Source organism: Pan troglodytes, chromosome 5 (assembly GCF_028858775.2).
Source record: "Pan troglodytes isolate AG18354 chromosome 5, NHGRI_mPanTro3-v2.0_pri, whole genome shotgun sequence".
NCBI lineage: Eukaryota > Metazoa > Chordata > Mammalia > Primates > Hominidae > Pan > Pan troglodytes.
The window spans coordinates 162476310-163053025 of record NC_072403.2 but is presented as its reverse complement, the minus strand read 5'-3'; the positions used below and the strand labels follow the sequence as shown (position 1 = coordinate 163053025).

The following is a 576716-nucleotide window of genomic DNA, read 5'->3' as shown; positions in this document are numbered from 1 at the left end:
CACATAATAACTTCCACTTCCATCCATGCTGCTGTAAATGACATTATTTCATTCTTTTTTAATGGCTAAATAGTATTCTACTCTCTATACATTCCACATTTTCTTTAACCATTTGTCTGTAGATGCCCTAAAGCCAGTTTAGGAAAGAAACTAATTTCTTTCCTGAACTTATTTCTCTGTATGTAATTCAAGAAAAAGCAATTCTTTTGTAAATAACAAACATTTGTAGCAGGACTGGAGTGAATCTGATTCCGTACTCAACATAACTTTGCACAGTAGAATAAAGAAGTAAGGGAGTCCCTGAATTCTTCAGGAAATTTGCCAGACTTTATTGTGTGTTCATTTGAATGAATCTTGCCAAAGCTCAGAAATATGATAAAGTTTCTGAGTGAGAAAAAAGAATGGGGGGAAAAATATCAAATCCTTCGTTCCAATAATCTTTAAACAAAAGACTCAACAGCCAGATCAATTTCACTGGGACAAAAAACCTATTTTAATTAGTTCTATTTAGTGACATCCAAAAGAATTGAGTCATGCCCTTATTCTAACCACAGTGAAGGCACTACAGAGAAGTCTTGGGAAGAGGGAGCAAGGAGAGCTCCAATTCTGATGCTTTTTTGGCATATAATGTTCACCTTTGGTTTCACACGGTTTCCTAGGAGGTGAGACAGGCTAGAAAGGTGAGGAAGGGAAGGACAGAAAGTTGTCATCAACCAAGCACAATCTTCTTCCTGAGTGGAACGCGCCTTCAAATCTTTCCTGGGGGAATAATGAGTGTGCTGCTCAGCACCTGGGTATGCACACCATCTACGGTGTGATCCCTGAAGGAGCAACGTCAGCAAGCCAGACATTTCCTTTCAGATGCCCACGTTTGTCCAAGCTGACTGTCGCCTAAGCTTTAACATTTTTATTTTATGCATTTTGAATAGCCACAGACCTCTGATTATTAGTAGAAGTGGTCCCTGATGGCTATAGTGAGAGGCACGGGAAACAGACAATACTTGCTGGGTCATTACCGAGGAGCCACTGAGAGGCAATGTTTGCTTTGTATAGTGGTTTTATCTTAGGACACTGGATCTGTTTTTGATTGTTCAAGCAGGGTCAAACGATGGGTTTTGAACCACTGCCCACTAGCCCAGAACTGTGTTTAGCAATTCACAAAGAAGAAAGAGGCCTTGGATTGGGGGGTGGGGAGGGGGTGGAAATGCCATTCCATTAGAGAATTAGGAAAGAGCTGGCTCTATTATACTCGGACTAAAAAGAATTATGACAAAATCATAGCTTTTAATACCCAAACAATTATCTTTACTTATTAGAAAAAATGACCTCATTATCCTCAAGTACCTGTCTGTTCAAATAGCTGGTATCATCTCTCGGAATGGGCCAAAGTTCATTTTACCCGTGACTGAAATGAAAAGGGCATCCTTTGGTTTGGGGCATAAAGGTTGGGGTAATACTGAGAGTCAACAGATCTGTGTTGAGTCTTGGCTTTGGTAGTTATTAGCTGCACAACTTGAGCAGGTTGTCGACTTCTCTGGGCAGAGTTCTTGCAGCTCTTCAACAAAAATACTACCCACCTCCCTGGGTTGATGCCAGCATGACATGTGATGGGGGTGGCAAAATGACATGTGCCAGCTATGAAATGAGAGGCAGTGCCACAGGGTGGCAAGGCAGTTCTGTAGCCTTGCAGACCAGGGCCACCCCTCAGTGACCAAGGGGTAGGCTCCGTCCTCTTAAGCCCTGTGGCCCTTATGGGACAACACTTGGCTCCAGAGGTGCTGTGACCACCCATGCAAAGTGCTTAGCACAATGCCCGAAACATTGGAGGTAATTACCATAGGCCTGCGTCCTGCCCTGCAGGCCCCGTATATAAGATCTGGAGGAATTCTTGTTAGGGAGTAGGTAATAAAGGATTTAAGGGTATGCATTAATAATGCTAAGGATGTATCCCTTAGCATTACCTGAGTCCTAACTACAGTGATTAAGGTATAATTGGACTTATATGACCTACTTGGAGAGCATGTGAAAACTCACCAAAAGCTGGAAAAATACTATCCAAGAGAGATGGGAGAATCGAACACACTTATTCTGGAGAAAAATGACAAATGGCAGAAATGTAACATAATGGGTTCCTGACATAAAAAGAGAATTGCTAGGCCAACTAGCAATTGGGGAAATAGCAATTATTTCCCCACAGCCTTACTGGGGAATGGAAGACATTGGCAACACACAAGCTCACACCAAAAGATGAAACAACATTTTATCAACACTTGAGTTTATGGGTTTCTTTGTTAAACTAGTCTCCCTTACTTCATTTTCTAGAGTTTTAAAAATTTTTTCTGAAATAACAAAGATAAAAGATGCAGTTATGGCTCAAACTTAACACAGCTCCCGCTCCTCAGCAAAAAACACATACAAACACCCCCCAAACAACATCCACAACTCAAAACAAACGATTTCACACCTTGTTTTAATGTAATTTCATTTATGGTTCCCTTATCTTTCTCACCACAGCCTAGGTCTTTAGTGTTTTAGCAACAAAGGCTCAACAAAAAAACTTGGCCAGACGAGGTGGCTCACTTGAGGTCAGGAGTTTGAGACCAGCCTGGCCAACATGGTAAAACCCCATCTCTATTAAAATACAAAAATTAGGCTGGGCGTGGTGGCTCCCGCCTGTAATCCCAGCACTTTGGGAGGCTGAGGCGGGTGGATCACCTGAGGTCAGGAGTTCGAGACCAGCCTGGCCAACATGGTGAAACCCTGTCTCTACTAAAAATATAAAAACTTGCTGGGCGTGGTGGTGGACGCCTGTAATCCCAACTGCTTGGGAGGCTGGGGCAGAAGAATTGCTTGGACCCAGGAGACAGAGGTTGTAGTGAGCCCACACAGTGCCGTTGCACTCCAGCCTTGGCAACAGAGTAAGACTCTGTCGCAAATAAATAAATAAATAAATAAATAAATAAATAAAATACAAAAATCAGCGGGGCGTGGTGGCACACACCTGTAATCCCAGCTACTTGGGAGGGTGAGGCAAGAGAATTGCTCGAACGCGGGAGGCGGAGGTTGCAGTGAGCAGAGATCACGCCACTGAACTCCAGCCTAGGTGATAGCGTGAGACTCTTTCTCAAACAACAACAACAACAACAACAACAAGTCCTCAAGTGGACTCCTGGTAGTGAAACAAATGAAATGAGAATCCTGGGTGCCTGGCTTGGAGCCGTAACTCAGAGATGGTTGAAGAAGAGGGTCTTTAGGCCACGGAAGCTCATCTGCAAAGGCCGAGAATATGCTGGCAAGAGGGAGAGGTTCTGGGCTCAGGAACAGGAGTCAGTGGGGAGAAGGAGGCAGGGTGCTTGCGGGGAAAGAATGTATCTTTAGAATATGGTGAGGACATGTTTGATCCCTGGGGTAGGAGAAGCAGCCCTGAGCCTTTCAAGCTTTTGATTAGGAGTTGTCTCCCAGGGAGGAGGTTTAGGAATGTGGTCATTTTTCTTCACGATGGCTGCAGTGCTGTGGGGTGGACATGAATAAGACCGAGAGTCGCCAGGTCTGGGCTGCCTAAGACAGCTCAGAGTCAAAGCCCAACCTGAGACTGTGCAGACCCGAAGTCATCAAGTGGCCTACTTTCTGCTGCCCTGCCCTTCCTGGAACCCATGGGGCCCTCTAGTTAAATGGTCTGTCCCATTGCTATGTGTCTGTCCAGGGACATGAGAGCCAAACACACCTGTTGTGCCACAGTTGAGTGTTCTGGGTTGAACTGTGTCCCCTAAAAGATATGCTTAAGTCCTAACCCTGAGCACCTGTGAGAGTGATTTTTTTTTTTTTTAGAAGGAGAGTCTTGCTCTGTCGCCCAGGCTGGAGTGCAGTGGCGCAATCTCAGCTCACTGCAACCTCTGCCTCCTGGGTTCAAGCAATTCTCTGCCTCAGCCTTCCGAGTAGCTGGGATTACAGGTGCCCACCAACACGCCCAGCTAATTTTCGTATTTTTAGTAGAGACGGGGTTTCACCATCTTGGCCAGGCTGGTCTTGAACTCCTGACTTCGTGATCCACCCACCTCGGCCTCCCAAAGTGCTGGGATTACAGGCGTGAGCCACCACGCTTGGCTGAGAGTGATCTTATTTGGAAGGAGGGTCTTCGCAGAGTAATCAAGTTAAAAGGAGGTTCTTAGGGTGGGCCCTAATCCAATAGGACTGGGGTCCTTATAAGAGGTGAACATCATGTGAAGACACAGACACAGGGAGAATGTGGTGGGACCACAGAGGCTGAGACGGGAGTGACGCAGCTGCAAGGTGGCAACGCCAGGGAGTGACAGCCACCACCGGATGCTAGGAAGAGGCCAGCAAGGATTCCACCCAGAGTCTCAAGGTGGCGTATGGCCTGGCTGACACCTTGACTTTGGACTTCTAGCCTCCAGAACTGTTTCAAACTTTCCACTGTTTTAAGCCACCCAGTTTGTGATACTTTGTCATGGCAGCCCCAGGAAATGGATACACCAAGATTCCTCTTTCACATGATTCTAACTCTGTACCAAGAGATATGTGGCAGGAAGGTAGGAAGTTACTCTTTTAAAATTATAACAGACGCTGGTTTTAATCCTGGAAAAGAACAATGAGTTTACAGAGTTCTGTTATGGTCAGAGATGCTCTAAACACATCTATATTCAGGGATGACATAATTTGGCTTTCACTGGACTCGAGCACAGGACACTAAGGGTTGCGTACTGAGCATCTGAGCATGTAACTCACAGCCACACCCAGGAGTGAACTCCAGTCACGGAAAATCATTTGGTAGGAATTTGAGTAACAAAGGAAGGAAAGGATTTATCAGATCACTTCTGTGGTATCAGAAAAAAAAAAAAGACAAAAAAAGGATATGAACTGGAAAAAAAACAAAGAGAGAAAAAGTTGAAGCACATCAGCCTACCTGCATCGGGTCCTGTGAGAGCCTTGCCCACTTAGAACAAGCCTTTAACTTGTTCTGTTTCGGTATCAAGATCTATGTCATAAAAGCAGGGCCGGGTGGGCAGTCCTGGCATGGTGCTCATCTGGGGGAGAAAACCAAGCGTTACAGATTAGCAAATGCTACAAAGCGGCCACAACATCTGATGATGCAAATAACTCTATCGTTCAATACAGCCTCATAGAACTTTAGGTTTTATATGGGATATATCTCTTTAAATTTATCATCTGATATTTCAATTTTTGTTTAAGGAAATGAAGTAGAAAAGGCAAATGTCAACTTCCTGAAAATTGAGACCATTTACCTTCCCTGTGGCCCCATAACACACCCGAACTACAAAACAGTGATCTTCCAAACCTTTTCTTCTCAATAAAATCTTCATGCTGAACGCCAACAAAGACAAGCCCATCAGGTTGAAGGGGGCAGCAGGTGTGGGCAGGGTGAATAATGGCCTCCTTCTCACCCCCAAGACACATTTTTGTAAAACCTATAGCTCCTGGAGCACAGCTGGAAAACTCCTGTTCAGATGCCAGTCGTCACCCCGGTCTCCCTCAATAACAGTAACTGATATCTACTGAGAGCTTGCTTTGTGATGGGCACTGTGCTACGTGCTTTCCTCATTTTATCCTCTCAATAATATAGCAGGTAGGAACTTTTATTATTTCCATTTTACAAGGGAAGAAACTGAGGTTTGGAGAGGCTAAGTCACTTGCCCAGGTCACACTAGTAATAAGTTGCAAAACCAGAAATTTGACTTTAGGCCTATAATCTCAAATTACTCATTTCACCACTACCATACTGCCACAGCCACCCCTACTACTGCTTTTGTGACACTTAATGGACAGTCTAAGGGTTTTACAGAAATAATCTCATTGAGCTTCCCAGCACCCTAATGAGGTAGGTACTCATTTTAGCCTTACTTTACAGATGAGGACAGAGGACACTTAGGCATGAGGGTATGAGCTCAAGGACACATGGCTAGTTAGTGGTGGAGACAGGATGAAAACTGGTTCTTCACCGCTTTGCTGTGTTGGGATGAAAGATCTTCAAACCGCACACTCTCCTCCTGCATCAGAAGCCCCCTGTGTGCTGGGGCTTCTGATGCTGGCCCCCTTGACGGATCCTCAGGCCCTGAAACACTGCTCCAGGGTCTAGATCCTGGGGCTCCCGGATGACCCATTCCTTTTCCATTTCAGCATTTCCTACTGTGCTTTAATAGTGAGTGTTTCATACAAACCATGCCCATGGAGCAATATGCACCCAGTCACATGGAGCAATGCTGCACCCAGTCACATGGAGCAATGCTGCACCCAGTCGCATGGAACGATGCTGCACCCAGTCACATGGGGCGATGCTGCACCCAGTCGCATGGAACGATGCTGCACCCAGTCGCATGGGGCGATGCTGCACCCAGTCGCATAGAACGATGCTGCACCAAGTCACATGGGGCAATGCTGCACCCAGTTGCATGGAACGATGCTGCACCCAGTCACATGGGGCAATGCTGCACCCAGTCACATGGAACGATGCTGCACCCAGTCACATGGAATGATGCTGCACCCAGTCACATGGGGCAATGCTGCACCCAGTCGCATGGAACGATGCTGCACCCAGTCACATGGGGCGATGCTGCACCCAGTCGCATGGAATGATGCTGCACCCAGTCGCATGGGGCGATGCTGCACCCAGTCGCATGGGGCGATGCTGCACCCAGTCGCATAGAACGATGCTGCACCCAGTCACATGGGGCGATGCTGCACCCAGTCGCATAGAACGATGCTGCACCCAGTCGCATGGGGCGATGCTGCACCCAGTCGCATAGAACGATGCTGCACCCAGTCGCATGGGGCGATGCTGCACCCAGTCGCATGGGGCAATGCTGCACCCAGTCACATGGAACGATGCTGCACCCAGTCACATGGAACGATGCTGCACCCAGTCACATGGGGCGATGCTGCACCCAATCGCATAGAACGATGCTGCACCCAGTCGCATGGAACGATGCTGCACCGAGTCGCATGGGGCGATGCTGCACCCAGTCGCATGGGGCAATGCTGCACCCAGTCACATGGAGCGATGCTGCACCCAGTCGCATGGAGCAATGCTGCACCCAGTCGCTTGGAGGAGACACTTGGGTTCTACTGTGCCTGCTCTCCCGAGGGTTAATGCCATATCATGTAGAACCTCCACAGGCCCTGGCCAAGAACACCTTGCATGAGATGAGGCTGTGATGTGCCAGCACCTGATGGCATCCAGGGTTTGCCTGCTTCTTCCCATGTGGCAAAAAGTTCTCAGTGTAAAAGGGACCTCCCTAAGGCCTAGAGAATAGAACTCAGCTCTCACCCTCCACTGCCTTTCAGTCGTGACTCGAGGTTTCCCTCTTCACCAGCCTCTCCTCCCTGCATGGTGTTTAGGGACTCCTGTTACTCAAATGGGGCCTGTGGGCCTGTGCATGGGCATTACCTGGGAGCCTGTTAGATATTCGGAATTTCAGAGCCCACCCCAGACCTGCTGCATTTGAATCTGCAACTGGAGCAAGTCCCCAGGGGGTTCTGATGTGAACTGCACAATGTGGCCTCAGCCCCCAACAGCTCCAGCCACCCTTCCTCACTTCACTGCCCAGCCCCTTCAGCACAGGGAAAGGGAGACTGGGGGTGGGGAGAGGGAGAGGAGGAATGGTGAGAGCGAAGGGGAGGGAAAAGCCGGTTTAACCCCTGCAGATGCAGCAGGTGGGGAGTAAATCTGTGCACCTGCAGGCCTCATTAACACCCCCTTCCCTGCCTGGCTGGGCCGACTGAGAGTGGGAGTGGGGAGGCTGGGGGAACACATAAAACATTGTGATGGATGATGGCTGGCTCTTGTCTTGCTAATTGCACATGACTGCACTTCAGGTATATAAATGGGCTAAAAAGGCCTCCACGGCTGCCTGGAATACAGCTGCCATTCATAACACGCCTATGGGAAAATCCATTCCGGGTTCCAAACAATAAACTGCAACTACACTTTTGACATAAGACCTGCTTGTAGGTGGGGACTTGCTGTATGTTAAAACTTTAGGTATGAAGATGGGTATCACAGCCTCGGAAGTTAAGGTTCCCAGCAGGAAGGTAACATTTTCCTCTGGTTACTACGGTGAGTGCATACAATGGGGGAGACCCCAGAAAGAAAACCACACTTATACTCTTCTACTACTTGAAACATCAAACACAAGGGTAACTGGTGGACACATATTTTTTTCCAGTTGCCTAGGTTACAACTCATACCAGGTAATTTTCCTGCCTAACTGCATTTGGAGATGGCATTTGCGGGCATCTTATGGCATTTATAGGAGGTTTTTTTTTTTGAGACAGAGTCTCACTCTCACCCAGGCTGGAGCACAGTGGCACTGTGCAATGGATCTCGGCTCATTGCAATCTCCACCTCCTGGGTTCAAGCGATTCTCCTGCCTTGGCCTCCCGAGTAGCTGGGATTATAGGCACCTGCCACCATGCCCGGCTAATTTTTTGTATTTTTGGTAGAGACAGGGTTTGACCATGTTGCCCAGGCTGGTCTCAAACTCCTGACCTCAAGTGATCCACCCGCCTCAGCCTCCCAAAGTGCTGGGATTACAGGCGTAAGCCACTGCACCCAGCTATAGGAGGCTTTTTAAGATGCCTCTATAATCTGTGCCTAGCTATGGATTTGGAAAAGAACAAGCATTTTATAGTTTAAGAAAAAGAAATGAATACTCACATTTAGCCACAATGATGCTGCCCCACCCCTGAAATGAACTCTCTAGGTCAAAGGCATCTTACTGGTAAGGATGTCACTGGACTCTATGGCTGCTGCTGCTTCTGAGACTGTGACATGATTCACAGCAAGGGCAGAATTCAGTACGGATGAGGCAGTGTAAATTGAAATCTCTACTCACGGTGACAAACCAAGAAGAACCCTGAAGGCAGTGTATTTCAGCTCGTCTGACCAAAGCTACCAATGGAAGACTCTACTGCAGATAACATAATTTACTGCATGCTTGTTTACACACACTATCTTTACAAACAAGAAAACCCAATTCTCCGCCTTTAACTATCTGCTGATGAAAGGCGGTGCAGGATTTGTGCGGTTCCTGGAGCTGTATTTGTTAGCTGCAGTGGATCGGAACATGAATCTTCTAGTCATTCTGATTCTGTCACAAAACCAGGATCTAAACCTGGCCAGGTTGGGCGCAGTGGCTCACGCCTGTAATCCCAGCATTTTGGGAGGCCGAGGCGGGCGGATCACTTGAAGTCAGCCTGGCCAACATGGTGAAACTCTGTCTCTTCTACAAATACAAAAAAAAAAAAAATTAGCTGGGTGTGGTAATGAGCACCCGTCGTTTTAGCTACTTGGGAGGCCGAGGAAGGAGAATCATTTGAACTCGGGAGGCAGAGGTTGCAGTGAGCCGAGAGTGCACCAATGCACTCCAGCCTGGGCAATAGAGCGAGAATCTGTCTCAAAAAGGAAACAAACAAACAAAAACTAGCCAAAATATTAAATGCCAGAAAGTGTGAAATGTCTTTCCTCTTGTTTTCAACTTTTCTTTCTTTCAGATGGGAGAAAAATGAGTTCAATCAGTAGACTCCCATGACCCCTTCGAGTGACGCAATCATCTCTTCCAAGAAGTGCAGCTACTTATTTGGGATAAGCGACGACAGATGAGAAACCACAAAGAATCTGCAGACGCGAGACTCCCTGACCTGTGGATATACAGCCATCTCCAATAAGTCTACATTTAAACTAAAACTTCTCCTGTTGAGCAAGCATAATGTGGAATTATGTTAGCAAGACCTTATGCATTCCCACAAATTTTCTCCCAATAAAAAAACTGTTACCAAAGGATTGTCACCCCCCAGACATACAGCACTGCAGGGAAAAAGGAGCCCAGACAGCCGTTGGGAGTTGACCTCTGGCCACACGCCTGGGGTCAGTGGAGATCTATGTTGACTTTATCTGTGTGCCCTTTAAGGAGGCCTCTTGCTTAAAATAACTAAGGAGCCACTAAATTATACTTACTTGTAATGCTGCATTAATGGATTCTTCTACAAAGGCTGAAATACGTGGGCTTTTGCCCTTCATGACCCTAATTTTAACTACAATGAAGCTTCTGAATCTCTACCCATTTCGGGTTAACTCCATTTTGGAGAAAGAATGAGTTCTATCAATAGCCTTTATGAGCATTAATTAAAAATCTGTACAGAGAGAATAGTCATATATTTAAAACTAGTCATTAAGAAATAAAAGAATATCCTTGGTATAAGCTGAAAAATTATTAAAGATTCTGTTTCATAAAGTGATAGAATCACAATTTCTAACCATAATTTTCTTAACTAAAATATCGTTGTACTTAGTTTTGTTGTGTTTCTGAAATAATTTATTTTCTGATTTCGCCTGAAATCTACTACCTTTTCCAATAACAACGACAACAACAAAAATCTAATTTTATTTTGGTTCAGAAAAAGAGCAGCATTTTTACACATATCTATTTTGTTCCTACAGTTCATGATCTGAAGCAGAAGACAGTCCTTCTACATATTTCTTTCCTTCTCTGATGGATGGTTGATATACAGCGTGTTGTTTCAAAAATTTAAAAATAACTGAAAAGATTACACTGGTTAACTACATCACAATTTTATTATTTATTTATTTATTTTTGAGATGGCCTCTGGCTCTGTCGCCCAGGCTGGACTGCAGCGGCGTGATCTCAGCTCACTGCAGCCTCCGCCTCGTGGGTTCAAGCAATTCTCCTGTCTCGGCCTCCCAAATAGCTGGGATTACAGGCGCCCGCCACCATGCCTGGCTAATTTTTGTATTTTTGGTAGAGATGACGTTTCACCACGGTGGCCAGGCTAGTCTTGAACTCCTGACTCAAATGATTCGTCTGCCTCGGCCTCCCAAAGTGCTGGGATTATAGGGGTGAGCAATTGCGCCTGGCTGACGATATAATTTAAATACAAAGATTTTCTTTTCAATGAAGTAACTAAAAAAATTCAAGTCTTTATTTATTAAGCATGAGTATTTTCTGAATTGTTAACACAGTGCCTGGCAATATTAGATCCTCAGAAAGTATTTTTGGTCAGGCATGGTGGTTCACGCCTGTAATCCTGACACTTTGAGAGGCTCAGGTGGGAGGATGGATTGAGCCCAGGAGTTCAAGACCAGCCTGGGCAATATGGCAAAGCCCCATCTCTACAAAAAACAAACAAAAATTAGCCAGGTGTGGTGGTGCACAATTGTGGTCCCAGTTACTTAGGGGCCTGAGGTGGGAGGATCTCTTGAGCCCAGGAGGTCGAGGCTACAGTAAGCCATGTGCGCCACTGTACTCCAGCCTGAGCAACAGAGCCAGACCCTGTCTCAAAAAAATAATTAATATTTAAAAAAAAAGATGAGTAAAGATGGAGGACAATTAGAAAATAGGAAACAAACAACAAAAATTGCTCAGAAATTAGGCCTTTTCTTTCTGTCTCTTCCCTTTTCTTTGGATGTGAGGGACAGAATTGTTTATATCAAATGGCCATGTTGATAATTATACAAATGTAACTCTAAGATGATGCACAAGGATAAATGGCCCAGTATCAATGTCAAGTGACCGAGGGGAAAGGAGAGAGAGAGAGAGAGAGATAGAGAGAGAGAGAGAGAGAGAGAGAGAGAGAGAGATGAGGGGAGAGAGACACACACACTATATAATGAAAATAGATTGTGCTGCTACAGTTGCAATTTCTATTTGCTTGACTTAGTAGAGATGGAATCTCCTGGGATTTCTTTGGGGTAGCTGGGAACCTGCACTGCTGTAACTACATTCCTGGTCGGCAGGGATGCTCTGGGGTTGATGGTGTGTGCTCTTAGAGTATACTTCTCTCTCGTGGTGGCTGATCAACTCTACAGCGTGGACTCTCTTGAGTGCCTGTTACTGTACGAAAGGACCGAAACGGTGAAGTTCATTCGACTCAGCAACCTTTGCTAAGAGCTTACTACAAGGACACCCAGGTGACCAGGACCCAGTCCCTGCTAAGAGCTTACTACAAGGACACCCAGGTGACCAGGACCCAGTCCCTGCTAAGAGCTTACTACAAGGACACCCAGGTGACCAGGACCCAGTCCCTGCTAAGAGCTTACTACAAGGACACCAGGTGACCAAGACCTGGTCCCTGCTTGTAGAGGGGCAGACTACACAAAGCAGACCCTTGGGACATTCAGGTCAAAGTCATTGTTTTTTTTTTGAGACAGAGTCTCGCTCTATCGCCCAGGCTGAAGTGTAGTAGCACAATCTCTTCTCACTGCAACCTCTGCCTCCTGGCCTCAAGTGATTCTCCTGCTTCAGCCTCCCGAGTAGCTGGGATTACAGGCACCCACCACCATGGCCAGGTAATTTTTGAATTTTTAGTAGAGATGGGGTTTTGCCATGTTGGCCAGGCTGGTCTCAAACTCCTGACCTCAGGTGATCCACCCGCCTCGGCTTCCCAAAGTGCTGGGATTACAGGCGTGAGACAACGCGCCCGGCCAAAAAATGTTTTGCTTTCTTTACTTTTCACTTCAAAAGAACGAACAGAATAAATTCCTAACTTATGACTTTCTAAGACATAAGTCACGTTCAATTACTATAAAAATTACCACACTGTGTTTGCATATTGTGACAGTACTACAGAGCTCAAGCTATGCCAATTACTTCAGTGGCCTTGAATGACTGAACAAGTACAATTATTTCTCTTCTTTTGTAAAGAAGACTATAAAGATTTTTAATGGTAGAAAGCCTGTTCCTGATTAAATTTCTATTCGTTTTTAAAAATTTACTTAAAATATTTTCAACATAGAAGAAAAAAGTCCTCCACTTCTAATACTGCTTCCAGAGGTAACCTCTGCAAATAATTTTTATGTAATTATTAAATTACATAAATAAAAATTACTCACAGGTAATTTTTGATTCCTATATAAACAATGTGCTTATCTAATGTGTGTGTGTGTGTGTGTGTGTGTGTGTGTGTATATATATATATATACATATATATATATATATATATATTTTTTTTTTTTTTCTTTGAGATGGAGTCTCACTCTGTCACCCAGGCTGGAGTGCACTGGCGCGATCTCGGCTCACTGCAAGCTCCACCTCCCGGGTTCAAGCGATTCTCCTGCCTCAGCCTCCCGAGTAGCTGGGACTACAGGCACCCGCCACCACGCCTGGCTAATTTTTTGTATTTTTAGTAGAGACGGGGTTTCACCGTGTGTTAGCCAGGATGGTCTCGATCTCCTGACCTCGTGATCTGCCCGCCTCGGCCTCCCAATGTGCTGGGATTACAGGCATGAGCCACCACGCCCGGCCCGTCTAATATATATTTCTATAGTTATATACAGAAATTGGATAGTTCTACATGCACAGTTCTGGAGTTTGACTTTTAGAAAGATTAATACTTAAAATCAGTAATTAGGCCAGGCACAGTGGCCCACACTCGCAATCCCCACACTTTGGGAAGCCGAGGTGGGAGGATCGCTTGGGGCCAGGAGTTCGAGACCACCCTGGGCAACATAGCAAGACCCTGCCTGTACTTAGAAAGCTTCCCCCAGCCCCGACCCCAGGTATTACATTACTTCCATTTCATTCTTCATGTTTTCAGACGAGGTCCTGCTCCGGTGCCTGGAAGACGCGCGCCAGGCTTGGCTGAGTCCTGCAGCCCCAGCCATTTCTCTCCACGGTCATTCTCAGGCTTGCTGACCCATGTGAGCAGTTCCGGGCCAAATATCCACATCTCGTGTGATCCAGTGTAAGACAGAATGTCTTCTTTGGTAGCATCTTTTTCTTTTGTCTTGATTCTTTTATTTATCTATTTTCAAAGTAATAAATTGGTGCCCTGGCAACTCCAACAGTGACACTTCTGAGGGAGGCATTTAACATGTAGAAAATGTAGCTATAGATGTAGCCAGGCTCAAGGAAGGTTTCTGAGGAAGTGAATTTCTTGTATTTCGGGACCTCATTTATAACTTGTGTTTGTTCAGTTCTGACCATACTCCAGGCGCCATGCTAAGCACGTTGTATGCACCATATCTCATTTAATCCCAAGAATCCTGTGAGGTCAGGGTTATTGTTATTTACATTATCCCCATTTTGCTGATTAGAAAAATGAGAGATTTCCAAAATGATACAAATACAGTAACTACTCGAGCTTTTTTCTTAAAAATAACAGGCTTGCTACTCTTTCATGGCCAGCTAGAATACAAAGATTATTTGTACCCATCTGAAAAGTGTAAATGATCACCATTATGCAATGAAGTAACCAATTTAGTCAAAGTAACATATTTAGTCAAAAATTAAAAAAAAATCAATCATAGTTATGTCAGAAATGTGCTTTGGTAACTCTCTAGTGGGCTGGCAAAATCCAATACAGACAATTCTAAAACAATGCCACTATTGATCAAGTAGCTGGTTTCTCTGTCACTTATATGCTTCATTTTTATTCATTACCAGAAAGATAAAAGAAAGGCCATGACTACAAGGGTATAAACTTATTTGTGGTCGGGTGCCGTGGCTCACGCCTGTAATCCCAGCACTTTGAGAGACCGAGGTGGGCAGATCACGAGGTCAAGAAATCGAGACCATCCTGGCCAACATGGTGAAACTCCATCTCTACTAAAAATACACAAATTAGCTGGGCATGGTGGCAGGTGCCTGTAATCTCAGCTACTCGGGAGGTTGAGGCAGGAGAATCGCTTGAACCTGGGAGGCAGAGGTTGCAGTGAGCCGAGATGGTGCCACTGCACTCCAGCCTGGGTGACAAGAGTGAGACTTCGTCTCAAAAAAAAAAAAAAAAAAAAATTGCATTTCATTCTTCGTATTTGGAGAACGATGGAGATTCTTCCCTGCCTTTCCTTATTTCACTGTAATGATCACACCTGAGCCTTTCAACAACACTGTGAGACAAGTGAGGCGGGAGAGACTTGCCCATTCCCATCTACAGGTGCAGAAACAGCCTCCAGGCAGTCATGTGAGTTTCCCTGAGCCCATTAGGAAGGAGAACTGCAAGTGCAAAGGTTCTACTGGGGACCCAAAGTCTGAGGGGTAATGGGAACCAGATCAAGACTTTCAGGTGTGGGGCAAAGCATTATCGGGAGATGGGGACTCTACCCTATACGAATTGCATCTTGCTGAGTGAGTTACTTTGCTGAGCCTTCACTTCTTTTGTTTTGTTTTTTTGATTGTGATTGTCAAAGGTCAGCCCTCTTTCTTTATCTATAACTACAGCATGAGTATAACAATATATTATGGAGTCATTTCAAAATTCAAATGAGATGAAGGACGCTAGTTTAGAGTTTAATACACAGTACCCATTGTTGTTATTTTATTATAGAATTGATAATTGCCTGGATTAAAGGAGAGTTGTAAATTATTTAAGATAGAAATAGGAAAAGATAGCTTAAACCAAAAAAAAAAATCTTCTATATCTAATTATGTATTTATTTTATGGGAAAAAAAGGTTTCATTAGTATTATGAGATTGTTCCCTAATTTTTCTGGGTCTACAATTTTACAAGTCACGCTTTCTGTAGTTCTTATTTATGGCAATCAAATGTTAAGCTAAACCAATAGCCAAGACCTAAAGTACTTAAATGAACAGGGGTAGCTTGATTGAGGTCAGATAAGGCTGTAAGAGAGAAAGCTTCAGAAGCGTGACTATAAACTCAAAACAGGTGTGATTCTAAATGGCCCTTCAGTCCTTAGGAGATGAAAGACTACCAACCCTTGTGCAGCCAAAGAAGATGCTGGGAAGAGCTAAAGCACAAGTTCCATTCCTCACGTGTCATATTCCCACCTAGAGTTTTTGCGACATACTCATTCATCAGCCGTTTGACCGACAGGTAGCACACCATGAAAATCTCCACTACGTGTGGAAAACAAATCAATTTAATAATATATTTTATTGTTTGGAAACTCAAAATTAAGTAATTAAATTCCGGTTTCTGAGAAGCTCATCCCTTGAAAATCAACTGTGATGTTGTGGGTTGGGTTTTATGTCAAGGTCCTACTGGCAAGGAAATCATCATTCTGTAGTCCCTTTAAGGAGAAGCTGGAGGAGATGGGAAGAGGAGGAAGCAGGAAGGAAGGGGTGGGGAGGATGGACAGTGCTTTCACTTAGCCAATCTGGTCTTTCTCTTCAAGCAGCTTGTTATCAAAGGCACAGCTGCCTAGACCTTGCTTGCTGTGCCATGTCATTTAGCATTTCCCTTTTGCTTTCTCCTCTCTCCCTCGCAACTAGACCCTTGCCCCTCCTGACCCTGGGAAAGCTCCTGCCCAGAGATAATAAGCTGTGTAGTAGAAAAACATAAGACAGAGAAATTATTATTATTTTTGAGACAGTCTCTGTCACCCAGGCTGGGGTGCAGTGGCAAGATCTCAGCTCACTGCAACCTCTGCCTCCCAGGTTCAAGTAATTCTCCTGCCTCAGCCTCCCAAGTAGCTGGGATTACTGGCGTGTGCCACCATGCCTGGCTAATTTTTTTTTTTTTTTTTTTTGCATTTTTAGTAGAGGCAGCGTTTCACCATGTTGGCCAGGCTGGTCTGGAACTCCTGACCTCAGGTGATCTGCGCACCGCAGCCTCCCAAAGTGCTGGAATTACAGGTGTGAGCCACTGCGTCCAGCCCAAGTCAGGAAAATTACATCCATCATTTAAACTTCCCCTTTATGGTTTTCTTGGGACAGTGGCAAAGGAAGAGTTTGGAGAAGGGGGAGTCACCTCATCAGTGCTCATCACTACCCTGAAACTCGGCTGGCCAAGACTGGCTGAAGTAGGAAAGAATTCAGGACTACGCTGTGACGTAATTAAACTATTTTAAATACCAGAGGCCTACATTGTTCTGTAATGTTTCTTAGGTGATCCACTCCAGATACCAGCTGAATGCTCAGGACTTCAGACTTGGTCTAGAAGTGGCTTACTGTATATTATGGACTGAACTGCATCCCCTCAAAACCCCTATACTGACATCCTAATCCCCCAATACGACCACATTTGGAGACAGGAGGTCGAGGCTGTAGGGAGCCATGATCGTGCCACTGCACTCCATCCTGGGTGACAGAGCAAGACCCCATCTCAAAACAAAAACAAAAAACAACCCAAAAAGATCATAAGCATGGGGCCCTAATCCAATAGGACTGGGTGTCCTTAAAAGAAGAGGAAGAGATCACAGGGATGTTTGTGTACAGAGAAGACGACATAGAGGGAAGACGGCTGTCTGCAAGCCAAGAAGAGAGGCCTCAGCAGAAACCAGCCCTGCCAGCACCCTGATCTTGGACTTCCAGCCTCCAGAACTGTGAGAAAATAAAATAAACTTCTGTTGTTGAAGCCACCCAGTCTATGGTCTTTTGTTACGGCAGCCCTAGCAGACTAATACACTTATTTATGTGGACATTTCCTTTCTTCTATGTATGTTTTCCTCCTGCTTTAGCACCTTCAATTCCTGGACCGAAAGACTCCTAACTATGCTACTTGCAAAGGCTTCTATACACAGAACACTCTTTTTCTAACTGCAAGGGCAGAGGCAGACAACAATGAAAGGACCAGGTGGGCACAGCTGTCCCTCCTCCTCTGCCCTCTCCTGGGTTTCTCCTCCATCCTCTCACTGGCTGCCCTGATACCCGCAACACTGCTGGGACTCCGCAGCTGCCCTTCTTCCTCTGGATTATGCCACAAGTATAAGTGGGAGAAAAAAACGTGGACCAAAAGTCCTCAAATCATTCACAAATCACTTCTCTTTCGGTTTCTCATAAGCACATACACAGTATATTAAAAATACAGAGAAACACTACGAGACCAATAGGATTATTTTTTTCTTTTTTGGGACAGAGTCTCACTCCGTCGTCCAGGCTGGAGTGCAATGGCGCAATCTCGGCTCACTGCAATCTCCACCTCCCAGGTTCAAGCAATTCTCCTGCCTCAGCCTCCCGAGTGGCTGGGATTTACGGATGTGCACTACCACGCCCAGCTATTTTTTTTGTATTTTAAGTAGCGATGGGGTTTCACCACGTTGGCCAGGCTGGTCTTGAACTCCTGACCTTAGGTGAACCGCCCACCTCGGCTCCCCAAAGTCCTGGGATTACAGGTGTGAGCCACCACGCCTGGCCTACTTTCTTTTTTTTTAATTTAATTTTTACCAAAGTAAATCACGTGCTGGCTTAAGAGATCACACTGCTCTTCAGGGCTTACTATGCAACATGACTGTTCCCATGGCCAGGCGAAGTGGCTCACACCTGTAATCCCAGCACTTTGGGAGGCCGAGGTGGGCAGATCACATGAGGTCGGGAGTTTGAGACCAGCCTGACCAACATGGTGAAACCCCGTCTCTACTAAAAATACAAAATTAGCTGGGCGTGGTGGTGCATGCCTGTAATCCTAGCTACTTGAGAGGCTGAGGCAGGAGAATTGCTTGAATCCGGGAGGTGGAGGTTGCGGTGAGCCGAGATCATGCCATCACACTCCAGCTGTGAGCTGAGATCATATCATTGCACTCCAGCCTGGGCAACAAGAGTGAAACTCCATCTCAAAACAAAACAAACAAACAAACAAACAAAAAAACAGAAAAACCTGTTCCCTGCCCCCCACTGCCCTGCCCCCAGTGGCATTCCCACTCCTGAAAGGCAGCCACTGTCAACACTCAGTGGTGTCTTTTTGCCTTTTGCTGCTGTCCTGGTCTTGCCGTTCAGATGTTACCCACTGGATTTCTAATATCAACAATGGGGACTTAGCTCCTTCATATCCTACTACCCCTACTCCCCACCCCCTCCAGCTCCCAAATATCGAGCTGTCATGACTTTTGGTTAGATCAGGATTTATCAGAGCTATGTAACCGTTCACAGCAAGGCCATCTGATTTACTGATTACACACACTCCTGTTCTTCTGCAGCTTGTTTCTGCTGGAGTCTTGTATCTTTGTTGTTCATCTTGCTAGGGCGCTGTCAATCACATACCACCACACTGGCTGAACTGTAAGTCAGCTTTCAGTACGTTCACGTATAGGCTCAGTCTTTCATGGAGCCATCCTCCTGGCACCCTTCATCCTGCAGGCCTACTGAACAAAACACTTAGTGGGCTCTTTCTTGACCATAATCCTGGGGATTCCCTGCACCTCTGCATTGTGGTAGTTTCCATTCCTGGAGCCACACTGTGGCGGCGACTCCCAGTGAGTCCCTCCCTGAGTGCAGGTGAGGCCTGTGACTTGCTTCTCACCAGCAGAATATGGCACGAGTGACAGTGAAGGGAGGTCACTCCATCTAACAGATTCCAGAGAAAACCCATCCCCCCTGCTGGCTTTCAAGAAATAAGCTGCCATGCTGTGAATGGACAAAGGAGAAGGTCTCATGGCAAAAACCCACATGGCCTCTGGGACCTGGGTGTGGCCTCCAGCTGACAGCCAGCAAAAAGCTGGGCCCTCAGTCCCATAACTCCAAGGAATGGAATTCTGCCAAATGAGCTTTGATGAGGAACCCAGGCCTCAGATGAGACAATTTTCTCAGTCTGAAGCAGAGAACCCAGCTAAGCTGACCCAGAGAAATGGAAGATAATACATGTGAGCAGTTTTAAGCCACTAAATGTGTGCTCATTTGTTATGCAGCAGAGAAAATTAATATTCTTCTGTGGTTTACTTGCTCATTTACTTGCAATTCTCCTACCTCATCCTCCCGAGTGAGTAGCTAGGACTACAGGCCACCACACCTGGCTAATTTTCTTCTTTTATTTCTTTGTAGACATGGGGTCTCCGTACGTTGCCCAGGCTGGGCTCAAGCAATCCTCCTGCCTCTGCTTGCTCATTTGAGTGAAATACTCCTCTAGTGGCTTCTAGAGAAAAAGGGCACTGGGGGTAGATTTTTCTAAAATGTCTGGCTTCGTCATTATTCTTATCACACTTCATGATGGTTTAGCTGGGTATATTATTTTCCTTGATTTTTTTTTTTTTTTTTTTGAGACAGAGTCTTGCTCTGTCGCCCAGGCTGGAGTGCAGTGGCGCGATCTCGGCTCACTGCAAGCTCCACCTCCCAGGTTCATGCCATTCTCCTGCCTCAGCCTCTCCGGAGTAGCTGGGGCTACAGGCGCCCACCACCACTCCCGGCTAATTTTTTGTATTTTTAGTAGAGACAGGGTTTCACCGTGGTCTGGATCTCCTGACCTCGTGCTCCGCCTGCCTCGGCCTTCCAAAGTGCCGGGATTACAAGCGTGAGCCACCGCGCCTGGCCATTTTCCTTGAATTTTGAAGATATTGCTCTATTGTAATCTAGCCTCCAGTATTACTGTTTTGTTTTTGTTTTTTGATAACTTTTATTTATTTTTTTTCTTTTAAGACACAGTTTCACTCTGCCGCCTAGGCTAGAGTATAGTGGCACGATCTTGGCTCACTGCAACCTCTACCTCCCAAGTTCAAGCAATTCTCATGCCTCAGCTTCCCGAGTAGCTAGGATTACAGGTGCGTGCCACCAGCCCAAGGAAAAAACCATCCCCCTTGCTGGCTTTTAAGAAATAAGCTAATTTTTGTACTATTAATAGAGATGGGGTTTCATCAGGTTGACCAGGCTGGTCTTGAATTCCTGACCTCAGGTGATTCACCTGCCTTGGCCTCCCAAAGTGCTGGGATTACAGGCGTGAGCCACTGCACCCAGCCCAGTATTACTGTTGAAAAGTCTGATGCCATTCGGGTTCCAGATTATTTGCATGTTTTGTTTTTTCCCCCTCTGAAAGCTTTTAGTATCCTCTTTTTGACTCTACTGTTCTTTTTACTATTATGATGAAGTGCGTTGGTGTGAGTCTATACATTTATTTTGCTGACCCTTTTGATTTGGGAGTCCTTCAGTTCTAGGAGAGAAAATTTTGGGCGGAAGGCTGAGGATTATTTCTCTGATAATTTCTTCCCTTCTGGTTTCTTCTGTCTTATTGGAATTCCCATTAGTTAGATGTTAGGTCTCCTGGACTGACCCCTCTAACCTTTGAAACTTTTTCCTCATTTTTCTACTTTTCACAACTTTATTTTGGATAAAATTGTATTATTTAAAACTTTTATTGAGGCAAATTACATACAATAAACTGTACATGTCAAAGTGTAAAGCTTACTGTATATTATTACAAAAAAGCTGCTATGAACATTCATGCACAGATCTTTACATGGACATATACTGCATTTCTCTTGGGTAAATATTTAGAAATAGAATGTCTTGACTATATGGCAGGTGCACTTTAACTTTTTAAGAAACGACCCCAAATTGATTTCCAAGGGGGTGGTACTGTTATATATTCCTACCGGCAGTGTATGAGGGTTCCAGTTGTTCCACATCCTTGCCAACATTTGGTATGGTCGGTCTTTTTTTTTTTTTTTTTTAGACAGAGTATCACTCTGTCACCCAGGCTGGAGTGCAGTGGTACAATCTTGGCTCACTGCAACCTCTGTTTCCTGGGTTCAAGCAATTCTTGGGCCTCAGCCTCCCGAGTAGCTGGGATTACAGGCGTGTGCCACCATGCCCAATTAATTTTTTGTATTTTTAGTAGAGTTGGGGTTTCCCCATGTTGCCCAGGCTGGTCTTGAACTCCTGACCTCAAGTGATCCACCTGCCTCAGCCTCCCAAAGTGATGCAATTACAGCTGTGAGCCACCGTGCCCAGCCCAATCTTTTTTTTCTTTGGGACAGGGTCTTGTTCTGTCTTGCAGGCTGGAGTGCAGTGGTGCAATCACAGCTTACTACAGCCTCAACCTGGGCTCAAGCAATCCTCCCACCTCATCCTCCCTAGCTGTGAGTGAGCAGCTAGGACTACAGGCCACCACAACTGGCTAAATTTCTTTTTCTTTTATTGTAGACACAGAGTCTCCTCCCTATGTTGTCCAGGCTGGGCTCAAGCCATCCTCCTGCCTCTGCCTGTCAAAGTGTTGGGATTACAGGCATGAGCCACTGTGCTTAGCTGGTCAATCTTTTTAATTGTAGACATTCTAATAGCTATGTAGCGGTATTCACTGTGGTTTAAATTTCCATTTCCCTAATGCCTGTGATGGTAAGCATATTTTCATGTATTTCCTTGGGTGAAATGTGTGTTCAAATCTTTCAGTCATCTTTTAAAAGGGTTATTTTCTCATTGAGTTTTGAGTTTAGTATTCCATATACAAATCCTTATATCAAATAGATAACTTGCAAATATTTTCTCCCACTCTGTAGCTTATTTCCAAATATTTGGAGTGTTTCCAGATGTCTTTCAGTGTTGATTTCTAATTTAATCCCACTGTGGTTAGAGAACATATTTTGTATGATTTGAGCCCTTACAAATTGATTAAGACATTTTGTGACTCAGAATATGGTCTATTTTGGCAAATGTTCTGTGTATGTTTGAAAAGAATGCGTAATCTGCTGTTGTTGGGTGGAGTCAAGTTGAATTGTAGCATTGTTTAAGTCTTCTAAATCCTTATTGATTTTTACTCTACTTGTTCTGAGAGGGGTTTAAAAAATTCTGACTATGTTTGTGGATTTTCTATTTTTCCCTATAATTTTATCTTTTTTTTCTTCATTTATGTTGATGCTCTGTTATTATATGCTTAAAGACTTAGAACTGCTATGTCCTGTTCGTGAAACGGCCCCTTTGTCATAATGAAACAAGCCTCTTTTATATCCTTGGTACTACTCTTTGCTCTAGTTCTACTTTGATATTGATATACCAATTCAATTTTCTTTTGATTAGTATTAGCACTTTTCCATCCTTTTACCTTTAACCTACTTATGTCTTTATATTTAAAACGGGTTTCTTGTTGACAATAATAGTCGGCTCTTGCATTTTTAGCCAATCTGACATTCTTTGCATTTTAATTAGTGTATTTAGAACATTTATATCTAGTGTGATTATCGATATAGTTGAGTTTAAATCTACTATTTTGCTATTCTTTTTCTTATTGTCCTATCTGTTCTTTGCTCCTTTTTCCCTTTTCTGCTTTCTCTGGATTATTTTTAATGATTTCATTTTATCTACTTTGTAGATAACTATATATTAACTTTGTTAACTATAACAAGGTTACAACTGTTTAACTATAACGTTGTTGAATTACTGAAATGGTTACCTTACATTTACAGCACAGTCCTGTGTTGCTTAAAGACGGGTACATTCTGAGAAATGTATCACTGGGTGATTTTGTCACTGTGTGAACATCATACAGTGTACTTGCAAACCTAGATGGTATAGCCTCCTACACACCTTGGCTGTATGGTACAGCCTACTGCACCAAGGCTACAAGCCTGCATAGCATGTTATTGTTCTGAATACAGTAGGTGGCTGTAACAGAATGGTAAGTATTTATACATGCAAACATACAATAGAAAGGGTACAGTAAAAAATACAGTATTATAATCTGATGGAACTGCTGTTGTATACATGGTTTGTTTTTGACCAAAACGTCATTATGCAGCACATGACTATATACACATTTCACTTTGCACAGTCTACCTTCACATATAATTATACTACTACACCACATATAGTCATACTACTTCACATATAGCCTAAGAATTTTACAAAAGCATGCTTCCATTTCTCTCCTCTTAGACTTTGTGTTATTGTTGCCATATATTTAGCTTCTAAATGTTTTTAACGCTATACTACATTTCTATTATTTTTGCTTTATGCAGTAATTACTGTATACAGTAATAGCTTTTAAGATAAACAGTAAGAACAAGTCTTTCTATCCATGTGGTTACTATTTTTGGTGTTCTTCATTCCTTTGGGTAGATTCAGGTTTCCAACTGGTATCATTTTCTTTCTGCCAGCAGGAATTTCTGTAACATTTTTTGTACTTCAGGTTAGCTAGTGATGAATTTTTTCAGCTTTTACGTGTCTAAAATAGTCTTTACTTCAGCTTTGTTTTGGAAAGATATTTTAACCAGGTAAAAAACTCTAGGCTGTGAATTTTCTTTCACTGCTTTAAAAATATTGACCCACCGCCTTCTAGTTTGTGTTGTTTCCAACAAGAAATCATCAGCCAATTTATCTTTGTTCCTCTCTACATAATGTGTCATTTATCCTCTCTTTTTAAAATGTTCTCATTTTTTTGAATGTATGAGTTTATAGTTTCTATCAAATTTGAAAACGTTTTGCCCATTATTTCTTCAAATATTTTTCAGTTCCTTTTTTCCACTCCTGTGGGACACTAGTTTTACATATTTTTGGCTACTTAAAATGATCCCAAAGCTCAATGTTGCTCTCTTGCTTCTTTTCAGCCTTTTTCTGTTTCATTTCAGATAGTTTCTACTGCACGTCTTTAAGTTAACTAGGCTTTTCTTTTGCAATGTCTAATCTGCTATTAATTAAGAGTTTTTTTTTTTTATCATTTCAGGCACTGCAGTTTTCATCTCTTCAGTTTGATTTATATCTGTTATATCTTCTTTGTCTCTATTTAACATGTTAAATCCTTCTTCTAGTTTCTTAAACATGCAAACTACAGTCACAACTACTTTAATGTCCATGTCTATGAATTCTATCATCTGTATAATGGGTTAGTTTTGATTGACTTTTCTCATTTTAGGTGGTATTTTCCTAGATCTTTGCATGCCTGCTAATTTTGGATTGGATGTCTGGCAAGACCCTTCTTAGTATTCTAACCAGTGCCCCTGCATTCAGAGGTTTTCACTCTAGCTGTTGGCAACAGGCACCTCTTCTTGGCTACTGTGTGGGAGGCAGGCACTGTTCCCTCATTCTTTCGGGTGATCGTTTCTCTGGTGATGGGTAGTTTTCTCACATCCACACTTTGATCAGTACGCACTTGCATACTCAAGGAGGACTCTGTACATCCGCAAAGCTCTCTCTATGCAGTTCTCTCCTCTCCGGTCCTCCACGTCTGCAAACTAGCTGCCTTGGTTTCCCTTGATGTATCCCCAGCTCTGTCTTCAACTCAGGGAGACAGTTGAGCTCTTTCTCCTGGGTTCCTTCTCTCTACACAGTGGCCAGGAAACTTCTTCTAGATAAGGACAATTATAGGACTCACTTTGTTTCCAATTTCTCAGGAGCCACTGTTTTTTGCTGCCTGGTGTCCAATGCCCTGAGTGATGTATTTTTCATATACTTTGTCCAGTTTTTTACTTGTTTCAAGTGGGAGGGTAAAGTAAGACCCTGTTACTCTACCTTCTCTAGAACGCAGTGTGCTTTTAACATAACATTATGTATCAATGGGTGAGATAATATTGTGTACTCTTTTTTTTTTTTTTTGAGACAGAGTATCACTCTGTCATCCAGGCTGGAGTGCAGAGGAGGCACAATCTCCGCTCACTGCAACCTCTGTTCACTGCAACCTCTGTCCCCTGGGTTCAAGTGATCCTCCTGCCTCAGCCTCCCAAGTTGCTGGGAGTACAGATGTGCGCCACCATGCCTGGCTAATTTTTGTATTTTTGGTAGAGACGGGGTTTCAACATGTTGCTCATGCTGATGTCGAACTCCTGGGCTCAAGTGATCTGCCGCCTCAGCCTCCCAAAGTACTGGGATTCCAGGCGTGAGCCACCACACCTGGCCATATTGTGTACTTTTAACATAACGTTATGTATCAATGGGTGAGATAATATTGTCTTATAAATATAAGTGTGAATTTTATAGGCTATGAAGATTTTTTAGGTTATTATTCAACTGCATCTAATTAAAGTGTAACATTATGAGAAGCATTATATGATTACATATAATGACAGAATTCGATTTTCAGCTAAGTAGTTCAAGAATAAAATTAATAAATAAAGTCCAATGACACAGTAAAATGAGCTTAAAATGAAATTGCTTTCTAAACCTAGAGCCAAAATTTCATTCATTTACTAATGTGTAAAATAAATACAGGAAAAATATTTTTTTTTGGTATAAAAAGGTTTGCAGTCTTTAAAAGGGGCCATAAAAAATTCTGTACTAGCCGGGCGTGGTGGCTCAGGCCTGTAATCTCAGCACTTTGGGAGGCTGAGGTGAGTCAGGAGTTCGAGACTAGCCTGGCCAACATGGGGAAACCCCATCTCTACTAAAAATACAAAAATTAACCAAATGTGGTGGTGGGTGCCTGTAATCCCAGCTACTCAGGAGGCCGAGGCAGGAGAACTGCTTGAACCCAGGAGGCAGAGGTTGCAGTGAGCCAAGATCGCGCCATTGTACTCCAGTCTGGATGATCGGAGTGAGACTCCAACTCAAAAAAAAAAAAAAAAAAAAAAAAAATTCTGTACTTATAATGTTGCTTAATATTTAGAATGTTTTAAAAGAAAGTTATCTGTAGAAAAGAAGAGGAAATAAGGCAACACACATTTTCTGTTTAGGTTTATAAATTGAGCAACAACAATAATAATAAAAAAAGAGGATTCTTTAGTTACTGCTCCATTATCTGCCTTTTCCAAACAAAACAAGTCCGTTTTCTCTGAACTTGTAATTTTTGGGCAAGTCAGCTCCTTATTTCCTTGCTTTGCTACTGACACAAGTGGCCAGAACCATGTGAAGTTCAACGTGCTTCCCTGGGCTGCCCTCTCGGTGACCTTGGTGAATGAAAGCTTCCTATGATGGCACATTCTCAAATAAGTATGTGGTTCAGGCATCTGACAAGCGTCTGAGCAATTCTCTTGCATGTTGAAGTAGAGCGGTACGATCAGCCCATTAGTGATTTTTCTCACAGAAATCAAGCCAATAAAGCCTCATTTTAAAAGTACATAAAACACAAATTATCAATGTAGATGCACTGTATCACAGAAAACAGTTCTGCAGCACCCCTTATCTCCCGGCTTATTAGGGTGGTATCCAATTTTGACCAAAATTTCACTTTCACTTCTTCTCCCTCTTTCTATCTCCATCACCCCATACAACCATTGTATCAATTGCGATGTAATTTTCTGTAAACCTAAAGTAAGTCTGGAGCTTACACAAAAGTTTAACCTCAAGCACATACACACCTACTAGACTTGGTAGGATTATAAACAACATTTATTTCATTTGCGGCTGTATTTTAGAGTTGACGCAAAGTGACCTGGAACAGGGCTTAGAATTTTCTAAATAAACGGACTGGCTGGCAGCTTCCAAACCAGTTGCTTCTCCTCCCTGTAGGCAGAGGGGATTTCCACAGGGAAAGAAAGAGGGTTGGCTATCTGCTTTAGGGAATGGCATGCCTGGCCCTTTTTATCTCATTCCCACCAGTACTTGGGGATACTGGGAAAATAGTTCCCAATGAGGAAAAGGTTAGGGATTCCTGAGATGGTTTGGTATGTTTATTTTATTACCCAAACATTACACAAAACTCTTTTCTTCTAGATCAGGGGTTGGCAAACTAAGACCCACACAGCAAATCTGGCCAACTGCTTATTTTTATGAAGTTTTAGTGGAACACAGCCACAGGGTCATTCGTTTATATATTGAGTACGGCTGGTTTTGTGCTATAACGGCAGAGTTGAGTAGTTAGGACAGAGACCGTGTGGTCTGCAAGTCCTGATATATCTACTATCTAGTCCATTAAGGAAATGTTTGTTGATCTCTGTTCTCAAAGACAATGTCACAAAAGAGTTTACTAAAAGCCAAAAGACTTGAAGAACTTGAGAAGAATGTGGGTATTTTACAACTTTCCCTAAAGACAACAAAAACTAAACAGTAAAGTGCAGATGGCAACTGAAAGAGAGAAGCTGGTTGGTGATGGTGTCCGAATCTAGATTAGAGGTTCAACAATATACACATTTTCCAAAAGTGAAAGGTCAGATATCAATCTGGTGTGGTTTCAGTATTTTTGGGGACTTCTAAGGGAGAGCAACTCTCAGGTTGAAAGACATTTAAACATAAATTATAGTACTTTATAGTATTTTAACTTAGAATCTACTTTGTGGATTATCATTTGCCAAACATAATTTATAAAACCTAATCTGCAGATCCTAAATACAAGCTATATGTGGAATCTAATTCTCCATGATCAGAAAAACACCCGAGTTCTTGGAGACGTGATGTATCTTGCACCAAAGGGCATGCATAACTGTGTGGTCCACTTGGGCCAGAGGTGGTATGTGTCAATTGAAACTTAAAAAAAAGACACCTTGCCGATGAAGAGTCAACACAGGTCCTCTGCGTCAACATAAAAGCAGCATGTACTCATCGACATCTAAGAGGTAGTGTTTTACTGTGTGCTGAAATAGAAAAACATAGCTTCTATGGCATGTTCGGTGTCTCACTGGGACTCGTTGAGGGATCTATAATTCGAGAACTCTGAAATGGTGGCTGGGGTGATCGAGCACTTGGACCTGGCCCTCTGTCACATGGAGTTGTCTGGCAAGTAGCCCCAAAGGCACCGCTGAGCTCTGAGATGAGGGTCACCAGAGAGATCCCACCAGGGAAGTGATCCCTGGACAGGCTGGTAAACAGAACCAAGGACACCTGATGCTAACTACAGAAACACCGAGGCAAGCTGGAAGAAGGAGCGTTGCCACAGCAACATGGTTTAGCTAATAATGCAATGGGAGCACTTTCTTCTGAGGAAAGTCAAAGTTGTATATCTAGCAGGGAGGACTGCAATAAGAAAATAACACAGTCAGAAATTTGGTCAAGGGTAAGGAGGGGTGAAGAGAAAAAGCACAGAGAATCCACTGTATGGATTCTGTATTTAGTTTTTGCCATGATCAGCCAGCATCCAGAGGCCCTCTGGCCCACTGAGCTATCAAGGGGGTACCTCACTTGTTTTTGACAATACCTTACCCTTCCTGGCTGTACAACCTGGAGGATTAGGGAGGTCCCTATGACAGAGAGAGGGAGGGAGAGAGAGAGAGAGAGAGAGAGAAAGAGAGAGAAGATAGTTTTGGGCCTTATGACTGTGGTCACTTTGGAATGAAGCCGTGGCTAAAAAATCATGAGGTTGAGGTGGCTGTACTTATGATATAAAATAAGTACTCCCTGCATTCCATCCCTCTTGCCCCCTGGACCTGCCTTCCCCAGGATCCCAGTCTGAATTCCTCATCTTTCACCAAGACTGCTCCAAATTATGATTGATGTGAGGACTGCAATAAAACGATACCATAGTTTTAGCTCTTTCCAAAAATGTAATGAAACCGGGCAAACTGGCACTAGTCTACAGAGAAGGAATCAAAGCGGGATCCCATGATCAATGCTTCCAAGAAATTGAGCCAAGTTCAAAAGAAATCAGGCTGTGCATGAGTACTGCTACTATTTTTAGGGATATTGATGAGTCCTCCAATGAATGTGTCATTGCTGACTGTGCTGAGTGTCAGAAAAATGGTAAAGTTCGTGCCTACTGAAGAAAGCTCTGAAATTTACTAGCTTTCAAATACTCTCAAGTTTAACTGTCTTAAGTTGTAAGTAAATGATTTTTAAGTTAAAAAATTTATTCAATTCATATCAAGAAGTTTCTATTAAATTCGCTTTTCAAAAGTAATTGGGCTATGTATACTCAGAATATTTACAGAGTCTCCTGAGATTAGTGGATGGAAACATTAAGAGCCTGAAAAAGTACTGAAAAAAAGAACAAAGGTCAGAGAGTGGGCTGGAAAGCATATGGATGTTGTAATTGAACCCTCGGTTCAAGCAGAATCTGACCCGCAGCAGCTACTTGGAGCTATGAGGAAATGCCTCAGCATTTGAAAGACCTGGCAGCGTTATTAACTATGTCCAAGAACAAAAAGTGAAAAACGATACTGGAAAATCCTGAGGTGTCTCCATCTCCATCACTGATAAGATCTTGGCTCAAGTTCCTCTTAATGGGTCACCAGACAAAAGGCTTCAGGCCCACAAAATCACAATGTGGCTGTTCCACTGCAGTGTGGTCAGGCGGGCAGGCCCTTGTTGCTACAGATAGGGCCAGCAGAAACTTTTCTTTGTCATCTTTAGACTGAATCAAAACACACTGCTGTGATCAGATCTGCATTCTAGCTGATACTTTGGTTTGTTTACCCAGAAGTCTCCTCCATTGCCAATGGCGTGAATCAGAATTGTGTGATTTGTTTGGCATTACTCATCTCTTTCATGTAGCTGTGCCTGAGAATAAATTTGTTATTCAAATGCTACTTTCAAGTCCTCTTGCTTGTCCCTTAGAACCTCACTAAAAATCACAAATGTGCAATCAAGAATAACCACCCTCTGTTTACATGCACCAGAAGTCCACATGCATTACGTGAGACACATCAGAGTTCCCCATGACATCGGCAGGGGAAGAAAATAAGAATTAATGGTAATGCCAAGCTGGCAGGCTGCCACCATGTTTCAATTCCTGGAGAAGAATGAACCATACAGCGAGGCAGGGTCACTGGGGTGGAGAAATTTCACTCTCTGGGTTGAGGAGATACACATTTGTATACATGGTTACCCATCTACATTCATGTTTAACACACAATATTATTTCTGGCACCTATTACTCATGAACGTAACACAAATTGTGATTTAAAAAAATGATTAGCTGGCCACAGTGGCTCACACCTGTAATCCCAGCACTTTGGGAGGCCAAGGCGGGTGGATCACTTGAGGCCAGGAGTTCGAGACCAGCCTGGCCAACGTGGTGAAGCCTGGTCTCTACTAAAAATACAAAAATTAGCTGGGTGTGGTGGTGCACACCTGGAATCCCAGCTACACAGGAGGCTGAGGCACGATAATTGCTTGAACGTAGGAGGTGGAAGCTGCAGTGAGCTGAGATTGCACCACTGTGCACCAGCCTGGGTGACAGAGCCAGACTCTGTCTCAATAAATAAATAAATAAATAAATAAATAAATAAATAAAAAGATTAAATAACCTGTGATGTTTTTAACTGGTCAAACTAATATAACCTGATTTTATAATAATCAAATCGATGGCCAGGAGCGGTGGCTCATGAGGTCAGGAGTTCAAGACCAGCCTGACCAACATGGTGAAACCCCGTTTCTACTAAAAATACAAAAATTAGCCAGGTGTGGTGGTGCACGCCTATAATCCCAGCTACTCAGGAGGCTGAGGCAGGAGAATCCCTTAAACCTGGGAGGCAGAGGTTGCAGTGAGCCATGATTGCAACACTGCACTCCAGCCTGGGCTACAGAGCAAGACTCTGTCTCAAAAAAAAAAAAAAAAATCAAATTGATACATTTTTAACACTTACTAATATGGACTACAGAGACCTACAAGCTGCTTTAATGAGCTGAATATGAAAGGAAAATGATAAGTAACTCTAGGAATTTTGTGGGAATAAGATGAGAGCTTATCCTTGACAGGACCCAGGTTGGGGGTTCCTAAAGCATCAGTGAAAGGATGGCTCTTTGGAAGAACCAACAGTAGACTAAAGGACACTTTTTTTTTTTTTTTGAGACGGAGTTTTGCTCTATTGCCCAGGCTGGAATGCAATGGCGCAATCTTGGCTCACTGCAAGCTCTGCCTCCCGGGTTCACACCATTCTCCTGCCTCAGCCTCCTGGAGTAGCTGGGACAACAGGCGCCTGCCACCACGCCTGGCTAATTTTTTGTATTTTTAGTAGAGACGGGGTTTCACTGTATCAGCCAGGATGGTCTCAATCTCCTGACCTCGTGATCCACCCGCCTCGGCCTCCCAAAGTGCTGGGATTACAGGTGTGAGCCACCGCATCTGGCTAAAGGACACTTTGCCATGGTTCTTTTTTTTTTTTTTTTTTTTTTTTTTTGAGACGGAGTCTTGCTCTGTCGCCCAGGCTGGAGTGCAGTGGCATGATCTCAGCTCACTTGCAAGCTCTGCCTCCTGGGTTCACACCATTCTCCTGCCTCAGCCTCCTGAGTAGCTGGGACTACAGGTGCCTGCCACCATGCCAGGCTGATTTTTTTGTATTTTTAGTAGAGACAGGGTTTCACCATGTTAGCTAGGATGGTCTCGATCTTCTGACCTCATGATCTGCCTGCCTCGGCCTCCCAAAGTGCTGGGATTACAGGCGTAAGCCACCGCGCCCAGCCTCCTGTGGTTCTTTTAAAGCCAAAACATTGTTTTTAAAAGCCCAAAGCTATTCAGTGTTTGTGAGTATGGAGATCGCTTTTGATGAAGAAAATTAATTCCCATGGGGGCAGAATCCTATCAACATGAAAATATATAATGAGAAGGAGCTACTATAAATTTAGTTATGCTTCTCAATAACTTTGTATTTCATGGACTCCAACATAACACCTGCAATTAAAGGAACTGAAGAGTAGTTTTTGCCTGTGTGAGACATTTAGTTCTTCTGAGCAACGGCTCTTGGGGTCTGGCCTGATCAGCACTCCTATCCTGGTCTCGTGGTCATGGCGGCCACCGCATGTGGTGCAGGTGGGTCTGCTCCTGCCCTATGCACAGGATGGGCATGTATGGCCACACCCTGGCTGGGCACAGTGGTGGATTAGGACAGGGCACATGAGGCCAACAGAGCCTGGCAGGGGATTCCTGAATACTGCTGTGCAGATGGTGGGAGAGAAAAGATTCCTCTTCCTCTGGATAGGGAGTTTTGAGTATGAAGCAGATCACACTGTGGACAGAAGGCATCACTCCCAGTGGGGCAGGGCTGAGGAACGGAGCACAAATGCCAGAAGGCTGGATCCAGCTGTGGCTAAGGCCAGATCTAGCCTAGCACTTTTCTGTTATCTGGGTCAATCCATCCCCTCTTTCTGAATAAGCTCGAGTTCAGTTTCTCTTACTTGCAGCCACAAGCGCAAGAGAGTTCTGACAAACACAGCGAGCATAAGGCCCCATTGTCTGGAGAAGAGGAAGAGGCCAGGGGCGCAGTGAGAGGGAGCCTGGGGCAGGGGAGTCAAGATGGCCTGAGTCCCTGCCAGGCCTTCCCTCTGGATAGGAAAGATGGTCAGCACGGCTATGCTCACCCACTCACCTGAAAAATGCCCCCTTTGCTAACATGCCCCTAGCTGTCAGACTGGAGTGGCATGCCAGATACTCCTAAATTAAACGCCATCACCAGGCATAAAACTACAGAGATGTGCAGAAGGTCATTTAAGAATAGTGGCCGGGCACAGTGGCTCACACCTGCAATCCCAGCACTTTGGGAGTCCAAGGCGGGTGGATCACCTGAGGTCAAGGGTTCGAGACCAGTCTGGCCAACATGGTGAAACCTCATCTCTACTAAAAATACAAGCAAATTAGCTGGGCGTAGTGGCGCGCCTGTAATCCCAGCTACTTGGGGAGGCTGAGGCAGGAGAATCACTTGAACCCAGGAGGTGGAGGTTGCAGTGATCCAAGATCACACCACTGCACTCCAGCCTGGGTGACAGAGGGAGACTCCATCTCAAAACAAAAAAACAAACAAACAAAAAAAAACAAAAAAAGAATAGTAACACATTTTAAGATTAGCAAACACTTGCTACCTTGAAAAGTTATGAGCTATGAGTTGGTTTAATATTTTAAGAGTTTTTTGGGAACAATAGTGACTATTAAACCAATCTTCAGTAAGTTGCGGGACAATTATTTCTAACAAGTTAAAAATAATTTAACACTGGCTGGGCACGGCGGCTCATGCCTATAATTCCAGCACTTTGGGAGGCCGAGGCAGGTGGATCACAAGGTCAGGAGTTCAAGAACAGCCTGGCCAAGATGGTAAAACCCTGTCTCTACTAAAAATACAAAACATTAGCCAGATGCAGTGGCAGGCACCTGTAATCCCAGCTACCTGGGAGGCTGAGGCAGGAGAATCACTCGAATCCGGGGGGCGGAGGTTGCAATGAGCCAAGATCATACCACTGCACTCCAGCCTGGGCGACAGAGTGACTCCATCTCAAATAATAATAATAATAATAATAATAATTTAACACTTCAAGAATATTTATCAGGACTTAAAAATGGCATAAAAGCAAAACATTTCAGATTTATGACATACATAGTACTTTTTTTGGAAGCAAGCTCTATAAGTGAAATCAGAGATTATAAAGAGACAACTCTTCAAATCGACTGTTTTTGCCAAGTATTGGCCAATTTTCATGCTTTGATTCTCCAGAACTTTAAAATAGCATATTTTAAAAGACAATTTGATTTTACATTTTGAGAAGCTCTCAATCTGTGAGTTCATCCAGGAGTGGCCTGGTCCCAGTAGAAAGATTCATGACAAAGATACACTGAATGTCTTTTAAAATTCTAAGTAGCATGTGCTGAAAATAAGCACTTCCAGAAATGCTCATAACTTCCTGCAGCAACTATAATATTATACTCTGCTTTATTCAAATCTGAAAAAAAAACCCAAAACACAAATTCATGTCTTTGATTTTAAAGGTATATTTTCAAATACTTCATTAACTTCCAACATGAGGCCAGTTACTTCTTCCTATCCCATTCTTGACATTTGGATGTTTAATTATTTAATTCTTACATTCCCTTAACAGTCTAAAATACATTTGCATAAGTTTGCAACAGTATCAGATGGAAGGCTTCATGAATTTGTCAATATTATTTTTGGCTAGCTCAATGGAAAAGAAACATGCTATGCTAGGCTAATAGCATAAAATTTTGAACAGGGAAATAAGCAAACCGCCCTTACATCTTCATAAGACACATTTGTTGGTAAAGTTGAAAAGAAAGATGGGCGTTTAACTAGATTACTCATCATACAAAATATTCAGCCTTTTCCCTGTGCTATGCTGCACAATGTCAATTAATCATGTTTGAAAGCTGAAAGAACAAAGACCGTTTAGATGACAAACGAGGCAATAAATGAAGCTGAGATAGGAATAAAGATTCAAGAGGGAAAAGTTTTGTTTCTTTTAATATATATAGAGAGAGACTATACAAATGACCTGTAACTTGTTTTAAAATTTACAGTCTACCATTAAGTTTGACTTGACACCTACTTGATGATATCCTCCAAGACAACTTAGAATATTGCAATATTATTATGGGTGGGATGTGTGACTGTAGAAAAAACAGCCAGCAAACATGTAAATGTATCCAATCTAGTCCTAAAAAGGCTGGAGTGAGCATCAAGGAAAGTCAGTTCTTTAGGCAACCAAATTAACACCAAAGACCAAAGCCAAATCACATGTGCTGAGTGAAGTGGATCTCTTTTCTTTTTTTTAATTTTTTTTTTATTGTACTTTAAGTTCTAGGGTACATGCGCACAAGGTGCAGGTTTGTTACATATGTATACATGTGCCATGTTGGTGTGCTGCACCCATTAACTCGACATTTACATTAGGTATATCTCCTAATGCTATCCCTCCCCCCTCCTCCCACCCCACGACAGGGTGAAGTGGATATCTTAAAGAGCAACAGCTGTATATATATATGGCTGTCTCGTATCCTTCTATCCAAGTTAAAGGCCATCTAAGAACAAAATCCAAAACTGGAGAAATGTGTAGCAGCAACTTCATTTTACAGTTTGCAGGTTTCACTTTATCTTTTACCAGAGCTTCAAGCAAATAATAAACTTGTTTTGAGTTTGATTTATTTTCATTTCCCATATCCAAAGGGTTACTCTGCCTACTCCTGCCCCCAACACAGTCCTAATATATAAGATGTGTTCTTCATCTATCTCTTTCTTGGCTCTAGAATATAAGTAACTTGAGGGCAAAGACTGTCCCATTTATCTTTTTATTCCTAGTGGCAAACAGAGTGCCTGCTAACATAAAAATCTGTTAAACAGACACAAGAGCAAAGATGAGCGAAAGGTCTTTTTTTTTGAGATGGAGTCTCTGTTCTCCAGGCTGGAGTGCAGTGGTGCGATCTCGGCTCACTGCAAGCTCTGCCCCCTGGATTCACGCCATTCTCCTACCTCAGCCTCCCGAGTAGCTGGGACTACAGGTGCACGCCACCAAGCCTGGCTAATTTTTTTTGTATTTTTAGTAGAGATGGGGTTTCACCGTATTCGCTAGAATGGTCTCGATCTCCTGACCTCGTGATCCGCCCACCTCGGCCTCCCAAAGTGCTGGGATTACAGGCGTGAGCCACCACGTCCGGCCTTGGAGAGAAAGGTCTTAATGATTCACTGTTCTTTGTAAATCAAGGTGGACTGAACATGAACAGTTGACTTAGAGGCTGCTTAGAAATTCCTTCCAGGTAGAGGCCTTGATGTGATCAGCTCTCCTTTTGAGGGTCTGAGGACCAGGATCTTTGGGAAATAAGTTGTATTAACCAAACTTACAAGGGCCTGATTTATAACCTAAATGCCATTTTGTTCATTTATGAACAATGCCTGACTTTGTCATTTTGTGAGGCAGTCTGGTACGATGGAAGGAGTAACAGACTTGAAATAGAAAAATGTGCAACCAAGCCACATCGTTGGGGACTCAGTTTTCTCATTTTTATAACGTGAAGAACTAGATGGTCTCTATGGTGGTTTAAAGGAATACAGGGTTAGACTTTCTCTCTAGAAGACCTGGTTTTAATGACCCTTTGAGGGGCTAATGACTCTAGAAACTTTCATTGATAGCACAGATGTCTCCAGTGAACCTCAGACTCAATACTGAACTGTGCAGTGGACATCTTCACTGTAAATTACAACAAATGCTTCCGATCCAACATGTTAGTAACCAAATCCACTACTGTGTAGGAAAGAAATAATGTAGCAGGCCTGAGTCTGAGAACTTGGATTGTGGGAGGGTTTCAACTATCCTCTAACTGACAAGAGGGGCTCACTGTGCCTAAATTTTACAAACAAAATGGTCTACGCTGAACATTTGCTTTTGTTCTGAGAGACTGAAATTTGGTACGTGACCACTACCCAATAAAAACCTTGGGGATTGAGTCTCTAATGAGCCTCTTCTGCAGATAATATTTCAGGTGTCATCATAGTTCAATGCTGGAGGAACTAAGTGTATCTTGTGTGACTCTATGGGGAGAGTACTCTGGAAGCTTGCGCCTGGGCTCCCCTGGACTTGACCCCACGTGCTGTTTCCTTTTGCTAATTTTGCTTTGTATCCTTGTGCTGTAATAAATCATGGTCTTAGGGGCTCCCAACACAACTATCTTCTGCCTAAAATTGTTTCCAGGTTCTTTATTGCTTATCTAAATACATGACAACCCCAGTCATTAAGTGAACAAGTCAGAAATCTGAGAGCCATTTCTGCATTCTCTCTTCCCCGCTCCTGTTCATTGAGTTTAGTTCATTCTAGTTCGGTAATTGCTCTCATTCCCATCCCCTGCCTCCACCTCAGGTTAGGCCCTGGGTATTTCTTGCCTACTACTTTCTAAATAGGTCTTCATGACTAATTTCTCCGTTTTCCACTCCACCTTCCAGACTGCTGCCTGAGTGATCTCTCTGAAACATGAATGTAATTATGATATTGCTGTACTTAAAATCCCCAGGTCCTGCAGAATAAAGTCCCGACTCCTAAGCTTGACGCTCAAGGCCTCACAATACCTGGGTCTTGCTTTCCTGCCCGGTGTCATAGCTCATTCCAAATCTCCTGTTTCCTCCCCATGCAGTGGCCATGGTAAAGGCTTACAGCAATGTTCTCTCCTGCCTTCATGCTGCGGACTTGCTGCCTCCTTGTCCCTCGACCCCTGGTGAGTCTGTTCTCGTCCTTCATGATCCGGCTTAGGTAACCCCATTCCTGGCCTGACTTCCCTATCCCTGCCAGCCCCCCGTGGCATCTGCTCCCTGGCTCCTGGAGCAGGGGGCTCCCTCTGTCCCAGACGTCAGCTCTTTCAGCTGTCTCTATATTTAACTTGTGTGCCTCTCTAGCCTGTGAACTCTGCAAGTGCAAGGTCCAGGCCTATGTTGTTGTTGTTTGTTTTTCTAATGGCCTAGTACCCAGCACTCCTCAATAAATATTAAACGAGTGAATCAGAAATGAGGCATTTGCGTGGTTGCACAGTGATGCATCCATTAAGCTAGAATGGCCTAATGAATCATCTCCGTTCGCCTGAGGATTGTGTACCAAAAGGGAGAAGGTTAGTCACTTACAAGGAGAGAACTCTAGCACCTGGACTCCCCTGGTAACAACAATAAAATCTCATTCTTCAGGGCTCCCTTTTCTGAATTCCACATGGTCCTATACCTTCTGGCGTCCCTATTCCAGCCCAAGGCAATGCAATTATTTACTATGTAAACGTTAACTGAGTTGTTTATGGCAGGGTTGCTTCCCACAAATGCAGTGCTGTTCATCTTAGAGATGTCCTCTTGCTGACCTTGGCCTGCACTGCCCTTCCCTTAAATCCCAATGTCCTTGCTCAAGTCTCCCTTGTACCCGCCCTACATTAGAGGAAGGGCTTGAGTCTGGAACCAGGCAAAGCCAAAACCCACTGAAAGCATCAACTCGCTCGTAAATAAAGCGGGCGACTCCCTAGTGCATGGTGTAAGACACCGAGTTAGAGCCTTCCCTCACCATCCCGTAACTGAGCAGCACAGACCCACCGGGCAGAGAGCACAGCCACCCTCCAGACTGTGGGTAGGAAATGCAGCATCATTTCCACTTTCGAAACTGCTCTGGGAAACGCCAGTCTCCGGGCAGCTTGATTAGCAAGAATACTTCATATCACAAAGTGTGTTAGGAACAAAACTTATTTAACAAAATGGTAAGAGCAGAGCCTCAATACTGTGGGAAGGACCTGATGGCTTTTAGAGCATTTTACTCCTTTGGTAGTTCTCATTTCTCATCAAAAAAGAACATTTTCAAATTTCATATTCTGATTTTATAAAAACAACAATCATGGCCAGGTGTGGTGGCTCATATCTGTAATCCCAGCACTTTGGGAGGCTGAGGTGAGCAGATCACCTGAGGTCAGGAGTTCGAGAGCAGCCTGGCCAACATGGCAAAACCCCAACTCTACTAATACAAAAATTAGCTGTGCGTGGTGGCGCAGGCAGGAAAATCGCTTGAACCCAGGAGGCGAAGGTTGCAGTGAGCCGAGATCATGCCACTGCACCCCAGCCTGGGGAACAGAGCGAGACTGCATCTAAAACAACCACCACCGCTGCCACCACCATCGCCACCACCAGTTTAGAACTGTAGCAGCCTGGAGCTAAAAGGCCCTGGAGAACATCATCCCACCTCAGGGGGAAGGGAGCCGCTCTGTGGCCAGGGCAGGACTTTGGGCCCAGAGAGCCTGACTCCTTCAGCGCGCTTACCACTGCTCCAGCCTGCCCCTCACTGAGGCACTGCCTCAACTTTGATTAAAAAACCAACACACTTCCTTTAGAAGCTCTGTGGGCCAGGTGCGGTGGCTCATGCCTGTACTCCCAGCACTTTGGAAGCTGACAGGGGGTGATCACCTGAGGTCAGGAGTTCAAGACCAGCCTGGCCAATATGGTGAAACCCCGTCTCTATTAAAAATACAAAAAAAATTAGCCTGGCATGGCGGCACATGCCTGTAATACTGATGAGATGCTATTAAATAAGTTAAAACAGTAAAAAACAACCCTTTGGTCCATACCACAGGGGTCCCTGACTGATGTGCACATGCCCACAAGACTCACATGGCCAAGCCAGGCCAAGCCACTCAGGCAGGGGCAGGAGTCCTGGAAAAGGAGGGTGGCGTGGGCCCTCCTGAGCCATGGCTGTCCCTTGTCACAGAGGCAAATTACACAGACTCCCATAAATAACAGTCTTCACTATACAGCTCCACCTTGGGGGTTAAATGGGTTTCTGTAGGCTAATTGCCATCTCTCATACTGAAAATCTGCAAATGTATATGGAATTAATTCTGGCTGGCTGTCAGCCAGTAGGTCATCCTTCAAAGCAAGCAAAACACATTTCTGTACAGTGTACCCACAGCTTTCTGAAAGATCAGAAATGCAGCCTTTGCCAGGACAAATGCCAAAAACGGATGTGACAGAGCCCGAGCATCAGTGCTCCCACGCCACCTCCTCCACTCAGAGCCCCGGCACGGCCCCAGCTGGCCCTGACCCACCCAGAGGGTCTTGCTGTACTAGATACTCCTCTTTCTTATCTCTCTGTTGAGAAGCTATTTATATTTCATTAGAATGTCAGTGCAATAAACCAGCTTAAGCTCTTGCTAGGTATGGAAATGAGCAAGAGAAAAGGCAAAGCTTAAGCCCACCATGGATAAGCCACAGGTTCTCTGAATAGCAGTAAAAATAAGGCCTCCAGCTGGGCATGGTGGCTTATGCCTGAAATCCCAGCACTTTGGGAGGTGGTGGCAGGCAGATAATGTGCGGTCAGGAGTTTGAGACCAGTCTGGCCAATATGGTGAAACTGTCTCTTCTAAAAATACAAAAATTAGCTGGGCATGGTGGCACGCGCCTGTAATCCCAGCTACTTGGGAGGCTGAGGCAGGAAAATCACTTGAGCCTGGGAGGCGGAGGTTGCAGTGAGCCGAGATGGCACCACTGCACTCCAGCCTGGGCCACAGAGCCAGACTCCGTCTCAAACAAACAAAAGGTCATGCGTACGGCTCTCCTCAAAGGTAAGACTGTTCTGTGGAATGTTTTGAGAAAGAAAAGGTAGAAATACTATCTTATTATATGTGTGTGTGTGTGGATTTTTGACAGGGGGAGTCTAGGTCTCATGGGTCTTTTTGTTTTTTTAAGACAGGGTCTCACTCTGTTGCCCAGGCTGGAGTGCAGTGGTGCAATCACAGCTCACTTCAGCCTTTACCTCCTGGGCCCAAGCGATGGTCCCACCCCAGCCTCCTGAGTAGCTGGGACTACAGGTGCACACCACTGAGCCCAGTAACTTTTTGTAGAGATGAGTTTTCATTATGTTGCCCAGGCTGGTCTCAAACTCCTGGGCTCAAGCAATCCACCCACCTCAGCCTCCCAAAGTGTTGGGATTACAGACGTGAGCCACAGTACCTGGCCGGTCTCTCAGTAGCAAACCCATCTCTGAGTCACCACCATTATTATATTTTGCCTCCAATTTTCCATATGTCCGTTCCAGAAAGGGGAGGTTGATTTCAGCGAAGAACATGAGCAGGTTTGCCTTAGAATGAAATTTAAAAATTAGATTGACAGAAATCAGGATCATGGAAAATACATAATGGAGCAGAGTCAAGATTCAGTTAGAAGGCAGGCACTGGGTCCAGCAAGCCTACAATTACCAGAGCTGAACTGTTCATTAGTTATAATTAGAGCAAACAACAAAGGACACTCAGCCCCAGCCCCAGGATATGTCTGGTTCATATGGAGAAGGCATTTTCATTCCCTGGGGGAAAAAGCAAAAAACCCCAAAATACAAATAAAACAGACAATAACAACAAACAAACTAAAGAACCCCAACATTTATTGTCAGGACTGAAAGAAATTCATTCCACAACTGGAACCCACTGTGTGCCAAGTGCTAGGCCTGGCATTTAGGATTCAGAGATGAATAGGATTCTGTCCCTTCCCTCCCAGGTCAGAACACCTTGTGGGGAAACAGACAAGCACACAGGCTTGTAACTGGAGCTGTAAGTCTACAGTAGAAGTCCTGCTTGGAAAAGGAGCAACTCAGGAAACCCTCTCTGTGAGCTTTCCAGAGGGGATGGTAGGTGAGAGAACAGGGCCCTGCTGTTGCGTATTGGTGAGGATCTTCCCCACAGCACCAGTGTCCCTCAAAAGGTGACAAGAACACGACGTTATAGAACACGTCGCTGAAGGCAATTCCACACAATATAAATGCACAGCTCTAAGAGGTTCATCTTGGTCTGGGGATAAAAACTAGACCATCTCCAGAGGAATGGACAGACTGCATTCTTCAGATAATTCTCCAGGCATCATTGCCCAAGCAGGCCTTTCAGAAAAAGCCGGGTGGCTGTGGTTCAAAGTCCTATTCTCTGGCAATGGCATGGAGTGAATCCACTCTGCCATGCCGATGGAGTGTGCTCCCATGCCCAGCACGTCAGTCACTTGGCCAGCAGGGTTGACAATACTTTGTGAAACTGTGGACCCAAATCAAGTCTCTCACCTAAAAAGGTGACTAACCCACCCCAAACACAGAACAACAGCCAGGGTATCTCTCGGAAAATAGTTCTAGACTTGCTTCAAGTATATGAACCTAACGGATGACAGAAAGTCCAGGATCCACACCATACCACGTGGTGGGCCGTATCTGGTTTAGGAGAGTTCCAGAGTGCAAGTGACGGGTCAGCCAGAAAAGCTGTAGGAAAATCTCCACAAGGCACAATAGACATGTTCCCCTTTGAGCAACACAGTTTTCTAACAGCCAATAGGAAATAACAGTTCGAAAATTTATCCTAAAATTTACTAAACTTTTAAAGGCTATGTGGAATTAATGCATTATCAAGCAAGAGTAGATAATTGGAAGCTACCCTTTCTTATTATACAGTTCTTGGAATCAAGAGTTACTTACAGTAACTGATAGGATGTGAAAATAAGACTATAGAATCAGCACAAAGGCCAGGTGCGGTGGCTCTCGCCTGTAATCCCAACACTTTGGGAGGCCGAGGCAGGCAGATCACCCGAGGTCGGGAGCTTGAGACCAGCCTGACCAACATGGAGAAACCCTGTCTCTACTAAAAATACAAAATTAGCCGGGCGTGGTAGTGAGCACCTGCAATCCCAGCTACCTGGGAGGCTGAGGCAGGAGAATCACTTGAACCTGGGAGGCGGAGATTGCGGTGAGCCGAGATCGCGCCACTGCACTCCAGCCTGGGGGCAACAAGAGCAAAACTCCATCTCCAAAAAAAAAAAAAAAAAAAAGATTCAGCACAAACATGGTATGGGGTTGAATCCTGGGTTTGCTACTTTCTATCTTTACTAGGAGGGCAAGTTCCTGAAGCTCCTCCTGCTCTGGTTTCCTTGCATGTAAAACCGAGATGGAGATTTTAATCTACCTCAAGAGGTGCTGGGGGCATTAATGAGTTAATACACACAAAGCACTCAGAGCACTAGCTGGCACCTAGTAAGTGCTCAATAAATGTTCTAGTTAAGTTTTTTTTTTCCTTGAGACGGAGTCTCCCTCTGTCACCTAGTCTAGTCCAGTGGCGCGAACTAGGCTCACTGCAAACTCCACCTCCTGGGTTTAAGCGATTCTTCTGCCTCAGCCTTCTGAGTAGCTGGGATTACAGGCACCCAACACCATGCCCGGCTAATTTTTGTATTTTTAGTAGAAATGAGGTTTCACCATGTTGGCCAGGCTGGTCTCGAAATCCTGACCTCAAGTGATCTGCCTGCCTCAGCCTCTCAAAGTGCTGGGATTACAGGCATGAGCCACCAGGCTCGGCTGAATTACGGTTTTAATTTTTATCTTTGTAATTTATTTAAACATTCCTTTATTCCTGCTTGCTTTTCTATGTATTTTTACACTGTTAACGTTATGCTTTACTAAATCTCATTTTTCTCCACTCAACACACTATTTCTCCAAGTCATTAAACATTTTAAACACGTAATCACTGTACATGTACATATTTAGAGACAATCATTCTGGTCCCGAAACTACCTAGGCATTACTATCTTTAGCTTCCTTTTGATGGGTCTTTTTTGGATTACCCATTTTATTTAGGGGGAAAGAACTGATTATTTGGGGGTAGAAAGATGTCAGTTCATGTGCTCAATAGAGAAGATGCAGGGAAAAAAATTACAAGTCAAGATCTTTGAAGATGTACTGAACTGCTGCTGGCCGAGTTTTTGTTTTTAAAGTAATGACGTAGAGAGCACTGACTGCATGTTGATAACACTCCGGAGAGGGGCCGGGAATGTCAGAGTCTGCTGCAAAGGGGACTCGTGCACTTCGGATGAACTGGAGCACTCCATCATTGTCCTCAGCTTGACTCTGTGATCACAAAGAAGTGCTAGAGAAGGATTTATGGACGCGTGTTTTTTCAATGCTGCAAAGGTCCCCCATCATGGTGTCCCTGTACCATTAACCATTTACTGTCCAAATAAGATTTCCCATCTGAAGCTCTAATTCATAAACTTAATTTTATTACTCTTCATGAAACCTTCTGTTCTTTTTCGTGATGTTGTTGTAGCAATCATTTTTTTTCTGTCTGAAATACTTCCTACTCCAAAGAAAGATATAAGTTTCCAATTTATGCCTCAAATGAAAACTAACAATGCTTCAAAGACGCTGAATGAATCTCCCCTTGGAACCTGGCTGTTAGGTGGTTTGGTGTCTCTCTTCTCTCTCCCTGCCGAAATGTTTCCATCTCAAAATAGGAGCACATTCCACTCTTTTATGACAAACATCATAAAGTTAAAATTAAAAGTTAAAATCATAAAGTTATCAAAATTAAAATAACCTCCAGATTCCAAACCAGCTTTAACAAAAAGTCAGTTACCGTTATCATAAATAATAAAAAACTGTACAGCTATCTGTGCAATGATAAGCATTTTTTTTTTTTTTTTTTTTGAGATGGAGTCTCACTCTGTCACCCAGGCTGGAGTACAGTGCCACAATCTCGGCTCACTGCAACCTCCGCCTCCCGGGTTCAAGAGATTCTCCTGCCTCAGCCTCCCTAGTAGCTGGGATTATAGGAGTCCAACACCATACCCGGCTAATTTTTGTATTTTTAGTAGAGAGGGGGTTTCGCCATGTTGGCCAGTTTGGTCTTCAATTCCCGACCTCAGGTGATCCACCTGCCTCAGCCTCCCAAAGTGCTGAGATTATAGGCATGAGCCACTGCGCCTGGCCAGCGTTTTAAACTATATATATTTTTAGATGGCACAGAGGATCACAAATGAATAATTTGCTAAATTCAGTATGTATTTACTTGGGAGGGAACACCAACAACAGCATGGACCCAACTAGGAGACCTGACCTATAAGTATTTTCAGGCCCAAAGTAAAAACTCTCTATTATTTTGAGCACTGTAGTTGGGAATTACACTTCTCTTGGATGCTAAAGTACAACAGAGAACTTTTCACTTATCATTGTGATTTTATAGCTCTGATGACAAGTTAACTCTTTGCTACTGGAGGTAGTGTCAACCATGCCATAAAAAAAAAAACAGAGCAAAGATAATGGAAACCAGGCTACTGGTCTCCATGGCCTTATAATAGTTGGGATATAGCAGCAAGTAAGTTGAAAGTGGAGGATTCTCATGGATCAGAACTATTTGTACAAGTTGGACAAATACTGCATGGTATCTCAAACAGAGAAGAGATTACCTCCTTTATTTGCAGGACAATTCTATTTATCTGTGTAATATAGTTTCCAACAACTTTTGATCTGTAGCAAATAATAGTCCATTTAGAAACCAAATTATTGAGGCTTAATGACTAGATGGGTATAGACCCACCCCACGACGGGCGATCTCAGTGCAGTAATGCTTCATTTATCCCTTTATTCAGCCTGGAGCTACCTCTTCTGACACTTAAGGCCTTCTTGGTTACCTAGGACAAGATCCATCCTGGGGCTGGGCTCAGGCTCACACAGTTTGGGTAGGGGAAAACAGCTGGAAGTTTTGCTTTTCTGCATTAAAGAGTGAAGAATGGCCTAGAGCCCTTGCATGGTGGGCATGTAAGAGGGGACCATCATTCACACAGGCTGCTAGTAATGGTGCTGCTGGAGCTATGCAATGGTCTGATCCCCTTATTCCCTTGGTTCCTTAACCCTAATTTATGGCTTACCCTACTGCCTTCAGGGTCCAGCTCAACTCCCAGCTGCAGCCTCTAAGGCGCTCTGGAGTCAGGCTCCTGCCCACTGCCGTCTGGAATGTGCCACCCTGCCTGAGTCATAAATGCTCCTCTTTTTAAGACACCTCAGGGCACTCCTGGGTAGAGAAGCAACCATCCTTCTTCCGTATCCCTTGGCATCCTGGCACCTGTGAGCTCTTTGTTTGCATGTATCAGCTTGTCTGCCTCCTGCCAACACTAAGCTTCCAGGACAGGGATTGGGTCTTTCCAGTCTTGGTAACCTCAGTGCACAGTGCATAGCAGACACGCAAGAATGTTTTGAACTGGATGGAAATGTAGAGACTGTATATCACTCCCAATGTAAACAACTCCCCAATTTTTAGCTCTGGCCTCTCTCCTGAACTCCAAAATTGATTTCTAACTGTCTGATGGCCAACTTGGCAGGAAGTCAAATGTCAGCCTCGGTGCAGGGCACTCGCGGGTCAGTCACTTCACTGCCGTGCCGGTTTGAAGTCGTTTATCTCTCTGGGTCCATCCTTTCAGGTCCCCAGGACTCACCTGGACTCCTTGCTCACATCCCATCCCTTGTCAGTTCCGGCGACTTCCACTCCGCTGCGTCTCCCGGCACACATGCCATCCTCTCCACTTCCAATGTTATTGCCCCCACTGGAAGCTCCTTATCAATGAGCCCCCAGGCTCATGCACAGACCTCTCCAGGCCTCCCGCCTCAGTCCCTGCCTCCCTCAGGAGGGCGCAGCCAGGGTGATGGGCCTGCAGTGTCTCAAATGCCCCAGTTTCACCCCAAGCCCCACTCCTTAGGCAGCATTCTTGGCCTACCCTGCCCACTGTGGTCTCTGCCGTATTTGAACATCTACTGCATTTAGCACTTACACCTTTCTCTTGGCAAAGGCTGCACTAACTGTACTTGCTTTAATTCTCCAGGTGTTTATGCCTTATTTATCCAAACATCCTGCTGCCTCTGGGGGGGTGTGGCAGCAGGTTTTCACTCCCTTGTGATGTGTCTCAATGCTCAGCATGCATGGCCCTGTGAGTACATGCCGACTGACCTACTGAAAAGAAAAGCCAAGATGTTTAAAGTCCAGTTATTCCTGGGCAAAGATCCCATAAACCATAGTAGCCACAGAGCGCTAGAACTCTACCTCTTATCCCTGACTATGCTCCCAGGGTGAGTATGGGGAGTGATGAGCTAATCTATACAAAGCATTTGGAAGGTGTGTGACCTTTGCTAAGAACAGGTGATGGTGATGATGATGATGACGCAGCCTGAAATGAGAATGGCAGTGCATGGGCGGAAAATGTGGTCAAGCAGCTTCCACACTAAAGGCCACACAGCCCCACGATCCAATCTGGTGGGTGTGCTATCATACGAAATATATTTCATCTTTGTCCTTGGTTCCAGTCACAGGTTTTCTAAAACTCTTGAAATTTCTGATAGGGGTGGGTGATTTTGCTCTATTCATAAGGAGCTCCTTCAATAACACCTGAGCTTAAGGTAATGGAGTGATGGGGTGGGCCTCCAGCTAGCCTCAGGACGGAAAGACCAAGTGAGTAGAAGATTGGAGGGCTGGAACTTTCAGCCCCACCCATCAACCTCCAGGAAAGGTGGAGGGTGGGGAGTGGAGATTAAGCTCTACAAAAATCCTTGAACAAGACTTGATGAGTTTCTGGGTTGGTGAAGGCATCCTTGTGCCAGGAGGGAGGTGAACCCCAACTCCACAGACCATGCCCTATGCATCTCTTCATCTGGTGTTCATCTGTGTCTTCTATAATAAACTGGCACACATAAGCGTGTTGGGAAAAGCTCTCCTCAAACCGTGTTTTCCTCTGCTATCGCACCACAACAGTCATCAACATAGAAGACTTCTGTGACCAAATGTGTAGGGGGTTTCCCCACACACCAAGCAGCAGACACCAGGTGGGGTGGCTTCCAGTTCAGTTCCGACCCTGTCTACCCAGAGATAGTGTCAGATCCCACAGGGCCGAGCGCCCCCCACCATACCAGTCACAAGTCTGGGCCTCTGGAACTTCTGACCAACTGGTTTCAAACTGGGGTTCCTAGGACTCCCCTCTTTGGGTTTGATTAATTTGCCGGAGCAGCTAACAGAACTAAAGGAAACACATGCTTAACATCTCCAGTTTATTATAAAGGATATTGCAGGCCAGGCATGGTGGCTCATGCCTGTAATCCCAGCACTTTGGGAGGCCAAGGCGGGCGGGTCACCTAAGGTCAGGAGTTCAAGACCAGCCTGGCCAACATGGTGAAACCCCGTCTCTACAAAAATACAAAAACTAGCCAGGCATGATGGTGGATGCCTGTAATCCCAGCTACTCAGGAGGCTGAGGTGGGAGAATCGCTTGAACCCAGGAGCGGAGGTCGCAGGGAGCCAAGATCATGCCATTGTATTCCAGCCTGGGCAGCAGAGCGAGACTCTGTCTCAAACAAACAACAACAACAAAAAGATATCACAAAGGACACATATGAAGAGGTGTGTAGGGCGAGGTATGGGGGAAGAGGTGCAGAACTTCCATGCCCGACCTGGGTGCCCTGCCTTCCAGGAAGGTCCACATGTCTGGCTATCTGGAATCTCCTTGAACCCTGTCCTCTTGGGTTTTTATGGACACTTCATGACATCCACATTCCTTCCCACAAGGTGTAGGGTGGGACCCTCTCATGGGAGGGTCTTAAGACTCACAATCAGAAATGGGGGAAACATTATAGTGCAAGGAGGGCAGGGAAGGTCAGAGGCTTGCCCCTGAGGTGTGACACCCCCAACATTATAACAAAAGGCTGTAAGAAGGTTTAAGGCATTCAGGAGCCAGGAACCATGGATGAAAATCAATATATATCATAACACCTCTGTAAATAAGTGCTTCTCTCAGTTCTGTGAGCCATCCTAGGAACTTAATTGAACCCAAGGAGGGGGCTCATGCGAACCCTTTTTTTTTTTTTTTTTGAGATGGAGTCTCACTCTGTCTCCCAGGCTGGAGTGCAGTGGCAGGATCTCAACTCACTGCAACTTCCGCCTCCCGGGTTCAAGCGATTCTCCTGCCTCAGCCTCCCTAGTAGCTGGGCTTATAGGAGCCCGCCACCACACCCAGCTAATTTTTTTTTTTTTTTTTTTGAGACGGAGTCTCGCTGTCTTGCCCAGGCTGGAGTGCAGTGGCGCGATCTCCGCTCACTGCAAGCTCCGCCTCCTGGGTTCACGCCATTCTCCTGCCTCAGCCTCCTGAGTAGCTGGGACTACAGGCGTCTGCCACCACACCTGGCTAATTTTTTTGTATTTTTAGTAGAGACAGGGTTTCACTGTGTTAGCCAGGATGGTCTCAGTCTCCTGACCTCGTGATCTGCCTGCCTCGGCCTCCCAAAGTGCTGGGATTACTGGCGTCAGCCACTGTGCCCGGCCTAATCTTTGTATTTTTAATAGAGATGGGGTTTCACCATGTTGGCCAGGCTGGTCTCGAACCTCCGACCTCAAGTGATCCACCTACCTTGGTCTCCCAAAGTGCTGGGATTACAGGCATGAGCCACCGTGCCCGGCTGTGAACGCGGTTTTTAGCCAGGCAGTCAGAGAAGTATGCATGGCCTGGATTTGCAATTAGTGCCTGAAGTGGGGCTGGTCTCATGGGACTGAGCCGTCAATCTGTGGGATCCGACACCATCTCCAGGTAGACAGTGTCAGGATTGAATTGAATAAGAGGACACCTGGTTGGTGTTTGTGAGAAATATTTGGTGTGTAAGGAAAAGCCCCCACACAGCCAGCCACAGAAGTGTGCTATTGTTGAGTGTGAAAGTACAAGGGAAAAACAGTTTGCTTTTTTGCTTTACAGTGGGATATTTGATCCGTAGGTCCATATCTAAGCACATGAATAGAATGTGTTTGGGCCTGGTTTTTTAGTCTTGCTGGTCAGTAACTGGTTCGACAAGAGAGACTAGTACACTGATCCCAAAAGAACTAGGCCAAGAGCAGATAGGATTTGTGGGCACTTGAGCCTCTTATTACCTCCTTAAAAGATGTACTTTTCTAGACTTCTTTGGAGCCTGGGATTCTAGTATTGGTGAGTTTCACTGGCAGCAGACTCCCTGAAGATTCCCTAGCCCTCTGCGGGGTTGGCAGGCCACTAGCACATTTAGTTGGCTCCTAGGGTACGTTCTACACTGGACTTCCCATTGTGGGAAGGCCAAGAGAACTGAAGACACAGTCTCTACTCTGGAGGTGGGAAGTGAGGGAGGCGGTAATTTAATTAACAGTAGATGGTGGGTGAGGAGACTTGGTAAGGTAAGAGGACACACAAAGGAAGTAACTGCAGTAAACCTTAGCTGGCGGCACAAGTGAAGAGGTGCGCTTGAAAGAGAAATGGAGTGTCTGGAGGTGGGTGAGTATATTCTGGTAGGTGTGACAAGGGCACCATTCCTCCATCACCAGTCCTGGGAAAGGCATGTGATATGGTTTGGTGCTGTGTCCCCAGCCAAATCTCACGATGAATTATGATCTTCAGTGTTGGAGGAGGGGCCTGGTGGGAGGTGACTGGATCATGGGGGTGAATTTCCCCCTTGTTGTTCTCGTGATAGTGAGTTCTCATGAGATCTGGTTGTTTAAAAGTGTGTGGCACTGCCCCTTCACTCTCTCTCTTTCCTGCCGCCATGTGAAGATGTGCTTGCTTCCCCTTTGCCTTCCACCATGCTTGTAAGTTTCTTGAGGCCTCCCCAGCCATGCTTCCTGTATAGCCTGTAAAACTGAGTCAATTAAACCTCTTTTCTTTATAAACTATCCAGTCTCAGATAGTTCTTTACAGCAGTGTGAGAACAGACCAATACAGCATGGGATCCCAAGTAACTAGGCATTCAGAGAAGAAACACAGATATGTCTGGGAACTGGATGATGGAAGGTACAGGGAAGCACAGTAAGTAACTTTCATGGGTCCTACACTCTACAACATATTCTTGGGGTTGGAATGAGTCAAACAGGAGACTGATGTCTAGGATGGAATTGGCTCTTTTTGTTCCCAGCTGTAGGTCTCTTCCTTAACAGATCACGGTACCTTCATTACAAATGGCCTGGGAAGCGTACTTAATGCAGAAACCCCAGCAAATTCTTAGGGGTTAGTCATGCAGTTATACATTTTCATTCTGGGACTTCTAGGGGCTTAATAAAATCCCTTCATTGGATCATTTAATCCAACATAAATTATTTCCCTACACCTACTTTATACTTGCTCCCTGATTTTATACCAGTGAGTATAGCCTGATGTAATTAAACATTCTGAATTTTCAGTGACACCCAGAGAAGAGTGTGATAACCAATTCTCTCAAAAGCAATTTACTGCAAATATTTTCATTTACGGTAAGTCCTTACTTAACATTGTGGATAGGTTCTTGGAAACAGTGACTTTAAGCCAAACGAGGTACTGTGTGGCTTCATAACTCAACTCTTTTTCCTATCAATTAGACTATGGGAAAACTGGTTTCATATGCATCATGTCTTTTTGCTTAAAGTGGTAGTTTCCAAGAACCTATCAATGACATTAAGTGAGGACTTATTGTAATCTGATATCTGCGGGTGGATAATTTAAGGAACACATACATAGTTAAGCCTGTAAACTGCCGCGAGTTCCAGATATTATCCGTTATATTTCTCCACAATTACAATTCCAGTTTTGGGGTTTCTTTCTACTCATTAAATTTGAAAACCCAATTCCAGTTTTAAAGCTTGACCCTTTTCTTAAAAGTTTAACTTCTCTTTTTATTCAGGCTTCCCACTATACCCTCAAACTGACTCTGAGGGTGGCCTGGCTATCTAATTTACAAAACCGGTATCTTGGTTTGCATTCATTTTATTTCCCTTGCATACATTGCTTAGCTGCTTCTGATTATATGCCTCTTAGCCATGGCTGGGATAGAAAAGTGTAATAAGAGAAAAGTGTAACTAAGAGACATAGAAGAAAGAGAAATTCCATGAGCACCAGATACTTTTATGGGTGCCTTTTGGAAGCTCTAAATTGAGATGTATCTTTGTTGTCAATTTATGCTATGAATCCAAACGAAAAATGGGGGGAAGAAAACAAGTAGGCTGTAGATGAAAGTGGAAGAAAAATGAGTCTATATATATATATATATATACACACACACATATTATATATATACATATTATATATATATGTGCATATATATATACATATATATGCACATATATATATATATTACCAGTTGTATGAAAGTATATGTCAACATCTCAATACCTAGAAAAAATAATAGATCAATATGCTGATTTTAGGGGTGGACACAAAAGTGTTATAAGCATCTTTTATCTTTTCTTTTTTTCCCTCCTTGACTCTGAAGAGAAACACCATTTTTCTATGTATGCAAAGAGTAAAAAATCAGAACTAATACACAGGGATTAATAGCAGTGAATTACAAACTCAACTCAGTGGTATAGTACCTGGCAACATTATTACTCAGCATATTTCCCTGGCTGAGGCTGATTTCATTTAAAGTAGTTTTATACTTGTGCTAAAAATAAGTGTATATCACACTAGGGGAGAGAAGATCCTCTACACAAATGGATTGGACCCAGATAACCTTATGTACCAGAGAGGAAAACATCATTCTCATGAGTCACAAAGCTTTCTTCTTCTTGTCAATATGATAAACAGTTTCTGGAAATTGAGAACGACGCTGGTTACTTTCCTTCCTCCTGAACACACCACACTGAGGAGACAGGGATGACTCCTTCCCTATGGGACAGACACACACGTAGCTTTCCCTGGGTTGTGGAGGAAGGCATGGCCACAATACCATCAGCAGCCTGCGGCAGGGACCTCACGATGAGAGGAAGCAGTGGATGCCTGGGCCAGGGAAATGCATATTTGGGAGAAAGCAGGAAATTCTGATGTAGAGATAGGGAAGAACCCTGGGGAAAAGGACTCATGCTGGGCGGGGAGGAGGAAACCACCAGGATCCCAGGATGGGAGACAAAGGACACAGGGACACAAACAAAGTGAGGCCAGATGGAGAGGACAGGCTCATGGGGAGGGCAAGCTCACCGGCAGAGCATGAGCCAAACCTGGCTTATTTCACACTCATCAGAGAGATTGCACAGATGGGGCCAAACCAGGCCCCAGGAGCATCGGAGAGACGAGGGCCATTTCAAAGACTTTTGTAAAATAAGCTCAAGGTTTCTTTGTGGGTGTGGGAGTGGAAAAGTAGGGAAAGTGGAGAGAGGGGGAAAAAGGGATGTGTGATTTTGCAGGCAAGACGCTCCCTGCGGAGGTCCTGGCGGACCTGCTGGGGGGAGTGGCGTTCTGCACGCTCTCACATCATGGGGAGCGCATGACTACATTACTGCTTACACATCTCCAAGTGCAGCTTGGCGGGGGGGTGAATGTTTAATTGTCTCATTGTAACTGGCCGTAAATCTCTGGAAAATGTGAAGGGTCATGCATTTGATTTAAACCTATGAGGGCTGAATGAATTCTCCTCCATGCCTAACCGAGTGAAGCAAGCGTATAACCAACCGTGCATCCCTAAGCAGGGCCGGTACAAAGGGGAGGAAACACCCCCCCACTGAGTTCACAAATAACTTCATCACTGACCTGAATCAGATCCAGCAGGAAACGAAACACTGAGTACATACTTTAACAGTAGAGGGAGGGGGACGGAAAACAAACCGAGCTGAACTGAAACGTGAGAAAGAACAGAATGGCAGTGAGTCCACGGGGCGGGGCCGCAGCTTTCTTTTTTCACGGCCCTCAGTCCGGTAACCCCACCCAGCATTCGTAGCGGGTGACATCACTGATGCCCCAAACACGCTCCAGCAGTTTCCTGCTTTCCAGAGTCCAGCCAAGCGATGATGTCAGTGGTGCACCTGGGTAAAGATGTGGCAGGGCCGGGTCACAGGGAGTGGGGACAAAGGCCAACCCAGTTAAATAAACTGCTGGTCTTCTAGGGCCTGGTCCCTGGGCAGGTTTCCACCATGAGATAGGTACAGCCCAGGCCAATCCCGACAGGAGGAAAAAAGCATGTAGTTGGCCGGACGCAGTGGCTCACTCCTGTAATCCCAGCACTTTGGGAGGCTGAGGCGGGTGAATCACGAGGTCAGGAGTTTGAGACCAGCCTGAACAACATAGTGAAATGCCATCTCTATTAAAAATACAAAAAACTAGCGGGGCGTAGTGGCGGCCACCTGTAATCCCAGCTACTCGGGAGGCTGAGGCAGGAGAATCGCTTGAAACCCGGAGATGGAGGTTGCAGTGAGTCGAGATCGCGCCACTGCACTCCAGCCCAGGTGACAGAGTGAGACTCTGTCTCAAAAAAAAGAAAAAAAAAAAAAAAAGAATGTACCCATGCGGTGCCTCCTGTCACCCTCTGCCCAGAAAGGGCACAGGGGCCAAAGTGAAGGTGTTACAGGAAGACAGAGGGAAGGAAACGGCACAGAGATAACCACATGGGGGGCAGGCCCTAAGCTGCTGGGACCTCCACAGTGTATCCCTTTCCTCCGATTGGGAGAAGGAAGCACCAGTGGTCTTTCTCCACAGTGCCAGGAGCCACCCTGCCCCCAGAGGTGCCCTACATGGCACTGACTACCATCTAAATGCTTCTGGATAGTTTCATTCCTTGTAGATGATATTCCAAATATTATCAGTTGTATTTCTCCACAATTACAATTCCAGTTTTGGGGTTTCTTTTTACTCATTAAATTTGAAAACCCAATTCCAGTTTTAAAGCTTGACCCTTTTCTTAAAAGTTTAACTTCTCTTTTTATTCAGGCTTCCCACTAAACCCTCAAACTGACTCTGAGGGTGGCCTGGCTATCTAATTTACAAAACTGGCCAGGCTGTCTAACCCCTAGATTCCAGCCCTGAGTGTTGCCATAAATTGCTGTCAAGACATGCCTCTATGTCCCATGTTTGCCAGTGACAAAAGGGTGCGTATTCTAAGTTCTTCAAGTCTCTCTCACTGCCTCAATGCGAAGTCAATGGAAAACAGTCAAATACACCAAAAATTAACTTCCAATGGATTCTACTATGAATTCCAACTTGGTCGGACACCTCCCCAGGCCAACTGTTATGAAAATGCATTGTTGTTTTAAAAAACACTGTGAGAGATGGCCGGGCGCAGTGGCTTACTTGAGGTCAGGAGTTTGAGACCAGCCTGGCCAACATGGTGAGACCCCAGTCTCTTTGAAAAATACAAAAAATGAGCCAGATGTGGTGGCATATACCTGTAGTCCCAGCTACTTGGGAGGCTGAGGCAGGAGTATCACTTGAACCTGGAAGGCGGAGGTTGCAGTGAGCCGAGATCATGCTACTGCACTCCAGCCTGGGCGACAGAGCAATACTCTGTCTCAAAAAAAAAAAAAAAAAAAAAAGAGAAAACACTGTGAGAAGAAAGAAGTCAATTATCCCCTCTCCAACTCCCAACACAGTAAGCAAGAAGGGCCCAGGAACAAATTAACAGGGAAAAACAATCTTGCATTTGCTTAGTGGAATGTGGGGTTTGCACACATTAGTCAGAGCTAGACAAATCATACTGAATACACTTCTTATGGAAACGTTCTAGCTCTTATGGCCTTTCTTCGCTGTCCCAACTTTTGAGGTGCGAAAACACAGCAACACAGCCAGGACCGGCCAGGTGATGGCATGGAGCCCGCTCCCACAGGCTGCGTGTGTGTTCTCACTCTCTTGCAACTGGCCTGAGTTAAGCATTCTCCCCAAGCACTTGCAGTTTATCATCACCCTATTTACTGTATTTTCATGTTATAAAAGTGATATACGCCCAATGTAGTAATTTGATCTATATGGAAAAAGAGAAGAAAAAAAAGCTACTCATAATAACACTGTCTAATTTAAGGTTTTGGTGTTGTCTTTCTAGTCTTTTTCTATATGGAATGTAATTTACTTCTCAATAATATTGTTTCATATACTTTGCTTACATATTAGTATTTTTGTCATGAAATTTATGCCAACTGATTAAACAGCCCTTGTAAATTATAGAAACTTAAAGACAATATCAAAACCATGTGACCACAAGACAAAGACCACCTACTACTGAATTATTTTTGGCATGAGATTATTTTTTGAGAAGTTTTATAAACTATTAGGTTTATTGAACTCTATAAACCATAATCCTTGAAAGAATTTTGGAAGCATACCATAACAGGGTAATTTGTAGTAGAATATAGGGTTGGAAAACCTTAAAAAACAACTTGCTTGTTTCTTCCCATATCAAAGATTTGTATTAGAAAAACTATCTCTTACAAAAAGATGTACTAAGTGGTATTATGTCATTCAAGAATCTTGCATTATTTCCTAGCTTTCAATAATATGTATCATGTCATAAAAAAGAGGGAAGAATACATAAAATACATATGAAGCTTACTAGGAATGAAGAAAGTTATTTTAAGAAGGAAAAATTGGCTACCATCAAGGAATATGGAAAACACTAGCAATGCATGTAAGAATGACCTCAAAGGTCTTAGATGACCACGAGCTGGGAATGCTTGTGCTGGGGGCTTCAGTTACAACAGCATGGGGCAGTGAAATAGACTAGTGAAGCTGTTACACCAGTTAATAGTATTTATTATTATTTGTGGTCACCAATGCCAATTAAAGCAATAATTAAATAGAACATGACGAAATAATTCAATGGTAGGAAAAAAAAACCCTGGCCTATAAGTGAACATGGAAAGTAAAAGTAAATATTTAGAAGCGAAATCTGGAGCGGAAAAAAGCTCCAGCATCTCACCATGGGGTCTTCCAAAGCCAGCAATGCTGGAGATGTTTATTGTTTAAGGATGGACTTGCTTGGGTTGGGATTCTCCAACTAGAGCCAGAGGGGAGCTTCTCTGCCTCCCTTGAGGACACAACAAGAGGGGCTTTCTGCCTTTGTTATAAAGCCCGCCACATTCTGTGCCTGTATGGTTTTATTTACTGGAGTCTATCATAAGGCCTGTGAGGGAAGGACTGAATCTTTCTCATAGCTGTGGGGCTGATGGCCCTGCGTGCTGTAGGCATTTAATAATTCACTGAGTACATGAATGAACCCTGCAGGAGAATGGGAGGCTTTCTGATCCTGAGGTCTCAGTTTGGACTATCTTTCTGGAGTGGATAGATGAATATGTATTTCAGCAGCACCCTAATAAGTGCACATTGGGTGACTAAGCACAAGAGTGATTCATTTTGCTAGAATTTTCCCACCTGCAGGAGCCAGTCCCCCTGGTGTCCCCATTCCCCGTCCCCTCAGTCATCTCAGCAGGAAATTACTATCCTGTCTCCCACACGGGTGATGAATGTTCAAGGCATTTCAGCAGACTGTGGCAAGGCCCAGAATGGGGTCAAGTAAAAATAAATACCAGTCCTTATTAGGAGATCCTGGCCCCTCTGGTGCGTGTGTCCCACTACACATGCAGCTTCCTGCTCTGTCATAGAAAGCAGCCCTCTAGGGCCACCGCCTCCAGTGAGAGTTTCCTGACCTCCAGGAACTTCTGTAGTCAGGCACCACTCCCTTCCTCATGCCCCACACCCGATTGTTCCAGGAGATTTCATCACTGTGCACTGACACTCACTGCGACCCCGTGTGTGGCCACAGGAGGAACTCGGCTGAGGGCTGAGAAGACCAGATAATGACACAGAGGGCTCACTTCAGGAAACCAGGGAGCTGCAGCAGCTATCCAGGGCCATTCCACGCATTCATTTTCTAACAAGTCGTAAGTGAAAGAGTGACGTCAGGAGCGGACAGCCTGGTGTCCAGGCATGAGCCATGGCAACAGATTCTGATTTTCCAGAACGGCTTTGGTCTTTACCTAGTGTTGGATACGGTGGCCTTAGCTGGAGTGGGAGGAGATTCACATTGTATATTTGTTTAGTGACTCCAAAGATTTTAAATTATATTGTGTTTTTTATTATTTTATTTCATTTTTTTAGAGACAGAGATCTCACTGTATCTCCCAGGCTGGAGTGCAATGATATGATCATAGCTCACTTTAGCCTCAAACTCCTGGGCTCAAGTAATCCTCCCATTTCAGCCTCCTGAGTAGCTGGGACTCCAGGTACATGCCATGGCTCCTGGCTAATTTTTGTTTAAGTAGAGACAAAGTCTGGCTATGTTGCCCAGGCTGGTCTCAAACTCCTGGCCTGAAGCAATCCTTCTACCTTGGCTTCCAAAAGTGCTTGGATTGTAAGTGTGAGCCACTGTGCGGGCCCCTGGTTTTTATTTAGTGGCTATTAAATGCTCAGTAGTGAATTAAGGTTTCAGTTAAATGCACAATTTTTACACCAAACTATTTTCTTTGCTAATTCACTTCTATCTGCGTCTACCAGCTGTAAACTACCTGAAGCAGAGAAAGCTTCTTTAGGTTGGGGCTCCCTGTAGCCCCGAGCTGAGTGCCTTATGCAGCATTGGCCGAGTGAATGAATTTGTTGGGTGAACTACTGCGGGGTTTAGAGTCCGCAGAGGGTAGGACAGGACAGATCGTGACTGAGGCTAACCTCCTCAGCTACTCTACCATTTCATGCTCTGTTTGGGCACCTCCGTAACCCCTCACCTCGCCTGATGGTCCAGTCTCTCTGGGCCTGCACTGTCCAGCCGCCCTCTTATCCCTAAGCCAAGGCCTTCACCAACTAAAGCTCAGGAGTAAAGTGGCCATCACTGAGGCCATTCTATGTATGCATGTATGTATGCATGTATGTATGCATGTATGTATGTATGTATGTATTTAGAGATGAAGTCTTGCTCTGTCACCCAGGCTGAAGTGCAATGGCGCAATCTTGGCTTACTGCAACCTCTGCCTCCCGGGTTCAAGCGATTCTCCTGCCTTAGCCACCTGAGCAGCTGGGATTATAGGTGCCCACCACCCCGCCCGGCAAATTTTTGTATTTTTAGTAGTGATGGGGTTTCACCATTTTGGCCAGGCAGGTCTCGAACTCCTGACCTTGTGATCCGCCCGCCTCGGCCTCTCAAAGTGCTGGGATTACAGGCGTGAGCCACCGCGCCCGGCCAACTGAGGCCATTCTAACGAATATAAAGCAAGCTCTTCAGCACCCATTTTTGTTAACTGAGGTATAATTAAATTATACACAGGCCCGGCACAGTGGCATGAGCCTGTAGTCACAGCTACTTGGGAAGCTGAGGTGGGAGGATTGCTTGAGCCCAGGAGTTTGAGTCCAGCCTGGGCAACACACGTGAATAGGTCTATGAGTCTGGAAGAATGTATATAGCCATGGAATCACTACCACGTCAAAACATAGGGTATTTGCATTATCCCAAAAAGTTCCCTCCTGCCCCTCTGCAGTCAAACGCTTCCCCTCCCCCAACTCCTGGCAACCACTGATCTGAACTGTAGACCTGAAAATGTCATTCAGAACCCATTTCATCCGGACCCTTCTCCCTGTGTCAACACTGCTACGAGTGGTGTCTGTGGGATTTTTCTGGACGTTCTCTGCCATGCCGCTGCTCCTTCCTTCCTGCCTCCTGGAAGGCACCCCGCTAGGAGTCGGCTGCATTAACGTGGGTGTTTCAGGGGTGTCTTCCTTCACTGTCTTCTCACTGATTTCCAGCTATCCCTGTGTCTCTTGTTTAACGACTGCCTTCACCCATATCCTTAAACCCACCAGGGCGACCTTCTGCCTCTTTCTTTGAAGCACTGTGTCTGTATTTCCAGTGGAGACACAGACTGCTCCTTAGATCCTATTAACCCTCTGAGCTCTCTCTGTTCAAGCCAGGCTCATTTCTGGCTCTGCCAATCTGCCTTCTCCCGTGTCCTTTCCATGACCGATGGCATCACTAGCCAGAGTCACCAAGCTAGAACGGTCCCTTCCCCCGGCCCCCACGGTAGGAGGATACTTTTAGAGTACATCTGCAATTCACCCCCACTCTCTGTATCTACTTCTGTGGCCAAAGTGCAGACCTTGATTGCCTCTGGCCCCAGCTGAATTAACCCACCTCTCTGGGCCTGGTTCTGTTTTCACTAAACATTCTCCATATTGCTGCCAGAGCTATTTTTCTAAAATACACATCAGACCACATTCTTCTCCTCCTTATTTAAAATCAAAAAATCAAAAAAACAAAAAACCAAGAAACAAACAAACAAAAAACCCACCCTACCGTGGCTCCCCAGTGTGTAGAGATCAGATTCAAGTTCCATGAGATGGTCTTCAAGATCCTTGGCCATGTGACCCTGTCCTGCTATCCCAATCCCATTCCCATTCCCATCCCCAGCCACCCCCCCCTCATCCAACTCCAGCCACATCGGATCACCCCAGGAGAGGATGTCACGTATTAGTACTTTGGTGCCTTTGAGTCAAAACTCACTGTTTTGCCAGTTCAGAGGCTGAGCTCTTTTTGAAGAATCCCCTCTTCTTCCACATCCTGGGTAAGTTCTACCCCAGGCATAATGAGCTGTTATCCCCCTGGGCTCTGAGGGCATTCAGAATACCGACACAGTGCTCTCCAGATACCTCTGTGCTATTCAAACCCATGCGTCTCACACCTGCTCATCCTAAAATCTCTGTGCCTCACATGCAGGAAGAATTCAAAAAATGCTGATTGAAAAAACATTGTGTCCAATATTAGATGAAGTATGTAAATATCAAGGCAAGAATCTGCACTTTTTATCTATCTATTGCTTGTTTGCACAATAAAGCAACATGGTTTATTATAAAAAATTATGATAATGTATGCTGTTTAAGCTCAAATCACTTTGCACTAATGATGATGATAATGATGGGTTAGAATATTTTTTTCTTTGCTTGCCATGGGATCTGCTAGGTTGTAAGAATTCTTTTTTGTTCTAAACCAAATTTAGGAGCACTCCCAAAGACAAGAAGTCAAATTTAGGCTACTGACGGTACCAACGGAAGGCTATCACTGTGTAGCTGTACCAAATGAAGCCCATCTTCATGGATTTTAAGCACTTTGATAAGCTTTTATTTATCTGCTCATCTCCTTTACCCCCATAGATAACATAAAATAGCAGAATAATCATCCAATAGCAACATGATCCCATCACAACAACATCAAAAATGAGAACTCCTATGATTCAGTAATTTCCTAAGCCAGAGCTTCCCACCTGACGTGCTGGGGAAGTGAGAGAGGGTGAGGACTGCTTTCCCCAGCCCTTGGGGTGACTGGGCAGATCCTGTCTGGTGTGAGCAGTCAACCCCACTGTGATTACATCATTTTGGGTGCTATGTGTGATAAAGGTTGACAACCACTGTCTTAAGCCATTCTACCATTTAAATAACAGACTGAATTCTCCCAAGTTATGTTCTTACTTGCCTTAGGAAGGAAATTAGTATTATGACTCTAAGGATCCTGAACACATGATCTAAAAAAAGAAAAATCCAAACCACAATGGCAAAAGTAGGTGAGACACAGCGTTTAGAAAAATAGCGAATACTGTACTATTAATTACTCCCAATTTTCCCTAATCCATGATTTTTAAAGAGCAGGTGGAGCATAACGATTTGAGGCACCACGGCAATGCAGAATGGGGAGGGTTTTTGGAAAATGTGACTCACTCACCGTTCCGACCAAAGGGTAAATGAACCCAGCGCCTATGCTGGCCCGAACGTCACTGATAGGTAAGATGAAGTCCCTTGGCACTCCTTTTTTGTCAGGTTGGTGAGACAGAGAAAGGTGGGTCTTTGCCATGCAGATGGGCAAAATTCCAAAACCCTGTGAGAAAGGAAAGAAAATGTGTTCACTGATATAGATGTTAGTCTCCTGTGCTTTTCAATTTGCACTTTATACAGTCTCGGCAGCAATGGTATGCCGGATCAGATCGAGGCACACGCAGGAGCTGCTTGTTACTACTTGTTCACTGAAGAAGCAAGAAGGTGAGGATAAAAACTCATCTCCATGTGATGACTGTTTAGCAGGTCAAGGGTGACTATTGTTTATTTTGGAGGCTCTCTTTAAGAGAAGGCAGTGTTATGTGCATGTTTGGGGAAAGCATGGCTATTTTCAGGCAAAGCAGCAGCTGTAGAAACCACTTTCCAAGACTATTAATATCCGGGACCCAGCAAGGTAGTCTGGAGAAAGGCTCTGCGACGAGGCTCTTACTCATGTTGTTCACTCATTCTGGAGTCAGTCAGGAAGCAAAGGGTTCCTTTGTGTTGGTTTATGAATCATGGCTATTTGATCTGCGATTACATTATAAGAACCAAGATGAGGTCACTATTTAAGCTTCTTGTTTTTAAGGACCAAAGTCTATGTCTGACCCAGAGTTCCAAAGGTGAAAGAGCAGGAAGTCACATGTGGTGTCTCACAAAAAGCACAGTGTCCTCAAAGCCTGGTTCTGATTAAATGGCACACAGTGTTCCTTTAGAGGCTTTGCTAATTCATTGCAACCACATACTTGACACTAACTTTAAAAAAAAAATAAAAATAGAGATGGAGGTTTTGCTGTGTTGCCCAGAGTGGTCTCAAACTCCTGGCTTCAACTGATCCTCTGCCTTGACCCCACAAAGTGCTGGGATTACAGGTGTGAGCACCGTGCCCGGTTGACATCACTTTTAAGGAATATTTCCTTGATAGAGATAAAGGGAATGAAATCTTTAGTTAAATTTTCATAAGACTTAGCCTAAAACTATTTGGAAGATCTTAGAGTCTTATCAACTCAGGGAGGACTTGGACTTGGGGCCATTTTCTTTTTGAAATCTCCACTCTTCTATACTGATAAGAATTTTGCTGAGTGACAATCACAACTGTCTTTCAGAAATGGTGCCAGAATTTTGAATTTCAGACATGGTTAAATATTGAAGTAATTTCTATGAACTAATACGGGTTTGCTAATGTAAAAATTTTGTCAGTAGGCATATTAAAAAGAAAAAAACCAACCAATATGCCATATACTCTCACCAGATTACTTCATAAAAGAAATAACATTTTAACACTGAAAGGAGAAAAGACTTAATATTAGAATAAATGATAGTCTTAAATATCATTATTAAAAACTCATGGGAAAAAAAACCAAACCAACCTTATGAGAATGACCTTATTTTACCTGGTTCATTGCACATGAATGAAAATTTCACCACAATGCCTGTGCACAGAGCAGTGCTTGGGAATCCTTTTTGTAAAGGATAAGCCAAGAACATACAGGGAAAATTCTAAGAATTTAGAACTTTCTGAGTTGCTGACTATTTTACCAAACCTAGGAGAACAAATACCCTGGCTGGCAATGGTAGCATTTAACAAAATTTCAAATGGGTTTACAAAAAAGAATAAGGAGTTGGAGATTTTTTTTAAAGAAAAGGTCAACGCTACCCATCATGAAGTTCTTTAGCCAGCAGGCCCTTAAAGCGTTCTGACTGCTATCTATCTGACTACACCAAAGTAGGAGGGACACTCGAGGCATACGGTCCTTTTGGTGAAGGTGGCTGAGCCTCCTGTAGTGGAGTTGATTGATCATGACTGTCACTGGACTAGATGGTGATGCATGCTGTCAGATCACAGCCACCTTCCCAGCTGTTTGCCTACTTGCCTTTGTCAGTGGCTAGAGGTAGAAGATGATGGAGCCTTCAACCTCAGCGGACAAGCTCAGTAAAAAGCCAGTGAACCGCTTGCGTAAGGAGAACAGCAAACATTCCCATCTTTATAGGCTGCACTCCTATCTGCCTACCCCGGCACCACGCTAGCATTTTTAAGGTAGTAAGAGGCCTGTAAGGAAGAGGAAGCATTGCAATTCATCTAAATCTGACTCCGCAGCTCTACTCCAAAGGATAGTTTCAACATTCTGGGCTGAGTGGGAGGGATGAAAGATCACACATCACCTAAAAACAGGGATACCACCCATATCAGACACATTTATAGTCACAGAAGTAAATGATGCATGGATCAGAGGATACATGCCTCACCATAAAGTTCTAAATATAGTCTACACTCTACCTGAGGATATTACTTTCATCTTGTTAACCATACAACAGATTAAGCAAAGGTTAGCTGGTGAGACATGTACAAATCCTCAAGTCAAGCTGAGTATTCTGAGAGCCTAAGGTGAATTTTTTCTTTTCCCCTAAAAGTAGAACTTTTACCTGTTGAGTGTAACGATCTATTTTGGCTTGTGCCTCAGGAGAGAGTTCGATATCTTTGGCTCCATAGACAGCCTGAGCAATGGTCCTTATCTTGTCCACAATTGGAACCTGGAGAAACACAAATTATAACAAAATTGTATAAGTTTAATCTGGTTAAAGATTTTTTAAAAACTTTAATGAGATTTTCTGTAATTGCTTAAAATTCCCTTATCAGAGTACCCCCTCAGCAACTGCAGGATTCCTAGCAAACCCTCTTTTTTCCTTTTAGCACCCTAAAGCACTGAAATTTTCAGTGTCAGAAATAGATCAGATGTCAACTAGCAAACAAGCCTTAGGTGTTCAGGCAATTTAGAGGCTTCTTATCTAGTTGTAACCATTTTTATCCATTGCAGCATTTAAAAAAATGTAGTTTACTATAATTTCTTTTTTTTTTTTTTTTAAGACAGTATCACTCTGTCACGCAGTGGCACAATCTCAGCCCACTGCAGCCTCAACCTCCCAGGCTCAAGTGATCCTCCCATCTCAGCCTCCTGAGTAGCTGGGACTACAGGGGTGCACCATGACTCCAAGCTAATTTTTTTTTTTTGCATTTTTTGTAGAGACTGGGTTTCACCACGTTGCCCAGGCTGGTCTTGAACTCCTGGGCTCAAGCAAACTGTCCACCTCGGCCTCCCAAAGTACTGGGATTACAGGCATGAGCCATCACGCCTGGCCTGTTTACTATAATTTTCAAATAATCATATATGTCAGGACAGGATTCTCCCAACGAAATTGTGAGTGCTGGTTTTTAAGTGGGTCTGAATATGGGTTCACAGTATTAAAAACAAGTATTTTTTCATGAGCAGTAATGGATTGAGATTTTAACATAAATGCTGATGTGATCAAACACTATATTGGAAAATCAGAGGTTGAACCTACTATCACTTAAGCAAATTATGAGAAGTCATGTGGCATGGAAGAAATGTGAGAAGACTAGATACAGGCAAATAAGTGTGTTGGAGGAGAAGATTTCCATAATGTTAGATTGAAAACCAGGACACAGACTATTGATAGCATACGGCAAGGGATCTTCAGAAACAAGAATGATTCATTAGGAAAATAATATTCCACAGATAAAGTAATTCTAAATTTAAGAAACACATTTGGCAAAATTATCTACAATCCTCCTGTGGGTAAAGATGCGTATGTGGCCAGGTGCAGTGGCTCACACCTGTAATCCCAGCACTTTGGGAGGCTGAGGTGGGTGGATCACTTGAGGTCAGGTGTTCAAGATCAGCGTGGCCAACATGGTGAAACTCCGTCCCTGCTAAAAGTACAAAAATCAGCTGGGTGTGGCAGTGCACTTCTGTAATCCCAGCTACTCAAGAGGCTGAGGCAGGAGAATCGCTTGATCCTGGGAGGCAGAGGTTGCAGTGAGCCAAGATCGCGCCACTGCACCTCAAGGCTGGGTGACAGAGCAAGACTCTGTCTCAAAAAAAAAAAAAAAAAAAAAAAGAAAGAAAGAAAGCATATGCATGATGCAATTAGTGGATTTACTGTTTGGTGAACAACTGCTGAACCAAATGCTGATGGAACAGATGTCAACCAAGGGGCACAAGTCTCCTGTGATGTGCCTCAAGGACTTTGCTTGGCAACAGCTAGTGTCACATTTGTATGAAATACTATTGATACAAGAGTTACCCAAGAGAAAATAAATAAAAGCTAGCACTCTTCCCCTCCCAACCCCGATAGAACCCAAAACTGCTTTAAAACGTGTTTTTCATTACTACAGTTTTTATTACTGTAGAGGTGTTCTGTGGTCTGGAACATAAATATTGAATATTCTAACAAATAAAAAGAAATGAAGGTGCAAGCCTTATAACCTTTCACTGAGGGACATAAAAAGAGTCTGAGTCAATGGAGGAAAATAGTTTGCTCATGGATGAGGAGACTTAACACTGTACAGACATCACTTCTCTGAAACTTACTCAGTTCAATGCAAGTCCAATAAAAATCCCAAGCTCATTTTTGGTTACTTGGCCAATTAGTTCTGAAACTTACAATAAAGGGTTGATGTGGTTTGGATGGTGGTCCCCTCCAAAACTCATGGTGAAATGTAATCCTCAATGTTGGAGGTGGGGCCCGGTGGGAGGTGTTTGGATCACGGGGGCGGATCCCTCATGAATGGCTTGGTGCTGTCCTCATGATAATGAGTGAGTTCTCACTCTGAGTTCTCAGGAGGTCTGCTTGTTGGCACCTCCCACCCCATCTCTTGCTCCCGCTCTTGCCATGTGATGCACTGGCTCCCCCTTCACCTTCTGCCCTGAGTGGAAGCTTCCTGAGGCCCTCACCAGAAGCCCAGCAGATGTTGGTGCCATGCTTGCACAGCCTTCAGAACCATGAGCCAAAATAAACTACTTTTCTTTATCCATTAACCAGTCTCAGGGATGCCTTTATAGCAACTCGAGAGTGAACTAACAGGGTAATGGCATAAATAGTCAGATAACTTTAAAAATAAAACAAAACCAAAAGAACAAAGAAAGAGGACTTTTCTACTAGCTATCAATCATACCACAAAACTATGCTAATAAATTCCATGGGTACTGGCACAAGTATAGACAAATTAATCAATGGAAAAGAAGAAAGAACCCACAAAGACACTCAGCATGTGCAGGATAGTCTATAACAGAGGTGACACAAATCAACAGAGAAAGGCTGACTACCATCTGACTTTTGGCTGGAGAGAAATAAAATTAGATTCCTACCACATACCAGGCCTCCAAATAAACCCAATATGGAACAAAGGCATAAACTTGAAAATTATAACTCTACATATTGGAAGAAAACAGTGAGAACTCTATTATTCTGAAGTAGAGAAGGATTTCTTAAATGAGGTAACAATAGAATAACCCATAAAGGAAATGATATATAGATTTCACTATAGCAAAATTTAAAACTTGTTTTAAGAAGACATTATAAATAATGTCAAAAAATAAGAGAGAGACTGGAAGAAGATATATGCAAATATTTATAAAGTCAAAAGATTAGTAATCTTCAAGGACCAATCTTTGTTAAAACTCTCTGAGCTTTCTAAGATCTATCCCAAAAGCCACCTCCTCCACGAAGCCTTCATGGATGACCCTTAGGCACATGTGAGCATCCTCTTCTTTGACATCTAGATGCCCTTGGGGCGCTCCTACCTGCAGCTTCAGAGGACAGGGATTCACTGGGGCCTGACTGTGAGTGGCTGCAGCAAAAACTCATGCAATCTTGGGGTGTGTGAATGGAGCCCGAGTGTGTGAACAGTCACACAGACTTGGCAGCACCACACTGACACTGAAATCTCTTGGAGGGCCATGCCATACAAAAAATCGAAAGGAGGGCAGAATGTGAACCAAGGGACAAACGTTAGAAGGAAGTCGTTTTGAGTGCAGTGTTTAAGGAAGAACTATAATAACCAGAGCTCTCTCACTTAGCAGTGACCTGTCCTTGCCTGGAGGGTTCTGTATAAGCTGAATATGGTGCCAGGAATGTTGTACAAAGAGTTACTGCCTGAGTACAAAGTTGAGGCTGGGTTAGAGAAAGAAATTTAAGGGTAACTTTTTTTAAAATTTATTTTTGGTAGAGATGAGGTCTCACCATGTTGCCCAGGCTGGTCTCAAACTCCCGGCCTCAAGTGATTTTCCTGCATTGGCCTCCCAGGTTGCTGGGATTACAGGCGTGCCCTGCATGGGCAACTTCTAATGTAAAAGATTCAATGTTCATATTAGCTGAAGAATAAAGAATGGCTGATAAACTCTTTGAGGCTCGGGACCATCTCTTATTTACCTAGAGGCAAGATAGGATACAGCCCCTGGAATATATACAAGGCCCTCCATATACAGTTGAACCAATGAATATTTCTATATTTCCTATTGACTAAGCTTGGGTTCCCTGTGGTTCAATAGCCACACAAGATGATAAGAAAATTCAGGTGTTGATGTGCTGCAGGTAACAGCGCAGAAGACTTTTTCCATGAATCTTAGATCATGAGCAGCCTATGTTGCTGGGCACTCAAGTGCTTGCTCCCAACACTGCACTGAAACTAATGCGAGCTCCTCTGCTGATCAACCAATGCCTGGCAAGGAGCAACCTTTTTTAAGAAATAAAAGTTGGTAGGATGCTGGAAGATACTTCTTGCAGGAAAGAAGCCGCAGGGCAAGTCCAAGGACCTTGCTTTGTTAGAAGTCAGCTCTCAGAAGGGTGTGTTCCCCGGGCAGTAGAACAGTGGTTTTGGGAAGCAGGCAATGTTCCTGTTGCATCCAGTCTCTGGCCTGCACCTACCCCAGTGTGGCCACTCCAACCCTCCATGGGCTCTGCACAAAGGAGCTTGGTGGCTGTGTGAGGTAGAAGGGCTCAGAGAGAACGCAGCCCCTCCTTATGTGTGGTTAAATCATGTAAACTCCCTGAATTTATTTCCTCATTTCTAAGATGAGGATGTGAATACTTCACTATACATCACTGTACTGCACACGTTGAGTCAGTGTAAAACGCAAGCACGTTGTAAATGTCATGCTATACAAACCTTAAGTAATATTATTATGGAGTGAGAACGGTAGGGAGGACTGAAAGAATTACATTTTGCTTGGAAGTACAGCAAAACAAGATACTGTTACTCATAACACATTTAATCAACAGAATGCATTCTTTTTTTTTTTTTTTTTTTTTTTTTTTGAGACGGAGTCTAGCTCTGTCGCCCAGGCTGGAGTGCAGTGGCGCGATCTCGGCTCACTGCAAGCTCCGCCTCCCGGGTTCACGCCATTCTCCTGCCTCAGCCTCCCGAGTAGCTGGGACTACAGGCGCCCGCTACCACACCCGGCTAATTTTTTGTATTTTTAGTAGAGACGGGGTTTCACCGTGTTAGCCAGGATGGTCTCGATCTCCTGACCTCGTGATCCACCCGCCTCGGCCTCCCAAAGTGCTGGGATTACAGGCGTGAGCCACTGGGCCCGGCCTGATTTGTTATTTTTAAACATGAAAATGTTTTGTAAGAAATCTATCTATCTATCTATATAATACGTATATATATATTATTTATTTATTTATTTGAGACAGAGTCTCACTCTGTTACCCAGGCTGGTAGTGTAGTGGCGCGATCTCGGCTCACGGTAACCTCTGCCTTCCGGGTCAAGCAATTCTTTCTGCCTCAGCCTCCCGAACAGCTGGGATTACAGGCTCCCACCACCACGCCTGGCTAATTTTTGTATTTTTAGTAGAGATGGGGTTTCACTATATTGGCCAGGCTGGTCTTGAACTCCTGACCTCAGGTGATCTGCCTGCCTCGGCCTCCCAAAGTGCTGGGATTTCAGGTGTGAGCCACTGTGTCTGGCCTAAAATATATATTTTTAAGAACTTTAATTTTGGTAACATACACATAACATGTAATTTACCATCTTCTTTTCTTTTCTTGTGACCCAGGGTCTCATTCTGGAGTTCGGTGATGTGATCACGGCTCGCTGCAGCCTCAACCTCCTGGGCTCAAGTGATCCTCTTACCTCAGCACACTGTGTAGCTACGACTACAGGTGTAAGCCACCAGCTAATTTCTAAAATTGTTGCAGACATGGGGGTCTTGCTATGTTGTCCAGGCTGGTCTTGAACTCCTGGGCTCAAGTGATATGCCTGCCTCAGACTTCCAAAGTGCTGGGATTACAGCCGCAAGCTACCATGCCTGGCCTAACTTACCATTTTAACCATTTCTAAGTGTACAGTTCAGTAGCGTTAAGTCCATTTATGGTGTCGGGCAACCAACCTCCAGAACTCTCTGTATTTAGCAAAACTGAAACTCTACCCATTAAGCAGCAACTTTCCATGCCCCTCCCCTTGGCCCCTGACAACCACCATTCGACTTCCTGTCTATGAATCTGACGGCTCTACAGGCCCCTACAAGCGGAATCAAGCAGTATCTGTCCTTCCGTGTCTGGTGTATTTCATTTAGCATAATGTTCTCAAGGTTCATCCGTGTGATAGGAGGTGTCCTTCCCAAGGCTGAATAATGTTCCATAGTATGTGTGTGCCATATTTAGCTGATCCCCGCTGACAGACAAGGGGGTTCCCACCTTTCAGCTACTGGGAACAATGCTGCTATCAACAGGGCTGCACGAGTACCTGCTTGAGTCCCTGCTTTCAATGCTTTTGGGCATAAGGCAACATACATTTTTTTGTTAACAACTAAACTTTCTTCCTTTCCAATGTTTATTGGAAAGTGTTTTGGGAATTCCAAGGAGGTGCCAGGCTGACTGTGTGAGATGAGTAGTTGTGGTTTACTTCCTGTAGGACAAGCGCGACCACCCACACATGACGGTACTGTGAGGGGCCAGTAGTACGAATGCATCCCAACTGGGCGGCCCTGCTTCCCTGCCTCAACCCAGGGCTGTGTGCTTCCCAGCAGGCACTGCCATCTATCCAGCTCCACAGTTTCCCAGCACTCAGCACTTCTGATGCTTGGCCTCAACCTCGCCACCACTGGAGAAGATGAAGGTGCATTCTGGTGGCTTCCACAGGTATGACACTGTTTCCTGGGACCTGAAGAGAATGCACTGTCTACAACCTGAGCTACAACCCTGCAGCCACATGCTGAATAAAGTGCTTCAACTCACAGCTCGAAAGCCCATGGCCAAAGTGTGCTCTTGGGACTCCTGCTACAATTTTTGTTTTTCACTCACAAGTATAATTAAGGAAATAAAAATCTTTTGGGTTTAGTGTAAATACTAAAATCTGCCCTGATAAGGTCCTTCCCCTTGCATGCAATCTATTTATATTGTGTTAGCAGGCAAGAAACTTCCTACGGTTAATCTGCTTGATTTGGGGGAGAAGTGTAATCTTTAAAGAAAAAAAAAAAAAAAAAGCCAAGCTCAGTCCAAAGGTCTTGATCTGAACTTGATATTCACTTGTACTTCTCTGTGGTAAATGATAGCTTTTATAAACAAATAAAATGGCCAATTTATGACTGTTTATGCATTAATCATTGCTGGCTTTCTCTTGGTTCTGTAAATATTGACTAATATATTTACTTGCCACATTGTGCCTTGGAGAGATCCCAAAGGCATCTGCTAAGTGATCAAATAACCACCTATGGCAAGTCCTTTCAAGACGTCAGGGCATTGTTCATACAGCTTCAGGGACTTTGTGTACCAAGAACTTCTGATGGATTGGGGACAATGAGACACAGTAAACAACGATGACAGAAGAGAGTGTGCAGTCAAGACTCTGTATAAACATTACTATTAAAGTCAAGAGATCACAGGTTGCAGAGGGAGGCATGAAAATCAGCAAAAGCTGGCAAGACATTAAAAAAAAGCTGGAATAGTGCATTAAAGAAAGGACAGGAGGCCTGGTGCGGTGGCTCACACCTGTAATCCCAGCACTTTGGGAGGCCAAGGTGGGCGGATCATGAGGTCAAGAGAGATCGAGACCATCCTGGCCAACATGGTGAAACCCCATCTCTATTTAAATAATACAAAAATTAGCTGGGAGTGGTGGCGCATTCCTGTAGTCAAAGCTACTTGGGAGGGTGAGGCAGGAGAATCACTTGAACCCGGGAGGTGGAGACTGCAGTGAGCTGAGATCGTGCCACTGGACTCCAGCCTGGTGACACAGCAAGACTCTGCCTCAAAAAAAAAAAAGGATAGAAAGAACAGGAAAAATCTCAATAGGCAAAGAAGGGAAAGAAAGGCAGAAGCCAAGGTGAAATGGTGTCAAACACAGGGCTGAGTGGGACATAGTGAATATTCTGTCTATATAATGCACAGCTGCTTAACATATTAGCTACTTCAAAAGCCTGGTGTCTACACTTGTATCTTTGGTCATTTTTGAACCAACATTATGTTAAATCTTCATATTCACCAAAAATGTAACCCTTCTCATACTCTACACTAATTCCTTTCCAAACTTCTTAAACATGTATTTCAGAAACGGAAATACTCTAGAACAAAGCTGTCCACTGCCACTTTCTATCACAATGGAAGATGTATCGTGTGTTCACTGGCCTCATGTGGCTACTAAAAGCACTGGAAATGGGACTGGAACAATCCAGAAACTGAACTGTCAATCTTAGCCACATGGGATATCAGGCAGTATGGCTCTAGAAAATAACTGTGACCAGTGGTTATATTGGTGGCACAGTCTCTCGCACAGAGCAGGCACAACATAAACACTAGCTGAGTGACTCCACGAAGAAATAGTAGAGGATCTGGTGACCTTCATGCTTTATTAAATTCATTTTGTAGGTGTGGTGGACCAGGGTCCTAGAAGCTGAGTCACTCAAAGTTAAACAGTATAGCTTTCTTGGAAAGGCTCTGGAAATGCTCACTAGAATTCTTCAATTAAATTATTGAAGTCCTGTTTTTTAGTGGAATAAAATTGATCTGTGCATTCTAGAAGAGCTGTTACATTTAAAAATAATTTTTTGGTGACAAAAAATGGACAAAATAAAATGAAATGGAACAAAAGTTTAAAAATGAACTGTTAGAAATAAAGATCCATGAAGGCTTTATAACGTAGTAAGGACGTCTCATCTTACTCAGAGGCCAAATTCTTAAGTCAGCAACTCTGAAAAATCTTTTAGAAGACTTATGAAAAACACTATGTAACACTTCACTCTCAATACCCTAGCATCTCTTAATGAGGCCCCACTGTTGTGAAGTATTGGAACACACTGCCATTTCTTCAGCCCTGCACCAAATGAAGTCGTTGGCATACATCAGGGGCCACAGTGAATGACAAATACATGGTTCTTTTCTTTCACCAAGGCTACAGAGTTGAATTCATATGGGTTAAATCTTCCTATGCTGTGATATTAGCAAAGTGTATTCCAAGGCCCGTAAAACATGTAAAGAGAAGGATCAATTAATAAACTTGTTAGTTGAATAGACATTTCCGGATACACAGTAATTATTTCCATTCGTATTTTGCATTTTAAATGAAGCATAAATTTTAAATGATCTACAAATACAGTTTGGCAAGCAGCCTTTCCTGTACTTCAAATTAAAGTACAACATGAAGCTGTCGATATTAATTTATACTGACCACACCACACTAGGTGCAAGGGCTTGCATTACCAATACCAACTGGAGTCCCGGGAGCGGCTCTGCCCTTGTTACTGAGAACAACAGGCCCCTGTATCGTTGACACAAAGCATGTCCTTGGCTGGAAATCAGCACATCTGAGCTACGTGCCGACTTCCACGAGCCTGCTCAGTGGGCATGGAGCCCTGTGGGCTCGCGGGCCCTGAGCAACAGGTTCACTCTAAAGACGCCTACATGTAGGGAATCTCATCCTCCTACAGCAAACCTGGGGTGCGGTGAGGGTAACCGGACTCTGGGAAATGGAAGAAAGGCTCGCCGCTAGAAAAGCTGCATTTCTCCACATGAAATAGTAAGAAATCCACATGGGTAATCTTTTATTACTCTCAAATAGAATAGTGTAGCAATGCCAAAAAACGGAATATATGGGAATAAGTGATTTTAAAGATCTCATCTCACCCAAAAGAGGGCAAAGTGCTGACTGGTTCGAGCACTCTGCTGGGCCCAGGAACACTCGTGTACAGTGTTCTGTTTTGTTTTCTTTGAGACAGAGTCTTGTTCTGTTGCCCAGGCTCAAAAAAAACCCAAAACAAACACACACACAAAAAAACAGGCCGGGCATGATGGTGTGTAGTGGCATGTTCTTGGCTCACCGCAACCTCTGCTTCCCAGGTTCAAGTGATTCTTGGGCCTTAGCCTCCAGAGTAGCTGGAATTACAGGCATGCACCACGATGCCCAGCTCATTTTTGTATTTTTAGTACAGATGGGGTTTTGCCATGTTGGCCAGGCTGGTCTCCAACTCCTGACTTCAAGTGATCTGCCCGTCTCAGTCTCCCAAAGGGTTGAGATTATAGGAGGGAGCCATCGTGCCTGGCCTTTTTTTTTTTTTTTTTTTTTTTGAGCTTGGCTCTGTTGCTTTAGGCTGGAATGCAGTGGGGTGATCTTGGCTCACTGCAACCTCTGCCTCCCAAGCTCAAGCAATCCTCCCACCTCAGCCTCCTGAGTAGCTGAGACTACAGTGCATGTGCCACTATGCCTGGCTAATTTTTAAAATATTTTTAGTAGAGACAGGATCTGCCATGTCACCCACGTTAGTCTTGAACTCCTCGATTCAAGCGATCCTCCTACCTTGGCCTCCCTAAGTGCTAGGATTACAGGCATGAGCCACCGCGCCTGGCCAAGCACAGTGCTCTCATGATGCATCTGCTCCTTCCTCTTCTACAAATCTGACTTAGGAGCATCAATGTGTTAAAAGAGCGAAATGAATGAATACAGGTGCAACGCTCGTTCTGTGTTCATGTTCAAGGAGCCCTTGTACTTTATTAAAAAAAAAAATCCCCAACCTCTCAGAGACTGGGGAGACTGGAAGCCTGTGCTGTTTGAGTGTTTTTTTCCCCTAAGCCCTAAGATCGTAGTTTTCTGTCTTAAGTGGTCCATTACGTGTGGTACCTTTAATGTTTGTTCCTGTGATCATATTTAATGGTCTTCACGAGCTTGCTTTTAGATTGAGAAAGTGGACACTCTCTCCACTGCAACGGTCTCATGTGATCTAAATTTAAGTCAGAAAGCCTGGGGAGGGATGGAGTGAGTGGTAGAAGGCAGCCGGCCAACATGTAGTGTGACTTTGATAGTTCATCATTTTACCTTCTCTCATAATTTTAGATGAAATAAGGCATTTCTAGAAACTTACATCATAGTGACAATCATTTTGCATGCTAGAAGAAAGCTTTCAATGACACTACAGGGATTCTTGTGACATGTGTAAGTGTAATAAATACAGGCCACTGTTTTTTTCTCATTGGGTGCTATTTCAACCATCGAGGAAAGAAAGCTGGGGCAGGCTTTGCCAGAATCACAGGGATGAGTGGGATGCTTTGAGAACGTTGGGCCAGTGCTCACGACAGGTGCAGATCCCTCGAAACTGTCTAACACAGCTGAATGACGTGCCTGGCAGGCTGGGTGGTGGGTTATATACTGCCGGCCAGCAGAGGTTTCATAAAGAACCTAGAAGCCAGTGTTGGAGAAGCATCTAGATTTGAGAGGGATCTAAGGTGTGTTTGCAGAAGGTCTGGTCAAGCAGGAGGTATCCGGGGCTTGGTGCAGCGGCTCATGCCTGTAATCCCGGCACTGTGGGAGGCTGAGGAGGACAGATCACTTGAGGTCAGGAGTTCGAGACCAGCCCAGCCAACATGGTGAAACTCTGCCTTTACTAAAAATACAAAAATTTGCTGGGCATAGTGGCCCACACCTGTAATCCCAGCTACTCAGGAGGCTGAGGCAGAAGAATTGCTTGAAACCGGGAGGTGGAGGTTGCAGTGAGCCGAGATCGTGCCAATGCACTCCAGCCTGGGTGACAGAGCGAGACTCTGCCTCAAAAAAAAAAAAAACCCCAAAACCAACCAACCAACCAACAAACAAAAAAACATAAAAAAAGCAGGGGGTATCTGGAGATTTGGGGTTGGATCATGGAAAGGGGGCCAGGGGATAAGAGGCTTATGGGAGGCTTGTTGAAGCCACTCACATTGAACAATCTAAGACTGTTTAAAGGCAGCTCAACCATAATTAAGAAAGCAGAATATTAAAGAGCATGGGGGGAGAAACAGGTTTATGAGTGAGATGCATAACTGACTGGAAAATGTAAGGACCAGCTTTCCACAGAACACTCCAAACATTCTAATGCACAACAAGAGAAGAGGGAGCGCTGAAGAAAGGGCTACTGACTCAGGCTGGCCCTGGGCGCGTCTGAAGATGGGAGGGAGAGCCGGGGGAGGTCAAAGGCCCTGAGGGGGAAGACAGCTTTTCCAGGGACAAGGACAACCAAAAGAAAGGACAGCCTTTCAACCTAGAGTGTGTTTTTTCCTTCTAATTACTGTGAAATGTAAAAGGCAACAGAGATGTGCATCAATACCCTTTTAAGTTTTAAGATCCTATTAATTAAACCCTGTATGTACAATGTGAAGGTACTTAATGCCACAGACTATACATGTAAAAGTGATTAAAGGGGAAATTGTATGTTATACATATTTTTACCACAATGGAAGATCCCCCACTGTATATCCACAGATATGCATTTTTAAATGTTTATTTCAATGTGGAGGCTCTGGTTGCAAATGCTCCAAGTCCATGTAAAGGATAGCTCTCACACCCCACCAACAACTGGTGTAGGTTCCAGCTGACATTTTCAAGACGTAGAAAATAATTTCTTAAGAACCAACCAGAAAAACAACAACAATAACAACAAACATCCTGCCTTAAAAAAGACCAGCAGAGGAGGAAACACCCCTGGCCATCTGGGCAGTGAGAGTGTGAAGTTCAGAAGTCAGCAGAGCTGGCTGCGGCTCCAGGCTGTCTTCGTGGTTTGTTTTGCTCTTCCTTCATCCAGCCCCCACTGGGATCAAGAGAATGGCTTCACGCAAGGAACAGGAAAGACCTTTTAATAAAAGCAAACACTATCCTGTCTTGCTGTCAAGGCTACACCTTAAAATGTTTGCAAGGCTAGAGGAAGGATACAGAGATGATTTTCAACCTTAACTCCTCATTTAACAAACAATATTCCGACTGAATGTCAAGCTGACTTCTCAGGGTCATACCTCCTTCTTTGCAAAAATGACTGACGTTTTATGATATCACTAAGGGCTCCCAATTCTCACGGAGAAGGAAAAATGTCAGTGTCTTGGTTTAGTTCAGTAGTGCTTTAGGAGACTTGACTTTTAATTCCTGGTTTTAACCCAGAGCAAAATAAACCAATCTTGGAGTTTGACAAAGTTACCTTGAGTTACAGGAGAATTATTGAAGGTGAATTCAGGAGGCCCACTCTCTTTCCAAGTGAACATGACAGGAGGAAGAACCAGCATTGATTGACTACTTTCTCCTTTTTTTTCTTTTTGAGACAGAGTCTAACTCTGTTGCCCAGGCTGGAGTGCAGTGGTGTGATCTCAGCTCACTGCAACCTCCACCTCCCAGGTTCAAGCGATTCTCCTGCCTCAGCCTCCCGAGTAGCTGGGACTACAGGTGCGTGACACCACACCTGTCTAGTTTTTGTATTTTTAGTAGAGATGGGGTTTCACCATGTTTCCCAGGCTGGTCTCGAACTCCTGGCCTCAGGTGATCCACCTGCCTCAGCCTCCCAAGGTGCTGGGATTACAGGCGAGAGCCACCACTCCTGGCCTTCATTGCCTGCTTTCTATGTTCCAGCATTTTACTCTGGGGCATTTCATTTGGGTCTCACAGCAACTTGGTGAAGTTGGTGTCACTGTCAGACACCACTGTACAAATGAGGATGCTGAGGCTCGAGAGATTAGTCAGCTTCCCCAAATTGTGTCCACAGTAGGAGGCCTACTCAAGGTTTAAACTTAATTGGCATGATCCCAAAGCTTTAGCCTGTTAGCTCTATGTAATATGTTCCTTCTCCTATCAAGCGTCCATTTCTTATGGACAAGTCCATCACCTTCCCATCCATAATGCAGAGTTGAGCCCACATAGCAGATGGGATGTGCGGAGGCATGCCTGGAAGAATGTATGGAGGAGGGATTTCTTAGCTAATAAAGTGCGCATGTAGATTAGCGTTTCTTTCAGCCATCATATTTCCCTGCATCCCTGCAGACATGGAGATATTCTATTAGTGAACGATAAAGATATAATTGTCAAAAGTCACATTAGAAAGGAAAATTCAAAGAGAAGATGATCTTGAGGGGGACTTTTAACAGCTTCTTAAAAGGGACTGCAATCACCCTCAAGGGTAGAGAGGAAATGATCCTCTGTATTTCAAGTTTAAACACATTCATTTTCACACAATAAAACTTCTTCTGAGCAATTAGTCTACTACACTTTATTCCATATTTTTCAATCTTTATTCTAAATTATTCATTGCTGCCTCCATCCGGTACCATAATTAAAAGTTGCCTACTCTTGAGTTAGAAGTTACTCTGGCAAAAAGAGATGCCAAATTGTTCTCTAGACAGCAGTTGCTGCTGAAGTCAGTTTTCTATAAAGTTCAGCAGAGACTCCCAAGTCAGAAGTGCAGCCTGTTTCTCACTTAACCTGTGAGCTCGCCATTAGGAAGTCCAGCACACTGCTGTCTGGCCGCACAGCACCTCTGAGAGCCAGGTGCCCCACTCTCTCCAGCTGAATCGCTCTCCAGTGGGGTTCCGAGACAATTTCTACTTCACATTCAAATGCAGTCATGCCCTGGGTTCTAGCACTATTTCCCATTACCCTAAATCATCTCCGGTGTTTTCCTTCCACAAGACTGGGGTGGAGAAAGAATAGCACACAAGATGCCATTAGTCTTGTACTGAATACATTCTTGGGGATATAAAGTCTGGGGAGACACCAAGGGGCACACAGAAACCCAGTTTGCTTTGAGAAGCAAAGGTGGGAGAGTGTCATATGCAAAGCATTTATAACTTCTTTCTCCTATAGAGCAATGCCATATCTTTCTCACTGCCCAGCACCCAAGGGTTGGTTGTGAGGGTGTGGGGTTGTGGGGGAGGTAAAAAGGGCTTCCAGAAAACCATCACTTAAGTTACTAAAGTTTTACCAGCACCAATCAATGCAAGAAATCAGGGGGAAAGAAGGCTTGAGCTCTATTACTGACTGCACCAATGAATTCAGATTTTTACATGGTGACAAGACAAGACTGTAAATGGTCTTAGATGATCTAAATCTTGCTGGTGTGAGGAACACAGCTAACAGGCAGACAGTACAAAGAGAGCCAGCAGCAGCAGCAGCTCTCTTCATGAACTGTCACGCTGCAGTAGGCTGGGAGGCTGATTATCTAACAAACAATTATGCAGCTCAAGTCGAATTTCTGTTACAAGAAAAGCGAGAAGTGTGTTGGCAAAGGAGGCAGGGATCCTGGCCTTGAGGTCGCCTATCAATAGAGGACTTTAGACCACATTATTATTAAACATTTTCCTCCTTTCAGAGGAGAGCTGACATTTTAGCAGCATTATCTCCATGAAGAATGGGAATTCAGAAAAAAAAAAAATTGAAATATCAGTGGAAAGGAAAAGGGTTCATGTTAGGGTTAGTGCATGTCTGAGACAGCATAACTCAGAAGCATTTCTTCTGATTACTGACCTCTTTTTCACCTGGGATGCTTTCCTTGAAAAGAGCCACACTTTGTGAAATCATTCATGAAAATAACTGCCTTTGCTACGCAGAGTGGGGTGGTTCATGATCAGAAGGCAAGATGGCATGATCAGATGGCATGATCAGAGGCATACTCACAGCAGGATCTGGGGGTGACTCTCCCTACAGTGGTTTACGTAGAAAGGCCCTGGCATGTGCCAAGGGTTGTAGGTACCCTGGCAAGCCTTACCCAGGACCAAAGAACAGGAACCCAGGGTCTCCTTGGCCACCTGCCATCTGAGTTGGCTTCAATGCCTCTGACTTGCCCACAGCAGGGCTACATCTATTTTGCGCTGAACACCTCTAGGTCTGAGAACTCAAAGCTTCCAACTGGAACACTTTTCTTTTCACTCATCCAAAATCTTCTCCCTCAATTGATCTCTACCGCCTCTGTAGTCCAGAATATTCTAGTTCCTCATTCACAAAATGGCCTCATAAAAATGAAAAACCTTTTATGAGCTAGCCTCCAATTCATTCCCTGTGTCCTTCCTTCCGTAAACACTGACTGCGTGCCAGCGATGATGTCCCCTGTGTGGCATGGAATCTGTGCCTATGCCCATCACTGTCACCCTTTCTCTTCAGGGGGGTCACTCAGTCACTGTCCCCTTTAACTATGTCTCCCCCCAGACCTCCAATACACACACACTTTTGAGCACAGTACTTAGCTCTGAAGAACAGAGCAGGACGATGACCTCAACCATCTGGACATTCTTTCTCCCAGCTCTGCCTCTTCCTAGCTATGGGACACTGAGCAGTTGACTTAGTCTCTTCATGCTTTAGTTTTCTTGTCTGTAAAATGGGAAGATATCACCAGTTTCCACCTAAGAGGGATGTTAGGACCAAAGAGGTGAACATGTGCAAAGCGCCCATATACCCAGCTCACAAACAACTCCTTAAAAGCGAGAGCTGTGGTAATATTAAATATTAATACATCAGCCCCGTTCTCTCACCACTGGGACTCCAGGCTTATCAACAACGCTGCTAAGCTCTTGCTTCACTGATTTCTTCTTCACTTATGCTATTGATTTATGCCACTGAACAGGAAAGAAGAGTGTCTGTGACATCTGAGTGACTCAACAATAGAATATGTGAGGGATGAAGGAACAGGGGAAGCAGCAATCAGCTTGAAGCCTGGGCACTCCGCAATCATGCACTACCCCTGAAGACAAATCCATCAGCCAGAATCGGAACCACAAAATTCAGAATGGAGATGTCAGACGGGTGCAAAGACAGACGATCTGAGGAGGAGAGTGAGCCCTGGGAAGCTCAGGTCTTCTGACTGAACCATCGACATGTGCTTAAAAATATCCTAGGGGACCCAGCAATCCCACTTCTGGGAATACATTTCCAAAAGAATTGAAAACATGGCATGGACCCGGGAGGCGGAGCTTGCAGTGAGCCGAGATTGCGCCACTGCACTCCAGCCTGGGCGACAGAGCAAGACTCCGTCTCAAAAAAAAAAAAAAAGAAAAAAAGAAAACACAGTCTTGAAGGGATACTTGTACATATGCCATATGCCATAAACACGCATGCTCATACAGCATTACTTACAATAGCTGTGATGGGGAGCTCAAGTGTCCATCCACAGATGGACGAAGAAACAAAATGTGGGATATCCAAAGAATGGGAGCGTATTCAGCCCTTAAAATAAAGGAAATTCTGGCCGGGCGCGGTGGCTCACGCCTGTAATCCCAGCACTTTGGGAGGCTGAGGCGGGCGGATCACAAGGTCAGGCGTTTGAGACCAGCCTGACGAACATGGTGAAACCCTGACTCTGCTAAAAATACAAAAATTAGCTGGGCGTGGTGGTGCATGCCTGTAATCCCAGCTACTTGGGAGCCTGAGGCAGGAGAATTGCTTGAACCCAAGAGCAGAAGGTTGCGGTGAGCTGAGATGGTGCCTCTGCACTCCAGCCCGGGCAATAAAAGTGAAACTCCATCTCAAAAAAAAAAAAGAAGGGAAATTCTGACACTCTACAACATGCATGCACATTATGCTAAGTGAAATAAGCCAGCCACAGTATGATGCTACTTACATGAGGTCCCTGGAGTTGTTACATTCATAGAAACGAAGGAGAATGGTAGCTGGCAGGGGCTGTAGGGAGGGGCATGGGGAGTTGTTCAATGGGTACAGTTTCAGTTTTGCAAGATGAAAAGCGTTCTGGAGATTGGCTGCACGACAATGTGAATGTACTTAACACTACTGACGTGCACTTAAAAATGGTTAAGATGGGCTGGGCGTGGTGGCTCACACCTGTAATCCTAGCACTCTGGAAGACCAAGGCAGGTGGACTGCCGGAGCTCAGGAGTTCGAGACCAGCCCGGGCAACACGGTGAAACCCCGACTCTACTAAAATAAAAAAGAAATTAGCTGGGCATGCTTGCGTGCGCCTGTAGTCCCAGCTACTCTGGAGGCTGAGGCAGAAGAATTGCTTGAACCCGGGAGGTGGAGGTTGCAGTGAGCCGAGATCACGCCATTGCACTCCAGCCTGGGCAACAGAGCAAGGCTCTGTCTCAAAAAAAAAAAAAAAAAAAAAAAAAGGCTAAGCTAGTAAATTTTGTTATATATATATTTACCACAATGAAAATAAATAAATATATTATATATGTATATATACACACACATACACTAGACATATTTCAATAAAACCACAAGAGAAAAGAACCATAACAGAAATGAACAAGCAGAGGCCAGGTGTGGTGGCTCATGCCTATAATCCCAGCACTTTGGGAGGCCGAGGTGGGTGAACCATGAGATCAGGAGTTTGAGACCAGCCTGCCCAAGATGGTGAAACCAAGTCTCTACTAAAAATACAAAAACTTAGCCAGGCGTGTTGGCAGGTGCCTGTAATCCCAGCTACTCAGGAGGCTGAGGCAGAGAAGTGCTTGAACCTGGGAGGCAGAGGTTGCAGTAAGCCGAGATTGCACCACTGTACTCCAGCCTGAGCAACAGAGACTGTCTCAAAAAAAAAAAAAGAGAAATGAACAAGGAAAATACCTCCCATGGTTTCCCAACCCTCACGAAATTGCTCTTGTTCCTGTGCAACTCCTGAAAGTGTCAGCTGTCAAATCCTGTTCGCTAAAGTACCTCCTCACTTAGGACTGCGATTTGGGAGTCTTCAAAAGCACAGGCTTTGGGACAAGGAGCTAGGGTCTGTACTTGGAAATGTGACTTTGTCATATGGCTTAAACTCTTCTACCTTTTTGTTTGTTTGTTTGAGACAGGGTCTCACTCTGTCGCCCAGGATGGAGTGCAGTGGTGTGATCTCGATCTTGGCTCACTGCAGCCTCCACCTCCTGGGTTCAAGCAATTCTCCCACCTCAGCCTCCCGAGTAGCTGGGACTATAGGTGCACGCCACCACGCCCACCTAATTTTTGTATTTTTAGTAGAGATGGGGTTTCTCTACGTTGGCCAGGCTGGTCTCGAACTCCTGACCTCAAGTGATCTGCCCGCCCTAGCCTCCCAAAGTGTTGGGATTACAGGCGTGAGCCACTGCACCCGGCCTAAACTCTTCTATCTTTAGTTTTCTTATCTGCAGGGTTGTGGTGACAACAGAATGGGACAACCCATGCTAAGGTGTAAGAAATGTGAGCCATTGTTTTTACTAGATCTTACCTGAACATCATACAGGAACTGGAATCGGCTTCTTTTACTCGCAGCCTCTCTCACAGCCCGAGCCAAGTCCACCGATCCTTTTCCACCAACCGACCAGTGATAGCAGGGTACTGCATCAAAGGCACCAGCCCGCTTTGCAAGCTCACACACCAAGTCAATCTCAGCGCGGGTGTCGGTCCTAGTGAAGAAAATGTTTGTGGTTTTGCATCTGTATCCATTTAGCTATGTTTTGAAAGAAAGACTAACCATTTATACAGAACTTCGCTCCCTAACACTGAATACATTTTAAACATCAAAAGTGGTCACATCGTGTTTAAATAAATCAGACTTAAAGCATGGAAAAAAAAAGTCCTCTCTAAAGTGACTCAAATATTTCAAGTCGTTAAGGGCGTTATCAAGAAAATTCCATAACATATCCCTTTGATCATTCACAGTTTGTTTCAGACAAAAATGCTGGGTAGAATTACAAAAAAAAAAAAAAAAAAAAAGCCAAGGAGATAGTAACTCGCTATATATAAATTTCACTTCCTTAATAACATTGTGAGAACACATTTGCTAAAATGAAACCAAACCAAATAAACAAACAGAAAGAACTGGGTATTTCTGTATACTTTTAGATGAAGCACAGAAAGACCAAATACCCCAAGACACAAATATCGTTCACAGGGTGGCCTAGTGATAATGCCCACATTTAAAGGAGGAGGCTGGACTTACTTGAAGACATTCAGAGCCACCACAACGGGAACCCCAAAGAGCTGAGTGATCTGAATTTGCTTCTGGAGGTTACAGCAGCCGTCTGCCACCAGCTGGATGTTCTGTAAAAAAGAAAAAAGCAAAACCCAGACCCCTGTGTATTTGCCTCCCACCAAACCTGCCAAGCTAAACTGCCAGCACCTCTCTGGCAGGATTTGCTACATCTTTTTTCACTTTTTCCTCCAAGAAAGATGGCTGCAAGAATAAAGAGGTTCGTCTTCAAAATAATTTCTAAAATGATTCTGGGTCCAATGGCATATGGGTGGGTCTGAAGCCTGGCAGCTCACCCTGCTGAGGACAGGCTGCAGGGTCTACGCAATGCGCCCATGCTTTGCAGGTTGAGGCCTGACAGGCACAAGGCCCCAGGTGGGTGAGGAGCTCTGTCCAGGTATTCCTGGCTCAGATCCCTGGCGCCACCTGTAGGAGCTAAGAGGTACTGCTGCCAGTAAATCAAAGTCTATTTACAGAAAAGAGTAAGCCACTCCTGTAAATCATAAAGCCAACTGTATATAGACCTTCCATGACAAAAGAATACAGAAGTGTAAGCTTCATATTTGTTTCTGACCTGGAGACCTTGAGTTCCTGCTCTGATGGCTACCCTGAGAGTAGACAACAGTAGACAAAGCCTATATCCATCTTTTCTTGATATTTAAGAGTTAACTGAATGAATTTTATCCTTTCACCCCATCCATTTCCTCTCGGATTCTTAGAACAGCACTTTTCTTTTCTTTTTTTTGAGACAGAGTCTCTCTCTGTCGTCCAGGCTGGAGTACAGTGGTGCGATCACAGCTCACTGCAACCTCCGCCTCCCAGGTTCAAGCGATTCTCATGCTGGGACTACAGGCGTGAGCCACCATGCCCGGCTAATTTTTGTATTTTTAGTAGAGATGAGGTTTTGCCATGTTGGCCATGGGTTTTGCCTGGCTGGTCTTGAACTCCTGGCCTCAAGTGATCCGGTCGCCTTGGCCTCCCAAAGTGCTGAAATTACAGGTGTGAGTCACTGCGCCCGGACAGAACAGCACTTTTCTAAGAGGCCACTGAAGGAGGGCTCATTCACTGAAAGCCAACGAGTCACTGGATTTGAGAGATTCTTCACATAAGCGTCTAAACAGCTCCTCTTACCTCCTCTGTATATTCTTTCTTAAGAGGAACACCAGCCGTTACCTGAAGTAAGGAGAGAAAACATGAAGAATAATCCTATAAAAATGCTTACACAACCGATCTGAAAGAAAGAACGACATAATCACATTCAATTTTTAGAAAGGTACCTCTATGTTTTGTGCTTTTAAAACAGTAGCTGGCAGCACTGGCTAAACCTAAACTCCTGCGGGAAGCTTTTAGAAAACACTGATCCCTGGGCTCCACCCAGACCAATGAAAGCAGAAGTTCTGGGAGGGGAACCTGGGATCAGTAATGTTTAAAATCTCCCTGGATGATTCTAATTTGAGCCAATGGAACAGTATGAAACTTCTCAAACATTGGTTCAAATTAGAACATAAAACTAATAATACGTTTAATACCTGATTTATACAGAGTACATCACCATTCGAAATCATTTTACAGTAACTGCCATAAAGTTCTGTTGTCCAGGCTGGAGGGCAGTGGCACAATCACAGCTCACTGCGGTCTCAAACTCCTGGGCTCAAGTGATCCTCCTGCCTCAGCCTCCCCAGTAGCTAGGAATACAGGTGTGTACCACCACACCCAGATAATTTTTTATTATTTTGTAGAGACGAGGTCTTGCTATCTTCTCCAGGCTGGTCTCGAACTCTTGGGCTCAAGCAGTCCTCCCACCTCGGCCTCTCAAAGTGCTGGCATTACAGGGTGAAACACTGTGCCTGGCCTTGTGGTTAATCTTATGTGTCAACTTTGCTGGGGCCATAGGGTGTCCAGTATTTGTTCAAACATTATTTTGCGTGTTTCTGTGAGGGTGTCTATGATGAAATTAATATGGAAATCAGCAGCCTTTGAGTAGGCAAGTTGTCCTACATAATGTGGGTGGGTCTCAACTGACCAGTCAAAGGCCTTTTTGAGTACAACAAAAAGACTGGCCTCCCCTGAGAGCAGGAGAATTCTCCAGCAGACTGCTGCCTTCAGACTGCATTAGCATCACTGCCTCTCCTGGGTCTTCAGCTTGCCAGCCCACAGTGCAGATTTTGGACTTGCCAGCTTCTGTAATCATGTGACCCAATTCCTTACAATAAATATCTTTCTCTATATATACACACATCCTTATTGGTTCTATGTGTGAAGAATGCTGATTCATACAATGGTTAAAGATCTAATTGTGAAAGAATCTGTGGATCCCAAAGCATAGCACAATATTAGTTATTGGATTGCACCGGGAATGGCCGAGCACTCTGGGGGACAGGATGCGAGTTTAAAATGACTGAGGGCAAATTTAAAATGGGCAAATTCAAGGGCCACAAGATTTTCCACTGTACAAATTATGGAAAAAAAACAAGCTGAATAAACATAAGAGGCAGCCATGGTTATTTGTGTAATGATCAAAAGGAAGTCGATCCCAGCACAGTATTTGTAGCAAAAAAGAAAAAAGAAAACAGAAGTAGAAATGAATAATCATGGTTCAAAAATACAGAGCTATTCAATATGAAGGAAGGACACCGAGACGAGCACTATGGAATAGAGGATTAAGAGGATGAAAGTTCATTTATCTTGCCATTATTGAAAACACTCCCTGCATATAGACCATGCCAGACACTTGGACCATACCAATTAATAAGACACAGTCCCTAAACTCAAGGAATTGAGAATTACATAGGGAGATACAGAACAAGGCATTCATGAAACAATATGAGGCAGAAGGTACTACTGGAGCCCAGGAGAGGGATGCCTAGCTTCACAGGGCTTCCTGGTCCCTGCTGGTTTTTGTTGTTGCTGTTGTTGTTGTTGTTGTTGTTGTTGTTGTTATGGACTTTTGTTCTTGTCACCCAGGCTGGAGTGCAATGGTGCAATCTCAGATCACTGCAACCTCTGCCTCCCAAGTTCAAGCGATTCTCTTGCCTCAGCCTCCTGAGTAGTGGGAATTACAGGCGCCCGCCACCACTGGTCTTGAACTCCTCAGGTGATCCACCTGCCTCAGCCTCCAAAGTGCTGGGATTACAGGCATGAGCCACCATGCCTGGCTGGTCCCCGCCTTTTCTTATCCTCCACCCATATCTGTGCCTACTAACCCTGTTCCATGTTACCATGATCGCTGGCTGAGAACCATGACATTAAGCAGCAGTGGAAGAGACACAAAGGATTAATGTGGCACGAAAGTGCAACCACTGAATAACAGAGCACATAAGTTAAGATGAATGAAATAGGATTGTAAACCATGTAGAGAATTTTTACAGGACAGAGACCAGAGTCTGAAAAACTATGGGACTGATGTCAAGAGACCCGGACTGTAGATCTGATCAGTCCCTGAAATAGATGTGTGACACCACACAAGTCACTGTGTCTCCCTGTGCCTCAGAGATTTTCTCTTTATAAAGACTGAATGAGATCAGACAATCTCTAAGCCCTTTCTATAATTTTCAGGGTGTCAGGGCAGGGAGGGAGAATTCCAAATGCATCCTACATGGGCGGAAGTAGTTTTTAAAAATAGAAGTTGTTATACAGATTCAATGTCTAAAATCCAGGAAGGACTGTAGCAACAAGGGGTGTTTTGAGTGAAGTCAGAATTCTTTATGATTTACTACTTTTAATCTGTATTATATCATTCTTGCATTTGAAATGATGATGAAGCTTTAGGCAAAAATGAAGTGCTTAAGTGTCGGGTATTAGGAGTGGATTTGGATTTAGAACACTTCTGCCCTTCATTAACATCCAGCTCTGCATGGTGGACATAGTAGGAGATTTAGATCTGAAGTCTTCGGCTCTCTGCTGGCCTGCTGACATTGTCCATATTCCCTAAGCCTATCAAAACTCAGCTTCCTTATCTGTAAAATGGTATAAAAATCATGTCCACCTCTCCCAGGAGAAAGAATTGCTTTACAGCATTTCATGATGGCAAACCTGCTACTTGTTTTGACTATGCAATAATCATTAAATATATGACTTTTGTCACATACACAGTACAGTATACCAATTAAGAAATCAGATTTGGCAGTTCGTCTCATATGTGAATATTATGATAGAGAAATTTTATTTTATTTCAAAATGATTAATCAGTATAAAATGTCTTATTCTCCACTTGGAAATTCCTAAAAATGAAACAAAAAAACAACAAACAAACAAACAACAACAAAAAACCCCCCAAAAATCTATGCACAGGTTTTCTGTGGAAAGGAATATATTTCCTTTATAATGTCTGTAATTTCTATATATATTAGGATAGGTAAATATAAAAAGTCTTTAAAGAAGTTAAAATCGAATTTGTGTTTTCCAAGCAAAGCTCTTAGAAACAATCCAGTATTATAACAGAGTTGTGAGGAGAAATCATAATAAACAGAAAGAGAAGGAAAATAGTTTTAGATGAAATCTGATGAGTTGCAGCATCAGTGAACCGAAAAACTATCTGTACAAACAATGAAAAATCTCTGTCATCAAAGAACTCACTCTAATCCTCTTGTTCTTCGTTCAGGGACAAGAGCCTCTAACCTCCCATTACCATATGGTTATACAATCTTGGCCTGAGTATCAGATGTGAAGCTTGAGACTAAAAAGTGGTTGCATTATGCTCCTTTCCAAAATATTGTTTAGAAAGAACTGTGGGTGTTACTGTTTACTCGAACTTACTAAACTCAAAGTGCCCTATGGTGGTGTTGGGAAAAAACAAAAAAACACAACAAAAAAAAAACGTTTTAGATGTCCACAAGGGAGGCCTACGGGAAAAAAAAAAGTTTTAAGAAAAATACTCTAGAAAACTATAGTCATTAAATAGGCAGGAATTTTTCAAATGCTCAATTCCGTTTTAACATAATGAAATTTCTTTGGTATTAGGAAGGCGGTGTGGGCACTTACACTTGGCCCGCCTCCATGCATCTTCAGAGCTCGCACCGTTGCCACTAACACAACCACGTTGGGCACCAAGCCGGAAGCTCGGCACTTGATGTTGAAGAATTTCTCCATTCCGATGTCAGCACCAAAGCCAGCTTCGGTCACTGTGGGGAAGCAAGTGGAATATGTGCTATTATCTTCTAAAAACAAAGGTAGGTTTTGGCAATCACCACTATGATTCGAGCCCAAAGGACAGCTTACATTCCTTTTGTTTACCAACACAAAGGTGAACTGATTTCCCCATTGTCATAGAAATGTTTTTCACTTTCTGCCCTAAAGAGACTGCGCCCTCCTCTGCTTCACACCGCCAGGCCTGAGGGATTCCTTGTGGTGGCCAGGCCAAGACTTTTCTTCCCATATCATAACTCACAGCGAAGCTTTTTTTTTGGAGACGGTGTCTTGCCCTGTCGCCCAGGCTGGAGTACAGCGGCATGATCTCGGCTCACTGCAACCTCTGCCTCCCGGGTACAAGCGATTCTCCTGACTCAGCCTCCTGAGTAGCTACAGGTGTTTGCCACCACACCCGGCTAATTTTTTTATTTTTGTATTTTTAGTAGAGATGGGGTTTCACCATGTTGGCCAGACTGGTCTCAAACTCCTGACCTTGTGATCCACCCGCCTCAGCCTCGAAGGTGCTGGGATTACAGGCGTTGAGCCAAGGTGCCCAGCCAGTGAAGCTTTTCTTCATACAGATGGGGATTTTCAACTTTGTAATCAGGTTCCAAATTGTTTCAAAAGGCAATGATAGTATGATTACAATGGAAGATCCTTTCTTACTCTTTTTTTTTTTTTTGAGATGGAGTTTTGCTCTTGTCCCCCAGGCTGGAGTGCAATGGCACGATCTCAGCTCACTGCAACCTCCGCCTCCCGGGTTCAAGCGATTCTCCTGCCTCAGCCTCCCAAGTAGCTGAGATTACAGGAACCCACCACCACACCCGGCTAATTTTTTTTTTTTTGTATTGTTAGTAGAGACGGGTTTTTGCGATGTTGGCCAGGCTGGTCTCAAAGTCCTGATCTCAGGTGATCGGCCCACCTTGGCCTCCCAAAGTGCTGGGATTACAGGCATGAGCCACCACACCCGACCCTTTCTTACCCTTTATATTAAGAATAATTTATTTTAGTGCCCAGTAATTTCTGTTAACTGACAAATTTCAAGTTAGTTGAAGGGCATAAGGATACTGATGGTCAACCTGGATACAAGACAGCAGCTTTATTAGAGAAACACCAGAAAACACTCGTTTCTAGTCCCCACCCCCTCAGTTGCTAGAAAGGTCACAGCTGCCTTTCAAGATAGCGAGGCACTGGGTCAGTAGTATCTTCTTCATACACAAAGAGCTCTAGGACCTTGCTGCTCAATGCGTGATTCGTGATCAACAGCATCAGCAGTATCTGAGAGCCTCTAAGACATGTGGAATCTTGGGCTCCCCATAAAGTTTACAGAATCAGAATCACATTGTTACAAGATCCCCAGGTGAGATGATTGTCCATTACAATCTGGGAAGCAAACCACTCTAGGAAGGGAATACTACTGAGTTAATACAAAGTAAATGTTTATGAAATACATACTTATATGCTGACAGTATGACCAGGACACAGATCGGAACTGGCGGGAGAAAAATTAACTAAGATATCAGAAACATTTAACATGATCAGTTTCCTTGCTGTGCTACAAACTTTCAAAATTTACAATTATATGTGGCAGCTTATAATTTTGTTAAGTTGCTGTAGCAAGATTTACAAAAGTGTTCCCCCTGTTACTGAACATTTGGGTTGTTTCCAATATAAACAATACTGCACTGAAAATATTTGTGCCTATGTGCTTTAATCTCTTTCAAATTATGTTCTTGGAATAAATTCCCAAGGGTAAGGTAATAGGGCCAGAGGACATAAAAAATTTTTATGACCATTGATACGCTTTTGGCAAATTAAAAAAATTACACTAAAAATGTTCAATTTGGATAAATATAGCTACAAGCCATTTATCCTTTATTATGTGTTATTTGAACAAACAAAGTGGCAGAACAATTTCGAGAAATAAAAGACATTCCTCTTTACATAGTATTTGGGACAAATCTTGTGATTTTATTTGTAGTGGTCAAAATCAGAGAAAATCACTTACAGTAACAATCCTTACCTCAGTGCTACCTCCTGGTAATGCATTTGTTAACTTTAGCATGTTGGTGGCATCATGGACCCCAAAAGAGGGATAATCCGGGTGACTTTTGTCAAAAGTCATCACTGAGTGGGCTCCTGGAGGTGGAAGGCTGGACAATAAGGCCCCAGTACTGGATTATGCGGGGCTGTCCTGCAGGTTAGCACACGGACAGGACCCCGGATCCCTCCCAGCTGTGCACCTTGGCAAGTTCCTTGTTGGAAGGGTTAAGTGAGACGGCACAGGTACATTACTGAGTCACTGGGGTTTTTCTTGGTGCATACTGAGAACTCACAAAAATAGTTCACATCTTTGTAACCAAAAGGATAATTCTCCCACTTGCTAAAAATCATATTGAATTCCTAAGCATTTGTGGGAATTCCTGCTCCATCCAGGCATTTTTCTCACTGGTAGAAGCTCACTCTTAGGGTCACTACCCTGAAGCCCTGCAGGGAAGTGGGAGAGAGAACACATGCTATTCAACTAGAGAGCTGGAGGGCAGCACACTGGGAGGGACGGAGTTTGCCTGGGAGGTTTGGAGAGAGGGGGTGATGGAGTCAGGCTCTGAGAATCAAGTAGGATTTTTCCAAGCAGAGAAATGTGGAGTTGGGTATGGCAGGCAGAGACCAAGAGGAGGAAGGAGAGGGAGGAAAGAAGAGATTCATAGGTAAAGGCAGAGCCAGGGAAGAAATGGTCAAGATGAAGGGAAATCATCCATCATGACTGAAGAAGTCATTATTTCACCAGCAAGACTGGTTCACTGGCCTGATCAGTACCGGGGAGTGGGACTGAAGTAACCCAAATGTTACGCATTTTTTTCAATGCCATGGTATTTTGAAAAACTGTTTAATGTCGCCCTATAGTTGGAGGTAGATTGTTGCATACATTTTATATAACGGGGGCTGATCAAGTGATCTCTAAGTTCTTTCCAACTGGATGCATATTTATGTGTTAAACTACCCTGTTAGATTGCAAGCTCCATGATGATACGGACCATGTGTTTGAGACATTAACATGGCAAGACACATAGAAGGCACTGAAGGAAAGTCATCATCTATCTCCAAACCAAATAAAAAGAGAGTAGCAGAAAAGCACATCTAAAAACACTTGGACACAAATATATTAATGAAAAGTTTCATTTATAACCATTGAATGCCCTTGAAAAATTGCAAGCTCAAATTCCCTTCAAAAACCTAGCTCCTCCCCGTTTCAATGCGCCCGTGTAGTCACCATGTTCTCCTGTCTTCAGTGGTTCCTGCTTCCCTAAAGTGCCTTAATATAAAAGTCAAGGCCACCCTCGTGTAAACTTCCTTCCCCTACCTCCATCTTCCTTCACACTCCCTGCCTCAGACTTCATGCCTCTGTAATATCAAGCTTCCGGCACAGCCCACATACTCTATGTTACTTGTTGTCACCTCCAGACCTCTTTTCCCATGTGGAACATTCCTCTCTCCGCTCTCTGCCTCTTTAACCCGCTGTCCAAGACTCAGCTTGGATGTGCCATTTCCTGGAAGCTTGTCCTGATGCTTTCAGGCAAAGTTGGCTACTCCTCCCGCCCATCCCACCCTCCTGGCCCTGTGGTGTGCTCCCTTGCAGGGCCCTCATCTGTCACCACATGCAGCATCCTAAGTACACTGACATGCCGTCTCCCACATGGAGGGCGGGACCACGCCTTATTCATCTTGTAGCTCCACTTCCTAACACAGTACCTGGCACAAGCAGGTCAATGAAAAAACAGGATGGGACTTGGGAGCCAGTGATGTCAAGGCCACACTTCAATGGAAATAGACACATAAAATAGCATTACATAGAAGTACAAATATGTTTTTAGTCCTCCCTATCATACTTCCCTTTTTTCCTTACAATACTACAATGGTTTTACTAAAAGGCATAAATGTCATATCCGATAAAGATGTGACCATCTAAAACATCTACACAGGCTAGCTAAGCTTAATTTCATATTTTAATTTATTTATTCATTTATTTTTGAAATGGAGTTTCACTCTTGTCGCCCAGGCTGGAGTGCAATGGCACGATCACAGCTCGCTGCAACCTCCGCCTCCTGGGTTCAATTGATTCTCCCACCTCAGTCTCCCGAGTAGCTGGGATCACAGGCACCCGCCATCATGCCCGGCTAATTTTTGTATTGATGGGGTTTCACCATGTTTTATTTTTAAAAAGAGACAAATTGGAAACAAAAAAGTAGTAATAAAGAGAACTCTAGCTAGGGGACGAAAACAATATGCAGAAGTAAAGGTTCGAGGACTCTGGCTTCCAAATGCAAAGGAAATAGACAAAGAATGGGAAGAAAATAAAAGAAAGTGCCAAATTCTCCCAGTTTGAAAACTGTCCTGAAATGCTGCATGTAATCACTTTTATGTTGTTTGTATTCAAATATCAGGCTGCCAAGGAAACAGAACATGGAAAAGGTAGGCTGATGTGTAATCAGTAATTATGAAAGTAAAAACTACTTTAATAAGGTGCCACCAATTACTACGAACTTGGACACTGTGGAGTGCTGTGTATCTGTGCCTTAGGGGGCCTTGATATGAAGACCCATCTCGTGAGAAGGGGACAAACCACTCTTATAGGAAGGTTCCATTTCCTAGGTACTTCTTGGGAACTGCCAACATATATAACCTATAGGTTAGGTTTTCTTAGTGACTTGAAATGAGCAATTTATTCCCTTATCATATTTGCAGTTCTTAACAAAGCTTAAAAGAGATATAGGCCAAATAATTATTTAATGTTAAATTCAATATAGACTTGTTCTTAAGTCATGAAGCAAGTCCACATAGTAGGATTTAGCTTTGCTGAAAGGCATATCACGTAGACTTCTGAAAGCTGCATATTTAATAAGGCTTGTAATAAATTGTTTGCACAAGCCATAAGAATTATTTGTCTTGGCAATCTCTTTCCCTTTTGTTACAGCTATTCAACTTACAATATGAATGAAAACAGGAAACACTGACTAATACTCTTATTGTGCAAGCACAGAAGCTGCTAGATAGTGATTCTATAGCATGGTTTGATTCAAACTTAAACCCGTAATCAGCTGAGAAAGGAAGGGTCAGTGGGTCTGAGTTGGGAAGGGACAATTTGGGTAAATACTGCTAGCAACCTGTACAGGAAACAGAGCTCTGGGTTCAGATGGAGAGTCAAAACAATTCTGGAAAGCCAGGCAGCTGCCTTTCCATGATCATCCACGGGTGCGGCCAGAGTTATGTTGTAAAAATTAAGCAGAAACAATGATAACGGCAGAAACGAGAACACCAGAACAACACAACATTCCTGGCAGGCAAATGTAGTATCCATGATATTCTTCAGGGAGGGAGAGACGATTTCTACACCTTAAGTTATTCTGTATGTCCCCACCTTACTGCACACATTAAAGAAAGCTGCAGCGATAATTAGGACTTGGATTTTTTTGTTTGTTTTGAGATGGAGTCTCATTCTGTTGCCCAGGCTGGAGTGCAGTGGTGTGATCTTGGCTCACTGCAACCTCCGCCTCCCACGTTCAAGTGATTCTTCTGCCTCAGCCTCCCAAGTAACTGGGATTACAGGAGCGTGCCACCACGGCCCGCTGATTTTTGTATTTAGTAGAGACAGGATTTCACCATGTTGGCCAGGCTGGTCTCGAACTCCTAACCTCAAATGATCTGCCCGTCTCAGCCTCCCAAAGTGCTGGGATTACAGGCGTGAGTCCTGGCCAGGACTCAGATTTTAAAGTAATCACCAATCTCTCTCTCTCTTTTTTTTTTTTAAAAAGCATTAACATCCTCACTTCATTGGAAGGCCCTTTAAAATATGGGTTCATAAAACCTTACAGCTATGTGGGAACTGTATGGACAATGTACTCTAACTTTCTCCTGTGCACCAGGCCAGTTACTTTCTGGAGATAATGACACAAAGCCCAGTTTGGTGCCCCCGGTCCCTCTGATGCCCAGCCCAGGGTTCTGTCTGCTACATATGGCATTCTCCTCAAAAACATCATTAAACACTCACATCACAGAATTCAAGAACAACCTTTCTTTCTTCTCATTCAATAATTACTGAACCCCTACGATTGTGCCTAGTGTCTTGCCTAGTGTTTACACACAATCATCTGTGAGCCAGTGTCTTCATTTAGTGGAGAAACAGCCACAGGCACATTTTTAACATGACAAAGATGGGAAAGATTAATTCATCACCTAGTGAAAAAGAACGTCTTTCTGACCTATCCCCCCTTTTTTTTTGGATATGGAGTTTCACTCTTTTTGCCCAGGCTGGAATGCAATGGTGCGATCTCAGCTTACTGCAACCTCCGCCCTCCAGGTTCAAGCGATTCTCCTGCCTCAGCCTCCCGACTAGGTGGGACTACAGGCGCCCACCACCACGCTCGGCTAATTTTTGTATTTTTTGTAGAGTCAGGGTTTCACCATGTTGGTCAGGCTGGTCTCGAACTTCTGACCTCAGGTGATCCGCCCACCTCGGCCTCCCAAAGTGTTGGGATTACAGGTGTGAGCCACGGCGCCCAGCCAACTTTTCTGTTTTTAATGTGTTTTTTTGTTGTTGTTGTTTTTCTTGAATTCTGTTTGGTACTTTCAAAATTGTGCTTATTTACCTGGATCCAGGTAAATTTGAATTCAGTTCTGTGCCACACTGATTTTTGGATGTTCTCATGCTTTAGTGCATTCACAGAACCCATTTCTGCAGAATCACAAATCCTAAGTACAGTTCAGCCCTTCTCGACTGGAGGCGGTTCTGCCTATTCCACTCCCCACCTGGACACTTAGCAATGCCTGGAGACATTTTTGATTGTTGTAAATGGCATCTAGCAGGGATGCTGCTAAATATCCTATAATGCACAGGACAGCTAGGACCCTCCCCCCGCCAACAAGGAATAATCCACCCAAAGTCTCCATAGCACTGAGGCGCAGACAGCTTGCAGTGGCTCACGCAGGATGAAGGAGCCTGGCGCTTTCTAGATGCCTCCTCTGAGAATATTACGAATGCACTACATGCTAGGCAGAAAGATTGTGCAAGATCATTAGGCTAATCGTTGTAACCCTGTGCACTGTAAGATCCTGGAATATGAATTATCGCAGTAAAAATTCCGTCCAGCGTGGTTGGGATGTGTTGCATCAACAGTATGGTCACTACAACCCAGCACTCTCCGGAGAAGAAAAACAGTGATGAGGTGACTGCTGAACTAGCTTCACAGGGAAGAAGGGAAGGTCAACAGAAATGCTCTCAACACGGGGCAGCATGGGCGGCGGCAGCTGTCCGCCTTACCGCTCAATGTGCACACGATGGGGAAAAACCATTCTAAGAGACCGAGGCCTGGGGAGAGGGCCTGAAGTTAACATTTGTGAAACGTTTTCTATGTAGCCAGGCAATGTACTAGGTGTCCTGTCTCATTTCACCTTCAACATCTGTGAGGCATCTTTCTCCTCCATTTACGGTTTATGATACTAAGGACTGGAAAATTTTATAATTTTCCCCAAGGTCACACAGCTATTAAGCGATAGAGCTTGGACTAAAACCAAGGCCTGTCTGCTAGCAACGTCTGCCAAAGTCCCTGCTCCATACTCCTCATCAAACAATCAACCGATCACATAGCATTTCCCCAGCTGAGCTGCTTGGTCAGTTTTGCTTTCAGTGAAAATCTTAACACTTGGTACTTCAATAATACTTCAGCATTTAACAAGTAGCTCTAAATTATTTTCCTGAACTGAGAGGTAAGTGTGTCCAGGCTTTTGTTCTAACTGCAATAAGGCCCTGCTGTGATTACCAAAGTATGCAATCTAGAATGTTCTTTATGATCCTCCTTCCTTTCCACCCACCCTCCCTTCCTTTACTTAAGTCAGAGAGCTTGTTGTCTCTTTTAGAGCAATTCATTTAGAGATTATAAATCACCTCCTCTGCTAGTTCTTGGTCCATGTGTCAACAGTGATGAGTTCTGGGGCAGCAGCAGGGAGTATTCTGTTTGACAAAGAAACACTTCAGAGAGAGGATGCTCCAGGGACCACTTCCACCTGGACTTGGTACCCAACCCCAGGCAGGAACAGGCCACACAGGTAGAGAACACTGGCGCTGCAATCCGGCCTCCTGAGGTCCAGGTATTTTACCCCCTTCCAGCCGAGTGATCAGATCCCAAGACTTGCCTTCCTAACCTCCCCCAGCCAGGCACCAGGTGTCCCTTCGCTGGATGGGAAATGAGTGACCTCAATGCTCTAGCCTGGGTTTTCTTTTCAAATTTTACTTTCTGTTGTCAGCACATGTGCATGGAGGGAAAAGAAAAGGCAAGAACCGCTTTAGATCTGAAATTCTCATTTCTGCTTTGACACTGGGGAAAACCGTCCTTGGACTTTGAAAAACAGTTAAACTGAAGTGCTGAGATAGTTTTTCCGTAAAGTTTTCTTAATTTCTACTTGAAATACCTGGATGATGCCACCAGAATTGCAAATTAAACTTCTGCCTTGCTATGGCACTAAGAGGTCCTTTATTCCATGGGTACTCAGAAGATAAAGAAATTAGAACTGTCGGATTTCATAGCTACTTTACAATGGTAGCAACTTTTCTCTCCATGTGTGCAACAAACATATATCAAATATACAACATATTGAGTTCACCATTACGTCTGGACACGAACTTGAATTTATGGACTGCCAGAGGTTTCACAGAAGAACTAGTCCTTGCAACTAGCTCAGCTCAAAATAGGTTAAGAAATATGAGCGCACGGGGCATATCTGGCTAACTTAATCATCAAAAGAATTTCTTGTAAATAAGAAAGAAAAATAAAACTGTAGCTTTCGTTCAAGTAAAGGCTACACTTTGCTTCCTCACAACAAATCAAAAACAAAAATAGAAGCTTTGTAGAGGAACAAGCAAGGTGTATGCTGGACAATACCTCATTCTGAAGCGCTGTTGGTGTTAATTGCCAAACAGTGCTAAAAAAAATAGAAAGTAGAATCTTCAGGCTGCCTTTTTCTGCCCTATATAAACATGTTTATTCAATGGCAGCTGTCTGCAGATAAACTCAAAAAAAGTCACAGAAACACATGAATTCTGAACTTGAATTAAAGGTGAGAAAGTGAGGATTGTAATGACTTTTTCAGTGACTACCAGGAGACAACACCAGGATAAATCATTCAATTAACTATAAGAGAAATTCGGCATTATTACTGCAGCTTAAAAATAGAACTTTGTTTAGAATATATTAATTTTGAGGATCCAACTCATCTTAAGTCAATGAAATTTCACTAACCACTAAATCCTTTCTGCTCTTTAGGATTTGTCTATTCAACATATAACCCTGTTTAGTTTTATTAAATATCTTGGAGTCGAATTTCCAGGAAGTATATAGAGCTAACTAGACACATATCAGGAGACCTAAAGGAAAAAGAAACTGGTACAAACCTCAATTTTTTTCTTTTTTTTTTTTTTGAGACGGAGTCTCTCTCTGTTGCCAGGCTGGAGTGCAGTGGCACGATCTCAGCTCACTGCAACCTCCACCTCCCTGGTTCAAGCAATTCTCCTGCCTCAGCCTCCCGAGTAGCTGGGACTACAGTTGTGCACCATCACACTCAGCTAATTTTTGTATTTTTAGTAGAGACAGGGTTTCACCATGTGGCCAGGATGGTCTCAATGTCTTGACCTCGTGATCCACCTGCCTGGGCTTCCCAAAGTTCTGGGATTACAGGCATGAGCCACCACACCCAGCCCAAACCTCAATATTAATATTAGCACATGCCCTTCTTCCTTTCCACCTCTTTGGTGATGACCAAGTTCATACACATTAGGGGAAGATTGGAGGTGGTGCACAGAACATGAGGAAGTTACTGGGGACGTATTTGGGAAAAGCGATAGAGAAAGTAAGTAGTGTAAAGAGGAGACAGGTACACGTGAACATATTTTTGGTTGTAGTAAAAACTTTGAAAATACCAATACCATTAGATGTGCTTCTGTGTTAGAACTCAGAATTTCCTTCCTCCAGAGCATTAATTAGTTACAGACACTGGTTTACATTATTTAGAACCATCATGAGTCATCTTGTTTTGTAAGATGATTTTGACCAAAGTGAAATTTAATTTCCAAAAAGAAATGTTTCGATGAATATTATAAATTATACACATTTAAAATTATATGATTATACATGTAATAAATTATATAGGCTTATTTTTAGCTCCTTTATAAAAATCCATCAGAATTAAATTCATAAATCCATTATCCAAATAGTTCCCATGTTCTTGTAGGGAACAAGAACAGTTTGTACAGTGCCATGACTATGACCAGAGCTTTAAGCCTTCTGCTCTTGGCCAACAGTGGTGTTCCCCAATCCTGGTTAGAGGCCTGGGATTTTGGATGATTGCATGAGGGAAGAGCTCTATTTTTGCAACTCCTGAGAACTGGACACCAGGAAGTTAACTCAAAACAAATGAATTCTGACAGGCTTGGCCATTAACATGATTTAGCCCAAAATAATGGAAAGACGACACAGAACACTTTTTACTGAGCAGTTATGAAAACAAACCCAAAAGGGAAAGAAGTACAGAATTATGCAAAATGGTTGCAAAATGCAACATGGAAAATGCAATTATGCAAAAATGGTTGGCACCAGACTGAAGTGATTTTTGGCTTTTAAATTTTTTCAGATTTTGTAATATTTGCATATACATAACGAGATATCTTGGGGTTGGGACCCCAGTCTAAACATGAAATTCATTTATATTTCATATACTCCTTATAGACATAGCCTAAACTATATATATATACATATACATATATATATACATATACATATATTATATATATATATATATATATTTTTTTTTTTTTTTAAGACAGGGTCTCCCTCTGTTTGCCCAGGCTGGAGTGCAGTGACATGATCTTGGCTCACTGCAACCTCTGCCACCCAGTTCAAGTGATTCTCCCACCTCAGCCTCCCAAATAGCTGGGACTACAGGTGTGTGCCACCACGCCCAGCTAATTTTTTTTTGTATTTTTAGAGGAGACAGGGTTTCACCACGTTGCCTAGGCTGGTCTCAAACTCCTGAGCTCAAGTGATCTGCCTGCCCTGGCCTCCCAAAATGCTGGGATTACAGGTGTGAGCCACTGTGCCTGGCCCTGAACAATAGTTTTAATAATTTTGTGCATATATGAAAGATTTAACTGCATGTTGACTGCAACCTGTCACATGAGATCAGGTGTGGAATTTTCCACTGGTGGCATCATGTTGTCACTCAAAAAACTTTGGATTTTTGAGCACTTCTTTGGATTTTGGATTTTTGAATTAGGGATGCTTAACCTGTGTAAACAATAAAAGGTAAAAACATTTTACTTTAAAACTTCCTAGGAAAGAACAGTTTCAAAAACCATGCAGTAACTTCTTTTTGGTACCATTAATGTAACTTGGCAAGAGAAACTATGATTATTGAATTCAAAAACAAAGTAAATATGCCAGCATTCCTGGCAAGACAACTTAGATTACAGAATAAATTAAGACAGACAGAAGGAAAATATCTTAAACTTTGCAATTATAAGATAGTACAATGTAGTAACTCAATACAAGCAGGCTGATCATGGACTTTTGAACCAAGATAGAGTCCCAGTAGTTTGTCATTATATAAATTTACAGAATTTCAACCAACATTTAAAAAAAGGAAATAAAATAGGATAGAAAATATTAGACTACATCATATATAGTAAGTGAAAGTAGCATTGTTTCACAAGATTTTGATTCAGTTTTTGCACACACATGGTGTCATATAAAATGCAATTGCTGCTCTGGATTTCAGTTAAACATTCAAGAGTCACAGGCACAGAGTCTACTTCTGGTGATTCCTTATTTAAGAAGGGAAGAGACGGACCTGCCGCTTTGCGCTCATGCCTAGACCTACCGGTTTCTCACAAGCAGATCTATTTAATGATTACTCGGGCCTGGCCTAAAGAATCTGCTCAGTTTTTGGTACAAACAGCAGAGGCAGCTCCCATGAAACAATGTTGCTGGTGTTATTAGTCAGTGTATGTATTTTTTTTGTTTTGTTTTGTTTTGTTTTTTGAGACAGGCTGGAGTGCAGTGGTACGATCATAGCTCACTTCAGCCTTGATCTCCAGGGCTCAGGTGATCCTCCCACCTCAGCCTCCTGAGCAGCTGGGACCACAGGTGCACACCACCACACCCGGCTAATTTTTGTATTTTTTTTGTAGAGATGGGGTTTTGTCATGTTGCCCAGGCTGGTCTCGAACTCCTGGGCTTGAGGCATCCACCTGCCTTGGCCTCCCAAAGTGCTGGGATTACAGGTGTGAGACACCGTGCCCAGCCTCAATGTATTTATACTTAGGATCACAAAGCACAATCATAGCCCAAAGATGAAGAAAAACATCTTCACTGTTACTCGCACTGATCCCGTGACCCATTGTCACAGACTTGGAGCCGGACAGCAAAAATGTAGCATGAAAACAAATGAAGTAAGAAGAATCTTCAGTCAAGCTCTGTTCAGTTTGAACGTTATTTTGTAGAATATTGGGAAGTTCCTTTTTAGAGCAACCTACACCCTTGTCCAGAGCACAGCACAGTACCAGCAGTGCACTCATCGGCTCAGGCACTAGCCCGTGGCCCTCACTGCCCTAGAGGAAACACAGGTCTTGGTCCTCAGTATGGATAAAGGAAATGAGCCCTCAGGGCTGACCAGGACACAGTGCTGAGAAGCTGGGACAGAGCTGGGACAGCGCCCAGGAGAACATGTCAGATCAATGACAGCGGTAAGAGTCAGGTGATCAAGTGAGAGGTTAAGGGCCCCTTTGGACCCATCTCAGCCCCTGAGGTAGTGAGTCTGGGATTCGGTCAGTGTTCTACCCTCTCAGTGGCCCCTGGGAGCAGAGGTGGCTCTTTTCCCAGCTTTCTCCACCGCACCTAGAAAGCAGGCGAATTCAAGGCAGAGGGGATGAAAGAAGCATAGCATTCAGGATCTTCCAGAGATAAACAGAGGGCCTCTGCCATCAGAGGAACCTGCTTCTACACGCCTACTTTCAGGGGTCCACAGGCAAACCTCTATCTTGGAATGTGAGAGCCCAGTTCCCCAGCTTAGGTCTCCAACCCAGCCGGAGAAATGTTTTGCCTTGTGAGGAAGTCATCTTGAGACTGAGGGTAACTTGGCCCAGCCGGCTGCTCAGGCCTGGGGCTGTAGGCTCAGCAGGAACCAGGGCTGAGCTGCAGAGTTTGAGAAGAGTCCACAAATGTAATATATGGGGGAGAACAAGGGAGTGGTTTGTGTAGAACACATAGATCAAGGAGGAAATTAACACTGAAGGCTAAACAGGGGGTTTTTCTGCTGCTGCTGATGTTAAGAATGGTGACAAGCACCAGGCATGGTGGCTAACACCTGTAATACCAGCACTTTGGGAGGTAAAGGCGGTAAGATCACTTGAGCCCAGGAGACCAGCCTGGGCAAGATAGTGAGACCTCACCTCTGCAAAAAAAAGAAAGATGACCTGGGTGAGCAGATGGTTGATCAAGTCAAGGTCTCCAAACTCAACCCATAACACCTGCTATTTCCTACCCCACTGGTGTAGTGGTCCATTTTGGGGCATGGAGACAAGAACAGACCACACTATCTTCCTTTTCCTGGATCCTTCCGGTGTGCCCAAGAAGGCACCCTGCTGCCTGTTCAGTGGTACTGGATGGTAAAAGCATTAACATAAGCAATGAGGACATCCTGAAGAGGCCGGCAGTTCATATTTACATTTGATAAAACCTCAAACTACAGATAATAGCCTTGAAAAGCAGGGATGAGCATTTTTTGTTGTTTTGGCTTATTTCCAAAATAACTTCTGTTTATCAAATTAATATATTATTAAAAATATGTTGGCCAGGCGCCGTGGCTCACGCCTGTAATCCCAGCACTTTGGGAGGCCAAGGCAGGTGGATCACAAAGTCAGGAGTTCAAAACCAGCCTGGCCAACATGGTGAAACCCCGTCTCTACTAAAAATACAAAAAATTAGCCTGATGTGGTGGCAGGTAATCCCAGCTACTTGGGAGGCTGAGGCAGGAGAAATCACTTGAACCTGGGAGGCGGAGGTTGCGGTGAGTCGAGATTGCACCATTGCACTCCAGCCTGGGCAACAAGAGCAAAACTCCGTCTCAAAAAAAAGAAATATGTTATTAGCGATATGTTATTGGAAAATTTAATGTAAGGAAGAAAACAAAAAACCATAAATCATTTTCACTTTATGTCTCAGGTTATCTTTGTACCGTTGACAAAGGAATGATGTCCTTGAGATGTCCCGGTAAGCATTATTATTATTTTTTTTTTTGAGACGGAGTTTCGCTCTTGTTGCCCAGGCTGGAATGCAATGGCGTGATCTCAGCTCACCGCAACCTCCGCCTCCCAGGTTCAAGTGATTCTCCTGCCTCACCCTTCCTAGTAGCTGGGATTACAGGCATGTGCCACCACGCCTGGCTAATTTTGTATTTTTAGTAGAGACAGTGTTTCTCCATGTTGGTCAGGCTGGTCTCGAACTCCCGACCTTAGGTGATCTGCCTGCCTCGGCCTCCCAAAGTGCTGGGATACAGGCGTGAGCCACCGTGCCTAGCCTGGTAAGCATATTTTACAGGACAAAAAGTAACAAAAATCAGGAATAATTCTCATGTTCCCATCTCCCCACCCCTCCCCCATCCCTAAGTCCAGAAGTAATTTGTTATAATTGCCATCTTGTATAAAAGAAGAACAGACCCTCAATTTGCCACCTTTCCCTCCTCTTGAGATGTCCTCAGCCTGACAAAAATATGATTAGTTGTATTACACAAGAAAATACGAAAGATATATAAACATTTAATTATTATGTTTATTGTACTGGCAAAAGATATGCATTAAAAACAAGGTTTCATTATGCCTAATTGGCTTGCAAATCTCGGAGAAAGGTTCCTGAAGAGCAGTTTGGGGCTCTCCCCAACAAAGATATCATTCTCTACCTACATGCTTTATCTGCAATGTAACGATGCCATGCTCTAAAGACGGTTCTGTATCCCAATCGATTCAACTAATCTAATATGAAGCTTTTCTCCATGACACTAACTACCATAACTTCTACTGTAAGACTGAGTCCTGATTTATAAAACTACACTCTTACTATTGGATATGTCCTAAACTCTTTTTCAAAAATGATCTGTGATGCACAGAAGAATGAAAGGGTGGGCTGGTCAGTTTGGTTGATTTAGAAGATAATCCTAATCATGTCTGTGTAGAGAAGTCATAGGTCTTCTTGCCTAAACTCTGGTTGACCACCTGACAGATGCTGTCAAAATAGAGACGATGACACAGATGACTTGGGATTAACTCAACTCTGTGTCTAGGAAAACCTCTTGAACTGTCGTCACGCTGACAGTGGATTGGCAACTCACCTTTCTATTTCAAGAAGAAGAGGTAGAATCTGAATGTCTTCGCTTGTCTTGCAGCTAAGTATGGCTGTGTGACTAAGGTCACTGATGAGATGTAACCAGGTATGTTGTATGTGATTTCCAGGAAGCCTCCTGAAAAGGGGGTATGCCTTTCTTCCTTTTTCTTGCTGATTGGGATACAGATGCAATGGCTGGAGCTTGTGCAACCATCCTGGACTACCAGGTAGCACAGAACCCATGATGATCAAGGAGTTGCTAAACCAGCCCAGACTGGCTACCCTGAACTTCCTTGATGTGAGAGAGAAATAAACTTGTATTATAGTGTTGGGTCACTTTCTTTCTTTCTTTCTTTCTTTCTTTCTTTCTTTCTTTCTTTCTTTCTTTCTTTCTTTCTTTCTTTTTTTAACTGTTGTTGTTATTTGTGGGTAAAACTAATCCTAACTGACTCATTTGCAAATACAGAGACTACTGAGAAACATCATAGCATTTTTCATTTGTATCATTTCAGTTTGCAAACTGCTTCAACACTGCGCAGTGTTTTCTTTTTCTGCACAATGTTAACTCTGAGACTAAAGTCAAGGTTACAATTCTAATTTAGAAGAGGTGAGACTTGCTTAAAGTTTTGCTGATGAATAAGCTAAACTTTCAGAGGCTGAGATCTTGCAATAACTCTTTAATTGACACCCCCAAGCTACGCCACTGAAGGAAACAGAGAGGAAGGATTGTAAGCTCCAGACACTGAGTTAAATCAAGACAGCAGAAATCGGTACTTATGGCACTTTGGAGGGGCACAAGATCTATGTGCAGGAATCCAGGAGCTTTCCTGTTCAACTGTCCTTAAAAACTGCTTTCACACTAGGCCGGCTGTGGTGGCTCATGCCTGTAATCCCAGCCCTTAAGGAGGCCGAGGCAGGAGGATCACTTAAGGCCAGGAGTTCAAGACCAGCCTGGGCAACATGGCAAAAACTCGTCTCTAATAAAAATACAAAAATTAGCTGGACGTGGTGGTGTGTGCCTGTAGCTTGAGAGGCTAAGGCACAAGAATTGCTTGAGCCTGGGAGAAGGAGGCTGTGGTGCGCCGAGATCACATCACTGCACTCCAGCCTGGACAACAGGGCAAGACTGTCCAAAAGAAAAACCACCAAAATTATCTAAATTCTGTCTCTAAATTACTCTAAATTCTGCTCATTTGTTTGTGTATGTGCCAAACGAAGAAATGGTTTTTTGGAAGAAAAAACTATTTTCATACTTGTTTAAAATATTTTTAGAAGTTATATCATGAAATTGTTGCCTGTCCCTGAAAAGTAAAAACAATCTACTCTCAACCAAAACATCTATGCAATTTCATAAAACAAACAAAGAAAAAGGGACTAAACAATATGGAGAGAGAAATCAAAAGAAGGTACTCAGATTGCTGGTGTTTACAATTCAGCATCTTTGTTTGCATAAACACTCAAACATATGAAAAAATTTAAAACCTCATTAAAACTTAACCGAGCATCACAGTGCTGAATCAGAAGCACTGGGTGAGTGATGAAGCCATGCTTGCTGCCCTTGGAAAGCAGCCTACATGGGAAACCACTGAGAAATCTCAGCACTGTTCATGTCTCTGGGTTTCGTTTGCAGAAGAGAGTCGTAGTCCTGCTCAAGTCAGGTGGTTCACCCAGTCACCAACTGCCCGCATCCCTACCATTCAACCTAAGGGAAATGCAGGAATTTGTGCAGCTTCAAACAAAAGCCATCAGTGCTGCAAGAAAGTAATGTAAGGCCCCTGGCCCACTAAACATGGCCATTGACATCCAGATTTAGTTCTAAAAAAAGTGAAGATGTAACCACATACTCATCACAACTGCCAATCTTGGCTCTGGCCTCAACCTCTCTCCTAAATTACAGACCTAAATTTCCTTCCCCACTCTGAAATGGACAAACATTAACATTTTACCATGATTACTTAAGATTGTTCCTCTTCCAGAGAAGTAAAGCAGCATAGCTGAGTTCAGTATCCCATGCGCTCATCCCACCCCTCTCCTTCTTCCCATGGTCATAACTCCTATGAACTCAGAGCTTATGCAGATCAGGTTTTCAGACTTTTTCTACATAAGCACACATGCATAAACAGAATATAGCATTGTGTTGTGTGTTTTTCAAAAATGTAACAGATTGTATACACACTTCCACAACCCGTTTTGTTTTTTCATTCTGCATTTCTGAGCTCCAGCAGCATGGACATACCCAGAAGTAGCATTGTTGGTTATACCACGTGCACATCTCTTACTGACGAAGGAGTCCTTTCCTGGGGAGGGAGCCCCGTTAGATAACAATTTGTCCACTCTTTCCCTTCACTTATTCGACTTCAGAAAAGTGGTATGACTTATCTGATGGGGGGTTGGAAAGAAACAGTATCTTAAAGTACAGTCCTGGCAAAATCATTCAGGAAGTCCTCATGGATTAGAAACTATACTAACTCTTCTCCATGACTTTTAAAGACATTGAATGAGACTCCAGTCTATTTGCTTTACCCTGTCTCTGAACTAGCGAACTATTTTGATTCCTTGAACACAGGCCAATCTTTCTCCCCTCCCGCCTTCTTCAAGGCTCGCCTCAGTGCCATCTTCTCAGGAGAGCCTTCCTGAAACCACTATTTCGAAACTGTCAATTTCTCCTCACTGGCAATTGAAAGCATAGTATTTCAGATTAGCATTTACTCCCCTCCAGAATATGACTTCATCTAATGATGAAACTCATCTCCCCCAGATGTCTTAGACTCTAAACTATGCCCACAATCTGCCGACACTTGTCAGCTACAGTCACATGCCTGTCGTTTGCTCTCTGCCTCGAATGTAATTTCCCTGTGTCTACATGTCAAATTACTTGATTTTTCAAGTCATTTTTTCCTTTTATAAAAAAAACTACTACAAAAGTAATACACAGTAATTGTAAAAATTTGAGAATGCCAAAACACAAAGCGTGAAGTGAAAATCACCATGATTCCATTACCTCCAGGCAAACAAAAATAATCATTTGATATACTTCTATATCTCTTCATTCCATATATAGATATAAATCTCATACAAATTGGAGATATATTATTTTACAACCTGATTTTTTTAACTTTATATTTTGTGAATGTTTTCCCATGTTCCATGTATACATTTATCTATTCTTTTTACTAGCCTTGATAGGATACCAACAATAATTTTTTTTTTTGCTTTTCCTGGAAGCTTTATGTTTAATTTGCACACTAAAAAGTAAAAAGTCACTCTATCTTTATTTTGAATATATTGTGATACAAAGCTCTATGGTTTATATTTTGGCAGGGCATGGCAGCTCATGCCTGTAATCCCAGCACTTTGGGAAGCAGAGGCAGGTGGATCACCTGAGGTCACGAGTTCAAGACCAGCCTGGACAACATGGTGAAACTCCGTCTCTACTAAAAATACAAAAATTAGCCAGGCATGGTGGCATGTGCCTGTAATCCCAGCTACTCAGGGAGGCTGAGGCAGGAAAATCACTTGAACGCAGGAGGCGGAGGTTGCAGTGAGCTGAGATCGCACCACTGTGCTCCAGCCTGGGTGACAGAGCGAGACTACATTTCAAACAACAACAACAACAAACTCTATGGTTTATGTTTTAAAATTATTAGTCAAATGTTCCAACATTATTTAATCAGTATCCCATCCATTCACCACTAATTTAAAATGTCATCTGGCCAGGTGCAGTGGCTCATGCCTGTAATCCCAGCACTTTGGAAGGCCAAGGCAGATGGATCACCTGAGGTTGGGAGTTCAAGACCAGGCTGGCCAACCTGGTGAAGCCCTGTCTCTACTAAAAAATACAAAAAAATAGCTGGGCATGGTGGCGCATGCCTGTAATCCCGGCTACTCGGGAGGCTGAGGCAGGAGAATCACTTGAACCTGGGAGGTGGAGGTTGCAGTGAGCTAAGATCACGCCATTGCACTCCAGCCTGGGCAAGAAGAGTGAAACTCTGTCTCAAAAAAATAAAAGAAAAGAAAAAAATAAAAATAAAAATAAAATGTCATCTTATCAAATTACTACTGGAAGAAATCCATCTCAGGACACTCCAGGGTATTCCTCTGCTATTAACTGTTTTGCTATAGCGTTATCTTGTTCTGATATTTACAATTAGGTTAATCATCCATCATGGTTCTTGAAAAAGCCTTTTTTTTTTTTTTTTTTGAGACAGAATCTCACTCTGTCGCCAGGCTGGAGTGCAGTGGTACAATCTAGGCTCACTGCAACCTCTGCCTCCCTGGTTCAAGCGATTCTCCTGCCTCAGCCTCCCAAGTAGCTGGGACTATAGGCACGCACCACCTCACCTGGCTAATTTTTGTATTTTTAGTAGAGACAGGGTTTCACCATGTTGGCCAAGCTGGTCTCGAACTCCTGACCTCAAGTGATCTGCCCACCTTGGCCTCCCAAAGTGCTAAGATTACAGGCGTGAGCCACTGCGCCCGGCCTTGAAAAAGCTTTTAAATCCTTCCTCATGAATTCATTCTTGCAGAATCTAGACAAATGCTGTGATTAATTTAACCACGAAGTTCATTTTCCTCTGCAGTTTTTACAGTAAATACAGTATAGTATAGTGTGGCATGATATAGTATAGTAATTTTATAGTAATTTAGGTGTTAGTTTGACAGAGGAAGAATGATTAATACCAGTTATTCCCATCTAAGAGTATGTCATGTGTCTTACCATTTATTCAGGTCTTGTTGTTTGTCTTTCAATAAAGTTTTATAGTTTTATTCTATGTGCTCATTTCTTGCTAAACTTATTTCCTAAGTATTCTATCCTTTGGGGGACATGTATAAGTAGGACATTTTCTCTATTACAGTATGTATTTATGGCTAACAAAAAAAGAAAACTATTGACATTTACATATTTACATTGCATCCACTAGCAAACTAAAGCTTTTATTACTTAAAATAAGTTGTCAGTTGCCTCTCTTGAATTTTCTAGTTATATAATTATTCTGTACATAAATAATAAAATGTGTCTCTTCCTTTCCAATATTTATAATTTTTGAAATTGTTCTTATTTGTGCTTCAGAATAATGATGAATAATAACGGTGAGTATAGGCACTGCTGTGGTGTTCCTTATATACTGGATGCGTCTTCAGGGTTACACTATTTAATGCCATGATCACATTAGTTTCAGTTTTTCAGTTTTACTTAAATTCTTCTGTTGCATGAAGTCTTCCTTTATCATTCCACTTAGATACCCTTTCATTCCTAAAGTTACTTCTTTGCTCTGCTTTATTTTGATCTAGATACCCAAGCAGTTTGTAATTTGCATAGTACTTTTAAATCTTAGGCAGTTTTTAAATTGATATTATTTATACTGAAGCATTAATGGTTAAGACAACATTCACAGCTATGGCTAGCAAGAGGCTTGCGGCTTTTAGAAATCCCTAATAGGCCAGGCGTGGTGGCTCACGCCTGTAATCCCAGCACTTTGGGAAGCTGAGGTGGGCAGATCACCTGAGGTCAGGAGTTCGACACCAGCCTGACCAACATGGAGAAACCCCATCTCTACTAAAAATACAAAATTAGCCGGGTATGGTGGCACATGCCTGTAATCCCAGCGCTTTGGGAGGCCAAGGTGGGCAGATCACCTGAGGTCAGGAGTTCGAGACCAGCCTGACCAACATGGAGAAACCCCACCTCTACTAAAAATACAAAATTAGCCGGGTGTGGTGGCACATGCCTGTAATCCCAGCTACTTGGGAGGCTGAGGCAGAAGAATCACTTAAACCTGGGAGGAGGAGGTTGTGGTGAGCTGAGATTACATCATTGCACTCCAGCCTGGGCAACAAGAGTGAAACTCCATCCCCGCTCCCGCCCCCCCGCAAAAAAAGAAAGCCCTAATAATCTGTTTTTCTACACCCCACAAAAGATGTTAAGAGGTACATAGAAAGATACACTAAATGCATCTTCCTTTAGCAATGGCTGGTTTCCCAATATTCCTAGCTCAAAATTCTGTTATGTTTTCTTTGTGTAAGAACAGCACAATATTGTAATTATACCAAACGTTGCTAAAAACTTTAAAACGACCTCATATAATTGCAATATCCTAAACTATAGCTTATACAAGGAAGGGGTAATTTGACTCTTTTTGAGTATCCTCAGGCTGAATGCTCTTGGCTAAGATGGGGTAAGATAGCAATCATATAACGTAATTTTAAAGTTATTATGTAACGGATATTTTTAAAAATTCTCAAAAAGCTTATGCATTTTATGAATTTCAAAACTTCAGTTTAACCTCTGGATCACATTTTAAAATCATTTAATGTTAACTTTCATAGCACTAATCTCTGCATGACAATGTTTTGACAAGGATCTTATTTTAACTCCACATTTTATGATGGTAAGCAGAACTACATTCTAAGCATATTACTTAGAATATATATAAATCATAAGCAGGGATGGGCTGAATATCTCATTGAAAATCAATCTGCATCTTACAGCACATAGAGAAACAGTCAAGGTCAGGTTAGACATCCCTAAACCTCAAAACTCCTTCCAAAACATTTTACCTTTTAAATTTAATTACTCTTTTACCTGATTTATTTAATTGCTGCTTCAACACAGCACATGGAAAATATGCCTGTGTTCACCATAAAAAGCCTAGTGGCCATGCAGACAGGTTTACCAGTAGTTAAGTCATTCAGCTACCAGAAGTGTTACTAGTTTCTCATTTAACAAACGTGCACTTCCTGTTATGCACAGGGCTGTATGATGCTGCTATGGAATGAAAGTGAACATTCAGAGGTGGCAAAGCACGGTGGTAAAAGCAAAGGCTGTGGGGCCAACACTCAGGTTCAAATTCCTGCTCCCCCTTGCGCTAGCTGCCTGCCTTTGAGCAAACTACTAACTCACTCGGATGCTCAGTTTTCTCACCTGCAAGATGGGGGTAATTCTGGTAAACTACTCATGGTGTTGTTTGAGCAACTGAATGAGTCACAATGTACAAAGCACCAAGCAGGGTGCTCAGCACGTAGCCAGGTCCTCACAGGAGGTAAACTCTTATGACTGTTAGCAAAGATTTATCCATGCCTGGAACAGCACCATATGCATTACAGAAGTCACTTCTGCTGTCCTCACACTGCCTTGTATGTTAGGTCATATTATTTCCCACAGCTTTACAGACAAGAGAACTGGGGCAAGAAAGGGCTCTCAAACCTCTGTAAAGGGGTCTCAAACCTCTAAAGGGTCTATAAAGAATGGATAAATAGCCTGCTAGACGCAACTACCTGAATGACTCGTAGAAGCCTAATTAAATGTAAAAAGCAGGTTAGAGAAGATCCTATACACAATACTATATTATTTTTGCAAAATTGAAACATTTTGCCTATTTCAGTAGCGAGAAAATAAGACTTTAACATTAAAAGCCTTGTTTCTGTTTTTCTTCATAATGCATCTGGCATGGTAAGCATACTAGAACAGAGGTCCCCAGCCAGGCGCGGTGGCTCACGTCTGTAATCCCAGCACTTTGAGAGGCTCAGAGGGGCAGATCACTTGAGGTCAGGAGTTCGAGACCAGCCTGGCCAACATGGTGAAACTCTGTCTCTACTAAAATGACAAAAATTAACTGGGCATGGTACATGCCTGTAGTCCCAGCTACTTGGGAGGCTGAAACAGGAGAATCACTTGAACCTGGGAGGTGAAGAGTGTGGTGAGCCGATATTGTGCCACTGCACTTCAGCCTGGGCGACAGAGTGAGACTTGATCTCCAAAAAAACAAAAACAGAGACCCCTAACCCCCTGGTCTGCAGCCCCTGTAAGGAACTGGGTCGCACAGCAGGAGGTGAGCAGCGGGCAAGTGAGCATTACTGCCTGAGCTCCACCTCCTGTCAGATCAGCAGTGGCATTAGATTCTCATAGGAGTGTGAATGCTACTGTGAACTGCGCATGTAAGGGATCTAGGACCCATGCCTTATGATCTGAGGTGGAACCGTTTAATCCCAAAACCATGGAAATGTTGTCTTCCAAGACACCGGTCCCTGGTGCCAAAAAGGGTGGGGAGCAGTGTTTAGAACACAGCACATATATACAGATGTAGGTCTTAGGATTCCCCATGACAGTTGGAATTTAAGGGTTATATCACAATGCAATTTAGAGGTTTTCTTTTTTAAATGAAAAGTCCTTGATTGGGCCCTTAGATGATATCCTGACTTAATAAGACTGGTTGTAAAGCAAACATATTTATAAAACTTGCCCAAGTTCTGCATTATTGACTAGCACTTTCATTAAAGGAAAAGAATTTAGAGTAAAGATCAAATTCACTGTGTAAAACTACAGACTGTACTTGGCTGGGTAAAAGTAACATATACAAAATGACTTAGCTGCTCCATTTTTCAATAAGGTTTGCCTCTGGTTTCTCTCCCCTTGGTAGTCATGGTCTTTCCCAAATAAGGAGTCAAATCCCTCAAATTTTGCTTAACATCCCTTTTGGCACCAAGAGTATATCTGAGATGTCAAGTATATCAGCTGAATTTAAGACCATGTGTCTTTAATTTTAATGTTTAATGCCACCGAAGATTCTCTGCATTGTTTGTCGACAATTTTCACGTTGGAGTTTCTTCTACTCTTTTGCATTCCATAGTGCAAGGCTGAGGCAAGACAGGGAAAGGCACTGAAATGGCATGAGGCACCAGTGACGTGCTATTTCCCAGTGCTTCCTGCTCTCTCCCAGGTAACAAGGAAACATTTTAAACAAGCCTTTCAAGAAGGATTACCTTAATTCAAAGGAGAGTTTTCTTTTTCTTTCTTTCTTTCTTTTTTTTTTTGAGACAGAGTCTCACTCTGTCACCCAGGCTGGAGTGCAATGGTGTGATCTTGGCTCACTGCAACCTCCACCTTCCAGGTTCAAGCAATTCTCTTTCCTCAGCCCCCCAAGTAGCTGGGATTACAAATGCATGCTACCAAGCCCGGCTAATTTTTGTATTTTTAGTAGAGACAGGTTTCATCATGTTGGCCAAGCTGGTCTCAAGTGATCCACCCGCCTCGGCCTCCCAAAGTGCTGGGATTACAGGCATGAGCCACTGTGCCCGACCTCAAAGGAGAGTTTTCAAAACAATCAGAGCCCCTCTGATTTCTCAGATCACCTCTAAGTATAATGGTCCCAGACATCTTTGTACGAGGAGAACACATAAGCAGCACTGTTTCCCATTATCAGAAGTCAAATTTCTCAGTGAGTTTCATTTACCAAAAGAAAAAAGATGGAAAAAAGTATACTCACAGAGGTATTCAGCACTTGAAAGAACAAATTATGTTTTTGAAGGCTTATCCTATAGGTAAAGATCCTTGGCATCGTACAGTGGGAATAAGAGCTGCCAACCCCTGACTCTTCTATTTGTGCCACAGTCCATGCCTTCTCCATCATCACTGCACTTCATGCCTAGAACAAGCCTGGAGGTAGGTATTGGAGAAACCTAGATTTGGGGGACGTGAAGTGACCCACCCAAGGTCACAGACAGCACATGGCAAAGAGCAATTCAAAACCAGGCAATTGGAGCCTGAAACCTAATATGCGTGGCTACTCAGAAGAAAATCCATCTCCATTATCTGGATTTTCATTGTATTATAGCGGAAAATGACACATGAATTATATTGGCATCAAAATGCAATTAAAAAAATGACTCTAACTTAAGTCCATTGAAACTTTGAAAGACAGATTGTAAAATGTATTAGTACCATGTTGATCTTTAAGAAATTCTGTTCCTAATTTTATAAAATATTTTTAATTTTATGAAATATTTTACTTATACAGAAGAATATGTGTAAGTTCAAAAACGTGAACATCATCATATACAAAATTTGGGATGGTAGGTACTTTTTTACTTTTACTTATCTTCTTTTTTTTTTTTTTTTTTTTCCTTGTTTTTGGTTCCTGTGTTTAGGATGGTAGGTACTTCTAAGCACTGACTTCTAACAGCTTACTATTCCCAGTGCACCGTGTAGAAAGACAGAAACCAGGCTTCTCAATAAAAGTCTTCAGTTACTTTATCTGAATAAAGAGAGGAAAAAGGCTTTCTAGCTACTTAATTCTCATTTGTTTTGCATTTTTCTTCTGAAAAATCAATTCTAAAAAATTGCTAACATCATATACTCCTTTTTCTGCTGAGCCAGGTCATAAAAATCTTTCAATTTCTATTATCCTGACAGGCGAAGGTTCCTCTCTCCATATGTCATAAACATCTTTCCATTACTTTCATATTTAATGAACATACTAGCCACACAAACAGGACCTACCTGCCTCTAATCCAGTAAGTACACTGAAGGTATTCCAGGTAAAGACATTTTATTCAAAGAATTTTATAAAAATATTAAAGTCAATAGACAATGTAGAATTTGACCATAAAATTAAATCTTTCTGGATGGGCACAGTGGTTCATGCCTGTAATCCCAGCATTTTGGGAGGCTGAGGCAGGCGATCACTTGAGCTCAGGAGTTCAAGACCAGCCTGGGCAACGTAGTGAGACCTCGTCTCCAGAAAAAAATTAAACAATTGGCTGGGTGGAGTGGAGTGTGCCTGCAGTCTCAGCTACTCAGGAGGCAGAGGTGGGAGGATCGCTCGAGCCCAGGAGGTAGAGGTTGCAGTGAGCTGTTAGCCTGGGTGACAGAACGAGACTCTGTCTCAAAAAATTAAAAACAAAACAAAATGAAAAGAAGAAAATTAAACTCTTTCTTTTGTTTTCAAAGTTCCAAGGAAACTTCTTTTATGACAACTGCTTGGAATTGAACGTAACAGTTCCTAGGATTGACTTAGGAAGTAGGAAGACAAGAGAGACTTTCTCTTTCCTGGGGACTGCACAGCCATGTCAGGTGAAGCTCAGAAGGAGCAGGTAAAGAAGAGATGATGGTTTTGGAAGAACAGCTGGCCCCATCTGCACTCGCCTTGGATGCTGCAGAGCCTGGGACAAAGGGGACAGCACTCTCGGCTGCCTTAGATCTATGGAGGCCAGCTGGCCCTTTTCATAGGGCTGGGCTGACAACCACTGATGCACATATCACCAGGGCAGAAAAGTCTCACAAACTGTAAGAGTTAAGGAAAAAAGACACCATTACACAAACAAATTCTAAGATGATTAAAGGCCTCAATGCAAGAGACAACAGTTATAAGGCAATACAAATGATTATCTTTATAACCTCCAAAAGCAGAAATCATAAAGAAAAAGGGTGGACAAGAAAAGGTACAACAAGCATATTTAAAAGATAAGCCATACAGGGGAGAAGATATTTGTAACTCATAATGGCAAAGTATTCGTATTCGGAATCTATAAAGGATTTCCATTAATTAGTAAGAAAAAGGTAAATAGCACAATACAAAATAGACAATTCACAAATGCCCAGAAACAGCCATAAAGATGCTAAATCTCACAACTATAATGAACTACCATCAGATTAGCAAGAGCTAAAAAAATCTAACAATAGAAGTGTTGAGCCGGTCATAGTGGCTCACACCTGTAATCCCAGCACTTTGGGAGGCCAAGGTGGGCGGATCACCTGAGGTCAGGAGTTTGAAACCAACCTGGTCAACTTGGCGAAACCCCATCTCTACTAAAAATACAAAACTTAGCCAGGTGTGATGGTGTGCACCTGTAATCCCAGCTACTTGGGAGGCTGAGGCAGGAGAATTGCTTGAACCTGGGAGGTGTAGGTTGCAGTGAGCTGAGATCATGCCACTGCACTCCAGCCTGGGCAACAGAGAGAGACTCTGTCTCAAGAAAAAAAAAAAAAAAGAAATGTCAGGACAAATGTGGAGAGGTCAGAAATCTCACACACACAATTGGTAGTGATATAAATTGGTATTACGTTGCAGAACAATTTGGCTTTATCTATTAAGTTGTTGCTAAGCGTACTTTTAACCTCCCAAATCTCACTCCTGTATATAGTCCCTATAAGACCTTTTAGACTAAATCTCAGAGACATGGACAAGAATGTCCCCCATAGCATTATTTGTAACAGCAGAACACTGGAAGCAATCTGAAAGCCCCTTGACAAATAATGCACAAATGCACGTGCTACATGCACGCACAGAAGGCTAAACTGCAGGCAAAATGAGGCTTTTTGGATCACAGCGACATAGAGAAATGCAAAACTGTTATGTTGCATAAAAATATCAAGTTATAGAGCAGGGGTTGGCTAGTATGGCTAGCAGGACAAATCCAGGTGCCTCTGGGTTTTGTATATGGTCTACATCTTTTCTTTTTTTTTGACATGTTAAATTATTAAGTTTTTAAAAATTATTTATCCTTTTATTTTTTTCTTTATATCTTTATAAGCTTTTTTTCTATTTTAAAAATTCTTGATCTTTTATATATATATTTTTAAATTTTATTTTATTTTTATTGATCATTCTTGGGTGTTTCTCACAGAGGGGGATTTGGCAGGGTCATAGGACACTAGTGGAGGGAAGGTCAGCAGACAAACAAGTGAACAAAGGTCTCTGGTTTTCCTAGGCAGAGTGTTTGTGTCCCTGGGTACTTGAGATTAGGGAGTGGTGATGACTCTTAACGAGCATGCTGCCTTCAAGCATCTGTTTAACAAAGCACATCTTGCACCGCCCTTAATCCATTTAACCCTGAGTGGACACAGCACATGTTTCAGAGAGCACAGGGTTGGGGGTAAGGTCATAGATCAACAGGATCCCAAGGCAGAAGAATTTTTCTTAGTACAGAACAAAATGAAAAGTCTCCCATGTCTACTTCTTTCTACACAGACACGGCAACCATCCGATTTCTCAATCTTTTCCCCACCTTGCCCCCCTTTCTACTCCAGAAAACCGCCATCGTCATTATGGCCCATTCTCAATGAGCTGTTGGGTACACCTCCCAGACGGGGTGGTGGCCGGGCAGAGGGGCTCCTCACTTCCCAGTAGGGGCGGCCGGGCAGAGGCACCCCTCAGCTCCCGGACTGGGTGGCTGGCCAGGCAGGGGGCTGACCCCCCCATCTCCCTCCCGGATGGGGCGGCTGGCCGGGCGGGGGGCTGACCCCCCCACCTCCCTCCCGGACGGGGCGGCTGGCCGGGCAGAGGGGCTCCTCACTTCCCAGTAGGGGCGGCCGGGCAGAGGCGCCCCTCACCTCCTGGACGGGGCGGCTGGCCGGGCGGGGGGCTGAGCCCCCCACCTCCCTCCCGGACGGGGCGGCTGGCCGGGGGGGGCTGAGCCCCCCACCTCCCTCCCGGATGGGGCGGCTGGCCGGGCGGGGGAGCTGACCGCCCCCCACCTCCCTCCCGGATGGAGCGGCTGGCCAGGCGGGGGGCTGACCCCCCCACCTCCTTCCCGGACGGGACGGCTGGCCGGGTGGGGGGCTGACCCCCCCACCTCCCTCCCGGACGGGGCGGCTGGCTGGGCAGAGGGGCTCCTGGCTGGGCAGAGGGGCTCCTCACTTCCCAGGAGGGGCGGCCGGATTTATCCTTTTAAAAAGTGTCTTTCTTTCTTTCTTTCTTTCTTTCTTTCTTTCTTTCTTTCTCTTTTAAAAAGTATTATCTCTCTCTCTCCCCCTCTCCCTCTCTCTCTCTCTTTCTTTCAAGACAGGGTTTCACCATGTTGTCCATAGTAGCTTACCAAGTAGCCAGGTGTGATCATAACTTGCTGCAGCCTTAAACTTTTGGACTCAAGTGATCCTTCCACCTCAGCCTCCTGAGTAGCTGGAACTACAGGCATGTGCCACCAAACCTGGCTAATTAAAAAAATTTTTTTATAGAGATGGGATCTTGCTATGTTGCCCAGTCTGGTCTTGAACCCCTGGGCTCAAGCAATCCTCCCACCTTGGCCTCCAAAAGCAGTGGAAGTACAGGCATGAGCCACTGTGCCTGGCCACCTTTTAAAATGTTGCCAACAATATCAGAAGAGTATTATTACACGTGAAAATTATATGAAATTCAAATGTTAGGAACCATTAATAACATCTGTTGGAACACAGCCAGACTCATTCCGAAACATGGACTAGTTTACGAATTCATGCTTTACCTATGGCCGCTTTCTAAATTGAGTACTTGGGACACAGACTCTGTGACCCAAACTATTTATGATCTTGCCATTTACAGAAAAAGTGCACTGACCTCATTAGAGAAGAATGCAGTCAGTTAATATCTATTAATATATAAAATTTGAAAACACATAAAAAATACCAAGAAAAGCCGCACATCTGTGATTCTAATGTGCAATGAGGTGCCGTGAGGCATTGCAGCAAACTCAGAGGCACCGTGGGGTATTTTAAATTTTTGAGGGAAACGCGGTAATACAGGACATCCGTTGGACACTGCAAATACTACTCATGTGAGGTTTTTCACTGCTTCAACAATAGTGCTCTACATCCCTTTCCACGACATCATATATTTGCAAAGCAAAGTTTTTGGCAGGTACCGCAGCAAAATGCAAAAATCGTGTGAAAATCAACGTGGAACAGGAAATGAGGTGCGAGTGTCAACTGGTTACAAAGGGTCAGAAGTTGTCTGGTGCCTGACAAGGACAGACATCTCATTCATAACGTATGGTGGTAATTTAAAAATGAAATGATGTTATTTTTTTCCTTTGAATTCATATGTATTTTTTTTTCAGGTGGCCACTTAGTTGTAAGGACACAAATATTCATTAAGTTGTTTGGACCTATTTAATAAATGGACATGTTAGGTATTTCTCTTGCCCGGGCGGTACCATGAAAAAAATTGCTGGGCCATTAATGGTCATGAGCAGAGAAAGTCTGAGAACCTCCGCTACAGATCTCTAGTGTACATATATGTGTGTGGTCAAAGTAGAAACACACACCCGGAAACGATAATCACTCAAATCAGGAGAGAAGCAGAAAAAAGAACGGGATCAGGAGGGTCCACGGGAACTTCAACTGTGTCTCTAATATCTGATTTCTTCTCTTCTCTCTTTTCTTTTCTTTTCTTTTTTCTTTTTTTAGAGACAGGGTCTCACTCTGTTGCCCAGGAGAATTAAACTGCTGGGCATAATTGATCCTCCTGCCTCAGACTCCCAAGTAGCTAGGACTATAGGCATGCGCCACCATGCCCAGCTAAACGTATCTCTTTAAAAAAACAAAAAAACTAAAGGACACACAGCGACATGTTAAGATTTTGATGAAACAGAGTGGTGGGAACATGGGTGTTTGTAACATTACTTTGCTTACTTTCCTGTTTAGTGTATATGAAGAACATTTTGCTTTTTCATTTGTTTTCAAAGGACAGAGGAGCAGCTTGAAAGAGGGCTACTTTACACAAAAGCGTAGAAAGAGAAAGGTGAGGTAGGACAAGGGCCGAACAGACAGCGAGGGGACGAATGAGCTTCGGCAGCAAGCCACACAGGAGAAATGAGAGCTTTGGAGATGACACAAAACAACCCTCCCTTAGAGTTAAGCCTTCCTGAAGACAGGGGCTGAAAAACACGACCCGTGATTAGCAGTTTCCTGAGTTCGCACATGACCTTCAGCCAGAGTCTCTAATAAGCCAGCACTTCTCAACCTTGATTTAATTATGAATAAATTTACTAAAGACAAAAAACCTGGAAGTATCATAATAACAAAAGTGGAGCCCAGGCTGAGATCAGTGTTCTTAAATAATGTAAACAGGGCAAGGTCTGGGAGAATTAAAGCTTAGAGCTGCAGGATCACTTGACGTCAGATTTTTTTTTTTTTTTTTTTAAAGGTGGATGAAATCATGAGAATGTTTAGTTTGTCTGGTTTTCTTCTACCAAAATGATGGAATATTTAGAATTTCAGGGCAATAAAAGTGGAAAGAGAGAATAAGCCAGTAGCTGGGTATAGCCACCAGCAGAGTCCTCTGAAGGCCAAGAAGATTGGTTATAAAACTGTCCCCTAGGCTGGGTGCAGCGGTGCACAGCTATAATCTCGACACTTTGGGAGGCAGAGGTGAGTGGATCGCCTGAGGTCAGGAATTTGAGACCAGCCTGGCTAACATGGAGAAACTCCATCTCTACTAAAAATACAAAACTAGCCGGGCATGGTGGTGCGTGCCTGTAATCCCAGCTACTTGGGAGGCTAAGGCAGTAGAATCGCTTGAACCCGGGAGGCGGAGGTTGCAGTGAGCCAAGATTGTGCCACTGAACTCAAGCCTAGGAGACAGAGTGAGACTCCGTCTCAAAAAAGGAAAATAAAAAAATAAAAAAAACTGTCCCCCAAAAATACAGGTTGAGAGGTAGAGCAAGGAAACAGTGGGACTCGATAAGGTCATCTTTAATCAGTAACCTACTTGGGAGGAAGAAATGTTAAAGTAGGACACAGAAAAGAAAAAAAGGACCAAAAAGGACCACCACTGTTGGCGCACATTACGATATATCGGTACAATACAGTTATATTGGTACTTCCTGTAACTGTGACCATCTGCTGTAGACAGCTCACCCGAAATTCTTCTTATTTTTTTGAGACCGAGTTTTGCTCTTGTTGCCCAGGCTGGAGTGCAATGGCACAATCTCAGCTCACTGCAGCCTCCGCCTCCCGGGTTCAAGCGATTCTCCTGCCTCACCCTCCCAAGTAGCTGGGATTACAGGGCCCACAACCACGCTCGGCTAATTTTGTATTTTTAGCAGAGACAGGGTTTCACCATGTTGGTCAGGCTAGTCTCGAACTCCTGACCTCAAGTGATCCACCCATCTCGGCCTCCCAAAGTGTTGGGATTACAGGCATGAGCCACTGCGCCTAGCTAAAATTATTTTTTAATGGGAGAGGGTGGCAACCAGGTAAAGAGCATTGAGAAAAACACTGAGAGCACAATAGCCGCCTGATCACCCACAAGCTTTGGCGAGGAGGAGCCCTCAGGTCACGTCCTCTGTCACTTACTCTCTGATTGATCGTGGACATGTATCATCATCTTGCTAAGCTTCTGTCACATCATCTGTAAGATGAGGATAGTAACACTGATCCGACAGACGGTTTTAAGGATTGAGTGAGAAGGTATATGACAGTCTCAGCACTGGTCTAATGCTCAGGAATGGCTCAGAAACAGGGTCGTTTTTAATGAAAATATTAACAAGGCTTTGTTTCGCAATCCCATTCAATTTGTCTTGGAACTGCTATGTCGATTCATTCTGATTTCTAAATCCTAATCCTGAAATGTCTGAGGCAAAGATCACCCTGTGTTTTAATTGGGCACTTGTCTCATATGTCTCCTCTGCTGCATGAGTGTTTATGCTCATGTACCCAGGAAGCACCTGGGGAACACAGCCAGGTCTGTGTGATTCTCTACAGAGAGCAAGCAGCGGAGTTGCAATCAATTAGGTAGCTTCTTGACAAGCACCTCTGGATAAGGATAATAAATGCCAAATGTGTACGGGACATCGAAAGCTACCGTCGAAAGTAGAGCTAGGCTTTGAGATATGCACCAACAGTTCTCTCTCTCTCTTATGTCACGGTCCCCTGTGAGAATCCAAGAATTGTGTAATTTTCTCCAGGTTAAAAAAAAAAAAGGTGGCCAGGTGCGGCAGCTCACGCCTGTAATCCTAGCACTTTGGGAGGCCGAGGCGGGTGGAACACCTGAGGTCAGGAGTTCGAGACCAGCCTGGCTAACATGGTGAAACCAGGTCTCTACTAAAAATACAAAAATTAGCCAAGTGTGGTGGCATGCGCCTGTAATCCAAGCTACTCAGGAGGCTGAGGTAGGAGAATCGCTTGAACCTGGGAGGTGGAGGTCGCCGTGAGCTGAGGTCACGCCACTGCACTCCAGCCTGGAAGACAGAGTGGGACTCCATCTCAAAAAAAAAAAAAAGGTATATATATATATATATATATCTCCATATGCACGAATCTATATTTAATTATGGGACGGAGTTGTAGATGTAAGTCTATCCAGGAGTCCACCAGTGGCTGGTGACCCTCAGTTAATGACACCTGCCTATAAGGATACACAATTGCATTCTGCACTCCTCTGCAAAGACAAGATCTTTATCTGAAAACTGGAATCAAAACCAACTGAAAGAGCAGAAAACAAATTAAAAAATCCAAAGTTAATGGGTAAGTATGAAATTCCTACAAACAGTTTAAAGATAAGATAATAATGTTTTTAAAATCCAGGAACCTCAATACTGCTTTTTCCTTTCTTTCTTTCCTTTTGCTTTATTTTTTAAATGTAACACATGATTAGAATTCGATGCCAAATATCTGTTTGCCTTTACAGCATGTAAATGGAAGTTAGGTGAACTCCCATGAGGACTGCTGACTAACAGAAGAAACAGCCACAACAGTGATCACAGCAGTTTTTGAAAAATTCTCATAAAGTGTTTTGCAAATTCATGCTCTTTTAAAATAAATGTCACTCTGTTTTAAGTCTAAATGGACTACTGATTCCATTATCTTAGACTAATTATTCAGAATAGACAAAATAATTCCTTCCTTGTGTGTGCTTTTTGTTAGAACAAAAATTAGACTAAATCAGCAAAACCAGTAATATGGAGACAGTTCTATCTAAGAGATGCCCATCATCCCTTAAAATTCTTAGTTAAGAACCTTAACTAATATAGTACTTAATCAAGTGCATTGTACTTACCATTGAAGTTCTTGTCTCTCACAGCACATCATCAATTACTGGAGGGCAAGAAACCTGTCTTATTCATCTTTGATTCCCAGCTTCTAGCAGATAGTACTTGACATATAGCAGAAGCTTAATAAATGCTCATTAAAGGGGTACTGAAGTCAATTATTTCAAAGGACTTAAATATATTTTCGACTACTTCTTTTCCAGAGTATACATAGAAGTGAAATTGCTAAATCATTTGTTCATTTTCAGTTCTACCTAGAAATTCCACCAAATTGCTCATTTGCTGCAAATCACCTTTTCAAATTCTCTATTTTTGTATTGGATTATCTGTCTTTCTCTTAACAGTCTTTAGTCTTCAGTGTTTTACATATTCTCAATGCTAATCATTGTCTACTATCTTTGCAAACGTTTCTTTCCAATCTGTCACTTGTTTTTTATCCTTGTATCTTTTATCACATAGAGTTTACTTCTTAATGCAGCCCAAATTATCGATATTTTTCTCTATGGTTTGAGCTTTTCATATTTTAAGAGATCCTTCCCTATTATGAGGTCATAAAGATAGTCTACTATAAACGACAACTTTTTGAAGAACATGAATTCCTGCTCAGACTTCAGATACACCTCAGATGTGCCTACTCTATTTAACTTCTGTAGAAGGATGTTGAAATGAAGGTCTTTTTGTCTCACTTTTGTTTCGGGCCTCAAATTGGTGTCAGTTTGCTCACATGCCAAAGGATGGTGCTGGCTGACCTGGCAGGGTTTGCAAAGCAGTTTGAAATAGATTTTGTATGCCTTAGCCCATTGAGGCTTCAAAAGGGTTGACGGGTTAGAACCTGGGAAAGAATTTCTTCAAAGAAAGTTATCAGTGTGCCACATCCAGCTCCCCTCCCAGCTCCCAGTGAAGAGCATGCGAAGTTGCTTCCCCCTTATTTTTATTTTTTGAGACAGAGTCCGTCTCTGTTGCCTAGGCTGGAGTGCAATGGTGTGATCTCAGCTCACTGCAACCTCTGCCTCCTGGGGTTCAAGCGATTCTCCTGCCTCAGCCTCCTGAGTAGCTGATATTACATCATGCGCCACCAAGCCCGGCTAAATTTTTTTGTATTTTTAGTAGAGACGGGGTTTCACCATGTTGGCCAGGCTGGTTTTGAACTCCTGACCTCAGGTGATCCACCCACCTTGGCGTCCCCGCTTCCCCCTTAAGCCACAAGTGAGGACCAGAAGACCAGTTGGCAAGGCTCAGGGCGTGTCCCCAGCCAGAGGTCAGAGGTCTGTGGTACCCGAGACCAGGTGTGGAATCAGAGGTAGGAAAGTCTAAATGAGGTACTGCTCAGGGGGCTTCTCCCAAAAGTGTGAGCATGTCTGCTGGTAGAGGCTACATGGGCACCATTTCATGCCAAAGCTTCAACCTAGGAGGGGCCAGGGCGAGCCTAAGTGCAAGACAAGGGTGGCAGAGAAGCAAGCAGCCACCTTCCCCTTCCCACTGTCAGCCAGAGGAGGCCCAGACAGGGGAGGAGAGGAGCTCAAGTCTGAGTGACATTTGGAGTTTTTGGTTTTGATATACAACTGGATATGCATTTTTAATTTTAGGGGTTATTCTTATGATTGAAAGTGACCAGAGGAATTAAAAAATATATGTGTTAGAGGGACTAGATATTAACTGAGAATGAGAGGGAACTATTATAAACCTCATCCAAGGGCAAGGAATGAACCAGCCCCACAGTGCAGGCTTGACCAAGCAATGGGCAAAGAACACTGTCTCCCGACCACACCCCGTTCCCACTGTGCAATACACTGGCTTTGCCACCAGCATTCCAACAGAGCCACAGCATGGACATACCACCTTCGGGAGAGTTCAACATTACAGGGCTAGAGTTCCGTGGTACGTATTTATGAATATAAGTCATTGCCATCACATATTTAGACATCATAGAGCACGATTTTTAGACATTAAAATATATTTGTACATCTATGTTCATAGCAGCATTATTCATAAGAGCCAAAGGTGGAAAAAAGTCAAATGTCCAATGTAGGATGAGTGGATAAACAAAGTATGGTCTATCCATACGATGGAATATTATTCCGCCTTAAAAAGGAAGAGAATTCTAGCCGGGCGTGGTGGCTCACACCTGTAATCCCAGCACTTTGGGAGGCTGATATGGGTGGATCACCTGAGGTCAGGAGTTTGAGACCAGACTGACCAACATGGAGAAACCCCATCTCTACTAAAAAATACAAAAATTAGCTGGGCGTGGTGGTGCATGTTTGTAATCCCAGCTACTCGGGAGGCTGAGGTAGGAGGATCGCTTGAACCTGGGAGGCGGAGGTTGTGGTGAGCCGAGATTGTGCTTTTGCACTCCAGCCTGGGCAACAAGAGCGAAACTCCATCTCACAAAAAAAAAAAAAAAAAAAAAAAAAAAAAAAAAAAGGAAGAGAATTCTGACGCCTGCTGCAACATGGATGAACCTTGAGGACATTATGCTAAGTGAAATAAGTCAGTCACAGAAGGACAAATACTGCATGATTCCACTCACATGGGGTATCCAGGAGTCAACTTCATTGAGACAGAAAGTAGAAGGGCACTGCCAGGGGCTGGGGAATGAGGAATATTTAATGGGCATGGGACTTCGGTTCTGCAGCTTGGTTGCACAACAATGGGGGTGTACTTCACTAATGAACGTACACTCAAAAATGGTGAAGATGGTAACTTTCATGTTACGTGTATTTTATAACAACTATAAATAAAATCATCCAAAAAATAAAGAGATCCAAAGAAAAAAGAAAATGTAACCTTCATCAGTAGTGTATCAATAGTGGGGGTAACAATGACAGCCAGGAGTGGCCAAGAAGGATTGAGTCTTACCGTGTGTCAGGTGCCAGGACTCAACCCCATGATCTCATTGATGCCTCATTTCAAACCTACCAAGTCCTTTCGAGAGGGAAGCCCTATCCAAAGCCCTATTTTACAGGTAGGGAAACCAAGGAAGAGAAGGGTTCATGTGCCCAAGGTTATCTGTGACTTGAAAGCAGTTGAGGTAAAACCTCTGACTTAGGGCTTGCCCTTTGAACCATCTGGCAATGGACAGATTTCATCCTCATGAAAAACCCCCCCACTTACGGCATCTTAGACTAGATGAGATCATAGAAAGAATTAGCATAATTGCTGACCTGCACATAGTTCATATTTTACAAAGCAGTTTCTCACTTGATCCTATTCATTAAAATACAGAAGTATTCTTTTTATTAAATAAAAAATTGAGCCCTAGAGAAATGAAAACACACTACCAGTCAGGGCTCCAATTCCACAGTGTCTAACTCTGAGTCCATGGCTACACATCCACATCCAACTCCTCATCTGGTCCAACTTCTCATTTTTCAGATGAGAATGTCTACAGGGGACACACCCAGAGAGGCTAATGGCTTGTTCAAGGTCACACAGAGGGCTCGTTTGCTTTGCATACATCATCAGTTTATATCTTTGAAAGTATTCTGCCATGATAACATGTATTTTATAAATATGTGTTTGACAAAGTAAGAACTGGTATGGGCAGAGATCTCTGTCAGCATAAAATAGAGCGCTTCCTTCTAGAAGCTACTTTATTTGCAGAGCTGATGCATCAGAACCACCACTTCACTTAAGCACCCGACTTTCCAGTGCCCGCCCTGACCCAGCCTCCTCGTCCATTAGCTCTATAATTAGGCAGCGATCAATTGAGCAAATCCACTTAGACAGCATGTCTAGCCACTCTTGCAGTGGATTTGCTACCGAAGGAGCAAAGTACATGAGAGCTGCAGAAAACAGATCATGGAGGAGTGGAGCTCCACCAAGCCTCATCTGATCCTGACTGCCCGTCCACAATGAATTCTTAAAAGAGTCTCAATAACACTGAATGAACTTTGTGATGTCTGAGCATAAAATGCAGTGCCAAGTTCTTTTGTCCAGCACACTCTCTTCTAATAAAATAACTCTTTTGAGTTTGATCCAAAGCTGATGATAAGAGTGAAAGAAGAGATTGCTGTCTCCGATTATAGGTATACATGTGGTTAATGGGAATTACCTGTTAGCATGGGAAATCTGCCAATGCAGTCCCTCATATGTCAGATTAAGGGACTCCTCCATGAATGCCTGTGTTTTGGTTTTGTCTTTTGTTTCCTTGCTGCCTTAGTATTGTGGGTGAGACTGGGGCTGGCACTGACTTAGTAAACTCTATGAGAGTTGCCCCTTCTTTCTAGCTGGAATATGCAAGAAAAGCCAAAGAGGAACAGGTTCTGCAAAGAACTTGACAGCAGCAAAAGGTGTGCAGTACTACCAATTAACATTTCTAAGTCTACTGGTTGGGAATCTCTCCTATATTAGCTCACAAAAAACAAGGAGAAACTGTACATGGAAATAAACCCACGACTTCAAGTTATCAGTACTACATAGTAAGGGTAGTAATGGCTGACAGTCAATCAGCACTTTCTCTTATTCAATTACCATTAGACAGTACGCTCCACAGGAGCAGGGGCTAAGGCTGGTTGTTTTCATTTTAATTTTTTCACAGAGGCAGGGTCTTCTATGCTGCCCAGGCTGGACACAAACTCCTGGGCTCGAGCAATCCTCCTGCCTCGGCTTCCTGAGTAGCGAGGCATGTGCCACTGCGCCTATCTGTTTTGCTTACCACTGGATCCCTAGCTAACATGCTTTCTAAGTGGTAGGTTCTCAAAAAACATTTGCTGAATGACTAAAATATCTCATTCAGTTTTCATAACAACCCTAAAAGGTTTGATACAGTATTGTTATCACTATTTTACACACAAGAAAACCGAAGCTCAGTAGTAATTAAAATGTGTCCAATGTTACTCAGTTTGCAAGAGTCAGAGTTTATACTCAAACCCATAAGTACTTGATACCAGACTCTATGATTCAAGCACAAGCATAATTTCACGAGTATAGACCAGACCTTAGGGCTTTTCCATTATTGAGACCCTCTATGAAAGAGGGCGCCTGAAAGAATATGTTTCATGTCAGGATGGATATCACTCCATTCCAGTCATCAGCTTTTAGATTTCTTCAATATTCTACAAGAACTAAATTTAAAAGAAATAACTTACCTACAAATCCTTCTTCACCAACCAGTTTCAGGGCAATTTTATCAGCCAACACTGAAGAGTTGCCGTGAGCAATGTTAGCAAAAGGGCCCGCATGCACGAACACAGGTGTCCCCTAGAGAAGTGAAAAAGCAAATCAAAATCCCAAAAGACAAACAGAAGCATGGAAACCAAGATCAATTTGGGGCAAATGGGGTAGGAAAGCTTTTATGAATACTGCATATTTAATGCATAAAATATTTCAAAGACAGTCAAAACACCCTGACTCAATCAAAGGACCAAATTCCCTCCAGATTCTAGAAAAATGTTATTCTACATTTAATGCTGAACCTGAGAGACAAAACTGTGAGAATACAGTCACCTCCTTCCAAAATATTGTTAAACCATTTTGTTAGTTGCCTCAATGACCATGAAATAAATTATTTACCTTATTTTATGTTGCCATGCACTATATTTTTTTAAAAGAATGAAATTAAACCCTGATGGTATAAAAGGTATATTTATTTTTTTAATTAAGAAATGATTCCATTCAAGAAAAGGTAACCATAAAAATCATTACAATTGGCTGGGCACAGTGACTCATGCCTGTAATCCCAGTACTTTGGGAGGCCAAGATGGGCGGATCGCCTGAGGTCAGGAGTTCAAGACTAGCCTGGCCAACAGTGAAACCCGTCTCTACTAAAAATACAAAATTTAGCAGGGTGTGGTGGTGTGCTCCTGTAAACCCAGCTCAGCTACTCGGGAGGCTGAAGCACAAGAATAGCTTGAACCTGGGAGGTGGAGGTTGCAGTGAGCTGAGATCGCACCACTGCACTCCAGTCTGGGTGACAGACTGACTCTGACTCAAAAATGAAAAAAAAATAAATAAAAATAAATAAATAAAACCTAGGGACACATGTTTATGAATACACAGGTGGTGTCTAACTGGAATTTTGTATTATTTGGTCAACTTCTCCATCCCCCACTGCCTCTGATAACCACTATTCTACTCTTTACTTTGCAAAAGCACTTTATATTTTTGCATAAATGTAGCTTTAGCTAGAAATCACAGAATCAGATAATGTTGAGAGCACGAAGAAGCCAACTTCTTTATCCAGAAATTTAAGGCCCAGAGAGGCTAAGGGAATTCTTCAAGGCCACGGAGGAAATTAATAATTAAGTCAAGATTAGGGCTCTGGTTTTAAAACTCCCAGTATGGAGTTGGTGAGAAAAAAATATTGGAATGTCATTGTTAGACTTCCAAACACAGGTACACACACACTTGCACACTCAAACATGGATATAGCTATAAGATACAGTACATCAAATTAAACATGTTGCTTAAAAAATTCTATGACTAACTCAAAGGCATACACACATTTATCTTGAGTTCTGGGTTTTATTTTACATGCAGAACACTCAGGAAAATAAGGCAGGAACTATCTTGCTATGAATATTCTCCATAATGGCCCTTTCAAACATTTCATAAGATTAATATTTCAAGTAATTTCAAGTAATTGTTAGCTTACCAGAGTTCTAAGCACTTAAATATGAACAGTAAAATATAAATAAATAAATGCATAAATGGAAATGTGGCTAAAATGACTGAAGAACTGAATTCCAAATTTTATTGAAGTTTAGGTAATTTAGATTGAAATGGCCACATGTCCAGTGGCCGCCATATTGGACAGTGTGCTCTCGCATGTGAAGTTTCCATCAACACCACACATGGCTAACCTGTGGGAAAATGTTAACAGCTCTCACTGTTTTCTTGTCTTAAGTCTTCCTCAGTCTGGCAATACATGAGAAGCACTTGGGATACCCAAGCCTTATCCTCAGACATTATGTTCACTGGGTCTGATGGGGAGCCCGGCATCAATCAATCAATATTCTTAAATCTTCCCAGGAGCTTCTCAAGTGCAGTCAGGATTAAGAACTACTGGTCTCCTGGCAACCTGTAAGGATGTGGCCCTTGATGACCTCCTACCAGACTAACAACCAGGTGTGTTCAAGTGTGAGCGGGAAAGCATAATCTACAAACTAGTCAATGATTTTTGGATTATCTGCTGAGATAGATTCCTAGTCAATGATTAGATACATAAAACCCAGAGTGACAACATAGGATCAGGGTACAAGAGTTCACGTGTGCAAATATTTTAAGTGAATGCAGTGTTTTATTTTGTAAAAAGGTCCATATCTTTTAAAGTAATCTTAAAACAGCCTATGCCTTAAATGAAATCGATGACACGGAACATCCTGAAGATGGTATCTTCATTTGCCAAGTGACAGATGCAGAAACAAAACCCAAGTCCATATAATCATCTGGTGGAAGTGGTTTCTCTATGGAAAGCTTTGTTTGCTTCCTACAAATGCATGCTTATTCTTTAAGGGATGTATTATAGTTACTGTGGATTTCTCTGTTTTCCGACTTACAAGAAACTTGTCTATGTACCTTCATACTTTGTTTAGGTTGAGGAGTTCTTGTGTCCTTGTAAAGTAGTCTGAAGAATTCCCCCTTCTATCCCTAGCAAGCCCAGTCCTGTATATGAACAGTTTGAGGACTCTTTTTTTTTTTTTTTTTTTTGAGGCAGGGTCTCAGTCTATTTTATGTCTCAATCTGTCACCCAGGCTGGAGTGCAGTGGCATGATCTCTGCTCACTGCAACCTCCACCTCCCCGGTTCAAGCTATTCTCCTGCCTCAGCCTCAGCAGGTCTTATTGCCCTTACTTTTATTTGCTTTTTAAGGGTTCTGAATCTCTGATTTATTAGGCAGCACAGAAATAACAGGTTTAGATTATATTTTAAAAAGTGCTCAGGCCGGGCGCGGTGGCTCACACCTATAATCCCAGTACTTTGAGAGGCAGAGGCAGACGGATCACCTGAGGTCAGGAGTTTGAGACTGGCCTGGCCAATATGGTGAAACTCTGCCTCTACTAAAAATACAAAAATTTGCTGGGCGTGGTGGCCCACGCCTGTAATCCCAGCACTTTGGGAGGCCGAGGTGGGTGGATCATGAGGTCAGGAGTTCGAGACCAGCCTGGCCAACATGGTAAAACCCTGTCTCTACTAAAAATACAAAAATTAGCCGGGCATGGTGGCGGGCGCCTGTAATCCCAGATGCTCAGGAGGCTGAGGCAGGACAATCGCTTGAAACCAGAAGGCAGAGGTTGCAGTGAGCCAAGATCACACCATTGCACTCCAGCCTGGGCAACAAGAGCAAAACTCCGTCTCAAAAAAAAAAAAGAATTATTTAAAACAAGAAAATGATTATCCTGGCTGGGCATGGTGGCTCACGCCTATAATTCCAGCACTTTGGGGGCTCAGGCGGGCAGATCACCTGAGGTCAGGAGTTTGAGACCAGCCTGGCCAACGTGGTGAAACCCCATCTCTACTTAAAAAAAAAATACAAAAATTAGCCGGGTGTGGTGGCGGGCGCCTATAATCCCAGCTACCTGGGAGGCTGAGGCAAGAGAATCGCTTGAACCTGGGAGGCAGAGGTTGCAGTGAGCCGAGATCCCACCATTGCACTCCAGGCTGGGCGACAGGGAGAGACTCCGTCTCAAAAAAACAAAACAAAACAAAACAAACAACAACAATAAAGACAATGATTATCCCTAATAATAAGTATTCATCTTTGAGGGAGAAGTGTTATGAAGGAATATCACATCACTTCGTATTTTTTCTCTTATTCAGTTATTTATTAATAAATGTGTATTTTTAGGAGAATGTAGTAAAAATAATAAACATTCACTTAATTATTCAACAAGTCTTTACTGATCCTCTAATAGGTGTCGGGCACTTTCTAGAAGCTGGAGATACGGTGGTGAACAGGATGGAAAAGGTCCTGCTGTCATCTCGGTGGGAGGAGAAATACAGAAAACAGATAAGGAAATAGGAAGCTCTCAGCATTCTGTGCCATGTACTGCAGTGACAGAAGAGGGATGGGGGCTGCACATTCCTGTGGCTTCTCTGAGCAGCTGATGCTTACATGACATGAGAACAGAGGGAGGCGAAGGAGCTGGACATGAGAATATCAGGAAGTGGCCCAGGTAGTGGTGTTAGCCGTGCAAAGGTCCCCCAGAGGATGAGAGATGAGGATAAGGGACAAGGAGCGGGAAGGGGTGAGAGCCAGATCCCCAGGGCTTTTCAGACCAGGGTGGAAACATGGGTAAATCATGGAAGAACTCTAAGTAGGAAGGCAACAGGGCTTCATTAGGTTTCAGTCTCTATGGCTGCTGAGGAGAGAGTATTTTGGAAGAAAAGAGTAGCAGCAGAGAGACTGGTTGGGAGGCTGCTGCACTCGTGCAGGTGGGGCGTGCTGGCAGCTAAAGCAGGAAGGAGGGAGGCATTGAGCATCGTGGACAGGGCAGAGTCATGTAACCAAGGACAACTCTGCAGGGATGGACACAGGAAGAGGGGAAGGGAAAACAGGCCTCTAGGATCATCCTCGGGTTTCTGCCTTGAATGACTGGGTAGCTTTCAGGGAAGCAGCGAGCTGGAAGGAAGTAGGTAGGAGGTGGGTCCTGGTTTATGTACCAGTTTGAAATGGCTTTTCCCCACCCACGTGGCTCCTGGTAACTATACCTGCAAGTCTGAAATTCCAGGTGCATGATATTCCAAACAAGAGTTTGGGAGTCATCACCTGGCTAATTCTGGAGGAGAACGGGGCAAAAAAGGTGAGGGGTCATCAGAGAAGCCAGGAAAGCAGAGGAGGAGCAGTGAGCAGGCCTGGGGAGGGGGGGACCCCAGACGCTAGAGGAACCAGGTGCTCCTGAAGGAAGACAAGGGCAGCTGTGTCAAACTCTGCTGAGCTTCTCTGAGGAGGGCACAGCAACAAAGACTTGGTGTCTCCAAGGGAAAAGTGACCTGGACAAGGGCAGTCAGGAGAGGTAGAACCCGAGGTCAGTTAACATGGAGACCCCAATGACAGACAAGAGCTGGGCAGAAGCTAGATGAGGATGCAGGGGGAGGCAGGAGGTTTTTGAAATGTTTTTGTTTGCTTTTTAAGATGGCCTACCTCTGAGGATACGTGCATGCTGGCAGAATGATCAGGGGAGAGGAAAGACGGGAAGGACAACCTGCCACAGAAGGGTGTGGTCTTGGCACCTATGCATCCTGCACCCCTCCCCCAGGGCTGCAGACACCTGTTCAAAGGTGTTCAGTCCTCCCTTCCTCAGCTCAGGGGACACCTTCAGTCTGCACCCTCACTGGGCACCTTCAGAAATGGTCCCCCCATTTTTTTCTATTCTCTTTTTTTAAAAGATAAGAGGCTCACTCTGTCGCCCAGGCTGGAGTGCAGTGGTGAAATCTCAGTTCACTGTAATCTTCGCCTCCTGTTCAAGTGATTCTCCTGCCTCAGCCTCCCAAGGAGCTGGGATTTCAGGCATGTGCCACCATGCCCAGCTAATTTATTTTGTATTTTTAGTAGACATGGGATTCACTATGTTGGCCAGGCTGGTCTCGAGGTTCCTGACCTCAAGGGATCTGCCCGCCTTGGCCTCCCAAAGTGCTGGGATTACAGGCGTGAGCCACCGTGCCTGGCCAATCCCCCCATTTCTGTCATATTGGTTCTGATATGGTTTGGCTCTGTGTACCCACCCACATCTCATGTCGAATTATAACCTTCAAAGTTGGAGGAGGGGCCTGGGGAGAGGTGACTGGATTCTGGGAGTGAATTTCCCCCTTGCTGTTCTCATGATTGTGAGTGAGTCCTCATGAGATCTAGTTGTTTAAAAGTGTGTAGCACTTCCTCCTTCGCTCTCTCTCTCCTGCTCTGCCATGTGAAGACCTGTCTGCTTCCCCTTCGCCTTCCACCATGATAAGTTTCCTGAGGCCTCCCCAGCCATGCTTCCTGTACAGCCTGCAGAACTGTGAGCCAATTAAACCAATTTTCTTCTTAAATTACCCAGTCTCAGGTAGTTCCTTACGGCAATGCGAAAACAAACTAATACAGGTTCCTAACCAGATCCTCGCTCTTGCTGTCTGAAATTGCAAAACACCTTGCTGCCCAAGGCCCCTGCACTAAAGGTAACCCTCTGTCCAAATGTTCTTCAAGACACATGCATGGCTCACCCCCTTGGTTTACTCAGCTCTGTGCTGGTACTGCTTTAACAGGCAGGCAGGCACAGACACACATACCCCACATCACTCTGGCCCTCATGACCTCTGATTTTTCTTCTCCAGACCTTACCACCAACAAACATGCTGTGTGTTTATTGACTTGCCTTTGGCAAATGCTTTCCTGGAAAGTCTTGGCATTTATTGTATTTTGCTTGGAAACAAACAAACAACAATAAAAAAGCAAACCAAAAAATCCACAACTCAATGATTATGAGAGATTAAGGGAACACAGAAAATAAATTGTAAACATGGCCATACAACCTATTGAAATGTTAGACAGACATTGACTTTCTCTCTCTTTTTTTTTTTCAGACGGAGTCTCACTCTGTCGCCCAGGCTGGAGTGCAGTGGTGCGAGCTCAGCTCACTGCAACTTCTGCCTCCCGGGTTCAAGCGATTATCCTGCCTCAGCCTCCCGAATAGCTGGGACTACAGGTGCGTGCCACAATGCCCAGCTAATTTTTTTGTATTTTTAGTAGAGATGGGGTTTCACCATATTGGTCAGGCCGGTCTTGAACTCCTAACCTCATGATCTGCCCACCTCGGCCTCCCAAAGTGCTAGGATTACAGGCATGAGCCACCGCGCCTGGCCTCAGACATTGACTTTCTAAGTTTCTACTCGGGTCAATTAAGCCAAGACATGACTTATATTAAAGAAGCTACGAATACACTTAAAATTTTTTTTTTTTTGGTTGGCCAAGAAGTTATTCTGATGCTTCTTCATAAATTACCCAGTCTCAGGTAGTTCCTTGTAGCAATGTCAAAATGGACTAACACAGGTTCCTAACCAGATCCTCACTCTTTCTGCCTGAGATTGCAAAGCACACTGCTGCCCCAGGCATGCTCTATGCCTGCCTCATATTGGCTAAAAATGTTCACATTGTGTGGCAATCCAGTTAATGCAAACAATTACTATAAGAAGAAAACCACTTACTTCCAGGGTCTGCATCAGGTTTGGTTTTATTGCATCTTTCATCAAAACTGTCAAAGCACCTGTCACCCCCTACAGGAGAGAGAAAAACATTAGATTCCTGACAAAAGATCATCCAGGCAATGGTTAACCCCTTGGCACTTCTCTCCAGCCTGCTTCTTGGGTGGGCGTCCCCACAGGCAACCCTGGGCCACAGGGGACAGTGCTGCTGTCTCTGTCCACCTCTCCCCACCAGAGCTGAGAATGGATGTCAGTCACACTAAGATGTGAATGGTGATGGGGTAATAGCATTTTGAAGGACATTTGACCTTCTTCCAAAACCTTCCTTGATGGTGTTTATGAGATTTTCCATAAAACAAATCTTTCATTGCAAGAAAATGTGTTTTCTGGCTATTTATGCACGGTGTATTTTCATAATCAGAGGCTTTACTCTTGCTCAAAGAAATAAGGTGAAGAACAGAAACAAGGCTCTGTACAGAGCAGGAATGAAGTAGGGTAAAGGGAAATGTCTAAAATCACCCCCTCTGATTTCTCACCATCTCTACATCATTCATTCCACAGAGACAGAATAACTCAACAAACTACCACATTTAAAAGCTTTCTAGTTTAGATCTGAAAGGCTTCACGCTATCTCTCTTCCTACAGTCAAGCTGGTGCAACTTATACATGAAATAAGGCAGCTTCCTTCCAATCCTAGGAAGTACTGGGTTGAGTTCCTTCTAAGTCCTCTTTCTCTGTTCCTGGATGAAGAAAAGACAGAGAAGAGAGAGAACAGGGATGATGCATGAGAACTAGCGGAAAACATGTGCCAAAAAAAGGCCACAAGGCTAAAGTTTGTTATTTTTTAATGTGATGTCACTATTCACATTCTTTTCTTTCTTTTTTTGAGAACGGAATCTCTCTCTGTTGCCCAGGCTGGAGGCTCACTGCAACCTCTGCCTCCAGGGTTCAAGCGATTCTTCTGCCTCAGCCTCCCCAGTAGCTGGGACTACAAGCATGCACCACCACACACGGCTAATTTTTTTTGTATTTTTAGCAGAGATGGGGTTTCACCATATTGGCCAGGCTGGTCGTGAACTCCTGACCTCATGATCTGCCTGCCTCGGCCTCTCAAAGTGCTAGGATTACAGGCGTGAGCCACCGTGCCCGGCCTTTGTTTCTTTTTTTCCCAATTCCTTCTCGCTTTGTAAAGACCTTAAGTGGTGCCTTGGTGTTTTCAACATATTAGTTATTGGAAGGCTATAACATAAGCAAACGCTGGTAACGGTAGCTCTAGGGGGGGAAAACAGGGCGCTATCCCTTGCTGTACATAGCATCGGAAAACAGTGCCATTTTACCACAGTATGCCATGGTGCTAACAGATGCAGTGGTAGAATCCAGAGAATCTTCATCACTCTAAAGTGCATTACATTCTCCCCGTACTTTTATCAACAACAGTAGTAAATGTTTCTCTCATGTGATTGGTTTCTATTTTTACAATATTTAATCATTTAAAAGGTGTAAGAAAATCCAATCTATTTTTTCCTTAACTTCAAATTGACAGATAAAACTGTATGTATTTATTGTGTATAACATGACATTTTGAAGTATATATATGCTGTGGAATGATTAAACCTAGCTAATTAACATATGCATTACCTCACAGTTATCATTTTGGTGGTGAGAATACTTTATATCCACTCTCTTAGCAATTTTCAGGAATACACTGTTATTAACTATATTCCTATGTAACTGGAATCTACCTCACTGTATAAAACACACATGATATGAATGCAACCCACTCATTATACATACACGAAGATGGTTCACTTTGAAAGCTGCAGGACAGGCTGGGAGTGGTGGCACACACCTGTAATCCTAACACGTTGGGAGGCCAAGGCGGGTGGATCACCTGGGGTCAGGAGTTCGAGACCAGCCTGGCCAACATAGCAAAACCCCATCTCTACTAAAAATACAAAAATTAGCCAGGCATGGTGGCAGGTGCCTGTCATCCCAGCAACTCGGGAGGCTGAGGCAGGAGAATCACTTGAACCTGGGAGTTGGAGGTTGCAGTGAGCTTAGATTGCGCCATTGCATTCCAGCCTGGGCAATAGAGCAAGACTCCATCTCAAAAAAAAAAAAAAAAAAAAAAAAAAAGAAAAGAAAAGAAAAAAGAAATCTTCAGGACGGGAAGGCTCAGTGAGAGTTGTCCTGTTGTGCTAATGCAGAGCAGGTGGAAGAAGACGAGTACTTTTCCTACTTCTCTGCACACTATCCTTGCTTACACTTCCCAACCAAATAAACTGATTCAAAAAACTAAAGGAGGAAGGAACTTAAGAGGGATGTTTCTGTTGGATGTCTCAGGTAGGTTTCTACCTGCTCATTTTTCTGGGACACATCTCAGCACCTGTGCTGTCACGTGCAGGGCAAGCTCTGCCACCCTCTGTGTGCTGCTAGCATTCCACACTCTGTGTCCATGTGGGGAAGGCTCAGATGGATTCTTCCAGGGTATATCAGAATCATGCATATGGCAGAAACCTTCAGCAGTTCCTGAAATCCTCCCTCAATTTTCTATGGGTGGCCAACTCTCGATAGCTCCCACTGGATGAAGCACAATTTAATAAATTAGGTACTTTTTGCAAACAAGAAACACAAAAGATAACTAAAAAGAGTTTATTAAAAAGAGAAATAAAGAGTTTATTTAAAAAGGTAACTAAAAAGAGTAATCTCTGGGTTTGTTCCAGATCCAAGATTTTTATCATACACTCACACAAAAATACATTTAAGGGCTGGGCGTGGTGGCTCACGCCTGCGATCCCAGCACTTTGGGAGGTCGAGGTGGGCAGATCACCTGAGGAGTTTGAGACCAGCCTGGCCAAAATGGTGAAACCCCATCTCTACTAAAAATACAAAAATTAGCCGGGTGTGGCAGTGGGCACCTATAATCCCAGCTACTTGGGAGGCTGAGGCAGGAGAATCACTTGAACCTGGGAGGCGGAGGTTGCAGTGAGCCAAGATCACGGCATTGTACTCCAGCCTGGGAAACAAGAGCGAAACTCCATCTCAAAAACAAAATAAATAAATATAAATAAATAAATTTAAGGAAGTAGTATTTGAGGATTAAGTTTTAAAACTGTTCCTAACACATATTTATTGCCATACAAATTAATAAAATACAGAGCAATGTATTTAGACAGAAACTGTAGTATGTCAGTTTAGATAGAAATAGTGAGATTTTGGTAATTTTAATAAAGCAGCACTTTTATAGCAACCTGAGGGTTTTCTCTTCAATTTTTATACTAAGTATTCCATAGGCTGCTGACATACATTGATCTATTGAATTTACTTGACAAGACTTCTGAGATGAGTTAGATTCATTTCTTCAAAAGCAGCTGAAAAACAATCAGGACACTTTGAAAAAGAATTCAAATTATACCCTAAACCCTTGAAATTAATAAAATATGACTTTGCCTTTCTCTATTCACAACTGCTTACCAATCACCAGTGTGCATTTTAAGTTCCATTATTGTAGGAGATTCAGTATATGGGAAAGTAAACTTAAATTTGGAGTAATGGCTATCTTAGAGGCCTGTGTCCACACCCATGCACTTATATACAAAAATGCAAGCAAACAAAACACCTATGGAATATGTGGAGCTTAAGTTAACTGGAAAAGGCCAGGTGTGGTGGCTCATGCCTGTAATCCCAGCATTTTGGGAGGCTGAGGTGGGTGGATCACCTGAGATCAGGAGTTTGAGACCAGCCTGGACAACCTGGTGAAACCCCATCTCTACTAAAAATACAAAAATTAACTGGGCGTGGTGGTGTGCGCCTGTAATCTCAGCTACTCGGGAGGCAGAGGCAGGAGAATCGCTTGAACCCAGGAGGCAGGGGCTGCAGTGAGCTGAGATCACGCCATTGCACTCCAGCCTGGGCAACAGAGCCAGACTCTGTCTCAGAAAAAAAAAAAAAAAGTTAACAGGAAAGGTTGTTATTCTACTACAAAGACAAAGAAGAAAAGAAGACTAGCATGCCAATTAGAAAAAGCACTAAAAAAGGCAATGGTGTTCCATGGAAGCTTTACAGAAAGCACCACAACTACTCAAAGGGGAACAAGAAAAGCAAGACTGATTGAGGCAGAGATTTGCTTTTATAATACAAAACCCAAATCTAAGGCCCCAAATTAAATAATAAGCCAGGCTGGTGCCAGAAATGTGCCAATTTTAACTTTATCTTCCTGTTCATGGAAGCAGAGCCACTTCCTTCTGTTCCTTGGAAAGGTGATTTGCCCTCAATTTCAGGCAGGCATAGAAGGTACATTTTTTAAAAGTCACCAAGTGACTGCAGGGGGGTGACTCCTCCCCAGCCCAGGCAGAAGCAGAGATCAGGATTGGCAAGGATGGTGGAAAGCTCCTGAAATAAATTTCACGTGTTTTTGTTGCAGCCAGGTATAAGCACGTCATATATGACTATGAGAACATTAGGAAGCAGTCAGGCAAACATGCTTGTGGGGGAAGAAATGTGTGTGTGGAAACTTTTTCTGTATCCTCATTACACTCACTGATAAAAGGAAGAAAACCTTTCTTTTTCTGGTAACACAGAACGAGGACCATCCACTCCCTGAAGCTTCCGGGTTGGAAACACTCACCAAATCATCTGCTGTCACAGGCTGCCCGCTTTTGTCACTGGCCACCACCATCCTTCCCAGCCGTGCCTTCATGTCTGCGAGGCTGTCCGTCAGGGCCAGCACCGCCATGATCTCGCTGGCCACTGCGATGTCAAACTGCGCCTGAACCAGCCCAAACACAGGTAGTGGTCAGCGACAGTGCCAGTGGGATGGCCATTCCCACAAGGAGCTGGACTTCAGCCATGAAGCAACCACAGGCCCAGAGAGTCTACCCTCAAAAGGCCATGCATGCAATCCCATCAGTTTTCTGCGTGTCTGGACCATGCAGGGTTTGTGCCTGGTGCTCCCTAGGGTGGCCTCCCAGGCAGAATGTGCTCTTTGCCATGCTCTGCTCAGCAAAGGGTGGGCTGGGTTAGGACCCCTGTTACACCCGCTCACAGCACTACCACATGGTTTGCTGTTGTAGCATGTCTCAGACTTAATTGATTACTAATGTCATTATCAGTCTAGTGTGGTCATTATCAGTCTACCACTGGACCGTAAGTGCCATGAAGGCAGGGACTATATTAGGCAGGTTCACTTCTGAATCCCCAGCATGGAGCATGAGACCCAGTAGGCACACAATATGCATCAAATGAATTAATGACTAGCCTACGGGCCACCTCCCTTGTTAGTAATAGGTCTGTCAAGAAGGCTGCATTGTCTGTCTGGCACAGAGATAAGGGGCAGTGAAAGATGCTGGCTTCCTGCATGTGAGGCTACTTTCCCAGAGCTGGATCTCAACACAGCAGGGAGGGCACCCCAGTCAACTGGTGGCACAGACTCAATTTTCAGCTGCCCAGGAGGATATGGCCACATCAGATCTTGAAGCTTTCAGTAGTGAAAGCTAGAGAGCACAGACTTTTTGCAAAAAGTTCTAGGACTTCCTATTCCCATCTCTTGGCTGTGGCTCCACGTTGTACAAAGTCCAACATGGAATAAAAGGGACACAGGAATGTGTACTTCCTCCTCCTCATAATTCAGTCACTAGGAATGTTTCTCTGGACAGAACCACTTCATTACGCCCCAGCTTAATTCTCTTCTTCCCAAGGGGAGTGTGAGCCAGACAAGTTCAAGCTTACGCAGAGAGAGAATGGCTGTGCCCTGGTGGGATCACCTTATGAGACATTTTATTATCCATTTCCGTCACTGACAAGTAAGGAAAGGAAGGAAATAAGGAGCTTTCTGGCTACTTCCTGGTTGAGATTGCATTAGTCACTGATTTAGTGAAAAAATATTACCTGAAAGTCAAATACAACTATATTCAATTATTACATTCTCAATATAACTCATTCCAAAAATAAGTGGTTTTTCATTGTATGAAATTTAGGGTTCTCTATACTACCATTCTATTATAAACAGTGCATATGAGAAAATGACTAAAAAATATTGAGATTTTCTGTACAAAACATGAGACTAGAAATATTCTTGAAATATCAGCTGTGTAAATAAGAATAATATATAATCGATATTCAAGCTCTTCATTTGTAATTGTTACAATTACAAAATTTCACATCTTGAGCATAAAAAAAATGAAACCAACTGGGTCAATTAAAGTATCACTGTTATTCACTTTAATGACTAAATGACGTGCATAGCGGAAGCCTGCTCATTTTTGTTTTGCAAATAAAATATTTCAAAATCATATAAAGATGCAAATGAAAATGTTATTGTTCATCAGATTATCACACATTTATTGATTTAGTATTTACCTTTTCATTTTTTAGGTATATAGTAGGTGTATATATTTGTGGATTGCATGAACTATTCTGATACAGGTATGCAATGTGTAATAATCACAATAGGGCAAATGAGGGATTTAGCACACATTTAAATAAAGGCCAATATGGGATATTGGCAAGGATGTGAATTGGTATGAATTTCCTGGAAGTTAATGTCAAAACATATGTCAACATTGGAAATTTGTATCCTCTTTGACTCTGCAATCACACATCTGGAATAATATCCTAAGGATATTATCAAGTATACACACAAATATATGCGTATACTTACTACAGCTTACTTGTGATAGCCTGAAACTGCAAACACTCTACATGTTCATTAACAGGGAAATGGCTGAATCTACTATGGTACCTCTATGAGATACGATGTGGTCATTAAAAATGAAGATACAGGTCTACCTTTATCGACCTAAAAAGATGTCTTCACTACAGTCTTATGATAAATAAAAAGCAGTTAAAGCTCTTAAATACACTATAACCCCTTTTTACTTAAAAATATCTATGCACAAAGCAACACAAGATAGAACCTTGGGCAAGTTTTTTTAACATAACATCCCAATTTCCTCATTTGCAAATCAGCTTTACAAATGAACTGTGCTAATATATGTAATGGAACTATCAATACAATGCACAGAGTAGGCACTGAAATCAAGGCCACTGTGAATCTTCCATCTCTCCAGTACCTAAACCGTAAAAAAATATGCAGAGAAAGGGACTTTTCAATACTCGCTTTCATTACACAGGCAACTAATGCCAACAGTTGGTATACATCTTTCTACTTTTCATTCTAGGCACTTATTACACAAATAAGTTGTAAGTGCCTATAATGTAAGTAAACACGCTGGGTTTTTCTTAACATAAACAGGTTTACAATATCAGTATTTTACTTCAAAGTTTTAAAATGGTTTTTACAACCTTTCCAATGGTGTATGAGAGCTCTCTACTCATGTCAAGACACCCGTACACACATTTATTAATTTCAACTCTCCCATGGGACAAAATGGCGGACCAAATATATGCAGCCATCTCTACTGTTGGACGTTTGGATTGTTTCCAATTTTCACCACTGCAAATAATGGCACAACAAATATCCTAATACACAGAATTTTTTCCTGTACGTTACACATTTTCTTGTTCTTTTCATTAAAATATTTTTAGTTCCAAAGTTGTAATTGTTGGGTCATTTCAAATTTTAGTAATAACAAACTCATCCAAAAAGGATTTCTACCCCCACTAACGCTGCATAAATGCCCCCATTTCATTGCATCCTCACTAGCATTTAGTACCTACTATTTTCACTTGACAAGCTCCTAGGTAAATGATACTCCACTGTTTCAATTCGCAGTTTTATGATTACTCATGAACATCTTTTTATGTTGACATTTTAGTTCTGTATCCATAAATTGTCTTTTACTTATTCTACTCATTTGTTCAACAGATATTTACTGAACACTTACGACTATATGTAACAAAGTTCTGTTCTGAGCATAGGGAACACAGCAGCAAATAAAAAGGGGAATAACCTCTGCTTTTATAAAGCTCCCACTTTAGCAGGAGAGGTTAAGAACATGAAAAGCAAGAATGCTTGTTAAGGATGGAAGTCCACCATATTTTGGGCTGTCCTTTTATTCATCAATCTAATTCCATCTTCCTATTTTTCAGAACTATCTAAAACTTCATGGCAATGATTCCAGTTTGCTAGCATGGATATTTGAAATCTGTTTGTGTGTGTGTGTAAGTTACAGGACTGCGAGGAGACGAGGTCCACGAACTTAGTTTCTCTTCTTAATCCAATACCTACATTCACTTTTTAATTCAAGACACTTCAAAAGGTCACAAGTCTATTTGGCGTAAGGATTGGTTATTATAGTATGGTGACTCTTTTTTCACTAATAAAAACTTAACATAAAGGACAGAAATCTAAAACTGTTCTTAAATGTACAGTTTATAATCAATTCAAAAGAAAAAAAACACAACACAATTTAGAAGCCCATTGTGCCTGGATGAAAAATCACAGGAATTAATTTGTATTCCCTAAGTGCCACTGACGCACATCCAATATCTATTACAATGAAGTCAGACATAATTTTTCTTCTGCATTCTCTGTATTTTATTAATAAGCCATTTTTGTATTAATAAGCCATTATCCTTTAAAAAATCCTCATGCTATTAAGTCTAATAACTAGGTGTTTGTTCTTTGATATATGAAATTTGAGTAACGTGTCTGAGATTTTCATTTATCAGTTATGCAGATGTAGTATTACCTGGGTGCTTCCCAAAAAAATAAGTAAGAATTTATATTCAAAGAATACCCTGAGTGGCTCTTCCTGGAAACACAATTGGAAACATACATGAAAAAAAGAAAATGAAATAAACATACATAGAAAAGATGGTAAAAAGACACTGGAGCCTCTATGTCTTCTGATCCTCTCCCAGCCCTGCTGAGCACCCAAAACAGTGAGAGAACCACTGGCCACAACAGGTTGGGGATGAGACAAGAAAGGCAAAGAGTGAGCTCCCAGGCCAGTAGAAATGAACGTAAGAACAGAGCCACACCCGGGAAGAAAGCACCACCTACCTGCCGGTAATAGCCCTTCTCTGCGTTTCCCTGCCCGATGGTTATTTTTCGTAGAAATCGGTCATTTGTATCCAATACTGAAAGAGAACAGATTAGTCATTCAGTCGACAAATATGGACCAGCCACCTGGTGTGTGTCTGGCATTGTTCTGATGCTCGGGAAGTTGCAGAGGGTGAAAGAGAAAAGGTCAGGCTCTCCCAGGCTGACCATCTAGTGGGTAGACATAGAGAAAGAATCAAATAAACAACAAACAAACACAAAAATCCACTAGAGGCCAAGTACAGTGGCTCACGCCTGTAATCCCAGCACTTTGGGAGGCTGAGGCGGGCAGATCACCTGAGGTCAGGAGTTGGAGACCAGCCTGGCCAACATGGTGAAACCCCATCTCTACTAAAAATATAAAAATTAGCCAGGCATGGTAGTGTGTGCCTGTAGTCCCAGCTACTCAGGAGGCTGAGGCAGGAGAATTACTTGAACCTGGGAGGCGGAGGTTGCAGTGAGCTGAGATTGCACCACTGCACTCCAGCCTGGGCAACAGAGTGAGACTCCCTCTCAAAAAAAAAAACAACAAAAAACCTAACCAGCAACTTCCCTTCTTGGCATTACCCGAAAGAACCAAAAGGAGACACTCAGATATCTGTACACCCATGTTCATAGCAGCACTATTCAAAATAGTCAAAAGGAGGAAGCGACCAACAGGTGAATGGATAAACAAAATGTGGCACAGACAGGCAATGGAATATTAGACGGCTATAAAAGAAGGTCATGTTGATACATGAATGGATGTTGAAAACACGGTGCATAGTGAAATACGCCAGACACAGAAAGGCAAGTATCATATGAGTCCACTTATATCAGGCACCTAGAAAAGGCAGGGGCAGAAGAGGGGAGTAATTATTTAATGGATAAGGAGTTTTTGTTGGGGATAATGAAAAGGTTCTGGGTATAGATAGTGATGATAGTGCAATCACTGTGAATGTATTTAATGCCACGAATTGTGTGCTTACAAATAGGGAAAAATATTTCGTTATGTATATTTTACCACAATTTTAAAAAGCAAAAGTAAATAAAGTAGAATTGTGGGGGGTGGCGGGGGTGAATGGTGAATAGAGCAAGTACCAGTTCTCTTTATTTTCTTCACTGGCTTATTTGAATTTCAGTTATTGGCTGGGTGTGGTGGCACACACCTCCCAGCACTTAGGGAGGCTGAGGTGGGAGGATCACCTAGGAATTTGAGAACAGTCTGGGCAACACAGTGAGACCTTGTCTCTACAAAGAATACAAAAATGAGGTGGGAGGATTGCTTGAGTCTTGGGGGTTGAGGCTGCAATGACCATGATTGTGTCTCTGCACTCCCATTTGGGAGATGGAAGTGAGACCTTGTCTCTCTTTTTTTTTTTTGTCACGCAGGCTGGAGTGCAGTGGCGTGATCTTGGCTCACTACAACCTTCGCCTCCTGGGATCAAGCGATTCTCCTGTCTCAGCCTCCCAAGTAGCTGGGATTACAGGCGCCTGCCACCATGCCTGGCTAATTTTTTGTATTTTTAGAAGAGATGGGGTTTTGCCATGTTGGCCAGGCTGGTCTTGAACTCCTGACCTCATGTGATCCACCTGCCTCGGCCTCCCAAAGTGCTGGGATAACAGGCGTGAGCCACTGCACCCAGCCAAGACCCTGTCTCAAAACAAAACAAAACAAAACAAGAATTGCAGTTATTTACATTTTGTGAAAATTAGGTTTGGTTTAGTGAATACCAATGCAACAAAACAAAGCCAGGACACTGACTTTGTTAATTTATGCAGCTTCAAATAACAAGCTGTCCACATTGACAATTTAGATCCACTTTACTCAATGTATACGATACAGCACTTATGAAAATGGTGATGGAAATTACATATTTGGTACTACCGGCATCCGCAGGATGAAGAAAGTTAACCTTTTCTTTCACACGCAAAGCACTAGCAGGCCAGCTTGCCCTCTTGGCCTGTGGCTGTTCCCTGACTCGGCTGTTGTTAGTCTTTATAACAAGCTCCCTCTCTCTCACACACACTCAGACACACTCACACCCTCACACAAACACCAACTGACACTCATATAAACACACAGAAACCTTCTTTATGAGTTTTTCAGCTATAAGCAGAGCATATACAAAATGAAAGGCCTGCTTTTCAATAGTATCCTCAGCCACCACTGTTCTTCCCAAGATGTACATGGGGTGCAAAGTCAATCAACTTAAAAACCTCTTTCCTGCTCTGTAGTATACACGATCTTGGCACCAGATTGAGGGAATCTTTTTATCAAATTTCTTTAAAATCAACAAGAGAAATTCAGCTGTTTTTTATTTAGCAAAGAGAAAACAAGAAAAAAAAAATGTCTGGCAAGATCAACTAGAATCAGTGGCCTCCAAAGCCCACCTCTGCCTTTAACATGGCCCGGTAAGTGATGCATCAGCGATACGTAAGAAATGTGAAGGTTAAATTCCAGCCCACAAGAAAGATACTAGAAAGTAACCCTAAGTTAGTGATCCAAAATGGAACTCCTGGTCTCTGAATGACAGAACTAAAGGCGGAATAAGAAACACTTACTCACTCCTGGAATATGTACTGAGGGGCTACTTGTGCCTAGTCCCGAGCCAGCTGTACAGAGATATAGTGAAGACAGTGCCAGCCTCTGATGTAAGGCATGCTAGGACAATGCCAGTCGGTGTGGGGGTGGGGGCAGCAGGGGGAGATCTGTTTGCTTATTTTTTGCTCTGGACCATCCCTTTTAGTACTACAGTGCTGACTATACTACAGTGCTGACTATGTCCTAAGGAGCATCCACAGTATGCCTAATGGCTGATGAAACAGCCAATATTGGCCAAGAGCCTGGCAGTACAAGGTGTTCAATCAGGGGCAGGTGCACTGTTTTGGCTCCAGTGGAAGACACGGTACTGATTCCCTAGAGTGTTGTTGGGGCAAGGAGCCAGCCACTTGATGGTTGATTCCCTGAGGCTGAGGGAGGCTTGTGGGCCCTTGGTCCATGGCCAGGAGTTGGGCATGCGAGGGAGATGGAGAGACAGCAAGCCTGTGAGGCCCCGGGGCTCGGATAGGCAGAGGCTCATCTGTGCAAAATTATGCTCTGTAACAAAATGGCTGTATGTCTACATTTTCTGCTGCTTATGTTAAGTATTTCTGGAAAGGTCTGTGGGTTCCTTGTTCCACTCTGGGTCCAGGAACATGAGGCCTTTAAACTTTTGGTATGAGGCACAAGATGAAACAATCTGCTGCACGCGGTGGCTCACGCCTGTAATCGCAGCACTTTGGGAGGCCAAGGCAGGCGGATCACGAGGTCAGGAAATTGAGACCATCCTGGCCAACACGATGAAACCCCGTCTCTACTAAAAATACAAAAATTAGCTGGGCATGGTGGCGCATGCCTGTAGTCCCAGCTACTCGGGAGGCTGAGGCAGGATAATTGCTTGATCCAGGGAGTTGGAGGTTGTAGTAAGCCGAGATCGCACCACTGCACTCCAGCCTGGCAAGACAGTGAGACTCCATCTCAAAAAAAAAGATGAAACAATCATCAGATTTTGTACACAGGCTGAAAGGAAGCGGTGGTCATTAAATGGTGCAACATCCATATGGCCTGAGAAGAGGGTCTCACTCCCACCACCGTGCACCCTGACTGTCCCGCTCTAGTTGTCAAATCAAATAAGGATCCAATCTCATCACAAGGGTTACATTAGTTCTAGGTTTAAGCCAAAAAACCCTACTAGCAAATGTTCTCAATTCTTTTGATGAAGAGTCCTATTTCTGATATTAATTCATGGTCATAAGAGCCAAACTACTTATCAAATGTCATCCCAAATTCCTCTGACCCAGGTAGCTTGTCCACAGCAATAAAGTTTTCTTTACTTCAGTGCCCTGAACAATAATGGAATTCAAATTTTTTTCCGGAAGAATTTTGTAAAGTTGTCACTTCCATTAAAAGTGATTCACAACCACAAAACACTTCAGTCCTTCCTGGCTCCAGAGAGAAACCAATTGCAGACCAAACCCAGGTATAAAAGATAATGTAGCCTTTCTCTTCCAAGATCCATGTCTAAGCCATTGCCCCGTTTCTAATGGCTGCTCAGGCTGGAGCCCCAAAGCAGATACCAAAGAATACCAATTGGCATAAAACTTTCTCTTTTAGCACATCCATATGCTTGGTTTAAAATACACTAATTTCCACCTTCGTGATTTTCCTATCATCAGTAAACCTCCAAAAAAGTTTTGAAGAGTAACACAAAATCACAAATGCTTTGAAAAAAAAAAAAAAAGATGACAATACATTTTGGACATGATGACATTTTAATAATAAATCTTCCTAGTTATAAAAAAATTTTCAGAGAAAATATGTAGGCTTCTCAATAAAATGCTTAAAAGTATTCATGTCCATTATTTAAAATTGCTATTGGTGTTTTCAAGAACTGAGCCTTGCTTAAGTAAGTTGTGGTTCATCCACAAAGGAATATTCTAGAGTATTTAAAATGGCCATTACAACAAAGAGCTAACAAAATACAAAATGCTTATGATATAAATGAATGAAACTCGTAGGATATAAAATCTAAGTTATAACTAGAGTTATACCAAAAAACTAGATGCACACAAAAAACTATGAATAGTAGTTTTATTAGTATAGCAATGTTTTTAAAATTCTTTTGAGACATTTCCAAAATCTCTATAATGTTATTACTTATTTCAAAATGAAAAATGTATCCTTGAAAGTTTCTAGGCTGGGTGCAGTGGTTCATGTCTGTAATCCCAGCACTTTGGGAGGCCGAGGCAGGCAGATCACCTGAGCTCAGGAGTTTGAGACCAGCCTGGGCAACATGATGAAACCCCATCTCTACTAAAAATACGAAAATTAGCTGAGTGTTGTGGCACACAGCCTCGAGCTACTCGGGAGGCTGAGGCAGGAGAATTGCTTGAGCCTGGGAGGCAGAGCTTGCAGTGAGTGGAGATTGCACCACTGCACTCCAACCTAGGTGACAGAATGAGGCCCTGTCTCAAAAAAAAAAAAAAAAAAAAAAAACCCACAAAGTTTCCAAGGAGATTTTAGTTTAGTTTGGGAGACAAAGACACTCAAAAAAAAAAAACTACCTAAGCCAGGCACAGTGGCTCACGCCTGTAATCCCAGCACTTCGGGAGGCTGAGGTGGGCGGATCGTTTGAGGTCAGGAGTTCCAGACCAGCCTGGCCAACATGGTGAAACCCCATCTCTAGTAAAATACAAAAATTAGCCATGTGTGGTGGTGTGTGCCTGTAATCCCAGCTACTCATAAGGATGAGGCAAGAGAATTGACTGAGCCAGTGATGCAGAGGTTGCAGTGAGCCTAGATCGCACCACTGCACTTCAGCCTAGGTGACAGAGCAAGTGAGACTCTGTCTCAAAATAACAACAAACAAAAAACTCTACTCAATACAGCTATCACCACAGTGACTTCTGATGATCATGTGGGCAGAGCTTTTGGGTCTGGAAAGGATGCTTATGTTTCAGTGAAGCCTCCCAGCAAGGCAGCTGGAATTATGATTCCATTTTAAAGATGAGGAAACTGAGTGAGCAGTCTGTCCAAAGTTGTGCAGCCCATAAACCGCAGAGCCAACGCTCAGTCTCTGGTCTTTGTCTCTCTACCTCATGGTTTGTGGGACAGCACTAAATTCTTAATGGACTGGCTGGGTGGATTCCCAGAAGGGAAGCTCCCTGAAGGGACGAGACCTGGGTGCATCCTGGAGGGCAAGACTGGTCTAAGCAGGAGACAGGATGGAGACGGCCCAGCTAGGGCTGCCAGGAGGATGGAGATCGGCACTGCTGACTAGAAAACAGGCAGGGAGCAGAGGGAGGGAAACCACTGCGGGTGTCCTGAAGGCCAAGCTCTGTGATGGCAACTCTATCACCCAGGATGTGGGGAGCCACTGGAGGCCTCTGATCACAACGGGATATCTCTGTTAATGTGAACTCTCTGAACTGGGGGATAGAAACGGAAGCAACATAATCTATTAGTTGGGAACTGCTATAAAATGCGCATCGGATAAATATGTTCCAAATGTGAGTATAAAGAGGTAAATGAGGGCACAAGTATGAGAAGAATAATCCAGGAAGAATCAGGGATCCATGCCATTGAACATTTCTGCAGTTGCATAGGGTTCATAAAGTGTGGTTGCCGTGTTTCTGTGCAGCGTATGTGACCATCTCCATCTCCAATGCCAAGAACATGCATGCAACTTGCTCGAGGTCATGCAGTGAGTCAGTGGCAGGGGAGACACACACTCAGGGCTCCTGACTTCCTGTTTAGTGCATTTCCCTCTGTCTCATCCCATAGTGAACAATGAGGCTGAGGGCAGTGTGGGAGAAGGAAGGGGACATCACAACTGAGAGGGAAGCAGGGAAGTCGAGGTGGTGGGGAGCTCACGGGGAGTCCACCCAGCTGCATTTGAAGCGGTGGAGGGATGCCTTGTTAAGTGGGTGAAAGCACGTATCAGACTTGGAGGAAAATCCAGCACTGGAAACACACAGAGAGCTGCTGAGAGCCGGTGGTAAGGAAGTGAACAGAAGAAGGTGGGATGGTGGGTGGAGGAGGAGCAGGACAAAGCCAGGGAGGCGTGGTCTTTAAAAAAAGTTTTGTTTTTTGTTTTTCTTAATATAGAGACAAGAGGCCAAAGGAGAGAGAAACAGAAGAGAAAATTAGGTAATTTTCCTTGGAAATTTGGAAGACACAGGAGTAGATGGGATTGAGCCTGAACAGAATTTTTGTTTTAATTGGAGGCAAGGATAAGGGAGGGTGGTACGATAATAGTAACTGAAATAAATGGTGGGAATATGAAGCACAGGCTGGGAAGATCAATGGACAGGATCAAACTGTAGGTTTCTGAATTTAAGCGCTTCGGCTCGAACACGCCTCCCCACCTGGCCATCAGCCTGCTGGCATCTCCCCAGCACCCACCTCTCTGCCACGTGATGGTAGATGGGTCGATGTCGAGACGGGCAAATTTACTCACTTCCTCTTCTGTCAGTGTGCTCGGATCAGTCTTATTTATTCCCAGTTTCTAATGATTAAGAAGAAAAAAGGAGAGAAGTTTGAGAAGAAACAGAAAGCAAAGGGTCACCAAAATTATCCCTCTAATTTTATTTTCTCCATGATTGGTAAAGCCTTTTAAAAAACTAAACTGGCATTTTGTGAGGCCCAGGTGGGCAGATCACCTGAGGTCACGAGTTCGTGACCAGCCTGACCAACATGGAGAAACCCCATCTTTACTAAAAATGCAAAAATTAGCCAGGCATGGTGGCGCATGCCTGTAATCCCAGCTACTTGGGAGGCTGAGGCAGGAGAATTGCTGTAACCTGGGAGGTAGAGGTTGCGGTAAGCTGAAATCGTGCCATTGCACTCCAGCCTGGGCAACAAGAGCGAAACTCCATCTCAAAAACAAAACAAAACAAAAAAAACACTAAACTGGGCCAGGTGCAGTGGCTCATGCCCGTATTCCCAGCACTTTGGAAGGTGGAGACAGGTGGATCACCTGAGGTCAGGAGTTCGAGACCAGACTGGCCAACATGGTGAATCCCCGTCTCTACTAAAAATACATAAAAAAATTAGCCAGGTATGGTGGAGAGCACCTGTAATCCCAGCTACTTGGGAGGCTGAGGCAGAAGAATCACTTGAACCTGGGAGGCAGAGGTTGCAATGAGCTGAGATCCTGCCATTGCACTCCAGCCTGAGTGACAGAGCAAGACTGTCTCCAAAAAAACCAAAAAACAAAAATCAAAACTAAGCTGGGCGTGGTGGCTCACGCCTGTAATCCCAGCACTTTGGGAGGCGGAGGTGGGCAGATCACCTGAGGTCAGGAGTTTGAGACCAGCCTGACCAACATGGAGAAACTCTGTCTCTACTAAAAATACAAAATTAGCCTGGCATGGTGGCACATGCCTGTAATCCCAGCTACTTGGGAGGCTGAGGCAGGAGAATCGCTTTAACCTGGGAGGCAGAAGTTGCAGTGAGCCAAGATCGCGCCATTGCACTCCAGCTTGGGCAACAAGAGCGAAACTCCGTCTCAAAAAAAAAACAAAAAACAAAAAAACAAACAAAAAAAAACTAAACTAAACTGAACTTTGAGTGAATTATAGGTTAGGCCAAGTCAGACAAATACCTATGGCCAGATTTCTTCTACGAGTAAGATACTGCAAGTTTGTAATAGACTCTGAAAAGGATTGATCTGAAGATGTCCTGCGGTGGACAGCATACAGCTAACTACCACTTGTGCCTGCTGCTGGCTGCGTCAGCCAGGGGCTCCTTGGGCTGCTCTATGTGGCCACCATGTACGCTGCTCAGAAGAGACATAAACTGCTGTCTGTCCATATAATTGATGCCGCAGTTCTTCAGTTTTCAAATACAAATACCAGTAATTCAAGTTAAGTTTATTCCTATGTTTCAAAGTAAGTTATTCCTAATTCATGGAGGAGAAAAAAAAAATTAAAACTTTTAATGCCCAGCCAATTTTTAAATTTTTTGTAGAGACGGGGGTCTTGCTATGTTGCCTGGGCTGGTCATGAACTCCTGGGCTCAAGCAATCCTCTTGTCTTGGCCTCCCAAAGTGCTGAGATTACAGGGGTGAGCCACCACACCAAGCCAAGAAATCTTCCTATTTATTTTGTGTAAATAAAACATCTTAAGAAAGTGATTTTTGGCTGGGTGTGGTGGCTCATGCCCGTAATCCCAGCACTTTGGGAGGCTGAAGCAGGTGGATCACCTGAGGTCAGGAGTTCGAGACCAGCCTGGCCAACATAGTGAAGCCCCTTCTCTACTAAAAATACAAAAAATTCGCTGGCATGGTGGTGGGCACCTGTAATCCCAGCTACTCAGAAGGCCGAGGCAGAACTGCTTGAACCTAGGAGGCGGAGGTTGCAGTGAGCCGAGATCGTGCCATTGCACTCCAGCCTGGGCAACAGAGCAAGACTGTCACACACACACACACACACACACAAAATAGTGATTTTTCTTTTTTTTTTTTTCTTTTTTTGAGATGGAGTCTTGCTCTGTTGCCCAGGCTGGAGTGCAGTGGCGTGATCTCGGCTCACTGCAAGCTCCGCCTCCTGGGTTCACGCCATTCTCCTGCCCCAGCCTCCCGAGAAGCTGGGACTACAGGCGCCTGCCACCACGCTCAGCTAATTTTTTGTATTTTTAGTAGAGATGGGGTTTCACCGTGTTAGCCAGGATGGTCTCAATCTCCTGACCTCAGGATCTGCCTGCCTCGGCCTCCCAAAGTGCTGGGATTACAGGCGTGAGCCACCGTGCCCAGCAAAATAGTGATTTTTAATGAAGCATAAAAAAGATCTGGGAAACAGAAACTGCATGTTGTTATAGCTGCCGAGGATGGAATTACTCACTACTTCAACACACTGAACTTGGTTCAGTAAGAGGCAGGAGGTGAATTTTTAAAACCACTTAATACCAACCAGTAAGGTTGTTAAGTTATACCATTTAGGGTTATTTTTTAGTCTCTGAAACAGGGCTAGTAGCAAGCAATATGATTAGAAGACCAGAGGCAGCAAATGGCATCAGAAAAAAGATAAGACAGGTTTTAAGAATTAAGATGGCATACGCAAGTATAATTGTAGTGTTTGCTGCAACAAAAACGTAGATGAGGCTGGGCGCAGTAGCTCACGCCTGTAATCCCAGCACTTTGGGAGGCCAAGGTGGATGGATCACTTGAGGTCAGGCGTTTGAGACCAGACTGGCCAACATGGTGAAATCCCATCTGTACTGAAAATACAAAAATTAGCCGGGTGCGGTGGTGCGTGTCTGTAATCACAGCTACTTGGGAGGCTGAGGCAGGAGAATCACTTGAACCAGGGAGGCAGAGGTTGCAGTGAGCCAAGATCATGCCACTGCACTCCAGCCTGGGCAAAAAGAGTAAAATTCTGTCTCAAAAAACAAAACAAAACAAAACAAAAAACCACAAATGAGATAGATGAGTTTTCAAAGGTTATCCTATAATTTCCTAGAAATTTAACAAATTTCATAAAAATATTTCACTTTAGAAAGAGAAGGACTCACCAAAAATTCTAATTTGTTTTTTTTTTTAAGAGATGGGCTCTTGCTGTGTTGCTCAGGCTGGCATGCAGTGGCTATTCACAGGGGCCATCATGGTGCACTATAAACCTTGAACTCCTTGGCTCAAGCAAACCTCTCACATCAGCATCATGAGTAGCTCGGACTACAGGTATGTATGTGCTCCTGTGCCCAGCTAACTTGTCAGTTGACTACAGTATTCACCAATTAGCAAAACAGTCCTCTCATTTCATAGACGAAGAAACTGAGACCAAAAAAGGTTAATTAATTTGTCCACCTGGCTCTTTCGTGTAGAACCAGGGTTCAGGCTTCCAACACTGTGCTCTCTCTGCTCCAGTGTTCGGTCTCTATAGAGTTTAATACCCAAAAGGATATCTGAAAACCAAAATCAAACCAAGTTGAAAATTTCAGGCTTTGACAATCTTTCTGATGTGTTTCTAGGATATTTTCTTTTTAAAGAATTGCTAACTGGAAACTTACTTTTAGCCGAGCAAGTTGAATTTCTGAAAATTCTCTGACACCATTCACTAAAGGAACCAGCCGATTATACAGAGCCTAAAAACACAAAACAAAAATGAGACCACACAAAAGTTAGTTGTCCATGAACTTGGACAATTCACAGGATATGACAAAAATTCATTGCATTTATAACCAAACTATTTAGATAAAAGACCCTATTAAAATTTCTGGGCTAATATAAACAATGTTGACTTAAATTCTGTCATTTTCATAAAACTGACAAGATCTGAAATAACACACATTGCAAAGAGTTTGCATAAATATATTTCTTGATCTATATCGCTACAACTACCATATGAAGATGTATCTGGATTATGCAGCAAAGACTTACTAAGGAACTACTTTAATTAAAGAAAGTGAGAACCCTTGTTGTAAAATGTGCCAGAAGGTACCCCTTTTATCTATGTCCTATGTCTGTGAGGAATTAGCTTCTGGTGGGCTGTCCCCTTTGCGGGTGTGGTTTAACTCTTAACCTACAAGCACATGAAGCCCAGTAAGGGTCTCTGACATCTTTTCAGCACATCTAAAATAGCTCCACATAACATTAGTCTTAAAACGACATCTGTCCAATCCCCTTAGAATAGATCAGAGATTGGACCTATGACCAGAATGAAGAGAACTGGTCTACCTACCATCTTTAAAACTAAAGACTCATCTTAGAGAACATTTGGCTTTTACAACATACTACAATTCTCCCCATAACTTGGCAGTGCTCATAAACCCATTTGAGAATCTGATCAAAGGATGGCTCCTTCTCCTTGGGAAAATAGGGACATATGTAAAAATCACAAAATTGAATTGAATAACATTTCAGAGTTTGCAGACACCAGAATTCTTTCCACAAACTCCTTAAGAATCCAGGAATTCCAGGATACAATACCCAAAATGGCTAGCAAGGCATCCTTCTCACCTTATCTGTTTGCGTGTTTTCATGAAGAATCCTCGTGTCGATGGCGGCAGCCAGCAAGTTATTGGCAGCGGTGATGGCGTGGATGTCTCCAGTCAAGTGAAGGTTGAACTAGAGAAATAAGATATCTTTCTATTTATTTATTTTCAGAAATAGGGTCTCGCTTTGTTGCCCAGGCTGGAGTGCAGTGGCATGATCATAGCTCACTGTATTCTCAAACTCTTGGGCTCAAGCAATCCTCTCACCTAGGCCTACTGAGTAGGCTGGGATTATAGGTGCACACCATTGTGCCTGGCTAATTTTTGAATTTTCTGTAGAGACAGGGGTCTTGCTATGTTGCCTAGGCTGGTTATGAGCTCTTGGGCCACTGTGCTTGGCTAAGACATCTTCCTATTTGTTTTAAACAACTGTGGAATTTAAGGACTGAATAAATAAAATAGCATGCAAATTACATATCCTTATAATGAGCTGAGTCTATAGGAATGCCTAAATCAGAAAATCAAGGTCAAAGCCTTCCACGTGACAACAAAGAACCTTTGAGCAATTACTCAGATCATAAATTCTTCCATCCTCAGGTTAAGGCAAAACATTCCGATGCATTTAATAATGAATCTCCTTATAGTCACTCACTTTACATTTATTCGTTGTTTTATTATCTAGAAAACAGTATCATATCAAATATACTTTGGAGTGAGGCAGGGCATAAGATAAACAGTAACAATAAAATAATATGAAATATTACAGAACTTTGGAGAAATAGAGTATTTTACCCTCATGACTCTACTCATTCTGTTATTTTCCTTCCAGTCTCGTGAGCACACACGATTATCATTTGTAGAATCATCTTCCTACAAACTTCCAAGTTTCATTTTTCACAAAACTTTTTCTATAATAATCTTTTGTATAGTTTATAGAAGCTGTATATGGTAGATGTACCAAAAGTTTCAGGCTGGATACATACGCTACTACCAAATGTTCACTTTTACAAGGAACGCCACAGTTATAAAGAATACACACAAATAGCTTTTCCTTTTATTAAAAAAATTAATTGCTAACGAGTAATATATTTTCAGGAGAGTAGTTACTAGGTTAAATGAGCTCTCTTTCTTTTCTTTTTTTTCTTTTTTTTTCTGTAGAGACACAGTGTCACTATGTTGCACAGGTTGGTCTCAGATTCCTGGACTCAAGTGATCCTCTCGCTTCAGCCTCCCAAAGTGCTAGGATTCCAGGCATGAGCCACCACGCCCAGCCCTTGGGATCTTGATAATATCACCAAATTGCTTTTTGAAAGGGATGAAGTATTTTTATTTTATTTATTTATTTTTGAGACGGAGTTTCGCTCTTTCACCTAGGCTGGTGTGCAGTGGCATGATCTCAGCTCAATGCAACCTCCGCCTCCCGGGTTCAAGGGATTCTCCTGCCTCCCAAGTAGCTGGGACTACAGGCGCCTGCCACCACACCTGGTTAATTTTTGTATTTTTAGTAGAGATGTGGTTTCACCATGTTGGCCAGGCTGGTCTCAAACTCCTGACCTTGTGATCTGCCCACCTCAGACTCCCAAAGTGCTGGGATTACAGGCATGAGCCACCACATCCGGCCTTTGGGATCTTGATAATATCACCAAATTGCTTTTTGAAAGAGATGAAGTGTCATCTGCAAAACACTAGTAGTAGATCAGTTACTTCAGAAATAAAGTAACTTTTAGACTAAGAAATAATTTAATAGTTGAGAAAGTGTTATTCTTTTTAAAGCTGCATTTCCTTAATTTCTTGGAAGGTTAAATATTTTCTTGTTAAAATTTTACTTTATAACATAAAATAATGTTAACTGGAGAAAACATGAAAAATTACACATATATATTTTATAAATATATATTTGTACTTTTAAATATTGGAATCATAACATCATAACAGTTTATACTTTAGCTCTTACACTCTCAACATAGCAAGCATTTTTACATCATTAAAGATTCTTCAAAATACAGTTAACTTGATGTCCGATTATTATCCCCCCATTTTTTAATGTTATAAACTATGTGAGGGTATATTTAATTTAAAATGATCTATTTTCCCATACATTCATCTTTTCCTTAGGGTACACTAAAAATGAATTTATTTGGGCCAAAGGATATGCACGGTAAAACACTTAATATGTATTTCTACTCTTCTTCCTGAAGTGTTTTTATCAACATACACTTCCCAGCAGTGTGTGGGAGTCCATTTCAATTTCTTTGCCAAAATTTGGTATCATAACTATTTTGAAAAATCCAATTTTGTCAATTTGACAAGTAAAATGGTAACTGATAGTGGTTTTATTTTTATTTATTTATTTATTTGGAGACAGAGTCTCGCTCTTGTTGCCTGGGCTGGAGTGCAGTGGCATGATCTCGGCTCACTGCAACCTCTGCCTCCCAGGTTTGAGTGATCCTCCTGCCTCAGCCTCCCAAGTAGCTGGGATTACAGGCGCCTGCCACCATGCCCAGCTACTTTTTGTATTTTTAGTAGAGACGGGGTTTCCCCATGTTGGCCAGGCTGGTCTCGAACTCCTGACCTCAGGTGATCCACTCACCTCAGCCTCCCAAAGTGCTGGGATTACAGGCGTGAGCCACCGTGCCCGGCCTGATAGTGGTTTTAATGTAGATTTATTTACTTGATTATTGGTGAAGATGAATATGCATTTAGTTAATATTTCTTTTTCGATGTTTCTATTGAACTCTTTGGCCATTTCACAACTGGAATGTAAGTTTTTCTTTCCAGCCATCTACTTGATGTCCACCTGCATGTTTCATAGGCCTCTAAACTGACTCCCTCCTTCTGACTACCACCCTCCACCACACCCCACAACACACAGTTCAAACCTCATACCATCACTCCCCTGTTCTCTGCCTCAACAAATGAGTCTACTGAGTTGCTCAAGCCAGTACCCTGGATGTCGTCCTTGAATCCTCCTCTTTTCTAACCCCCAACATCTAATCCTGCAAACATCAGCAAACAAATCTTAAACTGTTTTTTCCTCTTTTCCATCCTCACTGCCCCCATCCTGGGCCAAGTCACTGACATCTTTCCCTAGGCTACTTCCATAGTCTTCCTCCTGGATTCATCGTGTCTACTGAGAGGCCCCTGGTCCCTTCATCACACAGAAGACAGGGTGATTTTAATAAAACTCAATCTGCATTGTGTTATCTGTCAAGATCCCTTCAATGGCTGACCTTGGCACTTCAAATAAAATCCAGGTTCTTGGCTACAAATTGCAATCGCTCGACAGAGCTGGCGCCTGCACACTTCTCTACCTCAACCCCCCCAACTCCCGCTGGCCCACGGGGCTCCAGCCACCCTGGTGTCCTCCAGTTCCCTGAACAGGCCACACCCTTTCCTGCCTCAGGACTTTCCCACCAGCAGTTCCCACTGGCTGAATGCTCTCCCTCATTCTTCACAAGGCCGGCTCCTTCCCATCCTTCCAGTCATAGTGTTTTCACTTTCAATTCCTCAGCCCATCTGGAATTTATTCTAACATTTTCCCCTATGGTGATTTATTATGTTCCGTCCAGTACATATTGTCTGTGCCTGGCACACAGTCAACAAACATCCACCAAGTGTCAGGCACGGTGCTCAGAGCTGGGAGGATACAGATGAAGAAAAGACTGGAGGCACTCAACTTCAAGGAACAAACTGCCTGAGTGTGTCTGGCCCACTCCACCCTCAAAAGGTAGTCCTCTTGGCTGGGCGCGGTGGCTCACGCCTGTAATCCTAGCACTTTGGAAGACCGAGGTGGGTGGGTCACCCGAGGTCAGGAGTTCAAGACCGGCCTGACCAACACGGTGAAACCCCATCTCTATTAAAATACAAAAATTAGCTGGGCATGGTGGCAGGTGCCTGTAATCCCAGCTTCTCGGGAGGCTGAGGCAGGAGAATCACTTGAACCCGGGAGGCAGAGGTTGCAGCGAGCCGAGATTGCACCGTTGCACTCCAGCCTGGGTGACAGAGCGAGACTCCATCTCAAAAAATAAAATAAAATAAAATAAAAGTAGCTCTCTCCTCCAAGCCACGCAGCTGATGCCCTAAACCAGCGGGACACCAATGTCCTTCCAATTTGCTGGCTAAACCCGAGCCATTCCCCTGTGTATGCCCCTTGTACACCATCTCTAATTTGGCCTCCTGGTTCTGGGTCTTGCTGGCTCATGAATGGTACCCATCCCCATTCTGACCTGAGGCCTGGGACGATTTTTTTCAGCAGTGCCTTGGACTACTCTTTCTCACCCCCACTCCCAGTACTTGAAGTTTCTACAGATTTTCTCTTTAGCTTCCCTGACACTCAGACCTCCATGGCTAAACACTTCTATTCCTTTAACAAAGTCAACAAGTACTTTCTAGTGAGTTCCTACTATGTGCTGAGCACTCTGCTCAATGCTGGGACCTGAGACCTCAAGAAAGGCCCGCAACTCGCCACAGCCAACTGAACCAGATAGCCGTAAACACAGAGGGAGTCTGTGGGGTAGAGAAGAACCTTGACAAAAAACCTTGACTAAACTGGGTAAAGAGGACAGAAAAGGAAGAAGGTTCCAGGCATGGGAAAATCCTGGAACCAAGAGAGAACAGGAAAAGAGTCTGCAAGGGCTGGGCACGGTGGCTCACGCCTGTAATCCTAACACTTTGGGAGGCCGAGACCAGTGGACTGCCTGAGCTCACGAGTTCCAGACAAGCCTGGCCAACATGGTGAAACCCCGTCTCTACTAAAATACAAAAAATCAGTCAGGCACAATGGCAGTTGCCTGTAATTCCAGCTACTCAGGAGGCTGAGGCATGAGAATTGCTTGAACCTGGGAGGCAGAGGTTGCAGTGAGCCGAGACTGTGCCACTGCACTCCAGCCTGAGCAACAAAGCAAAACTCTGTCTCAAAAAAAAAAAAAAAAAAAAAAAAAAGAGTCTGCAAGGAGCTTGACGCAGTAGAGAGAAGAAGGCAGGTGGGGACCTACGGACAGGGAAGCAGGAGCAGCCACCCACGAGGACCTCCTGTGCTGTGCTGGAGGGTGACAGGCAACGGCGGAAATGACAGAACAGGAAAGTGACCTGCTCAGATTTGGGTTTTGGAAGATTGCCCAGGCCCTGAATGATAAGGCTGATGCGGAGAGTGAAACTGAAAAGAGCTGGTCACTGGTTAGTTACAGGTGACAAAGAGGTTATGTGGAACAAAGGTGGAGTTCTTACACAAGTGAGAATTAACAACGTCAGTTCTTTTTGCCCATTTTCCTCTGGAACTCTTTTATTTTGGAGTCTTTTGTTTTTAATGGGACACTTCACAAATTTGTGTGTCATCCTCGTGCAGGGACCACGCTAATCCCCTCTGTGTCATTCCAGTTTTAGTATCTGTGCTGCCAAGGCACGCTCTAGAGCCTGAATTGACAGAGGGGAAGCGTCAAGTCTTCGTGAACTTGGCAGTACAGCAGATGATCAAGGGAGGCACAGACTCACATTCTCTCATCCAGACCCGCAAGGCCAGCAGGGTTTCAAGATTCAGAATTTTTTGAAGTTTAGGAAGGCAGTGTGATTTACATGTAGTTTATTTGTAAAACACCCCAAGCAGGGGCTAGGTCAGCACCTGTTAATCAAAAATAATTTTTCCACAGCAATGTATATGAATATTCACGCCAAGTAGCACGTACAAAATCCATATAATTATAGCTCATCACAGTAAATACTAGGGTTTGTCACTGCATGAGTTATGCAAACATTTTGGGGTTTCAGAGCCTTAATGACTTTGGGATTATGGATGAGGGTCTGTGGGCCTGTGTGGATGGGAGCAGAGACAAGACGTCAGGAAGGAAACACAGTGATAGCTGACCCGCATCTCTTCAAGGTCTTACCTCCTCCATGGGGATGACCTGGGCGTATCCACCACCCGCGGCTCCTCCTAAACAACAGAGCAAGAGGCATTTCAAACAGGTCACCAAGTACAGCTGCCACGATGGACACAGCCCAAGGGACACAACTCCCCAAACCCAACAGAGAGGCGTCACACCCAAGATGAAGTAACAAAAGGCAGTGAGAGACACTAATGGTTATATCCAAGCAGAACAGAAAGAAAAAAAAAAAGTTGACACTTTGTCTAACTATACCTCTGTTTCTTTGCTTAAAAAAAAAAAAGGTAAAAATAGAGCAGATGTCATTACTGTAAAACATACCAGGATATGAGAACATTTTGATAATTTATTATTAGATCTCTGAGACTATACTTTATCTAAATCAACTGTATATGATTTCATATCTGAGAAAACTTTGTTTAAAAAAAATACACTGTAGCTGGGCGAGGTGGCTCATGCCTGTAAACCCAGCACTTTGGGAGGCTGAGGCGGGCGGATCACTTGAGGTCAGGAGTTCGAGACCGGCCTGGCCAACATGATGAAACCCTATCTCTATTAAAAATATAAAAATTAGCTAGGCATGGTGGCGGGCACCTGTAATCCCACCTACTTGGGAGGCTGAGGCAGGAGAATCACTTGAAACTGGGAGGCGGAGATTGGAGTGAGCCGAGATTGCACCACTGCATTCCAGCCTGGGCAACCAAGTGAGACTCTGTCTCAAAAACAAAAACAAAAACAAAAAAACCACCACATAACCACCGCAAATGAGTAAATTATAAACTTCAATTTATTTCAGATAATAGTATGTGAGATTTGTCATGCTGCGTATCCCTCAAAATGTTGGTTGTTAGAGTAAAAGGACTGCTCTTTCCTAAAGCAGTAACAACACCGCCCATGTGTGTATCATTTGACAGTAGCCCTCGTTCTTTACGTGCTTTCTCATTTGATCCTCACAACAACTGGGTGAGCCTGGTGCCGCTCTCAGCATTTTGGACTTTTAGAGATGCGGCTCCGAGAGGCTGTGACTGGCTCAAGTGGCCAAGGGCCACATGGCGGTAGGAAACACAGCTGTGACCAAAACCTTGGCCTTCTCGCTCCAACCCGAGTGTTCATTCCGCTACACAATGCATGACACTCTGTGCATTATCAGTACTTTATGAGATACGTTATTAATATGTGTAACAGTAATATAAATACAATATTCTTAAAAAATCACGAAGTGCCAAGGACAAACTGTAATTGCAGCAATAAACACCACTGTAAAGTGAGCTAAGGAATGATTTCATGATAAATCAGGGAAGAAAGAGTAATGAATGGGGAAGTGCCAGATATCAGCCCGACCACGGCCAAGGAGGAATTTCATCACGACTCGCTGTCCACAGCCAGTCCGTCTCCAGAGAGCTCTGCGGGCCCCACACAGCAACTCCAATGAGCCGAGACTAAAGCAGAGGGAAAGACCTTTCCCCGGGACTGGGATGATCAAACACCGATATGGATGGCGGTGTTTCAAGATCACTTGGCAAAGAAGGCCCTGATGAAATGGGAGACCGCACTCGAGGCGGGAGCCTTGAGCAACGCAGCCCCAGGAACAGGCTCCTGAGGCGTCCAGTGAAGCCCTGGCGGCTCCCACTGCTCTTTTTCATGCCCGGGGGAACCAACATGGGGCGACCACTATGTACTGAGTGTGCAGTGAAGAAATGTACCAAGTCCCCTGAAAAGTCTTAACTCTTTATCTGTTGACAATGTTCTTTTTACAATTTTCTCCCCCCAACTTTGCCCTGAAAAGTACACTAGTTGTTAAAGACAGTACCTTTCACTCCAAACGTCGGTCCTTGGGAAGGCTGCCTCAAGCAGGCAAAGGAGTTGACATTCAGGTGTGCGGTCAGAGCCTGCACAAGCCCGATGGTGACTGTGCTCTTCCCTTCTCCAAGAGGGGTGGGCGTGATCCTGAGTTTGGGGGGAGAAAGTGAATTTTATAATATTTCCCAGACAACCTATGCAAAACCAGCCGAAGACACCAGAATCAAATCTGAGGGTGCTCATTTCAAAATGCACTCCATAATTTAATTTTCTCGGGCTATTATGGTCTACTCACATCACACAGGACAGGCATAAGCCGAAGTCAAGATACAGACACACCTTTACCAAGAAACCAAAAAAGGAAAAGGTATTAGGCAGTGCTAATAACAACATCAGTTTCAAGAAAGGCCATAAAACCACTCATCAAAATGGTTTAAATAATTCAGCTGATGGTGGGGCATTTCTTGCTGATGAGTATATAGCAGTTGTTCTTCCTGAGCCATTTATTGGGGCAGGGTGTGGGCACAGGGCCTATGGTTTGGGGACAGGGCCTAGCTCAACGGTCCTTGGGTGAGTAGGGCACTGCCAGACTCTCAGGATTAGAAGGGACCCTAAAGTCCCCACTTGTCCTTCTCCTTCCAGATATCCCTGTCCAGGGCTTCTCCCTGCCATGCTTGAACACAGATGGTGATAAGGTCATGACCTCTGGGGTGGCCCACTCATTTACAGACAGCTGTTACAGTTCAAAAGTTCTTTGTTCTAGAGAGAAGGCATCTGCATTCATGTTGTGTCCTAGCTCTTGGAGTCCTACACACTAAGCCTGATCCCTTTCCATATGACAGTCCTTCAAATATTCAAAAAGTCCACAGGCCCTGTGCATACTATGGCGGAAACTTCTGCTCTTGAGAATCTTATTGTTGATGACAACACTTTGCAAAACCAAATGTTCCCATGTTCATAACATCACAGTATTAGGTATTGAAGAGAACCTATTACATTACCAAGTAAGGCCTCATAAAATTTAGTACATCACAAGCATTGTTAAAAATTTTTTTTGTTCCACTCTTTAAAGTTTTATTTCACTAACTTCAGGCCAAATTCCCACAACTGTGTTCTGATCAATTTACTATCCTTGCTTGGCTTCCCCAAATGGTAGTACCAAAAGATGTGTGGGGTAGGAGGAAGAAACCACTTTAAGAAGCACTGCATTTACTCATCTTCCACAAGGCAACAGAGTTGGGCATCTGATTGTTCAACAAAACAAAGCTTTAATAGCATCCAGGAGGGCAGACAGGCAAACCACGCTGTAGACACTCTTCTATTTGTCAAAATCAGACCAGAGAAAACCTACTCCACACAGATATAATAGATATTGATATTCATCTTTTCTTTTTCTGTTGCCGCAAAATTTTTCTTTTAATGATCATATCATGTAGTTTCTCAAGTCCTTCCTTTAGGCCATCTCCTATGATTGCACAGGTAGGCTGCAAATGCCAAGGAGTTGATGAGCTCAGTTCACCCATTGCTAACAATTTCTCAATTTCTGAAAGAGACAATGAGTTCCTCAAGTCTTGTTTGTTAGCAACTGTAAGTACAGGGACTCCTTGATTTTCTGATATCCTAGTTATTTTGTGAAGTTCAGTTTTGGCTTCTTCCATCCTTTCGACATCAACAGAGTCCACAACAAATACAATGCCATCTGTGCATCTGGTATATGACTTCCACAGTGGCCTTAATTTCTCCTGACCACCTACATCCCAGAAGTGAAAAGTGACTGTTTTAGAATTTCCCAAGCTTACCTTAATTTTCTCAGTGTTAAATCCTTTGGTAGGTATGGTATTTACAAATTCATTGAACTGCAGCCTGTATAAGACAGTTGTCTTTCCAGCACAGTCCAAACCCAGAATAACAATGTGGAAGGACTGAAATGAAGGCAGGTTGGACAGGATAGAAGTCTGGTCTGATAGCCCATTCCCCATTTCCAGGTGCAAATAAATGTCCCAAATTGAAATGCTTTTCTCTTCTTGCTTTAGAATTTCTCTTGGTAGCTGATCCAGCTATAAGACTGCTCCCGATCTGGAGTTTGGGTCCAAATGAGAAAGCATTGGCAGGCATTTCTACGAGGGATAAGCACCCCACGTCCTTCCAGTTTAGCTCTCAAGCATCGTTAAAAAATTTAAAGGCTGTCATTAGGGTTTACAATTTGGTCTTCCATGAGTTACTGTCAGCCATGTTGTCAAGGATACTCAACCACAACCAATCTAATAGAGTTTTCTGATCTACAAAACCTAAGGATGTAACCACAAAGAAAGAATGTCTTTAGAGGCGTCATCATACCCTACAATTCCATGAGTCATTCATTCAGCAAATATTTGTCAAGTACTGCTATGTACCAGGCACTGAGCTAGACGCTGGGGACAAAATGATGATCCAGTCAGACTTCATCTCTATCCTCACGAGCTTCCAGCTGATCTGAATATATCAGCAATTACGATAAATGTGACAAACACTAAGACAGGGAAATAGGGCAGTCAGACTGAATTATGAGGGTACATGGAAAAAGGATCTAACTAGATTTGAACATCTGGGAATGTTTCCTGTAGGAAGTAACATCTTAGGTGAGACCCGGCAAATTAATAAATGTTAACCAGATAAAACTGAGAGTGGATTGGGGCAGTTAATAGGAGAGGTGCTATGCTTCATATTTATGGGGTTAATTATTTGTACGCTCACTTGATAGATGAGGAAACGGAGGCACAGAGTGTAAGCAACTTGCCGACAGTCACACAGCTAGTAAGCAGTAGAGCTGGGAGGCAAAGCCAGCCATCTGACTTAACCAGGTTCTCCATGGATGGAAATCATAACTATAATTAGCCATTTAAAGCATGGAATGGGTAAGATCACCCAAGGACAGTGCACCGAGTGAGAAAAGGGATAAGGACAGAAGAGTTAAGCACATTTGCTTGTAATGAGTTGTCAGAAGAAGAGAGTCCAAAGGCAACTAAGAAGGCGTAGTATAAAATAAGAGAACCCGGCTGTGTGCAGTGGTTCATGCTTGTAATCCTAGCACTTTGGGAGGCCAAGGTAAAAGGATTGCTTGAGCTAGGGAGTTTGAGACCAGCCTGGGCAATATAGTGAGACCCTGTCTCTAAAAACACAAAAAATAAGAGGACCCTGGAGAAGAAGGCAGAACATGACAGGAAGTCTCAGAAGGAGGCCAAGGATGAGACTGTTTCCAGAACAGGAAAGTCAAACGCCACTGAGGCAGGAAGCAGGATGAGGACCGAGAGTGGTCGGTGGATTCAGCAACAAGGAGGTTGCTGGTACCCGCTGTGGCCAGGAGCTGGTGAGCCTATCCTGACACCGCTGCATGGAGAAACCTAAGACTCCTGAAGCCACATGACCCCGGCTTATCAGTCACCTCTGCATCTGTCTAAACAGCAGATTTGCAGTGGGGTCAACGTGAAGACTGAAAGTTATACAAAGATATTAATACTTCTGCTTGGAGTCAACTTTCTGTTTTCTTGGATACAACATCAATAAGGGCAGTTAAAAGCCCACAGGCATTACAATCTTAGAAGAGCCTGTAAAGAAACTGTGGCATCAAATATGGTGTCATTTAAGTACCGCACTGAGCATTTGGTGTTTGCAAAGGACTAAGTGGTTTACCTAAACTGTGTCACATGAAGGATTACATTTTCATTCCCAAGGATATGCTAGCATAGCTGCCCAAGAAAGCCAAAAGCAGACACGCCCAGAGATGACCTCCTCAAAACTCCAGCTAACCATCCAATTCTTAATTAGAAACACAGGACTGCTCAGCTTTCTGCCAACTAATACAGTTCGGGAAAATCACAAAGTAGGAAGTATTTATTGTGAGCAATAAAAGGAGAGCTACAATAAAAAAGCTTATTTCACCTCCTTCCTGTATTTGGTATCAAAATTTGGTTTAGTTTTCCCCCCAGTATCTTTAGCTCAGATTCCAAATCATCAACGGGGATATACAAAAGAATGAGCACCAAGGTAATCTAATTTCTCTTTCTTTCTCTCTTTTCCTTCCTTCCTTCTTTCCTTAAGGTAATCTAATTACTCTCTCTCCTTCCTTCCTTCCTTCCTTCCTTCTTTCCTTCCTTCCTCCCTCCCTCCCTTCCTCCCTTCCTTCCTTTCTCTTTTTTTTTTGGAGACACATGGAGTTTCGCTCTTGTTGCCCAGGCTGGAGTGCAGTGGCACAATCTCAGCTCACTGCAATCTCTGCCTCCCAGGTTCAAGCAATTCTCCTGCCTCAGCCTCCTGAGTAGCTGGGACTACAGGCACGTCATCACACCTGGCTAATTTTTGTATTTTTAGTAGAGACGGGGTTTCACCTTGTTGGCCAGGCTGGTCTCAAACTCCTGATCTTGTGATCCGCCCACCTCAGCCTCCCAAAGTGCTGGGATTACAGGCGTGAGCCACCACGCCCAGCCCTCTAATTTCTTTTTCTATGGGAGCTTAGAGTTCATAGAGATGGAACTGTGATTTTTGTTCATTACATTCCTCCACTTCTCCCGGCAGATTTCTGTACCCCCTCTCTGATATCTAGAGCACTGATTATATGATTATTCTAGAATTTTTCAGATGGCTTCATGATAAGCATTCTGACATGCCTGTCTCGCCTACCAGGCCACATACTTGTTGAGGTAAAGGACAATGCTTATCCTCTTTGCACCGCTATCACATCACCTGTTCAGGGCACAGAACAGCAAAAAAGGGTTGACAATGGAATGATGCTTTTTTTTTTTTTTTTTTTTTTTGAGATGGAGTCTCACTCTGTTGCCCAGGCTGGAGTGCAATGGTGTGATCTCTGCTCATTGCAACCTCCACCTCCCGGGCTCAAGCAATTCTCTTGCCTCACCCTCTTGAGTAGCTGGGATTACAGGCACCCATCACCATGCCCAGCTAATTTTTGTATTTTTAATAGAAACAGGGTTTCACCATGTTGGCCAGGCTGGTCTCGAACTCTTGACCTCAAATGATCCGCCCGCCTCGGCCTCCCAAAGGGCTGGCATTACAGGTGTGAGCCACCATGCCCTGCCAGAATGATGTCTTTTTTAAGATGAGTATGATTTATTGGCAGTTACAGTAAAAATTGTCAAAGTACCTGTGACCATTTGGACACAATCTGAAAAGAAGTTTATAATTTACTCAAAGGTCAAAAAGATGGCTTATCCAGAGAGAAGTGGTAAAACTTTGAACTATTCTAAAGACCCAGAATCTTGTTGAATAGCACCACTGCCATTAGCCATGGGCCTCACCATGCACTCCAAAACTACATGCTCAAGTAGCATATGAACATAAATCATCCATCCCAGGCATCTTTAGGGTCTAGGGGCTTTTTAAGCCTTTTATTATCTAACAATAAACCCCATGGTGCATTTGGTTATGTTTCTCATTACACTTGACTTAGGTAAACGGTTCAAAGGCCCTGTGGGAAGTGGTTTCTTCTAAATACCTCTGTTTTGTTCTAGAAGTAGCACAAATAAAAGAAAATCTCACAGATATTTAAATAGTTACTCAAGGCAGAAAAGCCAAATCATAGAAAAGTCAGATTATTTTTACATTGTACCGAAATAAAGGGTTGAAACATTTTTTAAAAATCCAATCGGGTATTTGGCCCTCTGCAGAAAAAAAAAAAAAAAAAAAAAAAAAAAAGATGAAATGATGTGAATGATTCAAATTTTTCTTTAATGTGAAATTCAGTCTATTCCCAGATCAGTTTGGGCTGCATTTTTAGCTGCTCTGTCCAACCAATTCAGGGAAATTCTAGAAACTTCTGCACAGAAATGGGTGCAGGCCTGATGGAGACTGAGATTCAAATGCCCTGCAGCTGCACTCCAAGTCAAGTTCTCAAACAAAATTCCTTTTCATTAGTGTAACTGGGAAAATATGTAAAACTCATGAGTCCCTAAGATTCTTTTGGCATATTTCCCTGAACAATTCCCAATACTTTTCATTTTGTCAGGCAAAGCAAATAAAGTGATGTGTAGGTGTAAATACCATGCGATATGTAGTTGATGAAATGCAGATGATTCTGACTGAATAAGAAATCCTAAAGTTTGAAGAATGGCTTTTTAAAAGAATTAATCTGTTCTGCATTTGAGTTATTAATAATAGAAGATTTTAAAACATCTCATTGTTTTATATTTTAATCCCATTGCTGATATATTTAAATCACATTTCTATATAAATTAAAATATGTAATAACAAATATATTGTTATTTAGTTTTATTTAAAAATTACTTGGGTATTTGAATTCTTCTAAAGCATGGAAAAAGATTTATGTTACAGTGTTCAGAGAAAAAGGCAGGACAAAAATGATATTTATAGCATGATCTCAATGTGTAAAAAGATGAATATATAAATAAAATATTGAGTTATGAGAGACCTAGTTATCTCCTTTTTACTTTATGTTAAATTTTTTACAATAAGCTAATATTATTTTCAGAATTAGAAAAGACTTTTAGAAAAAGGAAATAATTCTCCATTTAATGGAGGGGTCACTTATATTTTTAAAGAAGTTGCAACAGTGCATATAATGGTTTGATAACAGTCATTTCCCCCTAACGCTTGACCTGGTCAAATGTAAAAATATGAAGATGATTTTTATTTCAAATTGACTTTTCACTTTAGATTACAAATGTTGCTTTAAACCAGTGCTGCTTTTTGCTGTTTGTTTGTATTTTTTAAAGATGGGGTCTTGCTATGCAGCTCAGGCTGGTCTTGAACTCCTGGCCTCAAGTGATCCACCCACCTCAGTCTCCAGAGTAATTGGGTTATAGGCACAACCCGTCATGCCAGGCCCACTTTAGGCTATCGATAAAATAGTTGCCTGTGATCTAAACTGATATCAATATTCAGCTATTAAAGGATTAGATACTGATGACAGTTTATAGCCCTAAAAAATATATCATTTGTTGTGTTGGGGAGAAGGGGCTGTTCATTCTTCCCTTATAGAATCCAGTGTGGCTATTTCCTAAAAATCTTCAAGCTGTGCCACAAATGCATACATATATCGTAATCTTACCAGCACGGTTATTTTTTTCCACTGTAGTTAAAAAAAAAAGAGACAGGCCATTTAATTTTTGTTCCTTCAAAGGTCTTTGTTAGGTAAAGCAACTTAGAATTTCAGAAAAAGAATTGTTGATCCCTTGGTGTTTAATCTGTTCTTGAAAATTCATCTTTAGTCTTCTTTTCTATTTACAACATGGCAGGCCAATTTCAGCTTGATTATACATATTAATGCTAGCAAAAAGCCAGCGTGGAGAAATGTTCTACTGGCCATGGACCGCATTGGCTGTAACCCCAGGCAGTCGTGCTAGCTAGCATTCTCCAGCATGAGGCTGGAGGCCCAGCTTTGTCTACAAGTAAGGAACCTGACAACAGTATCATCACAGCTTTGTTTTAGAAGTATCAGTTTTGTGTTCCAAGCTAAGGTCAGAGCCATCCATATCTGGATTTCTGATTTTATTGACAAGCCCAAAATGGAGTAAAGCACAGGGACTGGATAAGAAAATCTGCTGCAGGATTCTTCCTTCATAAACAGACAACACATCCTACCAAGTTTTCCTTAAGTGTTCCTATCTGAACAGGGTGAGAAAGCCTGCAAACCCACCTACCAAGATCACCTGAAGTCTGGAAGAAAGGAACCAATTTCACAAACCAAATGCTTTTTCAAGGTCTTAATGGCCAAGAGTTTGTTTATTAATTGCAGACAAATATGCATCAAACATACTGCCATAAAACAACCCTGACTAAACTGTGCCCTAAACTCAGAGACCCCGGAGCCAATCTAACCAGAGGCAGCTCCTTGCAGGGTTTGGGCCCAGAGGGTGCCTGCAGGTGGAGCCAACCCCTCCCCTCAGCCAGGAACTTTCCCACACTCGATTATGGGGACATTAAGTTTGGGGTTCTAGGTTGGAAAGGGGCTCAGGAATCTAACTGCAGTGAGCCTGGAAGCCTGAGGGAGAAGGGTGAAGCCACAGGCAACCAAGGTGTGGAGCAAAGGATGAATTCCTTACAATGCCAACTGCTGAGGGATTCAGAGAGGCCCTGGCTGTCTGTCCCTCTTACAAAAAAGCTACAGAAGCTGGGCATGATGGCTCACACCTGTAATCCTAGCACTTTGGGAGGAGGACGCGGGCGGACCACTTGAGGCCAGGAGTTCAAGGCCAGCCTGGCTAATGTGGCGAAACCCCGTCTCTATAAAAATACAAAAATAGTTAGCCAGGCGTGGGGGTGCATGCCTGGAATCCCAGCTACTTGGGAAGCTGAGGCACAAGAATTGCTTGAACCCAGGGGTCGGAGATTGCAGCGAGCCAAAATCGCACCAGTGCACTCCAGCCTCGGTGACTTCGTCTCAAAAAAAAAAAAAAGAAAATCTACACAAAGAGAAGGAGAAACAGGAGGACAGGAAAGTGGGACAGGAGGAGGGAAAAGGGATTTGAAGAAATCACTATATCATTAAAGAGGTGATTTTTTTTTTTTTTTTTTTTTTTTTTTTTGAGACAGCCTTGTTGTGTCACCTAGGCTGGAGTGCAGTGGTGCGATCTTGGCTCACCGCAAGCTCCACCTCCCAGGTTCACGCCATTCTCCTGCCTCAGCCTCCTGAGTAGCTGGGACTACAGGTGCCTGCCACCACGCCTGGCTAATTTTTTTGTATTTTTAGTAGAGACGGGGTTTCACCATGTTAGCCAGGATGGTCTCGATCTCCTGACCTTGTGATCCACCTGCCTCGGCCTCCCAAAGAGCTGGGATTACAGGTGTGAGCCACCGCGCTTGGCCTGTTTTGGATAATATTTTTGCTTTATTTGTAGTTATAAATAATTGAACTCACTTCCGGGGATTTTTCCTAAGGAGATAATTAAACAGATGCACAAATCCACATGCCCAAGGTTGTTAATTCTAGCAGTTTAAAATGGCAAAAATTGGGAACACTTTAATTGCCCATCAATAGAAAATTGGTCAAGTAAGTTGTGGAACATCCCTATTCTATGTTCAAATTATTTTTCTGCATCAGTGCACTTGGACAATTAGAAACACTCAGAACTACCAGGGTAGCACTTATTGATGGAACTAGAGGTGCCAGAAGATGTGTAAGATGGGATCTCCACCCTCATCCTGGGCATTTTGCTACTTCCCCAGCCCCTGCTTCCCCAACACGTTTAAGAATCTGGGATGTGGCCAGGTGCGGTGGCTCACGCCTGTAATCCCAGCATTTTGGGATGCCAAGGTGGGTGGATCACTTGAGGTCAGGAGTTCGAGAAAAGCCTGGCCAACATGGTGAAACCCCATCTCGACTAAAAATACAAAAATTAGCTGGGCATGGTGGCACATGCCTGTAATCCCAGCTACTCGGGAGGCTGAGGCAGGAGAATCGCTTGAACCCGGGAGGCAGAGTTTGCAGTGAGCTGAGATCACACCACTGCACTCCAGTCTTGGCAACAGAGCAAGACTCTGTCTCAAAAAAAAAAAAAAAAAAAGAATCTGGGATGTGAGTGATGGAATGTTATGCTGTCATGAAAAATGGTGACATAGCTCAATATTCACTCACATGGAGCTCAGTATGCCACATATGCTTGAATAATCGGTTGCTTACACAATAGCATGTGAGTGTGACCTCATGGCTGAGAGACTCTATCAGCGTCAAAACAGTCCTCGCAGGTCAACAGTTGTTTCCTCTGAGTGCTTGGGTTTGGGATGTTTTACTTTTTCACTTCTGTTTTCTGAATTTTTAGAATATGTCTACAATGAAACTACATTGTTTTTATAACCAGAAAAAGAAATAAAGAAAAAAGCACTTACATTAATAATTAAATACGTAAAAACAAAGTTACCTAGGAGTCAATTCCAATTACAAGAAATGTCTCTGTCTGACAAATAGGTTTTGTGCCTGAAGCTTTGTATACATCATAAGCAATAGTCACTGAAATGAAATTTCAAGGCAGCAAAGGAATTTATATGGTCTCATGATGTTCTCTCAGGTCACACTGAATAAATATTTGAAATCCCTTGCTTTCTATCATCTTTTCAGCTAGTGAATGTACTTCTTTTTTTAAAAAGAAGGAGAAAAAGGCAAACACTCCTTTTCACAAAAACTATGAATTTGTCTTTTATAAAATAACCAACACAAATGAAAATGGCCCAACATTAGTTTTGAAATGCAGAAAAAGGGAAATAATGAGCTTTTGAAATGTGAATATATAAGTAAGATCAAGGATATTAACAGGAAAACATGTTTCATATGATTATCTGTACCTTTTCCACGAAAATATTTCAAGTAGAATGCACAAAACAAACTGCTCAGTTCAAAATATTTTACTTTCAATTCCTATTTTGATTTTTATAATGAAAAATGAAATTCAAAAAGCCAAGGGGGAGCAGGGGTAATATCAACATAATATGAGAAACAAAAGATAAAGCACTGCAACTTGTTTGACTTTATATTTTGTAGAGTTGACTAATTTGCTCTGCACTGAAAATAAAAACTTATCTCACACCAAATAAAGAAATGCCAAATGAAATGGACGAAATGTCAAATGTGAGAATAGGATGGATTGAGGGGTACGAGGAGAGAGATAAATAGGGAAGAGTTTTGTAAATATGTCTGCTTGATCAAGTAGATGTTAGATGGTGTCTTACCCAGCAACTAAGACGTATTTTCCATCTGCTTGATCCTTTAACCTTTCTAGCACGGACAAACGTACTTTGGCTTTGCTTTTGCCATAGATTTCAATTTCATCTGCAAGCAATCCAATCTCCTTGGCAAGGACATCCACAGCTTTTGGAGTTTGTCCTCTTGAAATCTCAATGTCACTGAGGGGAAAGACAATATGAAAGAGAGAAAAGGCTTCTCAGCTTAGGTGGTCACAACTGGAGTGAAAACAGCCACACATCACGCCAACAATGAAATCAATGCAATTACTTTGGGGTCCTTTCTCCCAGGCAGTAATAAGCACAACTGCTAATAATTAACGTGTATGAGAAAATGGTGCATCATTTTAGAAATGCAACTCCAAAAAACTCACAAAGATCTAGAATTGTGTCCAGGTGGAAGTATAACACCTATGGCATACAGACAAGAACTGTATATTATAATGTGTCCAAAACCCTCCTGCAAGTGTGATTCGACTACAGAGCAAAATGCTCTGTATGGGCCATCATGGTATTCATTAGCGATGAATAGAGGGTCATTGCATAATAATCTCCGATCGGGCTGGCCACATGTTTCTCTTGGCTATTCAAAAATGTGAACATTACTATCACATTAGAGATTAAGTACAAAAAAAAAAGAAAAAATGTGGAAATGCTATTTCGTTTTATCTGTGTCCACACTTCCCCCTCTCTATTTACAGTCTAAAATCATATTTCAAAATGTTTTATTAATTACATAACTGTCGGTAAAAGGACCTAGTGCCCTGAGCCCAAGTTCAGACAGGAAATTGTAGGAACTCCAGAGAGTCATTGGGCACGTAACTGAACTCTTCTATTTTACTGGCCACCACTGCTTGTCTTACAGGAGTGGTCTGGATACCAGCATGTGTAATGCTGGACTCTTTCCTCTGGGGCTCATGTGCTCAGTCATTTCTTTGCTGGGCAGTCAGGCCCTTCGTGTGTCTGAGAGTGAGCGATGGAAGGCACACCTGTTCCCCCAGCAGCAAGACTAACCCCGGGAGACCACGCGGCGGGGGACTACCCTTAAAGGTTGCATCAGAGAGGACAGCTATTCCTTCACTCACCCCAGAACACTTATTTTTGTTGCGGTCTGCCTCCTTGCGGTGGGCAGATCAACCCCCTCAGTGGACTTTAGTCAGCCCCTTGGCCCTGACTGTTTCTGTAGCTACTGCAGGCAATCTACCCTCAGTGTTCAGACCACCCTAGACTCTCCTCCAGGATCCTGTAGGGGCCTGACCCGGGGGTAAGAGGCAACAGCAAACACACCTCCACCCAGACTTCTCCAAAGGGCACCAGAGAAACTAGGAGTTCAGGTTACCCCCCCAAGTACCGCTGAGTATTCCTTTCCAGGCCTCCACCTATCCGACCTTTCCTTTCTAGCCTCCTACTTTGTTTTGCCTTCCTGGCCATAGTTTTTTTCTGTCTCTCTATTCCCAGAATCTCCTAAATTGAAGAGCTTAATCTTGAACAATGTGTAAGCTTTTGGCAGGCTGCAGAGGCTCACGCCTGTAATCCCAGCACTTTGGGAGGCCAAGGCGGGAGGATCACTTGAGTCCATGAGTTTGAGACCAGCCTGGCCAACATAGCAAAATCCCGTCTCTACTAAAAATACAAACAAATTAGCCAGGTGTGGTGGTGGCACCTGTAGTCCCAGCTACTCGGGAGGCCGAGGCAGGACAATCACTTGAACCTGGGAGGTGGAGGTTGAGGTGAGCTGAGATCGCACCACTGCACTCCAGCCTGGGCAACAGAATGAGACTGTCTCAAAAAACAAACAAGCAAACAAAACAGGCCTGGCATGGTGGCTCATGCCTGTAAGCCCAGCACTTTGGGAGCACAGGAGGGCAGATCACTTGAGGTCAGGAGTTCAAGACCAGCCTGGCCAACATGGTGAAACCCTGTCTCTACTAAAAATACAAAAATTAGCCAGATGTCCTCACTTGAACTCAGGAAGTGAAGGTTACAATGAGCAGAGATGAAGCCACTGCACTCCAGCCTGGGCAACAGAGCAAGGCTCTGTCTCAAAAACAAAACAAAACAAACACCTGTAAGGTTTTCTCTTTACTAGCTAGTCATAGAGACACCATCTGATTTTTGGGGTGATTTATAAACTACTCAGCCTGCTTCTCTTTGCCCAGTGGGTCTAGAAATCAATGATTTCAAAGTAAATTCTTCTTGGGGGAGAAAATGATTTAATTATTTAACAAGAAGAATTTACTTTGAAACTTTGGTACACAATTTGGTGGAATCTATCTTAATCTTTTTTAGCACTTTGTAAGTAGAAATTATTGATTTACTTTTAAAATCTAAGGTCTTATAACAACAAAAATAACTCTAAAATAAGATATTTTATGAAACAGATTGCACAAGGCCAGGGATGATATTACAAAGAATAACATTCCTCATTGCAACTTACATAATTAATGAACAGAGAGCATAACTGAGATGTTTCGTCTATTGCAGGAATGAAAACATGTCCAGGAGGGTCACACCCTCCTAGTGGGTAGAACTGAACCAGGGTGTTCATCTGACTGCCCAAGGAAACGGAGTTCAATTCTATAAAGCAACTGGTTATCAGGTAAAAAATGAGTCAGCCCCGGTGCGGTGGCTCATGCTTGTAATCCCAGCACTTTGGTAGGCCGAGGCAGGTGGAACACCTGAGGTAAAGAGTCCAAGACCAGAGCAAGACTCTGTCTCAAAAAAAAAAAAAAAAGAAAAAAAAAAAAGAAATAAATAAAGTGTCAGTTACTAGAGGGATTTTATCTCCTCGGCACTGTGTGCATTCCAACGTTGCTGGATGAGATTACCTGGGGATGCACACCTAGTATTATGCACACCTGGATAATGGGGGTGGGGCCAATTCCTTGGAGTGGGACAGACACAGATGACTCATCATCAGGCTGGAAAATGCAGCTGTCTGATTCAGACATCATCCCTACCCAATCATTCTAAACCACAAGCTGAGACTATGACCTATAGTTTATATTAACAAATTTATAGATAGAATATGTAGCTCAGACCTCATCAGAGAGCACTCTGAGGAAAATATCCACCTTGACGAGCACAGACTATTCTATCAGATCGTTCTGAAGAAAGCTGAGCTCAGTTCCCACGTGGAATAATGTTTGGTTTGGGCGGTCCTTTATCCCCAGAGTAGAAACCTATATGGCCCTTAACACCAGGCGGATATATATGTGTTGGGCATTTCTGACATTGAAAAGCATATTCCAAATATTACATTACCATATTTTGTCAAATTTAAAACCATTACTTCATGGACCACTAAGAAGAAAAACCACTGCCAGGCCAGGCGTGGTCGCTCACACCTGTAATCCCAGCACTTTGGGAGGCCGAGGTGGGCAGATCACCTGAGGTCAGGAGTTTGAGACCGGCCTGGCCAAAATGGTGAAACCCCCATCTCTACTAAAAATACAAAAATTAGCTGGGTGTGGTGGCGTGCACCTGTAATCTCAGCTACCCGGGAGGCTGAGGCAGGAGAATCGCTTGAACCTGGGAGGTAGAGGTTGCAGTGAGCAGAGATCTTGCCATTGCACCCTAGCCTGGGCAACAGAGCAAGACTCCATCTCAAAAAAAAAAAGGGGGGGGGGGAACATTGCCATTAAATATAGGAAACATTATTGAAATTAAATTAATATAAATTAATTTTAAAAAATCATTAAAAAACTGCCATTTAATATAGAAAACATCATTGAAATTAAAAAATATGCCTTCTTAGAATTGACAGAACACAGTAATACATTCATTATGATTTAATTTTGGAGAATTTACAACAGAGAAAATAGGGTGGCAATTTAATGAATAGAGAAACTTATCTACCATCAAAACCACAGTACCATGAGTTGTGCTTCTCCCCCATGACTAACTAGGGCTAAGGCACTGTGCTGAGCTGACATCAGTGTAAATAAAACACCAGTGTTACCTTGGCACAGGGGAGAGAGGCTGAAGTTTCAAGCAGTGAAGTCTCCACCGCCTGTGCTGCTGTTCACGAAGCCATCTCCTTCCACTACTGACCATGTTCTTCAGCAGGGATAGAGAGGAAAACATGTTAGAATGGTAAAAGCTGACAGAACACACACTTAAACCATGGAAATATTGTTTGTGGATGTTACAAAACAAGATTATTGAGTCGCACAATAAGCCAGGAGGATATTAGGAATATTTTTATTCACATGGAACTAGGTTTGTAGGTTTTTCTTAAAAAGGAAAATGTGAAAACCACTAGTTAGATATACAACTATTCAATATCGCACTGAAGAGTTTGATAGTATTAAAAGAAGCTGCTCTGTTTCTTAAATATGCACGCATGAACTCGATGATCCAGCTTAATTCTATAGTTCCCTTGCAGACTATTAGCTCTTCATACTTACAGCAATGAATCTGAGAATGTTTTTAAAAATGTACATCCAGGGTTATTTCAAGTCACAGGCCAGAACTTCTGACTATGTTCATTGTTTTTGTTAAATTTAAAAAAGAAAAACAGGAAAATGTGAGAAAATACACTATTAAAAAATCCAGGTGTGGTGATGCGCACCTATAATCCCAGCTACTCGGGAGGCTGAGGTGGGAGGGTTGTTTGAGCCCAGAAGTTTGAGGCTGCAGTGAGTCAAGATCACACCACTGCACTCCATCCTAGCTGAGATTCTGTCTCTTTAAAAGTAAATGAATAAATAGGCCAGGTGAGGTGGCTCATGCCTGTAATCCCAGCACTTTGGGAGGCTGAGGTGGGCAGATCACTTGAGGTCAGGAATTCAAGACCAGCCTGGGCAACATGGTGAAACCCTGTCTCTATTAAAAATACAAAAATTAGGCCGAGTGCAGTGGCTCACGCCTGTAATCCTCTTTGGGAGGCTGAGGTAGGCGGGATCAACTGAGGTCGGCAGTTCGAGACCAGCCTGACCAACATGGAGAAACCCCGTCTCTACTAAAAATACAAAATTAGCTGGGCGTGGTGGCGCACACCTGTAATCCCAGCTACTCGGGAGGCTGAGGCAGGAGAATCACTTGAACCCGGGAGGTGGAGGTTGCAGTGAGCCGAGATTGCGCCATTGCACTCCAGCCTGGGCAACAAGAGCAAAACTCCATCTCAAAAAATACAAAAAATTAGCCGGGTGTGGTGGCATGTGCCTGTAATCCCAACTACTCAGGAGGCTGAGGCAGGAGAATCACTTGAGCCCGGGAGATGGAGGTTGCAGTGAGCCGAGATTGCGACATTACACTCCAGCCTGGGCAACAAGAGCAAAACTCTGTCTCAAAAAAAAAAAAAAAAAAAAAAAATTAGCTGGGTGTGGTGGCATGTGCCTGTAATCCCAGCTATCCAGGAGGCTGAGGCAGGAGAATCACTTGAACCTGGGAGGTGGAGGCTGCAGTGAGCTGAGATCGTGCCACTGCATTCCAGCCTGGGTGACACAGTGAGACCCCGTCTCAAATAAATAAATAAATAAATAAATAAATAAATAGATTAAGTGTTCACAAAAGACATCATGTACATGGATAAACTTATACTGAATAGGTTCATCATCCGATTTAGAAAAGAAAAATGAAGAAAATATAGGACTGCGTGAATGATCAGCTTGGATGCCCAGCTTCCAAATACCATCCTTCTGTAGTTGGTATAAAAGAGCAAGCAAATTGAACTACTGAGTAGTGTTATGTATGCATATAAATTATAAGTAAATGAAATAAAAATAAATAAAAATAAAATTTGGCTTTGATGGAAATGTAACTTATAATCCTTACAAAAATGTCTAATGACGCATTTTGAGGTAAAGAGTTTCAATTGTGTATTACCCTGTACATAAGAAAGAAATGAACTAAATATCACTGCCAGAGGCCACCACTGCTGCAGGCTCCAGCACCATGAGAACACTCAGCTTATATGGTGGAACACTGATGACCTTCGCCTTTAGGTCACACAGGTGGTGGTGGTTTGAATAAATGCCTCCAAATACTTTAATACACCTGTCTTGAAGAAGTGAGGACAATTCTCCTTCTCTTGAATGTGAACTCGACTTAGTGATCTACTTCTAGCAAACAGGATAAAAGAAAGTGGCGGCACATGAAGTTAGAGCCTAGGTCATCCACACTGCAGACTCCTCCTGGTTGCCTCCCTTGGATTGCTCATACTGGGGGAAGTTAGCTGCCACACTGTGAGCAGCCCTACAGAGAGGTGGACATGATGAGGAACCAAGGCATCCTGCTGATGGCCAGTGAGGAATGAAATACACATGCCCACAGCCATGTGAGTATGCCATCTTGGAAACAGATCCTCCAGCCCCAGTCAACACCTCAGATGACTGCAGCCCCAGCTGACATCTTCACTTCAAATGCATGAGAGATCCTGAGCCCAAACAATTTGATATAGTTTGGATGTGTGTCCCTGCCCAAATCCCATCTTGAAATGTAATCCCCAGTGTTAGAGGTGGGGCCTGGTGGAAGGTGATGGGATCACAGGGGCTAGTTTCTCATGATGGTTTAGCATCATCCCCCTTGGTAGCGTCCTTGTGATAATGAATGAGTTCTCATGAGATCTGGTCATTTAAAAGTATATAGCACCATCCCTCACTCTCTGCTCCTGTTCCCGCCTTGTGAGATGCCTGCTTTCCCTTCACTTTCTGCCATTCTTGGAAGCTTGGTGAGGCCTCTCCAGAAGCAGTTGCCTGTGTTATGCTTCCTGTAAGGCCTGCAGAACTGTGAGCCAGGTCAGGCGCGGTGGCTCATGCCTGTAATCCCAGCACTTTGGGAGGCCAAGGCGGGTGGATCACATGAGGCCAGGAGTTTGAGACCAGCCTGGCCAACATGGTGAAACCCTGTCTCTACTAAAAATACAAAAAATTAGCCAGGCGTGGTGGTGTGTGCCTGTAGTCCCGGCTACTCAGGAGGCTGAGGCATGAGAATCGCTTAAACCCAGGAGGTGGAGGTTGCAGTGAGCCAAGATCGCACCACTGCACTCTAGCCTGGGTGACAAAGTGAGACTCTGTCCCAAGGGGAAAAAAAAGAACCGTGAGCCAATTAAATCTGTTTTCTTTCTAAGTTAACCAGTCTCAGGTATTTCTTTTTTTTTTTTTTTTCAGTCTCCTTCTGTCACCCAGGTTGGAGTTCAGTGGTGCAATCTCAGCTCACCACAACCTCTGTCTCCTGGGTTCAAGCGATCCTCCTGCTTTAGCCTCCTGAGTAGCTGGTATTTCTTTATAGCAATGCAAGAATGGACTAACATATCACCTAATCTGCTAATCTACTACCAAATCTCTGACTTGAAGAAACTGTGAGATAATAAATGCCTTGTTGCTTCAGTTGCTAAATTTTGGGATAATTTATTACACAGCACAAGATAACATACACAGTCCCCAGTATGGGTCCCTGCCCCACACTGCCATGTGATCATAGGCAACTCACTTCATTTTTCAAAATCACCATTTCTTCACTTATCAAATGGGCCTAACACTGTGTGTGAAGTGTTTAACACTGTACCTGGTAAACAGAAACCACTTGCAAAATGTTAGCAACTATTAATCAAACTTTCAAACTCAAGATTCTCAGACAGCTATGTTGAACAAACCTGAATTCGCAGAGCTGCAGCAAGGAGAATCACATCATCTTCCTCAATGAGTCCACCAAAATGTATTCTTGGAGAGCCACACCCAACCTTCCCTGTAAAAAATTGGAGGGAAAAAAAAGACTTTCAGTACACTGTCATTTCTAACCAATTGCTCCTTGTAAACAGCTAGCACACTGAATAGTGGTCTCATTTTTCACCAAGGAAGTTAGGATGTTGGGGCACGGCTGCAGACTGCTCACCTCTGGCACAGGCTTGGGGCCCTCCATTGGGCCTACTTCACATTTTACATTAGAGAAATGGCCATCTGGCCGGGTGCAGTGGCTCAGACCTGTAATCCCAGCGCTTTGGGAGGCTGAGGCGGGTGGATCACCTGGGGTCAGGAGTTCAAGACCAGCCTGGCCAACATGGCAAAACCCCATCTCTACTAAAAATACAAAAATCAGCTGGACATGGTGGTGTGTACCCGTAGTCCCAGCTACTTGGGAGGCTGAGGCAGGAGAATCGCTTGAACCTGGAAGGTGGAGGTTGCAGTAAGCCAAGATCACGCCACTGCACTGCAACCTGGGCGACATAGCAAGACTCCATCTCAAAAAAAAAAAAAAAAAAAAAAAAAGGCCATCTAAGCTATTAACCTGGGATAAATGGATTTAAAAAATGTAATGAAGCACATCGTTTGCTTTCAAAATCATATCTCACGCTGAGCCAGGAAGAAACATCTAGGCACACCATCTCTTCACACGAGCCCAAGTATTCTGATTTTTAAATTATGGCATAATTAGAGATAGAAATAATAGCTCAAGATAATTCACAGTGAACATTTTAAACATGTGGATGCAACATAGACTGCAGATTAGGCCACAGAATGCAGAGTCAGACTTGCATTAAAAGCATACCTCTTCCTCTTGCTAGAAATTGTGAAGTTGGGCCTGTTAATTAATGTGAGTAATATCAACCTCCTAAAATTTTGTGAAAATGAAATATGATAAGGTATATAAAGTTCTTGGCATATAGTATGTAGTTTAAACTATTAACACGAAAATAAGGCTCAGAAGAAAGGAACAGGGATATATACTCCACAGTATAATCTGTCAGAATGACTTCATATCCTAATCTTTAGATTTTTTTTTGACACAGTGGGCTTCATCTTATTAGAAGGATCTAAATTTTTTTTTTTTTTTTTTTTGAGATAGAGTCTCTGTCTGTCACGCAGGCTGGAGTGCAGTGGCACGATCTCAGCTCACTGCAACCTCCGCCTTATTAGCAGCTGGGATTACGGCACCTGCCAACACTCCCGGCTAATTTTTGTATTTTTAGTAGACACAGGGTTTCACCATGTTGGCCAGGCTGGTCTCAAACTCCTGGCCTCAGTGATCTGCCCACCTCGGCCTCCAAAAGTGCTGGGGTTATAGGTGCGAGCCACCACACCTGGCCTAGAAAGCTCTAAAATCTTTACTGTACAATACATAGAAAAATAGAAGCACTTTCACTTGTGGATGCAAAGCGTGAGAAGGCAGATGAAAACACTCACAGGGTAAGACTGGTCAAAGTGTTGCATGAAAGATCAGGCTTTTTTGATAATTTAAAAATTCTCTATCATAGAAGTTATAGAACCGGCCAGGCATGGTGGCTCACGCCTGTAATCCCAGCAATTTGGGAGGCCAAGCCGGGTGGATCATCTGAGGTTGGGGATTTGAGAACAGTCTGACCAACATGGAGAAACCCCGTTTCTACTAAAAATACAAAATTAGCCAGGCGTGGTGGCACATGCCTGTAATCCCAGCTACTCAGGAGGCTGAGGCAGGAGAATCGCTTGAACCGGGAGGCAGAGGTTGCAGTGAGCTGAGATCATGCCATTGCTCTCCAGCCTGGGCAACAAGAGCAAAACTCCACCTCAAAAAAAAAAAAAAAAAAAGGGATAGAATCAATTTTCCATCAAAACTAAAAAATTGCATTTTAGGGTATTAACTTTAGGGATTACCTGATTATCAACCTAGAAAGATGTTGATAAGAATTCTACTTCTGGCAGGGCATAGTGGCTCACGCCTGTAATCCCAGGACTCTAGGAGGCCGAGTAGGGTGGATCACCTGAGGTCAGGAGTTCGAGACCAGCCTGGCCAACATGGTGCAACCCCATCTCTACTAAAAATAAAAAATAAAAATAAAAAAAAAAATTAGCTGGGCGTGGTGGTGCACACCTGTGATCCCAGCTACTAGGGAGGCTGAAGCAGAGAATCGCTTGAACCTGGGAGGCGGAGGTTGCGGTGAGCCGAGATCGCACCACTCACTCCAGCCTGGGCAACAAGAGTGAAACTCTAGACTGCAACCTCCCTGCCCGATTCTCCTGCCTCAGCCTGCCGAGTGCCTGCGATTGCAGGCGTGCGCCGCCACGCCTGACTGGTTTTCGTATTTTTTTGGTGGAGACGGGGTTTCGATGTGTCGGCTGGGCTGGTCTCCAGCTCCTAACCGCGAGTGATCCGCCAGCCTCGGCCTCCCGAGGTGCCGGGATTGCAGACGGAGTCTCGTTAACTCAGTGCTCAATGGCGCCCAGGCTGGAGTGCAGTGGCGTGATCTCGGCTCGCTACAACCACCTCCCAGCCGCCTGCCTTGGCCTCCCTAAGTGCCGAGATTGCAGCCTCTGCCTGGCAGCCACCCCGTCTGGGAAGTGAGGAGCGTCTCCGCCTGACTGCCCATCGTCTGGGATGTGAGGAGCCCCTCTGCCTGGCTGCCCAGTCTGGAAAGTGAGGAGCGTCTCTGCCCGGCCGCCATCCCATCTAGGAAGTGAGGAGCGCCTCTTCCCGGCCGCCATCACATCTGGGAAGTGAGGAGCGTCTCTGCCCGGCCGCCCATCGTCTGAGATGTGGGGAGCACCTCTGCCCTGCCGCCCCGTCCGGGATGTGAGGAGTGTCTCTGCCCGGCCGCCCTGTCTGAGAAGTGAGGAGACCCTCTGCCTGGCAACCGCCCCGTCTGAGAAGTGAGGAGCCCCTCCGCCCGGCAGCCACCCCGTCTGAGAAGTGAGGAGCGTCCTCCCTCCTCGTCTGGGAGGGAGGTGGGGGGGTCAGCCCCCCGCCCGGCCAGCCGCCTCGTCCGGGAGGGAGGTGGGGGGGTCAGCCCCCCGCCTGGCCAGCCGCACCGTCTGGGAGGCGAGGGGTGCCTCTGCCCGGCCGCCCCTACTGGGAAGTGAGGAGCCCCTCTGCCCGGCCAGCCGCCCCGTCCAGGAGGGAGGTGGGGGGGTCAGCCCCCCTCCCGGCCAGCCGCCCCATCCGGGAGGGAGGTGGGGGGGGTCAGCCCCCCACCCGGCCAGCCGCCCTGTCCGGGAGGGAGGTGGGGGGATCAGCCCCCTGCCCGGCCAGCCGCCCTGTCCAGGAGGTGGGGGGGGCGCCTCTGCCCGGCCGCCCCTACTGGGAAGTGAGGAGCCCCTCTGCCCGGCCAGCCGCTCTGTCTGGGAGGGAGGTGGGGGGGTCAGCCCCCGGCCCGGCCAGCCGCCCCGTCCGGGAGGGAGGTGGGGGGGTTAGCCCCCCGCCTGGCCAGCCGCCCCATCCGGGAGGTGAGGGGCGCCTCTGCCCGGCCGCCCCTTCTGGGAAGTGAGGAGCCCCTCTGCCCGGCCAGCCGCCCCGTCCGGGAGGGAGGTGGGGGGGTCAGCCCCCCGCCCGGCCAGCCGCCCCATCCGGGAGGGAGGTGGGGGGTCAGCCCCCCGCCCGGCCAGCCGCCCCGTCCGGGAGGGAGGTGGGGGGGGTCAGCCCCCCGCCCGGCCAGCCGCCCCGTCCGGGAGGGAGGTGGGGGGGTCAGCCCCCCGCCCGGCCAGCCGCCCCGTCCGGGAGGGAGGTGGGGGGATCAGCCCCCTGCCCGGCCAGCCGCCCTGTCCGGGAGGTGAGGGGCGCCTCTGCCCGGCCGCCCCTACCGGGAAGTGAGGAGCCCCTCTGCCCGGCCAGCCGCCCCCTCCGGGAGGGAGGTGGGGGGGTCAGCCCCCCGCCGGGCCAGCCGCCCCGTCGGGGAAGTGAGGGGCGCCTCTGCCCGGCCGCCCCTACTGGGAAGTGAGGAGCCCCTCTGCCCGGCCAGCCGCCCTGTCCGGGAGGGAGGTGGGGGGTCAGCCCCCCGCCCGGCCAGCCGCCCCGTCCGGGAGGTGAGGGGCGCTTCTGCCCGGCCGCCCCTACTGGGAAGTGAGGAGCTCCTCTGCCCGGCCACCACCCCATCTGGGAGGTGTACTCAACAGCTCATTGAGAACGGGCCATGAAGACAATGGCGGTTTTGTGGAATAGAAAGGGGGGAAAGGTGGGGAAAAGATTGAGAAATCGGATGGTTGCTGTGTCTGTGTAGAAAGAGGTAGACATGGGAGACTTTTCATTTTGTTCTGTACTAAGAAAAATTCTTCTGCCTTGGGATCCTGTTGATCTGTGACCTTACCCCCAACCCTGTGCTCTCTGAAACATGTGCTGTATCCACTCAGGGTTGAATGGATTAAGGGCGGTGCAAGATGTGCTTTGTTAAACAGATGCTTGAAGGCAGCATGTTCGTTAAGAGTCATCACCACTCCTTAATCTCGTACCCAGGGACACAAACACTGCGGAAGGCCGCAGGGTCCTCTGCCTAGGAAAACCAGCGAACTTTGTTCACTTGTTTATCTGCTGACCTTCCCTCCACTATTGTCCTGTGACCCTGCCAAATCCCCCTCTGCGAGAAACACCCAAGAATGATCAATAAAAAAAAAAAAAAAAAAAAAAAAAAAAGAGTGAAACTCTAACTGAAAAAAAAAAAAAAAAGATTCTACCTTCCTTCCTTCATCACTTAGAAAATTTATAAAAGTAAACACACATGCAAAATGCTTTAGCCTGCATCCTCCCTTAGAGAAAAGAAATATTTCTAATAGCAACATTTTTGAAGACACTATTTTCTCCTTCTTTGGATCACTCTATTCTTAAACTGTATTAGGGTGTTGGGTAATCATATAATCATATCCCTTGGGTGTTATTTAAAGATTAGCAACACTTCAGCTTTATGAATCATATTTAGGCAAAAGCCAAGAGTCTAGAGGATGAGAGAGAGTTGTTGTGTTTCGTTTTAACCACTAGAGATCTGTACTTAAGATCGTGTCCACAAACGGGCCTCTCTCAATCCTCTATCTTTAAGCGATGGAGAAATGAGAAAAAGCATCCGGGTGCGGTGGCTCACGCCTGTAATCCCAGCACTTTGGGAGGCCGAGGTGGGTGGATCACTTGAGGTCAGGAGTTCAAGACCAGCCTGGCCAACAAGGTGAAACTCTGTCTCTGCTAAAAAATACAAAAAAAAGTTAGCCAGCCGTGGTGGCAGACGCCTGTAGTCCCAGCTACTCAGAGGCTGAGGCCAGCGAATTGCTTGACCCCGGGACCCAGAGGCTGCAGTGAGCCAAGATTGTGCCACTGCACTCCACCCTGGGCAACAGAGTGAGACTTCATCTCAAAAAATCTAAAAAAGAAAAAAGAAAAAGTTACATTCCAGGAGCTGGTATCAACTTATAAATGCATATTTCCAGAATTTAATCACAAAATACCCTTGCGAGTGAAGAATATTTCACTTCCAAGTTTACAAGATAAGTCCTGGTATAGTTCAGTCACTTGCATAGCATAGGACTTAGCAAAAGTGTGGATATTTTATTTTGAAAAGCTATATGATTCCTGATACATCTAAAGTTTTCAGCAATGTGTAATCTTTTGGCTTCCCTGGGCCACACTGGAAGAAGAATTGTCTTGGGCCATAGCCACACATAAAATACACTAACACTATGATAGCTGATGAGCTAAGGAAAAAAAAAATTGCAAAAAAAATTTCGTGTTTTAAGAAAGTTTATGAATTTGTGTTGGGCTGCATTCAAAGCTATCCTGGGCTACATGCGGCCCACAGGCTGTGGTTTGGACAGGCTTGGTTTAAAGCATCTCACAAATTTCAACAAGCATAATGAGCTATGTAAGAAGATATAATTAACAAAACAAACTCTTTGAAAGTGTCTAGCTGAAGATGGCAGGTGGTACACACAACACTACCCTCTATTTCCAGTCGAAACTCCATTCAAAGTGAATAAAAGATATGTTAAAAGCAAATAAGTCCATAAGAGTTAAAAGGGTACCATGAATGACATTTGAGAAATTTGTGGAAGAGAGAGGCAAGTAGGGTCGGATTGAGTAACCACAGCAGAGGAATTTAAAACACCCCAAAATAACAAAAGCCTGAGATAAGGAAGAACCATTTCTTCTTCGTGGACCCTGGATAAGCCCAAAGCTCACAGTCAACAAATATCGAAAGCAGGAATGCATAAAAACTAAGTCCTTGAAACACCAAAGGCTGTCCACCGGCAGCTAGGTAAGGTGACTTTATTCACATACAGTGTTGCTTTCTGATTATTACTGTTATTATTTACAGAGGGTCTTGCTCTGTTGCCCAGGCTGGAGTGCAGTGATGTGATCACGATCATTGTAGCCTTGACCTCCCAGGCTCAAGCAATCCGTCCACCTCAGCCTCCTGAGTAGTTGGGATTGCAAGGGTGTGCCACCACACCTGGCACATTTTTAAGTTGTTTTATAGAGAGGGGGTCTCACTATGTTGCCCAAGCTGGTCTTGAGCTCCTGGACTCAGGCAATCCTCCTGCCTTGGCCTTCTGATTTTTACGTACAGTAGGCTAAGGTTTACTACCTGCAAAGTTAACTTTTGGTCCTTTTAATTACTGTTTTTTAATTACAAGCAATTAAAATTACAAGTAATTAAAAACACTTTTTTTTGAGATAAGGTCTGGCTCGATCACCCAGGCTGGAGTACAGTGGCACCATCTCAGCTCCCTGTAACCCCCGCCTCCCAGGCTCAAGCCATCTTCCCACCTCAGCCTCCCAAGTAGCTGGGACTACAGGCGCATGCCACAATGCCTGGCTAATTTTTATTTTTTGTTTTTGAGACGGACTGTTGCTCTGTCGCCCAGGCTGGAGTGCAGTGGTGCGATCTTGGCTCACTGCAGCCTCCGCCTCCTGGGTTCAATGGACTCTTCTGCCTCTGCCTCCCATGTAGATGGGACTACAGGCATGTGCCACCATGCCTGGTTAGTTTTTGTATTTTTTTAGTAGAGGCAGGGTTTCACCACGTTGGCCAGGCTGGTCTCAAACTCCTGACCTCAGATGATCCACCAGCCTTGGCCTCCCAAAGTGCTACGATTACAGGCATGAGCCACAGCACCTGGGCTTAATTTTTGTATTTTTTGTAGAGGCAGAGTTTCACTATATTGCCCAGGCTGGTCTCGAACTCGTGAGCTCAAGCAATCAGCCCACTTCGGCCTCCCAAAGTGCTGGGATTACAAGTGTGAGCCACCAGGCTCGACCAAAAACAACACAATTTTAAAACACAACTTAAAACCCACACTCTCTTAATTATATATAACTCTAGCCTGGACTCAGATTTTCTAATTCAGTTTTAAGATTGCATTCAGGCTGGGCGCAGTGGCTCACACCTGTAATCCCAGCACTTTGAAAGGCCAAGGCAGGAGGATTGCTTAAGTCCAGGAGTTCGAGAGCAGCCTGAGCAACCTGGTGAAACCTCGTCTATAGAAAAGGTACAAAAATCAGTTGGGACTGGGCGCAGTGGCTCACGCCTATAATCCCAGCACTTTGGGAGGCCGAGTCAGGCGGATGACCAGGTCAGGAGATCGAGACCATCCTGGCTAACACGGTGAAACCCCGTCTCTACTAAAAATACAAAAAAAAAAAACTAGCCGGGTGTGGTGGCGGGCGCCTTTAGTCCCAGCTACTCGGGAGGCTGAAGCAGGAGAATGGTGTGAACCCGGGAGGCGGAGCTTGCAGTGAGCCGAGCTCATGCCACTGCACTCCAGCCTGGGGGAGGGAGCAAGACTCTGTCTCAAAAAAAAAAATTAGTTGGGCATGGTGGCATATGTCTGTAGTCCCAGCTACCTGGGGGCTGGGGCAGGAGGATCGCTTGAGCTCAGGATGCAGTGGGCCTGCAGTTGCACCACTGCATTCCTGCCTGGATGACAGAGCAAGACTCTGTCTCAAAAAATAAAAATAAAAAAAATAAAAATAAGTTCTGAATCCAGAGAATCTCAAGCAATTAAGACTGGCAACTCAGAATCAGACATACATTTTTAATAAATTTCATGGCTAAAGAAAATTAAGAAAGGGAATCATTATTTCACCCCCTGCCTGTGTAGGGGCAGGACTCCATTGGGAGGTTGTCTACGATCTGGGCCTGGGTAATATCCTGGGATCACAGTCCAACGAGGATCTCATCCGAAACCGTGGACGGGTCTTTTCACTTCCCACTAAACACTCTCATCTAACTCATGATTTCTCCAGGGACAAGTCAATGAATCACTTTAAAAGATGGCCATTCTTCTAATGATAATCAAACTTTCTGCAAAAAGAAAATTTAAGGCCAAAGTGTTATCATGCCTTCCTCAGAAATCAGAACCACCCTTTCACTAATATGAGCAGTGCAGAGACCACCCTGGGAACTTTGCCAGAACAATCACTGCAGTGGGAGGGATGCAGGAAAATTCTTCAGCCTTCCTGCCATCTCAGCTCTGTGGAAACATCTCAGCTTCTATGCAGTCTGGCCAAGGGCATCCTTCTTATCAAAAAAGCATTCTCCAAGCCCACAGACTTAAATATTTTCTCGCAATCTAGGAGAACAAATTATCCCCAAAATGTATGCGAGGTTTTAAAATCAGGAATGGCTAAAAATTAGAAATCAGTACACGTAGAACTTGAAAAAAAAAAAAAAAACCACTGGTAGCCAGTTTTTCAGTTAAATATATTGACTTTGTAGGATATAAAGTAAAATGCAATAAATAAAATGAGTATCATGATATGGTTTGGTTCTGTGTCTCCACCAAATCTCATGTTCAATTGTAATCCCCAGTGTTGGGGGTGGGGTCTGGTGGGAGGTGACAGGATCATGGGGGTGGCCCTTCATGAAAGGCTTAGCACCATCCCATTGGTGCTGTTCTCATGATAGTGAGTGAGTGAGTTATCCTGAGATCTGGTTTTTAAAAGTATGTAGTATGCACCTCCTCCTCTGATATGGTTTGGCTGTGTCCCCACCCAAATCTCATCTTGAATTGTACTCCCATAATTCCCACGTGTTGTAGGAGGGACCCAGTGGGAGATAATTTGAATCATGTGGGTGGTTTTCCCCATACTCTTCTCATGGTAGTAAATACGTCTCATGAGATCAGATGGTTTTATCAGGGGTTTCCGCTTTTGCATCTTCCTGATTTTCTCTTGCTGCTGCCACGTAAGAAGTGCTTTTCACCTCCCGCCATGATTTTGAGGCCTCCCCAGCCATGTGGAACTGTTAAGTCCAATTAAACCTCTTTTTCTTCCCCGTCTCGTGTATGTCTTTTATCAGCAGTGCGAAAATGGACTAATACGCCCTCTCTCTCTCTTGCTCCTGCTCTGGCCATGTAAGATATATGTGATTCCCCTTCGCCTTCTACCATAATTGTAAGTTTCCTGAGGCCTTCCAGAAGGCCTTCCAAGCAAATGCCAGCATCATACTACCTGTACAGCCCGTGGAAATGTGAGACAATTAAACTTCTTTTCTTTATAAATTACCCAGTCTCAGGTATTTCTTTATAGCAGTGTGAGAATGGACTAATACATATCATTTGGTAAAATTTTTGTGACAGTGTTCTTGAGAGTTGCAATCCTAGTTTAAATTATTTGAATTCTTACTGTCAAATGACAGCATATCACTAGTTTTTAAAAGAACACAATGTAAGACATGATTAAAAAAACATAATTAAAATATTAGTAAACTGATACTAATAAGCTATTAGTAGCAACTTAATTTGGACAACTGAAACCAAATTAACAAGGAAATTTATACAGTGCTGCATATTCTAAATGACATGAACCTTTACTTTTTTTTAAAAAGCAAAATATTAAATATATTGCATTGAGAACTAATTAAAATTTGAAATGGAAAACTGGCAATATACTTCAGGGATAGATCTAGAATATCCAGAATTTACAGGGAAAAAAAAATAAAAGAAAACAGTGATAGGTACAATGGATTTTGGAATTACTAAAGTTCAAGAGTCATAAGCAAAGATCCTAATTTTATATCAATTGCTTTGGCATAATTAAAATTACATGGATATCCAATTTCTCTAAAGCTGACTTTTCTTACATGTTCAGAATTTCATTGGACTTCTTCCTTTCTTGGGTTTGATTTTTCAAATATAAATGTATATTGTGCCAAGATGGAGTCTGAAAGCTGTTTTGTGTGCAGGTGACATGGCAACAAGGAAGTAGAGGGAGGAATGCAGGAAGTGGACCAGCATTTATTGGCAGCTACCATCAAAGAGTCACTGCCCCGAGGTATCATCTCAGTCATTCCTCCCAACAGCCTTCCTCCCAATTTACCCACAAAGAAATTGGGAATCTTATTAATTAATCAGAGAGCTTATTTTCTCAAAGTCACACAGCCTGTAAGTGCAATGCAATTAAGAATTTTTTTTTTTTTTTTTGAGATGGAGTTTCGCTCTTGGTGCCCAGGCTGGAGTGCGATCTCAGCTCACCGTAACCTCCATCTCCTGGGTTCAAGCGATTCTCCTGCCTCAGCCTCCTGAGTAGCTGGGATTACAGGCATGCGCCACCATGCCCGGCTAATTTTGTATTTTTAGTAGAGACGGGGTTTCTCCACGTTGGTCAGGCTGGTCTCGAACTCCCCACCGCAGGTGATCCGCCTGCCTCAGCCTCCCAAAGTGCTGGGATTACAGGCGTAAGCCACCGCATCCGGCCAAGAATTTTTTTTACACAAACAGCTCCCTTCTCCTTGAGTTAGGTTAATCCTGACTCCAAAGTCCATGTTCTTTCCACTACATTTTTTTTTTATTTTTTGAGATGGAGCTTTGCTCTTGCTGCCCAGGCTGGAGTGCAATGGCGTGATCTCGGCTCACTGCAACCTCTGCCTCTTGGATTCAAGCGATTCTCCTGCCCCAGCCTCCCAAGTAGCTGGGATTACAGGTGCCTGCCACCATGCCCGGCTAACTTTTGTATTTTTAATAGAGATGAGGTTTCATTATGTTGCTCAGGCTGGTCTCAAACTCCTGACTTCAAGTGATCCACTGGCCTCGGCCTCCCAAAGTGCTGGGATTACAGGCATGAGCCACACCACACCCAGCCTCCAGTAAGTTCTAATGTCTCCCTTCAGAGCCATACTAGGGAAAGTCTCAAGGTCCCTCGGGACCCCCGGCACATCAGCATCCCAGGGCTCTTCCCCTCTTCCACACTAAATAGAATTACATTAGCTTAAAATGATGCTATAAATTACTCTGAGCCACAGAGTTGCTGTTTTGATACTGTTTTCTGAGCCTAAGATGGAAGACCAGCTTCTCCTTGGTCCCATTTGTTACATCAGTAAATAAGTCCTAATATTTAGGGTACAAAATGATTTTGCTTATGATGAAATCTGCTGTTTAGCAAGCAGGGCACTACAAGGGCAGTGCGTAGTTTTTTCATTTGAAATAATTTTTTTAGGCCAGACATGGTGGTTTACACCAGTAATCTCAGCACTTTTTGGAGGTGGAGGCGGGAGGACCACTTGAGGCCGGGAGTTCAAGACCAGCCTGGGCAACACAGTGAGAACCCTGCCTCAACAACAACAAAAAAAATTGTTTTAATTAGCTGAGAAGGGAGGATTGCTTGAGCCCAGGAGTTTGAGGCTGTGATCGTGCCACTGTACTCTAGCCTGGGCAACAGAGCAAGACTTTTTCTAAGAAATAGGTTTTTTTGGTTGTCTTTTTTTTTTTTTTTTAAAGTAGTTACTCTTACAGCTAGAAAACAGAATGTTGAAATTTCCTTGTTTTAAAATCTAAACATTGGACTCATGCAATAGTAGAGTGAACAGAACCAACTAGCTGGGTATAATTGTTTTCTGAGCTCTGTGTCTGGGATATTAGCCATCAGGAAAATCTCCCCTAGGATTATGTATTCCATAAAATGTCTCTACAGAATTGCCTCATCATAAATCACAACATCCCATCTATTTTTACGGGGGGAAGGAGGAGGGACTCTGTACCATGAAGGTAAGAATAAAAATTTCATTATAAAACTCTGTCTTCACCCAGCCACAAGTTTATTAAAAGTTATTCTTCTCATCTTAAGTTTAAATAAGAGCTCTTTTCTTTTTAATATTTCAAAAAGTTTATTCATTTCTTTACAGTAGTGGGATTATGAAAAAAAGAGGGGAAAAAAACCTTTCTCCATTATTCCTAGATCAAATTTTCATACTAAACAAAGTTGCTAAAATTAAAACTTGTAGACTATTTAGAAATGTGCTATTATGGGTAGCACCACCCCGAAACTGTTCATCTGTTTCATCAACATAGCATTCCTCATCTTTATCTCAATGACTACCTAGTTGAGCCCATTTTTTTTTCTTTTCTTTTTTTTTGAGAAAAAAAAAAGCTCTTGTCATCCACGCTGGAGTGCAATGGTGCAATCTCGGCTCACTGCAACCTCCACCTCCTGGGTTCAAGCCATTCTCCTGCCTCAGCTTCCCGAGTAGCTGGTATTACAGGCACCTGCCACCAAGCCCAGCTAATTTTTTTGTATTTTTAATAGAGACAAGAGTTTCACCATGTTGGCCAGGCTAGGTCTCAAACTCCTGACCTCAGGTGATCCACCTGCCTCGGCCTCCCAAAGTGTCAGGATTACAGGCGTGAGACACTGTGCCTGGCCATCAGCCCCATCTTTAAGTGGGAGACAAATTCAAGGAAATGTTTCTAAACATGCCACTAACTTAAAACTACAAGCAGAGTACAATTTTGATTCATGCTTATTAGCTTGTCAAACACTCAATATTCACAGAGTTAGCCAGGCCCAGTGGCTCATGCCCGTAATCCTAGCACTCTGGGAGGCCGAGGTGGGTGGATCACTTGAGGTCAGGAGTTCGAAACCAACCTGGCAAACATGGTGCATCCACACTTCTACTAAAAATACAAAAAAAAAAAAAAAAAAAATTAGCCAGGCGTGGTGACAGGGACCTGTAATCCTAGCTACTTGGGAGGCTGAGGTAGGAGAATCACTTGAACCCAGAAGGTGGAGGTTGCAGTGAGCCAAGATCACACCCACTGCACTAAAGCCAGGGTGACAGAGCAAGACTCTGTCTCCAAAAAAAAAAAAAAAAAATTTCACAGAGTGGTTACTAAGCGTCAGGTACTATTCTGGACACTGGGCATTCAAAAACCAACAAGAAAACTATTACAGTTGGGCCAGATAAATTTCAAATAAATTCTACTTATAGAATCATTTTGAAATACACAGACCATCCCTGATTTACAACCTTTTCACTTACTATTTTTCCACTTTATGATGGTGGGAAAGGGACATGCATTCAGTAGAAACTGTGCTTTAAATTTTGATCTTTTCCCAGGCCAGCTATACAAAGAACAAGGCTGTCTTGAGGCGCTGGGCAGCAGTGACAGCAAATCGTGGTTTCCGGTCAGCCATGCAATCACAAGGCCAAACAACCAATACTCTACAGCGTACTGTGCTGCCAGCATTTTTGGACGTTGTTTTCTGTTTTCACATCCCATCCTGGCTACAAATGCCCATTTTTTACTAATGATATTTTCAACTTCTGATGGGTTTATCTGTGCATAACCCCATGGTCAGTCGAGGAACATCTGTAACGCCTTGGTCTTTTTTTCCCCCAGAGAATCATTACATTGATATCTAATATTTCAGGGAATACTTTTTTTCAAAAATAAGGGTCCTAAAAGGAAACCTTATTAAAAATAAAGCACTTTCACTAACAAAATATATGTCACTGTCATATAACCACAGAGCTCAAAGAGATTCCAGAACATCAAAGTAGACTCCTATCTCCAGCCATGACTGCCAAAACTGTCCTACATGAAAACTTTAATAAAACACAGCAAGTAAATATTACAGCAAAGCAGCATTCATTTACAAGAAACAAATGTTGGAACTGATTTTCCTAATCTGACTGGGATTCTGAACAGAGGAAGCCCTGTCCACTATTAATAGGTTAGGCATTGTTTTTTTTTTTCAGGGGAAAAAAAGTTATATGAATAAATTACACATATTTTTAAAATGTTATTTAGCACATGCTTTCTGTTGGTTAAAAAGAGCCATCAGGGCCACAGCTCTTAATGCCTCTTTCCTTGGACTCTGTTCCATTCCACCCTCTCCAGCCCCCAGGGGGTTTTTAATCTGATCGGTCAATTCTGGCAGGAGCTACATTTCCTAGAGAGGAGGGTCAGTAACAACCTCTGGCTAGGGCTCATGCTTTTATGGAGCTGCCTACAAGGTTTCAAGATTTCAACCTCAAGTATGGTCCTGGTGGAGGAGAAGGAGAGCAGAGGCTGCCAACCTTGGTGTATGTTCTGCCCAGCTTTAGGGATAAAAGCTGCCCCTGTCCTCCAGCCCAGCTCAGCACAGTCCTCTCTTCCGCACAAACATTTGGAGGCCAAAGCCAGAAGGAATCAGGAAGAGGGGCTCTCCTCTGCCTCCCTGTGCCATCGTCTCTGGCTCACCTGTGCTACTCAGGCACTTGCTGAGGGCCTGGGTGTGCTCCAAGGCTTTCTTAGCCTCAGTCCTTCTATGAACTGGAAAAAGGAACCCACTCTGGGCCACCTCCTGCTGGACCCGGGGCTGCTGGCTGCCCTGTTGCAGGCACTGCTTGGGCTGCCCCCAAAGTGGGCCTGGTGTGGTCTTGAGTATTCCTGGATACGTTGGCAAAATGCCATCAAATAGCAGGACCAATCCTACAACAGTTTCTGCATCTAGTGGTGATTTTCATACTGTTCTGAGATGACTCTGGGGCTCCAAGGATGTGCTTCATGGGTCAATGCAAGAGGAAATCAGGGAGACACACAGGCTGATCCTATTCCCATCCCTCCCAACAATCCGGCGCTCATCTGCTTTTACATAGTGAGATTCCACGAAGATTTCTTTGGAAGAAAGGGTTTTACTAATTTTTAAGAAACTGTGAAAACCGCTATTTCTAGTTTACCTCACACACATACAAATCATCTACTTGAGGTCACAACTGACCTGACTGCTAGAAGCCAGTAGGGGGCACTTCACTGTGGGAGCAGACACCTCAACCGCCATCTTGGTCTCTCTTTGCTCAACAGCATGGTTCTATCAGGTAGCCCACAGTCTAAGTTTCCTACCCTATATATTAATGTTGACGACTGCTAACATTTCAGAAACATACCCTCTTAGGAAAAGGTTAACATTTCTTCGAACGATCTGATCTATTCAGTGGCTCAACACCAATGTGAAGACATTTACCTGACAGGAAGTCATGGGAGCAGTTGAGAACAGTAGTTCCTGGTTGTATCCAAGTAAGGGGAATCTCTTCTGGCTTAGGTGAGCCTAGGACCACAATGTCAGCCTCGTGAAGCTAAAAGGAGAAAGAAAAAAACACGCACATCTTGATCTGAGGCATAAAGACACAAGTAACTACTGATGTCAAATGAGTTCCACACAATCCCAGATCCACAGCTTTGTTCCAAGCTGCTGACAAGGATGTAATCGCTTTATTAATTCCTTTCAAGCATGTATTAATACAAACAGAAAATGATTATCATATCCTAGAAAGAAAAGAAAATAGGACTTAAAAAATGTCTTCAGGGTAGTCACTTCAGCATACATACTGCATGGAGTATTATCATTTACATGTTTTCACCACTAACTATAATATCAAGAAAAAGGATGGGGCAGCCGGGCACAGTGGCTCACACCTGTAATCCCAGCACTTAGGGAGGCCGAGGCAGGTGGATCACGAGGTCAGAAGTTCGAGACCAGACTGGCCAACATGGTAAAACCCTGTCTCTACTAAAAATACAAAAATTAGCCAGGCGTGCTGGTGGGGGCCTGTAATCTCAGCTACTCAGGAGGCTGCGGCACGAGAATCACTTGAACCCAGGAGGCAGAGGTTGCAGTGAGCCAAGATCACACCACTGCACTCCAACGACAGAGCGAGACCCTGTCTCAAAAACAAACAAAAAAAAAAAAAAAAAGAGGAAAACAAGGGCGAAGGCCATGAGGTCTGGCTCACACAGGGGGCTTGCTGGCCTGTATAATGGCACCATCACAATGAGACCCCTATAGAACTGTTACTATACCCATGAAAGGACTTGCAGGAGCTTGAGAAAGAATTTCACTTTCTTTGAGGCCTTGGTTAGTCTCTTGTCCAACCATTCATTTTTTTGCCCTAAGAAAGTAGAAAGAATGCAACCACTCCAACAAAATGCATTGATCGTGTCCATCCTTTTTGCATTTTGATCATCCAGTGCGGGAGGAACATGTCTGGTAGGAAGTTGACATTAAGACAAAAAGGTAGGCAAAGAGGTTGGCTTTGACTTTAACCAAAGAATGACCAGCTAGCTCCCCAGGCCCTACTGAGCAACTGATGATTTCAAACCGGATCCCTATGCAGAGGGAGGGGTGAATAGGAATATTAGACTTGCAGAAGAGAATAGCTATAATTGTATAGGTCAGCTAAGTGTTGTAAGTATTACACCATTGAATATTCCAAAGGAGTGAGATTGGTGTTACTATGCTCATTTAACAGACAAGGAAACTGGGGCTCTCAGACATAAACAGCTCTACGGTATGTCCTGTGTCTCCTAGTGAATTCAGTCTTAGAGATTCTAGTGAACCTAGGCAGAAAGAGGGCGACTGATGGTCTCTTCCCCCACTGTCTTTCCTGTGTATTTTGATGTCCTGCAACTAACCACAGAGTCTCTGGGGTCAAACAGACAGAGGGGCAGATTACGAAACACAAAAGCATCCCCAGTGTCACACCCCCACCAAACCACCAAATAAACGTGTTGGGGACACCCTTATCCATTCTCAGCTTAGACAGGCTGATCATTAAAGATCCTGTAGAAGAACCAGGACAGCTCCTCAGCCTGAGGACTTTTAACACTATTTGGGCAAAAGGGTGCATCAGGTGATGCCTTTTAGAAATCTTGGGACAAGAGATGGTAATGGGAGCAAACCCATGACAGTCCTACCTGGTTTATGAACAGAAAAGCCAAGATCAAGGGCAGATCCAAGTCCCCTGACAGAGGAGGAGCACGATAAAAATGTAAATGCATGTCTTTTCATAGAGCTGACAAAGTCAACTTTTAAAAGCTAATACCTTGGAAATATTTGATCAATTTGACCATGTAAATAGGGAAAAGTGTATTAACACTCATTGATTATCCATTAATAAGCCAAACAGTATTCCCTGCTTTTCAGCTTCTGGCTGTATGAATCTACTGTATTAATCATCTTCAAAAGAAAAGAGAAAGCCCTACTAAAACCTTTGCCGAGGCCAGACCCGTTGGCTCATGCTGCCATGCTGGGTAATCCCAGCACTTTGGGAGGCCGGGGTGGGAAGACTGCTTGAGCCCAAAAGTTTGAGAACAGCTTGGGCAACATAGGAAGGCCCTGTCTCTACAAAAATAAAATAAAATAAAAATTAGCCAGGTGTGGTGAGGCATGCCTGTGGTCCTAGCTACTTGGGAGGTTGAGGTGCAAGGATCGCTTGAGCCCAGGAGGTCATGGCTGCAGTGAGCTGTGATCGAGCCACTTCACTCCAGCCTGGGCAACAGGGCAAGACCCTGTCTCAAAAACAAAACAAAATCAAAAACAAAACACATTTGCTAAATAACCATTCTTCTGTGCCACAGGGCCAAAATACCACTAAACCTCACTAAGAACTTTGCAGCCAAATGAGAATCACTTGAACCTGGGAGGCAGAGGTTGCAGTGAAGCCAAGATTGCACCACTGCACTCCAGCCTGGGCGATGGAGCAAGACTCTGTCTCAAAAAAAAAAAAAAAAAAGAATTTTGCAGCCAATATCACCAGCAATCTAGTCCCTTAAGCCACCTATGATGTCTACAGATCTGAAAAACAGCTAGAGTTCCAGGTAATAGTATATTTAGGGAGAAAGAAATGTTCTAGTGGAAAGAGGATTTTAAACATCTGTATAAAAAATTTTATTTCTTCATTTATATATAGTACTGTCAAAAATTCAACCACAGTAATCCTCAAGAGAAATACAAATGTTTAAGCTTTGTCGCAGTTCTGCAGATAAGAAACGCCATTTTGCTAGATTTTCAGGCAGAAGAGCAGCAAAACCAGAACATGGTAAAACAACTGTAAAAAGGAGGTTAATATGAACAAGGCTGAAATGTTCATTTTGGAGAAAGCCAAGGATCACAGGTTCACACAAGTCCCCTAAGAACAGTTAGTTTCCTACACGTGGTGTCTTTGATACAACCTGTTCTTTTCATTACCTATAAATTTTGGAAATCTCATTCCGACCCCTCAACTCCATACCTACACACAACTCTAAAGTGGGCTGTGCTCATCTGCAACTGGGGAACAGCTAATTCCACAGAGAAAACACAAAAACCTCCTCCCTTAGCAATGATTGCATCGTAGATGTTAATTCTTTCTGGAAAGGAAAAGTGCTAGATGCTTAAATCAGTAAATAGCCTGCCCAGGACAAGGGAAGATTTTAATGAGCTAAAATTCAAGGAAAATTATCATCTCACTTGTTCCTATTTTCCTCCTCCCAAATGGGAGAGACCCTGGCCAAAGCTTGGCTTAAAACTCTATCTCATAACAAATTATTGCTTTCTCTGCTGAGACTTGAGTGGAGCAGCTTAAAGCAAACCACCCCACTCCCCAGGCAGACAACTGAATTTTAAACAACAGTAAGACACAGATATGCAGACACTTAACAGGGAGCGTGTGGGGGTGCAGTAGTTTAGATAACATGAAGACGAATTTTCTCAAAGTCATGAATTTTTAAGCTGGAGGGACAAGCATCTGAATATAAAGAGATGGGGGAAAGGGAGGACAGATGAGATTTGGAAAGTTATACAGAATATTATAATTTTGTATTTAGCAAATAAAATGCATTAAAATGTTTTAAACTAAATACAGCACTACCCTCTTGACTAGAAGACAGTATGTATCTTCTGCTATCAATGTGTTTTGAAACAGTTCATATCATATGAGAATCTGAGGTATGAGATCTGTATATATTTCAAAATCCAGAATGGGTAAAAAAAAAGATATTTTCTAAAGAATTGTGGTTTATATCACTTGAGACCTATGAAAACTGTTTCTATGTCCTTCAAATGTTACCAACACAGTTCAGAAAACCAAGTTAAATTCCTCATGAGGGTCAGCTGAATAAAAAAGAAAGAAAACAATGTTCAAAATGATGAACATTACTTTAAAAAATTAACAGGTAGGTTCTTTGTCCAGCAAGGATGTGCTTCTGAAATTACAATAACTAAAGACATTGGCATTCTCAACTAGTGCCTGAGTGATGGCCAGTCAATGGTCAGACACAGAGAACAGAGCAGGGTCTGGAGGGCAGGGAGAGGGCTCTACCACACTGAGGTGGTCCCTTGCTTGATTTTCACTCTCAATGAACTGGGACACACTGTAGTTTATGTGCGCCCAGTTAAGTGGCTTTATGGGTTACATTATGCTCCACGGCAGATTCTTCACAAGGCTTTATTTAATTAATTAATTTATTTTTGGAGACGGGGTCTCACTCTGTCCCCTAGGCTGGAATGCAGTGGCACTGCAGTCTCAGCTCACTGCAGCCCTGACTTCCGGGCTTAAGCGATTCTCCCACCTCAGCCTCCAAGTAGCTGGGACTATAGATGTGCTTCACCATGCTCAGTTCATTTTGCTTTTTAAATATTTTTTGTAGAGACAGGGTTTCACCATGTTGCCCAGGCTGGTCTTGAATTCCTGGGCTCAAGTGATCTGCCCACCTGGGCCTTCCAAAGTGTTGGGATTACAGGCGTGAGCCACTGTGCCACATGCTTTATGATCAGAGAGGGCATGTCCATGAAAATCTTAGGTAGTAAGGGGACTCCTAGACTACCTTGTGGCAAAGTTTCTATAAAGAGTTAGATGTCACTTTTCTAAGAAAAACATCACTTTTCTCAGATGTCAAAATGTGTGCAATTTTTCTTTTCTTTTCTTTTTTTTTTTGAGACGAGTCTCACTCTGTCGTCCAGGCTGGAGTGCAGTGGCGCGATCCCGGCTCACTGCAAGCTCCGCCTCCTGGGTTCATGCCATTCTCCTGCCTCAGCCTCCCGAGTAGCTGGGACTACAGGCACCTGCCACCATGCCCGGCTAATTTTTTGTACTTTCAGTAGAGACAGGGTTTCACCATGTTAGCCAGGATGGTCTCGATCTCCTGACCTTGTGATCTGCCCGCCTCAGCCTCCCAAAGAGCTGGGATTACAGGCGTGAGCCACCGCGCCCGGCCGCGCTTTTTCTTAATATAGAAAAGAAGCTGTCAGGTTGGGCTACAGTATGTGGCTCACACAGTCAGATGTGTTTTAGGAAGATTCCTCTGGAAGCTGGATTGAGAATGCCTTAGAAGGGGTAGGAGGAAAAGCAAGATACTGAGATCTCCTGGAGGAGGCATCTGCAGGAAGCTGGGTGCCCGGGTCTGGAACTGAGAATGGCCTGGGAGCATGCGGATGCGGGTCGGGACACACAGCATTTAGGTGATGGTTAAAACCAGAAGTGTGGATTCCCCAGGGGAAACTGGCAGAATGGGAAGGAAAGCAGGTTAACAGACATCCTGGGGGAGAACTAATCTTAAATGGTTAGAGATAACGAACAGATGATGGAGACCACCATGTCCTGGTGGCTCAGGAGCTAGGAAGGGCAGGAAGGGGCATTTTCATTCAGGCTAAGGGAAAAGGGTGTGGCCAACAGGTTTATATGACAGCCATGGTCAAGCAAGATAAAAGCAAAAAATACACTTTGGGCAATTAGGAACTACCAGTGACTCACTTTTGGCACCATTAGGAACTACTGGTGACCTTGCTACAGAAATGGGCATTAGGAACCATGCCTAATACAGTCCTGCCATTACTGTAGACTGTGTTGTCTGCAAATGGAGATTTCATTCAGGCAGACTGTTTCATAAGCAGATGCCTTGTTTATTCATTTATATATATATAAAATATAAATATAAAATATACAATATATAATATAATATAAAATATATATATATATATATTTTTTTTTTTTTTTTGAGATGGAATCTCACTCTGTGGCCCAGGCTGGAGTGCAGTGGTGCAATCTCAGCTCGCTGCAACCTCTGCCTCCTGGGTTCAACGATTCTCCTGTCTCAGCCTCCTGAGTAGCTGGGATTACAGGCGCATGCCATCACACCTAGCTAATTTTTGTATTTTTAGTAGAGATGGGGTTTCCCCGTGTTGGTCAGGCTGGTCTCAAACTCCTGACCTCATGATCCACCTGCCTCGGCCTCCCAAAGTGCTGGGATTACAGGCATGAGCCACTGCACCCAGCCTATGCATTAACTTTTTTTAACTCTGAATGTCTAACTTTGTATTTGAAATTAAATGAACATTGATCATAAGATTATTGCTTTATAGCTATGAATCTGTATCTACCTTTCCCCTGCAGTATTAAAACATACCATTAAATAGGAATGTTAAAATAATAGTATAACTACTCTAAACTAAGAACATCAAACCATCTTCATTCAGATGTTGTCATACTTTGGCAAGATAAGGGGATGACAATTGCAGCAAAAGGTATTTTACCCACTTCACGTCCACCCAGTGATCTCATCCTGGGAGAATTTTTTTCCTTTCAGGAATTGGGTGTGTTTCTTTTATTTCCACTCTCATCTGTGATTAGTAGAACAAATTATTGGCTTTTAAAATTTTAAGACATTTCTTATGATTATTTCATAAATCAAAATGACTACAAGCCAAATGGACATCTGGGAATTAGGATTACAGCATTTTTCTACCAAACTTTTCCCCTGAAAAATAATAAATGACCTTCCTTTTTCTAAATGTTCCTAAGTTCACCTCTGACTTCACCATTCAACTTAATTTACTGCTCAACATATGAGAAGAAAATATCAAAGATATTTAGTTGTGTCCAAAATGCTAGAAAAGACAATTCCTCTGGAAGTAAGCTTCACACTTAAAAAAGTCATGACAGATGATAAAAGGAAAAATGCAGCACCATTCTGGGAATGGATATACTTTAATGACTCATCAAAAATAATTCCCTTCCACAGGAGAATCACTTCAACCTGGGAGGCAGAGCTTGCAGTGAGCCTAGATCACGCGCCTGCACTCCAGCCTGGTGACAGAACGAGACTCCGTCTCAAAAAGAAAATAATAATAATAATAATAATAATAACAATAATTCTCTTCCCTATACTTTAGGAAAAACATAAAATTCAAACGTGGGGCTAAGAAAGAGAATGTGTATGTAGATGGGGGGTGGTAACGGGAAGTTTCCTTCACATGACAAAGACTTAGAACCAAAATACCTTATTTTGGTTCCTTTAGTACAAAATTAAGGAAATGATCAAGTTGCAGTTCTCAGGGCAACACCAGGCAAGTCAGGCTCCTAGACGAACAGCAGCCCCGAGGATTTATGCTCATGCTGCAGCCACAAACTTTCATCCATACAGCGTCTTCATATTCATGCAAACTGCCGTTGCAGGGGAAAATTCTGCTTTGCATTTCCTGACATTTATGGTTTTCAGTTCTGAGCCTCACATTGCACATAGACAGATTTCTGCATTCCGTTTCCTTTGAGAAACTCTCCGGGCTTCCGCTGCCTCCTTTAAAAAGTGAGGAATTGAGGCGCAGTGGGGAGAGCACCATGAGTGGAGTCCTGCGACCTGCGTTCAAGTCCAGACACTGCTCCTTGCCAGTGACAATCAGGGTCAAGGCTCTCTGGTGAGTATAACGTCCAGTTTGCAGGGTTGCTGGGTGAATGTGAGGCATATATGAAAAGCCATGAAAAGGAAATCTCCACACAATTATAAGGTGCTTCATTGTTATAGGTTATGTTTAAGACGTTCCCATTAAAAGATTCTAATACTGGCCAGGCGTGGTGGCTCATGCCTGTAATCCCTGCACTTTGGGAGGCCAAGGTGGGTGGATCACCTGAGGTCAGGAGTTCGAGACCAGCCTGACCAACATGGAGAAACTCTGTCCCTACTAAAAATACAAAATTAGCTGGGCGTGGTGGCGCATGCTTGTAATCCCAGCTACTCAGGAGGCTGAGGCAGGAGAATCATTTGAACCTGGGAGGCAGAGACTGTGGTGAGCTGAGATTGCACCACTGCACTCCAGCCTGGGCGAGAAGAGCAAAACTCTGTCTCAAAAAAAATTTTTTTTTTAATTCTAATTACACGTCCTTAAAAAGCATTCACATTGGAGAAGGGGTGGAAAAGGAAGCCAGACTCTGCTGATAGTGCAGAAAAGCAAATGGGAGATGACCTGCTGCCAGTGGGCTGAAGGTGATGCTTCCTGCCTGTTCTTTGTGGGACACAGGCCTGCAGCCCTTCTTCCAGAATTGGGGTAGGCTCTCTTTTGTGCAGTATACACTCCACTGGCCCCTGATGACCACAAAGATTTATTTGTGGTTGGCCACAGGTGACTACAAAGTAACACAAGCGTCATGGAGGCTGAAACTTACCCCATAGCTAAGAAGTGCATTAAAGCTCCAGATGAAGTTTCCCACAGAAAAATCGGAAAGCAAGTCAATATGATTCCACTGCAGTGGAACTGGCTTCGCAATCCCATGACCCTAACACCGTTTCTACTATTATATCTATGAGAAAATACATTCCATGTTCAGACCAACCTTCAAACATTTAGAGCATAATCCAATAAGACTGAAATTGGAATATTTTGCCTAATAAGGTACAGGAAGGGCATCATAAAAGGGAGGTAATATCGGGAAAACTGGAGATAGATGGTGTTTTAATTATGTTTTTACTCACATATTCGATATAACGACAATACATCATTTCCTCTCAATCTTAATTTCTCAGCTTAAATTCTGAACCACCTAAGACCAATCAGTCTGTTAATTACATGGCCCCCCCCACCGGCTTTTTTTTAGATGGAGTCTCACTCTATTGCCCAGGCTGGAGTGCAGTGGCGCGATCTCGGCTCACTGCAAGCTCCGCCTCCCGGGTTCATGCCATTCTTCTGCCTCAGCCTCCCGAGTAGCAGAGACTTCAGGTGCCCGCCACCACACCCTGCTAATTTTGTTTTTGTATTTTTTTTTTAGTAGAGACAGGGTTTCACCGTGTTAGCCAGGATGGTCTCGATTCCTGACCTCGTGATCCACCTGCCTTGGCCTCCCAAAGTGCTGGGGTTACAGGTGTGAGCCACCGCGCCCGCCACACAGCCCCTTCTTGGTCTCATGCCCATTAGTTTGAATATATCGTCTCACAAATCCTTCCCTCAACACTGCTAAGTATAATGGCATAAAGTCTAATAAAGTTTTTTTGGCTTTCTAAAAAGCTCTATTCACCTTCTTCCTTGGTATTAACAAACAGAGCAATGATCAGTCAGAAGCAAGAGGGGAAAGTGGTGAGCTGACCCCCTAAGTCTGTCAAACAAAGCTCAGGCGCCAACACTATTCAGTGCACTTAATTCCACACTACTGATGACCTGGGCTACTGATGACCTCAGCCACTCGCTAAGTACGAGGCTGTGATGCCCAGGAGGGTCCAGTGCTTGTTTCTCCATCTCACCCACAGCAGGCAGGGGAGGGGATGAACTCACATAACTGAGGCTGTCTTGTGTGTCCATCCCTGCCCTCTCCGAAGGTGCTCACCATCCCCTCTGAAAGGGGAGCCTGGATAGCTGATGATGAGCCCCAGGCCTCAGGGAGGGGACAGCATTCACTCTACTTCAGCTCAACTCTCTTAACAAGTATGGCTCTGGGATTACAAACATCAAAGTAAAATAAGAGTGAATTCAACACAAGTCGAATGTCTAGGGTCTTGGTCTCTCTTATCTGAGGTGGCAGGTGCTTTTTGGTTTTCAAGATTAGAGATTAGACTTTATGTGATGATCTGGAATAAGAGCTGACATGGGACAGTGTTAAAAACACAGGCTGTTTTGCCACCTCTACCATTTTTTAATCACATGATCTTTGCAAAGTCTCCTCTCTAAGCCTCAGTTTCCTCATCTGTAATGTGGGGAGGATGACAGTCCTGCCTAACAGAATAAGTGTGAAGACCACTGAGATAACAGGAGTACAAGACAGTGCCTGGTTCAGAGTAGCCATTCTGTCAATTAACATTGTCTGTCATTACTGTCCCCATAGCACATTACTGCTTTAAGTGCATTCCATCCTGTTAAAAGGAGAATTGTCATGTAACTCACTAATGTAGTGCAGTTTAAAAGCTAGAGTTCCTTCCTTCTCCCGTTTGGGACAGACATCATTCTTTTCTCAAGAAGTCATCCTTTCACATGTATAATACAAGTACATTTAGAATTTTCCAATTCACTTTTAAAAGTCTTTCATGAGCCATGCCATGCACTAAATTTAAACTGAAAAGGACTTTGTAATAGTTCAGCTTTGTTCAAAAAAAAAAAAAAAAAAACCACAGAAAACCCTAGACACTTTGATCCTTCAAAGGTAAAAGACCTATATTTTTTCCTTCTGTGAATACCAGTTTTGAGGGTCTCTGTGCTCAGGAGGAGAGGGAGAAATGAGATCCTCTGAGAAAAACAAAATAAAACGGTTCTCTGATTTCTAGGTTATTTCTTCGGCATGCAGCTGAGGTTTACCTCATCTCCCAGCTGGAGACCATTTCAGCATTGTCCAGCTGTGCCCTAACCACAGGTTCAGAGGAGACTCCCGAGGGAACAGGGCCCTGCCGTACCTGCCCACCTCTCCCTTCCATGCAGAGGGCACCACTCCACCTTGTAAACACCAAATGCAAAACCACACCCACTTCAGACTGGTTTTGGCATCAGAGTGAAATCATCGGGGTCAGGAAGAGGTTACCTCCAAATCTAGGCTCGTTCCTGAGAGTGAAACCAACAGTGTCATTCCCCTGCAGGGCCCAGGACGCTGGGTGTGGGGGCCTGCGTTTGGGTGGAGGAAAGGCGGGGGGTTCCCTAGCCCTGCCCAAAAACACTAGCTCCAGTGCCTTGGCTTCCTGACATGTGACACTCCACAGCATATGGCTAATTTGGACAAATGCCCAGGCGTTCTTCCCCTCCCCACCTCTAGGGTCTCCGTGGAAATGCTCAACGCATCTCCAAGCCTGGAAAAGATGCTCAGAAACAGAACAGGAAATTTATTCTCAATTTTCAACCGTACACCTCAACGGGCGTAAGTTACAAAGCTACCAAACACAGAAGTCTATTCTGGTTTCTGTGGAACCCTAAGAAGTTCAATTCTTTATGCTCAGGCTCCGTGGAGATTTTATACCTAATCAGTGTCCACAGAATATCCTTCCATTTAGACAGACGGACAGAGAAAGGATCGATTTCTATTTGTAACTAACTGGATATAACTATTCTTTAAACCTACAGAGCCTGAAAGTAGTAACTGGCCCATCAGGGATCTCCAGCCGACATGTTTGGAAGTAGAGTGACTTCCAAGTAACAAGAGGCATGGGAAGGAAGAGGTCCACAGCTTTGGAGGAAGGGAGTCTGTGACATCACTTAAAGTTGATAATAATCTACTGAGGACTGGAAGATGAGCCTGACTGGCCAAAGCTGGGCACCTGCTCTGGTTAGTCCCTCCTCTCTCTGGAACGTTATCTCATGGTAGTCTTGCTTTTGGTTTCACTCCCTTGGCCAATATTCTGCTGGGAGACCTCACAGACAGAGAGCTGGAGACACTCTCTCCTTCCCCCACCCACACAATGGAAGCATGTAATACCAGGCTTCCAGTGAAGGACCCTAAGTCACACTATTTTACTAGTATATCTACTTACGATTTGAGTGATTTGCCTAATTGACCCACATTTGCCTAATTGACCCATATATTTCTTTTCCTCCAGCCTGCACTCCAGGTTGGAGTGCGGTGGTGCAATCTCAGCTCACTGCAACCTCGACCTCCCCAGATTCAGGTGATCATCCCACCTCAGCCTCCAAAGTACCTGGGACTACAGCCACCACGCCTGGCTAATTTTTGTACTTTTTTAGAGATGGAGTTTCGCCATGTTGCCAGGCTGGTCTCAAACTCCTGGGCTCAAGCAATCTGCCCTCCTCAGCCTCCCAAAGTGCTGGGACTACAGGCGTGAACCACTGCACCCGGCCCACATTAGTATTTAATTCCATTCCCACAACTGCCCCATAAAGTAGGGAGTATTATGATTGCCTTTCTACGTGAGGAAACAGGCTCAGAGCAGCAACAGCTAAGGCTTGAGCCCAGAGCTGTGTGTCCCCAAAGCCTATGCTCTACTGTTTAATGAGAACACAAATGTTGTGCCGGACTGGAAACCTTCAAAGGCAGTTTCTAGTGGTTGCAGCAGGCTGCCTGATAACCGGAAGGTCAGCCCACACCGGTAAGACTACCTGTAGTTTAAGAGATGGTAGATAGAACTCTAGTGTTACGCAGTCACACCCGATACCCAAACCTTTCACCCTCAGCTTTGGAAATCTCTAGCCAGATGTCCCACAGCAGGTATGTGTTGAGGGGATGGGGGGGTCTTGTTCCATGTCAGGTACAAATAAGCACAACAGAAATGCCCGTCAAAGATAACGTCCTTCTACTTAGTAGCCATAATCCTAAGCTTATTCTCTTTTTTCCTTAACTCTTTTACCATTGCCAATAAGGAGAAGTTAAATAGATTATAATCTTAAAATGCACTTTTATTCTTGGTTGATTAAGCTGGGCAACAAAAATCCCCATCTGGGCCAGGCACAGTGACTCAGGCCTCTAATTCCAGCACTTTGAGAGGGCCATGTGGGTGGATCACTTGAGGTCAGGAGTTCGAGACCAGCCTGGCCAACATGGCGAAACTCCATCTCTACTAAAAATATAAAAATTAGCCAGTCATGGTGGTGCTCGCCTGTAATCCCAGCTACTCAGGTGGCTGAGGCATGAGAATCTCTTGAACCCATGAGGCAGAGGCTGTAGTGAGCCGAGATCGCGCCACTGCACTCCAGCCTGGGTAACAGAGTGAGCCTCTGTCTCAAGGGGAAAAAAATCCCTATCTGTTGTTAAAATTTTTACTTCCAGTGTTTTTCACAGTGAAGCTTTTCCAAGGGTGTGCCAGGTGTCCTGTCCTGATTGGGTGCCCCAGGACACTAACCCATGCCTAGGTGGCTTTTTGCACCACTGTGGCCTCCAGACAGCCATTGAGTGGTACAATCCACATATTACCATGTCTCCATATTACCACGACTCCAAGGAAGGCTAGAATTCCTACTCAGGAAATGAATGGCAAGGGTTTTCTGCCCCATACATTCTTCTTGTAAAAATACAACAACAGAATAGTGACAATTCAGACGTCAGGCAGACACAGGGAGGCATATGGGTTATGGGGAAGTATGTGGCTAGTGAAAGACTAGCTGCTAACATGAAAGACACAGGCTGTCATTTGTGGTGGGACAGGAGCCTGACGTGGGTAGGTAGGCCAGGTAGAGGGGGACAAGTATGGGGCGGGGCTATGAACATTTCTTCCCATATTTTTGGCTACAAAGATGAAGCAATAATAAGAATGAAAGTTGATAGCCTCTAACATTCGCAATGGTGCCACTATAAATACCAAGGACTTAGGGAAAAAAACGTGTGTGCAACATCAACTATGAAAGAGAACCTTCTGGTCCATATGAAAACAAGAATGTTACCCAATGACCAGATTCTGCAGAAAGTCAAGCCACTTAATCGTTCTCAAAGTTCGGATGAGATTCATCCCAAAGTACAGAGACAAGGTGATTTATTCCCGTAATAAAAAAGTACTTTGAAAAATGTCTTTGTTTTTCAAAAATACAGATACAACTAGCAAAAGTATCTGTGACAGCTGCAAAAACATTCAATTGCCAAGGAAGGTATTTTCTCTCTTCACCACAGCTGTTCAGTGCAGGGCACGGTTTATTTTCCTCTTCCACTGAGCTTCCAAATCAAAATTTCTGGGCTCTCAAGTGCAAAATATTGCCCTTGAATTTTCTTGGATAGGCTGCCACCATGTGGTGACTTCTAAAAACGCACACAGGTTCAGGTTTCATTGCAAGGCTGCCTTCCTGAGCTGTCTTAACCCAAGCATTACATAAATTAGATCCACCTGCCATGCAAAGATTCCAAATCTGCTGAGACACCTGGCTTCCCTGGCACAATTACAATTTACTCCTCATTTCCATTCTCACCCTGCAACATGAGGAACATGTATTTTTAGATCACATTCTGTAGTTACTGACTGTACTTAATGCATTCATTTAAAACTTCACTTTGCTTTAGATCTGTGAGCTGTACCATCATTTTTTAAAATGAAAAACAATCATTTCACACATAAAAATGGAAAACAATAACCTAACATACCTAGAAAACACCTATTGCCCAGTTTAAGAAAAAAGGCATGAAGGTGTCTAGGTTTCCTTTCCATCTATATCCACATCCTCGCCTCAATAAATGCTTTTCGGATTTGGTTCGTAGTTTGCATTATTTCTTCATATTTTTACTTCATTTGCATGGAATCCTAATATATATATAAGGATTATATAATTAATACATAATATAATATATATTATATATAATCCTAATATATATATTAAACAGTGATCTAAATGTCCTGACCTAAATATATATATTAAGATTCTCTATATATAAGGATTATATATAATACATATTATACGTATGTATGTATTAGATTACATATATATATGTTGTGTTGCTTTCAGACACATATAAATAGTGTTGTATGAAATACATCCTTCTGCAACTTGGGTTTTTGTTCACTGAACAGTGTTTTAAAAAATTCTTCCAGCCTGGGCACGGTAGCTCATGCCTGTAATCTCAGCATTTTGGGAGGTCGAGGTGGGCGGATCACCTGAGGTCAGGAGTTCCAGACCAGCCTGGCCAACATGGTGAAACCCTGTCTCTACTAAAAATACAAAAATTAGCTGGGCATGGTGGCGCACACCTGTAGTCCCAGCTACTCAGGAGGCTGAGGCAGAAGAATCACTTGAACCCAGGAGACAGAGGTTGCAGTGAGCCGAGTTCGCGCCACTGCACTGTAGCCTGGGGGATAGAGGGAGACTTCGTCTCAAAAAAACAAACAAACAAAAAACAAAACAAAATAACATGTTGCTATCTACAGCTCTAGTTTATTAATTTTCACTGCTTGTATATCATTGTTTTATGAACTATGTCTATGCATACTCTACATGCAACTATACTGATTTATCCATTCACCCTGATGGGCATTTAGATCACTGTTTAAATACTTGTTGCAGTGCACTTGGTTTTTCAAGTCGCCTGCTTGGCTCTCTTCCAAGTTATACTTTCCTTCTTTCCTTTCCTTACTGTTCTAGAGCTTTTTGCTAGACTTTCCGTCCTGCTCTGAAACTTGCCTCAGTCTCTCCTTCTGCCTTATGGCCCTCAGTCCAATTCTTTCTTCCGAGGAGGCAAGAGCTGAAGTTGCTGCAGAACTGTACGGATACACCAGCACAAACTCAGGATAACTCGAATAGCTGCCACCGGTAACATATTTGGTGCGCGTGACTCAGATACATTCCCTAGTGGTCATCAAGCTCCAGAAGATGCTCAGGGAGGGATACCGTCTTCTCAATATTCAATACTCACCGTTCCACAGGGGACCGCTGGCCTGCCCATCAGTGAAGGCGAAATCCTGCCCCTGTCTCCCTTGCACCTGGCTAGATACCGCTTTCACCAACTCATGGAGCCAACTCAGCCCTGACAGCAGAAAGGGGCCAAGACCCACAGAACCACCACTGCCCCTCTGTCTTAAACAAACAAACAAACAAAACTTTTTGCACTATAAACATGCTGCTCTGACCATTTGTAAACACACCTTTGTATATATATGGGCAAGTTTTGTCTATTATATATATATATACACACACACACATATATATACACTTTTTATTATTATTATTATTTTTTTGAGACGGAGTTTTGTTCTTGTTGCCCAGGCTGGAGTGCAATGGTGTGATCTTGGCTCACCGCAACCTCTGCCTCCCGGGTTCAAGCAATTCTCCTGCCTCAGCCTCCTGAATAGCTGGGATTACAGGCATGTGCCACCACATCTGGCTAATTTTATATTTTTAGTAGAGATGGGGTTTCTCCATGTTGGTCAGGCTGGTCTTGAAACCCCAACCTCAGGTGGTCTGCCTGCCTCAGCCTCCCAAAGTGCTGGAATTACAGGGGTGAGCTATCGTGCCTGGCCATATCGTATATATTTAGAGTGAAATTCCTGGGTCAAAGAGTAGCTCAAACTCCATTAAACTGCTTTCCGAAATGCCTATTTCAAATTTAAACTCCCACCAGCAATATATGAATTCCCATAGCTCCAGACATTTGTCAATATGGCTAACTGGCACTTTTTACCTACTGCCAATATGACTGGTGAGCAAAAACAGCAGGAAACCAGACAGCTTTTCACGTGTCTTTTAAACCTCAGGTTCCTCACCTGTTAGTGGCCTGTCATGTGTCCATTTTTCTAACAGATTGTCTTTGTCTCACTGATTTGTAGGAATCTTTTATAAGATACTAATTATTGGCTAAATGTTTGTTGTAAATATCTTCTACACTATAGCTGTCTTTTCACTTTTTTAAGAACTTCTTTTCAGAAAGAAAAACTTTGGGGTTTTAAAAAATTTGGATGCAGTCAGATTTATATACCTTTTCTTTAGCAATCTGTGCTTTTGGGGTCTCTTAAGCTATCCTTCCAATGCCAACCTCTTAAATGCATACGCCTATATTTTTTTCTATAAGTTTTACAGTTTTGCTTTCCACATTTAGGTATTTTAATATAGAAGTGATTTTTATATGTAGTATCAGGTTAGTAATCCTATGCTAGACTCATATACATAACTAGTTAAGTCAGCATCATTTTTAATAGTTAATGTTTTAGCTTTTTTTTTTTTTTTTGAGACCGAGTCTCACTCTGTCGCGCAGGCTGGAGTGCAGTGGCACGATCGTGGCTCACTGCAACCCCTGCCTCCCGGGTTCAAGCGATTCTCCTGCCTCAGCTTCCCGAGTAGCTGGGATTACAGGCTTGCGCCGACATGCCCGGCTAATTTTTTTGTATTTTTAGTAGAGACGGTGTTTCACCATATTGGCCAGGCTGGTCTGAAACTCCTGAGCTCAAGTGATTTGCCCGCCTCAGCCTCCCAGATTGCTGGGATTACAGGCATGAGCCACCACGCCCGGCCTTTAATAGTTAATCTTTTCCCCACTGATCTGCGGTACCTGCTCTCAAGCTTCCATATATGCATAAATTTCCACTTTCTTCTGTTCCGATCGTCTGTTTGTCTACCATATTATCCTAATTACTGTAAGTGCATAATAATTCACACTGTGTGGTTGGGAATGTCTCCCACCTAGTTTTTCCACAAAATTGTCTTGACTCTCTTTGTCCTTTATGCTTCCATTTGGATTTCAGAATCAGATTGTCAAATTCTACAAAAAATATGTCAGGAACTTATAATTTGCAGACAATTAGTATCTTTAAGATATTGCATCTTCTCCGTGAAGATGATACCTCTGCTTTTATATGGGTCTTCTTAATAATTTTCATCAAAATTATAATTACTTTCAAAAGGTCATAATGCATATTAGATTTACCAAATGACTGTTCTGTACTTACTATGGTGAGAATTTAGTTTTTAATCATAATGTGGTGAATTACAGTGATAGATTTTCTCATGTTCAATCACCTGGAAATCCTAAAATAAACCCTACTTCCTGCTGTATTTGGTGTTCTCAGATTTCGCTCACGATTATTTCATTTATATTCATAGCTGAAACTGGCCTGTTAATTTTCCTTTAGCATCTTGCCCTTGTTTGGTTTTGGCACTCATAAAGTCTGTTAGGCCATGTTCCTTCTTTTTCCATTTGCTGGAGAAAAGGATTGTATTAGAATGATCTGTTCTTTGTTTGATAGAGCTCATTTGTAAAACCACCTGTTGCCTTTTCTTGTTTGTTTGTCTGGTGAGTAGACTCATTTAATGTCTTTAATGGATATGGGTCTATTCAATTTTCTTCCTCTAATTTCTTGAATTAAGCACTTAGCTTATACATTTCTAGACTTTCTTCTGTTCTAACATAAGCCTTCAAGATGTATGTTTCTAACATGAAATTTACCTTGCTTTGAAGCTGGCGTGTTTTCCACTGGATGCTCATTGTCATGGACCCTTTTCTCTGGAACAGGCATTGTAGAGCAGCTTCCAAAGACCCATGGGCCCCCACTACCAAAATCTTCTTTCCATCTAGGTTGACACCTACTAACCAAATGAAAATTCAATATTATACTCAAAACTTCAGATCCTTCCTTTAAGAACTTTATCTTAAGAAAAAAAGACCCTTTTAGGCTGGGTGTGGTGGCTCACGCCTATAATTCCAGCACTTTGGGAGGCCGAGGCAGGCGGATCACTTCAGGTCACGAGTTCAAGATCAGCCTGGCCAACATGGTAAAACCCCGTCTCCACTAAAAATATAGAAAATTAGCCAGGCATCATGGCACATGCCTATAATCCCAGCTACTTAGAAGGCTGAGGCAGGAAAATCACTTGAACCTGGGAAGCAGAGGTTGCAGTGAGCCAAGATCGCGCCACTGCACTCCAGCCTCGGCAACACAGCAAGAATGTCTCAACAACAACAAAAAAACCCTTTTAAAACTTGAACTTTCTCAGCACCAACCTACAATGACTAGGAACTAGGAGTGGGGTGTTATAATCAACAAAAATTCTCTATTCAAACCCTTTTGGTTCCAATTCCTGTTGCTGAATTTCTTTCCACAATATGTAACTATAACTCACCAGCCTAATTTACTCTTTTCTTCGAGTACTTTCTAATGAAGTGGCTCAGAATCTTCATCTTGATAATCCACGTAATGAAAAAGCACTGTATATATGGATTATTTCATAGATTTGAGCTTAATATTACTGTCCAAAAAGCATATATATCCTGAATGTTAACCTTTTAATAAAACTTTGCCATATGTTTTTGAAATTTTTCTTTGATTGTTGGATGTTCAGGGGTAGGGAGGGGCATTTGCTTCATTTCTATTCAAACTGGAGTAGAGAAAAAGATTTAGTTCGTTGAATTTTTTCTTTTCTTTTTTTTTTTTTTTTCAGATAGGATCTTGCTTGTTGCCCAGGATGGAATGCTGTGGTGTGATCACAGCTCACTGAAGCCTTGACCTCCCAGGCTCCAGTGATTCTCCTACCTCAGCCTCCCGAGTAGCCGGGACTACAGGCACAAGTCACCACACCTGGCTAATTAAAAAAAAATTTTTTTTTGGTAGAGATGGAGTCTCCCTATGTTCCCCAAGCTGGTCTCAAACTCCTGGGCTCAGGCAATCCTCCCACCTTGGCTCCACAAAGTGCTGGGATTACAGGTGTGAGCTACTGCGCCGGCCCAATTAGTTGAATCTTTATGTTCTCAGAAAGCCCTTAAATATATAAATACTTGGTAGTAATTTACTCATTAAACTTAATAATGAAGAAAGAGAAAATATTCATTTCTATTTCACTGACATAAAAACGCCAAGTCAAGGGGACAACAATGGAAATTAAGTCCTGACTACTGAAAAGCAAGCTGCTCACCAATAAATCCCAACCTAGGCTCCTGTGCCCTAAACTACATCTACCGGCTTCTTCTTCTTCCTCTCTTTTTTTTTTTTTTTTGAGGCAGGGTCTTGCTATATTGCCCAGGCTAGAGTGCAATGGTGCAATCACAGCTCACTGTAACCTCAAACTCCTGGGCTCAAGCAATCTTCCCGCCTGAGCCTCCAGCATAGCTGGGACTACACGTGCACACCACCATACCCAGCTAATTTTTAAATTTTTTTTGTAGAGACAAGGGCTCAGTATGTTTGCCCAGGCTGGTCTCGAACTCCTGGCCTGAAGTGATCCTCTGGCCTTGGCCTCGCCTAGCACTGAGATTATAGGCATGAGCCGCTGTGCCTGGCCTCATTTAAGTCTTCAACGTAAGTCTTATCTAAGGCTACATATTGACAGATTTAGTAAGCTGAAACTGGAAGCATATTTTACTCTGGTTATTTTGACTGTTTCATGAGAGAAATTGAGCATGTTTAAAACAGGGCTAATCGTTTATCTCTACTAATTTCTCTTTGAATTTATAAGATGGTCTTACTAGAAAAAGTTTCTAGGTATTCATTTGTATCTCCCAAAAGATGAGAAAAATAAAAAAAGTCAATGTGAAATATCACTTCTATGTTCAATTAGAATCTTCTAGAAACATCCTAAAAGGATATCAGAATAATAATTTAAAAAATTTTTTAATTCTTCCCCAAAAAAATCCTTATTAAAAATAATGTAAATACCAATAAATAGAAATCAGCGGCATTTCTCAAGGAGCATCCTACCTGATTTTTCAAGAAGTTCAATTACAGCTTTGGCAACAGGTGAAACAAAACATTCATGGGCATCCCCTCGCACCAGCTTCCCCAGGTTTATGTCTGTTACTCTGAATCAGAAAATAAAGAAGTAGGTTAAGTCAAAGCCCAGCCAAAAAAATCACTCACATGTAATGTACATATATTAACCCCAAATAACATCCAAGTCAATGTTTGATAGACAGAATACATAAAAATGAATTAAAGAGGACCAGGCATGGTGGCTCACGCCTGTAATCCCAGCATTTTGGGAGGCTGAGGCGGGTGGATCACATGAGGTCAGGAGCTCGAGACTAGCCTGGCCAACATGGCGAAACCTCAACTCCACTAAAAATACAAAGGGTAGCTGGGCGTGATGGCATGTGCCTGTAATCCCAGCTACTAGGGGGCTGAGGCAGGAGGATCACTTGAACCTGGGAGGCAGAGGTTGCAGTGAGTTGAGATCATGCCACTGCACTCCAGCCTGGGCAACAGAGCGAGACTCCATCTCAAAAAAAAAAAAAAAAAAAACCCATAAAAAATGAATTAAAGAGAAAGCAGGCAATAAAGGCCATTCAATAAAGGTCTTAGAAAATTCTAAGGCAGTACCTTAGGAAACTTCACCCTGGCCCTGACATTGGGTGTTCCGGTTCTGCCAATATACCAGGACACAGCCTAAAGCCATACAGGGCTTCACTTCGCAACTCCAGGGAGCTCCTTTCAATGGACCCCAATGGACTAGCATCCCTAGAGTTACACAGAAGCATGGTCCTGCAGTCCACTCAAAACCCAGAACCAATCCTATAAATCTGGAGTGACCCAGTAAGACCTGGGATTGAGGCACAGGTCACAGGTCTGATTTCAACTTGACCTCGATATTTATCTCCTTGAGAAGTCGGCGTGGGGGGCAGTGGAAAAAATGAGTGACCACACACTTCTGAAGGGTTCTGTGCCTTTCCCTGTTCAAATCTAGGACAAAACATTCCACAGCTATCTAGCCTAAACTGAGCACGTCAATCTCAGTAACAGAATGGAGACATTTAGAACCATTTTCGTAATTTCTCCTTTTACTCTCTGTTGTTTTTGTTTGGTTGGCTTTTCCTGGCTGGGCCTCAGCATGAATTCCCCTCCTTTTATGAAAGACTTGAAACTATGCCCTAGGAACTTCAAGTTCTGAAAGTTTTCTCATCGATTAGTGCTTCTTCTCCTTTTACAGTTAGTCTACAACAGGACTGGAGATTGTTGTTTTTTAAAAAAATGTTTAATTATTTACTTAAAAATAGAGACAAGGGGCCAGGCGTGGTGGCTCACTCCTGTAATCCCAGCACTTTGGGAGGCCGAGGCAGGCGGGTCACGAGGTCAGGAGATGGAGACCATCCTGGCTAACACGGTGAAACCTCGTCTCTACTAAAAGTACAAAAAATTAGCCAGGTGTGGTGGTGGGCACCTGTAGTCCCAGCTACTCGGGAGGCTGAGGCAGGAGAATGGTGTGAACCCAGGAGGCAGAGCTTGCAGTGAGCCGAGATCGTGTCACTGCACTCCAGCCTGGGCAACAGAGTGAGACTCTGTCTCAAAAAAAAAAAAAAAAATAGAGACGAGGTCTCACTATGTTGTCCAGGCTGGTCTTGACCTCCTGAGATCAAGAGATCCTCCTGCCTTGGCCTCCCAAAGTGCTAGGATTACAGGTGTGAGCCACTGTGCCCAGCCAGGACTGGAGGTGTTCATGACACCTTTTCAGCCTGTGTTTGGGTCTATTCAAGTCATAATAAAAGGCTAGAATGGAAGATTGCTGGGTGTCTCAGGAAGGTGGTAGCCTCCCCATCCAGCCCCTGCAGGGTCTACCGGATCTGGAATCTAACTTTATAAATCTGCTTACAACCTATAACCATAAACACATTGTGTTCTTTTTGGCCACAGTACAAAACACTTCCTATATTTCCATGGAGGAAAATGGGGTTTTAATCCCCAGGAAGCATGCTTATCCCCCACTGGAGACGGCCGGTATCCTTTGTTCTATGAAGCTTATGTCACTCCATGACATGAATCACAGGCCAACATTACAGCACCCAATAGTTATGATGTTCCCCTCCAAATTTCAAATAAAACCTTGTGTCATTAAGAAAAGTATTTATTTTGCTTTTCTCAACTGGCCTGGGACTAAGACAGAATATGGTACTGCTGGGCAATCAGGTTTCTAAGTTTTCTTCTCTGGTCTGGTAGAATTACCAAGGAAAAAACTATTAGAAGAATAGAGCTGGCTAAAGATTGTATAAGTCAGACCGGAATTTATTAAATGAATCTGATGGTGTAAGATCATATGGCACTGAAGCACTATAAAAGGGCTAATGTATTTTCCAAAATATGTAACTTTTGCATGCAGAATTTTAAAAGGCTACAGATGGCCAGACACAGTGGCTCACGCCTGTAATCCCAACATTTTGGGAGGCTGAGGCGAGTGGATCACAAGGTCAGGAGATAGACACCATCCTGGCCAACATGGTAAAACCCCGTCTCTATTAAAAATACAAAAATTAGCCAGGCATGGTAGCGCATGCCTGTAATCCCAGCTACTCAGGAGGCTGAGGCAGGAGAATCGCTTGAACCCAGGAGATGGAGGTTGCGGTGAGCCAAGATCACGCCACTGCACTCTAGCCTGGGCAACAGAGCGAGACTCCATCTCAAAAAAAAAAAAAATCCTACAGACTCCTGAAATATTTAAAATGATTTTTTTCATCCAATTACTGACACAGTTGAAATAAATAGAAGAAATTTAGAAAAATAAAAGCAGGCACAATAGAAAAAGTGATTTAGCCATAAAGATTGATTATTTGATTTTATTTTCTTACCCATCCACATCTTTTTCTGGTTTCAAGGCATTGAGGACTTTGTTGCTAAACAAGTTCTCAGAGATCTGAAGGGCAAGGCCATGTACTCTGGTATCTTCATTGATCTTTAAGATTTCATCTATAATCTAAAGAGAAAACAAAAAAACAAAATAAAAATTATTTTGTGAAAATGAGACCCAACAAAGGAAGCTTTATATAAAAAGTGGATTCATGAAAATGCATCTGTTATAGTTTGTTGTTGTTTTGCTCCTTGTTGGAAACTTGGTGTAAAGCATAATAAAAAGCCTATTTTTTTCTTTTCATCATGTGTACAAGGCTCAAAAAAAAAAATTAAAAGGCTTGGCTGAATTTTTTAGTGACTTCTCTGCCTTTCTATGGCTCTACTCTGTGCCAGAAAAAGACAAAACAGAACAAAACCAAAGCTCAACAGCTATTAAGGTTTAGATAGACAAAGGACACTTTTCTGTCAACAAGCATACTTCAAGCCAAACACACTGCCAGTTTTCAGGAAGGACAGGAAGCATGAATCTGAAGCATTCCAACCTGGCCCAGCTAAGCCTGTGCGTTTCAAACACAATGTGTTCAACACAGCTCACTAATCATGACGTCCAAGCAGTCACAGAGGCCCTCGGGTTATCTGGACCTCAATGACACATAAGAAGCCTTTCCAAAGGCTTATGCTAGAAAAATTCTTAGCACGCACAGCTCCTTTTATGGGAAACACTAAAATAATTCACTATTTAGGAAAAAGACCAAGCTACATTTTGGGAAGCTAATAAATGTCTGGGTGTGTCTCTAAATAAGCAATGCTTTGTCCTCTCTGTCTATTTTATGCCAGGAGATAAGATCCTGATTCATCTCACTTAACAAAAATATTTGCTCACAAGTGAGAAGATACTTATCTTTGCATATAGATCTCACTCAGAGGCTCTGGGGAAGGGTTGGTTTACCATTTTTGTTTCATTGCCTAGCAAAAATCATTACCTGCGCAGTGGCAGGGGAAACCATTTGAGGTACAAAGTCAGAAAGAAAGCTTTGTTTCATTCATTCGGCATTCTTTCATTCATTCAACAAATGGTTTGAGCACTTACTCTGTATCAGTTCTAAGTAAAGGAAATGCAGCTATAAACAAAACTGTCCTCGTGGATCTCATACTCTAGTGGAGGAGGGAAGTTCCTCCCTTCCAAATAATAATAATAATAAAATCACCGGAAAGAATAAATGACATGCAGAAAAATAAAGGTTCAGTGGGGTAAAAGGCTAACAGAGTGATAATGGGTGGAGGGTGGTCAGAGGCCACAATGTCCAAGCAGAGACCAGAATGAAGCGAGGAAACTATTGCCACCTGTACCAAGCATTTGGTAGAAGCAACAAATGCCAACACAAATCTTAACTAATAAATTAAGGTACCTACTCTTTTTCAATATAACACCATACAAATTCACTCTATGAGAATTTTCCCAAAGAAAAATACGGAATAAATGATTCCTTGTCAAAAAATAAGTCAAGGCAAAGGTACTAAGAACACACATTGTGGAAAGAGAGCCTCTTCAATAAATAGCGCTGGGAAAACTGGATATCCACATGCAGAAGAATGAAAGTAGGCCCTCATCGCTCACTTCTATAAAAATCAACTCAAAAGGAATTAAAGACTTAAATATAAGGTCTCAAACCATAAAACTACTAGAAGAAAACACAGGGGAAATGCTTCATGACATTGGTCTGGACAAGGTTTTTTTGGATAGGACCTCAACAAAATAGGCAACGAAAGCAAAAATACACCAGTGGGATTATATCAAACTAAAAACATTCTTCATAGCAAAGCAAACAATCAACAAAGCAGAGACAACCTACAGAATGGGAGAAAATATTTGCAAAGTATGCGTCCGACAAGGGGTTAACATCCAGAATATATAAGGAACTCAAATAACTTAATAACACAAAAACAAATAATTCAAATAAAAAATGTGCAAAAGACGTGAACAGACATCTCCCAAAGGACATACAAATGGCCTGCAGGTATATGACAAAACACTCAACATCATTAATTATCAGGGAAATGCAAATCAAAACCACAATGCGATATCAAGCTAGAATGGCTATTATCAAAAATGACAATAACAAATGCTGGCGAGGATATGTGGAAAGGGGAGCTCTTGTACACTGTTGGTGGGAATGCAGATTAATATAGCCATTAGAGAAAACAGTATGAAGATTTCTCACAAAATTAAAAAAACAACTACCATATGACCCAGCCATTCCCACCACTAGGTATATACGCATGGGAACTGAAACCGCTATGCTGAGAAGCCGTCTGCATTCCCATGTTTGTTACAGCACAATTCACAGTAGCCAAGAGATGGAACCAATCCAAATGCCCATTAATGGAGGATAAAGAAAGTGTGGTTTGTATACACAATGGAGTATCATTCAACCATAAAAAGGAACGAAATCCTGTCATTTGTGGCAACATGGATGAACCTGGAGGACATAACATGAAGTGAAATAAGCCAGGTGCAGAAAGGCAAATATCATAGGATGTCACTTACATGTGCAATCTAGGAAAGCTGATCTCATAGAAATAGAGAATAGAATGGTGGTTACCAGAGGCTGGAGAGGGATGGGGGAGGGGAAATGGGGAGAGGTTGGTCCATCGGTAGGTACAAAGTTACACTTAGATAGGAGGAATAAATTCCAGTGTTCTCTTACATAGTAGGGTGACTAAAGCTAATGACAATGTATTGTATATTTCCAGACAGCTAGAAAAGATCTTGAAAGCTATCACCACAAAGAAATGATAAACGTTCTAGGTGATGAATGTAACTAACCTGATTTGATCATTACACAACAGATGCAAGTACTGAAACACCACACTGTACCCCACACACATGCACAATTATTATGTGTCAATTATAAACAACGACGACGAAAATCAAGGGCTATTAATACCAGTGACAAGGCCAGGTGAGGTGGCTCATACCTGTAATCCCAGCGCTTTGGGAGGCCAGGGAGGGCAGAACACTGAGGTCAGGAGTTCAAGAACGGCCTGGCTAACATGGTGAAACCCCGTCTCTACAAAAATGCAAAAATTAGCTGGGCATAACGGCGGGTGCCTGTAATCCCAGCTACTTGGTAGGCTGAGCGGGGAGAATCACTTGAACATGGGAGGTGGAAGTTGCAGTGAGCGGAGATTGCGCCATTGGACTCTAGCCTGGGTGACAGAGTGAGAGTCTGTCTCAGGAAAAAAAAAAAAAAAAAAAACACCAGTGGCAAAACAACCTAAAGAAAAGCAAATTCCAGCTGGGCGCAGTGGCTCACACCTGTAATCCCAGCACTTTGGGAGGCAGAGGCAGGCCATCACCTGAGGTCAGGAGTTTAAGACCAGCCTAGTCAACATGATGAAACCCTGTCTCTACTAAAAATACAAAAAATTAGCCAGGCATGGTGGTGGGCGCCTATAATCCCAGCTACTTGGGAGGCTGAGGCAGGAGAATGACTTGAACCCGGGAGGTAGAGGTTGCAGTGAGCCAAGATTGCACCACCGCGCTCCAGCCTGACAGAGCGAGACTCCATCTCAAAAAAAAAAAAAAAAAAAAAGAAAGACAGAAAAGCAAATTCTGCTGCAGACAGTGGGTATCGTGCAAATGAACAACTTCCTTTGCATGCTGTCACTGCTGGTATCATAGGTATTTGTTACATATTTAACACTTCATATTTGTACCATGCTACAATGGCAAGTGTGGCAAACACTTATCGCCCAGTATATAGTTTCCTTTCTCTTCTTAGTAATAAACTCTTGGTTTTTAGCTTGCTAATAAACGATCTAAGGCTTCCTGGTATAAAAACTACACTTCCCAGCCTCCCTTGCAGTTGGCCAGGCAACTAGGTAGGGGACAACGGAAAGGATGTAGAACTGTGACTTTCAGGAAATGTCTTTAAAGACAGCAGGGGCCTGTCTTTGTCCTTCCTTTTTCTTCTTGGTGACAACGAACTTTACCTGAGCCCTGTGATCCTGGAAAAGAGGGAAGGTTAACAAATCCCTGCACCCTCTGTGTACTGCAAAGAACTGCTCTTCTCCATAGGACTCAAATAAGACTCACCAATGCCCCCTTGTTTACATAGCACAAGGCCAGATACAAACTCTACAAATTCCCATTCTTTGTCTCACAAATGACTAGCAGACCTGCTGGGCCTCACTGATCAATCAGAACAAAGTGCTTGTTAACCAAACCACAAAGGCGGCAGAGCAGAGGGACAGGAGCCTGAGCTCCTACGACTTGGTGATATCACCAACCAGGGACTGCCTACTTCCAAACTTTATTCATGTCCCAGAAAAATACACTTCTAGGCCGGGCACAGTAGCTCACACTTGTAATCCCAGCACTTTGGGAGGCCGAGGAGGGTGGATCACTTGAGGTCAGGAGTTCAAGACCAGCCTGGCCAAAATGGTGAAACCCCATCTCTACTAAAGATACAAAAATTAGCCAGGCATGGTGGCACGCACCTGTAATCCCAGCTACTCAGGAGGCTGAGGCAGGAGAATTGCTTAAACCTGGGAGGCGGAGGTTGCAGTGAGCCGAGATGGCACCATTGCACTCCAGCCTGGGCAACAAAAGTAAAATTCCATCTCAAAAAAAAAAGAGAGAGAGAGAAATAAACTTGTATGTTATTTAAGATTCCATTATTTGAGGTGTTCTGTCACATGAAGCCAGTAGGAAGAAAAGCTAACCACAGAAGGGCCGGGCCCTGGCACAGGGATCTGTGGTCCAAGGTCCAGTTTCCTCGCCTCGGCCTGACAATTTCCGCTAGATGACGCTGCCACCGCAGCTGAAGAAACAACCGAACTCAACAAGTCGCAACTCAAGTCTTCGGTAGAAACATACAAATGACAAGAAACAAGGATATCATGAAGCATTTACCCTAGAGAAAAGAAGTGAAGTCTTCCCTCTAACATTCAGCCACAAGCAAAGCTTAGATCTGTCCCAGCCACCGCTAAGAGACGCCAATGGGCCTATTAAGTCTCAAGAGGAAAGAAGAAGCAAGAGTTTAGAGCTCTGCCATTATTACCTCGGCTTCACTGCTATCTGGAGGGAGGCAAATGTGAGTGATGTTCAGACCAGCCTGAAAAAGGAACACAAGGTTATTCGTCACTATAAGAGAATGTATTGTTAGAAGTTATAATGAATTTTTTAAAAGCAGCAGTCCTCACCTCCTCAGCCAAATTCTGGTTGATTTCCTGCATCAAGTTGTCGTCACCTGCCTTAGGTGTAAAAACAACATAACAACATAAAAATAGCTTGAAAAGGCACAAAAGATAATCCAGAGATGAATTTTGTGATTACAGATGATCTAATTACAAAGATAATATGGAAGGTGCAGGAAAACAATCTTGCTGCTTATAAAAAGGGACTTGGGGCCAGTATTTAACAGAGTAATTCCTCAGGCCTTCAAATTATGTCACTTTTTTAAGGAAAATAATATCCCTCCTATTAGAAGACATAGATAGTAACCTAGCCAGCTTTCCTCTCTAAAAATGAGGACACCGACTGGGCACAGTGGCTCATGCCTGTAATCCCAGCACTGCGGAAGGCTGAGGCGGTGGATTGCTTGAGCCCAGGAGTTCGAGACCAGCCTGGGCAACATGGTGAAACCCCATCTCTACAAAAAATACAAAAATTAGCCCGGCGTGATGGTGCACGCCTGCAGTCCTAGCTACTCAGGAGGCTGAGGTGGGAGGATCACTTGAGCCCAGAAGGTCAAAGCTACGGTGAGCCAAGATCATGCCACTGCACTCCAGCTCAGGCAACAGAGCAAGACCCCATCATAAAAAGAAGCCAAAAAATGGGGACACCAAAGGTAGGAGTTGAAATGGTTTGCCTTTAGATGGAAAGCCAGGGAGTCAGCAGATTCCCAGGAGGCCCGAGCCCTAATCTAATTTTCTTTCTATTGTTCTAACTTGTCTTTCTTTGTAACAAGATGTGGCTACAGATCCCAGAGAATGTAAGTAACTTGAGCACAGCTCTGTAATCCTGAAATACGCAGCACGGTGGAACCAGAGGCTGCTATTTTGATATGCTAAGGGCATGCCAAGCCCTGCGGTAGCAGCCCAACTGTCGGGCTGTGTTTGCTTCCAGGCTTGGCTCACCTCCTTATTTCTCAGCACCTGCCATCACACAAGTGTGCCAAGCAGGATGGCAACTGGGGCCAACTGTGGCTCAGAACCAGGGCCTGCAGCCAAAAGAAGTATGTGGAATGCAAAGCCCTTTTGACAGGGTAATGACTTTTGTCCCATTAAGTTTACGGCAGGTTTTAAAAGATAGAGTAAAAAGATTACCAAATATCCATGTTTCATCTAGCATCTATGTCCATTGAAACAAAGTGCCACTTTTTCCCCCAGCACTTTCAAATCACATTTGGTAAGCATTTGTGAGGACACATGGACCACGATATATCCTGTGTAATGCAATGCATGTAAGTGCTTACCTCCTAGACCTCTGAAAGCTACCCATACCTCAGAGAGGAAAATTCACGAAAGAAGACACACTCAAGCAGGGCAGTACTTCACCCGTGACCCCAAAGAAGGAAAAGACCAAAGAAAACAGCATTGCCAACTGAGCCCTCTTCTCTTTGGCAAGAAATGCAGCTGCTCTTTTGTATACAATCATTTTCTAAATTGAAAGGCATCCTAAAATAGTAGGACTGAACCTTGTTCTCGGCTTACCTGGATAATTGAAAGAACCGGCTTGAAGGCAGGGTTTTTTTCTTGCAATAAACTTAGAACTTCTTTTGAATTCTGAATGACTTCTCTACATTGAGAAAGAAAACAACATTGTGATTTCTTGGTTAATGAGTAGAAAGGACTGACACATTTTCTCTGAAAGTTCGTTCCTCCAAGTGAAAATAACTAGACCACAGAAGGACGCACTCCAAGTGTACACTGTGGAGGGGGTAGGCGGCGTAACAATGAAATCAAGACACTAACACAAGGTAAAATGTGGCAATCCAGTTTTTAAAATATGCAGAGGGAAACAAACTAGATGTTTACAATAATTTTCTAGGGGTGAATTTTTCTCTTGTATTTTCCAAGTTTACTATAATAAAAGCTTTGGGTTTCTACTTTAAATAATCGCTCTCCTCCACCATACTCCGCTGCCATCCTCCCAAAACCCTGAGTATGGGTCCATGGGGGAAGCAAATAAAGTGGGAAGAGGGATGTGAAGACAGGGGATTAGGAGGGTGAAGACAGGGGGCTCATTGGTGGACAAGAAGTGTCGAGACAGGATAAATTCCAGGTCCTGGAATTTAAAGAAGGAATTAGGTAAGGAAGGAAGGGGAGGAAAGTTCCAGAAACACCGGAGACCCACTTTGATAACACTATCAAAGCCTCCTAGGGAGAGAGACAGAGAGCTTCTCAGTCCTCTGAGAATCCACAACATAGTCTGCACCTGTACCTCCTAAATGCCCAGCAGCAGCCACCTTCACCTCCCGCCTCTGAGGGAGGTGCCAGCCTGGGGTGAGCAGGCCTAGGTAAAAGTGGTAGAAGGCCTGGCATGGTGGCATGCACCTGTAGTCCCAGCACTTTGAGAGGCCAAGGCGGTAGGACTGCTTGAGACCAGGAGTTTGAGACCAGCCTGGGTAACATAACGAGATCCCATCTCTATAAACAATTTAGCTGGGTGTGATGGCACGTGACTGTAGTCCCAGATACTTGGGAGGCTGAAGCTGGAGGATCGCTTGAGTCCATGAGTTTGAGGCTGTAGTAAGCTATGACTGCACCACTGCACTCCAGCCTGGGTGGCAGAGCAAGACTCAATTTCTTTTTAAAAAAAGAAAAAAAAAAAAAGTCCAGGAGCGGTGGCTCACGCCTGTAATCCCAGCACTTTGGGAGGCCGAGGCGGGTGGATCACAAGGTCAGGAGTTCGAGACCACCGTGGCCAATATGGTGAAACCCCATCTCTACCAGAAATACAAAAATTAGCTGGGTGTGGTGGCAGGCGCCTATAATCTGAGCTACTCGGGAGAATCTCTTGAACCTGGGAGGCAGAGGTTGCAGTGAGCCGAGATTGTGCCACCGCACTCCAGCCTGGGCAACACAGCAAGACTCTGTCTCAAAAAAAAAAAAAAAAGTGTTAGGAGCTCAGCTCTTTATGGAACCTTCTGGGATGAGTGACTGCAGAGGCTACCTTCGCCACCACCCTATGATATGTTCTCAGCAGCACATGAGCACTGGGAGCTGGCTTTTCCCCCTCTCACAATAGACCAAAGGCGCAGCCACAGGAGCCCCCAGGCTTCAGTGCTAAGACCACCTTTACATTTTGTCTTCAGTCTCCGACAGGGTCTTGCACTGCACCTAACAAAAATGCAGGGTGAAGAAGTTCCAGCCAATGCCATCAACGGTACACTGCCAAGAGCAGAAAGGCATCGGGAAGCTTCCCCCAGTTTTCAGAGAGACACAGCTGACAAATGGAACCAGAGGCACTGCAGTTCCCAGGCGGGGCTTTAGGGGAGAGAGCTGCTCAGATTCACAACCAGGACCAGTCTTTCTACTGCCAGCTGGGCCGGAACAGATGGACTGGGTGCAGGCAACTGTCTATAACCTGGGAACATTTCAGTTAGTTTTGTTTGGAAACACTTGGGATAAAGCTACTTCATTCCCAGGGAATTAATTGTATTATTGTGCTGAATAAATGTGACCATATGGGAAAGTTTACAAATCACCTTATAAATAAGCACTAAAATCCATCCATCCAATAATGGGTGACTGAGGCCCATATACCGCACTCTTTCCAGCCTGTCGTGACTGTTAATTTGGCTATGCTGGGTTCTTATTTTTGTCTGGGTCCAGGAAAGCACCTGAGTGTGGGACCCAAGCGGTTCATGGTATAAGGATCACTGGAGAGTTTGGTAAAAGTAAAGGTTCCAGGCCAGGTGCAGTGGCTCACACCTATAATCCCAGTACTTCGGGAGGCCAAGGTGAAATGGATCACTTGAGGTCAGGAGTTCGAGACCATCCTGGCCAACATGGTGAAACCCCATCTCTAGTAAAAATACAAAAATTAGCCAGGCATGGTAGTGCACACCTGTAATCCCAGAGCTACTCAGGAGGCTGAGGCAGGAGAATCACTTGAACCCAGGAGGCAGAGGCTGCAGTGAGCCAAAATCATGCCACTGCACTCCAGCTGGGTGACAGAGCGAGACTCTGTCTCAAAAAAAATAACAGTTCCAGCGTTTCACCCTAGAAAGTCTGATTCAACGTGTCTCAGTGGAGCCCAGAAATGCGCATTTTTAACAGAGTCCAGGTAGTTCTGAGACACTAAGTGGAAATACGGCCCAGGATTGGTACTGGGCATTTCATTTACTAGCGTGGACAAGTCTCTAAGAGTCTCAGTTTCCTCATCTGTAAAACAGGTATACTACAGTGGCTCTTTCCCCTTTTTCTTATAAATGTACATTTGTTTTTGTCTGTGCCCCAAAGCTACCCTTAAACACTAAAAACATTCATACTAACAGCAATAATTTTCTCAGAAACATTCATAGTCTTGATCCATTCATAGTTGATGAAAGGAACACTTCTTTTTATTTTTTTGAGACAGAGTCTCACTTTGTTGCCAGGCTGGAGGGCAGTGGCACGATCTCGGCTCACTGCAACCTCCATCTCCCAGGTTCAAGCGATTCTCCTGCCTCAGTCTCCTGAGTAGCTGGGACTACTGGTGCATGCCACCACGTCCCACTAATTTTTGTATTTTTAGTAGAGACAGGATTTCACCAAGTTGGCCAGGGTGGTCTCGATCTCTTGACCTCGTGATCCGCCCACCTCGGCCTCCCAAAGTGCTGGAATTACAGGGGTGAGCCACCTCGCCGGGCTGAAAGGAACACTTCTATAGGTAAGTCAGCAATCGTCAAAAAGTAATTAGACTTTTAAAATAGTTGGGGATGGGGGCTGGGCGCAGTGGCTCATGCCTGTAATCCCAGCACTTTGGGAGGCTGAGGTGAGAGGATCACTTGAGCTCAGGAGTTCAAGGCCAGCCTGGGCAAGATAGCAAGACCTGGTCTCTACCAAAAAAAAAAAAAAAAGTTGGGGGGTGGATGTGGATAGAAAAAAAAATACAGGCATACATCATTTTTTGTGCTTTGCTTTACTGCAATTTACAGATACTGTGTTTTTCTACAAATTGAAAGTTTGTGGCAACCTGTGTTTTAAGTCTATGGGAGTCATTTTTCCAATGGCATCTGCTCAATTTGTGTCACATTTTGATAATTCTTACAATATTTCAAACTTTTTCATTTTTAGTATGTTTGTTCTGGTGATGTGTGATTGACGATCTTTGATGTTACTGTTGTAATTGTGTTGGCCAAACCGTGGCCATGATGGTTCATGATGGTGTGTGTTCTCACTGCTTCACTGGACTAGCTGTTCCCCCGTCTCTCTCCCTCTCCTCTGGCTTCCCTATTCCCTGAGAAACAACAATATTGAAATTAGGACAATTAGTAACTACAGTGGCCTCCAAGTGTTCAAGTGAAGAGTTGCAGGTCTCGCACTTTAAATAAAAACCGAGAAAAAATTAAACTTAGTGAGGAGGGTGTGTTGAAAGCCAAGACAGGTCAAAAGCTAGGCCTCTTGTGCCAAACAGTTAGCCAAGCTGTGAATGCAAAGGAAAAGCTATTGAAGAAATTTAAAAGTGCTACTCCCGTGGACACACAAATGATAAGAAAACAGCCTTATTAGGCCAGGCGCAGTGGCTCACACCTGTAATCCCAGCAATTTGGGAGGCCGAGGCGGGCGGATCACGAGGTCAGGAGTTGGAGACCAGCCTGGCCAACATAGTGAAACCCTGTCTCTACTAAAAATAAAAAAATTAGCAGGGCATGGTGGTGCACGTCTATAATCCCAGCTACTCGGGAGGCTGAAGCAGGAGAATTTATTGAACCCGGGAGGCAGAGGTTGCAGTGAGCAGAGATCATGCCACTGCACTCCAGCCTGGGTGAAAGAGTGAGACTGTCTCAAAAAATAAAATAAAATAAAAATAAAATAAAATAAAAATAAAATAAAATGACAACAAAGGATTTATAAGATTACAGTAGTTAGGCAGGCGCGGTGGCTCACACCTGTAATCCCAGCAGTTTGGGAGGCCGAAGCGGGCGGATCACGAGGTCAGGAGTTTGAGACCAGCCTGGCCAATATGGTGAAACCCCGTCTCTACTAAAAAAAAATTAGCCAGGCGTGGTGGCAGGCGCCTGTAGTCCCAGCTACTCAGGAGGCTAAGGCAGGAGAATCACTTGAACCTGAGAGGCAGAGGTTCCAGCGAGCCGAGATCGCAGCACTGCAGTCCAGCCTGGGCGACAGAGCAAGACTCCATCTCAAAAAAAAAAAAAAAAAAAAAAAAAGATTACAGTAGTTGATATCAAGTACTTGGTAAAACAGTTGCAGGGTTTGAGAGGATTGACACCCATTTTGAAAGAAGTCCTACTACTGTGGGTAAAATGTTACCATTTTCTCTGTAGCACTGCTACGGAGAAATCTTCCAGGAAAGGAAGAGTTCCATCAATACAGCAAACCTCACTGTCTTACTTTAAAAAACTGCCACAGCCACCCTAATCTTTAGCAATCACCCTGATCAGTCAATAACCATCAACATCTAGGCACAATCCTCCACCAGATCACTGGCATTTCTTGGTAATAAAGTATTTTAAAATTAAAGTATTTTAAAATAAAGTATTTAAAATTAATTTAAATTATAATAATATAATATATATGTTATATATAATATAATATATAATAAATATAATAATATAATATATGTTATATATAATATATATGTTTATATATAATAATATAATATATATGTTATATATATAATATATATGTTTATATATATATAAAATAATATTATATATATATATATGTTTTTTGGGTTTTTTTGTTTTGTTTTGAGACGGAGTCTCGCTCCGTTTCCCAGGCTGGAGTGCAGTGGCTCACCACAACCTCTGCCTCCCCGCAACCTCCATCTCCCGGGTTAAAGCGATTCTCCTGCCTCAGCCTCCCAAGTAGCCAGGACTACAGGCGCACATCACCATGCCTGGCTAATTTTTGTATTTTTAGTAGAGATGGGGTTTTACTATGTTGACCAGGCTGGTCTCGAACTCCTGACCTCGTGATCCACCCGCTTCAGCCTCCCAAAGTGCTGGGATTACAGTCATGAGCTACCACGCCCGGCCTTATATATGGGTTTTTTTTTTTTTAGACAAAACGCTAGTGCATACTTAATAGGCTACAGTATTGTCTAAACATAACTTTTATATGCACTGGGAAACTACAAAATTTGTGTGACTTGTTTTACTGTGATATTCCCCTTATTGCAGTGGTCTGCAACTGAACCCACAATATCTTAGGGGTGCCTGTACAGGTGTGTAAAGGAGTTCAATGCTATTACCACCCAAGCTAATAAAACAAAATAGGTTCATGCTCCCTACAACTTGTTATATGTGTAATGTTTCATTTTTTGGGGTTACTCATTCCTATAATGACAAAGCAAGAAAGAAAAAGGAGTCATTAGGCTCAATAAATCCAAAAAGTAGCATAAATGTTTCTAATCAGAGATTTTCATGTCCTTGGGGCAGAAAAATGGCCTTGTGAGCTTCCACTTTGGTTGAGGACAGTGGGAAGGAATGTGAGCTCTCTAGCTAGGTTGCCATGTGTAGCTAAAACTCAGAACTAAGCCATCAGCAGCAGCTTTGTTATTTTCACCATTACTGTGACTATTATACAGAATGTATTATTACGGGCCAGGGGCAGTGGCTCATGCCTGTAATCCCAACACTTTGGGAGGCCAAAGCAGGTGGATCATTTGAGGTCAGGAGTTCAAGACTAGCCTGGCCAACATGGTGAAACCCCGTCTCTACTAAAAATACAAAAATTAGCTGGGTGTGGTGGTGCCTGCCTGTAATCCCAGCTACTTGGGAGGCTGAGGGATTATGGTCATCTAGTCCCATCACCAGGAACAACAGCTCACTATGCTTTTGAGGGAGCTCATTCTTTAATTTTTCTGACCTAATACACTTCCGCTCCTGGATGTCTATTCCAGGTGACTTCTAGCTGACGCACACCCCCACCCACTTTGCTCCAATCCTCGGACAATCAATTCAGGGATAGAGAGTTTCAGTAAACCATGCACATAACTCAATTGAAAGGTACAATATAGCCAGGCGTGGTGGCTCATGCCTGCAATCTCAGCACTTTGGGAGGCTGAGGCAGCAGGATCACTTGAACCCAGGAGTTTGAGACCAGCCTGGCCAACATAGTGAGACTTCATCTCTACAAAAATAAAATTGCAGCCATAAGAAAGGATGAGTTCATGTCCTCTGCAGGGACATGGAAGAAGCTGGAAACCATCATTCTCAGCAAACCAACACAGGAACAGAAACCAAACACCTCATGTTCTCACTCATAAGTGGGAGTTGAACAATAAGAACACATGGACCCAGGGAGGGGAACATCACACACCAGGGTCTGTCAGGGGGTGGGAGGGCAAGAGAAGGGAGAGCATTAGGACAAATACCTAATGCATGTGGGGCTTAAAACCTAGATGACGGGTTGACGGGTGCAGCAAACCACCATGGCGCATGTATACCTATGTAACAAACCTGCACGTTCAGCACGTTTCCCAGAACTTAAAGTCAAATAGAAAATAAAAATAAAATTATGGTTACTCTATACTGCCATCTATTAAGTGTGCAAAAGCATTATGTCTAAAAAATGTACATACCTTAATTAAAAATACTTAATTGCAAAAATAAAAAATAAGGTCTCACTCCATTGCCCAGGCTGCAGTGCAGTAGCACAATCTCCGCTCACTGTAGCCTTGACCTCCTGGGCTCAAGTGATCCTCCTGCCTCAGCCTTCTGAGTAGCTGGGACTACAGGCACGTGCCATGCCCAGTTAATTTTTTAAAATTTTTTATAGAGATGGGTGTCTCACTATGTTGCCCAGGCTGGTCTTGAACTCCTGGGAATGTGATCATCCCACTTTGGCCTCTCAAAGTGCTGGGATTACAGGCATGAACCATGGTGCCTGGCCTAAATTTGTCTTTTCTCTTGTTATAAATGTACCTACTAATAATTTTAATTTGCCTCTAGGCTCACTAAACCTAAAATATTTACTATCTGGCCCATTATATAAAACGTCTGTGGAACCCTGGCTTAGTGAATTGTAAAAATATTGCTGAGCGCGGTGGCTCACACCTGTAATCCCAGCACTTTGGGAGGCCGAGGCAGGCAGATCACGAGGTCAGGAGTTTGAGACCAGCCTGGCCAACATGGTGAAACCCCGTCTCTACTAAAAACACAAAATAAGCCAGGCGTGGTGGTGCGAGCCTGTAATCCCAGCTACTCAGGAGGCTGAGGCAGGGGAATCGCTTGAACCCGGGAGGCGGAGGTTGCAGTGAGCCGAGATCGCGCCACTGCACTCCAACCTGGGCGACAGAGTGAGATTCCGTCTCAAAAAAAAAAAAAAATTAATAGCCACCATTTGTTGAGGGACTTGTCTTGTATGTGACAGTCCTGGGCTATGTATTTTGCATGTGTTCTCTCACATAATTGTTTCCATAACCCCTTGAGGTAAGTACTGTTACTCCTCCCATTTTCCTGAAGGAACTGAGTTTGGAGAACCCAGTGCAGGCCCTAAAGCCCCCTACTAACCTCTTTACTCATCTCTAAGGCAGTCATGGCTTTAAACCTAAAAGTATGCATGAATAGCCCAGGCGCAGTGGGTCACGCCTGTAATCCCAACACTTTGGGAGGCCAAGGCAGTCGGATCACCTGAGGTCAGGAGTTCAAGACCAGCCTGGCCAACATGGTGAGACATCCTGTCGCTACTCAAAATACAAAAATTAGCCAGGCGTGGTGGCATGCTCCTGTAATCCCAGCTACTCGGGAGGCTGAGGCAGGGGAATCGCCCGAACCTGGGAGGCAGAGGTTGCAGTGAGCCAAGATCGTGCCATTGCACTCCAGCCTGAGTGACAGAGCAAGACTCCGTCTCAAAAAAAAAAAAAATATGAATAAAACCCACAGATGACCCCAAATCTTGAAGCATTCCTTCTGTAACCATTTCACAAGTGCCTATTACATGCTGGGCACTCTCTCCAGGACCTAGGATATAGCACCGAAGAGACAGCTGTCTCATGAAGCTCATATTCCAGGTGGGTGAGACAGACAAGAAATGAGCAAAGAAGGAAGTTTCAGGTAATAATCAGTTTACCTAGAAAATAAAACAGCATGACGGGAGGGGTTTTTTTTTGCCGCCTATCCTGGCTTCAGACTCTAACCGGTAAGATGAGTCTCAGCAACGTGCAGGTTAAAACCTAATGACCTGACGTGTAATTAATCCCAGCCCTTCTGGGGGCAGGGATGATGGCTTGCGCCCAGGAGTTCCAGACCAGCCTGGTAACAGAGTGGGGCCCTGTCTCTACGAAAACAAAATAAAATAATCCGGGCATGGTAGCGCACACCTGTGGTCCCAGTTACTCTGGAGGCTAAGGCGGGAGGATCGCTTGAGCCCAGGAGGCGGAGGCTGCAGTGAGCCGAGATGGCACCACTGAACTCCAGCCTGAGCAACAAAGCGAGACTCCATTTCTAAAAGAAAAAGAAGACAGAGAACAAGGCATACGAAATAAATGGCCCCTTAAAATCATCCGCCACATAATAAAGAGCCTAGGAAACGTATTTTACTGAGACAGGGGAGAAGGAGTGGGGAGGAAAATGGGAGAGCAGAGGGAGGAAGGAAAGGCAGAGAGAAAGGCAAGCAGGCAGTGACTAAGAAAAGGCTAGAAGGAAAGGGAAGAGGATGTGAATGGAGGAGGTGGTCCGCTGGCCGGGGAAACCGCATCCTGGAACTCGTTCCTAATCCCAGTTCCGAGGGAGGCGGAAGGGGCTTTCTCGCCACCTCCAGGTTGTCCCGAAGGGCTCGCCCTGCAAGGCCCCAGACCCTTGCGCCCCGCTGGGCGAGGGCGGGGAAGGCTGGGGCTCAGGGGCGGGGACCGGGACGGGAAAGGCCGGGCCCGGGGCTCCCAGTTCGCTCTGGGCCCGCAGAGAACCCTGCAAACCCAGCTGCGCGGGGACTCCGTGGGCGCTGCGCGGCGGAGCTGGAAACCAGCGCTGAGACCTCTCGGATTCCCCCCGGCGGCTGTCCCGGGGGCCCGGCTCCACCTTTGCCGTTCCGGGAAAAGCGGACGTCAGCCAGAGACCCCAGCCCAGCAGGAGGGGCGGCGCGCGGAGAAGGGCGCAGAACACCAGGGAGCTTCGCGCGGGCGGCGCTGGGCCCGAGCCCGCCTCTCCCGAGCTCCGCATGTCCGCCCCGAACCCCGGGCCAGCCGGCGCGCCGAGCCGCAGCCCCGCCCTCCTCCTGCTCCTCGCCCCCTCCCCTGGTTTCCGCCCCAGCCGCACCGCCCCTTTACCGTCTGGGTCGCGCCCGGCGCGATTGCATCAGAGCCGGCGGCCGGCTGCGCACGTGGAGCCGGGCGTGCGGTCCGTGCCGCTAGGCGCCCATTGGGGATGCTCACGCCCACCTGCGCTGCGGGCCCGGTCGGGTAGTGGATCCCCCGTTCTCCGCCAGCGCGCCCGGCCGCAGTCCCCAAGCCCGCGTTTCCCGACACACCGCCCGGCACCCCTAACGAGTTGGCACCAAACACTCGCAGCCCCGCGCCCCGCTCCCCACGGCGGTCCCGGGCGCTCCGCCCCTGGGTCGGGGCCGCAGCCGCTGGAGACCTGGGCCAGGGCCAGACCCGACACTCACCTGACGATGGAGTCCCGCGCCGCGGGCGTTCGGCCGCCGGGGCTGCAGCTGCTCCGGGCCTGGCCATCCTGCGGCCGCCGCTGTCCAAGCAGGCCCTCCCGGCCACCGCCGCCGCCTCCGCCGCCGCCGCTGCTAGCGCGACAGGGCACACGGAGGCGGCGCGGCGGGCCCGGGGGCTGGGGCGGGCGGCGGAGCTGGCGCAGGACGAGCGGCAGACGCGTGCCCATGGCGCGGGACGGCTGGTTCTCAGGGGACACGGAGCTGCGGCTGCCGAGGGCGGCGGGGCGCGTGCCAGGGGAGCAGGCGGCGGCGGCGGCGGGAAGGACCTGGCGCTTCCTCCTCGTCCCAGGGGCCCCTAGGGGGCACTGCACCCGGCGGCCGTGACGTGCGGAGGGCGGGGGCCTGCGAGCCGCCGGCCGGGATGTCACGGCTTTGGGCACTTTCGTTTGGTAAGCTGTACCAGACAGAGGGTGGGGTGCGGAGTGGGACTCAGACTCTTCCCTGAGACTCAGCCTCCCTCCCTTCAGCCTGAAAGGCCGAGGTGACCCTTGGTACTCAGGGCGCCAAGTTTAGACGGGAGGGCTTGGATTTGCTGTACCGGAGGTGGCCTGAGGATAAGAGGCTTTGTAACCTTAGGCAGGGGCACTTAATCTCGGTGAGCTTGCGGGGCTTCGTCAGTACCACAGAGATAACAATGCTCTTCTTAAAACCTTAAAAGGATTTTATAGTCCTGATTGGTTCCAGGGCCCCTCCAGGGGACCCACGTCCACAAATGCTCAAGTCCTTGGTAAAAAAAAAAAAAAAAATAGTGTTTGCATATCACCTACACACATCTTCCCATCATAAACTTTAGGTCATCTCCACATTCCCTAAGTCCTCACCTAACATCATGGAGGGGTTCTTGGAAACTGAAACTTTAAGCCAAATGACTGTAAGGAAAACAGTTTGACCACAGGCTAATTGATATGAGTGAAGTTCCTACAACATATCTGTGGTCACAAAATCGCCCCTAAACTTCGAAATAAAGACTAAAACACTTCTAATATTAAACATTGAAATAAGTGTGAGCCATGCATATATTTAAGGAAGATTTTTAGCTCACGCCTATAATCCCAACACTTTGGGAGGCTGAGGTGGGCAGATCACTTGAGGCCAGAAGTTCAAGACCAGCTTGGCCAACATGGCGAAACCCCATCTCTACTAAAAATACAGAAAATTGGCTGGGTATGGTGCCACGTGCCTGTATTCTCAGCTACTCGGGAGGCTGAGGCAGGAGAATCGCTTGAACCCAGGAGCCAGAGGTTGCAGTGAGCCGAGATCATGTCACTGTACTCTAGCCTGGGCGACAGAGCACAGCTCTGTCTCAAAGAAAAAGTTTTTTTTAAACACCCCCTATCCCTCTCGCTTAGAGAAAAATAAAGATTAATAAAAGTGAGATCATTTTTACCAGCTTATTCCAACTCAGGGCACCTCACAGAGTGTGCTCACACACACCCACACTCACACTCGGATCGTGTAGATGCACCAATTTACCTAAAGTGCACTGCACGGCTTTGGGATGTGACAGGACACCAGAAGACAGAGAAAATCCACACAGACATGGATAAAACGTGACAGTGGACTCAGCCAGAAATCTATTTTTTTCTCATCATTATAAGAAAACCACTGAGCAAAATGATGAAATGATGTTATTCCAGGACCTGCTGTACTTATAATACCTAATACAATGTAAATGCTATGTAAATAGATATTACACTGTACTTTTTTATTTCTATGATTTTTTATTGTTATTTTTTGTTATTGTAATTTTTTCAAATACTTTCAGTCCCAGGTTGATTGAGGATACAGAGGGCTGACCATAATTTCCAAGTAAAGTGGATATCAGATTGTAATTTTATGATTCCCAAGTGAGGGTCAGATTGTTAACTTTATATTTTTACAACCTTATACCTTTATACTCTTATAATTCCCAGATAAGGTGGGAATAAAACTAGTCCAAGTTACAGAGATTCGTTTTCCATTAGCCGAGCACCATACTGGGACAGTGCTGGAAGGACCCCCTCATACAATCCTAACAAAAGTAGGGAATTGAGAGCTATTGTCTTGATCTTCAACCTTTGGAAACTGGGGTCCAGAGAGGCCCATCTGTTTACTGGCAGAGCTGGGAGATTGAGGCTGCAATGAGCTGTGAGCGTGTCACTGCACTCCAACCTGGGCAACAGAGTGAGACCCTGTCTCAAAAAAAAAAAAAAAAAAAAAAAAAAAAAAAAGGCTTCCTGAAGAAAGTGAAAGAGGTGGCAGCTGGAGGCAAGACCTTAGCAGTTGAGCTAAGGGAAGGTCAGCTAAGGGAAGGAAATGAGCTAAGGGAAGGTCAGTGTTGGAAAAGTGGGAATGTTGGAAATGAGGGAACAACATGAGCAAAAGTCTGGAGTAGAAGAGAGCATGATGAATTTGAGATACTGAGAGCTGTTCAGTCGAGTGGGGAGGGCAGGGGAAAATGAGGAGCAATGGCAAGTAAGAAGAGCTAGGCAGGGCCACGTTGTGGCAGGTCACGAAAACATTGCATTGCATTTTTTTTTTTTTTTGAGATGGAATCTAGCTTTGTTGCCCAGGCTGGAGTGCAGTGGCGCAATCTTGTCTCACTGCAGCCTCCACTCCCAGGTTCAAGCAATTCTCCTGCCTCAGCCTCCCAAGTAGCAGGGATTACAGGCAATCACCATGCCTGGCTAATTTTGTGTTTTTGGCAGAGACGGGGTTTCGCCATCTTGGCCAAGCTGCTCTCGAACTCCTGACCTCAGGTGATTTGCCCTCCTCGGCCTCCTCCCAAAGTGTTGGGATTACAGGGGTGAGCCTCTGCGCCCAGCCCATTGCATTGCATTTTGAAAGCAGTGGAAAACAACTGAAGGATTTAGAATTAGGAGAGTGGCAATCTCAGATGTGTGTTGTAGAAGGATCACAGCAGCGACAGCGTAGATAATAGAAAGTGAAGGCAGCAGACAAATCTGAAGACTGTTTCAGTAACAGGAGAAGAAACGAGAAGTTCCTGAGTATATCCTTGACCAATGGATTGGTGAAAAGTGGATGGATTCATGAGATAAGTAAGAGGAACCGTTGGTAGCCTTTAGGATTTGATTGATTTAGAGGGTATATGGAAGGAAGTTGTCAAGGATGAAGCCCCACTTTCTGGCTTGAAGTATAGGTGGTGCTATTCCTAGAGGAAGACCAGAGGAGAGAAGCAACAGGCTTAGCCCTATCAAGATTGGCATGCCTATGGGATATCAGAGTGGAGATGTGGAGTAGGATGTTGGATCCATGGATGTATAGCTCAGGAGAAAGTTCAAAAATGGAGATACAGATTTGATAACCATGGTTATGGGTAAGATCACCGAGAGAGTGTATAGAAGACAGGAGGACCTACAACAGCACCAAAAAACACAAACAAGAAAGAAGCAGAGGAAGACAATGCCACAAAAGAGACTACGGAGGGAAAAACAGTAGGAGAAAAAATTAGAAAGTGGGCCGGGTGCGATGGCTCACACCTGTAATCCCAACACTTTGGGAGGCCAAGGTGGGGAGATCACCTGAGGTCGGGAGTTCGAGACCAGCCTGACCAACATGTGAAGGGGGCCTGCCCCTCCACACCTGTGGGTATTTCTCGTCAGGTGGACACGAGAGACTGAGAAAAGAAATAAGACACAGAGACAAAGTACAGAGAAAGAACAGTGGGCCCAGGAGACCGGCGCTCAACATGTGAGGACCTGCACCGGTGCTAGTCTCTGAGTTCCCTCAGTATTTATTGATCACTATTTTTACTATCTTGGTGAGGGGAGTGTGGCAGGGCAACAGGGTGATGGTGGGGAGAAGGTCAGCAGGGAAACATGTGAGCAAAGGAATCTGTATCATGAATAAGTCCAAGGAAAAGTACTGTGCCTGGATGTGCATGTAGGCTAGATGTATGTTTCCCTTTACACAAACATCTCAGTGTAGCAAAGAGTAACAGAGCAGTATTGCTGCCAGCATATCTCGCCTCCAGCCACAGGGTGGTTTTCTCCTATCTCATGATCAGCTTTACCCTGAGACATTTCATTCCCAGGGACGTGCAGGAGACAGAAACCTTCCCCTTATCTCAACCGCAAAGAGGCCTCCCTCTTTCACTACTCCTCAGCACAGACCCTTCATGGGTGTCGGGCTGGGGGATGTAAGGTCTTTCCTTTCCCATGAGGCCATATCTCAGGCTGTCTCAGTGGGGGGAAACCTTGGACAATACCCAAGCTTTCTTGGGCAGAGGTCCCTGCGCCTTTCCGCAGTGCATTGTGTTCCTGGTTAATAGAGAATGGAGAATGGCGATGACTTTTACCAGGCATGCTGCCTGCAAACACATTGTTAACAAGGCACAGCCTGCACAGCCCTAAATCCATTAAACCTTGATTTGATACAGCACGTTTCTGCGAGCACATGGTTGGGGCTAAAGTTACAGATTAACAGCATCTCAAAGCAGAACAATATTTCTTAGTACAGATCAAAATGGAGTTTCTTATGTCTTCCTTTTCTGCATAGACACAGTAACAATCTGATCTCTCTTTCTTTTCCCCACATTCTCCCTTTTGTTTTTGACAAAACTGCCATCGTCATCATGGCCCGTTCTTGATGGTCGCTGTCTCTTCGGAGCTGCTGGGTACACCTGCAGACTAACAACAGACAGAACAGGCACACAAGGTTTAATATGAAATTTACAATAGTGGAACTTCTGATGGTTTTAACCCAAGTGACCGGGTTAAGATTTGCGAGGCCATCAGTAGCTTCCGCAATTGCCTCCGTTCCTGGCACCAAATTTAAATGGGCTTTTGATGCCTCAAAAATCTGTTCTTTTAATTTTGAAATGTCTGAAGTAAGATTATCTTCTCTTCCTTGTAGATGGCATCTAACCATGTCCCAGTGAGGCTCAGACTCATTATAGGCTTGGGGTGTCATACAAAAATCTGACGTATTCCAGTGACACTGTAACTGAAAACGATGTTCCAAGCTCACGAGCCTATCTCCCATCCAAATGACATTTTGTCTAAGATCATTAATCTAATTTGCCAATTTTTGATCAATACCAGATTGTGAATTCCACAATCTCGTAGAATTTTTTTTGCCAATTGTTAACAAAGTGTACCGTCTGAACAGAAGAGTGCAATGCAACTCCTGCCACAGCGGCCGTAACTGTGACTGCACTTAATCCCGTAATCACCGCAATCAAAGTAAAAATGAATCTTTTGGATCTATTTAGAACTCCTTTTAATACTTCAGTTAAAATATGGACGGATGGCGAAGCCTCCTACATTTGGTCCATGGACACAGGGATCCACATGGCCTCTCTTGCTCTCACTGGTAGAATACAGTGCTGCCAATTAAAAGTTGAATCAATGCAAGTAAACAATCTACAATTTTCACAGGTTATAGTTTGGGAATCTGGGTTAATAACTATTTTTCCTACAACTAGCATATAAGGGGGCTTTACACAAATTTGCAAAGGAATTGTCAGACTGGAATTTAGGTCGATAGTATAAGATGGCTTACCGTCTCTTGTTTTTATAGCTTGATTTCCAGACCAAATTCTAATGTGGTGTGAGGCCACAGTAAGCTTCCAAAGTTCCGGACGCTTAGGACCAGTAACAGGACTAACTAACTTTGGTCGAGGTGATGAGATTCCCTTTTCACCCCATTCCCAAGGGTAGAGAGACTCTAACCTTTTATACTTATTTTTATCTAAACCTTCTTTTAAGTCACTGTCCACAGTTGGACTCACATGTGCACTGGGACACGATTGAGTTTGTCCTGTGCAATTGCAGTAGAATTGACCTCGAGGTGCCCAATCTATAATGGTTCCGAATTCATTGTTTTGTAATATCGCCGTCCTATCAGCCACACATTCTTCTCAAACTAAAACTTCTGGGCCTTTTGATCCTTTGGGAATTTCTTTGGGGCAAGGCTTCCCCTTAGGCCTAGATTTTAATCATCTTTGATAAGAAGGGTCCTGCAAATAATTTACCTGTGGCCTGAGTGACATTCCACTTACCCTGTGATAAGTAAATCCACTGGTGGCACTGACAGTAGGTACTTCTACCAACCAATTTTGGGTTGTAGGCATTAAGCATCCTGGTGCCCTCCCCAGGCAAATAGGAGGATAACAATACCCATTGGAAATAATCATCATCATTCCTTCTTCCTCGGGTTGGGCAGGACATCGATCATCCGTGGGGCCAGGTACCCATGCACTATTATTAACATGTACTTCAATAGAATTATCCACCCATGTAACTGCCCGAATTAAGGGCAGGAAAGGCACATAGGCCCAGTAAGTATAATTAGCTGCAGCTGCTCCTGCAGACATGGGAAGACTTACCACCGTTGATACAATCATCAAAGCTGCAAGCAGCGTATTCTCTGGAGTTCGTGTCACCTTTGTGAATGTACTTAATGCCACTGAACTGTATATTTAAAAATGGTTAAGATGGTAAATTTTATGTGCATTTTACCACCATCTTAAAAGTCAAGAAGGAGGTGAAGAAACAGCTCAAACTGGTGATCTAAGTTTGCTAGAGTCAATTACTATCATTTACAACAAAGCACTCTGTTGTGTACAGTGGTTAAAGTGAATGCAGGTGAAGGTCACTGGCCATGAGCAAGTCAAGAAAATAAGGGGCTGGATGTTGGGAAGGTCATCCATCGAAATATCCATCAAATAGGGATTTTCTAGATATTTTCAAGGTGGTGGTAGTATATAGGGGTGGAGAGTATAGGATGATAAGGAGACTGATTCTGAGCTGTGGGTTCACCTTCACTGAATGAGGCCAATTGGTAAGAAGGTCAATGGATGATAGGAGTCAGGTGACACAAAGATTTGCATTCCAGGCTGGGCACGGTGGCTCATGCCTGTAATCCCAGCACTTTGGGAGGCTGAGGAAGGCGAATCACCTGAGGTCAGAAGTTAGAAACCAGCCTGACCAACATGGTGGAACACCGTCTCTACTAACAATTCAAAAATTAGCTGGGCGTCGTGGCATCTGGCTGTAATCCCAGCTACTGGGGAGACTGAGGCAGGAGAATCACTTGAACCTGGGAGACAGAGGTTGCAGTGAGTTGAGATTGCGCCATTGCACTCCAGCCTGGACAACAAAAGCGAAACTCCATCTAAAAAAAAAGAAAAAAATTTGCATTCCAAATAGCCACCATGCAATAGTTCATTCATTCATGAGGGCAGAGAAGGAATGGTCTCCAGCCACAGCATGGATCCATGAAGCACTGACTCCACCTCTCGAACTTGAGGTGTTGGATTGTGGGAGAATGAATAGCCTTCCTTTAAGAGATCCCCAGGAGAAACATCCTTAAGGAAGAGCTAAGTGTTAGTTTAAAAAAGAAATGAATTGGCCAGGCGCGGTGGCTGAGCCTGTAACCCCAGTACTTTGGGAGGCCGAGGTGGGCGGATCACAAGGTCAGACTGAGATCATCCTGGCCAACGTGGTGAAACCTCGTCTCTACTAAAAATACAAAAATTAGCTGGGCGTGGTGGCACGAGCCTGTAATCCCAGCTACTCGGGAGGCTGAGGCAGGAGAATTGCTTGAACCAGGGAGTTGGAGGTTGCAATCAGCCGAGATCACACCACTGAATTCCAGCCTGGCGACAGCGAAACTCCATCTCAAAAAAAAAAAAAAAAAAAAAAAAAAAAGAATTGAGGGAACTGCTTCCATTAAAATATAGGGAATGTAGAGGAGTTCAACATGGAACTTAAAGTGATCCAGAGCACGCAGACAGAAGATGTGGGAAGAACAGCAGCAGTGAGAAGGTGGGTCAGGAGGGAGACTAGCCAGGAAGGATGGTCAGAGGAGCAGCAACCCGGGGAAACAGTGTGAAGCCTGGTGGTTTATGTGGCTCCCAAAATGCCAAAGAGACAGACCCAGCAAATACTGGAAGGCTACAAATGTAGACAGGACACTTGGATAAAACAAGGGTCAACATAGTTTGCACTTCTATGGGAGTTTGTTCCATGAAAGGGCTGTATTTACACAGCAACCCCCAAATGCAGAAGGAGCCTGGAAACCAAAGGAGGCAGAGAAATCCAATGTGTGGTTCTGGGTGATTTATTAGGGAAATTTACAAACAGAAACGTGGTCTTGGGCGGCTACGAGATAGGTAGATCTCTGCACCGCAACCCCCTAGACCCAGGGCTTATATCTTGGGGAAAAATATACATGCTCTAGAAGGAATGTGTAGGTGGCTACCAGCGTCACAGCCTATGATTTCTGCAACAGCAACGAGGGTTGTTTTGAAGGAAACTTACAGTAAATGGGTGTTTCTACATAAATAATAATACATCAACTCAACATTTTGGAGGCATTCCCAGACTTGGGGTTAGTCAGTGGATTGGTATTTAAAGTAAATTCACTCTTGTCCCCACCAAGAGTTTTCCTCTTCAATGAATGAGGAGGCTTTGTGTAGAAAGCAAAAGTTCCTCTTCAAATCCCTTTAAATCATAAATGTTATTGATATCTTTTCTCAAAACTAACTTTAAGTTTCTTATTTTATAGTAATAACTCTCTGTTAAGCCTTATGTAGCAAAGGTAACAGAATAAGCATACTCTGACTTCAGTATCTGTTAAACATGCTCACAGGCATGTAGTACATTCTATGTCCTTGTACCTTAGTCAGAATATTCGTGCTGGACATGCCCAGGCGTGTCCCAGCTTGCAGCCTACCCTCCTCCCTTATTTGGGAATATTACTACTTTTCTAAGTCCTTTCATAAGCAACTTCCTTTTTTTCCTTTGTTCCTCACTGCCTTTACCTATTTTAAAAAGTTTTGAACTGTTAGCCAATCGGGTTTTAGTTTAGATTGTGAGGTCTGGCTCCAGCCAATGGAGTCAGGACACAGCAATAGGGACCACATGTGTAAGGCAAAAATATTCCAGTATCTTTTTTACTTTGTGGGTACTCCTGGCAGGATTGCTGACAGGCACCACCCTTTCTGCAAAGAGTAAAAAGAGTTTCCTGTTGAGGAAACATTTTGTCTAATTGCGGATTCTTCTCTGCAACATCGGGGAATAAGCATTTATTTCCAACACTTTGGTCTCCCAGGAAGGACTACCTGAGCCATGAGTGGTTTGCTGGGCTTGGGGAGAAGCTCTGGTTTGATGCAGCTTTTTCCGAAGCTCCCAGGGAGTGCAGTCTGGGCCTGGTCTGTGATTGTTTAGGCTGGAAAGCATGGCCCTGGAAGGTGCAAGCCTGGTCCATAGGAGTATGGGTAGCATACGCACCAACAATGCTCTGCAAAATCTGTCTTATTATTAATATCAACCAGCGTATGGTACTGCAGGTGAGGCATGCATGGAGACATTTTGTGTCCGGAATTGGTTCCTTCCAGTGGGTTCTTGGTCTCCCTGACTTCAAGAATGAAGCTGTGGACCCTCGAGGTGAGTGTTAAAAGTTCTTAAAGATGGTGTGTCCGGAGTTTGTTCCTTCAGATGTTCAGATGTGTCCAGAATTTCTTCCTTCTGGTGGGTTCGTGGTCTCGCTGATTTCAGGAGTGAAGCTGCAGACCTTCGCAGTGAGTGTTACAGTTCATAAAGGCGGCGCGTCCGGAGTTGTTCGTTCCTCCCGGTGGGTTCGTGGTCTCGCTGGCTTCAGGAGTGAAGCTGCAGATCTTCGCAGTGAGTGTTACACCTCATAAAGGCAGCGCATCCAGAGTTGTTCATTCCTCCCGGTGAGTTTGTGGTCTCATTGGCTTCACGAGTGAAGCTGCAGACCTTCGTGGTGAGTGTTACAGCTGATAAAGGCAGTGCAGACCCAAAGAGTGAGCAGCAGCAAGATTTATTGTGAAGAGCAAAAGAACAAAGCTTCCACTGTGTGGAGGGGACCCAAGTGGGTTGCTGCTGGTGGTTCAGGTGGCCTGCTTTTATTCCCTTATTTGGCCCCACCTGCATCCTACTGATTGATCCATTTTGCAGAGAGCTGATTGGTCCATTTTACAGAGTGCTGATTGGTCCATTTTTATAGAGTGCTGATTGGTGCATTTACAAACCTTTAGCTAGACACAGAGCACTGATTGGTGCATTTACAATCCTTTAGCTAGACAGAAAAGTTCTCTAAGTCCCCACCCAACCCAGAAGCCCAGCTGGCTTCACCTCTCAATTCCCCCTCTAAACAGGACACCCCAACTGCTGTTTGGAATTTGGCCGATGACTGCTCTAGCTACTTCCTGCTGGATAGGGGTGAAGAAGGGGCCCTGCAGTTGTGGTGTCCTCCAGAGGGGAACTCTTTAGGCCAGTGGAAGGGCCAGTGGGTCGGTCCAGGGGTCCTCGGTAGAAGTTGTTAGTTGAACTCATTCGGAGTTCCATTTGTAAGACCATCTGTAGCTTGATGGCCTTGATTCTAGAGGAAACAAATTTGACAAGAAGGTTAAAAATACAGGGCCCAAAGGCGAGTAACAGCAAGATGGCTGCCACGGGACCTAGAAAGGGAAGAAGCCATGTTGCCCAACTCAGGAGGTTGGCATAAGAGTTTGAAAGGCGTTGTCTGATTTCAGAAGCCTTTTCCTGTAAATGCCGGGCGGCATTTCGTACTATCCCTGACTGGTTAGTGTAAAAACAACACTCGTCCCCTAAGAAGGTGCAGACTCCTCCTTTCTCAGCCGTGAGGAGGTCTAGGCCTCAGCGGTTTTGGAGAGTCACTGCTGCCAAAGAGTCTATTTGGGATTGTAGAGTAAGGATAGATTTCGTGATTTCTTGCAAACTGTCTGAGAAATCCTTTGAGAATGTGTGGTAGTAGGATAATGAAGTAGATAAACTGGCTATTCCAGTTCCTGTAGCAGTAGCCATTCCTGACCCTATAAGTAGGGGTATTAGTTGTATGGCTTTGCGCTGGCGGACTTGAGTTTTGAGGGGTACTGATAAGGTCTGACTTCCCGGGGCAATATTAATGTTGGGACTTAGAAAGACTAAGGTGCAGGTGCTTGTCCAGTTAGTGGGGAGGCAGATATAGGTCGACATTCCACATAAGAAGAGTATACCTTGGCTGGGTAGACAGAACTGGTTGTGTATGTTAAAAAGGTGTGTGAATTTGTTGTTTTCATTTTCCCATACTCCTAGAGTACTTTCCAAGGTAGCTCCAGTGAGCGGCTGGAAAGGGGTGTTGGGAGCAAACTGAGTGGCTCCCTGTGTTCTATTTTCCCATTGGAGAAGAAAACATTTTATATCTACTAGGAACCATTCGAGAGAGTGATTGAAAGAGGGGATGAGAAGGCATTCACTAGTGGTGGGGGCGCTGCTGCAGGGGGTCCAGGGGTGAATGGTCCTGCAGGGAGTATGTTTGCCATTACAAACCCTGGACTGTTTGTTAAGTAGGGAGGAGGTGATGATTTTTGGGGGCCCCAAGAAGCAGACAAGCCATCTAAATGGAGCTGTTTGGGTGACTCAGAAGTTACTATGATCAGTTGGGGCTTGAAGTTGTAGCATGTAATTACACTGATGGGGTAGTAAGTGCCCCAGGGGCAGGCCTGATAACAGGTTGCGCTGGATGCATAAAGGGGCTTGGAAAGTTAAGATAGTATTTGTAGTTACAGGGCCGTGTATGGGCTTTTCATTGCTTGTGTAATAGGTGAGGTTGGAAATGTAAGAACGTAAAAGTTGGATTGCACATCCTGTTAGGGTATTCTTGTTCCTATCAGAGATGGGGAAGTTGGCTAATGATTGCATATTTAAAAGTCAGAAAGGGTCTTTTCCTTCATAACGAGGGTGGTAGGTTAATTTGGTAAAGACCCAGTTTTTTGCAGGAATGGGAGTGGCAGTGTAAGCAGAGGTTGATAGACAGATACAAAGCCAACAGTCATTTGCCAGGGAAGGATTGGACTGGTTTAACAGAGAGTAGGTTAAGTTGAGAGACTTGTAGAGGTAATTAGGAGCTAGTGGAAGGGGAGGGGCAATTGTATGAGTTATCCAAGGAAGCAGGAGGGATAGATAGGCAAAGAGTAAATAGGAAGGTAAAGAGGGTGCTCTGGAAGACGAGATCATTTTATCCAGTCTGAGTTAAAGGCAGGAGTAAATTGCTGTCAGAAGGAAGGAAGATAGAAGGTTGATGTGATTAGGATTTTTCTCCCAGCAGGAGCTACAGTATACAGTCCTATCGCAAAGAGTATGGTTAGTATGCTGCTTAATAATATGATGAAATAGTAAAAGGATTCCATTAAAGGGGCAAGGAGAGGTGTTAAAGATTATGTAGGTTTTCACTTATCTTTTTTAAGGAGAAAGGGATTTTTCTTCAGGATCAGCGGTAGGAGCCTTTTTAGTCTGGGATGTTTCCTTCCGAAATAGGAGATGCAAGTCCTCCAATGGTTCGCAGGTGTATCGAGGCTGGTCTGGCTTATCTTGGGACTCCTGAGCTGACAGTCCTGCAGGTTCCTCAGGGGATGTCCAAAATGTAACTCGGGTGTGGTGAATCCAAGATTCCACTCCTGCCACCTTAACTGCAGTGGGGTTAGAGAGGATTACCGAGTATGGTCCTTCCCACAAAGAGTTCATAGATGGGGAGGTAGAGGGGTGAGATTTGACCAACACTAGATCTCCTAGTTGAAACAACTCTGTTCCCTTTTCTCTGTGACATCCTTCAGGTAGGTTTTTAAGGTTTTGTTGATATTTTGCCAAATAAATTGTATCTTTGACCAAGTTGGCCATTTCCTGATCAAGTAGGAGGTCATTTGTGAGAAAAGGTCATCCCTACAGCATTTCATGTGGACTGAGCCCCATTTTGTGAGGAGAATTTTGGATTCTCAACAAGGCCATGGGCAAAAGAGTAGGCCATGGGAGATGAGTTTCTTGTGTTAGTTTCCTTAAGTGCCTCTTGAGTGTTTCATTTGCCTTCTTGACCTTCCCTGAGGATTGTGGCCTCCAGGTGCAGTGAAGATGCTGTTGTATCACTAGTGCCCTGGAAACTCCCTGAGTTATCATGTCTTTAAAAGTCAGACCATTGTCACTCTGTAAGCTTTGGGGAAGCCCAAATCTAGGAATTATTTCATGAATTAGAACTTTAATCACTTCCTGAGCCTTCTCTGTCTTGCGGGGGAAAGCTTCTATCCAATTTTTAAAGATATCAACACAGACCAACAAGTATTGAAATCCCTTTGACTTAGGCATATGGGTGAAGTCTAACTGTCAGTCCTCTCCGGGATAGTGACCTATTCTTTGTCCCCCCACAGGGGCCTTACGATGGACCAAGAGATTATTCCTTTGGCATACCTCACAGGCTTTGACTACCTGTCACATGGTCTGGAGGAGATTTGGCCCTGTAAATAGGGATTTGGCCATTTGATGAGTGTTTTCAATACCCATATGAACAGTTTGGTGGAGAGTTTTAAGTATTTTCCACTGGCTGGCTTTGGGAATAAGTACCTTTCCTTCTTCTGTCGTTAACCACCCTGAGGGGAGAAAACTATGTCCCCGTGAAAGTCCCCATTCTGTTTCAATTGGGGAATACTGGGGCTTAATCTCCTGGAGGGGGTTGTTCCATACCAAGGGTCTTTCCTTAGGTATTTCTAATGGGAGGTTCCACCTGGCAGCAATTTTGGCCTCAGTATCTGCCCAGTGGTTTCCTTCTGCCTTTTCTCCTTCACCTTTCTGATGGCTTTGGCAGTGTAAGACTGCCACCTCCTTGGGTTTTTGCACTGTGTGCAATAACTCCATAATTTCCATGTGGTATTTAATGCGGGTCCCCCAGAGGTTAGAAGCTCCCTTTCTTCCCATATTGCAGCATGGGCATGTAGGATTAGATAAGCATACTTGCTATCTGTATACACATTTATTCTTTTTCCCTTTCCCAGTTCTAAGGCTTGGGTAAGTGCCACTAGTTCTGCTAAATGGGCGCTGGTCCCTGAGGGAAGAGGCTTACTTTCAAGTACAGCTACATCACTAACTATGGCATAACCTGCCCTTCATATCCCGTTCTCCACAAATGAACTTCCATGGGTATATAGGTTAAGGTCAGGATTAGCTAAGGGGACCTCTAAGAGACCATCTTGGGCAGCATAAGTCTGGACTATAATTTGTTGGCAGTCATGCATGATTGGTTCCCCATCCTCTGGGAGAAAAGTGGCAGGGTTCAGGGCCATGCACGTACGTATTTGAAGCACCGGTCCCTCAAAGAGTAGTGCCTGGTATCTAAGTAGGCGGTTGTCTGATAACCATAAACTTCCTTTGGCACCTAGTATGCCATTTACATCATGAGTAGTCCAGACAGTGAGATCCTTTCCTTGTATTATTTTGATAGCCTCTGACACTAAGACAGCCGCCGCTGCAACTACCCTTAAACAGTGAGGCCAGCCTTTTGCTACTACATCAATTTCCTTACGTAGGCATGCCACTGGTTGTGGGGTTGTCCCGCGAGTCTGAATAAGGACTCCAAGAGCTATCCCTGCTCTTTCTGTGACATATAAAGAGAAGTTTTGTCCTGTGGGAAGGCTTAAAGCTGGAGCTTGTACTAGGGCCTTTTAAGGTTTTGAAGGCTGTTTCTCCCCCTGGTTCCCATTCTACTAGATGAGTATTTGCCCTCTGGGTCTCCTTGATTAGAGTATATAGGGGCCTGACTATCTCACTGTATCCGGGGATCCATAGTTGGCAAAAGCCAGTAATTCTAAGGAACCCCCACAACTGTTTTAATGTCTTAGGGTGAGGATGAGCCAGTATAGGCTGTATTCGTTCCTTGCTGAGGGCCCTGGTCCCTCTGGCTAAGATTAGGCCTAGATATTTGACCTGTTGTAGGCAAAGCTGGGCCTTTGACCTAGACACCTTGTACCCTTGATTAGCTAGAAAGTTCAAGAGATCTACAGTGGCCTGCTGGCACGAGGCTTCTGAACTGGTAGCCAAAAGTAAATCATCCAGATACTGAAGGAACAGAGTGCCTGGACTTGAGACATGGCCTAGATCTTGGGCCAGTGCCTGACCAAACAGATGAGGGCTATCCCTAAAACCTTGGGGCAAGACCGTCCACATAAGTTGGGACATGTGGTCTGTGGGATCCTCAAAGGCAAAGAGAAACTGGGAGTCAGAGTGCAGGGGAATACAGAAGGCATCCTTGAGGTCCAGAACAGTGAACCATTCTGCTTCCTCTGGTATTTGAGAGAGCAGGGTATAGGGTTTGGGTACAACTGGATATAGAGGAATTACTGCCTCACTGATGAGTCTAAGATCTTGCACTAGTCTCCACTGACCGTTTGGTTTTTGTACTCCTAGAATTGGGGTGTTGCAGGGACTGCTGCATTTCCTAAGCCTTGAGCTTTTAAATGTTTAACAATATCCTGTAATCCTTTATGAGCTTCAGGCCTTAAGGGATACTGCCTTTGATAAGGAAAAGTGATGGGGTCTTTTAGCCTGATTTGGACTGCGCAGGCATTTTTTGCTCTGAGGGAGGGAAGTGATCTCCAGAGTTGAAAGAGTGATGCCTTTTGTCCTCACTTATATGAATAGGAAGGATACAATTTCTGAGGCTCCCCATATCCTAGCTTCAGGAATAGCTTTTGTTAGGCCCACTTGTCTGAGGAGGTATCCTAAAATTCCAGATAGTATCCCCTACGATAGGGCTTTGGGAAAAATTATGTTTTTCTGATTGGTGAGCCCAGGTGCCTAAAGAAGGTAACAGAGTCCTGGAGTTTGTACTAGAAATCATTCTTATAGGAGAAACTAGAAAAGCACCAGAGACAGGGAGTGGTTTTTAGAAGCGGGACTAGCCTCGGAGAAGAGAGGTGAGAGGGAGTTTGTCTGGCAGGCATTAGGACCCAGGAGGCAAGGGTCAAGGTAGATAGAATAAATGAGAGAGTCTGGCTTGGGCAACATGACTTGGAGAGTTTCGCTCATGGCTGCAGGGTCAACCAACTTGTTCTCAGGACCTCGGAGCTGAATGGCTTTCCTCTCTGTCAACCCTCGGCTCAGCCCGGAAGTACAGGAAAAGTGGCAAACCAATGCTCCCAACTCCAAAGAGTGGGGGCTTGTTAGAGAGCCCTTTCCCAGAAATCCTGACATCCATGTCTTTAGTCTGGTGGCCACGCTAGTTGCTTTTAACTGGCCGACAGGTGCCCAATATTTAGCCCTCAAATGCTAAGGAAAAATAGGACAGAATAGCAAGCAAAATGGGTCCGATGGTACTCACCGCTTGGCAATAGTCAATGGTCCCTTCGTGGTCACCAAAATGTGTCCAGAATTGGTTCCTTCCAGTGGGTTCTTGGTCTCGCTGACTTCAAGAATGAAGCTGTGGACCCTCGCGGTGAGTGTTAAAGTTCTTAAAGATGGTGTGTCCGGAGTTTGTTCCTTCAGATGTTCAGATGTGTCCAGAGTTTCTTCCTTCTGGTGGGTTCGTGGTCTTACTGACTTCAGGAGTGAAGCTGCAGACCTTCGCAGTGAGTGTTACAGTTCATAAAGGCGGTGCATCCGGAGTTGTTCATTCCTCCTGGTGGGTTTGTGGTCTCACTGGCTTCAGGAGTGAAGCTGCAGACCTTTGTGGTGAGTGTTACAGCTCATAAAGGCAGTGCGGACCCAAAGAGTGAGCAGCAGCAAGATTTATTGTGAAGAGTGAAAGAACAAAGCTTCCACAGCATGGAAGGGGACCCAAGTGGGTTGCCGCTGCTGGCTCGGGTGGCCTGCTTTTATTCCCTTATTTGGCCCCACCACATCCTGCTGATTGGTCCATTTTACAGAGTGCTGATTGGTGCATTTACAAACCTTTAGCTAGACACAGAGCACTGATTAGTGCATTTACAATCCTTTAGCTAGACAGAAAAGTTCTCCAAGTCCCCACCCGACCCAGAAGACCAGCCAGATTCACCTTTCAATTTGATACACAAATCTTTAACTGCCGTTGAATTTATTCTCTTAGAATAAATTTCCGGAAGTCTAATTAATGGCTAAAAGAGGATGAATTTTTAATGTTACTGATTCATATTGCTAAATTCATTTATAATATTCTATACCAATGTGTATTCTGATTCATTTGGGATTAACAGTCTTTCTCCATCCTTAATCATATTGGATAAAAATTAAAAAAAACTTGTATGTCACAAAATTAGCATGGTTTTGACACCATTCTTTAGGGGTCTCCTAATTTTGTATTACTTCATGTCTTGTATTATTCTCTTACCCCAGACTATCAATTCAAGGACATTTTTAGAGCATACAGCCTTGGAAGATAGAAATAGTATCTCCCCTTAGGGCAGAAGGCAGATTTGTTTGCCTCCACAGAATAAAGATAATGTCTCCCTCCAGGGGCAAAGGTTGGGCAGATTTGCTAGTAGCTTCTTTTAAGTTTGGGGATTTCTGAGCTCAGGGCTCCTCTGCTGTGGAATGAACCACTGTGTGTACAACAACCCCCTGGGCTGCTCTGAGACTAGAGGGGTGAGGGGAAGCAATGGAAATGTAAAGCTCATGCTGCCGGCTGTGCTGTAATCATGTCCTTCATCTCTTACCCAGGAGTCTTGTGTCTTCTGCCAGTATTTATGAAACTGAGGCAGGTTACCTTGTTAGCTTGCAAGCTGGGTAAAATCTCACAGTTCTTGGCAATCATTTCTGAGCTGGGTTTTGAGGACTTAGCAGGTTTCCCTTTGGATAGTAGGGGAGGGGTATTGCAGGCAGAGGGAGCAGCTCTTATTCATATAAAGGCAGAGACAGATTATGGGGGGCTTTGTGGAGGATTTTTTTTTTCTTTGAGATGGAGTCTCGCTTTGTTGCCCAAGCTGGAGTGCACTGGCGTGATCTTGGCTCACTGCAATCTCCGCCTCCTGGGTTCAAGAGATTCTCCTGCCTCAGCGTCCTGAGTAGCTGGGATTACCGGCGTGCCCACCAAGCCTGGGTAATTTTTGTATTTTTAGTAGAGACGGGTTTTCACCACTTTGGCCAGGCTGGTCTCAAACTCCTGACCTTAAGTGATCTGCCTGCCTCTGTCCCCTAAAGTGCTGGAATTACAGGTGTGAACCTCCGCGCTCGGCCCTGGAGGATTTTATTCTGTGTTTAAAACACAGAATAAAAGACAGGAAGTGGGGAAGACAGTGGCAGGACAACCAGTTAGGACGCTGTTGCAGTAGTCCAACAAAAAGACTGCAAACTAGAGGAGGAGCTTCTGAGGAAGAAAGGAGTTGTACATGGGGAAAAATGACATTGGCTCTGGACAACTCAGAGATGTCCTGCAGGAAAAAATCTTCAATCCTCCTTGCACTCAAGAGGGGAGTTTGAAATTAGCCGGGCGTGGTGGCGGGCGCCTGTAGTCCCAGCTACTCGGGAGGCTGAGGCAGGAGAATGGCGTGAACCCAGGAGGCGGAGCTTGCAGTGAGCTGAGATCGGGCCACTGCACTCCAGCCTGGGCGAAAGAGCAAGACTCCGTCTCAAAAAAAAAAAAAAAAAAAGAGGGGAGTTTGACCCTAGAGATGGTGTTTTGGGAAACAGAGTATATATAGTAGTGAATTCAGGTGAATTCATATTAAAGGAGAATGGAGTGGAGATGATTTGGTATCACAGACCTGAAGCCTCTGGAGGCTTCTAGAGGATGGGTAGATAATACAGTATTAACTAGGGAAGTGGACCAGGTATAAAACTTCTCCCAAAGCAGCTATACGTTCTAGAGATCTTTGTGACGTATGTTTATTTTACCTTAAGAGGAGAGATTTCTTATTTTCTACCTAAAGCATCTGTATTTCAAGTGTACCACGGTTGCTTTAAATTTGTTGACGAAGTCCATAATGAAGCATAAAGGAACCATTTCCCCCAAAGGTCAAAGCAAGTGTCCACCTTTTAGGGTGACTTTCACCTTTAGATCCCCTCCTTAGATCTCACAGCATTGGCCTCACCAGAATCCAGGTCCACACAGACCACATCTTTTTTTTTTTTTTTTTAAGAGGTGGAAATTTGGATTTTATGCTTAAGCCTTTCTAAAATTGTAAAAGCCAAGGGCCGGGTGTGGTGGCTCACGCCTGTAATCCCAGCACTTTGGGAGGCTGAGGTGGGTGGATCACTTGAGCCCAGGAGTTTGAGACCAGCCTGGGCAACATGGTGTGAAACCCTGTCTCTACTAAAAATACAAAAATTAGCCAGGTGTGATGGCATGTGCCTGTAGTCCCAGCTACTTGGGAGGCTGAGGCAGGAGAATTGCTTGAGCCCGGAACGTGGAGGTTGCAGTGAGCTGAGATCACGCCACTGCACTCTAGCCTGGGCAACAGTGCGAGACTGTCTCCAAATAGATAAATAAATAAATAAATAAATAAATAAAATTGCACAAGCCAGATTGAGCCCCTGGGCCAGCAGTTTGCAGCCTCTGACTTAACTGTGGTTTAGTAGCAGGAATCTGCTTACCCCGTGGTCTTGATGGTTCCATGAGAACTATGTGAAGAGGCATACATTGCTATGTAAACAGGAGGGCAAATTGGGGGCTTATATTTGCCCATTAGAACAGATGATTTGATCACCATCGAAGCCCTGTTGTTTTATATTGAGCTTGATAAACATGGTTTTGGAACCAATGAGGTGGAACTGCCTGCTTGTCTTTCTTTCCTATTGTATGATGCATGTGACTAAGCCATTGTCAGGAAAATAAGACTCTTGTTTTTCACAGATATATAAGGTGAACTTTGATCCACAGATGTGTACCAAAATTGTAAACTGGGCAAGTGTGTTTTTTGGCACCCCAAATCGAGGCATTCTGGGCCTTCTCCTTCCACCTTATTTGACTTCAACCCCACATCTACATGCTAGGGTGCTCTATGATCTCATCACATCAAAAGGCGGGAAGTAACAACAGCAGCAAGTAAGTTGCTTTAAAAAAATTCACAGCGCCCTCAGAAATCCAATATGATCAAAAGCAGTTATCAGGACAGGCAGTGGTCTACATGGAATTTTGAGGAGGGTCTGATAATCACACCCTCCTGTGCCCATGTAGATGCTTAGCCTAAAAGGTTACTGGAAATCTGCAGAGTAAATGTCTCTGGAATTCTATCAGCCATGAGATGGGAAAGGCGCAGAGAGTCTTTCCAAAATGCCACCTCCCCTGACTTACCTAATAAGAACTCTAGAGAAAGTTGATACCACCAGATTTCTGAGTGTGCTGTGAATTTTTTTAAAGCAACTTATTTGCTGTTGTTGTGACTTCCCTCCTTTGTGTATCTGGTTTGAATATGTTTTTCACATGCTTTGAGCTCAGACGAATTTTTAACTCTATTCAATGATTAAAATGTATGGAACACTACAAGTTGCCCAGCACTGTGAGGGGCTGATAAAGCCATTTCTACCTCAACTGGTCAGACAATGGTTGCACATGCTAAATTTTAGAATATTATATTTTTCTTTTTTTTGAGGATGGAGTCTTGCTCTTGTCACCCAGGCTGGAGTGCAATGGCAAGATTTCGGCTCACTGCAACCTCCCCCTCCTGGGTTCAAGCGATTCTCCTGCCTCAGCCTCCCAAGTAGCTGGGATTACAGGCGCCCACCACCATGCCCAGCTAATTTTTGTATTGTTAGTAGAAACAGGGTTTCATCATGTTGGCCAGGCTGGTCTCGAACTCCTGACCTCAGGTTATCCACCCGCCTCGCCTACCAAAGTGTTGGGATTACAGGCGTGAGCCACCATGCCTGGCCTAGAATATTCTTTCAAAAAGGAATTTTTGATCTTCTGTTAAAGAGCTTTCAAATATGCTATACACCAGACATTCCAAATTTTATTAATTTACAGTTATATAGGTTGTGCAATCATATTTTGCATTAAGCTTTTTAATACAGCAAAATTTCCACAGTATCTCTCTATATAAATATATATAAGCATATATATATATGATTTTGTTAAACAGAAAACATTGAAAAAAAGGGTAGGCATGATAGCTCATGCCTGTAATCCCTGCAGTTTGGGAGGCCAAGGCAGGAGGATCACTTGAGGCCAGGAACTCAAGACCAGCCTTGGTGAGACCATGTCTCTTTAAAAAAAACACCAACAAGGCCAGGCACGTGGCTTATGCCTGTAATCCCAGCACTTTGGGAGGCTGAGGCGGGAGGATCACCTGGGGTCAGGAGTTCGAGACCAGCCTGGCCAACATGGTGAAACCCTGTCTCTACTAATAGTACAAAAATTAGCTGGGCATGGTGGTGTGCACCTGTAATCCCAGCTACTTGGGAGGCTGAGGTAGGAGAATCGCTTGAACCCCAGGAGACAGAGGTTGCAGTGAGCTGAGATCATGCCACTGCACTCCAGTCTGGGCTGATAGAGTGAGACCTTGTCTCAAAAAAAAAAAAAAAAAAGAATTGAGTGTACTTATCACAATCCAGATAGAGAAAGTTATACAGCATTAGAGGATCTCAGAGTTCTTGAAGTATTAACATTTGCTCTTTCAAATAGAGATTTTTTATTGTTTTTACTAAAAAAAAACTTAATAGACAAATCTTATTAAGTATTCATGTTCAACAGCTGTATTTATAGCTCATTATAAGCCTGCTCATTAAAATTTTTCTTTAAGGACTGAATTTATGTTTACCATTTACACGGGGCATGGTTATTCTCCTGTTATTTGTTTCTCTAAACTGAACTTGGAGCGAACCCATCCATTTTCCACCTCAAGGTGGAGCAGGAAGATAAGGCAGATCTGAGGGCTCCTCAGTGTGAAGTTGGAAAACTCTTCTCTCTAAAATACACTAAAAGCCGAAGGCTGTTTCTTCAGTCTGAGGAAAGTCAGGTAATCCACATTTTCATTATAATGGGGTAGGGCTTTTTGCTTACATTTGGAAAGAGTTGCTTTGGAAAGTGTCTGTAATTATCAACTAATAGCAGCATATTTTTGTTCCCTGTAAACTTTCTATTAAAGAAAATTAAGAACATGAAGTTACATGAAAAAACCCTCAATTTGTGCCAAAAACTTCTATAGTAATTTTCTTTTTTTTTTTTGAGACAGAGTCTGTGTTGCCCAGGCCAGAGCGCAATGACGTGATCTCAGCTCACTGCAACCTCTGCCTCCCTAGTTCAAGCGATTCTCGTGCCTCAGCCACCTGAGTAGCTGGGATTACAGGCATGCACTACCATCCATTTTTAGTGGAGACAGGGTTTCACCATGTTGGCTAGGCTGGTCTCAAACTCCTGGCCTCAAGTGATCCACTCACCTTGGCCTCCCAAAGTGCTAGGATTACAGGTGTGAACCACCATGCCCGGCTATATTAATTTTTTGATTCAATAATAAAAGTTAAAAGAATGTCTTCTGTTACTTACTGCAAATTTTTTCAAAAGGTAATTTAGCAACTGATCTAATTTAGCTTTCTCTCAAGAAAACAAAAATCCTAGACACCAAATTCACTGTTTCAAAGGTAATCCAAAGATGTAGAAAATGGTCTATCATGGGCCACTGAGACATAGTTATATCATTGTGACCCTGCACCATTTTCTCCATGGTTCACAAGAAAAAGTATTATAGCTAAATGTAGTTTGGAAACATCTTGATGTTCTAAAATAAACACATTAATTCACACTATAAATTACCTTGTACTTTACAAACTTTATTAAATAATGGACGTTACTTTCATTATCTTATATACAGTATTTAAACTATGTTTCTCTAGATGCATTTTTTCCCCACAAAGAATAGAGCAGGTGAAAAGTAAACTTATATAAAAAAAATTGAACCTTCAGTACAGGAAACTAGTAAGAACTTGACATACTTTAAAGTACATATAACTTTTCCCCGTTATATACATCCCCACCCCACCTCTAAAACAAACTATTTTAAACAAAAGCAATTGATAACTTTCAAGAAAAAAATACAAACATGATTATATATATATACACACAGCTCTCAAAATCTGTGTCCTGGCCAACAGAAATGATCTATAAATCTACACATTTGTCCTAAAACCTAAAGCCATGTAGACCTTTTATACAGTAAGATACCCACTTACGTGCAGTGAGGTGTATTCCTATAGGTGACATCAAAGTCATGCAACAAGACACTGGCGTGAAGAAGTAATTTCTGAGAGTCAGACAGAACAATAATATGAACTATATAGAATTGGATAATACCAATCAAAAAGCGAAAATGCGAAACAGCTTTCCTGGGACAAGAGTCAGGTAATTTTGTTCATAGGTAATACAAATGCACTTACACACACCTCTAAAAACATACTTTCTTGGCCGGGCGCAGTGGCTCATGCCTGTAATCCCAGCACTCTGGAAGGCCGAGGCAGACGGATCATGAGATCAGGAGTTCGAGACCAGCCTGGCCAACATGATGAAACCCCGCCTCTACTAACAACACAAAAATTAGCCAGGTGTGGTGGCAGGCACCTGTAATTCCAGCTACTCAAGAGGCTGAGGCAGGAGAATCGCTGGAACTGGGGAGGTGGAGGCTGCAGTGAGCCAAGATTGCACTCCAGCTTGGGCAACAGAGAGAGACTCAGTCTCAAGAAAAAAACAAACAAACACAAAAAACTTTCTTGTGGTACTTATCTTTTTCGATCATTTCATCTTGGAAACTCGTATCATGTTCAAATAAAGACAATAAAGAAGGAATGTTTCCAGACCATGCTATTCAATGTGGACTTTCTTTTATAAGCTATGAGAAGAATACTTTGGAGAAGCAAGAAACTTGGGTTATTTTTTGTTATTTAAAAATAAAATCACATGCCTTAGGTACCTATTTGTAAGATAAAAACGCTCATATTCTATGTTTTACAGTTAAGAAAAAGAGGCATAGGACTTAACAAAGAGAAAAAGAATTATGTCACTTACTCAATATTACTGCTTACCTTTAAATGAAGAGCCCAGGCCCCTTTCCCTACATATATTATTGTATCTTTTAAAATAGAAACTAACAGCATGGGGGAGAGGCCATAGAATGTACACCTGATTAAAATGAGAATACAAAGGCCACCGCTTGAGAAAGCATTCTTGCTGCATTAATTGCAGTCTTCAATAAAATAGAATATGTTCATAAAGTTGCAATATATCTGCCTTCATTTTTCTCTTTAGCTTGATTTTTTTTTTATTCAATGTCTTGTTTTTGTTTGTTGCCTTTCATAAGGAGTTAGATCAGTATACAGTATCACAATGAAATGTGACAAATGGTCAGAATATAAAAGGTGTTATTAGTCAGCACCTAGTAACCAAAGATTTCATTCTTTAATATACCTGAAAACAACGAAAAAAAGGCTCCCATGTTATGTGTAGTTTAGGAAATAGATTCTTGCCCTATTCCTGCAGCCAGTGACTCCTCAGGGCCAGGATCAAGTTGGTCATTTGGCAGAATCCCAAACTCAGGAGGGTGCATGTGCAAAGCTGGAAAGGATAAATTTAAAGTGCTTTGTCTGATTTTAGCTCATGCTTAACTTTGTATTGATTAGAAACAGGCACACAAAATGGTCTGGTGGGATTTCAGTTCTGCTTTTTCTCTTTCAACTGTCATTTGAAGAGTTAAGTGGTTCCCAGAAGTCATCCCATCTTTTCTAATAGTTAAGTCAATCTGCATTTTATTGACCTTGGTTTTCTCTAAGCCAGTAAGGAAATCATTCATTTCACCCCAGAAATTATATTAGAAACATGATGAGCAGCTCGTTCTCTAGGCCTTGTCCAGGAATACAGGTAAAGGGTTCTGCGTACAGAAAATGGGTCCCGCCACATTTTAATTTTCAACAGTCACACAATTTCTGCATCAAAATGACATAAAAGAATACTAGCACAAAAACCCTAAAATGGGCACCTCAGACTGCAGTCCAATTACAGATCTCTGGCTTACGTTATCCTAAGGTGTTACCACAAATATAACCAAAATGTGAGATATAAGCATAATTCTTTCAACAGCTTTCGTTGCCTTTTAAAATGTGAAAAAGTCTCCTTGCTGCCTTTGAGTCACAGGATAAAACTACCTGGGCCTTCTGGATAACAGGAAAGGATTATTGCATTTCTTAAGGTGTGGGCACTATTGTCAGGTTATGGCCATCGTGTTAAAAGTCTAAAAACTTTCAAGTAAGATTGACTTACATGAAACATGAAGACACTCAGCATGAGAAAATATACTGTTGATGCCAACATGTGCTACAGTACAATCCGGGCTGCATCGTCAGCCATTTCAAAAAGTTGTGCTGTAAAAGAAAGTATATTTTACACCTCTGGTTCTTACAAAATTGTTTTAATCTGGTATACATAAAACACCTCATCAGTATCTGTAACGTTTTATGAGCAAAATAAGAAGTTGATTCAAGCAGTTATTATGAAGAACCTTAAGCAAAGCTGCTTGAACTGAGACACTGAAATTTTTCCCTTAGAGACTGGACAATATTTTGTTGATTGGGAGATGGCCCCCTCCAAAGATAGTCATTCAGTTTGTCAGAATCATTATATGGTGTCAGATATGGTGAAAGGCCAAGTTTGCTGTTAACCGGCTTTTTTGGAGTGCGCGGACTATTCAAAGAATGCGATGTGTTGCCGCTGCAGACATTATCAGAAAAGTCAGCATCCACAAACTTTGAGTCAGATTTCCTTCTACGATTGTGAGATAGCTCCAACTCTGACTCATCTTCTTCTGACTTGATTTCCACATAGTCATCTTCATCTCCATCAGTCTCTTTGAAATTGGAAAAATAATTCTGTGTTGCAATTTGGGCATTTAAGGGTAAATTTCTATTGACCACCACAACTTTCTGTGAGTCTTGGAGTGTGAGATCTGAGAGTTTTTCAGTGCCCTGTTGATGCGAGTCAGCAATATCTGGCAGCAAGTCCTGGTGACTCTCACACCTTGAACTTCTGTGTAAAGACAGCAGCTGCTGCTTTCCCACATCACTAGGGTAGTTGATGGAATCCATTGATTTGTTGATCAAGACGGAGGAAGATGACTGGGACCTGTGATAAGGCTGAGATTTAGCGCTGATCCCTTTCCGACCCAAGGAGTTGTAAAGATGGTCCTGACACCAGTTCTCTTTGTTGGGCTGACTTACTACCACGCTGCATCTCTGCACAGAGCTTGGCAGAGGGTCAGAGGTTTGAAGAGAAGGCACAGAGCAAGCTGCGGACAATTGCCTGGGAGTACTTTTTGTATTGATCTCAAACGTGGGATATCTTGACCTCAAGTCTTGCTCTGGTGGGAGACAGAAATCTGCTAACTCTCCATTACTATAGGTTGAATGCAGAAGCCAGTCTTCACTACCATGGTGGACCTGGGAAGGTGACGCAGACCTCAGGAGGGAGGATTCTTGAGGGCTGGCCCAGCCATCCTTCTGAATTTTCAAGGGAGACTCTCTGAATACAATCTGGTCATACAACTGGGAATACTCAGCAATCCTGGCACCTGGAAGGCAAATATTGAAACAGTAAATACACACAGGATAATTCCTATACGTGAAGATTAAAAATAAGAGAATAACATTCTAACCAACGTATTTTAAAATTTTGACAGTAGACAAGACTAACTGATGTCTAAGGATGAGTAATCTTTGAACTCTGAGCAACACACACACACACAAATCCATGGTTTAATATAAATAAAAATGCCACCTAAAAGTTCATTTAATTTCATCTAATTGTCCATTATTTTGTTTCAACAGCAGGTCTGCAAGTGTCCACTATATATAATGAAAGTTTCTAGTGTTCTTTATAAGCATAAAACAGTGTCAGTGCTGAAAACATGCATCATAAAAGTAAGAAAGTCAGCACTTCAGCCTGGTCAATGAAAAATCATTCAAGCAGTCTTTAAAAGCAGCATCGCAGGGCTGGGCATAGTGGCTCACGCCTATAATTCTAGCACTTTTGGAGGCCAAACCAGGTGGATCACTTGAGGTCAGGAGTTCAAGACCAGCCTGGCCAACATGGTGAAACCCCATCTCTACTAAAAATACAAAAATTTAGCCAGGCATGGTGGCGTGCACCTGTAGTCCCAGCTACTTGGGAGGCTGAGGCAGGAGAATTGCTTGAACCTGGGAGGCGGAGGCTGCAGTGAGCCGAGATCGTGCCACTGCACTCTAGCCTGGGTGACAGAGTGAGACTCCATCTAAAACAAAAATAAACAAACAAAAAAAAGCAGCATGGCCACAATCCACAATCCAATGGCTACCCCTGGCTTCCCATCATTCTTCTTTTGTCTCAGACAGCTGCTCCTAGAGGAGTCAGCTCCTGGCTGTTCCTGCGCTTCTTGCTTCCAGGCAGCCCTCCACTGCGATTGTCTGGGGAACCAATGTCTACTAAGGAAAGTTCTCTCCTCAAGTGCTTCAAAACCACATGTATTGACTAACTCACATCTCATTTCACATCCCCAAGAAGCAGAGCACTAAAGCCTAGGCCGCCAAGACATTAAGAAGGAACCGTCTGTGCATGTACTCAATAATCTAATGCTCTCTACTACTGGTTCAAGAATAGGACCTAACAGTTACTTCCACAAAAGCTTTTGCCGCTTAAAATTAAGCCACAAGTCCATTCTCCCCTTTGCCCTGATTCTGAGTACAGATATTTCTAAATATTAATACATTAACCATGCTATGGGTAGGGGATTCTCTTTGGCTAGCAAAAATTTAAGATGGGAGCCCAGAGATGACAATTTCAAGATCTGCCACCCTCCCCAATCCAGGTATCTGCACAACCACCCTAGAATCAAAAAACTCTAATGCAGGGGTGTCCAATCTTTTGGCTTCCCCAGGAGACATTGGAGGAAGAAGAATTGTCTTGTGACACACATAAAATACACTAACAGTAGTGATAGCTGATGAGCTTTTTAAAAATCTCAAAATAAAAAAAACCTTAATGTTTTAAGAAAGTTTACAAATTTGTGTTGGGCCACATTCAAAGCTGTTACGGGCTGCATGCAGCTGTGGGCCATAGGTTGGACAAGCTTCCTCTAACGCATCCTATATCTTGCTCAGACCATATTGACACAATCTCTGTGAAGGAAATGTATCCTATATATGACAACCAGCAGATAACACTGTTTTCTTCTTCTTCTTTAAGCTATTTACATTTTTAATGATGTGTTATCAGTAAATTATTTCTTGAACTTAAACTACTAATAAATACTCATTTAGGTGAGTTTTGCCATTTCTTTTGAGTCTATCTTCTAGGAGGAGAGAGAAACAACCTGTTATTGTGTGACCTTTAATTGCAACCCAATCCCTCACCCCCTATTCCCTGTGATCAAGGTAAATAGTCTAACTTCTCATTACAGACCTATACTCAGATCCTTTGAGTTTTCAACTCCAAATTCCTTGGAAGAACAGAGATTATTAGTGTTGAAATTTCTAGTTACAAAAACTTGAGAAATGATTCCATAAAAGGTGCAGTAAAGACTCTTAATACTAATTAGGGTTTAGCAACATCTTAAGAGAAAGAGTGTAAAAGTCTCCACAGACACCAGTGTGCCCATGGTAGCCATCCTGAAACTATAATATTTCATTAACTATGAAACCAAATCAAAATCAGCTGGACCTTTAATATAGTCATTAGTTAGCAGACCTGCCTGAAAGGCAGATGGTCTGCTCAAGCCATTCTCACATACAGTATAGCCCTGAGCCTGATCCCACAGCTGTATCAGGAAGGCTCTGAACTTCTACAAGGTTCCAAGAAGATGACAATTTTGGAAAATGTAGAACTTTAAAAATTCAAACAAACTATTCCATTATCAAAATTTAACCATTAAGTCTTGTAAGAACAATCAGATCTTGACTTTAGCCCAGATAATCTGAAATCACATATCATCCAAAATATCCACAGTATTTCCCAGGCCTTTGTCTTATTATACGCTCCTTGTCCTTTGCTTAATCAAATCCTACTCATCTCTCAAGATTCTCCATAAGCCCTATCTTCTCCTTACTTGAATCCTTTTCTGATTTCTCTTCTCTGAAGTCTTACATAGTGTGTACCTAGCTGTTGCCTGTGTGTGCACACACACATGCACACACACACAATTTGTATTGCTGTGTTGCTAATTATTTTATGTAGGTTACTTTATTTTCATTTTATGTTTTTTTGAGACAAAGTCTCACTCTGTTGCCCAGGCTGGAGTGCAGTGGCAGGATCTTGGCTCACTGCAACATCTACCTCCTGGGTTCAAGTGATTCTCCTGCCTCAGCCTTCCTAGTAGCTGGGACTACAGGCGCCCACCACCACGCCTGGCTAATTTTTGTATTTATAGTAGAGACAGGGTTTTGCCATGTTAGCCAAGCTGGTCTCGAACTCCTGATCTCAAGTGATCCACCAGCCTTGGCCTCCCTAAGTGCTGGGATTACAGGTGTGAGTCACTGCACCTGGCCATTTTATGTAAGTTACTTTATTAGTCCCTGAGCTTTTCTTTTCTTTTTTTTTTTTTTTTTTGAGACAGGGTCTTATTCTGTTGGCCAGGCTAGAGTGGAATGGTACAATCATAACTCACTGCAGCCTCAAACTCCTGGGCTCAAATAATCCTCTTGCCTCAGCCTCCTGAGTACCCGGGACTATAGGCATGAGCCACTGTGCCTGGAAATTTTTAACTTTTAAATTTTTTGTAGAGAGAAAGTCTTGCTATGTTGCCCAGGCTGGTCACAAACTCCTGAGCTCAAGCAATCTTCCTGCTTCGGCCTCCCAAAGTGCTAGGATTACACGTGTGAGCCACCTCGCCTGGCCTCTGAGCTTTTGGTCTGGGAGAACAATGCTGTACATTTTGTTCAACTCCCTATAGAGGACCTAGCATGGTTTTAGACAGAAAGTGGTCTGAATAACTAATTCATTACTCAGATTTTTTTTCCACTCCCTTCTTTATTTTACTTATTTTTTAATTTTTTTGAGATGGAGTCTCACTCTGTTGCCCAGGCTGGATTGCAGTGGCGCAATCTCGGCTCTCTGCAACTTCCACTTCCCAGGTTCAAGCGATTCTGCTGCCTCAGCCTCCAGAGTAGCTGGGATTACAGGTGCCCGCCACCACGCTTGGCTAATTCTTTGTATTTTTAGTAGAGACGAGATTTCACCATGTTGACCAGGCTGGTCTTGAACTCCTGACCTCAAGTGATCTGCCCGCCTCAGCCTCCCAAAGTGCTGTGATTATAGATGTGAGTCACTGCACCCAGACTCCTTTTATTTTAAGCCTACTTTTAAAAAGGGATGCACTTTCCTGAGACCATACCACTGGGAGTGGAAAGGTGGCCTGGAAATCAGGTCATAAGCAGAAAAAGCGGAAGCAAGAAGACAGCTAAAATGCTTCCTGTAGATAACTCATAATGGGAACAGTTTATCTTTGGATGATAGAGTTGACCATTTATCAATTTTGAATAAAAGGTATCTCACTAGTAGGCAATACAGGTGTGAGTCACTGTGCCTGGCCATACAGATGTGAGTCACTGCACCTGCTGATCTAAGGGGCTTTTTGTTTCAGCTTGACCTTCTAAAAGAGTCTATAGCTTGTGTGACATCTATGTGAACAAGAGACAAGCTTCCAGAGCTCCAGCTGTAATTAAACAGATTCTATTAGCCAGATGTACAGGGAACAGCCAGCCTGAGATGACACCTCTGGCCTAAAAAGCTTAGTATTAGTCAGCTGAGTTGAGGCTCCCCCATATCCTTAGTTCTAGTATTAACAGTTGTATAGAATATATACATTATGACTACATGACAATCGCAAGAATGTCTCTGGTTTATTGCCTTTTTTGAGATTTGAAAATTGGAGTTCTTATGATCTCAGACAAAAATTTAGAATAATGTTTGCCAAGGGAAATATCAAACAACATTTTAATCCTCCAGACAGAGGATTAAAATAAATGTTTCTGATGTTGCTCGAGATGCAGACAAAAGCATAAAATTGTGCCTTCCCTACTCTACACAAGGAGGAAAATTTCTCAAGCCTGTATGGAGTTTTCTCCCATGTGAAACATCACCAAAAACCCCAGAAACCCAAAGGCCTCCTTGCTCTCAAAGACTATCAGGAGGAAGGTCTGATGGAACAAGATGGCCAGCATGCTATGACAGGCTCTAAGATGTGGGAGCAACTGGACCTGGTTGGGTGATTTATAGGCAGAAATCTGAGCCGGGGCCTGGAGACCCCGGCTAGAGAGTTCAATAAAGATGCTCGAGAGTTTCGGCAGGTGAATAAGGTGCTCCTCCTTCCGCACAGCACCGAGAGCAAGCTCCTGGCAAAGCGGCAAGGCCCACACGGAGAAGTCTGGAGAATCGGTCCATTCGATTACGACGTCCTGTGCCCAGATAAACAAGAAAGAGAAAAGGAGTCATCATGTCAACTGACGGAAAGCCTAGTGGGCACAGGAAGTGGTCTCGATCACCCAGCTGGACGAGGTGTGGATATAACTCATCAGGTCCTAGGGACGTGCCTCTGCCAGATGGCAGGGAAGACAGCACTCTCAGAAGATGACTCGGGAGAGATTTCCTCCTCCTTGCTGGGGAGAACGTCGACAGGAGCCCACCATGTCAAGAAAGGACCCAGACGCAAAGCTGAGAAAAGATCCTGGGGCATCCCAAGACAACACCAGCAGGCAAAACAAAAAGGAGAGCCAACCAAAAGTGAAAAGAAAACCCCAATGTGAAATCATTTAATACTTAAAAAGGTGGGTAAAAAAGAAGACTACTCGAGGTAGTCGTAGGCCCTAATGATTCGGTATCAAAGGACATGCTTCTATCAAGATTGGAGCTTTGTATTTTAACAGATGGTCCATATTCAAAACAACCTGGCCCAGGGAATTACTACTTTTTCAGTGGTAGTCTGTGGGCATAACCCATCATCATCAAAAACTTCAGCATTACATTTCCTCTTATGCTGAGGAGCCCCAACCCAGACTTAGTTAGTGCTTGCAATTGCCAATATACAACTGTTTCTAAGGCCATATATATTCCCCTACCCCACCAAAATTGTCCTCCTGCAGCGGGAACTCAGTCACTTTCCCTGTAACAGCAAACCAGCTTAGCAACGCTAGCATCAGAACAGGGACTTGAATTACTCATAGCGCATCATGGCAAGGAGAAAAATACATGCATTCTAGTCTCACATGCATACAAAACCTTCATTTGATTAAAAAGAAGAACTCAGAGTCTGTGAAATCCTTCAGGCATCAATTCCAGCACTTTGTTTCCCTATCTGTTAAGAAATTGTACTGAAGATTAAAACTTTAGACAATTCTTAAATACTCTCAAACTTAAAAAAAAAGTTCCCTACAGATTCTTGTTATGTAACTTGTGCATTCAAGATTTGGATATGCCCTTCCTATTCTTCAGTTTCCATGGATGTCAATGTCAATCCCAAAGACAGCATTTAATAGTTAGTGGCATCAACCTGTCCCAATGTGCTGATAATGAAGCTAATGATCAGAGCCTGTCCTGATACTAAGCCATCACCCAGCTTTCACTTTTAATTGTAGAATAGACTCCTCTCATTTGATACTAAGGTGGTCCTTTGTTAGAAAATCTGGGGCAGGATTTCTTAAAATATGATGAAAAGGGCATACTATTTGAAATGCATATTCCTGAGCCTATAGCCAGAAATCTCTCTGCGCCTGGAGGTAAAAGCTCCTCAGGCAAGAGCCACTACCTTTGGACTTTTCTTTCTATGACAATCAGGGGCTTTATTCACAGCTAGGCTCTTCCCCAGAGATCAGTGTTAAATTTTGGCCTTCAAAAAAGTCTAACCATGAGCATCTCATTCCCATAGTCCTGATCCTACAATATCATACCTAAGATTCTGGTTTGGTTGTGCTCCACAAAGGAGTCTAACTAAAGCATTAAACTGAGAAGCACATATGAAAATACGAAATGAGATAGTGTTGAATGCGTTACAGCAGCTATTTAAAAAAACTGAGCAGTAGGCCAGGTGTGGTGGCTCACGCCTGTAATCCTAGCACTTTGGGAGGCCAAGGCGGGAGGGTCACTTGAGCCCAGGAGTTTGAGAGCAGCCTGGGCAACATGATAAAATCCCATCTCTAGAAAAAAACCACACACACACACACACAAAATTAGCGGGGCGTGGTGGTACACACCTGTAGTCCCAGCTACTAGAGAGGCTGAGGTGGGAGGATCACCTGAGCCCAGGAGGCAGAGGCTGCAGTAAGCCATGTTCATGCTACTGCACTCCTGCCTGGGTGACAGAGCCAGACCCTATCTCAAAAAAAAAAAAAAAAAAAAAAAATAAATAAATAAATAAAATTGAGCAGTAATGGAGATATGTGAGAAAACCATTGATTTATAGTGCGAGCAACTAAGGAAAGTACAATGGCTGGCGTGGTGGCTCACACCTGTAATCCCAGCCCTTTGGGAGGCTGAGGCAAGAGGATTGCTTGAGGCCAGGAGTCGAGACCAGCCTGGGCAACATGGTGAAACCCCTTCTCTACAAAAAATGTAAAAAGTAGCTGGGCATGGTGGTTAGTGCCTCTGGTCTCACCTCAGGAGGCTGAGGTGGGAGGATTGCTTGAGCCTGGGGAGGCTGAGGCTGCAGTGAGCTGTGATCGTGTCATTGTACTCCAGCCTGGGTGACAGTGAGATCCTGTCTCAAAAAAAAAAAGTATGCAAAAAAACCCCTCTTTTTGTTAGCACGAGTTGGCATTTTTGTTGAGATCCTGAAGCCAGAAACAATGTTATTCTATATGCTTCCAAACCTCAGAAGATCATACACACTCCTCCTCCTCCTAAAAAATTACTGATATACTGGAAAAGTTGGAGATATCACAGGTTAAAACTGATTGTCTTTTTCATACTTTAGATTACCTTAGAGAAAACTCTTTCTTAAAATATTATCTCTGCAGGTAAGATGTTACATGCACACCACCACCCTCTGAGGCCAAATCATGCTACAATGTGCATAATTCACAGGAGGTGATGTGAGAAAGGCCAGTATGGCTTTGTCTGTGGTCTTTGAGATGACAAAGCTTGAGTGTCAGTGTTCTCACAGGTGTGTCCGTTTTAAGGACATCTGAAATCTGAAAACCGCTCTCCCCTCTTACTTTGGAGAAGGAAGAAGGGCAGGGTGCACATACCAATGGCGGGCCCTCCCTGCTTCTTCTCTTCCAAGATGGCAGCCAGGTCTTTGTGCATGGATTTCTGATGCTGACTGGCCGGCGGCTGCTCCAGCTCCAGACTTTTCACTTTTAAAAGTTGATTCGCCTTCTTAATCTTCTGACTGTACTGCCGAGCCATCATAAACACCCTGCTTTTTGTCTTATCTGTGGCCTCCATCCCCAGGTCAGGGTTTTCTGGGTCTGTTTGAGACAGGCCACTGTTGGCCAGGTCGTAGGGATTGTCCATGAGGGGCATTTCACTAGCCAGAGAAAGCCGGTTAAGGCTCATAAAGGAGTCTTCTTTAGAAATCAGGTCTTCCTCAAAGGGGCAGTTGGCGCGGCTGGCTCTGCCAGCCCTGCTCTTCACGGGCGTGAGGAGAGCCTGGCTCTCAGGCAGGGACAGCGTGGACACAGAGCGCCCCACGTCCCGGCTCAGCTCAGGGGTGCTCTCTGCGTGCAGCCTGTCTGGCACATCATCCTTGCTCACAGGAAACGCTGCCAGGAGACGGTCTCTGGCCTTGTCTTCATTTTTCTTGATGTAATTTTCCAGGTCATTCCAGATTTCATCTACTTCTTCGGACAGTTTATCAGATACAGGCTTATGAGGCATAGACAAGTTACCGCTGGGAGAGTCATACAGCAAACTCAGATAACCATGATCGGGGGTGGCCTGATGGTAAGGGGCTTCGTCCTCACTGAACTGGAGGCTGTCTTGGGAAACAAATGGCCTCAGGCTGTCACAGCACACGAAGTCGGCCTCCAGACCCAAAAAGGTGCTCCGCTTTGCACGCTTTAGGCTGCTGCACTTAAAACCCAGCGACGGAGGATCTGGGAGCCCTATGGTGTCATAGATGTTCTCCTCAACCGCTTGGAGTTCGTGCGTGCTTTGGCTGGATGCCTCTCCACCTGAGAGGGTGCCATCTGTTTGTGCGTAAAGAGAGCCCTTACTGTGGCCAGCTTGCCTCTTTGTGAAGGCTAACTCTGGGGTGCTCTTGGGGCGAACGGAGTCCCTGCCTGATTTAGAGGGAGTGGATTCAGCTTCTTCCCGCTTAGCAACCATTAGTTTTAAGTCCTCATAACTGATGTTATCATAGACATGGTCTATGTCATCAATAGTCAACTCTATGGATGACCCAAAGGGAGTCATCTCCTCCTGCCCTTCTGTTTTGGGGCCGTTCTGCAGTTCCCTAGTTCTGTCACTAGTTCCTATTTCAGGAGGGCACGTGTTGCTCTCCCCAGCACTGCTGGCCCGCCTGACAATCCTGTGACCAGAGCTGGAGGTCTCTGTGGACTCCATCTGTCCCATATGCCAGCTGCAAGGGCGACTAGAAGTGCTATCTTCACATAGTCTGGTAGAGTTCAGATCTGAGGAGGAAAATGACGGCACGAACATCTGATAATCATCTTCGTCATCCTCATTCTCCTGCGGGGACCGTCGGCTGGGAAACAAGGCTTGCCTGATCTGGTGATCGGTCCAGATGTTTCTGAGAGCTCCACCCGCTCGAAGCACGCTGATCATGGTAGAACTGCTAGGCTGACTATTTCTCTGGGCAGGAGACGGCCTTGCTGAAGACAGCTGGGGAGATCCTTCCTCTCTAGAAACCTGAGGAAGATGGAAACATATCAACTGAATCACAGCACCATGGAGAAGACACATAACTCAGGAATTTCTCCTGTGTTTACACACTGCCTCCCCCACTAGGCTTTAATATTCTTTTATTTTTTTCTGAGATAGGGTCTTGCTGTGTTACCCAGGCTGATCTCAAACTCCTGGGCTCAAGCAATCCTCCCACCTCAGCCTCCCAAGTAGCTGGCACTACAGGTGTGAACCACTGCACCTGGCTGAGTGTTTAACTGACTTGAAAAGCACTTCAGATATTTTCAAAAAGGGAAGGACAGGAACTAATATATACTTAGAAACTAGGCTGGGCAATGTGCAGACATTCTCCAAACTTAATATTCACAATCATTTTATGAAATTAGGTATGATCGTACCAATTTCACAGTAAGGAAATCTAGGTTCCTAAAGGTTCAGTAACTTGCTCTATCTAGTCAGTAGTAAGACTACTGCTAGAACCCAGGTCTAACCCCAAACCCCTTGCCCCAAAGCATGATATAAGCTAAATACAGAAAATTCTTAGATTCTTCAAATAAGTCTGGTGTACACTTGGCAAATATTCATTGCATAAATTAATATATATAGAAGTTAAGGGCCATGCTATCTGTTCTATTTGAGACTTTCTAAGGAGCTTTAGAGCCAGTGCTTGTCTCCTAGCAGTTTTATCGTGGTTTCTGGTATACCAAAAGCCCCTTCTGCTGACCCGACCACACACTCCAAGGATTTCTGTTAAATCTGCAGACCCACCACGAACATGGCCAGCATTACCTTGGTTTATAGACTCTAGGCAAAGAGTTTTTATTGTAGGAATGTAATTTAATCCTCTGTTCATTTAATGACATTTTTACTTATTTCAAAATACATTTAATTAACATTTAGTTGCCTATAAGGAAGTAAAATAGGAACAATATTAATAATTTTTTAATTTTTATTTTTTTGACACAGAATCTCGCTCTGTCGCCCAGGCTGGAATGCAGCCTGGGTCCCTTGGCATGATCTTGGCTCACTGCAACCTCCGCCTCCTGGGTTCAAGCAATTCTCGTGCTTCAGCCTCTGGAGTAGCTGGGATTATAGGTGCCCGCCACCACGCCTGGCTAATTTTTGTATTTTTAGTAGAGACAGGGTTTTGCTGTGTTGGCCAGGCTGGTCTTAGACAAACTCCTGGCCTCAAGAGATCCGCCCACCTCGGCCTCCCAAAGTGCTAGGATTATAGGCCTGAGCCACTGCACCCAGCCAAATTAGTGATTTCTAATCAAAGAAAACAATGAGGTCTTTTATAACTTGGAACCCTTCTGGATGGAGCTCGGTGGTGCAGACAGGAGCAGATTACCCTCTGATTCTATTCTGCAGACAGGATTAACTTCAAAGGCTTGAAAGGGTTAAGACCTAATTAGTACCAGGGACATATATTCTAATAAAACACTATAGTAACCTATTGGAAATGTCAAATAAGCAAGAACTTTTCATCACATGTCAATGAAAATGGGATATATGTTAATTGGAATATCTATTAGAGAGGGAAGAGAGGAGTAGAGAGATAATAATGGAATTTCATCCTAAATGTTATTTTTCTGTTAAAACTTAAGCAATTCAATTAGCCATTTATTTCTTTTCACACATACATACACACACAATATTTATACCTAATATTTGTTCATATATATGTTTTTCACATTCTTTAATATATCTTTCTCTTCACCTTACTCAGACTGCACTGGTATAATGTTATAAAAATATAGGCACCCAGTAACTACTTTTTATAAAGTAAAACAAGGTTAATATTAACTAGTTAAATTATGACAAAACATTTTTAAAGTATAATAAAGTTATTTTGTGTTTCTCACAACAGCCAAAAGTGATCCTTCCTAAGATCATCCATCCCAGAAAATTCCCATAGATTTTAGAAAATTAGGAAACCTGAATTGTTAATATTGAAGTATCTTTTTTTTTTTTTTGCCATACAAATGGCTGGTTTTAATTTTTTTTAGAGGAAATACTATAATTTAAAAAAAAGAGTTCCAAAATATTTAACAGAATCTCCAGCAATGATTATTTCCAAAATGTAAAGATTTGAAACATAATTTATACAAAACTAAAAACCACAAGGATTCATTCTTGCTTTTTCCTTTTTTAAAAAATCCAGACAATTTGTCACAAGAAAGTTTGCCATGTGATAGCAGCTGTAGCCTCAGTCACCCTCGGAATCGCTGTCCCTCTTCATGAGGACAGAGCGCCGCACTGAGGACAGCAACACGTCTTCAATCGGCTTCTTAGGGTTTTCCTCCAGGTCTGTCATTATTGCTCCAGATTCAGACAGTTTCCATTCCAACTCATCTCTTGTCAGGTTCATGCCGCCAAACACTCAGAGGACCAATAAACTGAGCCTTGATATCTCCTTCCAGGTAAACAAATATTGTTGGCAGATTCCTATCAGGATAATTGGGTATGCAGGTTGTTGAAATGGCTTTGATAAATTTGACATCAGGAAACTTCCTGGCAAGTCCACTGAGGTGCTGATTTATCAGGGCACAGAGGGGAATTCCTTGTTTGTAAAGGTGCAAGATGACCCACAAGCCCTCGCCAGCTTTGGTAACTTCTTGAACATAATCCTTCCCTGAGATCTCCAAAACTTCTCCAAATTTATTCTTCAGTTTAGTTGCTTTCCACTCAGCCAGTCTCTGCCGTCTGTACATTTCAATAGCACATTCATCCTCCTCATTAAACTCGTCTTCACGATCCTCCAGCTCTTCCAAAGTCATATCTTCATATGTTTTCACCACTGACTGCTGGAGGATGCGCTGCTCCTCTTCTGCCTCCTCTTCCAATCCTTCCAATTCTTTCCTTGGCGGGTAAGAAACCCTTTTTGCGTAAGATGTCATTCCACTCAGTGTCTGCGTTGGGGTCCTGCATCTTGTTTCCAGTTCAGTTGCTCAAGCCAGCTGTGCCGCTGAAGTATCTTTTTAAGGTAATTACACTTGAAATGAAAATAGCAGTTTTGGCCAGGCACAGTGGCTCACGCCTGTAATCCCAGCACTTTGGAAGGCAGAGGCGGGCGAATCACCTGAGATCGGGAGTTCGAGACCAGCCTGACCAACATGGAGAAACCCATCTCTACTATAAATACAAAATTAGCCGGGCATGGTGATGCATGCCTGTAATCCCAGCTACTTGGGAGGCTGAGGCAGGAGAATCGCTTGAACCCAGAAGGCGGAGGTTGCAGTGAGCCGAGATTGTGCCACTGCACTCCAGCCTGGGCAACAAGAGCGAAACTCTATCTCAAAAAAAAAAAAAAAAAAAAAGAAAGCAGTTTTTTGGAAGCTGTAAATTTACGTCAAATTAATCATTAAGAAAACTGAAGACACTCTTAAATTAAGAAGTAATCATCTGGGCATGGTGGCTCATGTCTGTAATCCCAGCACTTTGGGAGGCCAAGGCAGGCAGATCACTTGAGCCCAGAAACTAGAGACCAGCCTGGGCAACATGGTGAGACACCCCGTCTCTACAAAAAAATTTAATAAAGAAAGAAGAAAGAAAAGAAAGAGAAAGGAAAGAAAGGAAATAAAGGAAGGAAAGGAAGGAAAGAAAGGGAAAGGAAAGGAAGGAAGAAAGAAACAGAAAGATAGAGAGAGAATCAGGCTGGACATGGTGATACACGCCTGTAATCCCAGCACTTTGGGAGGTGAAGGTGGGAGGATCATTTGAGTTAAGGAGTTTAAGACCAGCCTGAGCAACATAGTCAGAACTTGTCTCTACAAAAAATGAGTTAGCCGGGCGTGGTGGCGCATGACTGTAGTCCAGTTACTTGGGAGGCTGAGGTGGGAGGATTCCTGAGCCTAAAGTGAGCTGAGATCGTGCCACTGCATTCCAGCCTGGGTGACAGAGCAAGACCCTGTCTCAAAATAAATAAATAAATGTTTAAAAAAATAGGAAAGAATCAGCATATGTTGGTCACAATATTGAAAGTCATGGTAAAAACTGCAATTACTTTTGCACCAACCTAATAATTTCGATACGTCAGTTTTGCCACAGCCTGAATGAACTTTTCTCCTGTCCTTCCACATTCTCAGCATTTGAGCTATTTAACAATGATATTAGCTATCATGTTTTTATTTTTTGAGACAGAGTCTCACCCTGTTGCCCAGGCTAAAGTACAGTGGCACAATCTCGGCTTACTGCAACCTCGACCTCCCGGGTTCAAGTGATTCTCCTGCCTCAGCCTCCCAAGTAGCTGGGACTACAGGTGCATGCCGCTATGCCTGGCTAATTTTTTGTATTTTAGTAGAGACGGGGTTTCACTGTGTTGGCCAGGCTGATCGTGAACTCCCAAGCTTAGGCAATCCGCCCGCTGTGACCTCCCAAAGTGCCGGGATTACAGGTGTGAGCCACCGCGCCCAGCCTTTTTTGCTCTTGTTGCCCAGGCTGGAGTGCAATGGCACGATTTCAGCTCACTGTAACTTCCACCTCCTGGGTTTAAGCAATTCTCCTGCCTCAGCCTCCTGAGTGGCTGGGGATTACAGCCGCCCACCACCACGCCCAGCTGATTTTTTTGTATTTTTAGTAGAGACGGGGTTTCACCATGTTGGCCAGGCTGGTCTCAAACTCCTGACCTCAGGTGATCCAACCACCTCAGCCTCCCAAAGTTCTGGGATTACAGGCGTGAGCCACCGTGCTGGGCCGATATTAGCTATCATTTATAGAACACTTGCTTTGTGCCAAATATTCCATTAATAAGCACTTTTAAGAACATGTTGCATTTAATCTTTTTAACAGTTCTGTAAATTAGGAAACTAAGTCCTGGTAAGGTTAAGCAATTTGCCTGTAGTCACACAGTTTATAAATGGCAGAAACGGATTTGAATCCATGTCTTAATCCACAGCTTATACATGAGCTTAACCACCTCATACACACATGTACGCAGCCTCAGAATATATATTCTGGGAGAAATATTAAGCTATTATTAAGGAATAGTTCCTGTTATAAACTACTTATTAATTTATTTATGAGACAGAATCTCACTCTGTTGCCCAGGCTGGAGTGCAGTGGCACTATCTCAGCTCACTACAACTTCTGCTTCCTGGCCGAAGTGATTCTCCAGCCTCAGCTTCCCAAGTAGCTGGGACCACAGGCACAAGCCACCACACCCAGCTCATTTTTGTACTTTTTTTTGTAGAGAGGGGGTTTTGCCATGTTGCCCAGGCTGATCTTGAATTCCTGAGCTCAAAGTGATCTGCCAACCTTGGCCTCCCAAAGTGCTAGGATTACAGGTGTGAGCCACCACACCTGGCTGTTACAAACTCTTTAATCATCAGTAAATCTGCTCTCCTTGAATTTAATATACCTTCAGCACATTACTATTAGGAGATGGAATTTTATCACAAAAAAAGCATGGATGTTTTCTTTCTTGCCTCTTGATTTCATAAGGTTTGATTATGCCCATATGGACTTGGCTTGAGCACTGCTGTAGAAAGTTTTCAAGCAGCTCCTGAGATTGAATCTCTAGAACTCTTTGATGGGGAGATTCCTTCTTTTAGCACTGAGAGGGCATGGCTCCACAATGCTACTATGGCTGCTTTGAAGAGCAGGGAGCCCTCTGCAGTGACCCCACTTATGAAACCAAAACCTTATGCCATATTTCAGGACAATGAACCAATTAATAAGTTTCACACGTTTCCAAACAAAAGCATGTACTACCTGAAAAAAAAATGCGCACACCTCAGCCATGACAATCACTTAAAGGTTAAGATTATGTTCAGCCGGGTGCGGTGGTTCATGCCTGTAATCCCAGCACTTTGGGAGGCCGAGACGGGTGGATCACCTGTGGTCTGGAGTTCCAGACTGGCGTTGCCAACTTGGTGAAACCCCGTCTCTACTAAAAATACAAAAATCAGCTGGGCATAGTGGCGGGTGCCTGTAGTCCAAGCTACTAGGCTACTTGGGAGGCTGAGGCAGGAGAATTGCTTGAACCCGGGAGTCAGAGGTTGCAGTGAGCCGAGATTGCACCACTGCACTCCAGCCTGGGCAACAGAGCGAGATCCAGTCTCAAAAGAAAAAAAAAAAAAGACTACGTTGATTTTTAGACATTTTCTTGGTTTTAATGGAAAGATACAACGTTTATCAACAAGGTCGCTTTGCTTCTGTGCTAAGCCATGGTGGAAATGAGATTGTAGGGAGAGGTTTCACAGCCATGTTCTTCTAGATACAGAACATTAAACAAGGAGCCATGATCAGTTCTCTAAGAATTGTTAATTAAGCCAACTGATCAGTAGCCACACTGGACAAACCACTCAGGTCAGGAGAAAATACCTATTCTTCATAGGCAATACAGTTGGATATAGTATCTTCCAATACAGTATACCATTCTTATTCTCCCTCTCCTAAGCTTTTGTCAGGGGAAGAAAAATCAAAACTTGATATGACAAAGTCTCATTCGATCATACGTCATCACCTCTTACGTCAGCAGCAGAACCATATTCTTAGAAGGGGGCCCCTCGCCCTTGTGAATGAAGGCTCGCGCTTGGAGGAGGGAGTTATATCCAGGAGGCAGGGGCATTGGTCTTACACGGGTGGAGGCAAAGGACAATGTGAGGTGGCTCACGTGAGCACCGGGCAGGTATTACACCCTAAGGTAAGGTTACAGGCTCTGAGGTGTGATATGGGGCAGAGGATGAATAAATAATCACCATGGTTCTCAGATGTGGGCTGGGGAAAGGGAAGAAGTTGATAAGGATGAGTCTTTGCTTAAATCAAATGTAAATAATTCAAAATGTAAAATACCAAATTTCCAAAATGTAAAATAACTGTTGACACTTGGAATACGGGCTGGGGATGACAGAGATGGGGAAGGGACACCTATGAAAGGTGCCTGAAGTGAACATTTCCAAGTAAGAAATGAGATAGAGCTTACCTTTTGGATGTCTTGTGCTGTTTCTGAAAAATAAAAGTTTTTTTTCAAGTTTGAGAATGAAAATGTACCTCCTATATAAGTAAGCACTAATATTTTATAGAACTTAGAAACTTATTACTAGTAATTGAAGCCCAAGTGACTTCTGGGCCCTATAGATCTAATTTTCAGAAAATCCCTGTCAGCTCTCCCAGCTGCATAACCCCACACTACATCAAACAACCTTACATGCATCTGAGCACTAGCTGTCTTCCTTAATCCGTGACAGCCATTAACTAATTCATGTTCAAGATATTTCAAAAGCTTCCGAACAAAAATGTGTTGTTTCCTGAAAAAGAAATTGCACATGCCCCGTGCCATGACAATTATGTAAAGATGATATTGTTTCTGCTGATTTTTTGACATTTTATTGGTTTTAACTGAAAGATGCAGCTTTCTTGCAAAGAAGGGGTGTTGCCAGTGGAATTGTGGGGAGAGATTTACATAGCCACATCCTTACAGAAGACACCCTTAGAGCTAGCCTAATTATGGGTGTCTCCCCTTTAAAGATGATTACGGAAGCATATGAAGTCCTTCCCTCTCCACAGATCCCATCCTCCGAGGAAACAACAGTTAACAGCTGAATGTTTATCATTCCAGCTCCTGCACTACTCCCACCCCACCATAACTGTTTTGCTTTTATTTATTTTTTATTTTTTTTGAGATAGAGTCTCGCTCTGTCGTCCAGGCTGGAGTACAGTGGCACAATCTCGGCTCACTGCAGCCTCTGCCTCCCGGGTTCAGGCGATTCTTGTGTCTCAGCCTCCCCAGTAGCTGGGATTACAGGCATAACCACCACGCCTGGTGAATTTTTGTATTTTTAGTAGAGATGGGATCTTGCCATGTTGGCCAGGTTGGTCACGAACTCCTGACCTCAGGTGATCCACCCTCCTTGGCCTCCCAAAGTGTTGGCATTACAGGCGTGAGCCACCACGCCCAGCCTGTTTCACTTTTAAAATAAGGATCCAATATGCAACTTTGTATATTCTGCTAAATATATGTGGACACTCTTGTGAACAGGTAGAGATCTGCTTTATTTTTGACAGCTGTAGAATATTCCATTGTGTGTATGGATGTATTACAATTTCTTTAAGTATATTTCCAACTGCATGGGCATTTTTATAGAGTGTCCTGCTACCAATACTGCAAAGAACAAACTCGCACATCTGTCTACATGTGGGTAAGTACATCTGTGCAGGTGAAACTGTTGGGTTAAGAGCAAATGTACATTTTTAAACTCAAATGACTATTACCAAATTTTGCCCCTGAAGCGTTGCAAAAACTTACTCCCACCAACAGTTTTGGAGTGACTATTTTTCTATATGTTTTGGCCAAGTTCATAGTTTTTTCCCTTCTATTTATTTCATTTAAATGTATGGATTTTCTGATTATGAATATGGATGGCCATTTAAAATTTTTATTGCCAGTTTATGTGTTTTTGTGAAACTGCCCAATTATATTCTTTTTTTTTTTTTTTTTTTTTTTTTTGAGTCCTTTGGGCTGGGCGTGGTGGCTCACGCCTGTAATCCCAGCACTTTGGGAGGCCAAGGCGGGTGGATCACCTGAGGTTGGGAGTTCGAGACCAGCCTGACCAACATGGAGAAACCCCATCTCTACTAAAAATACAAAATTAGCCAGGCGTGGTGGCACATGCTTGTAATCCCAGCTACTCGGGAGGCTGAGGCAGGAGAATCACTTGAACCCGGGAGGCAGAGGTTGAGGTGAGCCGAGATCACGCTATTGCACTCTAGCCTGGGCAACAAGAGCAAACTCTGTCTCAAAAAATAAAAAAAAATAAAATAAAATAAAAGAGTCCTCTGTGTTTTCTTTTTGATGTATGGAGCTTCTTTATATAATAGGAATATTAATCTTTTTATGCCTGTCAAATATATTACAAGTATTTTATGTCATTTGACGGTATATTTTATTTTAAATTTTATTATTATTATTTTTTGTGACACGGACTCACTCTGTTGCCCAGGCTGGAGTGCAATGGTGTGATCTCGGCTCACTGCAACCTCTGCTTCCCAGGCGGTTCAGGCGATTCTCCTGCCTCAGCCTCCCAAGTAGCTGGGATTACAGGCACAAGCCACTAGGACTGGCTAATTTTTTATGTTTAGTAGAGACGGGGTTTCACCATGTTGGCCAGGCTAGTCTCGAAGGCCTGGCCTCAACAGAGCCGCCTGCCTTGGCCTCCCAAAGTGCTGGGATTACAGGTGTGAGCTACTGTGCCTGGCTTTGACTATATATTTTATAATGGGACACTTTTATTTACAGAAGTTAATCTTTTTGTAATCAAATCAACTCTGTCAATCTGTAATTTATCTGGCATTTATTTTTGTGTGGTTCGATTTAGTGAATATCAACAAGAATGAAACAGGAAAATATATTTTATGACTTACCACTGGTCTTCAAAACTTTATGTGACCGTGAGGAAGGTTCTGGGAGACAAAACAAAGCCAGTATCATTGGCAAAACCAAATCAAACCTTTTTCTTCACTCTTTATAAAAGGATTATGAGCCTACTGACAGATTAACAGAGCTCTATAACTTTTGCATCAAATTTAACAAAATCCCCATTGCTCAGAGATACACAGGAGCAAGACATTCACTCTGCTAAAATGGTAGAATAAATGTTATGCTGTGTTATCAGGAGTCACCCAACAGAAAAGCAAAATCTGACTTTTTCAATCCTGTCAGTAGCAGAGCAGCTTCCTCAGCTTCACTAACACCTACAAGCTGATGATGTTCAATTGTACATTCTTTTTTTTTTTTTTTTGAGACTGAGATTCACTCTTGTCTCCCAGGCTGGAGTGCAATGGTGCGATCTCAGCTCCCTGCAACCTCTGCTTCCCGGGTTCAAGTAATTCTCCTGCCTCAGCCTCCCAAGTAGCTGGGATTACAGGTGTCTGCCAACACGCCGGGCTAATTTTTGTATTTTTAGTAGTGACAGGGTTTCACCATGTTGGCCAGGCAGGTCTCAAACTCCTGACCTCAGGTGATCCTCCCACCTCAGCCTCCCAAAATGCTGGGATTACAGGCGTGACCACTGCGCCCGGCCTTATTTGCATTTTTTGTCTCTTGCAAAAAATGAGCTCCTTGCAATCAGGAGTCACATGGATTATTTATCCTTGCATTCCTAGTCCTTAGCAAAGCATAAAGTGGGTAATGAATACAGAATGCTTCAAATAAAACCCCAAACCTGTCTGAACTAAGACAATAGTTCATGGAGTCTGGTGCAGCAAATATGAATTAAAATTTTAGCTTTGGATAATCTTTTGTGTGTGTCACTCATAGGATGTGATTTTTCATTAGCAACAGCAAATACAGCTTAAGTATCTGCATGTCAATGGTAAGATGTACAAAGCAAAATTAGTTGACTGGCATGCTTGATAGTCACTGGGAAACATTAAGTAGAAAAGAAGTTTTTTTTTTTTGAGACAGAGTCTCACTCTGTCGCCCATGCTGGAGTGCAGTGGCACGATCTTGGCTCACTGCAACCTCCGTCTCCTGGGTTCAAGCGATTCTCCTGCCTCAGCCTCCCAAGTAGCTAGGATTATAGGCGCCCACCACCACGCCTGGCTAACTTATATTTTTACTAGAGATGTGGTTTCTCCATGTTGGCCAGGCTGGTTTCGAACTCCTGACCTCAGGTGACCCACCTGCCTCGGCCTCCCAAAGTGCTGGGATTACAGAGAAAAGAGTTTTAGATCAAAAGCTCATGAGTCCCATCTTAAGGCAGCCGCAAATGTATTCAGACCGGCAGTGAGCTGAGAAACCAGACAGAACATTCCCTTTTGTCAGACTCAAAGGGACTTTCATTGCCAGTCCCCGATTAGAATTAAATTTTTATGACAACATCTTACTTACCAGATTTTCTTCTCAGCCGATATGGAGCAGAACCTTCTTTAGAGCCAAACAGTGCTTTCGTCTCTCCCTCAGGACTGTAACAGAAGCCTGGATGATCTGTAAAGATAACCACGTGCATCAGTGGGACTGTGGTGTCAGGGGCTTCTCAGAAAATGGTTATGGCTAGTGTAGATTTATATGGATTTATTATTATTATTATTTTTGAGACAGAGTCTTGCTCTGTCACCCACGCTGAAGTGCGGTGGCATGATCTCGGCTCACTGCTGACCTCCACCTCCCAAGTTCAAGCGATTCTCCTGCCTCAGCCTCCCGAGAAGCTGAGACTACAGGCGCGTGCCACCATGCCTGACTAATTTTTGTATTTTTAGTAGAGATGGGGTTTCACCATGTTGGCCAGGCTGGTCTTGAACTCCTGACCTCAGGTTATCCACCCACCTCGGCCTCCCAAAGTGCTGGGATTACAGGTGTGAGCCACCATGCCCGGCCTATATGGATTTATTCTTTTTCATCTGACATGGATATGATCCTCCTCCCATAATTGCTGCTGTATATGTATCTCAGGGCTTTTTGTTTACATTGGGACTTCTAGGAGTCTATTAGCTGGGATGACAGGCATGAGCCACCACACCCGGCCAAAAAAAAAAAAAAAAAAATCTGAAGGCAATTTCTGCGGGTGAAATGTTGATGTCTAGAGAATACAGCCTAGCACTCCACTGGGGAGCTCTGGGCATCATTTCTCGGGTCTGTTGGATGCGAGATGGGAGCCTCAGCTGCAGCGATGGTGGGAATGCACCTGTTTCCACTTTGCTGATGCTGCTTTTCCCCCTGGGGAGTTAACAAGTGCCAGGCTGGAGGGAAGGCAATCAACGTTTGCACTTGATTCCTCAAAGTAAGGTCTTATGAAAGGGTTAAGTAAAGTAGAAGTGTTTTCAGTACAAGTTTCCAGCAGACCTGACTGCATTTAAAGCCACTGTTTTCTCTTTTTATTCTATTTAATCTGAAAAATAACAAAGATGTGATAACTGCTGTTGAATAAGGTCTTATTTAATAGGAAGGACCTGTAATATTTATTCTCTTCTACTTTTGTAAGCCTAGAAATATATGCACATATGTGAGGTGGTTGTGATTTTCGAAGTTTCTGCTGCATCAGGAAAACCAATACTACGAAGTGATTGTGATTCTTGCAGATAATCAACATTTTGTTAGGGATGAAGTGAGAAATGCATTGTGAAGCTCTGGTTTTTGGTGGTGGTAGAGGTTGGGGCGGGGGTAGGGGTAGAGTTGACCCTGGAGACATAACTGACATTGTTAGTTGATGCAGAAACCCAAACAGTGGCCAGCCATCAAGGGACTCAGATAAACCTGGGAGAAGCAATGTAGAAACAAGTCAACGTGCTTAGAAGGGATTATACTGTCTACCCAATTTGTGAAAACAGTGAATACAGAGATACTATTTTCTAACAATCGACATTTTCATGAACTTTAAGATAGAAAATGTGATAGATACAAACAGACAATGAAATTTCAAATTGTGTTAAGGAAATAAAACTTACGAATGGCATCCATTTCAAGGATTGCTTGCTTGGCCTGAAAGAGAGAAAGTAGAGCTGTAATTCCAATTGCTTTTTTTTTTCTTTAAACTCCAAATCTCAACACAGATCTTATCCCACCTGAATAAATAGATTTTTAAAAACGTTTAAAAACTCGCTATTTATGTTAAGCATTTACACACAGTGCAGGGAATTCAAGCAGATGAGCGCCCTCAAGTGGGTAATAGCTGCTACACCATCAAGGCACCAGAGCTAAGACTGCACCCCCAATCCTGTGAAAGAGGAGGGAGGGAGGCTGGTTCCGAAGCCTGGCTGATCATCAGCACTCATTGGCCAGCTTATTAAAAATGCAGATTCTCGGCTGGGCGCGGTAGCTCACGCCTGTAATCCCAGCACTTTGGGAGGCTGAGGCGGGCAGATCACAATCACAAGGTCAGGAGTTCAAGACCAGCCTGGCCAATATGGTGAAACCCCGTCTCTACTAAAAATACAAAGATTAGCCAGGCATGGTGGCGGGTGCCTGTAATCCCAGCTAATAGGGAGGCTGAGGCAGGAGAATCGCTTGAACCCAGGAAGCAGAGGTTGCAGTGAGCCGAGATTGAGCCAGCTCTGTAGCCTGGGCGACAGAGCAAGACTCCGTCTCAAAAAAAAAAAAAAAAAAATGCAGATTCTTGCCACCCAACCCTGATCTACTGACTCAAAAGCTCAAGGCACGGAGCCTGGTATCTTTATCACCAGCCCTCACGATGACACTATGGCCTTGTAACTATTTTGAGTTAATTGCAAAATGGCTGCTGGAAGTTTCCTCTCATTGTTGTCTTTCCTCCTGCAGAATGCTGTGATTATCATGAGCTAAGTCTCTCTGTTTCCCCAACTCCCTGCACCTCCCATCTCTTCTGTGTGCCCCAGAATCTCCCAGAGTGAGACGGCCCTGAAGGACAATGTCTGTGATCCCAGCTCAGGCACTTCACTAGGTGGGTGCTCTCCGAGCTCAACTGGACAGTGGGATCAGGGAGCCTCTCTTTCAGAATGGTCATTAGGATTCAATGATCAGCTCAACTGGTGAGTTCCACCCACTCTCCTAGGGCAGGGGTCCCCAACCCCCGAGCCACAGACTAGTACTAGTTCATAGCCTGTTAGGAACTGGGCCGCACAGCAGGAGGTGAGTGGTGGGCAAGCGAGAGAAGCTTCGTCTGGATTTACAGTGGCTCCTCATGGCTCGCATTACAGCCTGAGCTCTGCCTCCTATCAGATCAGTGGCAGCATTAGATACTCATAGGAGTGTGAACCCTACTGTGAATCATGCATGCGAGGGATCTAGGTTGCAGCACTCCTTGTGAGAATCTAATGCCTGATGATCTGAAGTGGAGCTGAGGCAGTGATGCTAGCACTGAGGAGCAGATTAATGTTAGCAGAGAGGTTTGACTGCACAGAGACCATAATAAATCAATTGCTTGCAGATTCATATCAAAACCCTGTCAGTGAGTGTCAAGGGGCAATTAAGCTGCATCTGGTGGCAGGCTTTATCGTGGCAAGTGAGTTGATGTACTTCAATTGTACAGCTGCATCCGGTGGCCTTAAAAGTATGTTTGAGGCCGGGCATGGTATCTCACACCTATGATCTCAGCACTTTGAGAGGCTGAGGCGGGCAGATCACGAGGTCAGGAGTTCAAGACCAGCCTGACCAACATGGTGAAACCGTCTCTACTAAAAATACAAAAATTAGCTGGGCGTGGTGGTGTGTGCCTGACACCCCAGCTACTCAGGAGGCTGAGGCAGGAGAATTGCTTGAACCTGGGAAGGCAGAGGTTGCAGCACCACTGCACTCCAGCCTAGGCGACAGAATGAGACTCCATCTCAAAAAAAAAAAAAAAAAGTATGTTTGAGACAACTTCAAATCTCCATACATTCTGGATTAAAGTCCAGGCGAATATCCTGAGATTGCCACAAAAGCACAAAAGCCTGCTTCCATTTCCAACATCCTATCTTTGTGAAGCAGGGTTTTCTGCAGTGACAGTGACCAAAATAAGATGAGAGAAGACTGGACATAAGCAACACACTTGGGGTGTCGCTGTCTCCCATCACCCCCAGATGGGACCGTCTAGTTGCTCAGGGCTAGAACAAGCTCAGGGCTCCCACTGATTCCACATTATGGTGAGCTGTAGAACGATTTCATTATATATTACCATATAGTAATAGAAATAAAGTGCACAATAAACGTAATGTGCTTTCATCATCCCAAAAGCCTCCCCCTGCCTCCATCCGTGGAGGTTTTGTCTTCCACAAAACCAATCCCTGGTGCCCAAAAGGTTGAAGACCACTGTCCTAGGGGATTGTAGCCTTTCTTGCCTCTTTAAAGTCATTTTCATTTTTTAAGGGTAGTATAATTTAACCTACAAAACACTATGCTAAAAATAACTTTTAAAATAATTTTACTCTATTTTGCTACCATCTGTGATATCCCAGTACAAATATTTCGGCTAAGTGGCGATCATGTTTAGTGAAAAAGTGTGGGGCTTGGGGGAGCCTCAACACAGTCACCTTAGAGAAAACAAATGCTTCAATTTTTGTAACACTGATAGCTATCTCTCTCGTACATTCAGAGTTTGAGATTATGAGTTGAAATTACTTGCAAACACAAATGTTAGCTCAGTCTCTGGGAAGTGCAATTACAGAAACATACTAATATATAAAATGCAAAATACCTTCACCTTTATTCTCAATTAATTTGGAGAAGAGTTAAATTTATTTATCACATATACTAATGGGCAATATGGCTATTTCCAAGAAGTTCCCTGGTATCTGTAAAGCTGACTTCAAGAATTTTTTTTTGTCTGGACATTTAATTTTTAAAGTACTGTTTCCAGGTTTTCCACTAGGTGTCAGCCAAGGACCATCACTGAATTAAAAGAACGGCAGGCAGCTGGGAGGCTGTAACTAATGAGTTTCCCACAGCTGTGTTGACATTATTAGACTGATGATACATTTCTTGATGTTTAAAATTTCCCACTATGCATTTATTTCACAGAAATAATAGAAATACATTTTGAAAACTTTAGGAAAATAAGAAATAATCTCGAGGAAAGATGTGGAAAGTTCACTTTAATAATAATCCTGCTTAAATAGAAAATTATGATTACATTATAGTGAATAAAGTATATTAGACAAGCGTGTTTGAGGCTGGGTGTGGTGGCTTGTGCCTGTAATCCTATCCTAGCACTTTGGGAGGCTGAGGCAGGTGGATCACTTGAGGCCGGGAGTTCGAGACCAGCCTGGCCAACATGGTGAAACCTCATCTCTACTAAAAATACAAAAATTAGCCAGGTGTGGTGGTGTGCGCCTGTAGTCCCAGCTACTCGGGTGGCTGAGGCACAAGAATACTTGAACACAGAAGGTGGAGGTGGCAGTGTGCTTTTTCTTGTATGGAGATTGCACCACTGCACTCCAGCCTGGGTGACAGAGTGAGACCCTGTCTCAAAACAAAACAAAACAAAACAAAAGTGTTTTTATTGCCAGTGGGAATAATGTGGTTAGGATGCTCTTTGGAGCCAGATAGACCTGGGTTTAAATCCAGGCTTGGTCATGTACTAGTTATATAAACTTGGGCAGTTTATTTAATGTCTCTCAGCCTCTGTTTTTATTTTTTCTAGAATGGGAAGAATAAGAACTACCTCATAACATATTTTGGTGAGGGTGAAATAAGAATATAAAGTACTCAGCACAGTGTGTATGCTCAATAAGTTGTAACTGAAAAGATGTTTTTAGATAGAAGGGATTGACAACTTGGGGAGAAGGTACGATGTTATATTGACTATATTAACCATTTGAATACTTAAAGGGAACTTCCTGAGGCACACACGCCTAGTGTGGGAGAAAGACAGGTATGTAAGGGGGTCTCATTTTGTAACTGCCTTTCAGAATCTTGTTAGCAATTTTGATTTTCCCAGCAGACAGGTAAACAATAGGTGGGGCCCATCAAAGATACTCTGCCATTGCTCAGAAGGGCATTCTAAGGTACCAGGCCAGCAACAAAATGACTAATCATAAAGAAAATGCAGTCCCCTTTCTGCATGAGCTCCCTTTCATCTCATAACACCCTGACGAAATGAAAACTCATGCTTAGGTCCAAGTCCACACCTATGCACATTCATTTCCTGAGGACCAAATCATTGCTGGCAGTCCTGAGAACAAGCTTCAAACGCTTGTCAAAATATACAGAGAACAAAACAGACTGTCCCCTTTCTCAGAAATCTCAGCCCTTATTTTCCACCCAGTTCAATTTTCATGACCATCATCCCATTGTCTGCTCCACCTCACTCCTCCCAGCCCCAACTTGGACTGTTTCACCACCCATGGGAATAATCCACCCACCACCCTAGTTCCTTGACGACTTTCTCTCTAATGACCTTTTCCTCCACTCCAGAGCAGCAGCACAGAATCAGAGCCACCTCCAGAACCTGATCACACTCAAAACCGTCCCACCTCTAAGGCAGGACTCCAAAAGTCCCTTCTTCAGTTACAGATTAGTGTATTTCCTTCTCTCTCACATTAAGTCCTGCTGAACCAGGCTTTATGACAATACTGCAGTCCCTCACCCCACGCCTCTGTTGCCAGCTGGTTTTCCTCTTCACTCAGCCTAATGTCATGCCCAATTACTGCAACTGCGTGCTCACTGGCACCCTCCCCACCCCCGCCCTGGGAACCTTCCCCTACCAGCTCTGCCGGTTCCCAACCTGGAGGAACCCACACACACCACGGTTTTCACCAGTAGTTTCCAAGCTGCTGAGCAGATTTTGAAATGACGTCATCACACTGATTCATGGGGGCCAGCTTCAGTTGGGTCTTTGATGTCTTTCACAGGCTATTCTAGTCATCTCTAGTGACTGGTCCATTTTGTTTTTTTTTTTTTTGAGACAGAGTCTCACTCTGTCGCCCAGGCCGTAGTGCAGTGGCGTGATCTCGGCTCAATGCAAGCTCCGCCTCCCGGGTTCACGCCATTCTCCTGCCTCAGCCTCCCGCGTAGCTGGGACTACAGGTGCCCACCATCACGCCCAGCTAATTTTTTGTATTTTTAGTAGAGATGGGGTTTCACCGTGTTAGCCAGGATGGTCTTGATCTCCTGACCTCGTGATCTGCCTGCCTCCGCCTCCCAAAGTGCTGGGATTACAGGTGTGAGCCACCGCGCCTGGCCTGGTCCATTTTCTTTAGCAAGTGTTCTTCTGATCCTTTCCACTTTCCCTCAGACACCCCTGCTCTCTGCTTCACTCACTCAGCAGATGACTTTATCATCTGCATGAGTGAAATCAAACCCTTTGTCTTCCCCCAAGTCCACCTCAAAGTTCCTCTGTCTTTCATCTTTTTCTCCCTTGGTTCAGAGAGATGCTTCCAGCCCTTTCCAAGATGAGCCCCTATTCCTGTGTGTCCCATCCTCTTCCTTCCCACCTCCCCAGGCCCCGTTCCAACAGGAAGTGAGCCACTGTCTCCTCTCCCACCTTCCTCCTCCTTCCCTGCCATCTGCTCATGGACTCGGCATTCGACCCAGACAAGAAGTCTTGCTTTGCTCTTGCTTTTCTCTCCAAACTATCATTTTTTCTTCCTTTTGTGAACTTTATATATAAAAAAGTCTATACCCATTTCTGTTCCTTCTTAATCCCCCTTTTTCTGCAACCCACTGTGATCTCTCCCTTTTCTCTTAGTTGCCAAATATAAAATCTGCTTTTCTGTTTAAATCTCCTTGACCTCGGCAGCCTTTGAGACTGTGTCTCCCCCGTCTCTGAGATGTTCTTTTTCCTTGTTAGTGCAGCGCCTCCTCCTCAGACATCCTCCCTGCCTCCTCTGCTACTCTTTCAATCTTTCTTTGGCTGTTCTCCAAATCCCCCCACCCGCTTGCTGATCACTTAGATGTTGGGATTCCCAAGGGTTCGTCTTTCCTTTGCACATTTTTGTGGGCCATCTTGTTAAACCTTAGGGATTCAATTACTGCCTCTAGCAAGAGTCTCCTGATCCTTAGCTTCCAAGACCTGAATTTCCACCTGTGGCTGACCCTGCCCAGCAGCACAGGTGCCAGTGAGAGCAGAGGGCTCCTCTCTCTCACTCCCATCTCACGGGTTCCTCTCCCTGTCTGTCTCAGAACTCACAGTACCATGCTCTCCTTCAACCCCTGACTCAGCCTTGACTTTTAGTGGGCAAAATCCTGCCTCCTGCCTCAGTGGCACTTTCTGCATTTGTTCCCTCTGTTGCTGTGGCTCCACGGCAGCACTGCTCAGCTCCTTTCTAGGCCATGGTGGTGGGTTACTATCTTCTCCAGCCTCCAACCTCACTCCTGCCACTTATTTGTCACCTTGTCCCCAAAGTTACACTCTCAGAACACAGGACTGACCGCGCCATGTCCCCTTCCTCCAAAGCCTGCAGTAATTTCCCAGTGTGAACGCGTCCAGACTCCTCAGAGCGCATGCTCACAGCCCTCCAGGGGCTCCTGCCCTTCCCGTCCCTGCCCCAGCCCCTGCCTCAGTCCCTGAGAACTCAGCCCTCCCATCCTGGCACCGTCTGTGCACCCTGAACACAGCGCATTCATTCTCTCTTTTTTTTTTTTTTTAATGCAGGTCTCTAGGTCTGGTTCCCTTAATTCCTTTTTTCCCACTTAATAAAAATATTCCTAAGACTGGGCACAGTGGCTCATGCCTGTCATCCCAACACTTTGGAAAGGCTGAGGCAGGCAGATCACTTGAACCCAGGAGTTTGAAACCAGCCTGGGCAAGATGATGAGACTACACCTTTACCAAAAATACAAAAATTAGCTTGGTGTGGTGGCACAAGCCTGTGGTCCCAGCTACTCTGGGAGGCTGAGGTGGTGGGATCTCTTGAGCCCAGGAGGTCAAGGCTGCAGTGAGCCATGTTTGCACCACTGTGCTCCAGCCTGGGCGACAGAGTAAGATCCTGTCTTTAAAAAAAAAAAAAAAATCCCTATCCTTTAAGACTGAGGTAAAAGATGTTTTCCTTCTTCTCTCCATTCAACACAATTGAACACTTTATTCTTCCACAACACCTGGGTTATACTCTGTTACGTCTTCATGGTTGGCAAATGGTTCATGGCTTGGCAGATGGCTCCCCATCTACAGATTCCTTCTTGGCTGAATCTGTATCTTGTCTCCCGAGCACCCTCATGGGACCCAGCACAGCTTTACACCCATAGGTGCTTCATGCACCTTTGAATAATTCTCATAACTTGATCTTCTTTTAAGCCCCAAAAGGAAAAACACCACCACCTCCACAGAGCCTGCGATTCATGTGAATTTTTTTTTTTTTTTTCTTGAGACAGGATCTTGCTCTGTCACCCAGGCTGGAGTGCAATGGCACGATCTCGGCTTACTGCAACCTCCGCCTCCTGGGTTCAAGCGATTCTCCTGCCTCAGCCTCCTGAGTAGCTGGGACTACAGGCGCGTGCTACCACACCCAGCTAATTTTTGTATTTGTAGTAGAGATGGGGATTCACCATGTTGGCCAGGCTGGTCTTTAACTCCTGACTTCAGGTGATCTGCCCATCTCAGCCTCCCAAGGTGCTAGTGCCTCCCAAAGTGAGCCACTGTGCCTGGCCCCATGTGAGTCTTTTTGATGTTAATGGCTGGTTTAGCTGAGATGTAGTTCCTATATATTCTATCTCTCAATTTTCTTTCTTTCTTTCTTTCTTTTTTTTGAGACAGGGTCTTGCTGTCTCTACTAAAAATACAAAATTTAGCCAGGTGTGGTGGTACGCGCCTGTAGTCCCAGCTACTCGGGTGGCTGAGGCACAAGAGGTTGCAGTTTGCTTTTTCTTGTGTGGAGATTGCGCCACTGCACTCCAGCCTGGGTGACAGAGTGAGACCCTGTCTGGACCCTGTCACCCAGGCTGGAGTGCAGTGATGCAATCTCAGCTCACTGCAACCTCTGCCTCCTGGACCCAGGTGATCCTCCCACCTCAGTCTCCCAGAGTAGCTGGGACTACAGGTGCGTGCCATCATGCCTGGTGCTAACTTTTATATTTTTTGTAGAGATGGGGGTATCACTTTGTTGCCCAGGCTGGTCTCGAACTCCTAGGCTCAAGTGTTCCACCTGCCTTGGCCTCCCAAAGTGCTGGGATTACAGGTATGAACCACATGCCAGCCTCTTTATTATGAAGTTGAACATTTATCCTATCAGGATGCCTTGCTGGGCTTCATTAGTAATTAAATGATCGGATTAACCGTTGTCACTCCCAGATTCTAATTCTAAACTCTTTTTTTTTTTTTTTTGACCCAGTCTCTTTGTTTTTATTTTGAGACAGTCTCACTCTGTCGCCCAGTCTGGAGTTCAATGATGTGATCTCGGCTCACAGTAACCTCCACCTCCCAGGTTCAAACGATTCTTGTATCTCTCTCCCATTTCACTGTGCATTATTCAGTGTCCTACCTTAGCTGGAATCTTGGCTGCATGGTTCTCCAGAATCAGTCTCTTTAGGTGCAGAACCCAGAGGCGTTTGTCTTGCTGGGATTTGGCCTGCCAAGACGAGATGTAGACAGTCAGACAACTTGATTCCACCACCCACAGGACCCTCTGATGAGATGGGAAATGACCATGTGGCCAGAACGCTCTCAAAAAGCCACATGGTACACAGCACTCATCGTTACACAAAGGGGCCTTGCGGAGAGGCCAGGGCCCGGCTGGTACCTGGACTGTGTGCTGCAGCTTGGGATTCTTGTAGTGGAAGACGCTGAAGCTGAGCGGCTCTTTTGGAATCACCTCCACAAGCATGAGGTTGCCACACTAGAGCAGAGAGAGCAGAGAGGGTGAGGCACACTCAGGAGGGAACAGAACTGGGGATCTGAGTCCCTGCCCATGGCCAGCGTGCAGACCTACCAGGATGTGAGCTTTGTATGTAAACGTGTCATCTCTCTTCTTCGTGATGAGCAGCAGCTTGTCGAAGAGGAAGAGCGTCCGCTCATTCTTGGCTCGCTGGATGCGGAAGGTTCCCTCAAGCACCAGTTCCCCGTAGCTGGTCAGGTCTGGCCCCTTCCAGTTAGTGAGCAAACTCTGTATCTCCTGAGAAAGGGAATGGGCCATGGCATTTACAGGAGGCAGAAGCCAGGCACCAAGGGCTTGGTGGCCCATCTGTTGAGCCTCAAGAATGGTGCCAAATCGTCCCTGACGGGGTCTAACTATCTACGTGGTATCTGATGGTCTATGACATAAATCTGCATTTACAGGTGGTGCCACTTAAGGGTTAACAGCAATGAATCAGGCTGTTAGCTGACAAGCTGCTAATTACTTATTTCCATTCCTTAATCATGCCGTGCTGTGGCTCACAGCAGCCCTTACATCGTTCCAAAGCCAGGTCCAGGGGCCACCAGTATGGCCTCTTTCCCTTGATTTTCTTTGTTTTGTTTTGTTTTCTTGAGACAGAGTCTCGCTCTGTCACCCAGGCTGGAGGAAAGTGGCGCGATCAGGGCTCACTGCAACCTCCACCTCCCGGTTCAAGCGATTCTCCTGCCTCAGCCTCCTGAGTAGGTGGGATTACAGGTGCCCATCACCATGCCTGGCTAAATTTTTTTGCATTTTTAGTAGAAATGGGGTTTTGCCATGTTGGCCAGGCTAGTCTTCAACTCCTGACCTCAAGTGATCTGCCCACCTGTATCTCTGAAAGTGCTGGGATTACAGAAGTGAGCCACCGCACCCAGCCCCTTCCCTTGATTTTTCTCACCCCCTCCTCTCTGGGAAAAAAAAAAAAACCCTTCAGAGCTGTTGACTTGAAGACTTTCTTCCGGATACTGAAGTTCATACCACACATAAGTAATGCAAAACTAAAGCCTATATAAAATCACCCACATCATTTTCTCAGAAATTTCTTGAGTTTAAATTTACTTACTCAGGGAAAGGAAATGAACCTTTCTTTGCCCCTAACTTATGTTTTAGTGCTTTTTTTGTTAAAATTTTAAAATTTTATGGGTACACAGTAGGTGTATATATTTATGGGGTACATGATATATTTTGACAGGCATACAATGCATAATAAACACATCAGGGTAAATGGGCCTCCGTCACCTCCAGCATTTATCATTTCTTTGTGTTACGAACATTCCAATTATACTTTCAGTTATTTTATAAATTACTGTTGACTGTAATCCTCCTGTTGTGCTATCAAATGCTAGATCTTATTCATTCTTTTTTTCTTTTTTTTTTTTTTGAGACAGAGTCTCGCTCTGTTGTCCAGGCTGGAGTGCAGTGGCACAATCTCAGCTCACTGCAACCTCTCCCTCCTGGGTTCAAGCGATTCTCCTGCCTCAGCCTCTCAAGTAGCTGGGATTATAGGCACCCACCACCACGCCTGGTTAATTTTTGTATTTTTAGAAGAGATGGGGTTTCACTATGTTGGCCAGGCTGGTCTCAAACTCCCAATCTCGGGTGATCCACTTGGCCTCCCAAAGTGCTGGGATTACAGGTGTGAGCCCCGGCGCCTGGCCTAGATCTTATTCATTCTAAGTAAAGTTTTGTATTCATTAACCACCCCCACTTGCCCCACTCCCCGTTTTAGTGCTTTTAATGGAAATTGATAAATAAACTAACATGACTTTGACATTTCTGTGGGATTTATTGTATATGAAATCAGTGTTTTGAAGGAAGCTGATTTTATTATTTGAAAAATGAAAATATTCACAAGCACCATTTAATTAAGGAGCCCACAAGACAACAAAAAACTTTACCGGTTGAAAACAGAAATGAACAGAAATGGAGTATTGGTTTGAGCCAGAGTCTGATTTAGTAATGACTTCAGAATATCAAGCAGCTTCACATAGTATGAAAAACCAGCCATTCAGACATTTCTGAATACAGCAGTCCCTCTTATCTGCAGGGGATATGTTCCAAGACCCCCAGTGGATTACCGGAACTGGGGATAGTATTGACCCCTAAATATACTATGTTTTCCCTACAAATACATACCTATGATAAAGTTTGATTTATAAATTAGGCATAAAGATATTAACAACAATAACTGATAATAAATTAGAACAATTATAACAATATGTCAGCATCACTACTCTGTGCTTTGGGGCCATGATGAAGTAGAATAAGGTTGACTTGAACACAAGCATTGCAAAACATGACAGTCGATCTGATAACCAAGCCAGCTACTGAGTAACAGGTGAGTGGCCGTAGGCAGTGTGGATACACTGGACAAAGGGGTGATTCATGTCCCAGGTGGGAGGGAGAAGGGCAGTGTGAGATTTCATCATGCTACTCAGAATGGTGCACAATTTAAAATTTACAGATTGTTTATTTCCAGAATTTTCCATTTAATTTTTTTTTTTTTTTGAGATGGAGTCTTGCTCTGTCTCCCAGGCTAGAGTGCAGTGATGTGATCTCAGCTCACTGCAACCTCTGCCTCCTGTGTTCCAGTGATTCTCCCACCTCAGCCTCCCAAGTAGCTGGGGTTACAGGTGTGCACCACCACGCCCGGCTAATTTTTTTTTTTTTTTGAGACAGTCTCGCTCTGTCACCCAGGCTGGAGTGCAATGGCATCCACCTCCCGGGTTCAAGCAATTCTCCTGCCTCAGCCTCCCAAGCAGCTGGGATTACAGGCGTGTGCCACCACGCCCAGCTAATTTTTTATATTTTCAGTAGAGACAGGGTTTCACCATGTTGGCCAGGCTGATCTCGAACTCCTGATATCAAGTGATCCGCCTGCCTCGGCCTCCCAAAGTGTAGGGATTACAGGCATGAACCATCACTCCTGGCCCTCATTTAAAAATTTTCTAATCTTGGTTGACCATAGGCAAATGAAACTGCAGAAAGTGAAACTGCGGATAGGGGGGATGACTGTATTCAATAGATTCCGACATTATGTCTGCAAAACACTTGTATGATAAAGTATTAAACTTTTGTTGCTGTTGCAAAAAAAAAAAACAAAAGCAGCCTGGAAGATTAGAATGTCATCTTCCTCTGATTTTTGATAGTCAGTGGCATCACACCACACTCTGGCTGCCTATACCTGAAACCTACAGAGTTTGTTCTGACTTACGAGCCAAATAAGGTATCTTTTTTCCCGAGTTAGGCAAGGCCACTCTGTATAGTGTGGAGTCACTTTGGGCTTTTCCATCTCACTCTAGGCACAGCCAGGAGCCTGGAACTGGCCTCTGGGCCCATGCAGCCTCTTGTTTTGTTTTTAATAGTGCATCTATTGAGGTGCCCAGGGCATGATCACTGGCCCAACAGCTGTCAAATGTTCCTTAAGATTTAGGGCTCAAAATGTTTGTGCTGGATAGGCCTTTAGCAAACTTCTCTGTCTTATTTTAAAAATGAGGAAACTGTCAGGTGCGGTGGCTCACATCTGTAATCCCAGCACTTTGGGAGGCTGAGGCAGGTGGATCACCAGAGGTTAGGAGATCAAGACAAGCCTGGCCAACCTGGTGAAACCCCGTCTCTACTAAAAATACAAAATGAGCCGGGCGTGGTGGTATGCCCCTGTAATCCCAACTACTAAGGAGGCTGAGGCAGGAGGATCGCTTGAACCCGGGAGCCGAAGGTTGCAGTGAGCTGAGACTGTGCCACTGCATTCCAGCCTGGGCGACAAGAGTGAAACTTCGTCTCCAAAAAAAAAAAAAAAAGGAAACCGAAATGACATGCTGGAGGGTCAGGTCCCAAGTGACTGTAAAGGAGCTGGTTCAGCCTTGGCTCCCCTTACTCTGCGTCCCCTGCCTATGACCACCCACGCACCACCTCATGATTTTGCAGGAACTGGTGGCAGAGGAATAAAGGCTTAAAAAGTCTTTACATAGTTTAGGGAAAGTTGCTTTCAATAAGAATTACTAAATTTGCAATTAATAGAAGTAGGAGGCTCAAAATTGTAACTTAGACCATCAAAGGGGCTATAAGCAAACAATTAGCTTAAAAGTTATAATGTCGGCCGGTGCGGTGGCTCATGCCTGTAATCCCAGCACTTTGGGAGGCCAAGGCAGGCGGATCACCTGAGGTCGGGAGTTCGAGACCAGCCTGACCAACATGGAGAAACCCCGTCTCTACTAAAAATACAAAATTGGCAGGGCGTGGTGGCACATGCCTGTAATCCCAGCTACTCGGGAGGCTGAGGGGGAATAACTGCTTGAACCCCAGAGGCAGAGGTTGTGGTGAGTGGAGATCGTGCCATTGCACTCCAGCCTGGGCAACAAGAGCGAAACTCCATCTCAAAAAAAAAAAAAAGTTATAATATCCCTTTCTCTTAAATAGCCATACTAGACAATGATGGGTATTACTGATGTCCTGAACTTTTTTCAGGGAGAACTACACTGAAGACGATGAGTGTAGTGCAGTACTTGAGCAGCCTTAATATTTTATTGGGAAAACAGTAAGTCAGTACACCTGCAACCCTGCCGGGCACCGACACCTCGCGGGCTCACCTGTAACCGGACCGCGTGCTCGTGTTTCCGCTTCATGTCATTGATATGCCAGGCGACTCGCTGCATTGTGTCTATAGCATCAAGCACCACATCATAGCCTTCTGTGTCCTTATCAAGGTGGTTTTCTATTTCCTTAAACAAAAAAGAATGAGGTTTTTTTTTTTTCATTTTATTTTCATATAGACAGTGAAACAAATGGCACCGCTATGATTAGTTCCTTATATTTTATTTTTGCTTATTTATTTACACACTATCAGCTGGGTGCGGTGGCTCATGCCTGTAATCCCTGCACTTTGGGAGGCCAGGTGGGTGGATCACCTGAGGTCCAGAGTTCGAGACCAGTCTGGCCAACATGGTGAAACCCTGTCTCTCCTAAAAATACAAAAATTAGCTGGGCATGGTGGCACATGCCTATAGTCCCAGTTACTTAGGAGGCTGAGGCAGGGAATCACTTGAACCTGGGAGACAGAGGTTGCAATGAGCTGAGATCAGGCCACTGCACTCCAGCCTGGCTGACAGAGTGAGACTCTGCCTCGAAAAACAAATATATATATATATATATATACACATATATATATATAAAATATTTACACACCAGCATCATTCTTTAAGATTTTGAGGCCAGAGATACCTGCAACAAAATGGTAAGACAAGGGGGAAAAAAAAACAAGGATAGGAAAGATAAAAGTGGAATAGGATTCCAGGATAAACAGGATAAAATACAACATGCATGTAGCCCATTGAGTTTCATAGCGATATTATAGTTATTATAACAGACGTGGAAATTGCTCTTATAGCTCTGCAGTTCTGAGCTTCCTGGTGGCCAATGTTATACAGTTCTCAGAAATATAGTTCTCACTCTCACAAGATAAAATGCATACTTATTTTTTTCCCTTATTTATTTAGGAAGCAAAATGTTTCATACAGGACCTTAATATTTAACAGACTCAAAAATATAGCGAAAACTATCTTTACAAAATTATCTCCATAGCAAGTAGACATTTTAGCACATTTTCCTGTAGTCAAGGTTTTAAAGGCCAAATGAAGTTGACTAAAGACAATCCTTGAGAGTGTTGAGAAGGATCTCATGGTTTCAGTACTCAATTCTCTGATGGTCAGAAGTATGTTAGATTAGCAATCATCTTACCACTGGAGGCCCACACTCCCAGGAACGTGAGAGAGGGACAGGATCTTTGTTCTAGTTCTTTTGAGCACATAAGACACTTGTTCCTAGATCCTCAAGAGTCTAAGGATAGAGAATATTATATATAGTTCCTTTGATTCTTTATCTTCTCAGTGCCCAGCAGAGAGCTGGGTGGTGAATAAGTGCTTATTAAATTGAAACTATTGCCTTTTTAAAAACAACAATAACAGTAATCCTATATTAGTGCCTAAAACAGTAAGAAAACATTGTAATCAATTAGATGGTTCTTGTGACATTTATCATACATAATCAGCTAACGGGTGGAGGTTAAATGTTATGGTGCAACTTGAAGATTAGTTCCATTATTTTGTAGTAACGATGTAAATCTTTGTTTACTTTTACTGAGTACTCAAGTTTTTCATCTAGCTAGAAACTGTAAAAGAATTTACATTTTCTTTCCGTGCTTGGACTAGCTGTTAACAAGATCCTAAATGGCAAATTTAAAAACATAATGATTTCTTCTTTTAGCCTGAGAGACAACTGTGCTCATCAGTAAACAGACTGGGAGGTACAGAGGATATTTCTGTGGGGATTTTCATGGATAGCTACATAACTTTGAAATGATGTGAATGGGCCAGGCACGGTGGCTCACTCCTGTAATCCCAGCACTTTGAGGGGCCGAGGCGGGTGGATCATGGGGTCAAGAGATCGAGACCATCCTGGCCAACATGGTGAAACCCTGTCTCTACTAAAAATACAAAAAATTAGCCGGGCATGGTGGTGCGCGCCTGTAGTCCCAGCTACTCGGGAAGCTGAGGCAGGAGAATCGCTTGAACCCGGGAGGCGGAGGTTGCAGTGAGCTGAGATTGCGCCACTGCACTCCAGCCTGGCAACAGAGTGAAACTCCATCTCAAAAAAAAAAAAAAGAAAAAAAAAAGAAATGATGTGAATGACATAGAGGGAGCCCTCTAATCAATTATAAAAGCAGAAAACACTTCAAAAGCAACCAGAAGTTAGTTTTGGATTAATCCAACCACTGTTTTTTTTCTTCATTGCCAGCCCTTAAAATGTAGGATAAAGGCTGTTTTTCCTGTTAATTAACTTTTTGTAAGGATCTTGACTTGTTGTCTCATATGCTTAACTGAGATCTTAAACTTTCCTTTTGACTGAAGGCCATCTTACTGTCTAGAAGACCATATTAGAGATTTTTGGGACACACCAGTCTTAGACATTATATTAACAGAATTCAGCAGAGATGTGTCCTGAGACAAACATTATTTAAGAGTTATTTGGACACTGATTTAGCAAATAAATCCCACTAAATCTAAGAGGTCATACGGATCAATTTAAAAATTAAAATAATATCCCTGATGTGACTTCATAGAACATAAGATTCTCCAAAGATGAGCTACCCAGGCAAACAGACAAAGCTAAGAAATTGCTAGTAAAGATGGACAAAGTTTTCAAAATTTTAAATGTATATGAACCAAACAAATCTGGAATAATTATCCAAATTAGAAACCTGGAATCACTTAAAAAGAGATACCTATAAACTGCAGGCCTGTTGACGTGGAGAGGAACTCTGAATTAAAATTCCTTTAAAAAGGGGATTTTAATATATCATAAAAATAATAAAAAACAATAGCTTATTTTTATCAAGTGCTTGTGAGCCACAGTGAATGTGGGCAACGTATAAGATTTAGACCCAGGCAGTCTTTCCCAGAGCCCTGTTTCTAAGCACTCTGCTGTACTGTCTTTCTCCTGCTGCAAAAGTAAGCAAGTCCTACTTACAGAATGAAAATTACTTGCGGTAATACTTTTTTTTTCCATTCTCATCAGTTTTTTGGAGGGTAAGAAATAAGAATTTGAGGCCGGGCGTGGAGGCTCACATCTGTAATCCCAGCACTTTGGGAGGCTCAGGCAGGAGGATTGCTTGAGCTCAGGAGTTCGAGACCAGGCTGGGCAACATGGTGAAACTCTATCTCTACCAAAAATACAAAAAAATTAGCCAGGCATGGTGGTGCACACCTAGAGCCCCAGGTACTCAGGATGCTGAGGTAGGAGGATTGCTTGAGCCCAGGAGGCGGAGGTTGCAGTGATCTGTGATTACACCACTGTACGCCAGCCTGGGCAACAGAGCCAGACCCTGCCTCAAAAAAAAAAAAAAAAAAAAAAGAAAAGAAAAAAGAATTTAAGAGCTATGATTATCGTTGTTTCTAAAGCCTTCTTGAATTTTGCAAAAGTAGTGGAAAATAATATAAGAGGAGATACCTGAAGTGATGCTAAGCCCAGCTTGGAGATCACTTATCACGCTGCTCATCTGTCTTCTCCCTTTTCAGCCCCTTCTCTTTGCTCTCCATACAAAAGCCAATCTATGACAAATAGCTTTCCCTTCCAATTGCCTACTGAATCGGGGCTGATGGAAACATTACAAAATCTGTTTTTCATTTGCATGATAGCTCCCTGCCTGAAACTGTCAGTGCACAGGGCGAGGCACTCCTAAGCCCCATCAGAATCAGAGCTAAGATTAATCTCTTCTCTTGGCTGTTGTCAATGGGGCTACGGGCCTAGAATATAAATATCTCCAAATCCTCAAAGCAGATTAGTCAGTTGTGAAATATGAGTGTGGGAAATGTTTCCATATGTCCATAGCATTTTCTGGTATTTTCCACCAAACTTAATATATACACACAAAACTCCCATCCCCTGGAAAGTGCTCATGCCAGGCAGAAACTTACATGCAAAAGGAGATGATACTTGAGAATCCGCTGAACTGGTTTCAAGAGATAGGACCCCAGAGGCAGTGAGTGTTTCAGAGTTTCCTGACGTTCCCTGAAGAATTTGGCCAGTATCTTGTTCCTCATACACTCTGTTAGCACAGCCACGGACCTGCAGGAAGAGTCCATGTTTTTATCTAAATTGTAACGCTTTATGTGGGTATTCAAATTTTAAATGCTATTGCAAGTGTAAATGCCCTAAAATGGGTAGGGTAGCTCCAGAGCTGTGGTCAGATCAGCATGCCTTTAGGCAAATTGGAGAAAGGGTTCCCTCTGGGAGGGTGAATTAGAAAAAGGCACCGGACCCACTGGCAGTGGCACCCTGGGCTCATGGCTTCTAAGTAACAAGTTCCTTCCTTCTAGGAGACGCGGCCTTGTGCCAGGGCCCATGACTTGGCAAAAGTTATCTGAGAGGGATTTTAGCCCTCTCAAACTGCACGAACTGTGACCCTATGTGGTAGGCTTGCTTAGAGACCTCTTCCCCTGGGTAACTTCCCTGTGAGAATCTTTGAACAGGTCTCCCTTTCTACCTCCAAATTGTTAACCTTACAAGTAATACAGCTTCTGGGAAAGCCAGATAGTCTTGCTCCTATGGAGTGCGCCTCAGATGAGGGTGTTCCAAAAGTGGGTTAGAATTCTTTCCGCAACCCAGATCCCCCCGAGGTGATGAGCACAGACCAAAACATCTTAAGGCAATGGTTGAAACAATGCTCATATCACAAAGCCAGCTAACGGCTTGTGCAGTCACACGCGTGTAAATTAAAAATCTTTCGTTCGCAAAATGTAGAAGGAAGCAGGTGGAAATAATTTCAGCCCTTTTCTCCCTAAGTCAGTGACATTTTCAGGATTAATTGAGAAAATCAGACAGAGCCAAACAACAAAATAAGGCTGTGAGGAAGGAAGTTAAATGGAAGTTTCATAATTAAACCATTAGAATCCCTTTTGTGCCAATCTACTTTGAGAAATATCTATTCACACTGATTTATTTTCCCCTTGAGTCAAGATTTCAAAACTCTCCATCATGTAACCTAGGAACATTTCTAAGGTTCTTTAGAGTCAGGATCGGCTGCTCTGTAGCCTTTTGGCCACCTAAAGGCTTGGGCTCTTGCTCAAGGGTAAGAACCTGCAACAAATTAGGAGCATGCTGAGCTCCAGGTTCCCGGAAGTCTTGGGTACAGGCAGGCATCTGAGGACAAGGACCTGGCTGGGTTTGCGTCCCTCCCTGGGGAACAGAGTGTGGGAGCTTGTGTCTCTTCACAGCAAAATCACTGAGGTGTGACTGGTATGAAGATAGTGGACACTGTCAAGATGTGCCTGTGACATTTAATATCACCAGACTGGATCCAAAGGGGGAAGGAAAATTTGTCAGATGGGCTGAAATACCTGGCATTTTTGGCTTGTTAAATGGGAGAAGGGAACTTTGGGTCTCAGAGAGTAAAGTGATGGGATACAAGTGGACAAGATAAAATATTTATCTATGAATATGAAAACCACACAATTGGGCAAGAAATGGACATGTCTCCTTCACTGAGAACAACTTTTGAGTACCTCTCTGCTAACACTTTTCTTCAAAGTCAGACTCATTTTTTTTTTTTTTTAAAGACAACTTTCTCACCAGGCACAGTGGCTCATGCCTGCAATCCCAGCACTTTGGAAGGCCGAGGCGGGTGGATCACTTGAGGTCAGGAGTTCGAGACCAGCCTGGCCAACATGGTGAAACCCCCTCTCTCCTAAAAATACAAAAATTAGATGGGTGTGGTGGCATGTGCCGGTAATCCCAGCTACTTGGGAGGCTGAGACAAGAGAATTGCTTGAACCCAGGAGGCAGAGGTTGCAGTGAGCTGAGATCATGCCACTGCACTTCAACCTGGGCAACAGAGTGAGACTCTAACTCTAAAAAAAGACAACTTTCTCCAGAAAATTATCCTTAACCTTGAGCTTTTACTACACATTACTGAGTTTGTCCTGTGTTAATGTATATTTATTTGATCTTCCAGAACATGCTCTTCCACCATTGCATTTAGTTGCATCTGACCTTCAAAAGAATAGAAACTGCTTGAAGGCAAGGGTATTGTTTGCTATTTCCTGCCAATATACACCAGGCTTGGGACGGCGCTCCATGAATGACAAGCTCTTAAAAATGTCCTTGCACAAATGATTTGCCTCTCCCCTGGCTCTGAAGCAGCCTGCCATACAAAGAAGCTGTTTTTATTTTGTACTCTTCTTAATAAATCACAAAATCTTCTGAATTTGCAATTTTGGAAGTTTAAGAATTATTTCTTTAAATGATATGTTTATAATGAGATTTATAGAAACATAATTCCCCAAACAAGCTCCTGTATCATTTTAGATTCTCATAATTGGATCCGGAACTTTGATGATTCTTCAGAATCTGAATGTTTTTTTCCTTCCCTAAGGAAGAAGTTTTGTGGAGAAGATGAGGGCTGATTCTGTGATTTCTCTGAATTAGGGTGTGAGGCAAGCTGGCTTTTGGTTTAGAACCATGGGATTTAGCTGGGGCATCCTGCAATCGCCTGATGTTTTCAGCATTAAGATGGAAACAAATACTTTAAGAGAGAAAATTGCTTAAGTGAAACCACGTAAATTAACTATGGGTGGGTCTACAGATAAGGATGTGTAATAAATGTTCTAATATGCATGTGGGTCTATTTATTTATTTTGTTTTGTTTTTTTAGGGGAAACTGGGGAAAGCAGGGGTCCTCCAAGGAAAAGTATTTGCCAGAGTAAGTTGAGCCTCTAAACTTCTGGCTTCCTGGGTCTTTTTTTTTTTTTTTTTTTTTTTTGAGACAGAGTCTTGCTCTGTTGCCAAGGCTGGAGTGCAGTGGTGCGATCTCAGTTCACTGCAACCTCCGCCTCCTGGGTTCAAGCAATTCTCCTGCCTCAGCATCCCAAGTAGCTGGGATTACAGGGATGTGCCACCACGTCTGGCTAATTTTTGTATTTTTAGTAGAGACGGGGTTTTGCCATATTGCCCAGGTTGGTCTCAAACTCCTGACCTCAGGTGATGTGCCCGCCTTGGCCTCCCAAAGTGCTAGGATTACAGGCATAAGTCTCTGTACCCAGCCGCTTCTTGGGTCTTTAAGAGACAGGATCTTGCTCTGTTGCCTGGGCTGGAGTGCAGTGGTGCAACAGTAGCTCACTGTAGCCTCAAACTCCTGGGCTCAAGCTATCCTCCTGCCTCAGCCTCTTGAGTAGCTCTAGGACTACAGGTGCACACCACCACATGCAGCAACATCCTGGGTCTTTTAATCCACACTGGCTTTCTGGGGTTACTCCTGACAGTGGGGAACAGGGGACCTATTTGTTTTTCCTTCCAGAAGTAACACTCAGGGCTCAGCGTGCTGCCTTCTCTTCTAGGTGGATCCCACCATCCACTTTATCGTCAGGGACCTGTCTACCAAGACTGGCTACAGAGTGTGTAAAGTCTCCCTAGCTCTCTTCTTCCTGGCTGGTCCTTAAGATAACTCAAAGTCTGGTGGGGTGCGGTGTAATTGCAGCTACTCAGGAGGTTGAGGTAGGAGAATCACTTGAACCAGAAGGTAGAGGTTGCAGTGAGCTGAGATCGCGCCACTGCACTCCAGCCTGGGTGGCGGAGTGAGACTCTGTCTCAAAAAAACAAAACAAAACAAAACAAAAAAACCCCATAACTCAAAGTCTGCTAATCATGTGGAAAAAAAGGAAAATAAAAAGGCAGGGGGAGAATCACAAAGTTTCAGAAACTTTTCAAAGGATATACTCATAGCAGCACGAGGTCTTAAAAGTCAGAGAAGAAACCTTGGTTCAAATCCAAGCTGGGCCATTCATCAGCTATGCACCCCTCAGAGAATCACCTTACCTATCAGAGCCTCAGTTACTTCATCTATGAAATGGGGAAGGGGCAGGGGTGATGGTGAACTAGCACTTATGAAGAACTTAGGAGGGGCCAGGCACCGGGATGGGTGCTCTGCTTAAAAAAAAAAATCCCTCAATGTCTCTGGATTGCTTCGAAAAGTTAAATTCAGTATTTTGTATTTACAGCATTTAGCACAGGGCTTAGGAATTAGTAAGTGCCCAATAAATGTCTTCTGGAGAAAAAAGGAAATTCCTACCGTTGTAGCCCATCATCTTAGGCCCAACTCCCTTACTGAAATGGCTAATACATTGTCCAAGGATGCTTCCTACACTGCCCTTGTGCCATTGATTTCCAATGCAAGGAAAACTGAACCAACAACCCAGGCGAGATGACGACGCCCCTCTTCTCATCTAGGCTTATGATGATCTGTCCTTCCTCTGAACTCCACTAAACTTATACAGTTCATAAAACTTATTTGGAAAAAAATAGAATCTGTTCTCTCCCCATCTAGATTATAGAAACTCATTAGCAGTGTTTCCTAAATTCTTAAAAACATGACACACACAGAAAAGGGTGAGCAGGCAAGACTTGCAGCCTGATGCAACAGCTTGCTTAGTTTCCTTTTGGAGATACCTAGTCATCTTTTTGGTTTCTCCATAGACTTATACAATTTTTCCCCACACTGGCTCTGCAGGGAGCCCCAAAGCCCAGATGGATCCATATCTGGGTGCCCCTGTAATCTGTTCTTAGCACGTTTTGCATTCTTCCCATAGTATTCAGCACAAGGCCAGGCACAGAATGCCTAACAACCATGTGTACTGCACCAGCTGACTCGAAACAATGTGAAAGTGAACAAAAGTACTCTTGGCCCATTCTCAATCCATACCTTGGATAGTTAGTGCAATACTGGGTATAAATGTGGAACTCTTCACTCTGCAAGGAAACAAAAGAAATTATTATAGGCAACAAAGCACAAACATAAACATTCATTTGAAAACAATAAAAAGAAATAGCATTCGGGCCTTGACATTTTTTTATATATATATATATGGTGATTATTATTATTATTATTATTATATATATATTTTTTAGGCGGAGTTTTGCTCTTGTTGGCCAGGCTGGAGTACAATGGCATGATCTCGGCTCACTGCAACCTCCACCTCCCCGGTTCAAGCGATTATCCTGCCTCAGTCTCCCGAGTAGCTGGGATTACAGGAATGCGCCACCATGCCCGGCTTTGGTGGATTTCAATGTCTTTCACAATTTTTTCCTAGACTGCCAAAGAAAAGAGGTATGTAGACAGGGAGGGGAAGTGGCCAGAACTTTTGATAAGGCTTTCGGTCAGAATAATTAATTCAAGGCCAATGAATAACTAGCTCTTGCAAAATCTAAAATAAAATTACTTTTTTTTTTTTTTGAGATGGAATCTCGCTCTGTTGCCTAGGCTGGAGTGCAGTGGCAGAATCTCTGCTCACTGTAGCCTCTGCCTCTGCCTCCCCGGTTCAAGCAATTCTTGTGCTTCAGCCTGCTGAGTTGCTGGGATTACAGGCATGCGTCACCACGCCCAGCTAGTTTTTTGTATTTTTAGTAAAGATGGGGTTTCGCTATGTTGGCCAGGCTTGCCTCCAATTCCTGTCTCAAGTTATCCGCCTGCCTCAGCCTCTCAAAGTGCTGGGATTACAGGCATGAGCCACTATGCCTGGCCTTGAAATTATATTTTGAAAAAGAGCCACAGATTATTTTGGTGGGGTTTCACATTCTCCAATTTTTTTTTAACTTTTACTTTTACTTTTTAGACCACTTAATGTGGTCTAAGATTCACATGTGACTCTAAGTTAGTGCCTATTTTTCTGGTAGCTTTAATTTTTTTAAATTCTAAAATCTCTACTTAGAATCCTTCCTGTTAACCTCAACTGGAATTAGGTTAAACTTTTTTTTAAAATGGAAAGTTTCAAGCATATATAAAAGTAGAGAGGATGGTATAATAAATCCCCAAGTTTCCATCGTCCAACCTCAATAATCATTAACTCCTCGTCTCTGCCCCTCCCCCCACTCCCCTGCTTCCCCATCATTCTGAATTAAATTCTAGACATCATTTTCCTTGTAAATATTTTAACATGTATCTCTAAAATAAGGACTTTATTTTTTTGAGACGGAGCCTCACTCTGTTGCCCAGGCTGGAGTGCAGTGGCGCAACCTCGGCTCACTGCAACCTCCGCCTCCTGGGTTCAAGCAATTCTCCTGCCTCAGCCTCCTGAGTAGCTGGGACTACAGGTGTGCGCTATCACACCCAGCTAATTTTTTGTATTTTTAGTAGAGATAGGGTTTTGCCATATTGGTCAGGCTGGTCTCGAACTCCTGGACTCAAGTGATCCACCCGCCTTGGCCTCCCAAAGTGTTGGGATTATAGGCATGAGCCACCGTGCCCAGACTAAAATAAGGACATTAAACATAATACCATTGTTACACTTAAATAATTCAATAACATCATGAAGTTTCACCAGTCACTATTCATATTTCCTTCTTTTTAAAATCTTTTGCCTGTTTGATTTGCAAATAACAATCACACAGAGCAAATGGTTGATATCTCTTTAGTAGTCTCTTTTCATCTTTAAGTTCTTCCCTATTTTTCTTCCTTTTGCAAGTGAGTTGAAGAAACCACACTGTGCGGCACAGCCCCAGTTCCACTATTACCAATGACATCTCTAGAGCTTCCTTTTTATTTTTTTGAGATGGATTCTCGCTCTGTTGCCCAGGCTGGAGTGCAGTGGCACGATCTTGGTTCACTGCAGTCTCTGCCTCCCAGGTTCAAGTGATTCTCCTGCCTCAGCCTCTCAAGTAGCAGGGATTACAGGCATGCGACACCATGCCTGGCTAATTTTTGCATTTTTAGTGGAGATGGGGTTTCACCATGTTGGCCAGGCTGGTCTGGAATTCCTGACCTCAAGTGATCCACCCACCTTGGCATCCCAAAGTGCTGGGATTGCAGGCATGAGCCACCACGCCTGGCCTGGTTTCATTTAATATGCCCTGTCCATTATACTCGTACTGGTTTAGTAGAGACTTGCTCAGATTTAGGTTTCGTAATTTGGCACAATACACTAGCAGCTGTTTTGTGCTTCCTCTAATGGAAGTACAATGGAAGTCTAATGGAATTGGGAAGTCCACTGGACATAAAATCTGCTTGTCTCTCTTCTGTGATGCTAACAACCATTGGTACTTATTGGCTAGATCTATTAATTTATTAGGGGTTGGAAAATGGTGGTATTTCTAATACTTTATTCCTTCATTAGCTAGAATCTTTCCAAAAAAAGAACCTCCTTCTACGAACTCTTGGTTACTCTGCAGTTTATGATTTGTATGGGAAAGGCAGAATAAATGTTTAATTCTTTCCTTTTTATTTCAAGACAGGGTCTTGCTCTGTCACTCATTCTGGAGTACAGTGGTGGTCACGGTTCATTTCAGCCTCAACCTCCCAGGCTCAAGTGATCCTCTCACCTCAGCCTCCAGAGTAGCTAGGACCACAGGCGTGCCACCACCTCTGGCTGTTTAAAACATTTTATGGAGACAGGGTCTTGCTATATTGCCCAGTCTAGTCTCAAACTTCTGGGCTCAAGTGATCCCCCTGCCTCAGCCTCCCAAGGTGTAGGGGATTACATGGATAAGCTACCACACCCAGCCAATTCTTGCCTTTAATTTTCAAAATAGTGTATTGGTTCTCCAGCGTCATGCAAAGGTGATCAATTTGGTGTTTTAATATCACTGCAAATTCATTAATATGAGCCTATTTAATGAATTTCCATTGTTTTCAGTTAATTATCTTCACTGACGTTCAAATTATCCCATTTTTGGCTAGTAGGAGCCCCTTCTTGAGCATTCATGACCTGGCCTATGGTCTTTTGTAGCTTGTTTCCTGGTGTGACAAGATGTCCCAGACTATCTTGTATATTTTGTGCCCCACACTCATTCTTCATGGAGCCCCTATTCCTTCTGGCAGGAAACAGAGTTTGGAGACCACAATCTGGGTATCAGGGATACTCTTGCTGTAGGGCAATCATCATTTCTGGGACTTTTCAGTGGACAGAGTTAGGAAGTGGTGTGGTTTTTTGTTGTTGTTGTTGTTGTTGTTTTGAGATGGAGTCTTGCTCTGTCACCTAGGCTGGAGTGCAGTGGTGCAATCTCGGTTCACTGCAGCCTTTGCCTCTTGGGTTCAAGCGACTCTCCTGCCTCAGCCTCCTGAGTAGCTGGGACTACAGGCACTCACCACCACACCCAGCTAAATATTTCTATCTTTAGTAGAGATGGGGTTTAGCCATGTTGGCCAGGCTGGTCTCGAACTCCCGACTTCAGGTGATCGCCTGCCTTGGCCTCCCAGAGTGTTGGGATTACAGGCGTGAGCCACTGCGCCCAGCCAGGAAGTGGTTTTTCTTTTTTTGGGGGGGAGACTGAGTCTTGCTCTGTCACCCAGGCTGAGGTGCAGTGGTGCAATCTCAGCTCAATGAAACCTCTACCTCCTGGATTCAAGTGATTCTCCTGCCTCAGCCTCCCAAGTAGCTGGGACTACAGGCACGCATCACCACGCCCGGCTAATTTTTGTATTTTTAGTAGAGACGAGGTTTCTCCACGTTGGCCAGGATAGGAAGTGGTGTTTTTTTTAAAAGGATAAAATACAACCTTAGTTCATACTAACACTTATATTAATAATTCAGATACAGGACTACAGCACTTTTGATTAGCTCCACTCATTCCTTTGTCTGTGTTTTCTTTCTCCTACCAATTCCATTTCTCAATGATGCTAACATAAATACTTCTTTGCTTTATCTTGCAACACACTCAATAATTTCAGAATAACAATAGCAACACCACCATAAATAGTATCATTATTAAACAGTTAGAGATGTATTTGCTGTGTTTCGTCTAAAGCATATTTTCAAATCAACTGAAATTCCTATTGCATGGTTATGCCACCAACCGGATACAGTTTAATTTTGCTTTCAGTTTGTGGAGACTGCTTTTTGGAACCTTAGTTTTGTTCTATAATTATGTAAAATATTTACATGGCTTCAAAGTCAATTCTACAAAGAAATTCATATTCAAAGAAGCCTCTTTTTTTTTTTTCTTTTTTGAGACAGAGTCTTGCTCTGTCACCCAGGCTGGAATACAGTGGCACCATCTTGGCTCACTGCAACCTCTGCTTCCCGGGTTCAAACAATTCTCTTGCCTCAGCTTCCTGAGTAGCTGGGATTACAGGCATGTTCCACTACAGCCCAGCTAATTTTTTTATTTTTATTTTTTAGTAGAGATGGGGTTTTGCCATATTTGCCAGGCTGGTCTCAAGCTCCAGGCCTCAAATGATCCACCCACCTCTGCCCCACAAAGTGCTGAGATTACAGGTGTGAGCCACCGCTCCCAGACTCCAAAGAAGCCGAACCTCTATTCTTTTCCCTTCTAGTCTGTTCCCTCCATTCCTCCATTGGTAATCAATTTTTAATCTTACAGGTTTTCCTCTCCTAGATAAACAAATCATGTTATACCAGTGATCCTCAAACTTGAGTATCAGAATTACCTGGAGGGCCTGTTAAAACATAGATTGCTGGGTTACTGATGTAGTAGGTCTTAGAGTAGGGCCTAGGAATCTGCATTTCTAACGAGTTCCCAAGTGACGCTGATGCTGCAGGTCCAGGACCACACTTTGGGAACCACAGTGCTGTACACACACTTTTATCCACTCCCTCCCCAGAGGATTATATATTCTTTTGTTTTTGAGACGGAGTCTCACTCAGTCACCCAGGCTTGGAGTGCAGTGGCACGATCTCGGCTCACTGCAACCTCCACCTCCTGGGTTCAAGTGATTCTCCCGCCTCAGCCTCCCAAGTAGCTGGGAATACAGGCGCCTGCCACCATGCCTGGCAAATTTTTTGTATTTTTAGTAGAGATGGGGTTTCATCACGTTGGTCAAGCTGATCTTGAACTCCTCAGGTAATCTGCCCCCTTCGGCCTCCCAAAGTGCTGGGATTACACGCATGAGTCACCATGCCCGGCCGAGATATTCTTTACTGTTACTGCTTCACAGTACTTCATTACGTGGATATACTACAGTTGATTCAAACAGCTTCTTGTTTAGGGACATTTGGCTGTTTCTAGTCTTTTGCAGTAACAAACTTTACTGCAAAGAACAGTATTATGCTTACATGAATTTCTGTTAAGTGTATCCTTGGAATAGATCTCTCGATGTAGGACTGGTGGGTGAAAGGGTGAATTCAGATGCTAGACACACAGCCCAATTCCTCTCCATAGGGGCTGTGCCATTTTCTTTTCCTACAGTTATGAGTGTCTGTTTCCCCATGGCCTTGCCAACATTTCAAGCATTGTACCAAATTTTCAAGCATGGTATTTAAAAAAGTCTAAATTAGTTGTCAACTTTTAAAAGTTGAAAGATATAAGTATTTTGATTTTGGCCAGGCACGGTGGCTCACGCCTGTAATCCCAGCACTTTGGGAGGCCAAGGCAGGTGGATCACCTGAGGTCAGGAGTTCAAGACCAGCCTGACCAACATGGAGAAACCCCATCTCTACTAAAAAAAAAAAATACAAAATTAGCCGGGTGTGGTGGCACATGCCTGTAATCCCAGCTACTCGTGGGGGCTGAGGCAGGAGAATTGCTTGAACCTGGGAGGCGGAAGTTGTGGTGAGCCAAGATTGCACCACTGCACCCCAGCCTGGGTGACAAGAGCGAAACTCTGTATCAAGAAGAAAAAAAAAATATTTCAATTTCTAGCTTCTCCTGAAGAAGTATAAGACCCACCAGCCCTGGGCCTGCAGTTTCACATGGCAATGACCATCCCCAGGAGACCAGGCAAACACCTCGACTGCTATAGACTCCACCTGGGCCCCTTTGTGCACTTGAGTTCACTTATTGGTTCTTGAAGCCAGCCCTGGCTCCATGGATGAAAATGCCAGAGTGACTTGCCTAAGGTCTGTGAGCAAGTTAATGTACCAAATGGGGACTTTTCTCTGATTGGCTCATACTTTTTGAGTTTCTTGCTTTTTCTTTCCTGCCTCTTGCTATACTCAACCTGGAATAGAACAATATCAAGTTGACTTTCCTTACAATTTTGGACCTGTAGGATCATTTGAAATACAAATTAGAAAACAATGGTTTCAATGAAATTAGGTTGACATTGCATAATATAGTGACCTACTCCTACCCAGCTATCATAAGACCTCATGACTTCTGCACGATTGAATTTCTGTGCATTTTGTGATATCATGGCTCTATTCCTATTTTAAATTGGAGGACTTTGATTTAAATCAGCTATATATCTTTAACTGGAATTAAATGCAAGTTTGCCCTTAGGTTTGTGAAGCTCTGTGGACCTTACAAATGATGGTTTCACATAAAAGTCAACAGCTCCTAGTTAGATACCGTTAGTTATTAAATATGCCACCCCAAATCGGCTTAGAAGGATTTAAGGGAATGTGTTATACAAATATATATAAATTATAAGAAAAGATATTTCCTTCTAGTTCTTCAAATCTTTCAAATTGTAATTAGAGATGACATAGAAATGAGACATTTAATTATGAAAGAGCCAAAATATGATATAATCAGTGCTGACCCAATCAAGCACCTGGGTCTCTCAAATATTTATTGAATAGGTAGCCACAGTAAAGCAATATGTATGATTTTAGGGTTTCTTCTGCCCCAGGGTCCTCCTCTCCCTCTCTGATTCCTGAGAAGTTTTCACTGGACACTGCAAGAAAGACTTAATATGTAAACAGCATATGGGTAAGGTAACTTTGACTTAAATTCACTCTAATCATATGACTATCCAATCTCCATACTTCCTTGAGGATAATTTCAGTAAGTGGGTGGTACATGTGCATGCTTGTGTGTGTGTGCGTGTGTGTGTGTGTATGCGTGTGTGTGTGCACACACACTCACTCCCTGGGCTTTAAAAGGAAGAAGGCACCAACAGAGAGAGAGCCACACAACGAGGGAGAGTAGGCAGCTAAGGGGAGGTTGAGGCTCTAAAGACAGACTTTGTCTCCCTCCTAAACGTTGCCCTGGGTCAGCCTTGCTGCCAGTCAAGATGAGAGGTGGATGTGAAGGTGGAGGTAAAGGCAGCAAAGTGAGCATTCTAGGTGTTTCCAGAGACCTAAAACAGACAAATGTTTACTGGGAGAAGGTTTGGCCTGCCCAGCACGAAACTTTAATTTCTGTCCTTCAGGAGAACTGTGGGTTCATTCTTCCATGAGCATCAGGTAAAAAGCAACCATGTTCTCCATTTGTCGATAAGGACTTCTGTAACCTACACATACCACGACAGTAAGCAAGGTCAAAGATGAATCTCTGTGCAGGCCCCAGTGGTTCAGATAAAAGCAGAAGTCAACTGTCAGCTTCACCTCTTTCATTAACGGCCTCCCAATTAAAGCAATTTTCCATTCCTCCCTAGAGTTGAACAGCTGGTTGTGTTTCAGAAGACGTAACATCTTCTAAATGTCAGGCTGCTGAGTGAAAGGCAGGCAGTGCCTGAGCCCAGCACTCCCTCAGGATTCCCTGTTTCCATGCGAAAGTGCAGAGAGCTCAAGTCAGTCTTCTAATTAAACTTGGCAATATTACAATGAAAAGGAAGATTTGGGAGTTGGCAACGTGGCACATAAACAAACTTTTATGTGAATAATTAAGCGAGAGCTAAGCATACGCTGGAACATCTTTAATCAACTTGTGATTACAGTTACCAGTAAAAGCCCAAACGTTTCCGAAAGCTTCTACGTTGTTTATGTGCTGTGGTTATTCTAACATATCTCCTTTGATATATCCAGCATATCTTTTTAGCCATTTTGCCTTCTTTCATTTTTCTTCTTTTTTTCAAATCCCTGCCCAATTTTGACACAGGCAACTTGTGAAAAGGATTGTATGTGTAAGCTTACACACAGGTAAACGTGTGTGCACACTTTACATGTGAACACACACACACAAAGTCAGGAGAGCCCATGGATTGTGCCTTTACATATGAGCCCATGGATTGTGCCTTTAAGGAACTTTGCTCCAATAAAACCCAGGGTGTTGTGTTTGGAAGCCATCAGGATGCATCTGCCGCCATCAGAAATGACCCTGTGGAACAGTCCAGAGCCAGGTCAGACTGGAGCGACATCTCCCAGTTCACACCGGACTCCGCGTCTGCTAATTCCCAGTGGGTCTCAAAGCGCCATCATGAACTTTTATTAAACCTTCGTGCATTTCAAACTACAAATGCAGAAACCACATGAAAGTTTGCTGCAAAACAATTTCTGCTAAAGGCTTTCCAAACAAAAGCGGTTGAATGTTTAAGAGAATTTAAACAAGACAGGAATCTCTATATACTAGGCAGCATGCTGAGAAAGCAATGTAGGAAAGGCCACATTGTAGGAAAGGGTAGGTTTCAGAATTCCATCTCCTATTCCAGTTCGGAGCACGAGCTCACTGTCATTTAAGCCTTGAAAGTCAAATCCTTTCCTTGTATTTTTCGAAACCACTGATGCAGCTTAAGAAAACAGTGGAAGAGTACATTTTTAAAATGTAGGAGATTAATTCTGCTTCTCTCTATCCCTCAAAAGAAAGATAATTATAGAGACTAGGCTAGTGCCACATATATTATACGTAAAATATTTAGATTCTCTTGGACTTTCACTAAAACTAAACTTTCACTAAACTAAACCAGTTCAGTGGTATTTTATATTTTTCTAACATTCATCTTCTTTTTTTTTTTTTTTTTTTTTTTGAGACAGAGTCTCACTCTTGTCACCCAGGCTGGAGTGCAATGGCGTTATCTTGGCTCCCACTGCAACCTCCACCTCCTGGGCTCAAGTGATTCTCCTGCCTCAGCCACCCGAGTAGCTGGGATTACAGGCACGCCACCACGCCTGGCTAATTTTTGTGTTTTTAGTAGAGACGGGGTTTCACCATGTTGGCCAGGCTGGTCTCAAACTCCTGACCTCAGATGATCCACTCACCTCGGCTTCCCAAAGTGCTGGGATTACAGGTGTGAGCCACCGTGCCCGGCCTATTTTTCTAACATTCTTCTACTCCGGACTCTCCCCTCCCAAGCTTTAAGTTTTTCCCAGCAAAGAGTAACATTATTCAGTTACTGTACAAGTTCTAGAACAACTACTAGATTAGCATCTCCCTGGCTCCAGGAAAAATACATTTTTGCTACTCAAACGAAGAAACCAGAGAAAGATTAGTGGCTAACTCTATCTGATATGAAACAAACCAGTCATTTTAACTTTAAAATGAAAAATTCTGTACTCTGTATCTGTCTCAGTTGGCCCAGAAGGATGAACCCTGCTTACCTTGGACACAAAACACTCTGCTATGGCCACAGGATCATTTTCACAGTTTTCCAAATCTTGCAGAAGTTCACTAATAAAAAAATAACAGCCAGGAAGTATTAGATTGTAGTCTTCTGGGTGAGTACATTTTGTATAATTTAAAAGTTTAAACATTTCCATGGCATTTACAAGGAATCATATAATTGGATAACTGAGGACCTGCTGTCATTGTATCCAAGGCTTAGGTAAGGGACTTGCCCAAGGTCATGGTGGAGCAGGGGATTAAACCCAGGTTGAACCCATAACTCTCCCACCAGAGCTAAGCCCTGCCTATCTTTAAGTTTTGCAGACGTTTGTCATCATCTACTTGAATGCTCACCCATGCTCATTCAGACATCAAATAGCTGCCTAGGTACCAGGTACAGTGTACCTGTACTAGGAACACATCAGTGAGCAAAGTAAGACATGGGCTCTCGGAGGTCCCCAACCTTTTTGGCACCAGGGATCAGTTTCGTGGAAGACAACTTTTCCACAGACTGGATTGTGGGGATGGTTTTGGGATGACTCAAGTGCATTACACTTACCATTAGATTCTCATAACCTAGATCCCACGCATGCACAGTTCACAATAGGGTGTGTGCTCCTATGAGAATCTAATGCTGCCACTGATCTGACAGGAGGTGGAGCTCAGCTTCGCTTGCTCTCACCTCCTGCTCTGCAGACCAGTTCCTAACAGGTCACAGACTAGTATTGTCTGTGACCTGGGGGTTGGGGACTCCATGGCTCTGGTCTTATGGAGCTTCCAATCCATTGGAAGAGTCAAGCATTCAATGAAAAATCACACTAATGAATACAAAATTATAATAGAGATAGTGCTTTAAAGGAGAGATATGCTGGGAAGGGAAATATCTTTCCTCAAATGTAAATTCATGTTATTTTTTTACTAGGAGTATCATTATTTTAAGTAACAGCATAATACTTCATTGTGTGACTGTACCATAATTGATTCAATGAATCTCACACTGTTGGATAAAATTCTATATATGGAATTGATGGGTCAAAGAACATTCTCAGTGTAAATGTTAACACATTTCTAAATTGCACTCCACATGAGTTATACTAATATACACCTTACTATGCTAAGTGTTTATTTTAATGAGCCATATGCTATATATTTAATAAAAAGTGAAGTAGTTCTACAGGAATTATGATAAAAACAAGCAGTTTCTGGTTTTCTGATTCTCATTCTCAATGGGCACTGCCCAGAAGCATTTTTGATTCTTTAGGCTATTTCTGCTCTAAGAAGGTCCATGCTTCTAAGCATGCTGATAATGTGTTTTCATTATTTTTCAGCTTTAGGTATTATTTACTCTCAGTTTCCTCAAACTTACCCTTCTGTCTTCTCAACTAGTTCTAAGATGTCTCTCTCTCTTTTTTTTTTTTTTTTTTAATTTTAGAGACAGGGTCTCACTCTATCAACCAGGCAGGTCTTCCTGGGCTCAAGTGATCTTTCTGAAGCGCTGGGTAGTGTGAGCAACCGTGGCCAGCCTTCTTAACTAGTTCTGTTATGTAATTTGATTCGATTAAATGTCAGAATTTACATCTTTAAGACTATGTAAGTATTATGCCCTGTTAGCCTCACAGTATACCATGATTTCATTTCCTTTCTTAGAGAATCATGTTTTCCCTGGAGTTAAAATTGTTTCTCTTTTTTTTCTTTTTTCAAGATAAACACCATTAATTTATTAGCAAATTGTATGCCAGAAGTATAAATCTTGTCTCACTGTGTTCAAATATCAGATATTCTATGCTTTGCATTTCTTTCTTGGTGACCTCTGCTCCAACCTGGATAGGCTGCTCTCCAGGCCTGCTGGTTGTTTCTTCAACACCATCCTAATGATAGCCTTTGCTGGTCTTCTGTATTGCTATTTCCAACGTATTCCTTCCTTTGGGAGATTACAAAATCGAGCAATAGTTTCTGAGTAAGAGTAACAGAAGGTATGCTTTCTGAGACTCCTCCTGTTTCAAAAATGTTCTCCCTTCACACTTGGCTAATGATGTCAGTAGATATAAAAGTCTTGGTTGGAAGTAATTTTCTCTGAGTACTCAGGGAGCTATTTGTCTACCTGTTGATTTATAGATTCCAATGCTGCTATTGAGATTCCAGTATCATTCTGATGATCCCCAGCCCATTCTGAAAGCTTTCAAAGTTTTCTCTTAGTTGACATAATTACAAAATTTTGTGATAGTAGGCTTTGGGTGGGTGTTTTTCATGCACTGAGCAAATGTACAAATTTGGGAAATGATCTGGATAGCAGTTCTCCAAGTGTGGTCTAACGACCCCTGGGGTTCCTGAGACAAGACCCCTTTAGGAAGTCCACAAGGTTGGGCCTCATAAAAATACTGAGACATTATGAAATTCTTAAACTTTCATTCTCTCATGAGAGTACAGTGAACTTTTCCAGAGGCTACATGACGTGTGATATCACAACAGATGGAAAGTTGAAGCAGATATGAGAATTCAGCTGTCTTCTAGTAAGTCAGGCAGTAACAAGATCTGTAAAAATGTAAAACAGCTCCAAAACAAACAAAAAAATTTAGTAGAAAAAGTAGTAAAATTATTTTTCTAGAAATATGTGGGCTTGTTCTTTTTTAGTATTAAATAAATAGACATCTTAACAGGTTCTCGGTTTTCATTTCTAATGTGGCAAACAAAACATAATAAAACATAAACAAAAAAGCTTTTTCGGTCCTTAGTAATTTTTAAGCATGTAAGAGATCCTGGACCAAAACACTTGAGAATCTCTGCTCCTGGCTGGATGTGGTGGCTCATGCCTATAATCCCAGCACTCTGGGAGGCCAAGGTGGGCGGATGACCTGAGGTCAGGAGTTCGGGACCAGCATGGCCAACATAGTGAAACCCCATCTCTACCAAAAATTCAAAAATTAGCTGGGTGTGGTGGCACACACCTGCAGTCCCAGCTACTCAGGAGGCTGAGGCAGGAGAATCGCTTGAGCCTGGGAGGCAGAGATTGCAGTGAGCCGAGATTGCACCATTGCACTCCAGCCTGGGTGACAAAAGTGAGACTCCGTTAAAAAAAAAAAAAAAAAAAAGAAGAATCTCTGCTCGTGAATTATGTCTTTGATATTTCCTCCCTTGCAGTTTTAAAGTTCCTATTACTCACATATTGGATCTCCTGGTCTAATACGCTAATTTTCCTTCCTCTTCCTCTTCCTCTTCTACTCTCTATCTTCCTGTTTTTATTCCTCCATTGTTTGTGGGGGGAGACCTCCCCTTTATTTCCCTTTTTTTTTTTTTTTTTAGTTTTTTTTCCCCATTTCTTTTATTGATTTTTTTGTTTTGTTTCAACCATCAGATTTTCAATTTCAAAGTTTTTTTTAAACATGTGTTTTGGATGTTTCTTGCCTATGCTTTTGTTCTTATTTCATGCGTGCAAAATCTTCCCTTATTTCCAAATTTGCCATGATGATGATCATAATGATTTTGTACTTTTCTTTCCTGTTCTTTGTTTTCTGCTGAGCTCCCTTTTTGATGATTTTAGCTTCTGTCATTCATGTTAGATGCTCTTCTCAAATTCTCAGTATCTTCATTTGTCCTTTCATATTTGAAAATGAGCCACAACGTCAATCATGAACTCTTCGCAGGGATGGAGTTTATTGTGTGGTGTTCCTCATTCCAAGGCAGTGGTTCTGAAACTTTTGGCATCAGGACCTGTTTATACTCTTAAAAAATTTAGTGAGAAGAGTAGCATTATTTCCCATTTTTGCAAATTTTTAATCTCTAACTTAATAGAACATAGCTGGATTCTCCTATCTGCTTCTGCATTCTATCTGTTGCAATCTGTTGTTTTGGTTGAAGTATATAGGAAAAAAATCCAGTCGCACACAGACATGTCACTGGAAAAGGAGGGAGTATTTTAATGGCATTTCCAATAAGTATGGATATCTTTCATAGCCCACTAACATCCTTCATATTACACTGAAACTCAGCAAGTGGTAATGGGTTGAAGGCCTGTTTGAGTCTGAAACCATATCAATGTACTATACTGTTACTTTATTTTATTTTATTATTTTTTTGAGACAGAGTCTCGCTCTGCTGCCCAAGCTGGAGTGCAATGACGCGATTTCGGCTCACTGTAACCTCTGCCTCCTGGGTTCAAGCGATTCTCCTACCTCAGCCTCCCACCACCATGCCCAGCTAATTTTTCTATTTTTAGTAGAGACAGGGTTTCACCATGTTGGCTGGGCTGGTCTTGAACTCCTGGCCTCAAGTGATGGGCCTGCCTCAGCCTCCCAAAGTGCTGGGATTACAGATGTGAGCCCCCACGCCTGGCTACTGTACCATTACTTTAAAATCCACTGGCCTATCTTGCCCTTAGAAAGGATCTTTTAAGGCCGGGCGCGGTGGCTCACGCCTGTAATCCCAGCACTTTGGGAGGCCAAGGTGGGCGGATCACGAGGTCAGGAGATCGAGACCATCCTGGCTAACACAGCGAAACCCCGTCTCTACTGAAAATACAAAAAAAAAAAAAAAATTAGCCGGGCATGGTGGCGGGCACCTGTAGTCCCAGCTATTTGGGAGGCTGAGGCAGGAGAATGGCATGAACCCGGGAGGTGGAGTTTGCAGTGAGCCGAGATCGGGCCACTGCACTCCAGCCTGGGCGACACAGTGAGACTCCATCTCAAAAAAAAAAAAAGAAAAAAAGAAAAAGAAAGGATCTTTTAAAACAGTCCCAATTCCAAACATTCTTCTCTATATTCCTATAAAACACTCCCTTTGAAAGATCAGAAAATATAGTTCTGATATTTATATCATTTTCTTTTATAGAAAGATGGGAGTGATGAAATTAACTCTTTTCCCGTTTAAAAAAGAAGTTCAGCTCTCTGCCAGCGCTCTTTTAATTTTACATAAACATGCTCTTTGAGGCTGAAACTAATCTTACTGATTTTCTTTTCTTTTCTTTTTTTTTTTGGAGATGGAATCTCGCTTCTTCTCCCAGGCTGGAGTGCAATGGCATGATCTCGGCTCACTGCAACCTCCGCTTCCTAGGTTCAAGCAATTCTCCTGCCTCAGCCTCCCCAGTAGCTGGGATTACAGGCGTGTGCCACCACGTCTGGCTAATTTTTGTATTTTTAGTAGAGACGGGGTTTCACCCTGTTGGTCAGGCTGGTCTTGAACTCTTGACCTCAGGTGATCCACCTGCCTTGGCCTCCCAAAGTGCTGGGATTACAGGTGTGAGCCACTGTGCCCAGCCTAATCTGACTGATTTTCAATGTGAAAATAAAATATAAAAACTGTTCTTGGCCGGGCGCGGTAGCTTACACCTGTAATCCCAGCACTTTGGGAGGCCGAGGCAGGTGGATCACCTGAGGTCAGGAGTTCAAGACCAGCCTGACCAACAGGGTGACACCCCTTCTCTATTAAAAAATACAAAAATTAGTTGGGCGTGGTGGCGCATGCTTGTATTCCTAGCTACTCAGAAGGCTGAGGCAGGAGAATTGCTTGAACCCGGGAGGAAGAGGTTGCAGTGAGCTGAGATAGTGCCACTGCACTCCAGCCTGGGTGACAGAGTGAGACTCTGTCTCAGAAAAAACAAACAAATAAACAAACAAACAAAAAACCCCCTGCTTTTGGAGTAATCTCTAAACAGAACATCAGAATCATCTATTTCAGAAAAATTGGATTCATCAAATGAATCTTCCGCCAACAAGCATTCAAGAACGACGTTAACATCATGCATAGGAATGCTACATTTTCTAAGATTTGACATTTTCAGCAATTGAGAATTACTATATTTTGTAAATGGAAATACCACTACTAAAAACAGAATGCTATAAAGAGAATGATGTCTTTTGTTTTTAAAGTCGATATACTAGAGTGATGTGAAAATAATAATAAAAGCGAGATATGTCATGGTAAAGTTATCTCGGGGTAAACGCTACACCTGTGAGCACCACTGTCCAGTATTCTCACGGAAAAAAGGAAGAGTTTAAGGAGAGTTGAAATCACATCATTCTGACCTGAATACCAGATGAGGTAAGAGAAAAGGTCTGAAAAATGAAAGCCAGAGGGCCAGGTGCAGTGGCTCACGCCTGTAATCCCAACACTTTGGGAGGCCGAGGTGGGCAGATCATGAGGTCAGGAGTTCAAGACCAGCCTGGCCAATATGGTGAAACCCTGTCTCTACTAAAAATACAAAAATTAGCCAGGTGTGGTGCTATTCGGGAGGTCGAGGCAGAAGAATCACTTGAACCCATGAGGTGGAGGTTGCAGTGAGCTGAGATCATGCCACTGCACTCCAGCCTGGGCAACAGAGCAAGACTCTGTCTCAAAAAAAAAAAAAAAAAATTAAAGAAAAGGAAAATAATAGCCAGAGAGAAACATTTCTGGGCCAGTGTTTTCCATTAGTAGAGGATGGGGTGCTCTGGATGTATTGTGTCCTGGTCTTTCAGTATAGGCCCTCTCTATTAGCAGAGAAGAACTGTGAGCAGACTCCATCATGTTATTTCTTTCTTTTTTTTTTGAGACGGAGTCTCGCTCTGTCACCCAGGCTGGTGTGCAGTGGTGTGATCTCGGCTCACTGCAACCTCCACCTTCTGGGTTCAAGCAACTTTCCCTCAGCCTCCTGAGTAGCTGGGACTACAGGCACGTGTCACCATGCCTGACTAATTTTTTGTATTTTTAGTAGAGACAGGGTTTCACTGTGTTAGCCAGGATGGTCTTGATCTCCTGATCTCATGATCTGCCAGCCTCGGCCTCCCAAAGTACTGGGAATACGGGCGTGAGCCACCGCGCCCGGCCTTGTTATTTCTCATAGCACAACAGAAACATTTCTTGGCAGGCCAGGCATGGTGGCTCATGCCTGTAATCTTAGCACTTTAGGAGGCCGAGGCGGGCGGATCACCTGAGGTCAGGAGTTTGAGACCAGCCTGACCAACATGGTGAAACCCTGTCTCCACTAAAAATACATAAATTAGCTGAGTGTGGTGGCAGGTGCCTGTAAGCCCAGCTACTCGGGAGACTGAGGCAGGAGAATCACTTGAACCCAAGAGGCGGAAGTTGCAGAGAGCTGAGATCGCGCCATTGCACTCCAGCCTAGGAGACAGAACGAGACTCTGTCTCAAAAACAAACAAAGAAACAAACTTCTTGACAATATTTAACCCCCTGTGTTTTAAATTGTATGTTCGGATTGCCTCCAAGCTTTAGTTTCATCTCACGAGTGGACTTGCTGGTAGGAGGAAGTGTCTCGGGGACCCAGCCAGGCTCCAGGTGTACCTCATCTGTGAATGAATGCCTGGCACTCAAGAACCACAGAGCTGGGAGGGCACTCAGATACCTTCAGTTCCGATCCCTAATTTTAAGGTGAGGAAACCATGGCTTATTAAAGGAGGTAGCTTACCTTAGGTCACACTGCCAATAATGCATGGCCACAGTCATGGTTACATTCAGGCCTTCTGAATCCCAGTCCTGCACTCTCTTAGAAACACATCTATTGAAAGATTTGTTTGCTGTTCCACTCAAAGCTGAGGGCCAGACTCCACACTGTCATATCTTCAACATGGTACTGCCTACTAGACAAGTCTTTTTTGAGTTACCTGGTCAGCTTTCCTTTACAACCTTTTTCTAGAACAGGATAAACACAATAAAAATGGTACTAGTAAAGAGAAAGTAATGGCATTTCTCTCATGCTCTTGTCACTGGGGCTATCATCCCCATGAAGCTGTTCCTATCCACTTTGTCTGCTTGCTATTCAATAAGCAATTGCTAAAAGACTGGATGTCAGGCAAGAAGGTTACAGGGGTAAAGAAGGTGGACAAAGGCCCTGTCCCATGTGTTTATGATCTGACCACGGGTGAAAAGTACTAATAAGTGTGAATAAACAACATAATATCACATTGTATTATGTGATATGAGGGAAATAGAGGGTAGTATGATAGAGAGCAGCTGAGGCTGAGCGAGGGTGAAAGAAGGTTGGGACAGTCAGGGAAGGTTCTCTGAGGAGGTGATATTTGAGTGCAGGAAGACTTGGAAGAGAAAGTCATTTAAGAATGATTACAGGCCGGGTACAGTGGCTCACGCCTATAATACCAACACTTTGGGAGGCTGAGGCGGGCGGATCACCTGAGGCCAGGAGTTTGAGACCAACCTGGCCAACATGGTGAAGCCCCCTCTCTACTAAAAATACAAAAATTAGCCAGGCGTGATGGTGAGCGCCTGTAATTCCAGCTACTTGGGAGGTTGAGGAGGGAGGATTGCTTAAACCTGGGAGGCGGAGGAAACACTGAGCCTAGATTGCATTACTGTACTCCAGCCTGGACAACAGAGTGAGACTCCATCTCAAAAAAAAGAATGGAATTGCAAACCAGGATAGAATGAGCTTGGTGGGTTCTCCTGTGAGGTATACAAAGGAAGCCACAGTGGCTGGAATTTGGTAGGCAACAGAGAGTGTGGTGGGATAGAGGAAGGCATCTCGCTATAAAAGATATGCAAACATGCAAAGTACGATGGGAGCACAGTCGGGGCCTGGAATGCAGTGCATCAGCCACTGAAGACACTCCTAAATACCAGACATGGGATGATTCTACAGTTACAGCCTCGGGGGTGGAGACTACGGATTTCTCATTGAATCAGTGTAACTAATGTGCAACCGCACATGTGCACCAGGATTGCATCAGTGTGAGTAATGTGCAACTGCACATGTGCACCAGGATTGCATCAGTGTGAGTAATGTGCAACTGCACATGTGCACCAGGATTGCATCAGTGTGAGTAATGTGCAACTGTACAAGTGCACCAGGATTGCATAAGTGTGAGTAATGTGCAACAGCACATGTGCACCAGGATTGCATCAGTGTGGCTGATGTGCAACCACACATGTGCACCAGGATTGCATCAGTGTGAGTAATGTGCAACTGCACATGTGCACCAGGATTGCATCAGTGTGAGTAATGTGCAACTGTACAAGTGCACCAGGATTGCATAAGTGTGAGTAATGTGCAACAGCACATGTGCACCAGGATTGCATCAGTGTGGCTGATGTGCAACCACACATGTGCACCAGGACTGCATCAGTGTGAGTAATGTGCAACCACACATGTGCACCCGGATTGCATCAGTGTGAGTAATGGGCAACCGCACATGTGCACCAGGATTGCATCAGTGTGAGTAATGTGCAACCGCACATGTGCACCCGGATTGCATCAGTGTGAGTAATGTGCAACCGCACATGTGCACCAGGATTGCATCAGTGTGAGTAACGTGCAACCGCACATGTGCACCAGGATTGCATCAGTGTGAGTAACGTGCAACCGCACATGTGCACCCGGATTGCATCAGTGTGAGTAACGTGCAACCGCACATGTGCACCAGGATTGCATCAGTGTGAGTAACGTGCAACCGCACATGTGCACCAGGATTGCATCAGTGTGAGTAACGTGCAACCGCACATGTGCACCAGGATTGCATCAGTGTGAGTAACGTGCAACCGCACATGTGCACCAGGATTGCATCAGTGTGAGTAACGTGCAACCGCACATGTGCACCAGGATTGCATCAGTGTGAGTAACGTGCAACCGCACATGTGCACCAGGATTGCATCAGTGTGAGTAACGTGCAACCGCACATGTGCACCAGGATTGCATCAGTGTGAGTAACGTGCAACCGCACATGTGCGCCAGGATTGCATCAGTGTGAGTAACGTGCAACCGCACATGTGCGCCAGGATTGCATCAGTGTGAGTAACGTGCAACCGCACATGTGCGCCAGGGTTGCATCAGTGTGAGTAACGTGCAACCGCACATGTGCGCCAGGGTTGCATCAGTGTGAGTAACGTGCAACCGCACATGTGCGCCAGGGTTGCATCAGTGTGAGTAACGTGCAACCGCACATGTGCGCCAGGGTTGCATCAGTGTGAGTAATGTGCAACCGCACATGTGCGCCAGGGTTGCATCATTGTGAGTAATGTGCAACCGCACATGTGCGCCAGGATTGCATCAGTGTGAGTAATGTGCAACCGCACATGTGCGCCAGGGTTGCATCAGTGTGAGTAATGTGCAACCGCACATGTGCGCCAGGATTGCATCAGTGTGAGTAATGTGCAACCGCACATGTGCACCAGGATTGCATCAGTGTGAGTAATGTGCAACTGCACATGTGCACCAGGATTGCATCAGTGTGGCTGATGTGCAACCGCACATGTGCACCAGGATTGCATCAGTGTGAGTAATGTGCAACCGCACATGTGCACCAGGATTGCATCAGTGTAAGTAATGTGCAACCACACATGTGCACGAGGATTGCATCAGTGTGAGTAATGTGCAAACTGCACATGTGCACCAGGATTGCATCAGTGTGAGTAATGTACAACTGCACATGTGCACCAGGATTGCATCAGTGTGAGTAATGTGCAAGTGCACATGTACAGTAGGAGTAAGAAATAACTCGCAGATTGTGTTTTGTATTCTAAGCTAAATTAGAGTCATCTTGCCTTCATGATTTGGATCTTTTCTCGTTTCCTTGAGTATTTTAAATATTTTCTCCTTTTTGAGTAGGACGGTTAAAACAATTATAAAATTTCCTACTTGAGCTCAGGTCCCTTAGTTGGGTGGGAAATGAGAGGAAACACTGTTCTCTTTTACAGAACATATCCCATGTGAAGCTTTTCTGACCCCTGATGCGAACTTTGAGGCAGGAATTGTATTATGACCTTGAACCTTCTATTGCTTTACACTGAGAGAGATTCGAGGATGCGGCCCCTCCCCTTCCGGTCTGAGCAGCACTTCCCTTTCCCGTTGCCTAATCAGCTGGCATTTTAACCCACTGCATCCACAGAGACACATATGCATGGAAGAGAAATTACTCCAATAATTTCACTCATACTTTTCAGGCACTGGCCTGGAAAAGTCCAGTTGAAAAAAGTGTGGGTAAAAATATCTCTACCATTGTGCAGAAGTCAGACATTTTGGTGGTAAGAAAATGCACTAAAAAAGAAAACGATTCCACCTTCCTTTGCCTTGCTGTTGTATGAATCCCATGATTTCACTACTTAAATTACATTGCAAGGAGAAGAAAAAGCATGGCCCAAAGAATTTCTTTTGTCTTCAGACATGTGTTAGTTGCTCTGTAAAGTCCCCCTCAGACAAAATTAATTGCACATTCCTCAGCATTCTCAAAGTATTCTGTTCCTTCCTTGATTATGTGGCTTATTGCCTCTGTTGTACAATGGTGTCATTCATCCTTACACTATTAGACTAGTCCAGGGTTTCATACAGAGTAATGACTCAACATAGGTATACTGAATAAAGAAAAGAGTTGAAGGAAAAAGGAAAGTTTTACTCTGATCTTCTGAGGGAAGGAGAGAGCTTAGATGATTTTAATCTCCTAAGAAACAATTGAATGTCTAAAATCAGACATTCAATATGGAGGAATGATCTTTATTTCCTCACTCTTCATTCTTAAAGAAAGGCTCAAATTACTGTTTAGGTAACGTTTCTGTATTCCAAGAGAGGGGTACTTTCTTTTTAAAACTTGGCATTTCTTTTTTGGTTTGCAGTAAAACACGTTGTTGGATTTTAGGGGGCTGGTTCAAATGAGGAAAGTGGTTTCTTTTGACTAACCCAGTTTCCTGACCTTGTGGTTGTTTATTCCAGACACCAAATCAGAGACTTAAATTTCTAGGTTATCATAGGGATTGTAAGAGAAAGAGATATTTGGGTATCAAAAAGAACACAAAAATAAAAGTTCAATTGTATTCCAAAACATTTCATGATGGAAGATTTTGTGAAACAGCAATTTAAATCTAGTCATATACCAATACTGAACAAAGACAGGACAAGGAAAGAAATTATATACTATTGTCATTTATGACCATGTCTGAAAAAAAATTTTTTTTAATTTTAAAAAAGAATTTTTAAAAATTCTTTAAAAAATATAAATAAATTGGGGTGGCACAGTGGCTCCCCCCTGTAATCCCAGCACTTTGGGAGGCTGAGGTGGGTGGATTAAGGAGTTCGTGACCAGCCTGGCCAACACAGTGAAACCCCATCTCTACAAAAACACAAAAATCAGCTGGGCGTGGTGGCCTGTGCCTGTAGTCCCAGCTACTTGGGAGGCTGAGGCAGGAGAATCGCTTAACCCGGGAGATGGAGGCTGCAGTGACCCAAGATCGTGCCATTGCCCTCCAGCCTGAATGACAGAGTGAGACTGTGTCTCAAAAAAAAAAAAAAAAATTCAAACTAATCAGTGCCTAAATACACAAAACATTGTGACTGGGTAGGGTTTATTCTAGTAATGCTACATATGATTCAAATCAGGTCCCCTATTAATATTTACCACATTATGAATAGAAAGAGTAAAATCATATGCTAACTTTATTAAAGGCATACTAAGCAATGAATAAAACTCAATATTCACAATAAAATCTTAGCAAAAGAGGAAAAAAGTGTTTGTCTAAATCCATAGCAAACATCACGCTTAAGGGTAAAACAGTCCTGCTAATGCCAAAAAGAAGATAAGGATGCCAATGTCTAAACAATATTGTATAGGAAGACTTACCCAAAGCAATAAGACATGAAAAAGATAATAAAGGGTAGAAGAACTGTAAAAGATGACAAAAAAGCTTCCTCATTTTCAGACATCATTGTCTACACAGAAATCCAAGAGATCTATGAACCACTCTTAGAACAGGAAAGTTGAGAAAGTTTGTTACAGTATTGACATATAAAAATCAAAAGCATTGCTAGATGAGGATAATATCCAATTTAAACAATAGAGAAAATGTTCTAGTCCAAATAACATCAAAAGCTGTAAGTATCTAGGAATAAAGTTTTAAAAGTTACATGTATTTAAAAAACATAAAAGTTACATGTATGAATCTGATGGAGAAATTAGAAAATATTAAAGGAAATTTTAAAAGCTTGCTTGAAGACATGTTTATGGATGGGATGACAGTAATGTAAAGATGTCAATTCTGTTGAAATTAATCTATAAAATTTAATGCAATTTCAATAAAAATCCCAATAGAGTAGTTCAAAGAAATGACAAATTAAAAAAAAAATTCCTTGACAGGGCAGAGTCAAGAAAATCTAAGCCAGTGTTGAAGAAGAGCAATGTATGTGGGCTTGATCATCAGAGGAGTGTGGTATGGGACAAGAATGGGTGGGCCAGTGAAAGAGAACGCAGACCTACACATCCATGTAAGTCTTGTTATTTTTATTTTTATTTTTTGAGACGGAGTCTCGCTCTGTCGCCAAGGCTGAAGTGCAGTGGCAACATTTTGGCTCACTGCAGCCTCTGCCTCGTGGGCTCAAGCAATTCTCCTGCCTCAGCCTCCTGAGTAGCTGGGATTACAGGCACTCGCCACCATGCCTGGCTAATTTTTGTACTTTTGATAGAGACAGGGTTTCACCATATTAGCCAGGCGGGTCTCAAACTCCTAACCTCAGGTGATCCACCTGCCTTGGCCTCCCAAAGTGCGGGGATTACAGACGTGAGCCACTGCACCCAGCCGAGAGAAGTACTTTTCAAATCAGTGGCTAGCTATATGAAAATAAGAGTTTCGATCTCCTACTATACACCATGCCTCCATCAATGTTAGGCACATTAAGGACAAATGTGAAAGACAAAATTTTAAGACTTTTAGAAAAAAATAGAGTATATTTATGACCTGAGATTGAAAGGACTTTTTTAAAAAACACAACACAAAACCTACGCACTATAAAAAGTATACTTAGTCAAACTTACATGTTATACAATTTATTTTCAAATAAACCATAATTAAAGTTAAAAGGCATGTCTCATGGTAGGAGATATTTACATCTCACATAATCTGCAAAGATCACTGGCCAGAATTCATCAAGAACTCCTATACAACAATAAGAAAAAGAAATATCCCAATAGAATGGGCAATGGATATGAGCCAGAAAACTGCAGAGGAAATCAAAATGGCCAATAAGAAAAGATGCTCAATCTTAACGCAATTGGCAAAATGCAGAGATAGATCATCACCAATGGATAATCCACAGCAGTTAAATGAACTAGGGCTATAAATCCCAAAAACAATGTTGAGTGAAAATAACCTGTAAGTTGACACTATGTATGCCATGTTTGAAATAGGTGAAAGCATATGACTTATTTTTTGAGACAGGGTCTCACTCTGTTGCCCAGGCTGGAGAGCAGTGGTGCCATCATAGCTCACTGCAGTCTCAAACTCCTGGGCTCAAGCGATCCTCCTGTCTCAGTCTCTTGTGCAGTAGGACCACAGGCATGTGCCATCATGTCCTGCTAACTTTTTGATTTTTTGTAGAGATGGGATTTCACCACGTTGTCCAGGCTGGTCTCAAACTCCTTGGCTCAAGCAGTCCTCCCACCTGGGCCTCCCACAACATGTTACACATTTTAAATAAATACTTGTATATATAGTAATGGCAACAAAACCATGCTTGGGAAAGAAACACCAAGTTTTGGATGGCAGTTCCAGCACAGTTGTGTACTAAGCCAGGTTACACTGGCTTCCCTGAGCCAATTCTGCACATCTCTTCTTAATTCCATGTTCAGTGATGTTGTGTTAGTAACTTGAAATCTGCTGTGATGGGAGTGTTTATACCACAGAAATCAAAAAACATTATAAATTCCAGATCCTCCCTCCCCTTTCCCCATGCTGGAGAACTGTTTACCAACACATCAGGGTGCCATTCTCCACAGAGCAGAATGTGACTGGGGAAGGGTATATAACTGGATTCAATATTGTTTATAATATCTTTACGCTTCAAACAAATGTTAAAGCAAATAAGACACAAAGAAAGGAGTAATATGACAAACTCCCATGAGCCACGCCTGACTCTTTGACAGAATGTCTTTCTGTGATTTTCTGTATTTTGGAAATCTTTACTGAAAAAAGAAACATAGTCAGTTGAATTTTTCAGGCCAGCATAATACCATTTCTTTATGCCCTCTTTAATTTTAGATTTAAGTCTTGCCTAGTTGGCCACAATATATTATTTTGAAAAACTTGGACCTGAACTAATAGGAGCTGAAAGTTATTATTTCAAGCCCCAAGCACAGATTTGCCAGATAGGTGTATCTTTGAAATCGATACACCTATTGATTGGTTGAACCCGGGAGGCGGAGGTTGCAATGAGCTGAGACTGCGCCACTGCACTCCAGCCTGGGCGACACAGTGAAACTCTGCCTCAAAAAAAAAAAGAAAAGAAAAGAACAGAGATGTGATTCAGGAATGTAAATCTCAGTCATCTAACTTCTGCAGACTGGGGTCCACTGCAAAGATCTCTTCTTGCTAACTCGTTCGTTCGTTCGTTCGTTCATTCATTCATTCATTCATTCATTCATTCAAGATGGAGTCTCACTCTGTTGCCCAGGCTGGAGTGCAGTGGCGTGATCTCGGCTCACTGCAACCTCCACCTCCCGGGTTCAAGTGATTCTCCTGCCTCAGCCTCCCAAGTAGCTGGGATTACAGGCATGTGCCACAACACCCAGCTAATTTTATTTGTATTTTTTAGTAGAGATAGGGTCTTGCCATGCTGGCCAGGCTGGTCTCGAACTCCTGACCTCAAGTGATCCACCCACTTCGGCCTCCCAAAGTGCTGGGATTACAGGTGTAAGCTACCATGCCCACCCTCATTCTTATTTTTCTTTAAATTAGGCGACACGTAAAGATGTAAACTCTAACGATTAAGAGCCCCTCCTGGAGTAAGCCACAACTTCATGAACCAGAGAAGCAGGGCTCCACTCTGGCAGGAGGGCACGTGGCTGAATGCCTGGGGTTTGGAGTCAGAGAGGCTCAGATAATGCATATGAAATGAAAATGTATCTAAAGCTCTACGGCCTCTGGCATGGAGCAAGCACTCTATAAATATGCCTTACCATCAACTCACAGCCAAACCACAGAAGACCTAGGCCAGGGGCCTCCCAGGATCTAGCCCTCTTGCCTCTTTCTGGGTTACAGGACCATTAGTGGACTCTGGAAGGAGAAACTGTGCAGGGGCTCACAGGGTTTTATCATCAGCGATTGCACGATGAGGGCTGGCTTTCACACCAGCACATTACTAATGAACATGTAGACTCTGGATTCTCTAATTCAGTTTCTATGCCCTTTCTCTATTTTCTTTTTCTTTCATGTTATCTAGACTGTGTATCTCAACCATGGCTGCACATTCCAAACACCTGAGGACCTTTGAAAAATTCTGATGTTCTGGCCCCACCTCGACCAACGAGTCAGAATTTCTGAAGGTAGGATCCAGCTTCCCAGGTGATTCCAGTGGGTAGCCCAGGTTGAGAAATACTGATGCAAAATACACAAACTGTTTTTCAAAGTCTGAGTCAAATGAAAAAAGTTCTGTTGTAACACTGACACTTCCTACATCCTAGGCTTTCAGAATTAAAGGATAAGCTATTTCAAGTCAAGGAACATTTCTCCCAGAGGTCAGGCTTGTGCTAGGTGTTGGGATTCAAGGATGGCAAAGGATATGTGAATCCTGCCCTCAAGGAGCTCACATTTACCAATTTTAGTAAGCCAAGATGGGTAGGACTGAGTTTGCATTTATAGCTGAGTCACAAAATGACAGGGCATTGCAGAATTTTATAATGGGATTTCACTATGGCAAAATCAAGAGCATCGTGGGCTTATATTTTGGTACTTCCTCTGTGCCGGCACTTTAGGTTTATCAGTTCACGGGAGCTTCACTGTAACCATATGAGGGAGATTTTCCTATTATTTCCATTCCTTCCTTCAATACAAGTTTGGATGCCTCCTATGGGCCTGACACCATTTTAGACACATAGACAGTAACAAAACAGACTCCTGTCCTTGTGGAGCAAATGTTTTGTGAGTCAGGGTGGAGAGGAAAGGAACAACAGGCATAATATAAAAGTCGATCATATAGTATGTTAAAAATTGACGAGTGCCATGAGAAAAAGGAAAAGTGGAGGAGGTAAGGTATGTGTGGATACTCAGGGAGCCTCAGCGAGAAGAAGGATTTGAGTAAAGACTTGACATACAGGGGTTAGTTAATTTCATTCCATTTAAAGATTCACTCAGCACATACAGGGGGCTTTGCTGGGATGCAAACTCACGTATGTTGAACAGCAGCTTCTGTGCTGTTAACCAGTCTACAAACTTATCTTTTTCTTTTTTCTTTCTTTTTTTTTTTTTTTGAGATGGAGTCTTGCTCTGTCACCCTGGCTGGACAGATTGCAGTGGTGCAGTCTTGGCTCACTCAACTTCCACCTCCTGGGTTCGAGCAATTCTCCTGTCTCAGCCTCCTGGGTAGCTGGGGTTACAGGTGTGCACCACCATACCTGGCTAATTTTTGTATTTTTAGTAGAGATGGGGTTTCACCATATTGGCCAGGCTGGTCTTGAACTCCTAACCTCAAGTGATCTGTCCACCTCGGCCTACCAAAGTGCTGGGATTACAGGTGTGAGCCACCATGTCTGGCCCTAATTTTACTTTCAAGAAGTATTAATATAATAACTTATTCATTCACTCTCTGTCTTGTTTACTATTTTAATTTTCTAGCCCAGTGTCTGCTACATACTTACATTTTTAATTAAACTGATTATTTAAAATTATCAATTCAATTGAATTAATATGTTATGACTTGAAGTATGTATTGTGTGTTTACTGTGTCCAGCCCACTCCCCAGGTAGAAGAAAATTTATAGAAAATTCAGTGTAGCTGGGGATCCTGGAGACTAAGCAAGTACATATTCTTGGATGTCATGTTCATGTCATATTGTGGAAGAAAAGATGTCATTGCCCCACCAGGGCAAATAGGTTTCTTCTCTGAGCCAGGAGGATGGAGAGAGAGAGAATATGGAATACATGTGAGACTCATAAGGAAATAAGGATACTTCCAAGTAGAAAGCTTCTTGGCACAATAGCCCACAAAAATGTAGGAAGCTGAGTCAGGGGTTACAGGTAAAGTTTCTTAGGCTGCATTCATTTGAGAAATTTTCATAATGCTCCTATGTGAGAACGATCTTTTGAATATTAACTTACCTATTGAAGTGGTAGATATCCTGTATGTTTCCAAAAAGGGCTGATCTTTCTTCGGTCCCCAGGGGAAGTTTTGTTTGGTCCCTGATGCAGTCAAGGTAATCCTGTGAGATCAATGAGAAGGATGCCTTAAACACTCCTGTCCTTTCCAAGTCATCTTTAATTATGCCCAGTGCATCTTTCATATCTGTTTCAAGTAATTATTATACTAGTGTGCTCATTAACTCTGAGAGTACACAGTTGCTCTCTTATTACTGGCCCTAATACTCACCTATTTATAGAACGAAGAGTTTTAGCAAAGAGAAAGAGTGTGGTATACATTCTGTCTACTCCCTAAATATATTAGAGCTTCCCCAGATGGGGCTACGATGACCATGGTGCCGATAACGTCAGTTTTGGTATAACCACGTCGTCTGCTGTTTCTTTGACTGATTTGTATGATAAAAACATACTCTAAAATTCGTATAGTGAAAAACCAGAAATAAAAATTCTGAACTGACAGAATTTCTTTTAAACATAACCTTTAAGTCACAAAACTATCTGTTGTTAAAACTATAGAACCAAATTCTTTTTCAAATACCAACTTATTTTTTTAAGTGAAAAAAAAATAAGCATATAACTTACTATGCTGTGTTAATTAGCCACAGAAAAACTCTCAATTGATTTTGTATGTTTTAACATAGAAACAGCTCCCAAACAGATCTGCTGTGGATTGAGACCCATAGTGGGTTAAACTGACATAGCTTAGAAGTTATTTGAACTGCTGAGAAAGAGGAAAGCTGCTTTCTGCCCCTTGTGTGCTAAAGAGTTCATAACTGAGTGTTTCCCTTTCTCTAGCAAGACTTGAAAAAGGATTCTGTAGGAGGCAGGAAAACAATACAGAAAAAAGTGAAAACAGCTGAAATAACGTAAAATAAAAAATAAATACAGTCCTTGCCCTAGGCCGAACAATGAAGTGTGGCTCCCTCCCAAATGTAACATGGCGATCTGCAGCATTTAGAGGAAGCAACCCTGTGAAAAGCCAAGCAGACCATGAAAATCCCAGCCCCGCAGCCGCATTCCAATGTCCAACAGCAAACACTGTCGTGTTTAGATGCAGCTAGAGAAAGGAGAAGCCGAAACGTAAGAACCATTAGATAATTGTTTCTTACACCTTTTATGAATCCACCTTCATTCTCTCATGTTCTTTAGGTTCCTCCAATGCAAAATAGGCAAGGCTTTCATCATTAACTTTCTCCAGTGGCACATTTCACAGTTTGCATCAAATTAGGTTTCGTTCTAGTGCTTTCATACTAAAATCATTGTCATGCATAAACCAATGTACATAAACCTTTTTTCAAAACAAGCTTTGTGGTAACAACTTTTCTTCTTAAGAAAGTAGTCACCTCGGTAAGAAACTAGATTCAAAAGACTTAAAAGTAGTTGGCATTAAAATCCCCAAATAGCTTGGCCTATTCTCCTTACTGTTATAAATGGAACAATCATAAGAGCTTGAGTACCTGCATAGGACAGACAAGCCCAAAAAAGGCCCAAAAAAGAAAAACAAATGGAGGCCAGAATTGAAAGAATGGTACATTTTGAACAACACATAAAGCCTACACTCCTTCAAAATAAAGAAATATATTCATTGATATTTCTGTTAAATTACACATGGTCCAAAAGGATGGACTAATACTCAATGTGCAGTGAATGTCTGTGTTTAATAGCAGCTTAAGACTTTGCTGGACATTTTGGAGGGCATATTGTACACAAAATTAAGAAGGTAAAACAGAAGGATGTGGATGGGCATGAGCCACACCAGCATGGCAGGATGAGGGGCGGGGCGGGGGTGGAGGGTGCAAGCCACATTCACCTGGCGGAATTCAGAGGCTCTGCAGTGGGGCTTAAAGAGAGAATGAACAATCCTTTCTCTCACTTCAAGTGCGAAGCTTGCTCATTTGCAGAAACCTGATACTAAATTCTTCATGTGAGAGAAAGATTGAGTTAAGGGGCTTAAAGAATTTCATCTGGGGTTACAGACAAAGAACCATGGCCTGCATCCAACAACTGATGGCCCATCGCCAGCTCAAAGAGTTTCAAAAACCTCAGAGTCCATGGCAGAGAAACTAAATTTTAAAAGTTGCTTGTTTTCAGAAATTATTGAGAAAACAGATCGTGAGGAGTCCACATTTTTGTAGACCACTCTAGAAAACAGATCAAAGTTGTATGGTCATAACTTGTTCCCCCCCACTGATCATAAGTACATCTTTTAAATCTAATACTTTAACCCTAGACTAGTTCCTGAAAACTAAGGCAGCATGCCCTGCATTCACAGCTGTAATCATCTGTAGCCAAAATGAGTGGTTTGAAGCTCAGTGATAATAACAGTTCATTCTGCACCCGAAATGACAGAGTAAGGACACCAACGAAATTTATTAGAGCCTGTCATGCTGCTTATTAATTTTATTGGCTTGACGTCAGCACCTATGGTTACCCTACTGTTAACAACTATGAAGGATCAATTTAAAACTTTTGCACTGAAAACAATTATTCTCCAAGAGGATCAAAGAATTTACCCTAGTTTGGTGAGGGAAGGAGCAGAGAGTACACACAAAAAAGGGCTTTTCACCATTTGAATGATGTTCTGTGATTTAAAATTTCTCCTATTTATTTTCTAATCAGTTTATGTCCTTAAGATCTCTACCATTATAAGATTTGCACATGAGCAGCCTCCTCTAATTAACTTTTTCATTCCTTGTAATATGTGTTATTGAAAATATCCAAGTAGATATCCAAGTAGCTCTGACTTGGTCCTATTCAAAGTATGGGAAGTGGGCAGGAGCCAATTTGCAAACTGTTTGCTGCTGATCTACAAGGAGATAAGTACAGACATCAAGTAAGCATGCAGAAACTAGTTTACAGAATGATTTAATATCCATCTAATAATAAATTTGTGCTTGTACTTTGTACATCTTATTCTTCTTCTAACTTTTCTAGTATTCTTTTTTAAATTGTATTTTACAAAAGAATCGGTGTGTGATAGATGGAAAGAAAACACACACACTTGCCCCTCACCATGGATAGTTTGAGAAGCTCTGATCTACATAACCATCCAGCAGGGACATGCTATAGAAAGAACTGAGACAGAAGGCAAATTCAGCGCCCTTCAGAGCTTACCTTATTTCTATGAGATGCCCAGAAATAGGTTAGTTAATAGCTCCTGCACTTCCCTTCTTCTTCTGATATCATATTAAATCTTTTTTTTTTTTTTGAGACAGAGTCTCGCTCTGTCACCCAAGCTGGAGTGCAGTGGCACAATCTCGGCTCACTACGACCTCCACCTCCCAAGTTCAAGCGATTCTCCTGACTCAGCCCCCTCGAGTAGCTGAGATTGCAGGCGCGTGCCATCAGGCCTGGGTAATTTTTGTATTTTTAGCAGAGACAGGGTTTCACCATGTTGGCTAGGCTGGTCTCAAACTCCTGACCTCAGGTGATCCACCTGCCTTGGCCTCCCAAAATGCTGGGATTACAGGTGTAAGCCACTGCACCTGGCCCTGAGAAATAATCTTTTTTCATTTCTCCAATCCCTCTACCCTTTCTAGAAAGTAGTCTGTTTATCCAAAAATTTGCCTTTCAAATTTCATGTATTACATTGGGATGCCTCTGAAACTAGAATAACTTACATGTGTATAGTAATTTACAGTTTAAAAGCACATTAACATTCATTTATACAAGCCTTCCTCCCATCTTTTTATTTTAAGGATGTAATAATGTGTGCCAAGTGCTGTTTTACAGGATAAGAATTAAAAAAAAAAAATGCATAAAACATGATCCCTTCCCCCAGCAAGCTCCCGGTACAGTTGAAGAGCCAAGTGTAAACAAATAAATAGAATAGTGTTTTGGCAGCAAGACTGATAGAGATTCAGTTCACAAGAGAGGGCAGGAAAGGCGGAAGTGGTCCGTTCCAGGGAGGGGAGAGGCTTCACAGGGAAGGTGAGGGTGGAGCTGAATCTTGAAGGATGGAGTTTCAACACAGCGAAAGGAGGAAGAAGACAACATCTAGGAGGCCAGAAATGGGTAAACAAAGGCACAGGGTAACAAAAAGGACACTAAAAGGAGTTGAAAAGGGCTAGATTTCAGGCCAGCCAGATGTCAGGGTTGAGACCAGCTGGACAGAGCAGGGCGTGCGCCTAAACACACAGACCCTTGAGGGTGGGGCTGCACTGCTAGATGAGGCTAAATGGGGGCCGGGACAGGTCATGCAGAATCTTCCACGCTACATAGCTGGTGGTAACCACTGAAGCATGTGGTGAGATTAAAGATGGTTCCATCATCAATAAAGAAAACAGGGCCGGGTGCAGTGGCTCATGCCTGTAATCCCAACACTTTGGGAGGCAAACGCAGGTGGATCATCTGGGGTCAGGAGTTCAAGACCAGCCTGGGCAACGTGGTGAAACTCCATCTCTACTAAAAATACAAAATTTAGCGGGGCATGGTGGCAGGCACCTGTAATCTCAGCTACTCGGGAGGCTGAAGCAGGAGAATCGCTTGAACCCGGGAGGCAAAGGTTGCAATGAGCTGAGATTGCACCACTGCACTCCAGCCTGGGCAACAAGAGCTAAACTCTGTCTAAAAAAATAAAAATAAAAAAAATAAAGACAAAGAAAATAGGAGAGAAGCTATAAAGCTGCTGGGGAGGCTGGTTAGGTGATGCATGCAGCAGACAGGTATGTGCAGACCAACTCCTAACCCTGAGTCAGGTGGAGAGGAGAGGTATTTAATGGGATGTGGAGAATAATAGAAAGCATGGAGTCCAGGGTGACAGCATGGTTGAAGTGACTGATCAGCCATGTGGACTTTCAGTGGAAGGAAGTCTGGGGCTCCTCTCTCTTCGTCACTTCCCACCCTAAGGAGGAAGCTGCTGTTTCACCAGCTCCCAGGAAGGATGCTTTCTCATCCACTGTGGCATGAGTGAGTTAAAGTCAATGAGTACATGGGGACCCATCTGTCTCCTCTTCCTTTTGGCTGTAGCATGGAGACAGCTGGGCTGCTCCCTCTGCAGAGAAGGACCCATTGGCTTCTCTCCTCTGATTTTCCTTCCTAGGTGGCTGGTGAGGTAAAACCAAGCCAGGGCCAGCTCTAGCAGGCCCCATCTGCAGAGGCCTGGGCAGGGCTGTTCTGAGGTTTGGTACCCCCTGGACTGGACTTCTTCAAGCCAAGATGAAAGGTTGAAAGGCATCTCTGGGGGTTTGTGGTGAAAGAAGACAGGCCTACTTTTGGCCTAGTTAATCCAGATCGTAGATTTCCATGTACTCAGGCTGGCTCATTTTGTTCTTGCTAGGGCCCAAGCTCTAAGAAAAAACATGGGTTTGATTTTCCAGCCATTGTCCTTTGCACAAAGAGTGCCCTTACAGAACATTGTGACTGATAAGATATTGGTTAAGGCCCGGGCACGGTGGCTCACACCTGTAATCCCCACACTTTGGGAGGCTGAGGCAGGTGGATCACCTGAAGTCAGGAGTTCCAGAACAGCCTGGCCCAGCATGGTGAAACTCCATCTCTACTAAAAATACAAAAATATATTAGCCAAGTGTGGTGGTGGGCAGCTGTAATCCCAGCTACTTGGGAAGCTGAGGCAGGAGAATCACTTGAACCCGGGAGGCAGAGGTTGAAGTGAGCTGAGATTGCGCCACTGCACTCCAGCCTGGGCAACAGAGTGAGACTCAAAAAAAAAAAAAAAAAAAAAAAAAAGAAAGAAAAAGAGAGAAAGAAAGGGGAAGACAAAGGGGGAAGAAAGATATGACAGAGGCTGATCTTACTGGTAATGTGATGTGTGGAACTCTGTTAATGGCTCTGAGATGCCTGAGTAAAAGAATAAAATATCGGGTGGTTTCAGCCTCATTTACCAACTATAATACTTGCAGTACATAAACCATTGGTAAAAAATGTCAGGAATGGCCTTCTTGTTAAGCTGTGACAGATGATACATGCGCCTGTTCAGTCCCCTCTATTGTTTTGCTACTTCCTCCTGAAAGGGGGAGAGCTGGGAGCTTTCTCATAGTGAGGAGATGGGCCAGCCGGGCCTAGGAAGGGGCAGGAGGTGGCAGCTCTTCCCAGAAAAGAAACTTGGAAAAGGAATTCTGTTAAAAATAGAAATGATGAGTAGAAAGAGAAATACATCTTTGCTTGAAGACAATTAGGAATATTTGTTTGGTTTTCCCTTAAAGACTTTAAGCAAAAACACATCTATGAACAAGAAATTAAGAAATAGAATTAGTATTAATATGTTAAAGTTCTTAAAGCAACAGGACGCCCATCTTTTCCTACACTTCTGACAATCATTACCGAAATCAATTGTCTTAGGCCAGGTGTGGTGGCTCACCCCTGCATCCCAGCACTTTGGGAGGCCGAGACAGGTGGATCACCTGAGGTCAGGAGTTCGAGACCAGCCTGAAACCCCGTCTCTACGAAAATACAAAAATTAGCTGGGTGTGGTGGCACAGGCCTGTAACATCAGCTACTCGGGAGGCTGAGGCAGGACAATCGCTTGAACCTGGGAGGTGGAGGTTGTAGTGAGCCGAGATCGCACCACTGCACTCCAGCCTGGGTGGATCACAAGGTCAAGTAATCGAGACCATCCTGGCTGACACGGTGAAACCTCGTCTCTACTAAACATACAAAAATTTGCTGGGCATGGTGGCGCATCCCTGTAGTCCCAGCTACTTGGGAGGCCGAGGCAGGAGAATCGCTTGAACCCAGGAGGTGGAGGTTGCAGTGAGCCATGATTGTGCCACTGCACTCCAGCCTGGGCAATAGAGTGAGACTTTGTCTCAAAAAAAAAAAAAAAAAAAGAAAGAAAAAAAGAAAGAAATCGATTGTCTTCATTTACTTCACAGTGATGTCATTTATTGACTTCATGTGGATGTGTATAAATGTACTGAAACCTAAAAAAGTTATAATAATGGAAAAGCAGTTTGGTATAAACATAACACTAAAATCAGTTCCTTATATTACCTTTCGGTATAACAATTAGAAAAGTCCTTATAAGAGGCCTTTTTACAATAATAACGTAGCAGAAAAACTTAATTTTGTTGCCTTGTTAAATATTTATTTTCGAAATTGCAGTTTCCAAATTACATTGACAACGTTCTCATATGCCAAAGTGCTTCTAAAACTGACAGAGGTAGACAGTTGGCCATGATGAAGTCCTGTTGCATACTGAAGTATCTTTCCAGACCTATTTGCAACCTCCCATTACTGTTTTTTCTATAGTGTAAATCCTATCATTATTTCTAGCTACCAAAAAAAAAAAAAAAAAAGCAAAGCATTTCTGAAATAATCTATGTGCTGTTGAATGCATGTAAATACAAAGTCTTCGAAGACTATGTATTTTAAAGTCTTCAAAACGGGCCACCGCCGTGTTTACCAGAATCCCCTGGAGTAAAGCTCAGTATGAGGCTGCAGTGGGCACTCACTAGATAGAAATTTGAAGCGAGTTTATTAACCACTCCTTTGAGAATGATCCCTCCAGTTGACTTCCTTTCCTACAACTTTGTCTTCCTTGTCATCAGGTTAACTTTACACAGCTTTTTATTTCTTTTTTAAACTACCTTTTTACTCTCCAGGTCCCAGGCCAGGTAAGGAAGCAGACAGACACAATTAAACGTGGCTATAATCCTTAAAGTGGAAAATGGGAATGGCTGGTGAGGTGGTGGAGGGATGCAATGTCTTGGCAACACTTGAAGCATCTGAAAATAAGAAACTGATTCATCTTCATTATAATCAGAGGACTACTGGTGTAATTTGAAACATGGTGATTAAGGAAAATTAAGTAAAGCCCAAAGGGTTTTTAATATGGGGAAAAAATCAGTAAAATAAATGTACATTATTACATAATCTGAATTTTAACTCCTCACTGCTATTTATCATCATTATTGGTTTTTCTTTTTTCTTTAGTTTTGTTTAGAGACTGGCTCTGTCATCCAGGTGAGAATGCAGTGGCATGATCACAGCTCACTGCAACCTGGAAATCCTGCCTTAAGCAATCTCCCGCCTCAGCCTTCCCAGTAGCTGGGGTTATAGGCTCACACCACCACACTGGGCTAACTTTTCTATTTTTTTGTAAAGATAGGGTCTCACTATGTTGCCCAGGAGACTCCTGACCTCAAGTGATCCTCCCACCTCAGCCTCCCAAAGTGCTGGGATTATAGGCATAAGCTACCACACCTGGCAATCATCATTGTTGTTATTTTAAAGTTTATTGCTAAGCACTGAGCTGTCTGCTTTATATGCATTCTCTCATTTCATCTTCACCGCAACCCTAGGAGACGGGTCCCACTCATCCCATTTTCCCGGAAGCTGAGAAAGGCTCCATCACTCCCCTGAGGTCACACAGAGAGTAAATGCCTCAAGCCATGCTCAAACCAGGATCTGCTGACAATAGCCTGGGCACTGAAACCCTACAGGGTCACTTCAAAGGTTTTATACCTTAACACAGTATATTTAAACAGGAGGAGGGGTTTGCTGATGATTAATTTTGAGAGTTAAAGGTAATTTTTATCAGGTGTCAGGTAGGAGCCAACCAAAAACAGCCACCCTGATTGACTAGGCACCTCCCACCTGCCAAGATCATCACAGGCTATATCTGAATTAGGATCAGCCCCATTCACACGCGGTACCCACTGCCTTCATGTTTTCATATGTATACATCCCATGGCATGTTTTCCTTCAGCCAAGCACGCCAGCTTTCAACCATCTGCCACGTTCAAGCCTGGCTCACGAGTTCTCGTCCTTCCTTCTCACTAATGCATGCCTTTACACTCCTTTAAGACATCCCATTTCTTGCCACCCCACGGTGGGCCACTTGATCCCTCTTTATGGACAAGTCTCTATATACCTCGTCCCACAGAAACACACTCCTTCCCCAAACCAGTCACAGGGAGTCAGGGCAGACGCATTCGATCAGCTCTCTGAGCACCATGCTACTTTCAAGTAATATGAAATCATGACATGATGGGGAGGCTGGAAAGCAGGGTGTTTTAGCTCTAGAGAATTAGGAATCATTCTGAAATGAAGACAAATCAGAAATGAAGAGAAAGATGGAAGCTCTGAAGAGAGCCTTCAAAGGAAAATGCTCACGTACTGAAATGGAAACATACAAAGAGGTTCAGGAGCTGTGTAGAAGAGCATCCGTATCACAGACAACATATGAAAAAAAGCTCAACACCACTGATCATTAGAGAAAGGCAAATCAAAACCACAAAAAGATACCATCTCATGCTTAGTCAGAATGACGATTGTTAAAAAGTCAAGAAATGGCCAGGTGTGGTGGCTCACGCCTGTAATCCCAGCACTTTGGGAGGCCAAGGCAGGCAGATCACCTGAGGTCAGGAGTTTGAGACCAGCCTGACCAACATGGTGAAACCCCATCTCTACTAAAAATACAAGATTAGCCAGGCGTGGTGGTGTGTGCCTGTAATTCCAGCTACTCGGGAGGCCGAGGCAGGAGAATCACTTGAACCTGGAGGCAGAGGTTGCAGTGAGCCGAGATCGTGCCATTGCACTCCAACCTGGGCAACAAGAGTAAAACTCTGTCTCAAAAAAAAAAAAAAAAAAAGTCAAGAAACAGATGCTAGCAAGGTTGCAGAGAAAAAGGAACACTTTTCCACTGTTGGTGGGATAAATTAGTTTAACCATTGTAGTGATTCCTCAAAGATCTAGAGGCAGAAATAGCATTTGACCCAGCAATCCCATTACTGGCTATATACCCAAAGGAATATAAATCATTCTATTATAAAGATACATGTGTGTGTATGTTCAATGCAGCGCTATTCACAATAGCAAAGACATAGAATCAACCCAAATGCCCATCAATGATAGACTGGATAAAGAAAATGTGGTACGTATACACCATGGAACACTATAGAGCCATAAAAAGGAATGAAATCATGGATGGAGCCGGAAGCCATTATCCTCAGCAACCTAACTCAGGGACAGAAAACCAAACAGCAAATGTTCTCACTTATAAGTGGGAGCTGAACAACACATGGACACAGGGAGGGGAACAACACACACTGGGGCCTGTTGGGAGGGGGTGAGGGAAGGGAGAGCATCAGGAGGAATAGCTAATGAATATTGGGCTTAATACCTGGGTGATGGGTTGATCTGCACAGCAAACCACCATGGGACATGTTTACCTACGTAATAAAACTGCACATCCCGCACGTGTACCCCGGAACTTAAATGTTGAAGAAGAAGAAGAAAAAAAGAATCCCTATCACTATGGCTAGGTGATTGTGGCAGGTGTTCTAACACTTCACACAGGAGTGTGTGTAAGGAAGAAGCTTCTTAGAGTAACTTCTGACACACACATACACACACACACACACATACTTGTGTGCACCACAGACAATCTGGGTTTTTATCAGGGCTGTTCTCACTTCATCCATGAGCTCTGCATGCCATTTTAATACACTGATGGCTTAAAAGCCTTCACCAAACATCAAAATGGCAATTGATTATTGCAGGAAAACATTTCCTGTTCAGAAATGAAGTAACAACCCACACTTCACCTGAGGACTCTTAATTCTAGTGAACAAGAAATTTTGAAATAAGGACACCAAATAATGGCCCATTAAAACAGATATAGCAGGTGGGGTGCGGTGGCTCACGCCTGTAATCCCAGCACTTTGGGAGGCCAAGGCAGGCAGATCACCTGAGGTCAGAGTTCGAGACCAGCCTGACCAACATGGTAAAACCCCGTCTCTACTAAAAATACAAAAACAAAATTGCTCGGCGTGGTAGTGGGCGCCTGTAATCCCAGCTACTCAGAAGGCTGAGACACGAGAATCGCTTGAACCTGGAAGGCAGAGGTTACAGTGAGCCACTGCACTCCAGCTTGGGTGACAGAGCGAGACTCCATCTTAAAACAAATAAACAAAAACAGGTACAGCTTTTCCACATACACATGATCAATTATCATATACTTTACTTAAACATGTGTTGGACAATAATTACCTATATGACTTATTTAATAAGTTGGAACACTTGCCCATCTAATTTTACTGAGACAGGAACAGTAGTATAGATTATCTCACAGCAACTGGTCTGCATACAGTACGTACTCAAATAGTGTTCATTTGGTGGATAACAAGGCCTTAAAGACAAAAGCCTTGACTTATTTGTGCTAAATGACTTGAAACTGTAACCCTCAATCAAAATCAAATTTCAGCCAGCCAAAAAAGGCAGGGGTTACCTGGACAATATTAACTGGAAAAGGCTGGAAGTCATTAGCTCAACTTCTCATCTCCTGAGTCACGTAGATTGGTAATGCCCCTCAAAATCAAGCTATTCTACTTGAAAGTCGCAATGCAATGCAGTTGTATATATTAAAATAAAGAGTCTACACAAGGACTGACCTCTTCATGGGCGGTTTGTCAAGGCAGATGAATGTGAGGCGGCATTAGGTAATCTGCTGCTAAATATGGAAACTCATGGCTAAGTTATTCCGCTCATTGTACCAAAAACAATGAGGAGCCCTTAGGATATATCTGATTGTCTCGCTGACTATATTGCTGTTGATCTCATCACAGAAGAATCTTAACCAAAAGTTATGTATTGATCCAGAAACAGTCACAGGCTTGAGGATCTGCAGGGGAGCAGGCAGAGGCACCGTGCAGATGGAGCTGGAGGGTGTCTGCAAGGTGTGTGGGCCAAAGTGATGGGATGTTCCCCAGAAACTTGACTTTCTCAAAGAGCATGGGGCCAGGGGGTAAACACGAAGATGTCCTTCTGTCATACTGTCCAGGAGGCCTGGTCCTAATTCATGCCCCACAGGGTGAAAAAGGTGATGTGGGGAAAATTTTCTTCCCTCTTCAACCTAAGAGAGTGGACTCTTACGGACGAGGTTTCCATAAGTGATTTTTCAAGAGATATGAATTTCCACAGCAGCAATTTTATAATCTGAACAGAAGTGCCCTCTGCTTTTTCTTGTAGTAAATGCAGCTTCTATCTACCACAAGATGGAAAAAAATAAATTTTTTAAAATTAAAAATTAAATCTTTAATAAAAACATTAAATTTACTGTCTTGGGAAAGTAAATTTGCTTTCCCAGGATGGATTTATCTGAGGACAGGGTAAGGCACTGCCGGATGCAACATGAAGGCCTCAGCCGCAGGGCTGGCTCCCGATGTAGCGAGGTGGGAAACACATCGGCCTCAAGGTCAGGCAGTCTGGGTCTAGGACTCAGGCCCTGGGCGAGTTACTTCCTTGCTGAGGCTCCGTAGCTTCAGCATGAAGCAGAAAGAATACAACCACCAGTGTCTCCTCATCATTCCAGGGGTTAAACTGCACACATGGTCCATTCAAGGCAGCTCAGCACACATGTGCAGGTGTTGGTGCCTGCTGTGTGGCCGTCTAGGTCCCAGGTTCCTTCCCAGAGCAGCAAGGTAGGTCAGATTGGAGCCTTTTTGGGTTCAAAAGTAAATGAACTCTATATGCTGATGAATCATAATAAAGAATTATCCCCCCACCATTCTCTGCCACTGGCAATAACAGTGCTGTAGGAAGGCTAATTTACTTAAGCAGCTTATTACTAACCATCAACGTTGGCAGAGAGTCTGAAGATTATTGTCAGGGGAGACATGTGCATAAAAAGTCCTGGATGCCGGCCAGGCGCGGTGGCTCATGCCTATAGTCCTAGCACTTTGGGAGGCCTAGGCGGAAGGATTGTTTGAGGCCAGGAGTTCAAAGCCAGTCTGGGCAACAAAGTGAGACCTGTCTCCACAAAAAAATTAAAAAATTAGCCAGGCGTGGTGCCATGTATCTGTAGTCCCAGCTACTTGGGAAACTAGGGCGGGAGGGTTGCTTGAGCCCAGGAGATCAAGGCTGCAGTGAGGTATGATCACGCCACAGCACTACAGCCTGGGTAACAGAGCGAGATCCTATCTCAAAAAAACAAAAAGTCCTGATGCCGGCCAGGCACAGTGGCTCATGCCTGTAATCTCAGCACTTTGGGAGGCCAAGGCAGGTGGATCACCTGAGGTCGGGAGTTTGAGACTAGCCCGACCAACACAGAGAAATCTTGTCTCTACTAATAACACAAAAAATTAGCCGGGTGTGGTGGTGCATGCCTGTAATCCCAGCTACATTGGAGGCTGAGGCAGGAGAACTGCTTGAACCCTGGAGGCAGAGGTTGCGGTGAGCCAAGATTGTGCCATTGCCCTCCAGCCTGGGCAATGACAGTGAAACTCGATCTCAAAAAAGAAAAAGAAAAAGAGAAAAAAAAAGAAAGTCCTAATGCCATCTAAAAGTTTCCAAGACCCTTGCCCTCTTGCTATGACCACCCAAACAACAAATCCCGCCTCTCCTCTCCCACCTATATCTTTTTTTGAAACTGACTTGTCCTCTCTCTCATCGCTGCCTTGACCTTGTTCTCATCTCTCACCTGGACTACTGCAAGGACATCCTAACCCAGCTCTCTACTGTGGGTCTGATTCCCCACAACTTTTCAAACCTCTCTAGCATGATTTTCTAAAACGCAAATTTGATGTCATACCTCCTGGGTAAAATCCTTCAAGGACTCTTAAATCCCTCCCGACCTTCCTGGGCTCATCTTTGACCACTTTCTTGCTCCCCTTCAACTCCCTCACCTCTACCAACACAGGCACTCACTCACTGCTCTTTCAGGAATGTCCCTGTTCCCTGCCCTCTCATGCCGTTCTATTATTGTCTATTCTTTTCTCACTGCCAGTATTGGCTGTCCTGCTCATCACCACCTGGCTCATTCATCCTTCAAGATACTTCCCAGGAATCCTCCTCTGACCCTTCCTGTCCCCTGTCTGGGTCAGGTACTCTAAGTCTTTAAGCATAGGGTCATCATCGTGTAGTGCTATAAAAATATCTTTGTCATTCCTTCTCTCCCTGAAACTGGTATCAACAGTTAGTAGGCACTGTGCTTTAGCGTTCCCAGCACCTAATGAGTGTAGACTCGGCAACCTCATGGAGTGAATTCCCAGAAACGAGCAATGTGCAGAGCACGGGAAGGCAAGGGTTAACGGTGCCCCCGCTGCTCCCTCTCTAGCTAAGAGGCGAGGGCTGTACAGAATCTTAACCCAGCCCAACATTCCTCCCTTGCTCCCAGCCTTTGTCGCAGGGGCAGCATTTTTTTACAACACCACCTCTTGAAGATGACAAAGGTCCCTAAACTATGCATTTCGTTTTTAACTCTCTTCCCACCCACCTCACTCCCACTTTGCACAAGAAACGGTTCTCTAATCAAAAGTAGATTAACTCTCACCCTTTTCTCTCTGTGCATTTGCATTTGGAACAGCATTTACGAGGCCATAAACAGACCCCTGGGTTGAGTAATTTATCCGCTGCTTTATGGAAAATCAGACAAAAGCAGCAGTCTTTTCAGCAGTTGTTTATTTATGGTCGGCAGCTGCTGGGCGGCCAGCTCGGCAGGTCCCCTCCTTATGAGGCACCCACTTCGGGCTTTCTGAAAGGTTAAGGGCATCACCGTAAGCCCCATTATGAAACTGAAGGGACACTTGTAACATTTCTTGTGGATCCAAAGAGATAAAGGCTTTTTTCAAAAGAAAATATTTTAAAGTATAAAGGGATGGCTCCCCCTGCCTCTCCCAACACACACACACACACACACCCCACAATGTCCTTCAGGGGTGATTCTGCCCCAGCGAGATCCTGCCATTTGAAACAGCAGACTCTCTCCATTTTTAAAGTGGTCGACTTTACGGGGGTGGGGGTGAGGGGTGTTGGTCATTAGGAATTAATTTATATTAGTTTAACAAAACAAAGAATCTTTCATAAAAATTTTATTTTTTTGAGACAGGCTCTGGCTCTGTTGCCCAGGCTAAAGTGCAGTGACATAATCACAGCTCACTGCAGCCTCCACCTCCCGGGCTCAAGCCATCCTCCCACCTCAGCCTCCCAAGTAGCTTGGACTACAGGAAGGCACCATCATGCCTGGCTAATTTTTGTATTTTTTTTGTAGAGACAGGGTTTCGCCATGTTGCCGAGGCTGGCTTTTAACTCCTGAGCTCAAATGATCTGCCTGCCTCGGCCTCCCAAAGTGCTGGGATTACAGGCATGAGCCACTGTGCCACGACTAAAATAAAGAATCTTAACACTCAGTTTTGCTTTGGGCTGGACGGAGGCTGGCAATTTCTCATCATGTCTGCATTATTTTCATAAAACCTCCTCCCCTTACAGAGTAAGGAGGATTCTTTGTTTTTATAAAGTGTCATCTTACCTTGGTTAAGGGATCAGTTATTGTACAGGAATCTTTCCTAAGTATTAAAAGGTAATTCTAATTAGTTAAATCCTGATGCAGGTTGCAACATGAATGAACCTTGGAAACATGCTAAGTGAAATGAGCCAGCTGCAAAAGGACAAATCCTGTAAGGTTTCACTTACATGAGGGATCCAGAGTGGGCAAATTCAGAGAGACAGAAAGTAGACTGGAGGTTGCCAGGAGCTGGGGAGAGGGGAATGGGGAGTCAGTGTTTAACAGGTACAGAGTTTCTGTGTTGGGATGATGAAAAAGTTCTGGAAATGGACAGTGGCCATAGTTGGGCAACACTGTGTATATACTTAATGCCACTGAATTATATACGTAAAAATGGTTAAAATAAGTTTTAAGTTATGTATGTCTTCCCACAATGAAAAACCTTTACAAAGTTCATTATAATTAAAAACTTACTTTTTTTATGAAGGCCAGCCAACAGACAATATATTTTATTTTATTTTTTTTTGAGACAGAGTCTCGCTCTGTCGCCCAGGCTAGAGTGCACTGGTGTGATCTCGGCTCACTGCAACCTCTGCCTCCCAGGTTCAAGTGATTCTCCTGTCTCAGCCTCCCGAGTAGCTGGGATTACTGGTGCCTTCCACCATGCCCGGCTTTTTGTATTTTTAGTAGAGACAGGGTTTCACCATGTCGGCTGGGCTAGTCTCGAACTCCTGATCTCAGGTGAATCAGCCACTTTGACCTCCCAAAGTGCTGGGATTACGGGCGTGAGCCACCTCGCCCGGCCACTACAATATATTTGAGATACTACAGCAAACATTATACAAATTTTCCTTGCTATTTAGGCTCATCGGTAAGGATTTCAGTTTTGCTCTGGGCCATAATTCACAAGTAAAAACTACCAAGAGGATCAAGGTGAGTCCTCACCCTTCCAAATGGCCTTATATTAATTAGACTACTAAGGAGTTCTTTCCTCTGGCTCCTTGGTGCTGTCACATCCACCTCCTCCTACCACCGTCCATTTGCCATGGGCTAAGAAACCAAATAATTAAGCTTATTTTAAACATGTAGGGTAAATAGGCTCTTAGTGAGAGCTCGGGGCGTCTCCCTGGGGAAGGACACAGGTCTCACTGTTGGGCATTTGAAATATCTATTTTGGCTGCTCAAAGGACTTACTTATTTCCTGGTTGCATTTTTGAGGGCTGAGGCTGGTGGAGATGCCATCGCTAGTCATCAGTAGACTTATGCTTCTTGAATTAGACTCATTTACAGAGGATGAAGCTGAGGTCAGAATGGTTATTTGTCCATGGGCATACAGCTGACTGTCAGCATGGGTCTGAAGCCCAGACCTGTGTGCTCTGTCCATTAAATTAACTCCAATTTGACTCAGCTCAGATCAAAATTCTGAAAAAAAAAAGTATTCATTCCACCACTGCAGCCCTCTATTACAGTGGAAATCTATTCCAACTACATGAAGACATGTCAGGTAAATTAAAATTGCAACAAAATATCTTTTTTATTTGTAAAGTTAAAATAATTTTCTGAAATACCTTAACATAGATTAGGAAGCATAACAATATTACAATACTTTAGAACGTACTGGAAATTACTGGTCTTGTCTAACTATTATATGAATATCTCTCATTTGAATGCTTGCTATACCTAGCATTGTGCTCAACATTGTACACGGATGATCTAATTTTTGCAACAATCCTATTATTCCCATGTTACAGATGAAGACACTGAGAAATTGAAAAGTTTAGTAACTTGTCCAGTCAAACAGGGAAATGGCTGGGCCAGGATCTGGATTCAGTTCTTGGAGATTTTAAAGTCTGTTTTCTGTCATTTTGTTACTTTCCATGGGGATCAGGAGGTAATTTGTGCTGCCCTTAAAAGTTTGTTTGCTTTATTAAAAAAAAATTCCTGTTAGGATACTAAATCTCAATACTGATCGTCTACTGGAATCTGCAGAACTTCAAGGAAAACGGACCCCGGCTCCAGAGACTGGGATTTCACTAGCCCAGGGTGCAGCTTAGGTGGAGGGAATTGTACAAGCTCTCCAGGTGACTCTCATGTGCAACCTCGGCTTTAGAAAGATTCCTAGTTTTCAGCTGTTCCTCCTAACCAGATTTCTTAGGCAATAGCCTTTAGTCGCTTAAGTAATAGCCCCTCTTAGTATGTATGTATGTAGGCTTCCTATCCTTGGTATTAATATAACTGATGCAGTTAATTGTGTATTTCTCACAAAAGACATTATAATATTTCCTTTATTCCTCCTTTTGAAGTAAGAATGTTCTTCTAGTAGGTTTTTTTTTTTTTTTTTTTTTTTTTTTTTTTGAGACAGAGTCTTGCTCTGTCACCCAGGCTGGAGTGCAGTGGCATGATCTCAGCTTACTGCAACCTCAGCCTCCCGGTTTCAAGCGATTCTCCTGCCTCAGCCTCCCGAGTAGCTGGGACTACAGGTACCTGCCACCATGCCTGGCTAATTTTTGTCTTTTTAGTAGAGACGGGGTTTCACTATGTTGGGCAGGCTGTTCTCGAACTCCTGACCTCGTGATCCACCCACCCTGGCCTCCCAAAGTGCTGGGATTACAGGCATGAGCTACCGCTCCCAGCCCTTTGGGTGCATTTTCTTACCAAAAGTAGTCCTTGAACATTCTAGATAAATCTGAATACAAGTAAATTTATGTATTTTATCAGTAGTCTTCTTTTCCTCATCCCTTTTCACATAGGACCTGAAACTTCAGAGCCAGCTCCTACTTCAGAACAGGAGGTGGCAAAACCAGGTCCCAGACTATCAACTGGTCCGTTAATTATCACATACAGGTGAGCCTAGAAAGTCTCTGTGGTCTTACAGGATAGCGGGTGCCAATTTCTCACCCTCAGAAGGCTACCTATATTTCTGCTAGGGGAAAAAAGGGTAATGTCACAGATTGCTTTAGACTCATCTCAAAACATTACCAAGGAAGTGACCCTAATTGTTCCCCTAGCACAGATTTCCCTCTGTCTCAAGGCTCTGGTTTTGTCTGAACCACGTGGCAGCTGGTCGTAGATGAAGTGGCCAGCTCTTCCCTTCACACCTGTCCAGGCTGGATTTCACCCTGGTCAGTGGCTGAGATGTAGACAACTGGGCAATCAAGTATGTTTCCAGAAAATTTCATTGACAAGTATGTTTCAGGACCCGCCTTAACTGGCACGTAGGAGGCACTCAATGAAATGTTTCAGGTTTTTTCCAGTTGTCTCCAAATGAAACGGCTGGGAGGCAGGGCTAGGATGCATCCCGGCACTGCCAATATTTACCTGCAGGATCTGGGGTGTGAGCAGCTATCAGCTGTTGAGTGTTTATGTTATGCCAGGTCAGTGCTAATCACTTCATGTGCATTAACTTACTGAATCCTCATACCATTTTAAAAGGAACACAACATCTCCCCCATTTTAAGATGAAGAAACTGCAGGTCACAGAAGGAATTGTTCAACATCAAAGACAGGTGCAGTGGCTCACGCCTGTAATCCCAGCACTTCAGGAGGCCGAGGTGGGTGAAATCACTTGAGGTCAGGAGTTCCAGACCAGCTTGGCCAACATGGTGAAACCCTGTCTCTACTAAAAATACAAAAAAAATTAGCCGGGCATGGTGGGGGGGCGTCTGTAATCCCAGCTACTCGGGGAGGCTGAGGCAGGAGAATCACTTGAACTGGGGAGGTGGAGGTTGCAGCGAGCCGTGATCGTGGCACTGCACACTCCAGCCTAGGTGACAGAGCAAGACTCCGTCTCAAAAAAAAAAAAAAAAAAAAAAAGGTCAAAGGTAGTAAGTGAGAGCCAGGATTTGCTTCCATTTGGAGAAATCACTGGCATCTCTGGATCTCCATTTCCTTGTGTATAAAAATGACAGCAAATACTAGAAAATTTACTCAGCAAATATTTACGAATGGCCTATTAAGTGTCAGACAGTGCTGAGTGTGAGGAATATAAAACATATAAAATTTTATAAAATATCAAATAAAACACTCCTTACTCTTTCAGAATTTATGGTGAGATTTAACTGAGTTATTTCCAGTTCTAAAACTTGGTGTGGTTCTAGTAAATTGAAAATCCCATGCCATTGGAGGTAACCTAAGTGTGCATCAATGGATGAATGGATAAACGAAATGCAATCTACACACACAATGAAATATTACTCAGCCGTAAGAAGGAAAACAATGGACACTTGCTATCACATGAATGAACCTTGAAGATAATATGCTAAGTGAAGTAAGCTAGTCACAACAAGACAGATAGTTTGATTACACTTATATGGGATACCTCAATTAGTCAAAGTCCTAGTGACAGAAAGTAGAAAGGTGGTTCCCTGAGGCTGGGGTGGGGAATGGGAGTTATTGTTTATTGGGTGCGGAATTTCAGTTTGGAGGATGGAAAAGTTCTGGAGATGGATGGTGGTGATGGTTGTACAACAATGTGAATGTACTTGATGTACTTGGTACCACTGAATTGCATGCTTAAATTTTTTTTTTTTTTTTTGAGACGGAGTTTCGCTCTTGTCGCCTAGGCTGGAGTGCAATGGTGCGATCTTGGCTCACTGCAACCTCCACCTCCTGAGTTCAAGCGATTCTCCTGCCTCAGCCTCCCGAGTAGCTGGAATTACACACATGCGCCACCACGCCTGGCTAACTTTTTGTATTATTAGTAGAGACAGGGTTTCACCATGTTGGCCAGGCTGGTTTTAAACTCCTGACCTCAGGGGATCCACCCACCTTGGCCTCCCAAAGTGCTGAGGTTACAGGTGTGAGCCACCACGCCCGGCCAAAAGTTGTTGTTAATTCTGATGTATATGTTACCACAATTTAAAAAACGGATTTAAAAAATTTCATGAAAGCTGCTATCTAGAACAATTGCCATTCCCTTTAAGTGGCAAAACAATCTTAGTGGGAAGAGGAAAAATCAGAAACATAAATGATAAGAAAACAGTTAACTACTAAGTTATGTAGGTTAAAAAGTCATGAGTTAGTCCAAGCTGTCTTTCCTGTTCTACGTGTTACAGAACAGGGCTGCCTGGACTGTCACACTAACTCTCGGCGTATCACATGACCCAGGTAAATCTTCAATGTGATCAGTTTTCGGAGGTGCAAGTAACACTTCACTTTGGAAGAAATTTCTGGCCATGGGAAACTTCTCCCAGCTGAAGGCTGGTGTGTTTAGAAGATAATTTTCTGAATTCTATAATTTTCTACCCACTCAGTATAACTGAATATTCAAGATGGCACACACTTAAAATGCAGCGTGATTCTAACCCAACCGAACAAGACCTGTTTTAGCAAATCTCCAATAGAATTTTGCCTACAGGCGGTCTTTGCAATATATCAGCAGACCAGTAATAATAGCTACTCAATCACCTGAGTTAACTGAAGTTTTTTAAATGCCTGTTCATTAAAAGTCAAAATGTTGCCTTAAAAGCAAAGCCTAAGAGAATAAAAAGGAACTTTGCAGTTACAGGCATTTTTGAAAGTGTTTGAGCTTGCAAATGAACTGAACACACCTAGTTATGTCCATGAAAATAACAGCTATCTATATATTCTACTTCCCTCCCATTACACTGTCTGTCCTCTCCTTTAATGCACTCACTCTGAATCTACAAACGTAGGTGGAAATTTTAGCATTAGAAACTCACTGATATGTTAAGTCTCCTTGGCATACTAAGAGTTTCACATTCATAGCAAATGCTATAGTTTATGCAAGAATATTTGACCAAATTATGCAAATCCTTTCAGTAAAAAACTTCCTACAACTATTTACAAGTAATCATGCTAGTTTTCAACAATATAAATCAACTCTCACACTACTAAGAGTTTAAAATTCTTTCAAGCCATTTTGTTTTCTTATAAGATGGAAATTAAAAGTGAATTAAGGATATTTGTGGCAGTTTTTATTAGTCTTATTTAACACTAACGGAAGACCACGTTTTTTGGCAAGGGTCTATCATAGAACTCTTTAATCTTCTAGTCTGAGTAAAGGGGAGGAAGAAGCGGTGAAGCCTATTTGTAACAAGTCATAATACTCCAAAGAATAGGTACAGTCAGTTCTGCTATCATGTTTGTTTTGAAAACATGAATTTGTTCCCACGAGATTAATATGTTAGGGAACAATTTGTACATAATTCTCATTTCTGAATTTTGCTTTTGCAAGATTTCATCCATGAGAAACACTGGGTGAATGCAGAATATTGCATCTAGTGACAGCAGCATAGGAACAAAACACGCAGGCTCCCGGCAACCTAGCAGCTATCTTGGTCTCCCCTGAGTGCATTTGGAACCTGGCCCATTCACATCAGTCTGTCAACTCCCAGCCCGTGGCAGGTGACCCTCCCCCTTGACAAGGCATAAGCTGCAGCCCTGCCCACAGCCTCCCCTCTTTCATTTTCTCTTTCCTCTCAGTCTATCTTATATTTTTCTTCTTTGTTCTCTATTCTTTTTATCTTTTTCTCCCTCTCTTGCTTCCTTTTGTTCTCCAGGGTGGCCGGTGTGGGCAGCTGGTGGCTTCCATAAACTTCAAATCTTTTTCAAGGTGAAGTTCCATATTTACTATAGCATGTATGTATGTCTTAATCATTTATCATGTATAAAACTATGCCTCCATTTTTGACTTTTTTTGTATATGTGTCATGGATGAATTTTTGAGTGTTGTTCTTGGTACCCCATTTTTCTCCGCATGTGATTTTGCTGATTTTTTTTTTTTTTTTTTTTTTGAGATGGAGTCTCGCTCTGTCACCCAGGCTGGAGTGCAGTGGCGCGATCTCGGCTCACTGCAACCTCTGCCTCCCAGGTTCAAGCGATTCTCCTGCCTCAGCCTCCTGAGTAGCTGGGATTACAGGTGCCTGCCACCACACCCAGCTAATTTTTATATTTTTAGTAGAGCCGGGGTTTCACCATGGTGGCCAGGCTGGTCTTGAACTCCTGACCTGAAGTGATCCACCTGCCTCGGCCTCCCACAGTGCATGAGCCACAGGCATGAGCCACTGTGGCTGGCCAAAGTGCGTGATTTTTGAGAACACATATGTTATGCGTCATAGAGTTCACGCACCACAAAACGACGTTTTGGTCACTGATGGACTGCAGATATGATGGTCCCATGTGATTATAATACCGCATTTTCACTGTACCTTTTCTGTGCTTAGATACACAAATGCCATTGTGTTTTAGTTGCCTACATTATTCAGTATAGTAAGATGCTGTATAGGTTTGTAGCCTAGAAGCAAAGGGTTATACCATATAGCCTAGGTGTGTGGTAGGCTGTACAATCTAGGTTTTGTAAGTAAACTCTATGATGCCTGTATAATGGTAAAATCACCTGATATTTCTCAGAACACATTGCTGTCATTAAGTGACACATGGCTGCATTACTGCAGGACTGATCATAGGTACTTTGAAACTCACATAGCTCTTTCCCTCTATCGTCTATACTCTCCTTCTTGGGTCTTAGACATTTGATATGGGAGTAAAAACAATCCCTGTGTATAATATATTTTCAGATCATGCATTCTTGCAACCGGGGAAGAATGGCCTACAAAGCCTGGTTTGGACCACATATATCCCGGATTTCCTTGGACCGACTCAACTATTTGTCCCAGCTCCAAGTTTCAAGAAGCCAGTCAAGACTGTCAGGAATTCAAAGGTGACCTTGCCATTATCTGAGATTTAGTGTTTCTCAGGGTGACACTGAGGGATGTCACCACATTCATAATTATCATACCAAGAAGTGATTACACTATGGCCACAAAGTTCTTGGTAATTTGAAAACTGTACCACAAGTAAAGGTTAACAATGTAAATGTATTCTCTAAAAGTCCACCTCTGAAAAGATGTGAGCTGACTTCAATTTCTTATGGAAAAGCATCCACAACAATGTTGGTTGATTTGGGGAGTGCAAGTCTTAACAATGCAGTAAAAATTTTTTAATAATTTGTTTTTTTTAACTGCCTACTTTTTCTTCTGGTGCCCACATTCTCATTTTGGCTTCTTGGAATGGCTACAGAAATGAGGTTAAAAGAAGGGCAGGGGCCAGGCACGGTGGCTCACACCTGTAATCCCAACACTTTGGGAGGCCGAGGCAGGCAGATCACGAGGTTAGGAGATTGAGACCATCCTGGCTAACTCGGTGAAACCCCATCTCTACTAAAAATACCAAAAATTAGCTGAACACGGTGGCATGCACCTGTAGTCCCAGCTACTCGGGAGGCTGAGGCAGGAGAATCACTTGAACCCGGGAGGCAGGGCTTGCAGTGAGCAGAGATTGTGCCACTGCACTCCAACCTGGGCGACAGAGCAAGATTCCATCTCAACAACAACAACAACAACAAAAATAAAAAATAAAAAGTAAGAAGAAGGGCGAGGCAGTACAAGGGAGGGCATTCAGTTTTCTTACAAACTTTATCAATGTGACAATGAACCTTCAGCTTCCAAGCATCGTTCTATTAGGTATCTGATGGCTTTCGTCCATTACCCTTATTGATTCCCTCCCACTCACAAGGTTTTCAGAATGCTACCAAGATAAACACAATCCCTGCCTTTGAACTAGGCTAGACCCAGTATTTATTAGCCTGAAACACTAACTATGGTGTTAAATAATTTCACAGAGCCCTACTGGCAGGTCAAATGAACTGGAATGAGTAGAAAAAAAAGGAGGGGGTGGGAGGTAATCAGGAATGATGGGAGAAAGGGTAGGGAAAAGGGGTGGAGACATAGAAGGGAGAGAGGAACAGTAGGAGATACATTGGTCTGAAGCCCTAAATAAAGAATGCATTTAAAACATTTTATGAGGTTATTTAGTAGAGACAGTAATGTTCATCTCAGCAGGTAAGCACCACCAAAATCTTTCTTACTTTCTTCCTTATTTATTTATTTTTTGAGATGGAGTCTTGCTCCGTTGCCCAGGCTGGAGTGCAGTGATGCAATCTCAGCTTACTGCAACCTCCACCTCCCGGGCTCAAGTGATTCTCCTGCCTCAGCCTCCTGAGTAGCTGGGACTACAGGCATGCACCACCACATCCGGCTAATTTTTTTTTGGATTTTTAGTAGAGACAGGGTTTCACCATGTTGGTCAGGCTGGTCTTGAACTCCTGACCTCAAATGACCCGCCTGCCTTGGCTGTCCCAAAGTGCTGGGATTACAGGCGTGAGCCGCCACACCCAGCCTCTTCCTTTTTATTTTTAGTGAGGGTGGTGGGGGATACACCATCACTAAATGATAGGTTTTACAATGAGAATGGCTTTGTTATACATAATGCATGCCAGAAACTGCAGGTTGTTTACAAAAATTGTTTCCTACCTTCTTTGGACACATAGCTAGACTGCACCTCCCATCCTCCCTTATAGGATGTAGCCAGGTGACAAGATTCTCATTGAGAGTTTGAGAAAAGGGATGTGCATCAGTTCTGTCTGTCTCAGAAACCTTCCCCGTATATATCTCCATGTCTCCTTGCCCGTCTAGTTGACTGGGATGGCAACCTCGGAAGCCATGTCCTGAAGACAGCAAGGCCTCCTCAGCCTGGGTCCCTGAATGACTGCATGGAGGAGTGCTGCTCCTCCTCACCTGAACACTTGCAAAGGATGGTTACAGGACAAAGAAAGAAACTTGGGTGAAGTCACTAGATTTGGAGATCTGTATGTTACTGATATAGTTTGGATCTGTGTCCCCGCCCAAACCTCATATTGAAATGTAATTCCCCATGTTGGAGGTAGGGCCTGGTGGGAGGTGACTGGATCATGGGGGCAGATTTCTCAGGAATGGTTTAGCACCATCCCCTTGGTAGCATCCTCAGGATAGTGAGTGAGCTCTCGTAAGATCTGGTTAAGTGTGCGGGCCCTCCCTGTGCTCTTTTTTTTTTTTTTTTTTTTTTTGAGATGGAGTCTCACTCTATTGCCTAGGCTGGAGTGCAATGGTGCTATCTTGGCTCATTGCAACCTCTGCCTCCCAGGTTCAACTGATTCTCCCGCCTCAGTCTCCCCAGTAGCTGGGATTACAGGTGCACACCACCACACTCGGCTAATTTTTGTACTTTTAGTAGAGACAGGGTTTCACCATGTTGGCCAGGCTGGTCTTGAACTCCTGACATCGTGATCCGCCCACCTCGGCCTCCCCAAGTGCTGGATTCCAGGCGTGAGCCACTGCGCCTGGCCACCACTTTCTCTCCTGACATGTGTCATGCCTACCCCCTGTTCGCCTTCTGCCATGATTGGAGGCTTCCTGAGACCTCCTCAGAAGCAGATGCTACTGTGCTTCCTGTAAAGCCTGCAGAACCATCAGCCAAATACATTTCTTTTCTTCATAAATTACCCAGTCTCAGGTATTTCTTTATAGCAACACAAGAATGGCCTAATACAGTTACTGTGGCTTAGCCTATCCTTAATGAAACACTATGTGTTCCAGATATTTAAAGCTGTCATTTTCAACCAGGGACAATTTTGCCCTCCGGGGGTACTTGGCAATGGCTAGAGACATTTTTGGTTGTCACAAGTGGGGACGGTGGTGGTTCTATTAGCTTCTAATGGATAGAAGTCAGGCTTGTTGCTAAACGTTCCTACAATGTACACAACTCTCCCTCATAGCCAAGAACTATGCAGTCCAGAAGGTCTATAGTACTGCTGGTGCCTGCTCTAGAGAGATTAAGAAGAGGGCTGAACTTTGAACCTTCTGTTATAGTCAAAGGGGAGGTATGCAGTGAAAGCAGTGGGTTTCGGAGAAAGGCCTGCTTTTCAGTTCCAGCTCAACCACTAGCCAACTATGTGACCTGGGACAAGTCACTTTGTCCTCTGTACATTCACTATTCTCATGCTAAAATAGGAATTAAACTAGTACCCACATGATGGGACAGTGAGTGAGCAAATTAAGTGCCTAGTGCCTGATACATGGTAAGTGCTCAAATATTAATTGCTGCTAATGTTATTTTTTAGTGTTTTTGTATTATTGAGGCGTCTATCTAGAAAATTTAGAAATGGTAGCTGAATAGTATGTTTATAGCTGCGGGAATCTATTGAGGTGATGGGGATGGTTACAAAACTTAAGATGTCACAAGACACTCATTGCCTACATTTTGACTCAAGATCTAGCCATAAAAGTTTGGAGCAAATAACCCAACCTGACATCAGTCACAAAGTACACATGAACTCTTGTGTTCAGCCGACAGCTACTTTTGCAGAGCAACTCTGCAAATCTCAGCTCATTTTGCTCTCACCGAATGCTGCCCACCTTGAACTGTTTTCATTGGTCATTAGCAATCAATCAGCAGGTATTTATATCACATTCAAAATGGGCAAACCCATTAGAAATGAAAAGAAGTGAAAGATCAGTTCTCCCTGCCCTCCTTCCCAGATCAGGTTGCAGTATGAAGATATGAACACTCAAAATCACTCACTGTTGCCACCTTCTAGGTTTGTGCTGCTGTTGTTGAGGTGGTGAAAGACGAGAGTAAGGTTAAGGTAAGGTGGGGAATAAGGGGTCATAATAACAACAACAATAACACAGAGATATGGAAATATGTAGTCAAAGTGAGATTTTTGAGAGATTATGTAAAATGATTAGATGTACTATTTAAGGAGTGACTCCTAAATAAGCAGAAAACTAACAGGTTTGTCTCTAAATTATCATAGATATTAAATGGTTTTAAGAAAGATCTCATTCACCCGTTACGATAAAATCCCTTGGAGGAAAAAAATAGACACATTCACATAAAAGTGCTCAAATGCCTCATAAAAAAGTACATTAAATGATGCCAAGTACCACAGTGTAAGTTCCTTATTAAATCCACCCACATAACAAGCCTTCATTTAAAACAATCCCTACCAACTCCTACGCTTGAGCATGGAACACATTTTTCTCCCTCGGTATTTAAAAAACGTCAGTCTAAGTGAACCTTGTAAAAAGTGTCCAATAAATGTTATTTAAACTGGAGGGAAAATATGGAGAGAAGATATCTGTTAAGTAAAAAGACAATAAAATCTGCGACAATTCCCCTCTTCTCAACAGCCTTCTTTCTTGGTGCAAAACCTGACTCTTTTAGTCCAGCATCCTAAGCAGGTAAGGCTGGGCCAGGGAATGCCTATGCACAACCATTCCATTATGGCTAAGGAAAAAGAGTAAGATGCACACTGCCCTTTCCATACCAAACAATTTTGTCTCTCTAGCAGGATCAATGGGAAGACAGGCTTAATCAGAAACCACCTCCACACTTGACAGTACTGTCCTCAAGGGAGGGGTGCCCCCAGGACAAAAGCCAACTCAGATTCCATTTCATCCAAGTCATAGACATCTCACAGGGCTAAGAGCTAAGTGTCCAGGCAGAGTATGTGGTGAAATCACTGCACAAGCTCTCTGGGGCTGAATCCTGGATTTCCTTCTTTCATTCTGCACAAATTTTGGAGAAGGTTTGCTTCCCCAGCATAAGACAGTTTTCAATTAATTGGATATCACCAGTACAAAGAGAAGCCTCTTCTAGGCTATGGCAGTGGGGAGAATAGCTTTCAATGTGTTTCAGGGCACTAAGTGTGTGAAAAACACCCTTCTCTCTTTTATCTTCCCTGACACTGTCTGTACGATCACTCAATAAACAAAGAGTCCACATAGACTAATGAACACAGAGCTTGGGGTTGGTGATCACCATTCTAATCCTTGTTTAGCTACAGTTTTGAATAATGCTGAATGCTTCCCATAAAGATATGCTTATGCTTCTGCTGTTTAAATTTTGAACATCAAGGCTAGAATACTTACGGGTTTTTTTTTTTGTTTTTTTTTTGACAGAGTCTCACTCTGTTGCTCCAGCTGGAATGCAACGGCACGATCTCGGCTCACTGCAACCTCCGCCTCCCAGGTTCAAGCCATTCTCCTGCCTCGGCCTTCTAAGCAGCTGGGACTACAGGCATGCACCACCATACCCAGCTAATTTTTGTATTTTTAGTAGAGATGGAGTTTCACCATGTTGGCCTGGCTGGTCTCAAACTCCTGACCTCAAGTGATCTGCCTACTTCGGCCTCCCAAAGTGCTGGGATTACAGGCATGAGCCACTGCTCCTGGCCCCATTACTTAGCTTTTTTTTAAAAATACACTTTATGGATAAAGGTCCATGAAAAGGATATTAGCTCTCTGGCATATAAGGAAAAAGATAAAATCACGTTGTAATTAACAATTCGGCCCCTTTTTTCACTAAATACACATGTCCTCAATATCACCAAATATGGCTTAATTTAGTATCTCTCAGAGCTCAACGATGCCATTCTGTAGTAGAAATGTAACTTCTAATTACACAGCATTAACATTATGAACTATTTTAAAACTTTACTAACAGGTTACAACAGGCCGTGAACTATATCTGAGGCCAAATCTTATGAGGTTCTCAAAAGCTCTTTTATAGATCATTTAGAAAGATTAAAGAAACCCACCCTACCCCTGACAGTCCGTGCCCAGTCAATCGAAGGTCCCATTAAACATTAAACAGACCCTTATTTTCTGCTTTCCAACTATGGATTTCTATCTCTCCACAAATTGTATCATTGGCAATTTAACTTTTAAAACATGCTTTCATATTTATCATCTCATTTTATCTGTGAATGCAGTTAGGGGCATATATAAAATAGAAATAACAGCTCCATTGTTCCTTTGACTATGGTTCACAGTCAATATCTTACCTCTTTCTCTAAAATGTCAAGTGTACAAAAGTAAATGACTAGGAGCAGAGGACGGAAGAGCCACGGCTGGGGAGGGGACAGGGGTTGAGAGAGAAGGATCTGGGGAAGAATGAAGAGCAACAGGAATAAGAACCACCACATTTTGGGGTTAAACTTTCAGAAAGCATTAGGAATTCATTTCTGAATTCCTAAATGGCATAGGAAAGAAAGATACCTAAATATGTGAGATTATTTTAATACGATGTCTCCACATATGGGAAAGAAGGGCATAACACACTCCTTACATGTGTAACCAACATCTGGGAATCCTATTGCTCAACTGGGGTTAGAAGGATCTCTTCTCAGAAATAAGCTGCTCTGATATTTGGGACTGTGTTGAAATGTCAAATCATCATTCCTGCTCATGTTTTTTAACTCGGTGTATACACAAAAATGTTGCTGTTCACAAGTCCTAAAAATGAAATCTAAACTTGAGTGGTAAGGATTATGTATCTATACGGCATGCAGATAAAATGTACTACTAATGGGGGTAATTAAGTTGGGAGGAGATTCAATAAAGCAGAGTGTACAAAGTCAGAAATCATGCTACTGTAGAAATTAAAAGTGACTTCAATTAGACGAGCTTCTTTTCCCCCAGAAATTATTTTTGCTTGGAAAGAGCCAGCTAAGGCTGGGCTCAGTGGCTGTCACCTGTAAGCTCACCATTTTGGGAGGCTGAGGCAAAGGGATCTCTTGAGGCTGGCAGTTTGAGACCAGCCTGGACCACATATTGAGATTCTGTCTCTACAAAAATTAAAAAAAAAAAAAAAACTTAGCAAGGTGTGGTGGTGTGCACCTGTAGCCCTAGATACAGGGGAGGCTGAGGCAGGAGGACTGCATGAGCCCAGGAGGTCAAGGCTGCAGTGAGTCATGATCGTGCCACTGCACTCTAGCCTGGGTGATAGGGTGAGATGCTTATTCAAAATAGATAAATAAAGAGCCAACTAAAAAAAAGTCCGTCTTTTAGGCAGGGTAAAAGTTTTATCATAGTAGGCTGTCAATGAGCAGCCCTTTTCTTAATTTAACATTTTGCATTTGAAAAATGGAGAACATTAGAGAAGTCATTTACAACATTATACAAATAGGTTAGAAATAGATCAAGGAAACAGATTTTAAAGGAGTTGATATTCTATGTTTTAAAAGAATACCCATATGACAGCCTTTTATTGGGTAGAGTTACTGCAGGCTTGACAATAATTGTTTACTTTTCATTAAGAAAAGAACTCGATAAAAGTGGTCTAGCCACTCTGATAAAGTTGTGATCTGGAGAAACAGAGGTGGTCTCATAGCCAAAACAGATGAAGAGGCTTCAACCAACTAATCCCTCATATGAAACAATTCTAAAGTTTTCTAGGAGGACAGGGTAAATAATGCAAAGCATTCTAGTGACTTCTGGAACAGAGGAGCATCTAGCTCTTCCTGCCTGGGTCCCTCCCTCTTCATTTGGGACTCTTTCTCCCCAGGCACCCTTCTTTCCAATACTCACCCCCTTCTGGGCCTCTCCTTCCCCTAATTTCCACCTCAGATTTCCAGTGGGTTCATTAGAAATAATCAAAACAATAATGGTAAAAATCACCCATTAAGGTTTTTTTTTTGTAATTAAATTTCTGCTGTAGTGAATTGGCTAATCTGATTTTTTGTTTTTGTTTTTGTTTTTTAAAGATGGAGTCTTGTTCTGTCACCCAGGCTGGAGTGCAGCAGTGCGATCTCGGCTCACTGCAGCCTCCGCCTCCCAGGTTCAAGCGATTCTCCTGTCTCAGCCTCCCAAGTAGCTGGGATTATAGGCATGCACCACCATGCCCGGCTAATTTTTGTATTTTTAGTAGAGATGGGCTTTCACCACGTTGTCCAGGCTGGTCTCGAACTCCCAACCTCAGGTGATCCGCCTGCCTCGGCCTCCCAAAGTGCTGGGATTACAGGCATAAGCCACCGCATTCAGCCTAATCTGATTATTTTTGTGAAAGACTTCAGGTAAAACATAGTGTATGCAGTGATCACTCTCAGCTAGCAAACTTAGAGAAGGCTGGCAATAGTGACGAGTGTAGTTTCCATTTACTAACTGATTACTATGTGCCAGGCATGGCTGCAGAGCTTTTTATACTATCTTATCCAATTCTCATAATAACCCTATGAGGCAGGTCCTACTTATTAGTCCCATCTGACAGTTGATGAAACATGGCACAAACTTATAGCCTAAGACAGGGGTGAGCAAACTGTGGCCGTTGGGTCAAACGAGACTCTAAAGAGGTACTGGCATGTCCAGGCCCCATTATTCACAGTGTACATGGCTGCTTTTGAGCTTCAGTGGCAGAGTTCATCAGTTGTGACCAAGACCTTAGGCCCCATAAGGCCAAAACTATTTACTATCTGGCCCTGCCTAGAAAAAGCTCACCAACCCCTAGTGTAAAACACAGTTGATTCATGAATAAAGAAAAAAGGCAAGAACACGTGGACAGCTTCACATAGAACTTACATTGAAATTTCTTAGAAAAAATAAATTCTGTCTTTATCTGTTTTCTTTCATTCGTCTCTTACCTGTTTCTTCTCACCTAAGGTTTATCAACCAGCCTCAGGAAAAAATAAATGTTAATGGAATACTAGTTCAGTAATTAAAGGTTTCTCTCCATAAGGTGAGTTTTAGATTAGGTAGACTAGTTTCCAAGAAAGAAAGGGAAAAAAAAGCATAGCCCAAAGAAAGCTTTAATAACCATATGTTTCCTGAGAGGCTGTAAAATTTTTGGCTGTTTTACAGGTATTTCTTCTCAAGTACAAATGACATCATTGTTGAACTTTTTAAAAAACAGGCCTACTTTATTCTACATTTGGTACCACATATTGTTTCGGTTGACCATCAATTGACTTTTCTATTTTTACTGGGAAGGTACATCATAACTATTTTTAGTAGACAGTCTGGTTCTATCATTTGCGGATCACACGTAGTCATGCTTTAGAATTCTTTTTCTAAAGCTATGAGAATGTATTTGGGGGAAGAACATGCTCATTGGCAATATTCTACTGTACTCTGAAACATACTCTAGAGTCAATGTCTAAAACAGGAAACAGGTAGTAACAAATGAAAGAATCTGGTGTATTAGTAGGCAGCAAAGCAAGTGTAGCTTTATAATATATGAATCTGCCCTTGAGGCCGGGCACGGTGGCTCATGCCTGTAATCCCAGCACTTTGGGAGGCCGAGGCGGGAGGATCACCTGAGGTCGGGAGTTCGAGACCAGCCTGACCAACATGGCGAAACCCCATCTCTACTAAAAATACAAAATTAGCCGGGTGTGGTGGCGCATGCCTGTAATTCCAGCTACTCAGGATGCTGAGGCAGGAGAATTGCTTGAACCCGGGAGGCGGAGGTTGCGGTAAGCCAAGATCGCACCATTGCACTCCAGCCTGGGAAACAAGAGCAAAACTCCGTCTCAAAAAAAAAAAAAAATCTGCCCTTGAGATAGTAATATTTTTAACTACAATTGAGAGTGAGTTAACATCTGAGCTCCTCTGATAATTCTTGCTTTATCCTTTAAAACGACCCAGAAAATCAAAATCGAATAATTGAATTTCCAGAGGATGTGACCTGGCACATAAGCTGAGCTCAATTCACATGAAATAATTTGTGCAAGTAATTTATAATCATAATAATAACATATGCAAAATAATTTATATAGGATTACTCACTGTAAAAGTGAACAGAAAGGAGACACAAGACAAGACAAAGCCCACGACTTTTCTCTACCTTTCAATCCTTTCCCCAAACACCAACCAATACAGGAATAGCAGACAGCAGCGGCTGCAAACCTCTCTGCACATTAAAATCACCTGTGCATCTTCAACAATTCCACCACCCAAGCCCCACCCAGGCCAATGAAATCACAGTTGCTGAGTGTGAGATTCACGTCTCAGTAGTTTTGGAAGCTCCCGGATGCCAGTAGAGAGTGATGATTAAGGCAAGGACAGCTGAGGGGTTTAGTCATACACCTGACACTCATGCTCCAGGAGACTTGAGTCCTCCATCCTCACCTGCCCCACTGCGTGTGAGTCACTCTGACATCTTGGGTGTAGGATTTATTAACACAGCATCTTGGTATGGGTACTGTATCATCAGTCTTGCTCCTCACTCATAACTGATTTGTTAATGCAAATATTAAGAGGATGTTAACACAGTGGGTTACGGCCTTAGGGTTTCTCTTATTACTCTCTCTTTAAACATTCACATCCCTTCCGCCTCTTAGGAGACATCCCCTACACCTGGCTTGGCTTTGTCATTTCTTTTGCAAGCATATTTCTCCTGCATGGCAAACATTAAAAGCGAAGTCGGTCTTACCTCTACGATGCTTTTTAAATCTTGTACATAAGTCCTTTCGGTTTCCAGAATTTCCTGAACAACTCTATCCACATAGAGGAGCTTGGGGCTCGTGGCCGAGTCTGCGGTCGTCTTGGGTGCCCCGTTTGAGTCCACTCTCCACTGCGCTCTGGGTGGCCTTTCGCTGCCCTCATCCGCGTTCTGTTGCCCCGTGGCAGGGTTGTCCCTCTGCAGCTCGCTGCTGGAAAACGGCCTGGCAGGAATCAGCTCCAGTTTTATGGCCCCTACCTCCTTATCCTGGTTAAACAAGCCCATGTGGCTATTTGAAACTAAGGTCATTCTGCTGCCGAAGGAACCATGGCTGTCGCGGGAAGAGGCCGAGGATGATGTGGAACCGAAGCTGACGGGTCGGTCACTATCAGAGAGCTCCATTGTCTTCAGTTCTTGAGGGCAGGAACGCCTGGCTGTCGTCTTGGGATCTGGAACTTTGGTTACAGCTGATGGCACTTCAAGACGCAACTGGTGCCCATCTATATGCATTAAAGAAAATAAATAAAAAGGACAAGATAAGCAATTCTATCAAGCAGAGGGTTGAAAGGAAGTAAAAACCTAGCTCAAATAAATACAGTCAATAACAAGGTGGCCAATTACAGAAGGGATGCAAAGGTACCTGTGGTGGAGTGAGATGCAAAATCAGTGTTTCTGAAGCATCATCTGGGTGCCTATTAGAAATGCAGAGTCTCGGGCTCTGACCTCGACCTGCTGAACTTGAGTGTGCACTTTAATAAGATCCCAGAATGACTTAGAAGCATTAAAGTTTGAGAAACACTAGACCTGTTGTCTCAAAAGTGTGACCACCTGGAATGACTCATATGCAAATTAGTCTAGATTCACTAAATTAAAGGCTGAGCGGTCAGGGCACCAGGAATTGATCACTTTAACAAGCACCACAAGTGGTTCTTAACGAACTTAAAAGGGACCCGACGTGATTCCTACGGAATTTTGAAAAACCTTGTTCTAGATTTTAAGTATTTCACCATAATTCCACAAAATTTTAGGCTAGCATCCTGGAGCCACCACTACTTGATTTAAATAATGCTGGCAACTTTACATTTTACTTGCATACAGCATTAAAGAAAGTGTCACATAGACAATAATTTTCTAATACTAGGCAAGAAAAAGATAGAGTCATACACAGCATAATGATGTTTCAGTCAACAATGAACTGCAGCCTGGGCGCGGTGGCTCACGCCTGTAAATCCCAGCACTTTGGGAGGCTGGGGTGGGCAGATCACTTGAGGCCAGGCGTTTGAGACAAGCCTGGCCAACATGGCAAAACCGTGTCGCTACTAAAAAACACAAAAATTAGCTACTCGGGAAGCTGACGCACAAGAATTGCTTGAACCCGGGAGGCAGAGGTTGCAGTGAGCCGAGATCCTGCCACTGAACTCCAGCCTGGGCGACAGAGCAAGACTCTATCTCAAAACAAAACAACAAACAGCATGTATGACAGTGGTCAGAGCAATCTGCCATCTCGTCTAGCCTAGATGTGTATAGGGCTATGCCATATAGGTTTGTGATTATACTCTGTGATGTTCATATAATGATGAAATTGCCCGACAACATGTCTCAGAATGTGCCCTCATGCTGAAGTGATGCATGACTGAATTATTAAGACTCACACCCCATTGAAAACTTATCCTCTCAACACAGCACTTCTCCAGATCACTTCTTAGAAACTGGCATTCCATTTGTGGCATATATGGAGTTATGACACTATTAGAGAGCATGCTTGATTAACTACAGCTCTCCACAAGTACAGTTATAAAATCATGTAATTATATGACGCATATAGGAACTAAATTATAAGAACAATTATGAGAAAATGGCACTGTCTTGTTTAGAAAAGGCCAAGAATAAAAACTATCTGCAAAGTCAAAAGGTCACTTAATGGTGAAACCTCGTCTCTACTAAAAAAAATACAAAAAAATTAGCCGGGCGTGATGGCGGGTGCCTGTAGTCCCAGCTACTCAGGAGGCTGAGGCAGGAGAATGGCGTGAACCCGGGAGGCGGAGCTTGCAGTGAGCCGAGATCGCGCCACTGCACTCCAGACTGGGTGACAGAGCGAGAGTCCGTCTCAAAAAAAAAAAAAAAAAAAGTCACTTAATACTCACAGCATTTAAATATGATGTTGGGCCCCAAAAGGACCCATGTGAAAATTAAACATTCAGAAGCTACTTGGGTAAAACACTCAAAATTCCAATCTTCCTCATTTCTAAGGCAGGGTCAACATTTCTCCCTCAAATAATGAGATTCCACATCTCATTATTTCATAGAGAAATTGTGTTCATAGAAACAAAATGTCTTGTGATAGAGAAGGTGATTCATAAAGAAATTTGCTTAATTTTGCTAGGTTACCTTACCACAAAAACATGCTTACAGGTTTTACTAGAAAAATGGAAGAGGGAAACTTATGTTTGGAAGGTTATAATGTGACAAACACAGTAAAAAGAATACATAGTAATGATCATTTTTCAATAGTAATGTAAATTTGGTTTGATTCTATAATAAAGATCACTAAACAGTTGGTACTAATATTTTTAGAATATAAAGTATCCAACAAGTCTCTCCTTCAACATACCTAGATAGTTTATATTCATGACAAGTATTAGTACAAACAAATGATGCAAATATTAAAGTTATGAATATAAAATGAAGGAACTAATTCCGAGTCAAGAAGGAGTGCTAAGACATGTAGGAAATGAGCAGTTTATCTGCATAACCACTACCACATGCTAGAGTTTGCCACACATTTTTAAAGCTTTTGCAATATTCTTTCTGCTTGTTCTATAACAACTTTATGGCCTATAAAACATGAATTGGTTATAGTAGTTAAGATGCACCTGACCTAGAAAGCCTGATCCAACTTGGGTGTGGCAAAAATCCAATCAGCAGCCGTGCATTTAGGTATGCTTGCAGCAAAGGACGCTTACTCACGTTTGGGACTGGTGTTGAGAAAGTCACGGCAGTCCAAAGTAGGGGCGGACACAACAAGGTTTCCTTTCCATTCGCACCCTCCATAACCTAGACCATCAGGTTGATCTCACTGTAGGAAATGGGCACTCACTTGGGAAGTATCTGAGGATATTTTGAGATCCCAAGGGTCCAATGAGGCTATGATTTGGGACTAAACGTAAGTTGAATATATTCTTTTTTTTTTTTTTTTTGAGACAGAGTTTGCTCTTGTCACCCAGGCTGGAGTGCAATGGTATGATCTCAGCTCATTGCAACCTCCGCCTCCCAGGTTCAAGTGATCTCCTGCCTCAGCCTACCTAGTAGCTGGGATTATAGGCATGTGCCACCATGCCCAGCTAATTTTTGTATTTTTAGTAGAGATGGGGTTTCACCATGTTGGCCAGGCTGGTCTCGAACTCCTGACCGCAGGTGATCCACCCACCTCGGCCTCCCAAAGTGTTGGGTTTATAGGTGTGAGCCACCGCCTCTGGCCAAGTTGGATATTCTCTATAACAGGGGTGTGGTACCGGTCCATGGCCTGTCAGGAACCAAGCAGCACAGCAGGAAGTGAGTGGTGGGCAAGCGAGCATTGCTGCCTGGGCTCTGCCTCCTTTCAGATCAGCAGCAGCATTAGATTCTCATAGGAGCGCGAGCCCTATTGTGACCTATGCATGCCAGGGATCTAGGTTGCACGCTCCTTATGAGAATCTAATTCCTGATGATCCGAGGTGGAACCGTTTCATCCTGAAAGCATCCCCACTCCCCCACCCCCACCACCTCAACCCACCCTTCATCCTTTGAAAAATTGTCTACCATGAAACCAGTCCCTGGTGTCAAAAAAGTTGAAAGGCCAAGACATCTGGAAAGGTCTACCCCCCCAGCAGATCTGCACATACTGTCTCTAGGGCAAGTTCTGATTTTCTAACCGGAGAAGAATCTATCTCTCCAGAATAGAAAACTGTCTTTCACACAGTTACAAAACTCTTGGCACCACATTGATGATCAGGACTAGAGAAAAATGGACACAACAGAGAGACACATTATTTTCTTATCATCATTTCTTCTCTCTACTTACTTTCACTTTAAATTAGATACCCAATATTGGGACAGAAGGATTAAAGAGGAATAAAAACTGCTTTTAGAGGATCCTAGGTTGGGCTGCTAGAAATGACAATGTCTTTAGAAATACTTTCAAAGGTGGGAAAGAGTGGAATATAAAACTCAGATCAATAGGGACCCCTTCATGGATGGATCTTAAATAGCAACATGGAGGGGGCACCGCTGCGGGGAAAGCTTCAAATGTTCCAATGCCAGTCCACGTACAGGCCTGGCTGCCAACCAGGCACTTTCTAAAATAGACCATTTCAGAAGTTTGGGGTCCGTAGCATTTAGCCAAGCTTACCATCCCAAACTAAAGACCTTCCAAAATTACCAATGACAGAAGTGAAACATTTAAAGTCAGGTCATATAATGACACGTAATATGAGACCACACTTGCTAATGGCTAACATTTGTTATGTTGATTCATTGCTTAGAAGATAATTATAGTTTCCTCACCTAGGAAAATGCACCTCATAAAAACTGTCTAGTCTTGTTCTCACTTTCCTCAAAATAATTTAAGATTTCCACCCTGTCTGGCCTATTCTAATGCAACTCACCAATTATTAATATTTATCTCTAGAGCTGTGCTGCTCCACACAGTAGCCAGTGGCCACATGTGGCTACTGAGAACTTGAAACGCAGCCAGGCTGGGCACAGTGGCTCATGCCTGTAATTCCAGCACTTTGGGAGGCTGAGGCAGGCGGATCACTTGAGCTCAGGAGTTCGAGACTAGCCTGGGCAACCTAGTAAAACCCCATCTCAAATACAAAAAATACAAAAAATTAGCCAGGTGTGATGGCCTGTGCCTGTAGTCCCAGCTACTTGGAGTCAAGGCTGTGGTAAGCCATGATTGTGCCACTGCACTCCAGCCTGGGTGGCAAAGTGAGACCCTGACTCTAAATGAATAAATAAACAAACACAGTCAGTCTGAATTGAGATGTAAGATACACACCAGATTTCAGTAACTTAGTATAAAACTAAAAACATGAAATAAAATACCTCATTAATAATTTTTGTATTTGTGTATTGAAATAATATTTTGGATTAGGTTAAATATCTCACTGAGATTATTTTCACTGGTTTCATTTTACTTTTTTTTCTTTTTTGAGACAGAGTTTTGCTCTTGTTGCCCAGGCTGGAGTGCAATGGTGCAATCTCGGCTCACTGCAACCTCCGCCTCCTGGGTTCAAGCAATTCTCCTGCCTCAGCCTCCTGAGTAGCTGGGATTACAGGCGCCCGCCACCATGCCTGGCTAATTTTTGTACTTTTAGTAGAGATGGGGTTTCACCATGTTGGCCAGGCTGGTCTCGAACTCCTGACCTCGTGATCTACCCACCTTGGCCTCCCAAAGTGCTGGGATTACAGATGTGAGCCACTGAGCCCGGCCTACTTTTTTTATTTTAAATTTATTCTTATTTTTATTTTTTGAAACAGGGTCTCACTCTGTCACCCAGGCTGGAGTGCAGTGGCACAATCATGGCTCACTCCTGGGTTCAAGCCATCCTCCCACCTCAGCCTCCCGAATAGCTGGGACCACGCTGCCATACCAAGCTAATTTTATTTTTAATTTTTGTAGAGATGAAGTCTTTCTATGTTGCCCAGGCTGGTCCTGAACTCCTGGGCTCAAGTGATCCTCCCATCTTGGCCTCCCAAAGTGCTGAGATTATAGGTGTAAGCCAGTGCCCCGGCATCATTTTACTTTTTTATATTGTTGCTACTAGAAAATAAAAAATTACATAAGTAGTTCATATATATTTTAGTCAGACAATGCTGATCTAGAAGTCTTTGATATAATTACATTATTCTTGAAGATTTAAATTTACCTCTTTATCAATCTTTGTTCAAATAATAGTGAATGCAGAGACACATACAACTCAAAGTTTGCATTTTTGTTTCTTACTCCACTTATTAATGCACAATATTGTTAAAAATTAGCAAAAATAGAGTTGGGAGGTCATCTCTGTGTAGCAGATACTGGGCTAACTGATTTTCCATGACAAACTGAAACATCCAGATAAAAATCTGTAGGGCAAGAAAGCTTTTTCATTTGCCTTGAGTGAAAGATGTTAGCAGGTTGTATTAGCATTTGGGTAAGTTGCTGCTTTTCTTCTCATAACTTCTGTCTATTCCAAAATCCCAAGCACAGGGCCAATAATGTAAGAATTTCTGGGAATTTCTGGCCAAACCTTGCTAATGGCTTATATCAGGTATATCTTTTGACCCTAAAATAAGCTGGTTCCACCCACTTAGAGGATTGTGATCAATCTCACCTTTGGTAAACCTGGAGGTGGTGGGGGTGGAAGTATCCATAGAGGAACCTTAGAGACTTACTGAGTCTCACAATGAGAAGCACTGGTTAGCCTAAAAGCCAACCAAATAAAATATTCTCTTTTTTTTTTGTGCCATCCTTAATAAAAGGAAAAGATGCCTAGACAGCTTCTATGTAGCTAGACTTTCATACTTTTTACTTCATGACAAATCCCTCTAATTTTTTCTGGGTGAAAACATTGGAATTCCATGGCTTTTCCTTCTTTGCTCTTCCAACTTCCATTATTTTAATTGCTCTCTTTTGGAATATCACTGCCAGAATCAAAAGCAATGCTTCTTGGCTCTGGTTTCTTAGGCTGATTTAGGTTTCATGCAGAACGTTCCATGGCTTCCTGTGACCATATTTACATGGAGAAGGGGGACATCTGATGGGTCCTACAACCTACAACTCCCAAGGAGAAATTTAGGAGGCAAGACAGAAATTCTACTCACAGCAGGGATTGAGGGGTGATCAGGGTTTCCAAATTCTGCTCATTGCTATTCTAGACATCAAATACCTAGTCTGAGTTCCTTGGCAGGACAACCATGGAAATCAAGAGAATGTGCTGTGTTCAGTACCAACGAGTAGCTGAAATTATGTAGTTCCTTATTACACTTCCTGTGAATTACTCAAAGAGGGGAGGCCACAGAAAGACTAAAGTATACAGAAATAGTTACTCTTCCAGTTAGTGATGTTCATTTAATATACAGCGCAGTTTTGTTAGAGCCTCAACGTTGTAAACAACTGACTTAATGCTTTAAAAAATGTTTAAGAGTCCAAGTTAAAAAATATACATTTATATATTTCAAAGATGACACTAGGTATTTGAGGAGCATCTTTTATTCCCTCACAGCAATATGGATTTTCACTTCTTGGTTTTCTAAACTATCAACTTGATTCCTGTTTAATGGTAGGGCCAGGACTAGAATTCCTCATGTTCTCTAGTGTTCAGCATGTTCAATTCAGGGAACATGATTTTCATATTTATTTGTAGTTATTTGGTGATGAAGGAACCAAGGAGTTAAAAAAAAATCTTGTTACCCTGTTAATTTCTTAGTTTTACCATGTAAATCTATTAGTCTTTAACCAAGGTTAAACAAGTTTTAAACAAGGTACTACAATTACACAAGATGTTAATGTTAGGGGAAGCTGGATGAAAGACATATGGGAACTTTGCACCATCTTTGCAACTTTTTTATACATTTAAAAAATTTTCAGAATAAATAGCTCAAAAATGTTTTAAATTAAAAAATGTATTTTATTGGGGTATGATTAAATAGAAAAAGTTATACGTATTTAATGTATAAAACTTGAATTTGGAGATAAGTATACATGTGAAACTATCACCACAATCTATACCATGAACATAGCCATCACCTCCAAAAGTTTTCTTATGCCTCTTTATTATTATTAAACATTTTACAATAACAACACTTAAGATCTACCTCCTTAGCAGTATTTTAAGTATACAATATAGTATTGTTAGCCATAGGCACTATGCTGTGCAGATTTTTTGGACCTACTCATCTTGCATAGCTGAAAATTTGTATCCTTTCACTATTACCTCCCTGTTTCTCCCTCTCCCCACTCCCTGGCAAGCACCACTCTAGTCTTTTCTTGGATGAGTTTGATTATTTTACATTCTTCGTAAGAGTGGTGTCAGGTGGCATTTGCCCTTCTATGTCCAGTTCATTTCACTTAGCACCATAGGCTCCAGGTTCATCCATCTTGTCACAAGTGGCAGGATTTCCTTCCTTTTTTTATGGTCACATAATTTTCCCATTATGTGTATGTGCCACATGTTCTTATATCACATGCAAAAAGAAAAAAAATGAACCCTTATCTTATAGTATACACAAACATACACTCAAAATACATTAAGACCTAAAAATATGACTAGAAACCATAAAGCCTCTAAGAAAAAAAAAAGAAAAAACATAGGGGAGAAAAGCTTCATGACATTGGTCTTGGCAATGATTTTTTGGATATGACACCAAAAGCACAGGCAACAATAGCAAAAAGCAAAAACAGACAAGTGAGACTACATCAAACTAGAAAACTTCTGCACAGCAAAGGAAATCATCAACTGAGCAAGGAGATAACCTACAGAATGGGAGAAAATATTTGCAAACCATGCATCCAACAAGGCGTTAAAGCACATATTTGTACAAGAAGATCAAGAATGAGAAAAGATATTTTGCAAAAATATTTTCATTCAAACAGGAGGTGAGGGGTTGAACAAAGAGGAACAAAGATTCCTTCAAGCTGTAAAGTCAGATACTAAATACTCAGATAATTTACCGATTGATTCCTATATTAATTGCTATGGTATGAATGTCTGTGCCCTTCTCAAAATTCATATGTTGAAACTTACTCACCAAGGTGATGGTATTAGGAGGGGGGGCTGTTGGGAGATGATTAGGTCATGAGGGCTCTACCCTCATGAATGAGATTAGTGCCCTTATAAAAGAGGACAGAGGGAGCTTGTTTGCTCCTTCTGCCATGTGAGGATACACAGGAGGGCACCATCTAGGAGGAACAGGCCCTCACCAGACACACAATCTGTTGGCGCCTTGATCCTGGACTTCCCACTCTCTGGAACTGTGAGCAATCAATTTCTGTTCCTTGTAAGTCACCCAGTTTAAGCTATTTTGTTACAGCAGCATAAATGGACTAAGACACTAGTCAATGGAAACTAAGAGGTATAATGGCTACCTCAGTTGAGTAGGGATTAAGCATCTACTTAAGGCAGCTAATGTGTTAGATAAATTGCCTTAGCTAAGGGGTGTCTCTGGAGCAGTCTGGTGAAAAAGAACCTAAAGAAATTCCCTAGGCCAGGCGCGGTGGCCCATGCCTATAATCCTGGCACTTTGGAAGGCAGAGGCAGGTGAATCACCTGAGGTCAGGAGTTTGAGACCAGCCTGGCCAACATGATGAAACCCCCGTCTCTACTAAAAATACAAAAATTAGCCAGGCGTAGTGGCAGGTGCATATAATCCCAGCTACTTGGGAGGCTGAGGCAGGAGAATCACTTGAACCTGGGGAGTGGAGGTTGCAGTGAGCCGAGATCACACCACTTCACTCCAGCCTGGGTGACAGACTGAAACTCCATCTCAAAAAAAAAAAAAAAAAAAAAAAAAAAGAAAAAGAAAAAAGAAAAGAAAGAAATTCCCTAAAGGCTTTTTATGCAAATGCAGCTGTTTTTACTTTTGTTGTATGCTTTTTGTGTGTGTGGTGACTTAGTGTGGGGGATGAAGGAAATTATTTGGGGCACCCAAAACCATCCATTGTGTTACCACTTAGAGAGGGACTGTTAGTTGTCTACCAAAATCCACTCTACCCTTTTCTTTAGTGATGGAGTTTTCACTGAGCACATTTCCCAGCCTCCTCTGCCTTTAGATATTGGCCATGTGGTCAAGTTCTCACCAGTAGAAACGATATATGCCCCTTTGGGAGTCTACTTCTCAAGACATTAGATTTTATTACTCCACATTCTTTCCTCTTCATGCTGGAACCCAGATGTGGCAGAAACCTTGCCTCCACTCTAAGAAGGATACCAGTGCCCTAGGGTATGGCAGAGCACAAAGACAGGCAAAACCTTGCAGTCACTGGTGCTAGACATGCCCTGAGGCACCACATTTAAAAGTCTGGTTATCCTGACTCTGCCACACCACAGAAACCACATGATGAGACCGCAGTGATACACAGAGGGATGCCCAAGGAACCCTGGCTGTTACAGCCCCTGCTGTGTTTCCAGCCAAGACATTGGACATGTGGATGAGAAGCCTTTCAGATGACCCCAGCCCTGTCATGTCTGAGTGCAATTTTATGACGGTCCCCAAGCCAGAATCACCTAGCACAGCCTTTCCTGACTTCTTGCCTCACAGAAACCTTGAGCTATTATAAATGTTTGTTGTTTCAAGCCATTAGGTTCCAGTGTGATTGGTTAAGCAATAAGAGAGAACCCAAACAGTCTCTATTATAACAGGTGAGCCTTATTATGATACAGCTGCTACAATTCTATGTCTAAATTATCCTTAAAAAGCCCCCAAAACCAACCTCAATGCTCTTTCATGTGTCTCATTACTTTTTGAAAACTGTATAGATGGGGGAAAAAAAGCAGAGATTACATAACATCATGCTCAAAGTTGAACTATGAATCAGAGACTAGATTTTCTAACTTCTAGTCCATCCTTCCTTGTACTCATAAAATAGTAGGGTAGAAAAGGAACTTAGAGATCAGGAAATGAAGGACTCAACATAAGCTGCTTGTCTAAAGCACATGGTACCATATGCCAAAAGGGACTACACAGTGTGTGGCTATGTGTGCACAGGAATGCATATATCCACAACCCTCTGTATAAACACATTTCAGAGAACCAACCGGAAATTAAATTATGTCCTAATACTCCCTTCTGGTCAGAGGATTTGCGTGTTTGCCCTGGCTCTGCACCCCCCGGGTTTGTACTGATCTTTGCATCTCTGGTTTCCTTGTATGTGAGGCAGCTGGACTAGGTGACTTCTCCAAGTCTCATCCAATCTTTGGGCCATGACTCCAATCCTGAAAACCCAGCAAACCACTGGCTGTCACGACTGCACGGCCTCTTCCCAGCTGGAGGCACAGCACAAGCAGTGGCCCTCTAATAGCAGTTTCTTCTACATCCTACGAATGCCAGGTCTTGGATGATGAAAAACTGTGTATCACCGAGTTTTTCAAAGGCTAAAAAAATCTCTATTTGTAATTTAGATTAAATAATAATCTATGCTCCAGCTTTGCTTTGAACAGTACCTTCCTGTTAGTGTAAAATTATCAGTCTCAAGGCAGTAACTAAACAATGATGGTTATATATACAAGCTCCATCTGTATGGAACGCACTCAGTTCCAAAACATCCCTGCACAGCTGGGAGGGAGGCACCAAGAGAAATAACATTTTCTTAAAGAAAAAGGAGGAGGAAGAAGAGGCAAATTCCAAGTGACTAACAATAGCACTCCGAACAAATAAATCCATGAAGTACATTAGACATGTTCTTTTAAAAAAGGAGGAAGAGGCCAGGCGCGGTGGCTCACGCCTGTAATCCCAGCACTTTGGGAGCCCAAGGCGGACAGATCACAAGGTCAGGAGTTTGAGACCAGCCTGGCTAACATGGTGAAACCCTGTCTCTACTAAAAATACAAAAATTAGCCGGGCGTGGTGGCGCGTGCCTGTAATCCCAGCTACTCAGGAAACTATGGCAGGAGAATCGCTTGAACCCAGGAAGTGGAGGTTGCAGTGAGCCAAGATCGTGCCACTGCACTCCAGCCTGGGTGACAGAGTGAGACTCAGTCTCAAAAAAAAAAAAAAAAAAAGAAAAGAAAAGAAAAAGAAAAAAGAAAAGGAGGCAGAGAAATTAAAGTGACTAGTAACAGAGATCCAAGTAAATAAAGCCATTTAGAAGGTACAATGTAAAATGATTAAATGTCACGTCTTCTCAAATCTTTAAAAGTATAGAAAATGGTCATAATATATAGTGAGTAAAATGGGTAGTTTAAAAAACATATAATACGATCCTAATTTTGAATTTAAAATGCGGCTTCTTTATTGTCTACATTAGAAATAGATTGAAGGAATATATAATAAAATGTTAACATCGGTTTTACTGAGTAAAATGAATAATTTTGTTCCTTTCATATTTCTCTGTAAATATCTCTTTTCTTCAACAGCTGTATTACTTTTATAATCTGAAAAAGTTATTTAAAGAAATTAAAATCACAATGTCAATTGGTGTCAGATATCTAAATATTTTAAATTAAAATAATTTTTATATTCAATATGTGATTAAGGAATGCTGAATATAAATATCTTTCAAAATGCATCATTAAATTCAAATAATGAAGCCAAATGAAATCAGATTCCAATGGACAACAGCATTGAATACAATCCACGCCTCCTTTGCCCCAATCATTGTTCCTCACAAAAGTGTTTCTTACCAAGAAACACTCAAAATGGAAACTGCATTTTCTTAGGCAACTTTGGTTGCCACTAGACTCAGACTAAACTTCATCACTGCAGTTGCTAAGCATACATTTGCAAACATTTATTTTGTTCCTCCAACTTTGACTGCATATGAACCTCAAAAAGAAAGCATATGAAAATGTTGGGCATTCGGCGCGTGACAACTGAGGATTTTAGAGTTCTCCCCAGAGTCAGATACATCAGCTCTCTAGATATTTCAACCTCACTTTAAGGAAAGAGCAAAATCAGATGAAACTAAGACAAAAACTATTGAAGACGGGCTGCAGTTCAGATGGAGGGGGAGAAAAAAATCATCTTCTAGACTTCAGTCTATCGCATTTGTAACAGAGAGTTTTCCTTGATCCAGCCAAGCTTCCGTCCCTGCACACTTGTGAAGAAAGCCCCCCCTGCGACCCCTTCTCACCTCGGTGGACCTCTCTGGCTGCTCCCAGAGGGAAGGAGCGTTTGTTCTGGCATCCTTTCTTTGGGGACACTCACATTAGCACCTACCTCTGCTCCACTCAGGCTTAAGCACATCGTCTGCCTTCAGCTGATGCAGTGACCTCAGTCAGGTAAAAGAAACAGCCTTTGCTAGTCTGTGCAGCGCCTTCCGTAGAAATATTGCATGAGTCAGCTTTTATCTCCCAAACCCAACACACAAAGGCTTTACAAAAACCTGATTTGCAACTTTCTCACTGCCTTTTTCCCCCTAGTGTGCAGACCACAGACTTCAGCATCACTAAGAGCCTTAAATGAAACATGACATCATTCAATTGAGAAACAGGACAATAGACACCACTGTGGGTAACTCGAAAATGCACACTTCACTGAGCAACACCCTACCACTTCCATTCTTTTGTGAACATCAAATACAACCCACACTCGCCCAAAGCTGCTGGGTTTCACCTTCCTGGCTCTGGCCACAGTTCTCATTAAACTCCATAAAATAAGCAAGATCTTTGGAGCTCTGAAATTTTTAAGTTCACTTCCTGAATCATGGGCTTGTTTCAAAGTAAAGGGACACATCTTTTCACTTTCAAAGTAAACGGACACATCTTTAAACTGAAGTTTTAAAATGCAGGTTGGGGTGGGGGTGGGGTGTGAATAACAACCAGTGGAAGGCAGTTTGGATAATTAGTTTCTGTTAACAAGACACTTGATAGAACTTTAGGTGAACAAAGTTTAAGGAGAAAACATTTAAGGCTGACATTTAAAAAACATTTAAAAAACGTATCTGAAGACAAATACCTAAAATTGATATGTACATGCATTTCTTTGGAGAACAGTTAAGTTCTGTGATTATATATTCATAAATACTAAGTAGTAAAGACAGAATGATCTAGTATTCGTACAATACTTTAGTAAGTGAGAACTTCCAATTATTTTGGGTTTTTGATTTCTCTAAGACCATCAGTCCTTCTTAAAATGCTATATCTATTTTTATAGAAAGATTCAGAAGGCGTATATTTGATAAAGATCTTGAGTTCTTTAAATGAAGGTCTCCAGAAGCACAAAAATGCTATTGAAAACTGATACCACTGCACTGTGGAACTCAAATTCAAAATATGGATTATGTCTTTGCATAGACATCTAAAACTGAACTATTTCAAAGGATGAAAACCCTTTAAATAGAAGTTCCATTTAAAGCATTCATTTGTGGTTATGGAAAACACCATTAGCAGATCATTCTTAACATAGCTATTTCTGTCATGCCTATTAAGTGATTTTAAACTAACAACATAATAGGATAATTTGTTTTAATGCTGATTTCCTTTCAAATCAGGCTGAACCTACACATGGCTATTTAAATAAGTGATTTTTAAAGGAAATAGTTCAGAAGACAACTTGTTGGAATTTCTCACAAAATTCACCAGTTTGATGGAAATCAGTAAATCCAGCATGCTGAGAAGGCAGTTTGAGAGGCAGCGTCCTCCCTGGGCTGTGGAGACTCTTCATCCTCTATTCTGGCCTCCACAGCAACCCCTGTGGCTTCCCACATCATGTCTGTGTCTCCCATACCAGTGCCTAAGCTGGGCTCTTCCCTCCTGCTCAACGAAGAGCCAGCTCACATCAAGCTCCCATTCGATCTGCTACAACCACTCCAACCCACAGCTCTTTCCATTACTTTAACAGCTGTTTATTACACTTAGAGTAAGGATCATGTGGTCTCATATTTAATCGTTTTCTAAGTGTCTCACTCCTACCCTGCATGGTAGCTGTTGGGGGCAGGGAACCTTCCTATACCATAGATTCGATATTCTCGAGGCAGACACAAAGCTCTAAACTCTTAGATGGGATAAAATACACAGAGGTTCTAGGCTTCCTAATGACTCATCCATTGTGCACAGCCTCAGATCACAATACAGCTACTTTTAACTTCCAATAAAATTACATTGTACTTGGATTTTTTTTTTTTGCTTTTTGCCAAGAAACATGTTTCTAAAGTGCCATTTCTGAGAGATTCCATGTATGTTACACGTAAACAAAGACAGCAAAGTTGTTGTGTGTGTGGATGGTGGGCAGTTTGCTAAGCTTACCCACCAGAAAAGTGACAGTCCTGAAGGACAGCTTTGAAGTGACAGCGGGGGCCATATTGGGTCCTATGGGACAGTCATTTATTAGTTCATCCACGGTTTCTGCTTTAGCAAAATCATCAACTTGTATAAGTAAAGACCTCTCCTATAACTTGCAAATAAGTGAAACCACCTAAACTGCATCCACAAATATCAAAGATTTAAAGTATGTTGAATTTCATTTTTTAAATATTAAGCTTTTTCAGAGCAGGGAGTACACACACACACAAACACATTTTTTTTTTTTTTTTTTGCCTTTATATTGATCCTAGTACCAAGTATTTGCTTGAATAAATTAACCAATGGATAGCGCATGAGGCCTGGGGAGGGATAATACATTCACATACTAGCAGGAAGGAAAAGAAAAGGGAAGAAAGGCCAGGCGCGGTGGCTTACGCCTATAATCCCAGCACTTTGGGAAGCCAAGGCAGGTGGATCACGAGGTCAGAAGTTTGAGACTAGCCTGACCAACATGATGAAACCTCGTCTCTACTAAAAATACAAAAATTAGCCAGACGTGGTGGTGCATGCCTATAATCCCAGCTACTCGGGAGGCTGAGGCAGGAGAATCACTTGAACCAGGGAGGTGGAGGTTGTAGTGAGCCGAGATCATGCCTCTGCACTCCAGTCTGTGTGACAGAGTGACACTCTGTCTCAAAAAAAAAAAAAAAAAAAAAAAGTAAAGGGAAGAAACACCTCCGTTTATTGAGCAATAGTCCAGGTTCTTTCACACCTGAGAGCAGAGGCGCCTTCTACCCTTCAGTATTTTCTTAAGACCCTGGTTTCTCCCCATTCAGCTCTGCAGTGGTTCTGCGTTCCAGTGCTCCCCACCACATACTCCACATGCTGGACACACTGAACCGTTAACATTTCTTGGAGGTGCGCTGCTGGTTTGCCACCAGACTTTTGTTCATGCAGGGAAAATGAACAATCTTAAGACACACAAAAGGCACAGATGCTGGTATCCTTGCCACTTTTTGCTGTATAATTTATTTGCCCATACTAACACTGGGTGAAAAGATTATTTTTGCTCAGCAACATTTAATTTTTTATTTAATTAATTTATTTTTTTGAGACAGAATCTCGCTCTGTCAGCCAGCCTGGATGCAGTGTCACTATCTCGGCCTACTGCAACCTCTGCCTCCCAGGTTCAAGCGATCCTGCCACCTCAGCCTCCTGAGTAGCTGGGACTACAGGTGTGCACCACCACACCCAGCTAATTTTTTTGTATTTTTAGTACAGACAGGGTTTCCCCATATTGTCAAGGCGGGTCTCCAACTCCTGATCTCAGGTGATCTGCCCTCCTCGGCCTCCCAAAGTGCTGGGATTACAGGTGTGAGCCACTGTGCCTAGCCCAAAATGTCTTTTTAAATGATAGAGTGGCCACAGATAAAATGCACACGCGTGCCTTGTTAGGTGATAAAGATACCCTTGCTGGAAAGCAGCTTTGTTTACTCCCTGCAAGCACGGGTTACACAACCAGGAAGTTCGCATTCCATTCCCAGTGTCCCCACCTGGAGTGGGGAATCAAGGCGCAGAAGAGCAGCACCCACAGGATGTAACTATAGCAACCAGAACACAAACCAGCCAGCAAGGAGGTGCAGGTGGCCTTCTGGCCTAATTGAAGGAAGACCAGAAAGTCCCTGCCACTTAAAAAAATCCCTTCCCAGGCTGGGCGTGGTGGGGCATGTCTGTAATTCCAGCACTTTGGGAGGCTGAGATGGAAGGAAGGATCACTTGAGGCCAGAAGTTCGAGACCAGAGTGAGCAACTTAATGAGACTCCATCTCTACAAAAAAGACAAAATTTAGGCCAGGTGTGGTGGCTCATGCCTGTATTCCCAGCACTTTGGGAGGCTGAGGTGGGTGGATTACTTGAGGTCAGAAGTTCAAGACCAGCCTACCCAACATGGTAAAACTCAGAATCTACTAAAAAAAAAAAATACAAAAATTAGCCAGGTGTGGTGGCACATGTCTGTAGTTCCAGCTATTCGGGAGGCTGAGGCAGGGGAATCATTTGAACCTGGAAGGCAGAGGCTGCAGTGAGCCAAAACTGCACCACTGCACTCCAGCCTGGGCAACAGAGTAAGAGTCTGTCTTAAAAAAATTAATCAATAAATGAATACAAAACTTAGCTGGACAGGGTGGTGTATGTCCATAGTACTAGTTACTTGGGAGGCTGAGGTCGGAGGATGGCTTGAGCCCAGGAGTTTGAGACTGCAGTGAGCTAGGATCGCACCACTGCACTCCAGCCTGGGTGACAGAGCAAGAGCCTGTCTCAAACAAAAACAAAAAATCCCTTCCCAGAAGTCTGCCATAGGGCCTGGAATTCCAAATCTTTTTGGTTTAAGGTAAAAGTTGTCAGTTAAAACCCTGATCTCCTCTGGGAAAGGCGAAGGAGCCACTGCCACAGTAGTGTGAATTAGCTTCACCATCCTTCCAAGGAACTATCCAGGTTTTCTTGGAATGAGACCACAATGGGGCTGTCTAGGAGGGCTGGGGTGGGGATGAGGGCAGGAAGCACAGACAACACACACATCTAGGGACTCAGCAAGGCCTGAGCTAGTTGAGGCACCTTGCTGAACTGTGCAGCCAGGCAACAGCTCAAAAAGCTGGGCAAGGAAGAAGGAAAGAGCGGCCCAGAGACAGGAAGACGGATGGGCAAAGGCATGCAGACATTTTTGGGTTCAAGGAAATATTTTGCTTCATATAATCAACATTGGATAAGGCAGGTTTAGAAAATAATCTTAGACTTTCATATGCAAAGGTGCTAGAAGTGAGAAGGGGTATTTGAAAACACAAATAGTATTTTACACAAGGAGCGTAACAATTTAAACCCTGGAGGAGGTGTGGCCTGCTTATCTTGTAATTTAAGATCTTGCCATTGTGGAACATTTTTCAGGGAAAATGGTTAAACCAACCATTTTTGGAGGCACAGGCCATTGACAAAAGACTCTTAATGTATTTTTAGTCTATTAGAAGTTTTTTCTTTGAAAGAACAAGGCATGCGGTCACATTTTCTATGAGCACATGACAGCATAAATGTGAGGGGCCGGGCATGGTGGCTCACGCCTGTAATCCCAGCACTTTGGGAGGCTGAGCAGGTGGATCACCTGAGGTCAGGAGTTCGAGACCAGCCTACATGGCAAAACCCTGTCTCTCCTAAAAATACAAAACAATTAGCTGGGCGTGGTGGCGCATGCCTGTAATCCCAGTTACTCGGGAGACTGAGGCAGGAAAATCACTTGAACTCAGGCGGCAGAAGTTGCAGTGAGCCGAGATCATGCCACTGCACTCCAGCCTGGGCCACAGAGCAAGATCCCGTCTCAAAAAAAAGAAAAAGAAAAAGAAAAAAAAATAGTGATGAACATTAAAGTCAATTGCACGCCAAAAGGTGTCACACATCCACACTGAAGTCCCTCAGAAGAACACACTGACCTTCCTCCTGTAAATAAGAGCTAACGTACTAACACCATTCTGCATTGCAGCTGCTGTGATTTATTAAAAATCTATACACATTCTTCCAGACTGTCTACTCTAAACCCGGAAAATATCACCAACTACAAATTCCACCTTGCTATTGTTATACAAACCAAATTACATACTTGTTCAAACAAACAAAAAAGCTAACTTCTTTTTTTTAAAAAAATTATTTCTAAAGGCCTTTTTTCAAAGTGAAATAATTTTAGTGGCAAGTGAGTTTGTTTTCACAAATTTAAAAAATACCTGTCAGTAGGCCAGGCATGGTGGCTCATGCCTGTAATTCTACCACTTTGGGAGGCTGAGGTGGGTGGATCATTTGGGGCCAGGAGTTCGAGACCAGCCTGGCCAACAGTCTCTACTAAAAACACAAAAAATTAGCTGGGCAATAGTGGTGCACGCCTGTAGTCCCAGCTACTTGGGAGGCTGAGGCACGAGAATCACTTGAACCTGGGAGGTGGAGGTTGCAGTGAGCTGAGATGGTGCCACTGCACTCCAGCCTGGGCAACAGAGTGAGACTGTCTCAAAAAAAAAAAAAAAAAATTCTGTCAGCAAAAGACATAGGTCTAAAGCAGACAAAAGCACTCAAGTATAGAAGAAATTAAATGAAGCCATTTTTCGTTAGTCCTGGGGTACTGAATCTAACAATAGAAACCAAAATAGAAATACTAAATAGTTACCAGGACTTCAATCATCCAACTGAAAATGTAGTTTCTCAGCCCTTACTGAACTAAATGTCAGTATTGAGGCATGGTCCTAAGAATTTTAGAAAACAAATGAACAAATAAAGCCTATTATTCACCATACTGTTGTGCATGGCCTGCCTTTCCCTTGCAACCAAGTTATGATTTGACATCTCCATCGTATACCTTTCAACAGTCGGCCATGACATGAACTGAGATGGCCTTGAAGGGCACACGTTCCAGACTCTAAAATCTTGCTGTTTCAAGCATTCCTCCCTGGGTTCATTTTTCTGCTTCTGTGACAATCATTAGCTCAATTTGTCACTCAGTTCTTTGATTAGGATACTTGGTTTTTATTTCCCAGAGACAATACAATCAAGTCTTAGTTATTTTTGAACAATTTTTAGATATCAAGCAAGCAAATATGTTGCAAAAAGCCTCTTGCTTTCAATAATCTATCAGTCCCATCTCTAAGGACACCATCGGAGGACTCACTGTGCTCAGCACAATGAACTAATTATCCCTGGAAGAATGCAGTCGGCTTCCAGACACATTTTTCTCCAGGAGATAACACACATCTAATCCATTCATAAGTAAAGGCATTCAACACAATCTATACTTTTGAAACACTCTAAAAAATGTACTGGAAGAAAAGGCTTGGGTGCTCTGTTGAAATCTTACAGCAGTATGTATTTTCCAAAATACCAATTAAAACAAGATTCTCTTATAGTTTCAGAGTAACAGCCATTGAGACTTAAATCACCTTTATGGAGGCTTGCAAAGGAATTTCTCATCCTGGCAGAGGAGAGAGGCAAACTCCAGTTGCTAGCCTTTCCTCCTCTTTTCTGGACACAAACCCACAGCTGCAATGGAATGAAGGAGAGGGCTCAGCTCAACCTTGTCAACTGCCCCCCACCCCTTCCCATAGACCCAGGGGTAGTAGGTTGAGAGAAACAATTCTCAAGAGCAGCAGAGGAGGGAGTGTAGCTTGCAGGGGAGACACAGAGAAGCTTCTGGGAGCAAACAGGAATCAATCTCCGAACTGGCTCAAACTCCCACACCTGACCCTCAGCAATTACCATCCTTGGGGTCATCACAATCAGTCTTCTTCCCCTACTCCTAAGGCTACATTCAACGTCATAAGGTTGACAGCTTAACCTCTAAGACATAAGACCTGTGAGCAAATGATTTATCTCAGGGGAGCCCATATGCTTTCTAGAACTGACGTGGGTGGTTTGCACTGATATTCACTTGGTCTCCTGTACCAAGTCATGGGAACAATCCCATTGACGGAGATATTTATAAAGGCCAAATATAGATTCCACCCCAGGAAATCAGAACTCACTTCTCTCTAAATGAGTTGAGATGACTTACTACTTTCCAGGATTTTTTTTTCAACTAAAGAAGGCAATGAAGGCCACTGACCTTAGTATATCAGTATTACAATGGCCTTAAATACCCCTCTGTTGCCACAAAGTTCTGAACTTCGAGGCACACAGCAACATCCTGCTGATCTTTCTTCCTTCACAAAACCTTCTCTCCACTTGAACTGGCAATCACCGCTTACTCGCCCTCATGTACCAGGACCTACTGAACGTCAGGCCCCATGCTGGGCGCAGTGAATGGACATGGGCTTTAAGTTTCAAACAAAAAATGACAAGTATGATGAGTGCTGTGAAGCAGCGTGGGACGTTGCCGATGTAAACTACCAACAATTGTGTACATAAGCATTTGCACTATTTTCCTAAATTCTCTTTCCCCTTAGTTTCAAACTGTCCTTCAATTAAAATTAAAAGTGGATAGCAACTTTATGTTGACAGTAAAATCAAGCTACATTAGGCTGCCTTCACTTATGGTTCACTTTCTAATCTTAGAGAATAAGCCCAGTCAGACTCATCTTTCATCTTATGTTTAATTACTTGGTATCCAAGCTGACAGCCAAACTTGCTGAAAGTTTTTGAGAGTCTAAACACTTGCCTAATTCCCAGTTCCCACAGAGGTACATGAAGTAACTTGTTTATGTTAACAGAACAAAGGAAAGGAAAGAGAGCTCTCTGTTCCACTGCAGGTTGAATCGGAATTAGGTCAAGAAACAAGTGTAACCAAACTTATTTCTGTTTATTCTGAATAAACATTACTGAATCCTTTACAAGTAAATGAAAGAAGAGAAAAAGGAAGAGGAAGAAGCTAAAACATGAAGACTGGTGGTTTGATCTCTACATTTTCTTTAATGAATATGTATTATTTGTGTGGTTAAAATATAAGAAGAACAGAATGAATTTACATGGCAGGTCTTGTTCCTGCCACACCCCCAGCCCAATCTTTCCCAGTCTTGCTTTGTCTGAAGGTCTGCACACTCCGCTCCCTGCCTGGCTGCCTTCCAGGTAGGTTTGGCTAGAGGCACCAATAGTTTGAAGCAGAAAGAGAGGGAAATAGGGGCATTTCCTCCACTCCCTCATTGATTTGGGGCAGCTCCTCGATGGTTCCAGCTTTTCTTGCGCTCCCTTAACTCTATGTTGTCCCCGATCCCTCAGGGATCCCTATAGATTGTCCCAAAAGCAGTGGCTAAGGCTTCCCACTGTTGTCGTCTCTCTTTGCTTCACATACACCCTTCGTTTGAACCAGCTGAGCTAATTCAGTTTCTCGCCAGGTCCCCGGCTGATGCAATGTCACACTAACTCCAGAATCATTGGTCTAAAATGGTGATAGCAGTTTGACTTCATATGCGGTCAGAATATTGGCCTGAGTTTTTTACACGGTGATACAATGCCAAATTGTAGCCCCGTTTTGACTTATGGCCTGCTTGATCCAGGTCAATGAAATAAACACTTAATTAGAGCCTATCTTATACCAGAAAAATATTGTGAATTTGGTATCTGCTGATATATTCAATTACTTAATATTTATTGAGCAGCTACTATGTTCCAGGCACTGTCTTGGGCACTAAAGACACAAGAGTGAACAAAACAGATAAACACCCCTGCCTTTATGACGCTTATTTTCTAGGGGGAGCTGCATGGACTAAAAAGAATCCTATGATAACAGCATGTCAACATTGCAAAGATACTCTGGGGCTTTCTAATCTAGTGTTTCAATGAACACTTACAACATCTCACCAAGTGTGTCCGGTCTCTGCTTAGATACTGTTAGTTACCAGACATCCCATCCCTGCACAAATCATCGATCATACCCTGGAGTTCTTTAAAGACCACTTTAGGAAAATACAAGAGAAATCACACCTCACCTCCATTTTGTAGTTCCTTAATTATTTGAGCTGTCCTATCAGTTTCCCATATTTATTTGCATCTTTGTTCAACTACTGATGGAATAACTAACTGAAGGGATTCCTGGAGGCAGGGTTCAGTGATGGGGGAGCGGTGCAGAGAGGTCAAAGGGGAGAGCTGCCCCTTGTGGCTGTGGGGCGCATGGGGTAGAGCGGACTTAACACTGTCACCACCCTGTGATCACCTTCTCCTTGTATGTCAAGAACATGCTTTCCTACTGCTTCCACCAAAGCGGCTTCAGAATTTTAAGTCCTCATGCCAACTTACTATTAAAAAATGTTAAAAAGACATCATTTTTGGAGAACATCATCTGGGAAATAAATATTCTCCCCACTCCTCCCAAGTCAGACTTTCAGGTACGTCAACATCGCTGCGTCCTCAAAAGGCACAGAGTTTGGCCAGGCAGACACACTGAAGGATCATCTGAACAGGTGACTGATGACTGTGTGACGTGCACAGTGGGCTGGGAAGGCACAGGCACTATGGAAACGTGTAAAGGGGACCAGGCCTAGTTTGGGGTGGTCTGGGAAGGTTTCCCTGAGGGAGGGATGTGTGGACTGACATCTGAAGGTTGAGAAGAGGTCAACTAGGGGAAACCAGCCAAAGAGAAAAGCCCATCCAGGCTGCTTTACTTCCCACTGGCATAGACTGCTGGTGTCCCTGGCATTATATCCGCAGAGAACACCCAACCTAGATTTTTTTTCTGGGCAATCTTGTTTGCAAATATATTGTTACATATCACAATTAATAACTATGTTTACTGCAACAATGCCCCTTTATTAAAGTAGGTACTACTTTCCTTCTCCACTCTGGGGTAATGCCATCCCCTCACCTGCATGTACCAGTCTTCTCTAGTCTCACCTTTTCATTCTCCTCCAGACAGTGGGCAGAGCTGCTTGGGCGGTAACCATGACTCTGTTCTTGCCTCATCGCTTGGACTGGGTCCTTAAAAGGTGTGGTTATAGTAAATCACAATGTAAACTTCCCTGCCCAGCATTTCCATCTGGGTATTATCAGATTAAAATGAACATCAAAGGAGCCCTAAAAGAAGGGGTCACAAAAGGACAGACTGACGGCTGGGGGCAGTGGTCAGGCCACTGTTTGTCTGGCTACTTCCAGGGGCCTTAAGAACTGACCACGTGCATTTGAGCCTTGAGTATTTCCCAGGATCAGCTGGACACCTTTCCTGGGGGACCCAAAACCAGGGACAACTGGCTGGTTGCCAGTATGGATCAGACATAAGATATCTGTTTAAGAGTCTCTACAAATTAGGGCATAACAAAATGGTAAACCTAATGAATTATGCTGCTCTAAGAGTTTTGAGGAATTATGTTTTCATAATGACTATTAGTTATCAGCCTAGTAATTTAATAATAAAAACCATCCCCACCAGCCTGGGCAACAGAGTGAGACCCCATCTCTACAAAAAAATAAAAAAATTAGCTGGGTGTGGTGGCATGTGCCTGTGGTCCCAGCTACATGGGAGGCTGAGCTGGGAGGATCACTTGAGCCCAAGAGGTTGAGGCTGCAGTGAGCTGTGTTGTACCACTGGAGTCCAGCCTGGGCAAAAGAACAAAACTGTCTCAAAAACAAACAAACAAACAAACAAACGAAAACACCATCCCCAAAGCCAAATTAATTTTGTTCAATCTAAGCCATCACCTACGGCTCACGAAATGATGTGTGGAAAGGACACAAGATCTGAAGTTGAGGTGGGTAGAATCTCAGCTCTCCCAGACAATTTTATCTTCTTGGACAAGGCACTAACCTCTCTGTGATTCAAAATCCTTCTGGATTAGTAAAATGAGAACTCTGGAGTCTCTGACATTTAAGAAGACTTTCCAAATCTAAAAATCTAAGGTTCCATGATTTGGGGTGAGGGTCCCACCAATCCACTTTTTAACTCCATAGACTCTCTTGAGGCTCTCAAATAACTTTAGAATTGTAAAACATGGTCCCACTATTATGGTCAGATAACCACAGGTTGATGCAAAACCAGGAGCATGCGGCCTTTGTGCAGGAAAATGCTTTTTATTCCCTGTAATTCCGTTTTTGTTTTTTTTTTTTTTGAGATGGAGTCTCGCTCTGTCACCCAGGCTGGAGTGCAGTGGCTCAATCTCGGCTCACTGAAACCTCCACCTCCTGGGTTCAAGTGATTCTCCTGCCTCAGCCTCCTAAGTAGCTGGGACTACAGGCTCCTGCCACCATGCCCAGCTAATTTTTTGTATTTTTAGTAGAGACAGGGTTTCACCGTGTTAGCCAGGATGGTCTTGATCTCCTGACCTTGTGATCCGTCCGCCTCAGCTTCCCAAAGTGTTGGGATTACAGGCATGAGCCACCGCGCCCAGCCCTGTAATTCCTTCTGTGGCAGAATTTGTGAAAGATGTCTTAACTATTATCAATAAAAAACTCCCTGCAAAATTTTTCGACGACATCATCTGACAGTAAGCCAATGTCTAGCATCCAGGTCATGCTTTTTACCTGTTCACCGACATCATCTCCACTTTCTGCAAAATTGCATTCTGGAAACCAGGTTATAAAGTAGATTATGAAACAGCTAATTTTACCACAGGGGTATTGTCATCATTTGTGGTTGCATCCCAAACAAGCACCTGCCATAAGATATCCCTGACATAGCAGTAGCACAGCAGCTGAGCTAACTGTACACCTGCAAAAATTATGCTCCTATGATATATAGATAATATAAAGTACAGTTAGTTCTGAATTATTCAAGGAACTCTTATACCTTAAGTTTATATACAATTATGATTATTAGAACACATTCACTGCAGTGAGATGTCCTGGATGAGCCTCCATAGAAATTGGGTGAGTGAGACTAGAAGGGTCTTTGTAGCTATCCCCTAACCCATTTACTTACTTTTATGGAATGACTGACTGATTTACAAGGGGCCTAAGGGGGGATCCTAGAAAAAGTATTCTAACAATATATAAAACTAGGATTCAGATATTTTCAGGCACATATCACAGATTCTATGTGGGGAATGAAGGTGGGGCTGGGGCTGAGATCTGATGGCAACAGAAGCCTTGGTGACCCTGGGAGAGAGAAGGGGAAGGAAGTCTGGTAGGACAAGTAGAATAAGCAGAAGGCCATTCATTCTTCTGGTGAGAGGAAGTTCTGATTTAGTATGTGGCAAGTACTCAGGCTGGCCTCACCTGGCCATTTGGACAGCCTGAGAATGACCTGAAAAACAGACTGGGTGGCCGAAAAACCAAAACCAAGAGATGTAATATGCCAGGCAACATGGCTGTGAGATCCTTCTGTCTAACAGCAGGAAACACAAGAGGAGAGGAATCCTTTTCCCATAAGGAAAAGAACAGGGATGTCTTAGCAGCCTGGGGGTAGAGATTTGGGGGGCCCACTAGGAGAATTCCTACAGGGAGCTTGGGAATGCTGAATATCCGGGGCAGGGGCCCATGGAAGGATCAGTACAGTGTGGGTGGAAGGGCAGTGACAGGTCAGGCAGAGGAAAGGGGAGCCAGGAGGTGCTGCCTGGGAGGTCCTGTCTTTATGTCTGTGTGAAGTGACAGCTGAGCTGGCCAAGTCTGATCTTTTAAAGTGACTTCACCTGTACCCACAGGGCTGGTGAGGCTTGATGGAGCTGAGGCTGATTAGACAGAGTGTGACCTGTGGACCTGTTGTTTGGTCAACACAGGGTTTAATTTCTTTGTATTGATGACCCAAGTTTAAACAATCAGGATACTCTGCATTAAAAAAACAGATTTTTGGGGGGCTTGGGGTTGGGGTGCCAAAAAATTAAAAAGGGATCAACATGAGTTAACATTAGTCTAATGCTCCTGCACAGCAGCAGTGGGTAGAGCTAAGCTTGCTCACGTCACCCTGGCTGTGCACTTCCCGGTGTGCCACAGTCCTCACCATCCCCTTTCATATTACACCTGTCCTCCACCACTCTTTTATATGATCTGCCTGGCCCTTGAGGTGCATGACTCTGGATTATACACATGGGCACATCCGGACACTGTACTGTATATTAGGTTACTAGTCCTAGAAATTACCAGACTATATGATCTGATAAGAACAATTTATTCCTCCCATGTGTAAGCTATATGAAAATGAAACACAGGCCTGGCATGGTGGCTCACACCTGTAATCCCAGCACTTTGGGAGGCTGAGGTAGGTGGATCATCTGAGGTCAGGAGTTTGAGAACAGCCTGGCCAACATGGCAAAACCCGTCTCTACTAAAAATATAAAAATTAGCCGAGCATGGTGGCACGCACCTGTAATCCCAGCTACTCGGGAGGTTGAGGCAGGAGAATCGCTTGAACCCGGGAGGCAGAGGTTGCAGGTAACCGAGATTGTGCCACTGCACTCCAGCCCTGGGTGACAGAGCAAGACTCCATCTTAAAAAAAAAAAAAGAAAGAAAAAGAAAAAGAAAAGAAAAAAAGAAAATGAAACATATGCTAGAAGACCAATCTTCCCATCATGGAAAAATTTGGTGAGGGGAGGGAAGAAGGTTTACAGTGGAGGGGTGGGGAAAAATTAATCACGGATCAGGATATGTAAATTGTCTTTGCCATTTATCCTAATTAGCTCTAATTTTCATTTTTTTGGTCTCTTTATATTCAAAGTATCTTATCCTATCAGTTCTTTTGAAAACCTCCGTTTAAATAAAACATTAGAATTTGGTCAGGGTTTCTATGAAGGAATTAAGATAGAAGAAGCAATTAATTCTGCCAAACCAAACAGATAACTGGTGTCATAGTTCCTGTTTTTTTTTTTGTTTTTTTTTTTTTTTTGAGACAGAGTCTTGCTCTGTTGCCCTGGCTGGAGCAAAGTGGCATGATTACAGCTTACTGCAGCCTCAACCTCCCAGGCTCAGGTGATCCTCCTGCCTAAGCCTTCTGGGTAGTTGGGACGACAGGTGTGCACCACCATGCCTGGCTAATTTTTTAAATTATATGTGGAGATGGGGTTTCCCTATGCTGCCCAGCTGGTCTCAAACACCTGGGCTCAAGTGATCCTCCCACCTTGGCCTCCCAAATTGCTGGGATTACAGGCATAAGCCACCGCACCATGCCTGGCATAGTTTTTGAAATTGACAACTTGATGGAACATCAAGACAAACCACAGCCCCCAAAGAATGACACACTGAGCTCGCTGGCGAGACTCAGGGGTTGCTAACATTTACCCACCCTTATGGAAGTACTGAAGTGAGGATTTGTTTACAAGCTCTTCTGAAAAATAAGACAAGATCTACTATAAATGCCAACATTTACGTATCACATCCTAATCTCATAAAACACTTGTTTTGTTGTACCTTTTTAGAAAATAATAGGACAGGAGTGAAGACTTAAAATTGGAGATTCTAGTCCCATCAAAATAAACAATGACTATAAAACTGGATTTACGGGCAAGGAAAAAAGAGGAATAACTTGGAAGAGCGTTTGTGCATTTTGACATTGATCATTTAAGACGGCACCTAGAGACATTAGTTCATCAGCAGCATTTTTCCTAGAAAGGGGAAGCCCTACCCTGCACGCCATCCCAGTGTTTATTTCTTTCTGAACCCCAGAGATAAAACTTTTAACACACCGAGGCCTCCAAGAGGATTTGTAGACATACCCAAGTCTTTCTGAAGAAGAATCGCCTCTGATACGTGATATCTTCCCTCAGGAGCATGAGGAGGAGGGGGTGGGTGAGCGGGATAGAAAAACAAAACCAACCATTTTCCCCTAATCCTCATGAGGAAGAAAAAGCAGAAGCTAAAAGCTTCCCCGAGGGAAAAAGCTACTCCAGACTGGAGGTGGATTGAGCAAGTCTAGTAACATGCTTAGTTTGCAAGGTCACGTGCTTGTTTCCAGCACACCTCCTGGCAGGCGGGGCGACTGGGCTCAGGGGACCCTGTGCGTGGGCAGTGGTGGCTGGAGAGGGGCAAGGGTTGAGTGGGACAGGTGGTCCCCACCGCTTTCCATGTTTCTCTCTGGAAACCCCATGACAAAGACAGTGTCAGAGAACAGGGAATTCTTGTGCTTTTCTGCATGGATAAATCCCATCCCAGGATTTTATTTTTTAAAAGTTTCCCTGAAGATGAGATAAACCATTTACAGCTTATAAAAATGAGTGTTCCGATGGCATATCTTTGAAATATGCTTTACATTTCATTCTTCTGCAGACACTTAGAGATTTTAATCTATTTAGACATTTTAATACATCAATTATCATAATGGTATTGTAAACCAAAAAAACTGGTGATTGTTAGTACACACCCTAAACCATTATTTCTTCAGGTGTTACCTAACACCTCCTAAATTACTGCTATGGACTGAATTTTGTCCCCCCGCCCAAATACACATGTTGATGTTGAAGCCCTAACCCCCAAAGTGACTGTATTTGGAGACGAGCCCTTTAAGGAGGTGGAATTAAATGAGGTCATAAGGGTGGGGCTCTAGTCCAACAGGACTGGTGTCCCTATAGGAAGAGAAGGAAATACGAGAGATCTTGCTCTCTCTCTATGCAAAAGCCCATGTAAGAATACAGCCAGAAGGCAGCCGTCTGTAAGCCAGGAAGAAAGGACTCACTGGACACCAACCCCACTAGCACCTTGATCTTGGACTTACAACCACCAGGACTATCAGAAAATAAATGTCTGTCATTTAAGCCACCAGTCTGTGTTATTGTTATGGCAGTCCAAGCTGGCTAACAATCATCATCAGCAAGATTTTCAACAAGCAACCAGATTTCTGGGCCCTGCCCAAGAGCACAACATCAGAATTTTCAGGGACAGGGCCCAGGAATGGGCAAAGGTACCTGAACTCTTTGGGTGATGTAAGGTTGAGAACCAGTGCTCCACGGAGAGCTCAAGGCTGCCTGCAGCCCCTTACTCCACCTGCCTCAGCCTTCCCCTAGTCCATTATCCCAATGAAAAACGCTTTGATGGGGTCAAGGATGACAGACTTCAAGGATTAGACTCTCCAAAGGAGAAATAAAGGATTGTGAATAGAACTAGGCAGGAATCATGCTGGGGTCCAGGGTGAGGTGTGTTGTAGGAAAAGCCCCTTTTGTCTCTGAGTTCAGAGGGGGCTTGTTCAGAAGGGACAAGAGGGGCCCTTGAGACCTGTGTGAAATGCTGCCAAACTCCATGGGAAGAAGACCAGAGGAAGGTTTATGTCTGAAGCCCAAGGTTAATGAAGAGTGCGTTTATGCTGACTATTCCCTGCCCTCAGAGGACAGCACCAGCAAACATCTCCCCCCTCACTCCAAAGAACCAACTAAGATTCATTCTCAACATGCTAACAGGTCAGTCGGACCATCAACCATTGAGGATACTTTCAACTCCGAAACTCAGCACCGATAGAAAGTTGTTATTTGCAATTGTTGCACTTTGAATCTTTTTGTAAGTCCTGATCTTCACCAGAGTGAAAGGCTCTACTATGTCAAACTGAAAAGACTTAAAATTAGTTCCATTGTCAGGGATAATAATATATAAACAAATTCAAAGGCACCAAGTACGTTCAACTATGTAAAAATGCCACATGAAATTCTGCAAGTTTTCAAAAATCAAGGTGCTAAACAGCAATCAAACACTATTTTAAAACAGCATATTCACTGGAGGGCAAGACCAGAGTATTTTTTCCTGTGATTCATATGTATTGCCAGGGTAGAGAGACACTGCTGTGACACAAGAATGTTCCATGCTTCCAAATTAAGGTACAATTTAACAGAAAAGCAGAATATATTCTAGACTGATTTTTTTTTTAATACTGTAGGAAGTAGCTCTTCAAGTAGAAAAAAGTTGTTTGTTTTTTTTTTTAAGATGGAGTCTTGCTCTGTCGCCCAGGCAAGAGTGCAGTGGCGCAATCTTGGCTCACTGTAACCTCCACTTCCTGGATTCAAGCGATTCTCCTGCCTCAGCCTCACGAGTAGCTAGGATTACAGGCATGTGCCACCACGCCTGGCTAATTTTTGTATTTTTAGTAGAGATGGGGTTTCACCATGTTGGCCAGGCTGGTCTTTAACTCCTGAGCTCAAGCGATCTGCCTGCCTCAGTCTCCCAAAGTGCTGGGATTACAGGCCACCATGCCCAGCCAGACGAGAGCTTTTCTAATGGACTGAATAAAATTATATTTTAAGTATTAAGCAAGTCAGAATCTAAGAACCCTTGGTGGGCAATCTGTACATCCTCATCTGCTTTCATTTTGATAAACTTACAAGAAGGAGTTAGGAAAGGAGAGAAGTGGGAAGGGATTTCATGATTTTCTTTATTATGAGGCTAAAACCTGGGTCTGACTCCCCTGCCTCCCTGACAGCTCGTATCTCTCCAAGTACCTTGGCCATTTTTTCATCTAAAGGCCTAGGCAGATAAAGGGAGAATGATGGAGATGAAAACACAGGCCTTGCTGAGGTTTTTTGTTTTGTAGGAATAAAATGAGAAGCATTGGTACCACTCAGCTATGCCATTAGAGATGCAGAAGTGCCAGGCTGCTAGTCCACGGGAGGAAGTGGCTGCTTCCTCGTAAGGAGTGAACGCAGCAGGTCATCAGCTACAGAGTGGGAGAACTTCAGGGTTCAGAACAGCCCTGAGGCAACAAGGAACAAGTCGGAAGTTGACCCATTATGGAGACTGCCAGGTTCTAGATAGATTTAGAAAGTCTGTTTGTTATTGGTGGTTATCTTCGGGGTTATTATTTCCCCATCAGCTTTTGCTTATGTTTTTTATTTATGACAAAATAAAATACAACTACATGTTAAGGGATTACACTAGGTGATTTAAATAACTGTTAGAAGGGTACAATTTGGGTACTGGATGCCATATATATAAGTACACACACACACACACATACACACCCCCCAAAACAAAATGAGAAGTACTGCTGATGGTGAGAGGTTCCCAATGCCCTTTATAACGTGATCCATACATCAGAACTTTTTTTTTTTTGAGATGGAGTCTTGCTCTGTCACCCTGGCTGGAGTGCAATGGCATGATCTTGGCTCTCTGCAACCTCTGCCTCTGGGGTTCAAGCGATTCTCCTGCCTCAGCCTCCTGAGTAGCTGGGATTACAGGCATGTGCCACCACACCCAGCTGATTTTTGTATTTTTAGTAGAGTCAGGGTTTCACCATGCTGGGCAGGCTGGTCTTGAACTCCTGACCTCGTGATCCGCCTGCCTCAGCCTCCCAAAGTGCTGGGATTATAGGCATGAGCCACCGCGCCCAGCCTACAACATAACTTTAACAACCACTCTGTTGTCCAGTTGTATTTCTGAAGTGGCAAAAGATGTTCATGTCTCATTTGTTGAAAATTTAGTTTTATATTTTAAAAGTATAATCGCTCAACTAGTGAGATACTAAAGGGTGAATTATGGAGTGAGATACAAGTTTCCAATCTTTGACTTGTGACTTACTGTATGATCATAGATTTTAACTTCAGTCGATCTCAGTCTCTTTAAAATCAGGGGAACCGTCTCATTTGACAGAGTTACCTTTTGATTTAAATGACATAATGCTTGGTCAACATTCATCATGGTGCATGCATGGCCCCTAAAAGACACCCATTCATGTTAATTTACTTCCTATTATGGATAGACAAGCTTCAAAAGGCTTAAAGAGTCCCAAATACAGGTAAGTTGAAACTAATTTTATTCTTTTTTTTTGTTTTTTAAGTTGCAACATGGAAACAGTCACAGGTCTCACATACATCCCCATCACTAGATTTGTATGAACATTCAGTGCCTTCCTAACAGTGAGAACACCTGGACACAGGAAGGGGAACAACATACACCGGGGCCACTGTGGGGTGAGGGGGGGGGGAGGGATAGCATTAGGAGATATACCTAATGTAAATGATGAGTTAATGGGTGCAGCACACCAACATGGCACATGTATACATATGTAACAAACCTGCACATTGTGCACATGTACCCTAGAACTTAAAGTATTATATATATATATATATATATATATATATATATATATATACACACAAAGAATTACTGCTTATTCTTTACAAATCCAGCTTCCAGGTCATCTACAGATATAACCCAATGTAGGGCCTTCCTATCAATACATTTTTTTTTTTTTTTTGAGATAGAGTCTCACTCTGTTACCCAACCTGGAGCACAGTGGTGTGATCGTGGCTCACTGCAAACTCTGTCTCTTGGGTTCAAGTGATTCTCCTGCTTCAGCCTCCCGAGTTGCTGGGATTGTTGGCGCCCGCCACCACACCTGGCTAATTTTTGTATTTTTAGTAGAGTCAAGGTTTCACCACGTTGGCCAGGCGGGTCTCAAACTCCTGACCTCAAGTGATCCACCCACCTCAACCTCCCAAAGTGCTGGGATTACAGGCATAAGCCACTGTGCCCAGCCTAAATATAAAATTTTAACACCAGTGATTTCTTATTTCTTTAGCAAGTATTTAAGAACATTTTTAATATATAACCCAAATATGGGAAATAAAGCTATACAAGCTATAACCCCCATCCTCAAAGTTTCCGAATTGTTTAGAGAGAGAGGCAAGTACCCAAACCCTAACCCTAGCTAATGTGTGAGTACTTTCTAAGTGCCAGGTGCTGTTTTGCCTGTATTAGACTAATTCCTCACAACCCTCTCCTAGGACAGAGGTGCTACCGTCTCCACTTTATGGATGAAGAGCTCAAAGCACAGCAAGCTCATCAGATTGCTTGGATGTGCAATGCTAGGAAGTAGAGGCCCCTGAATTTGAACCCAGGCGGTTAGATTTCAGAGCATAATCACTTTTCAATACTGCCAGATATGCGTGTTTATATCACAGATGTATAGAATTAGAGAATCTCGAATATGTGCCTTGGGGGTGAAGGGGGGCCCGAGGTAAATATGTTTAACCAAAATCTTTCCTTTCATAGACTCTGAAGCCTGGAAAGAGGATCACCCCAGGTTCTTTAGCCTTGGGGTTCTCACACCTTGGCTAGCATGGGAGTCCCCCCAGAGGCTTGGTAAGACACAGACTGCTGGGTCCTAGACCCAGGTCTCTGATTTGGTGGGGCTGGAGTGGGGCCTGAGGATTTCTAGCAAGTTCGCAGATGGTTGATGTTACTGGTCCTGGGGACACATTTTGGGAATTAGTGACTTCCTCAGTCTGTGGCTGCTCCAGAATGAGGCTTCTGCATGCCTCACTGTGCATCTTCCAGATCAATGGTAGACACCGCTGCTCTGTAGCAGTAAGGGGCTGAGGGAGGCTGGTCGGCTGGCAGGGTCTCCTGGCCTCCTTCTCTCCCTGTAGCTGAGACATACAGGAGGCTTCTCTCTGGCAGGTTCACCCCGATTCACTGTAATATTGGGTCCTTCCATATGTCCCTCTCCATCTTCCCCAGCGCAAAACCAATTTGAAGCAATAGGAACCCACTGTCTGCTGAGTAAACATTAGTCTCACTATGAGCTATTTACCAAAACCAGTGATCTAAAATTTGGCTCTATCGATGTTAAACATAGCAGGAGTTAGCAAAAATAGCAGGGGCCATGGATAATTGCCAGTCTTTATCCTCAGAAGGGAAGGACGATCAGACAGTTTCAAAGTTTTCTTTTGTTGACATTGTAATTCAAAAGAAATTTAGTTTATTTGTTTAGCTAAGAGGATCCATGGCCTTCATTAAGATCCCTAATAAACTATTTTGAAAGTAGAGACACCACCGAATTATTGTTTAAACTTGCTGTGTTTAAAATGGCTTAATTTTCATGGCCTCGCGGGGTGTTCTGAGGCTTAAGTGATTTAATAGGCCTATGGTATGACTGAGCCAGACACATACTAAGGGCTCACGGAACATCACTTGTTCTCAATGTCACTATTCCTAATATTTGGGGGAACCCAGGGCTTGGCCACCTACCTGGGCATATAGGTAGGGCAAAGGGTGTGACCTGAGTAAGTACAGACCTCAGAGTCTAAAATGTCTCTTCCCCATTAGCAAGGTAGTTTGGAGACAATGGCACTCAAGGAGCACTCTTGGAGCACCAACATCTACAAGACAATATCTGTTGCACAAGGGAAACCTCACAGGACTTAATGCTTGGCAGTCACTTAAGGTTGAATCAGAGTGTCTTTTCTGAATCCCTGCCAGGCACCAGAGACTTCAGGTAAGAGTTCTAGAGAACAGTTACTTTTTGTTGTTTGCACTTTTTATTTTGAAATAAGTATAAATCTATAAGAAACTGCAAAAACAAAACCAAACCAAAAACGTACAAAGGGCCCTCCTGTACCCTTCACTCAGTTTCCCCTGACAATAACATCTTGCATACCTGTAGTATAATAACAGAAACTGACATTGGTCCAGTCCACAGGGTACATTCAGATTTCACCAGTTTTAAGGACAGTTATATTTTGGTCGTGAAGACGTAAAAAGGTAATGTAAAAGCAACAAACAAGATCACCAATTTCATCTCATTTAATGTTACTTTGAAATATGCCTTTGTACCAGCTATGAGAAAACGATACATACCAAGCAAATGCATTGTATTAATAGAACTCCCTTAAACAAACTTAATTGTTTTTCAGAGATTGAGCTTAACAATTATAATCAAATCAACCAGTTTTTGAATCATTTGCAGATACAAATGCTTATTAGTGAAGACACTTAGCGTCTTTTAAAGAGGTGAACTGGAAATTTAAAATACACAGATTTAAACCCACCTAACCCTGCCCAGACATACAAACAACCTGCACAACTGTTGGAAAAGAACACACAAAGAGAGCTTTAGAACTTTATATATCGTCTGGCCTACAGTTGCATTACAGGAGGTACTTGTGTTTTGTTTCACTTCCCCAAATAATCTTTAGCAGCTCCCGTTACTGTATTTGTTATAGTGTAATCAATTTGTTAAAAGTGCCAAAATAGTCTTCCTTGAGCATACTTTTTCATGTACGTGTGTGTGTGTGTGTATATATATAGTAGTGTATACACACGCAATCAGGTTAGGTAGTCAAACCCTTTATATGCTAACAACTTCCTTAACTAACAAAATTGTCGTAACATGATCAACATTGGTATCTTTCAAAATTGATATAACCTGAGGTACCACTTGAGCGTCCCTAATCCAAAAGTCCAAAATCCAAAATGCTCCAAAATCCATAATTTCTTGAGCATCTACATGACTCCCAAGTGGGTAACTGCACACATAGGAAACACTATATATAAGTACTTAACAAAAAGTTTGTTTCATGCACAAATTTAAAATATGTATAAAATTACCTTCAGGCTACATGTATGAGGTATATAGGAAACCTAAATGAATTTCATGTTTAGACTTGGGTCCCATCCCCCAAATATCTCATTATGTAAAGCAAATATTCCCAAATCCAAAAAAATCTGAAACCCAAAACACTTGTGGTCCCAAGCATTTCAACCCATACTTTACAACTGATCTACTTGTTTGATGCATTAGCCAACATTTGGTCTTTATCCATAACATTCTTTAAAAACAAACAAAAAAAACCCAACAAAAAAAAAAACACCACCACCAGAATAACAAAATGTCTTCAGAAACTCTTAAGCAGATTCTTCAGGATCTATCAAAGAGGACCAGAATCACTTTCTTAAGCAGGTAGTGATGTGGGGACATTTGTGATTCCTCACTGTAAGAAAGCTGCTCTGGTATTAGGAAACAAAACACAGCATCTTCCCTTTGCACAGCATGGGACTGTCTGTGTCAATCTTCCAGCAGGAGGCTGGCCAGAGTAAACAGATGTCTCAATACATGGAGAAGCCAAACTCTCTTCCAGTTGTACACAAAAAGCTGATGCCCCTGCTGGGACCATCTGAATTCTGAATGACCAACCAAACTTCTGGTTTGGGCTCCCCTCCCAGGGCCGGCCCTCAGCGAGATTCTCAATTAGGAGAAGCTTGTTCAGGACCACACCAGGGCCACTTGCCCAATTCCCAGGCACCCGACTTACTTCCCAGTTGCCTGTCCTTTTTTTTTTTTTTTTTCAACACTTTGTAGAAATCATTTTATTGTCACTCTCCTCCTAATTAATTCCTCCATTTTTCAAGCTAAATCTGTACCTTGTGTGTCACACTGTGCTCCCTTTGTTTTTTGTTTTTGTTTCTTTCTTTCTTTTTTTTTTTTTAATTATACTTTAAGTTTTAGGGTACATGTGCACATTGTGCAGGTTAGTTACATATGTATACATGTGCCATGCTTGTGCGCTGCACCCACTAACTCGTCATCTAGCATTAGGTATATCTCCCAATGCTATCCCTCCCCCCTCCCCCCTCCCCACCACAGTCCCCAGAGTATGATATTCCCCTTCCTGTGTCCATGTGATCTCATTGTTCAATTCCCACCTATGAGTGAGAATATGCGGTGTTTGGTTTTTTGTTCTTGCGATAGTTTACTGAGAATGATGGTTTCCAATTTCATCCATGTCCCTACAAAGGATATGAACTCATCATTTTTTATGGCTGCATAGTATTCCATGGTGTATATGTGCTAGTTCAACCATTGTGGAAGTCAGTGTGGCGATTCCTCAGGGATCTAGAACTAGAAATACCATTTGACCCAGCCATCCCATTACTGGGTATATACCCAAATGACTATAAATCATGCTGCTATAAAGACACATGCACATGTATGTTTATTGCGGCATTATTCGCAATAGCAAAGACTTGGAACCAACCCAAATGTCCAACAATGATAGACTGGATTAAGAAAATGTGGCCCAGTTGCCTGTCCTTAAATCTCCCCCACTCAGGGTTCGCTTCTTTAAGGCTAGTGCCTTAAGCTCCACGACCTTGCAAAAATTCCAGGGAAGCTTCAAGAGCTAAGATAGTCTTCCTAGGCACAGGACTGAATCCAAGCTCACTGCTCTCTCCATTGCCTACAACATGACAAGCTCTTTGGTAGCGCTCAGCAGTGGAAACTTTACCATTTTATCCACCTTCTTAAAGGTTGAGAATTTACAAATTGTTTGTAATGGTTCTACTCTTTCAGAATCAAATCATCACATATATTCTATTTTATCTCCTGGGGAAATTTTAAAATGCTCAGAAGCATTCATGTATTTAAAGGTACTTCTTCTTCTTCTTTTTTTTTCTTTAGACAGAGTCTCACTCTGTTGCCCAGGCTGGAGTGCAGTGGTACCATCTTGGCTCACTGCAACCTCTGCCTCCCAGGTTCAGGCAATTCTCGTGCCTCAGCCTCCCAAGTAGCTGGGACTACAGGCGTATGCCACTGTTTTTGTATTTTTAGTAGAGATGGGGTTTCACCATGTTGGCCAGGCTGGTCTTGAACTCCTGGCCTCAAGTGATCCACCTGCCTTGGCCTCCCAAAGTGCTGTGATTACAGGCATAAGCCACTGCGCCCGGCCCTATAGTTTGATTTCTAAAGCCACCATACCACCACCAGGGGATTCAGTCTCATGCACACGGGAATACTTTTAAAATATACTTACCTTGAGACATTTTCCCTCTCACAAATAATTTCTGGTATCTCTAGACTTTAAAAAAAAATCACTTGTAAAATTATGCTCATGAACCAATTATTCATTCCAACTTCTGGTTGGTTGAAGATTCCTTTTGTGCAGTTTGCATGGAGCCGCTGTTGTTATGAAACACACCCACAAAGTCAGATTAACAGGGCTGAAGAAGAACAGACCACCAGAACAAATGCTAATGCATTCTTGAAGAAGGGAGAAAGTGCGTGCGCGCCGTGTGTGTGTGTGTAATGAGATATTCACAGTGTTTAATGCAAGATGATCAAATGTCTAAGTGTCATCCTCTAATTTCAAATGGAAAACTGCAGATTTTCTTCTGAAGCTGGCAGGCTGCCATCGCTGCAGGCCCTGAAGTGGCTTTGGGCTTCAGGGAGAGGGGGAAGCAGACGTCGCTCAAAGAGCCCTCTGCTTCTCCCTGGCTGCAGCTCTACCCTGGGTCTCCTGGCCTTAGGATGAGTTCCTCTGCCAGGCTTCCCAGGGACTTTCAACCTAAGCTGTCAAATAAATCATTTAAAGGATATGTGGACTTTAAGAACTATTGACAGAGGGAAGACATCCTAAAATAGTCTCTTTGATCTGAATTCTTCCTCATTACAACATTGATATAGAGCTAGGGTTTTGGATACCAGTCTTCTGCCCCCTCCATGTAACTTCTATAAAGAATATCTCCATTTCATCTGACTTGTTGTGAAAGTGGCCAAGAAAGTAAAAAATTAACATTTTTAAGGTAAAGATTCTAAGTCTGAATTATTTTTATATTTTCCTGCCCTTTCTTCCTGACGAGTATGACTTAACAACATCTACTTAGTCACTTCACAGCTATTTACAACACAAAATCCTCCTCCATTCAAGGAGGGCCCATCTTGTTACAAGAAAATATCAACAACCAGAAATACAGTTCATGAGAGAAACTCTGGAGTCAGACCTCTGTGAAACAATAATAATGTCCATTTGGGTGTGCATGGCTTTTTTGTTTGTTGTTTGTTTTTCTTTTGACTTTTTTGGTGTGCATGTTTGTTAGGCACTGCTGCAAGCAACTGACATACATGGTCTCATCCAGTCCTCAGGAGAATTCCATTGTTCCCGTTTGAAAGATGGGCAATTCGAGGCTTAGGCAAGCTACACAAGTCCAAGATCACACAAATGTTAAGTAGAAGAGTCAGGATTTTAGTGTTCTTAACCACTGCCCTATACTTTAAATTTTCAAGGAAAGTAGAATCAGCTCTTTTCTCTATAAGGAAGAAACACCCAATACAGCCTAGGATCCTAGTTTCTAGAACAGAGATATATTTCTAGTGAATTCCTAATATTTTCTAAACACTTATCTTAAATTAAAACCAAATTAAGCAGCTCACTACCTAAAAATCAAAGGACAACGTGCTAGACTTGGAGCTTTTAAGTTTTTCAAAATTACCAAATATGAAAAATTGTATTTGCAAAAACATCAAACAGAATTCAAGTTCTAGAAGCATAAACCATTGAGCAAAGAAAATGGAAACCAGAGTAGGTTTAAGTAGGACAAATATTGTTCTTCGGAATAGAAACTTGTTGCTGAATCTCACCATGGAGCAAAAGACTTATAAACTTTTGAAAAAACAGGGTTCACATGGAAACAGAAACATAACAGGAACTATGATATCAAGACTGACAGATGCCATGTGTCTTCCTAATTCTTTTAAAAGCCATTCTTGGCTATTAAAATGTCAATGTAGGAATAATAAAATACCATTGATTCTAGTTTTCCAGGGGGAATGTTTATGCAGAGGTTTTAAAACTTTAGATGTATAAAAATTTACTAGCACAGAAGGCAGATATGTTGATAACTCCAGCTACTAAGAACTGCAGCTCCAGTTACTAGGAATTGACTAGAAAACACTTAAAAAGATGGTAATCACACAGTCATGAGGATTACTTAATAATATAAATCATTATAGCTAACATTTTTTGAGTACTTACTATGTGCCAGGCACTATTTTATTTTTTATTTTTATTTTTATTTTTTTGAGACAGAGTCTCACTGTTGCCCAGGCTGGAGTACAATGGTACCATCTCAGCTCACTGCAACCTTTGCCTCCCGGGTTCAAGCAATTCTCCCGCCTCATCCTCCCAAGTAGCTGGGATTACAGGCGCCCACCCCCACACTGGGCTAATTTTTGTATTTTTAGTAGAGACAGGGTTTCACCATGTTGACAAGGCTGGTCTCCAACTCCGGATCTCAGGTGATCCACCCACCTCGGCCTCCCAAAGTGCTGGGATTACAGCTGTGAGCCGCCGTGCCCAGCTAGGCACTATTTGAAACATTTCTCTTTAAATTAATTCACTGAATGCTCACAACAATTCTAAAAGGCAGATATTACTATCATCCCTACTTGAGAAAAATGAGGCACTGAGAGATGAAATAATTTTCAAATTCACACAACTAGTAAGGAGTGAAACTGGCATTTGAACCTAGACAGTCTAAGTCTGGGACTGGAACTCTTACTCTGTATGCTATAATAATTTCCGGTAGCAGAGTCCTGCATGCCAGGACAGGGACAGTCCCCACCTAACAACTAATGGCAGACATAAAACAGAAAATTCTGCCATGTTCATTGGCAAAGGTTCTTATAAACTAGATCCATGCTGCCTGTCTTTGAATGGATCACAGTCAAGTAGTCAAAGCCTCCCATGTAAACTCCCAGAAGCATATACAAAGATGAAGATGAGGGAAGCAATAACTATACACAAAGCCTGTACCGACTTGGCTGGGAATGACTTCTAAACTATCACGCGACACAGCTTCCATTCTCTTGAAGCGCTGTTTGCATCTTTTGCCATTTTGCTCTGCCTCTCGAGCTAGTCATGAGGTCCCTGCATCCTGACCTGGGCCACTCATGACTGTGCATTCCTCCCATAGCCTTGTGCAAAGATTTATGTATGATTTATGCATGATTGGTGCATGATTTATGAACATAACAACATGGGCCATATATGCTCTCCCAAGGGCTGGGTATCGAGCTGGCTCTGGAAGGAGGTGATGGGTGAGGATGTGCTTAGAGCGGGTGAGAAAGCAGCCAAGTGTTGGAGAACAGAGCCAGGCCAGGAGAGACGAAACACATGGGGGAGTGGTTAGCCTGAACCACGGAGCTGTGCTCCAGTGTGACCAAAGAGAGGGTGGTTACTGATGCAGGACCTCAGAGTCTATCCCAGGGAATTCAGAGATTATTCCAAGGGCAATTTGAATCACTGGCTGATCATTCAAAGGGTAGAAGAAAGCCGCTGTGCATTTTGTTTGCTGACACAAGAGCTTCCAAGTCCCAGAGTTAGAATGATCAGAGAGAGAAGCCAAAAGTTGAGAAGCGACTTCCAGGAAGCAGAGAGACACCAAATAAGTCACACATAGGTTTTTTGTTTGTTTGTTAATTTTTTGAGACAGAGTCCTGCTCTGTCACCCAGGCTGGAGTGCAGTGGCGTGATCTTGGCTCACTGCAACCTCCGCCTCCCAGGTTCAAGTGATTCTCCTGTCTCAGCCTCCCGAGTAGCTGGGACTACAGGTGTGCACCACCACACCCGGCTAATTTTTGTACTTTTAGTAGAGATGGTGTTTCACTATGTTGGCCAGGCTGGTTTCGAACTCCTGACCTCAAGTGATCCAACCGCAGGAACAGTTCCCTGAGGTCTACATATTAAATCCAAGCTCCTTATCTTGACATTTAAGGCCTTCTATGTTCTGACCTGGAACTTCAGCCATATGGACATCTCAACATTCCCCCAAATGTCATTTGCTTTCATTCCTCTGTGCCTTTGCTTATGCTAACGCCTGCCCTTGGATGGCCTTTCCACTGTTTTCTACACAGAGAAATCACCAATGCACTCGCTCTGACAGTGTAACTAATTAATTTCAGTTTGACTTAGTAGAAACTTCATGAGTTAAAAGAGACTGAAAGTGTGACAAAAGCAAGTACTTACTTTCTCTTGGCCCAAATTTCAGAGTTGAAAGTATCCTCAATGGTTTGGAAGGCTCCATTCAAATTCTGCTTACTCTATACTCTCCCTTAAAATTAGCATTTTTTTCCCTCTGATATTCATTTAGTAATTATTTAATTCTGCCTATTCATATTATACTTGCAGCATTTCTTTAAGTTTGTCTTCTCTAGATCACAAATGCTTTTTTGAGGTCAAGGACAAGCCTTAGGAAAAATTCTTTTCTTTCCAGCATGCCATTAGTTTTCCACATAGCAGCTGCTCAGTGAATATTTATTGAATCATCAGCCCATGATCATATTATTCTAATTAAAATAAGAGGTTTTTATCAAATGATAATTACATAGTTAATTATGAAGAAATATGGGAAAAGAGTTGTATTGTTGATCTGAAGTAAATTAAGAGTACAAGAGTCTATTAAATTCCATCAGAAAAGAGTGACAGATACAGTAAATTATTTTAAAGCATTATAGTCATTACCATTATTTACAAAATGGGTTAATTTTGAGTTTACAAACATAAAATACTTTCAGTACATAAACACAACAAACATTAAGTTGTGATGTGCAATTTCTCTGTCTTTATTTTACTCATGCCTGAAGTTGCTAGGCCTTATATGGGGTGAGGTTAAAAATTCCTCACCCCATATAAAAAGTGACTTCAGTTGGGACTGACAGATGCCTAACCAGGCTTCCTCAAACTGCTCCCAGGCCTAACAAAGGAAATGGGCCATGTCCCAGCTGGACACGAACCTGGATCCACCCCTGGTCTCTTGTTCCTTCAAGCCTAGGCTGGAAGTGAATGGGGAAACACAGTTTGGGTAGAACTTACAGTGGTTCAGTCATATTCTCTCCAATGGCTCCCCAAAACTTTTCCCAAGTCCTCAGTAAATATTTGGTGATTAACTGATTTTATCATCTGACATTTCTCCTAACATCATTGTTGAAAAAGAAAGTTGGCTGAGATTTACAATGACCTCTTCTCACAAGGTGGGTGGTTGGACTTGGGAAGGAATGAGAACCATTCTATTGATAGAAGAAGAGGCTCTTCCCCAGCCGACATAATGACGGAAATGGTGGTTTAGAAAAAATCTTAAAAATTGCTCAGAGATGATTATAGGCTGTCATTAAGAAATGAGGAAGGAAGGGCTTTCTTTTCGACTACAGGGTGTACAGCTCTACAGACAGAAATTATTATTTTATATTTAGGCCAATGGTAGTCTGTAGGCCTTTGAAATGTAAAAAGCAATAATAACTTAAGTATCTGGTTTGGCTTACAAAGCATCAAGACAGATTACACAGGCCATATATAAAAACCAGGCTCTGTCCTTTATAACATTATTTCACTCACCCCTGAAGTATAACTGAAAATAAATACCTTCCTAAGAGTCTCTTCACACTTAAGTTGTATTTAAACAACTTAAATATAAAAATACCAGTAGATTGAAAAATACTTAAAGGATTTCATGACCAGGTTGGAAATTCAAGTGTATTAAAAGGAGAGAGAATGAAATAAAAGGGAGTTAGAACAGACCATCTCATTAGTCATAAAAAGAAATGAACTTCTGATATGGATAGGTCTTGAAAATACTATACCAAGTGAAATAAGTCAAACAGAAAAGGATAAATATTAGTATTTCAGGTTTCTGAAGTCACTGCTATATTCACTGTGTGCCAACTCTGTGTAGGACAACTGCCATGGTGGATTTAGAGAGTATCAGGCCATGGAGATCTAACTGGGTTCATCATCCAGATGAGGGAGGACTATGGGGAAAGTGAACAATGCATGCGCTGGGTTGCGGAAGAGCAACACAGCCCACATTCCAGCGTTCACAGGAGGCAGGGATCTGTGAGCTGAAGCAGCTTTCCAAAGCAGGAGAATAGAATTCCTAAAATCACACAGGCACGAAAATAACCGTGATTCCACTCAACAAACCAAATAACTTGTTTGCAACATAAAACGTGCAAATGTTTGTTCCTGATTAGATCTTTGAGAGAGTGAGTGGGGAAATCATCTCCAGTAAAGACATCCTATGATAATTTTCACTCCTAATCCAGAGTTTCATTTTGCACCCTTCCTCTCACATCCTCCACACCTTTTGGAATAGCTGAAGCCCAGGAAGCGCATGTTTTAGTGTGCTGAATGGCAGGCTACTCATACACAAATACATGCATGCTTACTTTATTTGGACAGAAGCACTAGAGAAGTATAGTTACATTGGATATTTGGAGGTGAAAACTATGAACCACTGAAATAAACCTCTATGTTCCGTTTCCTCACTCTAGTGAGGCGTGAAAAGCCTTCTTGAAGTAGTAGCAGCTTCTGTTTCGGTTGACTGCTGTCCGTTCCTGAGCCCAGCACCGAGAAACAGTAACGATGTTGGTGGGGCCAAGATGTGGTGCAGTGTATGCTGCTTGGGTGATGGGCGCACCAGGATCCCACACATCTCCACTAAAGAACTTACTCATGTAACCAAATACCACCTGTACCCCCAATTACTTATGGAAAAATAAAATTTAAAAAAATCCAAAATAAAATAAATAACAGTTATGAGTTTAAAGAACCTGTCTCAAGTCACACTGTTGAGCAGCCAGGAGACTCCCATCACCCTCAGTAATAAACACCATCAAAAGGTCACTAAAGGCAGGAACTAGCCATTGTCAGATTTCCTGAGTTCACTTTTGACATGGTACAGTAAAATGCTTATAATATTCAACACATGGCCGTTTTATATTTACCAATTCTATGGAGTGGGAAACAACTGCAACTATAAATTTTAATGTCAAAAGAAAATATTATTCCAGAAAATAAAGAACTAAAGCTCAAAGATCATATTACTTCTTCTTCTTCTTCTGTTTTTCTTTTTCTTTTTTTTTTTTTTTTTTTGAGACAGAGTTTCGATCTTGTTGCCCAGGCTGGAGTGCAATGGCACAATCTCAGCTCACTGCAACCTCTGCCTCCCGGGTTCAAGTGATTCTCCTGCCTCAGCCTCCTGTGTAGCTGGCATTACAGGCATGTGCCACCACGCACGGCTAATCTTTTACATTTAGTAGAGACCACCATGTTGGTCAGGCTGGTCTCGAACTCCTGACCTCAGGTGACCCACCCACCTTGGCCTCCCAAAGTGCCGGAATTACAGGCATGAGCCACCATGCCCGGCCAAAATCTGTTTTCTGAAACATAAAAGTAAAACCTTAAGAATCATCCATCTGTCCATCTCAGGATAAATTTGTTAAGTATTTTTTCTATGCCAGGTCCTGGACTAAATGTTAGAGACAAAAAGATTTTTTTAACAAAGATTAACATATGGTTCCTGCCTTTAAAGAACTAACTGAAAATCAATACCTTCCTAAGAGTCTCTTCACACTTAAGTTGTATTTAAATAACTTAAATATAAAAATACCAGTAGGTTGAAAAATACTTAAAGGATTTCATGACCAGGTTGGAAATTAAAGTGTACTAAAAGGAGAGAGAATGAAATAAAAGGGAATTAGAACAGACCATCTCATTAGTCATAAAATGAAATGAACTTCTGATATGGATGGGTCTTGAACATACTATACTGAGTGAAATAAGTCAAACAGAAAAGGATAAATATTAGATAATTCCACTCATACAAAATGTCTAGTAAATTCCCAGAGGAGAATGGGCAAATTCATAGAGACAAAAAACAGATTAGAAGTTATCAAAGACAGGACAAGAGGAGAACAGAGTTACTGCTTAATGGTTACAGAATTTTTGCTTGGGGCGATAAAAAGTTATAAAAATACTAGTGATGGTTGCATAACATTGTGAATACAACTAATGCCACTGAATTGCACATTTAAAATGGTTAAAATGGCAAATTTTATGTTATGTATATTTTACCACAGCTTAAAAAGTAAATAATGTAATATACCAAAAACCATTGAATTGTACACTTTAAATGGTAAATTGTGTGGCACCTGAATTATATCTCAAGACACTGTTTTTTAAAAAATCTCTTACATGTTAGCATAGTTTTTACTATGTTTTTACTTTGTTACCTTGCAAAGCTCTGAATGTTGTTACAGAAATTTGTCAAATTTATCAGGAGAGTATGAGATAAGAGAGAAAATGTTAGATTAAATGGTTGGGCTTGGTGGCTTATGGCTGTAATCCCAAAGAGAGAAGGCCTCTTTGGGAGGCCAACGCAGGTGGATCACCTGAGGTCAGGAGTTCAAGACTAGCCTGGCCAATATGGTGAAGCCCTGTTTCTACTAAAAAATACAAAAATTAGCCAAGCATGGTGGAGCATGCCTGTAATCTCAGCTACTCAGGAGGCTGAGGTATGAGAATCACTTGAACCTGGGAGGCGGAGGTTGCAGTGAGCCAAGATCACGCCACTACACTCCAGCCTAGGTGACAGAGTGAGACTCCATCTCAAAAAATAAAATAAAAAAAAAACAAAGGAAGAAAATGTAAGATTAAGAGTCTGGGACATGTGATTCCAGGCCTGCTTTGCCACTTTATTGGCTATGCTGCCTGAAGCTCAGTAATCAACTTCCCTGAGCTCTGTTTTCTCATCTGAGAAGCAAAGGAGCAAAATCAGATGATTAATTTTTTAAATACTGTGATTCGCACTTCTTACTGAATGCCTAGGTTTTACAAATAATCACTCATCCTTTGGCAGTTAAGAACATAGAACAGCCTTGTCTCGTTTGGATACCTGGTTAAATGACAAATTTACTATCTTGCAGTGAATACTTATCAGGCTATTTTCAAAAGAGTTTCTTGGCTAGACTCTTCTTGAATATAGCCAGCCTGAAAAGTATGGCTGGAAACCACTGTCCAAACAAAACAGATGATAACATTTGTTTTTTATACCTCTTAAAAGTAGATTAGCTATAGATCAGAGCATGCCACTGCCTAAAAAAAAGTCTGGTATATATTTGCTTTCAATACATATTTGTTGAAATGCAAGAACACTCGTGTTTACTCCCTAGGAGACTCTCAGGGCGTGGGGTCAGATGAGAGCATGGAGGGGCAGCAGGCCAGCTATGAGAGCCCCTGGGAGTCTATGACTTCTGGGCTCAGACTTGCTTCCTCAGCTGGCACTGTGTTCCTCCCATGGGTCCATCGTCGGCAAGACCAAAGAGCTCCCTTCTAGTAAGTACCATTAAGGAGTCCAAGGTCCAGACAGAAGAGAACGAGGTCAGGTATTTCCAAAGTATTTCATTCTAATGAAAATTTATTTCAGAAAAAGGCCATAATAACCCTTTGAACTAAGTTAACAAGAAAGCTATATTTTTGTCACTAGTTCTATCGTTGCCTCAAAACAATAGTAACAAAACAGAAAATAAAAAGAATTACTGAGAAAACCCAGAAATTAAGTACTCTCCACATCTCCCATTCCAGACATAATAAAGTGATGCAATTTAGACTAAAATGTGCCAAAAGCCAGTATACCTTTTTCATCCTACTAGGCAAACACAAATACCACAGAACAAGAATTCCATCTTAAAGTAAAAGCTCTGGGAAAAAAGAAGGTAGTAATAATCTTTTACTATGTGACTACTGAAGGTATTACGTGACTACTGAAGTCTTTGATTAGGAAAGGAAAATAGACCTCCCACAAGTAAAATTAGTCACAGTTTATGATAACCTGAGAAGAAAAACAGATTCTGGATTTGTCAATTCCATTTGAAGGTGGAGAAAAGCTTATAAGCTCATGATCACCCTCTGAACCCTTTACAAAGGGCCACACAATCACATCAAGGTGTCAAACATACCCTGAATTGCAATTCCATCTTGGCTCGGTCGGATAAGAAGTTTTGACTCAGCCCTTTGAGGAGAGCTTCGATTCCTCCATCCTCTGACCAAAGCCCCCACCATAGCTGCTGGCAGCATGCTCCCCAGGTCGCCGTGGTCCTGCCTTGGTGGGTGGGGGGGCCCGGTCAGGCTGTCACCGCAGGAGAATCATGTCCTCCTTGCAGGTGCTACACCCAAGGCTGACAGGTCTGGGCAGTTCCTCCCGCCCTCATCTTCCGCCCACATTCTCATCCTTCTTGCGTTGTCAGACCTCCCTCGGGAGGCCCAGGGAAAGAAAGCTTGGGAGGTGAGACAAGAGAAAAACAGACAACAGGAAACATAAAAATGAAGAATAGGAATAAAGTCAATCAACAGAAGAGAAAGGCCAATATCATAAAAGCACAATCTCCTTTATATGAGTGATCATTTTCGATGCTTCATTTTTTACTTAAAGTCTAATTTTTCAACAAGCAAAAATGACCACGTGTGGGAGGGCTGAGGCGGGGCATGTACCTGCATACCTATTTCTCTTTTCTCAGACTATTTTCCTTGCTAAATTGGAAGAGCTTTCAGGCATTGTTTTTCCAAAGAGAACCATCTTCTACATAAACAGAATTTGTTTACAATATAAGAAAAGTATTTCTAATGTTTGGAGTGTTCACAGAATTATACTGGCATTTGAGAATGACGAAAGTTGGTTAAGAGATTTAATAAAAATCCCAATCAAGTAAACTCTCAAAGACTTTTAAAAGATGAATCGAATCCAATGACCTAATTAGCTCTCCTGTGGAGCCCAGGTAGAGGTGCCTCATCCTGACCAGCTGGTGCCTGAGCTGAGCTCATACAGGACACTGCTCCCGTGTGCCCCCTACTGGTCAGGTGCCAGGTGCACACTGGGCAGTGACCAATGACTGCATTGAAACAGGGGGAGGAGCAAGTAGCTCTAGAAAGTTCTAGAATCCCTTGGCCATCTCTGTATGCTATAGGCATTCAGCCTAGGTGGTAGAAGTTGAGATTGAATTGGCTGTAGGCAGCCTGAGAGGTTTTGGTATCATTTACTGTTGTTATGACTTTTACGGGTTACACAGATGGAATGATCCATGCCTGATTTCACTCTTTTTTCCCCCCTTCCCTAGTTACATCTTATTTAATTTAATAAGATCAAGATAGTTTCTGCAGGAGGTGGGCAAATTCCCCGTATCACCTAAAACTGATCACATTTAAATAAAACTACAATTTACCAAAGAAAGAGTATTCTGAGGATACACACCTTACATATTCATTTTGTTGACATTTACCTTATTATTTTGACCTTTCCAAAATTCAGAAAACCTTTAGTATCACTGTGGTCAGAGAGAAAGTCGAAATGCAGGATGGGATTTTAAAATGGTAGAAGAGTAGGAAGCTATTGGCTCTATTCTCTCCACACCCCAATCTCAGGGCGGGATTCCTGCAGCACCATCTCGGAGGGGCAGCCCTTGATGAGAGGCACGTGTCCTGGGCCTCCTTGTTGGGTTCCTCTCCTTCCTCACTGGAGTGGGATTCCTCTTTTCCGCGGGAAGCTCCTTCTGCCACAGAGGGCTGAGCTGGGCTCTGATGGGTTCAGGGGATTGCTGCTCAGGGGCAAAGCCACCTACTCTCTAGGGAAAAGGGCAAAGAGGCCTTCAAAAATCTCTGTTCCTGTCACACCCAGAGTCAATAAAACAGGCTGAAGCTGTCTTCTGCTGGGGCCACGCCCTGTGGGAGTGGGATGGCATCAGGGAAGAGAGCAGGGGAGCCCAGTGCTCAAGTGTGGGGTTTGGTCCTGTCTTGGAAGAGGGGGTTAAGGAGAGATCTTGAGGAACGGCCCAGTGTCACTCATTGGAGACAGGATCAGGAGGTGGGAACACAGCTGTGCATTCACCTGGAACCATCTCTTTGGAACTTCGTGTTCCACTGCAGAAGACTGCAAGGGCTGAGAATTAGGAGTGGTAGGGAGTTGAAGAGAGCCTCTATCAAGAGAAGCAGAAGCAACTTTGACCCCATCCTTAGGGTGAAGTGGCAGAGAAAACGCAGCGATGCTGAAAGCACACACGTGCTTCCTTAACCGGACCTGCTGCGGGTGAACCACGCCTTTCCCGGAGATGCAAAGGGAAGCAGCTCAACAGCAAGCCCATGAAGTCATTTCCCCCCACGCCAAACCTGTCTTATTGTAAGATACACCCCAACCCCCCGCCATGAAAAGGGACACACTGAGAAAAGAAACACATCTAAAGGACTCGGTATGAAGGCTATTAAAAATCTACTAACACCCTCCAAGTGGTGCTCTTCTTGGAGGCCTCGATCATTACTGCTGCCACAGATCCAAAAATCCTCATCCCCCATGGGCCAATCAGAAGTCCAAGGGGAGACACAGGGTTGGCCAGAACCATTTCGGAAGCACAGCAAACTGCCCAAATTCAGACACTGAAACCCCTGCACAGCTGCTGCCATCAGCCACCAGACAGCATATGGAGGTATGTGAGAAAGTAGGCGGATGGAGCCAGTTGAAATTTCAAATACTAGTCCCCAAGCCGCACCTGGATTTCCCACGAAGGAGAACCTCCTTTGTGCATTCGTCATTCCCTAAACAGCCAATCACAGTACTTCTCGCACTTTGTTGCGATGATTTACTTGCTACAGTTTGTCTCACGCAACTATCTATCCCCAAGCCTCAGGGGGCACTTAATGGGATGGAGATTCCCAGGACTTGCTCTGAAATGGCTGTTCTATGAGGTCTAAGATAGTGCCAGGGAGCCTGCATTTTCTAACGCTTTCCACATTTGCTTACATTGTCAGCCTGGATCTAAGGATAATATGAAGATGCCAATTTACTAGCCTGAGGGCTTCTTGAAGTCATGGACCACAGCCTTCTTTGTGCCCAGCATAGCGTATGTACCCAGCACATAGACTGTTGGGTGAAGACAGTCCCGGAGGCCAGGGACATCTACCTGCGGTCTCCGCCCGAGGAGGCTGCCTGATACTTTTATCCTTCCATGAAACCCACTACTTGCCACTGCCCTTGCCACCACCCTGGCTGCAGATGCCAAACCATAGGATCGCTCCATCTTACCTCCATCCCAGGCCCCCTCAATATTCCCATATTTCACTCACCTGTGATGCTTTGGCCCAGAACACGATTTGTCCAGGCAGCAGTTTCCTGCCTCTTCCGCCCCACCAAGAATGGCTCCATCTTTCCTTCAGACGTCCTATGCCCTGGATACTAGCGCAGAGGGGTCCGTGCGTCAACTCAGGGTTCAAGTTGAACAGCATCATTGAACACTCTGTCACCCTTAGTTTGCCAGTTATAGCAGGTGGATGCACAGTGTCCAAGGTTTTCCCCAACGGGAAGCTAAGTGATGACCGTGACTGCTGTGGGAACAGCAGTGGTCAGGAAGAGGAAGAAGGGTAATGTCCTGTCTGGGAGGTCAGCGCCACCCTTCCACACACACACACGTGCTTCCTTCACCGGACCTGCTGCGGGTGAACCACACCTTCCCCCGAGATGCAAAGGGAAGCAGCTCAACAGTGAGCCCATGAAGTCATTTCCCTCCCAAACCTGTCTTATTGTAATACACACCCCCTCTCCTCTCAAGAAAAGGGACTCACTGAGAAAGGAAACACATCTAGAAAACCAGAATCATCCTGAAGCCTGTTTAAAGACCAGTGTGGCTCACAACAAACTTTCGTTCATGGGTGTTTGTTGCTAATGTCCTATCGTGACGACTTGACAACTATTCTCTAAATTTCATAAATATAAATACTGTCCCCATCTGCCCTCTACAGAGGATAAGGTTGACTCGGGCCATGTGTCTCTCTGGAGTCTCTTAGGGCCTAATGTGGTTCTGAGCACAAAGAACACATGCCAATTGAAGAAACGTGTGTCAAGCTGTGATGATGTAGTTGTCAACTGTTAAGATGCGCACGAAGCCATCAGCATTAAGTATGACATCCAACTCTGTAGCAAATACTTGACCTCCTACTATAACATCAGGGAGGAGTCTTGGGGTAAGGGTGGGGCTGTGTGTGGCATGTTTCATCCTCACTCCTGCTGTTCTCTCATGTGGGTGGTGCTCCAGGAGCTCCTGGTCTCTCTTTAACCCGCATATGCCTCTCTTGGGGGCAGGACTCAGGAATTAGACTGGCATGCATAGGAAGGGAAAACTGGGCAGGCATGATCTGGCTGCACTCTTGCTTTCGGGGCACAGAGCTGCCCACTGGTAGCACCCGCTTTGCCTCCCTCCTGCAGGTGCAAGGTCTGCTCCCGTGTGTGAAGGGCTGCTCAGGTCAGCCTGCCATCTAGGAAGTTTCCGATTCTGAGTTCGGTATTAGGACGGCTGCACACCCAGACATGAGACACAATCTCTGATGTCAGCTTATCAGCAATAAAGGTGAGAGTTTAGTCTCCCTCTGCCTTCCTGCTTGGTTTCAAATTCTCAAACTGGGCAGAACCTGGCCGGGTGGAAAGGGTCTTCACTGCCCTTTCCCCAAGCCTCCATGTCTGGTGGACTGGCTCAGAGACATGCACTTGAGGAACAAAATGACCCCCGGAGATGGTGGCTTCTGACAGATGCGGCACTGTGGGTGTGGGCCATTGGTTTCTCATGTGGCCACTCGCAGCACAGTGTTTTGTGCCACACTTTGCTTTTGCAGTCTTGCAGGTGGCCTTTATTGTGGCCTGGTAAGCAGCTTTAGTGCACTTTTTACTTTGGCAGCTGACTCAGCTGCTGACAACTTTGCCACAGGTGAGTGGCTCTTTCTGGAGTGTCGCTGGGCCTGCCAGCACAAGGCCCAGACATGCAGGCTCAGGCCTCACCATGCACAGAGGCTGCATGGCCTCAACAAGGTGGTCTTAGCCTAACTGTGGGGGAAGGGGGAATTTAGGGAGCAGGCATCATGCTTGCCCCTCATCAGATGTACTGAGGCAGAGTCAACTGTAGGTAAAGCAGAGTCTTTGTGTTAATAGGCTTTTTAGAATCGGGGTGGAGTCATATTGCAAAGCACCATGCTCTGTGCACACTGCAGAGTGGGGTTTAGCTTTAAAGGATCACTGCCTGGCCCATTCAGCCATACTTCATCAGCGGTTGCAAATTCCATTCTGTACTCAAGGCCAAAAAGAAATTGAGGAGCGGCACAGTTTGGGTTCAGGAAGCTCATTCACAAGTTTCAGGGTCTCCCTGCACTACAGGGCCTCAAGTTGGCTCCGAATCGCTGGGTTCTCTCAGACACCACCGGGACTCTGCTCCTGGCTGCACTTAGGGAAGGATAGCTGTGCAAAGCTGACTACTCCAGGGGATGGGGAAAAAAGGTTTTCTAAATTTGGAGGATGTGGAATCATCTGTGTATATAGAATTCTCAATACAAAGAACATGGAGGAAATTCTACAACTCTTTTTTTAAGAAGGGAAATAAAAAAAAGACGATCCACTATTATCCTTTCTTTTTTTTTTTTTTTTGAGACAGAGTCACGCTCTATCGCCAGGCAGTGGCACGATCTTGGCTCACTGCCACCTCTGCCTCCTGGGTTCAAGTGATTCCTCTGTCTCAGCCTCCCGAGCAGCTGAGACTACAGGCACACGCCACCACGCCCAGCTAAATTTTGTATTTTCAGTAGAGAGGGGTTTTCACCATGTTGGTCAGGATGGTCTTGATCTCTTGATCTACCCGCCTCAGCCTCCCGAAGTGCTGGGATTACAGGCATGAGCCACCACGCCCGGCCTATTATCCTTTCTTTTCTCCAAGTGATAACCACTACCCAGGCTGAATTGTTCTGAACTGGATGTTGCACAAAATTCACCCAACCACTCGCTAACTCCCAGGCTGTCTTTACGGTCCTCAGCATTGCAGTGGCCATATATATGAGAAAAGCAGGGGAAACACCAATGCATGTATGATTTCTGCTAAAATAAGTTAATCCATGAAAAATGCATTTGTAAATTCATATAGAATTTGGACTTTATATGAGGATTACTGCCTAGAGATTACTTCCCAAGGGCACCTCCTCTTTGTCTGCCCTAATGGTGGGAAAATGTGCTTAAACTTGCCCATCTAAGGCAACTTTCCCATGATTCTCAGTGTGTCCTCCTCCAGCTGTAGCCCTCTTCTTCCTTCAAGTGTAAAAGCTACAAATGGGTTATCTGTACTCACTGTCTTCATCTCTTCCCCAACTCGCTCCAATCTAGTCTCTTCCCTGCTTCACCGCACACATCCCCAACCAAAACAGTTCTCTGTAATATGCTGCTGCTTAACCCAACTGGTATTTATCAGTCTCTTCTGCGTATAACTTCTTGGAAACATCTGATACTTCTGGCCACTGTTTTCATATTAAGCACTGTCCTGCTTTGGGGACCATGGCCCCTTAGAATCCTGGTTTTCCACCTCCCTGTACCAACATCCCTCTTCAATCTCCTTTGCAGGATCAGCCAATGACTCATTTATATTTTCAGCCCAAACTTCTGAGCACCAGACCAGTATATCCGAGTGACTATTTGATAGCTCAGCTTTGAGATTTCACAGGAAACTGAAATGTAATATACCCAAAATGAAACACAACTTCCCTCCCAAACTGGACCCTCTTCCAAGGAATGTCACTATCATTTGTGGGGTTCTGCAAACCAGAAATTTCAGAGCCATCCTTTCCACCTTTTTTCCATCACTCCACATATTCAAATCATTACCACCTCCAGTCAATTTCTTTACTTCTTAATTCACTCGCATGTCACTTCCTTTTCTCCATCTCTACCCTGGTCATCTTCCATCTGTACTAGTATAACATTCTACTAAATATTCTCTGGAGAGGAGAACTATAGTGCCATGATCATTCAAATGGCAGACCTGATGTCACCCTATCCTTACCCCATCAGCTGAAAACTCTTCCATGCCTCTTCATTTCTTCTAGGATAAGGATCACAACCTGTATGTAACCTGGCCTCCAGCACTCACATGTTCCCATCCTGGCCCCCTTGCTGACTTTACTGGCCTTCTCTCCCATACCATGCCAGACACACCACTCATCTCTAAGTCCCTCCAAAGCTCACTGTCTCTCCACATTGCTTTTCTGCCCCCACCTCAGTTCCTGCTCACCTGTCAGACCTCAGCATGGCGATCACCTCCTCATGACAATGCCTACCTGTATTTCTTTTTCCTTTATGGCATTTATAATTACAATGAATATCTGGCTTACAGCCATCTCTCCTACTAGTCTAGTTTAATATACTGATGGGGTGGCGGGGAAAGCACATGTGTTTTTTTGCCTGCATCAAATTCCCACAGCCTGAAACAGCACCTGGCACAGAGTACATACTCAACGAATGCTTGCTGAATGACTGAATGAACAACTATACTGCCCTGAGGACTTTGGTATAATTAGTGTGGGTGATATTTCTATCACAGCTGTTGTAATTTTTTAAAGTATGCTATTGCTTATAATTAGGTAAAGAAGCAAGCCTGTAATTATGAACTCATTCCCATGGGAAAACATGATTTGCTTTATGATATCTACTTTATTTTATGGATTCTTCAAAGAGAACACTTTGGTGAAAAGTGAGCTGCCTGTATTTCTCCCTTACTTACATTTAATATTCACATCTTCTCTGCCCTGAGAAATGCTATATTGCTGAACATAGCCATGAAGTTCAAGAAATTTAACAAATAACGAAATATCTCTTTGGAGCTTAATATTTATTATATGATTACAACTTACATTAAATTATATTAAAAACTGTTATTAATAACAGAGCAACTCAGAAAAGTCAAGGCAATGGTGCTTACTCATGCCAAACCTTTAAAATCCTACAAACATGATTTCTGTATTTATTTTCTCCTCTATATCAAAGCAAGGCAAGGCTACCATACGTCATTATGGCACTTTCACTCACACACACAATTTAATAAGAGTTTAAAATTTTGATTTTGTAGAAAATTGCTCATTAATATTGTTTTTTCAGAGATTTATTACTTATTTTCTCAGCAATGAAAGGTAATGAATTTAGGCTGATTTCTAGTTTATAATTAATTGATATTCAGAGATTTCAGGTTTTAAAACTGCAATATCAGTGATAACCTAATATGATAAAACCCAGGTTTTCTAATCATATTTAAAAATCACCTAGAAATATTTTGTCTTTAATTCACATATTCATTTGCTCATGATTGGTTAGAACCAATTCCTAACAACACCTCAAGATTTGGCCAGTGGAAATAACCATCTTTAGCAAAGCCTTTGTTATTTGTAATTCAACCCTGAAATGTGAACACTATAAAATTTTAGAACTCTACATTAGATTGGTGCAGAACCTTAAGCCAGAGAGTATGCCAACATTTCTTTCTCTATTTTAAAGAGTATGTGGATTAATTACAAGGTGCTGACTGACCTGGATTAGTCTTTACCCCTGCCTGCACAAAATTAATTCCTACCATTTACATCAGTTAGATTAGGTCAAGATGGGTAATTCAGGCTGAACCTAATATAAAAACTCCTGTTTCCTAGGGCATCTGAAGTTAACACAGATCTAGTGAAACAATTCCTGCTTATATATTAATGGCATAAGGAGTTAGATTTCTCCCTGCTCACTTTGTAGAGTTGTGAAAGCTATTCAGGCACTGCTTAAATTTAGGTGTTCATTGGGAATAGTTTTAAAACACTCAGCTATGGTGGAGGGGCCTGGGTGGGCAAGGAGAGATGTTGTTCAAGTGGTCTGAAGTTTCAGTGGGACAGGAGGAACGGGCTCTGGTGATCCATTACACAGCATGGTGACTGTAGTCAATGGTAACGTATTGTAGACTTCAAAAGAGCTAAAAGAATGGATTTTAAATGTCCTGACCACAAAGAACAGCCTGATTTGATCATTCCACAATGTATATATATATATATGCATCAAAACATCACATTGTATCCCATAAATATATACAATTATTATCAATTAAAAATAACACTGAAAAACACTTTGCTACAAAAAGCCAGGGAACACATTGACCTATTTTGTTGCATTTTGTCTTTATGCATAATATAATACTTGTACTGACTTATTTATTTGTTTATTTATTTTGGAGACAGGGTCTCACTCTGTCACCTAGGCTGGAGTACAGTGGCATAATTACAGGTCACTGTAACCCTGAACTCCCAGGCTCAAGTGATCCGCCCTCCTCAATCTCCCAAGTAGCTGGGACTACAGGTGTGCACCACTGTGTCCAGCTAATTTAAACTTTTTTTTTTCTTTTTTGGAGACTGGATCTCACTATGTTGCCCAGGTTGGCCTTGAATTCCTGGCCTCAAGTGATCCTCTTGCCTCAGCTTCCCAAAGCACTGACAGCATTCTACATGAGGGGTATGTATCAGGTGTGTGAACATAAGTGGGCCCCCAACTGAGTCTTGTGTCTGCATGTGTCAGGAAGGGACCTAGATCATAAAGATGTCCCTAGAAGGGATGACATATGAATTGAGTCTGGAAGAACAAACAGGCATAAATAGGAGTCAGCCAGCCTGGAGTCATGGGATGGGGTGAGAAATCAGTGTAGGCTTTTAAGGAGAGGGAGTGCCATGTGCAAAGACCCATGGTGCCTATCCAGTGGAACTGCAAGCAATGCAGTAGGGTAGAAACTGGTGGTGTGTGTGTGTGTGTGTGCGTGCGTGCGTGCGTGTGTGTGTGTGTGTGTAGGGGAAGAAACAAGAGACAAGACTGTAGAGGTAAGTAGGCACCAGACCACATAGGGTCTTATGTATCCAGTAAAGACTTCGGACTGAATGTTTTAAATGGAGGAGTACCATAATCAATCAGATCTGCATTTTGAAAAGACAACTCTCAATGAAGTTGGAAAACAGACCAGAGGAAGAAACAATGCAAGTATGGAGATAGACACCTGCTAAGGAAGAGGTGGTGGCAGCCTGGATAAAGGCAGCTGCAGGGAGAATGCCTATAGTTTGAGAATTGATTGGATGGGGCTGGGCTATGAAGGAGAGGGAGGAGGGAGGGAAAGGCTGAAGCTTGTGGTTAAGGCACCTTGGGGCTGGCATTGCCATTCACTCCCAGGGTATGCATAGAAGAAAGGGAGAGAGTTGGTTATAGGGTGGTGGGTGACTCAGGAAAATATTGAGTTCTACATTTTTAGATATGTAGGCTGTCACTAAGTATTTTTTCTCATTATAATTAATTCCATGACGACATTTTTGAACGTGAATTATGTTAGTGCCTTTAAGTTGCACCAGTTTCACCTTCAGGGTAGAATCTGTCTCCTTCATCTCCATTTCTCACAGCTTCTAGCACTGCAGTTGCTCAATCAGTTCTTGTCTCATGACACCGTCGGGATAAACTGCCAGGAAGGAAGAGCTACAGCAGGTTCAAAGGGTAAGACTGTCATCATCCTTATTATATACTGTCAGGTTTTCTCCAAAAGGATTACATAGTTTACACTGTTAACAGTAATGCATGAATATAACCTGTTTCTCCACAACCTGTCCCTTGTTGATTTTTGACTTCCGTTTATTTGATAGGTGTAAAATGTTTCCATTTTAAAATGTATTTGAGTGTTATTTTCAGATTTGGTTTCCTATTTGTTTTCCTTTGTGTAATAGCCGGTTTTATCCTTGGACCACTTATCCAATTAGAATCTGACATTGTGCTCACATTTATATAAATTCTTGCGTGGGCACATGAATTAAGTCTCCAATTTTTGCTGTGCATATTTTCCCATTTTGTTGCTTTCATTACGTTCTAGTTTTAAAAGGTTTTAAACTTCATATCAATACATATGTGCATCTTCGCCCTTTTCAATTTTCTCCTCCTTCAAACAAATTTTCTTCTTTATAGCTGAAACTGTGCTACTGCAAATCTGTAATTCTTTAGTTCATTGGGAGTTCACTGTGATATATATTATATGGCTTGTGGTCTGAATCTTGAATATTTTTTCTTTTGAATTATATCTTGTATTAGTAACTATTTTTACTCACTTTTTACTCGTTTCGTCTATGTTTTGTAGGTATTTAATGATATCTGCAATAAATGTTTATACAGTTTCTTTTTTGCTACTTAATTTCATCTTCTTAGATTTAAATAATCCTCATGCTTTTTCCCCACTAAGAAAAGTAAGTTTTATCAGCCAGGTATGGTGGCTCATGCCTGTAATCCCAGCACTTTGGGAAGCCGAGGCAGGTGGATCACTTGAGGTCAGGAGTTTGAGACCAGCCTAGCCAACATGGCGAAACCCCATCTCTACCAAAAATACAGAAATTAGCCAATCACACCTCTGCACTCCAGCCTGGGCGACAGAGGGAGACTCCATCTCAAAAACAAAAATAAGTTTTATCATTAAAGACAAGAGGCCAAAATAAAACTATCTTAGGAAGGGGATAAAAGACCCTCCAAATATAACTGAAAGACAAGGTTGTAGGGAGGATCTCCCTTTGCCCAACTTTCTCCACTAATCCAGAAGGCGTGAGAGAAAAAGCAAGAATGGATGAGCATGTGTGATGAATGCACAGGAGACAGTGCACACAGCTGAGGGCACACACTTTAGTGTACCAAAGATCTGGGTGTGAGTCCTGGTTCTGCCACTTATGAGCTGTGTGTCTTCAGGTAAGCTCCTCAATCATGCAAGTTTGCCCATCTGCAGATTAATAAATGGTGTGAACAGAGAGGGGACTGAAGGGGGAAGGAAGACTAATCAGCAGCTGTTATTATAGGTGATATAGGAAAAATGGTCGTGTTCATGCAAAGAACTTGCTCTATACTGTCTGCTGGCATATGGTGAACTCCCAAAATGCTGCCTGTGGTTATTAAATATTTCTCGGCTAGGTCACTATATAAATCCATACCAAAGTTTTGAGCTTATTATTACATTTTTAAATAGCAAATTGTTCGCAATTTGTGTGTGTCTTTTTAAAGAAATGTTTGAGGTGGCCGGGCATGGTGGCTCACACCTGCAATCCCACTACTCTGGGAGGCTAAAGCAGGCGGATTACTTGAGGTCAGGAGTTCGAAACCAGCCTGGCCAACATGGCGAAACCCCATCTCTACTAAAAATACAAAAATTAGCCAGGCATGGTGGTAGGTGCCTGTAATCCCAGCTACTCAGGCAGCTGAGGCAGGAGAATCTCTTGAACCCAGGAGGTGGAGGTTGCGGTGAGCTGAAATCATGCCACTGCACTCCATCCTGAGCGACAGAGCGAGACTCCATGGAAAGAAGAGAAGGGGAGGGGGAGAGAGGAGAGAGAGGAGAGAGGAGAGAGAGGACAGAGAGAGGAGAGAGAGAGAGAGAGAGAGAGAGAGAGAGAGAGAGAGAGAGAGAGAGAGAGTGAGTTACAGGTGTAATCTGGCATTAAGTAACTTGAAACAAAAGTGAAACTCAGGTGCCATAAGTGTAGGTCTATAATAACTGATAACAATGCTTTGAACCAGGCTAGCTCTCTACTCTTCATTTAGGTGGATATAATTCTTAGAAGAGTTTATATCACTTCCTGATTGCAGGTTAATTCTCAGAAAGAGAAGAGAGCTTGGACTCTGAGGTCATTCTTTGTCATTAACAGTAGAGTAAAAGAGCAGTTATCCAAATTCCTTAAGAGATGAAAAGTTCTGCTTAACTGAACTTTCTGTTAACTTTAGGGTTAACAATAAAAACCTTTTCAACGCTTGTTAATTTTTTTTTTCCTAAACTGGGTCATGCACATCCCTAACTTGATAGGTAAAGGCGGTCTACAAACTATAATTTAACCTTCCCCGATGATTCAAATTGTTGCCCTGCCTCAGGGTTGAATCTATAACAGAGAGTAGACTAAGAAGAAGGTGGAGGAGCTGGGATTAATAAACACTGATAGGCTGATACACATTCAAAGATTCTTTTTTTCCTTAAATAAATTCCTCATGTCCACACACTTTGTGTGTGTGGTGTGTGGTGGAGAGGGAGGTCAGGCTCTCTTCTACAAACTGAGCTTAGAAAAAAACAGTTCATAGGGTGAGCACGGTGGCACACGCCCATAATTGCAGCACTTTGGGAGGCCAAGTTGGGTGGAATGCTTGAGCCCAGGAGTTTGAGACCAGCCTGCAGCAACGTAGCAAAAGCTCATCTCTACAAAAAATACAAAAAAATTTAGCCAGGCATGGTGGCTTACGCCTGTAGGCCCAGCTACTTGGGAGACTGAGATGGGAGATCACCTCAGCCAAGGAGGTTGAGGCTGCAGTGAGTCGTGATTGTGCCACTGCACTCCAGCCTGGGTGACAGAGTAAGACCCTGAAAAAAGAGGAGAGGGAGGGGAGGGGAGGGGAGGGAAGAGGGAAAGAAAGGAAGGAAAGAAGGAAGGAAGGAAAGAAAGACAGGAAGAGAGAAGAAGGAAGGAAGGAGAAGAGAAAAGAAAGAGTTCATTAAGGGCTTTGGCTTTCCTGAGTTGTACTTGACTACAAGTGTACACAGTGCTCTAGAATCTGGTGAGCTGAGAAGTGTTCTTGAATATATTTAAGGATTCGAAAGCAAGCATTGCCTATAGACAGGCCGAAGAAAATGAACCTTGTCTACCAAGATCTTCAGCTAAACACCTAGGGATCCTTCCATGTCTGGCTTGGGGGCTGAGTTAGCTATGGCTCTGCAGAGGTCACAGATTACACAGAATATTTGAAGGTAACACAGTACTAGAGAGATGTGCATTTGCTTGAAGACAGAAAAATCTTTTACTAGAAGGAAGCTTACCTTAAAAGTTTTTTTTGGAACTTGTATGCATGATGATTTGCCCTTTTAGAGAGGATGCTAAAGGTTAATTTTCTATGGCATAAGAACTGCAGATAAATGCCAAAATTCTATTCCCAGACCTAAATTATATAATCAGAAATAGGGCATCCAAACTGAACATCAAATAGTCTTGCTTTCCAGCCGACTATGAAAAAAATCAGTTTCAATGTTTGAAGTAGGTGTTTGTTTATATAATGCAACCAACCACGACTGCCAAACACAGTAATTAAATGCTTTTACAAGTGAGAAATCTTGCCAGAATATGCAATTTGAAGGGGGAAATAAGCAGAGAGTTGATATGCAGTAGAAAATGCTGAATTATTTATTTCATTCTGCTCAAAAGGAGACACTCATGCTTTCAGTCTACCTGCAGAAATACTGAGAGAAATGAGAGCATCAGAAGGTGGCAGTTACTTTATTTAATCTTATCTTTTTTATCTATAAATGGTATACTTTCTTCTCACTCAAACTTGAAAAATGAGGACTTCTCATCTTCCTGTCTTTATAAAATGACCTGGTTGGAAATGAAATTAAACATCTACAAATAAACAACAGATAACTATATTTTTCTTTTTCCATTCCTTAAATTATCAACTGATATTTTCTATCCTCTGATTTCACCTAAATGCTCCTACTGGTGAAATAGAGCATCAATTTAATATAGGCTAATACTTAGAATGAGCAACTAATGAAATATTTTCAAAGAATTCCATTTCTAAGACAATTGTGAAATCATCCTTAATCTCAATTTTCACTCATCTCCATGATCAAACAATATAAATGCTGCCTGGCCTCCCCTGGGAACTTAACGGAACATCGAGGAAAGCAGAGGAGGTAGCGGCAACTGCTAGACTTTGCACTGGACTTCCAAGCACCTCGTAGCATTAATTTATTCATATGAACATCCACGGAATCAGGCTCTAATTTTCTCCACTGTATAGAGAGAAGGAGGGAGTACTTGCACAGCAGATAAAAGGTGAGTTAGGTGGGGGAAATATTGGGATTAAGACTTAGCATTTTCTTTTTCCATTACCCAAAGAGTGGTTCTTTGATAACATCTGCATATTTTTTTGTGTCCTGGAGAATAACTTCTCTATTATCAGGGACCCCTTGGCCCAAGGGACCACCACCAGCTCTTGACTGGCCTGCAGCACAAGGCTTCTAACTTGTCATCCCTTTACCACCCCACTTTCTGTAATTCATTCTCACCCAATAGCTAGTGGATCTTTAGAAAGCCGAACTGGATTCCATCACCCTCCTACTTAAAACCTATAAATATAGTCCCATTGCATTTAGAATAAAAACCAAACTCCTTAACATGGTCTGCAAGGCTGTGCAAGAGCTAGTCCTCATCTCTCTCTCCAACCCCATCCCCACTGCTCACTGCCTCCACCCTCACTGGTTTTCCATTCATTCACTCTTTCATTCATGTCCCAACTTCATGTAGGCCTTCCCTAATCTTTTCCTGTGACTAGAATGTAATCTCTTAGAGCATCCTGGTCTCTTCATTCATAGCACTGACCACAATTTAAAATAATATACTTGGGGTTTTTTAAACCGTTGTCTTTCAGCTCCACTAGACTCTAAGCTTCTTGCAGGTGTCACTACCAATGTAAGCACTGTCTCCTCAGCACTTACTACAGTGCCCGGCATATGGAGTCCTTCCATAAATGTTGGCTCAGAGTGAGCAAGTGATTTCTGACTTGACCAATTCCTCAACAGTCTGGGGCACTGGTTCCTTCTTACCCATAATGGCTCTGTCTCTTTTAAGGAATACTCTAGGACGGAGGAAAAAGAAGCAACATATGGTGTGGATGCAGTGAACAGGGAACACTTCTACACTGCTGGTGGAAATGTAAACTAGTACAGCCACTATTGAAAATACTGTGGAGATTCCTTAAAGAACTAAAAGTAGATCTACCATGTGATCCTGCAATCCCACTACCAGGTATTTACCCAGAGGAAAAGAAGTCGTTATTCAAAAAAGATACTTACACATGCATGTTTATAGCAGAACAATTCACAACTGCGGAACCAACCCAAATTCCCATCAATCAATGAGTGGATAAATAAACTGGTGTGTGTGTGTATATATATATATATATATATATATATATATATATATATATATATATGATGGAATACTATGTAACCATAAAAAGGAATGAATTAACAGCATTTGCAGTGACCTGGATGAGATTGGAGACTATTATTCTAAGTGATGTAACCCAGGAATGGAAAACCAAACATTGTATGTTCTCACTGGTATGTGGGAACTCAGCTATGAGGACGCAACGGCATAAGAATGATACAATGGACTTTGGGGACTTGGGGGAAAGAATGGCAGGGGGGCAAGGGATAAAAGCCTATAAATATGGTGCAGTATATGCATGGGTGATGGGTACCACTAAAGAACTTATATAACAACAACAACAATAATAAAATAAAACAGAAAAAGAAGCAACATAAGCGTTAACATTATGTCATTTCCCTCAGCCAAATGGACTATGTGGGGTCAACAACCAACAGACCCTTTAGCTATCTATGTATGCTCATGTGGCCCAGGGTTTCCCCACTCTTCCCAGGATAAATAGGGAACCCCAAAGTTTTGCTGAATGAGCACAAGAATGCAAAAGCATTTTTTATTACCCTTAGTTCTAGGACTGACATGTTGGTACAACTCCAGGGGGCGCCCATGCTCAGATTTGTGACTGGTACTGGTAGCGCATGCTGCGGCTGTGTAGCGTAGGTGGCCGCCCTGCTCAGGGCTTCGATGTTGTCCTTCTGGGTTAGCCTTCCATCTCTGTGCCTTGTTCTTAGGTTTACTCTTTATTACAAACGCAACGTTTATCTTATACATGGCTTTAAAAATATGAACAAATATGAACAAAATAGAACATATTCCTTATAAAGTCAATGAAATAAAGGTCAGTGGAAGGCTATGAAAAGAAAAACCTGTGTAAGTTGATTTTTTATTAGAAAAAAACCCACAATGTTACTGATTTTTGAAAATTGATTCCTCATTGTTTATTTACTTTGAAAACATAAACATGTGAAAATACTGTATAATCAATATTTTTCTTCTATCAAAACCCATGGGGCTTATGAAGAAAAATAAACAATTATCTCATTGAGGACCAAGGGTAAAAATTAATAAAGCCACTGTTTTCTTTAAACACAAAAATCCCTTAGTTATCCCAGGAATGGTTTGAAAAGGAAATTAGAAATACATTTTAGGATCAAAATCTGGGTTACGGCAATGTCCACATGAAGATCATTTTTGGTAAGGACCTGATTGAAGTTTAAGAAATCATTCTTGGCCAGGCATGGTGGCTCACGCCTGTAATCCCAGCACTGTGGGAGGCCGAGGTGGGTGGATCGCCTGAGGTCAGGAGTTTGAGACCAGTCTGGCCAACATAGTGAAACCCTGTCTCTACTAAAAATACAAAAAATTAGCTGGGCGTGGTGGCAGGCGCCTGTAATCCCAGCTACTCGGGAGGCTGAGGCAGGAGAATCGTTTGAACCTGGGAGGTGGAGGTTGCAGTGAGGCATGATCGCGCAACTGCACTCCAGCCTGGGCAACAAGAGCAAAATTCCCATCTCAAAAAAAAAAAAAGAATAATTCTTTACATGGCATAGGATGATGCCGAAAGGACTAAATAAACAGTTCCAGTAACTTTGACATCGAGTAAGGTATTAAAAGTAATTTAGGCAAAAATTTAACCCCAAAGAACGTCGCGTTATTTTATCCATTAGCTAAAGGGTTAATTCTCCCCACAGACTGAAGCCTTATGGGTTCAAGCTGATGCAATTATAAGGGAGTTAGACATCAAACTAGGTCAGAGAATGATCTCGGTAGGCAATCAAAAACCATCTCAGAAGCCTCTTCAACCCCCCATCTATCCAGACAAAAGTCATCTTTTCTCCTCACTCCTACTCATTCTGTACAGCAAAAACACATCCCAGCTATCTACAGTGATGTGTCTTCAAGGCTTTCTCCCCTCTCTATTTGAGGGCTAGATCTAAGTCAGGAGCCTCCTTTTGTCTTTCCTGAACCCACAGTGGGGCTGTGCAAATGTTTGAGTTAAAAAATGAACATCAGTGTTTACAGGGATCTTATTTTAGGCTTTCCTCAGAACTAAGTAGGGGAGAAACAAAGAAAAGCCTGCAAAAAAAGGCCCTAGTTAAACTGTTTAAAAATAAATCCAGATTAACAATGGCATGGAGTCATCACTGCAATAAAATGCAAAGATGATGGCCAGATACTTGAGCTACATCGCTCACAATAATTCAGCTGCCATTTTATTTATATTTAAGGTCAAATAAGACAAATCTTGTTTTGTATTACTTTGTACAAAGCAGGGGGACTAGAGAGAATTTTACATGTCGTATCATCAGAAGACTAAAATATTTTTCCAGAAACAAATCAAAATTTAAACAAGTGAAACATGAAATTTTTAACCTTTACCATACTCTGCCCTACAAATAATCAACTTATTTTCAGTCATTACACATAAAGCATTCCGGTTTTAAAGTCCTTTGTGCTAGAGTTTCAGGTCCGGCCTGATTAGGAACACTGCGCCCAGCTGAGTGGAAAGTGGAACTCCTACTTGGTCATCGGCCAGCAAGACTCCATGGCAACCACTATGTTTCCACAGATCAAAGGAGAGTTGAGCACTCAGGAATTGTCTCAGACTACCCAATAATAGACACTACACTTAATATGAGTACACTTTCTCAAATGGACCATTAAATTTTATTGTAGAAGAACTCAAAATATCATGTACAAAAATTCCAGAAACTTACAAAGGGAACTGTTGGCTCTCCAAGAAAACCATCATTCCTTTTTTTGGAACTGGACTACAGGGAGTTGAAAAATCTTTGAGGGAGCCATAAAGAATCCAATCACTTTTCACTTTGTTTAGATGGTGTTCGAGCTGTTGAAGGCTCCCATGATAATTTTGTGTTCTGTTTTTAGGAGAAGTTACAGGTAGGGCAGCCAATGCTTTATGTCTGCTTTTGGCAAGTACAAGCAACAGTGAGTTTCTCACTTCAGGCTATGTGTGGGCACATGAAACCTTCACTAATTCAAAGAAAGCTTTCACAGCCAACAGCAACCAGTTTAGAAAAACAGCAATGAGACTTTCGGCATCAATCTTCACTTTCATATTCCTGGAAAGACCTATTGCACGTATTTTAGCCGCCCTTGTATACAAGACAATCTTCAAACCTTCTGCTCTGAATTCTTTTTTATACACACATCTTACAAAAAGACAAGAGGCCTTGAACATTTTAATACCTGCTGATGGGCTGGAAAAGCTTTTAAAGGAATAAGTAGCACTCTACCACAAGAAGACAGTATTTTTACTTGTGACTGTTGATGGATTCACTATCCCTCGTAGTTCTAAAGGAGAGTCACCTCTACTTTTCACAGTTTCATTTCTTTGCAGACTTCTGAATTCAGCTTTTCTAAAAGTTCTCTAGCAGCATAGAGGGTGTGTGAGGAAAACCTGGTAATATTATTTCCTAGGCAATTTTAATGCAAATTCAATGCAGGAAAATATTCCTGCTTGAATTAATAAAACATTGTTTAGCCAAATCGGTTGCAAATAGGAAAAAGTAGACTGCTATAAATAAAAGTAATAAACCACAGGAGGCTGTCATTGGATTCTCTACTTCAGACTACTATTTTCCAAGATACCTTATAATCCTAAATTGTAACAAACAGAAGCATGTTCTGCCTTGAACCCCATTTTAGTGTCATATTAAGACAACATAAGGCTGTTTAGTACATATATGTTGAAAACTCAAGACTTGGTTGAACAGATAATAGAAACAGCCTTTTTAGAGTCAACCCTTAGTCAAAGACTAAGTATTCGCAAAATCACATGTAGAAATTCTTTTTAAAAAAATTATGTCCACAGCAATATAATATTTAAAAAGACTGGTGAGCAAACATTTTAGGGATGCTAAAAACTTGAAATATTAGTAGTTAGCTAACTAAAGGTGATGCAGACTCAACCCTAATATATGTTTAGACAGGCCCAGTTTTCATGCTATATGATTTAAATAGCTTGGCATCCCTAAGCATTGTACACACACACACAAATACACACACACCCCTTTTTGGAGAAAATTTAAAAATCTTATCAGACTGGGCGTGGTGGCTCACGCCTGTAATCCCAGCACTTTGGGAGGCCGAGTTGGGTGGATCACGAGGTCAGGAGATCGAGACCATCCTGGCTAACGCGGTGAAACTCCATATACTAAAATATAAAAAAATTAGCCGGGTGTGGTGGTGGGCACCTGTAGTCCCAGCTACTTGGGAGGCTGAGGCAGGAGAATGGTGTGAACCCGGGAGGCGGAGATTGCAGTGAGCCGAGATTGCGCCACTGCACTCCAGCCTGGGAAACAGAGTGAGACTCCATCTCAAAAAAAAAAAAAAATTATCAATGCAGCTGGTATGATGGCAACTATATGAAGCTAGAAGGCAAGATATCTTGATTCCAGCTCAGTCTCTGACATGAACTTGCTGTGCACGTTTGATGGTATTGCCAGCTCTCTCCGGACTGCAATTTTCTCATCAATAACATGAGATATTTAGGTGTAGGTCTTTTCTGTGTCTGCAATGAACACCTAGGTACTGCAGAGGTGAGCAAAGGGAGTGGTAGAGACACTGGGCTCATTGGTTATCTGATCCTGCCCCAAGCAGAGAAGATGGAGCAAGCTGGCAAACAGACGCAAGTTAGCAATGAACAGACCAACACAGCCGAAGCAGAGGGAGTGTGGGATGGGGAAGTGACAGGAGCTGCAGCTGGTCAGACCATGGAAACCCTTGAGGGTGGGAGACAGTGTTATCCCGTGGCGAACTCAGTGTAATGAGAGGAAGGCCAAGTTTAAGCTTGTTCCTAAACTCTCTTCCCTGGGCGCCATTCCAACCTGAATGCATCAGTTGACTTCAGACAACCACAACTCCATTGGATTGCAGAAAGTGGAACATCTGACCCTTTTAATACATTTTGTCCAGGAAGCTGCATTATATTTATAGAACTTGACTCTTTTCATCCAGAGTACTGCCAGGGTAGAGGAAGGACTCAGAAGAAACCACATATTTCTGTTGCTATGCTTTTGTTTTTTAACAGGAAATTGTTGTCTAAACGAGAGCATTTCCAACGTGGAAAGACATGAGGGGGACATCAGACCACCTATAGGATAACCATTCCACAGGAGAGGTGGAGGCAAGGCCCCATCATGGGCAGATGGCTCAGTGAGGCCAAGTTTATACATTATGGATTCCTTTAGCCTTAACTGTGCCTTCCCCTTATGACTGAGCTCCTGTGGGCTTCCCATGCTACCCCAACCAACTGCCCTGGTTGGCCAAACCATAGGGAATAAAGGGACAAATGCCAGAAGCAGCTGGGAATTTTACCACTGATTCTATAGTTGACAGAAACCAGAGCATTTCCCCAAGAACCTGTGCTGATGCAGCAAAGAAATTGAAAAAAAAAAAAAAGTCCCCCTGCTCAGCCTTCACATTAATATTTTTATTTTTATTTTTATTTTATTTTTTTGAGATGGAGTCTTGCTCTGTTGCCCAGGCTAGAGTGCAGTGGTACAATCTCGGATCACTGCAACCTCCGCCTCCTGGGTTCAAGTGATTCTCCTGCCTCAGCCTACTGAGTAGCTGGGACTACAGGCACGTGCCACCATGCCCAGCTAATTTTTTGTATTTTTTGTAGAGACAGGGTTTCACCGTGTTAGCCAGACTGGTCTTGAACTCCTGACCTCGTGATCTACCTGCCTCGGCCTCCCAAAGTGTTGGGATTATAGGCGTGAGCCACGACATTCATTATTAAATCAAATCATTACTGCCTTGATACAGGCAGGAAGAAAAGTTCTATTTTTTCTATTATATTAGCTTTCTCTTCTAATGACATAGTGTTTTGGGGAAGAGTGGGTGACAATAGAGCCAAGAAGAGCGATAATTTATTTAAGTAACTTGCAACCTGCAAACAGATTGTGTTCTAAATCATTCTGAGCCCAGACTTCAAGTCTGGAACCCAGTTTCTCACAGATCATGCATAAGGATAAATGTGTTCCCAGATCACCTATATTGGTCTATTTAACTTGGGCACTAAATACCCCAAGGAGCCTGTTCTCCCGGTTGCAACCTATCTCTACCCAGCTGTCCTCGCCAGCAGCTTGGAAGCCATTCTCAGCAGCCCAATTATTGGCCTTATTGTCATCTGGCTCTGTTCCCACAGCCTATGTCTAAATCCTAAAGACAAAGGAATGGAAAGCAGAAAGCAACAGAGTAATCTGATAGAGTAACTGTCACTTAAAACTCCCCGAGATAGAAGCATCTCCCCCAATTCTGCGATGAGTGTGGTATGATTCTTGCACATATCCCAAAGAACAAAGCCCCAGTTGGCCCAGGGCGGGCTCTCGTGCTTGAGTGATTCTAGACGGCGGTGTCAGCTGAACTGCCAGCACCTTCCAGTCAAGGAGATTCAGCGACCTGGACCAGAGAAGAAGACACCACCACAGCCCTTCACAACACGAGGCACCCCCACCACGGTGCCACGAAATGCCTTGAGGGACTCTGAAGAAGGAGGGAGAGTCTGCAATAGTGTGTAGAGATAAGAGCCAGGGATTCACAGATTATATTCAGAATTTGTTTTATTTAGAGAATAAATAGAATGCCACAATGAAGTACAATGGCCCCATTTTAATGGCGCTACTGGTTTCTTACCCAGCATTTGTTCTCTACTTCTCCCCAAGGTAACCACTTCCTTGTTTCTTCTACACATAGTCATATGGCGTAGCTGGAGCTAAGCCATCCCCAGCCCTAGAGGTGGATCCTGCCAGATGTAAGCCCATCAGTGCGGGCATTGAGTACGGTTACTGCCCTTCATGATGTAAGTGGCCACATCAGATCAAAAGAAGGGACAATATGTATTGAAAGGCTGTGAAGAGGTTTCTATCTCCTGGTGCACATGGACAAGGGAACCTCTTATTCCATTTGTGGCTAGTAGACATCTTGTGACCACTTAGGGGAAACTGCCTGAGAAAGAAGCCAACCCCACGGATGGTAGAGCAGAGAGATGGGAAGAAACTGAGTCCTCAGTGATGTTTCTGAGTCACTGAACCAATGAGTCTTAGAGGCTGTACTCCTTCAAGAGCAATTTACTCATTTCTGTTTGTTTTACCAAATTTGAGTAAGAGTTGCTATCACAGTACAAAGTGTTCTGATAAAGTACCAATGAAAATATAAACCTGGAGATGGAGAGTGGGAGATAAAAGGTACAATAGATGTGAATGTGCTTTGAACATTAGTATAGAAAGTGCCAGCCAGGCGCAGTGGCTCACACCTATAATCCCAGTACTTTGGGAGGCCAAGGCGGGCGGATCACGAGGTCAGGAGTTCGAGACCAGCCTGGCCAATATGGTGAAACCCCGTCTCTACTAAAAACACAAAAATTAGCTAGGCGTGGTGGCAGGCGCCTGTAGTCCCAGCTGCTCAGGAGACTGAGGCAGAAGAATCATTCGAACCCAGGAGGTGGAGGTTGCAGTGAGCCAAGATCATGCCACTGCACTCCAGCCTGGACAACAGAGTGAGACTCCATCTCAAAAAAAAAAAAAAAAAAAGAGAGAGAGAGAAAAGAAAGTGCCTGAAAAATCTCTAGTCCTTTCTTCCTGCAAATATACTGAACCATAAAAATAAAAATTTGAACTTTAGAGTATGTCTTCATTGCACTATAAATCTAAGATATAAAAGATGCACCATTTGCTCTAAATGGTTCATTTGTGAGCCACATTTTCCTGAATCAAGAGACCACATTATTTAAGCCATTTCCTAAACAACTGTTCAGTGTATGAGAATAAGCAAAACTAAATAACTTGCCTTTAAGGCTAAAATCTGGTGGTAGGGGGCAGAGAATGAATTCTCTCTCTATAGAAATGTAAACATTTAATGTTTAAAATCAATATTCTCAAAACATGGATAATTTGTTTAATTGCAGGTCTGAATGAACCTACAATAATTGGAAGAAAAAGCTTTCTTGGCTATCTTTCAAGATGGTCAGAAGAACGACCATGGGGGAAGAAAAATAACGTGTTCAATATCTCACATCAGGTCAGCAGGTCAGCATGTCATGTCAACAAACCTCTTCCCGTCTGTTTTCTTGTGTACTCTAAAGTGACCCCATGAGTATCATCATACTTTTTATAAGTGCTTTAAAGTTCTTCAGATAGAAAAGCTCATGTTCATAAAATATCATAAAACATAAAAAGCTTTCAAATTTTTTGTCTAAAAAATACATAGTTGACACTTGTCTTGAGGTGTAGGAAGTGGTAGAACAGTTTATTGCGTTTCAGAGGAAAAAGCTTTGAACCCCCGTGAGAATGCAGCGTTTTACTATTCTCTTCACAGCCTCACCGGTTCCTGCAAGCACAGGCAGAACACATTTAAAGATGGAGCTTGGGCCGGGCGCGGTGGCTCACGCCTATAATCCTAGCACTTTCCGAGGCTGAGGTGGGCGGTCAGGAGTTCAAGACCAGCCTGGCCAACATGACGAAACCCTGTCTCTACTAAAAACACAAAAATTAGCCAGGTGGGGTGGCGCACACCTGTAATCTCAGCTACTCGGGAGGCTGAGGCAGGAGAATCACTTGAGCTTGGGAGGCGGAGGTTGCAGTGAGCTGAGATGGTGCCACTGTACTCCAGCCTGGGTGACAAAGTGAGACTCTGTCTCTAAAAAACAAAACAAAACAAAACAAAACAGAAGATGGAGCTTGTTCCAAAACACTCTTTGTAAATGGTTGTTTATTTCTACAGGAAAATCTGTTCCGGGTTCCAATGGTATATATATGGTTCCTAGCCCTGCTTAAAAATGCTTTTTAGCTCAACATGTTCCTCAAATGCAGGAGCTGACCAAAGGTTATCAATGTTTTCTAGAAGAATGTGTTGAAGACACCAGAAGGAAACCATACTGGGAAAATTAGGAGCTGACTGACAGGAGGAGAAAAACATTTCCTTATCCCCTGCCTTCTTCTCTCCTTCAACCTAACACTATCCACATTTGGGTTCTCGCCTTGGGATATACAGTGAGGGTAGGATGGTCCTGTGGTCCACGACACACTCTTCTGAACTATCCGCCTCTCCCTCCACTCCCTCGGGCCCTCATTCTGACTGTCTCCTCATCCTTCTCTCGGGATCCTGGCCTCTGCCTTATTGTTTATTTCAAATCATTCCACCTAAGCTCTTGCCACAAAACAAACAAGAATGCTTGGGTCTCAGAGTTTCAAAATTAAAATGGGGATAATACATAAATTTTTCAAATGTTCAAGTGCTACATAATCATAAGGTGCTTCTGTTATTGCTCTAATATACACATGAAGCTCCCCTGAATCATTCTTATACATGGTTACTGATTTCCATATCACTATAGTTTCACAGCTAATAGGCGTATCTCTAAACTCTAATATCAAGATACATGGCCTAATAAAGAATGTTTCCACCACATTCTCTAGTTGCAAGAACCACTCCAGAACATGGTTTTTCTCCACAAATATTGGAATTTCAGTGTTTACAGGAACAATGGGAAGAACATCAGTAATGGGAACTGGCCCCCAGATGGCCCTAACTGTATTTCAGGCACAGGATGAGTTAAATAGGCTCTGTGTGCCTGAAGACTTCACATGCATAGCTTTATGTCTAACAAGGAAAGAATCCACTCCAAAATGTTTTTCAAATGAACTTTTGGGGAAAAAAACCCTGGCTTAAGTGGAAGATTGCCTGCATATAACATCTGTTGTATATATGCATGGCTTTACTGACTGAATCCTGATTTGTTCTCAGTCTTTCTCTATAAAAATCCTAATCCTGAAGGTTCAAATATTCTTAAAAACTTTTTGAAGATTTTCTTCGGAATGTTGTTGAGAGAGATATTTTGGTGAATTCTAATGTTAGTGAGCGCTGGACAAGCCTATGCCCTACACTGGCCAAGGCTTCTTCTAGCATCACCATGTAGACAAGGCGAGTGAGACCAAGGGCCCAAAGCAACACATTCAAATTCGCTCACAGAACCATGCATTCTATTCCAGGGGAGGAAACCTTTCCTCAGCTGAGGGATCCAGTTTCCACTATTCACTTCCCCTCCTTGACCCCACGAAGGAAGAATCCCATTCTCTTTGGAAAGGGCCCATCCAAAGGATCTCCCAGCACAGTTCAATTTAGCAACATTAAGCTTGGCAGATCAACGAGACATCTTTCATCCTTAGGTAAGTATTTCCACAAACACCTTTTTCTATGTAGGCAAAACACTGGCAAAATTAATAATACGTCTTTTGTTTAGAAATAGACTTTGTGCAAATGCACTGAAATGTGACCAGGATAAAACACACACGTTGGCAGGTGAGACTTACCTACAACTTGTTCCAAATAATTTTTCTTTCACCAATGCCTCTATGGTTTAAGAAGAGGCCTTCAAAGCTCCAGTTGCAATTATAGATAAAGTATGGAGTTTTTAACAACTGGCTCTGAGTATGAGGTGCTTAAATAAACTAAGAAGCCCATACTTAATGAAATTATTTTGTCAACTGAAAGGTGCCACATTTTTATCTCTAGAAGAGCCCTTCCTCAGACATATTTTTAGAGCATCATCCTCTCCATCAGACTCTCCAAAGGAAAAATTTGGTAGGGAGGAGAGAAGAATTATTTATCTGGATTGGAGAGGCTGGAGAGAAACATGTAAATCCACCTGAGAAAAATTTACACCTGGAAGATAATCATCATGAAAAAATTAGAATGGTTCCTCATTTAGTGTGTTAACTCTAAGAAAATAAAACATGTTTCTATATACAGCCATGTTTTAAGGTTTCTCAGAGTTTAAAAGACAGTTTTATCAAACATGTTGGAGAGTAAAATTACTTAGTTTTAAAATTTACCCTGTAATATTTTTCACATTAAGAATTATGAACAGGCCAGGCATGGTGGCTCATGCCTGTAATCCCAGCACTTTGGGAGGCTGAGGCAGGCAGATCACTTGAGGCCAGGAGTTCAAGACCGGCCTGGCCAATATGGTGAAACCCTGTCTCTACTTAAAAAAAACAAAATTATGAACAAAGACATTTGGGCTAATTGCCAATGTACACACCTTCCTGGGAACCCTCTGTATCTGAAACCAACTTAGCTTATTTTTATTGATTTCTTATGAATGCGTGTGAAGTTTCTAAATTTTGGATCAAAAAAGTTTGTGAGTAGTTACATGTAAGGCACCGGACTGCGTGCCATGCATAAAACCTAGTCCTGCCTTCAAATTACTTTAGTCCATTAGAGCAGGAATTAACAGCACTCAGGAAAAGCAACCAAGTAGGTATTTGAAGCAGAGTTTTTAAGATCACAAAGCAGTGTCAAGAGGCAATATATAATTAAAATTGCTAAATGAATTGTTCAGAGGCTAACTGATACAGCAACTTAGAGGCAGGGGCAGATAAAATCAGGTTGCAGTAATTTAAAAAGGAGAAGGAATCTGAACTGAGTTTAAAAGGACAGATAAGGTCTAGATAATAATATTACTGCTGCTGCTGCTCCATAGCTCCATTTGACAGTCTGCCAAGGGCCAGACACTCACTATGGCAGGCATTGTATACATACGCTCTGATATCCACAACTAAACTGAAATGAGCTTAGCATCATGCTTTTGTAGGTGAGGCTGGCAAATAACTTGCCTGAGGCCTCCCAATGAAGAGGTGAGCTGTGATCCACATCCAGGTCTAGCTGACCCCAGAGCCCACTGTGTTCCTTTCACACTGACTCCAAGGAGCAGAGAGAGTTCTGGTTGTACCCAAAATACTTTTTAGAACACTTGAATTAAAACTGAAAAAAAAAATGCCTTGGAGCTTACAGAGCAAGCAACAACATGTCATTGTAAGTTTTAGACCAGACACCTGACATAATTAACTCAGCACTTTGGGTGGACCAGCCTGGTGGACTGAATGAACAGGAGGTTCACGAGTTCAGAGAAACAAGAGAGAGAGAGAACCCAGTCCCAACACGGGTGCACACAGCATGGCTGGGCTGCGTGCACATCTGACGGCTGTGAAGATGACACTGGGCTTGGGGTTGCAGTTGGGTATTTAGATCTCAAACTGTTTCAAAAACTGCCAGTTGCATGAGTTATGCAGTGACTTAGATTTCTGCAAGCTTCAGCCTCCTAATCTGTAAAATCCAATTAATGATAACTGCACAAGGCTAAAATAATTAAGAAATAATATATAGCATGTAGCTTATCGTAAATGTGCAAATGTTAGTTTTTTGCTTTCTGAAGGCAGTGGAAATGAAAAAGCAGAGATGAGACAGCTGGTAAGGTAAATATAGTGAGATTTGCTAACAAATTTGATATTAAGGGCAGGGTGAGGAGCAGGGAGGAGGAAAGGAGAGAGATGTCAAACACTGCTTCAAAGTGATGTGGCTGCACTAAAAATCCCTTCATTTCCTCAAAGAGGAGAGTTAGGAGTTAGAGGCAGCTTTAAGAATATGTGATCACAGAGGTGACTGGAAGTCCTCAATTGAGAAGACTTAGAAATGAGGGCAGGGGCTTAGGAATTAAAGGGAAACCAGAGAGAAATGATTTGGCAAGCGTTTGACTAAGAGTCTGGTTGCTATATTCCATTTATGAGGACCTGGGAAATTGCTGAACTCCGTTTATCTTTGAATGACTATGCTTTAGAAATCAAAAGAATGTATACGAAGTTACAACACTATAAGAAGCCAGGCCTCACATTTTTTTTTAAGACAAAGAATATTAAAAGAAAATACTCGCCTTAATACAGGACTTAAGATCAATTGCAATTCCTTGTTTTTCTATTTTAAAACACAATGATTGCTTTAATACCCTACTTAACTCTAAAAGTTTTTATCACAGATGTAATCTTCCTCTAGAACAGGCTTTCCTGTGGCACAGAAAAGGCATGACGGTATAATGCAATAAAACACAGACTTCTGAAGTATGCCTACCCGGGACAATGCAACTGAAATGAGGATGGCTGGGATCTGGGATGAGACAGGAAGAAAGGAGACAAGGCGGAGGGGAGGTAAGGTTGGCTGTAGCTCAGTCAACATGAATGTAGGCTTTGACTACCTAAAGCCTAAAGGTGGGTAATTTTGTTTTATTGACTTCTTAAGCTTGGGGAATCTGGTCCAGTGCTTCTACAAGTTTTTCAAATATTATAACTAAATGTCTGTTCCAGACACTGGATTCCTCATCCACAGCTGCTAAAAGCAGATCTGGCACTACTGGGCACATCTGGTCCTTTTGACATTTTAGGTGACAGTCTTTCCATGCCTATTAGAGATGGTCCCTGAGCAAGCCCCTGGTGGGTCTATCCAAGTTGATCATCAGCTACAGATGTTAAGAACATGAGACATCCATGATTCCGTACTGCATGGGGCTATGACATTCTATCTGGTTTTTAAAGTACAACAATGATCTTGTACCTAGCTTTATAACAAGTGAATAACTTGCTAACCATTATGCATCTGAAACATAGCCTTGAAACATATTAAGGGAAAATTGATACAACTAAAAGCAAATACTGATAATCTACCAATACAAGGAGAGCTCTAAAGCAGCTCTCTCAGACAATGATAGGTCAAGTCGAAAAGTTAAGGATGTTGATGATTTGAATAACAATTAAACAATTTTGACTTAATTAATAATTGTACCCAACCAACAGAAAATAAGCAGTATTTTCAAAGACACGGCCCTTTCACAAGTGAAGCCCATTTCTTCTGATCACCTTTCTAACTGCTTTGGTACCCTAAATTTCAGATTAATTTCTAATTTATTGGCAGAAGCCTTGTATCTTTGCCTTCATATCCTTCACAGTACTTAGCTCAGTGCTTTCTACAAAGCAGAAATTCTTGATCATCCCACACAGGTCACTTTTAATGAAGTTATCAATAACAACTTCGGCTAAGTAATTTTATGCCACTTCTCTTTGAACCATGTGTTGCCTAAGGAGTCCATCAGGATCTGTCAAGTCTTACTAGATTGGAGGTAGTTTGATAGCAAAAGGTCTAAACAAATTTTCACCTAAGAATTTGAGATGACTGAAAGTCATTCTTCATTGGTCCTGGAGCCAGTGCTATAACTAAATGTTTTGGGATACCCTATCACTTTTATGCATGGAACACAGAGTCAGCCCAACAAGATAGCAAAAGGCCACAGACTCCCTAACTAGCAAACATGAGGGTTGGTGCCATTACAAGTTACCCAGCTAGAGTGAATGGTACTATTGTATAGAACTTTGTCCTCCAAATGGTCTTTCTCTGAGCTCCTCCAACAGGGGCAGAATGCAATTATTGCTTCAATCCATTCATATTTCTTCCTGTAACCCATTTCTGTGTTTGTGCTGGCCACTTCTCTTCGCCACAGTTGACCTTAAATCTGCATTTACCAAACTATCTTCCACAGAACAATATGGTAATAGGTTTAAAAACTAAAGTAGTTTAAAGTAGTTTTTAGTAGTTTAAACTAGTAAAGTAGTTTAAAATTAAAGGAGTGGTAGCATGAAAGGAGGTGCTCCATGCTTAATGACGTTTGGGAAACCCTGCCTATAACACCTCCTTGTTGAACACAGGCCATTCAGGGCAGCATGTAAAGAGTCTACAGCAACAGAAACCGATTAACCTTACTGAAATCCCAAACTTACTTGACCACAATGTCCCCTTCCCCCTCCTCATTTTCAACAGAAACCTATTACCATAATTCTACAAGACTGAGGACAGACTGTCCAAGAGGCTCCTAATTCCTAGTTCCAAGGACAGGAACAGGAGCTACTTCCTTCCTCGTTCCAAAGGTCACCCCTTTGAGAGAAAACAAGTATTTTTTTTTTTAACTCATATCTTTTTTCTCTCAAGAATAGTTAGGGACCCCCTCAGATTCTTCACCAGCTATAACTAAAGGGTCTACAATGAGGAAGTCTCCCCCACAAAATGTCTAGTCCCTATACCACCTTAAGGTATTCAAATTTCTAGAAGAGTTTTTTTTATTGGTTGATTTTTTTTTATTTTTTATTATACTTTAAGTTCTGGGATACATGTGCAGAATGTGCAGGTTTGTTACATAGGTATACACGTGCCATGTCGGTCTGCTACACCCATCAACCCATCATCTACATTAGGTATTTCTCCTAATGCTATACCTCTCCTGGCCCCCCAACCCCCCACAGGCCCTGGTGTGTGATGTTCCCCTCCCTGTGTCCATGTGTTCTCATTGTTCAACTCCCACTTATGAGAACATGCGGTGTTTGGTTTTCTGTTCTTGTGTTAGTTTGGTGAGAATGGTGGTTTCCAGCTTCATCCATGTCCCTGCAGAGGACATGAACTCATCCTTTCTTATGGCTGCATAGTATTCCACGGTGTATATTTGTCACATTTTCTTTCTTTTTTTTTTTTTTGAGATGGAGTCTCACTCTGTCACCCAGGCTGGAGTGCAGTGGCACAATCTCGGCTCACTGCAAGCTCCACCTTCCAGGTTCACACCATTCTCCTGCCTCAGCCTCCCGAGTAGCTGAGACTACAGGTGCCCACCACCATGGCCAGCTAATCTTTTGTATTTTTAGTACAGACGGGGTTTCATCGTGTTAGCCAGGATGGTCTTGATCTCCTGACCTTGTGATCTACCCGCCTCGGCCTCCCTAAGTGCTGGGATTGCAGGCGTGAGCCACCGCACCTGGCCATGTGTCACATTTTCTTTATCCAGTCTATCACTGATGGGCATTTGGGTTGGTTCCAAGTCTTCACTATTGTGAGCAGTGCCGCAATAAACATACGTGTGCATGTGTTTTTAGAGTAGAATGATTTATAATCCTTTGGGTATATACCCAGTAATGGGATTGCTGGATCAAATAGTATTTCTGGCTCTAGATCCTTGAGGAATCGCCACATCATCTTCCACAATGGTTGAACTAATTTACACTCCCACCAACAGTGTAAAAGCGTTCCTATTTCTCTAGGAGACTTTTTTTAAAGGAAAAGAGATGTTCAATACTTAGGTAGAGTTAATCTGCACATTTTCTGAATGCTGTAAAATGTATAAAAAATGCTGTGCATATTTTTATAACTTCTATATTTGGTTTGTATAACGATTTTAAACTTTACATATTTTTAAAAAGCATTTTCATAACACCACCAAGCCAGGCAATAATCAGGAGGTTTTACAATGGAAGAATCTGAAGGAAAGCACTTCAGTGACTTTCTAAAGATCAAACACTGCATTTCCATCCCTGTCCTCTGGCATTCTGCCAAGAATTCCCCTGGATGGTTATATTCTTCGCAATGTCTAGCTCAATACAACAAGTTACTTATTCATAATGTGAATCATTTATGCTATAGCCACCAATCATTCTTCTATTAGCTGCCTTACAATAAATCCATCAGCCCCGAGGAAAACACTTACAAGGCCCTGGGACACAGTAGCAAGGTCACCTAGAAGACATGTGAAGGGCTGAGCGGTGTTGTTTCCTTCTTGAGCATGCCTTCACCATATTATTTCTAAGTCTTAGAGGTAAAAAGCAGTCATATTTCAATCCCACAAAGCCTTCAGTGCTGAGATTATACAATACCAAGGTACCACAAAAGTAGCAACTGACCTGGGATGGGCTCAGTGTGGTCCTCCTGCACCTGCTCATGAGAGGGCAGTGACAGTGCCTCAGTCAGATGGGGATGGAAGAAACTGGTGGGTGATGCCTACCCTCCAGGGAAGAGCGCTGCCACATAGTAGGGCCACAAGGCACCACGGATTACTGAGCACCGCTGTGCTGAGCAATGGCAAAATCTAGGCTGGAAAACATACCATTTCTAATCTTTGGTGTCTCTAATAAAAGGCACACTACTATCCTGTTATCCCACTCACCAGTGCAAGGGGCTCAGGAAATGCTAGCAAGAACAGCAAAGATCAGGACGCCCTCAACACCCGGTGCCTGGACGTGCCTTGGAACATGAATGTGCATCTTTCTGCCGCCCAGGCAGTCCTGTGCTGTGTGCCCTAAGTGGCAGCTCTGCCCTGATGCCCTTCCGTCAAATAACCAGGGTAGGTGAAACCCTGGACAAGAAGGCACACAGAATAAAATGTAGGGACAATTTTGTTCAGAAAATTATCTCCGTATCTATCCATCTAGGAGTTTTTGTAGTACCGAATAAATTAGTCATGTTACAAAGCAAACAGAATATCAATGAGTATGGAAAGGGAAATATTTATTTGATTTTAGGAAAACAGAAGGAACAACTATGGCATCTAACCTAACAACATGCCATTTCTTTCTTCCTTTGTTGATATAAGCATGCATCTCTCTGATGAGCAGACATATCTATGGACTCATTTACAGAGAAGATCATTTCTAAAAAAGAAAATATTCACTCTTTTTTTTTTGAGATAGGGTCTCACTCTGTCACCCAGGCTGGAGTGCACTGGCACAATCTTGGCTCACTGCAACCTCTGCCTCCTGAGTTCAAGCAATCTTCCCACCTCAGCCTCCTAAGCTAGGACTACCAGAGCTCACCACCACGTCCAGCTGAGTTTTGTATTTTTTGCAGAGATGGGGTCTCACCATGTTGCCATATTGCCTAGGCTGGTCTCGAACTCCTAGGCTCAAGCGATCCACCGGCTTTGGCCTTTCAAAGTGCTGGGATTACAGTCGTGAGCCACTGCGCCCAGCCTGTTTACTTTTTTTTTTTTTTTTTGGCGTTCAAATGACTGAATCTCACATACACGTGGGGGGTGAGCCTGACTTATAACACAGGTGGGGCCCCATGATGACTTTTGTGGCCCTTGGACAATTTGGACTTTGTGAGCCTCTTCCTCCAGGAAAAAATATTAAATTAAATTTTACAACTGCATTGGTATAAAGACAAATATAATACAAGCTAGGTTCCATATTATATGTTCCTTATTACTATGTTCATTTTTTTTCTTCTGTTTTTAAAATAAAGTTAAAACAATTCCATAGGCCACTGAAAGTATCATGGGCCCTGAGCACTGTGACTAATGAATAAGTCAGCTCCAGGCCAGAACCTATTGATTTTCAAGCTACTCAGCATTCTAGTCATAAGTTAGAGAAAAGAACTTCTGGGACTTTTTCTTGCCAGTAATAAAGATCTGCAGTAAGAAAACCATTGTTTTACCAGTTAGCAAAACACTGATGAACTCTGACACAAGCAAAGTAATCTTGACTCTACTAAAATACTGTTTGTCTTTGTAATAACTTTGAGTACTTCAAGAATAGTTCAGTGTTTTAAATATTTACGTCTCCAATAAAGCATTATTATTTTGTGAGTTAAAGGCAAGGCTCTAACCCATTGTTGCACTTAAGCTTTTAATTGTTTTATATTATTGCTTGGTTAAAAAAAAGACCTGGTATAAAATTGAAAGTATAAACCTTTTTCCTTTTTTCTTTTTTTTTTTTTTTGAGACACAGTTTTGCTCTTGTTGCCCAGGCTGGAGTGCAATGGTGCGATCTCAGCTCACTGCAACCTCTGCCTCCCGGGTTCAAGGGATTCTCCTGCCTAAGCCTCCCAAGTAGCGGGGATTACAGGCATGAGCCACCACGCCCAGCTAATTTTGTATTTTTAATAGCGACGGGGTTTCACTATGTTGGCCAGGCTGGTCTCAAACTCCTGACCTCGTGATCCGCCCCCCTCGGCCTCCCAACATGCTGGGATTACAGGCATGAGTCACTGCACCCAGCCGAAAATATAAACTTTTTTATCAGTAAAAAGTGATACCACTATGCTTACCAGACTAAATTTCTTCATCTATTCCTAACACTCTAGTAAGCATTTGACATATGATTGAGTGGAAGTAGTTTACCATTGCAGGCCTTGACAAATAGTTCATAATGTGGTCAGAGCCTGATAAGTTAAAGTACTTAGGAAAGAAACAGAGTAAAATAATTGCCTGGACCTAACAGAAAGGCCTATCTCCTCTTCCTTCTTTCCCTTTTAGTGTCATTGTGGTTTTTCAAGAACCAACACCACCAAATTAAAATGAGATTTTCAATCTTAAGGAAAAATAAGTTAAAAAATACCACAGAACTTTTCTAGCCAATGAAAAGGATTTAAAATATTACCTAAAGACTAATTCAATAAAACCAGAAAGCCAATGGGAAGAAATGACTCTGAAATGGGTCATGTGTGATTACATTTGATTCCATTTTGAGTCTTTGTGTATGTTAATCTGCAGTACGCATTTTCTTTAATTTTTATCCTTTGGTAACAATATTTGTCATTATTCTATACAAAATAGTTAAAGACTTTTTTTTTTTCTTTTGAGAGAGAGTCTCACTCTATCCCCTAGGCTGGAGTGCAGTGGTACAATCTCTGCTCACTGCAACCTCTGCCGCCCTGCTTCAAGTGATTCTCCTGCCTCAGCCTCCCGAGTAGCTGGGATTACAGGCACCCGCCACCATGCCCAGCTAATTTTTATATTTTTAGTAGAGATGGAGTTTCACCATGTTGGCCAGGCTGGTCTCAAACTCCTCACCGCAAGTGATCTGCCCACCTTGGCCTCCCAAAGTGCTGGGATTAGAGGCGTGAGCCACTGTGCCTGGTCTAAAGACTGAGAATAGTTTTTTCTGTTTTAAAAAAGACTACAGGGCTGGGCATGGTGGCTCTCACCTGGAATTCCAGCACTTTAGGTGGCCGAGGTAGATGGCTCACTTGAGGTCAGGAGTTCATGACCAGCCTGGCCAACGTGGTGAAACCCCATCTCTACTAAAAATACAAAAATTAGCCAGTCATGGTGGTGCGTGCCTGTTATCCCAACTACTCCGGAGGCTGAGGCAGGAGAATCACTTCAAATCGGGAGGAGGTTGCAGTGAGCTGAGATCGCACTACTGCACTCCAGCCTGGGTGACAAAGCAAGACCCTGTCTCAAAAAAAGAAAAAACTGACTACAGTAGCTCCTCTAATAGGTGATTTCACTTTCTGCAGTTTCAGTTACCTGCAGTCAACTGTGGTCTGAAAATATTACAGTATTTTGAGAGACAGAGAAACTATATTCACATAACTTTTATGACGGTGTGTTGTTATAATTGTTCTATTTTATTATTCGTTGTTGCTAATCTTTTACTGTGCCTAATGTAGACATGAAAACTTATAGATATGCATGTATAGGAAAAACAATTCACATAGAGTCATTACTATCCATGGTTTCAGGCATCCACGGGGCGCTTGGAACATATTCCCCACAGATAAGGGGGACTGCTATACTTGAAAATCGAAAAATGTGACTTACAGAGTACACTTATACAAAAATACCAACAAACTGAAATTATGAATACGTTCAGCTTTTAACATATGTTTCATACTCAAGTGGCAAAAAAATGAAAAGAGCTCACTTTTATAGTTGAAACCTTTTCAATGTCTTCACCCACAGACTCTTCTCATCAGTTTTCACCTGTAGTAAAAACAAAAAATAAATTGCTTTTTACTTAAATATTGCTTTCTCAGAATCCTTTTAGTGGAACATGGATGAGCTATCAGGGCTAATTTTAAGTTGTTTAAAAGGAAGACTAGATGCCAAAAGGCCAGGATTTTCCCAGGAAAAGGCCATATCATGCTACTGGACTGTAATAGGCCTATAGCAATAATCATAAACATTTAATTAAAAAATGAAAAAATTCACAGGATGTGGTATTAGAAAGTTACTGAAGTCCTATCATCCTTGATTTTCCCTTTCCCTTGAAATAATACTCAGATAATTCAAAAGGAGACTTGAACATACAATAGCTCTGTAAACAGAGGAGTTCAGTGACTTGCCAGAAGCCAGGAACAATTTCCCCCAACAAAGGAGAGAGAAAACGCCAGGCCATGAAGCAGGGAATGGAAGGAGAGGCTCTGATTTCAATCCTTCTCCACCGCAGCATCCCTAGCTCCAAAACACAAGTCCTCCAACAACTGCCTAAGGCCACAGCCACTCTTCTCTGAGTTCTTCTCACTTTCCATCAGTGCAAGAGAGTTGAGGGGTCGAGCTCATTGGGGTGAGGCTTACATCTGGTGAAATTTGGGGCTGCAGTTTTTCTGGTCACTGTTTTGGTTTTTTTTTTTCTTTCTTTTTTTTTTTTTGAGACAAAGTTTTGCTCTCTTTATTTTTATTTATTTATTTTTTTGAGACGGAGTCTCCCTCTGTCGCCCAGGCTGGAGTGTAGTGGCGCGATCTCGGCTCACTGCAAGCTCCGCCTCCCAGGCTCACGCCATTCTGCTGCCTCAGCCTCCCCAGCAGCTGGGACTACAGGCACACGCCGCCACGCCCGGCTAATTTTTTTTGTATTTTTAGTAGAGACAGGGTTTCACTGTGTTAGCCAGGATGGTCTCGATCTCCTGACCTTGTGATCCGCCCGCCTCGGCCTCCCAAAGTGCTGGGATTACAGCCATGAGCCACCGCGCCCGGCCATTTTTTGTATTTTTAGTAGCGACAGGGTTTCACCATGTTGGCCAGGCTGGTCTCGAACTCCTGACCTTAGGTGATCTGCCCGCCTCGGCCTCCCAAAGTGCTGGGATTACAGGCATAAGCCACCGCGTCCAGCCTGGTCACTGTTTTTAAAAAGAAAGAACCGCAGACATTTCAACATTTGCAGAGTTTTAAAATTAAAAAAAAGTGCCTAGAAATTTCTCAGCTGGGTATCTTCATGAAGAAAAGTTACTCGAATATATTCCAGTTGATTGAGGGATGAATCAAAAGAAAAACTTCAGAGTGAAAAGGTAGCTACACAACAGCACTGGTGGGGAACATTAAAGGAAGGCACAGAATGTGCTAATTATTATTATTATAAAAATAGCCCAACTAGAGTGCCGGCTTCCAAAATTTTTGAAAAAAAAACAACTTAATAAAAAGCTTTACTATAATTAGCTCCACCTAGGTCTGAAATCCTAGCTCATATGATCAAAAATGGGGAAATGGGTGGGGATAATGAAAATCAGCTAATTTTATTCTGCATAGGAGGAGTAAAGACAATGCAGTTTCATTTGTAACATGAGTACTTTTTCATTGAAGAGAATAAAGAAATTAAATGTTTAAGCTCAGTTAAGTCTGAAATAAATATGATATAGGCAAGACAGAAATTAAAAAAAAAGCAGGATTCTGTGATTTAAATATTTAAAAACCAGTAGGTGGTTCATTGCAGAATGAAATACTTCATGGGCAGATTTCTGACAAATTTGGTCTTAACATCCAACAAAAAACTAGAATTATTAGAGGACTATATCACAGAAACAGAAAAGATGAAAAAAATCATGAATACTATATAAAAATATCCTTGTGAATAAATTCAAACATTTCATTGGAAACAGTTTTATAAGGTGATATTTAATTATCAACACTGAACCAAAAATATAAAGGCTAAACAACTAAAACATACAGTTTACCTCAAGGATTAGATAATTCCCAAACTATACGAAGAGCTTTCAAGATAGAGGAAAAATGAGGCTCCCCAATTTGATAAAGCCAGCACAAATCTGGTAAGGTACAAAGAGAGAAAAGGAAGAGGCATGTTTGACTTAGATAAGATGTAAGAACCCTCAATAAAGTGCTCAGAAAACTCAATTTCTAGTATACAACACATCTCCATAAATAAGGTTTATTCTAGAAATATTATACAAATAGATCCATTATGCCCTATCAATAGGTCACAAAAGATCAACACTTATTCTTATCTTCGAAGATGCCAAAATGGCATGGGGTAAACTCAGCACCTACATATGGTCATCTCTCAGTGTATGGAGAAATAGGATAGTTTGCCATGATTTTTAAGAAGACCTGAAATCAATAGACATTTTTATTAAAAGTCAGGAATGAAAGTCTCACTGTGCAACAGTGAAAGAAAATAAACAGCCAAATTATCCCCATCAGCAGGTGACGAGGTTGAATACCTAGAAAGATACCATAAAAGAAATATCTTTTTAAAACCTATTAGAAATAGTAAAGGTTAAGATCATTTAAAACAAATTATTTAAAAAGCACTGGTTTTTATCCAGTGGCAGAAATGATGAGTCACAAACAAATTAAAATGAAGACAGTCTGAAAATAGATCATATTCAGAAAAATAATGCTTAAAGAATCTATACAGAAGACATTTAAAGAAATCTTTAGACAATGATTCCCTCATGAGAAATAATGAAAAATGCAAATGTACTTTTTTAAAAAAAGAAAAAAGCATCATCTAGTCAGGAAATTCAATATGAGGTAAACCAATGAGTTTATAATTTCGGTTATTATAGGAATATGAGAACAGCAAGAGGGCTTTTACAATCAGCAATGTTTATTTATAGGTGAATACTTGAGAACCTCAGAGGCTGTTCTATAAATTCAAAATAGGATTTTTTAAAAAATTAAGAATATTTGATTGTCTGGCCTTAAGTACAAAATCCACTAATATATTATACTCAGGACATAAAATCCAATTAGAATTTTACGTCAAAACAAAACTTCATTACACTTTTGAAGGTTGGGGAAGTGGTAAAAATAGTCAGCAGTGTTATATTTGTGAAAAGAAAATGCTGACTGCACTTCACTGAATCACGGTGAAACAGGTCATATTTTATTGCTTTTGGCCAAAGAACAATGCTAAACTTATAGTCTACGCTATAAGCAAGGTGACGTTTAAAATAAGTTACATAGGCAAAACACAACTCGTGATTTGAGTATAAAAATAAATAAAATGTCAGGGTTGATTTTGTAAAAAGGAGACCAACCTATCACCATGTCCTTTTAACTACAGTGTCTAAAATAGGCTTACCTTTAATTTTAGACAACAGAGTCAAAGCTATGTGTCCCTGACAATAACTGTGGATCAACTGTATTATTCCAGAATGAATGTTAACAACAATTACCCACGAAAGAGACCAATCTTGCTTCTTATATGCAGGACAAAATAAAAGGCCATTGTTATTCTATGTGACTAGGTAAAGCGGCTTTTAATGGTCTGAGTTAGGCATGGCTTAAACAAGGAATGATTTAAAGTCATGTCTGATAATACTTCTATATACGACACTGACTACGCAAAGACCCAAAGCATAAAAATTTTCCCTAAAATGTCAATTATTTGATATATAGGAGCCCAATAAATTTGTTCATAAGCACAAAATATGTTGTTTCTTGAGTAAAACACATGAACTTTGTAAAAGAAACAAGGAAACAAAGTGAGGGGAGAAATCCATATAAGGGGCTACCAGAAATGACAGGACTTCAGATCAGTGTCGAATTGTAATAATGCCAAAAGGGTAAATCTACCAATGTTCCTCCCATGAATTTCCAGAAAATATGATTTAAGTCAGTAACGAAGATGGTCAAGTACATGAAAAGAAAGGGAATATTTTTGAGGGGATATAAAATCTGATCATGTAAATCTCAAAAGAATCACTATTTGGAATAGATTCTTGCTGCTGCCCCTACCTGTCATCTTGGAGAGCCACATCACATTTGTCCATTCCAATCTGGGAATGTCAGCTAGGTAACTTGTGACTCTACATCCACTGCAACATAAAAACCCCTTTCTTGCTTCTACCTGCCCTTCTCTGAGCTGTTTCATTTCATTCACAGACATCAGCAAGTAACAATGGCTTGTGTAATACAAACTGGCTTCTACGAAGTGGGTGGAATAACATCTGTTGGTTTTGAAGCCTGATCCATCTACCCTCCTTCTGGCATTAGCACCAACATTTTCCTCTCCCTTGCCCTACTCCCAGCCCATGTGCTCTGAATGACATTAATTAGGCTAAGCCATTCATCATGTTTCATCCCCCTAATTACTGTGATTAGTTCATGGATTGGCAAATGGCCCACACCAGACCAATCAGGGCCACCGAGACCTAATTTTTGGGTTTTATGAAGAATAAAACAGAACTTTTCCCACTATTAGATAAGAACAAGAGAGGGGAGAGCTGCTGCAGCCATCCTGCAAACACGTAGGGTTCAAGGATAAGCCAACATGTAGAAACCCCATTCTGACAAATTTCGTGTGCTTTTGAACTGTAAAACAGGCTTGTACATACACTACTGTAACTTGCTTTCTCCCATTCAATATTGTGTGAGATATACCCGTGTCATTTTGCTAATTATGTAGTTCAACTGTTTGTACTGGTGGATAGTATGTTATTGAATAACTTGTGGTGTATTTATATGCTCTAGTGTTTAGACCTGTAGACTGTATGTATCCAGTTTGGGTTTTATTCCTACTAAAAGCAATGTTGTACATTTCTTCTGTATTCATGTGCTGGAGATTCTACATTGTATTTATCTGAATTGAAAGTGTTACGCTGTTCATCATACACATGGTGAACTTTACTGGTAATTCTCAAGTTTTTCAAGAATTGTACCAATTTACACTCCACCCATAGTGTATAAGAGTTCCACTGGCTCTATACTACATTATGGCCAACACTTGATGCTACACAATTGTAATTATAGCTATTCTCATGGGTGTGAAATGGTATTATTATGGTTTAAATTTGCATTTTCCTAATTACTGAGGTTGAGCATATTTTCATATGCATCTATGTTTCCTTCCCTGTGAAAAACCTGTTCATGCATTTTGCCCATTTTCTACTGAATTGTCTTTTTCTTATGAATTTGTTGGAGTTCTTCATATATACTTCAATATATAAATCCATAGGTCTGTTATGGATTATGATTTATCTTCACTCTCAACAGAGGATCTTAAATATAATGCAGTTACATATGTCTATGGTTTAAAGATTTTTGTCTTGTTTAAGAAATTCTTTTCCTATCCCAAGGACATGAAAATATTCTTATATATTTCTTTTAAACACTTTGTAATTTCACATGTAAGTCCTTGATCCAGTTGAAATTGATGACTGTATATGGTGTGAGGCAAGGATGCATTTTCATTTTTTCCATAAGGATAACCAATTATCCCAGAGTCATTTACTAATTTATTCTTTCCACTTATTTGCAGTGCACCTCTGTTACATATCAGGATTCTATATAAATGTGGGCCTGTTTCAAGATTACTATTTTTTGGTCTAACTGCTTATCCCTATTGCCAAAATCACACTGCCTAAATAACTATGATTTTGTAACAATATAAATAACATTGCTAAATCCTTCTATGTGTTTCTTCAGAATTATTTTGGCTACTTATGAATCTTTGTGCTGTATACATTTTAGAATTAACGTAAGTTCCACCAAAAACATGTTGAATTTGATTGGGGTTACACTAGATCTACGTATGAGAAAATCAACATCTTTATATTATAATAATGATATTGTCTATGAACATGTTACCTCTCCACACTATTTAGATCCTTAAAAAATAACTTCCAGTGATGTTAAAATTATTCCATTTTCTACGTAAAGGTCTCATATATCTTTCACTAGATGTATTTCTAGGGATCTTTCTGCTGTTCCTGGAGAAGTTACCTTTTAAAAAAGTATCCTGTTTTTTTCTAGAAAGGATATTACTAACTTAAAAAAATATATTTGGAAATACCAAGAAAAGTTGTAAAAATAAGAAGAATACAAAAAACACTATCGGCTGGGCACGGTGGCTCATGCCTGTAATCCCAGCACTTTGGGAGGCTAAGGTAGGTGGATCACAAGGTCAGGAGTTCGAGACCAGCCTGACCAATATGGTGAAACCCCAACTCTACTAAAAATACAAAAATTAGCCGGGTGTGGGAGTAGCCTGCAATCCCAGATACTCAGGAGGCTGAGGCAGGAAAATCACTTGAACCCAGGAAAATCACTTGCAGTGAGCCAAGATTGCGCCACTGCACTCCAGCCTGGGTGACAGAGTGAGACTCTGTATCAAAAAAAAAAAAAAAAACACGAAAAGAAAAAAACCACTCTCTTTTCCTAGCTCTTCCTTGTCAAATGTTTATTGACTTTATTAGTTCCTTAATAGGGCCAAATTCTGGTTCTGGCATGCTATAGGCACATATAATTCTTTGGCTATAAGCAAGAAAATCCACCAGCTACAGAATTCACAATGGAAACTGGCTGACCAAAGTAGGAAGGGAGAGAATGTCAACTCAACAAGTCACCTGAATTTTTCATTCATGGAGGTAATTTATTTAAATACCTCAAAATTCGTTTATCCACTTAACAAATATTTACGATTATGTACAAACATCCATTTCTATTCTCAGAGACCTCCAAAGACAGACACACACTCTATAGCTTTCCTTGCAAATTCAAGTCAATTTTAATTTCTAATTTGATATTTGCAAACAGCCATTTCTTCTTTTGAAAAAAAAAAAAAGTGGGTGTCAATCACTTAGGGGGAAAAAATCCTAGAATTTGAAAGTGGAAACCACAGAGGAGAGGTACAAATCTTGTAGTAGCTATTTCTTAGCCTCCTAACCAGTAGATACACGAGTTTTACTCATCATTTGATTCAATTATGTAGTGAATGCCTGGTATGAGCTGGGCATTACGCAGGCATGAGGAATTGCAAAGTGAATAAAGTATGGTATCTTCAAGAAACACGGCTCACATTTTGGAAAAGCTACATACATCAAGCAGTTTTTAATCCATTGAATTGTTTTCAGTGGTGCTTTGACAGCTTTGACAGATATATCAGGAAAGATTTGTCAAAAGAAAGGTTCTCCCTACCCAATCTAGATATTGTATATCAGATTTGCCTGTCTCATCAGGCACCACATGCTGCATGTAAATACAATTTATGAAATGAGTTGAGCTTTTAAGATGAGTTCAGTTTCCAGTTTGTATCAATTCCTAGGTTCCACAGGACACACACCAATATGAGGCAGGACTGATTGAGGTTCTTACTACATTATTAAGATGTGTTACACTGCTACCAGATACTTCCAGAATCTGGGCTAGATTTCATGGTAAGTTGACTGTGAGCTTTTAAAAAGGAAACTAAAAGCAGACAAACAACAAGAACTCAACACCAAATTTTGATGGTCCAGACCTTAGATTTTTACCATTTCCTGTTTATTTTTTTAAACAGGCTAAAAGTTGGCATAGTTACCCGGCAAAGGATAATTAATTCTAATACTTAATTAGAGATGAGGCATTCCAGTAGGTGACCTCTTCCTCATATTCCTTGGTATGTCTCTCTGTTTTTCATACTTACAGCAAAGATGGCCTCTTAATAAAGAAAAGCTGGCCAAAGAACTGGGGATTCCGTCACTATTTTCCTTAAGTTTTTAAAGTTGGAGGGGATGCTGGGCAAAAATGCAAAAAGTAGGGAATGTTTCTTCAATGAATGAGCTTCACTTAAGTACCGCTACTATTACAGGTGCTGTTATAGGCACTGGGGTTACATAGAAAAATACTGAACCACTGCCTAAGACATCAGGTTCTTGAAGGGATACATACCAGGAGACAAACTGGATAGCAGCTATATTACAAGTGCTACAATACAGTTATCAATGCTTTTACTTGAGCAACCTGTGCTACTCCTAAAATGCCTTGAATGCATCCAACATTTGAGCACCAACAGCATACCAGTGCAGGTGCTAAGGATGTAGCCATGATTGGGACAGATTCAGTCCTTACCATCATGGGAACTTTAGCCAGTGGGATGGCTGGCACAGCATTAAAGACAATGCCCAAAGGCAACAGTAGTTATACAGTAAACTTCTAAAAGCATAACAAAATACAACTTTAATATTAAAATCTTGGTCTTGGCAGCATACCAGTGGAGGAAAATTATGGGTAAAACAAGATTTTCCAGAGATACTCAAGTCCAGGCATAAATAAGGAAAAGGAAGGTGATTATGAAAGTTAGCGAGGTTTTGGCAGATTCTACACGTAATAAAATGGAGGAAGCCACAGAAACTGAGCAACATTTTCTAAGCAGAAGAATTTTATAAGCACCACCTTTTATAGAGTTCAAGAGCTTCTTTCAATCTAGGTCAATAACTTCAAGCAATTCAGAATGTGTTAACAAGCAGTGAAAATGAATGTTAATTAAAATAATAAAATTCCCTCAAATGAACAGAATTCAGCTGGCTGTGGTTTCCAAAGTTGTACTATCTCGTAAGTCAAATAGATTTGATAAGGGGAAAAGGGATATTAGGTTTCTTGTGCCACTTATTTAATAAACTAATATTTTAGGAGATAACTTTAAAATCTGAATTTGTATTCACCCATTTATTTAATGGTGAAGCACAGTTTTTTTTACCCAGGCTTCTGTAAAAATATACTTTATTCGGGAAATGTGTTACATCACTTGAAAAAAAAAAGTGTTACATCACTTGAAAATATTTTATTTAGAAAGGTAATTTCCTTTTGCTTTTTTTTTTTTTTCTTTTTGCCTTTCCACATCAGTCAAGTAAAACAGGCTTTGACATATTGGTTTTTTAAAAAGAGAACTTCCAAATATATCACAGAGTTTTTATTTAACATCTATCTTGAGGCTATTTCAAATGAGCTTTCAGTTTCAGGGGAGGGAAAAAGGAAACATGAATACGAAGGGCTGGCTTCCAATAAAACGTTTTACAGTTACTACCAAACAGTGATTTATTCATCCACACGTTCCACAGCACCACAGCCACCAGTACTTCCTGGAAATCTTTGGTTTTGCTAACATGGACCATTTTTACTTCTAAAAAAAGGGGAACTGTTCAAATTGAATATTGTAGCCCATGAGGAAAGTAAGAGAGAGACAACTGACATATGCAGAAACACCTTGCCATTTTCAATCCGGACTTGAGAAAACTTTTACTTTCACTAAACCTTCATTAGCATATCTAACATGTGCTTACACGGTTATTTTGCTGATCTTAAAATGGTTCAAAACTGAATATGATTACCATTTCAAAAATCTTTCATAGAGTCTGAACTTCACAGATCATCTCTTTTGCATAATATTTTTGCTTTCCTTCACAGAAACCATTAGGGTTTTCATCAATCTATCTTGCCAGTTTAGACTATATTAAACTTGTTTATTTTAGAATAATTTTATTTAGACTATAGATATGTATGGTTTCTAGTTTCTAACTCCATGAACAGAGTAATATTTCTCCAGATTCTGTTTATGTGCATGTTCAGCCAAGATATCTTCACTACATAAAAGGTAAAAGATCCTCTAATAGTGGGGGCATTTGGCTGTGTGTAGAGTTAAGCCCAGATCAAAGGGCAGGACACTTGTAGTGCACAGATAAGCTACAGCATTCTCTAGCCACAAGTTTTTCACTATGAAACTGACATTTAGTGCCCACTAAAAAACTGACATATAGTACTCCTGCCATAAAATTAGTTAGATTTGCACTTTCTGATCTAAATATTCAGCAACTATAGGTATTTCTTTAACATCTGTCCCCAATATTAGACCACAGGAGACCCCATTTCTCTGTGTACCACAGCATGCCCGATGCCCAGCACATGGCAGATGCTCACAAATAATTGTTAAATGAATAACCAAGCAGAATGTGCTCACTGGATTTAGTGGCATGAGGTCAGTGAGAGCAGTTTTGGGAAATTGTAAGGGCTAAAGTGGAAACAGTTCAGGGCGATGAGTGAAACACCATGTGTCTTACACAAGGCCTGAGAGGAGGGAAGTAGAAAGAGCTAGCGTGGTGTGGGTATTCCAAGCAGGGTTTTGCGTGGGAGAGTCCGGATGATATATAAATGGTGACAAGATAGATCTTTTAGAGAGGAAGGGGTAGAAAATACTGAAAAAGGAAGAGTAAGCCAAAGCATCCCTGAAAATACAGGAAGAATGAGGACCCAGGGACCAGTGTTAATTAAGATGGGGACACATTTGCTGTTATGACAAAGGCAGGAACATGATGGTTCTTGGTAGATTTGGTGGCAGCCCATAGCCCTGTGTGTTCTCAAGTGATTTCTATTTGCTCAGAGAAGTAAAAGTCAAGATCATCTTCTGAAAAAGTTGGGCAAGCCTGCGCATTTGGGAAGAGTTGGGAAAATTATAATTAAGGCATTTAGGAGAGTCAGTCATGAGCTGACTAGAAAAAAAATAGAAAGTCTGTCAATGTCACATTCTGCACCATCAACAATCAGGGGATCGGTCCTACTGGCGGGATGCCGGCCTGGGCATGTGCTTAGCAGACAGCAGGTAGGGCCAGATGGGTAACCCTACAGGGAAAGCAGTGGCTTTGGAATCGAAAGATTTGGGCCCAAGGCCAAGATCTGCTATTAAGGAGCTGTCCGACTTGGAGGAGTCATTTCACTTCTTTAGGCCTTAGGGTTTTTCCATTTACAAAATGACAGAGTTGCATAAAAACCTCCGAGGTCCCTTCTAGCCCTAAAAGGACTCTTTATAAAATAACCGGCAAATTAGTCTAATGGCAGCATCATTGATACAGAATAAAAGTTCAGAATTGAACAGGAACCATAATTCCTGCCTGGTCCATGGCTCCATTGCTTTCCGACATGCATTACACAAGACCTCCCCTCTGGTCTGCCTCCCAGTCTACTTGCACCCTGACAGCTACACGATAAACATGATCATATGGAGTTCTTTGCTTCAATCCTTCCAATGGTGCCCATCACTATGTAGATGAGCCCAGACTCTTCAGGCCAGCCCAGGAAGCTCTTGGTCATCAGTTCCCACTCACCTGCCTGCCTCATTGTCTCATTGAAATACTAACTGCAAAATTGTTTTTCAAAATAAAAAAAAAAAAGGATAGGAACAGATTTGTTAAAGGACATAAAATTACAGCTAGACAGGATGAATAAATTCTAGTGTTCTAGATCACCATAGGATGACTGTAATTAACAATAATATGTAGTTCCAAATAGCTAGAAGGATACTGAACATTCCAAACACAAAAAATGATAAATGTTGCAGATGATGAACATCATTATGTATTCCATGAATATGTTCATTGTCAATTTCTTAAAAATTAAAAAAGAAAAATAGAGAAATATTTAGCATTTTTAAAAATTAATGCATTAATAAGGGTTATTTGAATCCCTTAAACATACCCATCCTCTATTCTAGTGGCATATATATTGTCTTGCTATTTTAAGACAGTTCAATTTTAAAACACTGTACTCAGAGATTGGGGCCAAGCGGTTCTCAGCAGCAACAGTGAAAATTTTGTGGCTGGGTTAAAATATACTAAAGTGAATTCTTTTCACTTTCTAAGGTGAGTACAATATAAGTTAAAGCCTTCCCAAAAGAAATGGGCTTTCCAGAGGAAGTGAAGACAGAATATAAATAACATTCCCCACTCATTAAAAGAATGGTATTCAATGATGTTTACACATGTGGTTATCACTCTTTAAACTTAAGTCTAAATATACTTTTAAAGCTGTAGGTAAAGTAGTAATTTACTGAAGCCAAACCACAAAGAAATTTCAGGAATGCATCCAGGTTATATAATTCTATTCCCTGCTATATAAAGAGAATTCTAATAGCTTCTATTTTGGTCATCTATTCACCAATTTTGACTTAGAACTGATTTTTGGAACATAAAATAATTTGAGAAATTAAGTTTCAGTCTAATTAAGTTTTTAGGTAAGAGGCAGAAATGTAAGCTCCCCATCGCTGAACAGCAATTGTTACACAAGGGGTACCTGGCAAGGGGGCTTCTACCTGCCCCCAGAACTCTCCATCCTCTCCCTCTCATGTTTGGGAATTTTCTTGTCCTCTTGACACCTTTATTTACCTTCATTTCAGAAATTCTACACTAGCAGGAGTGACCCTGGCAAGAGAGACAGGGGCAATGAGAAGAAAGGTTCAAGCAAGGGTCAATGAATGTTAGGAAAAAATCAGCTTCTGGCTGAGTGGTAGGGGGAGGGGTGGTGTTCCAGAACCTTCTGTGTACTTGAGGTGGAAGGAGGGCAATTGGACTAGCTTTTACAGAAGACTTGGGAGATGGAAGGAAACACATTAAAAAACGACATGAGAGCACAGGAGGTAGGAAAGACTAAATCGTTCCAGGGAGCCATAAGACACCTAACTTAGCCGGAGCGGCGGCCTTGGTGGAAAACAGAAATACATTCTATCTAAATTTTAATAAATTCAGTATGTGCTTCTGATGCTGGAAAATAAAAATTCTAAGCAATCCAAGAAGATCATCTTTGAAGAACAATACCTTCTTAAGGGCCAGGGCAATATCCATAGATATTCACACTCCTTTCCTGGAAAGAATAACAAGAATGAGAAAGCGCTCAGATTTTAAACAAGTAAGTGCCAAAATATAAATCTAATGGACTAAATGATAGCATTTATATGGCTAATCCCTCATTCAGTAGGCTGGAAAATTTAAGCCAAGGAAATCTCTAGTACATACAATAAAAAACAAAGAGAAGGAAAATAATAAAGAATCGCTTTCAAGAGGCCTAAAATCCACCTACTCGATTTCTAGGTGAAGATACATTAATATTAGTGGGGAGAAAATATCCTAAGCTAGAGAAGACTTCAGATAATAAAGCTCAAAAATAAAAGGACTGATGACAAAAAGATAGTGGTGAAATTCTAGAACTAAGGATAAAGCAAAAAGTCCTATATGGTTCAAAGAGGTAAAAAGACACACACACACGCACACACACAATCAACTATGTTGTAAGTCTAACATCAGACTTATTGGCTACACTAGATTGTAGGTATCAGAGGTGCAATGCCTTCAAAGTTCAGAAACAATAATTTTGAATCTAGACTGAAATAATCAAGTGTGAAAGCAAAATCAGACATTTTCAAACATGCAATAACAGTGCTTACCATCTATGCATATTATACATCAAAAGTTACTCAAAGGGAGGAGCCTACCAAATGAAAAAAGGAATCTAAGGAATAGGATGACATGAAATAAAAAAAGTAAAAAAAAAAAACCCCAAAAACAAACAAACAAACAAAAAACAGTAAAAGCTAAATATAACCCCAAAGCAGAGAAATGTCTATAAAGAAGTGAAGCTACTGGGAAAATCTCCTTCAAGTGGCAAAATTTCATGACCCACGACGGGAGTTCTTTCTCTATGGATCTAATTCTATTACCTGGCTCCGCAGTGAATAATATTTGCATAATGGCTTTAGGTTTTCAGAAGCCACTCAGAGACAAAACAAAAAACATATTCATAGTTTGGCTATAGAAATAAGAAATAAGTGTATTAACTGTGACACTGTAATAGGCAGAGTCTAGCTAATTGGGAGGTCATGAGTAGGGTGACAGACCCTCTTGGGACCAAGGGGGTTCCCGTATATGGGACTTTCAGAGCTAAAACTGGGAAAGTCCTGTGTAAACCAGGACTAGTCTGACATCTTAGTCATAGGGTAGAAGAAATGAATAAAGGATGCTAATGTCATTTTTCAGACCAAGGTTTAATAGATGCTTTAGAAAAGAAATAAGTTGGAGACAAGACAAATATAGCAACTGTTAGCAGTGACTGTACTTGGGGAATGAGGTTTTTATATTTGATTTCACCCTTTCCAAACTTTAGATTTTTAAAACAATACATCCATTTAGAGCACAAGGGGTCAACTCTTATTCACGAGGTATCTAACTTCTAACAAAGAGAATATTTCAAAATTAGAACAACCTAGAACTCCAAACATGTGAAGCCAACTAAAAATAATTAAATAAGAGATTTTTATCTAAACTCTGATATGAAAGCAAGGGTATAAACAAACCAAGGACAGGAAGGTCTGCTCTCCTATCCAGGGGCCGTGTCTGTACTCTTGTGAAGGATGAATGATCACAGAAAAGGACAAGAAGAAGACCCTAGTGAACCAAAAAAACAAGAAAAAAAAAAGGGACCAACTGAGCCACGTTAATTACAGTAATAAGCCATTTATATTCCACATTGCCACCACAGCTACTGCTGGAGAAACCAGAGTTCATCCACGTCAAAACGGCTCAAAAGACACAATGCTGTTTCTCTCTCCCTCTCAAAAGGTGTGGCTGTGTGTGTCATGTGTTACACTAGCTTTTTTTTTTTAAAAAAAAGTCATGAGTTACATACAATGATCTGGCCATTTTATGGCAAAACTGTTACTTATAGAAAAAATTCAAAATAGAGGTCTTTTCATGAGCATTAATACTTTGAAGTTTGTGTAATGACCCTGAAGAGGTATCTATAGATACAATGTTTTTTTCTTTAAAGAAAACTCAAGTCTTAGGTATGCTGACTCCACAGTTATTTGCACAGGAAGCCATTAACTTATCTGCAAATAGTAACTCACCATAAAGATAATAATTGTTTCATACCCTTCAACTCAAAAATGCCTCTGTTAACACCCAAAAGATACAATATTTATTTTAAATTCAAAATACAAAAAGCCAATAGTCCTGCTTTCTGTAAGCCACTAGTTACCAAGCATATAATCAACACCCATTATAAGTGTTGTACAGTGCATGAAACCAGGGGCCTTAATATATTTAACTGCTTAACGAGTCCCGGCCAGATCACTGCAATTCTATCAGGTTTTGTTTTTTTAAGATACACAGTGTTTTAAAAACATACCTGAAATCAGGATGTAGCTTATAATTAACATGAACATTTAACAGTTTATTTATGCTCCCTGAAAAGTTGTTAAATCAATTATCTTAAAAATCCAGAGTCTAGCAACTAAGAAAACCAAAAAATGCCACATACACAGCTCACTGGAAATGCGTGTGATAATAACTAATATAATTGAACTTATGAAAATAATTTTTTATAAATGTGGCTCCAGGTAAGCTAAGCTATTGTCCTATAAGTGAAGACAGCTGAGATTAGAAACATTAAGAACAAAATTAGCTCAAAGTAGATGCTTGTTTCCCAATTGTTTTTAATTACAAATTATACTTAGTGTATCCACAAATTCCAAAACAAGAAACAACAGAACTACACTCCTAAAATGTCCACTCATGACTTTTCTATTTTTCATTTTAATTAGAAGACTATTAAGATTCCCATTCATTATCTCAGGGCATTCAAAACATTTCAATGTCATTTATCAAGAGCAAAAGTTGCAGCACACAGTCTCCACAACTCCAAAAACAAAATTTAAAAAGAAAAAAAGTCTGTGAAAGCTGCAATTTACTTGCTTGCCAGGAAGCTAATTGGAATGTGCTGGAGTAAAGGTAATGAAATGATGTAAAACATTTGTGTGAAAGTCAAAGCATTCTGTGATAAGCCCATTAAGGGTAGGAACCATATCTGTCCCTCATTTTCATTTCCTTTGGTTCCTGGTGATAGCTCTATTGAATATTCAAATTAAACAGATTTGAGAACTAATTATTTTTCCAGAAAAAGAGTCCCTTAACTACTTTAACACCTGGATTGTTTTAAGTTTCTACATCCCCCAAAAATGCTCCCAACTCTTCTTGGAAGAATAACATCCTGTAAATTCCTACCCACTCCTACTCTGAGGTCGGCTACAAACCACAGCCTTGTAACTTTTAGGCAAAGATGCTGGTGTCTGTATGAATCCACAAGCATGAAAATGATGACGTATCTCCAACCATTTGTTCTGTTCTCTACAAAATCAAGATTTATTGTTCAATTGTTTTATTACTTCATTACTTTAATGGGTTTTCTTCCAGAATTAGGCTTAAAGCCTGGAATTGAAAATTAAATTTTTCCGTATGTCTGAATTTAAACCATTGGCTCTAATGATGGGGAATCTATTTTTTCTTTCAGTTGAAATATTTTAGATGTTTGTTTTTAGTCACTTAATTCTTTACAAAAAATGCTTTATCCCAAAGCTGAGTTTCTGACCTCTATGCACTTTTCAAGTTAGTCTTGAGTGTGGTTTTCTTGTGGAAGTCAGTGTGGCACTGGATAACATACTGAGGGCATACTATGTGCCTCCTGAGCTTCCCATCCTTTTTCTCCCCAACTACTGCTTTAAAATTTCTCCAACTCCATCAAGCTCTCCTAGCCTACCCTAGGCCACATATTTTACTACATTCTCATATTATTTTCTACCTCCCATGTGGCTGCTTGATCACAGTTCTTTTTTTCTTCTTCTTCTTCTTTTTTTCTTTTTTTTTTTTTGGGAGATAGAGTTTTGCTCTTGTTGGCCAGGCTGGAGTGCAATGGCTCGATCTCAGCTCACTGTAACCTCTGCTTTCTGGGTTCAAGTGATTCTCCTGCCTCAGCCTCCAGAGTAGCTGGGATTACAGGCACCTGCCACCATGCCCGGATTTTTTTGTTGTTGTTGTTAATAGAGACGGGGTTTCTCTATGTTGGTCAGGCTGGTCTCCAACTCCTGATCTCAGGTGATTCGCCTGCCTCGGCCTCCCAAAGTGCTGGGATTACAGGCCTGAGCCACCGCGCCCAGCCTCAACTTCACTCTTTTTCCCCTCCTCCCTCAGGTGCAGAAAAGGGACAGTCAGAACTGTGGAGGGGCAACCTGGTCACCAGCACTCTCCATCTCGGCCATTCACTGCTGCCTCCCATACATCCAAACTCACCCGCTGCACTGACTCTCAGCCTCCACGGAGGATGATACAATGGATCATTCCTAACAAGCTTCCCCTTTAGAGCCTACGCTCCCTCTCTCCTCCCCTCAGCCATTAGTATCTTCTGCCTCAACCAAATTGGTTTAGAATCACTGTTTCTGACCCTCTCCTTCCTCATCTCTGACCCCAGTCAGGCTTCTACCCTCTGCACCACCTCTGAGATGACTGAGGCCCCCATCGTCAGAGGCCCCTGCATCTTTATCTGCAGCTGCAGCCAAAGCCTCCAGACTTATGTTTCCCAGTGCCCAGAGAGCAGCTCCATGACAGGCTCTTGGCTAACCCTGCCCCAGCTAAAGCTCTGCACTCTGCCTGATTCCCACCAACTTCCCCTGCGACTCGGATAAGTCTCAGGATGCACGGGCCAGCAATACTGAGCTGCCTGGAATCAGCTCTGCCCAGACTCCCGCTTCCCTGCTGCCCTGGACTGGGGTCCTGCTCCCTGCTCTGCCTGCCAGGTCCTTCCAACCCATCTTTACCTGGTGACTCCTCTCACCCTGCGAGACCCACTTCCAGGATTCATGACCTCCGTCAGAACGGCATCCCTGAGCCGGCACTTCCAGATGACACTGTTGCCCTCCGATTAGACCTGTGGTTTCCTCAAGTGCAGAAATTGGGTCTCATCTTTGAAACCCAAGACCCACTGTCATTATTCAAAAATGTTTAACTGAATGATGAGTCCTCAAAGGAGAGCAAATCTGTTATTTGGTTGCTCCCAGACGTAAAGTGTGCTTTCAGCTTAGTAAAAGTAAACAAATGGAGCTTTTAAGAAAGCACTGCATAAGGTATTTTCACAGAACAGTTTAAAAGCGAAACTACAGAAGTCATTAGCAAAATATCAGCTAAGTTAGAAAGGGGAAATTCAAATGAAATCATACTAGAGATATATGCAAATTTTAGTCTTTGATCCTCAAGCTCGTTTCCCCAGAAACTTTTTGGCAAATTAAACCAGCGATTAGTGACATGTATCATTTCATGGCAGAAGGTCTTATAAAGTATTCTTTAAAACATCACTTGAAGTTAAAGTTCTCCTCAATTACCCATTCCTTGTCTTTTAACTATCAGTATCCTGTCACCAAGACTGCCCATGTAAGAATAGATGTTTGTGAAATTATTCTCTCCTTTGTTTTTTGCTCCTGAATAATGGCCCTAGGACATTTGTTACCAGCCTGCACGTGTTCCTGCCATCCTGTTGAGAACAGGGCATGGAGGAAGAGGGAGAGGCCAGGTAGAGGGGTATGGCCAATGCAGGCAACACTCGCCTGGGGGCCTCTCCAACCTGCCCACCTTGCCCAGGACCAAGGCCCAGGCCACCAAGTCTGACTGTCCTCCATAGACACCCAAGGCCCTGAGAGCAGCCCTAGGTGTGTCCAGTTGGCCAAGGCTGATGATAAAAGCAGATAAAAAGACAAACTTTGGAAGAAATCTTTACATTTACTTTTCAAGTTATAAAAATCACAACTCCCCACTGTTAAAAAAGTCCAGAGAATAAAGAAAAGCAAGGAAAAACCATCATTTGTACGCCAGAGACAATCGTGGCCCATACCCTGGTGATTTATTCCAGCTTTGCTTGTGTGTTTATAATAGAGAATGGAGATTAAACAATTTCGTGTACTCTGACCTTTTTCTTTTTTCACTGAACATTACGACATGCACATTTTTAGGAGCAAATTTTAAACTGTTAACCTTTTGCTACTTGTAGCAAAAATTCTTCAGAAAATGTCAAATGCCGCATGCTTGTTGTAGGAACCAGAGTCCTGAAGTTGTGAGACTGTTCTCTCAGAAGGCCAGAAAGCCTAGAAGCTCTGGTGGACAGGTTGGTGGCAGTGGCCGAGGAAGCAGCCAGCCAGCCCCCGGGGCAGGACAGCACTAGCAGGAAGCAGGCCGCTAGAAAGCCTGATGCCCAGTTCCCTATGCCCAGTTCCCTGGGGCTTCCCCTTACTTGCTCGCAGCCCTCCACTAGCCCACATCCTCTTCTCCTCCCCCAGGTCTGTCCTACCCTCTGTTCCCCTCCTTGGGAACCCAACCGTGCTCTACGGATGCTCTGAAGCATCCGTAGGTGGGGAGCGGTTGCCAGCAAGGGGAAGGGGAACCCCCGAATCCACTGTAGCAGGTAAAGAAGAGTTCTGAAATGCAAGGTTAGAACTTGTATTTTCCTACAAGTCTTACTGCAAGTTTTCCTACAGGTAACTGAACTGCACAGTGTTGTTCAGTTACTTCCAGCATATTGACCTAAAGATGCTTCTGTTATGATCAGCGTCCAAGCCACAAGACTCTGTCCGACTCCACTAGGTGTAAGGTGTGGCTGTCAGGCTGGGCTTTCAAGGTCCTAATACTCCCTGTGTGTACGGCATGGGGTGTCCCCCAAAGGACAGCAGCACCCATTGCATCACTCCCCACAGTCCTGTCCGTCCATCACCTGAAAAGCTGCCTAAAACGCAGACCTGGGGAGGAGGGTGCTGGATGGAAAAAAGGTGGAATTGGTTTCGTGGTTTTAATTCAAAGACACAGATTGAGAGAGAGAGACAGAGACAGGAATTGAAAAATTGGAGCTGCTGTATATATTTATTTCAAACAGGCTGGAGGATCTAGAAGCCTTGAGATGACACAGCCACAGAAGATGCAGAAACCTCTGCTCCACAAGTGAGCTTGTGGATTCCTGGGCATAGATTTTCTTGGCTCTCTTACTCTTCCACAGTATTTGCTCAAATCTTTGAGAGCTTCAGCTTTAGCATTCCCTTCTAAGAAGGATTATCAGACTTTGGCCCCCTCCACTCCATTGAAACGGTTTATCAAGGCCACCAATGACCTTCTCACTGCAAAATCCAATGATTGACTCTCCTTGTCTTTACTTTCCAGCTGCTAGGATGCACATTCTCCACTGAGCTTCTGGAAAGCCATGGGCTCCTGGCTTTCCTTCCTTGCTGGCAGCTCCTTCCCCATTTCCTGGGCCGAATCTTCCAAGTGCTGGGGTGCCCTGAGATCAGCCTCCTGACCTCTTCTCTATCGCACTCTGATACCTCATCTAGCCCGGTGATTGTAAATATCATTGATTTGCTGATAGTTCTCAGGTGTGTATTTCCACACCGGCCCCCTCTCCTGAGCACCAGGTTCACACATCCACGTACCTACCTGGCATCACCACTTAAAGTTGAGATGCATCTTTCAGACCTAGCATAGCCAAAGCATAATTCTCAGTTTCTCCCCGTTGCTAACCTGCCTTTCCCACATTCACAACCTCAGAAAATGGTGTCAACTGCACTCAGATATTCAGGATAATATCCTTGGCTTCATCCCTTATCTTTTTTCTTTCCAATGCCCCACAACTAAGCCATCCACAAACCCTGTGGGCTGCACTCTCAGCAGACACTCAACCATGGTTCACCTCTTCTTCAGTTCTCACCCTGATCCCAGATCCCATCAGCTCTCAGCTGGACTGGTACAGTCACCTCCTGGCCACTGATCTCCTTGCCTATATGCATGCCTCCCCAGCACTGACTCTCCACAAAGAAGCTAAAGTAATTCTGCTCATATACAATATCACAGCACTCCTGGGTTCAAATTCCACCAGGGGCTTCCCATCACAACCAGAGTAAAGTCAATGTTTTAACCAGGACCTATTCCCCAGGTACCATTCTTTCCATGTACTGGCCTCCCTGCTGAACAAGGTACAAACTGCTTTAAAGAGAGCACTGTGGGCAGTACCTTTCAAATATAAAGAATGGCATCACCAGTAATCCCCTGTGAAATAGTCTATGGCCTCCATCACACTTGCTAGGAAAAGGCTGCCCAGATAAATATCTTTAACTTTTACTTTATAAATAAAATATTCTTTGTCTAATTGTAGAAACCTTGAAAAATATGAAAATCTCCCAAAATACAAAAAAGTATAAATAAAATAAAAATCAAAGTATGAAAGTTCAAAGATAACTAATTATCATTATTATTTTGGTCTGATTTTTTGTCATCAAAGGAAATATATCATAGAAAATCTATGAAGTATAGACTTTTAAAAAATGGATGATTCAGCCAGGTGCAGTGGCTCACGCCTGTAATCCCAGCACTTTGGGAGACCGAGGCAGGCGGATCATGAGGTCAGGAGATCGAGATCATCCTGGCCAATATGGTGAAGCCTCCTCTCTACTAAAAATACAAAAATTAGCTGGGCGTGGTGCCGCGTGCCTGTAGTCCCAGCTACTTGGGAGGCTGAGGTAGGAGAATCACTTGAACCCGGGAGGCGGAGGTTGCAGTAAGCCGAGATTGCACCACTGCACTCCAGCCTGGGCAACAGAGCAAGAATCCATCTCAAAAAAAAAAAAAAAAAAAAAAAAGGATGGTTTTCTGTTGGTTTTGTCCTTTCCTTTGTCACATGTCTTAAAGGTTTTAATTTTATCACTGCTATAGGGAAATCTTAATTGCATATAATAGTTCCTTGTATGAATATTCCATAACTTATCCAACCCTCTAGTGTTGAGGCTTTAGGTTTAAATGTTGCCGCAACATAGAATCTGGTGTCCAGAAAGGTTTATTTCTTTAGGGTATATCCGAAAAATGAGTCAAAGAGTCCCTTCGAGGCCTTGACAGATACTGTCAAATGGCTGTGAGAAGCATCGCTTCAAGCAGCAATGTGTTCCTCTGTCCAATCCTTTATTTCAGACTGGCCAAAGTACACACCACCTGTGTGTACCGAAGTCATCTCTCGCTCTAAACTGCTGCTGGTGAATCCTACCCTTTACATCCAAACAGGCTCCATGGCTGTTTATTCCACTGTGGCCAATGGAGGTCTAGTCTTCCAGGCTAGAACCCTCAGTTTCTTCTCTCTCATCAGGTCCCCTTCCCCAAATCCCACATATGCACACACTCACTTGCTCGTGGATGAACTTCTCTATTTCCATTGCATTCCAGTCCTCTGCAAAGCCTCATCATCTTTGCATGTAGATGACAGCACTACATTCTTACCTGGAGTAGTGCTTCTCTAACCAGTGAATTACCTGGGGCTATTACTACAACACAGGTTCTTATTCTACAGGATAGTACAATGAATACTGTAATCTGGGCAATTGTTTATCCTCCTTGCTAGATTATAACATCATTAATAGTAGGGGCAGAATATTAACCAACTGCATTTAACTAAATGAATTCAACCCTGAGTCCTTTCACTCAAGTCAAGTTAATACTTAATCCAGATATAGAGGGTTCAGTGCAGGAGGGCAAGGACGGGGTGTGTGTGTGTGTGTGTGTGTGTCTGTGTGTGTGTGTGTGTGTGTGTGTTTTCCTATCTACATACCATCCCAAAACAAATGTCCATTTGCTGAGGACTCTTTGAAAATTGATCTCAAAGGAATCTAAAGAGAAACCAGGACTGCAGTCCTATGTGTGGAATGCTGCCACTTTCTGCTCTTCTTACAGTGAAGGGGTTTTCTACTGGGTCAACATCCTCTTTGAAATTTATACCAAGAAAAATATACACATATTAAACAGCAGCAGCAATTTACAGTAAAACAGAAAATTCCACTCAGGGCAGAAAACAACCAGAAACATATAACATTTCAAAGCTCTGGAAGTGGGAGTTCACATGCTTAAATCACTGCTTCATTGCCAGTTTTACTGCAGCAACAGCCTTCCCTCTGACAATCATGTCAGTATTACCAAACCTTTAAAACATTCACTTGGAGTTCAATCTGTTGCCCATATGTCAGATATAAGAATAATTGAATTCACAATATTTATTCTGTACAAGAGTGGGTTCTATTTTAAAATCCCATTATCGTGTGGTTACAGGATATCATTTAAATAAATATTAATGTAGGCCCATATCAGTTCTTAAAACAGAATGAAGTCTGCATCCCATAAAACGCCCTGCATATTACTCAGCAGCACGTTTGGAAGACAAGGCAGCAGTTGTTTATTATTATCTATGTAATCTTGGATTTCAGTTTCTAATGATCACAGATGGCAATAAACTCTTCCACTAGTGCTCAAGGCAAGAGGGTGATGGAAACCTTTCCTAATTGTGGCAAACATATGTTGACACAGATATTTATATGCAATTCTGCCAGGCAGGATACATTTATATCCAGTTTTATTATACTTGTGATCCTAAAAAACAAAATCTATGTGTCAATGTTGGATTTTTCAGGTATGCAGTCATTCTCTTAACTTCCTGCTTGCGGACTAGTAAATACTTTTTTTTAAGATTATGGTTAAAAAAAAGAAGTGCAGTTTCCCAGAAGAAAACCAGATGTTTAAGTTTTATTCTCAAAAATGATGTTGTTGTTGATTTTTTTTTTAAAGGCCACTGCTATTTGTAAGCTCAAGTTTTGTTTCTCTTCACCCTTGGGATCTGCACTACAATAATCTGTGGAAATGTCCACCCTTCTGAGTGGAAGAAACCCTGATAACCTTATTTTTGAAGAAAAATTTTCAATCAGAACAGAGAATATTGCAGTGTTAGCAAAATTAAGGAGTAAAGTGATGCTTTTGAGTCACTCATAAGTATATTTTAAGAATAGATTTTGCAGATTTTAAACACAGCTTAGGAAGAGAAATGATTAAAAACTTGACATCTCTGACTGCCACAAAAAGTGCCTTTTAAGACCTAAATATTTTTTATCTTTCAAATAAATATTTTGTCCAGAATTTGACACAGTATAAACAAACATGTCTGATATGGACTTGCTGATTTAACTTCTTGTATCACATCTCTTGAAACAGGGTTCACGAGCAAATTCTTCTTCCCTTGATCAATTACAAGAGATCACGCCACACCCCAGAGTCCCAGTAGTGGCCTTCCCTCGCCCCTTTTTCCCAACATGTCCCATGCACTATAAAGAATGGTTTAGTTGCTACTATTCTTTCACAAGCTTTCCTGAGTTTACTAATGGTTGAGCACAAAGATATTTAACTTCAGGTTATAGTTTCATGTAACCTAGACCTACAATGGGGGTAAAAATACAAAACACACACACACGCACACACACATACACACACACATACACACAGACACACATATACATACACACACACACACACAGTGTGGTATGCAAATGGAATGGAACTACTCTTAACTCTTGGTAGGATATTGTCCTTCATGAATCTCAAACGATGGGCTTGAATTGTTTGTGTGCCTTTGAGCCTTCTGAAATGGAATTTATACGCACCTCCCCAAAGAGCTTTACTTATCTTGGGTGGTGTCATGAATGAACCTTAGAAACAAAAAATGCTTGCCAGCCGGGTACATCTGAAGCCCTTGAAGGGTCAGAAAATGTGAATTAACCAACATGGTGCAGCAGGCCGGAGATTTATCCTTCACTCCGGAGAGCCCGGCAGTAAATAGAGACAGAACACATGTTCTGGTGTCCCCAACGCCCCTTCACAGGCAGACACACAGATCGAGACAGACTCCTGATCCCGAGGCGTCAATGGAACGTCCAAGGTCAGCATGGCGAGTTCTCCTTCAGGAGAGACCACACTGAAGCTCAGCTGGCCATGGAACTCTGAGCCTTCGCCTGAAGGCCTCTGAAGATAACACCCTTTCTTTAGGCAAATCTACAGTGCCTTAGTATCTCTCTCTATTCCTTAATGGAAACAAAATATGAGCCTTCTTACAGACCCTTTTTGTCTTTCTTGCTGGCCCTCAGGAGATCTTATGCATTTTGTACAACAGACCCCCCGCCCCCCGCCCCACAATGGCCTATGTTGCATAACTTACTCGCCATCGTGGTGCCTTTGCAGTTTTTTCATCACCCCCACAAACACTTCTGCTGGTATGAAACCTTTGAAATTAATGTGCAATTCTCTATCACTCCTCATCCCAACATATTTCATCATGCATCCCCCCATGACATCTTCCTACAGAACCACAAGCCATTATGATACCTAAAAAAAGTACCAAGAATTCCATAACATCATCTAATATCCAGTTGTGTCTGTCATGGGCTGAAGTGTGCCTCCCCCAAATTCATATGTTGAAGTCCTAGCCCCAGGTAAATCAGAATGTAACTTTATTTGGAACTAGGGTCTTTAAAGAGATGATTGAAGACTGGACATGATGGCTCATGCCTGTAATCCCAGCACTTTGCAGGGCCGAGGTGGGCAGATCACTTGAGGTCAGGAGTTCGAGACCAGCCTGGCCAACATGGTGAAACCCCATCTTTACTAAAAATACAAAAAATTAGCCAGGCATGGTGGTGCATGCCTGTAATCCCAGCTACTCAGGAGGCTGAGGCAGGAGAATCACTTGAACCCAGGAGGCAGAGGTTGCAGTGAGCCAAGATTGCACCACTGCACTCCAGCCTGGGTGACAAGAGCACAACTCTGTCGCTTAAAAAAAAAGAGAGAGATGATTAAGGTAAAATGAGGTCCTTAGGATGAGCCCTAATCCATTATGACTGGTGTTCCCATACTAAGAGGAGATCAGGACACAGACACACACAGAGGGACCACCATGTAATGACGCAGGGAGAAGACAGTATCTGCAAGCAAAGGAGGCCTCAGAAGAAACAGCCCTGCTAACACCTTCATCTTGGAATTCCAGCCTCCAGAACTGTGAGAAAATATATTTCTGTCATTGAAGCTACCCAGGCAATGGTACTTTGTTATGGTAGACCTAGCAAATAAATATACTCTTCTAAACTTATTTTATAGTTTTTTAAAAATCCATTTTTTTTTGAGTCTCTTTTTTTTTTTTGAGATGGAGTCTCACTCTGTAGCTCAGGCTGGAGTGCAGTGGCACAATCTTGGCTCACTGCAACCTCCGCCTCCTGGGTTCAGGCGATTTTAGTCTGGCTAATTTTCATATTTTTAATAGAGACGGGGTTTTGCCATGTTGGCCAGGCTGATCTCAAACTTCTGACCTCAAGTGATCTGCCTGCCTTGGCCTCCCAAAGTGTTGGGATTACAGAAGTGAGCCACCACGCCTGGCCTAAAAAAATCTTTAATTAACCAAATTTTATCCATTATACTTAGTTGTTATGAAAAAAATCACAGGCTTTTATTTCAGCCAAACTGGATTTCAAGTATGAAATTGGTACAAGGTGCCTTTGAAGTGAATTCCTTATTTCTAGGCTTCACTTTCCTCATCAGAGACACCAGCCAACACTGCCTGCTGTTGTTGAAGTGAGGCCGACTGTGGTGACAACTGAGAAAAAAAAAATTCTATGGAAGTGTTGGTGCATAGAAAGTTTTCAGCAAGTGTCCCTCTCATTCCTTAATCCAAACAGAAATCCGCAGGTTTCTGTTGGAAGTAAGGATGAAGAACTGATGGCTATGCCTCCAGGAGCCATCACGATGATAATCGTCACCCTACTGTACTTTGCAAAGTAAAATCGTCCTGGCTGGATTTCTTAAGAGGCTGTCCTATAGCAGTCACATTGCTAGGTGCTCCATAGGACGGAAGACCTCCTTTACTCATGAAGAGTTACAGAGTCTGAATGGGGGTGATAGGCACATGATAAAATCATTTTTATTCATAACCGAAGCCAATATTTAAGTACTTATTTTGTTTCAGGCCCTGTGCCAAGCGCTTTGGAAATTAACTCATTTGTTCTCCACAATAACTCTGTGAGGTGCTGTTTTATCCTTACAGAGCCTAGCAAAGAGGAAAACTGGGGCTCGAGTGTTGAGGATGTGGGAGGGAGAGGCAAGGTTGCCTGCAATGGGAGTCCCTTGTTGGGGAGGGGAGGATCCTGGAGACAAGAAGCAGAGATAGGCAGGGTGTGAGGGCCCCTGAGCAAAGGCAGCAGCACCCCCAAGGCCCAGGCACCTCCAGACTGCCTGGAGCACAGGGCTTTGAATAGGGCAGTATTGGGAGAAAGACCTGGAACAGGAGGTTAGGGTCTTATTCAGGGATGAGGCTCAGAATGAGAAATGTGTAATAAATTCTACAGCACCATGTAGTCACTGCAGGATCTTACATGAGGATTGTGCCTAACATAGATGATCCTTTTCAATTTGCCATCGCTATGGTTCCAGAAGCTTAAGAAACCTATAATCTAATACATTAATCTGATAAGGTGTTATTACTGCATCCAGCTCAACTGCTGTGACATTCTGTAACCACTGTGCACAGCTTAACTGGAGATTTAAGACACATTGAAGATTCTGTTTTCCTCCTTGAGTAGGTGTTTTTAGGTTGATATAAAACTTCATCATACATACACATGCACAGTGACCTCCAAAAGCCCAATACCACAGGGCAGCACAGTAAACAGGTCGCTGCAGCCTCAGATGCTCAGAGAGGCACATGACAAACGTGTGGGTCTGGCTGGGTGAAGACAGAGGCAGTGGCAAGGCCACGCGATCCAAACACACACCTCGTGAATAGGCTGAAAAAGAGCACCACAATTGTACAGTGCACACATGGGGGGCCTGAGGCCAACTCTGCTGTCCGTTTGCAGTATGTGCAAGGGCTGAACACTGGATTAGAAGGGAAGAGAACTAATTTCTAGTTCTGCTTCTACTACTTAATAGATACGTGAGTTTGAGACCTGGAGTTCCCACTGGAAAACTACAGAGAATGCCAGTTGACCTGCCTCATCATCTGATCATTACAGGCCGCCTGACACATAAAAGGCATGCGACATTTGTTATTTGCGTGATGTGCTTGCCCGTTAACAGGGTGCTGATGGAGGACGCAGGTGCTACCTTCTCATAAAACACTACTGAAGAACCCAACAGCCAAGCTCTCACAAAACCAGGTCAAGTGTTTTTCCCCAAGGTTATTTAACTTGCAAAATGAAATGAAACAAGACTTCCCATCTGTTTTCCTCTTTCTGGCTGCACCTGTGTGGTTGAAGGCATGATAACATCAGATGTGATTTCAGTGTCATTTGATGAATTATATTCAAGTGAGGCCTGGGGTAGGGAGAAGTGAAACCTCAAGAATGTGTCATTGACATACAGGATACTTAACACAAACAACAGAAGCAGAAGTGGCCTCAACAAGCTTCTGCGCTCATTTCCTACAGAGAAAAAAAAAAAAAGATGCTCATTAAGAACCCATATCTATTGGACACAAAAGGAAGTGCCGCCTCCCCTCTTCTCTAATAGACTGGCTCAAACAATGCAGTTGACCAAGTCTTTTTCCCTGAGAGGGGGTATGCCACTACAAAACTCCCTCTTTGTTTTTCTATCTTCTAAAAGGGTCTTACATGGTGTTACGAACTCAGGAGATCTTGAGAGAAACATTTGCTGATTTTAAATTTCAACTTATAGAAAAATTGTCCAATCTCCTGCAGTGGCTTAACACCATCAACACAACGAAATGAACCTAGGGCAGAGGATGCCTAGAGGAACACATCCTGTAGAAGTAACTTGTCCTTGAACAAAACCTGTTGGAGGTGATTAGGGGATCCGTCAGAGGTTCCTACTAATTCTGTCTACACTGGGAGGGGGAGGCTGGTGAGGGGTGGAAATGGCATCTGAGTATTGCCTTATTACTGAAGGGTGGGCTCCGGGGTTCATCCCAGTAACCTAACTCAGAACAGTGGTAGGGTGGGGAGAATTCTGGAGGTGGCTCTGTGCTGCCTGAGAAGCTCTGGACCAAAAGAGTACCCATGGGGAATGGGGTACAGGCACAGGATGGGTGACCCACCAAGCTGCCCGCACACTAAAACACAGCCTGGTGTCTCTAGTCATTTTGATTTTTGCAAATTAAAAAAAAAATTAAGGCTGGGAATGTTGCCTCTTTGTTACTGAAAGTAGTATAACATACTAATTTATTATTCTTTACCTTTGGGCCAAAATTACCACTCACTCACCACAGCATGTAGAAGAGTGCCCATATAACATGTTGGCTTTTATTGAGATTCATTCACTTAACAAAATTATATACATCTGAGACCCCACAGCATGATAGCCTCATTCAGCTCTCTGCTCCCTTCCGTCTGATATAACATAAAGTGTTGGCTGGCACAACCAAGCTGACCCCAGGTGTGGACAGAGCTCTCGGAGGAGGAAATGGTGTTAGGGAGAAGTAAGGGAATCAGAGCCTCAAATATGAGTTGGATTCAAATGTGCATCTCTTACCTACAGCTCAAGGTTAACTGCAACTCACACAACAGTTCTGGACGCAACACGGTAAGACCAGGTAGTGAACTGTAACGTGTTCAAGTCATAAGATGTTACCTTAGCAGAAAACAGACATCAAAGTAAACAGAACAAGATGTGTAGCACAAATGATGACAGATGTACATTTGGACAGCACTCATAACCATATATTCAAATAGATCACTAATGGTCCCTGTTATTGCTCAATAACATCATCTACACTCATTTAGCATTTCCCAGTTTTCAAATTGCGGGCTTATAGTGTTTAAATTGATTTGTGCCAGCCGGGCATGGTGGCTCACACCTGTAATCCTAGCACTTTGGGAGGCTAAGGCTGGAGGATCACTTGAGGTCAGGAGTTCAAGAGTAGCCTGGCCAACATGGTGAAACCCCGACTCTACTAAAAATAGAAAAATTAGCTGGGTGTGGTGGCATAGGCCTGTAATTCCAGCTACTCGGGAAGCTGAGGCAGGAGAATCGCTTGAACCCAGGAGGTGGAGGTTGCAGTGAGCCGAGATTGTGCCACTGTATTCCAGCCTGGGCAACAGAGTGAGACTCCATCTCAAAAAAAAAAAAATTGATTTGTGCCACAAAAGCCTCTGAGGTGGTACAACTAATAGGAACCCATGTGTCAAAAAGGGAAGCTGATATTCAGAGAGGTTGTGACTTTTATTATCTCCTAGCAAAGCAACAGCCCCAGAGTCTGACACTCTGGAACACGGCCTTCTTGCACAAATGCTGGACCCTCACCAACCATCATTCCTGTACATAATTTTATCAAGTCCTACTACTTCTACTTGTCAGGCCCCACTCTAAGCACATTGCCAGTATTAATGACTCTTTGCAACAACTCCAGGAGTTTGTGACCATTATTAAATTCATTTTAAAGGTAGAAAACTGAGGCACAGAGAGACTAAAGTCAGGAACTTAGAGATTCAATCCAAGAGAGGCCAAAGGTTTTCCCTTGTTGTCAGAGGCAGGATAAATTGCATTGTTTTATTTCCTTCTTCAGGTTATGAACAAACAAGTTTTATTTGGGTGTTCCTAAGAGAGACTCTCTCCAATCTCAATTCATTCTCTCTCCCATTCTTCATGGCACTGATCATTTCTCATAACATCTGATGTTCCCTTGTTTGTAATGTCTCTTGTAGAGATTGCAAACCCCACGAGGGCAGAGCCTCCGTTCTGTCTCCCTTATATCCCAAATGCATGGTGCAACTGATTGATGCCTGGCACAAAACGGGTATAGAGATATCTGCTGAATGAACACACATATAGACATACAGTCCTCCTAACAGCAGAAATAGACCAATTTTTGAAAATAGGTAAGTCAAGTCAGTAAGATCTGGCAATTTAAAAGACAAGCAAAACAGAACACACAATTGGCTCTGTTTACCCTCCAGTTGGAATAAGTGGGTGTGGAGGGCCCGATGGCCATAGAGGGAGTGACAGTGTTTACATAGAGCCCTTCCCCTCTTGCACAAATACTGAAGGGGTCTGGGGGGGACAAAGGACAGGCCAGGTTGCAGCAGCAATCTCTTCCCTGATCAAGACCCACTAGGTCTGGCCTGGGCACAGCCTGGAGTGAGCAGAGCTGAGGTGCTTCTGAGTAGTGGTGTCTTCCTTGGAGAGAAACACTGTCAGGCCTCCCAGTATTCAGGGCTCCCTGCCCAGGGCCAGTGAAGGACTTTGGGAAATACAGGCTTAGAATTATTTCTAACAATCAAACTGAAATTGTTGTTTTTCTTTCCATTCACCCACATGAAAATCCCCTTTCAGATTAAAAACACAATAAAAGTTATAAAAAATATACACAAGAAAATAAACACAATAAAAATAAACACAACGACAAAAAACAAAAATATGAAATGTGTAATGATTGTGTGATTGTGACCAAATAAACGATAATACATATACAGAAAATGCAGCATCATAAATGCTGGTGTTAATGAGATAACAAAAACGTGTGGAAACACTCTCCTTAATTCAAAACACACCTTTTAGGAAAAAGACATCAATTTATGCCCTCAAACTATAAGCAGTCAAGCAGTAAATGGGCTGTTGTCTAAAAGACCTGTCATCTCAGCCAAAACTGAGAGCTGGTTTTTACCATGTGCTCCTATGAGAAGTGGAGTAGCGCTATCCTAAGCCCTGGTCCCTGGAGCTGTGAAGAACATAATGTAGAAGGGTGAAAGAAAAAAGAACATTTTTTCTTTTATGACTGGCTAAAGAAAGCATCCAGAAGCACACATTTTATTTTCTTTACCCCTGTACTTCCTCTCACTCCTGCTCCATAAAAGCTGCCTTATGTCTGCAAAAGCTCCCTGCTCCCAAACTGCCTTCTATGCCCTTCATCATCTGTTCCCTTGGTATGAAGCATCTCAGTGGGTATCAGGAATAAAGCAGTCAACACTCAATTAATTCAAATGAAACTGTGTCAGAAAAACATCTATGACCAGTTGTATGAGTTTCTATTGCCCTCCAAGGCAGCAGGAATTTGGAGTCACTGGTTTCCTGAGCTGGATGATGGACATCAGAAAGACACAAGGATGAAGAATGCTTTAAAAAGACTCTACAAGGCAGAAGAAGGGAGAATGAAAGAATGCAACAGCATTTATGGGGCAGAGGGCAGGGAGGTGCGGAGGTGGGAAAGGCGAACGCAGGCAGGGGTGCTAAAGTGCAAAGGAGACCACTGGAAGGAGAAACTGAGTGCAGAACTCAGATGACCTTTGAACGCCCTCCCCTAAACCCAAATGTCTCTAGCTCAAATGGATCTCTCGTTGAATTTTGAGAAAGGGCCATCATTTGAGTCAAATTGTCCAGGATCTGTTCCTAAAGTAAGTCCGAACTGTTTTTTCTTTTTCTTTTTTTAGAGACAGGATGTTACTCTATTGCCCAGGCTGGAGTGCGTGGTGCAATCACAGCTCACCACAGCCTTGACTTCCCGGGATCAAGCAATCCTCCAGTCTCAGCCTCTGGAGTAGCTGGAACTACAGCTACTGCCACCATACCCAAATAATTTTTTAAAATTTTTCTTTATAGAGACAGGGTCTTGCTATGCTGTCCAAGCTAGTCTTGAATGCCTGGTCTCAAGCTATCCTCCCCATCTTGACTTCCAAAAGTGTTGGGATTTTGAGCATCCAGCCTGTTTTTCCCTTTCCATCATTTCTTCCCTTTTATTTCTGTACCAACTCACAAGAGCCAGCTGTTAAATGTCAGAAATTTTGTAAGCCAGGTGTTGAAGCCATTATTAAAGAGTAAATAATATACATTTAAAATTATATAAATCCTATTAAAAACAAAGATATAATGCCCAAAACTCATCACTTCTTAATTATTTCCCTGCATTTTACTATCATCTATGCTCTTAGGGTTATTTACGTCTATTGCATCTATGTGGTAGAGATACTAGACAAATGGTGCAATACTGCACATCTCTTCCCCACTCTGAATTTAATGTCACACTGGCAGCTTGATATCGGCCACAGTGGGAATATTTCCACACCATGGATATTGGCAAACATTACGAATCAGGCCTGGAGAACATGTTAATAATACAGATAAAACATAAAGATGTGCTGTGTCTGTAGCCACCATGTTGTATAAATAGCACACACAGAAAAAGCCAAAATATTCATCCAGCATTCAAAAACAATCATTCAATTCAGCAGAGAAGTCACTCGTGTCACTGGCAAATGAGTAAAGTTCTGACATCATCTTCATTGTTTCACTTTTGTCTTATTAATGTAAAAGAAAATATCAAACAATATTCAGGTCAAAACTACATTCACCTATTAATAGGTCGGTTACTAACATAAAAAGTTTGCAAATATCAACAAGAGCTTCTATGAGAATCAATATAAATTACTATTTGCAAATTGTATCACACATTCTATGAGTATAATTTATAATAAACTTATATGTATATGTGTGTATATGTAATGGCTCATGTGTGCATACACACTCACACGCACGCTGAGTCTCCCACCTCCATTCCAGTAGGTTGTTAAACATTAACCAGCACACACCATATAAGCTTTCCACTGCTCCTGTGTTTCAATGTATTCTTGCTCCCCATAAGACCTGTTCCCACACCCCAGGCCTTACACAAAACAATGGCTGCTGATATACCCATCAATAAGCTGCAATAGGTTTGTCTGTCAAATGTCCTCAAAGAATGGAAGGAAATCCTCTGCATTTTAAGCCCTGGTGAAGGCTCTCTTGCCTGGCTTCACAAGCTGACTTAGAGCAGTTGGCAGCTGTATTCACCGCTCACCATCAGGATCACTGTTCTCAACTTTCTTCGGCAGCCGGAAAGAGATAAACACCTTCAAATTAGCCCCAAACCTTACTGAGTTCTATGGGAAACAGAGACAAGGAGATTTGGAGGTCTCTACTTCCAAAGGTTCATGACATTAACAGTCTTCTTCTAAAAGCCTCCAGACTTTTGAGGTCATTAAAAACATTTAAAAGTACAAGTGCATTCTGCCACACTCGTAATTAACTGGTTAATTACTTCTCATCAATTTACTTTTAAATTTCACTAGGGCATCAAGTTTGATTTTGAAATTCCAATAGAAACAACAATTCCGTTGACTCAACTGGAGGATAAAAGCGCTGTCTTAGCAAAAACTTTTTAAAAAGGAAGTCTCTTAATTCTTCTCTGGGCCACCATGAAAACAAGTGTGATTAAAGTGATTGTTATTCTTCAAACTCAGTGAAGCATAATGGATTCTATAATCTTCACCAGAAGCATACCACCAAATGAGTGTTTTTTTAACTTAACAAACCCTCCAAACTCAGGATACCCTGTTACAAAGGATTTCCTGTAATTCTCTGGGAATATGCAATGCAAGAAAATTCACAGAATTTAAATATCTGAAAATATACAACTTACATTAATTACACTTCTTCAAATTCTTAATGTTGGTAAAAATCATTATATTCCAAGTTCTTGATTTTCTTTTTAATCTTCTCGATATTTAAATCACATCTCCCTCAATTGAGGTCATAATTCTAGAACTTCAGCATTTACCAGTGATTTTTATCATAATAGATTGAGAATATTGCAACCTCAATCATTTCTTTAACAAATTCAGTCTTTCAAACAGGAGTCTGATTAGTACACCTCTTTGTGAGATGAACGTGTTCTTACAAGACAGTAAGCTGAAGCAGGCAAGTAGCGCATATTAGTTTTCAGGGTTTCCTGATGTCACCATGAAAGATTGATAACCTAAGAAGACTCACATCTTTAGACGTTTCCTCTCCAGAAGAGAATGCTTCTGAATTTTTCAGTAAACAACCCTTGCCAAAATGAAATCTTCATTGGAAATGCCTAGTTGTTAATTAAATACTAGCTCTAGTGTTTATTTGTACTTAAGTGGGGCATCCCACCAAAAGTTAAACATTTTAAATATGGCTTTTTTTCTCTAGAGAAGACACCTCAATAGTTGATCAAGTACTTTAATAGCCAACATGAGCCCCAGCTTTGCAAGGCACATGAGCAGTACAGTTAAGCAATGCTGGCCAAAGGCATCCTTGCCTCCCTCCCAACTGCCACATCTTCTAATGGTACCTTCCTTTTCTCTTCCCAAGTGAGTGGTCTGCCAGCTAGCTACTCTTTCCTTCTACAACAATACCATCCTCAATTTTAACTAGGTATGTAGCTGCCTATAACAAAGATGGCATGTCTCAGGGCAATAAGATAAGAGAACTTGGTCTCTAATTGCAGAGAGCCACCTACACTAGCCTTGGAGTGACTAAGATCTGTGGGGCAAAAAAGTGAATTTCTCTTCTCAACCACTGTTTGTTTTTTTTCTCACTTGCAGTCCTAGCTCATAACACCAAGCATACTATGAGCTTCAGATCTGGGGCCAGTCTGTTGGGCACTGATCCCAACACTGCCATTGATTAGCTGGGTGTCTTTGGACAAGTTACCTCATCTTTTGCTTGCCTCAGTTTCCTCATCTGTGAAGTGGAAATAACTGCATATATTCAAAGTTCTTGTGAGCATGAAATTAGTAAACATATGCCAAGCCTCTGGAACATCACCTGGACTAGTGAGTGCTCAGTCATCACCTGGACTAGTGGTGATAAGCTATCATCACCACTGTACCAATCAGTCCAGCATCTGCTACTTCTTGGTACAACTGAAAACTGCAAGGCAGGAGGCCAATGGGAACCACAGGTAAAGCTTCCTAACCACCTCCTCCCCTCTCCATTGCCCTCGTTGTCCTCATATCCGGTCTGCTTATTCCTCGGTAGAATTTCCATTCTACTCTTTATAGTAGACTCGGCCACTGAAATCCCTCCTCAGTCTGATTCTTCTCACAGGAAATTCTAGCCTATGTGATTTTATATCTGTATAGTATTTTCTGTTATGAGAATTTAAATCAATATATAAGATTTATATTCGGGAGATTTAGAAAGATGAAGGGGCTGCAATGCAGGAAAATGAGAAATAAACCAGGTGCCAGCTTTTGGAGGAGTAAAGAAGGCCAAGGGAGAGTTAACAGAGAACTCTGGCTTTGGGGTGCATTTGAGGGTAGGGCCACAGACATATCAGAGAAGAAAGCTCAATGGTGTACATTCCAGTAGAAAGTTATCAGAGTTGGTCTAATGCTTTGAATCCCTCTGTGCTATGGAGGGGGACTGAGCTCTGCTGAGGTTATAGGTTATCCAGAGCTTTATTCATCTCAAATACCAGATAATCTGCCTCAGACCAAGGTGTGGTCCTGGAAGTACAGAGCAACTTCTTCAAACCATGAAGTTGCAAAGGCATTTCTAAGCATCAGATGAATGCCAGAGAGGAAAAACAAACCTTCTATCTAAACTGATTTAGAGAAATGATTTGCCAATGTGTTACTGATGACTACTTGTGACCTTGAAATTTTATTAAGGAGCCCAATGTGCCTGACAACAATTTCACCTGGATATGAATCTAAAGGGTAATTCGGTCATTCATTCGGAGGTTTTTAGGAATACAGCTCTAATTTCAGAGAGGTGATACAATCCTCCAGACCTACAGGATAGCACAAAATCTGATTTTCACGTGACTAATTTTTCCTAGTGTTTACTCAAAAGAGAATATATAAGTGTTTCTTTAAGTCTCCTCAATAGCAGTAAAAACTATCCAGTAAAAACTCTCAGAAGGGTGGTGCACTGACCAGAAGTAAGACTGTAACACAACTTTTCCATTCCGCAGGAGACCACAGCAAAAATGAGGAATGCCGCAGAGTCAACCCTAAAGAGCGAATGAGAGAGAGTGAGGGAGAGTGAGGGAGAGCCAGGAGTGTGGACGGAGGGTCTGGGAGGCCTGGGGAGATGACACTGTTGAGGGCCAGCTTCTGCTTGGTAGCCCTTTGACCCAACCGTCAGGGGCCTTCCCCTCTGTCTTGGGAACTCCTGCTTTGGTTGCCAACAACAGTGGCTTGATGACAGTGGAAAGACCACCACTGTCCATAAAACAGCTGCTAAAGGCCAAGCACTGTGTAACACTTTCTCCATTATTACTAGGTGTTCATCATAATCCTGTACGGTAGTTATAATTATCTCCCATTTTATGCATGAAGAACTAGCTGGAAAATAGTACGGTTCCTAGTCAAAAGAGTCCATCCAACTCTGTGAGTGTGAACTACGTGACCTTCATTGCCTGTTCAAGAAGGGGAGGAGAGGTGGGATTTCAGACCCTTCTGAGGCAATAGAGTCAGGTTCAAAGCTAGCCTAGGCCAAGTTAGAGCTCTAAAGGTGTTAGCTCTACAGCACTCATAAACAGTAGAGCTATCGTACGTCTCTGCCACATTGTGAGTCAAGTAGGTTTTCTTTTATGAGCTCAAGATCACAATCAGCATTTATATTTTTTGTGGTGCTGACTTCCAAAAATAACTTTGCAAATACAACCCATTCATTCATCCATTTAAATACTGCAGTGCCTATTATACATTTTGGGTGTGGTAGCGAACAAAATAGACCAAAACCCTCTGCTTAACAGGGAAATCTGACTAACTTATTTTTATTAGAGGTGTTAATTGTGTGGTAGTTATAAAGAAGATTTCTCAGTTGGATAAACGAGAAAAAACACAGACCTAAATAAACCAGTGGCCTGATGTTTTCTGGTGTCTGCCATTTGTGAGATGCTGTTTGGTGCTGGAGGATACTAGAGGGGAATAAGGCACAGTAAGAAGGAGTAACCTGAATGGAGTGGAGGGCAGATTCGGGGAGAGCGACAAGTAAGGCTTTCTGGGTAGGACAGTGCTGGAGAGCGGACTCTGAGGCCAAGAAGCCAGGCGGCCCTCCTGTGGAAGCCTCTTCAGAAGCCAGGAAAGTATGGGCAAGGATGGAGGAAGAAAGTGGATGTTCTCTACTGCTTCCCCTCGCACCCACAGCACTTAGGCTGCTGCTCTCTGTTCTAGAACTTGGTATCACAGAATCAGACAATCAGAACGTACTCAGAGGCATGAGAGGGCAATTGCCAAAGTGATGTTTATTTAGTCAACAAGTGTTTCAGAGTTTCTCTGCACTGGGCACTATCTTAAGGCACTGGAAATATCATAGCCACACAAAGTCTCTGTTTTCACTAAGCAAATGTATCCTAGGTTAGGTGTTGATACATGCTATACATAAAAATGAGTGGGGTAAGAAGGATCTGACTTGCAAGGTGCAGGCATTTGCATGTTATAAAGTATGGTCAGTAGGACTTCTTTGATAAGGGGACACCTGGGCAGGGAACTGAAAGAAGTGAGACAGCAAGACTCTGATATCTGGGAAAGAACATTCCAGGTAGAGGTAATAAGAACACTCTGATGCTGGGACTTGTTTGGAGTACTCAGGAACCACAGAGAGGCCAGTGGGCTGATGCAGAGTGAGTATCAGGAGAGGGGCAGGAGATGAGATCAGAAAGAGCAAGACAGCAGAGCAGGGGCCAGACTAGGGAGGGTCTCACAGGCTACCCCATGGACTTGCTTCTGACTCTGAGATGAGAAACTAGTAGAGTGGATTGAGCTAACCGACATATGAAACGATTGCTCTGGCTGGTAGGAGGCGAGGTCTAAGCAAGGAGACCAGTTAGGAGCCTACTGTAATAACCAGGAAAAGACAGTGGACTGGACCAAGAGGGAGCATGGATCAAGGACCATGAGAAGTTATATAAATCTGGATGCTGGAGGTAGAGCCTATGAGGTTTTCTATGGATTGGACCTGAGGTATGAGAAACAAATGTGACCAGGGAAGCCCTAAAGGGACTTTGATATCTGCCTTAAATTGCACCCTCACCCTTCCCTTTGGGTTGAACCATTAGAAGAAATCTTCATTAAAACACATTCAGGCCGGGTGTGGTGGCTCAAACCTGTAATCCCAACACTTTGGGAAGTTGAGGCGGGTGAATCACCTAAGGTCAGGAGTTTGAGACCAGCCTGGACAACATGGCAAAACCCCGTCTCTACTAAAAACACAAAAATTAGCCAAGTGTGATGGCAGGCGCCTGTAATCCCAGCTATTCTGGAGGCTGAGGCAGGAGAATCGCCGGAATCCGGGAGGCAGAGGTTACAAGGAGCCGAGATCATGCCACTGCACTCTAGCCTGGGCAACAGAGAGAGACTCTGTCTCAAAAACAAAACAAAACAAAACAAACAAACAAAACCCCACAAAAAAACACACATTCAATGTCAGGTTCGTGTTCTAGTTATTAATATATCAATCAACGCTGGCTTCACAGTTCTTCCAAAAGTCTAGGCAAGAGATAAGAGTCTAAAAGGCTGGGAAGGGGACTTGAATAAGTGAACACAGATTGAGAACTATTCAAGCAGTTATTGCTAACTGACTGGACAAGGCAGGAAAGGGAAGGAAAATAGCTTGCTGTGACCACTGAACTGTGGTGCTATTAACTAAGAACTAGAAAAGGAGGGGGGGGAAAAACAACACCAGGAAGCTGAAAGTAGGTCTGGAAATAGAGATTATGAGTCCAGTTATGGGTGGTGACTTTGAGTCAATTGTGCAAAAGCCAAAAAGATAAATCCCCAACCCCATTTCAGAGTTTTTCTCTTGACTTATTTTGAAACACAATAGAACCTCACTATTTGAGCAGAAATGTTAAATCAGCATATTCTATGAGAAATGTCATTATTTTCTTTCTTTTTTTTTTTTCTTTTTTTTTTGAGACGGAGTCTCGCTCTGTCACCCAGGCTGGAGTGCAGTGGTGCAATTTCCACTCACTGCAACCTCCGCCTACCGAGTTGAAGCGACTCTCCTGCCTTAGCCTCCCAAGTAGCTGGGACTACAGGCACCCGCCACCATGCCCGGCTAATTTTTGTATTTTTAATACAGACAGGGTTTCACCATGTTGGCCAGGCTGGTCTTGAACTCCTGACCTCAGGTGATCCACCTGCCTCGGCCTCCCAAAGTGCTGGGATTACAGGCTTGAGCCACCTCGCCCGGCCACCATTTGATTATTTTCTAATAGGCACGGTAACTAAAAGTAAGCCATCAGAATCCATCCCTCTTTAATAGGAAGGGGCTCTTTGGAGATCTGTCTCAATAAACTGGATTTACAATCACAGAGCAATTGTTGTACCACTTAACATTCTGCAATGCAGTTTAGCTAATTTTTTTGTTTGTATGCTTGTTTTGGGTCTTTTTGCCAACAAGAGTGCTACATTCTGAATATGAGAATAACAAACACAGACTTCTCAGACTTGTTTTTTCATTTCTAAGCTGGTAAACCAGAAGTAAGGTTTTCATTCAGAACCCACACAATTAGCATTGAACATCAGATCTGCAAATTCCACTATACAGTAGACATAAAGAAGTGGACCAAAATTCAAGGCAAACAACTGATTAAAGGTCAATGGTGTGCCAGTTACCATGCTCTCTAGTGGGAACAGAAGGATAAGTATGGCATGATCTACATGCCCAGGTGATTCCCACCTCACCAAAAGGTCTATGATGCCCTCCCCATATATCAGAAGGTACGTTTGCAGGCTTGGAATAGGGCTGATATCCTATTTGGAAATGCCTAACACTCAAATGGTTTGGAATATTAGAGACTCCTTACCTCTACAATTTATCTGATAGCTGTGTCTGTTCCAGAATAAACACAATCCCTGTTGAGTTTGCAACTCTACAATAAACCAGTGAAAGGGAAGAAACATACATATTATAGAGCCCCACATTTATTATAGACCTATAAAACCTTTAAACCAATGGAGTTACTTGACTCCCATTACAGAAAATCATTCAAACAAAAACAATTTCTAAAGAAACCTTTTTAAAGAGTTAACCCAGGGCTCTGTTGGATTGCTCTAGTGGGTTTTTCTTTGCTTTCCTTCCTTTTCCTTCTTTTTCCTTCCTCTTCTTTCCTATTTAAATATTTAGCTACCTACTCAGAATTGCTATTCCTCAATTAATTTGTGATTTTTTTAAACTTAAATTTCTTAAAGCTAATTTCAACTAGTAAAAAGAAAAATTATTTTTTTCAATGCTTGCTATCAAGGAGCTTGTAGTCTAGTGAGGGAAGGTGGACAACGAAATGGTTACCAAAAATACCACATAGAAAGTGCTAGAATAGGTCAGATGCAGTGGCTCACACCTGTAATCCCAACACTTTGGGAGGCCGAAGCAGGTGGATCACTTAAGGTCAGGAGTTCGGGACCAGCCTGGCCAATATGGTGAAACCCCATCTCCACTAAAAATACAAAAATTAGCCAAGCATGCTGGCAGGTGCCTGTAATCCCAGCTACTCGGGAGGCTGAGGCAGGAAAATCGCTCGAACCCAGGAGGCAGACGTTGCAGTGAGCTGAGATCGCACCACTGCACTCCAGCCTGGGTGACAGAGTGAGAGAAAAAAAGAAAGAAAGAAGGAAAGAAGGAAAGAGCTAAAATAGAGGTACCCAGGATGCCAGGGAGCTGAAAGGAAGGCGTACCTGCTTCGTAGGTGCTTGTGGTGAGGGGAGTTCACCCAGCATCGCGTCACAGCATCACCCGGAGCCATGAGCCGCTTTGGGTACTTTTCTTGGGGAACTAAAGGAGCGAGGATGCTGGACGTGGGAAACGGTGACCGTGAACAGGTGGGGCAGAGCCAGCAACAGTAGCTACGCTGTCCAAGCCCCACACGTTCTTTCTCCTGTGGCTGCCTTGTCTTGGCCGACATGCCAGTTCTGAACCAATGCATTTTTCACCACCTCCTCTGCTACCATCCTCCTTCTCTGTACCACTGCATGGATTCCCAACAGCTCTACCTGCTTCCAGAACTTTCCATGACAGCTCTTTTCCTGCACAGCAGGCAGAGTGGTAATTGTGCATCCATCAGGTTATGTTACTCCCCTGCTTCAAATCCTCCCGTAGCTTTGCATCACACTGCCAAGCTGTGGCAAAGGTCTTTGATGTTATAAAGACCTGCATAACCCAGCCATGCCTGCTTCTCCCACCTCATCTCCTGCTTACTGCTCCTCCTCCACACACACACACCGGCTGCCTTGCTTTTTCTAGAACTCATGGAGCTTATTTCTCTCTAAGGCCTGCCCTACTTAACTCTCTTCCCCAGTCTAGCATATTCTTCCCTCGAATCTTCTCAAGATCACTCCTTATGATTTAAACCTTGGCTGAAATGTTACTTCTCCAGATAGGCCTTTCTGACCACCCAAGCAAATACAGTGCCCCACCCCATTTCCCTGTGTAATTTTCTTCAAAGTACTTGTCTTATGTAGGGTTTCCTCTTCATTCTAGGTTTGGTCTGTTTTGTTCAACATTGAATCTCCAGAACTTAGAAAGGGACATGTGTTGAACAAACTAATTTTAATCTCAATTCCCAAGTGTAATGAACATTGGGTCTCTACTACAGTCAAGCAAAAATGTGTTCCCTTTGCCCCCTCTCACCATTGACTTTTGCCTTAGGAAACTTAACGCCCTTGTTCTAACACCTAGACTGTTTTCCCCAGTTATTTTCATGTTGGTTTATTATTCCAGCCATCTAGTAACGGAATAAAACTTATGTGTGACAACCAGTAAACACAATAAGATACCCACTATTTATCAAAGGCTTCCTTTGTACTAGATGTCATACATATATTATGCAGTTAAACCTTATAACGTCTTTACTGTATCATCTTATCCCCATTTTAGAAGGCGTTTTCAAGTAACTTCCAAATAACATAGAGACTGCCCAATTTCTACACTATTCCCGCATTTCAACTGAGTATTCAGATCTTAGAAAAACAAACTTATCTTTTCCATGCACAGTTTTTTTCATAATATCCCAGAAACCAACTTGAACTAGTACTATAATAGGTAAGCAAATAAAAGAAAATATTAGATTCAATTGCTGTCTGTATTATGCATATTGAAGCATCGAGTAATAATTTTCTCATTAACGATATGGCATATAGTTTCTGAACATTTGCCAAGCATATCTTCTGCATATATTAGTAATCCAAAACCAGGGAGATTTTTAGAATAGTTATTGCTAGCTGTTATGACTTTAGCTAGTACAGAAATGTATTCTCTTCTTTATTTCTGTAAGAAGAATAAATACCTGTTCACTCCCTAGTTAGAAATGTCTTAAACTATAGTATTAGACAGTATCACATTCTGATACATGACAGATCATAAGGCAAAACCAGTCTCCTTCTGTTCCTCAGGGGCTTTCTGGATTTCAAAAGTCATTGCTGTGATAGAACTCATCATAGCTCAGTTCTCAGAACTTCATAATATTTGCTTCCATTTTCAGATAAGTTCTAAAAAGAAACAAAGACAAATAAGAGTGTTTCATAATAAGGATGCTTTTAAGAAGCCATCTGAATTCTAAGTGGCTAAAGGTAATGCTTCATTGGGATGGGACACACCTGTGGACCATGAGGGTTCCATGTGTACAAAATCATTATCTTCACATTTCTTTCCTTGCTGTTTCAGCTTCAAGGTCAGATATCACTAAGTATTGTGACGAAATGATGTTCCTTTGAGTTGAATCTAAACAATTGTCAAAGGGGGAAATAGCATTTATCTCATATAGACAGCTACAAAAAAAAATGGAGAAAAGCCAAGACCACCAAGGTTTTCCTCCATGAACTATGTTCCCAAAGCTTCCAAATATTTCCCAAAGTGCTTTCCTCAAGAGAGCCAATACTAATCAGCCCATCCATGCACCCATTTCCCATCTGCTCCCTGACCATCTCATTACCCTGGCAGCCCCACCCTCGCTATTCCTCATCAAGAAATTCCCTAAAAACTCTCACACATGTTGGGAAAGGCATAATGTAAGGAAAAGCTTTTCCTTTAAAAAATAAACCTCTAAAGGCTGCATCTCCTCTAATATCCCCCCTACCACCCACTCAGTAGTCCCAGATCCTTGACTCTGACCTTCACACGGCATCGTTCACCTTTACTTGTTTCCAACTTTAAAAAGTGGGAGACATCTGAATACTGAAACTGTAAGCTGTTTCAGAACAACCATATCCTCCTTTGATGCAGCTCTAATACTTCAGCACAACATAGATGCTTAAGCTAATAGCAGGTTACATGGTTAGAGGGAACACACAGGATCGTATATTTATGCCTCAGATTACAGCTTTTCCTCTCTCTGCAGCACATCAGAGAAGTGCAGATGTCAGTGTTTGAGGCCTGTCTGTAATCACACAGCCATGGAAAGCTGAGCTCTGTGATGGCCGGGGATCAGCCTCACCAGCTCTTCCATGGGGCCTCACCTCTTCCCCATTCTCCCTCTGCTGCAATCAGCTTGCTAGTCACAGGTCAGAGACGGCCTTAAATCATTCTGGCTAAGGCTGGACCATGGTCCAGCATCCCTGGAATGCTTACAAATGACTTCTCCTTTGCTTCTACTTGTTTCCAAAGACTCCAATTTCAGCCAGAGTTGGTGTCCGTTCTGAAGAATTCTTAAAACACAAGGGCCTTTAATCACACGAGAAGTTGGAGGGAAGGGAAGGGGGTAGCTCAGGAAGGAAAACGGGTCCACGCTTTGCTTCCTTCTTTCTTGGCCAAGTGCTGACTAACCCTCCCTGTCAGACAGGGTGCAGGAAGGGGCTTTGCTCTGGCTTCCCTGGCAGAGTTGGGAGAGGGTGGGAGGAGCTGAAGAATGCCCTAAAGGAACAGATTCCAGAAGGACCCAATCACCATGTGAGCCAGCGTGCCCCTGAGTGCTGCTGAGTGCCAGGGGCTTGGGTGACATGTTGAATTGAAAATCAAAACAGCATGAATGCATACTTGATTACAGCCAGAAATAGCCAAGTTTTGTCAAGACTTCCACTGAATCATCCAGAAACTGAGGAGTTAAAGGGAACTTGGATACGAAGAGAAAAGCTAGAGAGGGTCAACAGGCTCTAAAGTGAGCGCAGAAAACAGGTCTTGACTAGGATTCAGAGTTTAGAGGGTGGTCAGAAAAAGCAAAGACTTCAGCAGTATTTTACTCTCTAAACAGGGAGGAGGATGGGGAAATATTGGAAGAGAACCCAGCTTGGAGTGTGAAAAGCTGGAGGCTTGCCAGAGCTGGGAAGGGGTTGGATCTAAATGGAGCCTCCTCCATTTCACTGTTCCAAAGGACCTACTGGGTCAGAGGGACCTCAGCTCGTGGGATAGGGAGGAGAGAAGGAGTATTTATGTTAAATTAAATCTATAAAACAGAAGGAAGGCTGGAGCTAATGCCTTTGTTGCCCTTCAGATGGCATTTATGTGCATTAAGGTTTCACACATCTCTGCAGACAGCTGCCAAAAGGAATTATCCGGCTGCAAGAGCTGCTCAACTGCACTCCTACACAAGTTATGTGTAGGCCAATTTTACGTAAACAGGATTCCCTGACACACTTTGGCAATCAAAGTGAAGGTTTCACCAAAGTGAATGTTTTAAACTATTTTTAAAAATACATTAGATCATAAATGGCTTGCAATACTTTTATGTACTATATTATTATTTTTCTCAGGTCTAAGTCAACACCCCAGAGCTAAGAAACAGAGGGAAGAAATTCAATCACAGTCTGGTAGCAGAATGTTGTATGCAATCAAAGAGTAACACTCATTTATTCAATGGGTATTTATTGAGCACAAATACAATGAACACACTTCACTGATGCTAGAACACACTTTTCACAACTTATGGATGCAACTTACAGTAGATGGTGCCAATTTTATTGACAGTAGTTTTTCTTTCTTTGTGGTACATTTTAAAGTGGAACATTTTAAAACTGTATATTTCATTAAAAATTGAAATATTTCAAAGATATCTTAGATCTGATAAAACAGGAACTCATCAATATCATTAAGGTCTCAGTTTAAATGTTGCCACCTCCTCCTCCTAGAGGCTTCCTGGACCACCAATCAAAGGGAGCCCATCCATCACTCTGAGTCTCCACCACCTTACCGATCACATCTCCATGGAGACTGTCTCTCTTGTATTGGTCAGGAATTATCCTAGGCATAGTAGGTTCTCAATAAATGCTCTAGAATTAATAAAAGTTACCATTTATCGAGCAATTACTACATGTCAGACTCTGAACTAAATGCTTTACAGAGGGAAATCCCATTTATTCCTAACAATTGAAAGGTCATTCTTACTCCCTACTTTACAGATGGGGAACTTGCAGCAGGTAAGTGGGAAAGCAAAGAACTAGAGCTCAGCTCAGCCTGACTTCAAAGCCCATACACGTATGTACTCTGCTACACTGTGTATCGCATCCAAGGCCCTGGAATTGTTTTGTGCTTGATTCTCTGGCTGGTTTAGAGATGTAAGGCAAGATGAAGTTATTATACAAAGAAGAATACAACTGTTCCCCACTTTTGAAAGGTAATATTTGCCAATGGGGAATCACCACATTTCTCTAGACCTCTAAATGCTTCATTTATAAACTCCTGTGCAAACATAGAGATGGAGGTGCCGGCATCTCTGTCCAATAAATGAGGAAGGGCTCCAGGGAAGAGACAGATATTTAAACTTTGTGTGGAACAACCCCACCACTGGTGAGAGAGAGTGCGGCCCACCCAGGGCTCTGCAAGTTACTTGAATGGCAAGGACACAGGGTATACATGAAGAGGTATCAGGAGAAGAGTAGATACAAGGGCCGTGGGTGCCTTGCTCGAGGTTTGGGCCTCATTTCATAGGAGTTATCTGTGGTCTGTGTCAACCATGGACTTTATCCCAATCCAGTCCAACTTCTCTCCCCCATTCAGCATCTAACTCAAAGTAGAATGTTGACGTCTGGCACTGCCATTTCTATGTCAACTGATGGCTATGCTTAACAGAGACTTCTAGCCCCAGGGCAAAGAGAAAATATAAAAAGGTGACTAGGAAACCGAGTGACGAAATGATCTTGATTATAAGTCCGTCTATGATGAGTCAACATAGATAGAGCCAATGAAACTTGTCATCTTGGGTCTCAACGCAAATACGGAAGGACACTACAAAACAGAATAGTTCATTTAAAACAGAGCCAGCTAACTATAGCTGCAGGCTACATCCAGCCTGTTTTTGCATGGCCTGTGAGCAAAGATTGGTTTTTACATTTTTAAAGGGTTGTAAACAAATAACCCTCATCTCAAATCAAACAGTATATGACAGAGACATGTGGAGCCTAAAATGCTACCTGGATTTTTACAGGAAAAGACTTGCCATCCCCTCACCTAGGACTTTACGTGTCTTTTCAATGTCTAGACAGTCACAGGCCATTTAAATTGGTGCTCAATGTGACTAGACCCAGAGAACTAGATCTATTCACCACTTCAAATATTAGAGCTCATTTAATACTATGATGATTTATGGATTAATAATTCCTCTTATTAGAATACTAAAGTTTTAGCTATTATTAGACTCATGCTTATCTTAAATTTTTCTTTGATGATTTAAAAACATTTCCTTCTTATACATAAACGAGCTTGCTAGCTTTTGGCCAAATGCTATAACGGCAAAGGGTTTGCCCTTCCTAGTGCTGGTGCTAAGAGGCCTCCACAACACCCTGGTATTTAAAGCTTACCAAAACAACTTTCTTAATTAAAGACCGAGTGAAAGCCCTGACTCTCCTCCCATCAGGTTATTACAAGTGGGTGTAGATGGAATTTTTAAAAAACTTAGCCTACCATTAACACTCTTCAAATTGCCTTCCCTCTAGGACCACGAGGGGAGGGGAAAAGAAGAGGAGAGTTATGGATTTGAGGATCCACGAATCCAGCAGGATTTAGCTTTCCATCAAACGGTAATTCAATATTTACCAAAGAAGGATGTTTAGATGTGGAAATTTTTACTTTGGCTTGTATCTCATCAGAAAAAGTGTTTTTGGTTTTGTTTTTTGCTTTTTTTTAACCTTAGGTTTACATATTGAAAAGATACTCAGCCTCAAACACGAAGACTATTCTAGATACACAGTCAACTCCTAATCACTGGACTGGAAATCACCCAGGCATACCTGAAGCTGTTTTGCAGCATTAGATACGCTATGGCCCAGGTATTCCGCAGCAAACCTGGGCCCCATCGCTAGGTGATTAGCCATATACTTCTGTCTTCTCAGCTAAAGCATTTATTGCTTTTCATCAGCATAGACAATATAAAGCTGAAGATGTAGTCATCTCTTACTCACTTGAAAGCTGACTCTTCTGTCAGTAAATTCTACTTGGCACAGACTGCCCGTGACTCTGAATGACCGAATGGATTGGGATCAGCTTTTAATTTTATCAAGCAAGATTCATGCAAGCCTGTGATGAAACATTAATATCTGAGATGCCTTGCCACACACAAGCATGAGGTTGCTTACAGACCCTTTGTCTAAAAAATGTTTTCCTTCCCATCCCTGCCTGAATACACCAACATTTCGCATTAGAAACCATATTTTTCCTAAGTCAAAAGAGACAAGTGATTATAATTTTTTCTTAAAGACTGAACCATTACATTTAATTGAAAATATGTCTCCATGCAACCAACATTTCTTAGGCAGTGCAGTTCAAGAGGGGCAGGGGAGAGAGAAGAGAACCTTGGTTAAATCACAGTTCTGACAGTCCAGAGCTATGTATAAACTTCTGCAAAATCATACACTCCTGGGACTTGGTTTATCAACAACAATCATCTTCAAAGCACACCATATGTGCCAAACACTGATACGAATCATTTCATTTAATCCTTGGCATAACTTGAGACAAGGGCGGAGAAGAAAGGAGGAAAGGTGTGAAAATGAGGAAAGGTGAGAAAACCGAGAGACACCAACTATGATTTTTACTTTTCCTGGTTATGAAATAATCCATATCTAAGTAATTTCCTTAAAGAAGTGAAGGTCTCAAAGCTACAGAGACGTAGATGTGAGCATCACACAAGTAGGCTAATTCTAGATCACTGGATCTTAACCAGACTTCCTAAATCTTTAAGATGTAGGGCTGGACTAGGTCATCCAAGAGCCCTTCTGGGTTTAATATTCCAGGGACCTAATCATGCTGCAGGAGGATTAAAAGATGACAACTGCTTGAAAGACCAACCACCAGCAATGAAAGGAGTGGAGAGGAAAAGAAATCTGCAAAAAAGTGAACGGCCGCCATTAAGATAATAGCTTCAGGAATTGCTTTTGGTTGACGAAGGGCTCAAGAGATTTAGTGCTACTCAAGCATTTCCCATATTTATGGGACAGACTATGAACCATTTGATCTTAATTAAATCACTGAAAAATCATATCCGCAAAGGGGGAACACAACATAGGACTGGTTATTCTTGGTTTTGAAAAAATATGTTGCCACTTCCTATTGTTTTAAAAATGATCATTTAACCTCTTTGAACTACAGCCTGAATCCCCCACTGAAATATTTAAGCCTGTATTCGGTGACAGTAATCTATATTAAAGGCACTGAAGGAAGCTGGTGCCCCTAATTCAGGGTGCCCATTTAGGGTAGAGGAAGCAGGAAAATGCCACCAAGGACAAGCAGAATCGGGGCAGTTATCTGGCATCTGATTGCCAGGTAACTGTTTCTCACTTTGCTTTGCCCTTTAGCAGAGGACTTGGGGGGCTGCTACACAAGGATGGGGAAGGTCGTGCAGCCATTGCTGTTGACTGTGGACTGCTACTGATGACCTATTTGAGGATGAAGCCAGGGAGGTGGGAGCACTCTGAAGAAAAAAGTTTCTTTAGTCAGGTGGTTTGGTGGCTTAGAATTGGGACCTCAAATGAGACAAAAAGTCAAGTCAGGAATTGGGAAGCCAGACTCAAAATGCTGAGAGAGTCAAACATCAACCCGTTACTTTTCTCTCTGTCTTAAATATTGTAGACCAAATTACAGGGGGTAGGGGTTTGGGAGGGGGATGAGGAATGAGCAGGAGGCCGTAGAAGCTATCTGGTTCGTGTGCACTGCTTTATAAGGGAGGCAGCCAAGACGACCAGAGGCAAGTATCTTGCCCAGGGTCCCACAGGGCAAAATTAAAGTTCGAAAATTTTCTGATCTCCTGAAATGATGGGTTTGGAAATGTTTTTAACAGCAATTTAATCAAAATCCAAAATCTCTACATTTTTTAGAAGTATGCTGTCTACAGAATCTGAGAATCCAGAAGATGCCGGTTTTAACACCTGGTTGTTATTGTACCGCATTACAGGACCTACTCAAGCCCGGAATTCTGTTAGATGACAAACTGGACCTAGAGTTAACATTCTAGTCTTTCCCCCGGTCTAAATACAAAACACAATATAGTTCTGCATCCAATCTGTTCAAAACTCCTAAACCAACTCTCAGTCTGAGATGGTCCTCGCGGGGTGATACCTGCCCCAAACACCCACACTCGGTGATTTCGAAAATACGTGCAGTAGCCTCGGCCACCTGCGGGTGGTACAAAGGGCGCCTTGAGGACCAGAGCTGGATGAAACGCCGGCTTACAAACCCCGCTCCGCCAGCACATTCAAGTCAAGGATCCAGCTCATTGTTTCCGAGGAGCGGAATGAATTGACCAGCCGAGCGCCGTTCTCCCAGTTAGAGCGTCCCCAAGCTTCCGGCTTCGGAACGGGGCTCACCGCGAGGACACAAAAGGGGCGAGCTCGGGCATCACTGCGGATCCCCGCCGCCCGCCGAGGCCAGAACGCTCGCAGAGTCGCGGCCGCCCAGGTGTTACCGTTTACCCCGTGACGGAAGAGCCACAGGCTCTTGACTCCCCACCCCCTGAAAAGCGCGTCTGCAGAACGGGGGCGCCCCCAAGCCCTGAGCGCCGCAGCAGCTCGGCCGCCGCCCCCACCGCGCGTCCCCGGGTCCTCGGGCTCCCGGCTTCGCTGCTGGGGAGCTGACCCAGCTGGCTGGCTGTGGGGTCCCGTTCTGGGGCTGTCCTGCTGAGTCGGGGGTGGGGAAGCGGTGGCTACAACTCCCGGGTGCTCGCAGAAACTCCTCTGCGCGCTGATGTTGCAGCCGCTGGGGCGAGGGGCGGGAGCACCGGGAACTTGGGGGCGCGGAACCCCAAGCGGGGCGGCGGCGGGCAGCATCCCCTACCCGACTCCGACCCCCGAGACGCGGCGCCCCCCAGCGCCCTCCGTCCCCACCGCGCGGTGCCCCCGGCGCCCTCTGTCCCCACCGCTCGGCGCCCCCCAAGGCCCTCCGTCCCCACTGCGGAGGGGCGCGCAGGGGGCCGGCGGGGCCCGGGTACCACGCTCCGCCCGGCCCCACCTGCGGATGTGGGGCTCCCACCGGAGGTCCCCGGGTCCCCCCTCCCATCCCTGGAAAAGTCCCCGGGGCGTCCGGGCCCGACCGGCGCTTACCCGGGGAGGGGCGGCTTCGCATGCCCGGGCGGCGCTCGCAGGTCGGGCGGGGAGGGTGCGGGCTGCGCTGCGCCGGCTCGGGCTGCCGGAGCGCCCTGCAGCCGCCGTCAGGCTCGGGCTCGGGCTCGGGCTCGGGCTCCGACTTCCTCTTCCTCGGGCTCGGCCCCACTGCTCGGCCGCGCCCCGGCCCGCCCCTCCCCGCGCCCAGACGCCAGCTTCGGCGGCCGGAGCAGCGGATCGCTCGTCCCGCCTCCCCTCTTCCCTGAGGGCGAAAAAGGTGGAGAGGAGGGGGGCGAAGAGAAAGAGAAATTAGGCACTTGGCCTTGTCTCTGGAGCCTTGCCAAAGAGAACAGTCAAATTACAGCTTCGGGGGGAATAAAGTTTTTTTTTTAAAAAAAATTCTGCTACTGTTTTCGCAGACACATCACTTTTCTTCATTTTCCGAGCTCTTCAGGTTTAGCTTTCCTTTGGACGTAATAATTTCCTATGTGAGTCCTTTAAAATAATACCCAAAATCATGGTTTTAGTGAACATTCTAGTTTTACATAGAAGCTTTGCCGGTAATCAAGTGAAAAGAGGGGGAAGCCCGGTGTTCTTCAGGCGTCATTACCCTAATCACCTCGGTTAAAGCACCAAACGACCTTTGCCTAGAGAAAGTAAAAGTGGAAACGGAGGTAAAGAATAACCGGTGACAGCCAGAAAGATGTTTAAAGGCACCGGCTCTGCAGTAAAGTTATGACTCCAATCAAAGGTGCCTGCAGCGACAGTGAAAGGCATGTGAAGTCATTTCTTAACACTAATCTCCCGCCAAAGTCGGACGTATCAGGGTCGCCTGTGGACCCCCTTAGGTTTGGTGGTGGATTTGATTGCACTCTTAGTTGTTAACAGACCTTCAGCCTTACCACTTGCTAGCTGTGTGGCCTTGAGAGAACGCTTTAACCTGTGTTCTGTCTGTTTCCTCATCTGTAAAATGGAGATCATGATGATGATGATGATGATAGTGCCTACCTCCTAGAGTTGCTGTATGTGATTTAAATAAGAGAATGTGCGTGAAGGGCTTAGGAGACTGTCTGGCACATGCTCTACAGCCTGAATAAATGTTAGCTATTCTTGTTGATTTTTGCCTTTTATCTGCTTTTATGCATATACATGATTATGGAAATTATAATAAAGACTGGGAACAAAACAAGGTTTGTGCAGTAAGGCCGCACAGCATCACAGTTCTCTACCACGTGGAGTTTATGTTCTGTTTTATAATTTATTTGAGTCTCCACAACTGACTTGTATTACCTAAAACTATGGGACTTGGTTATGCTTGGAATACATTTACCACAGTAGATTTGCAATGGGACTAAAACAGACATTTGCCATCTTCAAAGCATTGTTTCAGTTGGCCTTGCAATAACCTTGTGAGCTTGACAGGACAGGTGCTAGTTGCCTTTCACAGACAGGAAACTGAGCTTAATTAAGACCCTGCCCAGCTTCTGGAGCTCACACAAAATCATGCCTGTTACCCCATCTCTCTATGTTGTGATTTGTGTTAGAAGTGTGCAGTATGTTTGTGAAATAGTACCACATTAATGGTTTCCATCAACCCTGTGAGGTAGGTGCCAGCCTTTATTTGACACTCAAAGCATCTAGGATTCAAAGAAGCTCATTGATGAGTGTGTCTGTGGCTGAGAGATAAGGGTTTCCGACAACTTGGAAAGGAAGGGAGGAGAATTGGGGATTCCTGTTCTCTGCTGTCTCCTCTTTTATTGATTGATTGATTGAGATGGGATCTCGCTGTTACCCAGGCTGGAGTGCGGTGGCACCAATCATAGCTCATTGTAGCCTGGAACTCCTGGGCTCAAGAAATCCTCTGGCCTCAGCCTCCTGGGTTGCTGGAACTACAGGTATGCACCACCATGCCGGGCTTACTTACCATTTTTTTTTTTTTGTAGAGACCGGGGTCACGCTATGTTACCCAGGCTGGCCTCGAACTTCTGGCCTCAGGCAATCCTCCAGCCTCTGCCTCCCAAAACACTGGGATTACAGGAGTGAGCCACCATGCCTGGCCTCAGTTATGCATTTCTTAGCACAAGTGCTTCGAATGAAGCTGTGGATGAAGCACTATGATCTGATGAAAAGACTGGATCAGCTGCAGATGCTGCTGCTCAAGAGCACTCACCCTTAGGCAGATAGCTCTTCTGAATTTGGTACTGTGCTTATGGGATGGTTATAATATTTCCTGGCCAGCCCGCTCACTTCACCTCAGTTTATTAATGAGGTGGGAGGTAGAAAGTGGAAACAGGAACAAGAAATTTCTTTTGTTGAGACTGTATGCCAAGTACAGCACTAAGCACCTAAGTCCTGTGATCATTCCTGATTTCCAGGCAAATGAACTCTGCCCTTTAGATCTTTAGAATTTGAGCTCCTTGAAATCACCTGGCCTGACACATTGTGGGTCTGGTTTGTGTGTCCAGCACTTAGTTCAGCTCCTAACACACAATAGGTATACAATATTCAGTGTGTGGATTGTTGGATGGATGAACGGACAACATAAGAGTTGTGAAGATGCTGTAGCATTCTGTTAGTAAGAGTCTACTCTTCCACTTTAAGGAAAAGGACCCAATGGAATGGCTTTCTAATGGTGCATCCGGTATTGGGAAAATTCTTTTGGCGAGTGGTCTTTCTAATACTGCTCTATCAGTCAATGTCAAACAAAGGGAACAGAACCCAGTTCAAGTATTTATAAAAGAGGGACTTTAATGCAGGAAATTGGCTCTACAAGTGATGGAAGAATCAAGAATCCAAAAAGAGACAGTGAGGCAGCCCAGAAATTAACAGCAACAGAAAGTCACTACCACTCCTAGACAGAGGAATTCAGAAGACACAGCCTGAAGGAGTGTTCCCCCACCCATCCCCATAACCCTGTGATTCTGAGTGATTCTCTTCACAAGAAGAGGCTGAGGGCAACAGGCCCAGGCTTAGCCCACCCTCAAATTATACCTTTTCCTTCTCAAGTAAAAGTGGGTCTATCAATTAGATTTCTGTAGAAGAGAAGTTCTTGCTTTTTAAGATGACTGAACATCCTAAGTGATGGGCTGATGGTGAAACAAACCACCATGGCACACATTTACCTATGTAACAAACCTGTACAACTTTTACTTTAAAAAGATTATTAAATGCCTCCTATGGTGTCTTATTTCTTCCTCATACAGATGCAGTAAAGTAGATACTATAATCCCTGAATTATGCATAAGGTCACAGCTATTCAGGAAAGTTTGGTGACTTGCTCAAGGCCACACAGCTATGCGAGGCAGAGCAGAATGCAGACAGCTCTGCCGTCCGGTTCTTCTGCTCATCTCACGAACTCAGCTGTTTGTCCTGAAAGGCAGCACAATTGCACAGTTTTGTGCAGTATCATATTTCAGGGTCACCAATCCACGCACATATGGGAGCTAATGTTTGCAAATCTTACAGAGTTAAAAGGCTCGATCACACCCTGCCTTAACTTTATGACATATGGTGATAACTTTTATGATGCGAATAGTGACTATACTAAATTTATTATTACACAAGATCAGAAATATGTCCACTGGATTGTAGGAGAACTTGAGGGAAAAAAAAAAACAGGTAGCATTTATCCCTTTTTTGGCAGGGGATGGGGAAGCTATTTCAATTTCACATTTGGATGTGTGAGGCTTAAAAAATACTCTCTAGAATGTCCTGAACTTATTAGAGGGATTAGGGTAAGAGAAGGGACTCACGTAGGAAAAAGTCTTATGTAGGGAAAATGAAAGACCAAGAGCATAAGTAAGTGCATATAGGATGACATGTGTCTTCAAATTCTATGGAGCCGGGAGTGGCCAGCAAAATCTACATTGGTGCTGCTGTTTCTCTCAATCCTCCAATTAGCTAGAAGATTTAAAAATCAAGAAGCTGTACTAAGCCCAAAGAGTCAAAGATACACTAAGGACTGTTCATGATTATTAGTGTCTAGTTGAGTTGGGCATAAAAGTAGGTAGAAGAATTTGAGAACTTCTGGAAATCCTGACACTTCAGAGTATCCACATTGCTTGCTTGAACAAGAGTACCTAAAATCTCCATCACTAGTGACTTAGAAGGTTAAGGCCTGATCTGCAGGAGGCAAGTGCAAATTCATTATCCATCAAAGATAATATAGTGAAGGATTATCACACGCAATATCAGACTAGCATAGTAAGCGCATCAGATCTTCTTAAAAAGCACAGCTCCCCCGGCACCTGCAAAGGAGGCGCTGGCATAGGAGGAGGACACCAAGTGTTGGCCAGGGCAAGAAACAGCAAAGGGACCAAGAGATGGAAAAAGGAAATGTAGCCAGGTAACAGACGTGTGAAAATAAGTGTAAATAGCTCATGGTCGACATCATCATTTTACCTATTACTCTAACTGCCTATGTTACCTTAATTTTGACCAATATAGTAAAGTAAGCTGTGTGTGTACCTGCTTTACAAATATTGATATTTGTGAAAATAAAAATTCTAGAACTTGAAACTTTTAAACTTGGGGGCAATACATCTTAGAGACAAACAAAATCCAATATTAGGCAGACAGCCTGGACCTCTTGGTAACCGAGCACATCTTTAATTGTATTCTACTAAAATGTAAGGCAACACTGGCCAGTTTATGCTTCTGCTTCAAAATTCACTTCATTTTCAAGTTGATAATAGAGTATACTTTTGGATGCTCAAGTTGATAACAGAGTATACCTTTGGATGCTTTTGAAATTTAGTGTATTTTTTGAGCCGTTTTCTTTATGTTGGATGTGCCGCAGGGAAGAGCTACTTCCAACTTTATTTCTCAAAAACATTATGTTTAGAAGTTATCCCCAGAAGTAGTAGAATCATTAGGAAATGTGTGTGTGTGGTGGAGGTGGTGAGGAGGGTGTTGATTGTCACTGTGGAAGGGGGAGCCTACTGGTATTTCGTGGTGGACTACTAGGGTTGCTAAACTTTCTGCAATGCACTTGTTCTGCAGTCTTGCACAACAACGAGTTGTCCCATCCTAAATACCAGTAGCATCCCCTTAAGTGCACACTGTGAGTAGTGCCTTTAGATGGGGTATCTCAAATTTAAATGCTTTCAGAGGCCAGGCCAGTAAAATAATGTGGTCAGCAGTTCCAAGTTGTCAGGATGTGGTACACACCTGAAGGCCTATGAATTCAAATTTTCTTAAGCACTGTTTTGGCCAAATACAAACATTCCCTGAAGCCAGATTCTTCTTGTGGGTTTCCAGCTTGCTCCTGTTTCACTCCCAATTGCTTTTGGATAACTTTTCAGACAAAAATGAAAGAAGGAATCGCTACGCCCTGCTCTTTCTCTTCCCCCTTCTTTTGTAGTCGGCTGTGTGAGTAAAGATGGATAGAAAATACTTTCCCCCTCCCTTAAAATTCAATGTCACGAATGCTAGAATTAAAGTAATAAAATAACCAGGAGGTAAAAAGGACTATTTTACCCATGAAAAATTAACTGTTAAAAATATTAAGCAATAAACTGGTGGCAGAGGCCTCAAGCATGTTCCTTCATTCTTCTGCTGTATTTCTTCTCTCTTCCCGTTTTAACGATGTAAAACAAATACGGTTGGCCCTCCGCATCCATGGGTTCCACATCCAGGGATTCAACCAACATTGGATAAAAAATATTCGAAAAAAGCAGTGGAATCTGTACTAAACATGTACATTTTTTTTCTTGTCATTATTCCCTGAACGATACAGTATAACCACCATTTTTTTTTTTTTTTTGAGACAGGGAGTGCAGTGGCATGATCATGGCTCACTGCAACCTTGACTTACCAGGCCCCAGAGATCCTCCAACCTTAGCCTCCTGAGTAGCTGGGACTATAGGCGCACACCACCACACCTGGCTAATTTCTTGTATTTATTTATTTACTTATTTTTGTAGAGACAGATTTTTGCCATGTTACCCAGGCTGGTTTTGAACTCCTGGCCTCAAGCAATCCCCCCACCTTGGCATCCCAAAGTATTGGGATAACAGGCATGAGTCACCGCGCATGGCCTGGTATAACAACTATTCACATAGCATTTACATTGTATTATAACTAATCTAGAGATGATTTAAAGTATACACAAGATGTATGTAGTATATGCAAATACTATGCCATTTTATATTAGGGGCTGGAGGATTTTGGTATCCTGGTCAGGAAGGGGTTCTCTGGGGAACCAATTCCCCGTGGATATGGAGGGACATGTATATTTATGAGTTAGTAGACATAATGATTGCCACTGGTTTTTGAATACCTACCATATCCCAACTCTACATTACGTGCTCTGCATGCCTTATTTATTTAATCTTAACAAGCAGATGTTTTTTCTCCATTTTATAAATAAGGCTACTAAGGGTTAGACAGTTTAGGTAATGTGGCCAAGGTAAGGTTTTATAATTGGTAAGGGGCAATGCAGGAATTTGGAACCAACTCTGTGACCCCAGACTGTCCCCTCAAGTACCATGTGCCATTGAGGTTTCTCAGTACACAGTGAGATTCTACATGAACCAGCCATCTTCATCTCTCCTGGTCACCTTCTTCTTTGACTGCATGACCACCTGAGTTCTTCTGAACAATAGTTCTTGGGAAAATGCACACATGTGCTCTGGTAAGATACTCTATACAATAATCCACGGTCTTCAATCCTCAATTCTAAAGTCCAACAACCCTGCAAATGGGAAGTTTTTTTTTTTTAATTGTTTGTGGCAAAGCCTGCCCTGACCTGAATTCATTTGGCAATAAAGCCACCCCTGCAATGATTTGAGACTATTTATAGTTTTAAAGAAAATCTTAGTTAGTTGAATCTCCACTAATTTAAATGCAGAAATATTAAGGTATTTGATTTCGGGGTATTGGCCCAGACTCCTGCAGGACTTTTGCATAATATGTGATATATGCACTGTATGGCCTTTCTAAAATCCCCCTTCAAAAAACCCATAAAGTATTGAATTAGGAATTATGAATCTGAAATTTGAAAGACCCCATGCTGTACTGAACGGATACTATCAAAACTATGTTTTCTGAATGGTAAGAAGCAGTGCTGTGTTGCTGCTGGCTTGTACTAGTTTTTAAGTGCTGGTTGTTAACATTTTTGAACTTTTGTAACTAACTGACATCACACTGGTGGCTTGAAATCAGCCATGGTGGAGATATTTACACCACAAAAATTAGCAAACACTCCAAATCAGGGACTTGTGTCCAGTTCCTGTAAGTCCACCCCAGCTGCTTATTTAAAATGTTATTTGTGAGCTCTTCCTAGTTACCCTTCCCAGCAAGTTGGAAGGGCCAGGTCTTGAGCTGATTGGTGCTAAGGGAGGGTCTAAGCAGAGAAAGAGCAAGTGTCAGCTTGGTTTCACTGACGCGCAAACCACTTTTTATAGACTTTTATCTTTTTGTCCTGAGGGTAATTGCATGAGTGCCAGAACAGGATTGTTTCATGCATTTAAGCTTATCAGGAAACTAAGGCTTAGAGAGTTTAGGTAATGTGGCCAAAGTCTGATAATTAGTAAGGAGCATTGTAGGCATTTGGATAGAATGAGGAGCTATGGATTCGAGGTGTGTGTATAGATACATCAATAAAAATAGGACCTGTGGCATTGCCTTAGACTCTCCATCCAAGTCCTCTTCTTAGAATTGGGTGTTGCAAAAAATTTTTGCTGCCATGATGGGCATGATCCCAATTTTACAAGAGTTGTGAGGAAGAAAGACTGAGATGTGAATTTCCATCCTCCCCTTTTAAAGGAAGACATGAAAAATAATAAGATTAAAGCTTTACTGTGCAAAGACGGTTCTCCGAAGGATACTGGAACCACAGGCCCTTGGGAATGTTGGGCAGAGGCAGAGAAAAGGACCAGTGAATGGTGCCACCTTCAGTGGTCCAACCACAGGGATCTGGGGCTCCCACGCAACCCTGGTAAGATGTGTGGATCTTATTTGTCAGCTGGAGTGCAGGGGCGGAAGGAAGAGTGCAGGGCAGGCTTGATCAGTGCAGGAACAAATACGAATTGGAGGGAACAAGAGTTTTAGTCCACAGAAACCCTCCCCCTTGTATGTGGCTACCGTCTGATGAAGTTTTGTGATTGTCTACTTCTCCTTTCTTCTCTGCATCTTCACATAAGGCTTTCTACCTACGAGGAAAGAAAGTTTACATTCAGGATGGGATCAAAAGCAGTAAAGTGGGGACTGAATCATGAGTGAGAACAAAGCAATCAGGGGAACGGAAAAAAGCCCCACGGTTATCCTCATTCATTAATGCCGAATAAAGGTCTGTGAGACTGCAAATTGGCAGTGTTCTTTCAGACACGACATCATCTTAGAAATAATTACCGAGGGCCATCACTAAGGTATCTATAGCAACTCTTCAGGAGCTGCTGGCAAATGTGGAGCCGTGCGATGGTCAGTGCTCTTTCTTTTCCATTTCCGTGTCAAATGGTGGCAGGCTATGTTTCACGAAAAATAAAAAATGCCTTATTTCAAGCTAAAAACTCCAGAAGGAAAGGTGGCAATGAAGCCAGGCTTTAGAAGTTATTCTCTCATCAACTGCAAAATGTTGTCTAAAATGTTTGGAATTGGGCATGAAATGATCTAGACCTGGGTTTTCACATTACACGTTTAACACGTTAAAACATGAACTTTGAAGTATAGTTTCATATAGTTCCACCCGTAAGAAAAATGCTAACTTTAAAAAAAAAGAAATCTCATACAATTCTCACAAATAAAAATGAAAATTCATTTTGGATGGAGAAACATTGATATTTGAAAATCTGAAGACCTGAACCTTAAGCAGAGTTTATTATAATAACGAAGGAGGCAGTTATCAGCAGGATCATAAACTCAGTCCTGGAAAAACAATGTGACAATATTGGGGAGCAGAGGGGAAATGAGCAGGGAATGGAGAATATTCCTCAGAGAACTGAATTTCTACTTTGTCTCTGGAGGTCCCTGAAGAGAGAACTGAGGGTGACATCATTATGATCCCAACATACTTTCTTCAAGTTAGCATGATCAAACTTTCTGACTTGCTAAAATATTATGGGGAACTGAGTTTTTTTTCCTATGTGCCAATTTATAATAAAATACCTTAAACCCATTTTTTTCTCCAAATTCGTTGTTACTAAACTCAAGGAAATTTTATTCATTACCTTTAGCACCCAGACTCTATTACAATATTCTGGATAAACTTAAAAGTTATTAAGAATAAATGGGAAAAAAAGAATAAGCGAAATACGTGTAATAGATATTAATTCCTCAGTGTTTGCTCAGTGAATACACCCTAAATATTTAGAATCATGTTTTGCATCAAAGACTGATGAGATCACCTTCTCCACCTGGGTGTATCGCTCTCTTCAGAACAGAAATAAAATCCACTTCCTCATCACAATCATATTTGCATACGTATTCCTGTCTCTGTACACGTCTATCCTTCTAGCTTTCCTTTCTTTTTCTTTTTAATTTCCGAGTCACCTTCCCTCCAAAAAACTCAACTTTATCAAAACTCACATTATCAAAGTCCTTGTTCCTATTACCATTTTCCTTGCAGCCTAATTCAGCAAAACCTGATTATGTAATATCAATACATTACATATGAATTCCAAGCTCCACATTTCTTTGGAATTTTGCAATAGAATTAAATTAAATCAGAGCCAAAATAAATGTCATCCTTTTTTTCTAAATGTCTCTTCAAAAATCTTTCTTCTAAAAATTGATGCCTTCATTTTTGTTATTCCCCTTCGGCTTATTCACCATGGTTGAACAAATGACTTATGTATAGATAAAAACTGATGCCTTCATTTTTGTTATTCCCCTTCGGCTTATACACCATGGTTGAACAAACGACTTATGTATAGATAAAAACTGCCTACCAAATATCTAGACAGAAATATGAGAGAAGATTGAAGCCCCACAAATCACAGGGACTCAACAGTCTGTGTAGACTGGAGTCCTTTGTAATGTGATTAACTTCAGACACACTCAGTATACTGGTTTCAAAGTAACTATTTCTGTAATTACAGAAGGACTTCAACCAGGAAGAAACCAACTTCATGGTCACTTTCCAGCAACCAAATACCTTCCTGAGAGTTGACTCCCACATTCTCAGCAAGATGTTCTGAGCTCCTATTTCTTTTAGGAAACGTATCCTTCCAACTTTAGGAACAGAAGGGATCTTTTAAAACTATTCATCAAGTTAAAAAAGAAAAAAAAGAAGATAGGCCAGGCGCAGTGACTCACACCTGTAATCTCAGCATTTTGGGAGGCCAAGGTGAGCAGATCATCTGAGGTCATGAGTTTGAGACCACCCTGGCCAACATGGTGAAACCCCCTCTCTACTAAAAATACAAAACTTAGCTGGACGTGGTGGAGGGCGCCTGTAATCCCAGCCACTTGTGAGGCTGAGGCAGGAGAATCTCTTGAACCTGGGAGGCAGAGGTTGCAGTGAGCCAAGATCACACCACTGTATTCCAGCCTGGGCGACAGAGCAAGACTCTGTCTCAGGTAAATAAATAAATAAACAAAATTTAAAAAAGAAGATAGCCTTGATATGGGCTAACTAAATGAACAAATATCTTCTGTAATCTTATAACGAAAAATATAATACATAAAGATGAAATGACCATATACCTTCTAGGGGTACTACGGTCTATTTCCTTCCTTCCTGTTCATCTACTCTGGCTTTACAGTTCAAGTCCTCCTCACTTAAGCCTCCGCCTGGGATATGTCCACTTTCAGGCTCTTATGCATTCTACATAGTGCTGTTACCAGCCTGGGCTCAGTGGGATACTGTTTGCCTAGCTAACAGCACACAAAGGACCCCTAAATGGCTAAAAGTGCAACCAAGCTGTGTGGCCAGAGAGAATTTTGTGACTGTGATCCGGAAAGTAAGCGAAGAATCAAAGACTTACGGGTAGTGGGGTGACTGGGCAAGAGGCCTGCAACCTGCACATCCTCCCTCCAGCTAACTCCTGGCCCCTGCTCTCCAGAGCCCTGGCGTATATAACCCTTCCCACTGCTGCAGTGCTGTCCAGAAAGCAGGCTGGTGCTTAGGCAGTCACACGGAACTGGAGCAGGTGATTTTGCAGGGTGCACATTGGAGGAGAACACATCTAATTAAATGTCAGCTTTGTCCAGACTTGCTCAGGGGCTAAGTAGAAACAATGTGGCTAGAGTTTAGGATCACAGTTGAGGAAGACTCTCTACTTACATACTCAATTTTGAGAAATTGCAAGCTTGAATGAGAATTGCTTCTCTGAATTTTTTCTTGTTTTACCTCCAATGCAAGGAAATAATCAATCCATTGTGGATTAGCATGGAATGTGGATCAGCTAGATACCTATAAGGATCACCAAGTTATCCTAAATTAGAAAAATGAAAGGAGAAGAGTTTGATAGGCCTGGGACAAAAATATTTCCCTTAAAAAAGGGTGACGGATGTAAGTCCTTACAATACCAGTTAGTCTTATTTGTTTCACAAATTTCTAAGTAAGAAGGGCTCAACGCTTATTGGAATATCTGCATACTATTTGAAGTTTTTTTTTGTTTTTGTTTGTTTGTTTGTTTGTTTGAGACAGAGCTTTGCTCTTGCCACCCAGGCTGGGGTGTAGTGGTGGATCTCGGCTCACTGCAACCTCCGCCTCTCATGTTCAAGTGATTCTCCTGCCTTAGACTCCCAAGTGGCTGGAATTACAGGCACTCATCACCATGCCCAGCTAATTTTTGCATTTTTTAGTAGAGACGAGGTTTCACCATGTTGGCCAGGCTGGTCTTGAACTCCTGACCTCAGGTGATTCGCCCGCCTCGGCCTCCCAAAGTGCTGGGATTACAGGCGTGAGCCACCGTGCCTGGCCAAAGTTTATATATATATATTTAATTATATTTATTGCTTTAAAAATTATGTATAGGTCATCCCATAAGGTGGATGCATTAATTTTCAATTAATTTCTTGTTAGTTGACTTCACAAAATAATGTGCTCAAACAGTGTCTCAGGATTGTTAAAGAAATATACTGGAATCAGGGGCACTTCACTCTCAGCTTGATACTCGGAGTGTGCAGAAAAGGTAAGGAACAGCTGGCCTTCACAGAAGAAGCCCTGACTGTACCTCATGTATACACACATCAGCCATCCCTTGAGCACACTTCATTGATTCCCTAGTGTATAATCAAGTTCAAACTCCTTAGCCTGACTTCAAGACCTGTTCATCTAGCCCCTCTCTGACCACCTTGGCTTCCATCATCATCATCATCATCACCATCACCACCACTATGATTTTTATTCCACCCAAACCTTTCAGTTAGCCCAATCTACCAATAAGTAGTATTCCTCAAGCCTACTATGTGAATGTCTGTGTTTGTGGCGGGAATGTGCTTTCCTGTGTTCTTTGAGATGTACCCTTCCTCCAAGGAGAAGTTCCAGCACCACTTCCTATGTTAGGTGTACCCCAAACATCCCTGGGATATGTCCCTCCTCAAAATGTCTAAAACCACACATTGTCCATCTGTCCTCTTCTGCCCCGACTCCAACAAGGACCAAAATACTTTACCGAGTGTGCACTCAAAGTGTGACTTTTGGTAAAGATAGAATGGGGTCAGTGAGATATATTGAATTTCATAATGGTCAAACGGGTGTGGACATGCTTTTTTTTTTAATGTCAGCAAACAAAACTGATATAATTGAAGGTAATTAGTCATATAACAAAACGATTCATTGGCAGGCTCTTTAAAGTCACGGCCTCTCTACTATAGTATTTCTTAATGGACTGCTAAGTTCTTGGCAGAAGTGTAGGGAACAAATGAGCTGAAACTAGATTAAAGGGAACTTTGGTGCATCACATACTACGTCTGAAGTGCAAAACCAGCAAATCTCAGACCGACAAAATTTTTCAGAACTGGAAAGGAATTCAGGCTGCCTAGAGCAACTTTTCAAACAATTTTCTAAATAGCGCTTGTCAAGAAAGGAAAATAAAAATGCCAATTTATTCGTGAGTGGCTAACACATGACACAGCTGTTATGACCGAGTTCTGCAGTGAGAAGGAGATGGACTCAGCCACTGGAGCAGCGTCTGCACAGTAGCTTCCAGGGGGTGTCTTGGTTAGAGCCGCCTGGGAAGGGGAGAGGCTCTTCATCAGCAGATCTGGCAACAGAGCTGTTAGTGGGAGGAGGTGAGAAATAGCATCTGTGCCAGGCCGCGGAAAGGAGAAGTGTTCTGGTGGCGCACGGCGCATTCCAGTCAGGCCTGTGAAGGGATCTTAAGGGATTGGGGATGTTACGTTTTTCTGGAAAGGTCCTGCTCTCACTTCGTGGGTTTGGTGTAGGGATGGTGGAGGTAGAAAGAGGAGGTCTAGTGTTGCCAAAAGAACCCCCACAAGCTGGCCACTTGGAGAGGCTGTCCTTGATGTAATGGCCGGCCTACCAGAAGACTAGCTATACCGCAATGCATGAGTGCATTCATATATATATATATATATTTTTTTTTTTTTGAGATGGGGTTTTGCTCTGTCGCCCAGGCTGGAGTGCATGGCATGATCTTGGCTCACTGCAATCTCTGCCTCCCAGGTTCAAGCGATTCTCCTGCCTCACCCTCCGGAGTAGCTGGAATTACAGGCGTGCACCACCACGCCCAGCTAATTCTTGTATTTTTAGTGGAGATGGGGGTTTCACCATGTTGGTCAGGCTGGTCTTGAACTCCTGACCTCGGGTGATCCACCCGCCTTGGCCTCTCAAAGTGCTGGGATCATAGGCATGAGCCACCACACCCAGCCCAGTGCATTCATTAAGTCACCCATTATTTGCTGGGCCAGGCCATGCAAGGCACAGGGAACACAGTGTGAACAAAGAAACACTGATCCAGTCCTCATGGAATTGCCACATAATGGAGGAAATCAGCGTCCATGACATAATACCCAAATCAGTACAGTTGTGCGTTGCTTAGCAGTGGGGGTACATGCGATTTCGTCATTGTGTGAACATCACAGAGTCCACTTACACAAACCTAGATGACATAGCCTACCACACGCCCAGGCTATATGGTACAGCCTATATGGTACAGCGTTCTAGCTCCTAGGCTACAGCATGCTACTGCACTGAATGCCATAGGCAATTGTAACATAATGGTAAGTATTTGTGTTTCTAAACATAGAAAAATTACCATAAAAATATGATATAAAAAATAAAACATGGTGCACCTTTATAGGGCACTCACCATGAATGGAGCTTGCAGGACTGGAAGCTGCTCTGGGTCAGTGAGTGACTGAGTGAGTGAGGAGTGAATGGGAAGACCTGTGACATGACTGTACACCGCTGTAGACTCTGTCAACACTGGACACTTTGGCTACACTAAATTTATACGAACCTTTTTTCTCTTTTCAATAATAAATTAACTGCTTACTGTAACCTTTTAATTTTATCAACTTTTAATTTTATTTTAAAACTTTTGACTTTTGTAATCACATTGTAAACACACATTGTACAGCTCTACAAAAATATTTTATTTCTTTATATCCTTATTCTATCAGCTTTTCTATTATTAAAATTTTTAATTATTTTATTTTTCATTTATTTTGTTAAAAACTAAGGCACAAACACACACATTAGCCTAGGCCTACCCAGGGTCAGGATCATCAATATCACTGTCTTCCACCTCCACATCTTGTCCCACTGGAGGGTCTTCAGGGGCAATAACATGCATGGAGCTGTCGTCTCCTGTGATCACAATGCATTTTCCTGAAAACTTTCTGTAGGACCTGCCTGAGGCTGTTTTACAGATCCCTTTAAACAACAACACTAAATATATATAATATATATATAATATATAAAAATATATAATATATTATATATAATATATAAATAAATTATATATATGTTATATATAATATATATTATATATAATATATAAATAAATTATATATATGTTATATATAATATGAATATATAATATATGATACATATTATATATTATATATATACTATGTATCATATATTATATATTATATATACTATATATTATATATAGTATATATTATATGATAGATATTATATAATATATTATATAATATCTATCATATAATATATATCATATATAATATATATTATATAATATATGTTACATATATAATATATATTATATAATATATATATATTACATATATAATATATTAGAAGGAGTACACTCTAAAATAATAGGCCGGGCCCAGTGGTTCATGCCTGTAATCCCAGCACTTTGGGAGGCAGAGGTGGGCAGATCACTTGAGGTCAGGAGTTTGAGACCAGCCTGGCCAACATGGTGAAACCCCCTCTCTACTAAAAATATAAAAATTAGCCAGGCATGGTGGTGGGTACCTGTAATCCCAGCTACTCAGCAGGCTGAGGCAGTGTAATCACTTGAACCTGGGAGGTGGTGGTTGCAGTGAGCCGAGATCATGCCACAGCACTTTCGCCTGGGTGAGAGAAGGAGACTCCGTCTCATAAAATAAATAAAATAAAATAAAATAAAATAAAATAAAATAAAATAGCATAGTATAGTAAATACAAAAACCAGTAACATAGTCTTTTATTATTATCAAGTATTGGGTACTGTACATCATTGTATATGCTAGACTTTTATATGACTAGTAACACAATAGGTTTGTTTACACCAGCATCACCACAAACACATAAGTAATGCATTGTGCTGTGACCTTACGATGGCTAGGATGTTACTAGGCGATAGGAATTTTCTAGCTCCATTATAATCTTATGGGACCATTGTCACATATGCGGTTCATTGTTGATTGAAACATTGTTTGACTGTGTAATTTGCCAACTGTGTAAAGTAAAGGATACTGTGAGAATGTATATAAGAGTATTCAGCTAGTCTAGGGGTTCGGAAGAGTTGTCTCTAAAACCGTCTTTTGATCTGGGATCAGAAGAATGAGTAGGAGTTAAGATGGCAAAGAGAAAGGGGAGGAGGCAGAGTGTTCCAGGCAGAGAAACTTGCAGCCAGTCAGAGGCCCTGAGGCGGGAGGGCAAAGCTCCTGCGAAGACGGTTCATGTGGCTGGGGGCTTGTGTGAAGAGGGACCCCAGCCAGAGGGCTGGTGCTTGGAAGAAGGCTGTGGTGCTGGAGTTGAGCCTTGGGCTCCAGGGGGAAGAGAAGGTAGGGTCAGATGACACAGAGGAATTCCAAGTTGGTGCGTGGGGAAACCAGGAATTGTGAGGCCAGTAGGTACATGACCCACTGCATGCTGCTCCATTCCTCTGAGCTTTGGCCTCTTTTTTTTGTTTGCTTGAGACACGGTCTTGCTGTGTCACCCAGGCTGGAGGACATGATCACAGTTCACTGCAGCCACAACCTCCCAGGCTCAAGCAATCCTCCTGCCTCAGCCTCCCAAGTAGCTGGGACTATAGGTGTGTACCACCACATCCAGCTAATTTTTAAATTTTTTGTAGAGACAGGATCTCACTTTCTCTCACCTCAGCCTCTCAAAGTGCTGGGATTACAAGCGTGAGCCACCACACCCAGCCTGGTTTCTTAATAATCTCAAGGGAAAGATTGTACTTGGAGGAAAGCCAGAGTTGGTTCCTGGCTATCCTATTCAGTGACTTGGTGACTATTAGAAAAATTAGTTAATGTCTTGCCCTTCACCTTTTTCAACCAGAGAGCAAGGATAATTATTCCTGTCTAGTCGGCTTTGCAGAGTTGTTGTGAAGAGAAAATGAGATAACAAACCTGAAAATGTTTTGAAAAACTGGGAAGCATGACCTAATGAAGGTAACAGTAATGACAGGAGTGCAATCGTGGTGAGTAGAGGTTCAGCAGCAGAAGCACGGCTGTTCCAGAGGATGACGTCAAGGATTGGGGTGGAGGTAAATACCAAACTAAGAGCTCACCGTGCTATTCTGCTTTGGAAATGATTTAGTTCTTTATTCTGTATTAACCTATTTACGTCAGTTTTGTGATTAGGCTGGAAGTTTTCTTGTTCACTTGGTTGAAGCCAAGTGGAGCTGCATTTGGATTTCAGCTCTTCCACTTCCTTGCTATATTTGCTTTCTATTGCTGCATGACAAATCCCCACAAATTTAGTGGTTTAAAACAACATCCCTGGCCGTGTGCAGTGGCTCATGCCTGTAATCCCAGCACTTTGGGAGGCCGAGGTGGGCGGATCACCTGAAGTCACGAGTTCGAAACCAGCCTGACAAATATAGAGAAACCCCGCCCCTACTAAAAATACAAAATTAGCCAGGCATGGTGGCACGTGCCTGTAATCCCAGCTGCTCGGGAAGCTGAGGCAGGAGAATCGCTTGAACCCGGGAGGCGGAGGTTGCGGTGAGCCGAGATCATGCCATTGCACTCCAGCCTGGGTGACAAGAGTGAAACTCCATCTCAAAAAAACAAAAACAAAACAAACAAGCAAACAAACAAAAAACACCCCTTTCTATCTCACGATTGCCATAGGTCAGAAGTCCGGTGTGGCCCAGCTGGGTTCTCTGCCAACAACCTCATGCTCAAGGAGTTCACTATCTGTAGCTCTGGGAAAGAATCACTTCCAAGCTCGTTCAGGTGGTTGGCAGAATGCAGTTTCTTTGGTTGTAGGACCGAGGTCCCTGTTTCCTTGCTTGCGTTCATTTTCAGTTCCTAGAGGCCTATCTCTTATTCTGGCACATAGACCTTTTACCCTTTATCCTAGAGCCAGCAAGGGACATCCATCAAACTATTTCATGCTTTGAATCTCCCTGACTTCTTGAGTAGCAGGCAGAAAACGCTTTCTGCTTTTAAGAATGTATGTGATTAAATTAGAGCCATGGATAGTCTCTTTATTTTAAGGTCAACTGAGCCACATGATATAATCATGGGAGTGATATTGCATTAGATTCACAAGTTCTGTGGATTAAAGCATAAAATCTTTGGAGTCATTTTCAGAATTCTGCCTACCACAATTGCTCAAGGTGACCTTGATGAGATTGTTACTTAACCTCTCTTGGTCTTATTTTCCTCATTAATCATACCTTGAACCGTCATTGTGTTGATAAGTAAAATAAGATAGACATTGTACCTAAAACATGGCAAATACGTAGCAAATGAGATGCCTTTCCTATGCATCTCATATTCAGTGTTATGCATTGAGAACCCAGCTAGCCCCTAATACTTGAAGAGAGCTTCTGTAGAAAATAAGAATGAATCCTGTCCCTTGCAAGTTCAGATGTTCTTTAAGAATTTTATGCCACTATATGACATCATCAGGATTTGATTTCTCCATAGTAGCTGTAAACTGATGTATGCACACTGTATGTCAGCATAAATTAAGAACTTGAACAAAAGAACTTGCCAGAATTCAGCCTTGGAGTGTTTATGTCTGATCTAAAAAAAAAAAAAAAGCCACATCACACACACACACACACACACACACACACACACACACACAGACATTATGTCTTGGCGGTAAAAGTAATTTCGTGGTGGTGGTTGTGGTGGTGGTGGTGGTGGGTAAGAAGAGAACAGGGCTTTAACATAATTGCTGGAGTTTAGTTTGTCCTGCAAATTTTATGGGTAAATTCCGTCAAAGCGTGCTTGCTTTTAAGACTGCAAAACCTGATAAAAGAAAGCATGGTTCTACTCTACTTCTTGAGCTGTCAAGACATAATAATCCTTGTGCTGTGATGCTTCATAGATTCTCTCCATGCAACAGTAAATTTTTATACAGCCCCCTTCTTTATTAATATGAATTAAACAAAAGAGCTAACAGCCCTTAAATCCATCAGCTGGCCATAAATCTATCTAAGCAGCTGCGTTATGAGTCACTCAGGGATCAGCACAGTGAATGGGCTACTGTGCTTTCCCCTCGGGAGATGGAGCACACCCTCCCTGAAATGGTCATTCTCCCCTAAGTCAGTTATATTCAGCTTAAGGGGAAGTCAGAACTGCAGCTCTTTGCAAACCTTCAAAGGCAATGTGATAGCAAAGAGGCAATGAGGCATCCACAGACCCAAATTCTGGTATTAATGAGACATGAGTAGCTCATGTTGTAAATTTCAGTGGCCCTTCAACTACTTACTGCTCCTCATTTCTCCAGCAATCAAAGGAAGTTAGTAAGTTCTGCATATTAATATTTGCTTCATAGAAGTATTTTCAGGGTTAATGTAATAGTACGAAAAAATGCTTTTAGTGGAGCATGTTATCTTTTGATTATATATTTTATGTTCCCTACTCTGAGGCCTAAACCATAGGTAAGGACTAATGACATGGTCTTGAAGGAGGACACAGGAAAAAGAATTGTGATGGATGCCGGTTCAACCACACATAGCCAGAAATCTTCCAATCCACAGACACTCTTCACTCACTCAATTCAATCAAGTCTGGATAAAATAAAACCTTGCAAAATAGGGCATTTTGGCTTGCTGAATTTTGGGGTCACTAGCATCCCCTTTCCTTTGCAATATATCACATAGAAAAGCATCAAGAATATTTGTACCTTAAAAGGTCTTCTTGAAGTAATAGGGTCTTGGCCAAATGCGGTGGCTCACACCTGTAATCCCAGAACTTTGGGAGGCTGAGGCAGGCAAATCACCTGAGGTCGGGAGCTCGAGACCAGCCTGACCAACATGGAGAAACCTCGTCTCTACTAAACATACAAAATTCGCTGGGCGTGGTGGCGCATGCCTGTAATCCCAGCTGCTTGGGAGGCTGAGGCAGGAGAATCACTTGAACCCGGGAGGCAGAGGTTGCAGTAAGCTGAGATTGTGCCATTGCACTCCAGCCTGGGCAACAAGAGTGAAACTCCACCTCAAAAAAAAAAAAAAAAAAATTAGGTCTTTTTCTCACCAATACAGACCTTGTAGTAGCTCAGGTTAATCTTTCTGAGTATTAATGAGTTCTTATTGTGTAATGTGGAGGGTGATTGTGTTGGATGGACACTCAAGCCTCAACATGGAAGCCACTTTTTAAAATATACTGCTGCTCTATTAGGTTATTTTCTTTTAGTTTATTGCTTTCTGCACTAATGGAATACCTAGAATTAATCTATTTAACTGATTAACCTGTTTAGTATCTGAATGATTGACATGTGCTCTAACATGCTATTAGCACATTTTCATAACTTGAAAAATGCACAAAAGTACATACTCTGTACTACAGGATGTGTAAGAGAACATGGGAGGTGGAGAGGAAACTTCATAACAGCTACTATGTATTGAGAGATTCTGTGTTGCTAGATAGTACCAAGTGGCTTGCTAGTATTATTTCATTTAATACAGTAAAGGACCCTATGAAAATAATATCAACATCATCATCATCACCTCCTCTGTTTTACTGATTTACAAAATGAGGGACTAGAGAAGTTGGGAAATCTGAACAGTCCTGTCCAGCTAGCTGGAGACTAAATTTGAGCACAGTTCTACTTGACACTGATGTCATCATGCCTGTGACTTAGGTGCTATGCCATGGTATGTAACATAATGGCATCTAATAGCCTCTTGGTATGACGGAAGCTGTGCTTAAGAGGCAAGCTGAACGGACTGAAAGGGCTTTTCTTTGGAGTGGGAAACCCTCAGCAGATGGATAGGTGACACACAGAGACCCTTGGGTGGGGCTTGGGTGGGCCCCCAGCTCCTGATGGGGTGTGACTGCACAGGCCCTGTCACCCCTGGCTGTAGGCACTTGAACAAGGGCTGTCAGGCAGCCACTTAGGGGAAGCTGCTGGGAACAGGGCGCTCATGCTTCCCTTCAGCCAGGCAAGAGGAGGGGTGGGTGGGAGCTGGGGAGGAGGGCAAGCAAGAGCTTGGCTGTGCTGCCTAGGAAGGAGCTGTAGAACCCAAGGGTGAGGATGATGTTCCTGGAGGCACTGCCACACTGCCCTTTCTTGGTGCTCCGAGAATGACAGCTGGGGTCAGCACAGAGTTCCACCGTTGGTGCGTTTCAGAACACTCTCGGAGCTGTGCTGGGTGTGCTTATGATGCACTCTGAGGCACCATCAAGGGAACACCAAGCCCATTTCCTTCACTCATGGGACTTACAGTCCACTGGAGAGAACTGTTTCCATGTAAATCTTTACCATTTTAACATGAAACTTTAAAAAGTAAGCAAAGCTATAGTTGAATGTAATTGGTACGTTGTCACTTGCAAGACTGGAGTCACAGAATATGCTATTTTAGTGTAGCACTATGTCCTCTGTTTTACAATATATTTTCTTGATGCTGCATGTTAGATCAGACCTCAGAATCCCATGTCTGAAGTGCTGCCTTGCACTCACTCGCATGTAAAAGAGCAGCTCCAGGAGCCAAGAGCCGTCTGGCGTCCAAAGCCAACGGTGCCTTTGGCAGGCCTTGGGGATACTGTCACCAGACATGACCCAATGTATTGCTGAGGAACCATGCTTGGTGGCAGGCAGAGATGTGTCATTTCATGGCATAGAAAGACAGTGGAGAAAATTGCTCTTGAGGATTATAAAAATCAGTCCAGAAATAAAATATTTGAGGAAAGTTGGAAGGCAAATTCATTTTTCTTTCGTATAGAAAATCTCAGCATCTAAGACCTCCAGATGTCAATGGAAATCCTTTAAAAGAGGTGGTAGAGGGCCAGGCACAGAGGCTCATGCCTATACTCCCAACACTTTGGGAGGCCGAGGCAGGTAGATCACGAGGTCAGGAGTTCGAGACCAGCCTGGCTAACATGGTGAAACCCTGTCTCTATGAAAAATACAAAAAATTAGCTGGGCATGGTGGCACGTGCCTGTAGTCCCAGCTACTCAGGAGGCTGAGGCAGGAGAATCGCTTGAACCCAGGAGGCTGAGGTTGCAGTGATCCAAGATTGTGCCACTGCACTCCACTCTGGGAGACAGAGTGAGACTAGCTTAAAAACAAAAAACAAAAAAACAAAAAAAAGAGGTGGCAGAAGGAAAACATTAGGCACAGCTGTCCTATCAATATTACCAAGCTGTGATAATATCTGTGCAGTAACCTGTGGACATCCTCATGGCTAGTGGAAAAGAAGCACCTGGAACCCATTAGAGGCGTTCATCATCTTCATAAAACCTGACCCCAAAGCAATTTATAATTTGTCATTACAATGAAGGCAGAAGAAATTTTTGCAATGTTTGATAATGACCAACATGGCCTCTAAGTGCCACATGGAAATAAAAAGGAAGACAAATTATCAGAGAAGGATGACATGGCCTTAGTTTGCCCTAATGAAATGATCACTTATTAGGTTAAATCAGTTGTGTCACTTTAGGAAGCAGAAAAAGAATCAGTGGTTAATTCATCCAGAGTGAGAGCTGATCCTTGGTAACAGGTGACATGAAAACGCAGTCTAACTTTCTAAGTTTCACAGCATGGGAGTTAACACTTAAGACTTTATCTGCTCAAAAGGTGTCCTTTATCATCTGAGAGAAGAAACCTTTTTTTTTTTTTTTTTTTTTTTTGTGACGGAGTTCAGCTCTGTCACCCAGGCTGGAGTGCAGTGGCGTGATATCGGCTCACTGCAACCTCTGTCTCCCAGGTTCAAGCAATTCTCCTGCCCCAGCCTCCCAAGTAGCTGGGATTACAGGCACGTGCCACCACACCCATCTAATTTTTGTATTTTTAGGAGAGACAGGGTTTTGCCATGTTGGCCAGGCAGGTCTCGAACTCCTGACCTAAAGCGATCCACCCGCCTTGGCATCCCAAAGTGCCGGGGTTACAGGCATGAGCCATCCTGGCCAGCCAGAAATCTTCTTTATTGCTAAGTTTATTAATAATTCACCTCGACTTTTCCAGTCTATGAATTATCTAAGCAGCTTGCTTGTCTCTTTCTCAGTGGAAAGCCTCTATCTGCAAGGCTCCGTGTTTCCTGGAATTTTGAGTTAAAAGAATGCAAGAGAACTTGCACAGTGTCTATCGAACTAGAGATCTGAGCAAGCTATGGGATGAATTCCCACATCCTTGGGTTGAGGGATACAGTTTCGTGTTTTTTAAATTGAAAAGGTAGATGCAAGTGTCAGGAGGCCCCAGTAGCCAGTGTCCTTCTGGTAGTATGAGGGGGTGGTGGGTATCCACCTCTGGCTGAGCAGAATGGGTGACAGCCTACCATGCTTGCATTTCTCCGCCTACGTATTCCTGGTAGACTTGCGAATGATTGTGTGAGGAGGGTTGATCTAGCAGAGATTTCCAGAAGGCACTAAGGCATCCAAGCAGGAAAATAAAAGTGTAACTTTCTCTTTCCACATCTTCCTGAGCATGGAAGGAAAGTGCAAACAAGAGCTTCTTATTTCCACTTCATCAGGTACTCTGTTCTCTTCATTTTCTGTCCTCCGGCTTTTAAAACGAGTTCAAAACCACATAAGCAATACATTTAGGTGTACAAAAATACAAGTGCAATGCTGGAGTGGAGTGATGTGATCTTGGCTTACTGCAACCTCCACCTCCAGGGTTCAGATCCTCCTGATCCTCCTGCCTCAGCCTCCTGAGTAGCTGGGATTACAGGCATGCACCACCATGCCTGGCTAATTTTTGTATTTTTAGTAGAGACGGGGGGTTCACCATGTTGGCTAGGCTGGTCTCGAATTCCTGACCTCAAGTGATCCGCTGGCCTTGGCCTTCCAAAGTGCTGGGATTACAGGCGTGAGCCACCGCGCCCAGCCACAAGTATGCATTTTCTAAATTTGTAAATATATAGAAATAAATTCTGGAAATACAGACGACAGACTGATATTGAAGGTCCACTCGATAGAGACAATGGGGGAGGATACGGGGAGGGCCGAGGCTGGAGCAGGGGTCCGTCAAAGGGGACTTTGGCCTTATTTGTAACATTTTAATATTTTACTTGGCGAATAGTTTGTACTAAATGGCCTTATTCCCAGAATCCTCTGCGGTCTTGCCAGTGATTCTTACACTTCGCATTCCCCACTTACGCATCCAGTGGAATCATTCAGGTTCTGGGGGTGCAGTGTGTGTGTTCTGAACAAAGGATTATGCCATTAACAAAAGAGAGCAGCCCACTGAAGTTTGATGTCATTAGGATGGTAACAATCCCCACGGAGTCTTTCCACAAATAGGTAACAATACCTTCTCTCCCTCCTCTAGGAGAGTGCCTTCCCGGAGCCTGCTTTCTGGTTCTGAGCGGAAAGCCATTGTCCCAGGCTCCACTCAGTCTAGTTGCAAGTGCAGATCGGAGGCTAGGAAAGTCCCCTCATCCACTTCGCACAGAGGAACTGATTCTCGGAACCAGAGGAGAAAGGCAGGAGGGAAAACACAGAAGGCAGGGAGACCCCTTCACCCCGGCCTTCCTGCTTCCCGCGCCAGCCTGGCCACACCCTCCTCCCAGCCCAGCCCCAACACCGCACTTTCTCCGGGTCCTGTCGTTCTTCTGTGTGCACCTCGTACTCCAGCCAAAGGAAAGTTCCTCCTGTTTCCAGAACGTTCGCAAGCTTTCCTGCAGCAGGTCTTGTTCACGCCTGTTCCTCTGCCTAAGGTAATCCTACCAGTCCTGCACGGCCACCTCTAATGCTGTCTCCAAGAATGTTTAGTCTCCCTTAGTCTGCCCACCAGATGTCCTTTCTTTGTGGTCCAACCCCCCTCACCACCTGAGGGCCCCCCATGTCTCGTGAGAAGTGCCCTTGTCTCCTCCTCCTGTCTCCACGGGGAGAGAGTGTAAGCCCCGTGAAGGCAGGGTGGTGCGTGACTCATCCATCCATCCTTCCTCCTTCCCATACGCCAGTCCTTATTCCAGGATTTGGAGATGTAAAAATGGACAAAAGATTGCCCCTATTCTCCTGGAGCTCATCTGAGGGACTCAGATAATTACCAAAGTCAGGGAAGGACCGTGGGCCCCTAGCCTCCAGGTTGACAGCTTCTACCTACTTGAGCATCTCGAGGAGCATGCAAGCCCGGCCTCTTCTTTGCATTCACTATATCTCAAAACTGAGAGGAAGCCTCATTCTTCACAGCGCCAGGGCCCTGAGTAGAAGGTGGGAGGGGAGCCTACCTTTCCAGTGCAAGAGGGAACGGAGGCCCATAAATTACACAGAGATGGGCGGTTCAGTCACGTCAGCACGAAGGAACACCTTCCATCTTCCTCGTGTAGACACTGGGGGAGAGGCTGAGTCACTACATGACTCTGTTCCCTGGGTGCGTGCATGTGTGTTTATGTGTGTGTGCATGTCTGCATGTGTGGGCACATGTGTATGTGCACAGGTGCATATGTCTGAAGAGAAGCAGCTGTTGGAAAGCCTTGGTGTGATGAATTGTCACCCTGTGTGCCTCCCTGGGAGGGTCAGAAGGGCCTGGCTCTGGGCACAGGGCCACTGGGTCCTGCTGGCCCTTCCCCATTGGTGGTTTTAAGGACTGCTCCTGTCTCAGGATGGAGGGGAGTGGAGAAGCCAGTCCCCCCTGGCCAGCTCCTTGCTGTGGGCACTCCCAAAAACATCTGTGGCCTTTGGGAGAATGAAAGAGAAATGAGCCGCAGCCATGCCGTATCCCGGGGGCTGGCAGGTGAGCGCAAGATGGGTCAGGATGTAGTTCTGGCTGTGTCAGTGTCCGAGAAGAGGGACCATTCTGTGGGCCTTATGTAAACCACAGCACAGGGGACTCAGCTTCTGGCTAAGAGAGTGAACCCCTGGAGTCCGAGGGCCTGGGTTCAAATCTTGGTTCTGTTATCTACTTGCTGAGAGCCCTGCAGCAGCTAATTTAATGGCTCTAGGCTTCCGTTTTCTCATCTGTGAGATGGGAAGAGCAAATAGACCTCCCTCAAAGAGTTGCTGTAAGGCTTAAATGTAAAGGACTTTGAATAGTACTTGACACAGAGTACGTATGCGAGAAAAGGTAGCTGGGTTTTTTTGTTGTTGTTTTGTTTTTGAGTCAGAATCTCACTCTGTTGTCCAGGCTGGAGTGCAATTGTGTGATCTTGGCTCACTGCAACCTCTGCCTCCCAGGTTCAAGGCTGATTCTCCTGCCTCAGCCTTCTGAGTAGCTGGGATTACAGGCATGCACCACCATACCTGGCTAATTTTTATATTTTTAATAGAGATAGGGTTTCACCATGTTGGCCAGGCTGGTCTCGAACTCCTGACCTCAGGTGATCTGCCTGCCTTGGCCTCCCAAAGTGTTGTGATTACAGGCGTGAGCCACCGTGCCCAGCCTGTTTTTTTTTTTTTTATTATAGTAGGACACAATAAGTAGGAGATGGCACCTCCTACTTGTCTATCTAATACATACAGACCAAGTTCAGCCATACGTGGTGATAGCATTAGAGAACATCTCGCCTTACACGGCAGTGCTTTCTCCTCCTTTGAGGTGACTCCACCTCTCCCACCCATCTCCCCCACGCAGATGTCCAGCACCCTCTGTTGTCTTCTTGGCTGGCCAGGTAAGGCACTCTTACTGTACCTGTCCAGGGAAGCCCACACCAGACAGAAGCCCGACTCTGGAGTAAGCATGAGTAAGCGCGCCCCTTCAAACCTCAGAAACTCTTTGAAGCCAGAAGCAGTGTCTAACTGCTTCCTTCCTCTTTTTGTTCACAAAAATCTTTTAACCACTCCCTCTTCTGTGTCAGATGCATAAATAGTTGTTCTCTTCTGTACTATCTTCTAGAAAGTTGTTCTAAGTTGGACATGAGCTAGAGTTAAATCATGTCCATGAGAGAACATTGCTTGTCATTCTAGCCTGGTACTCTTGCCTTATTTAATTGATGGTGACATTTTAGGGATCACAAGTAGGCAAGAGAGAGAAATTTGGGGGGCAGGAGGTGTAAAGCTGGTCTAGAACAATTCCCACTCCCACTTAGAATCACCTCACGAAGCAACCTGGGACCCCACTTTAGTAAAAGCCACCCACGGTGCTTAGATCTGTTGAAGAAACATCATTTCCTGCACCCAACAAAGGCGATCTGACACAAAATTAGTGTGACCTGTTTCAATCAGTTGTAAGTAATATTTTTATGTCCTAAAGCAAAATATCTGTAATGTCCTGAAATTTTGAACAAAAATAAGATTTTGGTTTTGGTTTATACACATAAGCACAAAGCTATCTCTTTTCAGGGGTTGAACCTTTATGTTTGTCTTAATTGCATTTTTACAAATATGATTTGCCCATATTACAGCAGATTTGTAAAGGGGCAGGTAAGCAAAGATGAGGAAGACGAGAAATAAATAAGCTGGGAGGCTAAAGAAAACTAACATGAGTACCGTATGCATGATGGTTTAGTAGCAATTTTTCATAAGCATTTCATTTGCGGCATAGAGCAGGTAAGTATTCTCCTACTCATTCTACAGATGGAGAAATCAAGGTGCAGGGGGGTTATATGGCTCTTCTTCAGAGCTTGAGGCTTTTTGGATGCCACACTTAGTGTCTATTCATACTGCCTCTCGTGGAAGGGAGTGAGGGGTAAGGCTGGGGAAGAAAGGGGTGCAGATGAACTTGGGGTAAATGCGGAAGACTGCTGGCACTGGGTCAGCAGGGGACAAAGCCAGAGCAGTTGTTGCAAGCGCCACCACCCCTCCCGGAAAAGGCTGACAGGGCAGCCACCTGTGCGCTCCTGGTCTGCTCTCAGCCCACTCTCTGTGAGCTCATCCCCACTGTGTGAGCTGATCTGACCCACTCACCAGGAAACACCTCACTGCAGTCACCTCCGGCACCCCTTGCAGAGAGGCCCCTCTACCACTGCTCCCTCCTCCTGTTTCTTATGTTCTCCTCAGAAGCCACCACCCAGGACTTTGCAATGAAGGTTTTGATTTTGTCTGAGATTGCCCCCAGCCCCCCTGCCTGGGGCCCTGCCCTGCTCCTGCTGGCTGACATCGCTGGCCACTGCTCCCTGAGCTGGGTCAGTGCACAGCCTGGAGTGATTCCTGATGACGCTGGGAAATGGACCTATGACCCCTGCTTGTGAAGGGTCAGTGAACTTTCTGGTGGTGCACAGGGTGTCAGAACAGTGTCAGCAGGGCCAGCGGGGGAAAGTGCTGACAACCGTGGGCCCAGGCAGGACCGGCTCCTCCCTCGGAAGACTGCAAGCAGTGATAGCCATCTGTCCTTATCTCCGCCCCTCCAGCTCCCACAGCCATCCAGCTGACTTCCAATAGACAAATGGAAGTCAAGGGTGTCTGAAATTAACCAGTCATCTTCTCCAGGCCATTTTCTCATGGAAAGGGATTAACCTAAAGAAGGATGTGTGTTTTCTGGAAGGATAATAAATCTCTGCTCCTCTTGGGTTTTTCCTCCATTTTTCTCTTCCTTTTGTTACTTACACTCTTGCACCTATTCTAGGCTTTTCCACTTATATTTACTTTTCTATTTATACATTGAATTGAATACACAATTATGCTCTCATAGTGTACCTCTAAATACTACTCTATTCAAATACTATGTGTTAAAGTCTGTGCCAGGCACTGTCCCAAATACAATGAGAATTGGATCTGGTGCACAAATAACCTCACTACAGATAGGGGGCAATAAATGTCATAAAAGGGATGCAAAGACATTGCTATTGGGGTGTAGACAAGAGTAGACCACTAGCAGATGAAGTGATTGGAGATGGTCAGGAAAATATGACATTTAGCTGTACAGTGAATTGGGTAGTAATAGGCAGAGAGAGTACAGCATTGAGGTCTTTTGCGGGATCTGGTGCAAAGTGGACGTTCCACAAATTCCAGGCAGAAAGGACAGCATAGGTAATAATGTAGAGACACCAAACAACAAGCAGCCTTGTTTTTACTGATGAACTGATTCGTTTGGGAAATGTTTGCTACTGTGCAGCAGGCATGGTTCTCAGTGTTAGGGATCCAGGAATAAACTGAGCACACAAAGTCCCTGCCCTCAAGGAGCTTGTGCTTTAGTAGCAGGAGAAAGACACGAAACAAATACCATAATATGCCAGGTGCTGTTAGGCACTGAAAATAAAATTAAAGCTGGCCAGGTGCAGTGGCTCACGCCTATAATTCCAGCACTTTGGGAGACCGAAGCATGCAGATCACTTGAGTCCAGGAGTTCTAGACCATCCTGACCAACATGATGCAACCCTATCTCTACTAAAAATACAAAAGTTAGCCAGGTGTGGTGGTGCACGCCTGTAATCCCAGCTACTCGGGAGGCTGAGGCATGAGAGTTGCTTGGACCCAGGAGGTGGAGGACTCCAGCATGGGCAGCAGAGTGAGACTGTGTCTCAAAAAAAAAAAACAACAACAAAAAAAACCAAATAAATAAAAGCAGGATAAGGGGCAGAGAGTGACAAAGGACATATTTTTAAGAGGGTCATCAGGGAAGCCCTTCTAACAAACAAAAATCTTCTGGAAGTGACAGGGGCCACCATGCAGGTGTTGGGGATGTAGCACCACAGGTGGAGCGACTAGCACTCTTAAAGGGCCTGCAGAGGGAACAGCAGAGTGTATCCAATGAACACAAATGAACCAACGTGGCAAGTTACCAAGCAGGTGAATTATAGAGATGAGGTTAAAGAGAACCTCAGGGCCAGATCATATGGGGCTTGGTGCACCACAGTAATGACTTGGGATTTTATCTTGAGAATGTAGAGCAAAGCATGAGCTCATTCACGTTACTGAAGGACAACTCTGGCTGCTGCAAGGAGAATTGACTATAAAATAGGTTGAAGCTGGGGATCAGCTATGAGTTGTAGGGGGTACCTTTTCCTGGAGTGTGGTACATGAATCCAGTATATAAGTTTATTTTTCCAGGAAGTAAATCTAGAGAAGTAACTTGGAACCAGACCATGAGGGTTCCATCTTGAGAGCCAGGTTAATAAAATTAGACTCGGTTTCACTGACAGTGAGGGTCCACTGGGAGATTTCAGCAAAACAAGATGATCATTGTTTAGTTTCTGAAAGATACAAGGGAACTCTGGGCTCTGCCCCTGAGACTTGAGTGATGTGAGTCCTGCTTCTACCAGTCATCAGCTCTTAAACCTTGGGCAAGCATTGAACCAGCCTAAACTCTTGTTTCATTATCTGTGGTTAATTCATCTGTTCCTTTGCTCGTTATACTGCACAGGGCTATTAGGAGGACAATGTGGTAGGAATACACATGCAAGCCTTCGGTAAACTGTGGCACAGAATTAGGCTTCAAATCCTGGCCACTCGGACTCTGCTGTATCCTGCAGCCTGGACAGGAAGACTTGTGAGTTCTCTGGAGAGCTTATAGATGCTGCTACAGGCTGCTGCAATGCTAGGAGGAGGGATAGGTGTGGGAGATGAAAGATTGCCCTGGTGCAGGAAGAAGCAGTAGAAGGAGCACTGTTACAGGAGACATGGAAATCTCTGCCAAAAAGAAAGAAACCAAATGAATATCGCAGTTGGGGAGGGGGCAAAGAAAGGCTATACCAAAGAGGGCTGTTGAAGTCAGAAACCTGACAGCTTGGATATTATAACTGAGGAATAGGAAAGAATCAAACGGTAGGGTTTTTCACTTCAAAGACAGGAAGCAGGATGAGTGATGACAGATAGGGGACTGATGGGAAGGGAGGTCATTTAGGAGGGAAGATACTAAGCACTGGGCATTTGCAGCCCACAGCACCACCAGGACAGATAGTGAGAGCGATCTCATAAGCAGCTGGGCACAGGGGTTGGCGCCCAATCTGTGTTGAGTTTAGCTGAATTGACTGTAGTCACATAAGAAAGTAACACTGGAGATGACGATTTGGATGGCGTCATAGAGTAAATGAAGGGTCTGCAAAGAAGATGGGGGAGAAGGAAGAGAGCTAAAGATAGAGACTTGAGGGCCAGGTGCGGTGGCTCACGCCTGTAATCCCAGCGCTTTGGGAGGCTGAGGTGGGCGGATCACCTGAGGTCAGGAGTTTGAGACCAGCCTGACCAACATGGAGAAACCCCATCTCTACTAAAAATACAAAATTAGCCAGGCATAGTGGCGCATGACTGCAAACCCAGCTACTCGGGAGGCTGAGAGAGGAGATTTGCTTGAACCTGGGAGGTGGAGGTTGTGGTGAGCCAAGATCACGCCATTGCACTCCAGCCTGGGCAGCACGAGCAAAACTCCGTCTAAAAAAAAAAAAAAGTCCAAGATCAAACAAGGGCTGGAAAGAATGAGAGGTCAATCAAACCACTGAATTCGAATTGGGGAGAGAGGGCAGGCAAAGAGTAGAGGGGAGAAAGTTGGGGGAAGTGAGAGACAGAGAGAGGAGGAAGAAGAGGAGAGAGAAGGAGATCAGAGAAGCTTTTGAAAGTGCAGGTCCCATCCAGAGGTGGTGGTGGGAATTTCAGGGATTGAAGAAGGGAATAAATGGGTGAAAGAGTGGGGTCTTCAAACACAGGCTTGAAGACTTGAGCAAGAAAACGACAGAGCAGGACAGAAGGCAAGTAGCTAGGGATATAAGTTTAAGCAAGGGATCGCCTTTTGGGATCCCTAAACGTATCAACAGAGAAAGAGAAGAAAAGACTAGAGGCGTCCAGCAGCAGCTGGCAGTCCTGAGCATGGAACTGGCCATCTGCACTCTAAGCAGGGATTCCTTCCCTGCAGGGTCTTGTATCTCTTGGTGTTTTCGACTTGGGGCAGTAATAAATTATATTAAAATATCTTATGTGACTAAGTGTTCCCGTTAAGGTAAACTGACATAAACAAATACTGATTTATAACCAGAAAATGAAAACCTTAGCATCATGAAATAATCTTTCTTTCATCCTTGTGCCTACATCAGCTGCTGACAATTCCCAAGACTTCATCACAGACCTTTGATCCCAGCCACTAATCTTAAATGGTTCCAGCCTCATTCTGGCACCTCATTCCTCATAGTTTTAATGAACTGGGGCCTCTTGACATCTCTTGGATATATGGCTCCATAGATCCCCCCCCCTTCCAGAAACAAAGTATTTTGTTTTCATTATCAGCTGATGAATGAAGGAATTGACTTCCAAGCAGAATATACCCACGCACACTCACTCTGTGTTGATTTGGAATCAACAAGCTCTCCTGCTCAATGCTAAGGGAAGTAGTCACATTTTAGAGTCTTGCAGTCTAAAACCTTGAAACTATAACCACAATGCAATAAAAACCATACAGTTTTTCCCTATGGTTATGTGAGGTCTTTTAGGGGTGCCCTCCCCTGACCTATGTTTCACAACATGAAAAATCCATGATTTTCAGAGATTCTGGCATATCAGTAAGTGTTCCGAGAATGGACTTTATTGTATCTTAAACATACATTCCTTTTACTCAGTTGTAGTCAACGAAGGATTCCTGAGATGAAGTGCATATGTATGTCTACACATTTTTGTTTGTTTGTTTTTAAGGCAGGGTCTTGCTCTATTACCCAGGCTGGAGTGCAGTGGCATGATCATAGCTCACTGTAACCTTGAACTCCTGGGCTCAAACAATCCTCGCACCTCAGCCTCACTAGTTGCTAGGACTATAAGTGTGCCCCAGCAAGCCTGGCTAATGTTTGTGTATGTGTAGGGACAGGTCTCGCCATGTTGTCCAGGCTGGTCTCAAACTCCTGGTCTCAAGTGATTCTCCAGCCATGGCCTCCCAAAAATGCTGGGATCACAGGTGTGAGCTGGCATGCCCAACTATACACATTTTGAAAGAAAGCCACACATTCCTTTCATGGCTTAGTGAGAAGGACAAACGACAACAAAAATATGGACTGCACTGCTTACCTACAAAACCATAGACTGTTTTCCTTAAACTGATGTGAGCTCATTAAGATGCCTGATTCCTCTGGGACTTCGGGTCACCAGCTAATCACATCATATTTCAGTCCAACACTACAGACCAGTCTACAATTTCTAATCCCATTCTGCAAGTCCCTCCCCACACAAGGAGGCCCTGCAAAGGAGTCCACAGGCATTGAGGGACTTTCTGTCCATGACTTGGAATACTTATGCCTGTCTATGACGCTGGCACCATGACTCACTCCTGCTGTGAGATGGAGCCTCTCATCCTTTCACCAGCTGGCATGGAAAGACAGCTGTGCCTCCTTCCCAGGCCCCATGCCTGTCAACACGTCTGATGATAATGAACAAGCCACAGGTGAATTGTGTGCCTGCCTACTGGATGACAGCTTCTGTCAAGTCCCCAAGGGGGGAAGGCCTCTGCCATCATCCCTGATCCACAGGCTGCAAGATGGGGGGACAGGATGTCCCTGCCTGGATAGGACTCTGCCCTTTTGCTTGTTGATATGTGAGGTGCTATATGGCCCTCCATTAGAAAACAGAGAAGTGTTGGTTCCAAAAGGATTTATTTGCAAAAATTTCCCTGACCTATACGTACAGATTTGGGAATAATTTGAATTTACATACACAAGAAAAAGCAGAGAAATGAAGCAATTATCCAAGGGGGAAAATGATAGCTTTTGTTTGAAATGCTCAGATAATTGAAACCAAAATATGTATGTGGGGAGGAAAGGGCGCACTTGAATTACAAGGATAATTGCCCCAATTCACTGCATTACTTTGTATGTGTAGACACAAAAGTGTGCAGTATTTAAAGGATCCGTTATCCTCAGAAATGCAACCCCAGCCTTTGTGAACTCACTTTATGTTAAGAAGCAGTGTTCAGAAACCCTGGAACTCTGCCAGTACCATTGTTTGCAGTCCATTTCAGTGTCACTGAAGTCAGAGAGAAAATTTGTTTTAAGGGTAATGTACTATGTTTTTATGATAGGGCTTCCACACTGAGGCGTGGGAAGTTGAGATTTCATGCTATTCATGACAAGCCTTTAAGCTCTGTCTTGTGAGAAGAAAGAAGTACATTAAGTGACAGAGCAGTGCCTATAAAACAACTTTCAAAGGATTGCAGCATTTTAGTTCGTAGTATGTTAGCACAAATCTGTGACTAAAGATAGTATATTCATCTTTGAACTAAGATTTTGAACTCGGACAGGCAAATTCTCCTACATGGTCAACACTATTCAAACTGATAAGGATTATGTCTACAATGGAATCTTAAGAGTGTCCCTTGATAGCATAGAAAAGGTTGTTGTAACCTCTAACTTGTTTTTTAAAAAATCCTGGAAAAAATGTTTTCAGAAGAAAAAGGGAAATAACGCTTTAGAAAGGGAAAACAAACCTTCTGGGGCAGGAAAATCAATTCTTTAAACATTTCTTTCTTCAGATGATGAATTTCTTAAGAAAAGCAAGGGGTAAAAAAGAACAAGTCTTTTTGTGCAAATGAGAATCAATCCAGCAGAGCAAGATAAGATACATAAAGGTGAAATATAGCAATCCAACAGAACAGGGTAAAATACATGAAGATAGTTTTGTGTTAAAACCAGAACTATAGAGCCTGGAAGAAGATGAAAATAGTATTTCAGGAGACCACTTATTTATAAAAATGGAATTTGCTCTCCATTTTTTAAACTTCCTAATACTTATTCCTAGCATTTAAAAATGATTAACCACTTCTCAAGACTGAGTAGGAGAGACAGAAACATTGGCACACCATTGAGCTTCCAAGTTTGGAGCATGAAGGTTGACTCATGGACAAGGAGCTGTTGCAGGAAGTTGGATCCCAACCAACAGATTGAGGGGAGGGGAGAATTCTGCTTCCAGACAGCATGTAGCACCTGGAACCAGAAGAAAAATCAACATTCAGAGCATCCCAGGCCATGCTGAAGGTGGCTTGCAAAAGTAAGATTTTGAACTTGGACAGGAAAACTCAAAGACAGAGATGCTGGAAGCCAAGCCAATGCCTGTTCTTAGGGTAATGGTTGCAAATGTGGTTTTGGAGGCCAGTTACCTGGATTTGCATCCTGGTGTGCTCACTCTCTAACTCTAAGTGGGGTGACTTACTTGGCCTCTCCAGATCTCATTTTTCCTGCCTATCAAATGAAAAAATGAAAACCTACCCCAGATATTGTTGTGAGTCTCAAATGGGCTAACACACACCAGGTGCTTAGAACAATGCTTCATACATAATAAGTGCTCAATACCGGCCAGCTCTGATTAGTTTATACTTGCCTGGGTGAGAGCCTGACTGTGGGATGGGCTAGGGCTGCTGAGCTCATGTCTGGTCTATGAAGGTGTCATGTGCTCTTGATTCCATCCTGGGCTGAAATGAGAGGTGAACTCAGCTAACTCAGCTTTTTAGTTTAACTGGAAATCAATACCAGCAGCCACTGAAGGTCATTGAACACGGGCATGGCAATATCTAAGTGTTCTATTAGGGAGACAGAAATAAAAAGAAGAAACCAGAGGCAGAGACCCCACTGGGAAGATGTTCCAGGAGTTATATTTTCTCCGCCAGAGCCTCCATTACAGAAGACAGAAAGAGAAGGAGTGTTAGGTACGTGAAGATGGTGAGAGGAGGAATAAAACATGGTCATAAAACAGTGACTTTAAATTCTCATGCTCGGGTATCTGGGAGAATGATCGTGCCAATGAACACAGTAAGAAGTGTGTAGTTTCCACATTTAATTGAACCCTCAATAGGACTGAATTTTTCTTTCATTTATCTGAAAGCAGCTGCCCCTCACTTTCCTATGGTTAATGTGCCTCCTTTGGCCACTCTTTTCTGAAGATTCCAAACCAGATCCACAGCCTCTCAGCATGTGGCTGTGCTTTGTATCAGACCACAAACTCCCTTGGCATTTTTTCTCAACATGTCCCACTCTTCCTTCATGTTTTCATCGGTTTCCTATGCGGCTCCCACCATTATGTTCTTTTTTTGAGACTTAGAGGAAAAAAAGCCAATCTTGTATAAGATTAGGACTTCCACAAAAGCCCTCTTCCTTTCCCGTCTGAGCCCCTGCTTCATAGTTTTGTTTTGTTTTTCTTTTTTTTGAGACGGAGTTTTGCTCTGTCACCCAGGCTGGAGTGCGGTGGGGTGATCTCAGCTCACTGCAACCTCTGCCTCCCAGGTTCAAGCGATTCTCCTGCCTCAGCCTCCTGAGTAGCTGGGATTACAGGCGCATGCCACCATGTCTGGCTAATTTTTGTATTTTTAGTTGAGATGGGGTTTCAGCACATTGGCCAGGCTGGTCTCAAACTCCTGACCTCAGGTGATCCGCCTGCTTCGGCCTCCCAAAGTGCTGGGATTACAGGCATGAGCCACCATCTCTGGCCCCCTGCTTCATAGTTTTTTTAAAACAGTATTCATCATTTTAATAATTTATTTACTATAGTGTTATTCTTCTTTTTCACTGGCTTGAAAAATCAGAATATGAGCATGCTCAAATCTTTTCTAATCCAAAATATGTCTTTCAGTGGTAGTACTACATCACACGCTTTCTTTCTTTTTGCATTTTTCCATTCAACAGCAAACTTACCAACAGAAAGCTCCAGGCTTCTTCTACTTCCTTGATGTCCATTTACTCATAAATTCCTTGCTATTTTAAAAAAGGTTTTATATACATGCATAAAGCATACATACAAAACAAAATGCACAAACCGGAAGTGTCTCACTCAATGAGCCATTGCAAAGTGACCACACTCTGGTAGCAACAGGGATCATGAAATAGAAAGTTCCCAGCCTCCCAGAAGCTCCTTTCATGCCCCTTTCCTAGCTCCAACCCTCCCTCTTCTTCTCTCTTGACTTCTAACACCATGGATTAGTTTTCCATATTTTAAATTTGTATACAAATGTAATCATACAGTATGTAGACTTTTGTGTCTGCTTTCTTTTGCTCAATTTAAGATTTGTGAGACTCACCCATGTTTCTTGCACATATAAGCATTCATTTCCATTGCTGTATTCTAATATATGAATATATTACCAGTTATTAATTCATTCTACTATTTGTGGGCAATTTGGTTGCTTCCAGGTTTTAGCTACTGCACATGATGCTGCTGTGAACATTCTTTTCGTGAACATATGGACACATTTCTGTTAGGTATATACTTTAAAAAGGAATTTCTGTGTCAAAGGTTACACATATGATCAATAATGCCAAATGGCTTTTCAGAGTGATTTTTATCAATGTATACACTAATCAGCAGAGGATAGGATCCTTTCTTGCTAAGAGTAGGTGGTGTCAGTGCTTTTAATTTTAGCCATTCAAGTAGTTGTGTAGCAATATCTCACTGGGTATTTTTCTTCCTTTTAATCCAACCTTACTGAGTTGCAATTTACCAACAATAAAATGTACCCATTTTCAGTTCCATGTGTTTCAAAATGTATATACCTGTGTAACCACCCCCTAATCAACGATGATGTGATGTAGAATATTTCCATTACCTCAAAGTTTGTTCATTTGTTTGCTTGCTTTTGCATCCCCTCACAGCGAATTCTCCCCATTCTTGATGCCAGGCAAACACTGATCAGCTTTCTCTCTCTATAACTTAGTTTCACCTGTCCAAGGTTGTCACAAAGTAAAAATCAGAGTATATACTCACCTGTGGCTAGCTTCTTTTGCTCAGTATAATATTTGCAAGACTAATACAAGTTGTTGCATCTATCAATATTGTATTGTTTTTTGTTGCCGAATAGTGTTCCAGTGTATGAATATAACATATATTGTTTTCTTATTCATCTGTTCATGGACATTTGGGTTGCTTCCACTTCTTAGAAATTATAAACAAGGCTTCTATTAATATTCATGTCCAAGTATTGTTGTAGACATGGCTTTCATTTATCTTGGGTAAATGCCTAATGGGATTTATGGTATAATGTACGTGTATGTTCCACTTTCTAAGAAACCACCAACTGCTTTCAAAAGTGATTGTGCCACCTTGCACTCACCAGCGGCAATGTATGAAAGTCCTAATTCTTTCATATACTTGCCAATATTTGGGATTGTGTTCCTTTTAAATTTTAGCCATTTTACCAGCTATATAATAGTATCTCGTTGTGCTTTTAATTTTCATTTTTCCAGTGAAAAGATAAAAAATATTTATCTTTTCATGTGCTTATTTGCTATTTGCTTATCTTCTTTGTGATGTGTTAATCAAATTTTCTGTCCCCATTTTAAAAACCAGGTTATCTTCTTCTTATTGAGCTATAAGAGTCATTTACATATTCCGGATACAAGTCTTGTGTCAGATACATGCCTTGCAATGTTTTTTTCCAGTCTATCTTGAATTTTTTTTCTTTTTTTTTTTTTGAGACTGAGTCTCACTCTGTCGCTGAGGTTGGAGTGCAGTTACACTATCTCGCTTCACTGCAACCTTTGCCTCCCAGGCTTAAGAGATTGTCATGCCTCAGCCTCCCAAGTAGCTGGGACTACAAGTGTGTGCCACCACACCCAGCTAATTTTTTGTATTTTTAGTAGAGACAGGGTTTCATCATGTTGCCCAGGCTGGTCTTGAACTCCTGAGCTCAGGCAATCCATCCACTTCGACCTTCCAAAATGCTAGAATTACAGGCATAAGCCACCGCACCTGGCTGTGTCTTGAATTTTTATCTTCTTAACCATGCATTTGGATAGTCAAAAGTTTTAAATTTTTATTGTCAAATTTATTATTCTTTTTTCTTTTATGGTCATGTTTTTGTGTCCTATGTAAGAAATCTTTCCTTAACATAATGATTTTTTCTGTTTTATTCTAGAATTTTAGAAGTTTAGCTCTTAGATCTATAATCCATTTCAAATTAATTTTTGTATATGATGTGAAACGTGTCAAAATTTATTTTTTCCCCTTTGTGAATATTCAGGTTTTCCGGCACCATTTGTGAAGACTTTTTTTTTCCTCATTGGATTCCCTCAGTAGAATTGTCAAAAATCAACTGACAATACGTATGTGTGTGTGATATTCCTACACTCTCTATTGTATTCCATTAATCTATTTGTTCTTATGCCAGAATTGCTTATGGCTTTGATTACTGTGGCTTAATGGTAAATTTTGAAAACCCATTATTATAATTCCACTACCTATGTTTCTGTTTTTCAAAATGTTTTGTTTATTCTAGGTCCTTTGCATTTTCATATACATTTCAGATTGAGCCTATAAATTTTACAAAAACTTTGCTGGAATTTTGGAAGCAGTAATGTTAGATGTATAAATTAATTTGAGGAGAACTGATATGTTAAAATATTAAAACTTTCAATATATGAATATATTTCTCTACGTATTAGATCTTCTAAAATTTCTCTCTGCAAAGTATTGTAGTTAACAATGCACAGGTCTTGTTCATATTTTGTTAAATTTATCCTGATGTATTCTATTTTTTGGTATTGCTTTATTTTGAGACAGGATCTCCTTCTGTCACCCAGGCTGAAGTGCAGTGGTGGCAGAGTTACAGCTCACTGCAGCCTCAAGCTCTTGGGCTCAAACAATCCTCCCAGCTCAGTCTCCAAGGTAGCTGGGACTACAGGCACATGCCACATCACCCATCTAATTTTTGTATTTTCTGCTTAATTTTTGTATTTTTTGTAGGGATGGGTTTTTGCCATGTTGCCCAGGCTGGTCTTGAACTCCTGGGCTCCAGTGATCCTCCCACCTTGGCCTCCCAAAGTGCTAGGATTATAGACATGAGCCACTGCACTCAGTGGTATTGCTTTTTAAATTATATTTTCCAATTGTTTGTTGCTATAATGTAGAAATACAATTTTCTGGATATAGTGACTATATCTCATATGACCTTTTGAAATTCCCTTATAAGTTATCTTATTTATTTATAGGTTTAATAAGATTTTCTATATCATCTTTGAAAAAAAGAGTTAAAATTTTTTCTTTCCAATCTAATTGACTTTTCTTTCTTTGTCTTGCCTAACAGCAGTGGCTAGAATATCTAGTACAATGTTGAATAGCAGCTGTGAGAGCAGATATATTGACTTTGTTCTTAGTAATAGGATGGAAGTATTCAGGTTTCTACCATTACATTTGATGGCAATTGCAAGCTTTTTTTCTATATCAGGTTAAGGAAGTTTCCTTCTATTTCTGCTTTGCTTAATTTTTTAAGACTATGCATAGGCATTGCATTGTGTGAAATGATTTTGCTGCATCTATTGATCATATGATTTTTTTCCTTTATTCTGTTACTATGATAACTTACCTTGATTTTTAAATGTTAAACCAACTTTGCATTCTCTGGAATAAACCTCAATTGGTCACGATATATTATTATTTTCATATTGTAGAGAATTGATGTGCTAATGTTGTGTAAGGAATTTTTGCAAATATGTTTGTTGTATTTTTCCTTTTTGATATGGAGTTGCCCAGGCTGGAGTGCAGTGGCACAATGTTGGCTCACTGCAAACTCCACCTCCCAGGTTCACGCCTGTCTCCTGCCTCAGCCTCCTGAGTAGCAACTGCCACCACACCCGGCTAATTTTTTGTATTTTTAGTAGAGACGGGGCTTCACCGTGTTAGCCACGATGGTCTGGATCTCCTGACCTCGTGATCCACCCACCTCAGCCTCTGTATTTTTCTTTAATTTGGTCTTGAGGTCTGTCTTGGGAGAATGGCTATAAACTAGCCCTGCCCTGACAGGGCTCTAGGGAATTTGGTCACGTATGTTTACAATGTGCCTTTCGCAGAATACTTCTTTGTCTTGGTAGATGGCCTAATGCCTAATTGTTTGACTCATGATCAGGTATTGCTCTCATAGGAAACTTGTTTATACTGGCAGATACCATGTGGCTCTTATCTGACCTGTGTCCAGTTTATTCCTGCCAAGATAGCCACTCTCTAGAAGAGCTTTGACTGGGAGAAAAGTTAGGACTAGATGTGTTGGTTGGGTGAGACATAGAGGAGACAACACAACCAAAATATTTGAAATAACAGAAGCAGTTTATTACTTACAGGTCTGTGGGAGAAGAGGGGTACTGATGGGGGCTGACGGGAAGGTTTCAGGGGCAATGCACTTACAAGCAAGTAGGCAGTGAGAGAGAGATGGACCTATGGGCCAATGCCTTTATTGAGGTCTGGGGTGTCACCCTAGCAGGTTTCCCTTAGGGAGTTGTAATTGGTGGGTTTAGAGCAAGGAGGTGCACATTCTGTAGGGTCATGCTGTGACTGAGAAGTGGTCCTTGTAGCATATCTATGCAGTCCATAAAGAGTGTGAGGATCAGTGGGGTGAGTCAGGTAGGTTGTATCTGTATGTGATGGTCACCACGGGGTGGTGGTCACCAGGAGGCAGCTGTTTAAGGCAGATATCTGGATAGACCACATGGAGGAACTAGGAGGACTAAGCCCTGCTTCCGGCATGAGAAAGTGAAACCTATTTTCCAAAGGATGCTGGGGTAGCATAAGATTTTAGAAATTCACTACAATGTTCATGAGGGATATCGGTTTGTAGTTTTCTTTCACTGTTGAATTTTTGTCTAGCTCCCATAACGTGGCGATACTGGCTTCATAAAATGAGTTTAGAAGTTGCTATGATTTGAATGTCTTTGTCTCGTCCAAAATTTATGTTGATCTGAATCCCCAATGCAACAGTATTGGTAGGTGTGGCTTTTGGGAGGTGATTGAGTCATGAGGGCTCTGCCCTCATGAATGGGATTAAGCACCCCTATAAAAGGGCTTGCTAGGCTGGGCAAGGTGGCTCACATCTGTAATCCAAGCACTTTGGGAGGCTGAGGCAGGTGGATCACTTGAGGTCAGGAGTTCGAGACAAGCCTGGCCAATGTGGTGAAACCCTGTTTCCACTAAAAATACAAAAATTAGGCAGGTGTGGTGGCAGGTGCCTGTAATTCCAGCTACTTGGGAGGCTGAGGCAGGAGAATCACTGGAACCCGGGAGGCAGAGGTTGCAATGAGCCGAGATTGAACCACTGGACTCCAGCCTGGGTGACAGAGTGAGACTCTGTCTCAATAAATAAATAAATAAATAAAGTAATAAAAGGGCTTGCTGGAGGAAATGCATCCCCTTCTTCCCTTTTCCATTCTGCCTTCTGGAGGATGCAGGGTTCAAGGTGCTGATTTGGAAGCAGAGACCAGACCCTTACTAGATAATTGAACCTGCTGGTGCTCGACTTTTTTCCTTATATTAGATAGGATCTAGGTCTGGCGTTTTCTTTGTGGAAATGTAAGTACCAAATGAATTTCTTTTATGGATCTACAGCCTTTCAAATTTTCTATTTCTTTGTGAGTCAATATCAGTAATTTATGTATTTCAAGGAATTTAGAAATAGATAAATCTAAATCTGCTTAGGATTTAGATTTAGCTAAGTAAATTTTCCTGTTTATCTAAATAATCCTGTTTAGGACTGTTGAGGGAGGAGTGTTAAAATCTCAAACTATAGATTTTGATTTATCTATTTCTTTTTTTGCCTCTGTCAGTTTTTGCGTAGGGGGTTAGAAATTCTGTTACTAAGTACATACATATTTTTAATTTTTATATCTTCTTAATGAATTGTTATTATATCATTATGAAAAGTCCCATATGTAAGACCGCTGTCTTGTTATTTGTTTTTATTTATCACATCACCTTCTTTGTTGTTGTTTTCTTATTTCTCTTCCTTCTTTTGAATTCATGGTATACTCGTAGGATTATTATTATTATTATTATTATTTGAGACAGGGTCTCACCGTCACCCAGACTGCTGGAGTACAGTGGTGTGATAATAGCTCACTGCAGCCTCAAATTTCTGGGCTCAAATGATCCTCCTACTTCATCCTCCCAAGTAGTTGGGACTACAGGCATGTGCCACCATGCCAGGCTGACTTAATTTTTTTTTTTTTTTTTTTTTTTTTTTTTAGAAATGGGGTCCCACTATGTTTTCCAGGCTGGTCTCAAGTTCCTGGCCTCAAGCGAATCTCTTACCTCGGCCTCTCAAAGTGCTGAGATTACAGGCGTAAGCCACCATGCCTGGCCTTTTTTATTCTCATCTATTGGAACATCAGCTTTATCCGTTTGTTTTTTAAAATGATTTTTTGTTCTGAGGATTTCAGTATGTATCCTCAACTTCATACAATCTACCCTAAATTAAATTAATACTACACGCCTTTATGTGTAAGAATCTTAAAACTGTATTTCCATCTGTCTCCATCTTTTGTTCTATTGTTGTCTTACATTTTTCTTAATAAAGCCCACAATATGCTGTTATTATTTTTGCTTTAAATAGTTCAGTTATCTCTTAAGGAAAATGAGAAAAGAAAAATTAGTTATAGCAAAGTTACTCTTTCTAGCGCTTTTCGTTTCTTCACATTGCCGTCGAATGGTATTCACTTTTAGCTAGAAGAAATTTCTTTAGTATTCTTGTAGTGGACTTATGCTAGAAACAATTTCATTCAGCTTTTTTTTTTTTTCGGAAATTGTCTTATTGCTTATTTTTGATAGATATTTTCTTTGGGTGTATTATTTAAGATAACAGGCTTTTTTTCTTCTTTTTCTGACATTATAACAATGTTGTACTATTGCTTCCTGTTTTTCACTGTTACTGATGAAAAGTCAGCCCGTATCTTTATGGTTGTTCCTTTGTATATAATGTTTGTTTATTCACTAAGGGCTTCTGTGTGGAATATTTGCTTAGAATTGTATATAGCACAATGAAATATCCACTTAGAGTTATGACTTGTGAAAGATTGAAGCTTTTAAATAGTCTTTGTATTTTTAGCTGTTAATGAATTCAAAGTAGTATTTCCCCCAGTTTGGCTGAAGTGGTGAAAGTTTACTGACTGTATCTAAAGTAATAATTTAGGATAGATTCTAGTTTAAAAACACGTTGAAATGCTTGAGTTGGCTTCAAATGAATGATGTATCTGTGTGTAAGTATTTATATGCATATGACATTGATATAAGAATAATGGCTGCTTCAGAATTATTTGGACAGTTCTGTTGTGTAATAGCAGTTTCAAGAGTGGAGCTGAGCATTTTTCTCTGGTTTGGTGGAACGTTTACATTGAGAAAATGCTACTACCCAAGATCTGGACTTTTTCCAAACCCTAAACATACTTCTACAAAGGATTTTGATGTACCATAATTAATAAAACATAAGAGGCAAGTTAAAGTATTAAATGGAAATTAATACAGTTATCCTAAAAACAAAATCTCTGTGGAACTGGTACAGACATTTAAAATTGCCTGATTTTGAAATGCTACTAGGCCAGAAAAAAAGAATGGAATCATGTCTTTTGCAGCAACATGGATAGAACTGGAGGGCATTATATTAAGTGAAACAGCTCAGAAACAGAAAGTCAAATACCGCATGTTCTCACTTATAAGTGGGAGCTGAACAATGTGTATACATGGGCATACAGAGTACAATAATAGACATTGGAGTACAAAAGGTGGGAGGGTAGGGGTGCTGAGGGATGAGAAATTACCTATTGGGTACAGTGTTCACTATTCAGGTGATGGTTACACTAAAAGCCAGACTTCACCACTACACAATATATCCATGTAACAAAAATGCATGTGCACCCCCAAATATATTTAAAAAAATAAAATAAACATGAAAATGCAAATATCCTAGAATAACCAAGATATTCTTGAAAAAGAAAAAATAAAACGCCAGTTTTGAGACAACCAGGAAAGATTGAACAGAAATTGATGGTATTGAGGATATGTTTGGGTTTGGGAGGTCTGATAATAATACTGTAGTTATGTTAAAAAATAAAAGTCATATATAAAAAAATTTTTTAAATGAAATTGCCTGAAAATGTTTAGGATAGGACAAACACAATTTCCTTAACTCATTGCAGACTACCCAGCTCCTTTGGGATTATGATTACTAATCATGATTATTAATCTTCTCTAAGCCCTTTATCATGCAGATTCAAAAGTGTAATCCTCTCCTTTCCTTCTGTAAGTGAAAACAACTACTTGCTGTAAGTTAAAGGAATTTCCAAAATAAGATCTAAGGCCACAGAGTAGGAGAAAATATTTACAAAAGACATGGCTGATGAATGACTGTTATCCAGAATACACAGGCATACCTTGGAGATATTGCAGGTTCAGTTCCAGACCACTACAATAAAGTTAATAGTGCAACAAAGTGAGGCATACAAAATTTTGATTTTCCAGCGCATATAAAAGTGGTTTATGCTATATTGTAGTCTATTAATTGTGCAACAGCATCATGTCTAAAAAAAAAACAAGGCACATACCTTAATCAATAACACTTCATTGCTGAAAAATGCTAACAATCATCAAAGTCTTCAGTAAGTCATAATTTTTAAGCTGGTGGAAGGTCTTGCCTTGTTATTGATGGCTGCTGACTGATCAGGGTGGTGGTTGCTGAAGATTGGGATTGCTGTGGCAATTTCTTAAAGTAAGACAACAATGAAGTTTGCCGCATCAATTAACCCTTTCTTTCATGAAAGGTTTATTTCATGTGATGCTGTTTGATAGCCTTTTCCCCACAGAGTAATTTATTTTAAAACTGGAGTTAATCCTGTCAAAATCTGCTGCTGCTGTATCAACTAAATTTATGTAATATTCTATATCCTTGGTTGTCGTTTCAATAGTGTTCACAGCATCTTCAGCAGGAGTAGGTGCCATCTCAAGAAACCACTTTCTTTGCTCATCCATAAGAAGCAACTTCTCATCTGTTCAGGTTTGACCATGAGACTGCAGCAATTCAGTCATATCTTCAGGCGCCAGTTCTAATTCTAGTTCTCTCGTTATTTCTACCATATCTGCAGTTACTTCCTTCACCGAAGTCTTGAGCCCCTCAGAGTCATCCATGAGGGTTGGAACCAACTTCTTCCAAACTCCTCTTAATGATATTGATATTTTATCTTCCTCCTATGAATCACAAATGTTCTTAATGGTATCTAGAATGGTAACTCCTTTCCAGAAAGCTTCCAATTTAGTTCGTCCAGATCCATCAGAGGAATCACTACCTATGGCAGCTATAGCCTTACAAACTCTATTTCTTAAATAATAAGACTTGAAAGTCAAAATTACTCCTTAATCTAAGGGCTACTGAATGAACGTGACCTTAAAAATATTCAGTAAATCATGCCATAAACAGATGTGCTGGCTGGGCACGGTGGCTCACGCCTTTAATCCCAGTACTTTGGGAGGCCAAGGTGGGCAGCTTACTTGAGATCAGGAGTTCTAGACCAGCCTGGCCAACACAGTGAAACCTCGTCTCTACTAGAAATGCAAAAATTAGCTGGGTGTGGTCATGGGTGCCTGTAGTCCTTGCTACTCGGTAGGTTGAGGCAAGAGAATCGCTTGAACCCAGGAGGCAGAGATTGCAGTGAGCCAAGATTGCGTCACTGCACTCCAGCCTGGGTGACAGAGTGAGACTCTGTCTCAAAAAACAAAAACAAAAACAAAAAAACAAAAAAAAAGAGATATGCTGTCATCCAGGCTGTGTTCCATTTATAGAACACAGGCAGAGTCAATTTAGCATAATTCTTAAGAGCCCTGGGATTTTCAGAATGGTAAATGAACACTGGCTTCAACTTAGTCACCAGCTACATTAGCCCCTAACTAGAGAGTCATGTCCTTTGAAGCTTTGAAGCCAGGCATTGACTTCTCCTATCTATGAAAGTCCTAGATAGCATTTTCTTCCAACAGAAGGCTGTTTTATCACAGTGAGAATCTGTTGTTTAGTGTAGCCACCTTCATCAATGATCTGAGCTAGATCTTCTGGATAACTTGCAGCTTCTGTATCAGCACTTGTTACTTCACCTTGCAGTTTTATGTTATGGAGATGGCTTGTTTCCTTAAACCTCATGAACCCACCTCTGCTAGCTTCAAAATTTTCCTCTACAGCTTCCTCACCTCTCTCAGCTTTCATATAATTGAAGAGAGTTCGGCCTTGCTCTGGATTAGGCTTTGGCCTTAAGGGAATGTTGTGGCTTTGTGGCTGCCTTGATCTTACATCTAGACCACTTACATTTCTCCAAATCACCAAGAAGTCTGTTTGGCTTTCTTATAATCCATGTGTTTATTGGAGTAGCACTTCTAATTTCCTTCAAAACTTCAAAAACTTTTCCTTCAAAAACTTTTTCTTTGAATTCAAAACTTGGCTACGTGTTTGGTGCAGGGAGCCTAGCTTTTTGCCTATCTCAGCTTTTGACATGCCTTCTTCACTAAGTGTACCAATTTCTAGCTTTTGGTTCAAAGTGAGAGATATGTGACTCTTCCTTTCATTTGAACGCTTAGAGGCCTTTGTAGGGTTATTAATTGGCCTAATTTCAATAGTGTTATGTCTCAGGGAACAGGGAGGTCCGGAGAGAGGGAGAGATGGGGAATGATGGTCAGTGGGGCGGTCAGAACATACACATTTATTGATCAAGTTCATCATCTTATATGGGTGCAGTTCATGGTGTTCCCCCAAAATTATAATAGTAACATCAAAGATCACTGATACTACTGATACAGGTCACCATCACAAATAAAATAATAATAAATTTTTTGAAATATTGTGAGAATTACCGAAATGTGACACAGAGACAAGAAGTAAGCACATGCTGTTGGAGAAATGGCACCAATAGACTTGCTCAAAGAAGGGTGGCCACAAGCCTTCTATTTGTAAAAAATGCAGTATCTGTGAAGCACAATAAAGCAAAGCACAATAAAATACCATATACCTGAAGAAAAAAAACTCTTAAAATTCAACAATAAGAAAACTACCATTCAATTAAGAAACAGGTCAAAATACCTCACCAAAGAGAATATACAGATGGCAAATAAGCATATGAAAAGGTGTTCCACATGACATCATTAGGGAATTACAAATTAAAACAATGAGATACCACTGCACACCCAACAGAACGGCCAAAATTCAAAACACTGACAACATCAAATGCTGGTAAGGATGTAGAGCAACAGGAAATCTCATTCACTGGTGGGAAGGCAAAATGGTATAGACATTTTGGAAGACAGTTTGGCATTTCTTACAAAAGTAAACAACATATTCTTACCATATGGTCCAGCAATCACACTCCACGATATTTACCCAAATGAACTGAAAACTTATGTCCACACAAAAACCTTTACACGGATGTTTATAGCAGCTTTATTCACAATTGCCAAAACTTGGAAGCAACCAAAATGTCCTTCAGTAGGTGAATGAATAAACAAACTTGATATATCCAGACAATGGAATATTAATCGGAGTTAAAAAGAAATAAGCTACCAAGTCATCAAAAGATGTGGAAGAACCTTAAATGCATATTACCAAGTGAAAGAAGCCATTCTGGAAAGGATATGTGCTGAATGATTCCCACTATATGACCTTCTGAGAAAGGCAAAGCAATGGAGACAGTAAAAAGATCAGTGGTTGGTAGGGGTTAGCGGGGAGGGAAGGATGAATAGGAGGAGCACCAGGGATTTTAGGGCAGTGAAACCATTCTGTACGATGCTACAATGGTGGATGCATGTTAGTGGACATTTGGCCACACCCATCAAATGCATGATGCCAAAAGTGAACCCTAATGTTAACTCTGGACTTTGGGTGATTATGGTATGTCAATGCAGGTTCACTGATTGTAACAGATGGACCTCTCTGGTGGGAGCTGCTGATCTTAGGGGCTGTGCATGTACAGGGGGAGGGGGATATGGGAATTTTCTCTACTTTCCACTTAATTTTGCTGTGATCCTAAAACTGCTCTTTAAAACAAGTCTATTTTAAAAAATTAATAGATAAAAGATTAGATTTTGAAGAGTTCTAAAGGATCCTCAACCATATCTAAAAGCTCCTTGCTATTCTCAATTCTTATAAAACTCCCTTTGTCTCAAGTCCTAAAAACAAGCAGAAGGGGCTCTCATGTCAGGTAACTGTTGGTCCTGGGGGTCCATGAAAGTGGGAGAAGTGGGGAAGAGGCATCTAAAGCCAGTCACACATTGGTCACCTAATCCACTGAAGTAACACAAGTCTTTCTGGCTTTACACATTGTCATATCCCACCCCCCACTCCCCCACACACCTTTTTTTTTTTTGAGATGGAGTCTCGCTCTGTCGCCAGGTTGGAGTGCAGTGGCACCACCTTGGCTCACTGCAACCTCTGCCTCCTGGGTTCAAGCGATTCTCCTGCCTCAGCCTCCCAAGTAGCTGGGACTACAGGGCGCACCATGCCCAGCTAATATTTTTGTATTTTTAGTAGAGATGGGGTTTCACCCTGTTGGCCAGGATGGTCTGGATCTCTTGACCTCGTGATCCACCGGCTTTGGCCTCTCAAAGTGCTGGGATTACAGGCGTGAGCCACAGCCCCCGGCTATATCCCCTTTTATAGACAGAGGGGTGGCCTTAGCACCCAGCATGGGCCACTGTTTACCACCCTCCCCACAGTCCCCCTGACTCTGTGCATTCTTCCGAGGCTACTTCCCTTTCCGTCTTCTTTCCTGGCCTCGTCAATGTGCCCTGCTGTCTCTGAGTGGGTGACTTCTGTGGCCTTTGGGCTCGTTGACCTCCGTGGGTACCCACTGCTGGTTCTCCCACTGTGGCTTTAGAGAGTTCATACACCTCTCGTCATTCCTTCCAAAGCAAGTCCTTCCCTAATTCCTCACTGAACAGCTAAGATCTGGATGAAAACTTAACAAGACTTTCTGGAAGGCTTGAAGACAATGGAAGAGAAATATAACAGAGAAAGTGACTTCAAAGCACCACTCATGTGGTCGTCGGGACCTATAATACACATCACGAGCATCAAACCTACCATCTTGTGTGAAACCCCAAATCACACTGGGCATCTCCACTCCAAGCCTGCGGAGGTGGAGAGCCGGCTCCTCCGCATTCCTTTCACTCAAACCCCACCTCCTCTGCAGAGAGTCCCGGAACGGCTGCATGCTACAGCAACAGGCGACGATGAACAGGCACAGCTGAAGGCAGGCTTGGAGTGGCTCAGAATAGGCTAAGGCGCCCCGTGTCCCTCTAGCCCATTACAGGTGTTATTTCCTTTGCTGGGGACATCCCCCCTCCCGCTGCCACACTGGACTGACATTTTTTTCTTTCCTTTTTTTTTGAGACGGAGTTTCGCTCTTGTTGCCCAGGTTGGAGTGCAGTGGCGCCATCTCGGCTCACTGCAACCTCCGCCTCCGGGGTTCAAGAAAGTCTCCTGCCTCAGCCTCCTGAGTAGCTGGGATTACAGGCATGTGCCACCACGCCCAGCTAATTTTTTGTATTTTTAGTAGAGACGGGGTTTCTCCATGTTGGCCAGGATGGTCTCAAACTCCTGGCCTCAAGTGATCCAGCCACCTCGGCCTCCCACAGTGCTGGGATTACCTGCGTGAGCCACCACCCGGCCATGTTTTCATTCTTTAGGTCTTCACTTTCCATGAACCATGAACACCGCATCAAAATCCATCCTCCTTCATCGCTGCCCATCTTTCACTCTGTTTCCTTTGGAGCAATTAAATATTTGTTTGGGGCCAGGTGCAGTGCCTCACGCCTGTAATCCCAGTACTTTGGGAGGCCAAGGTGGGCGGATCATGAGGTCAGGTGTTTGAGAACAGCCTGGCCAACATGGCGAAAACCCGTCTCTACTAAAAATACAAAAATTAGCTGGGCGTGGCGGCACACACCTGCAGCCCCAGCTACTTGGGAGGCTGAGGTAGGAGAATAGCTTGAATATGAGAGGCAGAGATTGCAGTGAGCTGAGATCGCGCCACCGCACTCCAGCCTGAGCAACAAAGCCCGAGACTCCGTCTCAAAAAAAAAAAAATATATATATATATGTTTATATATGTTTATATATATAAAATTGTTGTTGTTTGGTTGCTTGTTGATTGTATTTCTACTTCACTTACTGCAAGCTTTGGGATCACAGGGACTCTGCTTTGTGATAAGCCTAGAAATGAGGATAGTTTTGGCATTTAATCAATGCTCAGTAATTGTTGAACAATTGACTTAATAAACTAAAATGGCCCTGTCAAGCGGCTTTTCCCATAAAAGGGACATTCTGAAGTAAAACCAAGCCTTAACGTTAAAAGCAGAATCTGGTTGCAACTTTTTGGGGAGCAATTTTGCTCTAGCTTCAGAAAAATCTCAAGGATTGTTCTCCATGGGACACACTGATATACCAGGAAAAATAAGAAAGAACAATTTCTTGCCTTGAGGACACTGAGTGACAGATTTCTTGCCTTAAAGGCCATTGAGAGGCCCTTTGGTTGAATTGCTCATTCTTACGAATTAGAAGCTGTCATTAATATCAATTAGGGCTGGGCTCGGTGGCTCACACCTGTAATCCCAGCACTTTGGGTGGCTGAGGTGGGTGGATCACCTGAGGTCAGGGGTTTCAGACCAGTCTGGCCAACATGGTGAAACCCCGTCTCTACTAAAAATACAAAAAATTAGCCGGGCGTGGTGATGGACACCTGTAATCCCAGCTACTTGGGAGACTGAGGCAGGAGAATCACTTGAACCGGGAGGCGGAGGTTGCAGCAAGCAGCAATGGTGCCACGGCACTCTGGCCTGGGCAACAGGAGCAAAACTCCGTCTCAAAAAATATATATATTAATTAGGCTCCAGGAAGGAGTACAGAGCCCACCTTGGCCCCTATGGGGTACTGTGGCTGTACAGGATGGTGGGTATGGTGCCCAGGATATCCCACTGAAAGGTTTCACCTACCCTAACACACTTGCTTCTTACCTGCGCTAGCTTCTGCCCGTCTGGCTTGCAGGAAGCACTATCAGAATCACTTATCTGGGTTAAACAACAAAATGCCCATGTGACAAATGCACATTTGGTAAAGAAGGCCCTGGGGCGCGTGTGTGCAGGCAGGCAAATCACACCCTTAACTGTTACTTTTGATTCAGAGAATGCGAGAGTTAAAAGGGATTTAGAGATTGAAAACACCAATCTGTGGACAGGTTAGAGGTCAAAGGCCAGCCTTTTGGGGAATGGGCCATATGCAGTGGGAAAAAAAGAGGCCCTGGGAACAAGTCGCATCAGAGGACACCAGGCCTGGGTAACAGGGCCTGGTTTTGGGAGATGTGTCCAATAGTGTGTGGCTTCACCGGGGAGCCTGGTCAGCCCAGGGCAGGAAGGGAAGGGAAGGGGCATGCAGTTTACCTTTACTTTCCTTCGCAACCCTCCTTCCCAGCCCACTCTTCCAGACGTGTACAACAAACAGGTACAGTCACTTGAGAAGAATTTTTCAAGGCAGCAGGTGGCTCAGGAGTGGTGAGCTTTATTAGAAAGCTCGTGGACTGGCTTCTGGTCATGGAATCATGGAGAACTGTGGTATAGAGTGTCATGAAGAATTCTCATAAACAGACGCCCTGGGAAATGAGGTCATTTATTGAAAGCAAGAGAATACAAAGACAGCTCAGCAGAAGCTCCAGGTCCTTCCTCCCTCTCTCCACTCTACAATCTTGCCCGATCTTTGCCTGTTTCTTACTCCCCACCCTTTCAAAATCTCTTGCAAACAATTGGAAGGGGAGAAGCTGAGGGAGAAGGCGAGGCAGTGATGAACAAAAATGGGAGAAGAAGGGATAAAGAGAGGGACAGGAGGAGGACGTGGGCCAAGAGACAGAGGGGAGTGGGAGGGAGCATGAGAGAGGCCCTGCCATGCGGCAGTCCTGAGACACACCGTCTAAGATAGTGTAGCACGAACATAGCGCCACGGGTACTGCTTTGTTGGCAAAGGACATTTTCCTTAGAAAAGCTTTGGAGAATGTTGCCTAGTAGAAATCCCAGGGGGCCTGGCATGGATGCCTGGCATGGAGTCTGCTGCAAGGGGCTATGGACCTGGCAGAACTGTACATCCTTCAGACACTCATGGAGGGTCCCCTGGCCTTCTCTGATAACAGCTGGGGACATCACCGGCACCCATGAATGGCAGTGCAGGCTGGAGGTGGTGTCATGGGGTGGATGGGGCTTGTTCTGCCTTCATTTCAGGCCATGGGATGAGCCTAAATGTCATGTCCATCTGCTCTGTAGCGTAAGAGCAGAGATCTTTTCTGCCTCCGGGGGCACCAACGGGGGCTCCCCTAGGACTGAGAGTGACGCAGTGCCCTGGGTCATCTTCCTTTGCTCTTCTAGGTGCGTTCTCATTCTTGTCCACCCTGCTCTGTGCCTCCGGAACTGACTCTTATGGGTTGCACTGGGGGGCTCCCTTGCTCGCTGATACCCTCTGGGCCTGTTCAATGGGCGAGACTGGCAAGAGTAGAGAATGAGATCTGGTTATGATGCAACAGCTTCCATTTATCCCTCCAGATCCAGAATACAACTTTAAAGTGTTAGATAGTAACCAGTCGCACACATCCTAAATGACATATGTGTCAGCCTAAATTAATCAAAAGGGTCAGAATCTAATTTAAAGAGAGTTTATTCAAGGGCAAAGTATGAAGGTGGCTGTCTGGGGAGTGGAGTGACACTGGAAAAAGGTGATCAGTGTTCCCTACATTGGGTAAAATGAGGACCATTTATGTAGGCAAAACGGAGGTGCTGACTAGAATCACATTTTCCATACAAAAGCTAACATACAAATATAAGATTTGATTGGCTACTGTTGACTGTAAACTCTAAGAGGGTTGTTTAACATTTTATTGAAAAGAGGTAATCATCACAAGGGTCTCCATGTCCACATCATTTAGCCCAGGTTTGAATGAAGAATAGAGTCTGGTTAATGTATAACATCCCAGCACAAAAGTCAGAAAGCAACGGTGGCCACGCACCAGGGAAGAAAAACAGCCGTGTTCCCTGAGTCAGTTTCCAGGTCTTAATTTTTCCCTTTGGTGTAATAAATTCAGAAGGTCCTGAAATTTTATTTTCTTTTTACGTATATATGTGTGACACCTACAACATTGACTCGGGGAATTCAGGAAGGCTGATTTGAACTGACTCGGACAGCCACCTTTGAAGAATTCTATTGGGCCTGTGCTAGCTGCCCACTTTTTTTCACTCTCAATGTGCTTCAGGCAACAGAGGTAGAGCTGTGGGTCTTTCTGGGGACCTCCCTGTCACAATCCCTGGCTATGCCTTCTTGTCAAACACCAAATAGACCAACTTTTGATCTTTCACCTGACTGGGATGCGCCATTGTCAAGGGGCTTCAGATTTTGATTTCAGTTGGAACTATAGTCAAAGGCATGTGGTGTGGCCTTTGAGCTCGAAGCCCCAGAATCAAGGGTCTATTCATTCCTGACACAATTCCTGCACCGAACCTCCTACCCGTAACCTTGGCCAGGGCTGTATATTTTCTACTTGTCAAGGAGATGCAAGGATTGAAGAGGAGTCATTCCTCTAATGTCATGACACTCCCCCCCAACCAAAACACCAGTTCGAAGTTTAGTTTACCAAACGTTTCCCCAGGGATTGCCTTCAGGGCTACTTTCCAGCCACAGAGAAAACTAGTTCCTGGCATTCCAGTCACAGACACACTCTGTTGGTCTTCCTCTCCTTCACCTCTAGGGACTTCATGCTCCTCAATCCACCCAGCCCCCTCCTCCCTCCCTTTCCTCTTCCTCCCTCCCTTTCCTCTTCCTCCCTCCCTCTTTTTTCTCCTTTAGTCTCTCTCCCTTTTGGCCAGCTGCCTGGACACAGACAAGAGGGTCATAGATGTAGGCATGTAACTAAAGTCCATGCTGAGAACAGGACTGAAGGTCCCTCCCAGCTCCCTCCCAAGGGGCAGCACTTCCAGAAGCAGACCGATGCATCTATTTCCATGTTTTGCAACATGTTCATGAAAATGACTGTCTGAGAGCAAGAAATCAAATCCTTAGAGCATTAGGAGGGAGCTCCTGGAAGACCATTCTTTCTACTTGTAAGATGCCTGCAAAAAGCAACTTCCAGACCAAAGGGAAAGAAGAGAATCCTGGACAAAGCATGAGGCGACAAACATGCAGCAACCCACCATAACACTTTTCATCCCTTATGCTGGGACTTTGTCTTCAGAATGGACATTTTCCGGGCCAGATCACAAATCTGCTCATCCACTGGTTGAGTCTGCCTGTTCGCTTTTATTTCACCCTCCATCAGGTCTGGGCAGGTGAAATAAACAACTAGACACACAGTTTTCACTGCTAAGCAAAGACACAGGAAAAGAATAACAAGTAAGAGCTTAGTTATTGGTTGTAAATTACTGACACGAAAAGCTGCCTTGGAGGTGTTTGGAGACACCGGAAAATGTGCTGATGCCTGAAATCCAGCGGCTTGGTAGCTTTTGACCATGGTCAAAAAGCTGCCTCTGAGCCTCAGAAATGTTCAGTCTGAAAATCAGATGGCTCACAGATGGAACTGCATTTTTTTTCCCCCTTCTTTCTATTGGGAGGGAGATGTTCTCTTAAGGGGGCTAAGTTATCTTTTGGCGGCTCACGTCAAGAGGATCAATGTCAGGAAAAAACAATGTTTGTTTCCTTTGTATTCTAAGATGTCCTATTTTTGGCATTCTTCCTTGAGGATGGCTTTATCTCGATGCAGAGACTAGGAAGTCAATTGTGTTGGCCAGAGCATCCTCCTGGCCAAGCTTCGTTCAAAGCTGCAGACGGCCCCACTTAGCTTCTGGCACCTCGTGCACTACTTGCCCAGGGCCAGCTCAGGCTTTTACCAAAGTCCATGTTTGAGGGGCCCAGATGGCTCACAACGCCTCCACCTTGTTTGTAAAATATTAGTTTTGTTCTTCAGATGAGAAGATTAAGCTTCATCTTATTCAATATCCTTTTAATCTGCCTCTGTTTCTGTGGCTCTCTTAGCCAGAAGTGGGTGGATGCTGACATTTGTGCCCCTGCAAGCCAACAAGATTTTCTCAGTTTTGTTACTAACAATAGAACAAATGACACTGTGAATGTCCAGGGAATTTTTGTGGCATCTAGTAGCAGTGGGTGGAGGGGGTGACGGGTGTAACTAACATGACTGCTTCGTTTTATTCTCCAAATTCAGTTGTTGCATGAAGATTTTAAAGAAATGTTACTCTTATTAAAACAACTCAGAAAAATTACGTCTTTTTCTTAGGGCTTATCTATAATACATGAATATTTCTCTCAAATTTAGCAGTTCTTTGATGTTAAAATTTTGATCCTTAGAATGTTTTCTTATTTTTTAAAAACATTTTAAGTTCTAAAAATAATGAATAGTATAATACCCTATGCATATTTCTATCACCCAAAAATATCAACTTAATTTTTAATATATTTGCTTCTAGCCTTTTTTTCCCCTATTTTAAATAACGAAAGCATCACAGAGGTAGCTTAAGTTCACTTCATCCTTGATCTCACCAACCTTGGTCCCTCCCACCACCCCAACTATGCAATTATACCATGAGTGTGATGAGTTTGGTGTGTATAATTTAAGACCATTTCCATATTTTACATGTAATACATACCCATGAAACATAGAGTACATTTATATGTGTGTTTTGCTTTTTATTGAAGCAAAATGTGTATGTAAAAAGCATACATATTCAAAAGTTACAGCTCAGTAAATAACTATACAGTAAGCATATCTATGAACCAAACATCCATATAAAAAAAAAAACAGAGTTATTACCATCACTCCACCCTCATATTGTAACTTTGTGTGTTAATTGTGCTTAATTTTGAATTCTACACTGGGTAATATAATCTTTCGTGTCTGGCTTCTTTTGCTCAACACTTAAGTGAAATTCAAACACACTTTTGCATATAGCTGTAGTTCCTTCATTTTCATTGCTGTATAGTATTGTTAAAAGAAAAACTTTAAACAAATCATATTTAACCAAGTTGAATTGAGAAAAGAAAGATTGAAGAACTGGGCAGCCCTCCACCTCCCAACCAGAATAGGTTCAAAGTGATTCCTGCTGTGTGGTCGGAGAGGATTTATGGACAGAAAAAGGAAAGGGAGGTATGGAAATTGCTGGGCTGGTTACAGCACAGTTTGAACCGTTGGCCATCTTTGATCACCTGAAACTCAGTGATTGGTACAAGAGTAGGTTACAGTCTGCTTATGCATCCAGTCAGGTTACAGTTCACTTTGTATGGAGAAACTTTTATCCTGAACTTAAAATATGTAAGGAGGCAGCTTTAGGCTAAACTTAATTTAACAGTATTCAATAACATTAACATACTACAATTTATTTAACCATTCTTCCATAGGTGAACATTTGGGATGTTTCCCAATTTCCAAAGTTTCCATTTATTATGAGTAGTGCTACTATGAACATTCTTGAGCATATGTTTTGGTGTGCACATATGTTTCTATTGGGTACGTAACAAGGAGTGGAATTGCTAGGTCATCTGATATGATTATAACGAGCTTCAATAAGACTTGCCAAACCATTTTACAATGTGCTAATGCCAATTTATATTTCCACCAGTTTGTATTGTTTCTGAAATGTGCTGAAGAGCACCGCACAGTGCTTATAATCTGAAACAGTACCATATATAGGTCTGCATCTTGTTTCTTTCACCCAGTTTTTAAAATAACCCATTCATATGGACATATAGAGCTATGACTCTCAACCACTATGACTATTCCATTATATGTATACATCACATTTTATTAACTAATTCATCTATTAATACACATTAGGTTGTTTCCATCATTTTATTTTTGCTAAGAATGCTGTATTTAGCCTCCTTTTACAAGTCTTGAATTAAGGGCCAACAATTTCTTTACTTCAGTGTTTCCAAAATTTGTCTGATAATAAGAATCACCTGTAGTATTGTAGGACTGGTTAAATATTCAGATTCCCAGGCTTTTTCCTGGGAGCATCTGAGTCAGGGAGTCTAGGGGTCTGCAGGCATCTGTGTGTTTCACCACCATTCCAGGTGTCCTTTTAGTCAAGGAGGTTTTGGAAGGGTTGCCTTAGGTTATATATACTCAAAAGTGGAATTGTTTGATCGTAGGCTGGGCACATACTCAATTTTACTAGATACTACCTCATTGTTCTCTGAAGGCACTGTTCCACTGAATCATCACACCAGCATTGTATAATAGACATTTTTTCCATATCCTTAATATTTTCTGTTTTCAGACTTAAACTTGTTCACCAATCTGAAGGATGAAAAGCGGTATTTTTAAGTTCTATTTCTCTGATTACCACCGATAATGATACTTGCTAGCATTTGTGTAGCACTTCCTATGCTATCTGCTGTTTCAAGCAGCTAACTTGTCTTAGCTCATTATACAATATATAGGAAAACTAAACACTGAATTCAATTAACTGCCCAACGTCATTGACCATTCAGATTCCCTCTGCTGTAAATTTCCTATTATTGTCCATTACCCATTTCTTCTATTGTGTTGCTGATCTTTGTCTTATTGCTATCTTGGATTTTTAAAAAATATAGTATAGATACTATTTTTTTTCTATTATATGTGTTGCAAATAACATCTCCCAATCTGCCACATATTTATAGAGCTTGTTTTTGGTGATGCTTTTCACCTTTTCTAATGCACTTTCACAAATGATATTTCCACCATTCATTCATTTATTCTTCCATCAAGCTTTCATTGCTCACAGTGCTTGGCACTATTTGAGTCACCAAGGTTACAGACATCTCTGCTGAAATAGGGCCCATGGTCTAGTTGGAGATGACAGAAAATACACCAGCAAAAAATAAAGTGCAGGTCAGCTGGTGATAAGTGCTATGAAAGATAAAGCAGGGAAAGGGATAGAGACTGCTGAGTGTCAGAGGGGTAGGGGTAAGGCCAGGAGGGAAGGGGGAGGGTCATTGCTGTTTTATATTGGGTGGTTGGGGAAAACCTCACTGGTAAGGTGGCTCTTGGATGACCTGAAGAAGCGTGGGAGCAAGACTGTGGATGTCTGAGTGAAGAGTTGCTGTCCCAGGCAGAGAGGAGCCAGTGCAAAGGACCTGGGGTGGAAACACCTTGTGTGTCTGGGGAATAGCAAGAAGGCTAGTGGAGCTAGAATGGAGTGTGCCATGGGAACAACAGAGGAAAGCTGAGAGGATAGAGAAAGGGTGGGTTCTGAGGGACCATGGAGGCCACTGTAAATACTTTGGCTTTGACTCTGAGATACATGGCAAGCAAATTGAGGTTATTTAATGTTCACAGCCTCTGGGAAGTTCCATAAATTGCCAGGCTCACCTAGTAAGTGGCAGACCTTGGCTTGGACTCAGGACTTCTGACTCCAGCATTACTTCTATCACATCACAGCCGTCTGAAGTCCTCAGACCTTTTTTCTTCATAACAGGAAGAAACATCTGCTTAGGGTCACCAACTGTCTGTCCTGATTTGCTGGGGACTGAGGGGTTCCCCAGGAGGTGCTAACACTGGGCACTTCAAGTCCTATGTCCAAACACTGGGCAAAGAAGGACAGCTGGTCACGCTAACGCTGGCTGAAAATACAGCAGCATGTACCAATTGGCTGCTTCAACCCCTGGCATCTCCAGGGCCTTCTGTGCTGCTGCTTGTAAGGCTGCCCAAGCTCTGGAACCTTCCCAAACCAGCCTCAGATGCAGGACTCAGGGTCATTCTTGGTACTACTCTTTAGACTTCACTGGTATTACAGAGGTCACCTCTGGGTGATGGGATTATGTGAGTTTCCCCACCTCCTGCTTTTGTACTTATTTTTAAACTTCAAAATTTTTACCATGAATATATAGTATGTTGATGCTGAAGAAAAATATAATATGGTAAAATATCAGTTCATCTTTATTGTCTTTATTCTGAATGTTTAGCTCAGTTCCTAGTATACAGTAAGGGCTAATGAAATGTTTTGAATCACAAATTACATGTATAGAGCAAAACACTTTATCGAGCCAACAATGTGTGTGGCCTCCGAAGAACCAACACTATCTTAGAGGTTCTCAAACTTTAGTGCACCTGGATCACCTGGAGGCCAGGTTAAACCACAGATTGCTGGGCCCACTCCCAGCGTTTCCAATTCAGTTGATCTGGGGCTCCCTAATTGCATTTCTAACAAGTTTCCAGGTGATGCTATTGCTGCTGGGCAGGAGAAAACCACGCTTGAGAACAGCTGATCTATATTAATCAATTACTTAATTGGTTTTTGGTGCTAGCATGGACATTTAACCATCAGGTAAAATCTTGTTTCATTGGAAAATTTGGTTCAAATTCTAAAGTAATTTATAAACTGCTGAATTCACTCATTCCCTCATTCAGCAATCATTTGCTACCCTCTGTCATTAAGAACTGGTGTCACCTAAAGATGAATGGAACATAGTTATTGCCCTTTAGGTACTGAAAGACTTCAAGAAGCATGAAGTCATTTTTTTTTTTTTTTTTTTTAGTTAACTGCCAAATAAGGAATTAAACTTAGGAAGAAAATGAAAAACTTTAAATAGAATACGTTGTTCATTGTCAATTCAAGAAAATAGACTGACTTTGATAAACATTCTACAAGCTTAAATGCAGGGTTGTCCCTTATGAATTCAGCTGTTGAGAGCATAGGGCAAGTGAGGCCAGCTTCATGGACTCAAGCCAGCCACTCAGATGAAACCATGGGTGGAAACAGGAATAAATGTAAAGTCCTGTGTTTGAGCTTCAAAAAAAGAAAATCAATGCAGTTTATGTCAAAAAGACCTGAGAGTTTTAATTGGCTTCTATCCAAAATCCATGTACAGCAAATCAACTTACTTAGCTTCCGATGGATACATTTTACAACTAGTTTATGTTTGAGGGTTAACCAGGAGGTAGCATTGCTTAAAATTAGATTTCTATGGACCCTTTGTGTGTGTGTGTGTGTGTGTGTGTGTGTATATATATACACACACACACACACACACATACATACACATCTATGCACAGTGAGCAACTGGTAGGCTTTGCTCTGAAAAATTTTCTTGGCAAAGTTATCACAGCCATACTCTGTGGTCATGTTTTTCAGAGTGTGGTCTGTGGACCACTAGGATGAGCGTCACCTGGAAAGCTTGCTAAAAATGCAGATTCCTAGGTCCCACCTTAGGCTCTCTAAACCAGGAGATGGACCTGGCATCTGCTGGGCAATTCTTTTGCATGCTAAAGTTCTAGAACTCCTGATCTATGTCCAAAAGAGTCTTTTCAGAAAAATCTTGAGCTTACCCATAGGTATAGTTTCAGCACACCTATGGTTATTCTGTCTTCTAATTAGGTTTCTTAATTTCCCTAAGAACATGCCAGCTATTTTTCTTAGGTCTCTGGGACAGTCTCAGGTTTAGAGCATTTACCTGCAATCACAGTTGTATGTGCTGAGATAGATTGGAAAACCACCTGATGAACCCTTAGCATAATAGAGACACTAAAAATCTTCCCAACAAGGAGGCCAGGGCCATGTAAACTGAGAGAGGGATTTCTTCCAGGGCCATTTAAATAACTCTATATAAATGCCCTCGTATTCTTGTTCCTAATTAAAATTAGTTTAATATGCTCCCCTGGGTGGGCAGTTGTCCTTAATTCCTTTTCTCACTCCAGAAATCACTATGCCATAGAGACGTGTAAGCCCCGATGTGAGATGTTGGCGAAGTAGCTCAGGGGGCTGGGGAGCTCTGGCCATTGAAGTTTGTCCCTCACCTACTTTGAAGTCCTGGGACAGTACTAGAGTCTGAAGAGGAGAGAGATGAGTCCTAGGAAGGAATGAATTAAGACAAGGTTTACTGATGATGCAGTGAAGGGAATTGCATTTAGGAGGGAAGAAGCATTTCACTTTTATACCATTCTCTATAACAGGTTCTTGTTATAGCCAGTTACTGATGCCTACCCAAACTACCTCTATGATCCTAGGTAAGTGTTACAGATAGCCAATCCCTATTTTTAAGATCCTGATAAAAGCTCTTAACTCATCACTTATTTTGCCACCTAATCAGGCCTCCTCCTGTTTGTGATCTTATCTCTTCTCAATTTTAACATCTGCTTCAACAGCTTGTTGCTTACATCTCTCTCACACTTCCTGCCATTTCTAGACTCCAAGACTTTCAGCTCCTCCCCTTTGCAGCCACCCACAGGAAACACTCATATCAATTAATGTGATGGGGGCCCGGCCTTGTGCTAAACCTTTTGCTTATATTATTTCATATGCATTAAACAAATGCATGATAGGGGCTGCCCTTTCCCCAGTGTTACAAATGAAGAACCAGGGTTGGAGGGTGACTTGCCCAAGTCACAGAGTGAGGCATTTGTCGATTTTGCTGTGCCCTCCCTCACCGCAGCAGAAGCACTGCCTCATTCTGGATTTCTGAAAGCACCAGGCATGTCACCTCCTTAGTATTTCCTCCACTCTCCATCCTTCCCTGAAAAGTCAGAAAAAAAGAGAGATTTCACCACTAGTCTAAAATGGACCCATGCCCTTTGCCTTGATTCTTTCCCTTTCTATTTTATAAGAGTTTCCCCTTCTATTTCCTTTTCTGTACCTTTAATCTTTCGTTATCCACTCATTCCTTTTCATGAAAAAGCTTTTGTCCATTCATCTCCCTGTGCAAATAACGTGGAACTTGAGTAGGCAGTCCCTCTCAATGATTGACATGGCAGAGTGCTGACCTCAGGAAGCTCAGGCACTGAAAGGAAAGATGAGGTATGAGTAAGTGTTGCATGAACATGAGAGGTGCAATCAGTGTGACTAGAGTTCAGGGAAGAAGGCATTCACCACCAGAGAGGTGGCAAAAAGATTTCATGGAGGGCCTGGGCTAGAAGGCTAGGTCTGGGAGGATTGCTGAAGGCAGAAATTGGAAAGGGGGCACCAGCCAAGGGAAATAGCATAAGAAAAGGCATGGAGGCAGGAAAGCCTAGAGAGTATCTGGCAAAGGGGATTTTCCAGTTTTGAGGGGCACATGGAACATCTGGGGACTAGTAGAGGATAAGGTATATGGCAGAGGATTGTGAATGCCATCCTAGTGCAATGTCTTGTAGGTAATGGGTAGCAAAGTGACATCGTGAGAATGTGAATTAGGGAGGTTATTCTGGTGGCAAAGTTCAGGATGAACCAGAGTGTGGTGACGTGAAGGCCAGAAGAACAGTTGAGAGGCTGTTTCTAAAGTCCAGAACTGCTGGGCTCCTGTCCCGTCCTTGGATGACAGCAGCAGAAATGGAAGAAAACAATTGTTTGACATATTGGAGGTGAACATTGCTATTGTCTTGAGTAAAGGAGAAAGGAACATCAAAGTTATCTCTGAGCCTGAGCTCAGGTACTGAGAAAATGAAAAATGAGAAAAGGAGAAATGGGAAGCGATGGAGAAGACTCAGAAGCCTGAGAGGGGTAGGACATGAGTTCAGTTCTCACTGAGTTGATGTTTCAAGGTCAGTGGGACATTCAGAAGAGCCTGGATCCAGCCAGTGCATTGACATCTGGCTGAAGGTTCTGGAAAACAGACTTGGAGATAAATAGTTGAGAGCATTTTGCCTGTGGGTGAAAGCTCTTTGGAAGTGCAGAGCTCTGGCTGGGGTGCTGGCTCATGCCTGTAATCCCAGCACTTTGGAAGGCCAAGGTGGGAGGATTGTGTGAGGCTAGGAGCACAAGACCAGATGGGGCAACATTGGGAGACCCCATCTCTACAAAACATTTTTTTTAAAAAGTAGCCAGGCATGGTGGTACATGCCTGTGCTCCCAACTACTCAGGAGATTGAGGTCTGAGGTTGGAGGATTGCTTGAATGTGGAAGGTTTCAGGCTGCAGTGAGCAGTGATCATGCTACTGCACTCCAGCCTGGGTGACAGAGTGAGATTTGTCTCCAAAAAAAAAAAAAAGGAAAAAGAAAAGAAAAGGAATGTGCTCAGTGAATAGGGGCAATGATACTGAGCAGAAACCAATTATATTGACCTCTTTAACCCAACCCTATTTTGGCTTGTGATAGGTGCTCAAAACATATTGAAGAAATGAATGAATTATGAGATGCTCAATATGTTTGCTAAATGAATAAAACAACAAATGAAAAAATGACAGATGGATAAATTTATGGAACCCTGTATAGAAAAATGAAAACAGAATAGGACTGAGAGCTCACTATTAGAAGTATCATGTGAAATGTATTTTTACAAAAGTTCATGAAGAACTTGAAAACATCTTTGTTAGACAAGTAGCTGGAGGCTGTGCTGCAAGCATGCTTCTTTGCATAGAGTAGCCAATGTGCCCTCTCTCTGCTCTGTGGGGATTTCTGGGACATTGCAGACGTTTTCTGGCTTCTGAACCTCTGTTTCCTGGCTGCAGCTGGGTTCTGGGCCATCTTTTGTTTCATTCAGTTTCACATCAGAAGATCCTCTTGGATGTTGGCTCTCAGCTGGGAAATGGAAACTATTTGTGCTGCCATGAAGGAAGCTTTCTGCATCTGGCAGGGTCTCCGGGCTGGAACCAGCATAAAGAGAAAATTAGGAAATAATCAAGCAGGCTGTGGTCTTCGTGTGTTTTATTGTTAGTATTCCAGTTACTGGGAGGATGTCTAAAGCTCTTCCCGGTTTACTGTCTTGAAAATTAAAAGAAAAAGACTAGCAACACTCCATACAGCTCAAACTCATCAGCATAAGTGTCCCAGCGAGAAGGGCCATAAGAATCTGTGAATAAAGCAAGATGGCCTGGATGATCAACGCAGGCTGGCAGGATGGTTTTCCATTTGCTCACTGCTTGGCTGGCACAGGCTTGCAGCAACAGAACAAAGCCTATTTTGTGCTTCCCAGAGCACCCTGCTGTACTTTCGAGGGTTTTTCTTTTCCCCAGACGCCTGCTTTAGGGACCTTTAGCCCTTTCCTTCAAATTAGGCCACTGTTTAGCTGGCATTTGGCATAACAAGGGCCGATGTCTATTTGATACTTATAACTTTTGCATGTCCAGTGGGGAGGCAGAAACCCATGAGGTATACTTTAAGGATAGAGAGCACTCCCTCCACAACCAAGAGTCCCACCCAAAGGCTAACATATCTGAAATCCTCCCAGAAAATTTTTATAAAGCAGAGGTTGTTGATCCCACTGCTCCTGCTCTAGGGTCCCTTCTCTATCACCTCCAGTGAGTGGTGACCCCATATGGCCTGAAGACCTTCAAGGACAGGATGCCACCCCAGGAGGCAGCCTGCTGCATGAATCAACAATGCTCGCTCCTTATTTCAGAAAGTTCCAGCGATAACTGAATTAAAATCCACCTCCCTGGGTTGCATCTAATACTTCTTCCACATAACAGTTTTTTAAATATTTGAAGAGAACTAGTGTGTCACCATTTGCCAAACTAAATGTCTTCAGCTGTTTCTCATTGGTCAAGATTACTAGCACAGATTAAAGCAGATATTGTCCTCCCGCTCTTCCTCCCTCCCACTTGCTCCTCTTTGAATTCCCACAAGTATTTCTGCATCTACATGCGCCAGAAACTGTGTTAGACATCATTTCCCTCCATTATATAACATGTACACTTTAAAGGGAAGTACAGAACTAACACATAAGCTGTGTGAGGTCGTGAAGGAGCCCATACTTCGGAGTTATGTAGATTTAAAGGATCTCAATTCCAGTCTCAGTGTGTCTTTCCTTTGATTTGATTTGCTTAAAGTTTTTTCTTTATTTGTAGTTATTATGGGTACATAATAGTTGTCCATATTTATGGGGTACATGTGATATTTTGATACAAGCATACAATATGTAATGATATATCCTTCCTTTTAGCTGTAGGATCCTTTCAAGTTTTTTGTTTGTTTGTTTTTTGTTTTTTTGTTTTGAGACTGAGTCTCGCTCTTGTCACCCAAGCTGGAGTGCAGTGGCACAATCTCGGCTCACTGCAACCTCCACCTCCCAGGTTCAAGGGATTCTCCTGTCTCGGCCTCCTGAGTAGCTGGGATTACAGGCGTCTGCCACCATGTCTGGCTAATTTTTGTATTTTTAGTAGAGACGGGGTTTCACCGCGTTGGCCAGGATGGTCTTGATTTCCTGACCTCGTGATCTGCCTGCCTCGGCCTCCCAAAGTGCAGGGATTACAGGCATGAGCCACCACGCCTGGCCCCCTTCAAGTTTTTTTAACCAGGATGAACATCAATTTCCTTATTCATAATATGAAGGCAATAATCTATCTCTTTAGAGAGAATATGTGCAAATTGCCTGGCACATCACCTGGACTGAGCGGGAACTCAATCATGGAATGATTTGGCCCATTAAACCACACCCTTATGTCAAATAAGAGCATGGAATAGTCTTGATCATCAAAATGTACCAGCTACAAATCCACCATCTGTGAGCTTGTTCAGCATGCCATCTGTGTTTTCATTCATGTTACTGATAAAAGTGTTGACCAGGATGTGACCCAGTGCCCCTTTCCAAGGACACTACTCTCTTGCACCTTTATTTTGTTAATAAGTATTTTTTGGTCAAGGGCATTGAACTGATCATAGGCAGAACTGGGCTCCTTCCAGTATATATTTCTCCATCTCTTTCACATGGATATTTTGAGAGCTTTTGTCAACTGCGCTGCTGAAATCCAGATAATCTATGTGTATATCATTCTCCTGATACAGTAATCAAAAGATTCTGTTTCTCTCCCATGCATTCTCTTTTGAAAGGTAAACACCCCCGGGAAGGCTAACATGTTGTATTAATCCACACTAAATTGTTAGTGGCCTAAAACAGCCCTTTCCATCTGACTCAGGTGGGAATGGGAAGATTACTGGATCCTGGGGGAGGTGAAGGGGGTTTGTTAATATAAAGGCAAAAAGTACATAGCCACAGCAGAATGGGGAAAGGAAACAAGTCTTATTGACTCAGTAAATGAGCTCAAGAATGAGCCCATGCACAGATCCACATTTTACATGGAGAAAAAGATGTGTAACTCATGACATAGCCTCTGAGGATTCCAGGACACTCACAGATATGTACTTCTCTCCCTTTCTGCTCTGAGAATCACCACATTCCTCAAGTGTCAAATGTACCTTACATCCCAGCCCCAACAAGAGAGGTGGTAAGTCCTTATTGCGACAGATGTCCAAGTTCAGCATAATCCTAAGATCCTCATTAACAGTAAAAATAGCAGTCAGCATTTATGGGGGGCTCACGATGTTCTGGCTGCTGTGCTAGGCACTTTACATGCATTACCTCATAATTCTCACAATAAGCCTATGAGGAAGGGATCGTTATCATTCTTGTCTTACAGTTGGGGAAACTGAGGCTCAGAGATCCTAAGCAATTTACTGAAAGCCACACAGCTACACAGAAAACAGAACCAGGGCCCTGTCCCAGTACTACTTAACTCCAAAGAGCTTTTAAATCTTTAGACAAACTGTGGCTCCTAGTCTTGTTTCAGGGATTTATTATTTGACAATTGTGGCTGCACTAGCATGGACTCCAGGGTTGGCCCCAGAAAGATGGTGCCACTGGGCCCCTTTTGGTCCCCCTCCACCTGTTTTTTGGCAGCTCTCACCTCCTGGATATTGTGTGCTACTATGGTCCTCCCAGGTGGCCTGGCCACAGCATCGATGGCCGTGGTGCTGCCCCAGTTCAACTTGCAGCTCACACCCAGGGAGACATCTGCTCTCTGGAACTCATACTGCTGGGAAGCCGCCCTCAAAATTGTTTTGGAAATGGGCGGTGGTGTCTTGGAACGGCTTGACTGGGGGCTGAATCTCATTACTGACAGAATTGTGACCTTTCAGCAGAATATGGAAAATGGCATGGATAGAATATGCAAAAATGATGTCAGTGCTGTGATATGGGAAGGACAGGATGGCCCATGTGGGATATTTATTTTAATGATATCATCACTATTTGTTATGTGGTTTGAATTAAATAGAAGTCTTTGAGTCTAAACCCCACCAGTGATCTCTCAAAACATTCCCTTGTTTTGTCTAGTGTCATTTAGCCCTCAATCTGCTGCGTTTCCTGGATGAGCAGAGCCCTTGGTATGACTTCTTTGTTCTGATGTCTTAAACTCAGAAATAAGGGGACCTTTATTTTTAATCTAATTGTACCCATATTGATCCAAGATACCGGCATTCTTTAATGAGAGCAGGAAGGAATGTGATGTTTAAACTAAGGAGACAGGCAAGATGGAGCCCAAATTCTAGACAATCTGCTGAGAGTTGGAACACACACATAATCCTCTGTCTCTCTCACTCACATGCCCTGAAGTGGAGATGAAAATGTCTAGTAACAAACAGATTACAAAAATATAAACGTGACTATTATAAACGTGTATATTAAATATAAACGTGTATATTACAAAAATATACAGAACTTTTTGGCAAGTTTCCAAAGGATTGGCTGCCTGGTTGAAGCTGAGGGCCCTTCAGTTCTACCAGGTGACTGAGCTGCATGAAGCAGATGCCTCTTCTGGGCTCCCAGCTGCTGTTCTGTCCAAGCTGCAGACCTAGAAAACATTTGCTAATCACAGCCCTAATGGCAAAGTGAAAACAATAGTCCATGACCCCACCTTCCATTTACAATGTATTTTCATGCTTTACGTATATTGCTTCATTTGATCTTTTCTATAGGGGTGAGAAAGAGACTTGTCAATGTTAAGGTCACTAATGTCTCCATTTTATATATAAAGAAACAAACCCAGAGTGAGAGCCTTTCCCAAAGATACACCTGTAGCTAGTGGTAAACACTAGAAGCCTGGACTCTTGAGTGTCAGGCCTGGTTGGACATCAGGACCCAGGTGATTACATTCTCATCAGAGGCAGAACTGGGCTCAGGTGTTCTGCACAAATGGCCCATTGCAGAAAATCTGGTGAACATCCCCACTGCAAAGGCCAGTGGTGTGCTGCTGCAGGAACTAGCCATCACTCTGGGCTGAGCTCTGCGTGAAGCACTTCAGGCACTTGAGGGCAGAGATGGGGAGGGTGGTCATGTGCGAGGGCTTCCATAACCCAGTACCACAGACTGGAAGCTTCAAAACAGAAGTTAATTGCTCACAGTTCTGGAGTCTAGAAGTCCAAGATCAAGGTGTTGACAGGGGCGGTTTCTTGTGACCTCTCTCCTCAGATCGTAGATGGCTACCTTCTTCCTCTGTCTTCACTTGATCTTTTCTCCGTGTATGCCTGTCTCCTAATCTCCTCTTCTTGTAAGGACCTAGGCATTGGATTAGGAGCCCATCCTCATAACTTCACTTTAACTTAATTACCTCTTTAAAGACCCTATTTCCAAAAAGGATTCCATTCTGAGGTACTGGGGATTAGGACTTCAAGATATGAATTTTGGGGAACACAATTCAGCCCCTAACAGTTAAGAGGAAGTTTATAGGGTACAAGGAGATGCAGAAGGTACCCAGGGCTGTGCCAGGTGCATTCATTCCACAGCGCTGCTCTGTGCCGGGCCCTGAGCTCAGCCAACCATCTGCCCCATCACAGCCAGGCAGGGCACTTCGGGAGCCACGCAACCTTTACAAGTCCCAGCAAATTGTCACCAATGCTGGTTCCACAGGACTGAGAGAAGGAAGACAGCCTCATTTGTTCGCTTTGGTATGCATAAAAATCCCTTGGAAACCTTGTTGAAGCCAGATACTTGGACTTCAGAGATTCTTGGTGGCCCAGAGAATCTGCATTTCTAATAACCTTCCAGGTGAGGCTGATGCTATAGGTCCATGGACCACACTTTGAGTGGCACTGCCATAGACACTCTGGGAAATTGTCTTCCTTAAATCCAGCTCCACTTTATTATTTAGCAGCCTCTGAATGATGAATAATACGTGTTCTAAAAGCTGTCTTCCTCAGGTTAGGCCAAGAGTGCAAACCAAGATCTCATGGTTCATTTTACAGACTTGGGTGCTGTGGTTGTACAAAAGCCACATCCAGTCCATTCTCCTAAAATGTTTTTAGTTCTCCTGTCCTTGTAGAGGAGAAGACCATGAGGAGTAGAAGAATGCTTGTCTCCATGAAAACGAAGAGCATGTGACCGACCACGCTCTATTGCTGGGTACTTCCATAGTTATTCTTTTGCCTTTATACTATAACAAGACAATCAACATCGCCAATGAAGGAAAACATCATGGCACTGGCAGGACACACTTCCTGAGTGCTCAGTCTTGAGTATTTGTAGCTAAAAGAAGGGTCTGTGTTCTGAAATTTCATTTGAAAGCAGGTCATTTTGTATTCAGAACAACTCTTCCAAAGAAATAGTTATAAATAGTCATTTCACAAAAGCCCATTTAACCTGTAATGTGACTGAAGTATTTACATCATTCCTAACCACTCCGTCTTAGAGGAAAGTGCATGCCAAGTTTCAACCAAGAATACCCAAAGCAAATATTTCCCTCAATGACTTAGATGGGGGAAGGGAGAAGAATGAAGCAGTGAGTAGAGCTAAGATGCCAGGGAGTAACTTGTGAGAAAGCAGGAACAATTACAAAGCAGAAGTCAGGACTGTGGGCACTAGACTAAGTACTCTTGAACTTATTCCCTTGTTAGAGATATTTATTGTATTTTGTTTGTTTGTTTGTTTTTGTTTTGTGTTTTGTTTTGAGATGGAGTCTCACTCTGTTGCCCAGGCTGGAGTGCAGTGGCGGGATCTCCGCTCACTGCAAGCTCCGCCTCCCAGGTTCACGCCATTCTCCTGCCTCAGCCTCCTGAGTAGCTGGGACTACAGGCACCCGCCACCACGCCCAGCTAATTTTTTGTATTTTTAGTAGAGATGGGGTTTCACCGTGTTAGCCAGGATGGTTTTGATCTCCTGACCTCGTGATCCGCCCGCCTCGGCCTCCCAAAGTCCTGGGATTACAGGCATGAGCCACCGAGACCGGCCTATTGTATATTATTTGCTAACAGAAATTATATCATTTCCTGCTGTCCAATTCCCATGTGTTAATCTTGTCTCCCCAACCAGATTATGGTCTTTATAGTCTAGCACTATGTATGATATCTCCACTGTCTTTTGAGGGGCCCTCTTGAAAATCAATGGATTATCCTTTTTTAGGCTGACTAGGTCCCAGCAGGGCTCAGCGGCCCAGTTATAAGGAGCAGTGAAATCAGATTGTAAAATTGGGATGAGGTTTAGCAGGCAGGGGCCAGTGAGGGGGCTAGGAAATAAAGGAATTGAAAGTGCTGCCAATGGCAAGAGGACAGACAAACGTATCACTGGGCATGCTCTGCCAATAGTTTAACTCCAAAGAGAAAAGAGGAAAGGGTAAAATCATTTCCTTTGATCTTACAGGAGATTAGACTAAAGGAGAGGTGTCTAGAAACAGTTCTATTCACCTGTTTGTGTGGTACCAGGATAGGTTGATGTAGGACCATGGAGAACAGTCAGTGGAATTACTAGAGATTCCCAAATTGAATAGGTCTGGTGCCCATTCTGGGCGCTCCCTGGAGATGTGATAGGCTGAAGCTCTAGTGGAATGAGTTGGGCTTATCCATTGAGGCCTCCCTGTGTTTGGCTTGACTGTGGTTGCCTTGTTAATGGCATGGCCTGCAAGTTATTCAACTCCAAAAGCTCTGAACTTCATGGTCTCCCTAACTTTCGGAGATAAAAAGAAATTGTCCTAATTGTATTTCTTCTTCAGAAAGCCTTTCCTGTAGGAGAAAGAGCACTAAACTAGTAGTTAGAATATTTCAGTTTTAATCCCTGTTTTTGCTTTCAATGTGTGGCATTAAGGAATTTAATTCACTTCTTGGTATCTCCACCAATGGCCCTCAAGATTTCTTTCAGCTATAATTCTATTATTACACTTTGAGCTAACCAGAGAAATAATATTAGGGAAAATAATAATAGGTAAATAGCATTAGAGAAAGAAGCAAGTGCGCCCATTGTCACCATTTCTATCCAACATTAACCTGGAGGTTCAAGCTGGTGCATTAAGGGATGGTAAAGAAACAAAATGTACAAATACTGAAAAGGAAGAAATAGGTCAGGTGCGGTGGCTCACTCCTTTAATCCCAGCACTTTGGGAGGCCGAGGCAGGCGAATCACCTGGGGTCAGGACTTTGAGACCAGCCTGGCCAACATGGTGAAACCCCGTCTCTACTAAAAATACAAAAATTAGCTGGGCTTGGTGGTGGGCACCTGTAATCCCAGCTACTTGGGAGGCTGAGGCAGGAGAATCGCTTGAACCCGGGAGGCAGAGGTTGCAGTGAGCTGAGATCACGCCACTGCACTCCAGTCTGGGCGACAGAGCAAGACTCGGTCTCAAAAAAAAAAAGAAAGAAAAAGAAAATAAATAAATAAAACTGATGACATGATTATATGCAGATATATGGAGGAGTCCGAAAATATTCAACAATATTCTCATTAATAAAGTGAGTGTAGCACTAGCAGGACCTTGTGGCAAATTACAAAAACCAGAAATAAACAGAAAATGTTATTTTAAAGATTCTATTTAAATTGTATCAAAAATATAAATTACTTAGGAATAAATCTAACAAAGATGCATAACACTTCTTTGCATATAAAGAAGCATAAGATAAATTAAATCTAAATCTATTGGGGGTGGGAATACTGTGTTCATACATTATCAGTATTGTAAAGGTGTTAAGCTCTCCCCAAATTGATATATGTATTCAATGCAATTTCAGTTCCACTAAAACAACACAATTTATGAAGAAGAAAAAATGTGGAAAGACTTGTTCTCTCGGTTACCAAGACCTGTTTTTCTTTTCTTTTCTTTTTTCCCCTGAGAAGCAGTCTTGTTCTGTTCCCCAGGCTGGAGTGTAGTGGTGCGATCTCGGTTCACTGCAACCTCTGCCTCCCGGGTTCAAGCAATTCTCCTGCCTCAGCCTCCAGAGTAGCTGGAATTACAGGCGCGTGCCACCATGCGCCGCTAATTTTTGAATTTTTAGTAGAGATGGTGTTTCGCCATGTTGGCCAGGTTGGTCTCAAACTCCTGATCTCAGGTGATCTGCCCGCCTCGGCCTCCCAAAGTGCTGGGATTACAGGCGTGAGCCACCGCGCTCGGCCCAAGACCTGTTGTAAAGCTTGACATTGGCACAACTGTAGTCAAACAGCATGCAACAGCACAGAGCCCAGGAGCAGACACACATGTGCTTACACTATGGTATTTATGGCAAATAAATACCATAAGCAGTGGGTAAAGATGGTCTTTTCCTAAACAGCACTGCATCAAATGAATATCCATGTGGAGGAAAACAGATTCATCCATTTCTCTCACCAGAGAGAGAAGTTCCAATTGGATTGAGATTTAATGGGAATGGCAAAACAACAGAGCTTTACAAGATAATATAGAATAATATCTTTTTGACGTCAAGGTGAAGAAAAATTTCTTGAACAGAACAGCGAAAGCACTAGGTACAAAGAGTATTGATAGAAAAGGAAGAGAAACCAGGACAGAGGCCCAGTGAACAACAATTAAAGTCAGAGTAAATGCAGCAGCAGTTTTAACTGAGAAATACGACCAGAGAGTATGGAGAAAAGTCAAGGAACTTTCCTTAAAAAAAAGTTTCCTTAAAAAAAGGGGAGTGTGAGAAGCTGAGGAAAGAGACTGCTGTCAGGAGGGAGTGTTCACAGGGCCACATGCTGCGGGGAATTCCAGTGCTATGAGGTCTGGGATGTGTCCGCTGGGTTTAATGAGACGAAGGGCCGCTGGTGAGAGCAGGGGGAGGGAAGTGGAGGAGGAACCCCAGAGCAGACTGCAGGGGCTGAGGGCGGAGACAGGCAGAGGAGGAGCCCAGAGTGGAGACGACGCTTCCAAGCTTTTAGCCTTTGCAGAGGTGGTGAGAGACGAAGTCATCATTACAGTGGCAGGGATTATTGTTGATTTTTTTTTTTTTTTTTTGAGACGAAGTCTCGCTCTGTTGCCCAGGCTGGAGTGCAGTGGCACCATCTCGACTCACTGCAACCTCTGCCTCCCGGGTTCAAGCGATTCTCCTGCCTCAGCCTCCTGAGTAGGTGGGAATACAGGCTCCCGCCACCATGCCCAGCTAATTTTTGTATTTTTAGTAGAGATGAGGTTTCACCATGTTGGCCAGGCTGGTCTCGAACTCCTGACTTCGTGATCCACCTGCCTTGGCCTCCCAAAGTATTGTCGGTTTTTAATGAGAAAGTCTTGTGTGTGCTTAATGCTGATGAGAGGGATTAGAGTGAAATTGGGGTGAGACTTAAGATATAGGAGAGAAAGAGCAGGAGGTTATGGTAAGAGGAGACACCTGAGAAAGCAGGGGTCATGGGCTGTCTCTGAAGCACAGTGTGAGGCACTAGCCTTAGCCTGAAAGAACCTCTCCTTTCATGATAGGAGGATGGAGGAAATGATATGAATGAATGCAAGTTAATGTGTATGTTTGGTGTCAGGAGTCGAGAGATTTTTTTCCAATTGATAGAATTTTATTTTTTTCCTTAATATTACTACTAACGATTATTGATACTTGCTGTGTTCTACTCTACTGCAGGCATTCTGTCTATATCAACTCATTTTATCCTGGGAACAGCCCTGCTGTCTCTATTTTACAGGCAAGGAAAGGGAAACACGGAAATAGGATCAGTAATCTGCTCCAGATCACAAGGAACCCAGAGTCACACCAGGGAAGCCTGGAGCCCCCTGTCAGCCACTGCCTCACCCACAGTTTGTCTTTACTTTCTGAGAAGGAGAGGGTTCGATGATAGAAGACAAGGGAGAGTCCCCTCTATCTAGGGAGACCCACAGAGCTTTCCAGGTGGGGTCGGGGGCTGGAGGGAGGCTGGGGACTATGCTTTGTTGGCCCCAGGGAGGAGAACTGAAAATATTTTAGGTCAGCAACAACCAGAACTCAACCTGGCTTCTGAGCAAAGGAAGAGCTCCAAGAAGGATACAGCGCTCCTCCAAATCCAACCGCAAGAAGCTGTTTAAAGAAGCTACCCAGTGCTGCTTCTTGATAATTATATTGCTAATTCTTCCTTTTCTGATTGTTTTTTGAGGAAAGAATGTGCTCTTCTTTAGAATTACCCTTGGAGGAAAGGGTAGAGGGAGATTCCAACTCCTAAACTGTCATTTGAAATGGGTAAATGATGGATAAACATAGTAGACCTGTGAACAGAAGAGGTGAAGCCAAGCCATTAGGAAGAGGTGGAATGAAATTGTGGACTTATTGACCAAATTATGCAAGTTTAATTTTATAGGAACACTGTGCTTCATAGAGAACTGCTGAACTGTCAGGGTTATTTATATCCCCAGGCAGGCACTCAGGGGCACCCTGTGAGCCAAAAACGATGACTCAAACTTCCAGTCTCCACAAGCCGGACAGACATAAACACTCCCCCAATCCCCGCACTCCCCAGTACGTTAATGCACATTCTCAATAAACTCCCGTGGATTGACTGGTTGACCAAATGACTGGAATCTTTCTCACACTCAGCCTAGATTTTAAAATTTGAAACAAGATTGGAACAACCTAACAAATTGTCCTATAAAAACAAAAGTGCTTCAGGAATTTTCAAAGTGTGCAGGGGGTACCAATCGTGTTTATATAGTCAGATGTTGATCACATGGTACTGAACCAAAAGATCAACAGGGATTCAAACATTGGCCGGAAGAGTAGTACTGAGTTTGCATGTGGTTGGATGCAAGTGAGTGCATGCAAGGGAAATGAACCTGTCTTGCAAATGACTGTGAACCAAAAGTATCTGAGATAGGCCTCAATCAATTTAGAAAGTTTATTTTGCCAAAGTTGAGGACGTGGTGTGACACAGCTTCAGGATGTTCTGATGATGTGTGCCCAAAGTGGTTGAGGAACAGTGGGGCATAGCTTGGGGGGACTATGGGGCTCCTAGGTCATAGGTAGATAAGACAGTCAAATTCTTTTGAGTCTCTGATTAACCTTTCACTGAATATACAATTTACATGTGAAGAGGGGGTTAGAGGAATAGTCACTTTTGTCTTAGTCTGGCTTAGCGAATCTGCATTTTTAACCTAAACATAGGGCAAAGGAAGCAATCAGATATGCGTCTGTCTCAGGTGAGCAGAGGGATGGCTTTGAGTTCTGTCCTTTGTCCCGCACCTGTGAAGATAAGCTATTAATTTACATTGCCAGGGTGAAATTCAACAGAACTGTTACAGGGTAACCATCTTGAGGCCCACAAGGAATTTCCCTGTGGAAAAATTGTGAGGGAGGTATGTGGCTTTTTAATCTTTGTAGCTGTCTTATTTAGGAATGAAATGGGAAGCACGTTTGCCTGACACAGTGCCCATCTTGACTTTTCCCTTTGGCTTAGTGATTTTAGGGTCCCGAGATTTATTTTCCGTTCACATGACCAACATTGAAATAATTGTCACAACCTAGGAGAGGGCTTAGGAATCACCTAGAAAATGTTCAACCCATTGACCTGCTGGAACCAGAAAAAACAGCCAAATAGTAAACATTTCTAGGAATGGTGTTTAAAAAAAAAACAGAAAGATTGTTCTATTCTACATGATTTCCTACACACTTGAAATTCTACAATGAATAAGTTGTACTCATTATCTCCGGGAAATAACAGAATCCATTTTTACAATTTGTATGGACTAATTTCTGCAGGAAGGGCAATGATACACAGCATGGTTAGGAAGGTCTAAAGCAGAGACAGCTTGAAAGGGATTTCTTGAGGGAGAG

The 576716-nt window shown here is 43.0% G+C and overlaps 4 protein-coding genes, 1 long non-coding RNA gene, 1 other non-coding gene and 2 pseudogenes across 34 annotated transcripts in view; 1 reads left to right on the top strand and 7 right to left on the bottom strand.

Annotated features, from left to right (window-relative positions):
* Positions 1-1013, bottom strand: part of LOC104007047 (large ribosomal subunit protein eL32-like) — a 5437-nt gene extending 4424 nt beyond the window's left edge. The window contains exon 1 of the mRNA XM_054686578.1: positions 938-1013. Within this exon, the coding sequence (XP_054542553.1) occupies positions 938-1013 (76 nt within the window). The remainder of the gene's footprint in view (positions 1-937) is intronic.
* Positions 1-236005, bottom strand: part of MTHFD1L (methylenetetrahydrofolate dehydrogenase (NADP+ dependent) 1 like) — a 240429-nt gene extending 4424 nt beyond the window's left edge. For 2 of the 8 annotated variants that reach the window (XR_010157794.1, XM_024357476.3), the window contains exons 1-27: positions 234960-235133; positions 225481-225565; positions 223969-224019; positions 223827-223880; positions 218760-218884; positions 215905-216005; positions 213660-213799; positions 195821-195932; positions 180525-180616; positions 176889-176986; positions 172916-173089; positions 162252-162388; positions 160445-160491; positions 154588-154695; positions 153639-153713; positions 150036-150138; positions 143072-143148; positions 138734-138874; positions 134110-134178; positions 127081-127192; positions 87903-88042; positions 84054-84095; positions 82893-82993; positions 82179-82356; positions 63390-63497; positions 60877-61029; positions 4925-5045 (exon numbers count right to left, since the gene is read on the bottom strand). Coding sequence is in view for 5 of the 8 variants with exons in the window: in XM_024357476.3 (XP_024213244.2) it covers positions 4956-5045; positions 60877-61029; positions 63390-63497; positions 82179-82356; positions 82893-82993; positions 84054-84095; positions 87903-88042; positions 127081-127192; positions 134110-134178; positions 138734-138874; positions 143072-143148; positions 150036-150138; positions 153639-153713; positions 154588-154695; positions 160445-160491; positions 162252-162388; positions 172916-173089; positions 176889-176986; positions 180525-180616; positions 195821-195932; positions 213660-213799; positions 215905-216005; positions 218760-218884; positions 223827-223880; positions 223969-224001 (2610 nt within the window). In the remaining 3 variants the exon portion in view is untranslated. Of the gene's footprint in view, positions 1-4924; positions 5046-60876; positions 61030-63389; positions 63498-82178; positions 82357-82892; positions 82994-84053; positions 84096-87902; positions 88043-127080; positions 127193-134109; positions 134179-138733; positions 138875-143071; positions 143149-150035; positions 150139-153638; positions 153714-154587; positions 154696-160444; positions 160492-162251; positions 162389-163486; positions 164530-172915; positions 173090-176888; positions 176987-180524; positions 180617-195820; positions 195933-213659; positions 213800-215904; positions 216006-218759; positions 218885-223826; positions 223881-223968; positions 224020-225480; positions 225566-234959; positions 235146-235545 lie in introns of those variants that run through there. The other 6 variants (XR_010157792.1, XR_010157793.1, XM_024357475.3 and 3 more) reach the window with 6 other exon arrangements.
* Positions 159862-159964, bottom strand: LOC112209605 (U6 spliceosomal RNA). Its single transcript, XR_002944439.1, has one exon. It is a non-coding gene; the product is annotated as a U6 spliceosomal RNA (small nuclear RNA).
* On the bottom strand, positions 163487-164220 carry LOC736135 (ADP-ribosylation factor-like protein 4A). Its single transcript, XM_003311540.6, has one exon. It carries the CDS (start codon positions 164218-164220, stop codon positions 163621-163623), a length of 600 nt encoding a protein of 199 aa, XP_003311588.1. The 3' UTR covers positions 163487-163620.
* A 1802-nt stretch (positions 236006-237807) lies between the features above and the next one.
* LOC134810339 (endogenous retrovirus group K member 7 Env polyprotein-like) lies at positions 237808-242026 on the bottom strand (annotated as a pseudogene).
* A 16027-nt stretch (positions 242027-258053) lies between these two features.
* On the bottom strand, positions 258054-500891 carry PLEKHG1 (pleckstrin homology and RhoGEF domain containing G1). 21 transcript variants are annotated; one of them, XM_024357470.3, is made up of 21 exons: positions 500750-500879; positions 492887-493010; positions 490970-492778; positions 490102-490167; positions 462660-462705; positions 450005-450063; positions 366290-366798; positions 333019-333119; positions 315003-315072; positions 305555-305601; positions 300777-300927; positions 296895-297026; positions 292363-292545; positions 292174-292269; positions 291916-292002; positions 283495-283528; positions 281942-282037; positions 280474-280512; positions 278036-278058; positions 269493-271116; positions 258054-261853 (listed from the first exon to the last, which is right to left on the bottom strand). In XM_024357470.3, the coding sequence occupies exons 7-21, from the start codon at positions 366698-366700 to the stop codon at positions 260790-260792; spliced, it is 4158 nt and encodes a 1385-aa protein (XP_024213238.1). In that variant the 5' UTR covers positions 366701-366798; positions 450005-450063; positions 462660-462705; positions 490102-490167; positions 490970-492778; positions 492887-493010; positions 500750-500879; the 3' UTR covers positions 258054-260789. The 21 variants fall into 21 exon arrangements, 20 of the variants coding, with proteins under 20 accessions (XP_024213238.1, XP_063668745.1, XP_054542922.1 ...); XM_063812675.1 differs by having other exon boundaries at positions 490102-492778; XM_054686947.2 differs by lacking the exon at positions 462660-462705.
* On the bottom strand, positions 273104-274228 carry LOC735923 (phosducin-like protein 3; annotated as a pseudogene).
* Positions 354648-362693, top strand: LOC129144413 (uncharacterized). Of its 2 annotated transcripts, none has more exons than XR_008548845.1 (3): positions 354648-354815; positions 355780-355922; positions 361042-362693. It is a non-coding gene; the product is annotated as an uncharacterized LOC129144413 (long non-coding RNA). The 2 variants fall into 2 exon arrangements; XR_008548846.1 differs by lacking the exon at positions 361042-362693 and adding an exon at positions 357736-358139.
* Positions 500892-576716: the final 75825 nt, after the last annotated feature.

Bases quoted from the DNA above. Each gene is read 5' to 3' on its own strand.
- LOC736135 (XM_003311540.6), bottom strand. From the start codon at position 164,220: ATGGGGAATGGGCTATCAGACCAGACTTCTATCCTGTCCAACCTGCCT.
- PLEKHG1 (XM_016956474.1), bottom strand. From the start codon at position 413,972: ATGCTGCCAGCAGCTATGGTGGGGGCTTTGGTCAGAGGATGGAGGAAT. The intron at 305,602-315,002 runs GTAAGCAGGGTT...GTTTCCTTGCAG, and splicing joins CAGAGTGTTTTGTGTCCAAG to AGTGAAGAGTTCCACATTTA. The intron at 292,270-292,362 runs GTAGGTCTGCAC...TCTCTGCTCTAG, and splicing joins CATACAAAGCTCACATCCTG to TGTGGCAACCTCATGCTTGT.